The sequence below is a fragment of the Molothrus ater genome, chromosome 13, assembly GCF_012460135.2.
Source record: "Molothrus ater isolate BHLD 08-10-18 breed brown headed cowbird chromosome 13, BPBGC_Mater_1.1, whole genome shotgun sequence".
Classification (NCBI taxonomy): domain Eukaryota; kingdom Metazoa; phylum Chordata; class Aves; order Passeriformes; family Icteridae; genus Molothrus; species Molothrus ater.
This window is the reverse complement of record NC_050490.2, coordinates 18,162,204-18,735,223: the sequence shown is the minus strand read 5'-3', so window position 1 is coordinate 18,735,223 and position 573,020 is coordinate 18,162,204. Positions and strand designations below refer to the sequence as shown.

Sequence of the window (573,020 nt, the reverse complement as noted above, 5' to 3'; positions counted from 1 at the left end):
TTTTCTGCCCCCCTTGCAGTGCTGCTCACAGAGTGAGGGGCAGCAGAGCTGGGGGCACATCTGGACATCCCAGAGCTGATCCAGCACTGCTGCTCTGACCATGGCCTCAGAGGGATGGGCTTGGTGAGGGTGCAGCCTTGGACACAACCTGTGACTGCTACAAGGTGCAGGCTGGATGAACTGCCCATCAAACCATCAAACAATGGTTTTAGTTCCTCCAAGTCAGAGAAATTGTAGCATTCACTTGTAGCCATCCCCAGAGCCTGCTAATAGCATTGCTTGCCTTGTAAAATACCATTTCCTACTAATTATTCTTTGATTACTTTCAACATTTGGGTGGTGATCTTCTAAGCAAGTGTCTGTTTCTAGCTGAATTGCTCACAGTCATTTAAACCTCAATTGTTCTGGACAGGAATATAAAGTTAAGCACTGCATTAAAGTGTTTGATGACACAAATTCCAAAAATTTGGATTCTGGCTGTTTCAGACTAGGTACCCTTACTCACTTGGTTTATTTTTATTTGTATTTATTCTAAAAAACAATCCTGAGCTACCTCTAAATTATGGTGAAAACCCATTTCTCTTGATTGGAAATGTTGGAACAAGCCAGTCATCTTAGTGAAGCATTCAGGTGAAAAACTGGTGAAAACCATGCAAACACATGAGAAATGGATCTCCAGGCTGGAGTTTTCCCAGCTTGCTGCAAGGATGGCCTTACCCACGTGGAGGATAAAGAGGAAGAAGGAATATCCTGCAAACACACATGAAATTCAATGAGCAGCTCTCTCCCATGTGGGGTGGCTTCCCCTCCCACAAGGACACACAGGCAGGTGAGGCTGCAGAGCTCCTGCACCCTGAGCTCACAGATAAGCACAGAACACTCACATGTGGAGCCAGAACCACTTCAAATGAGAGCCCAGAAACTCTTCCCGTCCCTCCCTGCTTCCAGGGGTCCCTGTGCTGCTCTCCCCAGCTTTGGAGCCTTCCCTACACACCCACAAGGTGCAAATCTTCTCTGAAGCTTTGTTTGTTTGCCTGTTTTTAAACAGAAAACCACCAAAATTCAGCGACTGTTTTCTAATTGGAACATTTTTATTTTCCACGGGGGAAAAGCAAATCCCCCAACACAAGTAATTGCCACTCAATCCTGCCCTGGGTTAGAGTTCCCAGTGGGTTTCTCATCTTCCAGGGCTGAAAGGAAAGATTTCCCTTGGGACCTGCAAACGATCCCTCCATTATGTGGAGGCTGCTTGTGCACATTCAGGGATCACAAATCTGAGTTGCCCTGAGTGGCTCTGGCGTGGCTGCCATGAATCCATAGGAAGCCATTCCCCAATATTTATTGTCAGCAGCATTAGAGGATGCCTTGCCTCCTGTTTCAGAACTTAATGGCCCATTGACCACACTTCCTGCCAAGCACAAACTGTGTCCCACCACACTAAATCTGTGCCACGCTAATGAAAAGCCCTTTTTATTTCAGGCCGGTATCCAGAGTGGAAATGATTTAGATCACAGTCACTGGGTATTTTAACTCACTAACTCACTATTTCTTTAGTAATTAGAGATGAGGCCCATGGCAATGCCAAGTTGTAGGCTGACCCAAACATGCCTATCTATTCTGGATACTCTCCTGGAGATTTTTATTTAACACATTTCAAATTAGAGCTGAGGTGGGAATGAAAAATTCTTTGGCACAAGTGAGGGACACAGATGAGCGCATTTTCCACTCGCTTTTTTTGGTCCCTAACACAGCAATATTTTAATTTGTGTTAAAGACACCCAGATGAGCTGGATTCCAGCAGGGCCCTCTTGGAGTACCAGAGCAGAATGATTTCCCCTCAGCACCCTTGGGCTTGTCCTGCTGGGTGACTTGGGCAGAGTCACTCACAGACTGGCAATCGCTTTCCTCCTCGTTTTATGTTTGTTATTTTTCTAACCTCTTCAATCTCACTTTGCTGAAGCAGAGGAAATGAGGTAAATTGGTCCTAACACAGGCCAGGAATTGCTGTCCTACTCCTGACATGGGGTTTAAAGGCACTGTGGGAGTGGAACAGTAAATCTCTGGAGCACAAATTTCTCGTGATAACACTAAATTTACCCAAATTTTATTGCTAAGATACAAAGTGTTATGGCAACACGGAAGAAAACAAGTTCTAAGGTTTTCCTTTAAGGCAAAAAGATCCACAAAACTCCACACACTGCAGTCTACACTTCAGCAGAGACATGGTGAGACTTCAGTAACACAACTGTGCACTCACATGCTCTTTTTCAGTCCTGTGACACCAGACTTTGGTTTTCCTTGCTCAGCAAGCACATCTATGAGCTGCTGTGTGGGTTTACTCTAGACCCCTTCAGTGCCATCTGCTTTTGCATTTGTCTCCACAGAGAAGCCCAGGAGCACTGCATGCACTGGGGTGTGGTGGCAGGGGGAGGGCAGGAGGGTTTGGAGTGGAACTGGAATATTTTCCTGCGAGTTAGCAAAAAACAAGTGTGAAACTCAGTGTAACTCAGAGACCCTCCCAAGCATATGAAATAAATCTGAGGATAAGAGCAACAACACAAAGGTCAGTGTTTTCAAAAGCATAACCTATGAGAAGCATTACTAATTACATATTACAGGCACAAATATACACACAGACCATCCCATGCTTATTATAAGATAGTTTTGGACCTAAAATCCACATTCTTCTCCTTGAAGTGAAAGCATCACCTTGATTCCACATGGATAAAGCAACCCCTGGAGTCTTTGCCTCCATCTATTTTTGATAAGATATTTCTACTGTGTATCTTAGGTTAAGTATTAACTTACATGAGAAACAGATGTTTCCCCTCTGCAAGGAAAAGCATCTTTTCAAAGGTCATCAGTGGGAGAGAAGCACTTCCAGGATTTACACAAGGCAGTGGCAGTTCTGGCCACTGTCCCTTCTGCTTTTAAGATCTTTTCCATTTGGCTTTAACTCTACCCAGTTTTAAAGAAGTTCTTTCATCCCACTACCTGGTAAAAGATATTTTCCATACTTCCATTGCAACCAGACTCATTCACTGGGCCGTTCCTAAAACCACAAAGGCTATTTTGTTGAATAAATCCAATCCCTGTGTTCATTCCTAAACATAGCTCAAAATATTTCAACGGTGCCTCCCCTCCTTTAGATGTTTTAATATTGGATAGGGAGATTTGCAGGATATAAGCTTTATAGCCTGTGAAGTTTTCACATCTCCAGGTGGAATTGCTTAACAGTTACAAAAAAAGAAAACTTTAAAAAAGAAAAAGAAAAAAGAGGGAGAGAAGACTTGAACCTGCTGGTCCACTAAAGAGAAGTTAATAAACCACAAAGAACTGTAAAACAATAAAGTTTTCCTCACTGGTTAAACACAATGGAATTAATAATCTGAGTTTCAGGGATATCTAAAAGCTGTATTGCATTACCTTGTACAAGGAATAAACAGTCCTGTCCCTTTCCAGTATCTCACCCTCTTCAGGAGGATGAGGAAGAACTTTCATAAATAATAATGTATAAATATGCAGATGTGCAAAGATAAACAGCAGAGCAGAGAATAGCTCAGCCCAAAATTAACATCAGCACCCAAAGAATTAAGAGAATTTGATGTGCAATCCTTGATCTCAGCACATGAATAAATCAGGATGGAGGAAAAGGCAGATCTAAGCTGAGATTCTCAATCTGGACCTATTAACCCCAGTGTGTGACTGTGGGCAGGGATAACATCCCACTGCTTTACAGCACCAGCTGTGGGAGTCACACATGGAAGGAGGAGACTGAGGAGCTGTGGGTGGAGGAGAGCTCTCCCTTCTTCCTTTCCAACAGCCTGAGCTCACCTGATCTCCCAGAAAGGCTCAGACTCTCCCTGGAGGGCCCCACACCTGGAAGGTGGCACAGTCCCAGTAGCACAGGGACTTGGATCAACCCCTGCTCATTGATTTCTCCCCCAAGCACAAGCTGTCCCCAAGGTCCCCAGGAGCTCTGTGCTGACCCCAGCCCCTGGGGGATGTGGTCCCTGCCTGTCCTGCCAGCACCCCCAAACCTGCCAGAGCAGGGCAGGGGCTCTGCAGGGAAGGGCAGAGCCATGCCAAACCACAGGGTGGGGTGAGCACAGTGCCTGCAGGAATTCTGCAGCTCTGGGACAGATTCTGACAGCATCAGGGACTGACAGTGTCAGGATCACACAGATTTGGAATTATCAGCGAGTCAGGAGAGCACAAACCCCACTGCATGGCCCTGCCCTGGCTTGGGCTGCTCTTGAGGCCTTTTTATGCTTTAAATAAATAGAATCAAAGTCCAAGAGTTAAAACTCGACTTCAGCTCTTATAAACTGCCAGTTTCTGAAATGACACAAGCAAACAATACTAAAATAAATAAAACCTACAGGCGAACCCTTTCTGAGAGCCCACAGCATTGTTAATGTCAGTACCAGAGTTTGTCTTCTGTGGAGTTATGTGAAGTCTTGGTTTGGCTGAACTCACGTTGTCTGGTCACTTCTCCCTTCCCTGGAGAGAATATGAATGGTTTCTATTTCGAGGAGCTTACAGGTAGCCATAAATTATCACCTAAGTGTGGGCTGCCTCAGCCCCAGCACCTTGCCAGCTCCTCAGAGCACTGCATGGCTTTGGCGCTCAGACCTGCCAAGTCTTGGGCCACGTCAACTCAGTTTTTGACATGTGTTATGTGGATCATAGGGAGCCATTGCAGAGACCTCGTTATGGAAGAATGAAGCATTTTTTCCCCATCTATCATTGGTACTTTTCAGATGACTGCATTCCTACAGGACTAAATCATCTTTTTTAAAAACAATTTCAGCTCCTTGCTGCCCATCCCTAAAATATCAGCCATGACCAGGTAGCTGAGATTGTCACTGAACAGAGTTAATTATCACCTGCACATTGCTAATTGTGGAGCTTTGTCTTTAAGGCACAAAAAGAAATTAATTACTAGATTTAACTTTCTGACTCAAAGAAGTGAGTTGACATAAAATCCTGCCACGAGTGGAGATGCACACAAAGGCCTTTTCCAAAGTACACATTCCCTTAATGCTCTTGGAATAAAGCTATTTATATGTAATGCATGTGATATATGTTAGCTCACTGATCTTTTGTAGTGTATGAAGGGATGCACTTTGAAGGCAGAGTTTAATTAAGTTTCTTAACACTCCTTTGTGAGGATAAAATAATCATTCCTGTTTTGCAGGCAAATGCTAAAAAGTTAATTAAATTACAAGATCCAGACAGTGACTTAGAGGCAGAGGCAGAAAAAGAGGTTGGAGGTTCAGTTCCAGTCCCAGCTGACAGGAAACTCACTAATGATTGTTCTCCATCAAGAGAAATTCACCTGACTTCAGATCACACCACAAAGCTCATATTTTACTGAAGAGACAACCTGAACCGTGAGAAACATTGCTTTCCTATGGAAAGCATAAAATAATCTGGGTACTGAACAATGGTAACAATGATAAAGAAATACTTTGGATTCCAAATCTCAAAAACTCAGGGAAAAACCCCAAAATTAGAACTTGAATCAAAACTATAAGAACCTGAAGAAAGGCAATATAACCTGATTTCTTTGGATTCTGGAGCTTCTAAAGGGTTCTGCCCTATTTGCTTCCTTCATCAAGTCCAAGATAATCTGAATTAAATTAGCAAATAGTTATTACTGGATGCAAAGATGCTGTTTGAAAGAAAAAGTGAGCTGGAGGGCAATCATTAAAATGATCCAGGTAGAAGGTCCCCTGATTTACATAGAAATGATTTGTTATTATTGTATTAATGATGTCATTTCTTTATCAAGTCACGATACAAACCAAGTCAAGTGCTTGGCAGGGGATGAAAGGAGAGCTGTAATCCCAGTGAACATGCACAGCTTCATTCTTTGAGGAGAAAGCTTGAATATTCAGTTCATTGCACCATCACTCCTTTGATTGGGCTAATTAAGTCAATTATGTAAAAATATTCTGGCTTGTAGGGTAGGCAAGACTTGAGGAGCAGTGGAAAAGAACAGAGGGAAGGAGGGTCTCCCAAAACCCTTGAGGAGCCAAGAAGGCAGATGGGTGAAAGTAAACCCAGTAATTTGGGAGCACAGGAATTGGGGAAGCCTGGCTGGGTTTGGTTTGTGACACAGCCTGTGGCTGAGTCATGGTGGTGCCTCAGTCCTGAGTGGATTCTGGGGTGTTTAGCAGGGTGTGAGAGCTTGTCAAAGCCAAAACATTCATGGCATCTCCCCTGTCAGGGCAGCTCCTCTGTATCACAGAACGTGGGGAGTGTTAAACTCCTCTGGGTGAACAGCTTCAGCTGTGTCTGTCTGTACACACACACAGAAACCAACCGAGTTTTCCTTGGAAAAGCAGCTCAGAGAGTGGGTGTCATGAGTGAAGGGACTGGGCATCCTCCAGTCACCTCTGGAATGGCTGGGAAAGCTGCAAGGCTCTGGAGACACCTGAAATCCACCTGGGTTTAGGGCTCTGGGGAGACACTCAGGGTGTTCTGCTGCTTTTAGAGAAGACCCTGCAGCACTTCCTCTAAATTCAGCAATTCTCATAGCTTGACCTGCTTTCCTGCTGCCTCTGACATACCTCAGCTCAAAATGCCTTGCAAAACGGAGCAGATAAGAATGCAGAGGGGTCTTTATCACAGGTCAGTTTTCTGTTCCATAGGGAGAATAGTCATGGCTTTGCCTTTCATTGCTTAGTACAGTGAGAAAGTAACTTTTACTTAATGAAAGATAAATGCATTCCTGCTTTTCTTGAAAGATTATTCTGATTTAAAATCATCCAATTTTAACACAAACAAAAAATGACTGTGAAAACCCTGCTTGGGCCAAAAAGGCCCTTCTTGTCACTAACAAAGCTGGCCTGATCTGGTTGTTATTGTCTCTGAGCACCTGCTGCCCTTCCGTGCAGAAAAGCTCCTGTTTTGTCCCTGCTGTAACCAGGACTCTGTATGGGCCGGTGACAGAGCTTGGGCACCCCCACTGTGAGAAATGGATTTGTAAAGAATTCTCAATACTTGACAGAAAGCTCACACAGCTTTTTTACTGTGATGAGTGTTAGAAGTAATAGCAGCATTGTGTGGCAAAAGCTAATATGCTGAAAAACACTTATAAAGTATTATAACCAAGAAATAGGTTGGCTTCTGATGGGATAATGTTAAGTTTTACATCTCTTATCATCCTTCATTGAGACTGATAACAGAATAAAATCTTTTCAAACATATAACACAGTGCCACTGCTGGAACAGAGGTTTGTCCTGGGGACACGGGGACATGGCAGGGACTCTCCCTGTGCCCAGCACAGGCAGAGCTGGCTCTGGGCAGTGCTGGGCAGCCTGGCCTGCACAACCCCAGCCCTGGGAGCCCCGCGGTGCCCCCGCCCTGAACTCTGCCCTGCACACACACGGGACCGGCCGGGAGCAGCAGCTCTGCTGGCTCAGGCTCTCTGCTGGCCTCCCGTGCTCCCCAGGTGCAGAGGTGAGCATGAGGTAATCACACCTCCCGAGTGTGAGGTTTAGTCTGCAGGAAAGCAGCAGATTTATGTCATTCTGGCACGCAGGGTGTTTCTTCTCTGTAAATGTAGCAGCCAGTAGCAGCCGGAGCTGCAGAACAGTGTGTGCACTGTGCTGCACGTGGATCCCCAGCACAGCGCTCCATGGCAGGGCAGGGGCTGGCACCTTGGGCATCCTCCTCATCCTCCCCGAGGCTCCCTGCTCACTGTGGCCTCCCCAGCCCTGGCAGTGCCCAAGGCCAGGGTGGAACCTGGGACAGTGGAAGGTGTCCCTGCCCTTGGCAGGGGGGCAGTGAGAGGAGCTTTCAGTCTCTTTCAACTCGAACCATTCAAAACCAAAGGGGTTTTGAACAGAAACTGTGTGTGTTAGCTCCCAGAATCTAAACTCTCTCTCAGAGGTACATTTCCCAAAGGATGCAGCAGGTTGCTGCATTTTCAGCCTTTTTCAATTGCAAAATGAACTTGTACATACAATTCCTAAACCAAGTTTGAATTCCAGTTTGATTCCCTGCCTTAGAAATGAGCAGAGCCCTTTCAATGGATCAAAGGCTTGCACTTAGTGGAACAAAACATATTGTTCTAAAGGTAAATACATTTCAGCTTATTAGTTATTCATCCTCATACTTTCAGACAATGAGTTTTTAAGGCTTTTCAAAGTCATTGAGCTGTCCTGTTATTAGACTTTTAAAATGTATTAGGCCCCTCATTAGGTGGCCACACTGTGCTATGACACATGTACTGTATTAAAAGCTGTGAACTTCTGCATGCCAGTGCTTCTGGGTTCTTTATTTTGTTTTACCAATGAGAAACATTTTATATGAATACAAGACTTTATTGTAAAAAAAAAATTGTATTTCCCCAGTGCCTTTTTGTGTCAACAAAGGACTTTCCTGGAGAGTAATGAGTTTGCACTAAGCAGGCAAACACAAATAAACGAAGTCTATGTGGAAAACCAAGTGTGGTGTATGTATATATTGTATCTCCAAGGATTTAAAAACCCAACAGCACAAGGAATCTGCTCCTTTTGGAAACAATAGCCATTTATGAAACATTTCTGCCAATTAAATTGCCAGGGAAATATTAACCCTTATTACTGCAGATATTCCCAGAGATTCTGAATAATCAGTCTGCACCTTGCAGAGGGAAGAGGGTCTGGAGCTGCCTTGGGCTCAAATTGGGCCTTTCACTGCTGGAATTCCCAAAGCCATGAAGAGATTTAGGTGCAAACATCCCCCTGATTTCAATGGATTCAAAGGGTTAAACTCCTCCCAAAGTTTAAAAACCCCAGCACAGACTAGGACTGGCTTCACCACCACTGGGCTGGAACTTGGCAGTGGCTTAAGAGGACACATCAGCACTAAACAACAGTTTGGGACAGGAAGAGAAGATGAATATCTAATCCAATGGAAACTCCAGAGGGAATATCACGCAGGCTGCCTGGAAGGGACCCAGCAGGCTCAGCCTAATGGCTCTGGGCTTAGGAAAAGCTCTGCTCTGCTCAGGGTCTCACTACCAGCCATCCCTACCCCATGTCAGCAGCTGGATTTGGAGAAGCCAGAACCTCCCTCTTATAATAGAACTGAAAAAAATCACTCTAAATCTTCTAAAATCCAAACCAGTCCTTAATATGGATGTACTGATGGCCACGGAGGAGATGGAGAACCAAATTCACCCTTGTGTTTATTTTATGCAGAATATATGGAAAAAAAAGTATTCTGAAACAGAAATGCTTCTTATTTAGGATAAAAGTAGGAGGAGCATTGCTTCAAATGCAAAAATAAATAAATATCTAAAGTCTTTCACCCAGGAGTCCCAGAAGACTCCAAAATTTCCTGGTTATCTAGGAAAACCCATTTCCACAAGTGCTGTTTCCCAACACAGGAGCTGTAAATCACCTCCAGCCTCTGCACAGGAGCATCCCAAGACCTGGAGCTCCTGAGAGCTGGGACAGGAGCCAGAGCCTCGGGAGCAGCCGCTCGGGGCTCCCACAGCAGAGCTGCTCCTCCTGGAGCCTCTGGAGTCTCCAGCTCTTCCTGGAGGCTGTTCTCATGCACATCCAGGAGAATGTGAAGGAACCTGTCTCTCCCAGCCTCAGCCCATGGAAAAAATGCTAATGCAGGGCAGCTCCACGTGGAGGAACTGCTCTGGTGAGTGGCTGTGGCCACTCGCTTGGCCAGGGAGCAGCTCCTTTGGGACAGAAGTCAAACTTCCAGTGATTCATTCCTTAGCATGGCCCCCACCTGGAGATTCCTTAGCATTTCCCACCTGGGAAATCTCCTCCCATTCCTTAGCAGGGCAAATTTTAAAGGTTCTATCCTGCTGTAAGTTGCAGAGGCACTCCAGCCTGGCCTAAAGCCAACTTGGGGACTTATTTATTGATTTATTTATAGTTTGGCTAGTTCTTAGCTGGATCCGTTTTCTGGTCCAAGATTGCCCTTGATGCTGGAGCAAGAGAGGCAGCAGCAACACACATCTGGAAGATGAGGAGAGTGGGATGGCATTTCTGTTGTGCCAACAGCAGATAATTATTTCAGGATGAAGTGACACCTAACAGCAGCCTCACTTGCTTTTGGGAACATCTTCTGGACACACCACCACCACAAACTGCACTCTGGGCATTTCTCCAAAGCAATACATCTTTTAAAGAAAGAGAATATTCCAACAGTGAAATGGATTCACATAAAAATGTGGGGATTCAAAAGAAGATGATTGTTGGTGTTCAGGGGTGTCCTACAGAAGACTCCTGTATTCCTTTCTCTCAGATTCCCATTGGTTCACTGTGCAATATCAGCTCATGCTGCACTTTAAAAGTCCTATTTAAACCTCACGAGTGGTTTTCCAGGGTGAAGCAGGGAACCAAGCTTGGCAGCACTCAGACACAGGCACAGTGATGCTGCCACTTGCTGCTGCAGGCTCCCCCTCGTGCCTCTCCCCACAGGAGGGGACTCCCTCCCACCCCACAAGGACACCCTGGACACGTGTTCAGAGCTCTGAGCTACGAGGATGACATTTCACAAAGGACACTGCAATCTCAGCTCCTTATCAACACATGTTTCATAATTAGAATCACATTAAGTGTGGTTTCAGCAAGGTGGTCCCGTCAGGGTGAGGCCTCGCACGGTTGTGGTTTTGATTTACTGGACACAGTAATTGCTTTCTGAGATGAAAGAACCAAAATATGTGTCAAAATATTAATGGCCAATGTCTAAGGAGGCAGAAGTCTTGTGCTGGCTCTTGGGTGATGTGATGAGTGTTAACTCTGTCAGTCCAGCTGAGCAGCTGCCCCTGAGGCAACACAAACATCGCCCTTCACTCATTTCCCATCTCGCTCTTTGCAGAAACATCTCCCAATGGGAAACTGTTTGCCCTCAAGATTTCAGGGGTGTGAAATGCATTTTTGCATTCCATGAATGCAAAAACAAATTAATCAGAGGGAATAGATGTATGCTCAACCTGGATATCCCTACAGTGGAGCTATTTGTGCAATGACTTCATGCAGAGGTTGTATGTGGCAATGCTTTACACAGAAAATCCATTAAAAAAGGCTCTGTTTTAAACCAGGGACCTGGGCAGCTTCCTGAACAGAAAGAGCTGGCCCAAGTCATGTTTGGATTATTCCAAAAATGACCTATCCCAGCAGGACTTCACTGAGCTTAGCTGGGCACTTTCTATTTAGATCCCAGTGTCCAGGGCCAAAAAAAGATCTGCACTTAATAAACCTTTTTTATGCTGAGGGTTCAAACCCTGGGATTTCACTTCCCTCTCTCCACACACACATTATTTTGACCCACAGGACAAGTTTTATGCAGCCTGTCTTCAGCTGCAATAGAGCACAAACTCACTACTGACAAATCCATTTTTTGCCTAACCCACTTTCTCCTCAATCACAAATCCCACTTGGAACTGGACACCTACTAATTAACAGCTCCACAGAAATTTAAATAGTTCTGCAAAACTGAAGCATCTAAAATGAAATGTAAAAAGTCCTGTCTTTGAAAGAGCCTCAATTCCCAGATCCAGGTTTATTGCCAAAACCTGCCACACACAGGAAAACAGTTGAAATAAGGGAAGAAATAAGGATATTGCAGCCTAATTCACTTTTTAAACATTGCCATTGGTATTATTTCATGAAGTTTTGTAGAGGGTTTAACTTCTCCCTAGGTCTCTATCAGCACTTTTTCAAGTAGTGACAAATCTGATTTGTTACAGGAAGAAGTGGAGTGTATCTCAACCCCTGAAGTACAGCTTAGGAGCAAAGAACATCGACTTCCAGCTCCCAGATCCCTCTGGAAACACTGCATCCATTGTACAGGACCCTCTCACTTCACTGCACGGAGCCTGTGGAGGCTGAAATGGGCTCAGGGGGATTTGTGATGGAATCCTGACTGCCCTGAGGTGAGAGAGACTTGTGTCAGGGATGTCAGGGCAGCTGTATTTCACTGCTGGAATGTTCCTTGTCTCCAGTACATGCACAGGGTCCTTCTATTGGCCCTCCACAGCCATACCTTTAAAAAGTTTTGATGTCTCTAATTGTTATTTTATTGCACATATTTCACCATTTATCCAGCATTTTTCATTTCTCCCCCCAGTATGGTACATTTACAGAAGCAAACCAGTACAACAGGTTTGGATATAATGTTGTAGCTCCCCTTATTCCAAATGGTTTGGGATTTAATTTGCTATTGCACACAGGCTCCAGAAGGTACAAATTGCATCCTGTGTGTGTGAACACAGGGCTGTAGCCTTGGGAAATTCAGAATTTATGGAACACAGAGTCATCCTCTGCACCAGTCAGCAGCTCACAGCCTGCAAACACAGCAAGCCCAGTTAAGGAAAGATCTGAAGACATGTGGGACTCCTCATGAAGGTACTGACAGCGTGTTTAACCCCAGAACCCTCACAGGGACTTCCAAATGAAACCAATAGGAAAGGCAGAACACCTTTTTCCATTAAACTTTCCCGGGGGGGGAATCTAATCTTTCTGATTTTAACCCACTTAAGTTGCTCAGCTGCTGCAGAGGGATTTTAGTTCCTTTGCTACATTTTGTTCACCAGCATCAAAGGGAGAATTTGACTTTCTGGATGAGGAGAGTGCCACCAACCACACTCAGCCCCAGGCTCCAAGGGGAGGACATTTCCTCTCTCTGCTCTCCTCAGTACCTGTAGCTGGTGTCTGCTCTCCCAGTGAGGTGGGGAATCATCTCAGGAGAAAAAAGCCTTTTTCCTTACCGGTGAAAACACCAGGAGATAAAAATCTGATGGATTTAAGTTGCAAAATAATACGTAAAACAGAATTTCAGCTGCCAAGTCTCCACCTTGCTTTCTCCTGGCTCTTGTAACTTTCTTTCATACCTTCTTCCCATAAAGATGCAGCCTGAGCTCAGAGGGCAACCAGAGGGACACGGGGGACACAGGTGACTCCATGAGCACCAAGGTGTCAGGATAAAACCAGCTCCCACCAATTCCATGGGACACGAGGCAGCCCAGACCTCCCCCAGGGATTCCAGGTGGCACCTGAGTGCAAATGACATCCATGACAATAATGGCCATTAGCACTTTTCCTGGCAGAGCCCATATTGCCATTTCCTTGGATGAGATGATAATTATGGCCAGGAGCCTGCAAAGGCCCTTTTTTGCCATAGCTGTTCTGTTTCCTCACTCCCAGTCAGATGGTGGGAGATTTCTCTGAGTGCCCCTACTGTAAATTGCCAAGAATAACTGTTGCCTCCCCTAAAATGGGAGTGAAAACAGCCCTGCGGGTTCCCTCTGAAGTGACAGCAGCTCTGACCGACTTCAAAGGCAGCACAAGGATTTTAGTGAGGGCTGTTTGTTGATTTTTTCTCCAGTGAAGTGATATTACATGGCATTTCCAACCCTCAATCCTATTAAGTGACAGAACTACCTAATAGCACTCATTAAATAACATAACTTGGTGTCAGAAATTCACTGACAGGCTCCTGCAATTGAAGTGGGAGAATTATACCCTAAAAAAATACAGGTTTGGTGTTATTGTGACTGGGGTTTTTTAATAAATGTCATTTATTTTAACAGGTGAAAGCCTAAGAGCCAGGACAGTTCATGAAAAGGTTATCACAGCTGAGAAGTTGGTGCCTGAATTTTACATTTAGAGGGAAGAAGGCACTAAGAAAATGTTCACTGCTGCTGAACTCCTCCAGCTCTGGGAGATCATGTCTTGGGTGACACCACCCCTCTCTGCAGTGCTGGCACAAGGCACTCAGGCAGAGCAGGCAAACCTTGCAGCCTTTTGCATCTGGCACCAAAATCCCAACTCTCACAATTGTCCAAAAATATTTAAAGTTGTTTTTTATTTTCATGCACCATGAATGCTGTTGCAAAAATGACTTCTTTTTGTACTCTAAAAGAACAATACAACAAAAATCTTCCTGGAAATAACAATTACCAGTTAAATCCCTGACTATAACATTTTGACCAAAGGCAGAATGCTCTAAGGAATACCAAACAATGCAGTGAATATTTGTGCAGCAGGAAGAGCTTGGAGGTGTTTGTTTATCATAGTTTGTTCCTACTAGACAGAAAGGTTCCTAAAGCACCCATATAAAGAGCCCTGATTATTAATAGAGTGGTGAAATGGTATTTCTAATCTGTTTATAAATGGTTCAAAGGAAATCACAAATACATTAAAAAACCCCCAAGTTTACAGTAAAAGCAGAGAACTAAACTGGTTATTCCAGGAAGCAGTATGCTATATGGAACTGAGCTGAGCGTGTCTGCCATCATTCTACCTGGAAAAAAGGCAAAATGGGGAGAGGAGGAAAGATTTTTAGTTTGTCTTTCTTTTGCAGAAGCCAAACAAAAGGGAAAAGCCCAAATACTGTATTACCCTACTGTACATATGGACAAGTAATGCACACAATGATTTCACAATGTGCTTTGAAAAGATTCAAGAATGGCTTTGGAAATATGGGAAAGTCATTTTTAACACCACATAAAAAAGTAATAGAGGGCCCAATCCTGTCACCACTAACTTAAACTGGGGAGAGCTGAACTTTCAGGACCTTCTGGTGGATTTAGAACATTTTTAAACAGCCTAATTCAGATATTAGCAAAGCCCAGCCTGGCTGGCTCCCACCACATTCCCCACTTGCTAACTTATTCCTCTCCTCCATTATAATTTAAAACAAAAATATTTTTAATGTGTTGAGTCTTTGTGTATTTGGACAGTGTCTTCCCTTCCCTGTCACTCTGGCCATCAGCTGCCTGAGCATGGAGAGCTGCAGCCCAGCCAGAGCTGCCCACCCTCAACAGCAGCTCTGAAACCACCAGAGTCTGGTGAACTTCTGATTTTCTGCATAATACTGCCACAGAAACCAATGTTTCCCACCCAGTCAGAGGAAATGCAAAGAGAGTTCAGTTTCCTGAGATCTTTAGGTTTGAAAGAAGCATTTTGATGTTGTCTACACAGTCAGAGAATGCCAAGGACGAATGTGTGGACTGAGGTGGTGTTAGGACCAGCCTTCTCCCCCATCAATGACATCAGAATATGGCACATTTCACAAGGTGAGCTTGCACTCAAGAGCCTTCCCTTCCTCATCCACCCCATCTGCAGTTTGAGGTGGTGCTGAAAATACCAAACCTCTCCATGTGGCACATGAGATTTCAACCATTGTCCTGCAAGCCTGCTGCACTTCCCAAGATGCAGCTGGATCAGACCAAAATTCTGATGCAATTTATTTTAAAAGAGGAAAAAGCCAACCAAATGAATACTCAGTTACTGTTTCTCATGCAATCTCAGTGGCCAAGCCTGTACTACAGGGCTCATCCATTTCTGCCTCCTCTGGCTCCCACCTCAGACACACCCAGCATGCTCTGATCCAGCAGCCCCGTGTCATGCACCAGGGAGTTCATGCAGTAAATACAAGGGCAATGACCCAGAGTTCTCACTCACCCTCTGCTTGCCTCACAGTGTTTCCAGGAGAATTTGTGCTTTAAGCATCTAAAACCTTTCAGTTTCTGTCAACTGATGCAACTCATGAACTGAAACCTTGAAGGTGCACAAACACAGAAGGGCTCTGCCCACAACATGTACCAGGAGTCAGGAATCCTCTGGGGTGCCTCCTTCCCTTCACTTCCAATGTGTTAAACCCCACAATTCAGCCCAAATAAACCACAGACTCTAAAGATCCAGTGGTTCCTTCTAGTTCCCTAGTTGGAGTTTGTAAGTTTATATGCAGTGCTGGCTCTAAGTTCAGCTCTGTGTGAATGCCTCTATCAGTGCCTGGCAGTTCTTCACATGTCCAAGACAGCTCATCAGATTAATCCAGGCTGTTTTGTCTTTTCCTTCCAGTTTGGTGTTACCCTCAAACAGTAAAACTTTTCCTATTCAATTCTCTTGCTGCTCTTGAAGGGCTGAAACAACGTGGTAAAAAAGTTCTACCATGGCAAAGTTGGTCTTGAGAAGGAAAGTTCATTTCTGGTGCTTTTTATGACCTTGATGACATTTCCTAGCCATAAGCTGGAAATGTTAAATGATAAAAAATACAATATTCATCAGCCAATTGAGTTGCCAGTTCTAATTTTGGATAGAAAACTGGACAGAGAAATAATCAAAGACTTACCAGAAAAGCAGATGGCTGCAGAGTGCTTCTGGCAGTCATGCTACTCGCACATGGGACCACTTGTGTTTAACAAATTGGACAACAGAGAGAGAACTGAAATGGAAATTGGGGCTCTACTCCATTCAAATTCTTCAGAATGTTTGTTTTGGATTTGCACCTCTGCTGCAATTTACAGCTCTAGATTAGATAGAGCAAGAGTAATATTCTTGACTAGAAGAAAAACAGAATGGCTGAACTGTTTGCCAGCTCACAGACATTGCCTCCCTGTGTACAAATAATACCAACATATAAATGAGTCTAAATAAAACCCAGGACTAAACGTGTCTTTTACTACACAGCAGTAAAGTTGCACGAGACATTTCCCTGAGTGAAACTGCAAGGCCCACATCAGCATGGAAAGGGGATGGAAGGAAAACCCAGAGCAACCTGAGATGTCACAGCTGTCCCCATGCAGCATGGACCTCCTATTGCAACTGAGAATCCATCCCAAAACACACTGCTCAGGAATTAAAGGGGCATTTGTTTCCAGCATGAACCAGTTTTGAGACACAAGCCATAGTTCAATACCTCTTAGTTGATCAGGAAGGTAAAAAACACAAAACCAATGTCAGCTGCATCAACACCAAGGCACACAGGTAGCAGATGACACCAAAAAAGGAAGAAAAAAGACTCATTCTGTCAGTCTTCCTGTAAGAAATCAGTTGCCTCAGTGTTTAACAGGAAAACATGAAGGTCTTTCTCAGTGAGATGCCAGTTGCAGCTTAAGGAACTGCATGGCCAAATATGACATCACCTACCACAACCAAAAATTAAGATGAAAGTTGTGCTGGTCTCAGGGACCAGTCACTCACCAGGGAACCGGTGGTTTTATGTGCACGCCTTCCTGAAGAATCCAAAAATAACATTTTTCCATGGAGCAGAAATTCCTGCAGCGTTCACGCTTTTCCTCTCAGCAATGCTGCAATCCAACGTGCCAGCCCTGTGGAATGAGGTCATCCGACAGTGTAATTTGTAGTATTTCAGTCTGTCAAAATTGATCCTCGTGTTCCTATGGCAACTAGATCCAAACAAAAGATGGAGCAGACAGAATTCGTCTCTCCCTGCCACCACCCAGATTTTTATATAAATATATATGTGTATATATATAAAGCATTACACATATATAAAGTTAATGTTCATGATTCATCATTAAACTGTGCTAGAAAACTGGCACTGGAGAAATAGCAACACACAGGGCTAACATTAAAAAAGGTAATAAATGTATAAACTGACATCAATAAAATACATTAAAAAAAGGTAATTCTTCAATTCTCAAACACCTGGGAACACAGCATGCTTTTCCCTTAAAACCCAGTCAGGAAAAGATATTATCCATTTCTGGTTGGGACAGATGGAAGGGGATCCTGGCTTTGCTGCCATCAGATGAAGAACATGACACCTTCCCCCCAGAAAAAAACCACCCTTCAACCATTACTGTTAACATGTTCATGCTTAGGAAAGCTTGACTGTTATCAACTTCCTAAGCTTGAGTTTGGAAGTTCTTATGCAATTCTTGCATGTCTGTCAATTTATTTTAGTGCCCCTGCAGGAGCTGAGCTGGGTCCAGTTGTTGGAAGGGAAGTTCTGGATGTGGAACCCAAAGCCATTTCCAGTCAAATAATGTGATTAACATCAACACCAGCCAGCCCCTTCCTTTTGAAATAAAAAGATGGGATGAAAAGCTTGATCTTCCTACAGATCACATCTCCTTGAATAGGAGGAGCTTCTGAGCACTCCTCAGGAGATCTCATTTGGGTCCTGAACACAGATTACCAACTACACACCGTGTTCCTAACACAATTCCTGCCAATCCATGCAAATGCCAGAGCAGCCACATGGGTCCTGACTTGGGCTTTAAAGAGAGGATGAACCTCCCCTGACAGGTGACATGTACCTGCCTCCAGAAATCCGAGTGAAGTCCATGAATGATTCTCTGACTCCTGTGCAGAATCACTTTACTCTGGTGTAAAAACATGGGACAGTTTGAGCAGATCCCTAAGAAGGGTGGGAGGGAATTTCTGAGAGCTGTGGGAAGAGGGTGGTACACTGACCTGCTGTGTCACTGCAGATCCTGTGGGTTTGCTGCTGGCTGCCATCTCTGGAGGTCACCATGTGCCTGATTCCCAAGGCTCTGGATCAGCCACGAGGTGGGATTGTGGCTGGAGGCAGTTTGTCCTCTAGGCCAACTCCTAGTGCCTGTTAAGAAAATGAGAGAGTGTTAAGTTAGAGAAATATTGGCCATTTAAAAGAAACAAACACACCCAAAAGCACTGATCCCAAACTGATCCCTAATTCTGCTCCTAGAAAACAGAATTTCCCCATCAGTTTATGTCTGATGGACAAAAAGTTCATGGTGAATACAGGAATAAAATGGTGTGCATGCATAATTTGAAGCACAGGAACATTTCCCCACTTTACCCTCCTAAAATTAAACACACTCAAGTCTTTCACCTGAGCAAAGATCCTGACTCCACAAAGCTCATGCACTCCATGGCAATTCCCTTGAGTAATGAAAAGTGAAGAATCCAACCCTGGCAGAAACTGAACTATATATTATACTGAATTACAGATGCTTCTTTAACAAATTCTGTCTTTACAGAATATTGGCATTTCAAAGCTTATCTTACAGCTGACCCAGACCTTGGCATGGCTTCAGGAGAATATATCTATAAAAATGTACACAATGAGCTGTTACCTCTTTTTAACTTCAAAAAAAATTATTGCTCTGCAACTGCAGCAGAAGATTCAAAATACTTGTTTAGGCAGGAGTGTTTAAAAAGTAGAAAAATGAATGGAACTGTGGATTTCTTCCTAATTATCACCAGTTTGTGACTGTCAGAGAAGATGTACCTTTTCCATGTGAAACCCCTCATTACCCCCTCCTTCCAATAAAGGCAATCAACATTGAACTTAAAAGTTCCTGTCTGCATCCACTTTACTGGCTGCACCATCCTGCCCTTTGAAACGGAGTCGTGTACGAGGCCCATCAAAAAACTGGAGGAAATTGGAGATAAAAAAGATTTTAAAATTAAACCAGTATTTATGTCTCCCAAATGGGAAGTGTGGAGCAGCGAGGGCAGGAAACGGGCCGCTATTTAAGCTGATTACCCAAGCAAAGTCCTCTGCCTTTTCAGCAGAGCCGCGGTCCCTCAGTAAAACCATTTCAATTAATTGGAGTTTGGGGCAGGGGGAGCGGGGGGAAGATGTCAAATTTTATCTGGAGTGTTAGTGATGGCTGGCTGGAGAGGGGCTTTCAGGGCTTCTAATTGGGCCCGTTTGCCGCGGTGGCTTTGGCTGAGGGGCCCTAACGAGGCCCGGGCGCAGGTGGCCGCGGTGGCCGCGCTGTCGCAGCCGCTCAGGGCCCGCTCGGCTGCGCCGGCGGCTCGGGGCCCGCCGGGCATGGGCCCAAAGGTCCTCCCCAGAGAGGCAGCGAGATCCTTCCCGTTTGTACCAGGAATTCACACAAATAAAAGTCTTCTGGGCCACGCTGGCCCTGTGGACATGGATCTTATTATGCGTTTTACCTAATTATCCAGAGGGCTTTTCTGCTCGCGGAGCCCCGGCCCCGCGGGCCGCGCTTCCATGGGTGTTTGCACACATGTACAAACTCCATCTCTTCATTCACACTTGCACATAACTGACGAGACAAATAATATTATCCTAGTGGGAAGAGCCAGAATTAGAAAGGAAATACTGCAACGTTTAGATTTAATCTGGTGAGCGTTAGATCATGATTCACTCTGACATAAAAGCTCAAGAGCACATTTAGCCAGGGTGAAACGCATTACTGTGCTTTACATGAGAAGGAAATAAGTCTGATGTTTCATGGGCTGCATTATTTGCTGTTGAAATCCTAATGACTGCCCACGCTCTACACCTACATTCTACCTAATGAATTGGGTTTAAATTTCAGAAAGCTCCAGCAACAAATTGGACGATCGTATTTGCTTCTGGCTCTCCACCACAGAGGAGTTTTTTAGTAGAAGAGAACAGAAAAATGACAATAAATTAAAAAAAAAGGTTTCAAATGTAACACTTCATTTATCTTCCCCACATTTCACAGCAGTATTTTTAAAATAAGCATCTTTTTTGATAAAATATTTTTTCTAACAGGTAACTACTCAAACAGCATAAGCAGGATTGATATCCCTGGCTTTCAATATTCACAGTTAAATATGCTGCTCAAGGCTCAGGAATTTTTGCTTTATCAAATAAAACACTGAATTAATGCTCCATATGAAACAGTGGCTGAATCAACTCATGTTTTACAATTGCCTTAACCCAACCTTCTGCTTTCTTCTCTCCCACATCCACAAGATCCCATTGCTTCCCTCCCATCAACTCCTGCTTTTTGGTGGCCACAGGAAAGAACAAATTCCTGCTGACTTTCTCACAAATGCCAATTCCCAGGAGCTGCTGTGACTCCATGAACACAGTTCTCCTGTGAACCCAACTGAGGGTTGCAGGGCTCTCCAAATATCTGCAATTTCAAGGCACATAAATGTAATGTAAACTCAAATTTTGCAACTTTATTGCTGTGTATTATTCCATGCCAAGTTGTGCTTTACGTAGAAAGCAAACATAATTGAATTTATTTTCTGAAAAAAGCAAACTAAAGTTTACAGTTCTGCCTGGCCTCGAGTTTGTTTATAAACACAGGAGCAGACTGGCCTTATTACAATGGGGATGGCAGAAAAAAAACCTTCTTCAAGCTGAACTTGAGCCAAGAGTGCTCTCAGCAAGTGAGGGCTTCATCTGAGGGTGGCCTTGGCCTCTTGGGCCTGATGAAGAGATAGGGATTTAATAACAGGTTATCTATGAGGAGATAGATACAACTCCCTCGCTTGGAGAGAAATTACAGTGATGACAGAGCCAAACTTCTCGTTTGAGACAGTTGCTGGAACAAGGGGCAACATCAAAAACTGTGCCTTGGCAGGCTCAGATCGGAGATTAGCAAGAAGGTTTTTCAGCAGAAAGGTGGTGCAGCCCCCAGACAGGTGCCCAGAGAGCCACAGGATGGTGATTCTTGGAGATCTTTCATGCTGAACACATGCCTTGTGACACTTTTGATAAAGTGTGTTGCAAAAAATCTTCTTGACTAGGTATTGGAGGAACCACGGATATTTGGCACTTCTCAAAAGCACCTGTCCCTCTTGTTTTAATAAACAAACACCTTCAAAAGCCTTATCATAAAATGCCTGATGACTTTTGCTCCATGCCCTGTATCCCCACAATACCAGACCATCTGGGGCTTCTGTGCCCATGCAAACCCTTGCTCTGATGGAATATTCTGATGGAATATTCCCTATACACACAGACTTGGGAGTAACAGTGCAGGATCTGTCCAGGCAAGTTGTGTCACAAGAGCAGACTCCAGATATTTGAAAAGATTATCAGTCAACTACAGTTCTTTCCACTGTAGAAACAGTTACTCAGTTAAGATAAACAAAGAAATTCCCATGCACTGAAAAGGAAAACCTATTAACTGATTAAACATGTGAATCAGTTGATAAACTGGTTATCAAAGTTCTGAAAACATTTTTAACAATGACCCTTCCTGCCATGTTTAACAATGACCCATAAAAGCTAGAATAATTCAGCCCTTTACAGGAAACCAGCTGGAGAGAAAACAGAAAGTATTTCTGATCTAAGAAGCTGCAGCTATGCCATATGAGCTGACAAATTTAGACACTAATTATGAGCAAAGTAGCTATAAACATTTAAAATGCCAATTAAAAACTTTGCACAAAGTTTTTTCAAAGGCTTCTAACTCTTTTCAGCACACAGAAAAAATTGGATGGATGTTTGTAACTCGTTCCTCATTTCAGGCTTTTCAGGTAACTATAAAAATACTTATTAAAAACAAAACAAAAACATCCCTTAATTTTTAGGACAAGCTGGAGATCTGGAAATGGGATAGGAATGTAAATACCTGTGCTTTTCCTACAACTGACCATGCAAATCCCATCTCAGAAAAAAAACAACCCTCCACCTCAGAAGTGTTTGCAGACATGCATCAGCAGAATTTAGCACAGACTAATAATGACATTTCACCTCATAGAGAACATCATTTTACTTCTCAGTACATTTTAAAAACAGTAAATTGAAAAAACTGTTAGACCTGGCCTTTTGGATAGTTGGAAGATCCTTTCAGACAAGTCCAGATCCACAGAAGAGCAAAAGTCTGGGTGCCAGGTAGAGGTCCTGGCTAACCAACAACTGCTCACATGCAAAGCATGGACAGAACCTGCTCCACATCAGGTGGGGATTTACATTTTCCCAAAAATCAGAGAAATATTCAGACCTAAGGCACATTTCAGAGCATCCTATTCCAATGCTTGACATCTATTCCCCTTCCTCCTAACCTTTGTATCAGACATGTAAACCAAAATATCCCCAAATCCTCCTTCTGCGTGGCTTCATGGCAAGCAAATTGCCTACAGGTTTATTTTTCACCATCAGAAAAGGCAACACCACAAATCATAGAAACCCCAGATTGCAAGAGATTTTCACCAGGGTCTTGTACACCAAGTTAGCCAAGACTTTGACAAAAAACTTTTCAATCAACTAAAAACTTTCTTAAAAAGTCACAGAAAAAAGATTCAGGCTTTCTACCAATTACTTCAGAGTATTGGAAGTAAGTTAAAACAGTCAGTATTTAAACATTTGGCTTTACAATGATCTTAAAACAATCCAGTCTTTTTAAAAAAACATCTCCCAGCCTTCTCCTAAGCTGAAATAATAACACATACAGAATTAAATGCCAGTATTCTATTTTCATTCCAGAAACACAACATTTAAAAGCAATCAAATGAGGCATTTGTTCACAGAGGAGCATAAATAAAATGTCCAGAGGTTTTCAATTTTGAAAAGTCTGCTACCATTTCTGGGAACATCATATCTCAAAAGTGTGGCTTGCTCACTGTATAGAAAGACAGTATTTATTTGGCTGCAGCCCTGTTCTCAGTAAGCACTGACGGCTCTGCTTTTGGAAGAGGAAGAAACCAAGAATTTCAGAGTGTTATTTTGAAGTGTATTCCAAGACTAGAATGGATTTGGAACACAGCTGAGCCCCATGCAGACCCAGGATGTGGAAGGAGCATCTCTCTGTGAAGAGTTCCTCAGTTCACCAAATCTAAAAAGAGATGAATACTCCAAGGATTTGAGAGTTCCATTTCTGTAATTTGAAAAAGATGTCAAAACTGTCCACTTCATATAATTAAGGTCATGCTGCACTTCTCTGGTGTCCAGAAACAAAGCAGGAGCAGAACAGTCTGTTCTCCCCCTCCTCTCCCTCTCAGCAGTGAGAGCTGCTCCCCCTGGGAGCTGCTGCCTTGCAGAGGTTTAATTGTGTGTGAACACAAAGTCAGAACAAGTTTCCCCATAACCCCTGGCTCAGGCAGTGCCTCCTCCTCTGCCTCAGAGCTGGACTCCACGTGGACTTTGTGTAAAATGCATCTTCCCCATTGACAATAATCTGAAATATTCCCTCAAAGAAGATGAAGCAGAAAAATGTACAGCCAGGTCTGCAACCTCTCCTTTCTCCTGCTTACCCTCACCTTGGAGCAGCCACTCTGACATCAGCACTGCCATTTTGTAAAACCAAATCAAGCAGTTTTTACAGAAACTGCTTGATTTCAAACATTACAGTTACCAACTGCTCAGCTTGGGTACCTTGAAGAATTTTAAAGTTTTCAGGTGGTGAGAACACAGAACTTCCAAGTCACCTTTCTCCAGACAGCCCAGAACCACAGAGCCCACACTGATCATTTCCAGTGCCTTGGTTACCTATAGATACATCCCAGTTGTGTCAGCATTCAATTCAATGGCTTTTCCTATTCTACTTAGATCTTTTTGCAGTTACACCTGGCATGAAATCCTTGCTTTTCTTCTAGGGAAGAAATTTGAGTTGTAAAAGCATAACAAAGTGATGTTGAGATTCATGGCACTGCTTTCAAAGAAGTCTCTTTTGGAACCCATGACACAATGAAGCATCATTTTCAAAACCAGGTTTCGAGCTTTGCAGATGAAGGCAAAAGTGTAAAAGTGTCAGACAAATAACACTCAGGTTAGTGTTTTCCATGTCAGAATCCCATCCCTGCCATGGATGCTCCCTCCTGTCCCATTGTGCCACTCATTTCCAGATCCAGAGGGGAGCATGATACAGCAGGCTGGATCAGAAATTAAATATTTCCTGATGTAAACTGGGACTGTAAATCCTCAGTTAGAACAAGCAAATCACTACACTAACAATGAAAGGTGACAGAGCAATCTCAGACTAGTGCAGCCCTGGCCAGGTAGGAACTGTGGAGGGAATGACAGCAAAACTTCTTCAGTTCACTATAAAATATTTAAACTCTCTGCACTGCTGAGGCAATCTTTCAAACTGACTAATTCAATGACATTGCCACAGACTGATAAAACAAAGCAACTGTGTCAAATCTGCAGTTTCCCTGAAAGACCAGAGGGAGAAAAAGAGTTAACAACGACCCTGAAGGTCTTTATTTCAAAATAAACCACATGTTAAAAAAAAGAAAAAAGGAAAGAAAAGAAAGGAAAAAAAATCACTGTCTGTAACATTATAGTTTTCAAAGACTGTGCAGCCAGGAATTACAGATAAGCCCTCTTAAGACCATAAAGAAAAATCTTTTGATAGTGTTCAGCGTATTGAACTGGCTCCTCGGTGTATTTGCAGCAATAAAGCTGTCAGGCAGACAGAAAAGGAGAGCTAAGTGTTTCAAGCCTGAGCCCCATGAACTCCTATTAACCTGCATTACCATGCAATTGTTGCTGTGAGCACAGTTCCCTGTGTCAAGTGCTGGTAAAGGACACAGAAAATCTCTCAGTGACAGACAAGGTGAGTGCTGCTCTGTCCCATCTCTGAGCAGACACTGCCTGGCAAGCACCACACTGAGCTCTGAAATACTCCTGGAAACTTCCTGTCTGCTGAGCAAATTTCAGCATGGGCAGAGATGTGATTGCACTTTAATAACTCCCACGTTTCCCATCCCGCCAGGCCGTGTGTGGTTTGCTGGAGTCTGAGGGCTGGATGAAGCCTTCCTGCCTGATCACACATGGGATGGCAGCAGGGCTGGGGAGGGTGTGCTTCAAAGCTCGGACACACCCTGGCAAACCCAAGGTGCTGAGACAGGAGGACATGCAGGATACAACCTCCACATTTCCATCTTCCCTTCAGTCCAGCTGCTGTGTCCAAGCTGAATGGGAGCACACCTGGAATTCCCCTGGACACAAACCCAGGCTAGGAAGCACAGACAGATTTTTGGACCTGGCTGCAAAGCACATTCCCCATCACCTGGAACCAGTAGCTTGGAATTCTCTGCACCACTCCCTCAGGCACTGCAGAGATGCACCTTTAGGATGCACCAGAAGTGAGGCTGAGAGGAGGCACCCAGGGCTCTCTGCAGATAAATCAGAAGGGCAATCAGCAGGAAGAGCTCATCCAATCTGAAGGAAAACATTTGCACAACAAGCAGTGGCTACAAGCCAGCCCTTAATAAATTTCTGCTAGAAATGAGAAAAAGGTGCAGAAAGATTCTGGCACAGCCTTCCAACAGGATGGGAGAAACCACACAAAAAATGTTACTGTGGTTTAAAATGGTTGTTTATAAATTCACAGAGCAGATGAGAGGCTGTAGTGACCTGTGACTGCAGGGACTGGATTTTCTCAGTTCTTACCTTGGATTTGTGCTTCATGTTCTCCTAAATTCCCCTCCTTTCCAGCCAGAGCGACATCCTTGCATTTGATTAATGCTTATGAGCTCCAAGGGTATCACTAAAAAGATGATGTGGGAGTATTCTGAGGGCAAGATATAAGTTGCAGAGATAGATGTGCTTTTACTGGGCTGGTGGTTTGTTGTGGGCATTGCTGATGCAGGTGAGGAGGTTGCTGTGTCCTTTGGGCTGCTCATCGAGGCCTCTGCCCTTTTCTCAAGCCCTACCAGCCTCATTTACAAGATTACAGAAGCCCTGAATTGATACCAGAGGTCCAGGGAGAAGGAAGGGTGCAGGGGCTGCCGGAACAGGGGCAGTTTGCTGGGGTAACACACTGGTGATAACACCACTGCACTGCCCTACTGAAATATTTTCTGGAATTTCTTCTGTGAGTCCTGCTGTGCTTCCTTGAAGATGTTTCTCCTGGGCAGGTCTCTCTGATTAAACTGCAGTGTCTGGAAGTGAAGGGCAGCACAGCAGCACACACTGAACAGGTAATTACGAAGCTGACTCTGTAGATTTCATAAAAGCACAGAGGAAGTTTAAGGTCCATTTACTCCCCTGGGTTTCATTCCAGGCATTGCAATGTGCCTCCCTCACCTGTCAGCATCTTGCTTTAGCAGATGTAGCCTGGGGGGATTGCAGAGCCTGCATCCTCAGCCCAGGCTGAAGTGGCTGCTGCTGACAGACAGAGATGAACCTCAGCTCACAGGCAAAGAGCACAGAGCTCAGCTTTGCCAAATTACTTCAGAAAAGCCCTGGTTGAAAGGGATCTTCATTGTAAAATGCTGAAAGACACAAACACACGTAGAAACCCTGAAACCACTGAAGTGCACGGGCAGAAGGCAGGAAGCAGCCTGGGTTTTCTGACTCTCATGGACCTGCTGGTGTTCAGCCACATCGGATTAATGCATTCCAGAGAAAATGCCCTTCACATACAATCCTACCCAAGGCCAGCCTGATTTCCACTGTAGTTAAAGGGCTGCAGAGCCCTTTAGAGCTGGTGGAAGTTTAGATTTGCTGAAATCCATGCCGGCAGGATCCTTGGAATTCCATCGAAACACTTTTGCTCTCCCATTTTTCTCCTGTCTAAGCACGACTGCTGAACAGAGATTCACTCTTCAGGCTTGTTGTAACTCAGGCTGTCTAAAGATCTCCCATTTCCTGCTCCATACCATCCTCATCATGGGACACTTCTCCTGGAGGTGCCCTGGGGCCGTGGCTAACAGAAAAGAAATAAAACACACACAAAATAAAATCTGCCCAGCCCAGCTCCAGCAAGGACAGCAGGGCTCTCCTCGGGGCACCGGCAGGCTGGGGGCCGTGGCATCTCCCTGCTCTCCCAGTAGCCACAGCAACCACCAAACATTTTGTAAGAGATTCACACTCCTGCCTCTGTCAGTCAAGTGCAGACCCAGGAGCCTTTCCCACAGTGATCCCAGCATCCCTGCTGAGTGAGAGCTGCAGGAGCCCTGGCTGTGCACACAGGGCACAGACCACGAGGAGTGATGCACACCCAACTGCTTTCACCTTCATTCCCAAGACATGTTTCAGCCTGACTGACCTACTTCTTCAAACCCTCTGAGAAAAAGGACAGAACAGGGCGCCTTCCACACAGCAGCCACTGGAATTCACCATCCAACAGTTCTCTTTTGTAATGCAAGAGCTGTAACCACCGACAGCAACCACGATTTAGGATACACAGCATTCACCAACCATTTCATTGAATTGAATGTGTATGAGCAGCAAAAGGAAACATCAACAAATTCCAGATGCAGAATGTAATTATGTTTGGATGGCAGAATGTTTCATATTGTTTTCTATAGGAAAAAAAAAAAGTCATCATTAAAGCAGTGGAATTTCAGTAAACTATTTTTTGGGTTACAGCCCAGAATAGTTCCACTTGGCAGTTCAGAGGCTTGGGTAAAATATTCCAAGGTTCATAAATCCTTGACTTTAATTTGTAGATATAGGTTACAGCTTTAGTATCACTGCAAGGGGGTAAATCATGCTCCCACCTCAGCAGCTGCCAAAGGGCACCAGACCAAGCCTTTGGCTCGATTGGGCAGCGTTTGGGAAAACCACACATCAATGTCTGTCCTGTTCCCATGGCACTCGGATCCTCTGTGCTCCCAGGAGGCTCCTTGGCTCTGCAGCACCTGCTTTTAACTCACACCTTGGATGGTGGTGTCCTGTGAGGGAAAATGATACCTGGAGGTGGGCTGGACACGGACAAGGTGATTCCTCTCTCACATCAGCTTATATTAAGTGTCTCAGTCCTGCAGGCAGTTTGGAACTGGGAGGAATTAATTTGTAAACCCAAAAATCCAGCAGCATCCCACAGCCAATAAATAATTGCATTTACCTTGCATTCTCTGAAACAGGTTAAAGAGTTCCAGCAGTATTGGTTTCTTCAAAACATTCAAAGTGACACGTGTGGTAACCTGGCTCTCACACAGAGCCAAATTTCTGCAGAAAGGGAGTCCCTTATAATCTAGCCAGACTTCTTTGTTCTTTCCATTCCTGCTCACCCACAGCAGCTCTGCAAACACAGTCTGAGGCTGAGCCAGACTCCTCCAAGCCACCAGTCCTGCCATTGTCCCAAAGAGCACCAGGAATTTGGGTGGCTCACCCAGGGACTCTGTCTCCTTGCTGCTTGTTTTCCCTGGCAGCCTCCTATTAAACTTCAGCAACATGTCCACACAGCAAACATCCAATAACCAGGTCACCATCTAACATCCAGAAATTAGAGAGCAGCTCCACTTCCACTGCTGAGCCAAACCCCAAAATGAAGTGCTGGCCCAGATTAAAAATTCTCCCAGAAAGGGAGAAAATTGTGGCCTTGTGTCTTGGAGTCTTGCTGTGGCTCTTTTTTGGAGGATTTGGAGGCTTGTACTGGGCTGTGCCAGACAGTAAATCTTCAGTGGAGACAATCCTGCTTCACTAGAGAGATCTCCTCTCCTGAAAGCAAACCCCAGTTGTCCTGCATCCCAGCCCTGCCTCCCAGGCCAAATGCATCTTCTCCAATAAATGTCCCAAAAGAAGTTGAAAAATAAGTCAAGACATTTCCCATAAATCCAGATTTATATATAATATATATTAAACTGCAGATGGCAGAGGAATGTGAAATGCTTTGCTAGTGGAAGAATTCAAGAAAAAGCCAGGGTTTTAACATACAAAGAATGCAAATATCCAGCAAAGTGTGCAGATCCATGGCCTGAGGAGTGGACAACCCAGCTGGGTGTGCAAAGAACGTGTAGAAACCCAAGAGCTGTTTGTACTTTTATGTTACTGACTCCCTCAGTGACTATAATGTCTCACTCTTTGGGTTCTCCCAGACCCAGATTCTCCAACACATTCAAATCTGGGAGGCTTGGGACTCATCTCAATGATGCACAGCACTGCTGGTCATAAACCAGGCACTGAAACTGTGCTTTTCAAAATGACAGCTCTGGCTCCAAAGCCTGTGTTTGGAACAGGAAAAGAGATGGATACAAACAGGCAGGAGAAGGCAAGGGAATGCTGCCAGCTCAGGAGGATGGGCAATATTGGCAACTCAACTTCATAAACCCCAGCCAACCAAGTCCACAAGCCAACAGGAGCTGAGCCAGGGACCTCTGAGATCACCCAGAGCACCATCCTGAGAAGGTGGCTCAGCTTCAGCCATCCTGATGATATTCCCAGAATTCCAGACTGCTTTGGGTTGGAAGGGACCTTACAGACCACGCCATCCCTCACCCTGCCACGGGCAGGGACATCTTCCATCATCCAGGGTGCCCCAAGCCCTGTCCCACCTGGTCCTGGACACTCCCAGGGATGGGACAGCCACAGCCTCCCTGGATATTCAACAACCACGAGGAGTCAAGCAAAAATTGTACAGGACACAACGAGGGAGGTTTGAGTGACTGTGCCTGCAAATCCAGGCAGGCATTTGCACAAGCAAAGGTCAAAACCAGGACACAAAGCATTGGAAAAGGGTTTTGCATCTCAGTTCACATCCGGCCTACAACAATTTCTTTTTTGTATCTTATTTACATCTTCATCTGAACAGAAACACAGTAAATGAGGTGAAGTTAAAATGGTAAACAAGAATTTCAGCTTTAAGCTTTGGTTTAGATGATCTGCTTTCTGATAGGGCTGATGTGAATTGTGCCCCTCAGTTATTTCTGGAGGCAGAGTTTATAAACAGGTAATGTACAACAATGTTTCTTAATCCCCCCACCCACTTAATAAAGTGAAGGATCACCTAAATTTAAAACAATATATTTAAAACACCAAGAACCATTTCCTGGAGTGTTGCCTAGTTTGTTTTAATTTTTTTTAAGAAAAAAAAAAGAGAAGTCCAAGCTGTGAATGTTTGTTTATTGCTCTTATGTTTCAATTGTACTTATTTCTGTGCTCGTACAAGTGGAAGCACATAACTTTTATTTTTACAACAGCCTTTTTAAAAAAGGAAGTCACTTCTGTTCCCAATTGTATGTGTTTTCAACTGAGGACCATAAGATATGAGAAAGTGGACCACAGAATGATAACAAAGATTAGTTCTAAAGGTTTTTCTGATATTGCCTAATGAGTAACTTGCAATTATGTTTAGATATGCTTGATTATGGGAAGCACATGATGCCCATTCCAATTTTTAAAAAAATTTCAGACTTCCCTAAATTCTTAGATTCCATAATCTAAATGTCTGGAGAGTTTAGAGTCTACCTCCCACAGCTTCCCCAGGGATATTTCCTAAAGCACTGAGAATGGAAAGATAAGCATTCCTCAGTGCTCACACTGCTGCATTGTTTCATTTCCCCCCAATTTTCAAAGAAATCTATATGATAATGGCAGTGCTGGTCTCTCATCTGGGAGAACCCTTGTTCCCATGGACATGGATGGCAAAGCAAGCAAGGAAATGATTCCTGGGGTCTGTGCAGGACCAAGGACCTGACAATCCTCATAGGTCCCTTTCAGCTCAGGACATTCCATGTAAAACACCCAAACCACACCACTCCCAAACTGTGTTCAGGATGCAACCCTAAGTGTTATGATTCTCAAAGTATTTACAGTTTGCTGCCTAAAATGGAAACCCAAAAATCAAAGTGAGTTTCTGCCATACCTTCACCTAAGATTGAAATTGTTTTTTAAAGGTTTTTCTTTAGGGTTTAAAGGTAACAGATGCAAAACTGCGCTATGGAATAAGGAAGAGAGCAGCAGGGATTGTCTCTCCCTTATGATTCCTTCAGCAGATGTTCCTTCCCTGGCATGGAGGACTCTGTGCTAAGCTCCATGAAGACCCTCCTTCCTTTAAAAGCTGTCGAAAAGCAGCTGTGGTTGGGCCACCTCTGCCATGAGATTGACCCCTGCCCTGCCTGCTCAATCCAGGCTCCATTCCCCAGGGACACGGGGAGCAGGGTTGAGTTTCCCGGCTGCCATTCCAAAGCAAAAGCCAGAAATCCAAGAGTCTTTGCTCAATAAATAAAATTCCAGCACTATTCAGGACTCTGGTGGCTCAGTTTACAGGGAAAGTTGACAGTTTTCTTCTTGCTGGGGCTCGAGTGAGTTACGGCGATGAAGGAAGACCCAAGAATGTTGATTAATAGATATTGGAATCTCCAAAAAGGAGGCTCAAAACCCATGGCTGGAAAAGCACAGGGGCAGGGCTAAGAGGCAACCAGAGCTGCAGCAGCGTGGGGTAGCAGTGACACTCTGGCCAGATCAAGTAACACTTTGTTCTTTGCAAATCCAGGAACGACTCATGGTAGAAAAATTCTAAATATCAGCACTTCCAACTGCACTAAGACAACTTCCAACTTCGTGAGCTGCCAGGCACATGCCAAATTTGAGGCACTGACCAGAAGCAAGATGGAAATTAGTTATTGTTCCATATTTTTTCTCTCAAACCCATTAGCAGAAGCACTAGTTAGGCTTCTCATGGGTTTGGCCCCAGAGTCGCAGGGCTCAGGAAGCTGCTGGAGCCCTGGGGACAGTGGTGAAAGTCTGGTTTGACCCAGCTGGGGAGACCATGAGCTGTAACCATGGGAGGTTTGAGAATGGACAAACAGCTGTCAAGAGTGCTGTTGGTGTAGGTGACCATGGCAAGGGACTGGGAGATCTTCTGAGGAACTCCCCAGTCTTCTCTTCCAATTCCTCAGCACTTTCACATCACCAGCCCTCTAGTGAAGCATTGGAACAAACTGCCCAGGGATGTGGTGGACGTGGCACTTGAGGACCCGGTTCAGTGTTGGTCTTGGGGGTGGTGTAGGGTGACAGTTGTACCCAAAGATCTTAAAGGTCTTCTCCAACCTTAATGATTCTGTGATTAATTTGATTGTTATTCCTACATAACTAATTTCACAACAACAAATTTACATCGAACATCCACAACTTCACTGATTACTGACACACTAGCTAATAAATCTTCTAAAATCCAGGTCTCTGAGCTGACACTGGCAGTGAAGGAGGAGCAGGACACATCTAACCCTGTCAGGAATCAGCTGTCAGCCTCAGGCAGCCCAGCAGAGCATCCAGCTCTCAGCGAGCACAGCTCACTCTGCAGAACCTCAGACACGAGTATGAGGAGCAGTTTTACAAATTCCAGACAAACTGCTCGTTCTGGCATCATGACAATGCAATAAACACACATTTCAAAGCCACTTTTGTCAGGTTCCTCTATTGTTCACTGGACAGCTGCCAGGAGGACTGAAAATGTTACCCAGGGGTGAGCTCTCTGAAGGCATTGGAGCTGGGGCTGAACTGTGCTGATGGATCTTACAGAATCTCAGTCAGGAGTATGCTGGATATTCTGAATTCCATGTTAGATTTATGGAAAACACGGTGATACTTTTTAAAAATGTTACTAAATAAAGCAAAACACAATTAATGCTCCAAAACTGTGATAGGCGATTTCTCAAAAGGGGGGGAAAAAAGGAACCAGAACTAAACCAAACCCCAAGGAAGAAGCAACCATCAGCCAGCTGTTAAATGAAACCTGTTCTTTCTTTCAGATTAGCTACTGTCTAGTGGTCCATAATTAATATTGATTTGAAGGCAGCCTGCCCAAGGGATCCAGAACAAGTGAGTGCAGCACATGCTGACAAATGAAATATCATAATGGTCACTTTGCAGCACGCCTTGAATGAGTATCTATCAGTAGGAGGGGGTTTTCCCCTCTCAGACTTCCAAAAGGCAACATTCTAATTTGACCAGATTTCAGACACTGGAAAATGGAACTGATATTTGAGGAAACTGCAAAGTACTGCTCTATTTTTTCAGCTACTTTAATCAGTTTTTCATGTCAGGCCCAGACTGTGTGTCTCGGGGTAGGAATTCCTCAGTCAGAGTCCAGGGGCTCAAGGATGGCATTAAAACTTGCATTCCTGGGTGGGTTTTGTGTGAGTGCTCCATGAGCAGGGACCTCCCCTCCCTGGGACCTTCCCCAGGGGAAGGAGGGCCAGAGGTCAGGCTCTAACCCAGGCTTTTAGCAACCTGAATTTCATTCCTTGGCCTGCCACAGACTTTCTATGAAATGGGGGCAATTCTCTCTCTTTTTGGGGTTTAGTTTCACACCTGTGATAAGGGAGTAACAGGATCACCTCATGGAGGCACAGAAAGGATAAAGACCAAAGAGTTGAGAAAACTTAGGCCTCTGATCAAAGCGCGATTGCCCGAAGGTTTAGAAGACCATGACCTTCTGCATCCAACGTTGCCTGACACACAGAGAAATGCAGTGGAGGGACCAAAATTCAACACACTGAGGGGGTTTCAAGCAGTGTTTTGATTCATAAATGCAAACAGCAATCTCCTCAAAGATAAAACATGAGAGGGGGAAAGGGTTTTGAAGTGTTCTCCCCCAGAGCCACACCAAGGGGCCTCTGGTGGGAAAAAGCAGAGTCCTCCTTGCTGCCTTCTGTCCCTCTCCAAGGGGAGGGTTCAGGGAAAGGGTAGGAACGTGCTTGGGTTGAGAGCAGCCTCAAGTGACAATTAAAAGGATAAACCAAAAATTGCTTGCACAAGGAAAGCAGCTGCTGTGTGAGAGACCTCTTTACACTCTGCACTGGGCTTTCTTTCATCTCTCTAATGACTCGTGCAAGCACCAGAGCTCAGTGCAATTCCTCCCCACAGCAGAATATCAACTCCTGACGTGCAGCTACTCTGAGCATGCAAGACACAGTAAACATTACATAATTCAGTAAAAGCTGTGCTCATGACCAGGACAGGAGCTGGAAAGATTTCCTATGTTTCCATAAAACATCCCATTTCCCTCTATACAATCCTATCTCAGGAAACAAACACAACAAAACAAAATCTATTAATTCTAGGTTCTAAAGAAGGAAATGACAAGTTATATTAAGAAAAAATAGTGTGGCACTTTAAAAGAGAAACCAAGATGTTCCCAGTTACTAAAAACAGACTTGTGTGTCCCCTTTGGTACTGAAGCAAAATTGAAACAATTTTAGAATTACTCCTTTTTCTTCAATTTATTTCTAAACAAGAATGCTGGATGATAGATAAAACTTAACTAAAATAATAATGAATCATCCCAGAAATCATTAATATATTTCAGTAAGATTATTTAAACTCCTTAAACTGTTTGTTTCCAAGTCCAAAACAGTTAAAGTTCACTGTGTAAATACTGGGCTTCTGAGCATCCTGCTGAACTCAACAGCACAGAAAACCTTCAGCATCATTAGAAATAACACATTGTTTGCATTTTTCATAAAGACATCAAGTGTATTTCATCCCCCTGAAACACGATCTCCCCATGGGAATTATGGATGAGCAAAACCAGGACAAGTGGAAGTTTAATTTTTTTTAAATGCCAAGAAGCCAATGGGTTAAGCTCTCAATTTATCTTTGTTTCTCCAAAGATACAACACTCTCACAGAGACATTAAGAGCAAGACCACACCTGTGTTTCTTTAGCGGTGGCCTGCTGAAAATATTTGTCAGGCATTGTGTCAGGAGCCAGAGCACATTCCTTCACTTTATGATTAACCTTTGGAGAGATTACGTTGGGAAAAGGCTCAAAGTGACATTCAGAGTGAATTAACGGCACTCAGGCTCAAGGCTCTGCCCTTGAAGCTGCCGGTGTGTTTCAAACAAAGCCTGAGCCAGACGTGGGCTGAGTGTCCAGAGGAAACAGAGCCCACAGTCAAGTGCTGAAAAGCAGCCAGGGACGTTGTGATATTTGGGCAGTGGCAAATTCAATACTCCATAGGAAAAAAAAAAAAAAAGAAAAAAGACAGATGAGAGAAAACTGACCCTTCTAATCAGATCTGGTCACAGGGACGAGCAGAGCAGCTTCAGCAGAGTCAAACCTGACCAGAACCGGGGCTCAGGATGTGAGCAGATCCCTCAGGCCACATCCCACGGCACCCCAAACATCTGTGACAGGTTCTGCCATCTCTGCTGGGCTTGGCACTGCTCCGAGCCCTTCCTCCTGACGGGGTTTGCTCCCTGGATCTGTGTCAGCTGGGGCAGCTCCAGCCTTGTTTCATTGAGAGTTTATCTCGAGACTAAAGCAAAAGTCAGAGGCTGCCTGAGTCTGGGCACTCGGCCAAATCTCCAAAGACAAAGAACTTTGTCCAGCACAATGCTAATAAATGATTACACCCTCCTTCTACAAAACATTAATTCACTTGACTCGGGGCACAGGATCCCTTCTCCAAGTGTACAGTAGGGGTTTTAAAAAAAACAAACCCATGGCAAAGCAACAGCAACAAGCCCTGACCAAACAGATTTTCCTGCTGTACATTGCCCAGACTCCCCCGTCCCACAGCAGCGATTCCAGGCAGAAATGGAGTGGCAGGAGCAGTACAGGAGTGAATGTGACGCGGGTGTTTCAGAGGTGTCAGGAGCACAGGGCAGAGCTTGGTGTGTTCCCCAGTCCTGGTGTATCCGTGTCACCGCAGGAGAAGGGGATCCCTCGCTCAACACCCAGCTCCCAGCGCTGTGCTCAGGCACTGCCTGGGGCCTCTCCTGTCCCAGCGCTCTGCCTCGGGCCTCTGCCCACGCCACGGGTTTGTCCCTCCAAGCCTGGATGCGGAATAACTCCAGGACAGCCAGGCCAGCTCCCGGCGCCGGGGTGACAGGGCTGGAACCAGCGGCCCTCCAGAGCTCTGGAGGAGAACATTCCGTGTTGTTGAGCACCATCTGCTGGTACCTTGGCCACGGACACGTGTGGCCACCTCCACCTGAGGCTCCTCTTCCAAGGAGCTCCCTTACCCCACCAACTGCTCATCTTGCTGTCTTCCCTTTCAATTTTTTGTTATTCTTACAGCAGTGCTGCAATGCCAGGGCCTGACATGTTTTTCACAGTGGCTGGGGTTGGTGAAAGTGTTTCTGCATTGGTCAATACCTGTCTGAACCCACCTTCACCTTTACTTGGAATTTATTCCATCAGCTACAATCCATCACTTGAGAATGAACACTTAGCAGCCTAATCTCACACAAAAAACAGATGATGCCCCTCCTGAGAACAAGGACTGCCCTAAAATCTCCAGCCAAAGGACTGCAGGACAACCAGAGGACGTATGGTTTCATCTCCATCCCTCTGTAGAATTCCTGCTGCTTCCTCATGAAAGGCATGAAGAGGACAAGGGAAATCATGCAGCTCCCTACAGTAAATTTTTCAAAACTACTTTGATATAAGCTTTTTTTATGTGATTGAGAATAATTCCTGGTCTTTAATTATTAAAAGACCTGTGACAGGGATTGGCTTGAGTGCTCCAGCCTCTGCAGAATCTCAGTCCCTCCCAAAGTGCTCCCACTTTCCAAACTGCTCCACAGCAGTTTGCTGCTGCCCTTGGAATGCAGAGAGCTGGCAGCTACATCCATGCCTTTATCGGGAGCCTGTGAGCTCCAGATGGGAGCACAGAATTAATCCCTGCATGTTCCTAAAGCATCTGATATTCAGGAACATCTGGGATTTCCGCAGTGTCCCACAGTGCAGACCCTCCCTACCACCAAAGCATTAAACTCAGCTTTCCCAGGTGGAAGAGAAGTATCCAGGACACTGGGTCTGTCCCCAAAATCCAAGGGTGAGCCTGGAAGCTCTGGGGTTTGGGAGAGTTGCGGGGTTTTGGTTAATCAGGACTTGCTACCAAGTAAATAATGGAGTTTACAGACATTCTTTCCTTGTTAAGGGACTTCTCAGTACTTGGACTTTGAGGTTGTTTCTGTCAACATCAAGGATTTCTGGGTTTTTTCTTTTTTTTTTAATAAATTCCAAAAATCCTTGAAAAACACTAAGACAAAGGCATGACTCATATTCAGAATTTCCTGTTGATTTTTTTTTAATGACCAGGATGTCATTGGACATCTTGTCCTAAAATAAACTGATTACAATGGTTGTAAGAGACATGGGATATAGAAAGCTTAAAGCAGCAATTCTGCCTTATGAGCCCCTCTCTCCAGCAGTGCTGTGAGTGAGGCCTCCAGGGCAATTTCTGGGACTTTTGCAGGTACAACATTCCCAGCAATGGGTTTTAGAGGTCCAGTTCTCACCCAAGACTGACAAAGCTCTTCCTGTAAAATGAGACTCAGCAGAAAAAAAAAAAAAAAAAACCAAAGCCATCTCCAAAATCAGAACTGCACTTCCAGGTCTGTCCTCCTGTGGGATACCAACAAGCTGGCAGGCTGATAGGGACACCAAGGGCTGGTAAGTTCCCCTTGCCCTGGACCAGGCACTCTGGGAATGGGGAGGAATGGCCAGTCTGGATCACTTTTCCCCACGCTCCAGGGCACAGCCAGCTCTGCCACCCAGCACCACATCCCTGTCTCCATGAGCAGCATGAGCTGCTTTCTCTCCTGGGCTGCCAGTGGTAGGGAGATGAAGATAAATGGGAAGGAAGCACACTAGGAAAACATTAAACAGAGAGGAAGTGGTTTGGGATGGCACTTGGAAGTGGCCCAGGAGCACAAGGCTGGCCTGGCTCCTGCTGGAGCCCTGGGGAAGCTGATCACATTCCTTACAGGCATATTAACCAGAAAAGGCAATTTTGGGGTTTTTCTCAGGCTCTCACATTCATCCAAAGCATTGCTCTCCTGGAAAAGCATTCTATATGTTCATTAGATGTGGGGGATTTCTGCTGACCAGAAAGCCTGAGTTGGAATGCCACATGCTCCATAAACCCAGCCAGATAACACTGATGAGCTGTGAGTTATTTCATTAGCATCATGCAGCTCTAAAGGGGGAGAGGCCACGTTAAACTCCACAAAACTTTCTGAATCCTGTGGAGGAGGGGTGGTGGGGAGAGAAGGAGACTCTCATAACCCAAATAACACATTATGAAACTCTGTTTTGGTCAGGCTGACAGAATTTGCTGGTGAGCAAAGCTTTCACACACGCAGATTTTGCAACTGCAGAGGAAAGCCTTGGTACAAATTACAGAGGTTAAAAGGCAAGAGAGCCTGTTCCTTGATCCATTCTGAAGTGAGGCTGATCCCAGAGCGTGAATCACAGAGCCAGCTGAGCACAGGATGCTCAAAGGCAGGAGCAGGCTCTGGCTTTGCACTGCTCTTGATGTGAGAGCAGCAACAAAGAGGGGCAGGAGGTGGTGAAGCCTGGCTTGGGAGCACAGCCTGCATGACTCATTCCCAAAAAAGCATCTCAAAGTCTCACAGCTGAGGAGCAGCCAGCCAAGAGACTTCTTGCTATTCAGAAATTTAGTATACAAGGAATAAAAATTTGTTATGGAGTTACATACTGTACTACATCTGCAAATATTTTACATTTTCAAATGTTTAGAGAATTACAGAAATACTAACTCCTCCAGCCTCCTGTAAATGTTCTGAACACATTTTATAGGAGCAGCAGAGGCAGGAAAGTAGCTTTCTCCAAACCAGACAGTTGGTAGTAGTTTTGAGGAGATCCAGAGCTAAAAAATACTGCAGAATATTTAAGAATGCTCCTTTCATGGCACACACAGCATTTACTACAACAGCATTCACACCCACTTTTATTCTTACAGTTTGGAATCATTATAAAGTTTTAATTAAAATTCCATCACATATTTATGGAAAGGAGGGTGGCACCACCACCCTTACACAAGCTATGATAAAGCAAATAGAAGAGAACCCTTTAGTTAATATTAGGTCCTTATTATCTCTGCATGCATTTCATGATGTAAATTACTATTGACAGTGAATGTTATATTGACAAAACCAAGGACTATGTGGAGGATTAATAATGAAACATCCAGAGCAAAGGCTTCTTTTGAAATCCCGATTTAACTCTTTCTGCTTATAAATTCCAAGCCAGCCTTTCAGGATGCAGAATTTAGTTGCTCAGTCAAGTACTGCACATACAAAATGTTGGAAGAAAGAGAAAGCAAAAAGTTTGGGAACATCTTACAGGCTTAAATCTGCTCCCAGGAAATCAGTCCTGCACAGATCACACAAGTGAACCAAGAAAAATGAAATTCTGCTATAAAACAATCAATAAAGAGGAGGAAAAGTCAGTAAATTACTGACTGCAGGCTCTGCTCAGGAGGTCCCATTCCCCAGCTCTGTCTCCTAAACCACTCTGGTTTGTGGCACACGAGCTCCAGCTGGAGGAGGCTCAGCTTTGGGTGTCCTGGTAAACAAAAGGCTGCAGCCCAGGACTGGCACCGCTCCAGCCGGGATCTGGCACCCTCAGCTCTGCCCTCCCCGTGCACACCCCCATTAATAAACACGGGCTGTGCCTCCAGGACAGGCAGAGAACTCCCAAGTGGTGACCTGTTGTTACTGCAGCCGAGCTGGGATGGACCCTTCCTCCTCCTCCTCCTCCTCCTCCCTTTCACTCTCCTCACACTCCCAGCCCAGATGGCCAAACCCAGGCGCGGTTTTAGGGACTTCCACTGCTGCACTCCCATGTAAGCCAGTGTTTGTCTGTTTGCAAAGGACACAGGAACTGATACAACACATCTGCTCCCACAACACTATTTCTTTCATCTGTTGGAGTTTTGGCTTCTCGGAGAGGAAGTAATTGGCTGTTAATTATGGGGGCTGAGAACTGGTCACATCACAGAACTGTGTTTGCAAGCATGATTCATGACAGCATCATTTCTCAGCAGCTGTCAGCAGTAAAGGCTCAACACTTACAAGAAACTATTATAATATTATACCAGCAAAGGATGAAGACAAATGCTGTGCACAGCTGAGAAAGCAGCAAACAAAATATTTTTCTTAAACCTTTATTCGATAGAGAATCAACTTGAAACATGCTGTTTCTCGGGAGAGATAAACAACAATGCTGCCAGCACGGCTTCCCAGACCGTGAAACTGAAATCCAAACTCTTCAGATGTCCTCCCCAGAGCTGGATGAAAAATGAAAGACCTTTTCTCATTAATAGCTGGAAATTTTAAACTTGGTTCTTAATACTCCCCAGACTGTCTCTGTTCCTGTGTCTTTCTTGTCTTGTGCTTAAATTGTTTGCTCCTTGGGGAAGACATTTTGATTTGTTATCTTCATATAGGCCCCAGGAGATCTGGCCAAAATCCAGCCCTAAAGTATTTAAAAGCAGGAAAACAATCAACCTGCATCAGATCAGAAGTCCATATAGAACAGCTTCCTGTCTCCAGTGGCTCCCAGCAGCAAATGCTTTGGGGCAGAAAATGCAAATATCAGAGCATTGTGGACTGAACTTCTTCCTGACTGTATTTTCCCTGCTCCCTGCAGCTTAGTAAGAAACAAACAATAAGAAATACAATGGGCATTATGGCTCTGGTGCATAACAGAGATATCTAATGCCATTTATTGCTGCTGTCTCTGTGGATCCTTCCTGAGGGAGCTTTGGCAAGCCAGGGGAAGTGTGTCCCTGTCCAGTGTCACCTCATCCTTGCAGATCCCATCCCCTGAGGCAGCTCCAGAGCCTGGGAGAGGTGGGCTGTGCCCAGCCCATCGTACAGCCTGAGCAGTGATTAACTGCAATCAGTGGCAGCCCGGGTGAAACTGCTGGGCTGCAGACAGGGGTGATCAAGGAATGCCTTCCACAGGATCCCATCAGCCATCCCTGCTAAACCCACACACAGCACACAAACACTTTTATCCCTTTCAACAAAGTTCAGCCTTGAAAAAATTTCTTCCTAGAAACCAAACTTCAGTGCACTAGTCACTGGAAGGAAGAGTTGCACACAACCAGTTTGTCATAACCTCAGTTCTAGGCTGGGTTTCCACAACATAAATAAAAATGAGAAAATCTACAGAAGCTGTGGAGAGCTCTTTTCTCCTCAGCAACAACCAAAAATCTCCTGTTTGCCAGAGCAACCACCACGAGGAAGAAAATGGCAAAACGGGCAGCACCTCCGCCATGGTGAGAAACAAGGTGGCCCAAAGACAACACAGACTGAGAACAGGGGCTTTTACAAGAAACTCCAATACTTTTGTATGGGCTTCAGACTTTTTGGTGTGGTTTCACATCCGCAGCTCCCTTCCGGATAATTGATGCTGGGGAAAAGTCTGGTTTGCAGTAGGCAGGAAAAATTAAGGCTTCATGTTGTTTGTGGGCTAAACCAAAATACCAGGACTTGTATGTAAAACACAAATGAGAAGAAAGGAAAAACAATGTTATAAAAATCCCTCAAAGGAACTTAAAGAGAGCTGACAGATAACGACTGTCTCCACAAAGGCCTGAGCCTTTTTCCCACTGAATTCCTGAGACTTTGGAGGAGAAACTGAGCAAAATGTTTGTTTCTTAATACTCAGAAAGCTCTCAGTTCAGGACTACTTATATCAGAAAAAGGGGAGCCCTAGGAATTTGAAGATAATGATATACTGCCCTCAAAGGTCTGATTTTTCACATCAGAGAAAAGCAAGACATTGCCTTAATTTCATGAAAACTGGCTCTCCCTGGAATTAGAAACAAAATACTGCAGTTTTATTGATGGGCAAGTGACTGCCAGAGAACAAATCCTTTGTCCAAGGACCAGCAAGTGAGGATCAATAAGAATTTCTTCAGTATCTTTTAAGGTTCCACAGGGGCAGAGCTGTGGTTTCACAGTGCCACGTGATGGCTGTAGGGACAACACACAGGAATGTGAGCAGGTCTGCAGTTCAGGTTTTGTATCTTGGTAAGTATGAGCTAGAAAAACTGAAGGTGCTCTCAGCCCCAAAGAGTCAGGGTTTATGCTCTAATACCATCTGACTGAGCTTAATCCAACAGTGACCAGTTCCTGATGCATAAATCTCTGTGTAGCTCTTCAGGTCAAATTACTCAACTCCAAACCCAGCCCCTCTGCACCATCCTTGAGTCTGGCCAAGCCACTGAGCACAGACACAGAAAGAAATAAAAAAACCACCTCAGGCACCCCTGTCCTCACACCTGTTTAACACTCCCAGCCCCAAGATAAATTAACCAGGCCCTGTTGCCAATGTTAACAAAAGTTATTCAAAGAAAAACAGTCGGTAAGTCCTGAATCTAGAAGTTTGGAGGGCACCAGCCTCTGTTTCTGCAAGTTTTGCAGAGCAGACAAATAGTTCTGATGATAGTTGAGAATTTAGTCTGCAGTAAATGTGCCACAGACCATAGAGCACAGGCACCCCAAGAGTTAAAGGCAGCACTACCTGACTGATCAAAAGCTGAGTGGTGAAGCCTTTCAAAATCCACACACTTATCCAGGCTGTCTCCATAATTCCTGGGCCTTGGGGATATCCAGAGCAGGGTGAGCTACCTCAAACTTTTTCACCACAAAAAGATTATCTGCTGCCCAGATAAAAGCTCATTAGCTCTGGAATGGTTTTCAGGTGCTCCCTATAAACTACTCACAATTCTGCCCAGACTGGCATCACCTGGGAGGGTCTGATCCCAGCCTGCCCCTCACTGGTGAGACTCAAGCTCCAAAACGCGCTGGGTGTGAGAGCTGAGCAGGAGCTGGAGCTGCCCAGCCAAGAGCACACAGCTGTGCCTGGCTGCTGCTGCTCTCACAGGCTCCCTCCCTGCACTGGGACACTTGGTGGCTTTTGTTCCACAGCCACAACTGGAGCCATGCAACCTCATGGGACTGCAACCAGGGAGCCAAAAATCTGCCTGGGAATGGCCCTGTCTTACAGAGCTGGCAATGCTGGCCAAAATCCCACACCAATGCTCTGTGCCAAGGGGTTCTGATCCAGTGGGAGGGTGGGAGCTGCACCAGCCACCCCAGGAACAGAGGGTGGCACACAGACAAACCAGCTGATGCTCAAATCATTCCTTAGGTGTTCTCCTTGGGACACCCTGAGCTGGCTTTGCCATCCAGGATGAGGATTTAGGGGTTGCACTCGGTGTCCTGGACAGCCCTGGAGGCACTGCCTGCCCACCCAAGGTCCATTTCCAATCTAATTCTGGAGTAATGCTGAGGATTCACCTCAAAACCAAACATCTCAGCTGGGTAATCTTTAACCAATTCATCACAAAGAAAAACAGCATCTTTTGCAGGACTCAGAGGAAATGTGGACAGTTCCCTTCTGCACAGATTTATTGGAAAGGTTTTCATAAACACAGATGTTGGGAACGGATGGCTACTGTGTAATCATGTGCAGAAAAAGCCAAAGGACAAAATATCCCTTAATGAAGACCCACATACCATGCAATATTCCAAAACAAGGGAGGAAGAAATATGGGTGGTGTTACAAATACACAAATTGCAAGAATGCAGATGCTAAAATTTTTTTTAATTATTTATTCTCCCACTCTATTTGTAAGCTAAAGAGCCCAAAAAGACCTTGCTCTTTTTGGACACACGAGGCAGCTCAAGAGACTATGTGGCATTTGAGTCAGTTTTTAGAGAATTAAGCCCAGTTTAAAACAACAGCATTGAGATGGGAGATAAGTCTCACTATTTCTGATATCCTGATTTAATGCTTCCAAGGACCGCACACGCATTTTAATTGGCATTTTAATGTCACAATTTATTTGAAGAGCTTTTACTGGATTTTATAGAATCACAGAATGCTCTGGGTTGGGACTTCTTTGGGAGTTTAAGATTTTAGTCTGTTTAGTTTCAGTTTTTAGAGGTATAAAATAGATTAAAAATCTTGATGAAAATATTTGAGGCAATGAACCCATTGCCCTCTGCAATTCCCAGTAGCAGCCCTGATTCTGCTGTGGCCAGGAATAATCCTGCATTAGCACAGAACTGTTCACCTTTCCCAAAGAAGAGAAGAAAAAATAATTGGACACTGAAGCAAATAGAAAGTCTAAATTTCTGGCTTTTAGCAGTTATTAGTGCAAAAATATGTATTTTAATTTTTCCAGAATATCTCCATAGCATTTTTTAGGGAATTTCACTCTCCCTTCCCCCTCCTTCATTTCATTCACTAATCACAGCAAAATAATATCAAAGGAGAGAAACTTATTTTTGCCAGTCCAATATCCCTGTAATGCCAGTGAACTTTGCAGAAGAACCCCAAACTCAGGCAACTTAAGAATAAATTTGTAATATTCAACAAAATAATAAATTCTGCACATGACACAGGAAATAATAATCAGATGATCTCAGCCCCAGAAGTATTTCACTGCTGTGGAAATGCCAGGTTGGAGAGTTCATGTGGAAAAGGAAAAGCCTTGTAACTTCTCCAAACATCAGTCATCACTTCCAGATACCTCTAAATACAGCCATTCATTTCACACTGCAGGATATTGTATTGAAAAGCAAGGCAGGGCCAACACAGCACCTTCCACCACTAAATATGCACTGCACAAACCTTAGCTAAGTGTGTTTTTCCTATTTGGAATAGGGCTCTTTCATTTCCAAAAAAGAGCTTCATGCTTCTTGCAGAGAAAAATATTTATAGCCACATGCAAAAAAAAAAAAAAAAAATTAAAAAAAAAAAAGAAAAGAAAACTACAAAAGAGCTTGAAAAGGCAAATCCAGAGGTATTCCAAGATAGCTCCGTGTTAAATATAGAGTGACTCATCCACCTCTTTCAATGAAAATGTTCATCCCAGATAGATCAAAGGCCCGGAGTACACCAAGCCCTTTCTGCTAAACCTGGCAGGAGAGTAAAAAGGGTTTCAATCAGCAGCCACTTGGTGGGAGGTCTGGGAACAAATGAAAGCCAGAAGACGCTGGCATTTGAGAGAGACCATCCCCTACAATGCACAATAGGGACAATGTATATAATGTAAGCACGGTTTGTAAGGAATAGAGGAAAGCCTGGCTGGATGTTTTTGTGCAGCTCTACCAGATGGATCTGATACGAGCAGTTCTGCCTTATTTTTGCATAGACTTTCAAAGATCCTGCCCAGTGCCTATCACCCACGTGCTCCCACAGCCGCGGCTTTGAAGGCCGGGCTCTTTATTGAGGGTTTCTCTGGAGCCCGGACGGATCCTGCCGGCCGGCCCAGCTCTGGGGATGCTGTGCACTACAGGGGCCTCTGCAAACTGCGATATTCCTGGGAGCTCCCATTTCACCGCTTGGGCTTCCACCTCTCCCACCACCCCCACAAAGGTTGGGCTGCGGGGGCAGGGAAACCACGAAACACAGGAAAGCAAAATGTCAAAGTCTCGTTTAAAATAACCCTGACCTGCTGCAGGGGCTGCTTGCAGTGGGAGAGCACAAGGCTAAAGATTGTCCTGCACAGTGGCGTTTTGTGTCGCGCTGCTGCTGCAGCCTGGCCCTCCGCCCGCCCCGGCAGGGCAGCGGCTGCCCCGGGCCCGGGATGCTCCCGGGATGCTCCCGGTTCCCTCCGCAGTCCCGGGAAGGTCCTGGCTCTCCCTGATCCTCGGGATTCAGCGGTCGCCTGGTTCCCCCGGGATGGTCCTGGCTCTCCCGATCCGGTGGTTCCCGGTCCTCCATCCCCGATCCCGGTGGTTCCCCGTCCCGCATCCCCGATCCCGGTGGTTCCCGGTCCCGCACCCCCGATCCCGGTGGTTCCCGGTCCCCCCGGGGCGCTCCCGGCTCCCGCGGCCGCAGCGCCGATCCCACGCTGCCATCGTGCGGTCGCTGCCGGCTCCTCGCTCCGCTCCTCGCTCCTCGCACCGTTCCCTCGTCCGAACCGGAATACCGGAATGATTTGGGTTGGAAGGGACATTGGAGATCATCCCGTTCCACCCCACGGCAGGGACACCTTTCCCTATCCCAGGCTGCTCCAAGCCCCAATGTCCAGCCTGGCCTTGGACACTTGCAGAGATCCAGGGGCAGCCACAGCTTCTCTGGGCACCTGTGCCAGGGCCTGCCCACCCTCACAGCCAGGAATTCCTTCCCAACATCCCATCTAACCCTGCCCTCTGGCAGTTTAAAGCCGTGATCCCCTCTGTCAAGCACTGCTGGGGTTTGGGCAGACCCGATTTCCTCAGGACTAATTTTGGGGACTGTGAGCTCTCACACAAGTGTCCCCTCCTGCAAGGGTTAAATAGGAATGGACATTCCTGGGTGTGTTCCATGCCCAAAGGTTCAGCATTTCCATGCAGTAAAGCCACCACCCCATCCTCCTCTCACTGAGTGCTTTACCTCGCTGTTTATGGGAAATGGAGAGAGCTCTATTCTGTAAATGCTCCTTGACTCCTTCCCAGTTTCCTTTGTCCTCCTGCTTTGCTGGCTGTTGTTCACCATTCCAGCAGCACAGACAGCAGGCCAGGAGCCCCATTTCCATGAGGCTCATCCATGGCCACAAGCGGCCAGAGGGAGCAGGAATACACAGACTGCCCAAATCACCCCTGGGGAAGCAGCACTGCCAGACCACAGGGCACAAACTCCAGCTCACTCCACTCTGGGATACTCCAAACACCAGGAGAGGGATGACACAGACTGGTGTTGACACCACTCTGGCCAGGGCATGGGTTACTGCAGCTGCCTCAACTTTCCACACACAGGAATCCTCTGGGCCACCAAGCTCCAGCCCTGCCCCTGCAGCTGAACAGCTTTTAGGAAGCCATTACAGTGAGAAAAACTAAATTGCAAGTTCCTTGAGGTTTTCTGCTCTATTTTTGTAGCTCTTTTTAAATATTAACTGTGCAAAATTGACGATTCCTACAGAAGGGAAAATCTTGACACTTATATGCTTCTTAGTCATAAAGAATTCATGCATTTTACCCTGTTTTGAAACTCATTAACCAAGCTTCTGGAAGCAATTTTTCCATGACCCAAAGTAACAAACAGTTTAAAAATTTCTCTGGGTAACAGTTGCCTACAAAGCACTTAAAATTTATAAACTTCTCGTCCAGTTTGTGCCATTTATCATTGCTAAAGTAAATGGAAGCAGTGGAATCGACTATGCATCATGAGTAATATAATGCAATATTAAAGGACACCCAGTGGAGCACTTGGGAGGCTGAAGGATCTAAATCATACACTCAGTGCTGGGAAACCATAGGAAAATGTGCAGCACCATTTGTTGGTGGCTGGAGCTGTCAGTGCTCAGCACTCTGTGAGCACAGGGGTACAGGACTGACAGCAGGGATTTACTGTTTGTGTGGATGAGGAGAGGAAGGAACACAGGAAAGGATTCCTAAGGAGTGATCACAGGCATTTCCACACCACCCCAGCCACACAAAAACCTGCAGGGAGATGAGGAGATGGGTTCAGGGGAAAGCCCAGCTCTTCCCACCTTCCTGCCCACTCCTTCACTGCTTCTTACCTGTACCCCAGGAGAATATATAGATTTATTTTAGCATAATAATCAGCCTTTGGAATTATTTTCTTTCATCCTCTGTTTTTAAATATATTTTGGTTTTTAATCTTTCACTCATTTTCTTTTCCTCTCTTTGATTTTTCCTTCAGTCCCACTGAAGATGCACAGAATCATGATGTAAGAAATAAGTCATCCTTCCCATTCCTCTGTTCCTTCTCCAATAATCTGCAAATTCCATCAGCTGAAGGATGTGGGACAGGGATGGACTGGGGCAGACAGGGAGGCCCAGACACAAATCCTGCCTGGTGCTGGGGAAGAGTTTTAGCAGAAGGATCAGGACAAACCCTAATCATGTTACAGAAGTTGTGAGAGGAAAATGAAAGTTTAAATTCCTTGAGTGTTTATCTTCATTTGTCCATTATTGGCAGATGGACATGTAGACATTACTATCCCCAGTCAAATGATGAGAGGATTTATGAAAGATGAAGCAATAGGAACTTCATCTCAAAAGTCTCAAAATGCTATTTAATTCATATTTGTGTCTTTAATATCAAAAGGTACATTATTTTTTTGGAATGATGGTTGAACAGTTCTGTTGCTCTTCTGGGATAATTACTTGTATTATTAGCAAATGAGAAGCTTCTGAAATCATAAAAGTGATTTTCAGAGTGCTCTGTTTTCAGAGTTTTTAATAAGAAGCTTCTCTCCATCACAATTACAGAATAAAAGTTTGAAAGAAAATAGATAAAAATATTCCAGTAACTCTAAAACACCCAGGAAACAATGAATTTTGAAAGCATACTTATCTGCTTTAAGCTTATGGTCTTTAACAAAATCTCCTGACTTTAGAGAGCATTTTTTGGCTTTTGAATGCTACCACTTGGATCTAAAAAGCTGCTCTTCAGAGCCACTTCCTCCAAATCTTTGCAGAAAACATCTGGGGCTGACACAGGGAGCAAATGAGGCAGCAGGAGTCACATCAGCACGAGTGCCTCGTGCTCCCCTGGCTCGGTGTTTTTATGGCAAAAGTACCTTTATTTGTAAAACCAGCAATGTTTGATCAGTTACCCAGTACAGGGATCACAGAGTGCAGGCAGTGAGCAAACCTGCCCAGGAACACCTGGAGATCCCACATGGAATCCCAACAGGGATCACACAGTGCAGGCAGTGAGCAAACCTGCCCAGGAACACCTGGAGATCCCACATGGAATCCCAACAGGGAGCACACAGGGCAGGCAGTGAGCAAACCTGCCCAGGAACACCTGGAGATCCCACATGGAATCCAACAGGGAGCACAGAGTGCAGGCAGTGAGCAAACCTGCCCAGGAACACCTGGAGATTGCACATGGAATCCAACAGGGAGCACACAGTGCAGGCAGTGAGCAAACCTGCCCAGGAACACCTGGAGATCCCACATGGAATCCCAACAGGGAGCACACAGTGCAGGCAGTGAGCAAACCTGCCCAGGAACACCTGGAGATCCCACATGGAATCCCAACAGGGAGCACAGAGTGCAGCCAGTGAGCAAACCTGCCCAGGAACACCTGGAGATTGCACATGGAATCCCAACAGGGAGCACAGAGTGCAGGCAGTGAGCAAACCTGCCCAGGAACACCTGGAGATCCCACATGGAATCCCAACAGGGAGCACAGAGTGCAGGCAGTGAGCAAACCTGCCCAGGAACACCTGGAGATTGCACATGGAATCCCAACAGGGATCACACAGTGCAGGCAGTGAGCAAACCTGCCCAGGAACACCTGGAGATTGCACATGGAATCCAACAGGGATCACACAGGGCAGGCAGTGAGCAAACCTGCCCAGGAACACCTGGAGATTGCACATGGAATCCAACAGGGATCACACAGTGCAGGCAGTGAGCAAACCTGCCCAGGAACACCTGGAGATTGCACATGGAATCCAACAGGGATCACACAGGGCAGGCAGTGAGCAAACCTGCCCAGGAACACCTGGAATTGCACATGGCTGGAATGGTTTTCCACACCCTGGAGCCTATGGAATCTTGGCCTCCAGTGACAGCTGGGCCTGGCTGGCCTGAGGGCTCCAGTGGGAACTTCCCAGGCAGGATCAATGTGCCAAGAGGACATCACCCCTTCCAGGACATTTTCAGGTCTCCCACCTATCCAGACTGAGGCTACCAAGAGTAAACCTGAGCTGGGGGCCTGTGGCACCCTCACCAACATGCCCAGTTCAGTCTGGAAGGAAAGATTTCCCATTCCCAGCTCTACCTGACATCCTGGGCAGCTCATCTCCACCTCCAGAGTCAACAAAGCACCACTGCCTTGTCCTCCCATAAAATCCCAGCTTGTCCTACACAGGGAGCTCATGGAATAGTAAATTAGGCTCTGAGCTTCTTGAGGATCCTTTGGGAAAGCATTAGAAGGGAGGCCATATCCATATTCTACTATTCCAGCTATATTCAGTGCAATATCAAAGTTTAGTCCCCATGGCTCTGATTTCCAAAATGCCAAGTCCCTGCAGGACACACACACGCTTCAGAAACAAAACACCATAAAAAGATCAAAGATCCCTCTGGGAATACATTCTCTGCACTCTTCAAAGCCAAATGTCCCCTCACTTGCCCCCTTGTAAACTGATTAATTTCAGTGGGAAGAGTGCTCACAAAAGCAGCAGATCCGTGCAGTGAGGATAAGTGTTTGTACATGTTAACTCCACAAAAACCCTCTGTATTTTTCCCTGCTCGACAGAAACAACAGGATTTACACTAATTCTTGTTTCCAAGGTGCAGTTGGTGTTTAGTGTGCTAGCAGGCAGCTTTCCTTGAGTGCTTTTGCACATGGATGGGCTGCAGCCCCTTTCTTTCCCTGGATGCAGCAAGAAATGAGAGCACCATCTGGGCAGGCCTCTGCTCCAGCCCAGCGCCTGCGGTGCAATTCCCCAGTGGGAGGAATGCTCACCCAGCAGCCTCCGTTCACATCCGCCCGCTATTGACTGAAGCTGCTCTGGCCCTTCTGGGCTGCTTTAGAGAAGAATTTGCTGGGAAGATGAGGGCTCTGAAATCCAAACCATCTTCAAATGTGCCTGTGTGTGGTCTGAGCAGGCAGCTTATGCAATGAGAAATGGGAAGCCACTAAAACGATTCTGCTTCTAAATATTTTGACCTTTATTGACATTTATAAGTAGCAGGCAACTTAATTACCAATTAAAGGAAGTTATTAGCTACAAAAGGAGCCTGTTCTTTCTTTCCCCTCATGGCTCCTTTCCCAAACCAGGGCTGTTGGATGAGATGTCTGTGGCAGGACAAGGCAGAGGAGCCCAGGAGACCTTGGTTACTCTATGGCAAATCTGTACAGAAATCCTTATAGAAGTCAAAAACCTTCATAAAGGGGATATCCAGAGACAGCTCATGCAGAACAACACAGTCTCCATTGCTGCTGGGGTTCAAGCCTTGTTTTACAGAACTGTCCCATTTTCCTACATGGAATTGTTTGATGGACATTATTTCTGGCTGATTTTCTTTCAAGCACACCCATAAAAAGGCCTTCCCAAACTGGTTTTGTGGGGTTTTTTTCCTCTTTTATTTTTTTTTCTTCACAATATGCATTTAGGGGTTGGCCTGAGGAGCTGAGAATATTCAGGACTTGGCTGCTAATCCTGACACACACTGTTAAAACAACTGGAAGTTCTGCCCCAGAGATGGATGAATTCCTAGAGCAAACAAAGCAGCTCCTTTAAAATCACCCAACCCTTCATGCTGGATTGCAAGGGCTGGGAGCTCTACACATATTTATTGTCCCACTAGAGCACTGGGATTGTTTGCTGGGTGATGGCACTCATGAGAACATCTTCATTGAAAAATATATATTGGAATGATCAATGCTCTCCCATAATTTTAGAGTGTCTTTCAATAAAAACGAAGTACAATGCTGCAGGACGAGCAGAGCTCTGATAGTGACAGATGCAGGTATGACTTTTTAAACTAAATTAGTGCTAACATGAATTTTAAAATAGCCTCATGAAAGAATTACCCTCCACTTGCATTATTTTCAGTTCTGTAACACACATTAATGTTGTTTTAAGAGTATGTATGAAGGGAGACACAATGTAGAGAAGGCATGGAAATCCAAGGATACTTAAAACATTATTTCCTCCCTGGGTGAATTCCTCCCAAGGTATGAATTCCCCAGTAGCTGGGAAGGTGGATGAGTGATCCAAACCTAATTTTGGAGTATGGTATGGAAGATAGGAAAGTTCTAGGCACAGTGATTTAGCTTTTCCTCAACTCTTCTCCTGCTTTTATCCAAAGAAGTCCCACAATCCTTTCCACCAAGCTCACCTTCTGATTTTCTGGCAAACTTCTGGACTCCCAAGCAAGAATTTAATGCTATTTTTTTCTTTCCCTGAATTTTTACCCCAGATCTTCATGGCTTTTTTTGCTCTGTATTCTTTACCCCTTTTCTACTGAGTTGGTTATTCAGCCTCAGTTTCAGAGGGAAATTTTACTTTCAACATATTTGAAACCTAGAGTTTGATTCTACAATCACTAGAGTCTAAGGCAACAAGGGTGTTCTGTTCAGAGGGAGCAGAACAGCCCCTGGTCCCTGGACATGGTGTTTTCAAGCAGGGAGCCTTCATATTAAAAGGAAATGATTGTGTTCAAATTCATTGTCCACCTACACAAGATGGGAAATTTGCTGGACAAAAAGGTGAAATGTGCTGATGGCAGAGCTGCTCTCAGCTGTGCCTGCTGCAGGAAAAGCCAGCAAACCCCTCTGCAGCCCCAGCTCAGGGGAACCAGACCTGGTGCTTGGGACACGGCAGCTCAGCTGAGATCCCTCTGTGGGGATTTCAGCCCAGGAACTAAACCAGAACTAAAGCTCCAGGGAAAGGAGCTGCCACAGGGAAGCTGCTGCAGCCTGACACAGACATCCATTATCAAATGTCTGAGAAGAAATTCTGTTCAGATCTATTTTTTCTGCAGTTTAATAACAAGGAGAGCTTGTGCAAATATCAGCTGCAAAGACTGGGGAAAGCAAATCAATTCCAAGCTTGCAACAGTGAACAGGTATCAGTGATAATGAAATATTTGCCTGGATTTTGACAACCTTGAACAATTCAGTAAATCCTAGCAGTCCATGTGCACAGCCTGAGAATAATAATTATTATTATCAGACAGCTGCACTGCCCTTGAGAACTGGGCAGTGGGTTCTGGAAGGAAGGAAATTGCTGCCACATGCAGTAAATAAAAAGAAGTTTAAAAAAAAGAAATACACACAGAATTGTGCTGCAGAATCATTCCATTGAGCCTGGCTAGAAACACAGGCAGCTACAAACCAATCATTCATCTCCAACATAAACACAGATTGGGTTCGACTTGCACTAACATAGGTTGAGATTTTTAGTAGATGACATAAATAAATGTATTTTTATATTTCCTGACCACATTAAGCTTGAAATCAAGAGTTCTAAAATGTGAGCCATACACTGTAAGGCTTCTAATAGCCAATAAATTCAGCAAGTCACACTGAAGCAATGTTTTCTCCTTAAGGGTACATTTTGCTGCAGTGTATACAAATACAAGGGGACTTTTTTTTTATGGATTTGTAATTATATGTAGCTGAACACAACCATTCAATAAAGGTTAAAGTTCTGTTAGGAGGACAGCAAGATGGAAACCACTTCAGAAGGCACAATCTCAGATCCCAAATATTATTTCTACATGGAAAGACATTAGTAAGGAGATGGGGGAAGGTTGAGGAAAATTCATTTCTCCAAAAAAAAAGACCAGTTGAGGAAAGGTAAAACATTCTGGCACAAGAACATCAATGCATTCCTCTGTTCCTGCCCCACTTCTGCTGCACTAAGAAAGCACAAAACCAGTTCTTATCCTGCCCAGTGCATCTACTTCCCACAGGTAAAGCAGGGCTCAGAGTGCTGGATTTCCTTCAGGTGGTGTTAAAGGAATGAACCATCCTGGAGAATCACCAGTGGTACTTTAGAGCTAAATCACTCCCTCATCAGATGTTGTTTTTCATCTCCAGCCCTTACAGCAGTTCAAAGTGGAGCTCAGCATTATCCCCACACTGGGAAATGGAATACAACAGAACAAGGAATTGTTCAGCTCCTCAGGAAGGGCCAGCAGCCATGTCAGGAGGGATTTCAGGTGGCAGGAGAGGTGTGGGAGATGCACAGAGGCTGATGCCCAGCAGTCAGAGAGCTCAGGGATCACAAGGCTGAATTTCAGCTTTGCCCCCCACACAAGCTCTGGCTGAGGGACACAGTCACTGCCAGGCTTGGAAGGCAAATCCCTCAGCACAGACTGAGCCTGTTTGTGTTTGGGAGCCAGCCCTTGCAGTGGGGCTCTAACAGAGCCGTGCTCCCAGTGGGGGAGCCATAAAGAGTCAGTGTGTGCTGGCTCCAGAGCCCCTGACTGCTGGATGTGCTGGAAAAGCCAACTGGAAATGTCTGAGTGCTGATGTCACTGCAGCTCCACAGCTCTGGAGGCTGCTCAGCTTTCCTTGCAGGAGCCTCGCTGAGCTCTGTCCCCTGGCTGGAGCTCTGTGAGCTGAGAGCAGTGAAGGTGGCACTGAGAGCCTCACTTCTCAACGAGGTAAATCATCCTTTTCAGGGAGAATTTGTCACTCCTAGCCCAGCTTAAAAACCAGTAGTTGGGACTGAGTAAATGAAATGGAATTTGTTTTCAAAATAAATTTGAAATCACCAATGCTTTCAAGGGGAATTGAGCTGCATGTGACAGAATCAGTAAGAGCCTCCCCACTCACATAAGTTAAGGTTGGAAAGTCAAGTGTTCAAGGGCTGGAAACACCAGAGTTAAGGCTGCCATGTGCACTCCTAATTCACATCTCCTGTGTGATACAATTAAAAGCTATTTTTCCCCATGGCCTCACCCCATTTAGTGGGCAGGATGAACAGAGCTATTCAGTATTTCTGGTTGGGTTTTTTTTACCTTTTGGAGTCAATGTGTGGCCTTGGCTTTATTTATAGCATGCCATTTAAACTCTTCACTGAAAACACGATTATTCACATCCTTGTGGGTTTTAATATAACACTTATCACAGAAATATTTGCTTCAAAAACATAACAAATGTCTCATGACAAAACCCCTGCCAGTGAGGTAGGATGGTAGCACAGTCCCTTGAGCCCAAATGCTTAATCAGAATCAGAGGTCCCACAAGCTTGTTTTGCTTAGGATGAGATCATCTGAATGTAATACAGTGTATAATATATTCTTGGGTTTTAGCAAACCAGTGGTAACAAAACCCCATTTCTCTGGGACACAGCTCCAAACCTTGCAGGGCCCTGAGCTGTGGCTTTGGGAAAGCATCTGTTTCCTTTCAGCAGTGGCCACAGCATCTGCAAACCTTGTTCTCTGTGGTTTAAAGCACCTCCTTCTAAGACCATGGGGCAAACAAGCAAGGCCTGATCTGAAGCAAAGTAACGTAGCAAAGTAAGGCTGGAGTGAAATTATTCCTGGTTCACTTGATTCTGGAGGGTGCGCACTGAAATTTGCAATTTAGAAGGCAAAAGAATAACTCCTACCTCTGTTTGCAGGCCTCTGTACATGCATGTGGTTATGTAATACACCTAAACCCAAAATGTTGTCATATTTGATTACAAAACCCCTGAAACTTCTTTGAATGTGCAGCACACAACAGTGTAAGTGTTCTTTTTCAGCAGTTAATCCACCATCAGCAAAGGTTTAACAGACTTTAGCTCAGGCTCTAGAGAGTTGCTCCTCTCACACAGGCAATTCACATTTACCCTTTGAATTTGGATCTAGGTTACAAATCAAGTAACTTTGCTTTGGAGACACTGTAGAAAAAATGCTGCTTCAGGTTCTTCCACAGGTATGAAACCATTTGATAAATAGAATTTTCAAGTTTATACAAGCCTGCAGTCCCACCTGCACATCCTGTCAGGGAAATCAATCCATGATTCCCTGTCAGGCTGCTTGTTTTACAGCACAGGCTCAGAGAAAAGTGCTTGTTAGAAACATTTTAAAAACATTTACTCACTGTTCTGACAGCCCTGAGCATCTCTTTCCTTCTTGTGCTCTGTGTTGCTTATCTCTCACTGTTCCTCAGCTGTCTTCAGAGGCCAGCTGAAAGAAAAATGCACAATGCCAACAGTTTATATCCACCAGTCTGGAAACCTGGCATCTCTGCAGCATTGTTGGTTTTGTTATTATTATTATTATTATTACAAATATTTTTTTTGAATTTGTATTTTTTGCATAATGGGAAGATTCATTCTAAAGAATATAGCTTAACTTTTTAAAAATGTGCTAAAGCAGGTTGGATCATATCAAATTGGAGTACTTCAGAGAATCTGGGACTAAGATTCTTTCTTGAGCTGAGGTAGCAAAAAGAAAGTTCACAAATATAATCCCAAGTGCCACTTAGCAGCATCTTAAATACTTAAATTCTTCTATTAAAAATACTGCTATTATTATTGTGTTTAGGCTGTATTTAACCCTTCCCATGGCAAAGTGACAGAGGCTCTCAGATCTCACTAAGCCAGGCTGTAATTTGCCACACTTTTAACTGAATTACCTTTTAAACAATAAGGAGGCTGTGATGGAGCAAAGTGCAATATCTGCACTGGGGCAGATATTTCACTTTAGGAACACATTGAATCTCCAGGGGCATCACTTGGTTTTGGACTTGAGCTGAAGTTATCCACTAATGCTAAGGAGCATTAGTGAGGCCTTGTCTCTGAATTTACCCCTGAAAAAGCAAAAGTAAAAGATTTTTTCATTTTTCTTCTCACTGATTTTGTTTGATTTGATAAATAAGCTACAAGAAGGTCAGGCCATGGCACCAAACAACTGTCACTGTGAGAGCTGTGAAAGAATTCAGATTATCCCAGTTCATATCCAGTTTCCCCATGAAATTTTAAATTTTATTTAGGAAATAAGGAGCCTGAGAGTTTAGAAAGGACTTTTCTCAGGCTGTGCTGATGTGAGCAAAGCCCTCCTGTCCCTGGCAGCTCCTGAGGCTGCACAGAACCTTCTGCTCCCTGTGCTGTCCTTCCCCAGCTGCCCTGGCCAGACAGACAGAGATCCCTGACTGCTCAGGCAGAAATCAGAGATTGCAGCTCCCTGGTGCCCTGTGCAGAACCTTTCCTTTCCCTGGTGTTTTCCAAAGCTGCTCCAGCTGAAGGGCTGAGGAGGCCAGGGCAGGCCAGGCTGGCAGTGCCCAGGCTGTCCCCAGGCTCCAAACTCTCCTCTCCAGCCTCAACCTCCAGCCCTGGGCAGAAGCAAAATTAGTCTGGATGTCTTCAGTTATTCAAGTGTTTTATCTGTCCACTCCCTGACAATTTGTGCCTGTCTGGTGCATGAGAAAGGGCCCTTCTGGGGCAAAACCACAGATAAAATGTGTTTTAAAACTGAATTTAAAGCCCTGAATGTGGGTATTTCATAATCTAAGCTGAATATCCGTAGAAAGAACAACTGTATGTTTTTAGTAATGACCTAATTCAACTAATTCAATAATGAACTAATTCAACCCTTTCCAAAACAATTCATGAACTCTTACTCATTATCAACTGACAGTGCTTGGGGACCTTCCCTAATTACCACTATTCTTTGGTGCTGGATACATTTATGTCACGGGTGCAGGGTAAAGATGGACATGGAAAGAAAATATAACTGTTTCTTTTTGTTCCTACTCACAAACAGTGATGGGAAAACCTCCAAAAGCTTTCTTGCTGTTTTGTGGTTGTCAGGACACTTCATTTTCTCTCATTCCCAAGCTTCAGAAGCTTCCTCTTTGTGATTGCAAACAGATGATGGCAGAGGCAGCAATTAGACTAATCCAAGTAAATTCCAATCACTGGTAGCCTGCAGCAGCTTGCAGGGCTCACATCAAATGGAGGCCTACCCTTAGCACCAAGCTGTCAGCAGGAAAAGAGAAATTAAAATTGATTTTTAGAAGCAAATTTCTGTGACCTTCCTCATTGCACCCAGGAGTATCTGTAACATCTGTCATTTATTATATTTCATGGCTGGGGTTTTTAACCAACCACTGAGCCTGGCCATTCCAAATCCAGTGTGCACCTTTGACTGCATCAGTGCCAAGACTCAGGAGTTTTGGCCATCTGGGAGTTCCACAAAAGGAGGAAGTGTCTGCATCTCTCTGCACACACCAAGAAACATTAAAAATATACAGTTTAAACATTAAAAATATACAGGAGCTGGTTTGAAAATGACACCTTTAAAATTGGAGCTTTTAGTACAACCAGAATAGATTCTGCAGATTCATCCTGTCCTTGCTAAGCTTTACAACCTTTCTTTGCAAAACAGAGGTGGCAGGTTCTCAAAGAGTTTAATTTTTTAAAATAACGACCCAAATAAAGCCAGTGGCTAGTGATGGCAGCTCCTCAGTGAGCTCAGTGGGCATAAAATAAGAGAGCAGTGTCTCTCATAATAGTGCAGGAGCTGCTAAGGAAATTTAGTGTAAGTTTCAGAGTCACTCCTCTCCATCTTTTCTCAGGAATCCCAGTTCAAACACAAGATCTCCCAGACTCTGGAGGTTTTCTTGCAATGGAGACTGTCTCCAGAAGCTGCCCACAGATTTCCCAGGATACCAGAGTGGTGCTCCCCACAGTAAAGCAAACCATCCTTGCTTCTCTTCCTTCCAATATTCTTCCATAATTCCAATGTTTTTCTCTGAAAAACAAAACCAGGTCATAAACCCAGTTGAGCTTTGGACAAAAAGTTTCCAAAAGCAGCAAATATAATGCAAGAAAAGTCATTTTGTAACACAGAAAAATACAAGCACAGTTATACAAGTGTTCTTGTTCCAAGAACAATTGTAAGTGGGTTTTGTTTTGATTTGGAAAAAACTCCAATATCTCAGTGTAGTTGCAGCAGACCACACACTGGAAAAATTACATGGTTTTCTGGTGGCTGTATAATAAGAAAGGATTTTTCTCTCAGAGACAGAAAAGGCCTATTCAAGGTTGGAAAGGGAGTGTAGCTCAGAAGAATGAAGAATCAGGAAGCTGAGGAGATAGGTCAGAATTGTGTGAGGGTGATGTGGTCTCATTGTCTGAGCAGCTGCCAGGGAATTAGGAAAGACAGCTTCTCCTTTTTCATCAAAACACAGGGGCTAAAAGCAGAAATCCAATAAATAGCAGGTTTAGGGGTTTGCTCTTAGGGTGGCTCCATGCCTGGTGTCTAGCTGGAGATAAGAGGTTTTGCAACACAAAGTGGCACAGATAGAAAATAAAGTGGGAGGATAAGCACAGTGGGCTCTGTGCCAAAGGTTTTGTGATGTGCTCACACTGAATCCTGCAGCAAGAGAACCACAAATATCTGCAGCATTTATGGATGAAGATCCACTCCAGGCTGGAGACAAGTGAAGCACTCTCAGAGTCAGTCCCTGAATTCACACCCACGGAGTGAGCCCATTGCAGAAGCTGCTTTCCAGGTTACTTTATGCATTTTACTTCACTGGCCAATTTTGGACGGACTCCAACAAGTAGATTTTTTAAAAAACATTCTTTTTACCAATAAAACACAATAAAAGATTTTATAGCCTTGATGTGTTTCTGGCATGGTTCAAAAACTGCTGCTAATAAAACTTTTCCAAGAGGAAAAAATGACCAAGCTGTCACAATGTAAATATGATCTTTTTTTTTTTTTTTTAATTTGGGGTTTTATGCAGGAAACTGGGACACAACATCACAGGAAAAGATTATGTTAAGAGAAGAAAACCTATGTAAACACAACTTAGAGTGGAGCAGTGTCATGTTCCTGGCAGCCCATGTTAAATGCAGTTGGAAAGAATTGTGTTTTCATGCACACCAAGGGCTGGCTCCTCCTCACCACAGAGTCAGTGACAATTCACCAAGTGACTTCAGTGCTGCCCTAAAGCAGCAGCCTGGCTGATGAATATGGCACCAGGCAGCCAGAGCAGGGCTCTGAGCTCAGCCCTGGCCTGATCCAAGCTCCCTGGGTGAGATCCATGCAGCTCCTCACATGGAGAGAGGGGTGAGCTGTCAGCCTGCTCCCCTGCCAGCTCTCTGAACAGTCCCAGCCTCTCCTGGCATGCCAAAGCCTTTGTTCTTGAGGTGGTTTTAGGTGCAATTATGATTTAACAAGGAATGAGTAATGCCCACCCTCAATCACCTCTGGCATCGTTCAGCGCTGTGGTGACTCTGTTCACTGCCCTGCCTGGTTCTGCAGGAGATAAAATGTGCCAAATGCCAAAAAAAGTGATAAAAATGTGCCTTCAGCAGCCACGTCCCCTGCAGCAGGAGCTGTGCAAACTGCAGTGCCCTTTGTGTGCAGAAGCTGCTGGATTTTCAAGGATCATCACCTCTGTCCCTGAAAATGGTTCCTCCTGAGGAGCAGGAGGGCAGGCAAGTGGACAGAGAGACCTGCAGGGATGAACAAGGAGCTCCTGGTGATATTCCTGCTCTCATTTCAGTGCATTTTTTACTTCTGAGAGGCTCTGTAAGAACTGCAATGTTGATATTTATTTTACTCTACCAGGCAACATTCTCAGCTATGAAATTGGCCACGCGAGGGCACCAGCACTGCTCAGGAAAAACAACAACAACAACAAAAAAAAAGCAAAAAAAGACAAAACTGGGTAAGCGAAGGAACAAACAGGAGTTGGTTTACAAACTGAACAGCTGCAAAAGCGCAGGAGAGCAGGTTCCAGGCAGGAGTACCCAGAGCATCCAGCAGCTCCGGGGTGCACTGCAGGGAGGAGGAAATCCCCCAGCCTCAAAAGGAGCTCAGCTGCTCCTGCTGCCCTGCCCAGAGATCCCTTTCCTCAGGGTGGCTGTGGGAAAAGCTCCCACACCTTTGCTGTGCTCGGTGCCCAGAGCCTCCCTCTGCCCGGGCTCAGGCTCTGCCCCTCTCCCTCAGCACAGAGAGGTTTTCTCACCTGAGAGCCAGGTGAGCAGAGATGGCTGAAATCACATTTTCAGCCCAGCACTGGTTACCTGGTTTTGTGCCTTTTCAATGGACGTGATGTGTGAGAGGGACTGCAGGTAACTCCAGAAGTAAAAGAAATGACTTTTAGCTTGAGCTGAACATCCAGACTGGAGAGCTTTTTCCACAAAGACACCACCAGAAGGAATTCCTTTAGAAAGAAAAGAGAAAGCATGTGATTTTTCAAGCCTGCATCTTAATTATCTGATTTTAAATGATGCCATGTAAAAACAAAACCCTTGGCCTCCCCAAATCTGTCACTTACTTCCCCTGCCAAACACCATCCAGGACACAGACATTTGCACCAAGAGAAAATCATAGAATTCAGAATCCCAGAATGCTCTGAGCTGGAAGGGACATTAAAGATTACCTGATCCCACCCCTGCCATGGAGGGACACCTTCCACTATCCCAGGCTGCTCCAAGCCCTGTCCAGCCTGGCCTGGGACATTCCAGGGATCCAGGGGCAGCCACAGCTTCTGTGCCAGGGCCTCCCCATCCTCCCAGTAAAACATTTCTTCCATATATCTCACCTAAATTTCCCTTTTCAGTTTGAACCCATCCTTGGCCTATCACTGCAATTCCTGATGAAAAATATCTACAAAGCCCCTGTTCAAGAGGCAGTCCTGTATGAATGTGTAGATAAGTGCAAAGCTCATTTTGCTTACAAAGGAAAATCCTCATTGCTAACAGATTCCTGTGGTTAAGCTAAAGCTTGTCCTGCAGCATTGGCTGTGGATACAAAAGGATTGTTCTTTTTTGTTGTGACTGTAAGTGAACAAAATGCTGTTTGCAACTAGATGTTTCTCCCGAGGTTTTGTGATAGCCTGGATTAATTCCATGCAATTATTCTGGGCAAGTAAATTTATTCTGAATGCCCTGGTAGGTTTGTGGCAGTTCAGAGGAATCTCTCAGATAGGACACATCTGTTGTGAAGAACACCAGGTAAGGCAGGGATGGGGGAAATGGAAATAACTCCAGCTGCAACCAGGGCAGAAGGGAACTCAGCTGCCAGACAGCAAGGGGGTGAAAAGGGTTTTACAGGACCATCCCTACAGTCTAAACTTATTAAACCTTTTGTACTATTTGAAAAGCTGTTTCTTCTACTGTGCTTGTAGAGATACATGCCAGAAAACCAGAGCAATGAAGAGTTCCAAAATGCACACATGAATTTGAAAGTGTTTGACTGAATATTCCACAGCAGGTTGTGCATAGATTGTTTTATTCGATACAGAGTGCTGTAAGATCCTGAAGTGCTTTATTGTTCTTGAGGTACTGAAATTATTTCTAATTCTACTCCTAAGAATAATCAAGTCAAAAGTGAAAAATAGATTGATTCTGTTGTTATGCCTCACTCCAAATGAGTTCCTAGCTCCTAGCAGCACTCAGCAAAACCCCACAGCCCTGCTGCCCTGGGGCAGTGCCTCAGCTGCAGAAACATCACAGACCCCTGAAACCTTTCCTGCTCTCCTGGCTCCTTTTCCTGGGACTGGTGGTCAGTGCTAATGAGGAGATGAAGGGCAATGCTAAATTTAAATTTACCGACTAAACCAGAGAGCCACTGCCAATGTCTAAGTTAAAATCACATGTATTTGCAACCTTTTATATTCAAAATAAAAGCAATTCTAGAGTACTTGGACCTGATTTAAAATGTTTGTAGTCTGCCACAAGCTTTTTTTAACTCTGTAATTGAAATGCTCCCATTTGGAATGCCTGGGTGGAGATATTTTTAATCCAGGACTAAAGGCTTTAGTGCTGAAGTAGTTCCATTTTCCCAAGCCAGCTGTGCAGTTCCTGTGTTAATTAGGGGATGATCATTAATAAACAGAGGAACAGGAGGTCTCTGAGGCTGTACATTTATTACATGTTCCCCAAAGGGGGTCAGTCCTTTGCATTCTGTTTTTTGCCATATTTGGGGGTTCATTTTGTTCAGGAGCCAACCTGCAAAGAGCTCAGGTAGTCCAGTGCAAAACATGATGATTTGAAATATTTGTTCTGCTTTTCCTCATGGCCCGACCCCATCTTCAGATTCACCAACAGATGCTGAGGAAAGTAAAACATCCTTTGGGGACTGTATCAATTTGGGGAAAACAGTGCTTTTCTAAAAAGCCCTTCTGAAACTTTATTTAACTCAGCTAAAATGTGTCTCTCTAATAATTTAACTCGATGTCACAGTTTAAAATTGATGCTGGGATTGGATAAAAAAGACAACATCAAGATAAAAGCTGCAATTAATTAAAACTGCAATAATTGCAAGTATTAGTTTTCCTTTTCAACTTCCAGAGGGATTATTGCCATGACAGGTGGGAAGATGCTACCAGCATAATTGTTTCTTTTTGTCATAGAGGATTTTACTTACTGATATTTGTGGGACAGGTTGAAATTCAGAACAAAATAGGTACCAACAAAGAGACCTTTAGAATAAAGATCAGTAACATTAGAGAAAATACGTGGCTTCTAAGAATTATAATTTTGATTGAGGGGATCAATCTTCCCTCATTTTCCCCACCCTGCAGAAGTTTAACTGCTGCTTCCACTCAGCCCAAACTTTCAGCCTTCCATTATAGTTCCCATCCAGCAGAAAAAGAACCAGCTTTTCCCTTTTGACCCCCAAATTTTTGGAGCAGCCACCCCTGACAGAGCTGTGGTGTTTTCCCTGGCAGGGCCAGCTGGTGAGGATGAGGAGGGACACCCTGAGGTGCTGGGCTGTGCTGGTGGCAGTGATGGCACTGAGCGTGGCCGAGGACTTCCCGTGGACCAAGAACAACCCAGGCTCCTTCTACTACGGCACCTTCCCAGCTGGTACCGCCCAGAGCCCGGCTGCTTTGGGGCTTGGAATGTTCTAGACCTCCTTCAGGAAGACCCAGAGGTTTTCCCTGTCCTTCCAGGGAAATGGCAGGAACAGAAATGGGGGTGGCTGCAGGATGCAGAGCACTTTGGGATGTGCTCTGGGAATACAGGGATGCACATGACCCTGCATTCCATAATACAGGGACAGGCTCACAGAGAACAGCTCATACCAAGTGTAACAAGGCATACCTGAGAACTCTTCTCCTTTTTTCTAAATTACCTACCATTAATGAAATATACCAAAACACCCTTTGTTATACAGCTAATTTAAGAAATCAGTGAAATACCTGTGTGGGGTTTGTTTCAAGCTGTTCAGTATTACCCAATCCACTCTTCAGTATGGATTTATGAACCTTATTCTTTCTTCAACACATATTTAAACACATTTCATCCAAGCAAAATCAAAACTAGAAATATACAGGCACTGACTGGTTTTCATGCTCAAGTTTTAAAGTCATTTATGATATAGTATTTTGTGTAATAGGAAAAAAAATCCAGGATATTTCTGTATAGTTTACATAACATCTAAACCTGTAGTTGCTAAAACTACCATGAAAACCAGCAGGGAGAAATTATGTGGAACCCTAATTTGTTTTTTACAGTAAGACATTTCTATGCTACCAATACCCTACCCCATCACTGTAAAATACAGATTTTACAGGTTTAATAAATGAAAGGATTCCATTTCTTTTTGAATGCATCAGAACAGGACACCTTCATTTATTCCCCATTTTCAGACCTATTTAGGCACAGACACATTTTGAAATGTAGAAAACCTCAGCCTCTCCAGGAGTGCTCCCTTTCACTTCCAGTTCCTTTCTCCTATGAGCATTTAGCACCAAGACCAATCAGCAGGAAGCTGTTCCAATAACTCCCTGTTTTTACCTCCAGGTTTCTTGTGGGGTGTGGGGAGCTCTGCCTACCAGACCGAGGGGGCCTGGGACCAGGATGGCAAAGGGCCGAGCATCTGGGATGCCTTCACCCACAGCAGAGGGAAGGTGCTCAGGAACGAGACGGGAGATTCCGCCTGCGATGGCTACTACAGAGTCAAGGTATGGCTCAGGAGGAACCCCTGCACCTCTGCAAGTGGCCTGGGGCCACTCCTTGCTCCTGGGGTCCCATTTTGAAGGAAAGCTTTAGCTGCTCTAAAGGTTATTCAGCTTAGGAATCCAGGTGCTGATATTTTTTATCAGTTCGGTAAAATCTTCTTCCTTTATAATCTCATAGAACCAATCATCCCACAGTGTTTTCAAAATACATGTCAGCTTTTCAGAATTTTTGTGCCAAAAATATTCTATATGTTGTAGGAAGTCCAAATGCTTAGTTAGAAATACAATAAACGGATTTGAGCTTTAAATAAAATTAACTTTTTGTGTGTGTAGCCGTGATATTTTCTGAAAAATCCTTTCCTTAGGATTTTTTCTCCTGAGAAGCTGAGAGGCCTCTGGAACAAAATGTACCCAATGGTTTTCTGCTGCTGTGGAATGCAACAGGTGCATCTGTGATTGTCTCATGGGTTGTTTCTAATTAATGGCCAATCACAGTCCAGCTGTCTCAGACTGTCTCAGTCAGTCACAAGCCTTTGTGATCATTCCTTTTCTATTCTTAGCCAGCCTTCTGATGAAATCCTCTTTTCTATTCTTTTAGTACAGTTTTCATATAATATATAACATAACATAATAAATCAAGCCTTCTGAAACATGGAGTCAACATTCTTGTCTCTTCCCTCATCCCAAGACCCCTGTGAACACCATCACATGTGTGTGCATCTATGAAGTTTGCCATGTATTTTTCAGAGGCTTTAAAATTCAGTCTGGATGTTGCCCATTTTTTGAAAGGATAACAAACAAATCATCAATGCAGCTCTGTTCACAACATGTTTCCAAGGCTAATACCATCAAAACCAATTTTGAAATTACTGTGCTGGAGGAAAGACAGATACACAGCAAAGGGAATCCAAATGACTGTGAGAAGGTTACATAATTGGAATTGCAACTAATTTAATAAAAGTTACATTCCACTGAGGTTTCTCCATGCAGATGAAGTTCAAGGGAGAACCAGAGGTCTCAGCAGGAACTAAGAGACAAGAAACTAATTATGCCTTACTCTGCTAAAGTGGGAAAGGCAGAAGCAGAAGTTTGAAAGAACAGCTTAAAAAGTATCTCAGAGAAGCTGGGGCTCTGAGCCTCCCTGGGGTGTGGCACCAGAAGAGATTGACACAGAGATCATTTGGATATAGAAATACTTTCTAAAACTTGCTTGTATTTGTCCACTTACCTGGTCCTCTTTATATCAGAGCAATCTTTGTTTTTATAATCAGAATTCTCTTTGCATTGCACAAATACCACCAATTTTTAATTTCATTGAACACTGAAGATGTACAATTTCTTAGCAAAAAGAACATATATTCATATAGGATTTAGGGGGTTTTCTCATTCCAGTATAAGACAGTGAAGGAAAGTCCAAGTAATTATGTTTCTGAGCCTGAGCTGAAATGTTTGAAGTTGAGATTTACAGGCCTCTATTATTTTCTAATACAAATTCTGACATAAATACAATTGTATTGCAAAACCTCACCTCATTTTTCTGTAGTGCAAACATTCAGTCTCCACAGTTGCACAAAACATTACAGGACTTCTTTGGCCTGTCAAAAAGAAAGTGGTTCAAGAGAAAGACTTCAACTAGAACGAGTCATCACCTCAAAGATCAGAAAAAATCAGACTGAATCCACTTTTGTGCAAATCTTCCATAGATATTCTGCATTCAGAACTAGTTAAGAACTGAAGTTATTCTGCTTGGCCTCAGCATGTGTTAATTAGACTTTCTTCTCACAGGATGACATTCAGTTACTGAAGGAGCTGAAGGTGAATCACTACCTCTTGTCTATCTCATGGCCAAGGATTATGCCCACAGGCATCAAAGGTAGGCACAATTTCACCACATTTTCCCCAATATTATCTGTAAGGAATTTTACTCCTGAGAAACCCACAGTTGTTCAACATTCCTGTTACAGATTCCTGTTTGTCTGCATTTTACCATTACAGAATTCCCAACACTGTAGTGTAAAATTCCTTGGTTAATATTTTTAGATTTCTGTTCTTCCAGTTATTTGGGAACCAATGCAAGTAATTCCTTGTCTGTGCTTTTCATCAGCTGAGCAACTGAATGAGAAGGGAATACAGTTCTACAATGACACAATTAACAGTCTTCTGGAAAACAACATCACCCCTATTGTGAGCCTCTACCACTGGGATCTGCCACAGGTCAGACAATATTTAAATTAGTGAAAAACCTCAAATAAAGCCTTCTGTTAGAAATAATTTCCTATGGTTAAGAACTAAGAGTACTTAAAAAATTAGAGAAGCCTGCATGTCTTTAAGAATTTGTAAATATTTCCTTTTCATTTGGATTTTATGTACATTAAAGTTTTGAAAAATCTCTTTCTGAGCTAGAAATAGAAACAGAATTAAATAGAAATAAAAGTCTTTTTAAGCAGCAACTGACCTTCAAGTACAATTATTGAATCTTGAAATTCTTATTTCCAAAGGTTCTCCAAGAAAAGTATGGTGGCTGGCAGAACATAAGCATGATTAATTATTTTAATGATTATGCAAATCTGTGTTTTGAGAAGTTTGGTGACCGTGTGAAACACTGGATTACATTCAGCAATCCTTGGGTAAGTCATCAATGCTTTCCTTCCAAACTCTCCCACTGCACTGTTCTGTTCCCAAAGTTCTGTGCAAGTGACACTAGAGGAGAGTAGGGGAAAAAAATGGAGAGGGAAGGGGAAACATTTAAACCACGAATCTTTGTGGCCAAAGATCTCAGCAGGCAGATTTTGCACAAGGGCAGTTTTAAGACATGAAATTCCAGGAAAATTTTGAAAACTCCTCAGCTGGAGAGACTGAAATTATAAATTAGGAATTGAAAGGCAGTTGTCATTTACCCTCCCCATTCCTCAGCTCACCCCTGTAACCCTCCTCACCAACACCCTGCTCCCAGTGCCACAGCTGGGCACCAAGCAGGCAGGAAATGGGAGCCAAGGAAGGGAAGAGGGGACTGCAGAGGGCCAGCCCAGCAGGGGAGCACAGGAGGCAGAGGATCCAGGAGCACATCCCCTGGCTCTGGAGCCCAGCAGGACTGACTGTGCCTCTGTGTTTGCAGGCAGTGGCTGAAAAGGGCTATGAAACAGGAGAACACGCGCCAGGACTGAAGCTCGGTGCCTGTGGTGCCTACAAGGCTGCTCATCACATCATTAAAGTAAAAACCTCCTGAAATTGTGCCTGAAATTATGTGTCAGTTCAGGATTTTTATCAGATTTCACTCCTTAAACTGAAATGTAGTTTCACAGCCCTGTAATTTCTAAGTAGCACACTGAAGTTATCATCTGGCTTTAAACCCCCAGTGCAGAATCCAAGGCACTAACCAATGCTTGGCTCTTGATTTAACACTTGCAACAATTTGAATTTCCTTATATTATAAATGTGTCTTCTAGTTTGTTTCAAGCTGGTTGAAAAAGAAAACATCCAGGTTAGTCTAGAAACAAACATCCTGGCCTGTTGAGATGAACCTGAATGTTGCAAGTGACTTCAGGAAGTCTCTGGTAAAAATGAACTTTCATCTGCCTGAATAAATTAGGGAAAGACATCCAAAGAGCAGAGCCACGGGACAGAGCCCTATCCCGAGGGCTGTGTGTCAGCTCCATGTGCACGTCCTGGAATTTAGGGAAGGAATCTTGCATAAAGGCTTTTGTGATGTCTTACATGAAATCAAAGTTTCTGCAATAAACACAAAAGAAAGTCTGGTATTTTCAGGCTGAGCTCAGTGCAAAAAGTGCTCACCAGCTTTCCATGCCATAAGGGATGAATATATGCACAGGATTTCTTTTATTGTAACATTTTTTACAGACTCATGCCAAGGTTTGGCACTCCTACAACAGCACCTGGCGCAGGGAGCAGAGAGGTAATGAGGATTCATGCTGTGATTGTGCTGCTGTTTCTGTTGAGGGCTTCAAGAACTGCAGAACTGTCCCTTTGTTTTAAGGGATGGTTGGAATTTCCCTAACGAGTGGCTGGGGCGAACCTGTTGACCCACACAGCCAGACAGACAGAGATGCTGCTGAGAGGTACATCCAGTTCCACCTGGGATGGTTTGCAAACCCCATTTACAGAGGGGACTACCCAGAAGTTATGAAGAATTATGTAGGTAAGTCCCAGTAGCTGTGACATGAACAGACCCACACTTCCAGCACATTACAGGGGAATAACTCCTGGCCACAGCTGAAAGTGAGGGCACAGGGGAGACACAGCACAGCAAAGGCCCCCAGGCTGGACACAGCTCCTACAGCACTTTGGGGACTCACCAGGACACTTGAAATCACTGTTTCTCCACGTATTGTACCCAACCTAATTCTCCAAACCAAAAGGATGAAAGATGATCTCATCTTAAAACACCAATTAAACTCAGGTGTCCTCAACACTACCACTAAATTCAGGAAAACCATATTTGGCCCCGGCACAGGTGCCCAGAGAAGCTGGGGCTGCCCCTGGAAGTGTCCCAGGCCAGGCTGGATGGGGCTGGGAGCAGCCTGGGACAGTGGAAGGTGGCCCTGCCCATGGCAGGGGGTGAGGAGATGATTTAAAAAGTCTCTTCCAACCCAAACCATGCAGGATTTTATGATTGTATGATTTATTTCTGGTGAGATAAAGAAAACCAGTTTCTGTGCTCCTCAGAAGTTGTCTCCTATAATTATTTTGCTAGGTAAGAAGAGTGCCCAGCAGGGCCTGGGGACATCAAGATTACCAACTTTCTCAGTGCAAGAGAAAACCTATATCAAAGGCACCTCGGATTTCCTGGGAATCGGTCATTTTACCACTCGTTATGTCCTGCAGAAGAGCTTTCCCTTCCTCCAAGTGTCCAGTTACCACACTGACCCTGACCTGGCTGAACTGGTGGACCCCAACTGGCCAGCTCCAGGCCCTAAGTGGCTCTACTCTGTGCCCTGGGGCTTCAGAAGGTTGCTCAACTTCATCAAGGTGAGTAGAGCAGATCTCTAATTATAAAGGAAGCCATCAAAATGCCTGGTTTAGATTTAGATTGTCATCAGTTCCAGCTATTGGTCTTGTCCTAGTGGGAATTTTGTCCAGAAAAATCTTAATTTCAGCTCAGAAAACTACAAAATTCAGTCATTTTAAAATAAGCCCTATGGTTAACTTAAATTCCTACTACACATTTTTCTTACTTAGGTAAGTAAATGTAGAAAATTGTTTTTCATGCACTTTGCTAATTCACATATTCTGCCAAAATGAAATTATTTTATGTGAAGCAATTTAAACATTTCTGTTTGCAGACCCAGTATGGGAACCCCCTGATTTATGTGACAGAGAATGGAGTGTCTGAAACGGTGCAGTGCTCTCAGCTGTGTGACGAGTGGAGGATCCAGTACCTGAAGGGATACATCAATGAGATACTCAAAGGTCACTTAAAAACAGCTTTATACGATTTGACTTTTGGGGTATTTTCACCTTCTGCTTATTTTTTACTTTGTCCTTTCCATCACAGAGAAATAACTATTCACAAGTCAAAATGGACAGCAAATCTGACTCCAATTTTCATCACAATGTCAACCCAAGCAAACATATCAATACTAATAACTACATTAACCTACCTGAGATTTAGTACTGCAATATTTCAGTTTCCACTCTAAGAAAGGAGAAATTACAATGCCCATAGGGTTCTAGAATCTCTAAGCTAAAGACAACAATTTCAAAGAACCTGAATTAATTTGTACTTCATTTTTCTGTCCTGCTCCCCATCTCTTCCTGCTATAAACCAAAACATTTACAGAACCATATTTGAAGGACAAACCCTGCCTTTATCAGTGATTTGTGTTTTGTTTCCAGCTCTAAATGATGGTGTAAATGTCAAAGGTTACACTGCCTGGTCACTGCTAGATAAATTTGAATGGAACAAAGGCTTCTCTGAAAGATTTGGGCTTTACCACATTGACTTCAAAAACAAGAACAAACCACGGTACCCAAAGGCATCTGTTGACTACTATAAAAAGATTATCAGTGCAAATGGATTCCCCAATCCAAGAGAGGTGATGTCAGCTGCTAATTTTGATTTTTTTTCCTTTTTCTTTGATTTATGTGCAAATATCACATTGAATTTCAGGAATCAATTTGTATGAATATGGTACAGAAGTGACACTTTGGTTGTGTAAAACAGGGATCTGTTGAATACAGAGATACTCAGATACTGAAAGTGGAACAGACTCACTGTTTCTAAAGCACTCTAACTGGAATTACTGATGAAGTCAAAAATTCCCCATCAGAAGTCATTTAGCAGTGCTGTCAGATTTCTAGGCAGAAAGCTCCACATATGTCCTACTCTACTGGCAAATAACCTGGAATGTATTATGTGCTATTAAAAATTTTATTAAACAATTAACTCGGAGAAATACCCCAAAATAAAAACCACAAAGAAGCTTTCAGAAAGCCACGTGTTGGCAGAATGAAGTGGTTTCAAGTTAATTGTAGGGGTAAGGAGGGAGCTGTGGGAGTGAGGAGGATGCTCAGCCTCACAGAAATGTTGCCCTTCCCAGGTGGAAAACTGGCACCGGAAGGCCATGGACTCCTGCTCTGCCACACACCAACACCTTGCTGCAGGTAAGGATGCCTCTGGTTTTTCTACAAAAGCAGATTCTGTAAAGTTCAGCTATTAATATTAATCTCTGAATGCTGCTAAAAGGTATTTTCTCCCCAAAAGCACTACAAGCCTCTAAAGAAAAATGTTTTTATTTATTGTCTCCCACTAAAACCACGGTAGCTAAATGGATCAGGTGTGGATGCTACTGAAATACAGGAACTGGAATAGCTACTACTTAAAATTGAGGTTGGGGATTCTCCTTAAAATAAAACTCCTGAGTGCTTTTCCAAACACAAACCAAACCCAGACAAATCAAGAAAACCACACAGACAGAAAATCTCTAAATATTTGACTTTTACATAAAGCGGAACTATAAAAATAAATGAAAGGGCTAAGGACTGGCCTAAGATTAAATTTGGGCTGTCATGCTCCTGCAAACAAAGAAACCCCAACACAACTGATCCAGAACACCCAAAAACTTCCTGGTGTCATTCAGGACCTTTCAGAATTCCTGGAGTAGGGATTTTATGAAGATCAGATAACTACTGTAGATTCTCACAAGAGGATGAGCTAAACTCCACATGGTAGGAAATATCCCAGCAGTCAGCCTAAGTTAATCCTGCTCAGCCTCACTTCCAAGTCATGTTCAGTGAATGAACTGGGTTTACTCAACTCTTCCAGGCTTCTTTGTGGAATTAAGTTCTACAAAATAAAACCCTTTTAATTTTTCAAACAGATATAGAACAATCATAAAAAGGCCAAAGCTTCCTAAGGATTTCTCTTTGACAATTTTCTTTCACCTTCAGTTGAGGGAAATAAATATCAGAGGACCAGTAAAATATTGTTAATGCACTGCAGCTAATTCACAGCAAGGACAATTTCTGCAACCCCTTGAGCACTGAAATGTCTTCAGAAATAAAAAGAGAGGGAAAACTATCATGGATTTGCCCCAGCTTTGGCAGACTTAGGAAGTTCTGTTTGCTTTGTTTGCTGTTGATGCCAATGTCAACATTTTTATGTTCAAAAAAATCTTTATGTTAACTCTAAGTTAGGTATTACTGTACTCCAGGGGATTAAATCTCTTACATATTCCTCATTTCTCAAATTTTAGATTCCCTGATTACTCACATGGAAATGGTGACAGAGATTGTTCTTCCTACAGTTTTCACACTCTGCATTCTCATCAGTATTGTCCTCCTCATATTCTACCTTCGAAACCACAGCTAAAACTGATGTTTGCACACATCTTCATTTGCCAAAAGAACTAAGCTGCAACTGTTTTATTTGAGTAGTTGAAATTTACCACAGATGCTTCTTGTTGTACCCCTGTAATGAAATATTATTTACCAATCCACCTAGAGCTTTTATCGTTTTTCTGTTCAATTCCCAAATCATCTCTTTGTTTTTACCAAAATACAAAATACATTCTCTTTCCACTGATTCTAAGTAGTAGATTTTATAATCCTTATTGTTTTGGAAACTATTACACATTTTGTTAATCAGAAAAACAGTTAAGAGTAAAGTGATTCAAATCTTGCCAGTACAAATGTCAAGTGATTAAAAGCTGCTTGCAAATTCTGATTTCAGTCTGTTCATCAACAGCATTTTGATTACCATGTAATTGCTATTTGAAGAAAGACACATGATTTTAAAATATAAAAGGACTTAAATATTCCAAGAGCACTGCTTAAATGTGAACTTATTCATGTCTAAAAGTTAGGCTAATGTATACCTTGCTATTTAGGTGTGGGGAGAAGCTGTTTGAAGTGAGTAATCCAAGGTGACAACTTCTGAATCAGATTTAAACCACATCCCTGCAGTTTAAACTTACCTTATGTGTTACAATATATTACACATGAAAATGTGCATTTTAAGTCATCCAAGTACTTCCAAAATTAATATTCCACCTTAAATTCCCTTCTACTGCAGGTAGAAACAAGTAATATAAAAACTTGGTTCCACAATTCAGCTGGCTGTACTTGAAATATAACTTTGCTTGAAACCAGAAGTTATAAAAATTTATAATAATAATCTAGAATTGATATCTTTAAAAAGCATGAATATTGGGGGACTTCCTTATTCTTACTTACCCATAGTTAAGTTTGTAATACAAAATATTTCTGTCTCAAATTATTTAGTCAGCATGTACAAAATTATGGAATTGTTTAAATTAGACCACCAAAATGTTACCTCACTGATTAATCAACATAACACGTGCAACTGCCAACATATTTAAATGATTATGTCCAGCCAATTGTACTGATTTTGTTTCTAAAAAATTATGCAAAACATAGAAGACAACACTGTTAAAATAACTCACTTCACATTGAAGGAATAAAATAATTTGAAGAGGAGAGAGAAGTATTTTCAAGAATACTCCAAAATATAAATTCAGGGACAAAGAAACCCAAACTGGCTGAAGATCCCAAGGCCCTGGATGAAGAGCTTTCCAAATCCTTCAGGATGATGAAGCATCACTCCATCCCAGGAGAACATAACAAAATTGCTTGGTTTGTTGGTTAAGATAATTCACACTTTGAACAGGGTCTGATTGCATTTTTAATGATCAAAAAATAAAATATTAAACCCCAAAGTGCACAACTTTGTTGAATGCATGTAAATATATGAACAATTTCCACCATATTTACAAAATATTTATACTGTACAGTCATAATTGCACTGCATTTTTAACAAATGAGGCACCTACAGGTGAATTGTGGCTGTGGAGGTCACCCTTAAGTGTAACAAAGCAAATAAATCAGTGAAGATGAACTGTTTGAAGCCCAGAGTTTCTAAAGGTTCTGCTGGGACAGAAAACACTGAATTTTCCCCCTTTCTGTACCTTTCCAGTCCAGCTTGCTCAGTAACATCAACTTAAGTGAACTGCACCTGACTGCACTGAGTCATGGTAATAAAATACAGCCTTTCCTCACTGCTTCCATTTACTGTGGAGTCAGACAAGAAACCTGCAAGGACAAAGGGGAAAGTTGGGATTAGCCACTCTTGTTAGAAGGTAGAGATTAGTCCAGGGAGCAGCTTCCAGAACTGTTTTCAAAGTGCAGATTTACTGAAGCACTTCATGGCAAAAATCAATAAGGACAGGAAAGATTTACCAAACTCACATCAAACCCCACCCCAAAAAGGCAAATAATTTCTGTACCAGTGTCTCTGCTTAATTCTTCCCCATTCTGATGCTTTTCCACTTGTTCTGCACTTGCTTGCAGCAAGGCAGATCCTCTCCCCTTTGCACCTTCTCTGACTGGAGACCAGTATTAACAACAGGGAAATTTCTCTTCAAAACTCTTCTCAGATTCATTGGCAAACATTTTAGAAATAAGTTGCAAGATTTTTTGGGTACCAATCATCTCATATTTGGAACTATTTTGTCACTTTAACTCTAAAAATGTAACTCAGCCAAGGTGAGAAGGCAAAAAGTCACCACTTTCTGAATATCCTTATTTCTGTAAATATCGCCTCACTCTTTTAGCAGAGAGCAAAATAGCATTTTGCTTTTGCTGAAAAGTAAATTAAAAGCTCAGACCCACTGAACTCAGGATAAAAACTGAATTTGTTTGAAGTTTGTGCTTTGATTACTTCATTTCAGCACCAACACTCCCCACCTGAACTGTTTGATGTCCCATGTTCAACAGGAGCAGTGGTGCTGACTTGCCACGTTGTTTTAACCTCCTTCTGTCCGTGCCCACTGCTTATCTCCACCCTCCAGACTTCAGGGTTATCACTGAGAGAATAATCAAAAAACATCAAAATTGAGTCAGATCTGAACTTCACATCTGAATTTTGTGCTGAAAATGCTGAACTTTCTCTTACTTTTGATAGAATTTCTTCACAAGAGCTGGTCTGATGGGCAGCTGAAACACGTGCTTCTCATCCAGAGGGTTTTCCTTGTAATACTTCATGCAAATCCTACAAGAGATATTAGCTTACTTTCTTTAAAGAAATGCTTCTACAACAGAGCAAACACCTTGTGCAAAATTACCTATACTCTCACATTTTATTATTTCCTTTAGTTTTCAGCTTTAGTTTTTCAGTTTTAGTCCCATAGCAAAATTTGGCAGAAAGATCCAACTGCTCCTTCTGCAGTCTCACTATCACCAACATCTTGGTGTTTCTTTAAAACTGCCAAACCAACTCTACTTGTGATTGCCATTTAAAGAGCAGAAGTAGAAATGAAATAATTACTGTGTCAGAGGGAAGAGGTTCTCATGTCTGAACTGCAGTAAGCCTGTACAGCTGACCATTATTTCCAGCATATGGTGAAGCTTTTGAACACGGTGGACTTGTTCCTGGAGCTCCACGGATGTGGAAATGAAATAATCCTGAAAGAGCAAAGAGCTTCTGTTCTTACCTGAGCACTCCATTGCTACAGACACACAACACACCCTCAGCAAATAAAATCATCTTCCTGCTTCTTTGGAGAAGCCAAGATTTTTAGAGTGGCCCAGCAGTCTCAGAACAAAGCCCCATCCAAGTGTGACAAAGGTTCACTGCCTTGACAGTGACCCAGATCAGATATTAAGGGAATTATCTGGGAGTGAGGAAACAAAACAATGACATTTCTGCATTTCTGACATTTCTGCATTTCTGACATTTCCAGCCTCGTGACCTGCAGTTCAGTTTCTCAGCTTATATGATTTGCATCCCACTATCAGCTAAGCATGTTCTGCTTTATGAAATAAAAATAAAGCATCTCACCAAGTAGGTTACTGTTGCAAGTTCCTGGCCTGTAAAAGGAACAGCAGGAAAAAAAAATTAAAATTTAATACATGGTCTCAGATGAAATATAAGCAACATTCAGGTGATCAAACAGGAAATCTACTAAAGGACAAAGTCAGCAGGAGTGGGATGTTATTTACTGACATAATCATTCATTCCAAACAAGAAAACCCCTCTAAAGTGGTATGGTCAAGGCCTGATTTCATTTATCACCAAGGATGCACAGTGAGGAGACCCACTGTGTACTTGGAGACAACCACCCTCCTCAGGACAGACAAATGTACAAAAGTAGTGAAAATAAAAAAGCAAATAAACAAAGAATGAGAACAGGATGACAGACACCAAAAGGAAATGAAGGGATAATAACAACAGTAAAACACAAAGCTATGCTTCTTTTGAAACAAATAAGTTTTTAAAATTTTGAAATTTAAAATCTGAAAAGTTCCATTACTAAGGAAGCTGAAAACTTCACTTCAGCAGATGGGAAGGAAGAGATAGAGGTTACCCAAAAAGTTCATTATTTCCTGCATGGAACACCTTTTCTCCTGAATTCCTAATGCTGTTACCCAGTGTCAGGCTCACCTATGAAAAAACTGACATAATCCTTCTTCATCTTCTCCAAGCCAACCTCCAGGAGCATCTGAATGGGAGTGATGTCACTGAGGGAAACATCCTCCATCTTTCCATGGTAGGACTGCTGGATCAGCTGACTTAAGAAACTGCTACTCCCCTGATGAATCTAACAAGAAACAAGTCATGAACACCATCACCAGGGTTCAGAAGCTCAACACCAGGTAACACACAACTTCAAAACAACACAAATGAGGGGCAGTGAAGGGACAGGAACTGCATTTTATTCTAAACTACCCCAAATTTTAACATCTCTGTGAAATACAAATACATACCCATGGCTGTATCTCACCACGTTCCAGGGATTTTATGACCAGTGTGAAACAGTCTATTAACTCCTGATAGGAACTGACACCTGCAAAGAAAACCACAATATTTTAATTATCAATCCAGGCTCTTTCTCTGGCTGTTAAGTCAATAACACCAGGCCAACACACCCTAGCATGAACAAAACCCCTCAGTTAAAGAAAGAGAGCTGAAATTACAGACTGCACAGCTTTTTGGCAGCTTTGTCATATGATGACTTTCAAAAAGGTTACTCTAAAAACACAATGATAACCAAAGATCAGTGAATTCTATATACACTGAAAATTGTCCTTCAGATCCAGAGAAAAAGGAATTATAAAGTTTTCAGTTTTAGAGCAGATGGGTTTCAGCTTTAGAGAAACTACCAACGGTTTAGTACCTTTTGCAGTCAAACAAAATGAAATTATCTCCTGCTAGATGCTGGTCAGCCATTGGAGGGCTGTAAGAAAACAGATCATCCTACATCCCTAAAATGGGCTCCTTTAGGAAGAGAGCAATTGGTATTGCTGGTACCAATTTTCTGAAGAGCTGATGAGTCCTTAAAACTCAGAAATGGACAGGAACTTCCCTGAAAAAGCAACACTGTCTAGCAGATAGAGAAGAAATGAAAGGAAAACAGATAGGCACAATACACTTACTTTTCATTTTGCACCATAATTGCTCAGTAAAATCCAGGTCTCCTCGCTCACCAAAGATTGATTTTATGCAACTGTCCACAGCAGCTGTGTCACATTTGATTTTCTGGAAGAATTTATGGGTCTTCAATGAAAAATGGTGCCTTAAGAATCAAAAACCTTCCACATCTGTATTTCTCCAGAGATCAAACTGGCTGCATCACTGATTTCCTCCCTTTTCCAGGGAAACTACCACACAGTAATTTGGCAGTATACTTTTATCTAACAGCGAGTCTGATTCTTTGCAGAATTATCACCTGGATAACTCTAGCCTTGGGCAAAAGGAAACAAAAGCCACTGTCAGAGAGACTTCAGATCTCAGCCAGGTATGGCCTGTGTACCCAGCAGTGCCTGGGAGACCAAAATCCAGACACACAAATTCTCAGAGCAGAGAACTACTTCACTGTAATCCCGATACAGAATAGTTCTGTTGACACAGAAATCAATATATTCTTAGATTATCAACAAAATGCTGCTTCTCTCTTAATAGAAAATAGACCTAAGCCTTTCCTTGTAGGCTGAGAGGAAAAAGAAATCTTAATACAACCAAACATATTTTTACAATTTGAATTTGCCCGTTGCTTCACAATACCATAAACCTCTAGATAACTAAGACACATATTCAACTGATACCAATTGGCACCAAATAACTAAATTAGGCAAGAAAAGCAAATTAATGATAGAATGCAATGGCAGAAAGGTCAGAATTCCTGGAAGAAATCAGACCTTTTCCCATTATTTTTACACAGCAGAGACAGAAAGCAAGAGATCTATATTCCTTTACATCACTATTTACACATATAAAAAATAGACAAGATTTAGTGAAAATCTGAAATAACTGCAGTTAAAATGAAAGCAAAATGACAAAGCAGCTGATAGGAAATTGCACACACCTCTGTATCATTCTTGTCTTCAAATATATAATCTCCATCCAGCTTCTTCTTTAAATCTAGTAGAGTTAAAAAAATGAGTTCCACCACTATGAAAAGTGTCATCAAACCAATCATTAATCCCCAGGCAGATCATAACTAACAAATACACTGAATGATAGAATTGAGTCATTTAAAAATGGTTTTATAGGGTAAGGATATACTCTGAAAAGAGTTTTTTAAATGTTTTTATTATTATTATTACTTTGCTCTCTGATATTAGGACAAAGAAAAATGACAAGTATGTATTAACCTATTTAAGTACTCTGTGCAGTGGTTACAGCACAGAAATGAACATTTCCTGTTGTAACACTTCTAAAGTTGTATGTGGAATTCCCTTTTATCCCTGTGAAGTGCCACACCCCTCCCTCCCCAGGGAGCAAGCAGCAATTACCAGTCAGGAACTCCTGGACCAGTTTAGGAGCTGACTCAGACTCTGATGGCTCCGGCCACTCGGTCACACCCGACTTCAGCCCTTCAGCCAAAGCCTAAAGCAGCAAGAAAAGCCCCAACAGAAATCAGTTCTTCCTGGGAGTCCTGCATGTGTCACCTTTCACAGACATTCACCAAGAACACAAATCTCTGCACAGCTAACCAGGAGTTACAAATGTTCAGAATTTCCTAGATGACTTTATTATTTATTATTTATTTATTTCCTCTTTATATTCAAGATTTCTAAAACTGAGCTCCAAGTTTCAGCTAAAATAACCACTTGAAGTTATCTCTGAAAGGTCAGATGAAGTTTTCAATAAGGGAAATTATTAGCACATGGAATCCCCCTTCCATGCAAATGTGAAACTGGAATTTGCCCCCTGCACTCACCAGGAGGAGCTGCAGCTCTCGGTACAGCTGGAACACAGGACTTCTGGGGTCCCCCGACTCCAGGGCAATATTCTGAAAGTTCCACAAGTTTATCTTAGCTTCAAACTTTAGAAATTAAGTGTCTTAAAATCTTCATCAGTGAGAAGCATGTCAGCACAGCTTATAATACAGCTTACAAACAGATTGCATTGCTTTTATCTTCTTTATCCCACTGATGATGTGAGTAGTGCCAAGAGCTTGGCTTTATTTGCCTTTTCCATCCTGACCTACCAGGGTGGCAGCAGAGATCACTGGGGGAGTCTCCAGAAGCTTTTCCACACCATTCCATGTGATATCCACATAGATGTTGCTTCCAGATTCTGCAATGGTGTCCTCTATTGCAGCAGCTGCAATCAGCTCATACTGAGCAAATCCTTTTGTTGTCACCTAAAATGAACAGATTCCAAAAATAAAAAACAAAACTACCAAAGACAAAGTAATTTTAAAAGCATTTCACATGCATGCAAAAAAGGGTTAATACCAGACAAATGCATTAAAAGCATGACCTGAAATCACTGTTATACTATGGAATTATACTAAGGTGGTTTCTATAGAGAATCTAAAAAGCTTCCCCAAAACAGCATCATAAATCCCAAAATAGAGTTTTTAAACTTCAACTGAAGCCATGACAGAGCATAAAAACCTACAACAGATGAATGATGTCTTATTTTATGTTCCATTTTGAGCTCTTCTAGGCTTGGAAAACGGGTTTTATCAGCTGTAGGACCTGGGAAAGGAAAAAAGTGAGAATCAAAAACCCCATTTGACACAATTCAAATCTGGCACTTCAAATCCATTCCCAAATACTCCATTTGGTGAGGCATGACTCGTGCTGTCCTTTAGAAAGCTGGAATTCTGCTTGCATTTCTCTACTGGTGATAAGAGCTGATATGAACATATATAAATGTTTAGAATGAGTCAGGGGTTGTGTAAGATGCTGAACAGCAGCTGAATGGCAGCAGTTTAAAAGTTTAAAAATAAGTTGAGGTAGGCCTGCAGAGCTACAGGTGCATCAAGTAGATTAAAAACCATTTCTGCCCTGCAGCATTGGTTAAAAATATCTTTTCTCTTATTTTAATCCCTTCTTGCTCATTAAAACCAGAAATACAGAGCATTTCCAAGCCAGTATCACATAAAGAACAACGACAGCATTGTCACATCAGCATCCTCACATTTTTTAGCCTTCCTCATTCAATTTTCTGAGCACCATGACCACCTTACCATCACATGAAACCGTGTAAATATTGAGCCCTGTGACTTTGTTTCCAGCCTTGAGAGGCTCAGCTCCAATCCAGCAGGTGTGCTGAGGGTCAGAGCCATCACACCTGGCCCACAGGGGAGGAAGCACAGCCAGCTCACTCATGCCCAGGGAGCTCACGTTTGGGTTTTGCACCATTGTGTACAAGGAAATCAGCTGCCTAGGAACAGGGACAGGGAGAAAGTAAGATGCCAGCGAATAACACAACATATGAATATAAACTGAAGGTTCTAAAATTATAATCAAATATTACATTTTAAGCTAATTAAAAAAATACATGAGTTAGGTAAATTATATTTTGGTATCATGCATTGGTATTTTAATAACACCAAAGATGCAGATCAGATTTTTAGGGGTTTTTTTTAACAGGAGCTTTACTAAAAAAATAAGCACAGACGTTTTAGTGAGCTTTCTTTGCTCATCTACACCCAGTGAATCCCATTAACCCAACAGCCCAGCTCACAAGTGCTTTTCCAATGCCTGAATTTTAGCTACTTTTTAAAACCCTTTTAGCCATTAAAAGTAGGGAGGTCCTTTTACAGGATGGAAAACAACCACAACTCCTCATGAACTAATGAGTAATTTTATTTAGAGGATTGGAAATACGGATTTTGAATATTAGAAAAAGCCACAGAATTACAAAAGAAAACTCCCTCAAAAGGGGAGGGAAAGCTTTCACACTTACTTTGCTCTTCCAACAGACAGAGCCAGGGCTACAGGAGTCTCCTTTGGCAAAACCTCAGAGGCATAAACAGCATCATCTGTTCTTGATTCCTCCATGGAGTCGCTTTCTTCATTGTGAGTCTTTAAGAGAAACGTGTACGTAACGTGTGTGAAAAACATCTGACAGGAATTCAAAAGTCTGGATTGCATTTAACATCTACCAAGCACACTTACGGCTCTCTGCAAAATATACATTGCACTGCTTCCGTGCCAAAATTTTTCAACAGGATTTTTGCAACTGCCACCAACCAATGAGATCTCTACATCAGTCTGCAAAAAAAAAAAAAAAAAAAAATCAAAACTTTTTAACTCACTGTATAGAAACACTGCATTTCAGCGTTTTTTTAAGAGGATGGAGTGACAGGACAAGGTGGAACAGCTTCACACTGACACACGAGTAGGTGTGGATTAGAAATGAGAAAGAAATCCTTCCTGCGAGGGTGGAGAGGCCCTGGCACAATTGCACAAGTGGAAGGTGGCCCTGCCATGGCCGGGGTGGAATGGGGTGATTTTCAAGTTCCCTTCCAACCCAAACCAGTCTATGGTTTTACCTCATAGATATAGGGATGTTCAGGGATACCGTCCTTTCCTTCTTCACGTATCCTGAAAGAAAAGAGAATGTTGATATACACCTTTCCCCTCAGCATTCCTCGTTAAACCGCATCATTACCCACATACATTAAACACTCCAAGACTACAACCGGAGCCTCAGTAGCCTCCCCACAAGCAGGGCCAGACCTCCCTTAGCAGAGCAGCGGAGACCCCCCCCAGGCAGCGACCCCGAATCCGTAAGAGCCCAGACAGCCCCGGGAACAGCTCCGATCCCCACCGGAGCAGGAGCCCGCTCAGCCCCGGGAGCAGCCCCGACCCTCACCGGAGCAGGAGCCCGCTCAGTCCCGGGAGCAGCCCCGACCCTCACCGGAGCAGGAGCCCGCTCAGGCCGCCGCCCGCCTGGCGCCGCCGCTCCGCCGCCATCGCCGCCCGCCACAGTCGAACCTCCCGCCCGCCGGCGCTACGCGATGTCTGTGAGGGGAGGGTGACGCGTCACGCTGGATCCCTCCGCCGGAACAGAGTCCCCTGCTTTGGCTGGGAACTGAGCGGGACAAAGGCACCCGAAGAGCTCGGGATGGGCGCGACGGGGCCGAAGGGACTTGGATAGAGACTGGGACCGGGGCTGGAGCTCGGTCCGGAACTTGGACTGCGTGTCGGGGGTTGACCGGCCGGCGCGGCAGGAGCGGCTGTCAGAAGGCGGAGGGACATAGACGTAGTGACGGGAGGGTGACGAGTCCTTCCTTTTCCGGTCGGGGCGCGGCGCAGGCGGGCGGCCGCACGAGCAGCTCCGCCGCCATGGTGAGGGGAGCGCCGGGCCCGGCTCGGGGCAGCGGGGCCCGGGGGGGAGCGGGGAGGGCAGCGGGGGCAGCCCCGGAGAGCCGGGCCCAGCGGGCAGGGCCGAGCCACGGGCAGCTCGGGGGCCGTGCTGGCGGCGTGGGGCGCGCGGCCGCCATTTTGGGCCCGTCAGTGCTCGGCGGCCGCGTGGAGCCCGTGAGCGACCGAGCGGGGCCGGGCCGGGAAGGCCGCGGGAGGGAGCTCGGCGTGGTCGGCCCAAAGTTCTCCTTTCCTTGGGCACGAAAAGCGATGGGATAGGTCCCCATCACCGTCTAGCAGCGCTTTGTAGTTTCCTGATGTATTTATCTAAAGCGAAACAGGCCTCACGGGAGTGTTTGGGCCCACGTAGAGTGGGAAGAACGGCTTGTATATATTTCTTTTATTAACCTTTTTTTCTTGCAAAACAGGTTTTAAGAGGCCTTGGTCTAGAATCAGGTTCCAGATGAACAATTTTTCTTGCCAGTACAGCTCAGATTGTGCTCTGATGCCTTCATCCTGGTCAAGTTTGTTGATTGTGTTGGGGTCTCTGGGTTAACACCAGGGGCCAGAGCCTTGCTTGTGACCAGTGTCACATGCAGAGATGGCCCTTACATTGCTATTAGCTGGTTAGTTTAGAGTTCTGGAGTATTTTAATACCTCTAAAATTAACTGCAGATGGAAAGGGGAAGCAAAATGCTTTGCCTGTACAGTTACAACCAGATTAATTAACAACCGACACAATATAATGCTAAAACATTGTTTTTTAAAGGGTGCTGCTCATCCTCTGGCTATTTTTGGGCATCCTTTCAGCCTTTTGACAGGCAGCTGGTGCTGAGAGCAGCTTAATTTTTCAGTGCACAATTTTAAAGCACCAGGGGTTGTTCAGTGTCCTCTGACACTGTTTGATGAGCTGATTACAGTATTTCTTAAATCGAATTACAAATGTTTGGTTAACACAGGTGGGGTTTTTAAATAATACGTGACGAGTACTTTTTAAGGGGTTTATTATAGGGCCTAGGGGCTGAATTGTATAAATTCCTCGGGGATGCAGGTGTAGTTTTCTGGAGGTGAGCTTTGCAGTACAGTATTGCTGTGATGACGTAATTTGCGTCTTATCCAGTGCCCAGCGACAGTTGCCTGCTGTCAGTGTGCTGGCACTGCCGAGCTGACGACTCCTCGGCTCTGAGCAATATCTGAGGGCTGCCCACACCAAGAATTCACTTGACTTTGTACTTGAGGGCGTTTGTGCTTCCCCAGGCTTGCGCTCGGCCGCTGATCTCCGTGTACTCCGAGAAGGGGGAGGCATCGGGCAAGAACGTGACGCTGCCCGCCGTGTTCAAGGCGCCCATCCGGCCCGACGTGGTCAACTTCGTGCACACCAACCTGCGCAAGAACAACCGGCAGCCCTACGCCGTCAGCGAGCTCGCAGGTACGCCTGGGCACGGCCTCAGCGTCGGCTTGCGTGGTGTTCAGGTTCTGTGCTGCTGTAGGGTGTGCACTGCTTTAGTCTGAGCTTCACATCAGGGGATGGGGAGCTCTGTGTGCAGAGCAGGGACACAAAACAATTCCTGCTCCAGCTGGGCACCAAGGACAAATGATCCAAACCTCAGGCCCAAGAGCACAAGCAACATGAGCTGAAGAGAGAAAAACAAGAAGGATGGGACTGCATGGGCTAAAGCTAGAATTGGACAATTAACTCCAACATGCTAATAGACCAAAACTTATAAACTGTGAGACCCTGTGACCAGGTGTCCATTTTTGTGACCATTTTGATTCATCTTGGGTGCAGCCCTGGCTGGGCTCTTGTGCTGCCTGAGGTGGATCCATTGAAGCCTCCTAATAAATAAGCCTCCCTACTTTACTGTTTAACTCCATCTAGCCTCTGTTGTAGGCCAGCCTTCACAAGGCATCAGGGCTGCACTGCATGGGGGCTCACATGGAAATAAAGCTGGAGTTGGGATAAGAGAAATGCTTATCCATGGGGTTCTGTGTAGAAGGCAAGGCCAGTTGTTAACAGTGTGGTTTTAAATGCAGCAGTTTTATTATTCTGAGGAGTGTCAAGGTGGTATTTTGGGGTATTCTGTGGTCTTGCTTGAAGTGCACATTGCTGGAGGTATCACAGTCTTCAGATAAAATCATCATTGCAGGAAAAACATAACATGGCTGAAAGTGTTCCAGGTGAAATCCTTGCTCTACATTGACCTCATGAGACTTGCTTGAGGCATTCTCCAAGGAAAAACTGCAAATGGACATCTGTTAGGTTTGCTTCTGTTGTTTGTGCAGATAACTTCTGCTTCCCAAGAAGTCTGTGCTAGGAACATGCCTTTTAAACCTTATTTCTAAGTTTCACACAAACATCCTAACTTGCTAGGTATAGCAGTGCCAAGTCAGACCTCCAGATTGAGGATCAAGCTTAAAATCAGTGTCTTAAAGATCAGGTCAGAATCAGGTACATTAATTGACTAGGATTAAGTTTTCCTGATGAAGATTTGTTATGCTGACATGATGAGATTCCACTTCATTGGTCCGTGTTTCTGAAACACATGATTGGGTGGAAGTTCTGATCAGTGCCCTGAGCTCAGCCTCCCTCTGGCTGCAGGAGATGGCAGTGATGTCACCTGAATGACCCTCACGATGTCTCTCTCTCTTGCAGGTCACCAGACCAGTGCTGAATCATGGGGTACTGGCAGAGCTGTTGCTCGAATCCCGCGTGTCCGGGGTGGTGGCACTCACCGCTCTGGCCAGGGTGCCTTTGGCAATGTATCCTTCCATGGCTGTGCTGGCTTTGGGGGCACTGAACTCAACCAGCAGAAAGGTTTTTAATTATCTAAATGTGAGATGGAATCTTTTTCTTGAGGTAATGGCTGCAGCTCAGACTTGATCTGATGTGATTCCTGCTCTCAAACCACACGACCCGTTCTGTCTTGCCATGATGTCGTAATTTGCGCCTTACCCTGTGCCCAGGGACAGTTGCCTGCTGTCAGAATCCTGGCACAGGTGGTTGACGACCCATTAATGCTGAGCAAGCAATAAAGAGTCACTTTGGGACAAGAAAGCTCTAAAAAGTTGTCCTTAACTGCAGCTCCCAGATGTGTCGCGGCGGCCGCATGTTCGCCCCGACCAAAACCTGGCGGCGCTGGCACCGCAGGGTGAACATCATGCAGAAGCGTTACGCCATCTGCTCTGCTCTGGCTGCCTCTGCCCTGCCAGCTCTGGTCATGTCTAAAGGTGAGAACTCTGTCTCTGCAATTGTTTGTCTGAGCCAGCGCTGGGTACTTGTGGTGGCTTAGATGGAGTCTTGGAGTGCAGTTTGATTTCTGTTCATGGAGGCAAAGATCTACCCAACGCTCAGGTACACAAAGTCCTGTGTGAGACCCGTAAGACACCACTGGAACTTCACTGCTCTGGTTACTGTATCTCACTTCATTTCGTGACTTTCTATCCTGAATTTAATTTATCATACATCATTTATGAATATACAAAGCAATAACCTTGAGGAATGGGTCCAGCCAAGGTCATTGAGCAGCACTGAGTGTCTTGTGAAATCCTGTCTAGGCCACCGCATTGAGGAGATTCCAGAACTTCCTCTGGTTGTTGAGACAAGGTTGAGGGCTACAAGAAAACCAAGGAAGCTGTTCTCCTCCTGAAGAAGCTTAAAGCTTGGAATGACATCAAAAAGGTGAGCTGGGAAGGTGTGATCTGAAGGGCAGAACACAGGTGATTCAGCTGTGCAGTTATTAGAGTAGGAACTCAAAGTAGTTCTGTATTTTGACCCTGGAGAATGATGAACGTCTCACCGGTCCGTGTTGCAGATCCGCAGTGACGATGGTGAAGTTCTGACCGCGCAGTGTGTTGGGTCTGGCTGCTGGGCTGTGGGCTCTTGGGATGTTCATTTTCTGCTTTTCCCAGGTTTACGCCTCCCAGCGCATGCGGGCCGGGAAGGGCAAGATGAGGAATCGCCGCCGCATCCAGCGCAGGGGACCCTGCATCATCTACAACGAGGACAACGGCATCATCAGAGCTTTCCGGAACATCCCCGGTAACTAACCTGGGACACACTCACTCCTCTATTGGGACACTGCCTGCGATGATGAGATTCCACTTCATGGTCCGTGTTTCTGAAACACATGATTGGGTGGAAGTTCTGACTGCCTGCAGTGGTTGATCTTTGTAAGAACCTGCTGGGGTGATGTTCAATTGCAGCTGTTCCAGCCCTCAGCTGTGTTTGGGGCAGTTAAAAATGAGGCTGGTTAGGTTGCCACTGGAAAAAGGCTTATTGTAGTTAATTTAAAATTCAGTAGATGTTCATACAGAGAGATGTGTGTAGCTCTGTAGTGTCAAAGCCAAAAACCCCAATCTCTTTCTCCATCTTGTCTACTGCTTAGCCTTACATTCCTCAATTCTGATCACAAGCTGAAGGTGTTGCTTTGCCTGCTTTCCTGCAGGAATCACTCTGCTGAACGTGAACAAGCTGAACCTGCTGCGCCTCGCTCCCGGGGGCCACGTGGGGCGTTTCTGCATCTGGACCGAGAGCGCGTTCCGCAAGCTGGACGATCTGTACGGCACCTGGCGCAAGGCAGCCACGCTCAAGAGCGACTACAAGTGAGTCAGCCAGGGGGGCAGGAAGGTTTCCCCTTTCCCAGGAAAAGGGATACTGGGACTTGCTCCTGAATGCCTGGTTGTGGTGAATTAGCCATGGTTGTGTCACCCACTCACACTCTGAATGTTGATTTCGCAGCCTGCCAATGCACAAGATGACCAATACGGATATTGGAAGAATCATGAGGAGCCAGGAAATCCAGAAGGCCCTGCGTGCTCCAAAGTGAGTGATTTGATTTAAATGAACAAAGGCTGTGCAGGGAGGTTTGAAATTGGTTTCAGACTGGGATTTCCAAATTTTGGGTATAAACACAAGGAATAGCAGTTGTCCAGATTTCAGTGAGAATTTAGCAGAAGTGGCATTGCAGGATATTCTGATGATACAACATGGCTGTGCTTTTCAGGAAGAAGATTCAGCGCAGGGTCCTGAAGAAGAACCCGCTGAAGAACCTGAGAATCATGATCAAGCTGAACCCGTACGCCAAAACCATGCGGCGCAACACCATCCTGCGGCACGCGCAGAACGTGAGTGGGGCTGCCGGGGCCGGGGCTGGGGTGCAGGTGGTGCCCTGACTCATCATCTCTCTGTCTGTTCTAGCACAAGCTCAAGGAAGAGAAGAAAGCCAAGGCCCAGGCCAAGCTGGCAGCTGCCAAGGCCCCGGCTGCACCCAAGGCAGAGCCCCCTGCCAAGAAGGCCAAGACAGCCAAGGCCGCCAAGGCCACCAAGCCCGCGGCGAAGGCCGAGGCCAAGGCGTAACCGCGGCCGTGCTGCCCCGGGGTCCCCGCGGGGGCTGTGCCCGCGGGCTGTCTCTAATAAACGTTGTTGGAATACAGAAAGCCGTGTCGGGTGTGCGTGTGCGAGCAGGCGTTCGAACGGAAACTTCCGGGGAGAGGAGGCGGAGGAGGAGGCGGAGGAAGGCGGCGTGGCGGGGGCCGGCCGGGCCCGCGGGTGCAGTGACCGGCGGTGGCCGCGCGGGGGCGGCTGCTGCGCGCGGCTGCGGCGGTGTGACGTCAGGCGGGCGGGCCGTGACGTCAGGGGGCGGGGCGGTTGGCGCCCCGGCGGGGACGATGCTGAGCCGGCTGCAGGAGCTGCGCCGCGAGGAGGAGACGCTGCTGCGGGTCAAGGCGGCGCTGCACGACCAGCTCCGCCGGCTGCGGGTGCGCGGGGACAGCCCGGGGCTGCGGGGGGCGGCCTGGGGCCGGGAGCGGCGGGGGCCGGGCCTGCCCCTCAGCCCTGCGCGGCCGGGCCTGCCCCTCAGCCCTGCGCGGCCGCGCTCCGCCAGGGGACGGGCCCTGCGCCCCGGCGGGGCTGGGGGAGGGAGCGGGGAATTGCTCACAGGTGGTCTGGGAAAGGGGGATCCATCTACTGTGCTCTGAGAGGTAAATGTAGCTGTGCAGGGTGCATCTCAAAGAGGTAAATGTAATTGTGAGTGTGTGTAGGGTACACCTGTAAGAGGTACCTGTAATTGTGAGTGTATGTGTACATTAGGAGATAAATTAAGTGTGAGCGTATGTAGGATATGTCTGTAAGTGGTAAATGTGTGATGTATGTAGGATACACTGAGATAAATGTGAGTGTGCACAGGATACCTCTCTAAGAGGTAAATGTGAGTGTATGTGGAGTACATTAAGAGAGAAACGTGAGTGTGCTTAGGATACCTCTCTAAGAAGTAAATGTGAGTGTATGTAGGGTGCATTAAGAGATAAATTTAATTGTGAGTATGATACATCACTAAGAGGTAAATGTGAGTGCAGGGTTTGCCTTAGCTGATGGATGGAGAAGGGATAGTTGGAGGAGTGGAACTGAAGACTACTTGGGTTTAGAGACTCATGCATATCATAATAAAGGAAAGATTCAATTCTTAGAACAGAATTGCACAAGATTTAACAAAACTTTAACGGGTACAAAAGCCCAGAGTTCAGAGTGGGAAGCATTAAGCAGGGTCAGGTGGGGGGGTGTGCCCGGGATGTGGTGCCAGTGCCGGGATGCAGTGACAGTGCTGGGACGTGGTGCCAGTGCCGGGGATGTGGTGCCAGTGCCGGGGATGTGGTGCCAGTGCCGGGATGTGGTGCCAGTGCCGGGGTGCGGTGCCAGTGCCGGGACGTGGTGCCAGTGCCGGGACGTGGTGCCAGTGCCGGGATATGGTGCCAGTGCCGGGGATATGGTGCCAGTGCCGGGACGTGGTGCCAGTGCTGGGATGTGGTGCCAGTGCCAGAACATGGTGCCAGTGCCGGCAGTGCTCAGTGCGGTCCCTGCAGGTGGAGGAGCTGGCGCTGCAGTCCATGATCAGGGCCGGTGAGGAGAACGTGCCCGTGGCCCTGCCAGCCCTGGCCGAGGACACTCAGCAGGTAAGGGGGTCCCTGGGCTCGGAGGGGGCTCCACGGCTGGCTGGCAGCATGAGCAGAGCTCTGCATGGTTCTCCTCGTGTCACCTCATTGATGCTTCTCATCACTGCAAAGCTCAGCTGTAAAATGTCAGTTTTGCTGCTGGTGTTTTGAGGGTTTCACCTTTTCCCATCCCCAAAAGCAGCACGGTGTTTCCAGGGGGATTGGGAAATACCTGTGTGCTGTAGCCTCAGTTCCCCAGGTGTTAAATGTTCTGTTTAATGCTTGTGACCCTGGGGTGGCACCGGTGCTGGGGATGGAGGCACAGGTGCTGCAGGTTTTCACTCAATACCTGGCCAGCCTGGCCCAGGTGCAGCTTTGCCATGGAGAGCAGGGCCTTGTGGCTGTGCTGGGCTCTCAGTTCCAGCTCTGGGATCTTTAATTAGCAGTGACTGCACAGGTCTAACAGTGAATGAGAAATGTTTGGTGTCTGTGCTAGGTTTGGTAATCAGCCCTTTTCTCTGACAGACTCTTGGGCAGATGGACAATGAGGCTGCCATCAATCAAACTGAGTTACACCTCAGTCTTCAGCACGATAAAGAGGAGGAGGAGGAAGAGGAGGAGGAATCTGATTCTTGAGAGAAAAAAATCAGAGATGGTTTTTAATACAGACTCAGGAATTTCTTCTTCATTCATCTGAAACTCACCAAGTGATTTCCATGTTGTGCTGTGTGGGTATGAACTGTTTGACATATCAGAGTTGAGGGCAGTGACACTGAACACGGGAACTTCCCAGCCTGGGCACATCTTGACTCAGATACTGAGAGAATGAAAATCTGCTGCACAAATATGTAGCATAATCCATTCCACATTTCAAACCTAATGTAGCTCTTACAACATCTCTGTATGTGGAAGGGAGAAGCAAACGATCAACCAGACCAATTAACACATGCACTAAAGCAATAACTTGTCTGTTCTCACTTCCTGATGTGAGAAACAAATCCAGGTCCTGGAGCTGCTGCTGCCCCAGTGATTACATTCTAACCTCATTTGCCTAAACTGGCAGTTTAAGATACAGGTGAGGAAAGATGTGTCCAGGGCTGCCTCCGGCCTGCAGCTGCTGTGTTCTCAGTTCCACGGGAAGCTGGAGTTACTCCCAGAGTCCTCCCAGTGTCAGCCCAGTTCTGGGCACAGCAGGGAGGTCTCTCTGTCCCCCTGGTGCTCTTCAGTTCTGTCAGTCTGTCCCAGAGAAGGACTTTCTACTTCTGCTCCTTCAGAGCAGCAGCCAAGGAGCCTTTCATTTGTCCACAGATAGACTAAGAACTGATCTGTGGTGCTTGTACTAAGCTAATACTCTTAAATTGGTGTTATTTTATTTTCTCTCATTGTAACCTCATAAATCAAGGCCAGGTCGCCTGCTTTCATGTGGTTCTCAAGGAGGAGCATGAGGAGTTTAAGAACTTAGTTATAAATGGAAAGTGATGTGAAATCTCCACAATTTTTGCATTTGGAAAAGTGTCTGGTGTCCTGGGGGTGGTCAGAACTGACATTCAGCCTCTAGTGAATTCCTGCCACTGTTTAATGAGTGTTAATTTGGCTCTTGTTTGGTTTGTACCAATGGAAACTGTTGGGATGTAAATGTGGCTTCATCCTGTACTAAAAACTATTTGGCTTTTGGATGTCTCAATGAAGGAATTCAGAACAGGAGTGAAGAGATTGTTTAACAAAACTTTCCCAAGCCTGACAGGTAAAAAGCCCCCAAAAGTCTGAGCCAAAACTGCTACGGTCATGCAAGCCCTTGCAGTGATGTGTGTGAAGAGCTGCTCTGGGAGGAGCTCAGGAGCCATCCTGGCCTTTCTTGGCACATTTCAACTCCAAAGGGTAATTCTGACTGTTGAAAAATGTTATTTGTGCCCAGCATGGTCCGGAGTAGTTTTCATGGATAGAATTCCTGCTGCTTTTGTGAACGAGTGCTTTTGGATTTGAACAGCCCAGTTCTAGTGCATGTTCCAATAAAGTTCTTTTCCTGCTGTCCTTACAACTGTGCTTGCAGTGCCCAAGTTATTGTTGTCTGGGGGGACAACCCAAAGTGGGAGTTCAGCCTCCCAAACCTCGCTGTGCGTTTCTTTCAGCACACAGCAAAAGGCTCTGTTTGCTGGGGGTAGGTAGAGCTCAGGAAAGAGTTTAATTTACACCCTCCCAGCAGCCAGGACAGGCCTGGATTGTCCATGAGTCATTTCCTGCCTCTGCTGAGCCAGGGCTGTGCCAGCCCTTTGATACCTGATCCTTTGGCCATGTGGAAGTTCAGGGCCCTCTGATGGGGATTCCTTCTGGGGAAGAATTTCTGGCATTTCCTCATCCAAAGCATCCTTTCAAAGAGCTGAAATTTATAGTGCAGTGACCAGATTAAAAGCCTTGGTCAAGTTTTAAAAAAAGCTTCAAGAAGTTACTTGATAATATATTTATTAAGAGAACCCATTGCTAAACATCTGAGAGAATAAAACAATAAAGGATTTTTCATACACTTTTAGACACTAAACACAGTTGTCATGACTCTTTAGGTTAAAAGAAAGCAAAGTGCTTGGATCATTGTCTTGATTCCATAGGACACTTCCAAGAACTAACTTTTAAAAATCAATTAGAAAGACATACATCACTAAATCCAAGGATGATGATATGTTCGAAAAATAAATATAGAAATATGAACAAGTCTACAATTAGAATATTGCCCTGTGCATTCTGAGAAATGCAGAGCTCTTGCCTTCTTCACCTGCAAAGAGAGAGGTCTCTAGACAACAGCAAAATTGGAGCCTAACTTTTGGGAACAGCTGGGCAGCAGCAAAGCATGCTCACAGACAGGCTCGGAGCATCCCGATCCCGAGCCCAGGCGCTCGGGGAAAGCATGATTGAAGTACCAACGATTTACAAAGAGTCTTGATAAAGTTCAAACAAGCCAGGGGCCAACCCCCCCTGCCCCAGTGATATTTTCATTAAGAAAGAATATCCATAATCACCTAAAGTCAGCAAGCACTGGAACTTACACAGCTTACATTTGGTCAGTGAACGACGGAACCCGGAACGATACCAATTAGTTTAGGACGAGATTTAAAACCGTTTTGGCACATGCTATCAAGACATTCTTCCTCAAGAGGTGAAATACATGTTGGAACAGGTACAAGCTGAGGAGAGAGGACCAGGAGAGCGTGGTTGTCACCAGAGGTACAGTCCAGGAGCTGGCCCCGGGCTCAGACGCCGGCGGCGTGCGTGGGGGTGCTGGGCTGGTTAAGGCCGATGGTGGAGCAGAGCCACCCCGCAAAATCCACCTCCTCCGCCTCGGATCTCTTGATGAAAGCATGGATCTGGGCACAGGAGAACAGGGTCAGGGTGGCAGCCCTCAGGCTGCTCTGCAGCAGCCCTCAGGAGCACCCATAAATCCACTTGGAGCCACCGAGCTGTGGAACTTTACAGAGCACATGGAGAAATTCCCACAGAAGGGAACAGCCAGCAGCAGGCAAAGTGTCCCAGAGGAATCCTGCCAGTGCCTCTGCACCACAGAAATGATGAGGATGTGGCTCAGCCACTCAGGGTAATACTCTGGAAAGTGTCTACCTGGGCACTAAAAGGCTTTTTGTGATAAAAAGAGTCTCTTTGCATTTTGCACCATTATTGTGCAGCAGGGTCAGGGCAGGGAAAACCTAATTTCCTGCACTACAACTGAAGTCCTGGCATTACACTTAAAACCATAAAAAGACGCTCTGAGACTGATCTGGTTATTTCACACAGAGAAAAATGCAGGATGTGTGCTGAGTTCTACAGACTTTGCCAGACAAAGCTGGTAAAAAAAGTGACAAATCTTGTGTTTCACAACAGATGATTAAAAATGTATTTAATTAGTCCATATGACATGTGGAGCTTTATTCTTTTGTCCTCCTAAAAGTATTAATCAATACTTTATTATTAACTAATAGACTCAAGAGAGAATTCTTTTGTTAATTAATTTAAGTCACCCATTGTGATTATCAAATGCCAGACTCCACAGCCCACCAGGCTTTTGGTCTCCTTGACAGTCCCTGTTGTAGGAGCCCCTGCAGCCCCTTGATCTCTAACTCAGAAAAGCTGTTCCTGCCCAAACTGAGCTGCTCATGGGCCACCAGCCACCCTCGAGGCCACTGCTCTGACCTGCTCTGGGCCAGCTGAGGAATCCAACCTGCCTGGGAAGGGGCTTTTAGATCAAGTTAAAAACCTTCACTCACCATCAGCTGCTTCAAGTCGGCTCTCTCAGCAGGATTCTTAATTAAACTGGGAAAACACAAAGTGGTGCACAAGTTACACTCCAATATCTTTTAAAATAAGGCTCCAGTTGTGTCCTGTTGGTTGGACTGCTCTGGTCTGACACCACTCAATAAAAGCACCAGGTGCCTCTCAGAGGAGATGGGAGCCTGCAGTTCCCTTCTGTGGGTTCCACAGCTCCAGGTAAGAAATCCTGAGTTGTCTGAGACTGATGAGTGTCTAAACCACTAAGCTGGGGAGATAAATCCCATTTCAACTAAAACAACATGAACCCCTTTATCCCTCACATTTCTTTGCCCCAAGTCTCTTCAAGCTCAGGATCAAGTGGAGCTATTGCATGACTGCCCTTCCTTTTGGAAGCTGTAAATACAGATATTTGATAAATAAACAAACTTTTGAACTGCACTGAGCTGTTCCCTCAGCACTGGTTCAGTGCTGGCACCACTGAGGTGCAGCTGGGGAAGTGAGGACATGGGGGAATGGCTGCTGGGATGAAGGTGCTGGCTCATGGGCAAGGAAAAACACCTGGAGCCTGCAGGATTGTGCACCCCACGGCCCAGCAGTGCAGGAGGAGGTGCCTGAGCCTTGCAGAAGCTGTCAGTGCTGGGGCCACTCCCCAAGGACTGCTCTGAGCTGCAGAAATTCAGGGCTAAAGAGGGGAATCTCCCCCAGCCTTGGGGCTCCTCTGGATGCACCTGATGCCTGAGAGATGACTGACTTAACACCCAAAGAGGATTGATTATGCTGATTGCAATCCTTACATCTGCCCTGGCCTGGAGCAGGGACTCTGATTGCCAGGTGCCTGACAGACAAAGCTGAGCCCAGCGCGTCCCCCTGTCACTCAGCCACACAGAAAATAGAGAAAATACTCACCATTTGTTAACAAAATCTTGAAATTCAGAACCAAAGACACCATTGGGCAGTTTTGGAGGTGGCTGTAAATAAATAAATATATTTTTAAAATCAGCAATCATTCAGCATAATGTTCCAGTGTGGGACAGGTAAATGTCCCTGGCTGCTCTGGGTTATTACTCTGCACCAGACTCTTCCTGGTGTGGGGTGGGTTTTGTTGGGTTTTGGCTGGTTGGTTGTTCCATTTTCTCCACACACACACCTGGATGGGGTGAGCACAGCCTCAGCTCTCATTAAAGAAGGCTCAGAGCACTAATTAGCACCCTGTCATTCTCCACAGCAGCGAGGGAAGATGCCCTGCACATCATTAGCTCCATAATCCTTTTGATGTCAGTTTTCTGGCCCTGGGAATGAGTTGGTTCAGGCTCTGAATTCAGACAGAATTCTGACAAACAAAGAAGGGGAACTGCATAAACCTGTACATCACTGCCTCATCCTCCAGGACCTGGCCACAGGATCAGGGATAAGTTCCCATCCTTACACTCAGTTAATTTTATGCAAAGAGCAGTGACAAGGCCTGCACCCCTCCCTCACTGGAGCACAGCCTGTGCTGGAGGGAGCAGCTCCTGCTGAAGAAGTTTGTGCTAAATCAGAGGTGGCACAAGAAAATCTTGTGCCAAACTCTGAATTACTGCAGCTCTTCAGCCCAAACTGGCCCCCTCAGGGATGCTGCAATACAGGACCACAGCAGCTGAAGTGATTCAATGCTAACTCCATCCCCAGAGTCGGCGCTGGCAGATTGGGGTTTATATAATATGCAAAACAGATTTGTAATCTGAGAGACTTGTGCAAGCAGATGAGTTACAGAAGCAATTTATCAATTTATCAGTGGCACAGGCAATGCAGGGACCCAGACACCAACTGTGCCTTTCAAATGGGTGAGCTGGACAGTTCTCAATAATTCATCCAGCTGCAACAATTGTTATCCAGCTGCTACAAATGACAGCTAACAGGAGCATGCTTTTTTCTTTTTTTGAAGAACACAAGCAGTGGAGTCACACAAATTTCAGTGGTACTTGTGAAAATACTGCAAACAACCCATTCTAAAATATGAATCTCCAAGTAGCCTTGGAGCTTAGCCATTTGAAAGAGAAGAGAATTGTGACTCAGTCATAAGGCTAAACCAGACTAAGCAGCACTAACCCCAAATTCCAGGAATTCTTTCAGAGTTTACAGTTGTGAAGTGCAGATTTTTAAATGTATAAATTACCTCATTGACGATGTAATCCAGAAGTTCAAAGATTGCCATTGGGGGTCTGCTGTCTGATCCATAGGCTGGGAAGAAATGGGAGAGAAATGGGAGAAATTGGGATCGGTGTCACTCTCCCTCCATGGCTTTAGGGGTGCTGTAGGAAACCCAGGTCTGACACTTCTGGCACCCAGCAGATTTACAGGGAAAAGGTGCCACAGGGAAATGCTTTCATGCAAGGAGACATTTCCAGGTGTGACCCAAAGCATTCACTTCACTGGGATCACCCTGCTGCACTGGGATCAGCATCTTGGAGAAAACCAGAGCACCAGACTGGGATCTCAGAATGGAGTTTGGTTTTTTATCAGTTTTTTATCAGATTATGAAATCTGAAGGTTGTGAGTTTGATCCTCACACAGGGCACCACTTTGTGGAGTTTGGGGTTTTTTTTGTTAAGGTTGGGATTAAATGTGTGAGTTGGTGTTTCTTGTTCAGACTCAGACGTTTATTAGTTCTTATTTATATTATAGTCTCACAAATCGTGAGTTTCACAGAACTTTAAAAAACTAAAAATGGAGTTGTATCTTTCTCTCTACAAGGCTTTTTAAGGACAAACTGTCTAATTAAGAAATTACACCTAAATTATTTTTACTTTTAACCTAATAACTAAATACTTGTGGCTCACAATGTGGACTTTTTTATCCAATTACACAAAATCACCCAAACCCATGGAGAAGAAGGTGAAGAGGAAGGACCAGCTTCTGCCCTAAAACTTCTATCTTGTTTTATATATATCTTTTATATCTTGCTTTATTCTATCTATATATATAGAGATATCTATATCTTTTATATCTTGTTTCTATATATCTTTTATATCTTTTTTATTATATCTTGTTATATTCTAAAACCTTTAAGTTTTTTACTATGTGACATTACACATTTCTATCCAAACTCCACACCCACAATCCCAGTTCTGTCATTCCATTTTGGAAGCCTTCTCCACAGCCTCAGGTCAAATGCAGTGTTCTCTTGGGGGTCAGTGCCTGGCAGCACAGAAATCTGAAATTCTCACAGCCAGGGTTCCAGCATCTCCGTGCTGGGGCTGCTCACAAGAACCACCACCAAGGGTCTCTGGTGCTCTGCTCCCACAGGGCTCCCCACAGTGAAGCTGAGCCAGGTGCCCAACACACCCCTGATTTGTGAGAGTGTAAATCCCCTCTGTGCAGCCCAGGATCAGACAAAAAGGACCTTGAAGGTGCAGGGAAAGCAGAGCGAGGGCTGTGACTCACAGCTCATGGGCCGGCCGGGCGCTCTTTGCCTGGGCGAGGTCTCTGTCACTGGAGAATCCCCCTCCACGGGGCAGCCAAACATCAGCTCCAGCTCCTTGGAGTCAGGAGGGGGAATGGGGTACCTGCCAATGGCCATCTCCACCAGGGACAGCCCCATGCTCCAGATGTCTGACTGCACCGAGTAGTGAGTGCCCTGCAGCCTCTCGGGCTGCAAAACACAGGGGAGGGGAGGAGAGGCAGCTCTGTGACAAGGAGGCACCAAAAAATGACATTCTGCAATAACCTGGATCAATCAAAGCATGAAACCCCAACTTATTAGCACAGCATGCTCAAATGAGTGACTTCTTGGTATTTTCTTGAAGTTCCTCAAACATTCCGGCACTGCAAACAAGTGTGAGACTCTTCAGGAATTATTCTCTTATGTGCTGTTTTATTTCTTTAGCACACATCTAATGGAACTCTTACACAAGGCTCTGCAGGCAAAATCTATTTTGTATTGTCTTTAGGAGATTCACCCACTGTAAAGGTATTTAGGTATGGGATTTTTTGGTCAGTCTGAATCATGATCAGAGGTGTATCTGACTATTGCAGTCCCACTGCTTCACAGATCCTCAGCTTTGAGCAGTGTATTCACATCCTGCTTCTGCCAAAACCAGCAGATGAGTGCTGCACCAACTCCTTTTGCTTCATTTTTGCACCTGCTTTGTCAGTGTATGTTCAGTGCTGAATATGGCTCCTGAAATTATTAATACATTGATCTCCTTCACCCTTAAATCCATTTTTACTAAGAGTTCTCAAGAAAACGTTCATTTTTCTGTACTCTTTTTAAAATCAAGCTCCTATTTTACCAAAATGGTGCAGATTCTTCTGATTTCATGCACATATTGGAAAAATACATATGCAATTTGAAACTCCCTCTCAGAGAATGTGAGAATGCAGTAAAGCCTCTTCCTTCTGCCATAAGGGGGTGATAGTTTTGTTTAATTTGTTTTGTAGCATTTTCTGAGATGATATTTGAGTTTTCTACAGTATCCCACCTCAGTCAGTTCCAAAGCCATCTGGACAAACTACACAACTGCTGGACAGCAACAGAAATGTCCAAATCCCAAGATTTTCATAAAATGTAAGTGTAAAGGAAGGTGGGTGGATGAGAAAGAGCAGGAAACAGAGAGAGCACTTGTTATATAAATATAAATATCATTAAAATCTAGAGATCTGTTCAAGTTAAACAGTATTGTTTTTCCACACCTCCATGTGGTAAAAAGGGATGTTTGCATGCAATAATTCTGTATGGTTTTGTGTGTACAGAAGTGTGCAAAGGGAGCTACTGCAAGAGAAGACCCTTCAGACACCACCAGGACAAAATCCCCCCTGTGGCTTGGTCTGTGATGCCAGAGAGCAAAGTAAAACTCCCCAGGTAAAACCCTCAGCCTGCAAAAAGAACAAATTGAAGAAAACTGAAGGCAGAGAGCACTTGGCTCTCATCCCTGCTCCTGCAGGAGCCAGGGCAAGGCAGGAGCACGGGTGAGCTGAGCTGTGGATTCGGTTTTGCTCATTAGCAGCAGCCCCCAGAGGTGAGAACTTCAACCCCAGCCTGGTTTCAGGTGTGTCACCAAGGAGAAATGACACAAAGACAACGCAGGGCTCCTGCTGAACAGAGCCAGCATTAAAGCTTTTCCCTGTGAGTCCAAGCCCACACAGTTCTAATCCTCCAGCCAGAGCTGGGAACAGAGCAGCAGCTCGTGGAGTGCTGCAAAGGTGTGTGAGAATGAGAGAGCTGCCTCTGCCAGGAGCTGGGGCCTGCAATCACACAGAGAGCTCGTCTGGAAAGAGCTTCCAAGGTGCTCCTCATGCCCAGGGACACAGAACAGCCTGGAACAGCCCCACATTAACTCCCTGCCCCCTGCCAGGATCTCTCCTGTGGCTGCACTTTGCCTGCAGAGCCAGCCCAGCAAATGCTGGATGGGAATTGAGCCCAAGGAAAGCAAACCATAAACCCTGGGCTTTTCTGGGAGACAACATGTGCAACCCCCAAAGGCAACAAGTGGCTGGGCTCTGCAGAGCAGACACAGCCCCAGCTCTTCTGCAGGGTTATAAACAGTCCAGGTTTTGGCTTTTCCTGCAACAGCTCTTCCCCCACACACACAATCTGATGTGACACCAGAATATTCCTGGAATACAGGAAGAGCTGAACCAGGAGCAGCAACAGTGGGTCCTTGTTTGATCACCAGAACTGGGACAACTCAAGCCTCACAAACTCAGAGCTGTGTAATCTGGATTTAAATCTGTACTCACAGACATGTAGGAGCGTGTGCCAACAAAGGAGTTTGCCATGGAATCTATCAGCTGCCCACTGACACCAAAGTCACACAGCTTGATTTCACCTCTAGAGTTTACCAAAATGTTGGATGGTTTAACATCTGGAAAAAAAAAAAAGGATGATTTAGGAGATAAAACAGAAAATCTGACAATGCAAGGTGAATTCTCACGTGCCTCCCTTTGCTTCCCTTCTGTGACACAATTCTGGCCCTCCTCTGGCAATAATCAGAGATTTGGGTCCCTCCCAGGCCCACCTCACAGACTCTCTATTTAACCACAGATAAATAAAAAGAAATATTCAAAATTACACATGCAGAAAAGGTTGTCAGCTTTTTAATTTCACACTATTTGACTTCACCCTATTTCCTGGCTTTTAAGTTTGGGCATCCCCATCCTCCTTGCAGATAAATGGTCTCCTTTGAGATAAATAAGTTTACAACAGTGTAAATCCTCTTGAATGATTATGCTTTGCCTAGAAATGATCAATAAAGAGGCCCTACATATTTATTTTACAAAGGTCAATAAATTACAGCAGCCTCACTGTCATTCCTCCATATCTACATAGGCATAAATCATCTTATGGCCAAACACTCCCTGGAGTGGGATCTTGCTCTCTGGGTTTGGGTTTGTTGGGGTTTTTTGGGGTGGTGGTCTTGGGTTTGTTTGTTGGTTTAGATTTGGGGTGTGGTGGGGTTTTTTTTTGGTTTTTTTTTTTTTTTTTAAGCTCTGAAAAAATAATTTTCCTCTTATTGAAAATGTGTATTTAAAATAATTGGAGGTTGTGTTTTTCCTGTGACAGAGCCCCCTCATGATTTTGAATTCATCACTGTTCCTAAATGGAAATTTAATAAGGGTCACTGGTAGCTTAGCAACTAATAACAGCTCTTTGTGAATGCAAAGGTACAGGGAACAAGTGTTTAGTGTTTCTTTTATAGCTGCAAGGAGGTTTTTCACTGTATCTCACTGCTTAGCTGGTCATTTCCAACCCATTATCAAAATAAGCAACCAGCAGCCCACATTGGCAGAGTAATGCTGCAGAAGAAAGGGAACTGGGAAATTGTTTTGAAGAAAGAGAATCATGATTTCACTTCAGAGCAGACTCAGAAGTCTATAGGCTGTCACATTTTCATTTGCTTTTCACCTGTAAGCACAGACCTATTCCAGGAGCTGCCCTTTGGCTGGGATGTCCCCGGGAGGAGGACACTGATGTGACAAAGATCTCCATGCAGGAGGTTTATGCCTCACTGAGCAAGATCCATGGGGAGGGGAAAATAAAACAATTCCAGCTGCCCCCCCCTCCATCAGCTCCTTTTGAGGAGTAACACCAAGTTTGGATAATGATCTACTTGGGGAAATTGTGGCTCCATGTTTTTGTCCTGCCATCCCTTCCAGGCAAGTGAAATGTCCAGGCACAGTTTCCTGCTCTGATTTGTGGATGGAAAATCCAGGCAGGTATTTTGTGTGTGCTGCCTTCAATTCCCCAGCCCAGGGGGAGGACCTGGCCTGCTGGGCACACACTGCACCTTCTGCAAGCTCTGCCTGCTCTGGGCAAGCTCTGCCTGCTGAGACCTCACCACAGGGACCCTTCACTGTGGAAAGGACGGATCCAGGCTGGAGCTCGACCCACCAGTCTAGAACTCCAGCAGGAGCTAAAAACCACCCAAGCCAGAGCCCAGGCAGCTGGAGCAAGGAAGCAGCAAGCAGAGATTAGAGATTCCCAGCTGCACAGGAATCTGCACCCAAAGCTCTGTGCAAAAGCTTGGAAAGGTGGAAAAAACTGTTTGCAAAACACACTGGGAGCACAGCAGAGCCTGAACCACAGCCAGCCAGGTTTGTGCTGCTCACCAAAGCACAGCTACAAACTCAAAACAAAGATGTAAATCCTCACTTTCATCTCTGGAGTTCATTGATTCTTCATAATTAAATGGCAAAGAAAAAAATCATTACCATTGCACTGCCAGTGGCAAACAATTCTCTTTATGAGCATCCTGAAGCCTCAGACTCCCCCTGGTCTCCCCTCAGTGTTTTTGCAGGTGGCAATGCCACACTGCAGCTCTCAGAGCAGCACAGCCCCATCCCCTCTCTGCATTTCTGCACAAAGCTTCTCCTCCCTGGAGTATTTTCATTTTCCACACAAGGCATCCCATGTGATCAGTGTGATGTTTGGAAGGCTGCTGCATTTCCACCCCTCTAAATGTAGCACCTATTCTATTTTCACTCCAGAGCCTCTGAGCACTTGAGCAGTTTCTCTGGAAACCAGAGATTTGTATTGCCAGAGGAACAGGAATGCCAAGGCATCCTGCAAAATGTATGCTGGAACTTGCAAGGAGCAGACAAAAGGAACACAAAATGTGTTATGTAAGCACTTCAGCTTTAAAGAAAGTGGAAGATATTTTATATACCATCCCAGACAAGCCAGGAAGAGAATTCTAGAGAAGTCCTTTGCCAGGGGGATGGATTTATGGCACTGCAAAGGGAGCTGGTAACACAGAGAAATTTCCAGAATGCCTGATCATCTCTGTGAGAGGTTCCTTCCTCTGCTCTGCCCCACAGGCTCGTTCTGAAAGGTGGCCCTGGGCGTTGTCGTAGCACCTCCAGCCAGAATTCACTCTGTACCAGCTACATGTGAGCAGACACAGAGCAGAGATGTGTCTTGCAGCTCATTTTTGGGATCTTCCAATCAGTTCCCATTTGTCAAGGCAGGATCTCACAAGAATCTTCTGGAACTGCAGCCCTGGAACAGAGCAGTGACACTTCCCTGCTTCCCTGAGCTGCTGCCTCCAGCTGGGGTTCAAAACCTTCCACAGCAGCTTCCCTGCAAGGAGAGACCCTCCAGAGAGGATTCAACCCCAGACAGCACCGTAGATATCCTTATTTTACAGAACAGAAGAGATTATTAAAATATCCAGCACAGCTGTGCTTCTCACCCCTTCCTGTTCTGTGCCTTGGATCCCACCAGTTGAACTTCCAGAGATTTTGTGATTTCATTCCTGTCTGCTCAGAGAGGACCAGAGCACAAAGCACAGTGCCCCACACGAGCAAACCCTCTAGAACAGAACTGTATGAACTGTATTCTCCTCTAGGAAAGGACTGTTTCCCATTCCTGCTCTACTAAGCCCCCAGACCTTCTCCCTTGAGCTGTCTGGAATGACAGTGAACACTCTTCCTCAGCCAGTCCAGTACACAGCTGGGCATGGAAGCAGCTTGGGTTAAATATTCCAAACTTGCTGATATTGCCACACAAGTAATAAAACATATCAGTGGAATGAATTCCTTCCTGCAAATGAGTTCTCACAAGCCTGGCTGTCTTTAGATTTAAGAACAGATTTTTTTGGCCCTTTGTTGCTATGTTCTCATGTTTAACAGGGATGTCTCTTCATTTTTAAGTCACCCACTCTCCCCACAGCAGAACTCCAATAAATCCTGCTGAAAACAAGCCCACCAAGTGCACACATTTTCCCCAGGGATGGATGAGTGAAAACAAACAGCCCATGTGAGATGCTGTTCTCACCTTGTCAGTGCAGGAGAGAAAGCAAAGCACAGGAATCTCCAATTATTAGAGCTGTGTATGAAATAATGCTGACACAGTTACTGGAAAAGTGCTTTTACCAGCACTGTTTATCTCAGCTGGGATTCAAGGCAGATTGGAAAAACTGCCAGAAGCAGCTTCACCTGCACTCCAGCCTTCATCAGGGGAGCCCAAAGAATGCACAAGGTCAGTGGCACAGACAGACCCACGGACAGCACCGAGCACAGAAGCTGCAGGTTTGGCTCTGGCTGTCCAGAGAAGGGAGAAGCACTCACTGCTCTGACTGATTCTCCTTTTAGCTGCCAGCACTGGCCATGATCAACTCCCAAAATGTCATTTTGGCTCCCTCTTTATCAGACACCACAGATGTGATGTGACCACAGAGCAGCTTCTGCAAGGAGGGCACAAGGTCAGCAATTCCTGCTGCTGTCAGAGCACACAGGAGGGCTGAGAAACAAAAACCACCACGTGGACATGGAGCTGGACACTGCAGGGCACCCTCAATCCAGTACAACTGGAAGCAATGCAAAGAGGAATTTCTGATTTGTGTTGCTCCATGAACCTGCAGTGCAACCTCTGACCCAGCAAACACCGCGAGGTTAAGCTGCACTTAAACAAGATCAGGAGGGCTTCACTTTTGATTTATCAGATTTACAGATGGTAAAACTGAAAATAAATAAATAAAAACTGCTGTCTCAGCTGAGCAAGATCAACCTAAAAAAAAAACCCCAAGCAACCAACATAGTAACAACCCACTGGTGTGGCTGACTCGAGGACAAGATGCAGCAGTAACTCTACCAGGGTGCCCTAAAATAAGGTGATCTCTTTCCCTGGAGTCCTTATGCTCTGAACACAGACAAATGGCTTTGAAACTGTCACCAGAAATGTTTAGAGTCTCCCTCCAACCTCCCTGCTCCACAAGAGAGCTATATTTGTTTAAAAAAACCCCACAAACCAGGAATGTGTGATAAACACAACTTCATGTGTAAGGTGATCCTACAACAGCTTGTGCAAGCTGGGATTGCTGACTCCTCTCTTTGGTCTGGGCAATAAATGTAAATTCAGACATGCATTAATGTCTGCTGCAGATATTTTATCATCTGAGTATTCCCCTGTGGTCCAAAGCTGCCCAGCAGCTGCTGTGGGTGGCACACAGGGCACCAGCACTGCTCCAGCCCCACCTTCACAGCACACCCACAGCAGCAAAAATGGATTTATTACTGTACCAAGGGTCATTCTTCTTTAATGGAACATGCAACAGATTAATGGAGGAGCCCGATTTTGAAAAGGGCAATTAAAAGCAGAATTTAATTTAGTACATTTATTCTAAAGTGACTAAAGACCCAGGAGAAGCAACACTCCCATTTTACACAGCTTCACCATGGTTTTTAATTGTTTTAAAGTATGCAAAGGATGCAGTTCTGCATGACAGCTCTCAATAAACAGAATGTGAATGTAAGACAAATGGGAAAAAAGTGACTTTCTTTTAAAAGTTTTCATGGCAATGACTATTGAACAGTCAAATGAAATTTAGCTCAGAGGTTTTCAATGCAATCGGTCTCAAACACAGACAAGTTCTATGTGCACATAAAATGCAAGAACAGCAGTTCAAGCATGGATTACAAACCCAGATAAGCTGCAGGGAGACAGAAGCTGAAGACACCTGATAGTCATGGGAAGAGATTTGGATTTAAAACAAAAAGTTTGCCTTACACTGTCCAAGAAAAGCCCTTTGAACCAAAGCCATACGGACCCATAAAGAACCAAGCACAGAAAAAAGAGGCATTTTAATGTAAATAAAAATTATACTCTAGGAAAGTTACAACACAAACTTTTATCTCACCTCTGTGCATTATTTTATGCTTTTCTCTCAGATATGTGAGTCCTTTTATTACCTAGAGACAAATGCAAAAGAAATTAATTTAGGAAGCAGAAGAGAGAGTTGAATGCTATGTCTGCACAAGAATTCCAAATTCATGCAGCTTAACAGAAACTCCAAAATGTAATCACTGCCAATCAACACTGAGTTTTCATTTGCCCCTCCAGCTCGGACTAGAAAAATGAAAAACAAACCCAACCCCTTCCTGGGAGCTCTGTGTACAGAGAGCTCTGCACACATTCTTGCTGCAGAATGGAGAGAAAAAGGTAATCCTGAAAAATAAGAAAGTGTTAATTCAGCTCTCATCCAGAAGCATCAACTGATCCAAAAGCAGCAACTCCAAGCACACACCCCAGAATGTGTTACTCATCCCAGTGCCCACAGCTACCTCGTACAAAGAGAAACTGAAAAATGAAGAAGCACACTGAAAAACCTGGGAATATTCCCTCCTTCCCCGTCCCCCACCCTCTGGATGTGGCAGTGCCCAGCCAAGCCCAGAGGTGCCACCCCTGCCCCACTCACCGCAATGCTAACTTTGCCCAGGATCTGCTCTGGAATCCTCCCAGCCTTTTTCAGCACTTGATCCAAGGAGCCACCATCCTAACAAGAAATATTTCAATAGTCAAAACTTGAATCAAATTGCTCTGAAATATTTTAAGCAGGGCTGTAAACTGAAGCCTTAATTTGTTTAAAAAAATCCCAAGCTGCTCTTCATGTTTGCTTTAACATTGTTGTGGTGCAAATCTGAAATAAATAAATCACTCCTCGGGAGGAATCAGTCAGGTTTGTGTTTATTTTAAATAAACATTTGGCCACTAACAACATCCACTCAAATAAACACTGCACACAATGCTCTTCCAGAGCAGCACTTCCATGGTTTGGATCTCCTCGAGGCAGCACTGCCCACAAACAGTGACAAGCAAGCAGGAAAGATTGCACAGGTTTCTGTAATTTTCTGCCCAATGCATTTTTTTTTTTTGTCACATCCATCCACCATAATCCTCCTCCTCCAGAGATAGAAAGACAAGATTTTATTGATCCTGATTATGGGGCTGAAAACTCATCCTACTGGAAGAGACAGAGTTTTCTGCTTGAAAATCCCAGAATGATGGTGCTGGAAGGGACCTCTAATCCTGGGGCAGGGACACTTCCCACTGTCCCATGGTGCTCCAAGCCCATCCAGCCTGGCCTTGGGCACTGCCAGGGATGCAGGGGCAGCCCCAGCTGCCAGAGGCACCCCAGGATGATGAGAGAACCCAGATCCCTGTCCCAGGCCTGTCCCACAGCAGGTCCTGCCCAGGAGGAGCTGCCTCTGTCACTTCCGCAGCTCCAGGGTGACTCTTCCAAGGATGGTTTGGCACAGAAAGAACCAAAATAGGGAGAAAATGGTTGGAAGGTTCCCTGGTAAGCCATGGCCTTGTTTATTAGATTAAATAAACTGCCTGCATGCACACACACCCCCAGCAAAGGCAAATATATCCCCACTGTTGCTAAGAGCTTTTCAAAAGGAAAACTGGGAAAAATGCTGTTTATTTTTAGCAACTGATTCAACAATAGACTCCTGCATAAGGTCTGGATTCTCTGGAGCAAAGAATATACAACCAAAGAAGAAACTGAAAAGTTATTTTTCCAATTCAAAACCATATCCTGTTGTCTGGATCAGCACTGGATAACTCCCAATACTTGCCATAAAGATCCAGCTGGAGTAATGAATTGCCTTCTGCCTTAACCTCCCCTTTGGAAGTTCCCATCAACATTTACACATGGTGAAAGCAAAAACACTGGAACACAAAGGTTTATTATTTGAGGACTAAAACCTACAACTCTTATGAGAAGGGAAGTATATAAATACTTATCTGATCACGTATTTTTGTAAAAAACACACCCACATACTCCACACTTGATTAAAAATGCACCAGCAGAAAAAAAAATATCTCTAGAAATCTCTTGTTAAACCAGTCTGAATTTCTGGACAGCTGTCTCTGCTGAGACACTGGTGTATTAACCATAATTTTGTTACAGAAAAAAGCCTTTTTTCCCCTTCCCTGAGGAGCAGCTCTGATCCTGGGCAAGGCTGAACACAATTCAGCTGCCTCGTCTCGGCTGCAGCCTTCAGTGTCTTGCAGGAGCTGCCTCCAACCCTTTTGCCTGTTAAATACCTGCTGCTAAGCAAAGTTAGGCATTGATCTTGAATTTAGGTACCTAAAAATATCAAACACTCAAGTTCCGTGCCCGTTCCACCTCCAACTTTTTGTTCATAATCCTACTTAGGTTTTGTAACCCTCTGCTAAAAATAAGATTTCTGAGTGGTAACAACTGAAAGAAAAAAGGACCACAGTGGAGATTTTCATCCAATCTTTTATCCAAAAGGAGACCAAAAACTTCTATCAATGATCTGCATTAAGCTTAATGCTAAATTAAGATTATAATAATAAATTATGATTATAATAATAGTATAAGAATGATAATATAGATAATATAATAGCATAATAATAACATAAATTAAGACTATGATAATCCACCTCTCTTTTGATTTCATAACTTATTGATTAGCTGTTCTATGTAAAATGTAGTATCCAGTCTGGCTTGCACCAGATTCAGAACTGAGCCACCAGATTTCACCCTGCCTTCTCTCAAATTGAAAATGTTTGCTGTCACACATAATATTCCCTGTCAGATATATTATTCCCTGCTTAGGAACCTACAAACCCTGATTGCTGCTGGTGATTTTCTCATTGACAAATAAATTGAGATTCTTTAGGCCTTTTATTTCTCCTCTGGAATGTGGCAACACACAGGCTCCTTCAGCAACTGCAGCTGTGCACATCTGTGACATTTAACATATCCTCCAGCAACGCCCAGACAGGTTTTTTTACCACCATTTTTCCTATTTTTCACTCTTCTTTTCAATTTTGAGAGCTGGATTTCCCATTGCCAGCAGGAATTAGGATTTTGGGGGTGCACACCTTCCCCTGGGCTCCCACATGCTGGAGCCCGCATGGTGAGCGCTGGTTCCTAAGCAACCATCGATTCCTTCTCAAAATTCTGAGGGACCACAGAAGCATTACAACAATCACATGCACTTTCCAGAAAAAATACAGCATCTCTCCAAAGAAACAGCTCCTTTCAGGGGAAAAAATAAAGAGGTCTTTGGCTGTATTGTGCTCTCTGTGTTGTTAAAAACCTCCACCAAGTGAGGTAACAAATTCGACTGTCCCTTAATTGCAGAAAATTTACTTTTCATGTTTTGAGTCCATATGGCTGGAGAAAGGCAAACAGATGTCGAGAAGAATGTGTACTTTGTATTAAAATGAAACACGGTGAAAAATATTTTTTTGGCATTAAAAAAGTTGTGTAAGATCCCTCTGGGCTTGCCCACTGTTGTTCACGTTTGCATTTTCTGCAACATTTAAAAAAGAGACAAAATATGGATTCATATAAATAAGAAAAAAAATAGAATCTGCACAGCTGCAGTATCAGTGATCTGGTTCATTCTGCAGAAAAAACAAAGCTGAACCCCAGTCAGAACAAGTGTTTAAGTAGCAGGACTGGGTAAATATTTTTAAATACAACAAAAGGATAAAAAAGAAGCAATTGGGAAGCTACATTTGTGCAGGGCAGACAGTGGAGAAGGGGATAAATCATCTCCTATCAATCCCAACCTCAGATTCGTAGAGTAAATCAAAACCACATCTTCAGAGGAGCAGAGAACTTGGGTAACTGCAGTGCTGGTGGCACTGAGGGTTTGCAGGAAGGCTCAGGGAATAACCCCAGGGGAAAACTCCCAGGAAATAAATTTTCTGAGCACCCACCATGTGCTCCATGCAGATGGAGATGATGCCTCAGCTTTCAGCTTTTATATTTTCCAGGTTCTGTGCTGCTTTAGAGGGGTCTGGGCTTCACATCAGGGATGCTGAGCTCTGTGCACAGAGCAGGGACACAAAACAATTCCTGCTCCAGCTGGGCACCAAGGACAAATGACCCAAACCTCAGCCCCAGAGCACAAACCCCGTGGGCTGGAGAGAGAAAAACAAGCAGGGTGGGACTGCAGGGGCTAAAGCTGGGATGGGACAATGAACTGCAAGGTGCAAATGGAGCAGAACTGATCCCAGGGACAGAGCCCGTGCCCGGCCGTGCATTTTGGGGCCATTTTGGTTCATCTTGGGTGCAGCCCTGGCTGGGCTCTGGTGCTGCCCAAGGTGGATCCATGGAGGAGATGCTTTGAATGAATCCCTGCTTTATTCTGGAGCTCTGCCCAGCCTCTGCTCCAGGGCAGCCTGCACAAGGCATCAGAGATCTCCCATCAGTGAATAACCAATTCCTGGCACTCACCATGTGCTCCATGCAGATGGAGACCTCTCCACCAGTGAATAACCAATTCCTGGCACTCACCATGTGCTCCATGCAGATGGAGACCTCTCCACCAGTGAATAACCAATTCCTGGCACTCACCATGTGCTCCATGCAGATGGAGATCTCCCCATCACTGTAGAAGGCTCCATAGAAGCCCACGATGTAGGGGGAGTTGCACTCGTGCAGCACCTGCAGCTCCCGGATGATCTGGTTGCGGATGGCTGGCTTGATCTCCAGGTGGATTAACTGCAAAAGAAGCCCACCCAATAAAATCAAATCCACTTTTCAGGAGTGATGATTTGTGCCTTTCAGAGAGGTTTTCAACACCTGGCAGGCCCTGAGATGTCCTGATCTCAGAGCTGACTCTGCTTTGAGCATCTCATAACCTCCAGAGGTCCTTTCCAACCCGAATTATTTTACAATTTAACTGTAAAATAATCCATCCTTGCTTTCCCAGTGTGTGGGAAATGAATTTGCAGAGAATTCTTAAAGCTTGACAGAAGGTTCACATAGTATGTATTTGTATGTAAACTGATGTATGTCATTTGTATGTAAAAACTGATAGGTTAAGAAACCTATATAATATATTGCAATTAAGAAGTAATTATAATAATGTATTGTACTGTATTGTAATTAAGAAATAGTTGGTTTCTGATTGTGATGGTGTGAATTATAACATCTTTATTCTCTCACCCTTCCCATGAGACTGAAAATGGAATAAAAGTTTTTAAAACACTTCCCAGTTGCCCCATCCCTGGGTCAGAAAAGGGCAAAATCCAACACTAGTGGCCAAGGGAAAACAAAACAACACAGCACCCAGGAAAAGGCAGGAATTCCATCCTCTTTTCACAAAATACTTCTCCAGCAGAAACTTTTTGTTGCAGCACATTTCCTTAGGGAAATGTGTCAAAGATGCACTGACTCAGAGGCAGCTGCTGAAAAAAACCTGTCCAGGTGTTTGTAAAGCATTAGTGGAAGGAATGAGCTGAAGCTCCCATTAAAAACTCCCCAGCACCTTTTCCCCACCAGACTGTTTATCCCATACAATGGGATAAGTGCTCCCTATGTGAAAGGAAAGATTATGGAAATGAAATTTTGGTTAATAAATGGAAAAAAAGCACAATTCAGCAAGCATCTCAGTTGCATCAAATATTAATGAACTGGGGCAAAATTTCCTGTTAAACCAACAGCAGGTGAAAAAAACAAAAATCAATTAAATTGATTCAGTTCAAGAAAACCTCAGTGACTTGTGCATTTTGTAATTCTCACATCTCTGAATTGGGCATTTTCCCTTGCTTCTCCTCAAACTGCCAATGTCCTCAGCATAGTTTATTCTTAGCCCATGCACATTTTCCTTTAGTTTTGCTGAACATGACGCTGGTCCCTTCTTAAAAAGAAATACCTTAAAAAGAAAATTATTTTTATACTATCTTTTAAAGAAGTCTTCAACTTCTCAATCAAAAAAAGGGAAGTTCCCAGTGTAGTAAAACAATGGGACCTGGGATGAGTGTTCTGTTCCCAGGGATATTGACAGGAAGTGAAAGCTCCTCATGTAAACTAAATGAGAATTAAAACATCAAGCTATTTCAGTCACAAAAAAAATAAATCTCAGTTCTCTTGCAAACTAGGTCACAACTGCTCCAGGTTGTAAAGCATGAAAAATACTCTCAGAGAAGGAAAAGTCCCTTCCTGCCCAGAAACTGAATCCCAGGATGGAGCTACAGAACAGGATATGTCACTGAACTCCAATGCATTCCCTCATTCCCATTTTTTTTTGAGTTCTCTTCTTCCCCAGTCTCATCCAGAGCTCTTTTCTGCTGTGGGCCTGTGAAGGAAGCTCCTAAGACAGGTGATACCTTTTCCATTCCTCTAAATTTACTGCCCAGAATACAGAATGTTGCCACCTCTGTCTAAATGATAATTTCCAGTAATTTTTTAGGCCTCCTACTCCTGAGTGAGAGGGGAAAAGGAGGAACAAATGCCAACCCTTTCATTACTAACATGTGTGACACTACTTCTGAAAAACTGGGATGCTCACGTAGGATGAGGAAGTGCAACATTTCCTACTGATGGAAACACATCCCTTTCTCTGAGAGCTGGCATTAAATAGGAATTTCTGTGTGTCACCACCAATTATTTCTCTAAATAACTCCCCTGTATTTCAGAGCCAACATCCTCTATAAACACCATGCCCAGGTCATTCTTTCTGCCCCCCTCACCTTTCTGGCCATTATGAGGCCGGAGGGTTTGTGAGACACTTTGAAGACCACACCACCATTGCCTGCTCCCAGCTCACTGATCTTCTCAAAGTCATCATCCTTCAGCTCCCCAACCTTCTGTTTCTGGGTGAGGAACGCCTCCAGGCGCTTCCGCTGCTGCTCATCCAGCTCCAGCTCCTCCAGCTTCTTCTGCAGGGCCTCCAGGTTTGTCCTGCACGAGAGACAAGGATTGAGCAGAGCTGGGAGGGGAGATGAGGGAACAGAGGTCAGAGTGAAATCACTCCATTCCTGCACCTGCACACGCTGTTCAGAAGGACCCAACCTGCACAGTCGCCCCTGTGAGATGGGCTGCTGCACCTCTAATTTATGTAAACTGAGTTTCATTTTTGTATCCCAGATAAAACAAGGACAAACACAAGATATCCAGCTTCCCCATTCCTGAGGTCCTGCCCCAATCCAGGCATGCTGAGTTTCACCAGCTCCAGGAGTGGCTTCATGACTCTGCACTTCTGCTCAGAGAGAGCTCCTGAATCACAGCACTCCACGCTATTTTTAGTTGTGTGTTTTCAAGGTTGTGTTGTAATTTCCTCCTGAGTTTGCCTAAATGTTTTATTGACTGATTTCCACAGCACTGTATAACCAACAATTCATTCAGAAGTTTCTAATTTAGTTATCAGTAAGAAGTCATCAAGCCCAGCCAAACACACTCAAAACCAAGTTACTGGAAATGTGAAAGTCTTTGGCCCAAAGGTTTTAAGCTTATTTTAATTTTGTTTCAGGACACATCTGCTGGAAACCTCATTTTAACATGAGGATACATGTTTTTAAGCAACACAAAATAGAAAACCAAAACTTTATGCAGAAGTTAATTTTGGAACTACAGACACAAATTCAGTGTTCCAGGAACATTTTAACAACTTCAGTTCCTATGGAAATGCTTCATTCCAATATGACAGCTTAAAGGCTCCTTTAAAATTCCCTGCTTCCAACTGCAACAATAAGTTGCTGCAAGAGTAAATATTTAACAGCAAGAACCTGTTTTGCTTCACCAAATTTATGCAATGTTCCCAGGGAATACAGTGTTGCTAGGATGAAGAATCTGAGGAAAAGAATTTATTTCTTCAGAATTATGAAGAACTGAACTACTTTCCTTTAGAAAAAATTAAATTTCACCAATAATCAAAACTATTGCTATTCACCACTTCATAAAATGTTCACTCTGAAAATCTGTTGTACAAAGGGACATCCTCACAGCCAGTGGTCAGCTGAGAGGATGCATGACTACTACCACACCTGTCTCTATTTTACCTTAAAAATCAAGTATCTTCACCAAAGCAAAAATTTTTTATACTATCTTTTAAAAAGAAACTTCATTTCTGTCCTCATACCCTGTTTTATACCTATATAATCACACACCAATAATCCTGGAGTATCCCTACTGAAAAATCCCCCAGGTAGATAAATGTGGCTTACAAGAACATCCAAATTAATCTGTTTTACTGCCTCTGTTTTAAAGGGGAATCATTAAGAAAGAAACACATTTTTTGAAGTCCAGAAATGCTGATAACTGAATGATTAATCCCTGGATTATTTTTTTTTCCCCATCAAATGTGCCCAGTGAAGCAAACAATTCCAGGCTGGAGTCAAAGGGAGGTGTGTCTTTCCTAGAACACACCTGAACCAGCTCTTCTTGCACCAAGAGCACAGGGGAAAAGCTGAGGCAAAGTCAAGCATCTCTCCCTTTCCTGCAATGAACTCCAGAGTAACAAATGCTGCACAAAAACTCCGTGTTTCACCCCAGAAAATTACTGTTGTGAGAAGACAGAACTCAAACCTTCATTATAATTTACAGGTTTTGAGAAGAAACTTGCTGTCATTTTAAGGATTACTGAATAAGCCAGGGTTGTCCATTTGAAATAAAAAAAACCCCAAACTAGAGACACAGAAACAGAGTGCAACAAGGCTTTCCTTGCTGTGCTTTGAAGAAAACAACTATTCAGTTTTTCTCTCAGGCAGAAGGGGGCTTTGGCTTGGGAGACAACGCAGAGATGCTTGAGCACATGACTTGGAGCAGACAGACTGCTGGTGTGAGGGAATAAACAACTGTCCTACTGGTGCTTTAGGAACAAAAATACTTGCTAGGATAGCACTTATCACATCTATTTACTCTAATGTTTGTCTGGATAAAGCTGGTTTTTTATAAGTTGCCTGCTTCAATCTAAATTAACTTGGCATTCACTTAAAACAGGCATTTCCTTGCTTGAAACTATGAATTATTGCTGGGCTCCCCGCTTCAATACAAGAGGTTCCAAAGGCTCTCCCGGATGGGAAGTGTTGATCTCATGAATTTCAGCGTCTCAGGTTTCCCCACCACGTTTGGCCACCAAAAATCAGAAATGTTCTAAGCTCTAATTTCACTTGCAGTGATGAGCAATGAATTTCTCAGATTTTCAGGACCAATTCTCTAACTGTAAAGTGAATTAATCAGAAAAATATGAACGCAGCAAATGCCTTGTCAGAATCATGTTTCAGAGTGTAACCACCAACATTTAGCTTTATCAAAAGAACAGAACTGTAATAACTGAATGTCAGGCATCAGGAAGGAATTGATTTTTTTCATTCTGCTTCTTTGCTCGAAGGACTGGACATTAATCAATTTAAAATGCAGATAGGTATATAGAAGGTGCATTTTTGTCATCTAAATTAGTGGTGTAACCTACTCAGAGTATTTCCAGGAGGCAGGACTTTGGAAGTTTTAGTTTTTAACTCCAACTACAGTTAGAATACTCCCCTGGCTGGTACCTGGGACTGTCACCTGGGTAAAAGCATCACAGCAAGTTCCAAAGCACAGAGAAACAGGTGGAAAAGTAAATCATTACACAGGAAGTTTTACAGACTGAATGAAACCAGCACATCCAGAATACAGAAGAGGGAATATTTTAGACAGTTCATCACCAGGCACCACAAAAATGTTCAGGAACTTTGGCAGCTAAAATAGCAACATGCTACTGTGCAACTGTCTGCCTCCAGAAAGAGCACTGGGAGTCACTTAATCTTGTATAAAACTTTTATTCAGAGACAAAGATTCCTATTAAAATTCATCCCCATTACCTGCTGCAGTCTTGGGGTTGTGTTTTTCACTGTCAAGGCACCATGGCTTTGCCAGGGATCCATCAAAGCAGGAAATCATCAGAGCAGCTCAGGGCTCCACAGTGCCAAGCTCTGCTCTGAGGCAATAGGTGATCATTTCACTTATTGCTAGCAGTCTGGGAGCCAAGCACACACTAAACTGCACCAGGGATGGCATCCAGCTCTCCAGGGTGATCCTTGGGAGGAAGCCACGGGGAGGTCAGAGCTGCCTCCTCCATTTGGTAAGGACACAGAGGAATCCCACAGAACACCAGCAGCAAACACCTCCCTGCTCAGCTGGCAGGAGGATAAACACCCTGCACAGCCAGCAGACAACAGCCCTGCACTCACTGCTGGGTCCTCACAACTACTGTGAGACCTCTCCCTTCCTCACTAAATGGAAGCTTCAACAAAATACACACTCAGGGCAAGGAAAGCTGGCTGTTTCTTCCTCTCTCTCAAGGGCAGCAGGAGGTACCAGGTGCCCTAGAGGAAGAATTCTCTTCACCCACATTTGATCAGGGAGGATCTTTCCTATTAACTCCCATTGCTTCTTTCTGTGCTCAAGGGAGTGTTCTGACAGTGCAGCATCCCCCCGTGGCACTTCTGTGACCTCCCAGGTTGGAGAAGAATGCAGCAAGAACCACATTTGTGTTTCCTACTGCAGGCTGGGCAGGGAGGAGCCACAGCCTGTGCAGTGAGAGCGCTCAGCACCCAGAGACGCACGGGAGGCAAGGGGAGGCTCCCAGCTCCACCTCAGCACTGAGGAAAGCGCTCCTGGAGGAGATGCATGAACACTTCAGAACACACTTGCTCTCTTGGAAGCAGTGACAGGAAGGGAAATGCTGCTTGTAGGCTGCTAGCACATCATGGCATAACAAAAACCAGAAAATAAGTCCTTAATTAATACTAGTACTCCAAATCCCTGGGAGCTTTTTTTTTTTTTAAATTCATGTTAGTGCTAAGTTAATCATACACTCAACCCTAAAGGCTGCAGTAAAACTCAACTCCAAAGTCTGCTTCAGAGAGAGAAGAAAAAAAGTGTGGCAGGGGAAAAAGGAAAAAAACTCTGAGAGCCTTTACCAGTAATTTGTCAAATATCTGTTCAAAGGCACTACTATCAGTGCTGAAGCTGAACAATTAGCATGAGTGAAAGCATCAAGAAGTACTTTCACTTTCAGATCTCCTGTCGCATGAGGATACAAAGCTTGGGGGTTGTTTTCCAGAACAGTGACATTAATGCTTTCCCCAAGCCCACACAACTGTCAATTTGGAGAAGAAAGTAGGCAGTTCACTACATCATTTCCATGAACAACCTCAATCAGGGAGCTGAAATTAAGTGTTAGGAACACGAAGACATTCTGTGGTTTTGAGAAGACAGACTACTATGTTGTGTGACTCTGCCAAACCCGGGCAACAAGACAAATTCTTATTAAACTTTTCCTTTAGCAAAGAGCAGTTCACAGAATAACATGGAAGATAAATGTAATTCCAGAAGTCCTCCAGCTTAGAGCACAGGTGTCTGTCTGGGTTAACTCCAGTGCAGCCTCATAAAACTTGCAGTCAGAGCATCAACTCAAAAAAATCCAAATTCCCTATAAATGCAATGAGTCTGCTCTGGAAAAATACACTGGTTTTCAACCCTTGTAGATTTTCAATCCTTGCCATGTGTTAGAGGATCTTAAAAATTTTCCCTTGTACTTAGGTGGGATTTGTAGGTGAATTTATCATCTGCACATCACAGACTGGCTTCTCACAGCTCATCCAGTGCCACCCCTGCCATGGCAGGGACACCTTCCCTGTCCCAGGCTGCTCCAGCCCCATCCAGCCTGGCCTTGGGCACTGCCAGGGATGCAGGGGCAGCCCCAGCTGCTCTGGGCACCTGTGCCAGGCCCTGCCCACCCTGCCAGGGAAGGATTTTTCCCTAATATCTAACACACCATCCACTTCCACATCCCAGTGACATTGCATGGCATAGAGTGAGCTTTAATACTGCCAGAGAAAAGAAGAGAGGCAGACATTTGATTGAAATCTATTGCTCAGTGAAAGGCATGCAAAACAAAACCATTAGAAAAGCATTGTTCTGTCCAAAAGAGTATTCTTCTACCCCAAATTTAATGTAAATTCTCATTTTTCTAGGTTGAAAGGCATGAGTTCTAAAGAAAAAAACAGACACAATTTCAAATCTCCTGCTGAGTCTCCAAGTAACGGGACAGCTGAACTTTCTAAACTCCCTCTAGGCTGGGAATCTTCGCTTTAAGCCTCCTCCTCTTTCTCTTGAGCTCACCACCATCCCATTAAACCTCCCATTTCCCCCCACCTGGGCCAAAGCACATCACCCAGCAGGGCTGGGCTGAAGGCAGAGCCCAGCAGGCAGAAAAGGCACAGAGGAGCCAGAGTGGTGCCCCGGGTGCCTCTTCCCACCAGGGATTTGCAGCTGTTCCATCTCCTGGTGTTCCAGCCCCTCACCCTGAGCAGGAGCTGCCACCTCAGGCACCCCTTTGGCATCTGAGCTCTCCAACCAACGCCACAGAGAGGGAGTTTGGGGTTTTTCTGAGTTAAGAGCCTTCCTCAGGACTTACCATTGCATTCAGAATTTGCCCTAAATCAACTCTGTAACCTCAAGTTAAGAAATTCTACATCCAAACCTCCAGAAATTCAAGCTCTCCATCTCCCTTTCATGTCTGTGCATGATTTTTCCCAGCCAACAGTAAACATTATCAGGATAAAGGAACCACAGGGCAATTAAAACTTCCTTATGGACAGAAAAATAAACTTATTGATTGGATACTTAAAGCACAGCACAGAGAATACACAGAATTATAAATTCTGATCATCAGCTGACACACATATTTACCCAAGGCCTGCATTCCCATTGTTTTATGTCTCTGAATTAGGAGTTAAATATAATGACAAAACCAAAGGATAACACATGCAATGGTTACAGTAACAGTATCTTCCCAACTCTCCCATGTGGCAGCTACACAGCCTTTGAGGGCCACTACAATAATAAAAAAGATGAAGTTACAGGATCAGTTTTCAAGGCCCCTGAATGAGGCCAGGATCAGAATTGAGACTCCTGTGTGCAAGAGCTGAGCCCAGAGCAGAGCAGGACAAACTCCATCCAGAGCCACAGAGACCACACCAGGGAGCAGGAAAAGAAACTGCCAGAAACTGCCTGAAAACAGACCAAAAACCCCATAGCTGGGATTCTGAGAAGGCCAGGATGGAAGGTTTCAAATGGATGGATTGCATAATACTGAACATTTGTCAGCACGGCCATTTAGCAGAAGAAATTAATAACTTTCACTTAATATATTAATCAAGTGTACCAATACATACAAAAATATTCACATATCTATATCCAAAGAGAACATTTTTTTTTTTCCCAAAAGAATGTGTTCTGCAATCTGCTGACTCATCTTCCCACCACACTGAAAAAAAGTTCTGGAAAAGCACAGAACAATGCTGAGTTCTACAAAACCCTGCAAGAAAGGGGGAAGAGCTGCCAGGAACTTTCAAGGGTTTGTTATAAAAACCCATAAGGAGGTTTTAAAGAACATTCTTGTTCATCCAAAGAATCCCACACTGTTGGAATATCTCCATCCTGGTGCTCAGCATGCAAAGGAAAATAATCTGCTTTTTTTGTATCCCCTGTTATGGGCTGCACTTGATGGACGAGGCTGGATCCAGGTGGAAATCCTGTCCTGAGGTGTCAGCAGGGAGGAGTTCTGCTGGAATCCACCCTCCTCCTGCCCAGACAGGACTCAGGATGACAAAGGCTCCTCCACAGATGTTTGCCAAGAGATGCTGAGCACTGAATGAGCCTTGCCCAGGTGTGCCCCTGCACTTCCAAAGACACCCAAAGTGGTGTAACCACGACTTTGTCTGAGTAATACTGAGCACGTATCAAAGCAGGAATCATCTGATTACTAATTGCTAGGGACAAAAGTGATTAGAAAAAGAAATCCACTGCTTCCTCAAAAAAAAAAAAAAAAATTAAAAATTGCGATGTCTTTGGAAGAAAGAACACGATTCCCCAAAAATCCAGTTTTGCTAGCAAACATTTCTACCTCCAAGAGGCATTCTTGTGTTTTGGCAGTGGAATTTGCACACTTGCCACAGCCCAGGCAACCCCCAGGGCAATGGCAGGAGAACAAATGCAGCTGAAAAAAGGTAACACAGGCAAAAAGGGGAGGAGCTTTTTTACTGGAAAATTCAGAACTCAGTAATTGAAAGGGAACAAACTACCTAAAGGTGAGATGGAAAGGTTTATCAGACCTCATAGAAAATTCCTTCCTCAGCTCATTTCACAATGTTTCTCCTGTTTTCAGTGAAATACGTTTAAAAATCCACTCTAAAAACTGGCTGGTGGTTTCCTGCCCCACAGTTTTCATGTTTGGGTTTTTGTAAGTTAGTGCTAACTCAAAACCCCTTCTCCCAGGTTAACAACAGCAGTGTTGTTGTACGAATAAATAATTCAGCTACATGTTGGCTTTACCCAGACCCTCTCAATCCCTTTTTCTGGCTGTGAGATAACACTGGAAGGTCTGGCAGGAGATTTGTTCCTCTTGGGACAGAGACCTGAGATGACTCCATTAAAACCTGTGCTAGCCAGGAATTGCTGTAATTTCTGAACTCCGGCATCTCCCTGTGCTCTGTCACCCATCCTGCCAAGGCAGGGGGTGATGGTCTCATTCTGCCCCAAGGCTCTCATTCCCAAGTAGCCCATTCACAAATTAAATCCCATTTGCAGTGGGATTGTTTCCCTGGCCAAACTGACCCAGTGCTGGTGGGCAGAGCTCTGAGAGCTCCTCAGGGCTCCTCTGGTGGCTTCAGAGCTGTCAGCAGGAGAGGAGAGACTCTGCAGGAGGAGCAGGATCTTGCACAAGCCCTGTTGTGAAATCTCACCTCTGTGCCCGTCTGCAGCCTCCCTGTAAGGACAAGAGAAGCAGCTGGATCCAGAGCACAGCTGCACTTCCCTCACCACTTATCCTCCTCACATTTCCTCAGCAACGTTTATTTTTACACCCATTTTTAACTCCCCTAAACCAATTGAAGCTTTTTAAGCTCATACAAAGTAAAGTATTCCTCCATTACCATCATTATGCTTAAATCTGACTGTCAGAACATAACAAGACAGTATTAAATGTCTTAAAATCCTTCCTACATCCATACTTGTCAACAAAAAGCTGCCTACAGCCAGCAGGAGCTGCACAGGTCAGTGTGCCCCTTAATTCATTAATTTCTGTGCTACTGGTGTACACTTAGTCAGAATTTTTTTCAGCACAAGTCCGTGAGGTGCTGCAGGCTCTGACTTTTCATTATTTTATTATAACAGATCACATGTTCTATTAGTGTACTTAAGTAACATTAAAATGGTATTTCTAATTCAGTGAAGGACAATGCCAGGCTCAAGCACATTAAAAGAGAAAGCTGTGCATGAGTATATTTTAATTTAAAATGCAATCTCTCATATCACATGTATTTGGAAGTTTGATTAATCCTTCATTAGTAGGGGATTAAAAAAAAGGTTTCTCTCTCTTTTTTTTTCTTTTTTAATATTTAAAAGCTTGCAGTAATTCTACATGTATATTGAATGCAACTGCAATCCAACCAGATCAGTCATAAAATTCCAGGGTCTAATCTTCCAGATCACTGCACACAGGCAAAAAAGCTCCCCTAATGTCTAAGGAATTCCAAAGGGAAAAAAATCCCCAATAAAAAATCCCCCCAGGAAGCAAGGCAGAAATGACCCTGCCAGCATTAAAGTGAGCAAGTCTGTGAAAATCTTCCTTTCCTTTTATCTAATCTCACATCCAATAAAACTGATAAAAAAACCTATTCCATGGAGGACAAATCGTCTTGGAACAGGATCCACTGGGAAAGAGCGCACAATGGGAACTTAAAGCCCAAAAACCCAAACCCAAAGCCCCAAAAGCCCCATTTCTCTGATGGGACAAAGCCTGCCGCTCTACTCCTCAAAAACCCAAACTGAAGCTCCCTTGAGAAAGACAGTGAAAAAAACCAAAAATTGCAGGAAGCACAATAACTGTTTACTTTGCAAACTGTAATATGTACTGAAGTGCAAACCAGTTCTGCACAATCCCCAAACTTTTCTTTGCCAAGCGACCACAGGGAGTTGCAGCAGCCATTCAGGGACCTCCTTAAATGCAATTTAACCAGAATAAACAGCAGCAAGAAGAAAAGGCTGATTAATTAATACTCAAACTATGACTGGAATTTGCAGTCACCCATTTTTACAAAATTACTCTCTGGCTTGAACAGTTCTAAGGCACAGGTTGCTATAATTAAGGCTTTAAAAAGAGAAAACCCTGAAAAACCACGTTGTGCCTGATGACTTGGTTCTACTCACAATTTGCTTTGGATTTTCTTTCTTTTTTTTTTTAAAAAAATGCAGTTTCTTAGGTGATAAAGACCTATGGACATCATCTTAAATCGCTCTCAAGGGCCCATTTCTTTCCAGCACATCAGAGAAGATGCAAATTCTGTTGCCTACTTTTTTTTTGCTCTCATTTTTATCTAATTAAACAACAAACCTCCCTACTGTAGCTGATACTTCACATCTGAGATTTGCAGAGGTCACAGCTCAGGCTTCATTTGGGAGACACCAGTTGTTGCTAAAACACATACACTGATTTTGAAAAGAATTGTATTTTGAAAAAAAAATACAATTCAATCCCATCGTGTCAAAGCTCATAGAATACATAAACGTCAGTGGCACTCAATTTTTAAAAAGAATTGTTGTCATTTTTGTATTTAATCAAATCCCAGGCACTTTTGGAAGGTTTATATTTTAACACCAGAGCTGGGAAAGTTGTTTGGATTTATTGAGACAAGGTAAAAAGTCAGGTTTCAGAGCAGTTTGTTTGACCCTTCTCTTTGATTTTTTTTTTTTTAAATTTCAAAGATGCAGTTAAAGAACTTCATGAAGCACCTTTCTTTTCATATGAACACAAAACTTATTCTAATAAGGAAAGTGTCATTATCTCAAAACCTGCTTTTTTTTCCTACTTCACATTCTGAGGCTGGGTTGGCTTTAGAGAAACAAAAATTGGTTGAAAACTGTCAGAGAGGGAAAGCAACAGAGAGTCAGAAGTTTGAAAGGAACATAAATCCATAAACTGGAGATTTGTTCTTGTTTCTTTTGGCTATTAAGACACTAAACATTCAGCCAGAACAGTTCTCCTTCAATTAATTTTCATTCAGGTTTGCTCGGCTGGGTTTTTTTCCCTTTCCCTGCAGAAGCTTTGCACAATTATATCTGTGCAGCTCCAAGGAATGAAATTAAACCTGCAGCTGGCCAGTGTCATCTTGGTTTCAGCCTGAGGAGCTGAGGCAGCTCAGAGCAGCAGAGAGGTTCAGCCCTCGCCGTGCAACCGCGGCTCCGCGGGAAGTGTCAAAAGCAGAAGTGAAGCTCAGGGCACAGGAAAACCTCTCATGAAGTTGTCTCTGTTGTCCAGCTGGGCAGAGCCAGGGATTGGGAAGGCCCTCGAGAAAAAATTATTGGTACAGGATGTTGTTGTTAAGTAATAGCTGCAAGTAACAAAGTCTGCTGTCGGAGAGAAACATTGTGAAATTTTCATTTCAATATTTGGGGTACAAGTATTTAAATTGTAAGCACACTAACTCCCCTGTATACTACCTTGCCAGGAAAAAGAGGGATAAAAAAGAGAAAAAGAAGGAACAAAAGAGGAAAGAGCCAGGCACATGAGACCCAGGCCTCCTGCATACTCCTAAAGCCCCACACCACGTGCTATAATAAGCTTTCCCTTGCTCCAGTCAATGAGCTCCCATCACCAAATAAGGATGAAGACAGAGAACAGGACACAAATGCAAAGCAGGACATCCTGAATCATCCAGCCCCTTCTTTCATTTCCTCCCTTTCCCCTTCCTTTCTGCCAGGAAGTCACGGTGTCAGAAGTGCTCATTCCTAAAAGCATTAATGAGTTACAGAACCTTCCCCCTGTGACAGAGAGAAAGTCTCAGAATTCCAGCACAGAGCTCCCCAGGCCCTGCACATCCGTTTGGGCTGGTGCCAAAATCGCCTCTGGGCCTGAAGAACTTCCTTCCCTTGCCTCGGGATGCCGGGGTCCTTGGGGCACTCACGGACAGGAATTCCATCGCCTGGCTCGGAATCTGCCTTTTTGCCCTGCCAAGTCCTCGAGCTCCTTCGGTGCTTGGCCGTGTCTGAGGAGCAGGGAGGCGTTTGGAGAGGGACAGGTTTGTGTATGTAACCGGTAACCAGAGCCTCACATTGCCAAAATTCCAGGAGTGCAGGCTCGGGGCTTTAGGAAGTGTTAATATGGCAGTGCAGGGATGCACGGCATGCACAACAGCCTCACAAACACCTGACTGAGGAATTCAGGCAGTGACCAAAGGGGGAAAAAACCCAGAGCAGGCTCAGGGAGGAAAATAAACAACCTTACAGATTAAGGAAATGAAAAACAAAACTGTTTTCAACTCAATTCCAAAAACATTTTTAAATTCTGATGCAACTGTTCTTTGCTATTTGAAATCTTCCACAACGAGGGCTTAAAATTAGCAGGATGAGGGGATATTTCCATGATTAATTAATCCTGGCTGTATATAGGACAACTGGTTGCTGAATTTACTTTCACTAAGCTACTTCTTTTAAAAATACTGGACACCTCTAAGCCTGGCAAAAGCTGGGTATAAGGTCCTGTGTGCGACACAGATCACAGGGCTGGGGACACACACACAAACCCCAGCCAAATCAACACACGGAGCAGAAAATGAAGCAAGGCAGCTCATCAGTGCAGAAAGACCCAGCACTCCCAGGAGCCTTCAAAGGCTTCCAACAAGTAAATGAGTACCACACATGTAAAAGCAATTTAAAATTAATGACACTTCTTGCGGGAAGAGATACGATATTGAGTATATTGGGAGCGAGTGATTTACATCAGGTACTACAAGCAGCAAGTGATTGGTGAATCAGATTTATTCTGTAGAACAAGACTAAAATGCACAGAGATCCCTGAAGACTAAATCAACATATTCTCAACTGCCTTGAGAAAATCGACTGGAAAGTGCTACCCAAGCAAATATAAAAACACAGTATTTTTCCCCCTGTCAATCCAGAACAAAAGCTCTGTAATATTTAGATCATAATGCTTAGATACAATCAGTAACTCCTGCCAAAGAACAGTTTTTAAACAGCTCATCACTCAGTTAATCATCAAAAGAGTTTGCTAGAAATGTCACAGCTGGAGCTGCTAGATGCTGAATTTTTTATTTTTCGGGAGATGTTTGCTTGGTTTTGGGGTTATATTTCTTTTGCGGTCAATTTGGTTTTGGTTGTTTGATTTTTTTTTTTTTTAGATGTTTGGGTGGTTAAAGGAGATCTGAGCCTGTGTGAAAACGTGGCACAGATGAACACGGAGCACTTTAAAGCCCAAGAGTCGCACATGTCACTGCAAGGCTGCCTCACATCCTCTGTGTCACCGCGGTACAGCAGCACATCGCAGCTCAGTTTACATCTCCCGGAGAGGACCGAACTGACCATACAGGGGCAGGAATCTGCTCCTCCAAGACACACCTTTGTTTCAAGGCTCACTGAAGGGCTAGCCCGACACCATTGTCTGAAAATCAAGGTGTGAACCTTGACCCGTGAACCTCAAATGAAAACCTGCTGTAACATTTCATCACTTGGCGGTGCCGGTGCTGTGTCTGCCTGACCGAGGCCACCCTGCCCACCCACATCCGTGAGAAACCTGCAACAGAGGCTTCACCAGCACCACCACGCAACCATCCAATATTATATCCAATATATTTTTCCCCCAGAAGTGTCCCCGTGATTAGCTCAGCCCTTCCCACATTTACAGTGTCGTGTTTGTGTTGCCCACAGAGGAGCTCCGAAGCTGTTTCTCCACACACGCTCCTGCTGTAGCCAGCACAACATGTCAATTAGTGACAAACAGTTCTGCTCAAACTAACCATTGTTTGGGTTTAAAGCCAAGGACGAGGCAAAACAAAACAAAACACCTTTTCTACAAATCTGCGGGTCCCGGTATAAATTCTCCCATACACAACGTTTATGAAATATGCCATCGCAAACGTGTAATTTGGCATTACTAGGTAATTATATAAGCTAAGAGCCCAGCAGACACCATTACGGACTAGGAGAAAGGAGTTATACAAGTTTCCCCCTATTTTTTCACCAGCTTTTTTTCCCTCGCCTGTGTGACAGAAGTTTGTTTATTGCCGAAGGCAGCAGCATCCCCTCACTCCGCGGAGGGCACAGCGAGCATCCCGCGCTGTGCCCGGGGTACCCGGGAGTCCCGCCCGCGGTGCCCGCGGCAGCCGGGCCGGGACGTGCGGGGCAGGGCGGGCTCGGAGCACCGCACCCCGCGGACAGCGCCCGGCCCGGCCCGGCCCGCACCCCGCCCCGGCAGCACTCACTCCGCAGAGCTGGTCCCGTTCACGGCGGATCCATCCGGAGCGGGGTTCAGCTGGATCGGCCCGGGCTTCTTCTTCGGCATCTTCGCCCGCACACGGCGCGCAGGGGAGCGGACGGAGCGGCCGCGGCCCCACTTCGGACAGGTCCGAGGGACTTCCTGCGGCGCGGCAAACCGGGCGGGGAGCTGCCCTTGGCGGCGGTGCCCCCGCGGGCTGCGGGCAGGTGGCCGTGCGGCTGCGGGACCCCGCTCCGAGCGCTCCGAGCTCCGGCGGGCACTGCCCGGGATCGGGATGTGCCCGGCCGGGACCGCGCCGGCGCGCGCCGCCCGCACCCGCCTCGCGCATGCGTTGGGAGCGCGCGCACGCGCACGGCGGGGAGCGAGGCCGCGGGAAGCGCTGCCCTCAGGGCGCTCCTGCCCTGAGCCTACCCTGCCCCAGCCCTGCCCCGGGGTCGGCGGCGGCAGCCGCAATAATCCTGCCCGGGCAGGGTGGGCAGGCCTGGCACAGGCTGCTCACAGGAGCTGGGGCTGCCCCATCCCTTGGAAGCGTCCAAGGCCAGGCCTGGACGGGGCTTGGAGCGCCCTGCGATAGTGGAAGGTGTCCCTGCCCATGTCAGGGGGTGGCACTGGATGGGCTTTAAGGTCCCTTCCAACCCAGCCTATTCTATGATGACTTAAACAGAGCCTTGCTTTAACATCAACTTGCTTCCACAAATCGATAAAGGACTGATTTTTTTTTAAGAGTCTGCCACTTAATACTAAAGGACGTGTGAACTGCACTATTACAAGCAGTGGGAGCAGAGGGATCTGGAGGAGAGGCAGGACAGAGGTGTCCTGTGCCATCGGCTGGACCTGGGACAGCACGGGTCACTCAGCCCAGGACGCGTGGGGCTGTCACCAGCGGGGCATGGCCCCCCTGGCAGGACAACTGAGTGTCCGTGCCCCAGTGGGCCCTTCTGGGGTAGCAAAGTTGCTTTGAGAGCAATAGATAATTTATCCTTGCTATGGTCAGTGGAACGTGTTCTTCACAGCAGTTCTCTCTCCACCAGGGAGAACTGGAATGTAAAGGTGCTGTTGTTTGGCTGTGGGTCTTGCAGGAGGTTCAGGGGCAGGATATGGAATATTAAAGCAGCCAATGTTTGGACAGCAAAGCCAGTCTGGACACACGTGTGCACTGTGACACATACGCTAATCTCATGATAAGGTTCAGGAGATAAAAGGAGTTCCATGCATTTGACTTCCTGACTTCCGTGAACAGAGTAACACTACAATCCCGCCTCTACTGCTGAGATGTGTAAGGAACTTTGCTACAAGTTTGAGTTGCTTTATAAGATTAATTTCTCATTGTCTGAATCCAGTAGAAATCAGCTGAAAACTCTTTTAAGGCCTGTGGGAGTTACACAGTGAGAAGGGCTTACAGATTTCTTCTGATTTCTGACACAGCTGAGAAATTCTTTCTGTTGCTGCTGTACATTTCTGTACCACACAGCGTTCCATCTGTCAACAAACATGACACATGGAGCAGAAAAGAATCTGCAGTTACTCATAATTTTGCTTAAGTGATAAATGAAACCTCTCACAGACACACGTGAGCCAAGAAGTGAAGCAGCACCGAGGAACTCAGCACTGAGGTGGAGGTAGTGCCTTGGTACTGGTGAAAGAGTGAAAAACCAATTTCTTTGGCAGCTCCATTTTCCCCTGAGATTCCCTAATTGTCCTTTTCATATACAAGATATGTGAATCCACCACCTGAATGAATAACATCTTTCCAGCAGTGGACACTTTTTATACTCCAGTGAGTTGATTCTGACACAAAAGAAGAGCAGAGTTAATTCAGTAACAAAATTTCTACTATGAATACTGTGGATAAAGAACCAGCCTGAGTTCTGCATGATTTAAATTTTTGTGGTTTGCAAAAGTACAATTATATTTTAATCAGAGTAATCATTAATATTTTTACAGAAACTGAAATGATGAACAAGGTTCCCCACATATAATGCAAAAATGCTGAAGAGTTCCTGTCATCTTATCCATCTCTAAAGTAAATATTTTTTTTTCCCTCACAGCTTTGCCATTAAAGACATATTCCCTCCTTCCAATTCCAGATATTAAGGGACAGCTCCCTCCTCTGGAGTGCTTTATTCTTGCACTGAGAACGCTGGACTGTGAAATTACTCATTTCATCAATCTCTTTTCAAATCCCTTTGACCAAAGCACAAAACTCAAAAAATATCTTGGATTCACTGTATCTAGAAATAAATTCACGGGAATATGGATTGATGCCACTGCAGAAATAATTTCTGTGCTGTTGTCTGTAAAACAAAGAGGTTTAACTTCAGAGCATTAGTTACTAAAAATTAAGTGCATCTCCCCAGCCAAAACAGAACACGCATTTTGGAAATTTGAATATTCTCTGTGGAAGGAACTGTGTTTTGCTGTACAAACAGGTGTTTCTGGAGGTGAATCACAGAGGAAAAGATGAAGAAAAAAGAGAAGGCATTTCATTTCAGCAAGAGGCTTCTGAGCGGGGAGACCTTCTGATTTATTGATTTCACCAGTGCTTGGAAAAATAGAAATAATTTGTCTCTGAAAACAGAAGTGGAACAAAGAAGCTTGTCTTCATTACCACTTTTTTCCCCTTATAGAAACCAAAATTTTGCCTAATTTCTTGCATGAAAAGAAAACCACAATTACTATAGAGATCAATTGCATCTAAATTAAGCCAACTTTTCAAACTCAATTGCCACATGGAGCTGCATCTTTTACAGCCAAAACATGTGCACACAAACTTCTATTTGCAAGATTTAATACTTCTTAATCTATTTAGTGGTTAGCAAAGCAAGTTAGGCAAATAATTAGTCCCACAGAGCAATGGAATTTAAGAAGTCTGGTTTGAATTTGAATAAAATTGTCCAAGAGGATCAAAAATTATTTGAAGGGAGCTGACAGAGAGCCTGACAGAGATCACACCTGCCTTGCACCTTATTTTCCTTAAGAAACACAGATTTAAAAGAGCCCTGTGCATCGCAGCACAATTTGAATCCTTTGTGATATATTAAAAGCTTAGAAATTAACATTTAAGGTGGCTGCATAATATCAAATTTAGATTAGATCAGCAAGGTATAAATGTAAATAAGTATAAATTACAAATAACTGAAATTTGCTTAATCCTTAGGATGTGACTTCCCATTAAAACAGATACAATGGAGCAGTTGTGCTGAGGGTTTATGGCATGAACAGCTTTGCCAACACAATATTTGAAGGGTTTTTTGCCGAGCAAATTCTGCTCCCTTAGGAATAAACCCCTTCAAGTGTGGAAGCAGGCAATTATCCATTTGACAGATTTGCTTTGCTGTATATTACGTGTAACAAAGCAGGAAATGAGACTGAAATATAAAATAAGGTGCTAATTTTCTGCAGTTTTCCTAATGAAATTACAGTAATCAAACAGAAACAAGCAGTAATATTTCCTTTTCACCTAAACTAGAAACCAGAAGTGTTTTCTAGAATGGAGACAACCTGTGGGGGGTGTTTTGTTTGTTTTTTCCTGACTTATTATTTTAGCAGCATGTGGTTGGTTATACATTTCCTGAGGAAAACCAATAATCAATGCTTGCCAGCATTTGCTTTTTATTTAATTAGGAACATAGGACTGGAAAGAACCACCTAGGTCATCAAATCCAGATTCTAATTAAACACTCTTCAAAAATATTGATTAATCAAAGTCACATAAATATGGTGGGTTTTATAACCCTGTGTCCTCTGCAGAGATTGTAAGTGATCTTCTGATTTTTTTTTGTTTGTTTGTTTGTAAGGATTTTTCAGTACAAAGAGTGACAATTATTTTCAATGCAAAGAGCTCATCATGTAGATATTTGATTTTCAGTAATTTCATATGACAATTACAATATTTTGTGCTGGAAATTAGCAGCACTTGATCTATGATTATTATTAAATCTCTGTGTTAATTTTCATACTTCAGCTGCTTCAATCGATTGAAGAAATTGGCCATATCTAAAAAGATAAGATTAATTGATTCAGTGCTAAAAAATCCATTAGCGTGTTCTCTATATTTAATATATTCTTGATTATAAAAGATGCTGCAATTGTGAATACACGTTTTAAACATTTACTGTTAAAAGAATTTTAACCAGAAGGTAACTGCAATTGATTTTGTCGTACTAGAAAGAATACATTAAATTACCAGAAACATTGTATGTCAAATTTGAATTTATAGAGAAATAAGGGAAAACCAATTCCTTTAATGGATTAATATTTTGCATTAATTTATATAGTTTTGTTTAAACAAAAAAGAGACCATAATTTAAGTCAGATACACTTCTATGGACTGAGCTGTAAAAGTATGAGAACAATTTACAGCTCCAGCTGCTTTGGAGACAGGAGCCTGGAGCCTCTGCTGTTGTCCCTGCAGCCCAGATCCTTACATGGCATTTTATGTGCACAGCTGCCAAACCTCTGAGGGCTCGGTGTATTTATTTCAGCCTGGACAACTGCAAACTGTTCAGTTGTCAATTCCCAGAGGGCTTTGTCTGGAGAATATCTCAGGATGGCTCTGTCCTGGTCCTGGGCTGAGCCAGGGTGGGCAATCCCTGACCTGCACTGGGAGCAGTGTGGCCACAGCAGCAGGGCACTGTTGTTTTGCATTACTGCATTTTTATTTTTATTTCCCCTAATAAAGAACTGTTATTCCTACTTCCACATCTTGGCCCCTCAATTTCAAAATTATAATAATTTGAAGGGAGGAGATTTGCATTTTCCATTTCAAGAGAAGCTCCTACCTTCCTTAGCAGAGACCTGTCCTTTCAAACCAGGGAGGGGAACGGAGCTGGAAAAGAGCTGGAGCCCCAGGAGAGGCTGAGGGAGCTGGGATTGTTCAGCCTGGAGCAGCCTTGGGGTGACCTGTGCCCTTCCAGTTCATGAGGGGACCTTACAGGAAGGATGGAGAGGGGCTGTCTACAAGGATCTGGAGAGACAGGACAAGGGGCAATGGCTTCAAGTTGACAAAGGACGTTTAGATGGGATATTAGGATGAAATTATGGGATATTAGGATGAAATTCCTCCTTGAGATGGTGGTGCAGCCATGCAGCCAGGTTGCCCAGAACAGCTGTTGTATCCCTGACATGTCCAAAGCCAGGTTAGACAGGGCTTAGAGAAAGCTGAGGTAGTGGAAGGTGTCCCTGCCGAGAGCAGGGGGTTGGAATGGAATGAGGTGCTCTGTAATGTCCTCTCCCACCCAGAGCATTCCAGGACTCCATAGTCCCGGGATCGCCTCAGCCGCCTCGCCCCGCCCGCTGCGTTTTGGCGCCAAAACCCCTGAGCCGCCGCCTTCGGGAGCTCGCGAGACTCGGGGCTCTCGCGGGACCCGGCGCGCGCGGGGGCGGCCCCGGCCCCTCAGCCCGGCCCCGCTCCGGCCGGAGCCGCTCCTGAAGCGGAGAAGCAGAGAAACAGAGCTTCGCCTGCTACTGCCTCAGCCCGGGGCCGCTCCGGAGAGCGCTCCTGAGACAGAGGGACAGAGCCATTCCTGCCACCGCCTCAGCTGCCATCGCCTCAGGCCAGCCCCGCTCCAGAGACCGCTCCTGAAACAGAGGAACCGAGCCATTCCTGCCGCCGCCTCAGCCCAGCCCGCTCCGGCCGGGGGCTCTGGGTCAGCTGCACTGGAGCAGCCGGGAAAGGGGACTGCTCCTCCTCCAGAGCGCGTTTCGGAGTGGGTGAGCGCGCTGTAAATTTGGGGAATTGCCACTCCGCCCCCCGAGGCTTTGGTGGGGGATGTGAGTGCCACGCGGCTCCATGGATAAGCGCTGTGGTCAGCAATCCACTTATTTTGGTTAATTCCTGCCACTCCCAAGTAACTTGACGAGTTGGAACATCACAAACCCTTGTTTTATTCGGCTCAGCAAGACTGGGTTGTGTTATCCTCTGTATGGTATCTGCTGTTTAATTTGTATGACGATCTGGTTGGCAGACCTTTTCCTGAAAAAGCTGTACATGTTGTATATAATTGACGTTTATCCGCTTCTGTGGCAGCCTCGCTGCTGCTCTTTAAACGCTTTTGTTGTTTTCTGCAGGAGGGGAAAAAGGCTTCTTTGTGGCAATGCTAGATCCTTTAGAGAACAACTTGTTTGATCTTCCTGATTATGAGAACACAGAAGACGAAACATTCCCACCTCTTCCACCTCCCGCCTCTCCAGGGAGAGACGATGCAGAGTGGGCTCAGGCTAATGGAGGTGAGCACCCGGGACCCCTAAAAGTCCCATTCTAATGCTGTGCAGTCGAAATTAGTGGTGTTGGACTTCGGTGCATTAAAATAGGCGGAAAACAAACTGTAAATTTAAATTGTTAATCACGAGATGCTTTCCAGCTTGTGGGAAAACTTTATTTTTGTGGAATCCATGGAAATTTGTGCAGAAAGGAATCTTCATTAAACTCTAGCTCTTCTGACAAAATGTTTCTACAAATAATTGTACAGCAGTGATCTATAGTTACTCTTTATGACTTGGCTTTTCGAAGAGATAAAAGTATTGGATGCACTCTCAATGCACTTATCAGAAATATGAGTAGAAACTTAAAATGTACACAATACAATCCTAGATGATGGCAATTGTTTGAATACTTAAATGATGCTGTTTTCTTCTCCAGATCCAGATGGAAACCAGCAGTCCCAACCAAAGGATTCTGCTGTGACCACACAAAAGGCAGTAAAAAGACCAAGGCCTAGATTAGATGCCCAAAGGTAACTTTATACAGAGTATTTCTTTGTGTGCTAAGTTTGATGTAGGGCTGTGGGAGAAAATGATTAAGGTACCTCTAAAACTGGTGTGAGTTCTTTATAATCAACAGAAAGAATCCAAGCTTTAGGTTGTTTCAAGCAAAGTGAGTGTTTTTTCTTTGTTTGGTTTTTTTTTTTTTCTTGTTAATTGAAAGAAGCAAGTGGGTATCAAATAACTCCCCCATTTCCTATTCCCAGATTAACTTCAGAAAGAGGGCTCCCAGCTCTGAGACACATGTTTGACAACGTCAAGTTCAAGGGCAAAGGGCACGAGGTAAGAGCTGGTGAGCTTTGTTTTGTTTCCTGGGAGGTGAATGTAGGTTTGCTGGAGTGCTGCCCATGTGATATGGGGAGGAGCATTGATAGGACTCTTGCTGGCCAGTTTTCCAGCAGTACCTGACAAGCCCTGATGGAGTTTGGAGCTGCAAATTTTAAAACAAACATGAAATGCTTTAAAAAAAATCCATATTTTGATGATAGAATTCTTTTCCTCAACTCTAAAAGTAGAATATCCCATCTGTGACTCTTGTATTGTCCATACTAGCAGGGTTTTGAATCCCAAGGTTTTTAAAAAAAAGTGTGACATAGCACTTGAGCAAAGAGAAAGCAGGACTTCCTCTACAAGCTTTCTTATTGTTTTGGGTGCACTTCAACATGCAGAGCTTACTTTCCTTTACATACCATTCTAGAGTTGGTTGTAGACAGGGGAGGGTCGGTCTCTTCTCCCAAGCAGCAAACAGTAGGACAAGAGGAAACAGCCTCACGTTGTGCTAAGGGAGGTTTAGGTTGGTTGTTAGGGGAGATTTCTTCACCAGCAGTGTTGTCCAGCCCTGGGCAGCCTGTGCTGTGGAGTCAGCATCTCCAGAGAGATTTAAAAGACCTCCAAATGTGACACTTGGGGACATGTTTTACTGGTGGCCTTGGCAGTGCTGGGGCTGTGGCTGGACTCGGTGATCTTCGAGGACTTTTCCAACCCAAACAATTCCATGATTCTCCTGGCACACTTCAAGAACACCTGTGCATCTCTGGTTTGTGTTCTCATTACCACTGGAGCACCCAGGAACTGGGCAGTAGTGCTGAAACGTGCAAAAACCTTTCCTAGATCAGCCTAATTTGATGTATCTGCATTCTAAACATCAGGAGCAGTGCCAGCTATGCCCCTGTGCATTTATTTCAGCCTGAGTCAGCCCTGGTTGTTTAAGGACAGTGCTTCAGGACCTGTGTAAGAGCAGATGTTTTACAGGATATGCAGATGCTCCCCTGGACTTGTGTCAGTGCTGTTCTCACAGCCTGAGCCTCCACTGACATGGCTGTGGGAGGAGGAAGGAAAGGTTCCCCCCACGTTGGTTCTGCTGACGTTTTGCAGAGACTGTCAGGCTGCAGATGCTCCATGTGTTCAGGAACTGCTGCCCCATTGCCCTCTGCAGTCTCCCCTCTCTGTCAGCTTTAGCAGCTGGGTGTTGTCTTTCCTGCTCCAGGCAGAGGACCTGAAGACTCTGATCCAACACATGGAGCACTGGGCTCACAGACTGTTCCCAAAACTGCAGTTTGAGGATTTTATTGACGTAGTGGAGTCCTTGGGAAACAAAAAGGAAGTTCAGGTATGTATTTCTGTCAGCTCTTCATGGTGTTTGGAATAGTGCAAGAGGTAGGTCTAGGGGATCAATTATGCAGCAAAAGAGGATTTAGGTTGTGCATACTGCTCAGAAGTGTAATGTTATTTAAATAAATTTCTCTCAATTTAGAGCTTTGTCTAGTATTTATGTTTATATTTAGATACAACCTTTCTCTATTTGAAATAATCCTCCAGAGAATTGGCTTCAGCATTTTCAGGCCATCTTTAACCACAGCCAAGTTGCTTAACCAGCTGGAACTGGTTAGGGCTTTGGCTTTTGTTTGGTTGATTTTTAATGTTTGAACCTGCAAAAGACGACTGATAAAGAATTCAGCTTCACCTGGCTGGGTGATAGGTGAAGGACTGGGAAGATGATCCCAGCACTGAAGGTCTGTGTGTCAAATAGACATGAAGTGAGAATATTTTTTCAGAGTAACAAAGTGTAAAATTGCTGTGGTTTTCCCATGCTCCCAAAGTTGAACATAAAAACCTGCTGCAGATGAAACACCAGTCTTTTAATGTCCCACCTGCAGACCTGCCTCAAGCGGATTAGACTTGATCTTCCTATTTTACATGAAGACTTCAAAAATAGTGAAGGTATGCTCTCTTTGCTATTTGTTCAGTTCTTCAGTGCTTAAGATTATTTATTTCCCTTCCTACTGCCCAGAAGTGAATGATCATGATAGGCTTTTCCAGTGTAGAAGAAATTGTTGAGAGGTCTCTGCTTTAAAACCAGGCGTCTGTGAGTCTTATGATGACACAACTGAACTGGTACTTGACCATATATGTGTAAAAGTAAATAAAATTGCATGGTCTGCTGAAAGGAAATAGAAAATGGGATTAACCAGCACTGTTAGAAATATTCTTCCAAAAAACCCCTAAACGTGCAATTACTGAGCACACAGGTTTGTGTTGCACTCTCACATGAGTGCAGTCTGGAGAGCTCTTGGATCCTGTTAAAGCAAGAATCACCAACTCATGCTGATTATTGTGTGAGGAGTTGCAGTGCAGTCAGGGGCTGGTGGCCCTCATAGGCAGAGTGCCTGCTCATGCTGGGGGCACTGCTGTGTCTGTCAGAGCTGGCACACAGCTCTGGGAGAATTCCTTCTGCCAGGAGGATCAAAACCCAGCACCGAGGACCTAAGGCAAGAGTCTCCTCCAATCAGATAGAAGATTAGACAAAACCAGTTTTTTAATTAAAGACAAAGTAGAATTCACATGGTAGTTTGTAAGAAACTTCAGCAGCAGAAAGGAGGGAATTTCATTGTCATTCCTAAGGATCTGTGCAGGGTTTTGCATTTCTACTGTCAGTCTCTCTTGAGAGCATTATCTGCCCACTGTCCCATTTGTCTCCACGTGAACCTCAGCCTCCAGCCCAGGCAGTGCTTGGGAGTGGTGGTGTGGATCAGTTGTGAGTGCAAACAGCTGGCCTGGGCTTTGGGGTGCCCTCGGGGCAGTGGTGACACGTGGCTGCCTTCCCTGCTGCTGCAGTGTGAGAGCTGCACTGCAGCCAGAGGCAGCCACGGACAGCAACACGAGTGGTTCCTGCCGACAGCGTCCGCAGAGAGATGCGATTGTTCTGTGCGATGGTTCCACACACTGCCCTGCCAGCCTGCAGGGAGCCCAGCTGCTCTCACCTGGGGGACTGTGTGAAACACAGCCTCAGGCTGGGCTGTTGTATTAACAACCCAACCTTTTTGTCAGCTCTCCTTTCTATTCACGGGCTTAAAGTGGTGCAGAGGCCTTGGGTGCTCTGCTGCTCTGTGGGTGGGTGAAGTTTGTCTGGCTGAACTGCCTCCACTTTGCATGTTTGAGTGCTGGCAGATGAGTAAATATCTCTGTAATAGAGCACACTGAATTCAGAACTGAGTACTCAATGTGTTCAGACTTCTGATTCACAGAATTTAGGATTGGTGTGGGTGGGAAGGGACCTTAAAACCCATCCTGTTCCATCCCCTGCCATCCTCACGTTCAATTAGTGTCATACAGCCTGGCCTTGAAAGGTTGGAATTCCTGTAGGACTCCTGCCACTTTCTAAAGGACTGTTTTATTAGTAGTGTTGGGAGGAAAATGACCTGGCCCTAAGGATTGCCTGGATTTCCTGTCCCTTTTGACCCTTCAAGCTGATGTTGCTAACTCAGTACACAGAGCTGTGCCTCTGCACTCAGGCATTGATTGTTGTGTGTGTGAGCTCTGAGCACTTGTGCCCTTTGAATATTGGGGATGTGGGCCTAGGCAGAAAATTTCCCATTAAAATTAAATTATGGAATGAGCTTCAGCTGTCAATACAAAATATCGAACACAGAAATGCTTTCAGAATATTCTTTTGACTGATGTGTTGTGGATCTCTGTGGGTTTAAAGTGTTGATTCTGCCCCTCTTCCCCGTGCCACCCCTCCTGTTTAAGCAGAAGGAGAAGGGGCAAGCAATGGGCTGGATGCAGCTGCTGAAGATGCACATCCCCACTGTGGCAGTGCAGAGGAGCTGATTTCCCTGCCTGGGCCGAGTCTGACGGAGGAGCAGCAGGAGCGGATGAAGAAGAACCGGCAGCTGGCCCTGGAGCGGAGGCAGGCGCGGCTGCAGGGCCTCAGCCAGTCCCAGCACCAGGGTAAGGACCCCATTGCTGTGGGAACAGGGAGGGCAGGGGCCTGAGCTGCTGCTCACGGCCCTGATGGCTTTCCTAGGAAGTGCTGCAATGTGCAACTCTCACATTTCAACAGTTTTCCTGTAGCTAAACTCCCTGGTGCTTGTACCAAGCTGTGACAGCTTTGTCTCTGGTGAAGTGCAACTCTTATCTCTGAGCTGCCTTTGCCACAGCCTGGGATTCCGGTGATGGAAGCATCAGTTGAACACAGCAATGGTATCTTATCTGCTCATGGTTTTTCTTTTTTTTCCCAACAGAGCTCCCCAGCAGTTATTCAGAAGAGGAGTTTGACAGCCCAGTTGCTCAGGATCCCCCTGACCTCACTGAAGACACTCAGGTTCCTGCAGCCAAGGATGCTCCCACAGAAGAAGATGGAGATGATGAATTGGGACGTGCCAGGGAAGAGCAGTAGCTCCCCACACCGTGAATGCCTTTCTTGACCAAAAGACCCCCCTGCTTTAAGTACTGTCATTATACTGAAACGTTGCTGGCTCTTGGCACTCCAGAAGCTTCAGGGAAGTGTTTCCCATGGCGGCACTGAAGGACAGAACGCTTCCCTGGAAGCTGCAGAGGAGCAGCTCCATATACCAGGAAACAGAACAAAGTTCTTCAGCTGCACTTGAGCCATCTTTTCCACCTCCCAGAACGTTTTCTAGGAAATGTTTGAGTTTTTGGACCTATTTGAATAGAGTTTATAATTTATCTTAATGAACTGGGATGTTAATGGATTAAGTTGCTATTAAAGGTGTGTTTGGGTTTTTTTAAGAGGTCTTTTAACGGGGGTGCTGTTTTTTTTTTTAACTGCTTATCCATTACTTATATATTTTTAATATAAAATGGAAGCTATTATCAAACCTGAAATTCTTGTATGAGGCTGCTACAAGGCCGGGGCTCCCACACTTCCCCTTCTCTCCCCAGACAAGCACCTCCCCTCAGGGAATGAGACCTTCCTTCTCCTGATCCTGCTCTGCTTGAGCCTCTGCTTCATTCTCAGAGTCCTGGTTTTCCTTACACAACAGCTTTTCTCTTTTTAGATTCAAGAGGAATCACCCCTTCTAATAAAGGGGTAAAAATGACTGAATTTCTACACACTGAATTAAGCAACTACCCTCAGGGCAACAGGTGTTACTTCATGAAGGAATTTGCTTTTTCTATCCTTGTAGGGAAGAAGGAAGTATTTAGGTTTTAAGAACTTAATTTGTGGACAACATAGGCAAAGTAATTTTTTGAATGATTTTTGAAAGAATTCACACACTGTCTTTAGTCTGAAATATGAGCTTTATCAGGTATAAAATATTTTCATAACTCATCCATACTCATAATCAGATAAAAATAATTCTTATTTAAAATATACATTTAGCTTCTTACTGAAAGGACTCTTGAATATCTAAATAAACTGCTTTTTTTAAAGATCCCCAAGCACTTGTGCACAGTGAACAGGAGTGGGACAGCCCCAGCAGCTGGGGGCAGGTCCCAGTTCAAGTCCTGATGTCCTCTGTCACATCCAGCAGTGCCAGCTCCCGGATCTCCTCCAGCAGCTGGTACAGGCTGGGCCCCTTGGTCTGGCAGAACTCCAGGGACTCCTCATCCATCACTTCCAGCCTGGCTCCGTCCTGGGCACGCTGGGCCTCCTCTGCAGACTGGCTGACTTCCTTCACCAGGTCAGACTTCACCACGTGGAGGCTCTTGTGGGCAGCCTCGGTGTCCGCAGTGTGGTGCGGTGCGTTCCTGATGATCTCCAGCTTGATGGTTTCAGCGTGGCAGCGGGAACTCTGCACAAGGATTCTCACCTGCAAAGCAATACTGTGTTCAAATTTCTGATGGTGCCATTTCCTTTCCTCTCCTCAGATGAGATACTCACTGTGATGTGATCGAAAAGGCTCAAGGTCATCGAGTCTCCAGCAGCTGTAGTGGAGGTGATTTTATGCTGAGAGCGATGGAGGGATCCAGGCTTCCACTGGCAGCTCCCAGCCCCTTGGCAGGAGATGACCAAGCCCTCTTTGTTTTTCATGTAGGCTGCACCTTTGATTCCATACCTACAGAAGAGCAGAGAGAAGCTGTTCTAACCATTTTCAGGTCTCTTAGCTTTGAATCCCGCAGGCTGGCTGGGATTGTAGAAAAGCAACAGGAAGGGGCAGGCACGGCAGGCTGATAATCCTGCCTCAGGAACAGGATAGGTGGTGTTAAAGAAACCCAGACATGAAAACAGCATGGAGACAGTGACTGAAATGTTTTGAGAGCAGCGAAGCAGAAGTGAAATAGTCAGTGATCCATTATCTTAGTGCTGGGTGGGGCCTGGAATGGATCAGTGATGGGAGAAGAGCAGCTTTACAGGTTTTTCCAGCCAGACGGTGAGGAGACAGTTCTCCATTTTAAAAGAAGCTCCTTAAGAGCTTCTTTTAGAGCAGCAGCGTGTTTGCCCTGGGTTCTCTGTAAGGCACCAGCCTCTTCTGGCTGGGGAGGCTCTTAAGCCAGCCCCGTGGAATGCTGGAGATGCCAGGTGTGAAGTGAGCTGTGCCAGGCCGTGCCCTCCCGGCACTCCAGCAGCAGCAGGTGTCCCTCCCAGCCCCGGGCTCACCGTGGCACGAAGACCAGCACACCGTTGGTGCGGATGGAGTAGATGACCCCGTCGGCCACGCAGCGCTCGTCGCTCTCGGCGCTCCTGTCTCGGAAGTACATGCACTGGAAGAGCTCTGTGGACTGCTTCTGAGCACGCTGGGCTGCCTGTGAGCACCCCACACACACACACGGACAAAAACCTACGTAAATATTCCAACAAGCATCCCTGCCTTTGACTTCCACAGCTGCTTTTGCCCATTATTTAATCTCTTACCTGTCCCCAAGAAAAATTACATCTAAAACAAAATCCTACGTGCAGTGCAAATGAAGTATGAACACTTTTACTACCACTCTCAGAAGAAAACTGATATTTAGAAAAACCTCAAAGCACTACAAATAAAAGTAAAGTGATGCTCTTAATTCACAAAAGCCACAGTCAGGAGTGGTACCCCATTCCCTAGGGCACCATGGAGACTCCCAGAAGGACACCCTTACCCGGTTCCTGTTATTGATGTGTCGGCACAATTCCTCCAGGTCCTTGTTGCTGATGATGTTATCCTTCACATCCCCCGTGGTTCCCCTCAGGGTCGCTGCCATCAGCAGCCTGTGCACAACGATGTCAGCGTATCTCCTGATGGGAGAAGTGAAGTGAGTGTACTTCTCCAGGGCCAGCCCTGCCAAGAGAGAGGAACACAGATGAGCAGTCAAAGCCTCCCCCAACAGTTCAGAAATCACAGAACGGCAGGAAAGTGGCCAGATACCATAGTGATGAAACTGCTCCTCGGGACAAGAGCCAGTTGAGAAGTAGAGGGCGTTGGACATGGCGTGGGTGGCCATGGAGCGCAGCAGTTTGTTCACAATGGGGTCCGAGGGGTCGTTTGCTCTGTCCAGGGACTCGGCCAAAGCCTTGTTAGACCTGGCAAAAAGGTGTTAATTCCAAAGAAAATGACACCAGCCCTGGTTATAATGGCTCACAGTTAACAACAGCATAAAACCCACACAGATGTTAATAGTTATTAATAAAAAAAATGGCAAGCAGAGTGATACTGAAACTCTAAATGCAATTTAGTAACAGCTCTGCTCTAAGAAAATGTTTGGAAAAATCCCAGTTTTCACTCAGTTGTCTGCTGCAACTGATGCCCTTTACCATGGCCTTCTCATCTTATCTTGCCCAAGTAATTATGAATTATTTTGAGTCATTTAAAATGACTACATTGCACAGAATTCACCGAATTTAAATCAGTACTCTCTTACACAGGAAATACAGTGCAAACAAGGCCACTGCAGAGCTTGACCACCGCACAGTGACTGAACAAATGTTTTGTCTGGGTATGTCTAAAATTAATCAGCCACTGCCATTTGGATTACACCCAGCAGAATGCAGGCAGCTTCTCCTGGTCAGAACATCATCAGAGAGGTTCTGATAGAACTCCTTCTAAGAACTGCTATGCAGTGTCCCTTAACATTGATACTCAGAGCTGGAATTGTTTAACAATACCATGGCCAAACAGTTAATTGCTTAACATCAACTACAGAACTTTAGTAATAAAAGCTACCGTGTGTCTATTGAGAAGCCTTTGGCACTGGCACACTCCCGAAGCTCAGTGAAGAATTCCTGGCGTGGTGGAGGGTGCTGCCGCAGCAGAGCTTGGTGGGGGAAATCCTCGGAAATCCTTTTCGCCACCCAGTGGTTGGCCAGGATCATGCATTCCGCCACCGTCTCGTGCACTTCCAGCGGCTGCTTGGGGATGAGGTCATGGATGTTCCGTTTGTCATCCAGCTGCACTCGGATCTCGATCCCCTCCAGCTCCAGCGCGCCGCAGCGGTCCCGCTTGGCCCGGACGTGTCGCGCTATGTCGGTGAGCTTGGATATGGCCCAAACCAGCTCAGCCAGCTTCTGCTGCCTCGCTCCTTCATCCAGGCCTTTCAGCTCCAGGATGTCCCCCACGACACTGGTGTCCCCATCCAACAGTCCCTGGGCTGTCTCATACTCCAGCTTGTAGGCAGAGCGGATCAGGGTTCTGGTGTACTGAACCCTCAGCGTCTCGAACGATTCCTTCTCCAGCTCCCACAAGACGCTCACGGCGTATCTTAAAGACAACACCACAGAGTTCTGGAACAGTTCTGGTAGACCTAAACTCCCATTGCAAGCACATTCAACTCTTAGAAATTTATAGATTTAATTCTGGTTGTGGAAGCATCATTTTTTTTTCTTCATGAAACCAGTGCTCAGCAACTACACCACTGAATAATGCACTTGCCTTTCAGTCTCATGCATCACAACTGAAATGAGCTACACAGCAGTATCTTCAATTCATCTGCTGAAGCACAGTACCCCTAAGGTATAAGGTCTCCTTTATGTTAGAGCAGAGCTACACTGTGATAGTTATTTTTATCCATTTTTATTTCATTAGTTAGATGCATCCACAATGAACATCTCTGTACCCTGAATGTCCTCATGCCAGCCTTGCATATCCTCATGCCAGCAGCCAACTGAGCCTGTAAATTGATATAAAAAGGTCTACAAAATTCACCCTAACTGTGGTAGAAGTGAAAGGTAACTTTTAATGTACACAGTTCTCCAGTAATAATGCAAAATGACTTGTGGAAGTGTCCCTGCTGAGAACATCTCCCAAGCCCTACCTGTCCACGCCGCTGAGGAGGGAGCACAGGTCAGCGCTGAGCACGGAGGGCAGCATGTCATAGCGCCGGTCTGCCAGGTAATACGTGGTAGCCCTGGAACAAAACACAGCTGCTGCTCTGCCCACCCACAAACACTGCTCTACAGCCCGATTGGAAAAGGTTATTCCCACAGAACGCTCACAGGTGCAATACCAAAGTCAAATTATTTAAATAGCTATTTGGACAGTACAGCCCTGATTTTGCCTTCCTTGGTATTTCAGCTGTCATTAAGGGCAGAACCAGGGCTGGACAAAATTTGCTCACTGAAGAGGTGACTTAATCAAACATCTCTGCTGCCTCCACATTATACTTCTTTGAATCTACAAAGAATACAGTTCATGAAGTGATTCAGCAGTTTAAGTTCAAGACACCGGCAATAAAAGAAAAAAGAGAATGAAATATTTGCACATTAAAAGACAAGATTGAATATTAAAACATAAGCCTGACAAATACCTCTGGAATTAATTCCATTTTGTGGGTGTTCATCTCCCTTGGAATGCAAACAAGTGGTTTTTAAAGGTACTTTAAGTCACAGATGTTAAATTTGACTATGAAGCAAAGAAGAGTGATCAGGGAAAATAAACTTGGATAGCTTTCTGGAAAATGTGTCCAAATAAAAGCAGAATGTCATTAGTTACCTAATAGTTGAATTAGCTTTAGTAAGACATGAAAGGTGAAAGCATGTTTCTTCCTTCCAAAGTTTCCTTAGGGTAGCATCACAAACTTCTGAGCTCCATAAATTTTCTAATTTCCAGAAAATAACTGACCTTGCTCTGGCCTCAACATCAGTGTAGGAATTTGCTGCCACGAAGTGAGTCACATCTGCAATGTGCACCCCCAGCTCGAGGTTCCCGTTGGGCAGAGTCCTGACAGAGAGAGCATCATCCACATCCTCGCAGCCCTTGGGGTCAATGCTGAATATCAGGTGGGTATCTCTCAGGTCAAGGCGTTTTTTCACCTCCTCTGGACTCACTTTCCATGGATTCTTTGGAGAACTCACTGGCATTTCACTCATCTACAGAAATATTGTTGATGAACACAGATTTATGTATTTTCTACAAAAAGATGCCAACAATTAGGTTGAATTAGTTTTTCAAATTCTTCTTTTGTTTCATTTTACAAGTCCATTACGTATACTTTACAGAAAGGGTGGAAAACATTAAAAAGAATTCTATGTGTCTTAGCAACCAATGTTATTACTGTGGTGATACTGCAGCTCTGGCAAATATAACCACTACATATTGGTTTTTTAGTCTTTTTCTTTCTATTAATTGTAGGTATAATCAAAATAGTTCTCTATGAAAGCTGGTTCCTCTCCCAGTTGAAAACAAAGTATTTAATACAATGATTTCAGTAGTATGAGGCCTTTAGGATCAGTAGCATAACCACATACTAAAGGCAGAAAAATCTTAAAAGTCTACCTCAAATTTGAATTAAGACTTTGTAATCTTCTCCTCACAGCAAAAGGATTATCTTAAAATCACTACTGACTTGAAAATCCATACTATCAATAGAACCACTGATCCAAGAGATTCCAGAAAAATGAAGTAAAATAATAATAAATGTTCATCTTTTAAAATGGGCTTTTCAAAAAGCCACTGGCAACAAAGATGTCAAGCTGTAAGAGAGTCCCTCTCTTTGAGAAACAAGACCCTGGAAATGAACAGAAAAGAGTGGATCTGATCACAGAGACGAACCTGGATTTCTGAGAAAGGGGCAGCACAAATGCTGTTCTCCACCAGAATAGCTGCAATCTCCCCCTCGAGGTCCCCAATCCTGCCCAGCACTCTCACAAAGTGCCCGTTCGGGTACAGGGAAGTCGACTCCCAGGAATCGATGCGCACCACAACTCTGTACTCCTGCAGGGAGACAGCTCTGTCAGAGCAGCTCTGTGCTCCTGAGAAGCACAACTTACACCCCCAACACAACCTTACATTTAGCAGAAAAAACCCAAAGCAAGTGGTATGTCAGTGCTCAGGGCAGCTGGACTGTGGCCCAAATTCAGACCTCAAGCTTTGTTACCTGACAGGAGTTGAACACAATCCTTCAAGGCAGAAATGGAACCCTCCCAGATTCTGTTTTACCGTGGTTTTGTCAAGGAAAACATCATTAGAGCCTGTAACGCCCACCCAGCTTTGTAGGAACAGAGAACACTTCAGTTAAATTACCTGTAATGCCTCAGCCTGCTGAGTGCTGATCCGGATTTTGGGAATTCGGTAATCCCAAGGTGTTACAAGGACTTTCTGAGCATTTCTGCCCTGGGACTGGCTCTCTTCTTTAGAGGGAAAGTGACCACATAATCCCTCCAGTTCTTCTGGATGATTCCAACTACTTTACCTTTAAATCAGGAACATTGTGCATTAAAGAATTAAACAGAACCAAGAAAGCAAATATGTGGGAATGCAGGAGATTCACTGCTTTGTAAAATCAACTGATGCGTCCCCAAATCTGTTACAACTGCCAACAACATATGGTGTGCAGACAATACAGTGTGTCATAAACTACTGTTGGCACAGGCAGATTTTAATGAGCTTTTATTTATGTGGAGACTAACTCATTGTATAGATTTCAACTGATACACAATATAAATTATTCAGAGATTCCTATTGCTGCTGAAATGTGGCCAATTCTAGTAATACAGAGAATTTTTAGTAGCAAAGAGCAAAACAAAACATGATTTCCCTACAAAAAGAAAATTAACCTCTTGAAACTTTTAGCTCTGACCTCAACAAACTTTTAAGATGCAGCTACAGCTGCAGAGTAATCATTTCAAACAAGACTCTAAGTTCCCATGGTACCCAGGCATGTCACATGGGGATGCTTTTTCACCTAACATTTTTTTTTCCCCATTATTTATCAGCAGGGAATTCAAAGGATGCTTCTCCTTACCTGTGGGCATAGGGTCACCCGTGGTGTCTGCAGGTGCTTTGTCCTCGGTCTCATTTTCACAGAGGGCAACAGTCCTTCCCTTCCATTCATGCACAGGCAGCAACTCAACCACAACCACATCCCCGTGGATTGCACGATTCCGAGCCTTGGTCCCATAAATAAGGATGTCACTTTGAAGTTCTGTATTTAAAATAAAAGGAAACAGAACTGGAATCTTCTAAAAAAAATCAAATCCCTCCATTCTTGGCAGCATTCTGCTGAAATAACAGAAAATGACTTTTCCAAAATTATTTCTTCCAACAAGGACTACTGGCAAGAAATTAATACTAAAAGGAAATGAAAAGATTTTCCTCTTTTTTTTAAGGATCTTTTAAGGAATTCTGTAAGTGAACTTTTGGATAAAAAGCAGCATAGGCTGGGATAAGTTCATTGTTCTCAGGCAGCAGCTATAAAAACAGCACAGTTAAATTGTGAAAGCCACTGCCACAGGATTCTGGGGAGGATTCAGAATAAAACAAGCTTTTAAAAAATAATGAGTATATTGAGCACTGGTTTGACTGCAGGGTCTGTCACAGGAACATTTGAAAGCAGTTATTAGTGAGAGCTGGGCCAGTGTGTCTGTGCAAGGGCAATGGACTGTTCCTTCAAAGGTGCTGATTAGTAACTCGTGCCAGAGAGACAATCCTGGATCACTTTGGATCAGCTTGATCCAAAAGGCAATTTTCCAACTATGTTCACAAAGACCAGCTTCCTAACCTTGCCAACAGCTATGCAAACTCTTATTGCAGTCAAAGGAGTGGCCACCTGAGGCTAGAGCAAAGCACAGGGACAATTTGCAGCAGCACTTCCCTTCAGAGAGGTGCAGGCAAACAGGACAAGAGGCCAGAATGTGGCCAAAGGGGGTGAGAAAGAGGAAGGAGTTCTCCTCACAGGTTCCACCCTCTGGTTAATCCTTCAGCCTCCTTTCTGCCCATGGGAACCACAGGCACTGCAGTGTCTCAGCCCTCAGCTGGTTTGGTAAGTGAACTCCTCTCACCTGTGTCTTTGCTGCCAGCCCCCTGAAGCCGAACAAAAGCTTCCAGCTGTGCTCGGTGCTTGTTGACATTCAGTGCACCCTGGAAGAGACCAACAAACCAACCAACGGGTGAAACACCCTAAAAATAGACAACTTTAAAGGATAACATTTTGGGGGTTACAGTTATTTTTGCATTATTAGTTTTTTATTGATCCGTAGGTTATTTTGAACACAGCTGTTCTCTCTAAAGGGGGGAATGCAGGGTGTGGGACTTAAGTGTTCACTTCTGGCAAAGTAAATTCTTTTAAATGCTGAATTTATTTGTAAGATGGTAAATGACATTTAACTCCAAGCACAGGCAGTGCAAGATTACTTTTGCTGTCTGCCTTAGCAGAGAATCTGGCATTATTTCAACAAGAAAGAAAAGCTTCAGTCTTTCTGTTCATATTTTATTCCTGCCTCTGCTAAAGTTGCCAAGAAAGGAAAAAAATCACTGCCTCTAATTCTTTAAATTATTTCTAAAGGAAGGACACTTGTCTACCAACAATCCATATTAAGGCCCTGAACAGCCATAAACTGTAAATTAATTTCATTGACTGGGAGATCTCTGTGCAAATGAAGTTAGAACTGCTACCTTTGTGCAGCACTATTTATATTTAAGAACAAGGTCTTGCTGCTTCAAATCACACCTGGTCTCTCAATTTACAGGTACATCACATATCAAGTTGAAGAAAAAACATAGCAAATTTCAAATCCTCAATAGCCAAATCTTACTTTAACTCTTCCAAGACAAAAAAAAAAATAAAAATACACATGTCACAATACAGCGTAGGGGAAATATTTTGAGAATCCTAAGAATTCTAATCCCTTCCAACCTCTTGTTTTTTGTTTTCTTTCCCTCTTCCCACCACAGCCATATTTCTTTCTCTAATCACTCTATTTCAGGCAGCTCAAGGGATCAAGCACAAGACTGCATTGCTCTGTGTATGTTCTCTATGTAACAAATACCTGCAGGTATCTTCCAGACTTGATGCCAGCCTCCAGTACTTCCACAGGTAAGTGCTCAGGATATTCTTTTCCATGGTTCTCTTGGCTTTCACTCTCCCGCTCACGCCGAGCTTGGACTATGGAGTCAAAGAGCTCATGGGCAGCCTTCAGGTCAGGCCAGAAGTTATCCAAGTAATTCTGTAGGCACAAATAGAAGTAATCAGAAATGTACTCTGAGATCTCTGTTCTTTTAATAATGCATTTGGAAAGCCCATAGTGGACAGGATCTGTCTCACACTGTACCCAAATAACACAATGGTAATGATGAGTCTGCTCTAAGCCCCACAGATCTGTCCCAGGTTCAGCCTAATCCACTGCTAAATACAACAAAGGTCAATCAGTTTGGTGCAGCTTTTACTCAACATCCTTTCACAGCTGAACATGAACATCCCATGCCCAGATCCCACTGAGTACCAGTGGTATCAGAGATGGACACCAAAATGAAGAATGATCTTCTCAGACATCACTGCACCCTCAGCAGTCCAGGTAAGAACATTGTTAATGGGTATTTACAGTTGCTTATGGACTGCTTGCATTCCAGATTTAGGCAGCTGCCTGAGGGAACTGATCACTGCTCATCAATGGCAAATTCCTTAAAAGCAAGGAAAAGGTCTCCTGAGAAAGATGACCTCTATCCTCACAGCTGCCTTTTATCTTTCCAGCTCTCTGCTTTTTTCTGAGATTCCCACAAGTGACATATTTGCTTGCTTTGATAAATGGAGATATGAGCTACCTCACAGTTTTATTGAATGTAAACTCTGGCATGATTTGCAATATACTTTAATGTACTTCCTTCATCATTTTGATGCAGCATAAAGGAAACCTTTTATTTTTCTGGCATGTTACCTTGAAGGAAATCACAAAGACTCCTTCTGTTTCATTTCCGTACTGCCTGATAGCATCTTCATCTTCTGTTACCATAACAACTGGCATCTGACCCAGGCAGTGATTGTGATACCAGGCTGCTGCATTGTAAATATTCCTAGAAAAGCAAAGTTTGAAATAAGACTTCTGGCACAGCTCATTTGCTACTTGCAAGATTTTGCTGGCTTTGTATAAACGAGATTTTGATTTAACACTCAGACTTTTGAGAGACATACACTAAGCTACAGAAATGTTTTTCTGCAAAAATGTTCCTGTACCATTCTTAAGCCCCACAAGAAGAGAGGAGAATAGAATGTTTCCTCCTCAGTACATCCACTTGTGCCCTGGCTGCAACACACATGAAGTTCCTCTGGGTGACTGTAAAAAGCAGGCTGGAGATGCAAAGACTCTGATGCTACGGTGTGACTTTCAACTGATCCAGCTTTTTCTTTAGCATTATTGCATTTAGTTTAATTATATTTTGTCTATTTCCCTAGGAAAACAATGCTGATACTTGTATAATCATAAAGCATAATGCAGACTTGCAGTGCCTGTGAACTGTTGCAGAGCTCAGCAGAGCAGGAGCACGAACTCTCACATTCCTAAAATCACAATGCTGTGCAATGTGACACTGCAGAGGCTCAAACAAACCTGGTCTGCCACTTCTCCATGGATTCTCCCTTCTCCCTGGGCAGGTAGCAGTGCTGGTGGAATTCATTAGCAAACACAGTACAGTCGTGACGGGGATCCTTCAACAGATTCCGTAACTTGTTGTACTGCCTGCGATGAGAAAAGTTAAATATATTCTTGTGTCTGCTTTTGATAATGCTATTTTAACTCACTGTGAAAATACAGCTGAAAAACTCCAGGGAAATTACTGTCATGCACAGAGAAATGCACTCATTAAAGTACACCACTGATGATAAATCCTAAACCATCACCTGCAAGCAAACTTTATTAAGTTCCCTCATGAACACTTCTGATTTTAAACATACTTGTTTTCTACTGAGCCCCACAAAACACCCTAAATGTTCAGGAACTTGTTTTATTTGTCACTTTTGGGGCAAGTGCTATTACTTTAAAAGCCTTCATGCTTTAGAAATATGGGAAGGCCCTGAGAGCAAATTTTACTCTGAAATGCTATGGCAATGCCCAGGTTAATGTCTGGTGAGATAAGTATACCATACAATATTCATTGCTCCCCAAAGACAAATGCTCAGGCATCAATAGAGCAAACCTAAACCTGTCCATAATCTAGCTGTGGGCACATAATAGATCATTACTGCAAAGTCTAATGAATTCCTGCCACCAGCCATTTGATTAGTTAATAATGCTGCAGGTTTCATATTGCTCCTATCAAGTGAAAACTATGCCAGGCATTGATATCCATGGATCACAAAGGATCCCAGTCCTTCCCCCTTCTGTAAAACTACATTGAGATGCTTGAAAGGCCTAAAAATTATACATTTTATAAATCAGTATTTTTACTTCAATCTAAATAAAAAATAAGTTCTTATGGGATAAATACCTGCGTCCCTTCTGATGTTGCACAGCCTGACAAGCTGTTTGCATGAAAATAATTCCTTTCAGCTCTGGAAACTCCAGAATCTCCAGGTACTCCTGAACAACCTTGCAGTCAGGGACAACATAGTGTGTGACATCATCTGACAGCAATTTTCCATCTAGAAGATAATTCAGAGTTACAAGGTTCAAACTTTCAGTTGAAATAACGGTTTCTTGAAAATATTTCCTGATATAAGAAAATCCGAGTTGTGTCTCCTCAAATGGGAACATTTCCTTTTCTGATGAACAAAATTACAGCTATTATGGTTTAATTCTGTGGTCCATAAATTTGTGACAAAACCCTTTTGCATCCACTGATGCCAAAATTTAGTGCAAATTCTATCCAGAGGAGTGAAAAAGATCCACTTTCATTATGAAAAGGCTATCACTTAAAAGAGTGAAGGTTACAGTTCTTTCTCTGCTTCCATATGAAAAAGGGACTATACATTTGGCACAGAAAATCTTTTCATGGAATTTCTAAAGGCTGTAGAATTATGAGCAGTCCCTTTACCCTGCTCTCACAGCCCTCTCTGTTCAAACACACAATTTACAGCAGGCTCTTTACATAAAAGAGCACAGGAAAGGGTGCATGTAGAGAAAACCACTGCTACTGCAAAGAAAAGATGTTTTTAAACCTAAACTATCAACCATCAGTGTTAATTTTCTTTATACAGACTCTAGCCCTTAGGAATATGCCATCAAAATATCAGACACAACACATCACAGATGACATCTTAAAAAGTACCTCAAAATTCAAGAGTTTAATTGCTTTTGGTATTTCAAAGATTACCCAAAAGCTTTCAGATGGGAGGGGATCTCCACTGTATTTTTTCTTAAAACCTATTTACAATTTATTATAAACACTGAACTCACCACAGTGCAGACAAATTATACAGAATACAGCATATAGATATTGACAAGTCAGGTTATTTTTATTATTCCTTAGAAGCTGACACAGAAGGGACAATCTCTGAGCTGTGACCACAAGAAGTGTGAATCCAGCCAGCACAGTTGTGCACGCAGAAACTTGGCCTCACCTCGCACCGAAGGCTGATAATGGATGATGGCAGCAGATATACAAGAAAGCTAATATTTATTAATAATTCAGAAGAGCATTAGAAGTGAAGTGTCACTGGAAGATTTGGGAGCTGTGCCCATAGGAAGCTATCCTTGCCTAACCCATCCATCTGGAGCAGAATGACTCCCAGGCAGGCACTGCTCACCCTTACCAGCACCTGCTGATGGGATTTTTGCAGGCAGTCTCTCACAGGGCATGGAATAGATTTGCTCAGCACACTGTGTAGAGTCAGGAAGGAAAACAAATATTTCCCTCACATCTGGGTTACCTTGAATAATCGCATAGGGACATATTCTGACAGTCACCTGTAGAACAATTTACATTTAAGTACAAAAGAGGGGGAGTTAGGCACAGCAGGAAAGGTTAGTTTTTTTCTGATATGTGCCTTTAATTTATCCTTGAGGAATTCACAACCAAATGCAGTATTTTAGGGAGCAGTAACTATCACTAGTCCTATACAGCAGTAATACACTATAATAATCTAAGTAATACACCTTCTGTCCTCAATTGCAACCTAAATCAAAAGTGAAAACATCTATGCCAATCATAGCTCCAAAGAAAAAAAAAAAGTGTCACAATTCTCAACCTTTTCTTTCAGGCAAGGCATTTGGTCGATTTCAACAGGTTAGATATTATGTTTGTTATTTACCAGTCATTTTCCTGCATCAAATAAATTGTGCTATTGAACAACAACAACAACCCCAACTGAAATATCAACCACAGCTCTGGTGATGATCTACGATGCACATAGCAGCACCACAGTACGTAAAAACAACAACAAATGCAGACATCAGAGCCTGGCAGCCTTCCCGTGTCTGAAATGCCCTGATATAACACAGGCAATTACATTTAATTACTGAACAGAAATAGCTGCTGATGCAGAATTACAATGGCTTCATGAAAATGGCTTGGCCCCATTGTAATACTTAACAGGTATGTATAGAATTTAACTCATGCTATAAACCACCACTCTGCAGAAATTAATTCATTTTAAAGGATCTTTTAAAACAAGAGAAGTGTAAAAATTGAACAATCCTTTAGCCTTTTATCACTGCCAGTAAACTGTTCACAGTTAAACCCTCTAACAATCAACTCCTCGATTTCTTCCACTCTTAACGCCTCGTTGATTTCTCAGGATCTCGCTTTAAAGGAAAACCATTGGTACAGCCGTGATCTGTTCAGCACCATCCGGACACCCAAGGATGGGGATCACCCCTTCCCCTTCAGGGATAACCCTTGCCCGAAGATCATTCTCTGTCCTCAGGGGTTCCCCAGCTCAGGGATCACTCCTCACCCAGGGATCACCCCAGTTCAGGGACTGCCCCAGCTCAGGGGTCAGCTCTGCCCAGGGATCCCCCCAGCCCAGGGATCACTTTGTCCCCAGCTCTGCCCCCCGCACCCGCGGCCCCGGAGGACACCGCCCACCACCCCAGCGCGGCCCGCGGGCGATCCCGGCTCTGTCGGTGCTCGCCCCCGGCTCCCCCCAGACCCCTCACGGCGGAGCCTCACCGCGGGCGCAGGCGGCGCGGCACTGGGCGCTGCGGCACAGGGCGCTGCGGCACGGCACGTCGGGGCGCAGGTAGTGCTCCCGCACCACCCGCACGGCGCGGCCCTGCTGCCCCCGCAGCTGCAGCACCTTCTCCGTGCGGAGCATCGGGGCGGCGGGGACCCACCGGCAATGGCGGAGACCGGTGGGGACCGGCGGCCCCGAGGCCGCGACTGCCGGGGCGCCTGCGCGGGGCGGGGCGGGGCGCGGGGTCACAGCGCGGGGATCGGCTTCAACCGAGGGGCGGGAAGAGAGCGGGTGGGGCGGGCTGAGGGAACCAAGGCGGCCTGAGGGAACCGAGCGGAGGGACGAGTGGGAGCGAACTGAGGGAGCTAGAGCTAGAGCTAGAGCTAGAGCTGAGGGACAGCGGAAACGAGCTGAGGGAGCCGGGCGGGATCGAGCTGTCGAACTGAGGGAACGGGGGCGGTCTGAGGGACGGGCGAGATCGAGCTGAGGGACTGGAGCCGGCGCTGAGGGACTGGAGCTGGCGCTGAGGGACAGACGGGACAAGCTGAGGGACAGCGGGGACGAGCTGAGGGAACCAGGGCGGCCCTGAGGGGCGGGCGGGAGCGGGCTGAGGGGGAGCCCGACCCGTGCAAGCCCTGAGGGAGCCCAGGCTTGTGTGGCTGGGCGAGCACCGAGGGCCGATTCCCTTCAAGTGAGGGATGCAGTTGTGTGAACCTCCATAGTCTTTCACGGCATCTTCCAGGAGAAATTACAGGTTCGTTTCCCACCCCGATTTTGTGTGATCACATGCCAGAGCACTCTGGGAGGTGGGGATCAGGGCAAGGGTGTGTAAGGAAAGCAGGCAAGCCCTAATGACAACTTATTTCATAGTAATCACCACTATTGTCCTTCACATTTACAGAGCAGAAGATAAAGGCATTGACAGATGAAGTCTAGTCCAAGATGAACCAGAAAAGCAGTGGAAGGTCAGGAGCCCAAAGCAGTGTCTCTGGGTCTGAGTCCGTGCTCTGTGTCTGTAATGCTGCCAGTGTGGCATTTTGGGGATGATTGTTTTGACTCTTAGAAAAGCATTCATACTTTCTCAAATGATAATTGCCTACACCATAACTTTACTTAATACATAAATACATGGTGGAGCATAAATACATGGTGAGAGCTGTGTAGTGTTTGTCCTTAGGAGGGAAAAAACCACTGGGAAAGAGCCAAGGCAGTATGTCACTGTATGTTCCTGTTTATTCTACTTCTTATTTTTCACATGTTTTATAAAATGTGTATCTCCAATGACTAATACTTCTAAGTAACCAATTTGTGCCAGTAAATGGAAGCACCATCTGTAAGAAGCTGATTTGCAGAAGCCAAGTTCTCAAACATCTGAGGAGGAGGAGGTGTTATAACTTAGTGAGAGACGACCAAAGTGTAGACTTGGGTTTGGGAGTCAGGATGATTTCAGATGTATTATGTAAGCAGGATGTGAGAGGAAAAGGGAAATGGAGAGCAAAATGATGGAGCTCTTGTTCAGCAAGAGCAAAGATGAAGTAACCCATGCTGATAGAAAGGGTAAGAAAAACTCAGCATTTGGTAAAAAAAGACATTTAGTTGAGTTTGAAATGCAGCAGATGCTGATTGCTGACACAGTGAGGAACACAGACCAGAGTGCTTACTCAGTGACATTCAATGACTGTAATAAAACAAAGGTTAATTAAATAGAAGTAGCTGAGATCACTGCTCCCATTTGTGCAGTTTCACAGAGGAAAATGGAAGACCTTTGGGCCAAGTTCATGCCCTGGGATACAGCTGAGTAGCTGCACGTGTATTTATAACATCCTCGTCTGAACAGTTTTATCATTCTTGAGTTTCTCCACTTCCTTCCTCTCATAGAAGAAACCTCAAATGGTTGCAAAAGGCCAAGCTGGAGTCACTAGAGCCAGAGAGACCTCTTGACACTTTATCTGACAGCTGAATTTGTCCCTGTGAGATCAGAGATGAACTTTCCTGCTCTGGTATTTCATGCTGATCTGGTAATTATCTTCACACAGGGCAAGAAGTTTGTGCAGGAAAAGCCAAAACTAGCAAGATAACATGTGCATGTCGAATTGTTTAAAAATAAAAGTTGCAAAAATGTTGGTGTATCAATATTGGAAGATCTTACCACATGTTGAAGAATAAAGATGAAGTGCAGTCTGCTTGCAGAACTATGGGACATACATTGCTTCATACAGCTTAACTTCATAAAGTACTTTGTAAAGAAAAAAACTATGGTAGAATACATTGCTCCCTTTGTGCAATGCCCCTGTGGATAACACCAGCCAGTGCTGGAGAAGCTTTTATTTTCACATGGGCAATAGAAGCCTTTAAGCTGTGCCTGCCTGGGATGGGAAGCGGGAGCCTTTGGGAGCTCTGCCTGCCTGCAGAAGCCTGTCACGAGGTGCAGGACACATCTCAGAGCGCTGCCTTTTAACACAAGTGTTTGGGCCAACAAGTCTGAGGTCACTGGGGAATACCAGCAATTGGCTCAAGTTTCCCAAGCCTGACTCATCTGACAAATGCCACAAACAAGAGGCAGAAGATAAACCTGGATCCACACAGTCATGGAATCAATAGAAATTGTATCTTTCCATTTGAAAAAGGCCTTTTTATATTTTTTTTTCCTCCGAGTACCCTGTGACTGAGGTAGAGGATGCAAGATTTGATTATCTTATAGCATATTTTTGAAGTGGGTTGTCCCATTCTTAAAGCAATTGTGGATCACTTGGCAATTCAGCACCTCCTTCTAACTCATCCTAAACTTGATAAATGTTCTTTTCTCTTGGAGATTCCTTCGCTGGCTCAGTCAAAGCCAAGTATTGTAAAAATTGCACCCCCATCTAGAAAGGTCTTGGATTAATATACCATTCTTTGCACTCATAAAAAAGAAATATATCAGATGATCTTAACAATGTCTGTTTTATGTAATCCCGTGTCCACTGGCATTAGTTATGTCACCCTCCTTTAATTATTTTTGTCAGATCTCACGTTAATTACTCTGTTATTTTGCTTAGGATTGCACTTTGACTGATGATTATCTCATTTATCCTTTAAAATCATTTATACAGCGTTACAAAGAGAATGCTAATATTCTTCTCAGTTTAGCGAAAAGAAAACGATTTTTCATTCGTGCATTTTTGGGCTTCCGAATATTCTCCGTGGATTTCCGTTCGTCCAAGCCCCCGTTAGTCCTTGGCATTCGCAGTGCCGGACACTCCCGCTGGGGGACGCTCTGTAATCGAGTTTGGGCTGAAATCGGAACTTTCCCTTCCCTGCCCGTGTCTGATGGGCTAAAATTCCACCTTTCAGCTTCCCTGAACAAACTGCTTGGAGTTGTTTATAGCATAAAGAGACAATTTTCTCCACAAAATAAACTAGAAAGGGATGCTGCTCTATAATAAAATAATAAAAAAAAAGCTTGCAGATCTCTTCAAGCATGTCAAGAATATGAAACTACACAATGTTTACAATTATTGGAAGCATAAAAGCAATTTATCACAATACCTGATATTTACTATAGCATGCATTTGATCTTCTTTCCCCCACCCTTTTCTTCCATGGATGCAGTTCAAAAGTTTACAGCACAGGAATGCAAAGCTGTGTACTCTTGTGTTTCACTTATTTTCTGTACATTGGCTTACTTTATCCAAGGCTTTCCCTCTGTATTTACTGATGAGAGATCCTGAGTATTATTTAAAGGGAAAAAAGCCCTTATGCTGGGATGATTAGAGTGTTTGTTTCAGGGAGCTTTAGGTTGTTAGCAGCTGAGAATACCTTGGTGTAGTCCAGAATTTCTGCTTTCATAAAATATGCTTATATTTGCTATGCTAGAAATTATGACAACAATTTAGATCAAAGGAGAAGGCCACCGTATCAATCATTTGTCATCAAAATGCGTTTGATTCGGTGGGATCCTTGCACTGAGATGATGCTCAGGGTTGTCTCAGCCCCCAGAGCAGCTCCTGCAGGGTTCAGAGGATAATGTGGTCAGAGATGGAAAGACCCAACAGGTCAGATTTTCCACCCACGTCCAGACTGGGAGTGCTCCCTCTGGTACATCTCGCTCAAGCCTGGGGTCAGTGCTGCACAATATCACACTCTAAGGTTTATTTATTTATATACCCCAGTAAATAGAAAACAGAATAGCAAGGGTGACTTTTTACCCCCCTGCTTTCAAAATAACAAGAAGTTTCTAGGTGAAGCTGATTAATTCCCTCTTGGGCTCCTATCAGCAGAAATTAAATGGGGTTGACTCATGGGGAACTCTGCAGTTGTGATTTGCTCCACAAATGAGATATAAGAGGTTTTCCTTGAGAGCTCAATGATGTATAAAAGGAAACTAAAGGAAAATGTATTACACTGCATTTCTGGGCTGCAGCTGTGCATCTTAGGTGCCTTAAATTCTTCTTACTAAAAGCCCTTGAGCAAAGATTTTATGCCCATAACTGCTCTATCCTCTGGCAAATCATATTGCCTGGCAGGGCTGGGTAAAGCACAGGTTACTCTTAAAAAAAATAAATTACAGAGGAAAGAATACAAGATTTCAAGATTTTTTTTTTCATAATTATTGTCAAGAACTTAGTCTCAGTCAGCAAGTAGTTCAGGAAACCCTAATTGTACATAATAATCCTTTAACCTGTGCTGCCCTGTTCTGTACATAGTGATATTATTTGGGTTTCCTTGATGTCCCTTTGTGATAACTGACCAACAGTGAATATTTCTAATTGAATGTAAAAGTCATAAAATGACATATGTACTGCTAACCACTTATTGTGCAATTGGAGGTTTTCATTTGGCAAATGTTCAAGCTTAAAATGTGTTTTTCATGATTACTCCCCTTATTAAAGCTCATTTGCTATTCATGGAAAGTGAGCACAAAAGAGATGTGAACAGTCAAAGAAATTCATTTAAAAATTCAAATGAATATCCAAGGGAAATGGATTTCAGTGTTTGCCCAACTCTGCTGGGACACTCAGCTGCTGAACATCCTTAATGGGTGCCTTTGTCATTGTCCTCAAGGCTTCCATCACAAATGCTGCATGGCTCCTTACGACTTCATATTGCAGTCATTATGCAAAATTCATTCTTGATATGGTTAAAGTGGTTCATTAGAGGGAGGCAAGGTGAGAGTGTGTTCACCACCTGCCTGCTGCTTTTACAAATGAGGCAAGAAATAATTTGTTGTGATACTGACGACCGAGTTTAGTGTGGAGTCAAGGGAACTCAGGTCTTTGGCCCTTGCAAAGAGCTGAGACCTCCAATGGCCTTGCTCATCCTGGCCTCAGGGATTCCAGTTATCCCTCTCTGTGTCTTAGTGATGGGGAGGATCTGATCATCAACTGTGGGAACACAAAACAGTAACTGATGTTTATTTGCTACCTAGGCTGAGCTCCTGCAAGCTAAATTACACCTTTATTCTTCACTTGCTTTCCTGGCAGCGGGCCCTGCATGCAAGGCTCCTTCCTCTCCACTGCTTTCACCCACAAGTCCAATTGAAGTAAGTCAGTGGCCAAGAAATATCCTCTAGGTCCCAAACTTGACAGAACCACCAAAGTGCTGCTTGTTACCACCTCACTAAATGGTGTAGTTCCTTATTATGCTGAAAATACAAAGTGATGTGAGCAACCACATAGCTTCTAGGGATAGATAACTGAAAAAACATCTTGCATCATTCAGCCTGAGACTTTGGAGATGCATTTACTCCTGCAAGCCGAGGTCAAAGGCTGGTGCTTTTCAGAAAGGTCTTGCTTCTTAGCCAAATTTTTAACTGCTTCAATTAAAGAAGATCAAATTTTTTGCCTGGGGTCATATGGCAGCTCAGTGGCTCAGCCAGGGTTTGAGCCAAAGATCCATTCTCTTGGTTCATCACCCTTGAATGCAAATAGGAAATTTAATTCTGCTTTATGAAGATATTAGGCGGATTTTATACATTTTATATTTCTGGATTGTATACAGTATATATTTCTGAAAGAGACTGAGCTGCCATTATAATGAGGAAATTGTCTAATGGGTAATAAAATTTAACAAAAACAAGATACAAATCATGTTTTCAGAGGAAGAAATTGGACCTTGAACGAGTAGTTTGTGGCAGCTGATAAGATGTGGAATTTCTGAGGATGTGAAGGACATTAGCATGCCAATCAAATACCAAAATGCTCATTTAACTTAGTGAGAGACTGCCTGATTTTTTTACACTGATGCTTATTTTAGGTAATTTCTACTCTTTCCCCAGTTGCCCCTTGCAGAATGCAGTGTATGGAGGGAGTGCACAGCACCAGTTGTGAGCAGGTGTCCCCCTCGTTGGATGGGCTGGTGCAGCTGCAGGTAAGGGAGAGGTTTTCTGCTGTGCACCAGGAAAGCCAAAGAGCAGCCCCAGCTGTGGGACAGAACTGTCCTGGGCTTACAGTCAGGTGCCAGAATGCTCTTGCAGATATGGCAGCCCATACCTTCAGAAGCATGGAAGAAGAGGAGGGGCAGTCTCAGATTATTTCTGTCTAATATTTTTGCTTAAAATTGAGTTCACCATGTTATTTTCCAGCTTATCTCACTACCCTTCTTTTTTTTCTTTTTTTTTTTTTCCCTTCTAGAATGGCCCATCCTTTCAAGTTTCATATTTGGAATTTAATATCTCCCGTTGATGATTTCTGTTCCTTATCTTCTCTTGATCCATTTCTGCTTCTCTTTTAGATTCTGTCTCCTTCGGTCTCCAACTAATGTCTCCCCATATGTCAGATTAAAAAAAAAAAAAAATTTACAAGATGCTGGGCTGTGAAAGGAACTAGGGAATGTTTATGTGGTTGCAGCAGGCTGACCATTAAAGTGACTTTATTTCTACAGCATTTCAGATGCTGGGCTTGACAGTTTCATTTCCGAAACTATTTATACTCACAAAAATCCATAACAGCATTTCCATTATTTCCTTATATGATTTTTTTTGCCTATATTTTATCAAGTCATCTTCTTCTATTCAGGCCTGATTTCAGACAATAGGAATACAAAGTGGAAAAATCCTTTCTAAAAGAGACTGTAGCTTTTTATCTATTAAAGCATCTTTCTGTATCCCAACACATTTTTATCTCAGCCTGCTTTTCAGCTTCTCCTGTTGATTTGATCCAATGGAATGACATGCAGGGGAGACTTAGATGAAAGTTACACCTGAAAAGGGTGTGTGCTCAGAGCTGAGGAACCTTACTGAAGCTGCCTTCCTCATTATCCAGCAAAGTCCTCTTGCAGCTCTGGATCCTGATTGCAGACCATGCTACATTAAAGCAAAGGCCAGCTACAGCTGTTGCCTCCCACTGAAAACACAGAAGGAGTAGGTATTTTACTAAGCTGTCACCACTGGGCATCACAACAGAATGGGATGGATAAAAATGATGGATTTTATATTCTTGCTTTTCTAAATATCATGCTGTCCAAGCATTTATATATGTGATGTTCTATTTTTTCATCATTGCAAGGAAAAAACCAACCAAACCATATCTTGCGGTTTTGAAAAGGAACTACAGCTAGCATTAAATATTCTTGAGCAACATCAGTGTATTAAATTCTGGCACAGTTTGCATAAAGATAATGTGTGGCCATTTGTAAGAACATGTGAAATAAACAGGTTAAGAGTAGTCAGGTGTAACTTGTTCCTTGCCACAGTAGTACAATCAGTGATTCCCAGGCTTTCTCATCTGGCAAATCCTTGCCAGCCCTCAAGACTCCTGCACAGACCCCCAGACCCCCTCAATGTCAGTGGCTGTTGCAAACAGAATAAAGACAACCCTTTTTATGATTTCACAAATAAAGTTTGGAAACCACCAGACATAATGATGGCTTTGGTTCCTGCAGCTCTACACTCCTGTGGCTCTGGACTGTTGCTGTGACTCCAGGGAATGGTGGGGTAAGCTTGGGGTGGACTATGATGATAACAGCACTGAGCTACTGAGCACAGCCCCTTTTGCTCGCCTTGGAGGATGCTGGCCCAGGAAGGTCAGCAGGTTGTTTGCTTCCTGCTGAGCTAATTGGCAGGGTGACAGCCACTGCTGCCAAACACATGCATTTGTTTAATCTCTGCTGGTTGGGGATATAAACCAGCAGCAGACAAAAGAGGCCTTCTTTAAAAGAGCTGATTTAGAGCTGGGTGAAGATGGGTTCTCCCCTTAAACCCCAGTGTCAGCAGTAGCTGCTCTGGATATGCACAAAGAACACACACCCAAGCTCCCTTTGGATCCTTTTTCCCCTGGCAGTTCAGTAGGAGGAGAGGGGAACTATTGATCTTGGTATAATATGAAAAGTTACCAGGATCAGGTAGATTTGGCATCTGTAGGTTTGTATTTAAAAGCTGACGCCACTCATAAGTGCAAGTTTGAATGGATTGTAGGAGAGACAAGGAGCTTCCTGAGCTGATTTAAGATGCGCCAAGCTGCTGTAAAAAGGACATGTGCAAGGCCCAAGGGAGCCAGTGCAAAGAATCTTGTTAATGTTTATGGGCTTTTGATCAAGTCCTAAAGACAGACTCAAGAGCTGAGATGTTTTGACTTTGAAACAAAGGCCCTGGTGCAATTATATAATTTCTATTATTCTCTTTACACTGGTGTGTGTTATTCATCATTCTGATCAGAACACGCTTTGTATCTCTGTCCTATTTCTGGTTTGATGATTGTGATAAACCTGGTAACCTTTTGCAGGCTGTGAAGTTGTACACTTTCTTCAGATCCTCTGTTAGGCTTGTGAAAGTGCTTTTTAAATTTTAAAGGACAAAATTTGTGTTTGTTTTTGCCAATTAGGGATTACCAGGGGCTAATCTTATTCTAAAACTATAGGAATGATTGTGATAAACTTAGTGACCCTTTTTAGCCTGAAAGCTGTACACTCCTTCATTTAGATTGTCAAAGTGCTTATTAAGTTTTAAAGGGAAAAATTTATGAGGTTTTTTTTATTTCACCAGTTTGAGATTATTAGGGCCTAGTGGTGTTCTAAAAATACAACTTCTAGTACAGCTTCATCTTTGCCTCTCAGAAATTTGCATCCTCTCCATTTGTATGGAAGGTACCTGTTGCTGCCATCTCCTTTTAACAGAGGGCTATCTCTTTGGTATCCTCAGGATTTGCAGGTTTTAATTAGAATGGATTTATGTTGATTAGAGTTGATGGGATTGAAATGCCATGTAGTTATTAATTTCCTAGTTTTAATTTTGCTACTTAGTCATACGTTACCAAAAATATCTTGGAAATGTGTTTTTTTCCCTTGTAAAGTGGCAAACCAGAGAAATAAATGCATCTCTGCAGGCTGTCATTTTGAGTACAACTCCTGCTAGATCCTGACTTAGAATTCTGTGAATGACTATGGAGCTGGATGAAAATAAAAAGAAATACCTGCAGCCAAGTTTTCTTAGATTTTCTTTGAAAACAGGAATGAACTTCCAGGAATTTCTGCTAGGATTTGCTTGGTTTCTTTTTTATATGTAAACGTCAATGAACATAATTCCTTGATGTTCCAAAATTTAAAAATGGCCATTTTAATGTTCATCTCTGTAGCACATGCAAAACAAACAGTTTCTGGGTAGAAGTCAATATTGTTGAGCACATGGAACACTGTTTCCATGTTTGCAGGGAGGAAAGTGAGGCATAAAATCATGTGTGGTCCAGTCCAGGGGTCATTTCAATCAGTCTAAGGTGCACCCTCAGATCTCACTGCTGCAGGATAAGTGTTGTGCTGCTGGACTGGCTTTGCAGGCTGCTCATCTCTGCAGTGATGAATAAAAGCAGTAACAAAATTTCCAGGGCAGATAAAAATTCAAATGATCCTCTTTCCTAAGGTCTCATGCTGAGCCCATTGCAGATGAAGGGAGGAGACCACAGCACTGAGATACACAAGTGGCAGAATTTTGGACTGGGAATGAGGACTCTGGCTTTTGCAGAGAAGGGGTTGAGTGCAGAGAATGTTTATATTCAGTGCTAGCATTCAACTAGTTCCTAAAACTTCAGGGTAAAAATTTCTGCAGAAATCGATCCTAAAGATAAATTCACAGCTTCTTTCAGCTTCTCTTCTTTCTGTAATCAAACCCATTCCTCACTGAGTACAAGAGCAGTGAACTCAAAATTTCTTCTGATAAAAGCAGAGCTGAGCAGCATCGTTCCACAATGTGTCCAAATAATGCCAATTGCTGTAACACTACATTTCCTGCAGATTTAAGTTCTCTCCTTAATATTCCATCTATCTGGAGACAGCTGTTTGAAGAAAACAGCTAAGCTTGATCATAAATTTGCCCCAGCATATTTAGAAGTATTTGTAAGTAAGATCTGAATGAATCTATCCTATGGACTTCTTCCAGAATACCAAGCACCAACTTTGGTCTGCTTCAGTCCATATTTTAACTCTATTTCTGGTTTGCTATCACTTGGAAGTTTGGTCAGCTTTCTTCAAATGGGAATTTTCTGGGGGAGAGCAGCATTTGTGTTCCATTGTGAAGGAGCAGAACTTTGGGAAACCTCATTGCAGCAATTGGTGTAGGCAGATTGAGAGAATCAGGATTCTTCTTTAGCTCCTGGACCTATGCCCCTTTTTTGGTCTGTGCTTGCTCAGGGCTGTTCCAGCCGTTGTGTTTAGGTGGAGGTGAAAGAGAAATTCAAAGAGAATACAAACTCAGGAGATGGAGAATATTCAAATAATTGACTCAATCACAAATGCAGCTGATAATGTTCAACCTGTGAATGCCTGGTTGGTGTTGGAAAGTTGGGAATTGGTTGGGTTTCTCCCACAGCCTTGATTCCACCTCAGGCAGTACTAGGAGGGATGTCCTGCAGACACACAGGGACATGGCAGGTAAATTGTCCTTTCAGAACCAAAAGGTGAAGGTGTGCTTGGAAGCTATTGGTTTCTTGCTTCAGTTGCAGGGTGAATTTTCTGGATAAAAGAAAAAAATCTCATCTTGCAGTCATCCACACAGGAATTTGCACTGAGAAGCCAACATTTGCAGTCTGACCTAGATGACATTGCTGTTAATTATGTATTATAAATGCTGCTTTTCCTATTTTTTCATTGGGAGGGGCCTCTTGGCTTCTCAGTTCATATGCATTACTCTCATTAACATTAATAAGAATTTAGGTGTTGCAGAGTGATTGTCAATCTATTTTGATGTCATTCCCCAATACTTACCAGGGTCATGTGCTCCAAATGAAGGCAGAATGTCAATCTGGATACCAGGGTGTACTTGGGGTCCTGTTTCCTACAGAATTACACCCTGCAGCTCCTGGAGCCAACCAGGATTCCATGGAGCTCTCTTACATGCTCAGGCCATTCTGATCCATCCAAAGAGCTGATGTGTTCATGCAACAAAGCTGTCACAGCCATGCTGCAGCACAGAGCTCCACTCATCCCTTTTGTGGGAGGCTGGTCTCTTATCCAGTTTCCTTTATCATAAAAGGAGTAATAGCTGTGTGCAACTGAATTTCTCTGCTGTTTTTGTTAGTGGATCAAATTCTTCCCTGAAATAACCAGCTACAGTTCAGCTGAATGAAGGCTATGGTTTCATTTGCATCATTGCATAATTATTTACTTCAGCCTTACCAAATCCTTTGTTTATTTTTAAATTTACATCATACTAAGCAGAAAATAATGTCATGCCCTGGAGCAGAGCAGAAACCATGATTAAGAGAAATAGCAGACACTAAGAATGATGGTCATACACACAGGATTAAGAGTGGAATTTGAGTTCCTATAGGTCAAGATTTACACAAACCACTTGGTCACTGGCCAGTTCTTAACTCATTTTGAGTGTCCTTTTTATTAGGCTTGGAGAGCAGACTTAAAAACTGTATTAATGAAAAAAACAATTGACATGATTGAACCAGGCCCTAAATGCTTAGTGTCTGTTGGAATTAGATGAACAATTCCTGTATATTTTGGTACTGTAATGCAGGATTTATGTTTTCTGATCATGTTTTCATTACTTGTTCTTTGAGAGCACTGAGACAATTTGAGTGAATCTTTGTATTTGTAATGGGTCCATCATGTGGGAAAAGATAAATGAACGTGATTCTTGCTGTCCTTATTTGGAGAGATCAGGGATGGATTGGGAAAGTCAAACAAAACCTGTGCAGAACTGGCTCTAGTTCAGCCTGTATTTTCTACACTGCCTACAACTAATATGTTTGTATTTGATTTGGACACTTTGTATTGGTAAAAGGGAGTCAGGCATAAATGAGGCCAACACTATTATTCAGTGTTATTAATGATGTTGTCTACTCTTAGTTCCTCAAAAACTAGAAAACTAATAAATTTTACATATTGGAAAAAAATCACAGATAAATCAAACAAATACATAAATTCTTTAAAGTATTTAATATGTGTTAAGAGGACAGGATGATGAATTCAATATTGAAAACCAATATCAAGTTTACAATTATGTACCATTTATCATCACTGATTGCACAGACAGAGTATTATTGTGGGGAACAGAATGATGCATAAACTAAAACCCTGATTGGTTTTCTAAAAAAAAAAACCAAGTTAAAATTCATGTTATGTCTGAAAAGCTTTGTTTTTCTTTTTCAGGCATTATTTTCAATAGTAATTGTTCATTCGGACACAAATGATGCATATTTAATTTCTTGGGCTTTGATATTAACAGTATAATCATTTTCCAGTGTTGGTAACTTGTGCTTTTACAAACACTAGCAGGATTCAGTTTGCTGTTGTTTCCTGAGGCCCAATTTCCCCTTTAAGCAAAAAGAACATATGGAAAATGAAAAAATGGAGAGGAACTAGTTTTGAATTGGACATGTAGAAGCAAGCAAATGAAAGCAGCAAAATGCTCTTGAAAGGTGAATGGACTTTGAAGAGAAAATGTGTACAAGTGGCTGGTTTTACTCAGCAGATCTTTTCAAAGGGTAAAATTCTGCCTTCCCAAAAGTCAACAGCAGAGCTTGCAGTGACTTCAATGTTTTCAAACTCCTGTTGCCTGTGTGAAGGACATACCTGCTTACCTTTATGAAAGAGCTGCTCGTCTTTAAACTCCTGTCACCCCAGCTGAGCTCTGGGAGAGGGAAATGAATTCTTCTCTGGCTCACACTTTATCAGCAGAATTATTAAGCAGTTTTCTGTGCAGAGTCACTCTTGTAATACACTCCTGAACTTTTTTCCCCCTTTTTTTTCCAAATTCTTTTCTCATTTTCATGTTGGTGCTCAGGTTTCTTGGGGATAACCAGATATCATTTCACCAAACTGAAGCTGTGCACTCATAACTGAGAGTTATTTTGTCCTTCAGAATCTCAACAACTCAATCTGATTTATGAAAGAATCTGGCTAAGCTTGAAGATTCAGCTGGAGTTTACAGAGTTATAACTCTAGCATAGACTCATTGAGTCAACAATAATAAGAAAGAAGCCAAACTGTCTTTTTATATATCTTTTTTGTAAACTACACATTTTAAAAACAGAAGCACTGAACTAGAACCAGTGTGCTGCAATCTAGTGCTGTTTGTACTGAATGTCTTTAGAAGGTGGCTGCATTTAAATAGACACCAAGAAGAAATGAGTGTTCCAGCAGTCAGCCTCAAATGGAGAAGCATCCATAGCCACATCCATTGGCATTTACTGACATCTACACCCCTGCAAGCAGACAACCACAGTGCAGAGAATGCCAGAACTTTCCATGGGAAATTACTGAGCTGGGTGGGATTTTATATGAGCAAGAAGAGCGGGGCTGAATGCTTTGCCTGAAATATCTGTCAAAAGTCATACAGCAGAATGTAATATCTTGGGTTTCATTGGTGTCCAGAGAACTCAGAGTTTGACAGGCCACTTCTTTGGAAAGTTTTACAGAGAACACTGAAAGACAAAGAAAAAAGAAATTGTCGCAGCAGGCTTGCCTAATTCATTTTAAGCAGTCTGGTTTAGTCTCTGTGCATTTCTTACCATTTAAAAAGGAAAATCAGGGATGCTAAATAGTTCCTCAAATGGAAACTGGTGACAAAACTGAGTTCTAAACAATGCCATCAGTATAGAGCGACTGGTGGTTTTTAATATTCTTAGACAAACAACAAAACCTAATTATCTTTATTTATTCAATAAATCAAGTTCAAATTTGATCTATTGAATTGTATTAAATATTGAAAATAATTTAATAAATGAACACGATTGCTAATTTATTATTGATATTCATCATTAGGATTTTGGTAAAAAATAATTTAAAACAGGTGGAGAAAGATAGTGAGGAATTCACCTCAGGTACCACTACTACTGCAGAACCTGCTTAGGTTGCTTTAGCCACGGGTAATGAAGAAAAATAGCTTGTGGAGCCAGGGAGGGAGCAGAACTGGGCCTGGAAAAGAGGTAGGGAAGGAGGAATCTCTCCAGCAGCCACTCCAGCACCCAGGGATCCTCCACTGCCCCATGCTGCTGGCTCAGGGGGCTGCTGCAAGCTCTCAGGAATGCTGCAAACCAGCACAGCCAGGCAAGGCAAGGCTGGGAACCTGGGGGCACAAAGGCAGTGCTGGAGCAAAGGAGTTTTTTGGGAGGCTGGGAGGTTGCAGGGAGTCCCTTATGGAGCCAATGTACCAATCCTGGCCCAAACAATGTCCTTTTTGAAACACTGCCATCACCTGCAGTCATGCACTGGCACGTGACCAAGAAACACACAGTGCAGGACAAAGGATTTTGGCAGCCTCATATGGACATAAAATACTGTACAATGTGGGGATTCATCGTGAGGCTACGGTGACAAAAAAAGTTCTGTTAATCCTTTTGGTCCTTTATCAAAAAGGGACTTGGTCTTGTGTTTCCTGCATACTGAGATGTTAAAAAAGCAGGATCACAGCCAATATTGTTATTCTAATTAGAATATAATCAGTAATAGTACCTAACACAAGTAGAGCATTTCATCTTGAAAAGCCTGTGCAAGCATAAGATTGCTGGCTAAGAGCTAAGTTAGTGCAGCTGTTCAAATCACCTGCCATGAGCCTTTTGGTCTAATGATTTTAATCATTATGCATTTGTAACTTCTGGTACATCTTTCAGGAAGAAAATGACAACCGTGGGGTGCGACTCATTCGCTGGCTGATGCCTCCCTGAGCATGCAGTGGCACAGAGCCACCCGGGAGCAGCAGCGATGCAGTCGATGTGACAGTGCAAGGGCAGATGCTCTGGACGGTAGAGGATGCTAGAGAAGAGGTAAATTTTCCACGGCGCTTTTCCCCATTAGCATCCCCTGAACCCCGCGTGGTATCGGCTCGAGGCAGCGTCTCCCCGTGCCGGGGCTGCTTTAGGCACTGCGAGCTGCGTGTGCCTGCCCGTGTGTGCCCGCTCCTCCAGCTGCGTGCGTGCCGCTACTTGCAAACCCGGCACCTTGAAATGGGTCCAGAAGTTTGCATGATCTCCCTCTAAGCACATCCGCGGAGTCTGAGAGGTCTCTGCTCGGGAGACCGCGGTGTGTGAGCCGCAGGAGGCAGGGAGCCGTGCTTTCCCCCCATCTCCTGCCTCTGCTGAGCCACCAAGTGTTTCTGCCTCGGCTACAGTTTGCTTCCTCATTCCCACATGTTCGGGCGGCAACCTTGGCATGCCGGGGTGGCAGTCTGATTCTTTGTCCTTCTAGGCTATTGAATGTATTTTAATTGAATCGGGCAGAGAAAAAAACCCCAAAACACATACACAAAGCCCAAGGCATCGGGACTAGAATCCCCCTTCCCCGAAACAACAATCGGTTAAATAAATAACGAGATGCCAAACCAACCATCACCAAACGAATAAGCCAAAAATCAGCGTCAGCGCCGCAGGAAACGGGAAAGTTTCTGCGCTCTGAAGCTGGTACCGCACGTCAAAGCGAGAATCCAGGGGGAGGGGAGCGGAGCGCAGCCTCAGCCCAGCGCCTGCGAGAGCCGGGAATGCGCTGGTGCGCCCAGCCCTGCATCCCGGAGCGACTGCCCGAGAGATGCTGCTGTGACTTGGTTCTGCGCCGGGAAAAGAACGGCTCCGAGCCCCCACCCCCGTCTCCTCCCGCCCTCCTCTTCCTTCCTCCTCCCCCGGGTCCTGCGGGGAGGCGGGTTTAAGGTGGGTCGTGTGGCCGCGGTAACTTTCCTAACAGAGCCAAAGAGGCGCCCGGAGTCCCCCGCAGCAGCATCGCCCGCCCGTCCTGGGCAGCGGCACCGGCGCGGTGCTCCCGTGCGAGCGGCCCCGGCTCGGCCGAGGCTGCTCGGGCTCCGCTCGCCGCCTCCCCCCGCCGTCCCTCGCCGCAGCCCCGCGGAGCCGGACCCGGGTCCCGCCGAGGTAGGTGCGAGTCGGGACAAGCGCTGGGCGCTGCCGGGGACGCGGCACCGGAGCCCCGTGCCCGCAGCTGCGGCTTCCCACGCCCCGTTTGTCCCTGGCGCTGCTGCGGGGCAAGGAGCATCCTCTGCACCCCCGGCTGCCAGGGACGGAGCCCCTGCCCGGCTCCTCCTGGAACTGCCCTGGCAGCCAGGACGAGCCGGGGGGAGGCAGTCTCTCTCCAGTCCCTTGCCTCAATCTTTGCATTCTCGTTGATGCTTTTGGAAGTGCTGAGCTAGGAGATGTGTGCGTGGGTGAGATCTTACGGCTTTATTAGGACTCTCCCCTATCAGCGCTCCTCTCAGAAGCCGCTTCCTGCCCCCCGCGTGGTTTACTGGGGTGTTGTATCGGCACGAACTTTCTTCTGCTTGCAGGAGACGGGTTTGGTCCCCTCGTGTCCCCGCGTGTCCCCGTCCTCGGGCTGCTGCGCTGCGCGGGCGAGCGGACTCGGGCTGGCGCTCGCTGCTCGGATTGTAGTGGCTGTAGTGGCTTCCCCTGCGTGTACCTGCCGGGGCTCCTGGTGGGAGAAGGTGTTTGGGGCACGGAGAAGTTGTAGGATGCGGTGTGTAAGCGACACCTGCGTTTCTAGAGCCTGGCAAGGGGGTGGAATCTCACTCTCACTGGTGCTGCTCGCTGCTGCCAAACATTGCCTTCTTTTGCCTAGGCAGGGCTCTGGCCACGCTGCCAGATGGTTCCTAACAAAGAGAGAAGTTTGGCAGTGTCAGGACATGGGCTCCCAAAGGCAGCGCTCAGCGGCGGCCCGCAGGGACAGCGCGCAGCTCTGGCGCCTGTGCTTGTCTGTGCCGGTCACCCAGCGCTAGCACGGGGCACCCGACTGACCCAGAGCCGTGGGCAGGGCATCAGTAGTTGGGAACCCAAGGCAGCCATCGCTCCTCGGTAAATAAATCTCCCGTGATCACTGTGATCACTGCACACTGGGCTTAGCCCGTCCTCCCTCCCCACAGGAAGAAAGTCCGGAGTTAACTAAAAGGAGGGCTGCAATCCATGTCTCTATTGCCCCCTGACTTAGAACAGAAGTATGTAACACACAAATTAGCGAGAATGGAGCAGCCTGTGTGCCTTCCACGACCTGTCAGATGGGGGAGATCCCACCCCCTGTCACGCTCAGTCCTGTATTTTGTAATAGAAATCTCAGGTTAAGTGGCTGGACATTGTATCTCAATTTCACATCATTGGGCTAAGGAAATCTGAGAAGATCTATGCTGGGATATTCAAGTCTGAGTCAGAATCCTTCCCATGCTTAGATGTCTCCTAGAGTCCATCCAGAGCTTTGCTGTCCCTCTTGCTGTTTGGACCTTCCTCCCATGTCTACTTTGTAATAAAATCCCACAAATTTTCCTTCTCAGAGTAGTTAGTGCCTGCTGGATGGATTCTTTCAGGTCCATTGCCTTGGTTATAGTGCTGCTAAATAAAGGTGACCAAACCGACTGAACAGCCTCACCACAGGGCTGGATTTTAGCCAGTCCTTTACAGAGCACAGATCTGTTCTTGTTTATGAACAAGTTGATGTTCATGGGCCCTGCTCTGGAGTCTCTTAAAGTTGGTGTGGGACACCTGAAATTGTCTTTGATGAGGTTAATAAATGCTAATAAGCATGTGTGAAATATGTTTTCAAGGCTTATTTGTCAGTTACAACCTCTGGAGGCTTCTTCAGTGTTTAAACTCTTAAGTTCAGTTTCATTGCTGCTTCTTGTTGATACCAGAGTAAATTGGTTACAGAATTGCAAGAGTTTTATGGTGAAAGTGTTTCAACATATGAAACATTGAAATGCTCATGTGGCCATGATCTGTTTTTCTGAACAGTCTCAGTATTGTCTTTATTTCCAGTCTCTTCCAGTCACCTACTTAAAAAAATTCTGTCATTTTAGTTAAAAATCCCAATTGGCTGCTGTTAAATACTCACTAGTAGGCTGCATTACGTTGCTCCAGCTTTTTACTTATGAAAAAGGCCTAATTTGATCTCTTGGTTTTTTTAAAGTTAAATATAAATTAATTGTTCAAAGAATCAAACAGAAGCCAACAGTCCCTTTTAAGAAGTCCCATATTTACTGTGAGTGAGGCACTCAGCTATTTTCACTTTGAACAATCCATCGTGCTTTAAACACCAGGCAGCAGAATTAATATTTAAGCAAATGCATACGGCAAAACTATAAATCACTGAAAACAGATAATTATATTGGAGCTGTGAAAATACCTTCGAGTACAGTCTGAAATAGCATAAACTATTTCTCTCTAGTGTGATCACAATTCTTGCAAACCTTTTATCCTTGTATGTGAAATAATTTCTAATTCTGTGTTCCAGCAAAGCATGTGCTTGGTTATTGTTTTCAAAACCATGTGGTTTGGGTTACTATTTGAATATAATATTTATGATACTACTTTGGTTGTTCAGCTTAAAAAGGGAAGTGCTGCATACCAGTGCATATTAAAAAGCTTCCGTGTAATTACTACTTTTTGCAGTACTGCTGTGCAAATCTCTGGGTCGGGAATTTAAATGGAGATTTTACAGAGTTCACAGTTACTTTATATAAAAGCCATAAGTCTCCTTCTAGAAACATGGGGGCTGCAGGCACTGGGGAGTGTGGAGTGTGGTGCCTGCACTGGTTTTTACCTTTTTCTTGTTGCAGCATCTGTGCTTGCCATTGGCCTTTGTGTACTCCCAGGTGCATGGAGTGTGGTGGGCTCCCCCAAACCATCATCTGTTGGTCCCCTTTGGGTCTGAATGACCTATTTGCACATTTACTGTCGTATTGTCATCTTATCCAAATATGTCTGTTCTGCTTGCACCTCACAGAGGAGTGCATGAATGGAAGGCACTTCCACTGCCTCTCTCTGCCTTGCCTATCCATGCAAAGGAACCTGTGAGGCTGCAAGAGGCAGAGTCTGTTGCCAATTCAAAGCCAAAGTCCCTGGGAGGTTCTTCAGGGATGGTGATGGACCTAAGACCATGCTGTAGATGCCTGTAGGATTCAGGTCTCACAATCCCCTTACGTTCCCCAGGGTATCCTGCCTGGTCTCCAGTTGCTGCTCCACCAGAATTCCATTGTCCTGGGAGACACACATTGGATCTGGTGCTCAATGCAGACATCTTGGTTTTCCTCATGTGTCCCAAATAGCACCTGGGATCCCTGTAAAGCCACAGCATCCTGCCCTGACTATCTCACATGGCTCAAAAAATGGCTAATAGTAAAACCCTGAATCAATGACATAGTTACAATTACCATTGTGAATAAATGAGTTCCCCCAGAAAGGCTTGTTCAGGCATTAATGGAAAAGATAGAAAAAATTCCCTTTCATTGTTCTATGCCGTGGAGACTGACCATGCTGCCAGATCCACCCGTATGCTCCTCTGCACAAAACTGATTGAAACCTCAGTGGAGAAGTTCTGTATGTTAAAGAGTGAGACATGAAAAAGCTTGTAGAAAATTAAAAGAGCCAGTCTCAGAGGAGACAAATCCCAGACAGAATCAGTTTGAGATTGCCAGAAGAGTTCAGCCACATGACACTTCTCTGTGAATCCTGTGAGTAATGTACAATCGATGTGTGCAGGTAGAGAGGAGGAATTTTGTTTAAGAGTTTGTAGAATGTGACCGTTACCTCATGAATTACAGCTAAAGTACCAAATTCATGAAGAGACAATATCCCACACTGCTGTGAAGATCAGACTCAGTAGCTGTGAGAGTGGGTGCAGCCCAGAGAATCTGAGGCATTCAGTCAAGATGACCAAACACAAGTGCAGAATTCTCCAGGATGAGTGTGTTTACAAACACTTGGATCTGACCAGTAGAGCTCAGCCCTCCAGGCAGGTTCTCTAGTCTGGCTGCTGCTCTAAAGGGAAGCTATTGAAATTTGTATGAAAGCTTCTTTGTGAGTGAGGCAGAGAGGTACAAGATGAAGGTCACCACTTAGCCCGCTCACAGAAATGCAGCAGGGAATGAAGAGCTCACCCAACTCACACCAGATTGCAAACAAGAGCAGAACTTTAGGGCTCACTTCTCCCTTTGCAGTAAGAACCAGCGCTGAGAATTGCTCCTGGCACCAGCTCGAGAACAAAGGCTAATGAATGAATGAATAGGCACGAGGCTGCAATGAGATTCACTGCTAAACATGTGCTCTGCCTGGAGGAGGAGTAAGAGAGTAGCTGAGAGAAAATAGTTCTGTGCTCTAACTTCACCTAGTTCATTTTCTAGTTCTTTTTTCTCCAAAAACCTTTCATAAGGGCTAATAGTCACTCCAAAAAATATTTTAAAGGGTCAAAAAGGCACCATAAAACTTGCCAGAATATGACAGCTGACAGGTTGCCCAAGTGAGGAATTTGTAAACAAGTTCTTGTGTTGGTTTTTTTTTTTTGTTGTTGTTGTTTTGCTTGGTTTGTCTTTTTTTTGGTTTTTATTATTTCGATATTTAACTGGTAGATATGAGTGGAAATAGGTTCAGGTTCTCCTAAGCTCAGATATTCAGAGGTTTTACTTAGCCTTTTATCTTGGATTCCTTGTTAAGATCTAGACTTTTGCTAACCTCCTGCTTTATCACAAGTCTTACAGAACTTAATTTTTTGCAAGGTTTATGGAGTGTTGTGAACTCATGAAAATCTGATTTCTCTGGAACACAGATAGTAGGAAAATGCTATAGAGAAATGATCAGGTGGAGTATTGGAATTCACTGTGGCCTCCTAAAGGGACCAAACCAGGAAGGGAAATTAACAGCTTTAAAGCTTTTTAAAGAGCTTTAAAGTTAAAGGATGTAACCTATTTCTGTAGATTGCAGGGATGGATAAGGTGTTTTGGGAGCATATCCTACTTTTTTATATGTTTGAGTCTTTAACACTCACATCTGGTTTTGAGACAATTACTTGAATAGTAAAAACTATCTGTTTGGATGTTGCTGTTTTAAGAGCCTTTAAAGCTTTGTAGAGGTTTTGATACAAATATTTTTTTACCAGTATAAAACATGGAGGTGCACCGATATAAATCCAGTGTAAGCATGAGGAGAATCAAGTTCTCTTTATCATGCTTTTAAAATCTACCAAGTGAGGGAAGCATGGATGATTTGTAAGTAGTCAACTGGCATATGGTACCATTATGATAACATCATGTTCACAGCACTTTCCAGATTGATATACAACCTTTCTAAAATAAGCTCTGCAGAAAAATAAAGAAGAATGTAAAGTCATTTAGCAGCCAGCACGCTGTTGGCACAGCACAGGACACTGGGAGGTGACTTCTCTGACACTCAGTGTGTCACATGAGTTGTGCATCGCAGTCTGGTACCTCCTGACAGGCAGCCACTGCACAAAGTGCCCCTGCCCCGGGTGCTGGGGCTGGACCCTGCTCTCTGGATGCTTTCATTGTCATTCACAGCCCTGGCCAGCTCATGGCATTAGCACAAGCTATGGGATTTGTTTCTCAGGAGGAAGTCCAGAGTTAAGCCCTTTGTTGGCAGTGGGAAGAGAGAGGCTGGGGTTACCTGGGGATGGAGACTGAATTATCCCCTAGTTCTGGATGGAACTATCCAGACTGAGATGGAAACTGTCTCGCTGACCTGCTGTGTCATTTATAGTTCTCGAGGAACAGGAAAACCATCGATATTCTCAGAAGCAGGAGCCTTGACAAGACAAACTGCAGCAATGTTTCACTTTTCAAAGGGCTTTTATCTACTTGCCACAGCTAGCTTAATTCTGTTAAAGAATTAAGACAATAATACTTTATTGTAGCATAAATTTTACTTTTGTTTGCCTTCATTTAAATGCACAAGTTGTAAATATCATTTTAAAGAAGTGCTGGCTGATTAATTTGAACTTGTATTAACTTCTGTGAGTTAAAATGGATATGGCAAATCAAAACCATTAAAGTCATAGCACCTTCCATTCCTCAGACTGAGGAAAAATATCTGATGTAGCAATATTCTTCACCCCTTCTCCACTTCTAATTTCTTTTTTCTTGCATATTCCACGTAGACATTTTAGCAACCAAACAGGACCAGTCAGTTATTTTATAGACACAATTCAAGCATCAGAAAATGTAATTCTTGGTGTTCTTATGCAATGTTTTCACCAAACACCATGTGACCAGTCATGCCCTGAAACTCCAAGGAGAGAGGAGTTCTATGCCTGTATTTATTTGCAAAGGTTTGGGTTTTTGGAGGCTTGTTTTGGCAGGGGATGTCACCTTTAGGATGAGTTGCCTTCTGGACATGACACCTGCCCCCCTCCTCCATGGAAATCTGGGAAATCCAGGTAGTCCTTGGCAGGCTGCTGGTCCTGACCAGGCCAGGCACCCAACTTCTGTACTTCAATTTGGAGAGATGGATCCCACCCTTCCATAATACTGCCTGCTTTTCATTTTACTTGTGAGAAGACTAAAAACTTTATGGTAAATGAATGAATGAACAAATTTGAAAATTATCATTTGTAACTCTGAGCTTCAGTTTAGACATGATGAGTTTTGATAGCTGTAGTGTTCCAGAATGACAGAGCTGAGCATATAGGAAGTAGGAGCAATGCTTTTGCTGTTTTTCTGTAAGCTTTCCCTGATGATTTTTGGATGTAGCCCTAACTAATGGAGGTAATCTTTCAGCTGGAAATGTCATTGCACTGAGTTATGTTGAACTTATTTTGAGGAGCAAAGTACAGTAACTGCAGTCACTGACCAGAACTACTGGTAATAACTTTGCCAGAACACTGCAAAGTACTTGAAAATTAAATACTCCAACAAATCAGTTTTCTCTGGTGGTGGTGAATGTAAATAACCTCAGGAAGTCCTTTTGGGTTGGATTCTTTAGTGCCATTATAGTGTCTCAAATGATGTGTTATATGTTGGGCAGGGAAGACATCAGTAGCCTATAGGATGTGTTAATAGTAACTGAGGATTGATTAGATGGAGTCTGTGCAGTGAGGGCTACTGGGAATGTCACCAAAATGACAAGAGTAGTGAATTACATTTATTAAATTATATTTATTATCATTTATTTATATAATTTATGAAATTATATTTACAAAATATTCATTTATAATAAATACTGGTGGTCAAATATACAGAAAGATTTGTGAGCTGCACATGGAAGAAGACTCATTTGCAGTGCCTGTTGCAGGAGAGGATCCATCCACTTGTTACCCAGCACTGGGTTATGAATGCTGCAGGGCAGAAATTGTGATTTATGGGAACTGAGGTCTGTGCAATGACAAAATACCATCTGCTGCTTGTGGTCAGAAGGTAGCAAATGAGTGAATGCAGTAGGTGTTCTTAACAGTTGAGGCAGATGCTACATCCATTCCAATCCACAGGAATCTGGAAAGTTTTATTTTTCTTACTCTATTTTGATTTATATTGTACCACTCTGGCTCATGAAGATGTAAGTGAAATTTATTTCTCAAAATATGTTCCGTGGGATTGTTTGTGGATGATCTGAGCCCAGCCTGGAAACTCAGCTTGTTCCTCTTGCTCTGATCTGTAAGATGCAAAAAATGTGGGAAATCTGAGTAAGGGGCAAACGATGTTAAACAGAAAGGCAATGGGAAATAGCCTGGCAGGCAGAGGTGTGTGGGCAGGAAGGACACAGAAAGCCACTTATATATAGAAAAAAGTGAGAAAAAGAAACACAATTCAGAAAATAAACAAGAAGGGACAAAGAGACAACTAAATAAAATTCAGTAACAGATTAAAGGCTCACTCAGAATCACTGACTTGAGAATGTGAAGTGAGGAATCAGATCTGTGTATGCTGTGCAAAAGCCTTTTGCCTGACAGAAAGAGAGAGAAATAATTAGCAGGATGCTGCTGCACTGAGTAGTGTCCAGCATCTAACACTGATGGTTTCTAGACAATCCAAGCATCCTCCCAATTTTTTTGCAAATGGGTTTTCCCCCTGCTCTCCTATGGTCCTGCAGGTCTTTTGCCTTATCCTCCCCAGCCTCCTTTTAGGCTTTCTTAAGGATTAAGTTTCCCACTTGAGGGACAGCTTGGTAGAGCATTAACCAGAGGAGAATTTTAGGGTCTGTGTTCCCCTTGTAGTACAGAGCTAAGGTTGGGGTTTTCTTTTGCATGCAGGCATTGAAAGGCAGGAGATGTACTTAAAATAATGTGCACTGGAAACTGAATATAAACTCGTAGTTCTGTTGACTTTTGGAAGAGAAAGATGTTTGCACAGGTGCTGTGAATGGAGCAGGCTCTGGGGCTCACACCCAGCCCAGCAATGAGCAGGCTGCCGAAGGGGAATATCCTCAGCTTGCAGAGTGCTGCTGACATAGCCTGGTGTATTTAGCCAAAGGGATATGGAAATGTGGGCTCTGATTGTTCTGTGCCGCTGAACTGTGCTCAAAGCAGCACCCAGAGAGGGAAGGACTGGTGTGTCTGGGCTGCTTTTCCTCCTGCTGATGGAACATGGGCTCAGTTTGGCCATTGCTTGGTTTTACCATTGCCAACAGGCAGCACAATGCCTGGATTAGTGCTGGATTTACTTCAGTGAATCCATTTGGGAACCATGGAATCATAGAATATCCTGAATTAGAAGGGACCCACAAGGATAATTGAAGTCTGTCTCCTGGCCCTGCACAGGGCACCCCAAGAATCCCCCATGCTCCTGAGGTCTTTGACTCTCTTTACAGAAAAGTTACTTTTTCAAATTTAAAAGCATCTTCTTCCCATATTTCATGGTGCTTGCATACCACTTATTTGTTCCACTGGGTGGCAAAAATAAGAAGTGCTGTGAAGTCTTCAGTCCTGCATCAGAGCTCTGGAGAAGAAATGGTGCAAATCAGTGTGCATAAAAATAGCCCTGTTAGGAGGGAGGGGTGAGCTTGACTCCTTGTGTGTGAGGGTGAGCACATCTGCTCTCCTGAATCATCCTGGGGAGCAGTGTGAGGAATGCAGCCTTTAGAAGTTGTGTCACTTCAGGTAACTGCTCCAGCCACAGGCAGAAAGATGTTTGAGCAGATGTGGTCCCTGCTCAGGCCACCTGACCCAGCCAGGAGAGAGCAGAGCTGCAGTGTTTGCATTTCACACTGAACCCCAGCTGCCAGCTGGACTCTTCCCAGCTAAAATCTTGGACATCTGTGTAGGAATTCAAAGAAGTCTTGTGTTGCATGTTGCCTGTCATACAAGAAAAAACCAACTTTGATACAAGTATTTTCTTATATTAGCATAGTAGCTTGTCATTCACTATGTAGGAATTAATAAGGAACAAAAAATTCTTCTTGTCTAACTAAAGCTAATTATTGTAAGGGATGGGAAACTGAGGAGTTTGGAACTAGGATAAGGTGGTCTTGTGCCATTCCCCTTCCTACTGTAATATTTTCAATTGCTCATGAGATTTCAATCCATACAATGTAAGCCAACAATATACCCTGTGTGGCTCACTGGTGTGTTTAACACACTTTATCAGTTTGCTGTGTGAAGGACAACACTTTTGGTTGTTTAAAGCCTCTCTCAAACTGAGTTTCAAACCAAGTCCATGATGGTGGGAAGTGCTGGCAGCTGAGATATTCAACTGCACTGAAGCCTTGTGTTCTTTGAAGATGAGATTTTTAGAGATATGTGGGACAGTGAGTATTTAAGGACACATGGTTTCTATACATAAAATATGGAGGCCTTCATTCTGCTTGAGACCCCTGAGCACTTTAGTACATTTGATATTAAGTAATAAATGTTACAACAAATGTTGTTTATTTGATAAACCTAGTGCCAGAAAAAGTGATGTGTTATAGGACCAGGAAAGGAGGAGCCTGTCCTTGGCTGTGCCAAAGGCTGCCTAATACCACTGCCTTCCATTTTTTGGGCATACTAATGCTCCTGATATTTTTTTAAATCTTAACATATTTGTAGAGTGCTCCAAGATCCTGTGCAAAGTTCTTGGGAGCACTGTAGGCATCCCTGGGCAAATTAGTCCTGCATTAGCTATAGATCAGTCTGCTCTGCTCATTTCTCTTAATTTTATGGAGGTGACTGCTGCCAGTTGCTGCTAAGTACAAAGCCAAGTAGTTCTGTTCCAGTTTGTTGCTGTATTTTGTGGCATTATTGGATGATCATTGCTTAATTTCAGAAGATCTGATTGTTTTCTCAGCTATCTGAATTCTGCTTGAAAATAGAACTTGATACGTAAACAAACTTTTCTTCTCTGATAAAATCAAATTGGATTTCCCTTTTAATTTCTAACCAAGCAGAAGCTTTCATAGAAAAAAAATATTGTGAGCAGGAGAAACACTTCCAAGAAACTATTTAATCTTAGATCATCTGTAGCAGCATTGATTCCACTCAAAATGCCCAGAAGATGAACACAAACACAAAATAATTCTGATTATTTAAAATATTGCTTGCTGTGATAGAACTGTGAGATACACATCTCTTTTCCTCAGCTGGGACAGGATCTGGTTTTGAGCCACTGTTTGATGTCAGGTGTCTGCTGCTTCAGCTTTTCTAACACTTGTAAGTCATTAACAACCTCACTGAAAACCAGCTGACGTTAATGAGTGTATTTCAAAGGACTCAGGATTTGGACCTAAATAAAGAGGCACTATGCTGGTAAATGCTACTCAGTGTCATTAAAATATATATAAATTAAATAAGATTCTGTTGCCTAATTTAGAAACCAAAACACAACCCAAACTGTTCCCTCAAAGTGAAACATCTTGTTTTAAACAGCAGCATATAATGGAACTCCTAAATGCATTTCTAAATATGTAAATTCTGTTAAAATCACATTTATGTTCCCTTAGTCAAGCCACTTCCTCATGATATGTGCTGTGCTAATCAATATCCAAATAGAAAGAAATTGAACTTGCAAATGATGAGGCACTCCTTGGGTTTCTCCACTTGCTCCCTAAAGCTTCACATCAAACACAGTAGACAAATCTTCACATCTAAATAATTCATCTGCAAATGGTGGGAACAAGAGGAGAGGAATAAAAAGACAATGTTGTTCCATGCTAAAATACAATAATGCATTAAAATTAATCAATTTCCTCCTGCTGGGGAACAATCATTTAGAAAACATTTTAATTACCAAAACTGAATAATGGGATCAGTGTTTTTGAGAAGGTTGGATTCACCCTACTGAGCACTGGAGAATCCTCTTCACAGGAGCCCATAAAAATATTGCTGTTTTCAAGTTGCTGCTTTCAATCATGATACTTCTGGGGAGAAATTGGATTTTTTCACAGCAGCTTTTAAGGAAAACGTGGAGTGGACAGCAGGCCTGCGTTAACTGTTCTGTGCCCAGAGCTTGCCTTGCATGTGCTCCTGTATTTCTATTTCTTTTGGATGAGAATTTATTGTGCATTGCTTAATACATATCTAAAATCAAATGGTCAAGCCAAAAAGTTTGGCTGCAACAACAGCCAGTGTTGTGAAGTTGTAAAAATACCATTCTTGTATCTATATTCAGCCTCGTAAGGAAGGAAATGTACAGGAATCAACCAGTCCAGTCCCTTGTCTTGGCTGACAGTGGTGTTCCAGGAGAGTGGTCATGGTTATTCCATTAGGGATAATGACATTGAACTTCAGAATTTGCCATGGAAGAACCTGCTTTTCCCTCTGATGCAGGAGGGTCTTGGTCTTCAGCTCTGATCTCCTGGGCATTTTTCAGAGATCTGAATGTTAGAGACGTGAGTCACTCATTTTAGAACATCTGGTGACTCCCAAGGAATAGCCACTACCTGGCCATCTGGGAAAGCTGGAGGAGACTGTAACAAAAACTGTGATTGTAGCAGTAGTTGCTGCCCATAGATGGGGTATTTTTGTCTAAAACAGTTTATGCCACTTATATTTTTTTCCCTATCAAACTGTGGAAGTTTGGCTTTGCCATAAACATGGCATGGCAGGCACAGAGTCACATTTACCAACCCTAATCCTAACCATTACCAGAGTCACATTTACCAACCCTAACCCTAACCCTAACCATTACCAGAGTCACATTTACCAACCCTAACCCTAACCCTAACCCTAACCATTACCAGAGTCACATTTACCAACCTTAACCCTAACCCTAACTCTAACCATTACCAGAGTCACATTTACCAACCCTAACCCTAACCCTAACCATTACCAGTCACATTTACCAACCCTAACCCTAACCCTAACCATTACCAGAGTCACATTTACCAACCCTAACCCTTACTCTAACCATTACCAGAGTCACATTTACCAACCTTAACCCTAACCCTAACTATTACCAGAGTCACATTTACCAACAGGTGCCCAGAGAAGCCGTGGCTGCCCCTGGAAGTGCCCCAGGCCAGGCTGGAGCACTTGGAGCAGCCTGGGATAGTGGAAGGTGTCCCTGCCCCTGGGACAGGATGGGCTTCAAGGTCTCTTCCCACCCAAACCATTCCAGGATTCTCTGATGTGATTCTATGAAGTCCCACAGCTGTGAGGGGATGGGAAGGATCTCAAGGAATCCATTTCACAGGAAGGTGACAGAAAATTGTGCATGGGGTGTTTGAGAGTGGGTGAGAACTGGGATTAGAGTCAGTGCCACTCGTGGGAGGGGCACAGGGCTTGGCAGGGCTGTCCTGGAGCTTTTATTCCACAGCTGAGGACACTGGGCAGCAAAATGATGAAATAAAGGGTACCTGGGTACCTGCTGAAGATTGAGTCACCTGAAGGATGAGTTTGCTGAAGCTGCCCTGCACAAGTTCCAGGATCATTTACACTGACTGGGGCCTTCAGTGTGTGCTCAGGGTAAGCTTCCATCTCAACACTTTGCTGAATCAGGATATTAAGTTTGCAAAGAAAATTAAAATAGATTCACTGAGAATGATGTAAATCTTTATGCTCACAGTAGGGCACAGAAGCAAAGTGAATATCCTGGTAATAAAAGTACCTTGTAAGTCGTGGAATGAACAAAGTTCCCAGAATGATTATTACATGCTGTATTTTCTGTTTTGGATTATTGAAATAGAATTACTGAGAATTAAATGGTATAAAAGGCATTTTCTTTTTTATTTTCATAATTATTCTTTCATCCACATAAAACTTTTTTCTATCTTGAAATAGTCTTGGTTGGTACTGAAAATTGCTGTAGCATAAGTAAAAACAGTCTAATTGAGATTCATAAATCCACTTTTTAACAAGTACAATTAGGAATAGTTATCAGAGACCAGCTGGAAAACATTAGGGATGAAAATTTACCATATGAGTTTTTTTATGTGTTTGAGACCTTATTTGATACCAAAACCTAAATTAGATCACCAGAGAAATGAACTTGCTATTTGAAATCTAATTTGTACACAGAAAGTTAATTCCGAACATTCCTATTGGTAAAAATTTTTATTATTAGATCTTGTTAAACTGCCTATTTTTAATGGAAGTCTGACTTTCACAATGCTTTTCCTATAATTAAAATATGAGAAGTAGCAACTTGATTATATTGAGTGCATTTATGTCCAGTGGCTGTGTAATAAACTTTGGTGCAAGTCAATTCTATTATCTATTATGATTTTTGGAAGTAGAGAAGTTTATTGGGCCTAATTCCAACCCAACTCCATTCAAAGGAATTGTTCAGATGGTGTGGCTGGGATGATCATTTTGGGAACCCAAGCACAGGGTTTTAAACAAAATCACATACAGCCACTTCAGTATCTATGACTCACATTTTAAAATTCTGTTAAGTAAAAGAGCTCTTGAGAAAATATATTTATTTCTTAAGAATTTAACAAATAATTCATGTTGGTTATGTAAAATGCTCAATCACAATCAATAGAGGAAATTATGGAAAATATATTCTCAACTTTTGGTTGAGTTTTCACTTTCCTCCTGTTGCAATTCAGGTTTTATTTGGAAAGTGCTGTTGCCACAAAGAAAGAATGCTTTTAGCCTAATTGAACTGAGTGTCTTTAAACGACTTCTCATCAGTCAACTTTGAGGTGTTTTTTTCTTATTTGTGGTTAATTGTATTTCCCGCCTGGAAAATTGGACAAATCAATGTAAAAGCAAGAAGATAATTATTAATTTTTTAGGACAAATAGGTAAGTCATGTTAGCTACAATAAGGCATCTGTGAACAATCCAAATCAAGGACGTAAATTCACTGCAGTCAAATGTTTTACACCATTGATAGATTTGACACGTTTATTACTCATCTAATTAAATTGTGCATGCAGAGCAGGCAGGAACCAACAATGTATGCAGATGTCACATGGATATTTAGTACACTGCTGATTAAGATCAGCTCGTTTACATCACACTGGGCTGATTTGTTATGATCAAACAAAACATGTTCCACAGAAAAGACAATGATTGAGCCAAATTCCGTCCTCTGGAAGTTGGAGACTCAGCGGTTTTACCAGGCTGTGTGGGTGAAATTAGCAGGAAAAGAGGGCAGGAGCAGGCAGATGTTCTCTTGCAGCCATTGTTTGGCTGGGAATGCTCTGGGAGCACACAGGAGGTGTGGCTGCAACTGTGGGACTCCCTGCACTGGGCTGGGGACAGTTCCTGGACAGATGTAGGGACGTGTGGTATTCCTGTGGCCACAGTGCCCCAGGATTTGGGAGATGAGAGCTCGGGGAAGCTGCTGAGGAAAGCCAAACTGTCCATGGATTGACACTTCATGTTTAAATCTTTGTAACAACAAACCAGACTACAGCAGAACTCTCTGAGTTCCCATGGTGTTTGCACAGATCCCAGTCCCCACTCAGGGGCTCGTTGTTCATCTGCCCTTCCAATGCCTGCAGCAACAATCAACTCAGTCCCTCAGCAGCAGGAGCTGGGCTTTCCCTTTTTGTCAGCCCTCTCCTATAACCCATTCCATGGTGAGGCACGAGAGAAGGGAAGGAGCATCCTTGCCTCCTCCTTGAAAAGGCTTCCAAGCTTTGCTGTCAGCAAAGGGAGGCCAAGGTGGGTGTTCCTGAGCTGGGTTTTGTCTCTCTGCCTGTATAACTCAGCTCAAGCCATGGCCACAGTGGCATCCAGCTCTCAGGAAAGAAGGGTGCACCCAGCAAGGACTTCATAATCAATGTTTTTCTGTCCAACTTTATGAACTGGGTTATCATCTCAGAAGGTGATTTTATTTGTTAAGTAATCAAACTGGCTTGTATTCAGTCCAGAGCCATTTGTATTGGGCAATTAATTACCACTTTTTATGCCTTCCAAATTTACTTTTGAAAGAATTGCATTGCCAGGGGCTTTCTATTTCTGGCAAGACTAGAGTAGTGCCAGGATTGGGGTACACACATCCATATGTGTCAAATCCCTGCAGGAGCCTACTTGTTTTATCATGGAATCCTGTGAAGGCAGCTAGCACAAGGATAAATACCAGGGAAAGCCTGTTCTTGCCAATAATGGAAAGCAGAGATGTGAAGACTTTGCTCATCATCTGGCTGGAACTCCAGAAAGCAGAATTTTAAATGTGGAGCTTTTCTGATTCCCAGCCCTTGAGTCTGTAGTTTTTGGCACTGACTGAATCAGAGAGAATTTGAGACCTGGACTGGGACTGTTGAGGATTTGTAACAAGTGGCATTTGGGAATTCCATGTGTAAATGGGCAGATCCAGGGTGCTTTCCAGGCATCTCTTAGCTCAGCACCACCAGAGCTATAAGCCAGGAAATAGGATGGAAATGATCTAGATGACAGATCTATGTTTAAGAAGAATAATCACAGGTTTCAGAACATTTGGAGGTAAAAGCAATCGTTTCTAGGGACTTTTTTGTTTCCTACTCTCAGAACTGTCAAAGAATCTAGTCGGATTTCAGACCTTTTATTACTTTGAGCTTTGACTTCTTGAGAGTGTAGGGGTCTGCTTGATTCACTGGACTGTGTCTAAAACAAGAATCTTCCTTTCTGGCCCTGCAGCCAGGAGGAGACAAGGAGATTGCTGATAAGAAGTTGATAATGCTTTAGTTTATACTAGTATGTTCTTTTAGAGCTAAAAAGCTGATGTAATTCAGCAGAGACACCATTAACTTCAGCAAATTTAAAGCACTTCTGTAAGAGAGCATGAAACTCATCCCATGATTTGATTTTGCTGCTGTATTTTCAATCTGGTTAGGGAATAACTCAATAACATTTTCCAGTCAGCTCCAAATTAAATGCAAAATCTTTGTTCTTCAACTGAATAACTTCTAACTTAGAAATAGCCAGAAATATCCTTCCCTGAACATCCTGTACCTGGAGGAAATGTTGTGCCTCATACAAGGAATGTGGTTTTGGCCACTGGTAAAAGCATGTCCTATGGCTTTATCTCAGAAAATACACTCCTTTTAGTGTGAAACTCTGCCATTACCCCTCTTAATTCACTTCCTTATAGAACTTACAAAGCACTTTAGGTGTTTCTCATTTTTAGCTTGTATTTTAACCTCTTTTTAGTACAAATTCCCAGCCTATGACTATAAGTTTATCAAAAGAAGTTGTATATATTCCTATACTGTTTGTGTTTCCAAGTACTCCTCCTTCCTTGTGTCCAACACATCTGAGCCTTCCCAGGCTTTACAAGGTCTTTAAAATTTAGATTTTTTTCCTGGTCTACTTTGGTGATTTTATTGCCTCACTGAATTCTTCAGTGGTGCAGAGGAAATGAGCATTTAGGACAAAAAGGAAGGGACCTTAAAGGGACCATTCCAGTTGCTTTAGGTCTAAGAGGGCAAGTGGAAACATGTTATTACTGAAGGTCTTCCTCTTCTCTGGAGATACAATTTTTTTTATTTTATTACAAACTATCTCGATAATCAAATCCAGCCCAGTACAAGACATGAGATCTCTTCTTGCTGTGGCCAAGTTCACATACATAATTCCTTTTAATACAGCAGCACATCAAGAGGAAAAGACACCACTTGGTGCTCTCAAACCTCAGCTTCAAGATTAAAAACCGCATTCCTGGAGCAGTTGTACATGGATCTGTCTGGTGTCAGAACATGGAAAAGCACATTTTTCAGTCATTTAAAATACATCAGTCAAACTGTGTCTGAGTGTACCTGCTGGCTTCATTGACCCTCGTGTTTTGAAGAAACAACTGGTTATTTGGATATAAATGTAGAACTGACTGACAAGATGAGCACTTCTGATTTACATCATTTACAGTTTCTTTTGAAAATGAGGACATACTTTGTAGGCATAACTTACATTAAATTATCTTTGAACCATCTGCTGGAACATTGGAATACTTTGAGTGATGCTTTTCTGGTCATCATTAGGAAATATTTCAAATTGAAATCTTCCATTGTGGGAGAGAAATCTTCAGGAAAATTACACTCTTGTAAGTTCTTAATGTAATTAGAAGGACTGTTCTCAGATCTGTGAGCAGGGGAGTTTAGGGAGAAAATAGGAGATAGAAATATACCTACATTTATATATTAAAAAATTCAGTGTATGTGTGTATATATATAAAAAATAGGTTATTCGATAGATTTTATTTTCTGGAGTTTCCATTCCCTTTATTTTGTTAAGGAAAGGCCATTTTTCCCATATTCCATTCCCATTTCCCTGACAAAACTGTCCATAGTAGGTACATATTTAGGTATAGGTGGTACAATGCACATGACAGCAATGGGAATATCAGCAGCTTTCTGTAGGTTTTGGGATCAGTATTCAGTTGGAGGATTAATGTAAAACCATGTCTTTTTTTCTAAGCATATAACAGAATAAAAACCTCCAAATTACACCAGTACCTAAAAGTTATAATTACCACAGGCGACCTTACCATAAACCGTAGGAATTTTCTGGGTTTTGAAGGCTTCTAAACTTCTGTGTGAGGAGCTGCTGACCTTTGCAGTGTGCTTTTCTCTAGTAGCAGAGAAAGGTAAATTTGCCCATGACAACTTCCAGTCCTTTCAGATCATAGGAAGAGTATTTCTCAAATTAACATGACAAAGCTGTGCTGAGATCATGAAAATGTTTCTTTGGTCACTCAAAGCTCCTTGTTTGAAGCTGCTAATGGTGCTGTGCTAAAGCCTCAAGCTCTCTCCCAGTGTCCCCTGCACACCCAGGAGGTTCTGGAGAGCCCTCAAACAGTTCCATGAAGAATGTGACAGCCAGGGCTGCACAGACACAGCTCAGGGGAGCTCTCTGGAACTCTTCATTTTCAGCTGAAGGGCTTGTGTTATTCTGAGCCAGAGGAAGCTGCCTCCTCCTCCTCCTCCTTCTCCTCCCCTGATAATCACCACAAGATGTTTGGTGCTTCCAAAGCAGGCTGAGTCGCCCTGCCTGGCTCAGTCAGTTCTCTGCTTCTCCTGCTCTTGATGGAATGTCATTCAATATCAAATCTCTATTCAGTTCATTGCACAGCAAAGATTGCACTGGGTTGTTTGGAAGCATCTTTTTTTCCTGGGGCAAATGCACCGCATTGTGTAGGATTGGCAAAAGCTCCTGTTTTGTGTCTCTCTCTAGCTCGCAGGCGTGCCTCATCCCACCCTCTGCTGCTTCCAGTCTGTCAGAGGCACCATTGTCCCATTTTTTACTGGGGAAGCCACCTCGAAGTGCCTTTGATGAGAACAAAGGAATAGGCAAAGCCATGTGGCTGTGCTCGAGCGGGCTGGATGCAATATGGACCCCTGAGATGATTGGGATGAGACTTCAGGAACAATGTCTCACAAGGGTTTTTTGTCATGGAACAACGATAGAAGAAATTCAGTGGATCTTCACTGGGGCAAAACTTGCACTGAGGCAGCAGCTCAGGGGAAGGAATGTAACTGAGAAAAACCAAAGGAAAGTGTGTGGGTGTCTTTTTGTTTTATCTTCTTCAGCAGATGTTCTCAGTATTATTCCCCATTTCAAAATGGGGAATATTTTACATTATTTATAACTATTATATTATTCCTCATTCCAGAATGGGGGAATACTCAGTCACTCCCAGATTAGTCCACACAGGTTCTGAGGAGAGTCCAGTGTGAGTGAATAAAACAGGAGTGTGAACCTGCCAAAGGGACCCTCCTGGGTGGGTCCTTGGCAATTCTTTGTAATTTGCAGGTCTACACTTCAATATGTGTTTATTTTTAATAGACCCTTAAGTCAGTCGATGTCAAAGGGAAAAGTGTTGTGAACTCCTGAACTGAACTCTCATCCACACAGAATCTGCTTTGAGAGAGATCTTTGCAAACGGAGCCATCCAAAATCATAAAGAAATCCCAAGGCCACAAAAAAGATTTGGAAAATATGTAACTTTAAAATCACAATGTCTTAATCTTAACTGAATGATGGCACCTGTGTCACCAAGCTGCTTGAAATTTGTTTATCCTTTGTTTCACATGCCCTATCCAAAGAACCTGTGCTCAGGATCTGATCTACCCTTGGCTTGCCTGAGCACCATATGATAAAAAGCAGCTTCCTGCAAAATCTCTCCATCTCTGTATGTTGAAAGGACATTAATTTATGAGTTCACATTCCTCTTGCTGTGACACAATCCCTGCTTTGTGGAGGGCTCCTCTCCATCCTTCATGTGCTCAGCCTGGAGGCAGCAACTCCCCAGGCCCCTCCAGCAGGGGATTCTGGAGCCTGTGCTGGGAAAGGGGCAGGTTGGGACTGAGACAGTTCTTGGGCATTAAAGAAATTAATCCTGAACTTATGCACCAAGTGATCCCAGACCAAAGCCTTTCTGTTCCATGCCTTATAATGGTTTGAATGATCAGAATATAATGGAAACTCTGTGATATATTTATTAATATCTTCCCCAGAATTAATTCTCTTTAAATATTACTGCCTCCCTTTTTTCAGGCCTGCTGTTTGTGGATGACCTTGCCTTTTTTCTTTTCAGCTGTGCCCATACACATCACTTGTAGCTTCCCACTGTAGAGCTATAAATCCTCAGCAGCACTCGCAGACAAGAACAGATGATTCAGTCCTATCTGCTGCATTAATGTACAATCAAGCAGAACTTAAACCACAAAGGAAGCCTTGTTGGCTGTGTCATCCCAAGGCATGAGGCAGGAAGTGGAGAGACAATACTGGGCATTTACTGCACAGATGAACAACTTTTGATCTTGCAAATCTTCATGCGTTTGCTTTTATGTGATTCTTACATAAAATCTTGCATGGCTGCTGCACCATCACCATTGCTCTGTATGCAGCACATCCTATGTTCCCTGTTTAGAAAGCTAAGCACAGCCTTCATGGGAGATTTGGAAGAGCTTCAGTGACTCCTGTGCACCATGAATTTGCTACTTTTCCAGCTTGTATTTTAAGCTGAAATTCAGGAGAAAGTATCTTCTTCTTTTATGTGCTTTGCGGTGTCACCTTCAAACCATCTGTAACTGGCCGGTGGAAAAGGATCTAGAAGTTTGCCAGACACAAAACTTTTCCTCACCCAATTTCTTTCTGCATTTATTGATGATTTATTATGCTGTAAAATTTCCTCATTTGGACCCTGAAATACTCTCCTCCTTTCTCATAAAAAGAAAAATCTTCAAGAGCAGTTTTTAAAATTTATAAGTGGAGGAAAGCCTGAGACTTGTGGGGAACAGGATTTGCTCAAGTTTCTACAGTAAATCAGTGTCAAGTGACAAGCAGGACCACTCTAATCCACTAGAATCAGTCCAGATCATTAGTTTATTACAAACACTCTTTAAAGAAATAAGCAGGATTTTTTTTCCTTCAGTTCTTTGCTCTGTGGTAGCTTATATTTTATTGAGATCATCCAGCTCAATGAAATCATGTGCTTTTAGTGGGCATTCCTGGCATAGAAATATGTTGTCAATGCTCTATTGATCTACCTGCACAAGGCAGTCCAACAATGCAGTGTAACTTTAATTCCTTTTGATAGTTTGCTCTTTCTTGACTGGCTCTGCATCTTCAGAGACTCAGTCTCCATGCCTGATTAGTATTGTAATTCTTATATTATCTTCTTATATGGTGGAAAGTTCAGATACCTGTTAGAGAAAGTGTGTAAAATCTTTATCTCCCTCTCTTTCCTTCCCTTCCTACAGATTCGACCAATGCAGAACCTTAACACCTTTTAAATCCTTTCTTAAAAGCATTATTTACCTTCTCCATGGTCCTTCCAATACAGGAGCTATGGGGATTTCAGGCTGTATTGAAGTGATGGAGTTTATGCAAGAGCAGTGTACCTGCAAAGCAACTTTGCAGTCCATTCATTAACCTTTTTCTTTTTTTTTTCCTCATGTCCATGTAACAAATAGTTGCTATTTCCTTCTCAAGAAAGCAGATGTAAAATAAAAGCCACTGAAGATCAATGCATAATTTTTGGTGTAACTTAACATCCTGGCCTAAATGGAGGTTTTGTCTCCTGACACAGCACTTCTTTTATTTCATTTCCTCTGAATATTATATCATAACAAATGTGGTGCTTCTTGCAGCATGCTTTAATGTGGAAATCCCAGTGTTAAAAATCAATGAAGTTAATTAGTAGTGATGAATGAGTGAACATTAATTGCCAGACTGGCCATTAGGATTGCGGGCAGTCAGAGCTGTCAGAGGGCTTTAACTGCTCAGCCTCAGCTCAGATTGTTTGGTGCTCTGTAGGCAGTTTGGTCAGTGTATCATAATGCTAATTAAATGCCTTGAATAGAAACTATTCATGAAGGATGTAAGTTATCTATCACCACATCTGCAAAAATACATCAGTGTATCTTTTCTCTCTGTTACATTAACACGGTGATTGTCCCACTCTGTGATGATGGGTCAGTCTGGAGCAGCACAGTTGACTTCATTAGAATTATTTGAATTTACCACAGTGTGACTGAAATAAAAAACCTGTCAGTTGTGATTTATTTGCTGACTTGCTGTGCCTCAGATTCTTCTTACTATTCACTGAGTAACTCTACAGAGTAAACAACCACGGTATGAAAGTGACTTTTCCCTGCTCCAGTACCACGAGCAATGAGGCAGAGCTGTGCAGTTATTTGTACACGGGGATGGAGCAGACCCTGGCATTGCAAGCAATTAATACTGATTTTTTCATTATCATTTCCTGTCTATGCTTAGCATTGGTGATGTGCAGGGCTTTCACACAGTGTGTCTGTGGCAAAGTTTGATAATGTCACAAAGCTTTAAAAGCCCCCCTTCCCTTTCATTATGTCATGAAAGAAGAAGAATGCCCAATCCCAAAGAAAACTCCTTTCTTCTTGCATGACATAACCTCTTTCGTATTTGAAAGTGTAGTGCCAGAAGTTGAATTGCTTGCTATTTAATCTTTACTAGAAGCAGCACAATTTAGCCTTTGGAGGGGAGGAATTGGAGAACAGAAACAAACAGAAATACACGACTGTCTTTCTGGTACAGATAGCTATTAATGGACTCTGAGGCAGGCCAAGCTCTTGCTCAGAGCACAGCAGTTTTTTATAAACCAACAGAGGGCTTTTGGTCTTTGTGGCATTACGCTTTCCTGCTTCTAAACAAAAAAGAAATAAAGCTTGTGTTCACTTGATGAAATGTAAACTGACTTTCTCTAAAAGGAAAACTCTTGCCCTCACAGTGGGTTGTGCAGTTACTTTCCAAACTGAGTCGGGGTAACCGATATAAGAGTCAGACAAATTATCAAATATTCTGAGAATTCTAATTTATCCTTTTTCCTTTGTATCTCCACTTGTCTGATATTTTCCAGCCAATATATTTGAGTAGAAGGGCATATTTATACTCTGTAAATGAACCCTTCCCATGTCAGCAGTTGGGCTGGGTGGGCTGTGACTCAGAGCCAAAATTAAGTGTTTGTTCTGAGAAGCTCAGCTCAGTGTGGTCAGATCACAGCTGGAGCACGTAAATTCTAAATGCAGAAATTATAACGTATTCTTGTGGTCTAGATTAGTTGGCAAAGTATCTGAAAATTAAGAAATCAACGTGCTTCAATTACTTGCTGGGTTTGAAAATCTTTCTCTAGGTACTGCCTGTGTCCAAACTCCCACCTCACAGAAAAGCTGTCCTTCCACAGCCTGGATAAACAGGGAAATCCCTAGCCAGGTTTTCCCATCAGGCTGAAAAGAAAGGAGGTTATGAGCTGAGATTTCAGAGATCTCTCATCTTTCCCTTTCCTTGTTTAAAAAAGATAAAAAAAAGGAGAAAGTTAAATACAAAAAATGTTCACATAATACTGTGAGCAAAGAAAATTAGGATTGGGAGACAAAAAAGTGAAACCTCTTCGTTGGGTCGGAACTACATGATCTTTGAGGTCCCTTCCAGCCTAAGCCTCTCTGTGATGATGTGTATGATTCTGATTTTAATTTCCATTCTCCACAGATGGGTGTGTATGGAGCCTCCTGGGCACTGCAAGTGAATGACATTTAATCCTTGGTGCACTAGAGCTTGTCTGAAACTGTCCTATAAGTATTATAATAAATCAATTAGAGTAGAAATTTTTAAACCAATCAATTTTGATGTAATTATCATGTTGGTGTTCATTACCCAGCAGACAGAACAATGAATCCTGAACAGCTTTTGTTTTATTTATATCAAATGCCAATATCTTAAAATAGATTCTCTGAGCAGCAGAAAGGTTCTTCCTGTGGTTTCCTTCTATGTGGGGAATTTACATCTTGGGATGAGCCTTGTTCCAGTTCCTTTTGGGCTGGAAATGCACCAGAGCCAGCAGTGGCTGTGACAGCAAAGAGGGGACCAAGGAGACCCTGCCAGGTGTGAGAAGTACCATGATCTTCTCCCTTCCCCTCCTCCTGAAGGCAAAATCCAACTTCTTTTGTCCTTGGCACTCAGCTTGTCTGCTAATGCCACAAATTCATTTTGAGTAGGATGACCTGGTAGCCACACTTATACAACATTACAGAACCAAGGAAAAACGTTTTGGAGATGATAAAAACACCTCAGTGTGTTGTGTGTAAGAAAAGGGCATGAAAAGATAAATTTCCAAGCTTAGGGCTTGGAGCAAATCTTTGTTTTGGATGTGTTTGGCTTTAGGCTGTGAGCTGCCACACACATCTCAGGGAACAGAGAGCAAATTCCTGCCCCAGCCATGGTCTCTGGCTGCAGGAGGGATTACCTGAGCACATCTGTGCAGTGGCCAAAATGCAGATTTACTGCAGCCACTCTGCATCTTATCCTGCAAAATCAATCAGTCAGTGAGGCCTCATTTCCTTTCCAGCTCTTTGATCTGTACTTGGAGGAAAGGTGAAATGTGTGGTTTAGCACAGACCACGAGGGAGAACAGCTTCCTGAGCTTTGTCTGGAACGTCTCGGGCACAGACACTCAGGTGTGCTCTGTGCCCAAAGAGGATCAGCCCTGGTGTCCTCAATCCCCAGCTTTGCTTTCCCTTACACACAGAAACTGCCCTAAATGTTCATCACCCACCGGTGTGAACCAAGGAGCAAATATAATAGCTTTCAATGGGGTTGGACAACACTCCTGATATTCAGTATTTTTCACCTCCAAGCTTTGGAAATATGGGATGGTTTTGTGAAGCTCTTTTGTCTAATGGCAGCTGGCCAGACTCGCTCAGGAAAAGTTACAGATTCTAAGTTTCTCAGCAGTGAATTGTGCTGACATAAGTAGGCAGTGTAAAAACATGTGAAAGACAAGGCTTTGCTTTTTTTTTCCTCCTAAGACTGGAGAACAAACTACAAAAGGATTTCCTACTGCCCTGAGCTAAACTGGGTACTGTGGGTCCTGTGCTGGTTGAGTTGCTGCCCAGAGTTCTCCATCTGTCCCACTGGAAGTCTACCTGAAAGGAATGAAAGGAGCTGTGAAGGACACAGGAAAGAAAAACAACCCAGGAGCAATAAAAAGAAAATAGGGAAATCTGACATTATGCTAAGAAATGTTTTTTCAACTCCCACGTGAAAATCTATTCAAGGATTTTTCATCTAATTAATCTAATTAAGCATCTAATTAATATATTTTTTATTTAGAGGATTTGCATGTTGCTATACAGCAAGATTTTGAATAATTTAGGTTTAAAATATGATTTTGCTGGTCAATAATGAATGGAAAGCAGGCAACATGATTAGAAGAATGCATTTCCTGAGCAAAGGTCCCTTTTCCCATTCTCAGAATGTGTGAGCAGTGCACAATCAGAGACATAATTCCGATAATAAACTGCCAGTGGAGCTCTCACCGTGTGGACATTCCAGAGTGCCTTGGTAAAGCCCTCAGATGAGAAAACTGATTAAAATTTCAGATTGTGACATTTCAGTGGGAAATGTAATTTTTTTTTCCCAAAAAAAAAAAAGTTGTTGATTTTGGTTTGTGTTTCCACCCCAGGTTTGCACCCAGAGCAGAGCAAGCAGTTGGGTGATTATGATGCCTTGAGAGGCTGGCTAGAACCGAGGCTAGACAGCGTTCAAGGAATAAAGTGGGGATTTATTAAAAGGCTTCAAAGGATACACCTTGGGCAGTACAAGAGCCTGGCTGAGGCTACACCCACGATGGACAGCAGGTCACACATTTTCACACTTGTATAAGTTTTGGTCCATTTCCATATTGGGGTTAATTATCCAATTCCAGCTCCAGGTTATGCAGTCCCATCCTCCCAGATTGCTCTCCTCAATTTGCTGTCTGCACTTTTTGGGCCTGAAGCTGCAATGGTGTCCTTGGTTCTGGGGCTGGAGAAGGATTGTTGTCTGACTGAACTGTGAGGAGAACTTGATAACACTCTGAATGAGGTTCAGAGTTATGTACTAATGCAGTACAGAATCTGGAAAATATAAAAGGCATCAGTTAAGGGTGGCCACAGCTTTGTTCTCTTTTGCTGGGTTGCAGCAGAGAGCAGGTGCTGGGTGATAGCCCTGGAGATTCAGCTTTTCTCCTGTGGTACCCCTGCTCTCCTTCCCCCACAGCTGTCCCTGTGTCACCCTCCCAGTGCCCATGTCCTTATGAGCTGTCCCCAGCAGAGCTCTGGAACGCAGCCTTTGTTGGATAAATGGCTTCAGGACAAGGGTGGCAGTGCAGCCTCCCTCAGTGCCTGATGGCTTCTCTGAGGTCAGGCCTGGAGACACTTTCTAGATGTGGTCAATGTTCCTGAGCATGTCACAGCTCTGAGACACTGCCTCCCTCCAGCAGATCTGGGTGAATTGATACTTTTTAGTGTTTACTTGGTATTAACTCTAGGGAAAGTTGGACAGCTTTGCTGGTGTTTTAGTTAGTTTTAGTTTTGCAGTCAAGCAGATAAAGACACTCACCTGTTCCATTTGCCTGATTCCATCAATTAGACAGATTGGCAGATGAGGAAGTCACAAAAACAACCTTTTCTGCCTCCTCATTACTTCAGTGTGAAATTGTTCTTGTGGAATGTGTCATTCCTCCTGTGGGGACTCTGGGAAGGAGTCTTTCCACACCGTGCTGTATTGGGTGTTTGAATATTCTTACACACTTGGCTTAAAGTGATAGATACTAAAAAATGGCAAAAAAGTGTATTTTCCTTTAAAGCAGCTCCTAATCAATAAGATTTTGTTTTGCCAAGTGATTTAATATTCAAATAGCATTATTACAAAAACCACACCACTTGTTTGAAGTGAGTGTCTGTTCTTTGTCATGTCTAGAACCTCCTGGATGTTTGTTTTGATCATTTTCTTAGTAAGAAGTACTTCTACTGCTTCAGATCCTGCTTTTTCCAGTACAATACTTCAATGAAATATTCCATGAGGTAGAAAAGACATCTGTCCATGTAGATTTGAAAGGAGACAAGGTTGCACCTTAAACTTACAGAAGCTAAACACCATAATTAAATTACAGCATCTGTGCCGTGGAAATACAGATTTATGATAACACAGTGGTAAAGTCTTTTCTTCTGGAAAGTAATTCATTTAAAGAGCTCACTCATCTCATCTGGAACAATACTTATTGAAAGATTTGGACTTCAGTTCATACATCATCCTTAATGTATTCTTATCTAAACTCTGCCACGTTCTGTGGGATAAGGACGGGCAGAATTTGAATCCACGATGTTCCTCCAAGGGTTTGGGTTTACCTGGGAGCCATCACCCCCCTGAGCTCCTGATCACAGAGGTGTTGTCTGAAGAGCATTATTATGGCAGCAGAAGAGCAGAACTGAGGAACACGTGGGATGTGCCAAAGAAGAAAGAAAGATAGAAAAAATATTCTTAATATTCAGGAGTCGGAAGAATCAAAGAAATATTTGGAGCAGATTTCACAACAGACAAGCTCTCCTCAGAAGTATTAAAAATGTATGATTGAAAACTGGCATGTCAAATACTGAGTGTGTTTACAGCAGGGGAGGAACAAAGGCTGACAAGGAAAGTTCCTGAGTCAGCTCTTGCTGATACTCCACGAGGGGCTTTGGGAACCAAGTTTGCAGGACTGAGGGAGCAGAGCTGTCATCCCTGCTGCAGCAGAGCAGCGCTGACTCTCCGAGGGTGGGCAACAAAGGCACCACAAAGGCTGACTCAGGTTCCTGCTCCGCCCTTTGAAGGGCAAAATGGCTTTTCAAATTTTGTCAGGACTCTTTTAAAACCCAGATTTTGCAGCCAGTGGTGAACAGGGTGATAAAATCCCACCACCAGATAATCATTTATGGATCAGGGAATGATTTTCTCTTGTTCCCTATTGATATTTTTTCACTTAAGGGAGGCCAGGCACTTCTATCCAATACTGATACCCCCAGTGCATTTACAACAACCTGCATGGAGGTTCCTCGGCACCTTTGCTGTCAGCAAAATTACTTGAGCAGCAATGTACATTCTGGAAAGGAGATTGGATCTGGATTTTACTCCTGCCAGGAATTACATGTTACAGGCAGATAGTGTTAAAGATCGTTTTTACATAATGATTTTTGAAGTGACAATTTTTCTGTTTGTTTCTTTAGAGGAAGTTTTTTTGGAAAGAGTTGTGCACCATTTGAAGCTGCTGCATGTTTTGCTTTTAAGGGAATTTTAAGCTAAAATTTAATTTTGTGATGCTATAGTTTTAGTAATAATTTATAATGAAATTTTAATCTTATAAACCACTAATAAAATGCACCTTTTTATCCCAGAAATTTTTATTTCCATATGATACAGCCAAATGATATGCTTATTTAGCTGTGAATGTATATTTCCTTGCTGTATCTTACAATGGAAAAATAAATGTAATTAAATTTTAGTCAGTCTAACAAGCTTAACTAGAGCATCTTCCAGCAACATGCTCTAGAATTTCATTTTCCAAATAAACTCAGTGTGTCACTGATGTCCAGAGAGGATCAATAGAATGGAAATTGCAGTTTGCCTGCAGTGCTGCCATGTTTTATTGCTCACCCATTTCCAGCCCATCCCCTTTCCCCTGCCAGATGGGGCCCATGGCCATGCCAAGCGCATGGAATACAAGGAAACAGAGAGGGAGCATCTACAAATGATGCACAGCTCAGGTTCCTTTTCCTTTCTGCATTCCCCATCCCACTCTGGCAAGGTCCTGAGCTGCTTTGTCTCCCCAGGGAGCAGGAATTCCCCTAAGGGGAAGGTTTGGACTTGAACTTTGCGCTCTTCTTCAAGAGGATGTGATATCATCCACAGCCCTGCAGTCTGGGCCCGATGCTGCTGCCTGGGAGAAGGCAGGGATGGAATTCCAGCATGGGGGAAATGCCCTGGCACTGCTGGACCAGGGATAGGATCTGGTGACTTGTCTGCTGGATTCATTGCTTTTCTTTAAGCTGCAATTTGTGGCCCAGAAGCTCGAGAGCTAACCTTGAAGTGCATCTGAATATTTGTGTGTGTTTCTCACCCAGTAATGGTGCCAAGCTCACCCTCAGCCGGTTTTGGCACAAGGATAAGGAGTTAAATCTGGAGAAGCAGCTGGCAGGAGGCTGCTCTGTGGCAGCACAGGCTGCAGAGGAGGGGGTGGATGGGCCCCGGCAGCCACTTTGGGACTGCAGTCTCTTTTTGGTGTGATATTACTTGATTTGACATTAATGGCAGCAACTTGTGTGCATCAAGCACAGATTAGACTTTACAAATTTGTTTGCTGTCTCTCCAGCTCTCCCTCCCCCAGGTCATATTCCATATGCTGGGAGAATTTTGTTTGATTCGTCCCCACACAAACAGAGTGGAGCAATCTCTGCGAGGCTGGGGCCAGCAGGGCTGTGCTCATTTGAGCTTGGTTTCTGGTGGATCACATCTCCAGTGCTGAGGCTCTCAGGGTATTCACAGGCTGTTAATGATTCCACATGAAGTTCAATGCAGTCTGAGGGGACACAGGGCTCTAATTATTCAATCCCTGCCCAGATCCATACTGAGCACTGTACCAAACCCAGGGAAACCTTCCACTACTGTTAGTTACTCTATTTAGTCTAAATTAATTTGAAGTCGAAGTCATTGCCAAGATTTGAGTTCACTGGAGTTTTTCCCAAACAGAATGAAAATTAAGACAAACATACAGAAATTCTTTTTTCCCAAGGCCTGTCTTTATCACGCATTTTTCCAGGTTCCCCATTGCTGTTGTTGAGATCCAATTTCTTTCACCTGCCAGCTGTAGTGACTTAATGGAAGAGCATTCCTGAGCCTTTATCTAGTCCTTACTTTCAATCTGACATTTATTTATTTCTCATTTGAAATTGATAGACTTTGGCTTCTCCTTCTAATGAATATTGGATAGGGGGTGGTATATATTTATACATCCTTCTGTTTGTTCCAAACTGGGGCCATCTCTCCTGTACTCTGGTAAAAAGAATCTTCCCCTTGCATTGTAAGGACTGAGAGTCCCACTGGAACTCTGCCTAGCTTGGATCCTCCAACCCTCATTGTGATTCATTGTGGAATAGCAGCACAGAGGAAAACTGCAAATTCCTGTGGCATATTGTGGGTCAAATCTATTTGGAACTTTCCAGAGACCAGGATACATTTTTGTGTTCTGCATTTCTCCTGCTCATTATGAGACTTCTTCCTCAGCATTTGAAAATGCCTTCAGGAAGTTGGTGTGTTCTGTGTCCTGATCTAAGAGTTCCACACCAGCCCTCAGACCTGAGCTGGGAGCCTGACAGGACATCCCTCCAGTGGTGGGGAGTCACACTTACCAAAAAGCATTTCAAGGAATAGGTGGGAGCAGAGGGGGAGAGGCTGCCTCATTCTTTATGCTGACCAGGGTTTGCATTTTTCATTCAGGAAGAAGGGAAATGTTTAATCAAGTACTGTGCACTTGCTTTCCCTCACTTTTTCTCTGTGTCTTTGAAAAAGTATGAAAAATGCATAAGCTGGACAGTGATGTTTGACAGATTATCTGTGGCATCCCTTGGGAATGAAGAGATTTTGCAGTTGGGCTTCCTGACGTGTTATTTAGCAGAACAGACAGACCTTGAGTCATTTGGTTTCCCACTTCCCAGGCTCCTGGAGTACAATTGAAGTACATGCTGGAGCAACGTCGTTCTCCTCTACATGGGAAAAAGCATTATCAGATAATTAGACTGTGTCATGAAGATGTAATAAAAATCCTTAGGAAATTAATTAATGCACATGTACAATAGCTACTTTACACCACAACACTTGAGCCATTTAAGATGAGGTTCTTTTTAAATAGCAAAAGCAATTAGTCTGCTTGGACTGATTGCTGGCCAATTTTCGTAATGCAAGACTTTTTTGATTTATGGGAATAAAAAAATTAAGAAGGAAGGGTGAAATTCCATTGTGGCTGTTCTTAGCAAGGAAACTATTGAGCTCTGTAGCTGTTATTTTCTGAGCTGTAGCTCTCTCTTTCTTCCTGCAGTCCTGAGTTTGAAACTTTTAATGCATTATCTTCACAAATATTAGCCCATGTTTACTAATATCTCCTATATTCAGATACAGAGTTGGATGTAATAATATTTACTAATATCTGCTATGTTTAGATACAGAGTTGGATGATATTTTTTATGGTAAATCTCTTCCTCTTTAAAGAAAACTTATTCAGGCTGAAATATCCACGTTCTTTTTGGCGGCATCCTGAAATAAAACCAGCTGTAAAGTCCCTGGTGCCATAACTTTTACTTTAACAACAATAATCCAGAATATCAGCAGTGAAAGTAAAGCAGGAAATGCAGTGTGTCCCTGGAATGGCCACAACCTCCAGGGCTGAAACAGAATTCCTGCTCTTGGGCTGGGTGCAGCACAGATCTCCTGCTCCATGCCTGACTTGAAAGAGATCCACTGGTCCTGCTGAAGGGCTGGTACTTGGACATGTATTTAAACATCTGGTTGAATCCCAGCTCAGCTGGGAAGTCAGGAAGTATTTACAATGTTTTTTGGGCTACAAATAAGAATGAAAAATTCCTGCATCAGCTGCTGTCCCTCCACAGGTTGGGATTGCAGCAAGACCTGGAGGAGCTGAAGGGAGTTGTGGTCACATATGAGGCAGAATTTTAGGCAAGTGAGGAGCAGTGAATACATCATAACTTTGATGGTGGTGCCCAGATTTAGCTGCGCCTCATTCCCCTGCAAATGCTCTCCCCCTCACAGCCCATCATCATCTCCCTTGTCCCTCTTTCTGTGGGTTTTCTGCCTGCCTGGGTTCCTTCAGGAGAGGACACATTTGCCTGGCTTCCCACCTCCCTGCCTGCACGACCTGGAGCAAGATTAGGGCTTCACATGCCTTTTCTTTGGTAGAAAGGGAAAAAATATTGAGTAAGTGACACAGAAGAGGAATTGCTATGCATATTAAGCAGAGAGTGATTGCTGACAGCATGCATTATGTAAAAGGGGAACCTGCACAAAATGAAATACAAACCTTGCTGCAATTTAGTTGTTAATTTAATGTACATTATAGGATTTTCAGGTATTACATTGTCTAGGGACAACCCAGCTTAAATTTTCTTACAGTTCCCATAATGTACTTGTGGTCTTTCTATTTCAGACTGCATCTTAGAGTGACTTTTTAAGAGCATGTAGTGACAGGCCAAGGGGGAATGGTTTCCAACTGGATGAGAGTAGGCTCAGCTGAGATCCCAGGGATGTGAGGTAGTGGGGCCCTGTGGATCTGACCAGGGGGGTCTGGCTGCACGGGGGGCAGGAGGATGGAGCCAGAACCTTCTTGGGGTGCTGAGCAGTAGGATCAGGGGCAACAGGCAGGAGATTGCAACAGAACATTCCACCTGAACACAAGGAGCCTTTGCATGACAGAGCACTGAGAAAATCCTCTGTGCCAGGAAACAAAAAATGTGTCTGGTTTGCTGGGAGGTTGACGTGTCAAAGAGGCTGTGAGGCAGGGAGCAGAACACTGAGCCAGGGCTGGGAGCTGAAAATGGGAAATTACAAGAAACAAGAAGAGAGATGGAGGCAGAAGCTGTTCTGTGAGGAGAGGATGAGAAGGAGCAGGTTCTCTGAGTGCCCTGATCCATGTTGTATCAGAGAAACTTGAGATTTGCATCACTGCAGAGCATTATTACTGTGACCTGATAGATCTTGGTGTTCCCTATCTGTTATTGTGAAGTCTCCTGTGTGTCACTTTGGTAACAGAGGGGCTTATTCAGCAGGAACACTTGACCCAAAATCGATGGCTCGGACTTGAGATTGTAAATTAAACAGCTTTTGACCAGAGCTGAAGATTTTGTACTGCAGAAGTGAAAGTTCAGATAATGGCTCTTCTATGAATAATATAAAAGTCAGATTTCAACAGACAAGCTGGGATGGAGAAAGTGCAGGGATCATTTCACTATCACTCCATTCACAGGTACTTGGTTGTGCTGTCAGGTGAGATATTCCCTGAACACTTTTAGTTGAACATTAACATTGGGTATTTGAATTGGTAACAGGGCATGGTACAACATGTTAAAAAAAAAAAGAAGAAAAAAAAAGATTGTTTTTTAATCTGTGTGGTTGAGGTGAAGCTGAAGGAAGCTACTGACACATTTGCTGCTATGGATTTTGACAGAAAATTTGCAGGTTCACAGTCTTGGAAAGTGTTAAGTACTTGGATTGTCTCAGCTCCATGAATCTTCCCAGGAACTCAGTGTGTTGCAAGACAACTGTAAACAGCTTCAAGAAACCTTCAAGCCATCAGTTGGGGCATGTTTGAAACCACATGGTGTTTTTTAAAATATTGTTTAGTGGTGCCAAAATTTAAGAGGCTTTAATAAGTAATTTAGCTGTAATATTTCACCTGGTGTAGTTCTGTTGCGACCCACTGGGAAATATCCCACAGAATGAAGGTATGGGTTGCTTACATGAGCTCTCAGAGAACATCCCTTTGGTATGCTGGGCTTTCCACAGCTATCCTTAGGTTTGGTTTAAATCCATTAAACTCAAGGAGTGATCACCATGGGATGCTGGAGATGTGCACAACTCTTTGGGAGCAGCAGAAAGCAGCTCTCTGCTTCCTAACCTGTGTCCCACCTTGGAGCATGGCACAGCTCTCCACAGTGCCTGCCAGTCCATGCCTGGAACCCCTGGCATTAAACTGCAGAGCTCTGTGCGAGCAGAGGGTGAACAGCTCCAGTGCTCTGTCTACCAGGATATTCTTTCCTAAGTCTCTTCTTCCAAGAGAAATTCACATTCTATCAAAATGAGGGTGGATTGTCTGCTTGATGCCACTGTCTTACTGTTTCTACTGGGTAAAGGAAAACTCTTTCTTCCCACCCTAAATGAGAACCTGGATCTTTGGCCTGTAAAAGCTGTCTTCCTCTTGATCTCAGATGATGGATAATGATGTATCTTCAAAGTATGTCAGCTTCATCTTTTCCTTTTTCCCTCTCAACAGTGTCTAGATATTATTTAAATCTTCAAAAATGTTTCCATAAAGAAAAAAGCCCCACCTATTCTCCTTTCCTATACAGAGAACTAGGAGGCTTCATTTTGGTGAAAAAGGACCTTTATTTTAGGAGTTATTTGCCAGATTCTGAGCTTTCAGGGCAAGCTGCCAACCCCACAGTTTCTGCAGGCATCTGGGAGGTCACTGAACTGGTTTATAAGGAGTTATCATATAGTGATTACTTAGATGGCTTGTGGTAATGCTATAATGGCAGTTCAATTAATATGATAAGATCTTAATGGGTTGTGTAGAATATTGTCTTTTAATCTATGCAAAGAGCCAAGGGTACAGCAGAGGTGCATATAAATCTGACTAAAGCCAGAGTGCTTGTGCCTCTCACTTGCTAAACCCCAGCTTTTAGACCACTGCAGGCACAGGAGTTGTGTAGGACACTCATTTTTCCCAGTGGTGATAATATTGTTGGTGAAAATTCTGTATCCCCACAGAGGGGATATAGAAAGGACCTGTCTCCAAAAATAGAGGCCTCAGCTCCTATTCAGGAAAAGGAGATGCTTGATCAGCAAAGGAGTATCTGACAGGCATATCAAAGGCCAAAAGAGTGACCTGTGGGCTGAAAAACATTTCAGGAGTTTCAGCTAAAAAGTTGGGCTTTTTAATAGAAGTTTTAACAAATCTGCTTTATTGAGCTCAGTTTGTGACTCCTGGACATGTTCAGATTTAGGGATGGCTTTCTCTACAGCACATAAAAATCAAATGCCAGAAGCCTTGTTTTTCTCACTTACCTTTCCCTGACCCATTAGAAGTGTCTTCAGCCCCTGAGAATTCCCAGACCAGTTTGAAATCTGGGAATTGGGCACAGAGAAGGGTCCTGTCATAGAAACTGGTAAGGGACCTTCCAGCTCTATTGCACACAAGTTTACCTGGGCTAACACGAGTCATAAATCCTCATCTGTACCAAAGGGGTGTTGTTGAAGGAACATGGCATTAAATAAGACTTGGTTGCCTAGTTGAGATTATAATTATTTCCATTTCTGTTTGTATCCTCTGAATGCAATGGGGCATGGGAATGTCTCAGCCAGCTGGGCTGTCAAATCTGAGTTTTTTCAGTTCATATTCACAGAATCCTTTAGTTTGGAAAAGCCCTTTGAGACCATCAAGTCCAACCATTCCCCCAACACTGCCAAGGGACACTGATCCATGTCCCCTGGTGCCACATCCACAGGCTTTTAAATCCCTCCAGGGATGGGGCCTCCAACACTGCCAGGGCTTGACAACCCTTTCATTAAAGAAATTTTTCCCAATATGGAACCTAAACTTGGAATTTTTCTTTGCTGCTACAGATCAAAGTAAAGGAGCTGTGGTAGAAAACTTCCTGCAGGATCTGGGAAGGAGTGACTTTGGGCATCAGTTGTGACAGATTTACACAGGGGAAGGGTGTGGAGACAATACAAAGAGCTGCCCGTGGTTAAGGTGAACAGCTGGGACACGGATGATGAGGAGGAGATGGGAACCCACAGGGAGGAAAGGAGCAGAAACTGCTTGATTCAGACCCTGAAGGCAAGAACAACCTTCCTGTGCTGAGAGGAGGGGATGGGTGTGAAGGCTCAAAGGCTTGGACATGGTTTAATAATTCAGAGTTTCCTGTCCTTAATGAAATGAGTTCCACAGTTCCAGTGGAGGGGACGTGATCTCTCCAGCATGTCCAGGGCTATCACAGGAGGATTTCTTGCCCTTCTGAGTAATTCTCCTGTGCAAAAAGGTGATGCTGAGCTTGGGCAGATGTTTTGCTGCTCTTGCTCTTCAGTGGTCAGGTTGTTCATTCCACACCTTGCATGTGGGCTATGAACAAACAGCAGCCTGCAGTTCTCAGAGAGCAAGGGAGCATTTACTCAATGGTTTTGAGCACGTTCCCTCAGCTAGAGAAACATTCTGTCTTTATTCTGTTTTTCCACCTCTGCCTTTTTATTAGGAAAGAGGACTGCATCTTTAATGTACTACTTTACAACCTTTTATGTAGAAAGATTAACAAAAAGGAACCACACTTAATTTAGGATGACAACTTAAGTTTGCCTCTGGATTCTTTTTTGGCAGGCGTTCTCTTAGTAAATTACATTTGACAACCTGAAATAAATTCAAACCAAAATTTATGCCTGCATTTGCTCACAGGGCTGTGGTTCATCAGACTGTGTGGTTAAAAAGCTATGAAAAGTAACAACTAATTTAAAATTTTATTTTTAGACAACTTACATGGGCTACTGATACTAAAACTTTGTTTAAGTAAAATCAGGTTTCTAAGCATGTGGAGGTAATTTTTCAGTTGATAATAGAGTTACTTATAGATGTTTGTGCAAGAAAAAAGAAAACAACATTACGAAACAAGAAGAAATGAGTCATAATGATACACTTTCAGTTGAAGTTTAACACAAAAAAGGTTTTAGAAACATAACCAAGGACACGGCATCATTGAAAATTTTCCCAAAGGAGAAGTCAATGTTAGCCGAGATTGCCAGAATTTACTTTAGCTATTACTATGGATGAATAATTATGCTCAATTCAGCCAGTGATATGGGTTCACAGCAGGTTAATTGGTAATAATGGGTTTCATTCCAAACAGTGAGGAATGATTTTTCAACAAAAAAAATGCTTTCACTGAGAGCTGAAGATGTCCTTGCTTTCCGTGCTCCACAGCCACAATAGCTCGTGTAGGACACCCGGGCTCTGGGTTCAGGGAGCTGCCCCTGCTTGCTCCTGGCTATTGACAGGGGATGGAACAGGCTGAAGCATCATCTCAGCTGGGCAACCTTGGCCTGCTTTTAAAAATTACTTTCCTTTCCCCTGGCTAAAATTTGTGTCTGGACCAAGGAGAAAAGAGGGATCTTGTTAAAATCCCAGATGCAGACAGACCTTTATCTCTGTTGCAGAGGTGTAAACATAGAGTGAGGCATTTGAAGAAAAGAAACTTGCTATAAATTGGGCTAAGAAGAATTTTCTGTGCTTGCGCCTGTGCAATAGCATGGGATTTCTCCATCCCTTCCCCACTGCACCATATAAATAATAATGAAGCAGGAATAAGTCTATTGATTGTGAGCTGGCTGAGAACAGAATCTGAGCTCTCAATTCAGAGTCTTCTCTCCCTTCAGCACCTTCCCCTGAGACAGGGCTGTCGTTTGTCATGTGCACACATGCCCAGGAATGAGGAATATCAGTGTCTAGGAAAGGAGAAGATATGAACACAGTTCACCCTGGATAAGCCTCCTCACCTGGGTTACACCCCAAGTCATCTCCCTTGAAGTGTTTTATCAAATTCTTCCATCCTTCACCTTCTGTGAACAATTTCCTGTCTCAGCATTCAACTCCTTGTTTTCCCTTTGCTTCCTAAATTGTAGTTTCTGCATTTGAGGATCCCAGTGGCTTTATCAGAAGCTCTCCAGACAGCAGGGAGCAAATCTCAATTTAAAAAAGAAAAAAGAAAACCCTCAATATTTAGTCCTTTCATTAGTTCAAAAAGAAGGAAAAAACCCCAAACCTCTGTATGCATGTTCAGAAGCTGCTGTGTCTAGTCCTGTTGGATTTGTATGCAAGTCATTCCATACAAAGAGAAGTTGGAAATACATTAATAGGACACTTCCAAGGTTGAAATATTTGGGCTGTTATTTTCTCCTCTGCCCTAACTGATGTTTCTTTGTGAAGTTCCCCAGAGAAAAAAATGCTATTCTAGTGTTTGGATTCTTCCCCACTTTGATGAGTCAATGCCCCACACTCTGCCTTGGGATCTGTTAGAGCTGCAGCACATGGAGAGTCCATGGAGACAAGCACCAAATGAGTGTTTCCCTCCCAGCCCCTGAAGTCTGGAATCTCAGGGCTGTGGGACTGAGCAGTCCCCAGCCAGGCTGGCCTGGCCACTCTGCTCTGCCCCTCAGCCCTTCCTGCCAAAATACCCAAAACATGCAGTGAATCTCCCGTGAGCAGCAGGGCATGGGAGCAGAGATACACATGCCCAGATTCAGGGTGTTTAGACATAACAAGAGAGTCAGCAGTGGTCAGTGGATTGGAAATGGAACACACACCTGTGCTCTGCCTGGTGCTGTGAGTACTGGGCTCAGCTGGGAGCTCAGGGTCCTCCCAAACACGAGGTTTAGACAGTGGGGAAGAAGGTTGTGAGTTTGGTCCTCATATGGGCCATCCACTGGAAAGCTGGACCCAATGATCCTCCTGAGTCCCTCCAACTCAGACCAGTCTGTGATTCTGTGATTCTGTGATTCTCCAGCTGGGCCTTTCATGCACAGTGTGGGCCTTTTCTCTGCTGAGCTTCTACTGTTCTGTCTTTTGACTCTGCTTCTTATATTATATTAACTTTCCATACATTTTGTAGATTTTCTTGTTGAAAATCTTCCACTGTGTTTATTTTTATTTTAATTTCTTCTTGATTTAGTCCTGTGTGACCTTTTTCCTTCCTTGCTGTTTGAGACCTTCAAGCAGAAGAAGGTGTTAGCTGTCCTGAGGAAGGCTGGAGCCTGTGCTAAAAATCATCCCCATTTATGTGCACACAGGTAACCCTGAAGTACTGACCAACACTTGCCCTTTCCTCTCCCCAGAGGTACTGGCTGCTTTGCCTACCATTAATTACACCATCTGCAATCTCACCTTGGACTTTTAAAATCTTACCTGGTGTTTTTACTCCAAGATTGTCCCAGATACAAATTGCAGGTAATTATCTACATCCATCATCCTTCCCTGTGTTCCATTAAACATGGAATGGTTCTGCACTGCTGTCTTGACTTCCCAGTTCCATTTCCCTCTCTGCCCATCAGTGGCATTAAGGAATTTTTGCTTCCAAGGTCTTCAAAGGGCAGCTAAGATGAAGTCTCAGGAATTGGAACACCACATATTAGAACAACACCACTGCATCACCCCCAAAATAATAAAACATCCAGCATCTGTCTTGGGTAGAATAACCTTTTGCTTCAGGCTTCCTCACTCCTGGGAGCTGTATTTTACCCTGAGGAAATATTTTACTGCTTTTGTTCCCCGAGTCTGCCAGCAGAGTGATATATGTATATGTATTTAATATGCTCTCCATGCAGAATCCGAGGTGACCTATCCATCCTATCCATCCTCAGATTCAGGAGCCTGCCTCTGCTTCCACTAACCAGGAAGGAGCTCTGCTCCAGTCAGGGAGCCAATTCCAGCCTGAAAGTGGTGAAAGTAATGAATTAAACCATGAGATTGTTCTGGGACTACAGGAGTGGAGCTTTTCCAAGTGCTTTCCTTGCAGTGTAAATCACTTGGATTCAGATCCTGAGCTTAACTGAATCACTCATTCCACTGAAGCTTTGAAACAATCCAAGGAATCTGCTCACTTCCTCAGGCAAGTGAGAAGGATAGCATGTGATGCTCTGATTTAGGAGCAGATCTAACACTTTTAAAAGTCCAATTAGAATCACAAAATTCTTTGCATTTGAATGCGTTTTGAGCAACACAATTTATATAAGATATAAATCTATTTTGCAAATAAAGTTTCAAAATGTTGCTGCTCTAGCAGCTGAATGAGTCTTACAGATGTGACAGGAATGCTTTGAAATGTAGCAAAATGCTTTTTAGCCTGTTAAAGAGCTAGAAATTGCTCACATTAGAATAGAAATGGGTAGTAAATTTATATAATAAATGATGAGCAGTCTGAAGTGCGTGGATCAGACATTCAAATTAGTTTTTCTCGTAACTCCAATGAAATTTAAGTTACACAAAGATGAAAAGGGAAGATGTGAAGCAGCACTTGACCAAGGTGCAAGGTCCTGTACCTGGGTCAGGGAAGGGGAACATCCAAGGCCAGGCTGGATGGGGCTGGGAGCAGCCTGGGACAGTGGAAGGTGTCCCTGCCATGGCAGGGGTGGCACTGGATGGGCTTTAAGGCCCTTCCTACCCAGACCATTCTGGAATTCTGTGAATAGCTCAGAGGTGAGATTCAGTGGGATGCTGTGAATACCTCATTTGGCAGAATTTGTATGAAAAATCAGGCATTCACGAAAATGAGAAAAATTATCCACTGTGTTCTAGTGCAGATTCACTTGCATGCCTCCAGCACGTGAACAGTAAGGAATCTGAACTACTTGGACTGTTGCTTTGACTAAATGTAGCATTTTTAAAATCTCTTTTTATTTCTATAATATTTTCAACTTTGCAGGTGCTCTGAACCAGCAGTGATAGTGTCAATATGGTGATTTTATCAACTGAAATAGTGCTCCAATTCTCCTGCATTTCTCTATCAGGATGTGAATTCCTTCAACCATAAACCAGAATCCTAATTATTTATATATTGATTATATATATATAAAAATTATTTCTGACCCACACTCTAGGAGATTTATTGGTGGAAAATCCACTTGTTGATTTTTATTATGCTCTAGGTGGTGGGAAATTTGATTGATATCCCACAATGATATAAATAATATTGTTTGTATATTTTAATGATTGTAACTCAGCTAAATGAGGATGTAGATCTGCAATGCCAACATATTAATTTTGTAGTAGTACAAACATCTATTTTTTGTTAATGCAACTTCTATGTTCCCTTTTAATTTCATCAGCTGATCCCTGTGTTCATGTGCAGGAGCAGGTGGAAGAAGCTCCAGAGTCATCCATCACAATTTATAAAAACTTTTCAGCAGTGTGTGGGTTGTCTCAGGCTTGCAGGGAGGATATCATTCACTGGCTGTTTTCTGCTGCTGAGGAAACAGAGCCTTTCTCTGAGAGCAGCAGGAGCTTCATTTATATGTTTTTTTTCCTCCTGATGGTCACAGAGTCCCTGGGATGGTTTGGGTTGGAAGGGACCTTCAACACCACCTTGTTCCAACCCCAGTTTGCTCTAGACCAGGCTGCTCCAAGCTCCATCCAGCCTGGCCCTGATCCTCATATCCTTTCACTCTGAGACTACACACAGCCTAATCTCACAAAGGAAGTTTAAATTATTTCCCCTCACCATTAAACAGATGCCCTGGAAACATTTCTGAGCAAAACAGGTGAGAATAGAAAAGGTTTAATTACAGTCAGGGCCTTTCCTTTACAACAATTGTGTGCCAGTGAGGTTCTTTGTCATCTTCCCAATAAATAACTGGTCCAGTTGAACAAGTCCACTGATGTCAAACAGAAGGAAGTGGTTTTTTCATGCTCAGGTTTATGTTTATACATTACAGGTGTGTATAACATTCTTGTAATGCTGTACACACAAAGTTGGATGGCCCAGATCTAAAACCACATTTCAGTGTCTGCCACTGCTGCCAGGTAGAAACCATTGAAGCAGAACCACAAGGAAAATAAAAAGCAAACTCAAACATGGGGGTATTTTACTGGTGTAAGTGTTGTTGATGGACATTCAGGTGTATCCTGTACAGCTCTGGAAAAAATCAATACCCAAGTTCCTTCAGTGCTGCTTGAAAAATTGTACAGTGAATGACACAGGGACTGGTTCACAAACAGCTTTGGAGGGCTGTGAGTCCATGTGTGCTGCTGATTTAGAGCTGGGGGCTCATTTTTAGAAGGTAGTGGACAGAAAGCAATCAGTGAATTAGATTGTGAAAAAGTAAAAGGTTTGCAGCTCGTTTGCTGCAAAACTCTCCTTGGTCCTGATTTACCAACCTTCCTAAATTCTTGTGAGGTCTCTGTATCATCTGTTCCTGTGGAGTAGACACTTGAGTCAGCAACAAGAGCAGACACTTTTGTGATAGGATGCTGTTAATCAGAAAACAATTTTGGCTTTTGGAAAAGCCAAGTCCTCTGTGGTGTCAGTTGGGCAGCAGCTGCAGTGGGGTGTGCACTGTAAGGTGAAACATTTGGGAAGTGCTGCTGGATCTCTCAATCCTCAGACATGGCTCCAAGGAATTCATTTTTAAGAGAGTGATGGTTTAGGAGTTTTTAAACCCAGATATTTTATACATACTGCAATATAATAAATTATAGCTTACTTCAAAAAGATCAAATAATTGGTCATTACCAAGAATTTGTCTTCTTGGTACTAGTTAAGTAAAGGTACATGAAAGATCCCACTGTTTCCATACTAAAGAAGCTAGAGCTGAATACTTGTTGAAAAAGAAAATCAAATTGGTGGTTTAAGAACCACTGATCTGTAAAAATGAAATTTAAATTATATTCTACTGCATTTTTCACATTCGAGACACGAAAAACATATCTAGTACATTTCCAGCATCTGGCAGTTATTTGTGGCATTATAGGAACTTTCATCCCTGGAACACTAGGCCATATCCTTCACTGGAAAAATAAGTTTTAACCCAGTAATGACTTTGTTAAATACAGTGTACAATGCTCTTGCACAGGAATCCTCCTTTTATCCAAAGGTCTCAGAACTTGATAGCTCTGCCCATTAAAAAAGTAAACAAAACTTTAACCTTCCTTCAGAGATTCATCAGAAAGGTCAGTGCTCAGTTCCCTCCAATTTCCCAGGCTCAGCTGGGAGCTGATTAAAGCTGCCAGCTACAACTTGTCAGTTTTGTCAGAGACAACTTTATAAACCCTTTGTTATTCACTTTGCTGTGTGTTATAAATATATTTATCTTCCTCTGTCAGGCATGGACTGGACAGGTGCTAAAGGAGCAGTTCAGCTCTAACATTAATCTCTCTAACAATGTCATTACTTAGTAACTCAAACCAAAACCATGGGCAGAATATTCAGGAACTTTCTCTTCTTACAGGTGACTGTAGTGGTTAGGGGGAAATGTTTGTTTTTCCAGGAGGTTTCCAAGTCTATGTCTGTAAAATCTGAATATGTGACTGGCTGTTATTTTGCGTCTCTGGAGAAAGTTTCTTGAGCTTTCCTGTATTTGGGACTCAAATATTACCTGAAATCAGGCTCTCTCACTTCCTTTTTGTAGTTGCTGAGACTTGGGAGGCATCTCCTACTGAACACAGAGATCACATTCTACAGCTACAGAGATCATATTCTACAGCTGTTACATATAATATAGCAGCTACTGTTATATTGTATACTATAACAGTATTACACAGATAATACTGTTAATCCTGGCTTTTTCCAAATCAAGTAGGACTTGTGACTAAAAGCAGGCTGTATAAAGTGAATTTAATCTAAGTAGAACTGTTCAGCCTTTGAATGCCTTCAGTGAGGCTCTGCAAAGCTGGTTGTTTTTCCTTGGAGTTTGGTCTGAAAGATTTTTACCTACAGAGGTACAGACAGAGCAATAAAAGGCTGCATGAGATGACCTGCAGAAGGCCAGAGCAGCTCCAGAAGGGGCTGTGCTGTGCAGGTTTCTCTGGGAGCACTCACAGCCCAGTGTCATCCTGACACCAGCTCTGAGCTGGGCTCACAGCCATCGCTGAGGGCTGGCTGGGCACAGGCAATTGGCAGTGCTTCCTTCATCCCAGAATATCAAACATGAAGTTACCTTTCTCTCAGAGCTTGTGCTCTGCCTTTAGGAGGGAGAATTCCTGCCCACAGGAGCAGGGCTGCCCATCTCCAGCGTTTGGATGGAACTGACTCAGTTTCACAGGCCTGTTCTTGATTAAGGCAGGGGCCTTAATCCCTGCCTCTAAATGAATTTAGGAGCTACAGTATGACATAAATTATTATAGACAGGTGTGTGGCAAAGCAGTCACTGTTACTTCTTCTCTAAAAGGTCTGAATTCATTTCAAATCTTTGACGTCTTGGGAACTTTCTCAAGGACTTGAAACTTCATATTGCCTTTCTCTAGTACTGGTGAGTTTCAAAATGTACCATCCATGTGAGTCTGGAATGGACAAAAGAGAAAAGGGCAGAGTGTGGCCTGGGTAGGCAGCCATGGAGAAGTGGCAGAGGGTCACTTTTAGATTCTTCCATCCATTAATTTCCTGTTCCTGCTTTGCAGTCTAATGCATTGTGACTGTGTGTCACTTGTTTCTTTCATTTCTCAAGGGTCATGAACAAACAGCACCATTTTAGGATTTTCACAGTGTTTCTGACAAATTCTCTGACTTTTGGACTTGTCTGGAATATTATTTCAAACTGCAATAAATTGCAATCTGTGTTGGTATGCAGCACTTCCTCAGAGGCTTTATTGTGTTCTGCTCTCAGAGCTGGAAGATGTTTCTTTTGGTTACACTTAGAATCACAAGCAACGTAAATTTAGTGCTTTAACAAATTCCCTCCTGGACTTTTCATCACCCAAACTGATGTTTGTAAGTTTGTACATGCTGCTCTCTGTAAGACAGTCTGTTCAGAAATCAGGAATGAAGAAAGACAAACAGAGGATTTCTTCCAGGTCATGTCTGAGTGAAAGTGTTAATGTGAACACGCTTGTAGTAGACTTTAGTTTCTAGTTATAATCAATACTTGACATATTTTTTCCCATGATTAAATTAAAGCTGAGAAAGTGAGATTTCCCTGAGGAGAAAACAAGTGGCAAAAGAGTTCATTGGTGATCTGCACCTAATCGAAGTAAGTGCTATAATTACCTCTACTCTCATTCATTTCTTTGTCCCTGCTCCCTCCCTCTGGCCTGGTGCCCAACAACTTTCTGGCTTACCACCCACAACAGAGAAAGAAAGAGTTCACACACGTGGACTTGCTTTTTCAGGACTCCGCAGGATTCCTTAGGAGTGAGGTAAAGGAGAATTGTATTAGAGCTGTGTTTCTTCTGCATGATATTTTCCAACAAAATGAAGAGGCACTGAGCATCCTTGAGGTTCCGTGTCAGATCCACAAGGAGTGAGAGCATTTCCCTCATCAGGACTGAGGACAGCCTGGGCTCCCTTCAGCACAGCCATGGGACACTTCAGGCTCCTAGAAGGATATTTTCTTCCCTTAGAGGCTGGATTGGCACTTGGTGCTTTCTTTGCCTTGTGTTGCCCTGTATTTGTGCTAGGCTGGGTTTTACCCTCCTGGGCTTGAGCAAGGTGTGGGGTGTGGATGTTCACCACACCCCTAGGCTGACCCCCGCAGAGGGCTCAGCTCCTCACAGATCCTCTTCCTGCACCTCCATCCCTACCTGGGCACTGGGACTGGGGCAGGGACTGAATCACTTGGTTCTTTCAGGGCAGTTCCAGGAAAATGAAAACAGGAATCAAAATAGCTTGAAGAAAGACATCAAGCAGAAAAATGTGACTGGAACCATTTAAAGAGTATTTTCTGGAAAATTATACTCAAGCCCTATCTTCCCAGACCAGCAGTTTGATTAGATTCTGAATGAGCCTTTTCAGAGTCCTCCGGGCAGGTCAGCCAGAACTCACCTGCCTCTGGGAGCCAGCTGCAGCCTTATTTCTTTGTTTCTAGGAATAGAACTCAGCAATTGCTCCACCATTAATGATTTCTGCATCCTGAGTCTCTATCCCTGTGACTTTTTGAAGGATTAACCATTGGAAACAAATTATTATTTTGTACCTCACATTTTTTAAAAAATATTTCTTTAGACCATGAAAATAATTAAACTGTTTTGAATCTGGAAAATTGATATATTAAATAATATGTTTGGGTTTTTATTCTGAAATCAAACTTTCTTTGTGCACTGCTACTGAACCAGGAAAATCCTTTAACAATATCTGACAAATACAGATGTTTACTCAGGTTTTCACATGAATGTTGTAATTTGTGCTACATTTCTGAGGTACCTGCTAACAGACTGTAAGATCACGTTCCCATGCAAACTGAAAATTATGGCGGCTTTAAATTAAAATTAAGAACTCAATCTTTATGACATTAAGTCAGAGGCAGTCTAATGCTATCCTGCCTACAGTTATTTACAACCCAGATGTTTACAGAAAATGAACCAAGCTCTTGATTTTTATTTTTTTATGGAACTACTGTCTCCTCATTAAGTCCCTCCTCGGTGCCAGCCCACGTGGCTCTTTGAGGCAAACGTTGTTTATGACACATCTCCGAGCTGATTCAGAGCTGAGCAGAGAGAAACTGGGAATAATCCCACTGCAAAAACAAGCAATAGTTCAGGTGTTCAGCTACCAAGGTGGAAAATTGCTCTGACAGTTATGATGTCTTTCCATCTTTTTCTAAGACTTAAACATCATTTCCTTCCAAGGCGTCACTGCTGCCGTGGTTCCCAGCACTCACCAGCCTGCCCTGTGCTGGTCATACTGGTCATACTGGTCTGGTCATACTGGTCATACTGGTAGTGCTGGGGACTGAGCACAAGGACGCACTGCAGACTGGGCCAAAAAAACTCTCCAAAAGTTTCCACAGATTATTTACCAAGCAGGAGTTCTTCCCTGTTGTTTATGCTTGAACACCTTACACTGAAGCAAAATGCAAATAATGAAATACAGGGAGCAGGTTTATTAAGCTGAGTTTCACTTTTATACACTGAACTATGAGCATTCAGCTATTTCTTCATGAAATTCTCTTTAGCCTTTAATTAATATGAATGCAGAAGCCAGAGGTTGCATTTCTATTTTCTAGATGCAAAATTTTGATGATAAAAGACAACTTGATGGGATTGAGAAGAATTTGGTAACTTGAATGCTTGACTCTAGAATCCTTTGTATTTTTTTTTCCCTTATTTATTATGTTTTGGGGGTTTCAGCTGGGAAAGCTTTGAGATACCAGAATTCTTGCCTGTTCCTTGCTTGCTCAAATGGCACTCCATGATTAATCTGGGGGACTAATGAGCTTCTCAGTATCAGTGGGTTTTAAAAGAGGAAGAACTGGATGACCTTGTGCACTGTAAAAACAGCAAGAAATTTAATACAGCAACTACAAAGATTAACTGCAATTAACTAAAATAATGTCAGTCTTTGCTGTGAGGCAGAGGCTCATCATTTGGAGTAAGAGAGGAGAACAGGGATCTGGTTGCAGTCAGGTGCTCCAGGATTGATTCAATGAGATATTTTTGTGCAGAGAGGGAAAACTGTCAGAACCTTTGTACAAAGCAGTGTTCCTACAAGGCAGAGTGGGGATGGGAGAGTTCATGAGTGAACAGAAGAATAAATTTGGCAGAAAGAAATAGAAACCTCTCTCATGTGAAAACTTGTTTATTCATGAACACCATAAAGGCCATAATTTTTTTGAGCTCACTCACGGTGCCAAAAATGGCAGCACGAGGAGCAACGTGGCCGAGAACAAGCATCAGATGTGAGGCTGTGTGATGTCACAGAACCATTCTGTCACTCAATGCCAATGATTTCCAGGGCTGATTGCAAGCAATCATTAATCACTTTGTATTGAGAGCAACCAGCTCCTTCACATCTGGGGCAAGAACAAGTGGCACCTATTTAGCCAATGTTCTGCTCTCAGCAATTTCACACGTTGTCTTTCAAAATAAACCAAACTGGGAGAGATGAAGCAAGATTATAATTTTTTTCCCAGGAATTCAGATCATTGAAGACCTTAGTTTACTTCCAAATTCAGTGTTCCCCACTCACACTGACTAGAGTGGGCCAGTGAACAACAGGGAATGTCCAGTGTGGAATTGCTGGAGCTGCTGTAAGAATATGGACAATTTCTGAGTATTATTATACTTCACTGTATGACTGTTAGAGAGAAGAGTGAGATCATATGACAGCTGTTCCTTTTTTACTCACCTGTGCTGGAAAAGGCTGCTGCAAATCAGGTGTGCAGTCAGATTATGGGGTTAGAATAATCTCACCAAACCTAGGGGTCAGTTACTGTACATGGCTGATATAAAGCAAGAGCATTAGGATATATATTTCCCAATTTATATATATTTATCCCCAAAGCCAAAATGTCTTGGGAAATGGGACCTAATAGAATCTGCCCTATGGTGTTAACACAATGTATTTATTCCACGCTTCCATTTTAGTTTAGAATCAGTTTTATTAAATCAGGTACGATGTTGCTGATGAATCCTGCAGTGTTTCATAATAATGAAAAATTTCCCTTTGCCTTTCTTCTGTGCCTGACAATCATGAGAAGTTACTTAGACAAGTTATATCAAATTGGAATATTTTTAAATGTAAATGTTTCTCAGTAGCTGGGGTCTCAGGCAGTCAAAGTGAGAGGTAGCAAAGTGCTGCATTTCTATGAGTTAATGAAAGACTTTGCCTTTCTGTAATCATTGTTCCCTAAGGATTGCAGTTGTTCCTTTGAAATCCTGCTTAATCTCCACAGTTATTTATTTTGTCAGTACCTTCAGTCGTGATGGTTTGCTGTCAATCATCCATTGTCAAAAGAGAAGTGAATTTCATCAAATATTCTGTAGGTGCTATCCCAGAGCTGAGGAAGGATTTACCTGCAGCCCTTGGCATTGTAAATGAGACAAAGCTCATTAATGACGTGGCTCATCTGCTCTAAGTGGCTCTGCCAGGCAGGAGAAAGCAGAGCTAAAGATAACTCATAGCCCCAGTGTCTTCTCAGAGTGGCCTAAACAATAGTCATTGATCTAAACATAAATTGCATTTATTACAGACTTCATTTTTTTGTGGTACATAATTAGATAATTCTCCAAAGAACTTTTTATCACATGCATTTTCATTAATTAATATTAAATGTCATTAGCAGTCAACTCGGCTTGATCAAAGGCAGATAAGTTGCAGCAAGATTCTGAGAAATAACATACCATTTACTAATTATATTATTGATTTTCTGGTCTGAAGCATCCTCATTACAAGGGATCCAAAGTGGACCTTGCGGAGCCTGCTGGGGGTGCTTTGAACACGAGGAGTCGCTGGCAGTTCTGAGCCTCCCGCTCGCATAAATCACTCCTGGGCCTGCTTGTGCATCTGTTTTCAAAGGTGATGCTTTAATGGACTCTGAAAGCTGCAAAAGTGTGTTCTGTGTGCCTCCACATGAAAGAGGAAAGAGATTTGGGGTTTTTTACTCCTGATTTTAATCATTCGGAAAAGATTTTAGATCTGTAGGCGGATACTTTTGAACAGTGGAAATAATGTGGCATAGTTGATTTTAATTAGTAGGCCAGCCTAAGACAGAATTTCCCATAGCTCCCTGTGACTTTTTTGTTTTTTAAATGAGCTTTTAGTACTTTTTTCACAGTTAATGATACATTCAGACTTTCCAAATTTTAATTTCATGTGAAGGCAAAAACTGAAAAAAAACCAAACCCAAAACAAGCCATGAGGTGAATATTTGATTAGAACAAATGTGGATCTGAGCAACAGGGGCAACCTCAGATGTCTCTTATGTAACTTTAGTGCTTTCATAGGAAAATAAAAAAGGAATTGAGATCAATGACATAATTATGAAACATTACTCTTACCCTTAATTGCTTATACTTAAGAACATGAAAAGCCTAGATTTTAAAGTATGTGTCTGTGTATGTGATTAGCCTATTCAGTTGAATGAAATTTCAATTTACTCTCAATTCATGATAATAAGGTGAGACATTACTAGTAAATATTTTGTTTAGATTGTGAAGTTTGAACAACTTTTAGATCTAAAGCACTATCCAGACTCCAGCTGGCCTTTTTGTGCCTGTTTTCATTGAGGTGTTAAAGGATTTTGGCTAAATCCTTCAGAGGAGTAACTTACAGACAGATAAAGGTCTTGGTCAGAGTCAGTATTCTGAAAAAAAGAAAGTGTCTGAAAAATGAGAAATTAACTGTAATTTTAAAAAATCAACTTCCGATTTCAGATTTGTAAGGTCTTAGAATAACATTCTAAAAACTTCTGACTGCTCTGGTTCCCACCTACTCATTCCTACTCCCACCTTCTGTTTGACTTCCTAGTTAGCAAATCAAAGAATTGAAACAGGCTGAGAAATGAATGTCTGGGCTGGTGGGTGGGCTCCAAGCTTAAACAAATAAACAGACGAGCAAAACACATCCTCTCCCTGCATCTGTTTGTGCCTGAGCCTGCTTTGGCACAGCTTGAGGGCTTTCATTCCTCAGCAGATGAGGAGGACACGCTGCAGTGTCTTTTCCACTTGGTAGAAAACCCAAAGGATATTTCAAGGTGTATTAACAGCACGTTCCTAAAAAATCAGTGTAAGGAGCTATTCTTTGGATAGCCCAGGTTATAAACAAGTAATCAGTGATTTATTCAGGTGTTTTGGTGTTGTGTTTTTCTATTTACCCTTGTGGCAGTTTGTAATTGGACAGTGATTGCTCTGGCTCATACACAGCTGTTAAACATCTCCAGCTTTGTGTGGCCCAGCTATAGCAGCAGTAAATCATGGAAGGAGTTGGGTTAGGAGGAGATGAGCTGGAGTTTAGTTTCTCCATGTCTGAAGAAAGGAATTCCATGAAAGGAAGAGGTGGTAAGACACAAGAGTGGTGTGCAGGCTGCTGAGATTCCAGTGAGTGGCCAGAGGAGAGTTTACAATCACCTGTCCTGCCTCCACTCAAAGATTTTCATGCACAGAGAAAACTTGTTTGTTCTGTGGCGAAGGAGGGATCACTAAATTATACAATATTGACCCTTTACCCTGCAGCTCATGGCACTCCTGGAGTCCCAGCAGGTGCTGGAATTCATAGCTAAGACCATGGAAACTGCACAGGTTCCCTTGGAGACCGAGTGAGTTGGGTTGAAGTTTAAATAAATAGAGATACAATTGCCTGTAGTGAGTTCTGTGAAGGGGATGTGGCAAGTGGCTGTTGATCTGGGAAGAAGTTGCCATAAAATTCCAAGTGGAATTCTCCAGAGGGTTTTGGACAGCACTGTGTGAGATAACAACACCTCGAAGATGATGGTCAGAACAAATGGCTGAAGAGGGAAACAGGACTCATAGCATGTACCTGAGGAACTGGAGCAGGTGCAAGGAGGGGGACAATCTGTGGGGAGCTTAGAAACCTTCATTACTGCTGTGCTCTGCAAGGGAGATCAGCATCAGCTCACACTTACAAATAAAAATTTTCCACAAGTGTGGTGCTAACAAAGCCAAACGTCTCAAGGCTTGTGCTTTTTTCCTGACTGTGCTGAAGCTGCTATCTGATGGGAGAGGAAAATGAGGAACTCCCTAACTGTTTCCTGCCAGCCAGCAGCTCGTGTGCCCACTTTTGGAGAGGAGGACTTGGGTTTGGTTGGTTAGCAGGATAAGTGGTCTTTGCTCAGAGAACCTCAACACACAGTGAGCTCTGTTAAACTTTACACAAAGTTCAAAGCAATGTAAGCAATTTTTAAGCTCTGATTTTTTGGCCTCTGCTGAGAGATTGACAAAGAGCTGGTAATGAAGTGTTGTCCTTGGTCATCTTAGAGGAGTGGAGCTGAGAACAAGCTACAGAGAGGGCTCAGTAAGAGGACTCAGCAGATGGTACATGCATGATGTGAAAAGAACACAGAGAGAAAACTGTGCTTGTCTTACCTGGGAGGAAAAAACCTTAATTAGTACATCTGAAAATGAAGAAAATTAGGTCCTAAAATTTCCCCATAAACTCTCTCTTTTATAATTTTCATTAACCTTTTTTCTCAACGCAGTTAAATAAAGCTTTTAGTGTCAAATTTAGGAAGAGGGGGAAGAGGAAGCCAAGGCAGTTGCACACAGCAGTTGTTCAGGTCTGGTTTTGTCCGTAGTGGTTTTCCCAGCTCCTGTTTTCCTGCCAGCAAACAGACTCTGGCTCTAACCTGAGTAGCTCCAGTGCCATCTGCACTGGACTGAGCTGGCACATCCAAATTCTCCCCAGATTCAAACTGGCACAGAGAACTCAATGGACTTCAGCCATTTACACCAGTAGAGACTTTGGCCCGTGCATCTTCTTTGCTTTTCTTCCACCTAAGATACTCCCTTGCAATCCTGCAGTTCTCTGTGGGTTTGCTCTTTCTGATGTGTCTGTGAGTGTTCCTCCCTTGACTTTTTGACAGACGTTTTGCACAGTGCCCTGTTACTGTAAGCCAGGTGCTTTTATCCCTAATGAAGAGTTTCCTGGAAAAAGAAAAAAAAATAAATAAACAATAGATAAAGTAGGTCATGGAGACAGCCGAGTGGAGAGCTTTGCATAGTGATGCAAAATTAAATAAGGCTGGGGTCATGTTCTCCTTTATCTCTGCAGTTACTGCTGTAACAGAGTCTGTGATGGTTCCTGGAAAGGTGAGGAGATTTTGGAGGACTCTTTAGATCTGCTGGGAGTTTGGGGCACAGAGGGGAGAAAGCAGACACAGAACTGTAGGACCTGGCTGTTATCAGAGAGCATTTGCAGCTGCTGTTCTTGCCCATCTCAACCCACTGAGGCCCCTCTCAGTTCAGGTGCAGCTGCTGCACTGAGAGTGATCAGGGGCCCCTGTGGTGGTGTAGCCCGAGGGCCACCCTCAGTGCTGGGTGCTTAAGGGATCCAAGTTTTAGTCTGGACTGCAGAGATTTTGCTTCCTGCAAGGTTCCACTTTGGATCCCTTGTAATGAGGATGCTTTCCCCAGCCCAGATGTAGCCCTTGATGTGCAGCATTCCTCTTGCCAAAGATCTTCCTCACACACCTTCTCCATGGCATCAGCTTTGTGTCCTAGCAAAGGGCACATCTGTTCAGCCTGTTTTCCATGCTGCATGCCTGAATCTGGCAGTTTATAGCCAGGCACCTGAGTAACCAGCCTGATTCTCAGACAGATTTGTGCATGCTCTGGAAACCAGATAAATTTTGTGGATCTCTAACTTGAGACTTTCATTGAACCAAATATCAATCCTCCAGTATTGACAGTGTTCCAGATGTGTCTGTAAGAAACACAGGAAAGCACAAAGGATTATTGCAGCTTCTGAGGAAAACTCTTGTATTTCAAGTAAAATTGGCAGTTTTTAAGTGGCCACTCTAATTCTTAAGCCATTAGAAATCTAAAAATTGATTGAGCGTTTATCTTATACTTACCAGACATCCACAGAAAAAGTTATGTTCTGTCTGGGATATCAATGTCTTTAATAGCTATGAAATTAAAAACTCTTAGATTAAGGTTTCAAGAGGCTGAGAGAAGAATGGAATTCAGGAGAAGGAAACCTGTGTGCTGCTGTAATAGGGAGTGCCAGGGAAGATAAAGCTCTGGGAAAAGCCCCAGGAGAAGAGCTGTGGATAATGTGCAGTTGGACCAGTGGGGTCAGTAAAGGTGGAGATGCAGAGGTAGCAAACATTATTTCCTTTCTGCCTGGTGAAGATACTGAAGATAAAAAGCTTTCCCCTGTCTGCAGCATTTTTAAAAAATACATCTTTAGTTTCAATGTTAATTTTATTCCAGTGTTTGGTTTTGTTTTAGTTGGACTGGTACCTCGAAAGTCCAAGAAATTCACCAACTTTAAAGTCACACTGGAAAAACTGAATCTGGATTTTCAGTGCAGCTCCAAGGCTTGCAAATCAGCCTTCTCCCATAAATACTGCACTGTTTCTGGAAAAAGAAGAGATGGGTCTTTAAATGAAATATGAGCTGTAGGATTGGGATGTGATGGTACTGCTGTAGATCAACAGCCATCAATCTGTGTTACTTAATTTGTCCCTGGCTCAGCTGTTCACTGTACTTGGGACTTTTTTGCTGTTTGTTTCATTTTATTTTCTTCTGAGATAAATGAAGACAAAAAGAAAGGGTCAATTGTTCATGACAAATAGAAGTAATTTTAGAAAAATATATAACTGTAAAGGATATTTTGCATTTTCAAATGCCTTTTTTTCTTTTCTGACTTTCACAGCACTTTCACAGATCACAGTTAATTTATTTCATGGTGTGTCTATTGAACATCCTTTTATTTTATTGCTTGTTACTCTGATTTTCAGGTCAACTTTATGTGCACTCTTTAAATGCTGTAACAAAGTCTGTTGGAATAAATAGTTGAGGTTTTTAAATGAAATATTTAGAGACATTATTCCTCATCTGGGCATGGCTGTAACACTCGAGTTGCTTTGTTTATCCTGGGTGTTCTGCGGATTCAAGGCCTTTGTTGCTCCAAGTGTCTCAGAGGCATATGCTGTAATTGTTTGCCATCTTGCACATGGGCTGGGTGGGTGGCTGGCTGTGAGCTCAATTCAAGCTCATTTGGCTTCCCAGTGATGAGCTTTTTGATGAGTGTCAGACACTTTCTCTCCTGATGGAATGTCTGTGGAGGCATCTCTGAAAAGGCATGGGACAGGGAATATCAGTACACTGTTCAATCAGGAGCCAGAGTGACTCCCCACACAGATTCCAGCAGCTTTAACATTCCACTGAGTGAGAGTCCTGGGTGCCGTGGAGAGGACACCAAGCCTGGCCCCTTCCTGCCATCCCTGCAGCCAAAGGCACAAAGAGCCTCCTCCTGACCTTCCTTGTTTTCCATGTTTTAGTGGAGGGGGTTCAGAGACAGCTGCCCCAGGAGGGTCTCCCAGGCTGCAGGACAATGTCTGTGGGGAAATCCTTCAGGGCCCAGGGTTTTGCCTTCGTAGCCTTGCAGCACCAAGATGCTTTGGGCAGAGGGGGCCAGAGGAAGGTCAGCCCTGTCCCTGGCAGGGCTTGGAGGGACAGCTCAGGCTTAGACACTCCCAGGAACACCAGCATTTCAGTGGGCTTGAGTTTGCATTGATAACTTCAAAGGTTCAAAGGGCTGGCTTCCAGTTTTACCCTGGTAGTCGAGTATACAAGTATAAAATTATGGGCAGAAAAACACAGAAAGTCTTTTTCCAAGCTGACCTTTCTGAAAAGGAGCCAGCAATTATGTGGATTTGGGCACCGGTTCAGCAGTGGTTTTAGGTGTTGTTAATGCAATTTTTTCATTATATTTCTGCTGGACTATTGATTAACTGTTCAATTATTTAAGGAAAAGAAGTTTAGCATTGTGGTGAATAGTAGCTTTTTGGGTAGGTAGTTGTGCTTTGCACAAGTGCTCATGGAGTTTGTGTAAGAACTGACAAAATCCACTCTGCACCTCTTTGTATGCTGATGATAATCTCATGGAGGGGATGGGCAGTGCCAAACATGTTTGCACATTGTTGCCTCAGTGTATTAACACTTATCAGCTTGTAACAAGCTTATTTTCAAAGCACCTGGCAGGCTGGCCAGTCCTCCTCCCCTGGGGAAGATCCTGAGCCTTTGAGAGCTTGCCTGTCCTTAATTCCACCTGGAGTTCCAGAGCCTGGTGCTCTGTGTGGGCTCAGATGGAAAACACTGGATGCACAACTTGGGGGGAATTTGAGCCACCTCAGCCCAGCCCACTCTGCTAAGCCAGGGTCAGGCCTGGAATCTTTGCCAGTGGGATTTAAGCAGAGGCCCAGACACATCCAGCAGCCTTTGTCTTGATAAACATATTTCATTAGCCATAACTGAAGTAATTGCCCAGATTCCTTGCCTCTGACACATCTCTGGTATTTTGACCCAGTTTTCCTCTGAGAGCACTGAAGGAACAATCTTGAGCTTCCAAAAATAACATTTGATAGATTAAGCAGAACTTACTTCATTATTTACTCTCACTTAGCTGTGGCCAAGCTCCCGATGACTCCAGAAGTCAGCTCCGAAAGCGTTAGCACTGAAGCAGATCTGCAGACTCCATAAGTTATCCCTGGAACTGTAACAGTGTTCTCTCCAGCAAGCACAACTCACACTGATGTATTTTAGAGCTTAGAAATTTAAAGCAACTTAAGAGTTTTGGATGTTCACATCCCATTGAAATCAGCCCCCCAGCCCAGTTTTGGAAAACTGAGCAACTGTGGTTCAGAGAGTACAAGGCAGAGCCATGAGGGCACTGCAGCAATTATGACCCTGGTGTGTTTATTCAGCCTTTAAAATAGAGCCTCTAAAATGAGATCTTGGAAATGGAATTGGTTCCTGTGTTGGTACTGAACAGCACCCACTTCACAGGATGATGCAGCAGAGGTGGTGGCTGTGGAGGATGCAGGATCAGATGCAGGATTTCCTCATCAACTGAAAATCTCAGACTTTTGTGTTTATTCTTTCATTTCCCAAGTCATGTTAATTACATGTTAATTCTTGTCTCCCATCTCCTGCATTAATCGTGCAAGGTGCCAGCAGAGGGAACACAGCAGCCCAGGGCACAGTCTGCTGTTTCTGCTACTTCTTCCATCACTTGAATTTCTCTGTGCTCAGATGATAAGAATCACATTGTCAGTGCTTTTGTATTCAGTACCTGATCCTTCCTGGAAGTGTTTATCTGTTTAAAACAGCTTTAAATTTTCATTAAAAAACAAACAAAACCACAACCTGTCACTGGCAATATTTCTGTTGGTCATGACAACAACTTTTAGAGGTGACTAGTGAGGTTGAATGGATTTGTTCTTGACTGCCCAGATTAAAACAAGCTTTTCTGAGCAGGTATCCTGAGCTCTGCAAATTACCCAGTCCTTTCATGGTATCTCAAGTTATTAATCATAAATGGAGGCATCCAAAAAACCCTGATCAGTTTTGAAGCTCGTGGCCTCATTTAGCTTTCATAACAGCTTGTTTCGAACAAAATCTGATGTGGAGCCAAATGAAGTGTGTGTTTAAATGATCCCTTGCCTAAACTATCATGAAAATTTCAGATGGGATGAGAAGAAGGAATGCCACTAAGGGCAGCTTGTTGGAAGCTTGCTACTACTTAGAGACTAAAATAGTGTAATCAGCAAACACTCTGTCACTTTAATGCTTCTCCAGTGAAATCCGACTTTTTGTTTCCTGGCTCAACCACTCTCTTGCATTTTCCTCAATTGCTCCCACACAAATACTAGGATCCATTTTCATTTTGGCACACCTCGTTTTCCTGTTTGGTAGAAACAAGAGTTAAGAACAGAATTATTTATCTTGATGCATGTAATACATTTTTGAAGAATCAACATGGCTTTGGAAAGCCTTCTTAACCTGTGAAAGCCCTTCAAAGTAAACATGAGCATCAAGAAGGTGCAGTTAGATTTCCAGAAGGCTTTTGCAAGGTCTCACATCAAACTTCTTGAAAGAAACTGGACTTTCTGGTTAGGAAGTTAAAGAAGGAAAAGTCTATATGGGAACAAACTTAGGTAGGAAATGACAGGAAACAAATTTCTGGAGGCTGGGAGGGTGTAAGAGGGATGTGCTACATCCCCGTGTTCTTCCACTCTTCTGAGTTCCCTGCTCTTGCCTGAAAGCAGGTTGGTGGGATTGGTCTGAAATAGCACAATTATGTTCTGTTATCTAATTATTTTGAATGTTTTGTCCCATTTCTGCCTTGATTTGTTTCCACACCCCCAAACTCATTTCCTCTGACCCAGTTTTCTGCTTTTCCTGAATGCTCACAGGGCCAAGAGACTTCCCAAGAGCTTTCTCCCACTCTCCCGCTGATGTGCCCTGTGTCTCCATGTGCTGGGGATCTGTAAAAACAGGATCCACTGGGAATTTTTAGCACTTTAAGGTAAGACTTTGTAACACGGCTCTTTGCTAAATGAGTCACTTGGAAATTTGTGGGGAAAATTCAGCCTAGGTTAACTGACTGCATAAACATTTCAACTTTATGATCTTCAGAAGTGTAGAAGGTTTTAAGAAAGGTGTTTGCTAGTGAAAGACACCTCTGCTTACAGCTAGACACAAAATTGGAGGTTTTTTGGCTTGGTTTAGAGCTCACTTCATCCCAAATTGAGGGAAAAACATTCAATTTAGAACTCTGTCATGGAATGGAAATTCTTTTTAAATTTCATGTCAAAGTCATGCTATGAAATATTTTATGACAGAGATGTCAAAATGAAATGTTTCACCACTTCAGGCCCTGAACAGGAAAGTCTCCAATGGTCATTTTTAGTTAGATTTTCTAGCCTGTCAGACATGGAAGCAGAGGAGAAATTGAACCTGTAATTTCTTTTTTTTTCCCCTCAGTCACTTAAAGTACATACTGGTCTTTTTTTTTCACAAGAACGTTACCAAAACCAAGTCCTCAACATCTAGAAAAAGCTGTATGGGATATTTATTTCACCCAGCAAGGGTTCTTTGAGATCTTATTTTCTTTGCAGGTAGGTCCTTCCCTCAGGGGTAGTGCTTTTTCCACACTGATGTTCATGAAGTTTAAAGGATCATCTGCATCTCGAGGTCTCTTTGCAAACCCCAGCAGTTTCCTCAAAGAAGGCTTTTTGTAAAGAGACTCCACAGACAAATAAATTCATGATTTGCCACCTACTAGATTTTCTGTAGCTAGGATTTGGAGGTTTCCTTTCTTTTGTGATGGAACCAATGACTTGTATCAATATTGTAGGTGAAATAGTGAAATTTTTCAAAAAGGAGGAAGATAGGAGAAAATGGCCTAAGGAGTAGCAGATACCTCATCTGTTATAATTAACAGAATGAGATACTTGTGAAAAATCACCTGGTTGTCCTTTGGATTGAAAGACTCTTCCCAAATTTTACCTAAATTGACTTCTTTCACTTCTGAAAAGAAAAATCAGGGCTGGAGAGACAAAAGTTCAGAGTGCATGTGGGGATGGCACACACCACCTTTGTGTCATTTATTTGGGTGTTCAGCCCCCAGGCTGCCTGTCCTGGGAGAGTGGCAGACACTGGAAATGTTGCAATAATTTGGCTGTAGCTTTAATGAAGGCACAGGCATTGTCCCCCTCAAGGCTGGTGCTGCCTCCTTGGAGAATCTGCCCCAAACACTGAATTTGAGGCAGGAATTTCCTATGTGCTGTGGTGAGCAGTGAAAGCTGAAAGCCCAGCATTAGATGTCATTACTGGATTCTTTTTTGATATTGGTTTTTAATATGTGTGCTCCTATTTTTAGAGTTTTATTCTGACTCCTTTAATAGCAACCATTCCATTTTGGTATGAGGGCATTTCTATTAACAGTGATCAAAGTGAAATATTTCATTTGAGTTACAAAAAGAGACACTTGAGATGAATGAGGTTCTGCTGGATTTGGGGAGTTGGATGGTTCTGATCTTCAATCTGACTTACAAAGTTAAGAAATTAATGACACAAAGCAGCTCCCTCACAAACAGATAATAACAGAGCATTAGCAATAAAAGTTTAGAAAACAGTTTGGAACCTCTTTCTAATACACAGCAAAAAAATATTCTGGGTGCTATTAGGGCTTATAAATAATTCTTTGACATTTGTTTGATTTAAAAACTAAACTGAGGCATCATTTCCTTAAGAGCAAATTGAGGTCTCTGAGAACTACAGAATTCAAATATGGGGCTGCTTTAGACCTCATTCTCTTTAGAGTGAGGCAGCAGGGCTCTATTCTCATTTATTTTTATTTTGTAGGGAGTACTTTAATATAAAGGATATATAAAATTCAATATAAAGAATGGGTAGTTTTCAGCAAGAATGAGTGATCTTAAGAGCCTCTTTCTTAGCATCTGGTGTATTCTAAGCAAATCTTTCTTGAAGGTTTGCTTTCTCCTGAACTCAAGGGCACTGGCTTCAGTTGGTACTGAAGGAGAAAAAATTGGAGTGGGGAAGAAGTTTGATTTCTAGCTTGAATTAATTATTATTTACCTTTCAGTTCCTGATAACTGATGGAAAGCAAATGCAGGCAATGAATTACTGATTTCAAGTCAGGCTGCCTTTCTGCCTGTAATTAATGTAGCACAGACCCAGGCTGTTGATGCTCTCCAGAAGTTAACAAACTGAGCACAGAACTGTGTTTAGATTTAAGCCCTCTCTGAAGATTTGCATTTCCTGGAGCAGCTTTGCCCACACCTGCCCATCAGAAGGAGCTTTCCTTCAGCCCCATTTGCTCAGCCCTGCCCTGTACCAAAGGTGCAGAGGATGAAGAAGGAAGGTAAAGGTAAATTATAGCCGGGAAATACAGCGCCAAATCTCACTTATCCCTGTGCTTTGGCATTATTGCAGTGCTGCTCAGTGTCACAAATAAAGGCATTTTAGGAGGGATTTGTGTTAAAGGGCTGCCAGTTTGTGCAGCCTCATCCTTGGGTTGTTCACATCCATTGTCCATGCTGTGCTCAGGGAATGTTCAGCTTTACTCTCACACAGCTCTGACTGTTTGGAACACTGGGGCTTTTGGCAGCTCAGCCCCTGCAGCCGCTTTTCCTCCATGGACATGCAGTGCCCAGGACAGGGATAGGCACTGGCTTCTCCATAAATACATCCTTGCCTTGTCAGCCCTCTGGATTTCCAGACTAAGCTTTTGCATTGTTGCTGTGGGACTCTGGAAAAGCCCACAGGTAAAAAATGGTCACTCCTTGACTTAAAACCATTTCATGAGGAACATTAGCATTAAATCATGTTAATTAACATTAATATGACTTACATGGCTTAAGACCTATCTTTGGGTTTAGCAGCGCTCTAGGAATAATTTAAAAGATGAGCTATTGCTCCCTTTGGGATTTTGACTTGAGTCCACTAAAGGCAATGGGTGTCCTTGAACTGCCTAAGAAGGCTCTGGGTCAGGAGGCAATTTCTGAGCAGTTTCCTGGCTCTTCATTCTGCTTTGTGATGGCTTCTTTATGCTGGGCTGTATATCAGGGCCCTGCAGAGCAAACCTCTTAACATCCCTTTGCTGTTCTGGACCCTGAGGCAATGAGCCATGTGTTTTTTTTGATGATCATATGAAGATTCAATCTATTTTTAGGGCAATCTTGTTGCCAGGAATAATTTCTAGGACTTCTGATTTGAATGGTGAATTATGTGTCCATGTAAAAGCCTGAAATGGGTATTTAAAAATACTTTTTCCTGACTTAATGTTTTACAGATTTACACCTCTAATGCTGTTACAAAAAAAGCAATTTTATTTTCTATCTATTTTGAATTTTTGATTGGTGTCATTGGAGACTTCTAGGCCAACACCACAACTTTGGTTTCAAAGCCCCAAGCAGATGTAAGTCAGTACATTTAACAGATGAACAGGAAGGTGATGAAGAGACCACACCCAGTGAATTTTGTACAACCTCTTTCCAGCTTCAATGCAAATATTTTTATTTCATGTTCAGTATTCTGTGTAATGTGCCCCAATGCACTGACCTCTGTAATTCTCAGTGGTTCCCCATCCAGGGCTTGAGGAGTGCATTGATTTTCCTTCCATCATGCAATAAGCACGAGTCTCACATCCAGACCATATTGACACCTGTAAACCCCATTTAAATAAATCAAAGGGGGCATTTGGGTATTCTCCCACTTGCCTGTAGGTTGATGGAAGAATAGATTGCTTTAATACCTCAGTGATTTATTTGTCAGTACAGACAGCCTGTCATAAAAATAATCAGTATCAGAAATGTTCTTTGGAAGAATCATTTGGGCTATCAATATCTTGGGTGGCTTAATCATCAAATTCATTGCTTTTATTAGGTTTAAATGTATAAGTTCCTTTTAGAATGGATTTGAACTTTTAAAGCATTTTACTGTTTAGTTGATTGCTTTTTCAAGTATTTCAGTTTCTGAATAGCTCCACAGTATTTGGATTTGCACAAAAGTAAGGAGGAAAAGGCCTAGAAGGATATTTTCTTCAAAATTGTCTCTAATGGCTCTACTTTCTTCTCTTTCTCTAGGTACAACAATGGTGGCACCTGTGCTGTTCCAGTGGATTCTAAGAGGGCTTATTCTGACTTTCCTGCTCAAAACTACTCTGTCCCTAAATCCAGATGATCCAAATGTTTGTAGTCACTGGGAAAGGTAATGTGTAACCTGCCTACTTTTATTTTTTTTAATCATCCATTTCATATTTTTACATTTAGAAGGCAAGCTGAGAGCCATAATTTGGTAAATACCACCACATCTTCAAAAAGAGATTTGCTTTAGAGAAAATGTGCTTTGGAGTGCCTTGGAGGGTTTGGATCATCCCAAGGAATTGGTCCTAAGGCTGCAGCTATTGCCCACATCCCCCTGTGCCGTTTGGGAAGTTCCTCCAGAGTCTGAGCAACAGGAGTGCACTGAAGTGTTTGCATCCATCATGGAGAGAGCCACAGAAATGCTGGCCTTGTTCTGTCCTGCTTTTTTCTGCTTGTTGTCCAGCAAGAAAGTTTGAAGCTCTTCCTGCTGCAACATCCTGGCTGTTTTTGTCTGGCCTGAACTTCAGGGCTCTTCCTGCCAAATTCATTTCGGCATCAGAGAGCAAATGAAAGCACTGAACATGAAAGGCTCTGGAATTTCTTGTTCTCTCTCTTGTTCCAGTGTCCTGGTCCTAAAAGTGGATCTGAGCAGGCCAGTTCCTGTGAGCACAGAGAAACCCACAGCCTTTGATGGGGTTCACGCTCAACAGGGGCTGTTTGCAGAGGCTAAAGGTCCTGTACTTCTCAGTTGAACTTGCTACATTTCCAGTCCTGCTCTCTGGTTCAATTCCACACAAATCTGAATTGCTGTACACTTCAGCAAAATACACCCCTTAACAAAGGTAAAAATAGAATCATCTTTAATGACTATGTTTTGAGGCCTTAATTAGAGAATTAACTCATTGTAGATAATGCAACTGCAAAGCAAAAACTGTGCAGGAAAAGGATTTTGCTGTCTGCGTGCTGGAAGTGCATTCAGAGCACAGGAATAAAATATTGATTTTGTCTGAAGAAAGTCAGCAACCTAGAGACCCAATCAAGGAGAAACAAAAATTAAATACCAAAATTGATTGGTTGTACTGACCAAGATGACTTTGTTAGTTAGATGTTAATAAATCAAAGGGAAAAGATTGTTAGGGCTATTGCTGGATAATAAACGGGATCGTAAAATAATAATTGAGATTTGCAAGTGTTACTGTCTTACATTAATAATGAGCAATGTAAATATTTTATATTTTGGCATTAGCAGAAGTAAAAACATTATTGTCAAAGCCAGCAAAGAGGGCAAAGCAGCATCCAGGGAAACCTTGGCTTGTCAGAGGGGACACAACAAGCAGGGCAGGAACAGCCCAATCTTCGATTTCAGGCCACTCAACCCCTCCAAGCAAATATCTTGGTATTGCCTTGTGGGTGCAATCTCCCAGGGCTTAATCACATCTGCAGTCCTGCTGATGAGAGGGAAATCAGCTGCAGAATTAAGACAATGCATATAATGAGTGACCTAGAGGATCTCATTCCTGGGTCTTGACCTGCCTAGGGTGTTTTGTGTATTGTTCTCCAAAGATGTTGTAGGTCTGATAAAGTGGGCCCTGTGTCCAGGTCAGCACCTGACAGAGGAGTCCTTGAGCAGTGCACACACCTGCTGTGGGGCACTGCTCTGCTGCCACTGACCCCAGCATGAGATTTGGGTTCTTGGATCACATCAGAGGCCCAAACAATAATGAACATAGAACCTGTTGCATAGCTAAATGGTGGTTTTGGATGGATTGCTCAGTTCTTGCTATTGTTGGAGCTCTGTGATTTCTCACCAAATTGCCCAGGTTTTGCCCATATCCATGCACTTTTCGCCTTCTAAATTTCCATGAATTTTAGTAACATTTGTTTTTTTCCTAAAAGAGAATGGTTTATTCTCACAGAGATATCTCTATGCCTATATCACGACGCCAAACATTTCCAAACTTCAGGAAGAGGTCTAACAGAAGGAAGCCCTTTTCTGCTCTTTGCTGATACCCACATTTCTAAGATTCTTGATGTAAATATGTTTCATACTGGAGTTCCACAAGCCACAGATACAGGGAACTGCAGCTTTTCACAGCCTCTCACCTCTTTCCCTGTCCACCCTCAGCTACGCCGTGACCGTGCAGGAATCCTACGCTCACCCCTTTGACCAGATCTACTACACACGATGCACAGACATCCTCAACTGGTTCAAGTGCACCAGGCACAGGTAAGAGCTCATCCTCAGAAACCTGAGCTTCCTGCTGCCTTCTCATCTCCTCACACACCCCTTGTTTATCCAAATGTTTGTGGTGCTCCAATGTAGATGTGTACACAAAGATGTGTGTTTGGAATTCTAGGGCATTGAGTAGAAATACAGAGATTTTTGCCTGAAGTTTGAATGAGATAAGTGACAGTCAGTCCCCCATGGGGCCATCCAGGAGAATGTATCATTCCACTGCCTTGCCATGGGATTGGAAGTGTCTATTCCCTAACCAGACATGACCAACTCTCTTTTCCAAGTGACTGGTGCATGTCCAGGTTTGTCAAAGGAAGTCCATGCGCCTCCTAAATTGTAAATAATGAGGAATTTGAGTGGTAATTAGAAATGGATCTGTGTTAGAATTAGTGCACCCAAATCTGCACTGAAAATCAGGTAAAAAGAAGATGAGACCCATCTGTTTCTAGGACTGAATGAATACTTGTACCAAAGAGTTAATTTTTCCCAGGCTGCAGGATATTTCTGTTCTATTCATTCTGCTTCCAAAGTATCCTAACAAATATCCACTAATATTCACAATCTTTCAAGGGGGTTTTAGAAGCCTTTTTTTATTTCATCTCTCATGAATTCAGTTGCAAGTTGGCTGTTCAGCACCATCCCAGTGGGACTGTGGCACTTGGCTTTTTGGCTGCTGTGTTCCAGTGTTTGGAAGTGAACAGAGCTGCAGAGCTTTCTGGAATATTGTATAGATTGGAATGCAGCAGAGTAAATTCGATCAGTTTATCCAGCATGAGGGACAATAGATTCTGTTCAATTGAGGTAATTTCCATAAACTAGCAAAGCTGTTTTGAAGTGTTTGCTGTTAAATATGCAGTTAAATATTACCTTTCTATGGTGGTATCCTTGCTAATGCTATGAATAAATATAGGAATGCTTCAGAATGCTAAACACCTTTTAATTTCTGTGGACCACAGTATTGTGGTGGGACTGTAATGACACTTTGCAAGGTAGGAGTGCCTTGGGAGGGTTTGCAAGCAGGAACAATTCACCTGGGGTTAACTTCTCAAGCTGTGTATTGAGAGCAGTTGCCACTGTGGTAAGGTTTTGTGTAGCAGCTGACACAGTGGTCTCTGCAGAAGACTCTGTTCCTTCCACTGATGAGATCTGACCTTGCTGATGTGCAAAAATAAATCATTTATTCTTGAAGAAACTCCTTGCCCTTGCAGCAGGACTGGGAAAATGTTTTAAGACAGCAGCTGCCCCAGGAAGAGCTCCAGTGGCTGTCACAAGCACGGAGCTCATAACACGAGTCGTATTTCAAGCTTCAGAACAAGTATCGATTCCTCCCTTATTGTGCCGTTTATTATCAAAAAGCTTTCATGCATTTAAAAATAATTATTGAATGCTAGCCTTACTATAATTTAACACAAATATCATTGCAGCAGGAGGCATTGATTTTCAATAGTGTCCCGTGGTTTGTGTCTCGTGCTGCAGGATCAGCTACAAGACCGCCTATCGCAGGGGGCTGCGCACCATGTACCGGCGGCGCTCGCAGTGCTGCCCCGGCTACTACGAGAGTGGGGACTACTGCATACGTATGTACACAGGGCCCTGGCACCTCTCCCTGGGGCTTTGCAGCAGCTGGGGATCAATTCAACTTTTGTTGCATTAGGGTTGATTTTCAGGGCTTTCGGCTGGCGCTGATCGCAGGCAGAATTGCGGGGACGGAATATTTCGGGGTGGTTTGGATATGTGCATCTCAAGCACAGAGGGAGAACTTGGCTGAAGCCATTGGGGAGGGAGTTAATGAAGTCCCTTAGTGCCTTCTTGAATCAGAGCTTACTTTGGGGAGTAATTAATGCAAGTATTCACCAATGTTAAGGAATTAGGGGAACTGAGAGCACTCAGGAATAAACTACCACATAATTTAAGCAGCAGTGTAAAGGTTCTGCCTCTTACCTTTGGAAGTTCTTACTTCAAGAGTTAAATGAGTTAAAATCTCTTTTTTTTTTTTCCACAATGGTTCCCATCAACAATTTAACTTTTTAAAGCTTCTCAAATGTCAGAAGAACTTTCTCCCAGCTGTGCTGTATAAATAAATACAGAGCTCTGGAGTGTTTTAGGTCAATATGAGGGGGGACAAAAATCAAAATGGATCTTTCAGCATGCTTAAGAGCTTTGTTAATTAAAAATACCCTGTACATTAGTGTCACATGTTTTCAGTATTGCAGCTTTCTGAGTGTTCTGCATGTGCTCAAAAGGAGAGTGGAGATGGGACCTCTTGTCTAAGTCCTCTGTTGTGAGAGTATGACACCAGAAAAACACAAAGAGGTTTTGGTCAGCATCAGAATCCAAATTTTATTAACAGGTTTATAATGCCATGGAATAAATGTGAAAATGATACAATTATCTAGCTAATTTCAAATATTTTGGCACTGTGCTTTATAGCTATTTCTTTTTAGCTCTGTTGATGTTTTTATTTGAGTTCCTGTAATTCATATTGTAATGCATGAGCAGCTGAAAACCATGAATGGACCCTGATCTCATTTTCAGTGACCTTTCTTCCAAACAGTTACATTCAAGGGGTTTGGGCTGTGAAAAATCACCAGCCCTTTGAGATAAGGCATTAGAATTATTTTACAGAAAGTGTAATAAGTTGATCTTTTGAAGTGCAAAATGCCCTTAGTCAAGTCCTGAAAAACATTTATTGCAACCTATTGTCTTTGCTGGAATCCTTCCTGTGGTAAGTATGCACCTACCTATTGACATCTCAGGTGTCAATACCATGTCAGCAGTTGTTCCACACACTTTTATTACAGTCTTGAATTTCATGACTCAGAATCCTGTCTGTCACACAGCATATTTATTATCACTTTTTCCCTGCAATCTATTGATTTTTTATTTTTAATTTTTTTTTAATTACTGTACTGTCGCAACAATAAATCTCTCCAGACTTTCTGATTCTTTGAAGATATTAACATTTGTTTTGAGGTGTTTTTTTTGTTAGTATTAATACTTAGTGTTTTGCTGCTGCCAGGCAAATTTTATCTTTCTGTGGTGGAGAAAGAACAGCATACACTGAAATTTTGCTAATGCAGAGCAGGCAGCAGGTATCTGGTCAGACCAAGAGCCCCGTGTTTGACACAGAGCAGATAATAGTTACACTCTCTCTGCTGTTTACATGTGCAGGAGTCAGGTTCTTGTATTTCATTATCAGCCTGGTGTGTGCTCAGGGACATCTGCTCTCTGTCCTTCCCGGAGATCGGAGCAGCAAAAGCAGCCAAGGGGGAAATGATGTCAGGGAAGAACTTCTCCATCATGATGGATTCCAGATGCTTGGACTTATTATTTTGCTACCACAAATAGCCACACAGCAAAAAACACCCAGAACCAAACAGAAAACCTCCTTGAAATTCTCTGAGCCCTCAAGCAACAGTTTGGAGGCCCAGTATTTTGCTAATGGGATCCTTTTCATGTCACCCCTTTGGTTTGTAACACATCAAGCCCTGATCCCATTTCTTTTGTTTTGTTTTTCCACAATATGTTCCTGTGCCAACAAGCAAATTCTCTCATTCATCATCCTTTGCAGTCAGCAGTAAATTCCATTTTCATTCCTGGAGGCACTTCTCTGCTTTTGCCTTTTTCCATCCCATTTCTTGCTTCTCTTTACACTGGTATTTTTTTTGCTGTTTCCTAACGAGGTTGTCCAGTACTCCTGTCCCACGTTCCTGCAGACACATTCAGTGCTGCTCCTCTAAAGGCAGCTGCTCCAAGAGTGGCCAGGACACCAAATTCTGAGCTTTTCCTGAGCTGTCCCTGGCAGGAAGGGAGGGAAGCTCCAGCCCTGCAGAGAGGGCTCTCTCTGCTCAGCCAGCCCTTTAAAATCCACTCCATTAGCAATCATGGAAGCCACTACAACATGGGGAGGAGGGATACATCCTGCAGTGAGTCTGATGATCAAAAGAAAGTTTGATTAAAAAACAGTGTGTAGATTAAAGGCTAATTGGTTCTTCTTTCATTAATAGCAGTCTTTATTTCTTGCAAAAGTTAAATGGCTTTGTAATTAACAGTGACATGTTTAGACTAGAGAGGGCTGAGTTTAAATCTCTATTAATGACTGTTTCTTGGATTTTAAAACAGAAGTGAAGGCTTTCAGCTACTGTTTTGATCTTCTCCCTTTTCATTTACTAACTTTCAAAAGGATGTCAGATATATGGCTTTATCTTTGTCCTCCTGTTGGGGCTTACTAAATAGATTAAGTCTAATAAAATCTACCCTCAGTTCTAAATAATCACGTTGATCCAGAGCTTCTTGCTCTGCCACTTCTCTGGTGTCTTCTTTACCTTTTTGGCATCTGTATGTGCTGCTACCCAAATAAAATGTGGAATTCAGGCACAAGGTCCAATAATTTAACTGATTGCCTGGTAAATTATACAACTGGCCCGTCCATTAATACTTAGTCTAAACAGTTTTAGGGTATGAAATTATCTTTGTGCCTCCAAAAGGCCTGAAATATTTTGGGGTTGCAGTGGTATTCAAAAAATTCCCCCTGAAAAATGCTGCAAATGCACATCTGCATTTTTTTCCCCTCCACTGATATCTTAGAAATGTTGTTACCATTGTGGGAGCTTTGCAAAACGATTCCCCTTCTCTGAATGTTCTTACACTTGACAGAGCTTTTCCCTGAGCTGTCCCTGAAAACAAACAGCACAGTCTGGGCAGTAAATCAGAGCAGCTATGATTTACTGTACTTTGTATGCTAAGGTAAGCTTTTGGCAGAGCAAATGCATAAACTGCAGAAAATCTTTTTTTAAACAACCACAGGGTTCAACTGCCCTTCAAGGTTTTTGTAAGGATGTTTTAAAATTATATTGCCTAGATTAGTATCTGTGGTAGATAAAGCAGCTCTGAATACTTTGCTGCTCAAAAAAAAAAAAGAGAAAAAGAATATTACATGGCTCTTTTGTGCTCTTTAGCCTGTGAGGAGATGGTAATTGAATAGTTCCCTTTAAGAATATGTCAGGTGGAAAGATGCCCTGTGTGCTAAATGGATGCATTTTTGTCTGAGAGACCAACGCTTTGTTCAGTCTGTCCATTTTAATCTTATTCTTGCACAACAGATTTGTACAGAGGAGACACTTCTTGTGGGGAACAAAGGGTCAGAGACCTGACATCAGAGGGAAGGCAGATGGGACTCTGAGCCACAGCTACTGCCAGCTGACTTTTGGGCAGAAAAGCACCAACCATGAAACAAAATTTGGGAATTCACCTTTTCTTCACAGACCGAGTTGAGCTTTTAAGTGTTTTCTTCACTCTCCTACCTTACACTCTTTTTCTAATGTCTAAATCTATGCAATGTGACAGGATGTAATAATGACAGGATTAGTGATTTAACAATCTGATTTGCTGCCATTTATCTGTCTTTCAAACCTGCCAAAATTCAGTAGAGTTATAGATGGACCATTTCATGGTGCTTTCCTTTCTTGGTCAAGATATTATTGATCTCAGATTGTTTCTCAACATCCAGCTTTCCACATTACAATTGTCACAAGCATCAGCAGGGCTCCCTGACTCTGACAAATCCTTTTCTAAAGAAACTGTTGGTCTCGCTGCTTGAATCTCAGTTTTTACCCACAGTGGTATTTCCCTCAGGCCAGAGGCTGGGGACATTATTGTATTAACATGTATTTATTTACCCAGCTTTTTAACTCACCTTTGTTTGATGCCTTTAATGAATTTCAAAAACAAATGAGGAATGTTCTTTTAATAGCTGACTTGGGGAAATTATGCAAATATGAGGCCTGATTGTTTTCAGGGGTTTAAATAATGTTTCATAAATTCTGTAATTGCAATAGCCGTGCCAGCTTCCTAGTGGGATGTGTGCATTTATAGTGCAGCCATAGGAACATTCCCACCTCAGGACTGCATTCCCATTTACAGGGCTCTGTGTCTAGTGCAGTTTTTGTACTCTTTGACAAGGCTGCCTTATTGGAGCCATATGGTTGGATTGTTAAACATCTGTAGCATAGGAGTAACAATTCCAGAGCTTCCTGCCATCTGGATGAATTACAATCCCTGCAATTCCACACATATGTTCCAGCAGCACACCGACACCACAGTGCAGTGTGCTCATGATGAGAAGAAAAAGAATGGCTGGTGTGATCAGTGCAAAAGTTGTCCACTCCTAGAAAATGTTGAATCAGCGGCTTAACCTTCCTGAATATTCATAATGTTTGTTCATATGTCAGATTTGTTGATTTTTTTTCACTTTATAAGGCAGTAGCTCATTAGCATTTTAGAAGAAATGTTTCCCCCCCTTCTCACCTCAATTTCAAATTCCTTGTGGTGAGTATTCCTGTAACTTGAAAATATATTGTTTGAAAGCTGCTGGACTTTTAAAATACATTTTTCTTATCTTTATAGACACACATTAAAGCCAGTGCTGGTGCTTTCTGTGAGAGCCTTACTGTTACATTATTCAAGTACAGAGTCCTGTACATCAATAATGCAACCTAAATTAGGGGAAATGCTATAGCAGGACATAGATACTTCCTATCAGGGGACATTCTTTTTCTCTGTCTGATTTGGGATGTGTGACAGAGAGAAAATGGTGTGGAAGGCCTTTCTGCATATAGTTATTAATTATAGAATTGAAATGACAGTGGGAGACACTTTGAAATTTTTCCTTTTATATGCATTGGAGATGACTGCATACATCTTCTGCCAGTGAAGAACATAGGGAAAATGATTTGAATCCCTTGTTCCCATCTAAAGGGGACATCTGAGAGGAAATGGGCCTTTGCTTGCTTATTCAGAACCTCTTTGGACACAGGAGTGTGAGGGCAGAGGGACAGCAGCCCTAGAAGCAGGTCAGTTCAGCTGGTGACACAGGTGAAGCCAGTGGGTGGCTGTTGAGCCTGAAGACACTGGAGAGACACCCTGGATGGGAAGGTGGAAAGGTCAGTGCTCATCTCCCATCCATCATTTTGTGTTCGCTCCCAGCCTCTGGATGCTGAAGGATTTGCAAAGATGCTGGTGGGGAGCAGTAATGAAATAAGGAAAGGACTTCTGGAAGCAGTGCAGGAGAAGGAGGAGAAACAAAATGCTCATATAAGGAATGAAAATAGCATAAAGTTAAAAAGGGGGGAATGCTGAAGCTGTATAATGTCTCAAGGGGCTTAATAAATATCAGAGAAAAAATTATGCAGACATTATGGTTGGAAAAAGATTTAGACTGTTGTTAGTGTAGCAGAAAAAGCTTTTCTGGCTGCTTTAGGCAGTCTCTGTTGGATCAGTATAAAAGCACACTGGGACTGCAGACACAGAAGGAAGCACTGGATGCAGAGCTCCTCATGGTGCTCATGCTAATGGCCTGGATGGCTGGGAGCTTCAGCAGGATCAGAAAAAAGCACAAAACCATAGGTGTGATTCATTGTTGAGTTCCAAGAAAGAGCCATGCAAAGTTTAGTCCATTAATTTGCCCTCTTTTAGCAAAGTCAGGCTGGTTCCCAGCTGCTCTAAATCAGCACAATTCCACCAGGATGTGTCTGGATGCCCTTTCAAATCCTGCTCCTGCTGGGATGCGCCTCACAGTGGGTCATGGCAGTGTGCACTGATCCTGCATGGCCTGGAGGCACCAGGGCTCTTCCACAATGCCTTTGTGAGCCAACCCTCCTGTGCTGCTGGGGATGCTTGCACAGAACAAAAACAGGGTCCTGTGCATCCCTGGGATGAATGAGGGTGTGGGCATACAGAGCATTTGCTGTTTATGGAATTAGGAAGACACAAAATCCTGGAAGATTTTCCCCTCCAAAGCAGTTTGCAGTTCATGAGTAGTCCAGGCATGTGCTGAGCCAGGTTAACTCATGGAAATCAATAGGGTCAGAAAGAAGACAAATGTGTGAAATGGAACAGGTTTAAAATTGAAATTGGAATCATAGAATGGTTTGGAAAGGACCTTGAAGGTCAGCTTGTTCCAGCCCACAAGTTGTTTTCTTGATGACTCCTTTACATCCTTCTCCCATTAACAGATTTCTCTTGTACTCTGGGGAAGTTTTAAAGCCCAGGAGAAAAGGAAGGAAGGAAGGATAGAGAGAGGAAAAGAAGTTATCTAAATTGAGATGGCCGTTAGAAAGAGCTCCTGATGTACATACAAAATCTGAGGTAGCATCTCTTTCTGCTTCCTTTCTGTGTTCCTCTGGCTGTGACCTTCCCTGAGCAGCTCCTACACAAACTCTGCATGTCTGGGAAGCCACCAGTCACATGTGGGGCATTACCAGGCAGATTCCTTCTTGCCTAAAAAACGAGCAACTGCAACCTCCTGCCAGGTGTCAGTACCAGTGGCCCCTTCCTCCTTTCTAGCATCTTATAGACTGAAAATAGAAATAAAACTGATCACTGGCACTGCAAGGATGGCTGAAGTGCTACAATGGAATGATAACACATGGTAGCATATGAGAACATGTGAATAATATATGATAGCACAGAGTAACATGTGATAACATATGATAACATGTGATAACACATGATGACACAGGGATGTGGGTTAACCCAGTGCCTCCCTCCTCACTGATCCCTTCAGCCACTCCCATCCCCTTTGTCAGATGGGATGGGAGAAGAGGAAAGAAGAACCAAAGAAAGAAAACCTGTGGATTGAGATAAAGCAAATGTGAATGATCCTGAGGAGCAGAGAAGCCTTGGTGCTGTGCCAGCACAGTTCAGCAGCTGCTGAAGTGTCAGCATGGTCAGTGTTGGCTTGGTCACCAACCTAAACCACAGCATGATCCAAGCTGAGAGGACTTAACCCCATCCCAGCCAGCCCAGTAGAGCCAGCCATGCTGCAGATAATAAAACACTCATCAGTATGATCCTCAGGAAATCTCCTTCTGGTTTTTCTTTGTCTTCCCACCTCTTGGTTTCAGTAGTGGCAGGGGAGCACTTTGGAAGCTGGAGTGAGCCACTCTTTTCAAGTGGTTTTGTCTCTGTTCAGAGATTGGGAAGGACGAGCTGGTGCTGGCAGTTGTCTGGGCTGGCTGAGGTGTTGTGGGCCCTGCTCCTGCCTCCCTCTGCTCTCACAGCCTTTTATAGCAACAGCCATGGATGCCATAAATACAGCAACCTGGCCAAGCAGGAGGAGGCATTTGGCTACCTGGGTGCACTTACTTACAGCTCAGCTACTCCCCATCTCCTCCAGCACAGGAATGAGTGGTGGAAGCATTTGGCAGATGGAATTTGGCCCAGAGTATACAGTGCTTTCAGCATCTTCCTGTGCTTAATGTGCATTTCTTTTATGTGAACTTTTGGAACGCCTGTCTGTAATTATTCCATCCTTTTAGCAGTGCCTCTGAACAATACCAATGGCATTCACACAGGGAATACCACGTGAGCCTGACACAAGAAATATCATTCCAGGCACATGGTGTGATCCTGTGCAGGGCCAGGAGCTGGAATTCAATGATCCTTGTGGTCCTTTTCAGCTCTGAGCTTCTGTGATTCTATGATTCTGTTAGTCTACTTGTGATTATTGATGCTGGTTTCTCAAATGCCAGGGGATTCCCGGGAATGGGTTTGCTGGATGGGAATTCAAAGAAGTTGTCATTGCCTTTGTTCTCAATTAACTTTGGGTTTTGTGGCACATATTCCACCTTTCATAGTAGGATAAAGATATATTATTCCATGGATTTTCTGCAACTACATCCATTTCTGATGGAGACTATAAAAAAAAGTCAGTTACTCTGGAGCTTAAAGCAAACTGACAGTGCTCTGTTATGGAAGAACTCTCAAAACTTTGTAGAAAGCAATCACTTATGTTAAAATATAAAATACTTACAGCTCTGGAGCATAAATCATTTACACCAAAATATAAAAATATTAAGTTGCCAAATTGTGCAGAAAATCACTCTGAGACTTTGGAAAAGAAGTACTTTCTTCCTATTGAACCTACAACTTTGCAGCAGGAGCTGGGATATCAAATAGGGTGAGTGTTCCAATTTCCATCACCTTGGGTGAGAGTTGTGACTGTGCACCATTTCTGAGTGGTGTTAACATGCCACAGTAATAAATGATCTGCAGAGTGAGGTCATGGAATCCTGGAATGCTTTGGGTTGGAAGGGACCTTAAATCCCATTCCATCCCACCCCTGCCATGGGCAGGGACACCTTCCACTGTCCCAGGCTGCTCCAAGCCCCATCCAGCCTGGTTTTGGACACTTCCAGGGATCCAGGGGCAGCCCCAGCTTCTCTGGGCACCTGTGCCAGGGCCTGCCCACCCTCACAGGGAGCAATTCCTTCCCAATATCCCATCCAGCCCTGCCCTCTGGCAGTTGAAGTTGCTGACAGTGAAGGGAAATTCTTCATGGGACAAGGGAAACAAAAGAGTGTGGGAGGGCACAATGGGTAATAGGAGTGAACTGAAGGTGCCCAGAGGGCACACTATGGAAATTTTATGTTTGCAATAGAGTCAGTTGGAAAATCAGTTTTCATTTCTGGTTCCCTAATTGTTCTAAGGGAAAGAAGATGATGTTGGCTGTAAAAGCATCTGTTAACACTCTTAGTTCAGGGGAGGGGATTAATCAGGTGTCACCAAGCTAATCAGGGACAGAGCTCTTCTAAGCAGCCATGGAGCCATCCCTTAGAAGCTGATGTACTTGGAACTGAGTCTTCAGACATTCCCTTTTCCTCTCTGTGTCAGGATTACAGCATTCCCCTTCACATTGTGGGGTGCTGCACTTACTTTCCATTTTCATAGAGAAGTTTTAAAGCTCCCAGGGGAGATTTTTTCATGCAACTTCAGTCCATTGCAGATTTGATCACAAAATGTTTTTGAATAGTTTATCTTAACCTCAATATTTCTAACATAGGTATTCACTTTTGGAAGCCTCACTTTCTCTGATGCTGTAAGTCAAAAGGAGCTATTTAATCAATATATCTAACCTCAAACCTTTCTTTCTTTTTATCAAGATTTTTCCTTTCTGAATGCTATGATTTACTTTTATTACTGTGATGTCCAGAAATCCATGTGTGAAACTAGAAGATAGCCTTGCTTATGATGCAAAGATGTAAATTGAGTCAAGTAAAGAAATCTTTTTTCTGATTAGAAATAAAATAATGTGTATGAAACACATTTAAGGAGACTGGTGAAGAAATGGAACCTTTTCAGGTACAGCAGTGCAGTGCACAAGAGCTCTGCAGAAGCAGCTCTCTGATGCAGATCTTGGATCTGATGTCACCACACCTGCAGGCACAGGTGTCATGTTTTGACAAATGTCCAGCTTAAATAGAATTCCTTTTAAAAGCATTACTAAAAGCATCTAAAATTATCTTTTTATCAAATACTGCCAATGCTGTGCCATATTTAACTTGTTATAAACAGTAGCCCTCTTCAGTACTTTCTGATAATGTAGGGAAAAGCTTTTGTTTCCAGCTCCCATCTTCTATCTCCCGGCCACAGTGTGAATCCCAGGAATTGGAAAGTGCATTTACTGTGTGTCATTAATAGAAAGTTTCTCTGGACATTCAACATCCAGAATTTGGGCTTGATCCTAAATCAGCTGAACTTCTGCAATCTGGAGTAGGTGACAGGAAGTTTAAACGAGTGGCGTGAGGTGAGGATCAGCCCCCATCATTACAAAAAAAGTTTCCTGTGTTGTCTTTTTTGCAGTTCTTTTCAGAAAGCTGCTGTGAAACACACTGCTGTGATTCCTTTTGAAATGTGAGAAAAGTGAAAGGATTCTGCATTTAAATATTCCATCCCCAGGAACGTTAGTGTAGCTTATACATGATCTTCAAACAGAGCACAGTCTGTCCTTGATTTCAGCAGGGTCACCTTCACTTGCATTGTGGGCCTTGGTTTGAAATGAAATCTGAAATGTGTTGGCCCTCTGGGGCCCATGCCTGGCCTCAAGGACAGGTTTGCCTTTAGAAATTTGTCCATATTCATCCTGTTTTGGTGAGAAACAAAGAAAGGATTGTTGTTAGATTCACTTGAAAAATTTTGGAATAAGAATGAAGAAAGACTTTGTTTGAAACATCGATAGTTTATTCAATTAGCTGCAGGACTGAAAGTTTTCTAGGAACATCTGTGTAATTTGGTTTTATTAAGTGTTGCATTGCCTAGCAAAGACAGCCAGAAGTGTCATGCAGTCCAGATGTCGTCATCGATCTACTTTTGATCTTTTAGGAACAACATTTTTGATGCCTCAGTCCTCACTCTAACACGCACAGCACACACTCTGTACCTATGGAAATCAATCAGCAGTGGAGCTGTGTCATTTGCTGTCAGAAAATAGAATTTTCTTGGCATGAGACCCACAATTCAGGGCAAGTCAGTAATCAGAGAACTACGGACATGTAGCAAGGCTACCAGATTTAAAAATAAATATATCACAGGCTGATGGAATTTGTACACAAAGAAATTCACTCAATGCCCTGAGTGGGTAACCTATAGCAAAATATGCAAGTGCTGTGATTTTGAGGTGATTTCCAGATAGAAATGTTTCCAATTATAAATGTGTGAGGGCTTTTCTGATAATGGCTCATTTTCTTTGACATTTTCCCATGTGTTTCCTGTCTCACTGTTTAAATCAAACAGCTCCTCAGCCAGTGCTGGAACCTGTAAATTCCTGGTCTCTTGGACTGCTACAGACACAGGAGGAAGGCAGGGGTGGCCGTGGCATGAAGCAAAGCAGTGGGACTGTACGGGTGGAGTTTCTACCTGAGGCTGGAAATATCCCCCAGCAGTTGAGTTTCACCCAGTTCTTCCACACCTTTCACCTGTCCATCTGTCATTTACTTCTCACCTTCCTCACCTGCAGGGCACTGCAAGTTCCTACAGTCTTTCTGTGATGGAAATGTTTGTGATTTACCATTTTTAGCGAATTTGCAGCTCTGTGCTTCACACCTGGCAGCTATTTTCCATTCCAGCACAACTCCCAGGAGAGCTCAGACTGCAGGCAAAGTTACCCAGCAGTGGAGAACGGGCATTCCTGCCTCTGTGCTGGGTCTGGTTTGGTGCCACCTGCCCTCACAGGTGGTTTAATAGGCCAAGTTTTGCTTTCTCTTCTTCTGGGAGGTTTGGCTGCTCCTCCAGAGATTGGTAGGAAAGCTGCCAGAAGGACCAGGGATCTTATGTACAAGCTTCTCCTCTATTCCCAACCTGTCAAGAATTTAATTTCCTCAGGCAACAACAAAGAAATCCCCTGAAGTTAAGAATGGAATTATTGGGGAAAGCTTTTACTGGCTTTGGCACTTCTGTCCTCAAAAAACCTGGAGCTTTCTGCAGGCAAAGCCTCTTTGGATTGCATTTGGTTTTGCTGGACCAAGGTCTCCTAGGCTGTGTACAGAGAGAATGAAGGACCATGCCAAGAGTAAATGATAATATTTCTGCATTGCTTAGAAAAAGATAGTGCTGCTCTTTCTGAAGGTGCCACACAGAGGACAATTTGCAGAAAAATTAAGTTTGTTGGTTGGATGAATCAAGTTCCAGTGGAAAATTAACAAGTGAAAATGTATTTCCTACAAATTGCGGGGAAGAGTTGGTCAATTTACCAAAATGGAAGGAGCAGACAGAGGGCACAGGAGGGGAAAAGCTTTCCAGGGTCACAGATTCTGCTCTGCTGATTCAGGATCTCCCTTAACCTCATTAACAGTTTGAACTAGTGCTAATGATTGTTTTGAACCCTGTGTGAGGCAATGGGAAATCATTTACCAGAAAAAGTTAAATGCTGAAATTGTCCCACAGAATAATATTGTATTAGAACATTGATCAGCAGAATTGATCTCAGTGTAACTCTTTCCTCCCAACATGGCAGAATACAATGATTATTTCCACTTGAAGCAATGACAGAAAATGCATAAAATTGGTTGCAGGCCCCAAAGGATCAACAATCATCAATATTTAGCTGCTCCCTGATGAGTTCTCTCTGGACTCCAATTCACTTTCTGTGAAGGCAATGAGAAAGACTGAGCCTTAAAACTGTCTTGGTTTGAAAGACCGGCGTCTGCCAAGCAAGGCGGGAACCTCCCTTGGAACAGAGAGCATGACCTCTTTCCCTCCAAATTATTATAACTTTGAAATCACCTGGCTTTCAGGCAAAGAGATGGGCAAAGGAATGAGTTTTTTACTGGTGCGTGTGACAAACAAGGGCGAACAAACAACAGCAAGAGAGCCCAAACCCAGCCCAGCCGCTCCCGGCCGCGGGCGCTTGCCCTGTGCTGCAGTTCCGGGCACAGCCACAGGCGGCGCTGCTGGCTCCCGCCCGGGCAGGGCGGTGCCGCCGAGCCAGCAGGGGGCGCTGTGGCGCGGGCTCGGCCGCGTTTCCCCCTCACGCAGCAATGGCGGGCGAGGCGCACGGGGAAATGGGCTGCAGCAGCAAAGCGCTGGGAGGGCAGGGGTGAGCAGACCCCAGAGCAGCAGAGGAAATGTATCAGAAACTCTGCAGCTGTAGCAGGAACTGCAGGGTGTCTGGCAGGGAGTGTAAAACCTGAAAAACCCGGAGCAGTGGCAGAGAAATGGTGGGGCTGGGCAGCAGCAGCCGAGCCGCTGAACACGGCCGGGAGAGGCTCCTCTGGAGGCGGAAAGGAGTTTCCCCTGAGGGACCCGAGATGGTGAGGGTCCTTTTTTTAGTGAGGTAGGGTGTTAATAAGGTTCCAGTGCAACAGCTGCTCCCACAAGCTGAACTTCGCTCCCTGTAGGAGCCCCTGTAGGAGCAGACAGCAGGAGATGGAGCCCCACAGTGGTGGTGAATTCTCCCCACAATGGCCGCAGCCTGTCTCCCCCCCAATCAGATGGAAGAGAAAACCCCACAGGTAAGAGAGCACCAGCTGCACCCTTCTCCTACTTTGGCCATTTCTTTAATCTGTCTTAAATATTGGTCGTTATTGTCTCTTAGCAACAGATGGGACACAATTCCATGAAAGAAAGGAACAAAAGGAAAAATCCTAACCCCCAACAAAGTGGTAAGGGATTTGGCACTTCTGGGTCAGGATTTCACCAGAAGGAGGAATTTCTCTCTTTGCCCCAAGGTCAGGCCCAGGCTCTGGTGCCCCTGATTGCTCAGGAGCCCTGGGGCTGAGCAGGAGTCCCTGTGTGGATGTGTCTGACCTTGGTCTGAGGTGTGAGTTAGTCAGGAGCTGTTTGCATCAGGCGCTGTCTTTCTTGCAGGATGTGCCTCCTTAGTACACTGAACCCCCTCCTGCCTTTGCTGCTCCTGCCCAGCCCTGTAACCTGTCCACTTTGCAGGGCAGATGCACTTGAGCACTCAGAGTCTCTTAGTGCCTTTCCACCACCCCTTTTTGAGCCTTCAACTCCTGCACTTTTTTATTAACACAGCCAAAGGTACAACAGAGTTCAGCTTCCTGACCCCAGTCATGCTCTCTGACATTTGCTGCTACGAGAAGGCTGCTCTGCAGCTCTTGCTCAGACAGCACTAAATGGTGAGTGCTATCTCCCATTCCCTCTCTCCATCAGAGCAGATGAAACCAATGGGGCATCAAAATGCCACAAAGACTCTGTTAAATGTGTGATTCCCCCGACCTCTCCTTTTGCAGGCTCTAAACTTCTCTGTCACTGTCACTGTTTTATGGTCAGTGATGCGATGCCATTGCTGTCTCAGGGATGTGCTGCTCCAGCTCAGCTGCTCCTCAGAACCAACCAGACTGGGATTCCAAACTGTGCCCCACCAGTCTCAGGGCACACAGAACAAGTGGCAGTCTATTCCCTACCCTGCCCTTGCCCTGGCACAGTTTACTTCCCTGTTCACTCCCTAGAGTAAGGCCTAAAGCAACAGATTGCAACATGGACTGAAGGAGGTTCTCATCAGTGCCAGCTCCTCAAGTGACAGTACACTGTGAGCATTCCTACTGAAGGGCCCTTGGAGTCTGAAACATTGAGATCTGGATGGAATTATTCCAGGACCACTAAACTAGTCCATGTCACAAGCCTGGGACACTCAAAAATGTGGAAGGCTCTGTATTCCCCTTGATAGTGACCAGAACCCCAGGCTGTTATTTACCTGCTGATAGAAAGGATAAAAAACTGCCACGGAGTTTATGCTTATTAACAAATCTTCATGTCTCAGCAAATGGATACAGGGATTTACTGATCTGTTGTCAGTGATGACACCGACACATGTCAAATTCTGCTCTTGGGAAAAGACAAAATCCTCAAAATGGATCTCCACAGTTCTTTTACTTCAGACATCCACAAGTCATGTCTGGCCTAATCCCTGAGCTTTGGCCGGGAGTCAGGACTGAGGATAACACAACCCGGAACAGATCAATACCTCACTGAGGCAATGGCCAGAGATCCCCATGTCCCTGACAACAAAAAGACCATTGATTCTGTTCTGATAGCATTGATGCAGAGTGTCTCATTCCAAACCTGCAAAAGAAGTGCTGGAATTGCACCTACAGGAAAAGGAGCTGATCTTGTGACCCACTGATATTATCTGCTCTGCATCAGTCTCATCTTTCCTTTGCTCACATTGATCTCTTTGGGTTTGTGTTTTTCACTGGTACTTTCATGGGAAGATGAAAAAGAAGGGTTGCTATGCACTGAAACAATAAATTCCTCAAAGCCTGAGCAGGCTTTGAAATCTCTTCATCTTTGGAAGTTGTTAAACCTTGCATGAAAGTGCTTTCCAAGGTGATAAATTAATGAATGTATCCTGAGTGATGACCACAGAAATAGACATTAAGCAATGCAAAGAGCTATTATCCCACTTCATTGAAGCAATTATCCAGGAAACCATCAAATCAGCTTGATTCCTGATGGAAAGTCAGTGATTTAGGGAGGAAATCATCCATTCCACAAATAAGCAATAATCTAAGAATGAGGAAAACCTACCTGGATGCATTAGCTGTAGTCATCTTTCTTGTGCTATCCAAGCTCCCTTTCCTGAGCACAGCCAAAAGCTGACTACAGGCTGATCTAATGAAGCTGATACTGTAGACTCAGCACAAGCTGGACCCAGGCCAGTACATTAAGATGGAAGCACCAGAGAGGCCCTGAGTGAACAGATTCCTAATGGATAAGGAGCAAGAATCTTTTTCATCTTTTTTCATCTACTTTGACCTCTCTGCATTATCTGAAACCACTAGACATAGGATAACAGCTATTTCACCTAACAAAATCACTCTTTTCCCTAAAAGTGGCACGAGGGAATGGAGGAATGGGCTAAAATGGCTACAGGCCATTTTTTATTTTAGGGACAGGTATTAAATATTTAAGGAAAACATCACTTTTTCCATTAAGTTTCTGCTTTGTTTAGTCCAACAACTATCAAGAATGGGGTGAACTGGTTAAATAATCTGAAGTTAAAATACCAGCAACATAAAAGAAAAAATGCAGGTTTACCATTTACCATCACAGAAAAGAAATGAAATTGGTCAGTTTGGGCAAGATCAGTGTATAGTGAAGAAAACCTGGCAGAGGTAAGACAGAGAAAAGAAGATCTTTTGAGGCAATGACCTTGTGCCACGTGTGCAGTCCAAATAAACCAGTTCATTCTGTGCAGTTCCAGGCGAGTGCCCGAATTTCTCATTGTGTCTCATAGCAGCATCCATATCTCCATGTAGCAATGTTTTCCATTATCATAATGTATCTCCAGTTATTTATGCTCTCTGTCACCTCCTGGCTGCTCTATGATCCTGGGCAGGAGTCCCACAGAGCCCAGGAAACTCCGGCGTGTACGGAATGCTCCGGCACGGCTCTCCTGCAGCCCGCGCTGCCGTCAGCGAGCACAGCCCAAGGAGTGATTTCTGATTCCTGTTCTGGGTCCTTCACACTTTGTAATTACCCTGCTCTTTGTTTTGGAGGGATTTTGTTTGTCTGGCATGGCAAAGTGGGACAATGGCAGATGGAAGTTGCTGGGTCGGTAGCTGTGAACTCCCACAGGTCCTAAGGACCACCACAAATGTTACCACACTCCAGTGCAAGCACAAATTAGCTTGTTTGTGACTCTGTCTTTTGTGAAATAAATGTACAGGTTGTATTTTTGGACAAGGAAAATTTTTCAAGTTAATCACTCCATACTTGTTCCCCTAGGATGAGACTCTTCCCTAAATGCACCTCAACCTCTGTGGAGCTCAGTGGGTGGCAGCAGTCAGTGGGTGGATGATGTGAGGAGCAGGGTGTCACAGAGGGTGAAACAAGAAAGTTAAACCCTGCAACATCATGATTTGGGTCCATACAGAGGAATGCAGCATCAAGGAAGACAGAGCAATTCTCCATCCCTGCTTTTGTCTGGGATGAACTCCCTGTGGTGCCCCTTAGCTGAAGGAACTCTGCAGTGGAAATATTCTGCAGTCTGCTCCACTGAGCCCTTCTCCTCATTGCAACATTCTGGACACTTCACACCTTTGTGGAGAGGAGACACAGACAAACCATTTATCATATTGGAATTCAAATTCTGGGCAACAATTAAAGAATAAGCACTAGTAGAATCCATTTCTCTGACATCCATTCCTCAGTGCAGCCATTTCAGGTGTGAAAAGAGTTTAATCTTTAGGTCTATTTCCCTGAGGATTGACCTTATATGTTGAAAAAAGCCCAGTCTGTAATTATAAAGTAAGTGATAAGCATCAAATGGATTGTTACAGAACCCTTTTGTTGCCTTTATTGCATGATAAGGAGCAGTTGCTGTGTAACCTTGAATGTGGGCAAATAACTCATGCTAAACACATTGCGACAAAGATGGCATTTTGGCAGGGCTTTGATGTAGGTCATTTTATTACCAGGCTGAATCAAACTACAAACTGATGTCAAACTCATGCCAAGAATGCTAATAACACACTGATCAATGAGGTGCTGGATTGCTCAAGTGAAGTGGTCGAGGGAAAATGCAGACATAAAAAGTCTGGAATTCCAAAGGTTGAAGTGCTTGGGCTATTATACTGGGAGGAATTATATTCCTTGCATTAGGACAAGTTTTCTTTACTCCAGGGGCCTTTAGCTGAGTGTTGAACAGGACAGTGTCAGAAAGTATATACTTATCTTTATTTTTCTTGACCTTTATGTGCAAGTAATTTTTATAGTTCCATTAACTAGTAGGATCATTTGCAAACCACTGTACAAAGTGTATTATGAAGAATGCCTTGGGGACCATTGTATCCTATTATGTTGAATGTTAATAGAATGAAAAATTAATTTAAACTCTAAAGACTTGAGCAAGGCAAGACTTCCCTTTTATAGGAGAAATTCCAAATTTTATTTGCTGTGGTAAAACTTTAGAGCTGTACCCTAATATGACCTTTATAAGCCTGATTTGAATCAGTCAGTGCAGGAGTCTGATTGTTTGCCAGTTTAAATAAAATTACTTCTGTCAAAGCTTCTTTGTTTAAAAAAGGGGGTTTTCTGTGACCCCCACGTTTGGAATTAGTCACTAGTGAGCTCTGAGCTCACAGCTACTTGTTTAGCAATTAATCAACCAGAGATGAGGCAGCCCACGGTTCCAAGAAGCATCTTCACCTTACTTGAATCTTTAATTGCTCATTAAACATCGTCATCTTCGGCGATGTGGGACTTCAGAACACCTGAAAACAAGGATATAGTTCTTTATAAATATATTTTTTATTATTTTTCATGTGTCTGAGTGCTTTAGAATGAGGAGTTCTCTCTTGAGTCTTGCTGCTAAGTCTCACGTTGCACTCTTCCCATAGGACTGCAGCTAGACAAGTGATCAAGGGAGCTTCATTGCCTAATTAGTAACTATTATTTCATATTTATGTTAACATAGTTGAGGTGTGATAAATTTGTGTGGAAATCAACTAAATTTAGAGCAGTAATGTGCAGGAGTTCTGTTATTTGGAAGAGTAAAGAACCAGTTCCCCATGAACCTTCTCACTCACAATGTTTGGCTTGAGGTGAGAACGTGGCCGAGTTAAAAGGGTAAAAAATGCTACACATTTTACATGTTAGAGTGATTTATTATTGCAAATGTCCATACAGGCAACAGCGAAATCTCAGTTTTGACTTCCACATCTCTTGTGAAACTAGAATGAATTTCACTGAGAAATGTACTCTCAGCCAAAGCTGTGCAGGACACAATTCCCAAGGTATCCCTATCCCAGCATATCCTGTATCTTTTAGCTCACTGTAGTTTGAATAAAAACCTGTAAATGTGTGACTGTTCTATATGTGAACTTCTCTCGTTCTGGATAACCAGCCATTTTCAAATGATTGTAGGAAGGTGTGTATATTTTTATTGGAATATCCTGTTTATCTAATATCCTGTCCTGAATTTCATCCCACAGCTGTAGAGCAGGATGCTTCGCTGTCTCCAGAAAGCCTAACTCGAGTAAAATAAATGCACAAAAGATTAGGACAATTAGTGACTAGAGATTAGCCATGAATATTTCATGCCCACTGCAATACTGTCTAAACACAAGATATGGAATAAGAATAAATTGCATTTTTGACATGCAGCAAACGTAGAAAGGAAATGATTAATTTAGAAAGATCTTGCAGCCGTTTTAACAAGGCAGTGTTCTAATCACTGGTCACGTGGGATCTGCTGGATAAAGAGCAGGAAAGTTTGTCCCACAGGATTATTCTAAGTTCATCTGCAATTTGATGTTGGATTTAAATATTTTGTGAACAGCTCAGTGGGTTTGGTCTGCAATGATCCAATCAGAGAATAGGCAGCAAAATGTTTCCATGAGTTTTGTTGGCAGCTGGCTGTGGGTCCAAGGTGTGGGAGTCCAACCAGTGTCAGCTGTGGCAGGAGTCATTCAAAGCAAGAAGGCAGTGGTGGAGAACTTTTGGTGCAGGAGGGATCTGGGAACTGAAAGGGCTCCAGCTTTCATTCCACCTGCAGATCAGGGAAACTTCCAGAAGCTTTGCTGGCTGCTTTCAAAGGAATTGGGTGGTTCAGCTCCATTTTCTCTACAGCACCGCAAAGCTACTTCCCAAATCAGCTTTGCTAGCCTTGGTGTGAACAGGAAGAAATTATCTTTGTCTTGGGATAAGTCTTTTGTAGTCCAGCTTCAGGCAGTTCTTGGTTAAGTAAACTCAATACTCACGTTTCCCACCTGATATAAAAACACAGGATGTACGACCATAGATTATATATGAACTAAATAATGTATTTTATATATAGGTACATACAATTTAATACAGTGACCTCATTGCCACTGCTTCATATTTTTAATAACTCATACATGTTAGTCTAGATGGAAATGATGTGTTCCAGCTTAACTATCCAATTTGAATCTCTGGCATAAGGAGTTTCTGGCAGTGTCCTCAGTGGTAAAATGGAAACAAGGTAGTAAGCAACAAAGTTCAGTCTTTAAAGCAGTTACTCAGTGCTCTCCAGCTTCTTTAGTATGTGATGGGCACACACTGGAAACTGTCAGACACTGAAACAGCACAGGAAAAGAGAATCCTAAAAGCTATGAGCTTTGTTATTTGGAAGAGTAAAGAACCAGTCCTCCATGAACCTGCTCCTCAGCCAACCTGTTTGTCTTGCTTTGAGCTTGAGGATATCGAACTTCCAGTATTATACCAGTGACCCAGAGAACTCTAGTTATGGAACACTGGCTGACCTTGAGAAGACAAAAATGCACTTACAGCCACTGCATCATGGAGTAAAATTATTTATTTTCCTGGAGCTGTTTTTTAAATGAAATCTATTTTGGATCTTAATATACTTTCAAGACTGAGCTCCATTTTGTCTTATGAGCAGTTGCAATTTGAGTGCAATATAAGAAGCTGCTGTTCTGTAATATAATAATAATAAATGTCAGTTTAGTAAAAACTTTATTAGGAAGCAAAACTGCTAACCAAAGGAATTTCTGGTGTGTGAGTTTTTCATTACAGGGCTGAAGTGACAAATGAATTTATTGCTGTCAAGAGACCTATATTTTATTTTGGTCACTTAGCAATAATTAAATCTTGTGAGTAATTTTTTGTGTGTGTGTTTGCTCTGTTTAATATTTTTAAACAAAATATTGCTCTCTAAGGCATTGTTTAGGGTATGTTTAGCAACCACTTAATATGTTTACAATGCTATGTGTTGTTTTCTCTCAACAGCACTGTGCACAGAGGAGTGTGTGCATGGAAGATGTGTCTCTCCTGACACGTGTCACTGTGAACCAGGCTGGGGAGGGACTGATTGCTCAAGTGGTGAGTAAAGATACCAAAATATGATAAAAATATGTGTTGCTATTAAAAACCAGGTATTATAAAGCAGTGGCCTTAGAACTTGGATTATTTGAATGGAAAAATGAGTGTTGTCTGCTGGTTATTTTGTAGAAGTTCGTATTGGGCTGGAACAAAATGACCTTTAAGGTCCCTTCAACCCCAGTCATTCTGTGGTTCTATGAATATGTGAAAATCCCCTTTCCCAGGATAATGACATTGGACTTTTTTGGTTGTGTTTTGCAAAGAAATGTGAAATGCAGTGGAGGATGCTGTTAATGCTTTTGGTCCTGTTATTAGGACACCAGTACAGATAATAGAGCTCTATAAAGAATTTTTTCTCTCTCAAATCTTTAATACAGCACATTCTTCATGAAATACTCTGTGGAGTGTTGGAGCTGTTTGGAAAGCACTCTCTCCAGATAGAATTCTTGTCCTGTTCAAGCCAGGGGGAGTTTTGCCATTGACTTGTCAGGCAGCCCAGATTCTCTCCTCTGACTCACAATCCATTCCTTAAATCCATACTGCCAAAGTCAGGGAAATGGGAGTTGGGAGTTCTGCACCTTTTGCTAGGAAATTAATCCACACTTGAGGCTTTCAATTCTTTCAGCTGGCAAGGCTGTGTTTGTTAAACTCTCTTAATTGGGCACAGTGAGTTGAAGTGGTTGGTTCATGCTGGAATGGAGCAGGCAGCACAAACATCTGAGTGTGACGTAACACAGGCCTGAGACATTATTGACAAAGCAGGAATAAGCTTGATAAATGGAGTCAATTTGTGCATCAGGCAAGTAAATAAAGCTGCATGGGTAGAGGTGCTGTGAAGTGAAACTGAATGGGTGTTTTGTTTGGTTTTGTGTTGGCTTCCTCCCTCTCTCCCAAATTGATTGGGATCTTAAGAAGAAGTAGGTAACAGAGGAGGGATCTGTAGAGGGAGGAGTTAGAAGGGAATGGGAGGTAAATGTGCCCGGGGGTGAACACAACCAGAGGCTGAAGGCAGTGGGGCAGATTCCTGGATGGGTTCCTGGGGGTTTGTCTGCAGCTCTGCTGAATATTCCAGCAGAAGAGGGAATAGGAAAGGAGCAGGGAGGAAGGACTTTAGTCCAGAGGGGATGTGGATGCTCCAGCCCTGGGAGTGTTCAAGGGCAGGTTGACAGGGTCCTGAGTAACCTGGTGTGGGGGTGGCATCCCTGCCCATGGCAGGGTTGGGATGAGATGATCAGTGAGGTCCCTCCAGCCCAAACCATTCTGGGATTATATGATTCCAAGGATGGAAACAAAGGCCATACTGTGGGGTTTGAAGCAACATTTTGGGATTACCTGGAATGCAGACAAGGGGAAAACTGGGCATCATGATATATTGAATATCTCTCTTTAAAAATATTTTAAAAACCCCACAACATTAATTGTGAGATTTTGTATAGATTCTCAGGAACTCATGTAATGTTTTTATTATTCATAGTACTAGATTTAGTTTATCCTACTGCTGAGTATTTGTACAGTACATGAGCACTAACAGAAGTTAAAAATAATAATAATAAAAAGACTATGACAATAAGGACGTACAGATACAGATTACACATTTATACACATGTGCACTCATAGAGTAAAAAGCACTTCATTCTGTGTAAAAATGGCCAGGAAAGGATAAGATGTCAAAGTACAGAATGGTCTTGTGGACTAAAACTACCCAGTGACTCTTATTAAATTGCTCTAATCTTGCAAGTGGAGATAAAAGAAAAAGAAGGTTTTTCCTATATTGAATATTTAGCTTTTTAAAGTAATTAGGAATATTAAAGCACTGACAATGATTGAGATAGAAACATTATTCATAACTTTTATTTCCGCACTGGGCAGGGATCCAGTATATTTCATTTATGAGGTTTCAGTGGTGGAAAGAGAAGTGTTAGCCAATTCCTAAATTAAATATGCCCTGTTAACTTTTATAAATGATAGCCCAGGATTAGCTTCAAAATTTAAGCTTTCATTTTATTAATATAATTAGTGTGTTTGCTGGCCTATAGTGCCCATTGTCTTTCATTCCCCTTGTTATATGCTGGGTAACATGTGTTCCTGTCCCAGGGTCTGATCCTACAAGCTGTGCCCAGTGAAATGCTCCTAGGAGGGAAAGTCAGATTTACTGCACCTGAGAGCTGCTCACTTTTGTGCTTGACACTAGAAATTTGGGTGACTGGACTATTCATTGTTAGGAGACTTTGTTTAAATTCAAAGGTTTAAAGCAACAGATTTCAGCTGAATACAGCACATTGTTACTCCCAATATTTCCAAGAAAGGGGGAATCTGGAAGCTTTGCCTAACTGAGGTTAGCCACGTTTTTCTGCTACATGATCTATGTGTTTAATCATATTTTACTGTTACCCAGTTATAATGTGGAAAACAATTTTCACTTCTACTGGAATAATGTGTCACCTGTACCTAGGTTCTTTCTGCTCCTTCATGACTGTCGGTAACCAGTGAAGGGCTCGTGTTTGCAGTGCCAAAGGCTGTTGGGATGTTCCTGCAGGGTGTGCTCGGGACAAAGCGAGGCTGGTGGTCAATGGTACCACCCCAAACCCGTGGGGCTGGAGAACTCCCCAAGGCATCCCTCAGGATCAGGGATTCGATGCAGTCACAGGCATATTGCTTTTCATGTTGGCTGTTTGAAGCGCTTTCACTGGGAGAGGGATTGCCAGCCAAAACACTCCCTTTAAATTTAGCAAAGCTCCCAGGAGCTGGAATGGTTCCTGAGCGATCTCTCCTGAAGGCACCGCTGAGCGGGGGAGCCTCTCTGACACTGGGGGTCGTGTGTTGTCATTTACTCGGGGAAGATCTAAGGATGCTCACTCTTGCTGAGATACAATTTCAACACCCTGCAGACACAGCCATTATAACTTTCTAAAAGTTATTTCTAACTTTCACTTGATTTGATGGGTGAAATTCAACCATTCGCAAAGCTCCAGCACAAGGTCCAAGTTCCCTTCAGAACCAGAAGTCAGACCTGAATATTCCTCTTTCTTGGTGTGCCTATGCCTGGAGAGGGTCTGAATGCTGACACTGAGCCCCAATTTCCCACAGAGAGGCAAAGTCCTGGTGTAAAATGCAGTTCCCCAGCATTACCATTCTCCCTTGGCTAAAATATTCTCAATTAAATGTTTTGAATAGTTACAGCTACAGCCTGTAGTCATGCAAACAATTTAATCATCTTGCTCAGACTTGGTTTCATGCTTTCCTAGAACCCAGCCTGTAAGACAACAGTTACAAAATTTGCTTTTCAGTGCAGCTTTCCAGTGAGTGATCATGGTACATGTTAGAGTTCATCTGTTGTCAAGGTTAAAATAACTTCAGATGAATTGCTAAACAATTATAAAAAACCCCAGTGCCATATTCAGCTCTGCATGTCTCTGTACCTGTGTTTTACTGCATGCTGTTGTACATCTGTCCATGCCCACAGGCCTAGCCTTGATTTCATGCTATAAAGCTGCAATATATTAAGGCTTGATTACCATAACAATAAAAAGAGAAGTAATGAGGTATTAACTAAAGAAGCTCTTGAACAAAATGTTTTCAGCATTTTAATGATGCTAAAAATGAAAAGGAAAATCCTTTTTAAAGACCACTGCATACCTTCCCCTTCCCTTTTAACTTGTTTTATTGAATCATGCCTGTTTTGTCCATGCAATCTGGACTGTTGGTTTTTTAAATACAAAGCAAGATTGCAAATGCTCCGTGTGAACTTACCTGCTCACCTTTCCAATTATTTCAAAGCAATTAGCTTCAAACAGGATGATATACTGGCTTGAAGTTCTGGGGGGCATATAATTGCCTGTTGGTGGTTACCTGGCCTCTTCTGGGTCTTGCTCACAGCCATCTGTATTTACAGGCCCTTAGGCCACCATCCAGCAAAGAATTTAAGCTTATCCTTGCACAAATAGGGTAAGTTTTTCACCTGCTTAAATATTTAGGTGGTTGTTAAATTAGTTTTGAAGGAACAGCTAAAAAACTTAAGTGAAATTAATACAAAGCTTTAATTGAAATCATCGGGCCTGTGAGGAATAAGGTGATCTTTCTTTCAAGATGTTAATCAGGTAATTTTATTGAAGACCAATTTGACTCTCATGAGCATTATTTATTGTGAGGAAGGTCATAGAAATCTTTCTGGTTAATGGGGCGTTCTCAAAAAAGGGCAACAGGTAGGAAAAAAGAAAGTTCCAGGCAAGAATCCCGAATTAAAAGCAAAAATCTTCCAAAACTGTGTGTGCCAGGTTGAGAAATTTCCAAGTAAACAAACACAGAGGTTGTAGTGAAAAAATAAAGAGGTTTTCAAAGTGTTTGATTTGTTATTAGTTTTGAGAGAAAACACAGTACTTTCCCAAAGTGCAATTAAAGAGATGTTGGCATAATAAAGCCAAACCATTTTTCTTGCTGTGTCACCTGGGGGAGAGAGATTATAGTGCTGCTGTCTGGCATAGCCTGATCCATAAGGTATACATATGGATAACATAGTTTTCCTTGGAAAGGATGTTTTGTACAAGCTGTCATTAGGAACAAGAACCTATTTCATCTTTATCTCTTTGTCAAAAATAGCCAAGGTCATAACAACAGGCTGTTGTTACATCACAGCAAGATCACTTTTAAGGGTATAGCCCTGGAGCAGCTGGAGTGCCTCAGTCCTGAGACTCGTGATGAATGGGAACAGCAGACTCTGTGCTAAATCTGAACGGGGTTGTTTGACAAGCCATGGAAAGCAACAGCAGAACTCTCAGGAGGAAAATGAAGTGTTTTAAAGTGAGGCTGTGGTGGTTTTCAGGCTTGATTTTGGCATTCATGTTCTCCAACTGCTTTGAACTATTTCTGGAGAGGAAATGAAGTTCAAAGGAAAGATCCCTGGTTCATGAATTCAGACTCAAACAAAATTCATGTGTGAGGCTGATCTGCCAGAATCATTAGCTGATTTTTCATCCTCAGATTTTTTGGAAGAGACTGACCAGGAAACCACCAGAGTCCACCAAAGAGTTGTGAAGGTGCGAGACCACAGCTCTTCGAAGCTGTTAGTGGGCTACTGCTTAGATCCAGAGCCTGTCCCTAAGGGACACCTGCTCATGGCTCATCTGGGATTTGTCACTGTGGGGTTTGTACCGCAGTGACTACTGTACCCAAGTGCCAGATGAGGTCACAGACAGGTACAATGTCCCTGTTTCCACCACAGCCCAAGTGTTTCATTTGCCATTCCAGCTGCTGGGTTTAGAGGCGGTTTCTAAAGATCTGTTTGAAGTTGTTAAACTGCAATTGCGATCCAGTCTTAATTATTGCTTTAGCTGAAACAGGATTTCCTACCCATAGCATGTGGACTTCAAAGTTTTAACACACTTTTCATTTAAGCCAAGCTCAAATTACAGCTTAATTTTGATGTGATTTGCAGATTCAGTGACAACTGCATCATGCAAAGAGATGCAAATGTACAAAATCAAACTCCAGTGAGGCTCATAGAAGGATCTTTCCATAGCAATTACAGAGTGGAATTGATTTCTGTCTCTCGGTTCTAACAATTTGCTCTTCCTTAAACTTAAAAAACACCCATCTCCCTTCAATCACTGCTGAACTGGTGTAATCAGGTAAACCGCTTGTGTTTAATTTTTGCCTCTGCTGGATGTTGGGCCCACGCAGCAGGGCTCAGGCCCTGGGTTTCATGTGTTCCCAGGCTCTGTGGCAGCAGCTCTTCCTGGGCCCAGCCCACGCAGGACAGCCTGTGACAGGGAATGAGATGTAAACACAAGCTGCTGTGCAGTGCCGTTGGTGGCACAGCAGCATGTCCTGCGTGTATTTTTACACAGATAATTTGGCTGCATTAAACCCGGATGATCCGTCACTTTTCATTCGGTGGGAATATTTTGTCTCTTGCTGAAGCTGTTGATATCTGCCCAGTCATTTTTGGCAGTTTCTCCTCACTTTGTGAGGGATGTGTATCCTGTATCCTCTCAGCTTCCCTGAATTAACCACTTGGGAGGTGCTGCAAGCTTATGGAAAGGTACTGGAGTGATAAGAGCCTGGGCTTCTGCCACAGTAACAGGGCTGGGCAAAGGGCAAGGGTTCATCCTGAAAGAAAGTAGGTCCAAGATTTACTCTGGGAAGGAGCTGCTTTCTGTACTTCTGTGTGATTCATTGGTGATGAATAGATCAGCTGCCAGTTGTTCTAAGTCTTGTACTAAAGTGAGTGAAAAATAGAAATTGAGCACCCTGTGTCCTTCTACTTTTCACCTTCATCTTCCCTGTCAGAGTCTGGGAGAGTTCTTCCTTCCCTAAATCAGCTGGTTGTGTCTAAAGCCAAGGTAGTGACAGATTATTTCCCCAGCACTCTCAGCTCTCCTCTGAGACTCCCTCTTTTGGATGATTTGAAGAGTCAATTGAGCTGACCTGACTCTGTCTGTTCCAGTCCCTGGAGTTCTGTCTTCCAGCTTGTGCCTTGCTCTCAAGGCTTGATCCAGCCTTGTACTTCATACATATGAATAGTCCTTTTAAAGTCAATAAGGAACAATCTTAACTTCTTTAAGTTAGATAAATGCTTAAGCCATTACCTGAATGGGAACTCATGAGATGAGGTGGAAACCAGGTTGGTGAGGATCTCTTTTATCGGGGTCAGTAGTTATTGAGTGGCATCCAGGATGAGCAAGGGCATGAACATTGCTTGGGTCTCACAGCTGACAAACGGGAGGTGAGAGAACAGGTAAAGACCCAGTGACCTGGGCACAGCCCCTGGTGAGCTATCCCTGAGCAGGATGGAAATTCTGTGTTCCATGGAACTGAACTGCAATTCTTTATGCTGAGTATCTCTGCAAAATCAGTTTGAATCCAACACTGAATTCCCTGCTGAAAACTGAAAAGGGAAGCTGTGAGCAAATCTTATTGTCTAAAGCCTTACTGACTGCCTGTCAGAAGGGCAGTATGTCAGGGACTGGTGCTTCCAAAGGGAGTGAGAAAAGGCATTTAGGTTTTGGAGCAGAGAGCTGGGTGTGAGGCTTTGGGTGCAGGCAGGGCTATCCAGGGCAGTTGTGTCCCAGACCACCTCAGTGTCGCTGAGGTGTTTGTAACAGAGCAGCAGTGAAGCCCTCCCAGAGCACAGCCCCTCTGAACCTGGAGCACAACTGAACTGCGTGGCTGCTCTCTCATCTGGGGAATGGCTTGATGATTGACTAAAACTTTGAATTTTCAGGGTAACTTTCAGTAAATGAAACCATGGTTACAAGCACTGAACGGGCTAAACGCGTTCCCGTGCAGGTTTGTGTGGTTATGCAAGAGGGAATTTGGCTCCCATACCTCTTCCTTTGGCTGCCAAACTGGTGAGAGCAGAGCAGACTTCACAGAGAGGCAGCGTATGTGTGACGAGTTGTTAGTTTTATTAATTTGACTGAGGTTTTTCTCACTTTAGATAGAGTAATAGCTATAAAAGAAAGAACCTACTAAAATATCCTCTTTAATGAACTGAATTGCTAATGCTGAGTTTCATTGCTGGAGCATCTTACAATAATGTGGCTTTAAATGTGCACTACACAAATGAACAGACTTTAGATCAATTTAAAAGTACCATTGGTATAATTTTATGGCCTGGTCACTAAGAGTTGTCACTTGGAAAAAAAGAGCAAGATTTCCTTTTGCAAAGCATTGGCAAAAATCTCAGCTGTGGACACCCACTCAAAAGTATTTCTGGGGTTTTTGCTTGCTAAAAAATACACACAAAAAATTAGTGGTCCTTGGGAAAGCTTCTAAACCACTTTTCCCTGTGTTAGACATGGTGAGGGATTCCAAGGCATGCTTGGAGAGGGCAGAGCTCTGCTCACTGTCCAACACTAAAGTGTCAGGAAATCCCTCAGGAGCCATTTCAGGCGCCTGAAGCTTGAGAAGCCTGAGGCCTGTTCTGACTTTTGCTGGGTTATGAATTACTGTCCCCAAAGACAAGTGCTACAACTAGGAAAGGCCCTACTGCTCCATCCCATGCTCTTAGGATTTTTTAAAAGCTGCTGTTCTTCTAAGATAAAATACTATTTCCTAGGCAATGTTTAAGGATTGAAATCAAAAAGGGAAACCAAAGGTTTCATTCAAAAGTTAGACTTAAAATTTATCTCAGGCCTCCAGCAGCTAAAATTTGCTAGAAAATGGCAGATATTCATCACACAGTGTTAGACACCAGCCTGGCTGTGTACGGATACCCGAGAGCCGAGGCACAGGCAGGAAATCATTGCAAGAGCAGCGGGGAGTGTGCCCAGGCAGGGGAGGCAGGCACATGAACACACAGCTTTCCCTGGTACTGAGGGTTTCTTTGTTTAGGCTTAAATTTCAGAGTCTACATACCAAGATCCTAAAATACTTTATTTCAGGAAACAGCAGCTGGGTGTATTTTAGCTGCTCTTCGGCTGCACTGAGCAGTCCCCATCGTCCATGTCCCCTCCCACTAACCTGGTGTTCAATGTGGGCAGTGTCTGCTCCAAGGGAAAGTGTTACACGCTGAGATTTGTCCTCAGGCTTCACCCTAATTTTGTGTGAACTTAGCTCAGCCTCCATAGGGTGGGAAGTCCTCATTTATCCTTGATTTCAGTGGGAGTTGAGTATATTTGTCTTCTGGATTGACTGGGCCCATATTGGAGCTGAAAAGGGGTGGCAGTGGTGGGCTGGGAAGAGCTCAGCCACAGTTAATATCTGTGCTAAAGAGAGGGAGGCTCTAATGTACAGCTGCCCTTGGTGTCTTGGGTGGGCTGCATTTAAAATGCAGCCTGGAGGCAGCTTTGCTAACTTTAGAGATGCGCGATGGTCGCATCTGCAGGAGACCACGCAGAAGCGATGGAGCACGGCGGTTTAAAGTGAGAGCGATGGCACCGAGCGCCTCCACGCCTAACGGGGACGTGGCAGCACAGCGGAGTGCTCTGCTGCTTACTGGGTTTGAAGTTCTTCCCATGTCAATAAAATACCTGTGTAGGAATAAGAGAGCTCTTTAGAGATGCGTGCCTGCCGTTGCACAGGTGACACTCTGGATTTTCTCTTTAGCCTTAAAATCACTTGCATTTCTGGTAGCTTCTCCATGCAGGAGGAGGTCATGGTGATCTTTAATCACTCTGCATAAAATGAGAAAGTTCAGGGAGTTTTCTTTGTTTTACCCAGTGTTTGTGCTATTGTGAGTTTGTTAGCAAGGTACTGGAGTGAAGTATTTTCAGAAGTTTCTCTGAGAAATCCTGTTCTTCTAAATTACACTCACAAGAATGCCTCTTAAGCCCCTCAAATAATACTCTGATACTTATTTGTAGTCCTTAAAAAACCCAGAAAAAGTGTTTGCCACAGGAGCAGATACCTTGTGTCCCCAATGAAATGAGGACAATGAAATGTTTGTTGACAGCTTGTCTGCCTTGTTGTTGGGGAGAGAAATAATGAGACAGCAGAGGACTTTAACAAGTGCAAATGTGGCTGTAAATGCAGGGCTGGCAGATCAGAGCCCTCTCAGGCTGCTCGCAGGTGAGCGTTTTGTTCTCACCACTAATGGAGCTCGGGCAGGGAGAGGAGCAGGCCCGCAGCTCTCCAGAAGGAAGAGCATGGAAAATGAGAGAGTGTGTCGTGACCTGAGGAAATAAATGAGCAGATGGTGTGCCAGCATCATACCTGACACTCCAGAGGAGGTGGTTGTAACATAACCACGGACTGCAAACAGAGTTGTGAACAGAGACCAAAGCCAAGAAAAGCAGGGGAAGGTGATATGCATGGAGGCACGGAATAAAAAAGCAGGGCAAAATCAAGATTGAGATATGACAGAGAAGGAATTCAGGGGAAATGCTGGGAAAATAATCAACATGAGAACAGGCAGAAGCAGATGGGGATAGGAAAGGAGGTCAGTGTGCAGATAACTGACTTGAGACAATACATAGTTGAATTTGAATACTTTACAAATGAACACTATGATGCATGTGAGGTACCTACAGTTTCAGCCTTGTGAGCAGACAGTTACTGTCTCTTTCTACCAAGGAGAAATTACAGATTTTTTTAAAATAAGAAAGTGAAGTGGAAGGACTGAGGATAGAATGGTGATGGGAGATGCCACAGGCAGGTTAATAAGGGCAAAGATTTTTCTGGTTCCAGCTGGAATAGAGTTATTTTTCTTCCTAGCTGCTGATCCAGTTCTGTGGTTTGGATTTAGGATGAGAATAATATTGATCACACACTGATGTTTAGCTGTTGCTCAGTGGTGCTCACCCTAAGTCAAGGACTTTCCATTTTCTCCTGCTTTGCCAGGGAAGAGCCCATAAGAAATCAGGAGGGACCATGGCCAGGACAGCTGACCAGAACTGGGCAAAGGGATATTCCATACCATGGAATGTTGTGCTCTGTGAATAAACTGGGAGGCACCAATTGCTGTCCTGGGATGGGCTGAGCATCCAAGCGTGGGTGGTGAGCAATTGTGTTGTGCAGCAATTATCTTTCCTTGGTTTTATTCCTCTCTTCTTCTTCTTCTTCTTCCTCTTCCTTTTCTTCTTCTTTTTATATCATTATTATTATTCCTGTTCTTATCTCAGCCAGTGGGTTTGACCCTTTTCCAGTTCTCCTCCCCAGCCCACTGGTGAGCAGAGGCTCTGTGGGACTTCATTGCCATCTGAACTTAAATCAGGACAAGAATCTGAACCAGGTGATATTCAGACAGAAGGATTTAGAGATGAAGTGCTCAGGTTCAAGTGGTGTTTGTCTTTTTGTGGTGCTGGCAAGGAAACCTGTTGAAGTGTTTATGAAGGGATGTAAATGTCTTTTACAGCACTATGGCTTCAATAAACACTATGTAATGTTTAAACACAACGTATTTAAGTGGGATGCTGGAAGTTATAGTGCATTCAACTGCCAAAAATGCCTTTTCTTGGCCTGGAAGGATCATGCAAGCAAAGAAAGTGAAGTTTTCAATAGACAGAGTGTATTTTGTTACTGAAAAAGCAGGGGTGAAACACCAGGAATTTTGCACATTAGGGAAAATTTATGCAGTCAAAAGTTCACTTGTATTTCTGTACTCATGAAAATACTTTACACCTTTAGTCTTGACCTTTCCTTACACCATTTGATTGCCTTTAATGTGTGCTATATAACAAGCACATCTTCCAGTCATTTCCTTACACCTCCAAAAGACCTGATTCAGTGCAGAGAAACATCAAGATTTTATTTCTTAAACATGCCTGTGTTAGCCCCGCAGAATATCTGGATGTTTGGGAGTGAAAATGAGAGTTCTAAAGACTTCAATCTTGTCCAAAAAAGCCCAGTGAAGGCCATTTGTCAGGGGAGCTGGGAAGAGACCCAAGTGTCACAGATATGGGTGTCTGTCTTTGTAATGGCAAGAGCTCATGAAATATGATCAGTGACCTAAAAGATGAGTAAAGTCAGAGAATAACAATGCACGATGAGTTTCTGGGTTGTGCAGGGAAATCAAAAGGAACCTACTGGTACACAGAGTCTTCTGCTTGAAGAGCTACAGGGGAGAAAGGTGGAAAAGGGAAAGAAAGCGTGTGAGAAAGGTTCCCATCCACAACTACTTTGTAGCAGTAGGTTTTATCCACTCTCATGGCTTTGGGGTGCGCTGTGCAAGAAGGATTTAGGCCCCATTAGGAATAACAGTAAATGCCAGATGGAAATGATGTGTGTATTGTTACGGAGATTATTTTATATCAGGAGGAGCTTTATGGGCATCAACCAGAAAAAAAGAGAGATAAAACACTTATTCTTTGATCATGGAGGGTGGTCATTCAACATGAAAAGTCTCTGCTGTTCATCATTTTCATTTTCAGTCGCTTCTCTGCCTATCACACAGTGCCTGCTTACGTGAAAGCCAGAGGCTGCCAGGTTTTATAACCCTGACCAGGATGCTTAAAAACATGTGCATCAAATTCAGGGTAGAGGGTGAAATTAGCCAGCAAAATTCAAATTTTAACAGAAGCAGCTAAAACACGAAACAGCAGACATTTGGGGTGATTTAGAGGTAAGAGTTTCTCAACCTTCCTACTGCCTGCTTAAGTCTCACCTTTCTGAACCCTATGTACAGAGCTGCAGTGTTCTAATTATGCAGCTTTGTGAGTAAATCATAAAAATTGATTACAGGAGAGTTTTTAGCCAAGGCTCAAAATCTGATGTCCTCTCTTGACTTATCTACATTGCAGTGATAATTTCCTAAATAAAGATCAAATCCTGGAAACAAACTGCAGAAAGAGGCAGGTTTGCAGAAAGATATGAGGATTCATATGGAAGATCAATTTTTCCGTAGAGATTGCACACTTTACTGCTAGGGTGGGAGATAGGGTGACATAGCTGGAAGTTTGAGGAATTCTTGGGAATCCAGAATAACCTTTGCTTCATCATCTACTTTAGCCTGTCTGTTAGTGCTTCCCAATTACATGGCATCCACTGCAGTTGGGATAGCAATAATACATGCATTTCTGTAAATATTATCTCCTTATTCTAGGACAAATTCTAGCCACTGGAATTCCCCAGATTCCAGTTTAGGAATACCAGTAGAGGGTGGTACCTCTCCCTTGCAGACTTGGTGGGGCTATGGGCCATAGAGCTGCAGGACAAAGCTCAGTGAATTTGTTTTCAGCATCATGTGAAGGATTCTTCTTGTCAGAGCTTATTCGGAAATCCATTGGGAAGAGGGTGTTGTTATTTAGCCATGGAATCTGATGGTGGCAGCCCAGGTCTGGGTTTCTTGAAAGCCACCTTGTCCATGACATTGGTAAGAGTCTCACCACCCTTCATCCTCAGCTTCTGCCTCCAGGGCTCTTCAGAGTGCTCACGTTCACAGCTTAGAGCTCAGTCAAATACAAGAAGTGCCATTTAGCCATTAAAAACCCCTCTACTGTAAGGGTGATTAAAGACTGGAAAAGGATGCTGAAAGAGATTATGGAGCCTGTCCTTGGAGATACTCAAAATTCAGCTTGATACAGTCCTTGATAACTTGCACTAGATGATCTCCAGGGGTCCTTTCTACCTCAGCTGTTCTACAATTCTATGATTCTATGAATTATTTTATTCTGTAACTTGAGTGATCTCTGAATCAGAGCAGGAGGTTTAGTGGATTACTGGATATGGTGGAAAACATAGAATATCTAAGCAGCAGGTCAGAGCATTCTGAAAGCCCCTGGGAGTCTCCTGTGTCTGAGAGCAGAACTCTATTCTGGTGAGCCTGTCCAAAGAATTATGTGGTAATTCTCACTCCAAAATCCTGAAATGCCATGGAAATTCTTATGACAGGATGTATTTTCATCAGTAAATTCAACAGTACTGGAATTCCTTGCTCATATTCAGGAATTCAGGCTCTGTTCCCAACTCTGTTTCTCAACTGCTGCATCATTCTGGACACGTCCTTTCCCTCTGTATTTCATTTTCTGGTTTATGGAATGGTGAGCCTGACCACATTTGGGTGAACACTGGAGTTTCTGGGTGAAAACTGCTACAGAAGAAATCGATGCTTCTCCTCAAATGAGTGAGATCCTTTGCTGTGTGTTGTGTGGTGGATGCACGTGCTCCGTCTGACAGCAAGACATGCCATTAATTAATTACCCTGACGTGCAGTCATGATGCTGCAGTCAGTATTTGAGATGTCCAGATGTTGGGCTGTTCTTCCAGGATGCAACATGTTGGAATGCATTAAGAGGTGCATTTTTGCTCTGTGGATGACGATGACAAATTGAGGCACAGCCAAGGCGTTAAGTTGCTCCCAGGCATCTTTCATGCTTCATCCCTTCCATGAGTGATAGATGGTATTAAACCTTTCCCTTTTTGTTTTTTGGGGTTTTTTTGGTGTTTTTTTTTTTTGTTTGTTGTTTTTTTGGGTTTTTGTTTTGGTTTTTTTTTTTTGGTGGGAAAAAAACACATTGTGGATAATGGAATGGAAATCATCAACACTAATATTTATCCCAACTTTGTTTTGTATCTGCAAGATGAATGTTTTTTTAATTCACTTTTCATTCTCTTTTGCTTCATTTGCTTTGTTGTTGTAAAGGATGTGGTGCATCTCAGAATCACATTTGGAGCGCAGCTTTATTAATACAGAACTACACAAGTGGAATTGTTCTGGCTTCATAGAAATAATAACAGAAACTCAGCCATTGTCAGGTGTTTAAACTCAATATTTAACATTTCTAAGTGCTTTCTTTATAGCAGGTACAGCTCCTCTCACCTGAAATTCCTTCTAGGCTGATTAGAGAAGGGGACTTAGGTAAACTCCACGAGTGGCCTTTGGGGGTTGGATATCCCAGGAAGGGTTTGTTAATCCTGAGCAGGTGTGAAAGGGAGAACACGAACAGGAGGAACATCAGATATTGAGGAATGAAATTGCAGGGAATTCTCTGGGTTGGGCTGCTATTGCCATAGCAGGAGAGCAGGGAAACACAACCCAGACCTCTCTGTAGGGAAACATTATGCTCCATTAAGTAAACTAAAATGTACATCTCAATTCTGATTCTCAGGATCTTTGCAAATGCCATTTCATCTGCATTTTGGAAATACCAGCAATGGGACTGTGGCCAGTGTGCTCCCAAACAAGGAGGGTGCTTCTCCTCCAAGTTACATGATTCTTCTAATACTTTGTTTTCTAATGCAGATCAAAATCCAAATCCTCCTTTTTCTGTAAGTCTTTCACACATTAAACCCCAGCAATAACAGCAGAGCATGTTAAAGTAAAACAGAAATGATGGAGCAGGGTCCAGTCCTTATCGGTTCTGACTCTCAGTAGCAGTTTCCATAACGTCTCCTATGCTTCTTGCACGACACAGACTTTCCCCATTTCTTTACTGAAATTGAATAGTTTCTTTAATAAAATAAGCAATGATCAGGATTGGTACATGGGTCATGCAACTTGTACAGGAAATTGAGGCTTTCATAACATCCAAGAAAGGCAAGTTAAAATTCTAGTAAATTAGGTTAAAAATCCGCTTTTTCTTCTTAAGTGAGAATTTTTTCTTATATTTCCATTACAGTGGGATTCAGGAGAGAACAGAGTTTTGAAGTTTTCTATTTGGGATAAATCACATTTGTGACGAAATTCCTTTGTCAGTGGAAGTCTGTCCACTGAGCAGTTAGTGCTGCTCACCCCTCTGGGGGAGGAATGACGAGGTTACTCTGCCATTTACATTTCAGTGAAGATCTCAGATCCAGCTCCTGTCCCTCCTAAAGGGGATTTCAGGAGTCAATTGATCTGGTGTGAGCTCTCTGAACAGAAACTGAACTTTTCTTTCCCTGGACACCGCATACCAAACATGTTCATTACCACCCCCAGCTCCATGACTGATTAGCTTATATTTGCTTCTCTCAGTGTCTTCCTCTAGAGCCACACATTTTCCTGGTTTCAATACAGAAATGGAAATGAAATGTCAAACTAGACTCTGATATTTCAAAAGAGACAGACTTGAAAAACAGAAACATGACCAGAAGAAATATTTAAAATTTTATCATGGCCCAGTCCTGAGATATCCAGCAGCGGATCCGATCTGAGCAGGGGCTGTGTGTAATTGCATTTAAGGAAGTCAACAGAGCAGCCTCAGTTGCAGGATTGTTTGGTTTACTGTAATTAGATAAATTAATCAGTACATTAACTTCTAATGCAGACTACAATTCTGAAAAGAGTTGCAGATATTTGTTATTTTGTTAGGATTTAAAGAACAAACTCTTCCATGAGAGGTCAGTGCTACAAAGCTACCAGAGCTCTGTGAGTGTGTAAGAGGTTTTAAACTCCATAAAAATAAAGTATACCACAGAGAAAGTTACAATTGGGTTACATGTTATTTTTAAGAGAAAGAAAAAGGTTTGTGTGAGTTAGTTATTGCACTTCCATCTAAGTTTGCAAGAATCAATGCATGACTGGCTTGGCCTGACCTGCAGATAGTGAAACAATATTTCAAAGCCAGGAAACAAAGATCTTCCTCCCTGTCCTTTGCTTGTAGTGCTCCCACTGACACCACCTGTATGATCCCTGAAATTGTTTTTCCAGGTAGCTGGGGTGGTTACATGTTCTGCATAAGGGACAACTTGTGAAACACCTGGATGATGGTGCTGCCAGACTTTTCAAGGTCCAAAATCTCCCTGACCAGAGCACTTTATACACAGACTCCCATTAACAAAGGGACATCTGACAGGTTATGGTAAATATAAACCAGCACATTAAATGAGGCTTTCTGCTGTCTCCTCACTCATCCACCCTTTTATGTCTGGCTTTCAATACAGGGATTCTCTGGACACATTAAACATGAATTTGGTTTAGTAGTTGAGTGCAGTCCTGTATCTTATTGAAAAGCTCACTCACATTGAACAATGTCACATTACTAAAACATTTTTGTCTCTCAAACAAATACAGGCCAGAAAGTGGGTGCAGGTTTTTCCTTGTTGGAGAGGGAGCTGGGATTCATATTGAGGCATGACTGGAATCATCAGCCTAGAGCACCCTGGTCTTGAGATGCTACTGCCACAGCAGCCTGAAGTGAAGGGAAAGTCCTTTGTGCTGGACCCAGACCTGAGGCTCTTTGCCCCCATGTTCCTCCTTCTGTCTCTTACCATCTCCCTCCTGTGTCATTTTGCTCTTGCTTTCTGCTTTTTTCCATTCTTTTCCCGTGCTCCCCTCCCTTGTTGCCCTTAATTCTCCTCGTTCCTGGGTGGGAAGGGCTCAGATCCCCCTGCTCCCCCCAGCACTCAGAGCCCACAGGCTGGGCTGTGCCAGGCCCTCCTGAGCAGCAGCTCTGCTCGGTGCCTCCTGATTGCCTTCTCCAGCAGGCAGGGAGTAAAGTGGGATTCAAGGAGCTGCCCATGGCTTCACCACAGTGACACCTTGGAATAGAGCAGGGAAATGGCTCTCAAGCAGAGCAGTGGCAGGATTTTAGGGCCTTGAGTTCTCTGTTATTCCTTGGCTTTCCTAGATTGCCCTGATGCTGCTTGGGTAGCCTGGCTAAGAGTCTGCAACACCATTTTGTATCACAGAAAGATTCCTTTAATGTGTTTCAAAATGCCAGCCTGTCTTTCGGCTAAATACCAGTTATCTGTGGGGTTACTGTCTCAGCCAGTCACTCACTTGAGTGGAAACTGCCAAGTGTTCCACTGGTATCACATTGGGGTCTCCCTCTCACAAACAGAAACAGGCAATCAGAAACACTTATTTAATGTAATTTAATTCTGTGAATTCTGAGTTTGCAGAAGCTGCCAGGCTGCCACCCCAGGGGACTTCAGCAATGTAGTTCTATATTTGAACTTTAGGTGGGGGGAGGAGAAGAGAGGAATAAAAACAGACATACATAAAGGCTTATGAGACATTTTCTAAAATTTCAAAAATAAGAGTCTATAAAACACCCTTTTAGTCCTAGTAATGGGATTAGAATTGTTTCTGCAAAATCAGTGATTGCTGCTGAAAAACATCAGAGTCACCATCTGAGCCTGCTCTCAGATGGCTTTTCAGTTCAGGTGTCCCTGTCCAAAAGTCTAATTAGAATGAACAGAGTCTCAATTTCTTCAGAAATTGAACCCAAACCAATCTCTGATGCTGGCAGGTTTGGAGAGCAGGTGGGCATGATTAGATTTCTGACTCTGACCAGACCCTGCACTGAGTCTCCTGGCACAGGGCACCTACCTCTTGTCTTTTGTTTGCTTATGGTCATTAAAAAGTAATTAGTGAAATTAAGGAGTTCTGACTGTAATACACTGTCTGTTTGAGAACAAGATGGATTTTGGTGAAGGATCTCAATTTAATTCCTGGCACAACAGTTTGTGTTCCACGCCAGGGATCAAAACCCTGGCCAGGTCCCTGTGTTTGTCTCTGGGTTTGTGCCCTGGGGAAGGAAGAGCCTGTGGCTTCTCAACCTACTTTGTGTGGCAGTGCAAGGTGGGGGGCTGCTCCCTCTGCCCTCTCAGGACACAAACATTCCATAAATCACAGCCACCCTCAGGCAGCTCTGACTGCTGTGCACCTGAGGAGAGGTTGCAGCAGCCCAAGACCCCCAGGGCGTTCTTTGTGTGAGTGAGGAGTCCCCGGGAGCCTGGATGGCAGCAGAGCATCCCTTGATAGAATTCCTTCCCTACCAGCCCAAAAGATCCTAACCAGACACTGGTCTCAGGCTGAAACCTCTGCAGTTGTTGAGGAGCACTGCTTGAACTGCTGTTACAAAGTGATGTGTGATGTTTTGGCTGTGCTCACCACCTTCACTTTAATCTGTGGGTCAAATGCTAATGCAGTTGTGCATCCACTCTGGTAGAAATGACCATCAACCCCCCCCAACCTACCCAGAGTGAGATCCTTACCTGTGGCTTAAGAGAGGGTGAATATGCAAATATTCTTTCTGGTTGTAGGGAGTTGAATTATTTGTATTTCACATAATTTTTTAATGCACCCTTTTGTTCAGCAATTAATATTTAACAGTTTCAAATAAAACTGTCAAACAATATGGTTTTCACAATACAGTTTTAAAATATCTACCAATCCTTCATCCTCCGTTATAATAAAAGACTGGAAGGGCTGGTGTGAGTGGTGATTTAATTTGGTTACAGTTAGTACAAAGATGAGCTTTAATATTATTCTTTATTTTATTCAGAAAGATAAAATCATAATTTGGGTTGGAAAGGACCTTAAAGACCACCCAGTTCCATCCCCCTGCCATGGGTCAGGATGCCATTCACTATCCCAGGTTGCTCCAAGCCCTGTCCAGCCTGGCCTTGAACCCTTCCAAGGATGGGGCAGCCACAACTTCTCTGGGTTCCTTATTTCCCACAGGACTTTTTGTTTGTGGGTGCAAAAGAAAAGCAAGAAAATGTGAGTGCACAGGACACTGGTGATTGTCAGGTGTCCATTCAGTGACTTTTCTCCACCCATTTCTACTCGGCCTGGAAATTTATCTCAACTTAATTCTCTGGTTAAAAGCAATTTGCAACTTGAGCAATAATCCTCATAACCTTTGCTACAGTTGTGTCCTTGATGTAATAGGGAAGGTAACGCATTAGTAGGCACATGCTGAGCTCGGGCTGTACCTGAGATTTAATGATATTTAACTCTGGACCTAATTTCAGTTTACAAGCGATTACACGCTGTCCTCTGGGACATTGCTGCAAAGAATTTTCAAGTAAGTTGCAAAATAGTGACGAATTAACTTGTAGTTGTGTCAAAATCAATTATCTTACATGACAGCTCAACTACACTTTTCTGTTTGCTGCACTGCAGCATGCTAAACATCAGCCTAAGCATAAACATAAAGTCCTTGTATGTCAGACTCTGGAGCAGATTGATCCTGTATTTCATGGGCATGCAAATGTCCCAGAGGCTCTATAGCAATGTTTTGTTTGCATTCACAAAATCAGAATATTCTTTCCTGCCAGGTTTATAAACTGTTGCACCATGCAATCATATAAATTTGATAAAATTTGATCAAAATGTTCTCCTGGATGTTGTCCTGGGTTGATCAAAGTTAAAAACCTCCTCTCAGATTGGCTCTGCCAAGGCAATGCCACATGAAATCCCATCCAGGTGCTTTCTGCAAACCCTTGCTGCAAGGGGTGGCTGTGCACCCTGGGTGAGTGAGGAATGCCCTGCTGTGGTGGGGCTGCCTTCACCCTGGTGATGGGAGCCATCCCAGGCAGGGCAGGTGACTGGGGAAACGAGCACTGCATCTTCAGGGAAATCATCAACAACCAGTCAGATCCAGCCAGCACCCTCACCACACCTGGAGAGGAAACGGGAGCTGGAAGAATCCAGAGTCAAATCGCTTTTTCTGTATGAGGAATTGAGAGTTAAATTTTCCATCCTGGAGAACCTGGTGTAATCCAGCTGCACCCACAGATCTAATTGGTCCCTTCTGTTTCTGAGACACTCACTGTGCACAGAGCTGGTGTTTCAAGTCCTAAACATTTAGGAAGGCAAAACTTCTCAGTTTGTAGCTGAAAAGGTTTCATCACATGCTGTGTGCAAAGAGATGTTATCTAGGAAAGCATAAACTCCTCTACAAAATCCTGTAATTATGTGATTATAAAAATGCACAGAGCCGCTTTATCTTGGTTTATGTACAAAAGACACTTAAGCTGACAGAGCAGCATTATTCAGTAGGGCTGTGATCAGCTTAAGAGAAATAAAAGATAGTAAAGATACATCAACATCTGTTTAGGTCAGATTCACTGCAGGAGAGGCTGCTAGAAGTTTGGAGTGCTGTAGTGCTGGAAATCTGTTTTGCAGGTTTAGCACTTGAGCTGGCTCCGTGTTGAGGCCTGTCAAATGTTACTACACAGAGAAATACGTTGAGGACTTGTATCGCTTCCAAGCTTTAATTCCTCTGATATATTTTGGAGAACAAGTGTTACTGAAATAGTAGATATTCCTGCCAACAGATTACTGAAGCAGGAAAATGCTATTTCAGATGTAGTATTGTAGGTAATGAAGATAGAATAGATGACCTGGCTGTAGAAAATACCATCAGTAATTTATGAATTGCACAGCTATAAAACAAACATTCAAAACTAAAGAAATCCATTTGGAATGCTTTTGGCTTGGAACACCCAAAAATTTTGTGTGATAAATACTCCAAAGTTCAGGTTCTAAGAAAACTGTCAGGAATCAGCAACTTAAGAGGCAGAAACTTGTAGCTGGAGACATTAGAGCCAATTTCATATTAGTTATCAAAAGGGAAGATTGTTGAAATAAGTAGAGAGATTACAGATAAGTAGTAAGGAATAGAAAGCAGAACTGAACAGCAGACAAAACTATTTTGACTTAGAAATCAAAATACATTAGGGATAAAGTAAGATTTGCCAAAAGTCAGACTATGCCTATTAACAAAAATAGCAGCTGTGTGAGTAAAAGGAGACAAGAAAAGGATGGGGGAGTCCTGCTTCAGGGGAAATAGAGCAGGACAGCGGTGTCACCAAACCAGACAGATGTTTCTGCAGATTTCTGCAAGTGGGGCCAGGAAGACGATGAGCGAAGGGGAGAGAAACAGCCACAAGTGAGGCAGGAGCCCAGTCTGAAGGCATTGATGTGCTCCTGGAAGAGCAGGCGGGTCAGCTGCCAGCCATGCTCTGAAACAGCAGCGTAGGAAATGTGACCTGATAGCAGGGAGGGGCTAGTGAATCCTGCCAAGGTGAAAGGGGCACTTGTCAGAGCCCAGAATGTGCTGACCAGCTTCTTTCAGCTGTTGCATGTGGAGGGGGTCAATGCTTCATGCGAAGTTTACTTATTTGAAGTTACTCGGGGTTGGGATTTAGCAGAGTGAAGCAGCAGTGCACATAAACTCCACACAGATCACACTCAGCAGAGTGTAATCACAGTTACACAGCTGAATCATAATCCAAACACACATTTCACCCCTGCTCTCCATAAATGTCTTCACCATCCTGACACTCTGTGTCCCAGGTGCTGGGAAGGACCTGGTGGGTTGAAACCCACTCAAGCCCACTGCTCCCTTCAAATTATCTTCATTATCTTTAACTTGTTTGACCTTCCATGTTGGGCTGAGCCAGGTTTACACTCCCCATGCTGGTCTAGAGACCTCAGAAAGACACATATTCATTCTTTGGTCACAGTATTGTGTAGCTGAAGAAAATAAAACATAGTTGCTACATTTAACAGAGTGGGGAAATAACGTGCGTAGCTAGAGGCCTGTTTTTCCAGCCTCAATAATATAAACATCATGGAATACATTTTGAAGGAACTGAGAGAATCAATTGCCTAGAAGTAAATGAAGAATGGATTTTAAAAGAACATATATCTATCTAAGGTAGATAGTACAAAAGGCAGCTAGTAGCTTTCTTTGATAACATAAGCAATTTTCCAGTCAAAGGAAACAGTGCAGAATTCTTTGTAAACATAAACAAGTGGAGGCAAATTGCTGGCTGATGGGTTCCCTGTAAACGTTGCCTTGCCAGGAATTCTGTAGCTTGTGGGAGGTCAGGAAAAAATGCTGTATGAAAATACCAGCATGGAGCAGGTAACACTCGCTGGGAATCCACACAGCGTGTGTGCTGCATCAGAGCTGCCACCTCCTTGCCAAGTTTGGGCTCCATGGCCAGGCTGGGGTTTCCACCACTCCACCCCCGGCATGGAGTGCCAGGGAGGAGCCCTCGATCCGGGCTGTGGAATTGGCGCTGCAGTGAAGATCACCCCTCTCCTTTGCCCAGTCTGCTCTGGAGTTAATGAGCTGCAGTTCATTGTCTGGGTGGGAGCACGGGGCAGGGCAGAGGTGCTCCGGGGGGGATGTGTATATTTAACTGTGGAGTGCAGGACAGAGCCTTTCGTCTTCCTAAGAGGATGCTGCAGAAGTTTGAGACGCGCCATTGGCAGAGAATTTGTGAAAGAACATTTGTTTCCCGATGAAAGCCCCTCTTTAGGAGTTCACAGTTACTTTTTAACCATTAACTCGGCGCAGAGTTGACCTCTCAGGGAGGTTTGAGAGCCTGCAGCTCACAGACAGGAGGGCCCATTGTGAAACCTCTTCCCATGAATGTAAAGATTGTTTTCCTACTGGGTGTATCCAATTCCTCATCTTGTTGACAGTTCCCCAGTTGCCCTGATGGGCCTCCCTGTCAGACAACGTTTCAACTTAAAATCCTCTCCTGTGGGCCCCTGCATGTTGGATAAAGCAATTTCCAGCTGGTGCAGGTAGAGAACATTCTTTTAGTAAAGCAGAAATGTATCTTTTTTGTAAAAATGAATTTGGCTATTAGCCTTATAAAACATCTCATTATTATTTATAGCTGGTGGCAGTAGGAGGGATGCCCAAGCAAGATAAGAACTGACTTGTGACAACCATTTAGATATTTGGAGTGACCCCACAGAAGTGTCTGGCTGCTCTAATCCTGATGCAAATACCTGACCAGAAGAATAAATGACCATAAATTTGTAAGGATCCTGAAATGTGGCATGATACACCTGTAGAAACCAAACTGGAGCATGGAATGGAACCAATGGAACCTCTGCCATCAGAGTTCATGTTTGAATTCAACACTTCTCTGATTTCCAGGCCCTTTCCATCCTTCTCCTTTGGTATTTTTTTACCTTGGAAGGAGTCTGAGCATTTCCTCCATTGAAATCCCTTTGCTGACTCCGTTTTTCACTCTTAATTAATAAGCAGCAGGAAAGGGATTACTTAAGATGCTGCATTAAAGAAAGGGTGACATTCTAGTCCTGGCAGGCAAAGGGAGTTTTGGAATTGACTTCAGTGGGGTTTGGATTTTATGCACAATATTAATTTCCTTTTTCAGGAATACTCACGTCTGCTCTAATGTAAATAAATATTACCATGGAAAGTTATCCAACTGCAATTACTTTTTGCATTACATCCTAAATATCTACTTGTACATGACATTTACTAAAGAAAAACACTTGCAAATTACATGTTTGATTAACATTACATCTTTCCCAGTTTAAAAAGGGTATGGTAATTGAAAGCTGCATTACTTAGAAACCATGAACTTTATTTGAGCTCTTCTCTATAACTGCAAATCTTCCTTTTTTTATTGAATATTTCACTGAACATTTATAATAGGTGGAAGGAAAGTCCTATTAAAGCAAACATCCCAGAACATGAAGGTAATGAACAGTTCCTGCTCTGTCACTGAGCAAACAAAGGTGCACATGAAAGGAGACTTGGGTACAGTGAGGGCTCAGGTTTTGCACGTTGGTCCCTTCCACAGCCTCCCTTGGCTGTCTCAGTCTCTGGGAGCCCCCCTGCCCCACTGAGAGAAGTTCCAGCAGCTCCCAGCACCGAGCTGGGAGTGCACATTTGGCACCTGCCCAGTATGAGAACAGATGCTGCCTTTGAGAACAGGCACCCTTGAAAAGAGGTGATGATAAAATTCTCTGCTTGCAAGATTCTTCACGAGCAGAACAATGTCCTGTGGAGTTATTCTTGCAAAATGCCATTTGGAATGTTATTTCTCCAGCCCTGGTGTCCAGATCCAACACCAGTGCTGTTCCAAGGAGTCAGCAGTGTGTTGCTGATCGCCTCCCAGAGTCAGTGCTGGTTTCTCTCAGTGCTGCTGGGTGAACTCCTCTGTGTGATGCTGAAAGGAGATGTCACATGTGGTGCATTCTGCATTAGAAACAAGCTCCTCAGTTTGGGCAGTGAATATTCTGGGACTGTAGCACAGTTCCTGGGGGAATTTATTTGTGCTGTTTCCAACTTCTGTATCAGCTCTGAGCCCAGAGTTGGTCAGACAGTTCCAGTGCAGTTCCTGCTTGTCTTGCTGGGAATGTCACATCCTTGGGCTGTTAGAAAGTAGAGCTGATGACTCTTAGGGGAACAGGGTTAGTGGGAAAATGAATATGAAGAACACTGGCTCTGAACCTAAATAAATTTTACCTGTGTTCTTTTGTTGCCTTCTTATGATGCATGTATGATATAAATTCTCAAAATCTATCTTTATGCTATTGCCAGCAGCCTACAAGTCGAGTAAGTAAGAATTATGGCTGTCATAACAGCATCGCTTATGAGGAAATAAAGGAAAAGACAAACATGTCCATACAGTACTTATAAATCTATTATAAACTGTGGTCTGTGCTTTGCTACAACACTGTTAATTTAATCTCCATTGCAGTGTACAGTTGATACAGTAAAGAAAATTTACTGTGCATGGAACTTGAGACCCGATTAACTCATCTAAATATCGAAATCAATTCATGTGCGTGTGTGTGTATACAAACCTCCAGGAGCTTTGGGGTGTGTGATGGTCTTGTAGGGATGAAATCAGTTGGCTGCTAATTTGAAAATGCTGTTAAATCTGTAATTGCACCTGGTGTTTAGAGATGTTCTTCCCCAGCAGGTGAGGCAGGGCCACTGCCAGCCACACCTTGGGACCAATGCTGGAGACACAATCCCTGCCCTGGTGTGCACCTCATGGCAGGAACAGTCACTTGTCCTGCTCAAGCACCAAGTGGTCCTAAAATCATGGGTAGTCACAGCTCAGAGTGTTTGCTTGGGAGTTAAATGTCCTGTCCTGGGGTCATTTCACCACAGGGGCCTGTCAAGTGCAGCCCCGTGTGAGGGATTCATCCCATCTCATCCAGTTGGCTGCTCTGGGAATTGTAACTCCTGCCAGCTCTCACAGACACAGAAGTGGACACTGCTTTGATGACCCTGGAATTCGCTTCTTGGCTGTGCCTCCTCCCTGCAGCTCATTTGGGACCCTCTGAGGTTCTGCATCCACCCTTCCCTCTGGTGTATGGCGTGTCCTGGGATGCTGCTCTAGAAAAGATTTAAGAACTGAATGAAACGAAAACAGGAGTTTTGAGAGAACACCTTTAAAACATGAACACACAATGAAGTCCCGGGGAAGTTTCTGCTCTCAGCCAGGGGTTTATGTTTCTTTAACCCCTCAGGCCACCCAACCACGTTCATTTTACCTTCTCATCTCATTATTCAGAGGTTGGCCACACTGCTCCCAATGGCATTCCTAGAAATGTCATGACTTTTTTCCTTTCCTTGGAGCTTGGCCCTGTGCAGAATGCTCATTTTCAGTAAGCTCTGCTGATTAATAACTGTATTTCTCTCCATTTTATTTCTGAAATGCCCTTTGCACTCACCAGAGCAGCCAGGTCACCAAGCAGGAGAATGAAAACTGGAAGGAACCACAGTCTAAGCACTCAGTTGGAAAACAAATAAATAAATATCACACACCTTTTTTATGGAAAACATTAAATAAACTGAATGTGAGGAAGATACTGCACTTGCACTACTCAGGCCTTTGAAGTACAGGTCTATAATGTATTATTTGTTGTGCATCTGCCACTGCTGCAGTATCAGCTAATGGAGGAAAGATGCTTTAGATGTCACTTTAGAGTAAAAGCACAAGACTTAGTGGGTCCTGGGCTGCAGGAGGGGCTGGTTTGCTGCTCCCTCTGAGGCTGCAGGTAGCAGAACTCCATGCTTTTCCAGTTGGTGATGGAGTGCATCCTGCTCATGGAGGGAGGGCAGGACTGCAGCCAAGGGGGTTTCTGTAGGTGAGGTAACAGCTGGAAGAAGGGGATCCAGGGAAACACCCACCTCCCTCATCAGCCCGGGAAAAGGCCAGCTGGGTGCCCACTCACAGCTGCTCTGAGGGGCTGGGCAGATGGGCAGCTCTGGGGCCCTGATCCACTGGGCACAGGCAGGAGTGTAAATCCCACTGAGATCCCTGGGAGGTGGACTCTGGCTGCCATCCCATCCCATCCCATCCCATCCCATCCCATCCCATCCCATCCCATCCCATCCCATCCCATCCCATCCCATCCCCATCCCATCCCCATCCCATCCCCATCCCCATCCCATCCCATCCCATCCCATCCCATCCCATCCCATCCCATCCCATCCCCATCCCATCCCATCCCATCCCATCCCCATGCCATCCCATCCCATCCCATCCCCATGCCATCCCATCCCATCCCATCCCATCCCATCCCATCCCATCCCATCCCATCCCATCCCATCCCATCCCATCCCTCTTCCCAGCCTGCCCCACAAATGCCCCTTTGCAGGGACAGAGGCACTGGCTGTACCACATTTGCATGTCCTGATGGCTTCACCCTTGAGAAAGTATCTGGTAGGGATCTTCAAATAGTTTTTCATTCCCATTGCTCCTACAGAGCTATAATGGGGAGTAGGTCAAAGAGGAAAATCCACCTTTTAGCTCTGCTTCTAGTTCAGCATCCCAAGAGGGAAGCAGATGTGACTTTCCTGTGATGATCCATGGTTGCTCTCCTTCATGTTTGGTTGAGAAGATGGGAGTCCAGAGGAACTTCCACACAGTGCCTTAGTTTGGGAGGGAATGTCTCTGGGAGCTGGAGCAAATGATTGACTCCCATGAATGGGAAAAACCTCCCTCCACCCCAGCAGCTCCTTCTGACCATGGACCATTAATACACTCAGTCTCCTCACTCAAATGATGGGGACAAAAAAGTCCATGTAAGATTTAACTCTAAAACCCCCCAGGTCTTCCCAAAAGGAAATCTGTGTCTGAGGGGAAAGAACCACTGTATTTCTCCAGCACAGGGCTCAGCTGAAACTGGTTTAAATATCTGTAAAAAACATTTATTTAGAAGTTGCATAAGCTCCCACTTACTCCTGTACATGAATTAGAGAGGATTCTGTTTCAGTGTTACTGTACTTTTCATACTTGCCACTGACAGCCTATCTACATCATATAAATAATCTCTAGAGCACCTAATTTAGTACTATTACAGTCCAGATGAAATGTTTATGTAATTTCCCTTCTTTTGAGATAAACTTCAGATACAGAGAGAAAATTGACTGTAAAAATGACATTGTAGGACTCTATATTTATCTTCTCTCAGTGATTTCCATAGCAAATTTACTCCATTTACCATTTGAAGGCTTTTTTTTCCTGTTGCCTTATTGTAAGCATGGCAAACTGAGCATGAAATTGTACCATCATGGTGTGTTTCTCCAAATCACACTTGTCACACTTGTAATCTCAGTAGAGGCAAAAGACAGATTTGGTGTCTGGGCTGCACTTGTAGCAGTGATCCCTCTGTAATTACAAAAAGACTGTTTTATTAAATACCACACCTCTGCTATTCCTAGGCTGCAGACAGGGAGGGACATGTTGGGATTAATATTTACAGAGGTGTTTTGCAGCCCCAGCCAGGAGCAGCACTTTGGTGTGATAGGCATTGTCAGGAGACAAAATTTAAAAGCCTTTGCCTCCAACTGATTAGTCCCATATGCATCCTTTGATGCTTAAAAAAAGGGTTCTTTTCCTCAGGGCAGTAATAAAATCATCCTTTTCTGTCTCATTGTCTAACTGCAGCCAGAGAACTGCAGTATTTTTGGATGTTCACCAGTCTGCCAAAGGCTGTTGGTGGGTTAAAATGAGTTCCTAGTGAGGAGGGGGAGACAGTCAGGCAGAAAGAGACACAGAGACAATATAAATCTTGTTTAAAGAAGGAAACAAAAGGGATCCTTTGCACCAGATTTTTTTCTTTACTTTTTACTTTCCTGATCTTTTTACTTTTATGTCTTGCATTAGTAGTGCCTTCAATCCAGTATCTTTTCAGCTCAGGTTCTTGTCTGAATGCCCGGGGTCTTTGGTAAAACAAGGTAAAACATGCTAGAGTTGTAGAAGGTGAATCAAACCTCTGATGTCAGTCAAAGTCAGGAAAACATCAGCAAATCCACTGAAACCAGAGAGCAAACTGTCATAACTCCCAACCCACAGGCTCTGCCGTTGGAGAGCACCAAGGGAATGGGTGTTTGTGTGCAGAGAGGTCATGGCACAGGGGACCTGATGGATGTGGAGTTGGGTGGTGTAGATGCATTTAAATATCACATCGATTTCATGAGGTTCAGAGTATGTGCTCAAGATGAGATTAGGCAGCATATGGTCCTGGTATCTGTGACTGTCAACACATCCCTTCCCTTCATCCATAGAAAACTGTCTTCAAGAGGTAACCTGCTGGTGGGAAAAAATCACTTATTTATTGGCAGTCTACTCCAAAAGCCAAACTTAAAAAGCAAGAGTGGCATATTAGAAAATATTAAAGATCCAAGATTAATTTCAATAAATATCCTTGTGAAATGTTTTGATAGCTAGCTATATTTAAAGGGAGTGGCAGAGTCATTTTAGATAAAAAGCAGTGTCCTTTGGTGGTTTTGTTTTGTCCACAGAGGTGACATTCAGTGGGAACCTAACTCCTAACCTTTGAAGTGCTCCATGCACTACATGGTCTTGGTGCCCAGGGGTGTTCAGTGTTCAGCTTTCCCTGGCATGGATGGGGGAGGGAGTTTCTGACTAACATCCACTTTTGATGTGCAACAAAAATGCCATATGGAGTCAAATTGGTGATCGCGCTGCTTCAAATAGAGTGCTATTTCTTATTTGTGACATCTTCACAAAAAAATCCCTTCAAGCTTGTCTTTTAGTGCTGAGCTCTCACATCTCATTGGCCAAGTCCTTGATGAAAACAGGGAAGGATCTGGAGAAGTCGGTTTTACACAGGCATTTTTCTGTGTTTTATTTCAAAGGCTCCTATTATTAATAAATTGTAAAGAACATTCTTTTAATCTACTGCTTCACCTTCTCGTTGCCATGAATTCATTTCCTGTGATGATCATGGCAACACAAAGGGTGGCTCTGTAAATTCAGGGCTGTGCAGCGAGACCTGACAGAGCAGGGTCCCTGCAGCACAAGGCATGGAGTGTTCCCAACTCCCAGTTTTGGGTGGCAATTAGCTCCCTAATGCTCCCAACCTTCCCACCTCCCACCTCTCTCACTGGGGATAATATTGACATTTAGAAGCTGCAGACAAATGCTGCAGTAAGGAAGGGAATGCTTTTTTAATGGAGGCTTCTGCCATTGCTGGGAGAGAGCAAATGTGTGTACACAATTTGCATGCATTTCAATGTGTATCTCCTGATGAGTTTCAGGGGGAAAAATAGCTGATGTAGTCACCATAATTGAATGAAGTCTATTTTAAATATTCTAATGCGGGAGAGAACCATTCTCTGCAGACGGCCAAAGTGAGCCTGTGTACCTATGAAATCACATTTCGGTCCTCAAAATAGTCCTGGAGTAATAAATAGACCTTTTTTGGCTTCTGGCACAGATAAAGTCCCTCAAAAGGCTTGATGGCAGTGATGGATCCAGGACACTGCTAAGCCTGTCACTCACTGGGACATCTCCTTGCTCCCTTTTGTCCTTTGGCTTTAGGAATTGTTGGTCCCTGCCTTAGCCCCAGCTCTGGCTGCCCTGCAGCCCGTGAGGGACAGGTATGGAACAGCACCTCAACACTTCTCCCTGGACCTGCAGGCTTTTAGCATAAACCCCATGAGCCCACCCAGGACTCTGGCTAAATCCCAGGTGCAGCAGTGCTGTTGATGTTTAAATTTTGGGACCTCACCTGTCCAGATTAGGGCAGGTTGCCCCCATAGCTCGGGTCACACCTTGGCTCTGTGGTCACCCCTGTACCTCTCTGGTGCTGTGACCAGCCCAGGCACAGGAGAACACAACCAATGATGAGGTGAAATTCCTCTGAAAAGCTGCTCCCCACCTTACCTTTTCCTTGATTAGTGACTTGGACTCTCAGCATTTCACACTTTGGGCAAACTCTTGTCTACCCCAAGCCAAAGCCTTCAGGAATTGTTTCCCCCCATATTCTGTTACAAACCAACTTTAACTGCATCTTTTCCTTCAATAACTTTGTTTTTAGGGTAAAGAATATAGAAGAGATTTAGGAAATTGAACACAGTCATGTTCCATCCTTTGAATACAGCAGACACAGCTTCTTGTCCATACATGTGCTTAGTTACTCCTCATGGTCTTGGGTTGAAGCTTCCACAAAAACCATCCAGCATCTTCCAAATTTGACACTGGGATGGTCCTGTGCAGGGCCAGGAGTTGGATTCGATGGTTCTTGTGGGTCCCTTTCAAGTCTGCATATTTTGTGATTATATATACACATATACCCATAATATGTAATTTTATATATTCATAAGATTTAAAAAAATCGGTTTTAAACTGCTTTTTAGGGGATATGAGCTGGGAGGTTTCTTATTTAGTGGAACTTGATTTGTAAAGAACTCAAGACACCCAGGAAAATGGCAGAAGTGGTGCAGGGTGGGGCAGAGGCAGGCAGGCAGCAGGGATTCCTAAAACACAGCAGCTGGAATAATCCAGCAGATCTGGCACTGAGCTTCCCTCTGTTTGTACTATGGCCCTGCTGACTCTTTGAGCTGAACTAGGGAAGGATGGAAATAGGAGCCCACATAAAACATGCATTATTATCCATCCTGTATCCACAGCAAGTTTTACAAAAGTGACAAATTCCATTTATTTTCATTTAATTTTCCAGTTGCCTGGGATATCAGGAAACAATGTGATCCACCTGGGTTTTTTGCCTTGTCTCAGACCTGAAAGGAATTCTCTAGTCCACAAATGATCAAGATTAGTATTTGCTTTGCTTTCATGAAAGGTTACCTGTAGAGTGCCTCACATTCATTGGGAAATTTATTTCCTGATGAATCCAATTTACATTAATGTGGGCTCATTAAAAGATAATTATTGTGCTGAGAAGAGGACCACAGCATCCATCAATAGAACATCTGTAATTGTTTTAGTCGTATGATAAAGAGATAATTCTGAGTTCAGCTTTTCATAATGCCACTCTTATAAATGTCAAAACTGGATCCTTATTGTAGCAGCTATGGCAAAACTTAATTACTCTGATAATTATTATCAAGAAGCAGATGTCTCGCACCAGCTCACCTTCCCTTCATTAGCACAGTGTAGAAACCTTTAATGTTTTAACAATCAGGACTTTGAAAGAGACTACAAGGGTCATAAATGTTCAAATATCTGGATCAGCCAAGCTTTGCCTGGAGGAAATTAGCACTTTTGAAGGCAGCATTTGGAAAACTGTTATACAGTGGTCCAGCTGCAAAACTTCAGTTTCCCAGCATTGGAATAGATGTAGTGAAGGTACTAAAGAGAAAATTTGGTTTTATCTGATGAATTTTGCTCTGTGTGTGGAAGCACACTCTGGAGTTCTGGTTGTGTTAGCAGACTAACCCCTGATTAACACTATATAACAATAAATAACAGATCCTTGCATTTGTAGACCTCTATACCTTCTTGTTCCAAGTGTTTCATTAAGTAACTAATTAAGCATCAGAGCACCTGAATAAATTGGGAAGATGCCCTATGCAATAGAGTTCATGGTTTTTAGCACTGATAATTTCTTCTTGTAGGCAAACACACACTTGATAACAGGGACAAAAAAATAAAGCAAATGAACAGTCAGGAGGAAGCAGAAGGGCAGATAAAGGATCCAGTCCAGTGCTGGAAATCAGTGGAAATGGTGTGCGAGGTGGTGGGGATGTCCATGTGTGCTGCTGGCAGGACAGGTAATTCTGTCACCTGTCAGGAGGAGTGTAACAGCCAGCCAGCAGAAAATTCACTCCCAGGGGTGCCCTGGGGACCGCAATTCCATGCCTGGGAGTGGCACTAAAGGGACAAACACACCTCATACCGTCCCTTCCACCCATGGGCCATCCATCCTGGGATCTGTGATGCCACACAAGTGCCTCCATGGCAGCAGCAGCTCTGCCATTCCATGTGCATCTCTCTAGTGAGCACTGGGTAAATTCTCTGCCTCGCTGGGAAATTTATACAGGAGAAAAATATTTACTGATGCCTCTGACAGTCAGAAAACCCAGACAGTCAAGAGTGAATTCATAAACAAACCAACTACAGAGGCTCTAAATGACCAGCAAAAAAGGGAGAGAAAAAACTCAGCACCATTTGATTCAAAGAATATGCATTAAATTCTCATTCCTAAGGTTTCCTTTCTAGTTTGTTCTTGCAGAAGGCACTGGTAATTGTAAGGACATTTTTCAGCCTGAAACTTTGCTCATCCGTTTGAAGAACACTCTCACTAGGACCTGAGTCACGCACCCAGGTTTGGAGTAGCGGCTGCAATCTAGCACTTTGATTAAGGAAGTCTAATTTAAAATTACAAATGTATTTTTCAAACCATTCTTTCAGCTCTGCAAATGCCGAGATTCTTTGTGAAGTGTAATACAGTTACTTTTATGTAGTAATACAGTTCTCAGTGTGTCTCAGATAACATCAGGCTCTTACATATTCTGACTAGGCAATGAATTTCAGTTAATAATGATGTTTGGGACATTAGCGCCTTTCATCTGGAAACACTGAAGAAATACAAAAACAATACAGAAACCTCAGAGCAGGATTTCTGATGGGCTGACCAAGGCACCAAATGTGGGCCGTGATTCATGTCTCACAGTGGGTCAGGCTCTTCTCTTTCCACCCCGGGCTCTCAGATCGTTCCCTGTACAATGGGCTCCGAGCCAGATCTAACATTGTATTTTTATGGCACTGCAAAGCACAAACCACCTCCCACTGCTTCTTACATTTCACAAAGGTGGGAATATGACTGTGATCCTGCTCGACTCAGGAGTTCATCCATATTTAGAAAGGCATTTAGCACATCCCAGGCCAAGTTTACATATGCATATGCATGGCTTGAAGCAAAGCAAGCGCTGTAAGACCAAGCCCAGCTCACATGAGGGAACATCCAGTGCTGTGACACGGCTGCAAGACTGAGCAGGGTGAGTCTGGCGTGGAACCCAGGCCTCTGGCTGCCCCAGCTGAGTGTTCCCACACTTCCCTGCTGTTCTGCCCCACAGCCTTCCTGTGCCACAGGCTCTGCAGAAAAGGTGTTTTCTGAAGATATTCAAAAGACACACGGCATCATTTTACTGGAATTACTGCAGAGACCAAGGTTGTCATGAATCCACCTGTGCAGATCACTGAGATAGCAATGCTGTTTCTACACAGGGTTTTTTTATCTTAAACCATCCCATGATTAGAAGAAAGTTCTGTATATCACAGTGAAAAGCAGGGATCCTTGAGTTCCCTCCAATATTTTTAAAGGCTCTCACTATCACAGATAGGATAGAGGAAATGTACCTGTCTGTGGAAAGTTAGATGGAAATAGATACAGACTGTAGCTGCAGCTGAAATAATGACTGAAGGAGCTGTCTTCAGATGAAGAGCACACTTCTGAAATACCCTGTCGCAGAGCATTTTTTTCTGAAGTTAAACCTAGACAGAATCTCTCCTAGGAATAGGGAAAATTGATTTGCTTACTGAATTGCTCACAGGAAAAGCTGATGTTGAAAGTTAAAGTAATTACAAAGAATGGAAAACAATTGGGTCCAAATCAGAAGGTTTTTTAAAATTGCTGCTCCTGCCTTTGACTTAGGCAGTAATGCAGGGGTCTGTTCCCTTCACAGCGAGGATTTGGAATGCATAAAGACCTGAGCACTCATTGAGCATACATGGTAATGTCTGAAAAACAGATCTATAATTTCTTTCTTCTCCCTCTTGCTTGGTTTACCAAGGTGTCCCTGGGGTGCTTATTGTTAAACATATTCATAAAAGTCCTCCAACTCTAAGAGAAGTGAAAGATACAGAGAAAAATCCTGCTTTTGGTTAGAGCTGAGCAGCACCAGTAGAATTTGCCAGTGGCTCAGCTCCTCCCTCGGTGTAAATTAGCACTTACAACTCCAAATGGAGTTTTGTAGTTTCCACCAGCTTGTTCTGCTTGCAGCATTACAAGTGACAGCTGAATTTGGCTCGTCCTGCTAGAACAAATAGGAAAAGGAGAGAACAAAATATCCTTTGCCAGCACTTTCTAGATGATCTTTCTTTGTGATAGAAGTGTTTGTATTTTAGTAAGTGCCTTTTTCACACAGTCCAGCTACTTTTTCTTGAGCCTACAGAGGGAAGACACAAGCAGATCCTCAATGGGGGCCAGTTGATGGTGATTCAGCAGTGAAATGGACAAATTCTTACAGCACAAACCTGTAACTCCTCACCTGTAGCCAACAGCGTTGTTACTGTCAGGTGGGGCTGGTGGAGCAGCTGTGAAAGGCACCTGCATTATGCAGTGACCTGACACAGGCTGGAATTTTCCCACTGAGGAAGTCCCTGCTTGCTGTGGTGGTGATTATGCAACCCCAGCCCTGGTTTGTTGCTCTTTCTTTCCTTGTGTTAGAAAATAGTAGGTGTACTCTGCAAATCTGCACTTTCCTTATGAGATCTCCATCTTGTCTTGCTTTAAAATCTATACTATATGAAATGTCAACCTGTCCACTTTTGTCACTCTGGATACAATAAATATCAGGTTAATAACAATGACTCCATGGGAACTGGGGTGGATTAGCTGGAAAACTCCACTGATTGAAAAAGAGTTAAAAGCCATGCCATCCTGTCACCTTGCAGTGTGACAGTGCTCCCTGCTCAGCCTTCACTTTGCTTCCATCTCAGCACCAGCTGCTGCTCTGACAGCTCCCACAAGGATCCAAAGGCTGGAGAGGGCTTGGCCAGGCAGCTCATCCCCATTCCCTGAGCTGCAGCACATCGGGGGTCACATCAGATTCCCACTTCTGCTGGTCTGGAACATTCTCCTTAGGAATCTCTGCCTGTAGGAGACTCACCAGACCCCACATAAGCAAGCAGTGCTATTTTTAAAATGGCTCTAACCTTCTGTTGGCCTCATCATTGATTGGTGATTGGAAAAAAAAGAGCAGAGTAGGATTTGATAGGTGACCTCTGACATGAAAGAATCCAGCACTGCACAGCCAGAAAGGGAAGAAAGAAGGGGAGAAAAGATAAAGGAGAAGGTTTTAGGTACCTATAGTGCATCACATGCACGTACATGACTGAGAAAGTACAAGAAACCATATGTTTCTTATTCCAATTGTCCTCTGCACCCTTCTCTCCGAAGAGGGGATAGTAATGAAGTTTTATTACACATAAAATTAGCTTCTCTAAGTGCTACCATTAACTAGATAATAAAAAGAGTTGCCTGAATCTTGCAAAAGAATTGTTTTTTAAAATGTCAGTTAATTGCTAAATGACTCCAGCTCCTTTCCAACTACTTTATCTTTGCAACAGTGAAGACTTCAGCAACTGACTGAAAGATTTTATGTCCCTCTTCTTCATTCCTTGCAAGGAAAGGCAAGAGACAGAGGCAGCCTCTTGCACACTGCAGCAGCTTTTGGTGTTGGAGCATCCAGTCTGTCCCTGGCCCCTTTAGTGCCCCCAGGACAGACTGACCCACCAAATAACATCTCCTTGGGGTGTTCAGGGCTCTCCCAGGCCCTAGCTCAGCCCTGGTGCCACCTGGATGTTCCAGAAGGAAGAGTTACCAAAAAAATTATCACAAAAATCCTTTCAAACATAACTGTACATCAAAAGGAGGCTTCTTTGGATTGATGGGGATGGGTCTGTAAGCCCTGAGCTGGGGTTTAAACTGTTTCAGGCGAGGTTTTCTTCCCTGGAGCCAGGGATGAACCATCAGTGAACAAACAAAGGAAGTGGAATGAGGCAGAGATGGGGGGAAGATCCACACCAACAGCAGCAAAGCCCTGTTTGGAACCCCTTTGAGGCATGTTCATTGCTTGTGGTTGGGGATATTCTGTGTGAGGCTGGGATCCCATTCCTGCAGCCCCTGGGACCTGTCTCTGCTTGGCTTTGCCCAGCACCAGTTCTGTGAATTCCTTTACATCTGCTCTCCTTGCTCTGTTAAACCTAGTTCAGCAAAGCTTTTCAGAACAGGTTTAACATTAATCTCATGCTTTGAAATAGTTTCAGTTGAAGCCTATGGGTGTCTGGCTGGAGTAAGTGCTGCTGTTGTGAGCAGCTTTGGAAAAGCCCATCAGTGGTGTGCCTAATGCCTGAGCATCCCCATGCAGAGCACTCTGATTTGAGAGCAAAGGATCCCAGGGACACTGGAGAAGGCTTTCTGGGAGCAGAGGATCCCAAGGACATTGGAGAAGGTTTTCTGGGCTTTCTGGCTTTATCCACAGCCTAAAGCATCATCAGTAATAGAGAACTGCATCCCTGTCTCTTCCACATCTCCTTATCCTTCAAGAGTTCTGTTTAGATTATTGTATAAATCAGTAGGAGTCACGTTTGACTTTGTTTTTATCCAAGGATGCTGTCTAAGCTCTTCTCATCCTGTACAGAAAAAACACTCTTTGCCACCAAATCCTGTCATCTTTATCCAGTTTTTCTTGGATGAAATGTCTGTGGGACTCAAATGTCAAGGTTAGTTCCAGTTTTCTTAAAATCTGACAGGATCTCATATCAAATAGGTGGAATTTTCTCCAGCAAAAAGGCCTCGTCTAGGCTGTGGCCAAACTCTGCACTAAGTTTTAATAGGGAGCTCAGAGAATTAATTAGGTATGTAAAAATTGTTGGCAGTAGTGAGAACTCATGTCCATCTCCAAAGCTGGAACCTGTGGTTGCAGAGAAGAATTGCTTGGGAAGGCATCCAGCACTGGTTGTTTTATGTGAGATCCCAGTGACTTCCATGGGAATTCCTTTATGGACACTCAGTGGAATATGGCACCCTGGTCCTTGCTCTTTTAGAGGCCTTAAGGACCTCAATGATTTCTGTGACTTCAGCTGCCCCACAAGACAAGGGACATGGTCTGAGCCACGTGATGTGGTTCTGGGCTGGATGTGTGGGTGATGCAGGAAAGCCAGGTGAGAATTAAGTGGGTTAGGAAGCGTTTGTGAATAAACTCCTCACCCTACGCTGTCAAATTGTCTCTTCTAGATAGATCCACAGAAAAAAATACTTGACTCAAGTTTGCAGAGTTATATCATATTCCTGAGACAATTTTCCATGTCCTGGCACATGAAAATGTAAATTTTCTTTAGGTGTGCTGACGGTCCTTCTGAAGAGAGATCAGAGGAATCTTAAATGTCTTAAAGCAAATCAAGCTCTCCAGATATGGTTGTGCTTTTGAATATGCAAAATATCATGACTGGAAGGTCTTTTAGCCAGGAGTCTCTGAGCTGATGTTGTTCAGGCCGTTGACAATTCCATTTTCTCTTCCCACAGTGGAGATGTTCACAGTGCTGTAATGCTATTTATGGGTAAAGGAAGATGCTATTACAATACTCTGGTAATGAAGGGAGAGTTCTGTGGGTTCATTGCTTCTTTGTTAAATACAAAACCCAATAAAGGGATTTGGAAGATGTCTGGGAGGGATAACTAACAGAGAGTGAAAAAACAGGGAAAAGGAGAGACTGATGGAGTGGTATAGATCAGAACACACACAGGCAATTCCCTCTGGTTTATATTCTGATCACACAACAGTGTTACTCTGCAGTAACTCCTTGAAGCTAATAGTTTATAAAACAAAATTAGTCTGGAGAGAAAAGCAGGTATTACACATTTGTAAAAGGGGAAGAGGAATTTGACCTCATCGAGAGACATTAGTGAGGAATAACTGGAGGGAAATTCTCAAAAGTCCAACATTGCACTTTGAAAATGGATGTAGGATCTGTGTAGCTGTGATGCCAGAACATGCCCAAGTACAAGAATCTTTGTGCAGCTGCTCCTCGAGGGGCTGGCAGCCAGGCCTGGGTTTGCTGGTGCCCCACACGTGCTCCAGCAAAGCCAGAACCACCTCAGACAGCACAGAGAAATCTGATGCAGCATCAACAGTTTACACACTTAGACCCAGTCACCCATCAGCTTTTAAACTTTCTATCACTTCTGAAAGTAAGATTTAGATTCCTGATATGAAGAACTTTTAAAGATTTTCTTCTGCAGAAAGATTCTTTCTGAAGATTCTTTCCTGTGTTATGTGGATGTTGCCTTTGGCTGCTGGGGCCAGTTAAAAGTGGCAGTCACTGCATTGGGTTTGCAGGGCCAAGTTTGGTTGTGGGGGACCACAGGAGTGAGAAGATTCTGTGAGAAGCTGCCAGAAGTTCTCCATGTGCCATGGAGCCAACGCTGGCCAGCTCCAAGACAGATCCAGCACTGGCCAAGGCTGAGCCTGTCAGGGGTTTACTGGAATAACAGAGTTGAGATGGGGAAAACCCCAAACCTGTGCATTTGCAGTTGGTGGGAGGAGTGAGAACACGTGAGAGAAAGAGCTCTGCAGTCCCTAAGGTTGTATTTTGTGTCCCCTGTCCAGGCAAGGAGGGCAGTGACACAGTGGCTTTGGAGGGCGCCTGGTGCCACCAGGGACACCCCCCTAGGCATTGCCTAGGCAGCACAGTTGGACTCCCTGTTTGCCAAGCTGTCCTGTTAGTGGAGGCTCTGGAATGATTGGTGATTTCAGGATGTTGTTTTCTAAAGAAATTGGAAATGCTGGGAAATGAACTCCTAAAATGCTGTGTAATGTGTGTAACTCTTTTCAAAAGAGTTTTGGAGTATCAGCTCTTTGAGGAGGTGAGCGCTGTGCATATTAAAATGATGCCTTTTCAAAGCTCTGAGCTGTTGCTAAAATGTTACAATAAAAAAGTCATTCCCTCCCAAACACATTACCAGTTAATGCAAACACAGGATTTTTTAAGAAGCCATTCCATTCCTTGGTGCTGAGAGCAAGGAAGCAAGGCAGAGGCTGCAGCCTCCTGCCAGTGACCTCCTGTGTGACTCAGTGTTCCCTGGAGAAGAGCAGCACGCTGGGGATGGGGCTCTAATTAGGGGACAATAGGCAGGAAGAGCTCCAGAACTTTGAATGGGGTCAAGAATACCTTTTGATCAACTAACAGAGGCATCTTAGGATGAAAGTCATGAATGTTAAAAGCCATTTCAAACCAGCATTGGAATAGTATAAGCAACACTTCAAGCACCTGAGATCAAATAAGCAATTGTTTTGTGGAAATTCTTGATCAAAGATACAGCGGTTCCCTGCCTGCTGCATCACCAAGCTGTGAGAGGGGGAAGTGAGCACCAAAATTCAGGTGTATCTCAGCTTAACACACTGTACAGACATGGACAGCTGCACCCTGCAGGAGCTGAGGATACATCCCTACCTCCAGCTCTACAGGAAACAACAGAAGTATTTTCCTACTTGAGTTCCAGATGCAGGGAGAAAAAAGGATGTTACCAAGGGGAAAATGCAATATGCTGACCATCTGGTGAGGCACTTGCAGGCAGGGTGAGATCTCAGCTACAGGAATGGATCCCCCACATCTCTCCTAGCCAGACTGCCAGGCAGCAGAGATGCAGAAAAGATTTGGCTATTAAGAGGTGCTGTGAAATACCGTGGTACTCGAGAGGATTAACATAACCAAGTGCAGGCTTCAGCTGCTTGACTCTTTGTGTGTTTTGCACTTATGTAACATAATGTAGCAATAAATAATGTAGTATTGCATTAGACCATATGTTGAACATTAGCAGGAGTGATGTCACACACTAATTACTGTGAACAAATGACCTATGATTTCAAATCCATTTTTTCAGAAATGTGCAAATTTAACCCTGTTTAAAGTGGGAAGGACCAAGCAGGTCCTTGCTGAGGAGGCTGCTGTGAGGTCAGGCTGGCTCTCAGTCCATGGGGTTGGGATCAGCAGGGTCCCTGGGCAGGCACAGGCCTGGCTGGGACAGGGCTGGGGACCAGCACAGCTCCAGCTGAGCTCAGGCAGTGGCTGAGGGTCCAGGGCTGAGCTGAAATGCAGCCTCTGGGTCCTTGGGCTGTGGGTGGTGGTCCCAAGGGATGCTGGGCAGGGCTGTGCTGTGCACCCAGGACCCTGAGAGAACAGCCCAGTACCGAGAGCAGGACTGGAATGGCACTGCTGGGGGATTCTCTCCAGTGAGGAGCTTTCCCACTGTCCAGGAGCCCTTTGGAAGTCACTCCCAGCTGTGCTAACCTCTGCAGAGGGTCTTGTGGGTCAGGTCGTGCACAGAATCAGTGCTGGAAGAGACCCACAGGATCATCCAGTCCAACTGTGTGACATTGGTTCAGTTTGACCAGAATTTGGCTTTTGCTTACCAAATGGAACTTTCTTTCCGAGCTAACTTTTTAACCATCCCATTTTTCAGAACCTTCCTCAGAGGGATGGGTCAAATTAGGAACACACTGTCAATGCCAAATTCTCTCCCTTGTGCAATGCAGAGGTTACATTGGTGTTCAGCCTTTAGATTCTGAAAGCTGTGTAACAAAATAATGTTTACAGACTATCATTCCTTATTTCTCTCTTTGGAACCAGGCACAGCATAGATATTTTTGATAAATTATTAAATATATCCACCTGGTAGTCAGGTTGAGCAGTGTTCATCCTAAAGGCTCAAAAAATAGCACATTGCAAGTGCAGTTTTTACTTATTATGCAAGACTTCTTCTGCAAGCAGAAGTGAAGAGTGGGAGAGGTGGAGATACAATCCCATGTGTTGATGGAGTGATTACTTCAGGAATTCATTTATGTTTGCTAAAAAACTTTATGCAGATTTGTCCAGGTCATTTGGAGCTCTGCCTCTCAACTGTGCACATGCTGAGGATTATGAAACCCCTCTGAGTTCTCATCTTCTGAATTCCTTTTATCTTGTTTTCACTTTGGACTGCATCATACTGAAATTTAGTGGGAATATGTTACTTCCCTAACTGCAGAGTTACCATAATGCATTTAACATGGCCTGCATATCAATTACATTCCTATAATCATGGATTAAAGAGTCTGGAGCAACACATACAAAGAAATCAAGAATTTAGTTAGGTTTTATAACTGTGGGCTTAGAGTCAGTGAGAAATAAAAATGCATACAGACTTGGTTTTCCTTCTCTTCCCTTCCTTGGGCAGCTGCCCAAATGTTGCATCTCTGAGTTAGAAAAAGGAGTTGGGTTTGGCTTCTGTACAGATTCCACATTCACTGAGCTGCTTTCTTCATTTAGTGAGCGCTCTCTCTGAGCAACACTGGCCACATTCATCTTTATTAGGCTGTAATGGGAGGCACTGCTTGGGAAGCCTTGATCCTGAGCTCTGCATAAAACTGCAGCTTGCAGATGCTCTAATCCTACCAGCTATTAGCTCAATACATTTATAATTGATATATTATAGGTGTAAGTCTTCCACATCACCTACCTGAAAGCAAGAGTTATGAAATTTAATAAACTGCCTGTGTCCTTGGAGCTGTGATCTCCCTTCATGGGGGAGAACAAAATGTCCATCAGTGCTCCTGACAATTACTAGAATTGTTGTTAATGTACTATGAGGAGTAATTCACCATCAGGGCAAGCTCTGAGACACAGTAGGCAAATTTAAAATATTTTATTGTGCTAATATTACAATTACAAGTGATATTTTAAAGCAATTTGCCATGATAATGTCAGTGCAGTGCTAAGTAGTTGCTTTTAATGCTGTTCACAGAGAAGCTGATATCCACACAGATGTAGCAAGGCTTCTGAAGGACTGGCTTAATACAAGGGAAAAAGCAAAATCAGTGTGAGCACAGTTGTGAGGAGAAAGGTGCTGGGTGGGTTTCTGCAAGGGGGTCTGAGACCAAGCAGTAACAGATGGAGCCAGGACACACCAGTGACTCCACCATGGAACTGGTGCAGTGCAATTTACATCTTTTTCTTTCTAAGGAAAACAGAAATGCTATAAACATATGCAAAAATAGTTAACTGTTACCTCCAAGGCATTATTTCACCACATTTCTAGGATATTAAGACAAACTAATCATGTGTCTAATAAAGAAATGCTGGTTTTCCTCAGCACTATGCAAGGGAAGCAGCATCTTCCTGGAGGTGTATATTTGATGAACTGCAGCACTGATTATTTGATTGATTTAACTATCAGAGAGGTTATAATAATAAACCAATTCAAGACATCATTAACTAGCAGAGCATTTGAAATAATACAAATGAGACAATGATTCATAGGCATGTTCAGATTTATTTTTGTGGACTGTTGGGGTCCTTAGGTATTTAGAGCCAGTTTACACAGAATTGTGGACACTTATGAAATGCTGTTTTCTGAGAGAAATTCTTGATCATAACTAGTTTGGAACCAAGCAAAAAACAAAAAGAGCATCTAGAACATCAAAATATCTCCAGAAGGAGTTAGAAAAATGCTGAAATTTACAGAGAGCTCAGCACAGGGTAAGAGTAGGAACTACCTCCAGCACTAGATATTGGACAATTGGTTACCTCAAATTTAGTTTGGAAGGCTTTGGAAAGGAAATGGTTCTTTGTTATGCTTTTGTTTGTGCTCCTTCACCTATGGGTGTCTTTAATTATGCAAATGTGTGCATTAACACAATTGTGGAGACAAATATTGGGGATATTTGTGAATGCTGTGGATGCCTGGGGTAAAGGCTGACTTTTGAGACACATGTGAAGCTGCCATGGGATTAAAGAAATGTAATTTCTAAATGCATTCATTTGATTTGTGAAACATCTGAGTTTCCATTGCTGTCTCCTGTAGTCCATATGAGTTTGCCTCCCCACACTGATGGTTTGAGGATCTTTAGCATAAACAAAGACTTTGTAATAATGGCTTCCCCATCTCTCCTTCCTTCTGACACCATGCACGTCCTTTATATCCAATGGGAAAAACTGATCTCCTGCAGAGACTTTGGAAGCCACAGAAGAGGCTCCTCTTCCCTTCCTGAGCCTCACCTGAGACCAGGTGGCCTTAACGTGGCTATTGGAGGTTTCAGTCACATTTTCTACAATTCCTCTTTATTGCTGCAACAAAGGACTTCCTTTAACTAGGCCACCCATTAAAGATCAGATACTTTTATCCTTTCTTGCCAGACACAAACTCTTTTCTCCTATCCATAACATTCTTCTCCTGTTTCTGCTTCATAATCAATGTAGGGAGTTTTATTAGTTCCAGGATCTAATTTAACATCAAAAGAATCAGACCACCTCTCTGGTGTGTGAATGACTGGCAGACCTGATTCAGGGAGGACATAAGGCACGCTTAGTATTTTATAGAACCAGGTTTTCTGTCTGCCAGCATCGCTGCCTTAAATGCAGGGAGAGCTAAGGGAAACCATGGTGGGTACAAAAGCAGCAGTAAAGAGTTTTTTGTGCCAGATCCCCAAAGCGTGCCTGTAAAAATATTTCCTAAGGCAGCTCTCCATCACTGCTCGTGTAAAACCTTTTAAGTCCATGTGTAATCTGGTAAATCTTATTCATCCAGATAGATGGATTGGAATGAGAACTCACCCTGCGAGGAAAGACTGGCCTGGAGAACATAACAGTTCTTATTTGTCATCCTCTGTTATTGTAACCATATTACAGGGGATAATGAAGTGCAAGGGACAGCAATTAGTTGGTGGCAGCACAAGTGATAAGCACAGCACCAGCACTTTCATATACTGTGGTGTGCAACGCAGCCTGTTGATTTAACGGCGGCTTTTCTCCCTTTCACTCTCCAGTAAAAAACAGCACGGAGATTTATGTGAGCAGCACTGCTTTGGAATACAGATCAGGCTGGAGAAATGCTGGTGTGAATCTTTGGATGCTCACAGTTTAACAAACCCCAGCCTAGGTTAATTCATAAAGTGCTTTCCAAAGGGGCTGGATGCCGTGTGGTGCCCAGTAGGGCTCCTTGGCTCTGCTCCTCACACCTGACTGCAGATTAATCTGCCTTTTAACTGTGCCTGCGTGGAGCCACACATGCTCAGAGCCACCAGCAATGTGTCTCTCTCCAGGCCTCTCCCAACTGGGTCACCCTTCAGCTATTGCTTAGTGGGAAATTATTCCCTTTGAGATTCCCAAGCCGCTCCATGGGGCTGACTATTGTCATGTTCTGGCACTGAGATTGTGGAACAGATTATGGGCAATCTGTCAGTTCAGGCTGTTCAAGGAGAGATGAAAAATCAGACACGTGTTGCTCTCACACTCTGAGCAATTCGAACAAAGACAACAGAAAAAATATTTTTCCCCATTTATTATTCCATTATCATTTCCTATTATAATATGGCAAGCAAAGCATGACGTGCACCTTGAATAAAGAGCTCTGATGATGTGTGGCCCTTGGCATTATCAAAATGTTCCTGTGGATCTCAATGGAGAATAATTTCAGGTGTCTTGAGTCAGTTTTGATATTCAGCTGTGGAGACTGAACCCCATCCCAAAAATCACCTTTGGTTGCACCTAGGAACACACTTCACTTGTCAGGGCTGGGGCCAATCAACCACAGGGTGATGATGCATTTAGATTGGTTTGTAATTAATGTTTCCTGGCACAATTTTAAACTTGAAAATGAAAATCTAGAAGAATTTATTGTTGATCGTGGAGGGGATTTTAAGATCATTTGAAATCATGGCCAACCAGGCCACCAACATCATAGGAATTCTTGTATGTACTTCCAGAAGTGTCCAAGGCCAGGTTGGATGGGGCTGGGAGTAACCTGGGATAGTGGAAGGTGCAATGAGATGGTCCTGAAGGTCCCTTCCATCCAAAGCATTCTCTACTCCTCCCTCTCTAACCTTGAATTATGTAACATAATGAGCTGCAGGCTCTGCCTTGAGCAGGGTATGGCTTTTTTTGGCTTTGTCTCAGATAAATAATCAACTGCCAGTGAACATGTTTAATATTGTCACCTAATATTGTAGGTTAAAAAGAGAATTGCGTTGGAAATTTCATTCTGGTAAACAAGCACTGAGATGACAAATGCCACAAAAAACAACTCCAGTCACTGCAATGCTTAATGTTTTCTAGTCTTGGTTTTATATCAGCTTCCAATTACAACTACAAAGGCAGAACCCCAATGCTGATGTAATTAGAAGATGTATAAGCAAATTAAGAATTGAACAAATATTTCAGAGCTTAGAATAAACAATCCTAATAACCTTTTTGGCCATTAAAGAAGCCTATTTTTTATTCTGAATAAAGGACATTCTGGCAATGGCTGAACAAGGATGAAAAAGTTGTGGGGAATTTGAGTTAGTGGGATGATTTACTGAGGGGGCAAGAATTCCCTACCAACCCTGGCCCTGGTTTAGATGGTTTCTCGTGCTGTCTGTTGGCCAGGGCAGTCACTGGCTGGATCCTCAGCTCTTGGATTAAACTAAAAAACAGCCCCATGGATGCTGCACCCCCTGTGCCCTCAGGCAAGTTGTAGGAGTAATGATCCAAAAGGGTTTAGGAGTTTTATTGCAGCAGGGAGGCAGCAGGGGTCAAATCTGCACCAGAAAACCTATAACTAAGTCTGTAATTCTTTTATGGGCAAAGCCGCAGGGATTTCTGCTTGATTAAGGATTGCATGATTGAGGCCAGTGACATTAACAGGCACAATGTCCCCTCTGCATCTAAAATAGTGATCAAACATGGCAGGAAAAGCCATGAAATAGCAAAATCCCAACACTTTCTTGCTGGTAAGAGTGGCTGCATTCTTCCCGTCCTTCCCAGCTCTATAAATGGGGGTTTTTCTGCCATTCAAGGCAATTTTTGGAACTTCCCTGTTGTATTTAATGCATACCTCTTGCCTGTCCAGGCCCTGCACTTGCCCAGCTTTGTTTTGAGGCTACATGATCAATAAATGTCACTGCTGAAGTGCTTTGCCAGTTCAGGTATCAGAAATGAAAACAGAAGCTCCAGCTCTCTTTTACTGGTTGTGACAAATTGATTCTTTTTGGTCTACCTTGCATTTCTCTCACTTCATGTGTCTGAAGAGAGGGGGATTTCTCACAGCACCTGCTGCTGGACCAGCCTGAATTCTGAGATCTTTTCAAGATTTGTTATTAAATTTGTCTTGTGCTGATGTAAAATGGGAAGTGGTGGGATTCTTATAATTTGAAACCATTTGTGTTTTGGCAGTCAAAAATACTAAAACAGAGACTGTCCATGCAGAGTGAACCTGTGCTTGTAATTACAATTTGTCCCTGAGTACTCAGGGCTGCACAATTAGGTAAGGAATTATATGCTTAAAGGACCACTTGGGCACTTTATGGCCAAATAAAGACATAACTATTCATAAGTACAGGTGCATATATGTTTGCTTAAAAAGAAACAACAAACAGTTATTGGATCCCCAGAGGAACATTTGTTCCTCCCAGGAAATAAGAGGACTGACTTGTGCTGAAGGAAGGATTTTTATCCTGCTGCATGAAACCTTACCAGGATTGTTTCCAATTACTGTTTTGAGCAACAGCACAAGTTCAGGAATGGATTAATCTGAAACTTTACTTGTAGCTCCCTAAAATACATCCACAGTTTATTTTACAGCCAGTTTTGCTGAGACACAGAAGTGCAGAGAAATTTGCCACTTGGTTTAGCTTCTTTTCCCCCCAGAAGTCCATTACAAACACTTGCTGTTCTTAAGAGTTTGTGACACATATGAAATGTAGAACTCACATTTCTTCAGAGTCTGTTAAAGAACTGAGTGTGCATTTTTGTCTGCTGGAATCTGTCCCTGAGATTTCCAATTCCTTTTGCTTAATTTCTGTGTTCTGAAAGTTTTTAAACTGTCAGCAAAGATGTTTTCCCAGTCTTCACCTTATGGCAGGAACTGAACCCTACTTTCATTAAGAGGTGGAAAGGGATGCCAGTTGGATTCTTTTTTCCTGAGTTCCCATAGAAGGAGGTATGGGTGAGCAAAAGCTACCACTGCAAAAAAAAAAAGAGCAGGTGAAATATGTACCCGCTGAAAAAAAAATCAGAAGAGCTTTACTCATCTATGCAGAACACATACAGCACCTAATTAAATCAGGTTTCATTGAAATTAAAATAAACAGCCTGAATTAATGAATGCAGCTTGTGAGGAACACTCAGCTCCCATTGTGCAGGCAGACTTTACACGAGGCATTTTTGATAAGACATTCTGGGGGGCAGAAGCTGTCACTGCGTGTTTGTACCCTGGGGAAGGGCAGAGGACAGGACAGAGATCTCTGCTCTGGCACCTGGATATGTCCCAGCTCCTCTGCTCCCTGCTGGGTGACCTTTGGCAAGTCACATCTCATTTCTGACAGCCTCTGAGAGCAGTTTGTAGTCTCCTCAGGAGTAGCAATATTTAGGAACAAAGCATCATTGTCCCAGTAATGTGTGATTTGCGTGCTGCTTTATTCCACAGGATGAGGCTTAAACAAAATTTATGGGAAATGCTGGCTTGTGCTGGATCTCTGCACAGGAGTGAATCTTACCCAAGATCAATAGAGTCATTCCCCAGCCCTGTGGGTTTTATGAGTGCCACAGCATAAAGGAATCAGGTCCTTCCCCAACAAAAGCACTATGCCTCTGCCATAACTGCTAAGCTTAGGAATTGGATAAATACTAAATTCTGGCTTTCCAGTGTTTTCCATTTCTTTGTGACCATTAATGAAATTACAGCCCTGCTAATAACAATGTGACATCCTGGCCATGGGAAAGGTATGTGGGAATTGTCAGCAAATGCAAGTTTGAGTGAAAAAGGCGCAAGTCCTCACCTGTTGTTATCCTGCTGACTTCATCAAGGTTATACAGTGTTTTCAGGAATGCATGGGAAGTGGTATTTTCAAGTTAATATTTTGATTTTCCATAAGATTTGGCCACCTCTGATGGGCTGGAGGAGTCCAGCACCTCTTCGGCAGAGACTGGTGGAAACAGCAACTACAACAGTGAGTGGTCTCCAACAAATCCAATGGCTCCTGTAGGGTGGTGGGATCTGAGGGAGCTGCTGCCAGCCTGGCCCTGGGCATGGTTTCTCTCTTGAATGGCACATAATGCTCTGGACCCTGAACCTGAGGGATGCTGAGGCAGAACCTGAAGGGAATTCAGCAGTTTCCTGCAGTGTTTCAGTTAACTGGGTCGATTTTTAAATTCATCCCAAACCTGTGCTTTAGGCAGCTGGATGGATGCAATTTATAGTTCCTTAAATGCTGCACGTTGTACCACAGGCCTGCCTGGTGCCCACCTGGGCTGTTTGACACCTCCAAAACACCCTCTGGGGACATGAGACTCCTTCTGCTTCTCCCTTAATATGGTATTCTGAGGTTAAAGAGGTGTTAAACTTCTTCTGATCACTAAAGACCTCATGGAGTTTTACATTAAACCAGCTCTAGGCCAGTATGTCCTGGCCACGTTTCAACTTGGGTAAATCACAGGGCACAGGATTGGATGTTCTGGCTCATTTTATGCTTCATCCCCCTCATTCTGTTGTGTATCAGTAACACTCTAAGGACCAAATCTTCTGGCATCAGCTGCCTGTGGTAGAACTGCATCCCCTTCTACCCAGAACCACTTTGATCTCATTTCCTTATGCAAAACATCTACTGAGAGCACTCAGAGCAGGCAGGGAAAAGAGAACCTCAACTGTGTCGGTATTTGCTCCTTTAATATATTTTGGGATGTGCGTGGGTTTATTTACAAAGCATGTGTAGTTAAATGTCATTGAAAAATATAATTAAAAATCAATTAAGAGACCATTTTAAAAACAAGAGGTTGTAAAAATGGAATTTACAATAATAACCAGACTAAGCATTTGGCATTTACATGTCTGCACCAAATAGCAATTCCCTTGTTAGTTGTGCTTGAGTGACAAGGTACTCGCTTATCTCCTGGATATAAATTCCAATATTCTTGTTAATGCTGGGACAAATAAATACCTGCATAAAGACTTCTTGCACTGCCAAGTAACACCAACTGATTAAATTCAGACAATTGTTTTTTTGTTCTTGTCTGGGCCCAGTGCCAAAATGATCCCATTGTATGAAGGGCCAGATTTTGCACTCAGTTTATGCTCAGTTAATGCAAGGTAAATACTGAGCTACCAATACAAATCTAAGCACAGAGAGACATTCTGAAATGTTTTCATTTCCTACATAAAACCTGAGCATACCGAACACATAGAAGCAAAAATGGAAGCATATTTGGTCTATAACACCACGTGGTGGTGAGGCAATTGCTGTGACTAGAACTCTCCAAGGGGGAGGACATGAGTTGTGCTTGGAGTCTGTGAGGTACAGAAGTCCCTGTGACACATTTTCAGATAAAAACTTCCAGATAAATAACTGGCAATGTCTCCATAACTCCACTGGAATGCCTATATGTTCATGTAGAACTCATTCATACCTGCACACTCTGGGTCTGGCTTTAAATGGTAAGAGCTCAAGGATCTTGCTGTGGGATCAGATATCCCAGATGTGAACAGCTGGGGGTGTTCCTGAGATTCTTGTAAAAGAGGTGGAGATTAAACATCTAAGAAGCATTTTAAACACCATGAGCCCATAGGGAGCACTGGAATCAGTGATAACGTCCATCTGGGATGGTTCCACGTTGAAGGGGATGGGGCAGGATTACCCTTGGGACATTCTCTGCCTGTGCCTGCGTGCACATCCCTTCTCTTCCTGGCACTACTGAGATGAGCGGTTGGCTCTTGCCGAGCTCTGGAGTCACCTGGAGAGCAGGGAGGGGTGCTGAAGAGCAAAGTGCCTCCTTGTGGGGCAGGGGCAAGGCTGGTGGTAGGTGCTGCATGGGGCCATTTCTCTCAGGTGATGGGTTAGAGATCTGTGATATCCCACACCCTCCTGTTGGATTCTGTGCTGATTGGGTTCTCTCCTGTGCCTGGCTTTGGCTTCTGCGATTCAGCTCTCATTCCTCATTACGCGCACAGACCAAAATGAATCAAAACCCTCTTGAAAATCTGACATTGCAGCCCTTTACAATTTGGATGACATGGAGAGTCTGTTTCTCCTATTTATGACTAATCAGAGGTTTCATATGTGCCACCCCATGCTCTCATCAGTTCAAGATGCAGAAATCAGCCCCTTTCTTTTACCATTGCATCCTTTTTTGTCTCTGAAGATCTCCATTAAAATCTTACTGTAATACTCAATCTGCATTTTTCCCAGTTTTCAGATCCATGGATACACTGCAATAACACACACTTGTTTTATGAGAAGGGCTTACTGCAAGTATTTTATTCCATTTTAAGGATTTCTTCCCTCATTTTTTGGTCCCACAGTTCAGACCATTCCCAGGAGTTGTTGCCTGTGCCATCCCTGCACCCCTCCCAAGCAGGCAGCACCCTGGTGCATCCCTCTCCAGACATTTTCCCTCTGATCCAGGCAATTTGTGCTCAGACTTGGATGGAATATGGGTTTTTTGTGTTCGCATATGAACATCTGCTTCAAATTCCCAAGCCAAGAAAGACAAGAAGCAAATTAAACTATTTGTTCTTCTTTCTGTCTCTTTAATATCAAAGTCATTCCTTACATGCTCCTTAAGCTTCCACTTTTGATCAGGAGATATTAAAAATGGATCTAAACAACTCACATCTTAATCATATTCCTTTGTGAGCAGGGTAAGAGTGAGGGGAGCAGGGGAGAGAAGCCAAAGCCGCTTTGCTGCTCGTGCTCAGTAACCAACACTGAATTCCCTGCCCTGTCCTGGGAGCAGGGGGGAGTCCCCGTCCCTCCTGAGCTGCCCTGTGCAGAGCACGGGGCCTCTGGAACATCCTGCAGCTTCAAATCCATCTCTGCCTGCGCTGGAGCAGCCTGGGAACAATTCCCTGCTGCTCTCTGATGTGTGCTGGAGACCTGGAGAAGGGAGTTTGGAGGATGACTCAGACATTCCTTCTTCCCCCTGGGCTTTCTTGCAGTGCCAGCCCAGCAGCCAAGCCGCTCTTCTGGGTGCCTTGGTTGCAAGTTCTCAAAAATCTCTTTAAGAAAATTCTATGAAATGTCTTTTAAGAAAAACCAAAGAGAAACTTGAATGTTTTCACAATCCTGTGGAGATTTTGGAAAAGATGTCATTCACTTCAGGAGGAAAACCAATAAGTTATGGTGCTATTTGGATTCAATCATTGAAAAATCAAAAGAATAAAATAAGATTTAGCATTTCACAAGAAATTGTTCATTCTACACAAACCTGATTTCATTCTGTGATGAAATCACAGATTTAGTTGCAAGTTCTATTAGAGTAGCTGTGCAAATAAAATAAATTTTTTTGACATGTTTGATTCAATACTGAAGGATATTCTGATTAAAAAATCAGCACTTTACAATTATCAACAACATGTATTAATAATTGAATAAAACCTAAATGACAGATCTCAAAAAGCAGCTGTCAATGTGGAATAAGCATCAAATGTATTTCTGGTGGGTTTCTGCTATTTCACTTACTCCTGTAAATATTTACATTACTGATATAGGAGTAAATATGGAATCACTGCAGCAAAAAATTGTGAACGACAGAAGAACTAGCAGAGTGGTGAGTGCTGATGGGCACAGTGTTCACACAGAGCCATCTAAACCAGCTGACAAATTATTTTAGCATTTCTAGAGGAAGGCTGAAATTTATCTCCATATTATTGACATCCCTGCCCACGGCAGGGGGTTGGAACGAGACTGTTTAAGGTCCCTGTGAACCCAAACCATTCTGTCCTTTCCAGCCCAAGCCTTTCTGTAATTTCTGGGATTCTCTTATTCCCTGCAAGGTGTTGTGCTTGTTTTTGTAGGCAGTGAAGGCTCTGGGTTCCGAGAGATCTGCACGTCAGTCAGGAGATGCCAGCGTTTGCCAAGCAAAGGAGCCAAGGAAGGGGAGCTTTGTCCTTGGGCCAGGTGATTTTCTGCCCCGAGGTGAAGTTCCCCACCCTGTAAGCAGCGCTCCCACGCTCCGGGCTGTGCCAGCCTCCTGCGATGACAGCGGAGGAGGCTCGGGGCAGTCCCTGCGGCCCCTGCCCCGCTCCCCGGGGTTCTCTGTCCCGCTGGAGCTGAACTAACGAGGCCGAGGCGGCAGAGGAGGGATGATGAGAGCCGCGCTCCCCACAGCTGCTGCCTCCCCGCTGCCAGCAGCTCTGCGCTGCGGCTGAGCTGATCCGCGGGCAGAGGCACCAGGAGAGACAAATGCGATTCCTTTCCTGCTGATGAGGAAGCTCAGAGGTGAGAGGGCAGCATGAGAGGAGCCTCAAATGCTTGAAGACCCCAGAAGTGCAGAAGGGAGCCCTGGATTATTTCCAGAACTAAAAAGCGATGGCACCTCATTTCCATGTATCTGAATTCAGTTCTGTGTTTCAGTTTTAACAGAGAGTCATCTTAGGTCAGTGGGAAGATTTTGATTTATTTAATGAAGTTTATACTGGGCTTTGCAGCCCTGCTTGCCATAAACCCTTCCCTTTCCCTGTGGCTTAAGGACTCTGAGGAATGGAGACCTTCATTCTTCAGGGAGACATGTAACTATGAGGATTTTTTATACTTCTCCTTGTGCCAGCTCAAACTTTATGGATAAGTTAAGAGCTGCTCTTCCTTGTGCTCTCAGTTGGCCATCTGTCACTGACACTAAAAACCCGTGGAACAGGAATATTACAAAGCTTTGGGAGAGATCTCACCATGCCCTTAAAGGGGTGTGAGGTTTAGTGGGCAGCTGTAGAAACGGCTTTGCTTTATGGACTTCACACGCTATAAAAAGGCAACTCACTACCCACAGTCTTAATTAGAGTGCTCTGGACTCTTAAGGGGGATCTGGGAGCTTTGTCCAAGCCAGACAGAAATCAGCCAGTGTGACTCTTATCTAGGAGGCAATTTTGGGAATAAAGTCTCTCAATTTGGACATTGTGTTCCAAAAACATCTACTTGCAGTAAAGTATCAAAACAAGACATTTCGAGTCTCACACACAGCTCATACCTTTTCAGAATAGTGCAGATCTGGGAGTCTTTGAGCTCCCACAGGAGTTAAATAATGATATTTATAATCATTTGTAAAGCCATTCCCTTGGAGGAGTGACAGGAATGAGCCTCACATCTCTTACAGCACAAACTTCCTAAGTGAGGAATGAAGGAAGTTCACATCTTCTCATGATTTATACCCAGATTTCTGGTTCCAGAGTCACATTGCTGTAGTTTGCAAGCCAGGGGATCGTGACAGTAGCTCAGGCCTCCTTTTTCTGAGGACTCTGTGGGCACCTAATGAATTCACTGTGAATCTCCCACTGTCTGTTGAAGGTTTGACTCTAAATGGCAAGATCAGTCTTTGTCTCTCCTTCTTCTGAGGGAGCTCAAAGCAAAGTTCCCTGAACAGTGAGGACTAAAATAGCTGAACACAGCAAAGAAACCTTTCTCAATGAGCTGTCTGACATCCATCCCCTCTTCACAGGTACTCTGCAGGTCAGTAATACCTCCTTGAACCCAGAAACCAATCTGCCAGACAGCTTCATCCTTACACCCCCTCCATCCCATGTTGCCTTTTGGCTTTGAATTGCTGTGGTTCCAGTCAGTCTCTCCTTCCTCTAATAGGCAGACGTGGAGTTGTCATCTAGAAAAACAGGAGTTACAGGGAAAACCTGCATCTTTGAGCCACACAAACCCATCCAAATCTTCCCAAGCTCATCCACTTCCAGCGTTAATGAGCTGCTGTGTGACACCTCATGGGTACAACATCCTATAACATGGGGAGAAGAACCTCCTTCAGCCAGGAAAGGCCCCTGGGAGCAGGCAGGCAGGAGGAGCTGCTCAGCCTGTGGGCCACAGCAAGGCTGCAGAGGCTGCAGTTCCACCTTGCCTTGTAATACTGTAAGATTTATTTTCAGATCTTATCAGCAATTCACTGTGGGCTGTTCTCTGCTGAGCAAAATGCATCCATCAATCTCCTGGCATGGCCACATTCCAGCCTACACCGAGGTGACAGTTCAGTTGTGCTAATGATCAGCCTCACATCCACATCCGCATTCCCCCTTGGTCTGATTCTTCTTCTCTTATGATAATTTAATTGATTGAGCACACTGGCTTCTAGTCAAGAAGCTCTTCTCAGCTTAACTCTCAGTTTAAAAAAATCACTGCTCAACATCTCTATAATTAGAGTTAGTTGCTAAACCCTGTATCCAGGTGATTACTGGTATATGAGAGGGACATATCTTGAACTGATCAAATCAGGGATTTAAGCAAAATGCCCTTGATCCATGTTTCATTTGTTCATGTCTTCGACTTTGGGTATTTTTCCCCTTTTTTTGGTGTTAAATATAGCTGGGTTAGGAAGGTTCATGTAGAATCAGGACAGTTAGGGGTAATTTTTTATTCATATCCCTGTTATTGTTTGGGGAAGCTCAGTAGGGTTCATTAATATTGCATTTCCAATGAAAAGGCACTCAAAAGCCAAACAGTTCAATTATATTCTGGAGCTGCAATGCGATACAAAAATGAGCAGTGCAGTGATGCTGTCGTGGCTTAAACCAACTGCTCCTGTCCAGAGTCAACAGCACCACTCCCCCCTTCATTCCCCAGGGCAGCTGTTCCTCAGTGCAAACCAAGCCAAATGCCATGATCTGAGGGCTTCATTTGGAGTTTTGTACTTGAGTCAGGTTCACTGAGAGGCTCAGGAAACAAAAGAAATCTTTGGAGTGACAGAGTTTAACCGATCCTATGTGCTGACCCTACTTCCATCAAGGTGTTTATTTGCAGGAAAGCTCCCACTGCAGGGATGGAACTGCAGCTGCTGGAGTGGGAGAGGATGTGCCAAGCTCCCTGTTCTGCTTTGCATTTGCTTGGTCCAATAGAAGCATCCAGAATGTGATAATCTGCATCCAGAACTACACAGAATTATGAAAGATCCCTTCAGCTTGGAAGGGAGAAGGTTTTGGAGAGAACCCACTGAAGCCTTAAAGAGAGTTACAAAAAAGAGGGAAAGTCGCTTTTTTACACCGATAATTGGTGATAGGACAAGGGAGACTGGTTTAAAACTAAAAATGAGAGAGATCTAGATTGGCAGTTAGGAAGGAACTTTTCCCTGGCGGGGTGGGCAGGCCCTGGCACAGGTGTCCAGAGAAGCTGGGGCTGCCCCATCCCTGAAGTGTCCCAGGCCAAGCTGGACAGGGCTTGGAGCACCCTGGGGTAGTGGAAGGTGTCCCTGCCCATGGCACGGGGTGGAATGGGATGATTTTCAAGCTCCCTTCCAACCCAAAGCATTTGTGATTCTGTGATTATCCCCTACTCTCTGAAAGAGAGAGTGAGAACTTGTCACTGATTCCAGTGAAAGTGAGATCATGCTTTATATGCAGAGGCCTCTGATTTTCCTGATGCAATGGGATCTGGATGCTCAAAATGATGATATATAAAAATTTAATGTTTTGGAAGTTTTATTATTTTTCTTTATAGGAAACACCAAAGCAAAATTTGATTTTGCTGGATTTATGGCTTGATCACTCACCCTATTAAGAGTAATGATTGCACTCTCTGACCTTGTAGGGCACCAGCTATGAAATTTGAGATGATGGCCCAAACATTTTTGCAATACAACTCTTGGCTAGTGCATGGCAGGCTATTGACTGAAATACTGTCAATGCACAAATGAGATTATAACCAGAGAAGGTCTTGATTGCTTTGGTCTGTTATTCAATACCCTCTTCTCTTATAAGCAGCTTCTTAGCATTTTTTTCAGGCTAACGTAGACCTTCCCTCCCTGACAAATGACACCAGCTGATTGTATAGACAGGCTCTTTGCTGCAGCTTTTTTATCTGCAGAAGACGCATCCCTAGCAGGACCCTTGCTCTTGGTGTCTGCACTGCCCGAGTCCTGTGCTCTGCCAGAGCCTCTCTGAGCCTGTTGGCTGTTCAGTACCCCAGAAACTCTGATCTGGCAGTGATGGAGAGAGCAGGGCAGCCTCAGGTCCTGCTGGGGCAGCGCTCCATGGCTGCACAGGGAAAGGATGGCTGGAGCACTCGGCTTTCATTTCATTTAAATGAGCAGAATTGCTTTACTTCCCCCCTAGGTATAACAATTATTAAGAATTTATATTGCTATTCATGCTGTATAATAATGAACAAAAACTGGGTTTGCACTCTTAACCTTTGCTGTTAGGTAGAAAGGGAGAAGCAGCAACAGTGACTCTTGTGAGAGCAGATATATCTGCACCATCACACTCACTGCCTCCTTTTACACTTTGGGAGACAGAGTTTGTGCTGTATCATCTTTGGATGTCCTCACTGTGAAAAAGAACCGGTTAATGCCTTTTTTACTTTCTTCCATATGTTTCCAAAATAAATCTATTCATCACTTAAACAAACCCACCTAGCATTTCTCATGGATTCTGATTTTTCAGTTAAATATTGCTTGTATTTAAATATAAATATTGTTCAAAATGTAGCATTAATATTTTGCCTACTGACAAGCAGTTCTGTATCTTATTAAAATTTAAACAGCCATTATGTACATGAAAGTTTTTTTGTTGTAGTTTGCAAGGTGCTATAACAATAATTACCCGAGTGCATCAATCATTTTTCATTGCCCCATTTGTATCATGGGGATAAGTAGCTCCAATTAAAATCCCATTTTACATAAATAGATATGGTTTGAATCAAACCCCAGTCTGTTTCCACTTCTGAAATGCTGGCCATGGATATCTTTTTCATTATTCAAAATGTATGATGTGTACTGCTTATCTTTTTGTGCTTAAAAAGGCATAAGTCTGCAGGCAGACATGCCTTGGTGCAGGTTTGGCAGGGAACAAATAATTGTTACTGTAATTATCTATCAATTTAACTGTTCCAAATATTTTAGCCAAAAAGCTAACTAGTATAATCACATGTTTATTCCTGACACATTATAGTTTGAGTAAGCAGAACTGAAAATGTTTAATAAGAATTAACAGCTTCAGGAAAAATTATAATTTTTCTATTACTAGTGATTTCCCCTCCACCACAGCAGCTTTTTCTGCTAAATGTGCTCATATTGTCAGTTATTGTGGAAAACCAAATGAGGGGAAACTTGAGGAATTATCTTCTGCTCCATTGTGATTAATTCTGCAAGGAAACCAATCAGACTTTGCCATTCACACCTCTGCCAGAGGCTGGTTCCATTCCCAGGCTGCAGCTCAGGTAAAGGAATGTTGTGCCCTCTGTTCCCTCTGGGAATGGTGGGATGTCTCTGCCTTCCCAGGCTGAGGCAGTACCATCCTCCTTGGTTTTTCTTCTCCCCTCTGTACTGCTTTGGCCCAGCTTTCAGATCTCATCATTTTTCCTTCCAAACCTGGGAACATCTTGGTTCCAGAGGGTCAGTTCAAACCCACCTGTTCCTGCAAAGCTTTTATACACTTTCAAAGTTGGAATGTTCAAATTGCAAATGGATCAGAATTCTCTGTGCTGCTCCAAGGGGCTTTTAATATAATTTCTGCAGAATCTGGAACTCAATGAGCAGAAAGTTGCAGAAATCTCAGTGACTCCAGCAAAAGGGCTAAACAGCAGTTTAGGTCACACTGTGCCTTCTCTGTAAATTCCCTTTCTTTTCTCAGGCCAGTGCTCTGGGTCTGGAGAGCTGGGGACAGCAGTGACATTTGAGAGAGCCCAGGCTGCACCAGCTGTTGGTGGCCTGGACACTCTACAGCCTCTGGGAGCGCCATCAGAGGGGAACTATGGAGTAAAAATAGGGAAAAAAATGAAACAGGACTGGAAATTCAAACTGAGAAAAGGTTTGGATTAGATCTGAGGAGGAAATTGTTCCCTGGGAGGGAGGTAAGGCCCTGGCACAGGCTGCCCAGAGAGGCTGGGGCTGCCCCTGGATCCCTGGAAGTGTCCAAGGCCAGGATGGACAGGACTTGGAGCACCCTGGCATAGGGAAGGTGTCCCATGGCAGGTGTGGGACTGAGTGAACTTTAAGGTCCCTTCCAACCCAAGCCATTCTTCAATTCTGTGATTCTACAAAAATGCGAGACTCAGGCTCAAAAATATCCTAAAGTCTTTATCCTGGATATTTAAGCATGTGCTTAAGAGACATTTTGGGGCTGTCCAAAATGAAGACAAATTAGCAACTTACACCAAACGATTTAGCTCAGTTTTACAAGGACTTTTCTAACTGCTGCCTTTTTGCCTCAAAGCAGTGTCTCCCACCTTCACGTTCCTGCTGCTCCTGCTGTGACTAAACCCCTTATTTGTGCCCTACTGTAATCACCAGATTCCTTCTCTGGAGTGCTGAAGCAGTAGATAATGCCTGTGTTTTTATTTGTCAGGTCAGGAGCACCAATTCATAGCTCAGGGATCATCAGCACCGTGAACTGACACCAGAGTCTGTCCAGCTGCTGTTTTCTTACAGTCACACAACAGAAAATCAATGGTGTCAGGAGCACTGGGATAATTCTACTGTTACAATCAATACATGCTGATTAAACCAGTTGTGTCTGTTGGGTAAATTTGCTGCATCATAATTAGAATTATTAATTAAAAATAGGAAATCAATTGACACAAATTAAGCAAAAAAAGAAATTTGCTTTATTTCTTTGACACTCTCTCCAGAGGCCTCAATAACTGTGACAACAGGGACGTGACCGAGTGGCATTTGTCAGTTTTTTAATGCTGTCCTGAGTTTTAAAAATTGACTTATAAACCCTGCTAATGCAGCTCCCAGGAAATCAGACAGGAGATGTCTTGTGTGCAAGAAGCAGCTATTTATTTTTTTACAGTCAGTCATTATTCCCTGCCTATCCAGGAGCAAAAAGCAGGAGTCATGTGCGTGGCACTGGGGAGGGGAAGCAGCTGGGGAACAAAAGCCTTGGGGAGCAAGATGAACTCATCCCCTTCCCACGTTGTTTTCTGTTTTCAGATAACAAGGATAAACAAATTGATCATTTCTGTGCTGGTTCTAATGGGCTTCTCATTGCTGACTACTTCCTATAATGTGCTGGTGACCTTCATTATTTTCAGGGACACATTATGTGGGACACTAAGGCGGGGACAGCAGGAATTCATGTGCTCTTTCATTCAGCTCTTTATTTTCCTCTCTGGTTTTTGGGAGGATTTTATGTAGTTGGGTTTTTTCCTTCTTTTAGCATATCTCAGTGTTCTTTTCCTACATACTCTTTCTCCTTGTTTCCTCCTACTCTTCGTGATTTCCCTTTTTCTGTCTAATACTTTCCATGCCTTGCTTTCTTCCCCCAGTTCTGCTTGCACACATGAGAGCAGGAAAGTACAGGATTCCTTTGGGTCTTCATACTCCTGTGTTTTGCTCACCTACAGCCAAATATTTTCTCTGAGCTTTCACACCTATGAAAGGTGTGAGGGCAGAAAGGACAACTGGTTTGGGTAAATGTGTGCCTGGTCACTGCTGGTGCTGGTTAATATAATGTTTTAGTAATCATTGGTGCTAAACTGGGACTGTGTTGTTCAGCCTGGAGAAGAGAGAGGGCTCCAGGAGACCTCAGAGCCCCTTCCAGGGCCTGGAGAGGGTCTGGGGACGAGGCATGGAGGAACAGGACACAGGGAATGGCTCCCACTGCCAGAGGGCAGGCATGGATGGGACATTGGGAAGGAATTGTTCCCTGGGAGGGTGGGCAGGCCCTGGCACAGGGTGCCCAGAGAAGCTGTGGATTCCTGGGAACGTCCAAGGCCAGGTTGGATGGGACTTGGAGCACCCTGAGATAGTGGAGGTGTCCCTGCTCATGGCCTGGGGATGGGTGATCTTGAATCTCCCATCCAGCACAAAGCATTGCAGGAGTTTATGATCTCATTCATACAGTTTTTCTAGTCCTAAACCTGTTTTTTAAGGTGTTTTACAATAACAGTATTTCATTGGCGTGTATTTCCAAGACCAGTCAAAAGTAAGAGCAAATAAAAACGTCTTTAGTTTAAAAGCCAGGACAGATTGAGTGGTTTGCACAAGAATCAGGAAAAGCAGAGTTGTTAAAAGTCCCAATTCCAAAGACTTATGGCCATGTCTGAGGCAGGCTCAGCAAGCTGCCAGTTTGGACCTCCCTGGCAATGGAGAACATATGGAAGCAGGAGGATCCATCCACTATATCTGAGCACAACTGTTGAGTACCTTAAAATTAAGCTGTAAAACCTGGGCATCAATAAAAATCTTTACAGCACTTGTGTAAATAGTGTAAAATAAGGTGGATGTACTCGAGCAGTCAGAACCTGAGAGAGGAATTCTGGCAGCTACGCTCGAGGTGAGTTGTGCTCTCAATGGGAAGTCATAAAGAGCTCCCACGAGGAAAATGGTCCCATAATTGAGACTTGAGAAAACAAGGACTTGGATGGACAGCTTCAAATCTTTTTTACTCAGATTCCACCTGGCAGTATTTTGTGGGCAGCAGCTCGACGCTCTGTTGCCAGGACAAAGCTGAGGATAAATCAGGTTATAAGGCTGCACTGGGAAAACGAGTGGTGTCTTTTGCTTTCCTTTCAGTGGGCTGTGGATCAGGGTAATTAGAGTTTCAGCTTTATAAATCTTTGTCACAGCATTTGTCACATGTCACAGCTGTGGCCCTGCTCCACCACGGGTCCTGTTGCCATAAGTGAGATGTAAACAGCCATCAGTGGTTCCTCTGAAACTGCAGGGCAGGCAGGAGCAAGTGCAAGGTTATCTCTCAAGGTGTAGCCATGATGAGGTACAATTACTGTTTTTCCAGAAGCTTTGAAAATGGAATTAGTTAGCTTATGCATGAAAGTGCTTGTTGTTTCTTGGCAGTCAAGTGCTGTTTTGATTTTTAATGAAATTCACAGTATTTGCATTATGAGGTTATAATTATTTTAAAGTCCATGGGTCTAAGAATAAGCCTGAAGTCTTTTGGCTGATCCAAGGAAAAGTAACATTAGAAATCTGTGTTCACCTCTGACATGCTTAAAAACTTGAAAAAAATCTGTTATCACCTGTGAATTGTTGATTGTTAAAAATGCACAGAAACTGATACCAAAGTTGGAAAACTTGAATCCTTTCCCAGACTGCTGCTAGAAAGTTGGCTTTAGCTCTTTCCACAGCTCCTCTTGCATTCCTAGGAAGGAGCAGGGACCAGGACATTGCTTTCAGCACTGACCATTGGTGGCCAGAGCCAGCACAGCTGGGAATTCAGAGATTTCTTATGCACTCCCTAAAGTGTTGCTGTGCTGCCTCCAGCTCCATTCAGCTGCTACCAAGGAGTCGTTCTGTGATCCACTGACCTGCTGGGTTCAGGAATCACAGAGTTGTGAGATAGACTCTGGAAGGAGCTGATTGAATTGCCATGTTTACTGCAGTTTCTCAACAACTTCCTTGCTTTGCTAGCAAATTTAAAAGGTTAAAAATGCAGATTTTTAAAATTATGTGCACCTGTGTTCTCAAGTCTCAGTGGGAAGTCACCTTCTTCAGCTTTTAAGTGCACAGACCCAATAATTTCCACTACCTTGATCCTGATCCCCCAGTTTAATTTTGTGTGCCTTTCAAGAGTGGAGGATAATTCTTGCTTGTAATGTTGCTTTCAATCTTCTTTCTCTCAGATCTGCCTAGGAATGAGTGAAATGAGTCAACAGTAGAGGTTTTTTTAAGCCTTCTTCAAGTTTTACACCAGCTCCCTGACAGAAAATGTTAGAATTCTTTTAGTTTGACAGAAATTAAGGCTGTGCCAAAAAGAGGAGTCTGCATAGATGGGAGTTGCAGAACAATTTCCCCTTTTTCTGGCTGTGAGGTCTCTATAAGGGCAAGTCCTTCTGGTGCAATATGAACTTAATTCATTTACTTGTAACAATTTTAATTAACAAATACTTGAAGAAACTCCAGCAGTCTCTGTCTGTGGAGTTTTACTGCCTTTTGGATCCCTTGCCTTGCAAAAATTCCAATTGTGCAACCCTGGCAATCAGCAGGGAAACAAAACCCACCAGGTCCCAGCACAGTCAATGGAAAATTTTGCAGCAAATATTGTGTAACGTGGGTTTGGTTTGTTAGAGAGCAAGTGAGGGAGAAGATCAGCACAGGTCTGTGAGAAGTACTGTCAGGGTTAATGGGGATGGGAGCAAATGGAGAGAAACAAACCTGGAGAATCCCAGATTTCCTTAGAGAGAGAGGTGGAGCTGGGACCTGGAAAACCAGGAGGGAGAATCCCAGAAGTGTCACTCAGCGTCCCAGCCCTGGCTGAGCAGGAGGGAGGGGCTGGGTCCCTTGCCCAGGATGTTCAAGTCCTGCCCCAGCCATGTCCCACTGCAGTTTGCATCCCAGGGATGCTCTTTTTATCAACTTCCCACTTTTTAAACACTGCTATTGATGAGAAACAGAAGAAATACTTAATTAATTGATCTCTGTATACATTAAAGAGTCATTTTTTATCTGTTTAATTCAGCACAGGACTATAAATGTACTGAAAAAATATACTACAAGGTACTTACAGCATAAATTGACACTTTAGATCTTGGAGCTGTCCTATCTCAGTGCTATCACTTCCTTTCTGGGGAGTTTTGTAGTTTAATGTAATTTGACTGTCTCAGTTTCCCTTCTATGAAATGGTGATTAAATTCATTTCCCAGGTCATAGACAGACCCTGAGAATTAATCAGTGTTTGCATGGGACTCTGGTGATGGAGGCAATTCTGTTAAATGTGCAAAACCACATTTGCAAACCTACAGACCCTACATCTTCTGATCTTATTGCACAGTTTAGAACCCAAATAGTTGCATATTGTCCCTTTTTTATTACACCAGCATACTTTGAATTTTCTTTAGTAATGTACTCTGAATAATTAATCACTCAACGAATAATTATCCATTCCAAATAAAACAACTTGATTACTAAGCCTGATGAGGAAAATCCAGTCAGGAAAGAACCCTTTCAAAAACAACAACATTCTGCAGATATCCTTAATATTTAAAGAGTGAGCTATATTTAGTAATTCTTCTGAAGCAGGGGGAGAGGAACGGATGCTAATTTCCTGTGTCATCAGATTTGTGCATATGTGTCAGCAGCATTCCTAAATCACCACCCAGCACACAGTCACCATCCCACAGACATCAGGAACACCAGCATTTCCCTGGGTGCTTCCTCTTGTGGGCTCGTGCCTCCTTGTGCTCATTGATTATTTGATATTTGGGGGGTCTGGTGTTTGCTCTGCTCTGAGGCTCTGCAGGGAGCAGGGCACCTTTCTTAGCCAAGGAAGCAGCAAAGTTGTGGAATCAGTGTCATTTTCCAGATGGCACTCACTTAACCCACAGAGGCCAGCCCTTATCAGAGATGATTAGAGATGATGGAAAGAAATTCCCCGGCTGCAAAGGGCACTGGGGTGAGCCCGAGGTGCTGCTGATGGCACTGTGTAGCATGGCCAGGGACAATTTAGGTGATGGTCTCATCAGACAGCCTCTTTTTCCCTGTGATTTTTTTAAGGTATTTCTCTGCTGCCACTAGGAGAATGCAGAGGTCTGAACCTTTAAGGGAGTCTGGCATTTAAAACCTTTAATGCACAGGTGCTGTGCTCTCTTCCAGCAAAATCCCATTCACTTCCCTGCTGCCACCCAGACAGGAAGTCATGTGTGTCTGTTTTGTTTTTTCCTTGTCAGTGGCAATTGTCACTAAAAAACCAGAGAATTAAATTAATCCAGGGGTGAAGCTGTTCCACAGTTCCCTGGGCTGCAGAATGGACACCCTGAGTCTGGGAAGTGGAGCTGCTGTGTGGATTGTCCAGGTTTCTGTGAGGCTGACCCATGGATAATGCTGCAGGCACAACCAGGTTGTTTGTAAACAATGAGGAAAATACATGTGGAGTGATGATTTGGTGTTTCTGCCTGCCTGACACTTGATGGCTTAATGCAGGAATCCACAATGGGGAAACTGTTCCGAAGCACCGGCTTCCATATGGCTGGGATTTTGTCAAAACATTTCAGCTCACTACACCCCTAACTGACTGTGAGCATGAACAGTTTTGATCAGCCTGTTTTTCAGAATGTAAAACAGTTTAAGAATTGTCTGTTTTTAACATCATAACAAAAAAGTTTCACTTCCCAGTTTAGAGCAACTTCTGCTTTAGAAATTGGCATTAATTTACGCTTCTGTGAACAACATTGAAACATGTTGGGAAGTCAAAATAAAATATCAAGGTTTAGACATCCAATCTCAATAATTTAGGAGACAAGACTTTCTCCTCCTGCCTGGCTCTCCAGAAGGAACCCCAAGCCCCACTGGTGGGCAGAGGAAGCTGAAGGGACACAGGCAGAGGTGCCTGAATGTTCTGCCCAGCACTTGGAGCTGGTGCTTTGCTTGCTGAGGCTCCTCTGCTCTCTCAGCATTTGCATCCTTAAGAAGTGGTGCAGGAGAGCTGCAGCACTGGTGCAGTCTAAGGAGCTGCTCTAGGGACACTGGAAATTTTCTGGCATAAACTTCTCCTGATGCTGGGCTCTGTGTCCTCTGCCTTTCCCAACACACCCAGGGACACGCTGGCTTTGGCTCCTGGTATTTTACCTATGCACTATTTGTCTGCCTCATGATTATCTCTTTACTAAAAGCACATCCCACATCTCTCTGCCTGAGTGATGTGAAAAGAGAGTGTAATATTCTAATATTTCAGTATTTTTGTGCTTTTTTTTCCACCAGTAGTTTCAGACCTGCTATTTTCTGTTGGTAAATATCAGAAAGGTTTGCAGAGACTGTGCTGAATCTCACAATGTGTTTAGATGAGTGAACGTTCCAGTTTTTCCTGGGTCACACAGGGCAAGACTTTTTAAAAAACTGTTTCTTTTTCTGTGCCTGAAAGGGACATTACTATTAATGGTTTATAAGAGAAAGGCAGCAGTGTATTTAAGATATCTTGAAGACATTAGGTAACATTAAAGAGCCATGTGAAGGTTCAAGTATGCCCAGAAGAAAAGAGAACAGCAAGTAGCTGGTGTAGATACCTGCACACAGCTTTTTGCAAGCCTTTGAACTGTTTTAGATATAAAAGACACCCCTTTTTCAAAGGCCACTGGGCTTTCTGCTGCTCTAATTCTCTCTGAATGTCTGTAAGTAACAGAATTCACACTAGAAAAGGTAAGATTTTTCCTAGATTCAGTTGCTGGGGCAGAACATCCTTTAAGCTGATATTGTTCAGTTGAAGAGCAGGGCACAGGTGACCCAGTGAGAGGACAAGGGGGAGGGGTTTTAAACTAAAAGAGGAGAGATTTTGTTTAGATGGTAGGAAGGAATTCTGCCCTGAGAGGGTGGGCAGGCCCTGGCACAGGTGCCCAGAGAAGCTGGGGCTGCCCCTGGATCCCTGGGAGTGTCCAAAGCCAGGCTGGGCAGGGCTTGGAACACCCTGGGATAGTGGAGGGTGTCCCTGCCCATGGCAGGGGTGGAACAAGTTCTGTAAGGTCCCTTCCCACCCAAAGCATTCGAGATTCTATGATTAGTCATTAGGAGGGAATTGTAGCAAAGAGAATAAGTGGTTCTTTTTACTCTCCAACTACACTATTGGAAATAAAAGCAAATCCCACAATCCATAGTGTTTACTTTGTGTTTCAATATCAACACAATAAAATAAATTGCTTATTGACCATCTTAAAAATGACTGATGAGTCAGGGCTGCGAGTTATGTTATGCATGAAGGATGTGCTTATCCATCCCCCTGAAGGAGAAACTTTATGGTACAATTTGCAGCTGCTGAGGTGGATCCAGCATTTCTTCCTTATCCATGTCTTGATTTTCCCCAGTGCTCAGCCAATCCTGCTCAGCAAATCCAGGTCTCAGTTCTGCTCCCTCTGCTCAGCAGCTGCAAGAGAAGGGACACATCCCTGCATGGGAAGGACAGGGAGAGGAAACATCCTCTACCCCTTGCTGTAGTGACAAGAAGCTTTTCTCCTTTAAGCACTGCTTTAACTGCAAATAAAGAGATATTGCCTATCTGGCAAAACATCAGCAGGGTGACCTTCGACAAGGCTGGGTTTGTGCTCTGTGAAAAACAAGGAGCTGAGCACATCCCCAGAGCTTGGCTGGGCAGGGCTGGTCCTGCTGGATCCCCTGCAGTCACACAGGCTGGAAAGGTGACACCAGGGTTTGGATCAAGTTGCTTTCCACGTGCTGGATTCCCAGGTGAAGCATGAAGTTGTCCTGGAGGAGGATGTGGCTGAAGGGCAGCCAGCCTGGGCAGCCTCCTGCAGCTCCCAGTGTCCCTGTGGGTCTGCTCCAAACTGCATCAAGGTCAGCTGGAATTACTGAACCCAGGGGGGGTTTGCTTCTGCTCCCACAACTGCCTTGGTTGTTTATTTAGATTATTTAGAGTAGGAAGGAGCCCATATGGATATTGCTCGTGGCTCTTACGCACCAGGCACCGCTGTTGTGTCAGCAGCTCCAAATCTGCAGGGTCAGAGCAGCTCTGGTGCCACCACCCCTGAGCCCCTCCAACACTAACTTCTTGAAGGCTGCATCTCCTCCCTAACCCTGTCCTGCAGTGTTTTAGGCATATCCAGTGTATTTCTACCCCTTCTTGCAGGCAAAACTGATTTTACTTCTGTGCAGAGGCATTACCAGAAAATTTCATTACCCAGTCAATGAAAACATCTAAAGTCCATTACAGATGTTGAGAGAGAATGTTTTACCCAGTTGGAAGACTGAATTTGGAAGTAAGTTACTTGCAGATATTATTATTACAAGCCTGTCCTAGACAATAATAATGAAGTATTGATGGAAGTTTTGCCAGAGCAAAGACTGCTGGGTTTCATACAGAGGAAAGATAGTATCTTCATTTAGTTTTATTAGACTCTTGATACTCTGCCCATGTATTTTTTAATTCACCACAGTAAAATTCTAATTAAAGAACAGACTTTGCCTCCCATTAATATGACACTAAAAAAAAAAAAACCACAACATTTTAAAGAATGCAGCATCTTCTCCACAAAAATTATAATGAAAAGACAAGCTGCCAGTGTTGTATAGAATGTTGTCGCTCCCTTATGAAGCGTTTCATGATTTTAAACTCCTTGTAAGATCCAGAGTGTCAGTAGAGTTAAAGGCTCATTAAACAGAGCAGTAATTTCTACAAAAAGAAATAGGAAATATTCTCAGGTTTTTTTAATGTTCTAATTTTCACTTCTTTTGAAGCGTCTGTCAAAATAACTCTTAGTAGAAATTCTGTAAGCGCCACACTTCAATATCTGTCAGGAGTAGAAGTTGTTTCTTCCTTTTTACTGGTTCCAAAATATATTGAGTTCATTACAGGATTTGATGAGGCTGACATCCAAATACTTGACTTTTCTTTAACTTGGAGTGATTTTGTTTTCCTTTATCCAAAAGACAAACCTCAGGTAACCATCGTAAGCATTCTACAGAATACCAGAGGAATGTTCTTTAAACAAGAATTACTTTGGAAAGCAAATGTTTCCTCAGAGGATACTAAATAAACTGCAGGGCCTCTAAAGTGCTGAGCCTGAGTTAGGTACCACATGTTAGAGAGTCAGTGACTAATGAGATCATCATCCAAGATTAAATCAGGGCCAAAATCAGCCACATGTTCTGTATCTGATTCAGAGCAGGAACTTCAGGGAGAATCAGCAAAATCTTTTTTGAAGGATGAAAATCTGTTCTCCTGTCCTTAAGAAAGGGGAAAAAAAAAACCCTAAACACAAAATGAGGTTGATTTCTTCCTGTGAGTAATAATTTATTCATTTTGGGAAAAATCAGCTGATGTTTCCTTCCCAGCTTTCCATTTCTACCTGATGAAGACTGATCCATAAACTGGGAGGATGAGGCTGATTGCAAGTCCTGCCAGCCTCAGATTAACCTCAGGGGTTTTCCTTTTGGGTGGATACACAAATGCATATTTACATATGCAAAATACATTCTCTGGGCAGTCTTAGAGTGGTAAACACTGAGACTGCCATTTTCTTCATTATAATTGTGTGAGCTGTGACTGAAAGTCTGGCTTTGGAGATAAAAGGAATCCAGGATTGGGAACCTTAAGGCTGCAAAGCTGCAAGCTCAGAAGTCAGCAAGTGCCAGGGTACCCTGTGCTCACATAATTAAAGAAAATATCATAATTCATAGGCTCAAGTACTGAATTACTGCTGTCCTTCCAACCTTTAATCTGACATTTTATTTTTGTGACGCCAGCTCCATAAGTCAAATGTCTTATTTACATGGGATGCTCCCTGTTTGCTTTGGGGAACCAAATGAAAGCAAATGAAGAATAAGAAAAATCTCTTTAAGAGTGTCATCAGGCCGATGTTCAGGTGGTTCGTCAGCAGGGACAGAGCAAACCCTGACACGTGGGTGATGGACTGAGAGCCCAGGGCTGGCCCCTCCCTGTGGGCCACTTACTGCACAGAGATTAAACAGCCAGTGGCCCGTGCCTGCTCCCAGGAAAAACTGTAAGAGGAGTCCTGCTAAGGCCCTGAAGTCTTTAATTTCAGATTGCTTTTCATACGGTTGGAATCTTCCAGGAAGGCAGGTAATGAGTTATCCAGGGGTGGCACTGAGTAGCTGCAAATTGCAGTTTTTATGGGCTGATTGAGTACCGGTGAATTTTCACTGGGGACAGCTGAGCACACCCCTGGGGCTGGGAGAGTGGAAGGTGTCCCAGCTGGTGAAATGATGGAATTACAATGTCGATCTCTAAGCATTTGGATGAACATTTTTGAAGGGCACTTTTATAAATGTGGGTTATTTTGAGTGTTATTAACGTGTGTTAGACATTCCAAGGAGATCAGTCTTTTGAGACAGAGGTTTTTTGGGTTGGAATCAAGCAGATCAGCAGGTGATGTGTCAGTGACCTGGCTCATGCCTTTTGCAGTGTGTTGGTGTCACTTGAGGGGCTCAGCTCTGCTCAGAGCCAACACAGAGTGCTGGGAAGTGTCATTCTAGGGGAATTCCCTCTTCATGGACCTTGTTCCAAACCTATTGCTTGGCTTCTGTTTGCAAAGGTGTTGAACTGTCCCAAAAGGAGTCATGCTTGTGCAGGGAGCAGACCCAGCTCAACACAGGGCTGTAATTCTGCTGAATAAAGGGCAGGGAATAAAAACCTAACTGATTCTTTTAAATTATCCTTCATTATGTTCAGGAATATGTTTTACCTTTTGGTGTTTCTTTGCCTGCTTTGCGTTGGCTGGGTCAACCATCTGATTCCAAAACCGAATTAGACAAAGAAACCCCACCCAGAGCTAAATCCACATTTCACCTCAATTTGTATGCATAGAATCATTTTACAACACTACAGTTACATTAAGAGGAGAACCTAGTTCTAATTTCAAAGTAAATTCTAAAATAATCTCTCTTAAACCATGTCCTCCTAGATTTAATAAGTTAATTTTATTTCCTGTTTGCATTTTTAAGGGTTAGTATTTCATTTAAACATTACAAACTGAATTTGGAAATATTCCAGAATGTTGATTATTGAATATGAGCGTGTTCTGTGCTTTAGCAAATTTGTAGAAAGCTGTTTTAAGGTGTGGATTAATTGAAGTTCCCCATCAGCCCAATATGGTCCCGAGTCCTTGGGCCAAGGAAGTCAGACAGTGGGATTTTCAGCTGTGCCTTGTGCAGGATGTTTGTGAGCATCCCACTGACTTTGCAGACCTGCAATACAGAACTGGCCCTGGCTATAAAAGAGCCACAGGGAGGCTGATGCTGAGAGCAGAATAAACTCAGACCTTGAGACCACAGGTAGTGGTGCTGCTGTGATAGAAGATTCTGTTTTCATGTTAATGGTGTGTGTGCAGTGATGGAAAAGCTCTGGAACTGCACTTTTGACTCTCTCTCGTTGGGATAAGTCACTCCATAAATGTCACCCCTTCCTTGGGAGTCCTTTTATTCATCTGTTACCTTTTCGAACTCCTGTGTTTGCTTCATTGTGCCTGACTTGTGCTGCTGCACCGGGTGCTGGGTGTCCCTGTTGACCCAGAGCACAGCAATTCCCTCCTCATCCCTACAGGGAAAAGCAGCCCTTGGGGGGCACAGCAGCACTTCCCCTGTGTCCTCAATGTGTATTTACCAGGACACAGCTGCCAACAAGATGCCATGCATAGCTCCTGCAGGAGCATTTCTTCACTGCAGGAGTGGTTAAGCACTGGAACAGGCTCCCCAGGGAAGTGGTGGAGTCACCATCCCTGGAAGGGTTCAGAAACAAGCAGATGAGGCACTTCATGATATGGTTTAGTAGGCATGGGGTTGTTCAGTTGAAAGTTGGACTTGGTGATCTTGGAGGTCTTTTCCAACTTTAAGGATTCTAGGATTTGATGATTCTATTTGCAGAGCCTGCAGGAATTAGCCCTCACTTCAGGAAGGAATTGAGGTTTCAGTGTGGGAGTGGCAATAGGAGGAAAACCCTTGGTGCTGCTCTGAGCAGTCTCCTCTGAGGAGAGAATCCCTCTCCTGTCACAGCACCCTGCGCACACCAGTGTGGTTGTGCTTGGGCACCAGCTTCATCCCTCACAGAGCCACATTCATTTTTACTGGTGACAGCTCATCTCCAGCCACATTTCCAAAGGTGAAAAAGTGAGGAAGTTAGCACGTTTGCCAGGGAATGTGGCACGTACCTGAAATATGGCAGTTCCCTTCAATGTAGCATCTCCCAGGAGAACAGGGGCCGTTTCAGCCTCATCCCTCACGGTATTGACGTCCCCACATGCAGCTAAGGGGACCATTTGTACCTCCCTGACATCACCTCTCTCAGGTTGCTTTCCTTATTGATGGTCTGGTTAAAGTCTCTGTATCATTTTGACATTTTTAATGGCATCTGCATTTACAGCAGAGCGCTCGTGTGAGCTTTAATCAGCTCTCTGTTCACATGTTGTTGCTGTTATTATTTATCTCTATTACAGTAACTCACTGAGGCAATCAACAAGAGCAGACTGTGCTAGGCTGGGGATGGGGTTTAAAATGGTCTCTCCTTGTTCATGGGAGGCCTTGCTGATGATCCCAAAGTGCAGCAGGATCCCATGGCTCTGCACCTGCTCTGCTCTCTGTCCCAGAACCTGGAGTCACTGTCACACACCAGCCAGGATTTGCTACACTCATGTGTAGAGAAAAAAATACCTTTTGATTGCTGAAGTCTTTGTTTCTTCTGTTTTATAACTCTCTACCAGGAGCCACTGGATCCCAGTCCTGTAGCCAGTTACACACTCAATTACTCTCACACCTGAGTGAGCCTGCTGAGCTCAGTGGAGTTAATTGTATGAATAAGTACTTGGATTTCAGCTTATCATCCCTGTATCTACCTGTAGATGTACCTTGCTAAAGGTACAGAAGTGCCCACAGTGCAGATCTCAGAGTTATCATTATATCATTATATAAATATCACCCCATGTTCCAATGAAATGACTCCACAGTCATTGGAGTCATTGGAGTCACTGCAATGTGGGACTTAAAAGAAAAGGGAACAAAAAGCAACAACAACTGATAAACTTTGAGCAGCAAAGATCTTATTTTCATGTGAGGTTGCTGCAGTGTAAAAAATCAGGTGAGGATGAAATTTCATTAACCAAATTTTACACTGACATATTGCTAACGAATTTCACTCAATTCCCTTTGCTGAGATTGTGGGGTAAAATTTGCTACAGGGAGGAAGCAAACGTGACCAAATACTGCTCGTAAATAAGTGTTCAAACAGGAGGGACTTACAGAAAAGGAGCTGTGTTTGAGGCAGGCACTGTACAGTTGAAACAAGATGCTTGAACTAATGATGGGAAATAGTTTTCCCTTCCTACAAATGGTTTTCTTTTTCCTTCACTTCCTTTCAAAGTGAAAAACACAAACCCAGCAGACAAATCAGATGCTTGGAGCACCCACCTGAGACATGAAAGAGCAAGGATAGAATAATATCTTGTAATGAGTGTTACTTATTCATATTAGGGGAATTAATTGCAACTGGAGCTGTATCAGCTCAGAAGAAGCCACAGTCTGCATTTTGGGCTCTGATGTGAGGTGTGGGAAGGCAGGAATCAATCCCCAGAGCACACAGGGTGCAGTTTGATCCCTGAACTCCACTTTCCTGTGCTGAGGGACATCAGCTGTTCTTGTGTGGTTCAGGTTTGTGTCCTTTGTGGAGGTGCAGAACTGCATCCCTTGATGTTCAAGTTGTGCAGAAAACAAATCAGTGTTTCTGGAATGGAAATTGCTGGGGAACTCCAGCAGCTCCAGCAGCTTTGCTCCCTGCCCCAGAAGGCTCACACAGCCTTAGCAAGTGTCTATGTGAAATAAAGATAGATCATCTCTTCCCACAGATTCTCAGTAATAATTTAAGTCTTATAAAGAGTAAGATTTTGTTTGCTTGGCTCCCAGTGGTGATAGAGAGGAGCTATCATCCCTGTTTACAGCTGGGGGGAAGTGAGGCAAAGCAATAAAGGATTTGGGATGAGGCATGAGTGGGATCGTGCACAGGGGGACACGGTGTGCTCTGCTCCCTGCAGGACATGCAACCTCTGCACCTGCATCCCCTAACACCCTGCAGATCTTTTGGAGACCTTGGAATTGTCTTCTGGGGGTTTACTTCTTCTTTTAACACTTGCTCACGAAACACGAATTTGTAAACTGGTAATCAGCGGTGCAAATTAACTAAGAGCTGCCTTCTTTTTCTGCTGCATATCCTCACACTGACCAATGAGTACCCTCCTTCCCAAAATGAGGGATAATTAATAAAAATATTGCCAAAATGATTGGATATAAGCTGTTTTCCAGTGTGGGTTTATAGCCAAGTACTGTAGGAGGAGAGGGCCACGTAATTTCTAGGATAAAAGCACCAGGCTTAAGTGAGCTTTGCATTTACCTCGCTAATCCTGGAAACAGATCCAGGGCTGAGAAGCAGCCTGTGTCACCTGGGATTAGTTTCCATGTTTGCAAACAAAAGAGTTTGTGAAGACAGCCCTGTTGCTGGGTTTCCACTCTCCTCTCCTGCCTGGCAGTGGGATTTACACCACTTGCAGGAGGGTTGGTGGTGAAATTGAAACCAGCTCTGAGCACAGCCAGCTGTGCCTGGAAAGCCATCAGTAGCTGTGTCCTTCCCAGTAGCCTGTTCTGAATAGGAGGAGGATTTTCTTCATCCTTGCCACAGCTATGGTGAAAGGCTGCTAAGTGGAGGGTAGGGCTGCTGAAGAAATCCTTGTTTTCCTGCAGACTTTTTGCTGAGGAAACGTGGACCTCAGGTGCCTGCTTGAGCTCTGTTCAGTGCATGCAGCTCAAAGAGGTGTTGTACAGGTGCTGTTTCAAGAGCAAATCAGGAAAACCTGTTCCTGTAGGGCTGACTTCCCTCTCCCATCCTCCACGTGCTCTTCCAAAGAGAAGGGATCAGGCAGGATTGTCACAAGGGTTTTTTCCCTGTGCCTTACTGCATTCCATATGGAACCTCCTCCATGTCAGCGGCCAGAGGGTTTGGGGTCCTTCTGTGTTGCTGTTATTAGCACAGGAATTACCTGATACATTCACTCCATACCTTCATCCCTGAGCCTGGGCAGCCTCAGGACGTCCTGCCTCCAGTGTTATTTTATTTCCTCCCATCTACTTAGTCCAGACAACAAAGGTAAATAAATAAATAAATAATTCAGAAAACAACACCAAGGAGAAAGCTTTCTTTAGATTATCTTGTATGTTATCTTATGGGAACATAACAAAGACACAATATTTGATGACATTATTAAATCGACACGATTTGCTTGGCAGCACCACCTGTAAGTGCACTGCAGGCAGGATGTGACCCTCTGCATCTAATTCCACTATAAATTCATTCCTTCCAGCAATCTAAGAGCACTAAGAAACAGGATATTAAAAGATTTCAGGCCTGATCCAATAAGGTGTTAAACAAGTCCTCAACTTTAGGTATAGCAGTGGTGCCATTGTGTCCTTGCACCCTAAAGCTGGCTCTGGGGGGGAGATGCTGAACCTGGCTCTGGGGTGGGATGCTGAACCTGGCTCTGGGGTGGGGATGCTGAACCTGGCTCTGGGGGGAGATGCTGAAGCTGGGGCGGGGGGCAGATGCTGAAGCTGACTCTGGGGGGCAGATGCTGAAGCTGGGGCGGGGGCGGGCAGATGTTAAAGCCGGGTCAAGGGGGCAATTTGGGAGCGGGGGCTCCTTTGGAAGGCTCTGGCCGAGGTGCACACGGGGCTGTGGGGTGAGGCAGCCCCGTGTGCCCCGTGGGTAACTCCGTGTGCGTTCGCAGGCTGTGACAGCGAGCACTGGGGGCCCCACTGCAGCAACCGCTGCCAGTGCCAGAACGAAGCGCTCTGCAACCCCATCACGGGCGCCTGCGTGTGCGCCGACGGCTTCCGCGGCTGGCGCTGCGAGGAGCTCTGCGAGCCGGGCACCTACGGCAAGGGCTGCCACTTCCAGTGCCAGTGCCACCACGGCGCCACCTGCGACCACCAGACCGGAGAGTGCCACTGCGCGCCCGGCTACACCGGCGTGTTGTAAGTGCGGCAGGAGCGCGCCGGGACTGCCTGGAACTGGCGTGGGTCAGACGCGTTTAACGCGAGGAGGAGTTGGCTGAGTTTACACCCTGTTATACACTGGCCTTTGGAGAAACCAGGGAACGGGATTTCAGAGAACCTCTGTTCTTGCTGCTGGTTATACCTGTGTCCCTGAAGGCAGCCTTCAAAGAGACCTGGAGAGGGACTTAGGACAAAGTGATAGAACAAAGGGTGATGGCCTTAAACAGGGATAAATGGGATATTGTAAAGGAATTGTTCCCTGTGAGGGTGGGGAGGTTCTGGCACAGGGTGCCCAGAGAAGCTGTGGCTGCCCTGGAGGTGTCCAAGGCCAGGTTGGATGGGGCTTGGAGCATTCTGGGATAGTGGAAGTTGTCGACCCATGGCAGGAGTTGGATCTGGCTTCAATGTCTCCTCCAACCCAAACCATGCTGGAGTTCTATGATTCCATGCTGTTAAAATAAAATATAGTCCTAAAATAAGCTTAAAAATAATTTATATGTTCCAACTTGTGCAACAACTCTACCTGTTCCTAATTCCAGAATGTGAATACAATCCAAATTACAGTGGAGTTTTGATAAGCAGTTGGACTCTCCCCTCATTAGCAGTCCAGTGCAGCATCAAATGGGACTTTTCCATCCCCAATTTATTTGACTTTCAATCTAACTGAGAAAGCATTGCTGTTAACTATATCAGCTTAGTATCTAGGGGGTAAATTTTAAGCACAGAGAGCAAGGATTTAGCGGTGTGACTCCTATTAACTTTAACGAGAATCATGTAGCTAAATCCCCATCCACCACACGGAAAGTTTACCAGTAGGATTCACAAAATCTGCATATTAATTTTAGGACAGCAAGCAATAGTTTCTTGTTTAAAATTGCCCACAGTGTAACATCAGTTCTCATTAGAGATCTTTCAGTAGCTTCAGAAGTAATTATGTTTTTCAGAATTATTTAAGGGGAAAAGAGAATTTAGTCACTGAATTTGGTGGGAGATCTATTGTAGGTGAGTTAATACTTTTGCAGTCTATTATTATTTGTTGACCTGCATGAAGGGGAAGGTAAAAAATAAGGACAGAGTTAACCCTCATAAATAAGTGATAGGCCTTGTGAATATTTTATTTAGTACCCGATTTCCTCCTAGACTTGTGACCTCAGTCGTGAAGCACTCACTGCTAAGGACTCCACTTACTCTTGGGGTGCTCCCCTTGACATCAGGGGTCAGTTCCCAGCAGGGCCAGCCCCTGATGTTGTAGGGACATTCTCATCAGAGGACAGCCAGCTGGGGGACTGCATCCTGTCGTTTCAGAACCTCGGTGCTGAAAGCTCTGATGTGCAGATGTAGGAGACCCTGGGTTTTGCAGGGATTACACCCAAAATTGCCCCCCACAAGTACTGAGAGAGACTCAGTGAACTTAAATAGCCTTTAAATGATGTTGAGTCCTTGCCAGTCCATTATACACTGCAAATGTTAACACTCAGTAGTGACTGGAGGAATTTCAAGCGTTTTAATCCCGTCCTTTTATTCTGTTTGCAGCTTCTTTTATTGCCATGTCATATAATTCATATTGAAGGCTTCATCCTGCAACTCGTATTTTCCTGGGCTATTTTAATGCTTATGGGCTGTCCTGTGGAGATGGGTGGGATTTGGTACATGCAGAAAGGTTACACACATGCATCAGCCTTACAGGGCTGGATCCATGGCACATAATCAGCCCCAGCAGAAATAAAAGGACTCTCAGCTAATTGGCAGTGCCAGCTGAGCCTTACTGAGGGTTCATCATTTGCATGAGCACTCCCATGATGAGCTGTGTTTGTGTTTTGCTCATTTGCTGTTCCCTGCGAGCTCTGCAAGCTGATCTCTGTTTTGTGTTCTCTCCCCACAGCTGCGAGGAGCGGTGTCCCCCCGGCAGCCACGGAGCGCAGTGCGAGCTGCGCTGCCCCTGCCAGAACGGGGGCGTTTGTCACCACATCACTGGGGAGTGCTCCTGTCCTGCTGGATGGATGGTGGGTACTGCTGCTCCTCACCCAGGGGCTGGAGCTGCGTGTTCACTGTTCACTGGCTCAGCTGATGTGTGCCAGCCAGGCTCTAACAATTCCCAAACTGGAACCACATTTGCTGGGTGTGCACAGCACCTGCACAGACAGGCCACCACTTTGGGACCTGCCACCTTCCCTGGAAGTGTCCAGAAACATGTGGGTGTGGCACCTGGGGACAGGGGTTAGTGATGGCCTTGGCAGTGCAGGGGGAATGTTTGGACTTGATCATCTTGGGGGGCTTTTCCAGCCTTGGTGGTTCTGGGATTCTCTGACTGGTAGGTGCCATCACAGAGTTTAAAAACAACAGCATGCCACAAGACAAGAGGGTTGTCTGTGAGTTCCAGTTCCTTGGAATATTCCCTGCAGCCTTGTACACAGTACCCTGACACAGGACAGAAAGCTCAAAGCCCAGCTCAGCACTGTCAGAGGCACAGGGGGCTTCTCCCCCCTTCAGGGGAGAGGGGGAAGCCAGGGGGAATGCAAGGCTCAGGCAGGCAGCAGAGCTGAGCCCAGGGCACAGTTCAGTGTCCTGTCCTTGCCCAGGCACCACTGCCATTGATTGCCAGAGATTTGCTTGTGTCAGGGCTTGCACTGCAGAGAGACAGCTGCCCTAACCTTTAATCCTCTGTGTCAGGAAAGCAATGCCAAGCATTTTCAAAGTCCTCAACTTTATCAATAATGTAATAATGAACTCTCTTGGGGCACGCCAAGTCTCAGAGGCCTTCATCCCATTTAGCTGTACTAAACTTCCTGGCATTTTTCCTCTATCTGACAATTAGTCTCTTGGCAAATTTGCTGGATTTTAAAGCATGCAAGTACTCTGAATTTTTTATTTTTACATGGAAAGCCCTGCAGATCATCCCACAACTGTGAATTGTGATGGGGACTCTCTACCTGTTCAAACACACAAAAGCTGAGAGAGGTTTATCCTTTCCATTATACTTATATATCCATTTATACATATATATTTCCATTTATACATATATCAACTGCTTTGAGTTCAAAAGCACCACCTATGAGATGCTGCAGTACATCAGCAACAATGTTCTGTAGGACAGCATTGCTGTCCTTAATTTTTGGTGGTAAATATCTCTAACTAGAGAGCTGGAATCTCTCTAACACCACCCATCATGGCAAGGGTGGTGATGAGGTTATTCCATTTCAAATGACAAAGGCAAAACTTGTCAGAAGTATGAATATGGCCCCTTGCCCTCACCTGGCAAGCAGTGGTGGCAAAGGAAAGATTCTTTCCTTGAGTGCTGGAGCATTAGGAAAACAATTCACATATTTCTGAGGGCCTATCAGTCCATTCTGGCACTACCCCCCTAAGAAATGATCAATGAAGTGATTCACATAAAAATATTACTTTTTTCATCTCTTCTCCTGCATGCCAAGATTTCTCAGGATCTAAGGTGTTTTGCTGTATTCTTCCTTACTTGTATTTTATCAGGAGCTTTCTCCTCTTTTTCAAAGCTAAAACATCACTAAACAAATAAGAATAGCAGAATAGAACAGGAATTTTTAGATGTCTTTTAGGATGCAGCACAGACCCTAAGAAGAACCAGAGCACTGCACAGCAGCTGTGGTTGTATTCTGGCCCAGTCCTGCCCAATTCCTTACAGCCTGGAGTTCTTTTATGCATTTTTAGGAGCCCAGAGAGACTTTTCTGAAAACTGTGTTGGCTGCTCTGTCCCTGGAGGAACCCTAGAGTTAACAATTGATGTTTGAAACAAGCATAACTGAAAATGGAAGAGAAAGATCAAGTATTCTGCAGAATGAAACTGAAATTATAAGTAAAAGCACTCAGCTTGTAAATGTTGAGATTTTAAGTATAAAGGGTCTCTCCAGGGTTTTAATGAAAAGCTGTAATTCAGTGTACAGAGAGGATAACAAGTGTGTTTTCATGCTATATTTTTAACTCTTGGTGGTTGGAAGGGTTTGGGAAGTGAGACATGAGGGGGCTGTAAAGGAGCAGGCGAGATGGGATTGCTAGACAGCATTCATTTTATTTCACACCACGGGTTTCTGTGACACCAGGAATTTTACTTGCTGATTTTGAGGCTTGAGACTGCACACATATATATTGAATATACCATCATTTTGGAAGGAGAGAATTCTCCCTAGATTTATACAAGTGCAAATCCACTTGGACTTTATTGCTGCTGGATGAACTGCAACTTTTATCCTTTCCTAGGTTGGCTTATTAACAGGAGCTCAGCTCCCTTGGGGTTTGGTGGGATGGGGAAGGGAAGGCATTGACTTTAAAAGGAAGAAGTTCTGGGGTTCTGAGGTTCTTCCTTGGATCTGCCATCTTCAAAGCCTGGTTCTTTTATGACCTGTAATTTCTTTCCTCCCACCAGTGCTGAATCTCCCAGCAGCAGGAGTTCCTTGGATGGTGTCCTGTGGGACTTTACTGCCCCATGGGTTCCTCACCAGGAGGATGGTGGCCAACAGCCTCTATTGTTGAACAGTCAACAGAACATGGCTCCCAGCATCCCACCACGTTGGGCTTTTTCCACTTCTGTGCCTTTGTGGCTGTGGAGTTTAGTGGGTGGCTGCTTTAGGGCCTCATTAACAATTTACAGGTTTAATTCTATACATCTTTCTCATTTGCAATATTAAATTCTCCAAGCGCTCTCAGGAAGTGGGGAGAGAAGTTAATTTAGCATTTACAACGCTTCTCAGAAGCCCTTTTGAAGGACTAGATCTCTGTGCTCAGGAAAGCAGCAATATTTCCTGATGTGACAGAACATTTGTCACTGGCAACTCCCCCTATTTGGCCCCAGACCCCCTTCCCAAGGCATGGTGGGGCTGTGGAAATACAGCACATTCTGCTCATCACTTCTCTCCTATTGATTCTGGCCATTGTGCAGCAACATTTGTATTTTTGTCTATTTTTCTTTCTGTTGTGGATTTTAAATGTGGGGGTGTCTGCAAAAATGGAGAAGGAAAAAAATCTTTTCTGTCCTACAAAATACAGGAAACAATGTCAAAAGCAGAAGCTGATGAGATCAGGGCCTTAAAAAGGTGCTGATGGGGTGAACTTTGCTGATTAGATGTATAAGCAGCAGGAAATGTTGGTCTGACATTTGATCCTCTAGAGAGGGATGTTTTGAATTCCCTTAGTACATATTAATGCAGAAAGTACAGCTAAAGATTCTCTTGGCTCCAGGGGGATGCATCCCAGAGTATTGCTTTCTCATCATTTGTTGATAGAAATCCTGTTCCTTTTGAGACATGAAGGGAGAAAGTATTTATTATCAAGATAAATGGACACTTAGGTTTTCAGATATATAGTGTTGTGTATTACTCAAGTCCAGAGACACCAGTTTTTAACTCTGTAATCTGAAAGTTCTTGAACTGAGGCCAACCTGTCTGTTTTACAGCCAAGGAGCCACATAGCCCTGGTTGGGAAAGGCTCAAAGTATCTGTTTTATGGTGACATTGAAGAGCAGCCTCTTCACTTTGGGGCTGTTGATGCAGCTAAACTTCCCAAGCCCCAGGGAGTGAAGGCAGCCCTTATATTCCTGGTTTTTACTTTGAATAAGTTGTGCCTGATAACGTGCTTTGTTCAAAACCCAGAGGCCCCAGGGCTTGCTTAGGGAAACAGAGAAATTAAACCCAAATAATCCTGTGGCCAGACACTGTTTCTGTCTCATGCTGGGCACTGTGGTGGCACTGGCAGCAGCACCACTTGCTGCAGATGCCAAACATTTTCCATTATAGGACCACAACTTCAGATCCCAGCACTGCCAGACTTGTTTTGGCTGAAGTTCCTCAGTTGGATGCCAGCCTCAGGCTTTATATTTGCTCACAGGGAGAAAAACATTCATACAACTTCTAAGAAAGTCTGGGGAAATCCTTGTAAGGCCTTGATACTTGGCAGAGACATTATGGGATACCTGGGGGGAAACCACCTGAGACTGGCAGGTAAATTTTCCAAAGACATGGCCCCACACAAGGGTGAGCATTCGCTGCCCTGGGGCTGAGCAGCTGGAGCAGGGATTACCTGGGAGCTGCTTTGCTTGTGAGCAGTGCCAGGGGCACAGCAGGGACAGTCTGGCTGTGCTGCACTCCCAGGGCTGGGTGAGCAGGGAGGGGAAGGACGAAACAGGGATGAGAATTTGGGTCTGGGTGGAGGAGAGGATTGAAAGGATGGATTTGGAATAGACTGGAATAAAGAGGCAGGAGAGCAGAGGACTGGGAGCATACAATGGGATGTGGAGTTGAGGCAGGTCAGGGACTGAGATGTGGCTCCAAGGCTGGGGATAAAGAGCTGGGAGGATGCTGGATGCTGCATCCTGTCACTGTTTAGGGATTAGGTAGATATTCCACTGCAAAATTCCTGTGGCTTTCCCAAAGCTCTGGCAGATCCATTCTGTGCTGCTTTGAGAGATGGATGTGTGGCTGGAGAGAGCAGAGGGAGCAGAGTGAAGGGTGTGAAGGGCAGTAGAGGAATCTCCAGCCTCCAGTTGGGTTGGATGAATGAGACTGGCTGAACAGGAGAGATTGTCACAGACCATCAAAACCAGCACAGCTACACCCTCCCAGAGCAAACCTCCCAACAATCCCTTCCTTCCCCAAACCTCCCAACAATCCCTTTCTTCCCAAACCTTCTCTGTGCAGCTTTTCAGACTCTCCATTTCACAAAAACCCCAGGAGCACAAAGCAGCCTTGTAGACTTCTCTGGTTGCCTTCAACTTCTCCCCCATCTTGGTGTGGCTGTTCAAGGGGCAGTGCAAGCCCAGCTGCAGTTTGTGGGGGAGATCCAAGGAAGAGAATTATCCCTGAGTGTGCAGTGGTGAGAAAAATCCCTTCTGGAGTCAGGCCAGGCAGGCATTTACTGTGGTAGCAGAGTTTTCAGACTGTTGTTAGCACATCTTATGCAGATAAAATATTGCTGCTACACTTACATCTAGTTTTAGCAAGGACAATAAAATTCCAAGCTGCATCGAGAAATTTATTGCATTATGAATGTTGACTGAAATATTGCTCTTTCTACAACCTTACCAGGGGCTGGTGTGTGCACAGCCTTGTCCTCCTGGAACCTTTGGAATTAACTGCAGCCAGGACTGTCCATGCCACAACGGAGGGCACTGTGACCCCGTGACAGGAAAATGCCTGTGTACAGCTGGCTATATAGGAGACAGGTAAAAATCAACCCCCAAAGCCTTTCATTTTAACCATGGACTGTCAATATTTATATCCCTTCTAGGACAATCTTCCTCCCTGAAAAATGGTGTTATGTTTCTATTGCTCCAATTAGGTTCATCCTTCTGAAGCACTTCAAGCAATATAAATGTGGCAATGTTATTACTTTTTATTGGCAATGCTCTCCATTTACAGAGGTTTTTAATATAACTTTTAAAATTTAATGGATTAAATTTAATTTAGATATTTACAGTGATAAATTTAATAGAGAGCATTACATGTTTACAAGATATGTAAATGAAGTATCTTTATACAAATTAATATCCTCAAGAGTAAGCAATGCTGCAGTTTAATGTCTCCTTCATTCTTCTGTGCTGCTGTAGCACTGATCCATCTCAGCCACCAGCAAAAGGTGATAAATCCTCAAAATTTATAAAGGAGAGCCTTCACCCATGAATCGATCAGAGCAGATGATAATATTGTTTTACCAAGGTGTCATGGATTCAGCAAAATGACTGCACAGCAAAGTCAATGAGGGATTGCAGCACGTGCTGGCTTAGCCTGCAGCTAATCCTGGCTAGCAAAGGTTGGGGAGTGCACTTAAAGCAGCTCCCAGGAGCACTTTGCACAGGACCTGTGGCACCAGGGTTTGCAGAGGTGCACAGCTCACCAGTGGATGTTGTGCTAAAGCACTTTCTCCTCTATATTCCCTTTTTTATTAGCTGTATACTGACATATGCTACAATTACATTTTTATGCAACAAAGCTCACTGGACTTTCTCATCTCTGCCCTCACTGAATAATCAGCAGGTTGTTGGAGCACAAGCATCCAACCCTCAGCCCTGTGGGAGGGTCAGAAAGCTGCTCCTTCCCATTGCACGTGGAGCTTCCCTGTTTCCATTTTATGGACAGTTATAATTGGAGGGGGCTCTGGAGTTTATGTCAGGATTTGCATGGGGTTGAATAGGGAGGAAATACTAATTTTTTCCAAGTAATTTAGAGGAGAAGACATCAATGTGCCTCTCTTCCCCATTCTCCATCTGGAGACTGTTTCCAGACACGTGGTACCATATCATTCCTGTTTCTCTTTCTCTTTGTGGAGACTGAAGGAGGCAGCTGTGCAGCCTGGGCCTTTACAGTGGGGACCACACTTGAATTCCAAGCTGCTCCCAGTGCTGGCCATGCTGGGGGAGGCTCACAGAGCCTCTCTTGCTCTCTTCATTTGGTTGTTGCCCACCCTGATGGATTCCTGGCTGTGGATGGATCAATGCAATCAAGTGTTGGAGCTGTTGGGAGCTCCCAGCCAGCAGCCTGCATCCTGTTGGGGATGAGGAAAGGACATGGGAAGAGGATTTTGCTGCTGATTGCCCTCAGAGAGGGGCTGGAGGAGGCAGCACAGGGAGAGACTGGGCAGAGGAGGCACCTTAGGGAAGACTTGGCAGGAGCTCACAGGGCTTGTCCTTGAGCAAAGGGAGTGTGGACTCGTGAGGTCTGTACTTGGAGAAAAGTGAGAGACATTCAGACTCTAAAGAGAGACGTAACTTGGGAAGAGAGTAAAAAAATAAGGCAGAATCAGTTGGGAGAAGTGGAAAAGAAGTGAGGGAAGGTCACATTCTGGACCTGCATCCAAGCAAAACCCTTGGGAATGGCTCACCTTCCCCATCCCAGAGCAGGGAAGTAAAAGATACTGAGAGGAGAGGCAGGAGAGCAGAAATGCAGGTGTGTGAAAGGATGAATGAGAAGAGGATCGAAAAGGTAAACAGGCAGTTAGGAAAGCTCTGCTGCAGCATGGTAAAATTGGATTAGCCTAGAAATTCCCACCTTTCCAACAGGTTCCTGCAAAATCAAAGCATGTTCATCTCTCAGCCTTTAATCCTCCTTCCATAAGGGAGGGGAAACCTCAGGTCTGTTGTGTCCAGCTGCAGTTGTGCTGCTCCTCGGGTCTGGGCAGCCCTGGTTTGTACTGGCTGTGCTGGTTTGTTCTGAGCACACACCTGCCTCACCTGCCTGGGGGCCCACTGAGTTCTGTGAGGGACAAGGTCTTTAAAGAGTCTGAGTGTCTGTCCTTGGTTTTGTGTTCACACCACAGGGACAATGGGACAGACCAGGCAGCTCCAGCTTAGCTCAGAGTCTGTTTTACCCTCTGCATCTCCTGCAGCTGTTGCAGTGTCACAGCAAAAAGGAGAGCAGGAAAATCTGCTACACAACAAAACACTGCCTGCTTTAACATTTTACAAGGCATTGAAAAAAATATCAATAATGACAGATACTGCGAATAACAGCAATAAAGACATAAATACATTTTACCTACTATCATCTTAAAATTGTCAGTAAGTACTATATAATGCTCCAGTTCATCATCATGTGCAGAAGATAATAACACACAGTTAGATAAATATCTGTGCAGATGAAATGGTCATAAAGGTCTGTGTGAGTGTAATTGCCACACTTTTGTTCCCTACCTGTTTTCCAAGGGTGGCACTGCACTAAATCTCTAGGAAATTGGCAGCACTGTTAATAACTGCAGGATGCTTTGTGTTCACTGAAATGACTGGATCTGTCATGGAAATGTGTGTTTTACAAACTGGAAAGGAATAATAGCAGAGGCACAGTTAGAAGCTGAGAATGGAGTGTTTCAGAATTGAGTGGCTCACAGGAAAAGTGAACATGCTGGTTTAGCTTTGTTTTCCATATTGCCCTTAAATCGAAAGATTGAATCTTAACAGAATAAATCTCACATTTATTAGAACTGTATGGGCAGATTTACTCTCCTGTTGTCGTGTTTGTACTTGTATCTCTTATCTCCAGGTTAGTGCATTTTGGCTTTTCATATTTGTCTGTGCTACATAAACGTGGTCATTGTTCCAAAACAAAGAGGACAGCCTAAAAAACTTCGCAGTATTATTTCTTAAAAAAATAAAATTGTGGGGAGAAATGTAGGAGTATGTACTAAGTTCATCTCTTAAGCATGCTGTCTTCTGTTTAATATTTTGTGAAATTGCTTCCATTAATTCTACAGGTGACAGCCATATTATCCTATCCCAACCCAAATAATTATGGTACATATTAAAGTTCAGTGGATATTATAATACGAATCTCCCCAGATAGGCAGAAAGCAATGTAAATTAAACAAGAAACATAACTAGGGCTTAGCAGCTCATTTTGTAATTTAATTGAACAATGTATCTGGTTGTTAATGGTGCTATGGACACATTAGATTGATATGTTGCAAAGGAAAGATGTTTAAGTAGAGAGCTAATTCCTGCTGTGATTATTCTCATGTTCCAGAGGAGTCATTATTAGTATTCTTTGTATAAAATTCATTAGCGGTAGCTGCTTGATCTCCAAATAAATAAGTTGGTTAAATTGTTAGTAGAAAAAGGCTAATTATGTAAATGGATTAGGTCGTCAATATTTCATTTCCAGATGCTTTTCTCCCTGCTAGGTAATGCTTCATCCTCTATAAATATAGAATGATACAGTGCACTATTGACTAAGAATTCACCCCGTGGAGCTCAGAGCTCTCCTGCTCACTCAGGGTCTGTGCAGCAGTGGGGACATGAGGAGCTTCATTGTTCCTCCTTGCATTTCATTTGCTGAGAGTGTTCCAGCCCCACTGTTCCCATTCTTTGCTGGCTCTTTCCTTTGCAGCTGAACCCCCTGAGAGCAGCAGGGCTCTCTCTCTCTCCCTCTCTGGTGCCTCTCCAGATTCTTTCCCTCTTTGTCCCAAACTCCTCTCACTGTGGGTCTCGTATGAACTCCTCAACTCGGATTTGCAACCAGCAGCTGCGTTGGTGCCTGCTGGAATTAAATCACCAGCAGGCCCTTTGCTGTGTTCATTTATTTTTAGTAAAACGTGATAATCTGAAGCTGCAAAACTAATGCCCTTCTTATATACTGCCTGTGTTCATTGCAGTTTTGCCTGGCTTGCATCACACATTAATCTTTTATTACTGATCATTATATTAACTCTCACCTGCCAGCTGTGAAATGACCTGCAGAAAGACATTTAACAATTGCCTCCATCCACTGAGTTTACAGTATACACTTTAATCAATGCTCAGGCTTAAATTAATGCTGATAGGCAATTTCCAATGCCTGGCATCCATGTGATAAGGGAATTGGGCTTTTCTGGGCTTCTTTTTCTGTTTTTATTAACTGAAAAGGCCTATCTGTATTTCACGGTGGATCATGTAAACTGTGGTACTGACTCATTGCAGAATTCTGAAACCACTGAATTATGGCAAGCACACAATCAGTTGCTTTCTTCAGGACCTTAGCTGAGCTTTTCCAAGTAGGAAATAATCTGAACTCTTAAATTGGTTGTGTAGGACAAGGAAACAGACTTTTTGACAATCTCAGAACATATCCAAGTAGGGAGATATTTTTATCAGTGCATGGAAGGTGCAATTTAAAACAATCTGTGTAAAGTGTTTGCAGTTCCAATTTTATGTGCATCAAATATTAAAAATGTTGGCAATTTTTAAGAAGATTCTCCACTAAGGAGCATGAAAGTGATTTTTATGGAGATTTTATACTACTGAGCTACCCTGGAGTAGGAGAAGAATAGCAAATTTAAGCTTTTAGTTACTCAGAACACACTCAAAACACAAAGGGGTTTCTTTTCTCCTTGTTGGTACAAAACTGATGCAATGTCAACAAAGAGGGCAAGTAAAACTAAAGCATTGCTGGAAACATTTTGCTCAATATTGCTAAATACACTTTCCCTTTTATCCCTCCTCATCACTGAGAGGGCCATTCAAGGGAGGTACGCAGTACTCCTGTGATAAAGAGAAGTCAAACAGGTGAAGGGTTTTATAATAAAATATTTTATTGCCTCTCAGTTTCTTACGATTGATGAACACAATTGTCAAGGTCCAGGAAAGAAGAATGCATTTTGTGAATGAAGGTAACATGAACTGATGCAAATTTAGCAGGATGTAATTGGGCATGGATGAGTGCAGTTTCTCTCAGCAGCAATTTGCACGCCCAAGATACCCCATCACTCCAGTGATGCCATCAGTTCAGTGCTACTTCCATAAATGAGCAGGGATTGCTCTGGGTGGTATTTAGTTCATTAACAAAGAGGTTCCTGTGTAAAAGCAATGTCCTGCTGGCCTTGTGGGTGTAACTGGTCCCATGTCCTGTGCCGTGGCAGGTGCCAGGAGGAGTGTCCCGTCGGCACCTACGGCTTCCAGTGCGCGCACGCCTGCGCCTGCCAGAACGGCGCCAAGTGCTACCACGTCAACGGGGCCTGTATCTGTGACCCTGGCTTCAAAGGCATCCACTGCCAGGAGAGAATGTGTCCTGAAGGCTTCTATGGCCTCAAGTGCAACAGGAGATGCCCCTGCAATGTTACCAACACCCTCAGGTATGTACGTCATGTAATGTTCTAGCGCAGGGACTGGTATAATAAAAGCATTGGGAAAAAATTCAGCTAACTACACCTACTGTCCTTTTCTCTGTAGTTTTAAGTACAAACCCAGAGAGTTTCTCTGGTTTGCAAAATTTTGATTTAAACAACCTCAGGTTTGGAACCATAAGCCTCAGTCCAGCCAGATAGTAAGCATGGATCTATTTACAGTTCTGTAACACCTGAAACAGCCTGACATACAGCTTTATCCTGTAAATCCTCAGGCATAAGAACCACCAGATGATGCTCATATGTGTGGATAATAACCCAATGAAGTTTAAAAAATAGATACATATTTACTCAGATCCATCACTTTCCCTCTTTTTTATGACATGGATTTGCCTGTTAGATCTATAGACAGCAAGGGGACTTTCAACATGAAACCTAATTTGCTTCAGCTGATGTCTCATGGCAAATTACCTTGTTGGAAACACTTGAGGCCAATGTATAAATAGACTGAAATCAATATCCCTGAGTCAGTCTGTGGAACTGTAACATGGTTGACATTGTCAAAATAGACTCCTTATATGAGCCCATTTTTGCTCTTCATTCTCTTTGTGTTTGAGGAAAATATTCAGGAAAATAAATATTAGGGAATTATACCTACAATGGAATGAGCCTCACTTAAAAGGTCAGAGTTTGATGTTTTATTCCCTTTTTTGCTTTTTTAAAGATCTGATTCTTGAGGTTCTCTTTACTCTGAGGCAGAGCCACAAACAGACTTGAGCACTTTGAATTTGCTTTTCCATTTTAGGCTTGAATAAGTTTTCCAAACCTTGAAAAGAAGGAAGAATTTAAGACTCTTCCCTATTATCCTCTTTGTTACCTTAAGTAGCTCCTTGCCTTGTTTTACTGACTGCTGGAATTGCTGTTTGGAGAATCCTCACTCCCTGTATTGCAGTAAAGGGGGGCCTGGACAGCCAAACCCCCTGGCCTGAGCTGTGTGATGTTCTGGAGCCACATTTCCTCACCTGCACAGTGCTGAGCCCCTCAGCTCCCTCTGGATTCCCTCCTTTCCCTGCCCATTGCTGTTCAGCAGGCAGAGCCAGTTTAGGGTTGTGTAGGCTTCAGGGGAAGGTGGAGATAATTGATGCCCAGGCAAAAATGCCCTTGATAGCCATTCTTCAGTTTGGAACCAGACAGGTGGGGACCTGACTGTTCTGCTGATGCTGACAAACCCACCTTGCCATCTTGCTGCTGTTAAAATAAAAACACACTCAATTATGTGTGCAAAAAATGGCACCTCATTTGTGTGCACACACAGACACACACACAAACACTTCAGGGAAATCTGTCTGTGCACTTGAGGTAGACCCTATTTGTCTCAGTCCTGGAAACAAACAGGTGATTTTCCTTGTGAATTCAGCTGTGAGTGGTGAGGCTTTGCTTACATGAAAGTCAGAGCTCACAATGGATTATTTAAAACTTGTAATTGTGGTGATACAACTCCTGTGCAGCAAGAGAGCTCCAGCACAATTGGGTTTGACAGCCAGGATCCAAAGGGTTTGAGGCTCCCAGGGAGCTCTGTACAAGAGTCTCCCATCGCTTCTGATTATGTTGTGTATCATGAAATCACTGCAAAAATACCATCCCTGAGGCAAGAACTGCACATTATACACAAAGGTTAGTGCTGTGTTGTACTGAGGATGGGGGATGCCTCAGGAATTACTGCAGGGGGAGCTGAGGGATGAATTCCTCCATGTCACATCACTGCAGCACTGTGGCAAATCCAAGTGGAATTGCTCCTCAGGTGTAAAATGTTCTGCAGGTGTACAGGAGGGTGAGAATATGCTCATGGTCAGCAGCTGACACTTGTGTCTTCACCCCTCCTGAGCCTGCAGAAACCTGTTTGTTTCCATGAAGGTAGAAACAGAATGGAAGGACTGCAGGCCACAGGCAAGGCTGAGCTTGGCTGCAGTGTCAGCCATGTGCTCAATTCATTAAGAGTCTGTTAGGTGGGATAAGACTGCGGGTTGGAGGGTGAAAGAATTCACCCTGTGTTACTCAGAACTACCTGGGAGGTGCTCTGTGAATTTGCCAGAGGATCTTTCCTGAAAGAAGAGACGTGCACCTTCCAGCTGTGAGAAAAGAAGAGGTCTCAGAGAGGTTTGAGAGAGCTCAGAAAGGGGGAGGATTGAATCCTCCCCCAGCTCTTTTCTGGGCATGTGGTCATTCCTACACACCCTGCCTGTGCCTGCTTGCTGTCTGATGGGAACATTTTATTCCTTCCCTCCCAACACTGCTCCGTCAGCGTCCCTTGCAGCATCCTCTGCTGAGATGGAATCTCTAGTTCCTTAATAAATGAGTCTGGTCTCTCTGTTGATAAAATCTCCCTTTTTCCTACATCTTATCACTGCTGTTATGGAACAAAGAGATACCAGCAAGCTGTAGGTCAGTAAATGTTCTTTCATTCATCCGTGGGATTTCAGCTCTCCACTTTTCCACCAGCTCTGCAGAGTGCTGTCAATTGCTGAGCCAAGGAGCCTCAGAGCTGGTGGAAAATGACCTTTTCCAAAGGCACTCCAAATTCTGAACAAATCTTCGTGCTGATTGTTTAACCAGTCCCATACAGTGCATTTCTTTTCCCATCCTTCCCTGAGTGTTTGTTCATATTGAAACTGGGTTATTCCAAAGTGACTCATTTACCCACAGCCATCTATTTTCCCCAGGAGCAGTTTAAGCTCTTGGCTACTTGTTGTGATCCCCAGGTGTGGAGGATAATTATTAAACACCTGTAGAAGGTGAAGGAAACTCCTGTCCCTGGATTTGTCTCATTGATTTGCTTATTGGAGATTTTACTGGAATGGGAAGTTCTGAGGGCTTTGAGGAGTAGCTGAGGAGGAACAGTAGGAAATACACAATCAGCTTTTCCATTTTCATAGATCTATCTATTTTAATGTCTGAAGAAATCAGAGTGATCATCTAGTCTAACCTCCAGCATGGTAATGACTGAAGGACACCATCCAATAATTTCTGCATCAAAGCACACTGAAAGGCACTTTGTACAGGACTTTGAACAACCCCACAATTAGGTGATTTAGAATGTGGTGGTGACTTGGACTGTCCTTCCACAGGGAAGGATACACCTGTAAAAAACTCCCCTCTGCAAAAAGTCCATGTTGAGACAGTCTACAGGAGCTGGAAGGGAATAATCCTGGCTTGTTCTTCTGTCAGGCAGGGAGGGAAATGAACAGCTGGGGTAGTCCTGGGCACCCCCTCTTCCTGAGCACTGGTGTGGAGCCAGCCTGGGGAGCCCTGTGCCCCTGGTAATGTCTTTCCCAGGTCAGAGATGTGAGAAGGAAGGAAGCCACTGGGACAAAGGCAAATGGAATGGGCAGATCTCCAGAGGCTCCAGTTACTGCCTCAACATCAGCAAGATGGGGAGGACCAAACCCCATAGAGCTTCCATGGAGTTCTGCCTTGATCTGAGTCAATAATGTGCTGGACAAGGCTGGCTCTGAAGATGTGCTGGACTGAAGGAGCAGCCCTGCAGCCTCACTGGGGCCACTGCTTTAAAGCAAAAGGCGTTTTAGTAAGGGAGACTGGATGTAGCATGGACACCATAAAACAGAAAATGCTGTAAAATAAGGATTAGGCTGCTGATAACAAAAATGAGAGGACTGGTGCTGCTGTATAAACAGAAAATCAGAAAATTCACTGGGAAGGTGTTGCTTTGGCTGAAATATGTGTGGATAACAAATTCAGAATTTGGAACAGACCATGCTGTCTAAAACACTTCTCATTTGCCTTGAGAAATTTACCTGCTTTCCTCAGATTTCCTCAAAATTGGATGCTTAAAAAAATTAAAGGTGAAAAATGCCCTTATGCTTTTCAGTTCAGCAAATTTTTTTTTTTAAATAAAGTTTTTATTGCTGTAAATGTGGCTCAAAAGCCAGGGATTGCACAGTAGCTTTCAAAGTGCAGCAGGAGCCCTGGAACCTTTTCCTTGTCAGCCCTGAAGTGTGTGTGGACAGCTCTGATCCACCTCTGCTTGGCCTGGAGCCACAGGAACACTTGGCTGCCTGTGTTCACTCCTTGTTTCTACTCTGCTTCTTCCTGCGATGCAGGAGAGTTGAAGAAATAAAAGTTGTTAAGATTCAGTGCAAACTATGAAGGATAACACTGCCAAACTCTTTGAAAAGTGTGAGGTTCTCTCGCTGCTCCCAGCAAGGGTTGGAGAACAGATGTTGGTGGGTTTGCCTTTGGGATCCTTTTGGAACCCTCCCATTCTCCCAGCCATCCTTCTGTGATCCTTCTGCAGAGAAATTGTTCATTAATTTCAGTTCTTTGGGGGCTGGAGAAATGCCTCACATGCACTGTGACCCCTGCTGGCAAAATGTTAGATGGACACATGGCCTGGGAAGGTGCACTCAAAACAGGAGGGGAGAATTATACAGATATTTATAAAAAACTGTAGCTGTATTTCCTATTCAAGCTTTATTCTGCCTCAAACATTTCAGCTTCAGTCCAAATAGCATTTAATTCACTGGGCAGTCTGGATACATGAGTGTTTGGATGGGTGATAGATGAATTTCCTGGCTCTGTTCTATATCTAGGTTCATAATTTGACCAGAATGTGATTGTACAAAATGCCAGCAGAAGATAAACCTTCCTAACACACACCACACACATACAATATTCCTACATCATGAGCTGCAATATATTTAGTATGTAACTCTGCTCACTTTAATTAGGGGAATAGTTCATACAAACCAGAGAGAAAAAATAATTAATATAAAAACTTTGAACTATTTAGTGATACCTTGAAAGGGTTTCCAAAGGGAGAAAGGCATCATTTTGGAAATGGGAAAAATGAAGGCAGAAGAGTCAGTTAGGTGGCCAAGATTCCCTGGCAGGACTGGGAAGAGAACAGCTGCCTTGTGCAGTTTGGGAAAGCATCTAAATCTCAGCCTTCCTGAAGTTAACACTGCATCAGGCACCTGCATGTCAAACAAGGGCTTTGGAGGTAGGAGAAAAACAAAACCCTGATCTGCTCAAGCTGCTAACAAAATTATCCTTCCCCCAAAGGGAAGATTATGTGGGTGGAGGGACCCAAACGTCTGCATCGGATTTTTCTGGCTCACAGTCCCATGAAATGTGGACAAAGCTTTGGTGGGTCAGAATCTGCCCTCAAACTTCTACTGGCCTTTGTTTTGGAGTCCAAGTTCCCTGTCTCCAGTAGATTCTTCTGGAAAGCCTGTTTGGTTGTGATTCTTGTTTTAGTGCACATCAGGATGAGTTTTAGCCCTTAATACATTGCTTGTATCCCATGCAAAAAAGCTGCCCATGCTGATGAGGGAGCCAACCTTGGAGTAAAAACTCTGAGAGAGTGTAGTATTGTCTGCTGAATTGTCATAGTCTGACTCAAACTGCCCTGGTAATATATTGCCTCTGAAATATTTGATTTCCCCAGCAGATGCAGTTCTCATGGAAGCACATGATACATGTAGTAGTAGTAGTAGTAGTAGTAGTGGAAAGAGAGCAACACAAAATTCATTTCAAAATCCTTCTTTAATGTTGAGCTTTCTGCTCCTATTAGGTGATGATTAATAGACACGGGGGGAAACATGAGCTTTTGTTATTTTCATCTGAATGTTAAGAGGTGCTTTGTGAAAACCATATTTCAGGGACTGCTTTGTCATGGATGGTAGTTTGTTATGCTGATGAATTGTTTTAATTAGTCAGTAAAACACTATTTATGATGAAACGTTTGACACTTAGAAAATTTGATCCTTTTTAGTTGCAACACTATATGACCAACCTCTCCTAACAGAAATTGCCTGAAACATAGTTGGAAATTACATTTTATGAGGTTACCTTGAAAATTAACATATACAATATTAATTTTATAGGTGTAAAGAAACCCATTCAGCCATGTCTACAGTCTTAAACTGTAACAATAAATAATCATAAAGGAACAAAAATTGTTTCTAGGATGCAAAAAACCAGAGACAGGCCCAGAGAGAGATCCCACCTTGCAGAAGTCTATCCTTCTTGTTCTGAGACGAAAGAAAACGGGATTTCTGGCAATATTATTTCTCATCTCTCTCACTGAGGACTGCACAGTGCCATTACTGTGCAGTGCTGAGGTGCAGAGGCCACAGAGCGGGCTGAGCTCTCAGGTGAAGCCTCACACTCCCAGCTGGCCTCAGACAACATCCCCCAGGACCTCCATCCCTTCAAGCCAGGAGTTAACCCATCTCCAGCCCATCTCCTCCTCTCCCAGCCCCAGCCTCCTGCTGTGTGAAGGTGGTGCCCTGAGGAAACCTTGAGGAGGAAGAATGCCCAATAAAGATAAACAGTTTCTTGCAGGAGGAGCAGAGGGGTGCATGTTCCACCTAGGGATGCAGAAGGACAGGGCATTGTCTGTCCGCTCTTTGGGGCTCGATTTTCCTTTCTCCTTTTCTCTCCATGTGCTCTCACAACAGTGGGGAATTTACTGGATAGAAATGAAAGCCAGAGGATTAATGTTGTTCATTATGCAGCAAAGAGGAACTTGACTCATTTCCCTGCACAGCTGTGACTTAGTCCCAGGGCTCCTGTTAACTCCTGTCCCGAGAAAACCCCAAGGCTTCAGTTGTTGATCAGTTCTGGTCACTAAGGCTGAATATTCCCAGCAAAACTCTTCTTCCAAGGAAGTTTTTCCTTCCAAAGCACTTTCCTTTCTACCTGTGCCTGCTGGAAAGTTCTGCTGAGGTGGCACTCACTTTTAAAACACAAATGACAGTGGGGTGGAATGGGATGGGATGGGATGGGATGGGATGGGATGGGATGGGATGGGATGGGATGGGATGGGATGGGATGGGATGGGATGGGATGGGATGGGATGGAATGGGATGGGATGGGACGAGATAATAGAATAGAATAGAATAGAATAGAATAGAATAGAATAGAATAGAATAGAATAGAATAGAATAGAAATACTGTGCCCTTGAACTCAGGTTTATTTTCACAGCTCCCTTTATTGCCTTTCTCCACCCACTGGAAGTTCTCCTATCCCTGAACATCTTTAGCTGGCTGCAATACAGCCAAGTAGTGCAGCACGTACCTGTATACAGCTTGTAAGGATTAATGGTGTGGTTGATGTCAGTAATCCAAGTCACACTGATTTGAAAATGGAAGAGCATAAACTTCAAGGTGTAAACTACCCAGTGCTGTGGCAATTCCCAGATGTTTGGAAATGCTGGGCTATTTAGCACCAGATCCTCTATTCACATCCCAAATTATACAGCTGCTCATATCCACCACCCTAGAGAGTTTCCAGGCTTGTCCTGCTCTTAGTGTGACACGTGAAATGTTCTGGGCTGTGTTTTCCTTCCTGCCCACATCTCATTAACATCTGTCTCTTCATTAGTTGCCATCCTCTGTCTGGGGAGTGCAGCTGCAAGGCTGGCTGGGCTGGGCTCTACTGCAACGAGACGTGTCCCGTGGGCTACTACGGCGAGGGCTGCCAGGTGCCCTGTCCCTGCCACAACGGGGCCGACTGTGACAGCATCACTGGCAGCTGCATCTGTGCCCCAGGCTTCATGGTGAGTGGGGCTGGGCGTGGGGAGGGCTTTCAGAAAGCGGCTGCAAAAATAAAAGAGGGGTTTAATCTGATTTGAAATAATATTTGCATCAAAGCAGCCAAATGGGGGTCATTTTCACCCATCCTGTGCTAAGTCCACATTGCTGTCCTTTGAGCAGTGTCAATCTGTGGCTGCTGGTTGTTTAGTTAACATCTCTGTTCTAACTTTATTACTGTTATAAAGATAAAGATAAAGATATGGTTTCCCATAGTATATTCTAAGTCAAGACATAACAAAAAAGGTGTCAGATTATTGTCTGCCTGGAAGAGCAGAGAAAGAATTCTCATGGCCATTCAGTATGTTCCTTGTCAGTCACACTGTGATTTTAATAGATGAAGATATTTTAAAATGTTACAAATGATAGAGCAATTTATGTCTTTTCTGAGCCTGTGTGGCAGGTGTCTTTTACCGAGCATCAGAAAGATCTTCACACATTCTGAGGTAAACAAGCATTGCATTTTATAGTTGAGATGTAAAATGGCTGAAGAAACCAGCCAAGATGCAAACATCAAAACTTCAGAGTTAACCATTGCCAGGCTGCAGCAGAAAGTACTGGGACATGGATCCAGGCGTCCAGTCCTGCTAAGGCTGGGCAGAATGGAATTCTTGCCAGTAAGTTCCCTGGTTATCTGTATATGAAACTCCTCCCCTTCAGGAACACAGCACAGAAGAGAAATGCAGGCTGTGTTTAAGAAACAATACTTCCTAAAGGAAAAAAAATACTTTAAAGAGAGAATTCCACCAAACTTCACAAAAGGTTGGCTTTCTCTGTCCTTCATTCTACATGATCTGTCCCCCCAGGCCTATCTATGTTTTCTATACTATTATAACAATTATGAATTATAATTACTAAGTTTGCTAGAAATCAAGGGACAGGCTGCACAGCTGGGACAGATCCTGGGGAGGTCCTGTATGAGATTAGTGGGATGCCAAAGACTTTTTTGCCTCTCTTCCTTCTAATTCCACACCTGAGTTGTGATCCCCAGCTGGCATCTGCAGAGCTGTGCAATTGGAGCTATGGCTCAAAGACACTTTTTTCTCTGCCTCTGTCAGCAGCTGAACCTGAAGGTTGGAGCTTCCACTGATTTCCAAGGGTTGTCTCAATGCCAGGTATTAACACATTTATTTAGGTGTGAGGGGCTGGACTCAGAAGCATCTGTGCAAGATAATGGTACTTAGAGATGGGGTGAGGGGAAATAAAAGGTCTTTGAGGTTTGATTCCCAACTCCACAAACAGAAAACAATTTATCTTCTCTATACAGTAGTTGATACACAAGTAGAGGAAGGATAAAGGCAGCAGCATGTTAGTAACAGCTACAAAATAAAAAGATGCCAAGATCCTCCTTCTGATTAGGAATGCTGTCCAAATTTGCAGCACAAAAGCATTTAGGGACCCTTTACTGTACACATTTTAAAAAAGCATACCTTGTCCAATATACATTGCCCCAAGGCAGCATTAGTGGAAGCAGAAAGCCTGGGAAGTTCCTATTGCATTGCTTCAAAATAGTATTTAATCTCATAATAAAGAGCTTTCTTGCATTGACATTTAAACAGCTTGGTTATTGAGGATAGCTCTATAATCACTGAAGCATATTTAGGCATTAGTATCATTGCTCTCACATAATATACTATAATCTCTGGCAATTAGTCCATGAGGGGAAGTAAAGCCTTGAAATTGCTAATTTATTGCCTCTGAAGCATATTTGTCATTCGTGTGCATGCCAGATGAGCTGCAATGGTTCTTTCAAGTGCTGCAGAACACAGGCTGTGCAGAAAAGTTGCTGGGAACCTTCCCCTCCCACCCCGGGGCATTGTCCTGCCAGGATGCTCCAGGCAGGGAGGAGGGAGCTGGAAAAGGCTGTGGGGCCAGGAGCAGGCTGGGAGTGCCTTATCCCCGTGACAGACTCCAAGCCAGGTTTCCCTTCAGGTATTCCTGCCTGGCTCTTGCTGAGGCAGCAGGGGAGCTTTGCCTGGGGCTTGGGCTTTGCCCTTGAGCTGGGGGTTCCGAGCTCAGGATGTGTCCTCTGGCAGAGCTGGCAGTGCAGCGCTGCTAACGCTGAGCTGGGCACAGCTAATTATTCACAAAAACCAGAAATGAATCCCTCCTGCTTTTTCAAGTAGGAGCCTTGGCTGAGGCAGCCACACGGGCAGGAGTTTTGCCACATAGTTGGAAAGAATAAAACCAGGAGCAGCATCTTCCATTTTACAGCAATGTTTGATCTACATGTGACCCTAGGCAGAGCAGTCTGAGGGGCTGCTCAGGAAGGGGGAAAGCAAGGAAGGAAAAATGGTGGGAGATGGGATGTAAGTGCTGAATTTATCTGCAAAGGCAGTGGGGTTGGACCCACAGGACTTTGGGATTACTGGCTGCCTGGAATGTGCAGTGCCCAAGGAAGGACAGTGTTTTCCTGACAAAGCACTCCTCCTGCCCACTCCTCCAGCACAGATGGTGGGTTTTTAACTCACCCTGCCTGTGTCAGGGCAGCTGGGCTGGGTTTCAGGATGAATCATCTGCTCTCGCAGCCAAAACAGGGACATTTTGTTGGGATGCAGAACAAGCCATTAAAAACACAAAGCATCTGGTCACCTTTATTAAATGTATTAAGTGAAAAGGCAGCCATCCCATAGGCTGCCATGTACGTGAGCAGAGCACTTAATTGTTGGAAATTTAAGAAGATTCAAGTTGTAAAATAAAAATGTATATGGTAGCTTAAAGAAAATACATTATTTATCAGTTGTGACATTTCCAAAAATTAAAATGCACAAGCTAAATAGTGGTGAGCTTGCAGTTTAGGATAGAGTTTCAAAACATCTTCTGTCTTATTTTTTCTGTGGATGTTTTGGGTTGGACTCAACAGTCACATTTGCATATGTCTGGCTCCAAACCCAAACGACGATGCTGTAAAGCTGTTATTGGGTATCAGAGTATTTGTATGAGGTGCTGCTGTGATCTCATGGGGGGATGGCTCTCTTTTACCTCTGCAGGTTCTGAACCACTGTGCAGAACTGGGTATGGATTTGACTGAAAGATCCACAGCTCAAACCAGGCAGTTCTTGAAGGCAATGAGAACAGGATAATGGTAGAGGAGACACAATAAAATCCTCCCCAAAATCACAGACCTACTCCCCATTGCTCCACAGGCCTACTGGGAATATTTTGCTTCCTGCATCCCACTTGTAAAGGAGGATAAAGGCTGTATCAGTTTAACTCAGATGATTGCAGGGAATCATCATTACAAGCACACCAAGAGGGCACTTCCCTCCAACTGGGACTTTTAACATATTTGAGGGTTTCCTCTTAGCACTGAAGTGATGACTTGCCAGAATGCTCTTCTGAAGAATGGTTTTGTAAAGCTGTTCTGCTGCCATCTCGTTTGTGACCAGAAGGAACCTGGCAAGCACACACAGGGAGTGCACAGATCAGCCCTAAAGAGCACCAGGGGAGAGTCTTGAATGGTGGAAATTGGATCCTCGTTCCCATGTGGAAATGGCTGCTGCTTGCAATAAATTATCTGGATGCAATTATGGGGATGGTGAGAGGGGTTATGCTAACTTGTACCTCCCCCTCCTTTCAAATTCTGCTCCAACATGTTCTCCTATAAGTCCACTGAACTCAGGTGTGCAGGAGGGACATAAAAGAAAGCGGGACTTGCCACGTCCTCTCCCTCTTCTTTTGTTTTTGGTCCATTGAATTTTATTCCTGTAATTCAATAAACGTGGTGGAGAAGGCCAGAGGATATGAATTAAATATGACAGGAGACCACAGGAATCCTGACCTTGTGTCTCACAAGGAAATCTTGAAACCAACCCCCTACACGTACCTATCAGCATTTTAGCTGCTGAAATCATTATAAATGCTGTTTAGATACAAGTAACCTCACCTTCTCCATTGCACAGCTAATTGCAGCTTCCCTGAAAGCAGTGCCTATCTAGAGACCTCATCCCTTGCTATGCCCTTCTTTATGGATGCTTTGTTTTCTTCTTTTGAAAAATGGGTTTCACTTCAAATGCTTCCATTCTGTGTGTTGTGGCAAGGAGAGATGTAGTTAAAACATTTCTCAGCCCAAGACACTCCGAGAAAACTTTTAACACTTCTCTGTGGAATGTGTGGTCAGCTTTTACTTCGGCGGGCACTTAGGTCTATATTTCACATCCAGATGACAGAACTTATATTACTTTAAAGAGTTCATCTATTTATGCTGCTATTTTTTGAAGACCTGTCTGCTTTTATTGAACCCTGCATGCTGGCAAGCAGAGCAAGCAGTTCATCACCAAAATGAAAGAATCCATTTTGACATTTCTCTCTTTCTTCACTATATTGGTAGATCCCACACAAGCCAATCACATGCTGCAAACTATGGAAACTACAGCAGTGGTGATCTCTTACTAGAAAAGTTTTCAGCTTTTGGAATGGCTCTTGGATTCCCTAAAGCTTTCCAAGATTTATCCCAGTGCTGTGCATCTATAGCTATTTGCATCTTCTGTTTGCATTGTATCAAACTTGCATTTTAAAAGCACAATTAATGCCTTTCAAATATATCCTTATGGAGGTGCTTATGTGTATGGATCTCTGGCTGGGCTCAGCAGGCAATCTGGGCACTTAAGTACTGAAACACAGGCTTCATTTGGGTCTGTAAGTCCATAATTTTGTCTGGCATGCCTGAATTTCTCAACATAAAGCTTTCTCTACCACAGGGGTACAAATTGTTCCTAGGGTTTGCATCAGAGTAAAACTTTACAACCTACCTGCACATTGAGTAAAAGTCAGCCCATGTAGCACACAATGAACAGTAGCTTGAGCACTTAGTAAAAATAAGTATAAATTATAGTGCTGTAAAGCTATTCAAATGCACAGCAAATGCACACCAAATTTTGCAGTGAATAATCTCTTGGTCAGTACAAACACCTACACACAGACTCAGACCAGTCTTAGCCTGCTCTGTGCCCACTCACTGAGTAAAATGACCAATTTGCTGTTCCATAGAATGAGAAGGACCATGATTATGGTCCTTTAGAGGTCATAAACACTTAGAGGCCCAGTCTGTTGAATATTCCAGCCCTAGCAGGCTTCCTTCTGGCACATACCATATCTCTTATTCCCTGGAAAAAAACATACAGAAAAAACAATCTTTATATTTAGAAAAGTGGAAGCCTGTTCTCCTGTCCTATACCTTTAAAATTCTCTCTGTTGTCTAAAAGAAAAAGCCAGAGTAAATAGAGAGGAGCACCTTATCTTATCTTCAGTTGAATTTTCCCTGAAGGACCCAAGTCCCAGGCAGGTCTGAGAAATTGGAAGCATCATTGCCTGTAGGTGTTGTCTAAACACAAGGTACAAATTTATCAGAGTATTCCCTCTCTTCTACATACTAACTTTCATCTTTATTCTAAATGTATCATTCTTCACCACTTCACAAGGAAGCAGGGGAAAAAATGGATGAGACTTCTTTGTGTTATAAGCCCGTGGTTCGGTAGTAAAATTATTTTATAAATTTCACAAAATTCTTAATATAAAAAATGAATGTAAGGCTGGCGATAGAGGATCTGGTTTGGGGGCTTTAACTCATTTAAATGATCCATTTCTCTTTGAGATAATTCCAAAAGTACTTCAGTGGAAGCTCATCGCAGAGCAACAGGGCACCTCATCAAAAGGTTTAAAAAGAAAAGACGAGGGGAAAAAATCTTCAATAGAGCCTGTGTCCTTTTATCCTTGATTTACCGAGCATATCAGTTACCCCCCTTTGTTAAGAGCTCTTTTCATTTCTAGGTATAAAATAAATTCAACCATTTTATCAAGATGTTCTTGTTACCAGCCACCAGTATAAATTTTACTTGCTGTAGGTGGGGGAGAGGTTTCCTGGCACAGCAGTTGTCCAATTAACTGGAGTATCACAAGCAACAGGAATGGTTTGCAGGGTCTGGTTTCATGAATTACCTGGGTGCAGGGGAAGATGAATTTTCTCCTCTCTGGTTTCCCATTTGTGTCCATGACCCAACGTCTCAAACCCACAGAGAAGGGCGAGGAGCAGAGGCAGAGGTGGCGAGGAGAGGCACCCTCACTGTGCAGGTGGGTCTGAGCATGGCCTGCAGCTGGCAGGGCATGAATTATTAATTGATAATAAAAGTAAAACAAGTTGTCTTAGAATTTGTGGAGCTACAAGAGCCTTGTTTGCTACAAGAGCCTCTCCTGCCCTGCTGCAGTAATGCTGTCAGGCCTCCTTTGATGCTTTACCTGGCCAAGAACCCTCAGGTGGGCTCAGGGACCTCAGACTCACTTAATCCCCTGACTGCATAACCAGGTTCAAAGTACCATGGATCACATTCCCTAAAAAAGAAAAGGGTTTTGCCTGAACAAAAGTTGAATATTAAGTCAAGACATAGAAGAAACTGATTCCAATTCTCCCAGTCTTTGAACTCTTTCATGGTTATTGTTTTTTTCCTTTGTTTCACCTCAGTTATCCAAAAGTTCCTAGCAGAGTTAATTTTAAGAAGTTTGGGAGTATCCCACTGTAGCCCTGAGTAATTCCTCAGCCACCCCTGAAGTAAAGAGACATAGCCAGGGGAAGGACCAAGCCAGCAGGAGGACTGTCCTGGTGATCCCAGAAACAGCTCAAAAGGGAAAGTCCCTGCTCGGATCCAGGAGCAGTGAGATGCAGCTGAGGAGTCACCAAAGAGACCTGGCAGATTCAGAGTGTTCTGAGCAGGTTTGAGAGGCTCTTTCTGTCAAAGCTAGCAAGAAGGAAATGCAGTCTCTTTGATAACAGGTATCAGTGTCAGTTTTAGGTCTGGAGGTGATGTGAAAGGCAGAGATATGGGAAGTTCAATTAAAGTATCCTTTAAAAATTGAAGGTGTAGCTGTGCCGTGGGAAACCATGATGGAAGTCAAAAATTATATTCACCTGGTATTTAAAAAGTGAATAAAGATAAAAATCAGTCAGCCAGAACAACACAACCAGGCCCCTTACACTAACTACAGCTGCATCCCAGATCCCTCTTTCCTGGTTTTGGTCTCTGAGGAATGCACTCTCCTTTGAATTTGCATTTTCTTGGTATCTTCTAGATAGAGATAAGTCTGAAAGCTCAGCTGATTGTTTTTTGAAGCTTACAAATTACTTCACAAATGGATGTGGAACAAGAAGTGGATCTCAAGTAGGCAACAAAGCCTCTCTGTTCCATACAGCCCAAGAGTGAGCTCTAAATGCTTTTTTGAATGAAGGAACTGACACTTTCCCATTGGACAGAAGTTTTTCTGTCATCTGGGCTGCAAGTTGGAAAGTCTGAGTTTACAAACAGAAATTAAAACATCTCACACACAATGTTTTGGTACATTTTCCACATAAATAGAGCTGATCACAGATCATTTGCACTTACCAAGATTTTTGCACCATCACAGAGCAGATGAAAACTGCCTCTGAATCACATCTTGATGTCCCTTTTCACTGATGGCATCTGCATCTTCTTACCCACTTCTCAGTGCATACAAAAGAACATATCTGTGTGTATGCAATGGCTGTGCTTTGATTTTTTGTAGTCCACTTGGGCTAATAACAGACTATAAAATTTTTCATCCCAAAACTACTCGGTGTGATCAGTGCAGACTGAGAATGATCTTCCCTGGGCCTGTGCAGTGCCCTGCATGGCATGACTTGGTCTCAGTCCAGCTCCCTGTGGATCAGTGTGTACATCACAATCCCCATTTCCATCAGCAGCCACCAGCAAATTTGCTGGCACATTGAGCCTTTTTACCATTTTCCCTTCACAAACCATTGCTTCAGGTCAAGCCTGGTGACGTGGCTGTGTGATCCATCTCAAGGTCCCTGTAGGGCTTTTTCTGGGGACAAGGAGCACAGGTACTGAGAGCTTTTGGAGCAGCAGCCCTCATGAGCCACCCAGCTTGTCCTGCACCTTTCCCAAATGGCAGGGGAGGTTGGAAACTCAGTCCAGCTGTGAGGTGACACTGCCACAGGGTCAATCAGGGAACAATGGACACAACCTCAGAGCAAGAGAGCTGGATGTGGGCTAAACCAGGATTTCAGTAACTACTCACAAATGTATTCTCCTGGCTCTGCTGAATTACAGGAGGAGATAATCTCCATTCCAGTGCCAACAGGGAAGATCATTATGGGGAGGCCACCTGTGTATTCCAGGCTTTCAGACCAAGCTGCTCCCCTATTGATTTTGATATCAGTGTTTTATATCAGTTTTATAGGGGTTTTCATATCAGTGCTGTCAGTCAGGCCTGCTGCTGTTCTCCCCTGAGCTCCTCTGAACCAATTTAGGGATTTCTGTGGGAGCTGCAGCGCTCCAGAGCCTGCAGTGCCCCTCCTGTGCCCTCCCAGAGCCTGCAGTGCCCTGTGCAGTGCCCCTGTGCCCTCCCAGAGACTGCAGCCCCTGTCACCCCCGGCTGCAGGGGCAGGAACAAAGGCTCTGCTCCTGCCTCAGGGCGTTTGGGGGTGCTTTAGAGCGGGTGAGCTGTTGTACTGCAGTGTTTAACAAGGTCACTGAATGCGCAGGACACAGTGGCTCCCCCTCAGCTGTGCAAACTGCAGCCCTTTCTTTGAATTCAGTGGAACTTTTCAGAGCCTTTTATGAGCTATTCCATCTCATTTTTCTCTGCTCACTCTCTTGTCAATGCACAAACTCCAGAAATTGTCTGTGACAGCTCAAATTCTGCTTTGCCAGCCAGTCAACACCACTGCTACCTTCAGGGGGATTGTCCCAGGTAAGCAAGAAGGGGTTTGCCTCAGGTCTGCCTCTACTAATGAGAAGGTATTCACTCACACACGAAGTTTATAATTTGATAAGAACTCTGAGCAAGTCCCAGGTCTTCTCTTTCTTCTTGTATTTACTTTTACTGGGCTCTGCTGCAGTTTTATTTACCCGAATAACTCCAAAGTTTTCCTAAGTGGGTCCAAAGGAACCAACTTGGTACAGAAAGCCTGAAAGCCTCTGCCTTTGTTGCTAGTTGACATATTTCATGTGTTTTATCCTTAATTGGCAATGTGGCTGTGTCAAATTGCATTTCTCTTCCTGTAGCCTCATTCAGAGCCAGTGGAGCTCAATATTCTGCTCAGACTGAGTTATTTGATCTGAATTTTGCAGAGGGATGAACTGCTTGCCAGTAGCAGTGCCTCCTTTCATCTATTAGGCTTCCAAATGTATATATCTTTATCCACACTATCTATGGTTCTGTGCATGAAAGTGTTGGTAGCTGACTCTCCTGGTAGCTCAAATTGCAAACTGACTTCATTAAAACCTCCTAAGGACAGGATTTAAGTTATAGGTTAGTTTTGCATTTTATTTTCTGTGCAACTGTACTGTCAAGGACTTTGTCTTTCACAATCAGACACGTAGAAATGAAAAATCCTGATTTTGTTTTCTTATGCCAAAGAGCAACTGCAATTTTACCAGATCTCAAACTCTTTTGCCATAGGGTTTTGATTTAGGAATCTGTGAGAGTTTAAAGGGGGTCTCTCTTATCTGCCTGTGTGTGATCGCCTGGTTCTTTACCAGCTTTTCAGTTTTACATCACAAACCCATTAGCTTAGACTTGACATCTTTTCCTTTTTAGATGCTCTTTTTTTGCTTTGATCCTCTCAGCTGTGGATCCTGCAGCTCAGCACCAAGGTCCACCACAGCTGTTTGCAGCATCAGCCCTGTTCCTTTGTGTTTTCCATCCACAATGCTACTTCCATGGCTCCAGTGCTCATAGCAAGGGGCCAGTGGAGAATTCCTGCTGTTTCCAGCCCTTTTAGCTCCTCCTGGACTCAGTCCTTTGGGGTGTGGACACGAGGTCAGGTGTGCACTGATGGACTGGTTTGAAGCTGTGCTTGGACATTGTCCTTAATTGCACAATACAGCTGTGGAAGAAGTCTAAAAGAAAGTTTGCAAATAATGCAAAAATATTGGGATTTTCAAGGCAGTAGCAAATCTGGGGAAAGATTCCTGTTCCTGTATGACTGGGTATGTTGAAATTCAGTATTTGACAATGTAGAGTAATAGATGATAGGAAAATAATGTTAAGTAAATACACAAAAAATGAGTTCTAATTTAATTCCTGCTATTCAGGGAAAGAGATCAGGCAATCACTGTGGGTAGTTTTCTGAAAAACTCAACCCCTCAATGAGTCTGAAAAACTCAAACGAATCCAGAGCGCCTGACAGAATAGTTAGAATGATCAGGATGAGAATAAAACAGGATGGAAAAGCCATTTTTTTGGTATTGTGTAAATCCATAATATATCCAAGTCTCAAATTACTGCACACAGCTCGGCTGATTCCTGCTTACAAAGGATAGAATGGAAATGGTGACAAAGATCATCTTTTATACGGAACGGTTTCTATAGAGAGTCACTCGATGAGCGGAACTCGGCTCCGCAAACAGATGGCTGAGGAGGGACACGATAGAGATCTGTGGAGCTGGGGATGGTGCACAGAACATGAACAAGGAATGGTTATTTACTATTTCTAATAACCCAGGAACAAGGGCCAACCAATTAAATGATTGCACAGCAGGTTAAAAACAAAGAGAGTGCTTTTCACAGAATGCGTAATTAAGTTGTGAAATGGCTCCCATAAAATGGGAATAACAGTGGGATGATTTTGCTTAGAGAAGGGGTCACTGAGGGTAGGGATGTGAGAGGTCTCTCACTCCATGGGGGAAGGGGAAGAAGGAATGCATTCTTGCTACTTATCACAGTATAAGAAGTTTCCCAATTAAAAATCAGGCAGTGGGTTTGAAGCAAGCAGATAAAGATGTTTCCTCTCCTTTGTATTTATAATTAAACTGTGGATCTTCTGCCAGAAAACATCATAGAGGCTGAAGGTATAAATGATGCCTTTTATTTCCTGTTTTAGCTGATGTTCTTTTTGCAGAACTGTTCAGACTTGACAGCCAGAACCCACATTTATTCTTGCAAAAAAGTCAGGAGGCCACAGCTGTTTTGCAAGGTGGATCTTGGAGTGTGGCACTCAGGCTGTGCAGATAGACCAGAAACCATCCCAAATTTCCAGGCAAAAGTATTTCCATTAAATAGCTGGGGCAGAATTGACAGGCATCTCTGGGTTCCCACTTGAAGGTCACTGCCTGGCACTGAAATGCTAATCTGTATTTCCAAAAGGCTCCTGTTAGCCACTGATCTGCTCTGCCCAAATCTGGGGAAGAAAATTATGGAACAGCACACAGTGTGTCAAAATCTTTCCTTTGCCACAGTGGTAACCCCTATTTTGATGCCTTCATTTTTAAAAAGGCCCCAAAACCAGCGTTTTTTAATCTTTACCAGTGTATTCAAGGACTGTGGTTTGGTATTTCGATATTTAGCCACCTTCCACCCCCAGTCTGAACATGAATAACTTGTTGGACACATCATGGAGATGTGCCAGAGATGTACTTATCAGGGATGCAAATAATTCCCACTAACTTGAAATAATGCACAGGATGACTGGGCCATTTTACCTTTGAGGATATTTAATTGTGATCTGGCCATGTGTTTTGAAGCACTTTAAAACAGCAGCTGATCAAAGCTGCTTATACTAAGAGCAATGATCCCCACAGATGTTGGACTCTTTACAGCTTCCCCAGAGTTAAGTTAAAAATATTCTGAGAGTTTTCTCCTTGCCTCACCTGTATAAATCTGCAGTGGCCTTATTCCAGGTTTGAATTCCAGGTTTAAATTGCTTTAACTAGAGAGAACTTGGTTTCCCAGCTGGCTCCACACTGGTCATGAGAAATCCCTCTGGTACAGACATGATTTACCTGCCTTGATAATCTACCTGGTTTACCCAGTCTAAATCCAATTCCCTGAGTTTGGAGAGGTCCCTCCTGGATAAATGTGTTTTGTGATATTCTATTAGGTGAAAAGTGCTGACTGCATAAAAAAATATTCTTGTTCAGAGGTTGATGATCATCTTTTGTACTCTCCACACTACTTTCCTTCTGAATACATTTAATTATATGATGCTGTATTCATTGCCTTGCTGACACTAAAGGGCTCTGCAGTTAAGCCTAATACTAAACCAGGCAGATATTCAAGTGTTGTAAAGTCAGTCTAGATTTTTTTTTGCCAGCAAGTGCTGCCCTGATTTACAGGAAGAGGAGGGAGGGAGGGAGGGAGGGAGGGAGGGTGGGATTTCTTGCCTGCTTTCTTTATTGAATTCTCTTTCCTTTTTTTAATAACCATGTTTAGGTAACTGGTAGTGTAGGAATGGATTTTTTTAATTGCAGATAACTGACTGGTATTGGGCATAGTTTTAGTGCAAACTAGAAAACTGTTCCCTGGTGGTGAGGGGGATTATAATGCTTGCTGACAGAAATCCAGCTCAGGTTTGCTGGCTTTTAGTATGCAAAATCCAATTTTTTTAATGAAGGTTTTATTTGTGTTTGTTTTCACTGGATTTCATGAAGGGGAAAAAAGCCTCCCAAAGCCAGGATTTGCTGCTTTTATTCATCAGTTTTATTGTGCCAGGGCATTGTTCCTTTTGGCTGTATGGTGCATGTTGGAGCCAAGCTGCCAGAGGGCAGGAGAGTGGTGAGATTCTGTGCACCCTCCTCTGGAAAAGATGAATTCCCAGTGGAGTCCCACTGTGAGAGGACCCTGAGCCAACAGGCAGTGCCTGGCTCCTGAGATGCACAAATCCTTGCATTCTCCACAAAAAATCCCTCACAGCTGGGATTTGCTGGGCTGGAAACCATGAGCCCTGTCCAGGTAATTCCAGTTTTCCACATGCACAGTGCCCAGACTGGGGGGCTGCACAAGTTCTCCCATCTTGATAGGTTCAAATTATTCCCCAGGCAGCCAAATCCTATCCAAAGGCGCTCCCAAGATGTGACAAATGATTCCCAAGGTGCCTGGGCAATGGGTTGGGAAAGGTCCCTTCTGGGAGGATGGATGGATAATTGTTGCTCTGAAAACCCATTCTAGCCCAGGGACCATAGGGTGAGTACTTGTTTTTTGGTTTTGTTTTTTTTTAAATAAAAGTAACCCAAATATACTGTTAATGCATGTCAGATCAATTCTGAGGCTGTGCAGTGGGAAACAAAACAACCCAGACAGGGAGTGAGAGGTTCTGGAGACTGAGAGGGCAGAAATGAGAACAAATGGTGCTGGTTCTTCTGTGGCCTTAATGAGGGAGTAATGTGAGTTATGCCTGTAACAGGCCACAGCAAACAAATTTGGGTTTATAAGAAAGGAATCCATGAAATTTAACCAGATTTTGTACAGTTTGGAAAATAACAACTACAGTTACTTTGTGGTAACTTTTACTCCCCTCTTACTCAGAGCTCAGAGCTTTGCTAACAAAGACTATGATCAGTAAAGTAAAATTAAATCGTATCTTATAAAGTACTGTAGGTACTTAAAATTGACATTATTTATAATATTTTGCTTACTCTCTCTTTATAACAAATGAAGTTTCCATTTTGTTTGTATTCTGCTGAATACTTCGGATCCATCATCAAATTTAAGAATTAGTATCAGGCTGAGTAATTCTGGACTTGGCATTTACTGTGAAATTTACTGTATGAATTAGCATATTAGCACAAATTCAGAGGTGAAATAAAATGCTGACATCCATTTGTAAAGGTTTGTAAATCCCTGTAAGGTTATAGGAAGCAAAGGGGAAGTTCTGCTCATTCCCAAAGGGATCTGTTCTTGGCACCTCCGTGTTTTGCTGGGAGAACTGCAGTGTCCCCGGGGTGCAGGCTGGGGAAAGCTTTGCAGATGGCTCTTGGAGGGGTTGATGATTTCGTGAAAGACTCTGGCATTCAGGCTGCCAATGGTTCTGTCTTTGGATGAGTCATGAGCTGTAGAGTCACTTTTTTAAGGGTAGGAAAACTCTTTCCCATCCTTTCTGCCTTCCCCTGCCTTTCCCATGAAAAGGGCACAGGGAGAAGGAGATTGAATAAGATTTCATTTTGTCCTTTTAGACGTGTATCAAACCCCAGCACAGCTCCATCACGTCGTGCTACAAGGTGGGCAAGGGAACTTTCGTCAGTGCTCAGTCACAGCAATCACCTGCACACGGAGCACTTGGCACAGGAGCCTTCCCCAGGGTTTCACTGCATTTTTTCATTAGCACCAATAATAGCCTCTGCAGGGAGTAATTAGTAACACCCAGAGGGGAGAGGAATTCTGCCAGAGGACATCATTATGTCTGGAAAACTAAAGATGCTGTGTAGTAAGGTCATGAATAAATGGTTTGAGTCCAGGGTGGAGGACAAGCCCGGTGCAAGTACAAAGTTTCCCCCTGCTGCTGATCCGCTGATGAAGAGCACAGTAATTTCCACTGAACACCATTAAGGAAATTAGTTTGTTCTGACAGTTTGTGTTGCTGGATACCATATGTTTACCTTGGGGGAGTGTTTGTGGAGAACCACTTTGGGTTAATTGTAAATGTCACAATTAAATAAGTAAATATAGAGGAGTGTGTCTGTGATCTGCATCAGTGCACAGCCACCATGTCCCAGCACCCCGGTGTCCCACGTGCTGTGTGTACACAGAAATATACATTTGTAGGTGCTAAATCCATACTGATCAGCTTATCTGGACACACAGGCCTCAGGTACAAACAGCAGCAGCACTTGGCCTCCCTGGTCTGCGGATCAGCACACACAGGAGCCTCTGCCCTCCTTTCCACCCAGTGCTCTGGGCAGCGAGCGTGGAGCATCCCTGGGCTGGAGCCAGGGGCTGCCCCTCTGATTCACCTGCCCAGCCTGGCGAGGAGGGGGCGAGGGAGGGATCAGATGGGGTGTTAGAAATCTCTGATTAGCTGGAGTCCCACTGCACATTACCAAAGGTTCCAATATTTTGCCTTTCAGCGCTGTCAGTCGCCCCCAGTAACCTGTGGGAGTTGAGGAATTTCAGCACCTCGGCAGATTAAGCCTCCAGAGCAAAGCTGTCACCCGGGTCTTTGTCATGCAAACTTGAGGCCAGGTTCAATAACATCCTGTTCCTCTTCTGCATTGCGGAGCCTTGAAAATTGATTTTCTGTTTTGCCACCGAGTTCAGTGGAACCAGACTTCAGCCCTCCAAGGGAATTGTATTCCTGTAGATTGTAGCTACTTCTGATATCCTTAATTTCACATCTTTAAATAGCAAACTTTGTGACAGACCAGGTGTGGGTGCAAACTTTGCTGGGTGTTGTTGACCATTGCTGGGTTATTAACTCTCTTTATGGTCTGGGATACCCTTTTTTTTTTTTCCTTTCAAAATGCATTTCACAGACTTGAAGTCCTAATCCAAAATGCACAGGAATAAATACAAATTTGTGTATTGATCACCAGAAAAGGATTTTTAAGGGAGTTGATCACCTCTTATAGCAGGAATGCACGTTTAAAAGAAACAAGAACTGTAACATTAATCCAGGGAAAACAGTTTCTGAAGCAACCAGAGCTTGTTAACACAGCCAACACCTAAGGCAGCATTGTGTCTTTAAGCTCTACTAATATTGAACAATAATAATTTTGGTGGAGGAAAATCTTCCCCTCTCCCTGAACAGAAACAAGACAGATTATTGACTGCCATCTAGAAAGATGGATGCTGTGGCCCTCGGAGTCTATTAATATTTGATGCTGATGGATGTGAGCTGGCAGCCTGAGTTATTAATGGAGTTTGGTTCCTTGGACCTCACCCTCCATCCATGGGGGAGAATTAACCATAACAAGAACTGGATGCCCAAAGCTCTCAGGGTGCTGGGAAGGGCTGTCAGTTCCAGCAAAAAGGGGTGTTTGTGAAGTGTTTACAGGCATGGAAAGTCATAGGTGGGGCTGCTTAGGTCACTGCTACCATCTACTCTGATTTCAAGGGGACTTTTAGGGTCCCAGGAACTGTAGCTCCCTCCTCTATCTTTGCCATGTTAGCATGCTCCCCTCAGGTCTGGATTTCAAACAAGAGAGGCTCAGAGGTACTTTCTGAGCAGGGGTGAGGTGTGGGACACTGTGTCCTTGGTGGCACTGAGGTGGCCTCTCCCAGGCTGGGGTGATGCAGAGCAGAGAGCAGGAATGTGCTGCTCCACACAGAGCAGGGCATTTCCCACAGCTGGCCCTGACCCCACATTCCCTAAAGAGATTTTCCATTGTTTATGTTAAAGTCAGATTTGACCCCTGAAATTAGAAACAATCCAGTGGATAGATTTGGGGACATATTTTTATAAGCTGGCCCTTCTAAGTGAAAATATTGAAAATGAAACACCTTTGAAAGTTTGTGATGTCCATATGGGTCATTCTGATTTGGAACATGGAGATGGAGAATACCAAGTTATTTATAGCTCAATTTCCTAATATAGCTTTAACATTTCCAGGGGTATATGTTTGATTGAATTAGCTACTCCTTCCTAGCATGGATACCACATCCAGGCATTGCACTATCCTCATTAACCTCCCAATCTTAATAGAAAAAAAAAAGAATAATCAACATAAGGAGCACAGCTGTTGATTAATTTTACTAAATAGGATAGAAATATAAAGTACCATATTGCAAGAGTGAAGATTCAATACACACAATTTGAAATCAGTTTATTAGAATATATAACTCATTACCAGCTGGATGCATACACTGCAGCATTATCCACTCGGGCAGGTGGTGAGAGGCAGGTGGAATTTACATATCTTTAACAGTACCTGAATGCATTTCACTTCTGAGGTCATTCTCCCAAATCAAGTTCAAAATGTTAATAACAAGGTGTGCATTTATAATTAATAAAATCTTAGAGCCAGTGCTATAGTTCAAGTGCATTTTCCTCTTATGTAATTAAGAAGTTAAGTGTATTTGGCAGTTGTCACTCAGAGAGCTCTGAAGGTCTCACTTGTCAAACCTGGGGATAGAAATCTCATTAAACCAGGTATTTTTTTTTTTTCAGTTAAGGTTTGTTTGCAAAGTACGTGAGTGGATGGTGGGCAGCTAGAATGCCCAGCTCTGTCAGTCCATAAAGCCAAGTCCATTAAAGTAAATGCCAGCACTCAAAGGCTTGGGACAAACAGCCTGATGTTCACCTTGTGAGAATCACAGAATCCTTAAGGTTGGAAAAGGCCTCAAAGACCACCAAGTCCAACCATCAACCAGCACCACCACTGTGTTCACTAAATCATGTCCTCAAGTAACACATCCACAGGTTTTTTTAAGATTTCAGGAATGGTGATTCCACCACTTCCCTGGACAGCCTGTTCCAATGCTGGACAGCCCTTCCTGAGAAGAAATTTTCCCTAATATCCAATCTAAATCTCCCCTGGTGCAACTTGAGGCCATTTCATCACCTTATTGTCCTGTGACTTGTTACCTTAGAGAAGAGACTGACACCCACCTCCCTGCAACCCTTTTTCAGGGAGCTGTATCCTTTTCTTTGGGATAATCCAAAGTGAGTACAGAAAACCAGTGAATGCAGTCCAGCTGTGCCTGGCCAGGGAGCACTGCCCCCACAGCTGCTCTGTGGTCACAGAACTTCAGCTGAGACACTGGAAATCCTCCTGCTGCCTCCAGCCCTGGCCCAGATGGTGTTTTAGAGGTGTCAGGATGTGGGGATGTGGTTTTGGAGTGACTGATGGTTGGGCTGGATGGTCTTCAGTCTCTCTAACCCTGATGATTCTGTGGTTCTGTGGTTGGTTAATGTGACTCCCCAAGGGGTATTTTAACTCCACATCACTCTGCTCCCCTTTCCTTTTCAAAGGAATTTTCTTTTCCTTCTGGATCACTAGTTCAAATCCAGATAAGGTCAGTTGTCATAGAAATTATTAGCAGTACCAGCAGTTCTGTGTAGTACATGAAATGAGTTGGGAGTTTCATTCACACAGGATAAGGGTTCCTAAGTGGCACTAATTGGCTGTCTAATTGTCACACACAGGAGAAAGGCAGAGGATTGATTAGGCGTGGAGACTGAATGCCCCTCTGCCAGCCCGGGCTCCTGGAGCTCATTGCATAGGCATGCTGGCAGGGTAATGAGGGGCAGCCTGCTTTGGATTTGCTGGCTGTCAAGGCAGCATCTTTTCCTGCCAGGCCTTTGCAGGGGCACTTGTTTTACTCCACCAAGGTCAAAGATAGCATCTATAACAAACAGTGCCTTCACTCAAAAATCAGAGACTTGCAGGATTTACTTGTGAGCAGTATATTTTAACTGTTTCCTTTCCTTCCCCCTGAAACACAGTTTTTCTAAAAGGTCTAAAATAGGATGAGTCACACTGGTGTGAGGCAGAACTGCTCCAGCAAAGCAGATGGGGGTTTATGGTGCTCAGAAATCTGTTCATATTTCCTTGTGCTGTCTGGGTGTCTGCTGTGTGATATACAGGCTCCTGGAGGTACTTGTCACAGCATAGGGAAGCTGACATGGTGCACATTTCACTCCTGATAAATGGATCCTCCTATCAAACAGTGAAGCCTCTCACCTGCAAAAATACATTTTGACCAATATCTTTTCCCCTGAGCTATGGCACAGGTCACACCGTGCAATGGAGTTACTTTTAACTTGTAGCAGGTTCACTTTCCCTGGCATAGAACTAAATTATTTAAGTTTGACTCACTGAAGTAGTAAATTTAGGAGTTAATTTGCAATGTGAAAGTCAGGATTACACACAGAGGAAAAGGAAGCCAAAATAACTTGTATATGTTAATGTAGACCCAGTTGTGGGACTCAGTAAGTTTACTAAGGCTTAAACCTCAATTAGTGAGGTTAAACCACAATTGCTTTAAACCTTATTGTGCTCACATTTTAATTCCCTTGTTGTATCAGATGAACAGTATTAGTAAGAACTGTGTCTATCCTTTCAACCACAAGCTGATCAGTGCATACAGCACACCAGAATGTAGTGTTAGAGCATTCTATATTTGGGTCAAATATAAGTATTTATTCTCCTTTCCCTCCCTTTGCCCACACCTGGAGCAGAAATAGGACAGAGCCCACGTTTCTGTGTTCTGCTGTGTGCCTCCTGTCTCTGACATACACATCACTCCTGGTCTGCCTTCTTCCTAAAGTCGCAATCTCATGCAAATTAATTGAAAACAAATGCAGGTACCAGCTACACATCAAAAAGCTCTGATGCACCTGCCATGTCGTTTTCCTCTCTGCCAACCTGTGGAAGACAAGCATGTACGAGATCCTTTTGGTTTTTAACCTAACCCTATTCTTAGAATATATTTTCAAAGAACCGCAGAGCAATCTCTGCACGCTTTCAGACTGTATATTTTGTGATTAGTGCTTCGTAAGTGATGTTTTGCTTAATGATCTAACATCTGCTCTAGGAGGTTTGTTTTTGTAACTTCCCCACCTCCTGCTGAATGAATGCCAGAAACTTGTCCCTTTCCTCCAAGTCAATCAAAGCACTAATTGCATCATAATCATGGGAAGCAGCGGTGACTGCTCAAGTGCTGAAGGCTCAGCAATCAACTCACAACACTCTGCTCACTGTTCAGAGAGAGAAAGCTTCCCTGTGCCGAGCTGGGAATTTCCTGCATGCCACATCTCTTCAGCTGACTCTGACTTTTCTGGGTTGCAGGGAGATGACTGCACCATTCCCTGCATGGCAGGGACCTATGGAACCAATTGCTCCTCGGTCTGTAACTGCAAGAACGATGGCACTTGTTCTCCTGTGGACGGGCTGTGCTACTGCAAAGAAGGTAAACAAAATTCACATTTAACAGCTCCCTGCCAGCCATGCCTGTCCCCTTTGAAAGTGGCACAGCTGTGCAGTCAGGAACTTCACCATTTTCTTATCCTCCCAGGTATCCCAGCTCAACAGGGGCTGGACTGCAAGTCCAGTCTCTGGCCTGAACAGGGGCCAGACTTCCCTGCTCTGCTGCAGAAATGTGTCACAGAACTGGGTGTGGGGGCAGAAACACTGCTCCTCTCCAGGGGAAATGCAGAACAATCCTCTGGCTGCTGGGTTTTTAGGGCTTTGCTGCCGTGTCTCTCCCAAAGTCACTGGGCACAAGAGTGGAGGCAGCTTCCTGCCTGTGTGTCCTGCAGCCCCTGGCACTGGGCTGTGCCTGGCCTTGGTCATCCCCACCAGCCCTGACCTGACTCCTGCCTGCCCATCTCCACCTTGGGCTGGTCCCATTCCTGCTGCCCTGGGCTCCTGGCTCATCCCAGCTGCCAGCCCTGCCCTTGGGCACTGTGGGGAGGGCCCTGGCTCTCTGCCCTTGCTGCCATCCTCCTGTACCCTGACATGGTGACACCCCAGCCTTGTGCAGATGTCCTCTGTCTCCTGTGCTAGCACAGGGCTCAGGATGTGGCTCTCATTTATTTGGAGCAATAAGAAGTCTTGCCTGCTCCAGGGTGACTGACATCTTTTCTTGCCACACGTGTCCATAATTCCCTCCTGGACTTGGTCGTGAGCACATCCCATGGATCCAGTGACCACCTGAGAACCCTCCCCATGTGCTTCATGGCACAGCAGCTCTTCTGTTCCCCCAAAATCCCAACATGAGCTATGCCTGTATGACATACATAGGCCCTAAAACAGAAGTGAGGCAAATAACCATAAAATCTGGCATTTCAAACATGAATTAATGGATCACTGTAGAACCCCATTTAATGAGGGTGTATAAACCATGAGTTACTGCTCAACTCCATGACACAGAGCTGCAGTGTAATGAAAGTCATTGTGCTCCTGGTAGTTAAGATTTGAGCCTTAATGGCTAGAAATGATGGCATGGGTCTTATTTTAGGTGTAATAGCTGCTTTATATTAAATAGCATTCTCAAAAAAAAAAAAAAAAAGAAAGAAAGAAAAAAAAGGTGAGAAACAGGCAGCATCACATGGAAAGTTCTTGCAGTCCTGTAGGTCAGAAGGTCTCAAGCCTGACAGACAGGGACTGTCCCAGCAGTTCCCAGAAAGGCATCAGACTCCTAAATCTGGTTACAGCCAAGGCTGTTATGCCTCCATCTGTGTGTAGAGATGCTGGGAGATGGAGCTGGGAGGTCACAATGAAAGGGTCAGTCTTTGACCCCAAGTTAGTCTTATTTACACCAAGAAACTGTCCTAGAAGCAAAGAGCTGCAGCTTGCCAGCTGCCTGTCCCTCTGTTGTCATGAAAACATCCCAGATGCTGTTTCTCCCCTGTTTCCTTAGGGTGGCAAGGAGTGGATTGCTCTATTCCCTGTTCAAGTGGAAGCTGGGGGCTGAACTGTAACCAGACGTGTTCCTGCAGCAATGGAGCGTCCTGCAGGCCAGCTGATGGCTTCTGCCTCTGCTCCCCAGGATGGCAGGGGGAGTTCTGTGACCAGCCTTGTCCTGTGAGTGCAAATCACAATTTGGGGTGGTCTTCCACCACATTAAATCACAGTCCCCATAGCTCTGCTGAACAGAGAGCAGGGGAGGAGCTCAATTTGTCTGTGATGTCTGAGGAAATCAAGTGTAAATAACAGATTGGGGTTCTAGCAGTCAACTGGATGTATTATCCTTTGCATTGTATTTTATCAGAGCTATTGCTGTGTTATCTGCAGTTTCTTGAATGTCATTTTTTAAAGTGATTCCTCATTTGGTTCTGTATAGAAACATTAGGCACTGAGTTTCTGTCTTCTCTGTATGTTAATTTAAAAAATGCAACTCAGCATTAAGAGGGACGTGATAGATGATTTTGCACATTTCAGAACAAAAAGCTGATCACTGAGAGGGTTTTTATTTCTGCTCTTGAAGGATGGAACATATGGCCTTAATTGCAGTGAGCGCTGTGACTGCAACCACGCGGACGGGTGTGATCCTGTCACCGGCTACTGCTGCTGCCTCGCCGGCTGGACAGGTAAACCAGCCACTGCCCTTGTAAACTCTGGGGCTTTGCTTCATCTGGGGCTTTGGGGGGTTATGTTGCTTTGCTTTGCTTTGCTATTGTATCAGTTATAACCCTGGACTTGTGACTGCAAACTTGTAAATAATAGATTGAGACAAGATCAGCTGAACTTGCCCACATTTAAATCACTCGTGATGGTGACAATAATTGGCATTCATTAAATTTGTATTCAGATGAGTTGAAGATGGCTCCAAACCTGCAGCCAGATGTTAGCCTTCTGTAAAAGCATCCTCAGGAGGGATGCAGATCATCCATAATCCTGCAGAGTTTTTCTCCTTGAACTGCCCTTTCCACAGGGTGCAGTTGTGGGATGGTGAATCCCAGGACCATCATACCTGGAATGCAGACAGGGCATATCTGATGAGTCATTACAGCTGCTCCAACATACAAAACTCTGCATTCCCATTGTCCAATGGTTCTTGTCGCAGGGTAGTTGCAGAGAGCAGATTAATGCTGGTTTGACAGAGCTGTTGTGATGACACAGCAACAGAGAGGAATATTCAGTGAAGTTGGAGAGTCCAGGCTGGAGTTCTCAATACAATTAGACCTGCACTGGACTCCACACTGATGTTCTCTTCCCAGCTTTTGACAGCAGTAGGGGACAAGTTACTGACCCAACCATTTCACACTTTGCTGCCTAAAATGCTGGTTAATCTCTCTCTGCTCTCTGTTGAGGCCCTGGGTGGAAATAAAGTTATGGAAATAAAGTCGCATACTGCAGAACCACCAGTGGCACTGACAGTCAAAATGCATTTATATTAACAGCAAGTCATTTGGAAAATTTAATTGTTTTTCAAACAAGTACAAGTTGAGAGGATGCATGAGCAAGGCAGGCTGATCAGGCAGCCAACATTTGGGATAGTGTCACCTTTCCCATTGATTTATGCCCTAAACCAACACACACCTTCTGTTTCTGATGGAGAGGACATCCCACAGCAGCCCAGCTCCCAGGAGCATGAAGCAAAAGCAATGAAATTATGCCTAAAACATACAATGGAGATAATCTTTAAAGAATTTTAAAAAATATTGTGTACAGCAAAGCTACTTTTCTAAGATACTGGGCATGTAACCCTGAAATGGACATTTTCCCCCAAGAAACTCCATTTTATAAGCTCACTTGCATCCCCTCCTTCATTCTCTTGCCTTCCTCACTGGCTGGCCAGCATTTATCTTTCTCTGAACCTCCTTGCCATCAATATATCCATCTATCAGGCTTTAAAACTCTACTGTTCATTATTGATGATCAGCAGAGAAACAGCTGGTAGATTTTCCTGTAGTCTCTGTGAGCTTCTTCAAGGGAAAAAAATGGCTTTTAAAAGTAGAGTAATTTGAAGAGAGATATTTATATACACCTACTCTAAAAGTTTATTACACATCTTCTGGATGTAGCATTCCAGAGGAAACTGCAGGGACTGACCTTTGCAGACAATGCAGACTGAAGGTGTGGCTTTTTCTCAGAGGCATTTGCAGCAAATACTTTGTGCTTATTGCCATGCATATCTGTAAATGGACATCACATGCAGATACTAATTAATTAAAGGTAAGAATAATTTCTGATGTCCTTCTTTTAATTCCCATATTGAGCAAGATAAGTGTATATTAACTTGGAGGGGGTTTGCTGCAGCCCAAGCACTTTATCCCTCAATGTGCTCCCGCACTTCTGGAATTCTTCTCCTCAGGATCACATTTCAGGAAGGAAAATATTATATCCATATTTGAGACCAGGTTGGAGTTGAAACAGTAACAGGGCTCTGTAAGGTGGAAATGTTGATAGACAGAACCAACATGTGTTTTGTCAATTCTGTTCCAATGTTTTTTCCACTTGGCTTGGCACCAGACACAAGGATAAATTCTGCTCCTACCAGTTTGAAAGTATGTCATTTAAGAAACTCTTCAGCTAGATAATTATATTTTCATATTAAGGAGTATGGCATCAGTGAAAGATTAATCTTATCTGCAGTTGTTGTGAACTGGGCCATGATGTGTATTGCAGTGCATTTTATTAATATGAGGTGATAAATAATTCAGGCTGAAATTTTTGCTTTCTGATTTTGGTACTAATTAGGCATGGCCTGAAAAATATCAGAAAAGTTCAGGATCACGGAACTTCTGAAGGTTCTCCTGCCCACTCACACCAAACAGAAAATTCACGTGGCTTTCTGATCCTAATAGCCACAAACTTCATCTGAAACAGCAAATTCTGTATGTTCATCCCAGACCTGGGACTCCCTCTTGATGTCTGTGTTTTATGTAAAGATCAAGGGGGAGATTGAACCCATTTTCTTTAAAGTGGTTTCAAGATGTTACTGATATAAACCTTCAGGGACTGATAGATGGTAAGAGCATGGAGGAGGACTGGCAAAAGAAGGAAAAAGTCATGTCCAGAGCAGCATGCAATGTAAGGTAATAGCACTCCACTATCCTTTAATTCTGTCATGACTGCCACCCAAGACTATTATTCAGGACAATGACCTTGTGTGGATACCAGCTGGGGGAAGGTAATTTTCAGGAGCTGAGTGTCCCTGGCAGATGGAAGATGATGAAGAGATCCCCACGTCTCAAGCAGGAGCTCACAAAGCTGTGCAAACCAGCTGGGAGCATAAATAAGCACAGAGGCAGCAATCTGCACATCCCCTCCCTGTCAGCTCCGTGGGAATGCACCTGTGCAGCCAGAGGCAGGGGCTGGATCAGCTCTGGGGACACTTGTACCTGGTGTCACCGCTGCCAGTCCCCCAGCCAAGTGGCACCTGGTGCCACCAGTGGCTTTGGAGATAGCTCAGCAAGAACAGAAGCCCAAAACTACATTGGCAAAATGCTCTCATGTGGTAAAAACAAAGTGAAACTTGTTGAAATGTTGGGCAAAATCAGATCTGTGACCTGCTGATGCCATGCAGAGCTGAATTTCCCTCCATAGGAAGGAAATGTGGGATGCAGTGACACTGAGGGCTCAGCCTTGCACTGGAAGGAGTTCTCCAGGTTGGACATGTGTAACTTCATGTATACAAATAGTGCCCTGGAAATCCAAACAAGAGGTGTTCAAATCTACTGCTGGGTTAAAAAGGAAACATCTTGCTCTCAGGGCACCAAGTCTTGATTGCTCAGGCTGTTTTTTAAGGATTAATAAGGCTCTCTTTCCCCACCTTTGCTGTGCATTTTAGGTACAGACACTTCTGTGCTTGCAGCCCTGTGTGTGTGCACAGGTCCCTCAGAGCTCCCAACACACCAGACATTTGTGGAAGAGGTGTTACTTTATGTACACTCAGGTTGAAATGAAAATGCTCAGTGCTAATTACATTTGGTTAATTAGGTTCCTGCACACAATGACTCCACAGAGGGAATGGAACACAGAAATGCTGCATGGCAGAGCAGCTCCTGGAAGTCCTTTGCAACAAACAGGTCCTGGAGAAGCAGGATGAGTCTCATCTGTCCCAGGTGCAACCTCCTCTCCTGGATGCTCAAGCAACAAGGTTATTTCAGTTAGGCTCATCTTAATTTCTCTAATCTGAAAGTGGACAGGAAAGGACCAGCTGCCCTGGTGGCCTTGCTGGGTGAGCAGGATGGCAGTGCTGCTGTGGCAGTGTAATGCTGAGCCTCTGGAGGTGACAGCTCCAACTGCATCTCCTGTGGGATGCAGGATGAACTTCAAGCCCCCTCAGCTTGGTCCCACCTCAGCCAGCTCTTGTACCAGAAATGGCTTCCTCACAGATTCCAGCTGGTTTGAGACTGTGTAGCCTTTAGCTGCTTCCCTCAGTAATCTTTCAATAATTAAATTAGAGCTGCTGGCCTGTCCTCTGATTTCTGGAGGTGCTTGACCAGATCCAGGTAAGGCTCCCTGGGGAGACAGACCCGGGTATTGCCCATGCTGCCCCCAGGACCCGAGTCCATCCATTTTCCCAGTCCCAGACTGATGCCAGAAGCAGAGCCACAGGCCTGGCTGCTCCTCCAGCTGAGCTCTGCTCCTCCCTGGGATGAGCCAATTGCTCCAGGTTAATTGTGGCAGCGTGTGCTTTGTTACCCTTTCAGCTCTTACACTGGGTTTAAATGGGAAGTGATCTACAGGGGGATAGATTCCACTCCTCCAAATGCTAAGGTCAGTTAAAATCCTGTTTATCTGAATTCCTTTAATCTGAAATGCTGTCTTATCTGCATCTTGTTCTGCCTTTTTTCTTGTGTGGTGCTCTGGTTTTGCAGAGCTGCTGTGGTGATGGTATCTCAGCTCCCCACTGAGCTGGGGTACCCAGAGGCTTCTCTCAGTACCCAAAGCCAGAGTTTATTCACTGTATTTTAACATCCCAAAGATGTGTGGGGAAAATTAGCCTGGTGCTGTAGATATGAGATGGAGAACATAAAAGTGTGCATCCCATAGTTAATCATAAAAGAAGCCCATATAGATTTTCCTTAATTAATCAGGATGGCAAACACAGGTATGCAAATGATGCATGCTGCTGAGGAACAAACATCTTATTACCTTGGTGCTTTATACCTTCAGGCTTCATTCCTGGCTCATAAGAGCTGCCTCCCTCTTTGCTGTGGAAGTCAAAATACACATTTCACTGTCCTTTACAACCTCAGTAACCTTCCCACATTGCCAGAACACAGCCCCTGATGGTCCCTGCTTGTGTCCAGCTCCAGCACAGTGGCTGTGGGACTCTGGAGCTGCAGGATTCCCACCTGTGGGGTGGGAGGTGCTGCTGGGCACAGCCCAGGGCAGCTCCAAGGGACCAGCCTGCAGGGCTGGGAACATTTGCAGGCTGGCAGTGGCATCTGCACTGTCACTCAAACACAGAAACATGTTTCTTGCCTCCTGTGGACACATTAATTCAGGAAAACTGATAAGCCTGTTACTCAAGGGAAAGCCTTTTTGAATTTTAAAGGAGCACTGACCACTTTGACGGGGAGCTCTAAGGTATTTTTAACTTCACTTTCTCTAGTTCTTTGCAAGGAGGTGAAAAATCCTTGAAGGAAAAAACCCACCCTTTCCATAAAATGTATTTTGTTTGTACTAATATGATTTTCTTTCATTGCAGCTGTATCTAATTTATAATCTTAGGGCCAGATCCTGTCCTCAGCTGTACTGGGTTGAAGCCTAAATAATTCTCTTGTCATTAGTAGATCAACCTCACCTATGTGATGATAAAACTGGGAGCTGGTTTTCCATGCCTATTTAAAACCAGAAAAAATTCTAGGACTTATTTCATGCCCCTGCAGCTTTTTAGCTAAAGATCCAGAATGGTTTAGAATTCACAACGTCATGGGTTGGCTTTTTTTCCATCAGATTGTTTTGTACCATTGGTTTGTAAGACAGAGCCTAAAATACCAGAATGGAGCAATAGTAAGTTCCTATTAAACATGCATTTTCTAGATGTCTAGTCCCATTATCTACATCGTATTTTGCATTTATCACTTCTGGCAGTCTTATCCCAGATTTTTAAATTAATAATTTATTTCTGTGATTATTCTGTATCCTTACATTAGCTTTAAATGGACAGGAAAACTAGAAATTTCTAGAGTCAGTCTAAAATGGTGCATTTTAGCCTCTCTCCTGGCCCCTGCCTTTCCAGTGTGAAAATCTTTTCCATATGAAAGGTGTGCTTACTCTCTGGATTCGACAAGTGCCCTTTAGTCTATGAATGTAAGATAAGCTTATTAGAAATTAGCTTTAATTTTTCATTGACTTAATTTCAAGTGAGTTGATAAGATTTTAATGTCAGGCTGTGCTTAAAAATTCTCTCTTTGACAGGAACCTTTAAGGATGGTTCCTGCTGATATAGGGCTAATTTTCAAAAATATTAATTCTGAAGTTATATCAAAGATTTCATTGATGTTCTGACATTAATTATGTCTGTGCCTTCCTTGGCAGGTATCTGGGGGCGTTCCTGATTTTCATCTGAGTGAGGTTTAGTTGTGTTTGTCCTGTGACAGATTTTGTATCTATTTCACCTTTGGTGAAATCAGTTGGATTTTTGCCATTCCTTCAGTGGGAGTTGGATCAGACCCTCAGACTATAATTAGCAGCTGCAGTAAGGCTACTGCTAAACTTCAGCATGTATGCAAATCATTGCAGTAATAATCTTATAAACAGAAGATACACAAGTTTGTTTATCTTTGTATTTATTTTTGGGTTTAATTTTGCTTAATAAAGGACAGCTTTTAAATTTCTGAGAGAAGATAGAGCCTGGATGGCATCCTGGGTGATGCTAATTTAATGGGCTTTAGCAACATGAGACTTGACGTTCGAGGTACCCAACCCTTTTCCATTTTCATGCAGAGACATTCTATATATAAGCCTGGCTGTGTGTACAATAGTCACCTATAAATAAATGTGGGTGAGAAGTGGGGAAAAATTATTTGTGCACATTTCAGCAGACTAAATCCTGGCTGTTGGCATGCTGGGTGTTAAAGGAGGAGAGGGAAGAGTGCTCAGCAAAGAGCCTGCAAGCTCAAATGAGGTGTGTGTGTATATTTATATATTTCTATAGTGGAGAGAGACTATTTACAGGAGCAGGTAGTGACAGGTCAGGGGGGAGTGGCTTCACACTGCCAGAGAGTAGGGTTGGATTGGATAGTAGAAAAAGTAGAAATTTTCTGTATGCTGCCTTCCCTGTGAGGGTGAGGCCCTGGCACAGGTGCCCAGAGCAGCTGTGGCTGCTCCTGGATCCCTGGAGTGTCCAAGGCTGGACAGGGCTTGGAGCAGCCTGGCACAGTGGAAGGTGTCCCTGCCATGCCAGGGGGTGGGAATGGGATGATCTTTAATGTCCCTTCCAGCCCAAACCATCCAGGATTCTATGATACATTATGTCATTAATGAAAGAGTTTGCAGTGAAAAGTGTTGGAACCATCTTCCTTCCCCTCCCACACCAAGGAGAAAGGGTGGAATTTCAACATCATTGACCACAAAAGGCTTTGGTTATGCCTCAGCTCTTGCTCAGCTGTTCTTCACTCATGGTTTAGTTCAGGAGCTTGAACATTTCCAGCAGGAAATTTCCAGCTTTTCCCAGTTACCAGTTCCTCCTGTTTGCCTGCTGATGGTCTGCTCAGATCTTCCCCAGCTTTCTCTTCCCTCCTAGCCTGAAGCTGTTCCCAGCATTTGAGAAATAGGAAAGCTTTGCAGATGAAGCAGGGCTGTGTAGGGCTTGACTCCTTTTAGCCCCATTTTCTGCAGGTCTGCCCTGCCTGCTCAGGGGAATACCCTGCAGCAAAGGGAACCTGATCATCCTTTACTTTAGCAAACATTTTGACTTACCTCATTTCTTGTGAGGTAGGTCTCTTGCCTCAAAAGCTTTTATTGCATAAATTCCCTGGGTTGGGTGATTCATACCTAGAGATTTCTCTAGATAATTAAAACTAGGGGTAGGATTAGAGCTCCACAGAGGTGCATTAGGCTCTAAGTGTATTACTTGCAGAAAAACACTTACATTAATGGCTGCATAAATCGCCCCTGCACAGATGAGAGAAGGGACAATGTAGAATTTTTCACTGGCTTCAGGGAAGGGCTTATTCTTCATTATTTAGGACCAGATCATGGAGCTTTCATTTAGACTGATGGGCTGTTACACTCAGGAGTTGCCCCTCTGAATCCACTGGTGAGTGATGATCAGCAAGAGAAGGAAGGCTCCATGGCACCAATTGGAAAAAAAAATCAGTGAAAAAAAGCATTTGAGAACACCACAGAGTTCATAGATAATGTGAGTGTGGCTGCTGTTCTCTGCTGAGTAGTTTCACTATATAAAAACAAAAATAGCTTATTTGCAGACTAGATGAGCAGCCATCAATTCTTAATGTTTCCATTTAATTTTATGAGAGATCCCTTTATGTTTTCTTCTATCTGCTGCCCTCCCCACACTGATTTTCTCATTCTTCAGCATTCTTAAATGCTGAGCTGTCAAGAATTGTGCTGTGGTGCTTCTGACTGGCTCTGAGTCAAATACTTCAGGGTTTGCCTCAGGTATGAAAAAATACAGAGATGCAAAAAGTGATGGAAAAGCATCAAGAATTCTTTGTGAACTCTTGTTTGTGCTCTGTGATGGCCCCTCTGAGCAGCTGATCCACAGGTTGGACAGTTCTTCCTTGTGCTCTCAGTGAATTGTCTTTTACCTCTTAGAGACTGAAGCAGCAGAAGAGTCCCTGTTTAGGAAAGCACATGGAGCTAACCTCAAATACAATTTAAATAGAATTTATAGGGACACCAGAAGTGTAACAGCAGTGACAGTATCAGGGAAAGACAAGAGGATAAGGTTAAAGAAAACATGAATGTGTGATTATGGAAGTCATTATCAGAAATAAATGTACAAACCAGGAGGCCAAGGCAGGGTTCAGGGGGACCTGGATGGCCTCTGGCTCTGCCCCTGGGCTGGGTGGGGGTGCTGCCAATGGGATCCCTGCAGGTGGGACAGAGACCAGAGGGAGGGTGTGCCCAGAGGTCAGAGCCACTGAGACACTCCCAGACCTGTTCCCAGTACCTCCAGCTCCCTGCTGGCCCCTGCCCACACCTCCCACCCCAGGCAGCCCTGCAGCATCAGCTGGGGGTGTGTGCTGGGTGGGGTACCCTGTCAGCAGGTACCAGCCAGCTCTGGGGATCCTTCTGCCAGAGCCACCAGCATTGCACATCAAAGCCAAGCGTGACTCACCAAACCTCAGGCCTCCACAGCATCGCCTGCATAAATCCTGTGCCTATTTTTACATAAAAAGCAGCTCTTTCCAAAGCTATTCAAATGCCAGAAATAAGAGATTATTATGACTTCATGTCATGTTGAAAGACAGGTGGAGGAGAGCACAATGTTTGTGTTGGATTCAAATGTCTGCTGAAATCATTCCTGTCATTCCTAATTGATGTTGCATCTGTCTTTAGATTGGGACTATTGAGGGGGAAAAAAAAGCTGAAGATCTTATTCAGAGAAATAATTACAGTTATGTGCTGGTAGATGTAAAATTAAAGTATGTGGGGGGGAGGGAACTACATCCTATAATTTATCAAATTCCTACATCCCTGAAAAATAATTAGATGCTGGGCACTGCTGCAGAGGCTACTGTCAGGGGGATAGCAGTGGTCAAAACCAGGCCACTGGTTCTCATTTATTCCGTCCATTTTTGCTCTTTTATTGTGTTTGGAGTATTAGTTTCCAACTATCCAGAGACACAGCAGAGAAACAATGGCAGCTTTATTAAGAGCCAGAGACGTAATCCCCAAGCACGAGTGCAATTGCAGAACCTGGAGAGGGAAAAAAGGGAGTTCTGCTTATGTCTGGCTTTCAGGAATTTTACCCTCCAAAGTCCTTCAGCATGATGTAGTTATGGGCAGCACTAAATCTGCATCACTTTGACAAACTTGAAGCCACTGAGGATTATTAACAGAAGCAGCCTGTGAAGGAGCTCTCCAATGGGTGCCTCACATCCCAGTTGTATGGCTTGGGGGGTTTTTCCTCTTCTTTTTCTTGCTCCTTTTCCTGATGCTTCTGTGGATGTTGGATTAATCCATCACAGTTGATTTGTAAATTTGAGTACAAGGATTGACTTCATCTGGTCAAGCTTGAAACTGCTCCATGTAAGACAGACACAGGTTTCCATCAACAGCTTCCCACTGCCAGAGGGCAGGGTTAGATGGGATACTGGGGAGGAATTGTTCCCTGTGAGGGTGGGCAGGCCCTGGCACAGGTGCCCAGAGCAGCTGTGGCTGCCCATGGATCCCTGGCAGTGCCCAAGGCCAGGCTGGACAGGGCTTGGAGCAGCCTGGGACAGTGGATGGTGTCCCTGCCATGGCAAGGGGTGGGACAGATGAGCTTTATGGTCCCTTCCAACCCAAACCATTCTGAGGTTCTGGGATTCTCTTCCTCCTCTACCTCTCTCCCTGCTGCTTTCCTTAATCAGGATTGTCTGCAGCTCCATGTTGGAAGATCCCTGCCCAACCAAATGGCTTCACCTCTGGGGAGCCTGGGCTGAGTTACCCCAGATACTCCCCATGTCCCAGCCAGCAGCTGCTTGGACACCTGGTAGGAAATTGTCCTGGAGGGGCAGGAGTTCGGAGCAGCTCTCCTGTGAGGCTGTCCCTTGGAACAGTGCAGTTGTGACTGCTCTGGTGGGCTGAGTTGAGCCCAGTTTGTGTTTTCCACAGTAATTCAGGCCCTCAGGGCTGGTTATCCTCCCCATCCTGTGTGCAAAGGAGGTCAGGTGTGAGGAAAAGGGAGTGAAGGCACTCCTGGGACTGTCAGCTGAACGCCATGTACACAGCAGTCCAGAGGGAATCCCACTGGAAAGCAGCCAGTGCTTGCAGGAATCCAATACCCCAAATCCCTGTTGGGCCATGGGGAGTTTGTGGCTGCTGTTTCACAGACTGAATTAAAGCCACAGTGGGCTCTGCTCTTACCTGGGCTCTGCCTTACTGCAAAAGTGCAGATCTTTTACCTATGTCCAGTGGGTAACTACAGTTTTATAAGTTTTGTGGATTTCATTTACAATTCACCCCCAGAACATTGTTTAAAAAGGTCTTGGAAGTGTAATTTTATACCAGTGTCTGCAATTGTGAACCACAGCCTCGGGCTGGCAGATAATTCCCTGGTATCCAGGCAATAGAGTTTATGTATAGAACTGCTTCCTGCAGCTTCAAGGACTTCTGATAGTTGTCTTTCTAATTTCTACACCACGCATGTGAAACCAGGACTTTGTTCATAAATTAGGAATCTGTGGTTGTAACACGAGGTAGTACAGAGGTGTGTCAACTTCAGCACTTCTTGTAGTTCTGGAAATTGAAAACTAATTGCTTATCAGAAATGTTCATCAGCAAGTTCCTAAATAAATATTAAAGTTTTACATTACAGAATCTTGCTGCTTCACTGACTCTGACTGTAAAGTAGCTGGGAGGGATGGACTCCCCCTTCACACGCTGTCAGGTTAGGGAATTGTAAAATTAAGGTGCTTTTTCCAGCACCATTCCATAAGACTTGCATGTCCAGATGCAGTTTTAACTTCTCATTTATATTTGCAATTCAATGCATGTCGGAGCCTTCAAAAATGAAGTCTTCCATGAGAATTAACTTGGAGTAATAAAAAGTAATAAAACCTGATTGCGGCACCCCCTCGGTTGTCTTCTGGAAATGTACAAATAAAGAAGGGCTCTAATGGGTGCCAGTGGCTCCTGGAAGGTTTCCTTTTCCCCCCTTTCCCTTTTGCTACAGCAATCAGCTCCACAATGACTCATTGCCTTCGTTAGCAGAGGGAAGACATCCCTCATTACTCACTACCAAAGGAAGGGCCTTGCTGCTGCAGGAACAGCCCTGGCATTCAAATTCAGGTACCTTCCACAAGAAAAGAGTCACTGTCATTCTTCCCCAAACTTTGTCAAAAGAGACAAGAAATAATGCTGTTTAATTGTCCCCATTTATAAATAGAGCATCCACAATGACAGAATTGTAATTTTAATGCTGCAATCGGGAGGGAAAATGCACATTTTTCTGGTTTTGTGTCTGGATTTCAGTTCAGGGAACTCACACTGAGACTCAAGGCTATAAATGATCATATATATGTATTTGTAAATAAAAAACACATTTATTTGTTTGTTTATTTATTTACAATTTATTTTCTGACTTTTTAATTACAGAGCACTGTGGATAAAGGACATAAATGCACACACAAAGCACCTGTTAAAGTAATCCAGGGATATATTTGATTTCAAAGGGAGCAGGGAAGACTTTAAAATAATTTCTTAAAATAATGATTTTTCTTGATTTTACTAATACAAATGTTCCTTGTCTCTTTTCACAGTCCCTTTTTTCAGATTTATTTACTTGGATAGGAAGGAATTGAGCTTGTATTAAGTTTTTACTGTATTTTAATGTGGTTTTTATTAAGCTGTACAGAATGGTCCATGCCTCTTTATAAATAAAGCTAAGATCATGTATTACTAGAAATCACATTTCAAACTGTGCTTTTGCCAGACTTGGTTAAGATTTTCTAGGAAGGGACATTATAATTGTATGATTAATCTCCAGAAAAGGGAAATTTTGGCTCTGCAGTATTTCTTACTGTGTTAACTTCAGAGATTTATAAAACCAACTTGAAACTGCACTGTAAGTGTATTTATAATGACTTTCAGCTGATTTAATAATGCTCAGAGTTTGGTGACTGTACAGATCACAGCTCCCCAAATGCAGTGCATTACCTCCAGCATCCAGATGAAGTTATCAGAGGTGGAGGAAATGGTTGGGATTGTGTTTCTGCAGAGAGCTGCACTAATCCCACCCCTGAGCTGCTTTGATCCCATTGTGCAGTGGGACACGGGCACGGGTGATCGAGAGCATCTCAGGTGAAGGATAGTAAAGAGCATCTCAGGCTGGGCATGGAGAAGAACATCTCAGGTCAGAGATGGTCAAGAACATCTGAGGTTGGGGTTGGAAGCCCAGCTGAGGTGTGTGGGTACCCCCCAATCTCAGGGCTGGGCTCCTCCCACTGGGGTCATGTTCTAAGAAAAATTTCCAAGCCAGTCTCTGATCCATTTCTGCTGGTTTGGATGCTCCTGCCAGTGCCACTCCCTGCAGCTGGCACTGCTCAGTGTCCCTCTTAGTTCATGATTCTGCAAACCCATCCAAGGAGCCCTTGATCATGCAAATAGCCCTGCTAATAGCAGATATTGGTACTGCTTTATTCCAGTGGAGTGAGAGCCTCTCAGACACAGTGTGCAGGATCAGCTCCTTCAATCACATTTATATGTGACAAGCCCCGGCACACGGCTGTTTTTAAAAGTCACCAGTTTCAACAAAGCCAGTTGAAACCATGCCAGAAGCTTTGTGTTAAGTTTCCTGGCTGTGTGCTCCTTTCAGTGTTTCCAAGCTTTGCTCTTCATAATAGTAAATATCAAACAAGGACCCCGGGGAGCACTGGGAGCTGGATTGGCAGGTCTCAGTCTCCATTTAACATGCAAATGCTCAGCCTGTGCTCACATATGGCCACTCGCTGGATCAGAACTCAGCTCATTCACACAGAACTGTTCTGGGAGTTCTGGGTAGATGTGGGGTGTGTGCACAAAACACCAGAGCACAGGGGTTTAAGCCAGGAAGGGAACAGAACACAAAATAGAGTTTAATTTACTTGTGTTGAAGAATCCAAATACTGAACATGTTTTTGCAAAACCCTGATTTTTCTTTTTATGGTCGTCCAATTCACAACAGGTAAGTAATCAGGCTTCAATCAACTGCCTATTTCCAGACCAGTTATTTGAGCTATTTTGTGACTTTAAAGCAATTCCTGACCTTCATCTCTTGGATGACATGCAGAGTTTCTTTAATGGTGCTGAGGACTGAACAGGCTCCCACCAACACCTACAGAATTCACCTCTCTGGCATTTTCTTAATTTTCACTTTATTAAGCAGATAAAAGAGGAGCTGTTTCCTTCCCAGATCCCTCTGGGGGACTGTGAGGCATCAGTCCAGCCGAGCATTTCTTTGATCAATGAGCAGAGTGAGAGTTGTGGGAAGCCTAACGTGTGGCTTTGTGTCCTTAGGCATCCACTGTGACAACATCTGCAGCCAGGGCCGCTGGGGACCCAACTGCTCCATCTCCTGCAGCTGTGAGAACGGGGGGTCCTGCTCCCCTGAGGATGGAACCTGTGACTGTGCACCGGGATACAGAGGGCCCTTGTGCCAGAGAAGTAAGATTTTCCATAGCTGGCAGAAGCAAGGCAGGTAGAAATGCTCCTTTATGACACCAGGCAGACAAATCCACAGTTTCTGAGCTGCTTTAGCTCATGACTTCCTGAGGGCAGAAGAGCCTGGAAAAGGCTCCTTCATCAAGAACTCTCCTGCACTGAGCTGTGCCTTGTTTCTTCTGATCACACCTGAGGTCACAGGTGACCTGGAAGGAGGAGCAGCCCCCTTACAAACCAAAGCTGGCAGGACTCAGGTTTGCAGTGAAGTCAGACCTGTTAAACAGTCAGCCACCACCCATCGTATAATGACAAGTGGATGAGCGTTGGCATCAAAATAATAAGGCAATGTTTTCTTGTATGCCAGAAAAAGAAACACAGCAGCCCAAAATAGCTCCTGTTCGATGCTCTGCTGCTACATATTAAAATGTACCAAGCAGATAAAAATCCTCTCATTTGCTTTATCTGGGAAGCTGCATTTGCCCCATAGGGACCCTAATTCACTGATCCAAACTACACCAACCATCTTCCCATGTAAACAAGAAGTGGATTTGTCTTTGTTTTCTGCTCAGCATTTCTTCCTCCTCTTGCTGTGAGACATTTTGCATGCCCAGTTCATAGATCCCCTTTGATTTCACAAGTTACACTTGACACTAGAACACACTCATCTCTAAAAATAATTTGTAGCTGACAGTTTTTATTTAAAGCCATTATAACAATGACCTCTAGCACTGCTGTAGTTAATGGCCTATAAGCATTTCCATTATAAACCCCAATTTCCAGGTGCTTCAGCATATCTGTGTAGCTGTAAAACCTCTCTCCAAGGCTAAAATGTGGAGCTCAGAGCTTCAGGGAGATGAGGAAGAAAATGTTTTACAAATTTGAAACCTTAAGAGTGCAAAACTTCCAGAAGTTAATAGTTTCTGACCTTTCTGAGATGAAAAAAAACCAGCTTAGTTCTATCAGCTGTTGGCATGCAGGCTACAAGAGCAACCCTTGTGCCCAGTTTGCAAGCCCAGGAATCAGGCTGCTCCCTGAGGATGTTTACTAAGGATTTAATGGGGAGAACTTTTCCTCCCCACTGGGGTGACAGCAGAGGGGTCCTGTGGATGCTTCTGCTCTTGCCTCTGTGTGTATTTGGCCTGGGAATCCAGCTTGGAATCCAGCTCTTTTCTGAGATTCAGGCTCAAAAATACCTGTGAGCAGACCTGGCTAAGCTTGTTCTCAAAATCATCCACATTTTTCTCTTAGAAATTCATTTAGAAACAGGGTTTAGGCTGTTTTATTACAAGGCAGAGCTGAGGATGATACTGAAGATGATACTCAGCCAACTTGTTCTGTCTGTGTAATCAGGATTACATGAGACACTGGGATGGTTTAGTGCTCTTAAGCCTGCAGAAATGTCTGCAGGAATGATCCAGGCTGTTTTACAGCCACTGCATCATCAACCAACCTGTCAGCTAAGCTCCAGCTGGAAATGTGCAGTGGGGTAAGAGCCTGACACCCTCTGAGAACATACAGTCCACAAGAAAATTCTCATTTGCTGGAAAAATAGAACAGACATGATTTAGTAACCACTGAGCCAGAACTATAGAACACAGAATCACAGGAGTAAAAATAAAAACATATAAAGTTATTTTTACTGTCACTTACTGCAATTTAACATTTCTTTGTGTTATCTATTGCAGTGAATGTTTGGACAGTGGATGCTTTTTCACTCTACTTGCTCTTAAAAGCAAAAATCTGCTTTTAGAAGAGATACTGAGCCATAATCCTGATTCTATACCTAATGTACAAAGTCTATAATAATTTCAATCCAGGTTTTAGGCAAAATAAGCACACAATTCATTACAAGTTTACTCAGCTATTGCTATGATTACTGATTCAAATCAGGTGATTTTGTATGGTGTTACATAATTACCATTATTGGCTTCTCTTCATCACTTGATGGCTGTTGCTCCTCCCATGAAATGTAGAAAATGACTGCCCCAGCTGAGCACAGGCATTGCACCAGATAGGTTTGGAAATCTGCTTTTGGTATAGTGGTTTTGACGTAAAATATTGTTTCCTAATACACCTTCTCTGATTTCTTGACTCAATTTCCATTTCTTTCTGAGTTTCTGTTTTTGTACATGCATGCCAGTGTTTCTTTTCCTATCTATCCTAAAATCTTTGGAATGTGTGTTATTAACCATATCTGCTGTGGGGTCTCAAACATCTTAAACTCCTGTTTTGTCAGTGTTCAGGTTTTTTTGAGTAGAGGGACTCAAATGAGTGTCCTGAGAGAGAGAGGCTGCTGAGAACTCTGCTGTGGTATTAAACAGCCAAGGACTTCCATGAGGAAGGAAGGTGGGAATGTTTGAACACAGGAGCAGTTTTTCCAGAGCCTGCACTTTATTAGACATGGAACAATCCAACAGGCCTCATCATTTCAGCTGTCCACAAAATTGTGCTTGATGAATTCAGAAATATTGGTTTGGGATTAAGACAGAGAATTCTCAAGCTCTGAGTGACGAGAAAACCCTGAAAAACCTGTGACAGTCTGGTTTGTTCTATTTTCAGTTTGCCCCCCCGGGTTTTACGGGCACCACTGCAGCCAGCCGTGTCCCCAGTGCGTGCACAGCAATGGTCCCTGCCACCACGTGTCCGGGCTCTGTGACTGCCTGCCGGGCTTCTCGGGGCCCCTCTGCAACCAAGGTACCGCCTCCCCTCCGGGCAGCCGCTCTGAGCGAGCCCCATCCCCTGCTCCCGGCCTTTCGCGCTTCTCTCTGCAGTTTAGATCCCGAGAAGATCTTTCCTCCAGAGGGAAAATGCAAACAGGTTCTCAGTCACCCTCCTGGAAATACGATGTGCTCCCGGTTTCGTAAATAATCCAGCTCTGCCACACTGGATTGAGGTGCCTGTGGAATGAGACACCTGCTGTAAATACATCAGCATCCAATGGCTTCATTTTTCTTGCTGCTCAGCCTGTCCTCACCTGAATGTTGAGAGCACCTTCCTGTGATCTTTGCAGCAGGACAGGGAGGTTCTGGTTAAGGTAAAGGCCGGCTCAGGTGAACAATCCCAAACACCCAGTTGTGCACAAAACCTCATTGACACTGTGCAGGGCCTGGCTGGGAATGGCTAAAACCATGGACACAAGGAAAGTTTGCAGTGAGGCAGAGAAGTGAGTTCATTTTCACAAGTGAAGAGGATCTTCAGCTCCCCCAAACACCCATCACCTTTCTGTACCTTTCAAAGTTCCACATTTAACTCCTGGTGTCCTTTTCTTCCTAAAAGTACCCTCAAAATCCCTCAGCCTTGTGCACTCTCAGTTGCTGCATACTGCAGTGGGTATTTTCTACACAGATATTTAAAAGAAGTGATTTGTAGTGGCCACTGCCCCTGCCAGAACAGAATGACACTTTCAATGACCTGCTTTTCAGTAAGGTGGGATTGCAGGCAGCAGTTACCCAAAATCATTAAACATAGATTAAATATAACCATGGGGTTTTTTTCCTGTGCTGTATAGTCAACTAAACATTTCACCAATTAATTTATTAAAATGAACGTTTTTCAGTGTATTTGTCCATTTTATGTGAAAAGTTAGCCAGATTTCAAAGCATAAGCAGGTCTAATTATCCTCTTAAGAAAACTATTTTATTTTTGCTCAGATGTTCAGCACTTCTGGTTTTACTTTGAAATGTTGATCTATCTAGCAAATTAATCTTAAAATATTCATGTCCTAATTAAAATCAATTTGTGTTGCAGTTTGTCATAATGAGTTAACTTGTAACTTTATTTTGTAGAAAGAAAAATGCTAATTAATTTTCCATTAGAAAAACGTGAAATGAAGATTTCACTTCGGAATTTTCATTTCCTTGTGCCATTGGCAGCAGGAACGTTCTTCCACCAGCAGTATGTGCATGTGAAGAGCTGTGTAACCCCCAAAACTGCACAGGTTTACTCAGTTGTGCCAAGGATTCCGAGCTGCAAACAACTAAACAGCTGTTTTGTGAATATCTTTCACAATCCCAGAGTGAGATGGGTTGATAATAACTTGTTATCACTGCTAGAACACACCTGACATCCCACAGGGACTTTGGGAGTCCCACTTCAGAGCTTTCTGAGCTAATTAACATCCCAATCTGTGTTGTACAGTCAGGCTGCTGCTGAAGAAAGCAGCATGAGATCTTGTTTTACAGCTCTCTGAAAATGATTGAGACATTTAGAAAGTGCTTGGATTTGGATCTCACATCTTCACAAGTCTCTCCGGCAGTCCACAACCAGGTTGTTTAAATTAGGGAGATCCATTTTGTCATCCCTCTGTGCTGCCATTCCAGAGGGCATCATCCCATTTCCCAGAGACAAGGGGAGCTCCCGTGGAGGGAACCCCTCTGCCAGCTCTGCCTGTGTGCACCAAAGTGTGACCTGGTCCCTTTGCCAGCAGCTCTGTTTGGATCACAGTTCTTGCCCTGATCCACCAGTATTCCATGGTGCAGAACAAATCAGCTCCTCTTCAAAGGAAGGCCTTTGAGAATTCCATTTTTTGTACATACAAACCCCAGTCTTCATCCAGGTGCTGTTGCCTATCTCCATCTCAAAGATGCCATAAAACAGTGCCTGGAGCTGCCTCTTGCAGAGCACTGGAAGGGAGTAATGGTGTGGCCTGTCCAGGAGCCTGGGCTGAGAGATCAGTTCAATTTTTGCTGTCTGTGATAGAAGGGTTCTGCTTTCCTTCTCTCTTTGTGTATTCTTTCCATCCTGGCTGTGTATTGTGCTTAGTTTTATCTCTTTTCACTTAGGAACAGTTCTGTTTAGCACACAGTGTGAAAGCCAAACCCAACTTTATCCACTCCTACAGATAAGTCCATAGTCTATAGAAACACAAGCAGAAAACAATACTCTGCTCTTGTAAGAGCAGAGGATGGCATATTATATAAAAGCCAATGAATCACAGCTCAGGATTTCAATCTGTGGCTGATTCACAGTCAGGATAGATTGAGGTCACCTGCAGAGACTACTTTTGAGAAAGTGAGAGAGGCTGAAGTGGTGGAACAGCTGCATAATTCAGGGAAGTGCCTTAATCACTTTTTTGACATCACTATTATTTACCAGGATCCAAGTCCAGTTCCATTTGTTACCCTCTTTGCAAAGATGGACTATATGTTTTATCTTGTTTTGAAAATACATCTGTTTTTGTCAGGGAACACAGCCAATAAGAGCCCAGAAATGAAACATTTCATTTGTTACTGAGCAGAGCCTTCCATCAACTTTAACGTTAAAGATTTCCAATAATTTGGTGGGAGGTTGAAGATCTACATGTCTATTAGTTTCCTGTCACTGTGCTTAGGATGTGAGAGGATGACTCTGGAAAAAAATTGAGAGTTTCTTTTCTTCCAGCTTCACTTAGGTGGACACACAGGGGGAGGTGCTGATTTTGTTGGGATGCAGCACATTTGTTAAATAGCTCTCAGTCAAACAGATATATAACATACATAAATATAAATATAGATAAAATCCTTGGAAACCAGATCAGTCCCAGCCACTCACTTGTGGCTGCTCCTCACTGAATTCTCCTAAGGTTTTCTTGTTCTTTTCCTCTCCTGATGATCCCTCTTCTCTGTTTTGTCTCTCCTCTTGTAATCCTTCCATACTGCCCTTCAATAATTGCAATCTTCTGACTATATTAGCTTAATTTTCCAGCAGAAAAATGGATTTTGATATGACTTTTTCCTATTGTTTTTACTCCGGGGATGCAAGCAAAATGGGCTCAAATACTTTTCCTGCTTTCCAGAGGAATTTTGCTTCATCAAAGAAAAACTATTGTAATTAATTTTATCTCTAATTGCTAAATGTTGAGTCCTGTGATTTCCTGCCATTCCCTTTGAAGAGGCTGCAGTAAAGTGCCTTGTGTTTGCAGTGTGTCCCAGTGGGAAGTTTGGGAAGGACTGTGCTGAGGTGTGTCAGTGCACCGAGAACGGGACCTGCAACCCCATCGACGGCTCCTGCCAGTGCTTCCCGGGCTGGATCGGCATGGACTGCTCCCAGAGTAAGGGACATTCCCCACCTCTGCCTCCAAATGTCCATTTCTGCCTTGGTTTGCTGCTTTCTGAAAGTTAAAGTCAGATTCTGAGGAGATCCCTGTTGTATTACAGCCAGTGCCTTACTCTCTTTAAAGCAGATTTCTATTAATTAATCTAAGTTAGCTTTGGATTGAATTGGTTTCTGCATTTGGAGTTTGCAGAAGCCCTGACTGGCTTTTATTCCAGGAAAGGGAGGTCACAAGCTCTTATCAGAAAAGAAAGCTCCATGCTTCCTTTTAATTTCTAGCTGGATTCCTTTTTATTTATTTTTTTGTAATAATTTTCTTTCAGCTATTACATTTAGACATTATTAACCAGTAAATGTTTTCATGTACCAAATCCCTCGAATTGAGAAATTAGGTAGCTGAAATATTTCTATTAAATGTAATTTAATTGTAAAAGTCGATGTGGCCTTGTAGGGATGAAGGATTTCTTTCTGAAAATTGCCCAGGTAGAAGATTGGCATTTGCTGATCCCAAAGTGTCATTTCCTGAGAGCATCCCTTAATTGAAGCTAGATCACAGAGGGAGGCAATATCCGATCATTCAGAAATGTTACTTCATATTCAGGATACAACTAGCATATTAGACAGCATTCCAGAGGAAAATATATTAAACTCCAAGTGATAAAGCAGGAATCGGATAAAAACAGACGTCTGTAATTTTGCTTTTATTGTGTGTCTTCCACAGGCAGAATATTGCTGTCACTCAAAAACAGCAGGAAAAAAAAAGGGAAAAAAGACAGAAAGCTGCACATATTCCTCATTATATTTAGCCATCTAATTGGGAAATGTCTGTTAGTGTCTGTTAAGCTTGAAAAAAGGTGTTTTTCCTTACAGAGCAAGGCAGGCCAGGTCAGCAGGAGCAGTTCAGCAGGCAGCACCTGCCTGTGGGCACTCTGGGTTCTGGATGAGCAGAGGGGGACGTGGCTCTTTGCTCAGTTACTCCTTGCACACAAAGGGAACCTCTCCCAAGGTGACCCTGTCCCACTCCAGGCTCCCTGGGCTCCCCTCCCAGGCTATTTCTGGCCCTGTGCTCCCGTTAACCTGGAATGACCTGGACTTGGAGCTGCTCAGGAGATAATTTTAGCTCCAACTCCAGAGCCAGTTCTGGATTCACTAACAGCTCCTGCAGCTCTGCCTTAGAACAGCATTGGAAAAGTATTTCTGGTTGCTTATAGCACAAACACTTCAGGCCAAATCCTGCTCAGCTTTACATTGTGTGAGTCCAGTGACCTTTTGTGTGATTTACGTCATGGCAGAGTTTTCTTGGCCATTCATTCTGGCTTTAGAGGTGTCTGTCAAATGCCAGAAACTTCCATTTATCATCCATGGAGCCATTAGCATCCATGGAAATAGGCCTGGTGTCTGTACTTTCAGGTTTCCTGGGAACTGTGCCTTATTAATTCATGTCTTTAGCAGGAAGCAATGGAAAGTGCTTTTTAAAGCAAAAATATAGTTGTTATATTGAAGGCCTATCATAATTTCGGATCTTTTAGTCTGGCACTAATAACAGTAACTTACTGCATTCATTTTTGGTGGGAGGCTTACAATAACTTTTTTTTAATGTATTAATATTGTACTTGTTGAAATATAAAATGGACCCAGAGATTTTAATTTAATATTAGCCCCACAACAACAATAGCAATCTGAATTTGTGGATGTGAATTCATACTGGAAGAGGTTTTCTTTACATTTTTTTCATGATTGGAGTAGCACTCTGTGCTTCAAATGAATGTGGTAATTTTAGTGGTTGATTGCATAGCAAAGTAAACCTGAATAGCTGGGCTTTATTATGCAAGAATTCCAGCATGTCAAAAAGAAAATTAAATTACCTCCATATCCTGCAACCCTGCCTAAATTGTCCTCACAGATAATGCCAGTGAGGTATGGAGAGTGCCACAGCACAGAGTGGGGTCATGTTGAGGGTCACTGGTCACAGCAAAGACCTGATCCTGCCTCCTGCCCCACACAGATGATCATGGAGTCACAGGATCCTGGAATGGTTTGGGTTGGAAGGGACCTTGAAGCCCATTCCATTCCACCCCTGCCATGGGCAGAGACACCTTCCACTATCCCAGGCTGCTCCAAGCCCCAGTGTCCAGCCTGGCCTTGGACACTTGCAGGGATCCAGGGGCAGCCACAGCTTCTCTGAGCACCCTGTGCCAGGGCCTGCCCACCCTCACAGGGAGCAATTCCTTCCCAATATCCCATCTAACCCTGCCCTCTGGCAGTGGGAAGCCATTCCCCCTTGTCCCCTCCCTCCAGGCCCTTGTACAAAGTCCTTCTCCAGCTCTCCTGGAGCCCCTTTAGACGCTGGAAGGGTCTTTAAGGTCTCCCTGGAGCCTTCTCTTCTCCAAACTGAACATTCCCATCTCCTCCAGCCTGGCTCCAGAGCAGAGGGGCTCCGGCCTTTGCAGCATCTCTGTGACCTCCTCTGGACTTGCTCCAGCAGCTCCAAATCCTTCTGCTGTTGTTCCCCAGGGCTGGAGGAAGCTCTGCAGGTGGGGTCTCACCTGAACAGGGCAGAAGGGCAAAATCCTCTCCATCAACCTGCTGCCAGAAATCCCTGTGCCAGGGAGAGGTTACAGGGTGGCAACAGGGTTTGGAGAGCAACTGATGACTTGGAAGGACTGGTCACTGTCCAGGGAGCACTGGTCACTGTCCAGGGAGGACTGGTCACTGTCCAGGGAGCACTGGTCATTGCCCAGGAGTCACTGCCAAGTTCAGCAGTGTGAGGTTCTGCCTTTGCTGATGTCTCACAGGTTCTCCCTTTATTGTTGCTCCTCCACATCACTAACACGGGATCATTGCTTTCTTTTTTTGTCAGCTGACAAATGTTTTTTATTTTCATAGCTTGTCCCACTGGGTTTTGGGGCCCTGATTGCTTTCATTCATGCAACTGCCACAACGGAGCACAGTGCAGCCCCTACGATGGAGAATGTAGATGCACCCATGGCTGGACGGGGCTCTACTGCACTCAGCGTAAGCCTTTCAGAGACAGGGAATCTGTCAAAGTATGTGCTGCTACCTCGTGTCTCGTCCAAGTATTGCAGTTTTCCCTGGAAAACCACATGCTCCTTATTCCTGATAACCTCACATCACCCCTAAGAAAATAGTCCTGAAGCTTTCCAAGGTTTTTTTATGCCTTTGGCACTCAATAAAGGAGGGGAAAATCATTTAGATTATTGATTCATTGTTAGAATTTGCACAGTCAGTGTCCCTGCTTGTTAATGCCCCAGTATTTATGGTCTGATTTAGGAAAATGGTAGAGATTTCTCACCCTAGTGCCAAATTACCGGTATGAAAGAGGAGATCCAATTCTGGTGAGCCTTTTAAGAAGGTTCTTTCACTTGCAAATAATTGATTGATCCCTGGTCTTGCAGAGTTTCTGTTTAGCATCTTCTTTCACTTCTTGAAAATGTAGTTTGTATAGATGGGTCAAGTTTTCATTCTTCTGAAACACTTAAGAGGCAATTCTGTAAAGATGAGAAACATTACTTCAAGAAAATTGTCTGTCACAGTATCTCTGCATTTAGACCATCAAATAAATGTCATTAAATATACAGAGGCTGAAAATCCATTGATTTATACGCCCACATACTTTGTGCTGATAAGACATCTGAATTTGACTTCCAGCTTATTTCTTACTCTTTCCTTGTCCTGCTTGCTGAAAGGTTGCCCAGCTGCTTTTTATGGGAAGAACTGTGCCAATGTGTGCCAATGCCAGAACGGGGCCGACTGTGACCACATCACCGGGCAGTGCACGTGCAGGACGGGCTTCACAGGCAAACAGTGTGAGCAGAGTAAGTGCCAGCCTCCTCAGTGCCCTCCTTCTCCAGAGAGGGGCTGTGCTTCACAATTCTTGCACAAACTGGCTCTTAAATGAGGTGTTGATGTCAGCAGGACAACGACCTCGGGCACCTTATATAGTCCATAGGGAGGAGAGGGCACCTCTGGAAAACTGGACAGTCTGAGCATAAAGAAATTCACTGAATCCCTGCAAATTGGGCCTTTCATTCCCAGGCTAAAGTTAGGTGAGAGAAAGTAAATCACTGCACTCAGTGTTGACTGGCTGGGGCCTTCCCAAAAAACTCATACCTGGTAATACACACCCAGCCCTAAATCTGCCTCAGGCCTTGTGAATGCTGCTGAGAGCAGCAGCCCCAGTGCATAAAGACAGAAGGGTTAAAAGGAACAGGTCCCTTCTGCCTTCCAAAGAATACTGGGGATATGGGCCTTTCCCACAGAAGTTATGATGTAGACATGGGCCAAACAAAGATTCATCTTTACAGTGAAAGCAGATCAAGGGAAGCAAGGTTGCTTGCCATTTTGGGAAGGGTCTGTGTTTAGCTTGAGCAGTGAGTGTTTCCCAATGAACCTCAATTCCCTTGCAAAGGATCTGGAATGTCTTCCTGGAAGTGTTGTCCATGTCCCACTGGATTATTTAGCAGGCTGTGCCAAATGGCTTCTTAGAAGAACACAGAATGAGGGTCCTGGGAAGAGGATGTGCTCTCTGTGTGTTTGTCCAGTGCAGTAATTCACAAGGAAATTCTCACCAACTTACTGGGGTTCTAAACCCAGGTGACATCCACCTCATCTTCCCAAGGCATTAATTCCTCGCTTTTTTTAGCAGTAAGGTAATTCAGTAACATTCCTGACAGATTTGCAAGGGAAGGCTTTTTAACTGTAGCTTGCTACGTGGATCTTTATGGATGTATTTGTGCATGTAACTTAATTCATAAATATGTTTTTGCACACACTTGCATTCAGCAAAGTGATATCTCAGGGCCAAATTTGTGTGCTCTTGGAGGATTGCACATGGCACCACTGTAACTCTGTAAGTGGCCAGCTTAGTGGAATTTGGGGATGCTCTTCACTGCAGCCACAATCAAAATAGGAAACTAAAGAATCCCACAAAGAACTGCACAATAGCAGATTTTATACAAGGAGCTGCTTTATGATTTGACCCCTGTATAATGCCTGAGGCTTTCTTTTCTATCCAAACTACAAAGGTATTTATTTACTTGTTTTTCTACTGTTTAATCTAAAAGAATCTCTTCATTAAGGCTCCTTCCTTCTCCAAATCCTGCTGAATGGGCAGTCACACTGCATTGCAGATGAAATGCTTAATTGCAGGCATCATTTCTGTGGTGCAGTCCCAAAATTTAGGCCTTATTCATTTTAAGTAGGCTGCAGGCTAATAAAAGAATGAGCATTAATTGTAATAATTTTATTTTTTTCTTTGTTTGAGTACCAACAGATTAAATATACAATTCTAATACACACTGCAAATCAATAAACAGATACTGGCTATGGTTCTGTACTTAATATTAAATTTTGGCTACCAGAAGCTACTTTGAGGCTGACACTGGGGAGGTGTTGTCATGCAATGAAAAACATTTGCAGTGACACACAAGGAGTCACATCTTGAACAATATATTCCACAGGATCATAGCAAGGGTGCATGTTCTCAGTAATGCAGCTTCTCCGTGGAAGTAAGTGACAGACATTGTTTCTTTCAATTTATTCTTGAACAGCGCTTCCAGAAGTACAGTAAGCTGCCTACAGATTTATTGTAATAGCCCATCATGGTAATTGCATGAATAAATTTCTCAGCTGGACATTCAGTCTTTGATAGAAACACAAAGACAGCATAGAAATTCCTTCTGGATTAGGAACCCTGACACTGAATCAGAGCAAATCAAACCATTCAGATGCTCAGTTCTGAAATTCCACCTGCAATGTTCTATTCCTATTCTATTCTATCCTATTCTGTTTCCTACTCATCCCTGACAGTGCCCATCCTGGCACTGGTAGGGATGAGTAGGAAAGTATGTGAGGTTTGTTTGGTAAAGGCTGTAGGGTTCATAGAAAGGTTCATTAAATCTTTTCTTTGCAACTCCCTCCTGAAAAAATAAAACAGGTAAGTTTTTAAGGTTAAGTTAAGGTGAAGAATGCTGAGCTCTGTTGTCTGCAGCTTCTGAGCTCAAGCTCTGTTCAACTCTGAACATTTGCAATATACATCAAGTCTTCTAAAGCCTTTGTACCTATCATTGATTTCATTCTATGAATTTTCCAGAAAGTTACAGTTTAATAAGTAACAAAGTGCACATAGAATGCATTTAGCTCCTCCTGCTTTAGACTAATAATAATTTCACATTAGGGTGTTATCCTAGAGATCCTAAAACCAGGGAGACTTCTCTACCACATTTCCCATGGCAAGTGTTGTGCCCCTTCCCAAAACCAGAAGAATTCTTTCCAATGTTTTTCTTTGGCTCCCCAGAGTGCTCTCCAGGAACATTTGGTTATGGCTGCAAACAATTGTGTGAGTGCATGAACAATGCAACGTGTGACCACGTCACAGGCACTTGCTACTGCAGCCCAGGCTTCAAAGGAATCCGATGTGATCAAGGTACAGTGGAATTTTCTCTGTGAAATCCCTCTCTCCCTCTCTCTCTCCCCCTCTCCAATGATGTAGTTAAAAAAACACAGTGTTTCAAAAATGAAATGAAATGCACGATTCAATTTACAGTGTGTTATGAATTACTTTTAACAGCGGCTCTTATGATGGAAGAATTAAACCCCTATACTAAAATTAGCCCTGCTCTTGGATCAGAGAGGCACTCAGTGGGAGCAATCATTGGAATTATTATTCTCCTTCTAATTATTATGGTCTTGCTGGCACTCTTTGTGTGGTATCGACGGAAACAGAAGGAGAAGGGCCATGACATGCCAAGTGTATCTTACACTCCAGCCATGAGGATGACTAATACAGATTACTCACTTTCTGGTAAGGGTCTTTTTATGTTAATCAAATCCAGACTCATATTCCTGTCTGTTGGGGAAATACAAGTTTCTGTGATGTGTGACATGTGTTACTGAGCCTCAAAAATAATGACACTTCCATTCTTCCTCAGAATGCCGTGATCTTTAAACACATAAATGGGACAGGAAAGCAAATATCAAACTGATTTAAGCTGTTTTCTATGTGGAAGTTGATATGGGATATACGTAAGCAGGAAATATGCTGCATGGAATTTTGAGTCATGTGCATTCCTGTTGCAGTGCAGAGATGTTTCCCTTTGTGAAACCTTGGGAAGCCTTTATTGGTTTGAGGAATGGGATTGGCTGGGTCAGTCATAAGGTTTTGGTTTTGTCTGTGCTGCAGTTTGTGATTTGAGGTGTCTGGTTGTTGTCACTCTCTGCTGTGTGCATTCCAGTCCTTGTCACGTAGGCAGCTGGTGGGAATCATCTTCCCAGGAGCTGAGGAAAGCAGGAGAGGAAGAGGAAGGCTCTTCAGGATCAAAGCATTCTTCCTTCGTTCTATCCTCTGCTCCTGCTGTGGAGAACAGCTTTTCTTGCCAGATTGTCTAAATTTTGGAGGATGTGATCTCCTTTTCAGTGCTGTCATTCTTACTCATTCCTCTCTGGCCAGTACCAGGGATGATGCCAGGCAGGAGATGGCTTTACTTCCTTCTGGTTTCTCCACTGTCTCAGTGGGGATCTTCTCAGGGTTTACTGCCCTCTGACTTGTTCTCTTCCTTTTAAATGGCTGAAACTCCAAGTCCAGGTAAATACAATGCCCTGGGGCGGGCAGAGGTTGGCCAGCAGCTCTGCTTCCCCAGGCCTGCAGTGCCTTTTTCTTTCTGCTTTTTACTCTAAATGTACGAGGCCTCTTGGCTTCTCTGCTGTCTCAGGGTGGCACAGCTGGAAGCTTTTTATGGACTTCCCTGCCAAAGATGTGCCTGGAAGGAGCCTCTCCCATTAAGCCAATGATAGTGATGCCTGGCTGCTGTAATACCTGGAACTCAATCATGGAGCTTCTCATGGCACAGTGACTTCAGTCCTCGTGCCAGGGACGTTTGCCTGCCATGGTGTGTCCCACATCACGGGCTCTCTGCTGAACACCATGGACTAGTTTTATATCTAGACCACTCAGTAGAGCATTCCTTCTTCTGATACCTACAAATGGGGGGAGAAATTATCATGGAGCTCCTTTCATTCCTTCTTATTTTTGAATTTTAGCTTTGCTGGCTCTTGCTTAGGCTGCCCATCCTAAATAGCTGAGGGATCACGTCCCTCATCTGCACTGAACCTGGGGTCTCTTTTGGTCCTTGGACTGGGAGTTTAGCTCTGGCCCTTGTGGCATTGCTGCTCTGTGTCAGGTCAGTTTGTAAAAACCCTGAATACCAGATCCTCAAACTCAGCTCCAGGTCAGGGGGTTTCATGGGCTTCTCTAGAAAGGAATTGGATAATGGTTCTTTCCTGTTCCCCTCAGTCAGTGAGGGGGATGCAGAGACTGGGCCTTTTCTTTCCTCTTTCTTTGTGCAGTCCTTCTAGCAATAGAAATTGGATCACTCAGGAGGCTGCAGCAGAGTGGGGTCAGGCATCTCTTTCTGGAGGTCACAAGGACAGTTTTCTTTCTCCTTCCCCTTGGAAAATTCTGCCATCTGAGATTGCAGAGGAAGATTAAGAAGATAGAAACACACTGCTCCATCTTCAGCTCATTATAAATTGCCTGCAGGTACCAGCATTGTTTCAAGTTTTGGGTTTTGCCCTTTTTAGAAGGGCATTTAAAAATTCTAGACAAGAGCTTCTGAAAACTCCCTGCCAAATCCTGATTGTCCTCCAGTACATTCCCCTGCTGAGACTTTCAGTAACTGCCCCAAGTTTGGCCTTACCAATGCTGCTTCTCTTCCATGGAGCAGAGGGGCAGGAAAAGGTGCTGTTGTGCAGCTCCCTCAGCAGAAAGAGGAGAGGTGGATACGAGACAAGCTCACAGAAAAGGAATATGTGGCTGGCAAGACAACACGTGTGTGTCTGAGGGCAGGTGTGTTACAGAGGATGCTGAAGGACACCAGTGATGCCTCAGGTCTTAGATTTTATATTTTTCACATTCTGTGCTGCTTTAGTCTGTACTTCTGAGCTTCACATCAGGGCATGCTGAGCTCTGTGCACAGAGCAGGGACACAAAACAATCCCCCCTGCTGGGGACCAAGGACCAATGACCCAAATCTCAGCCCAGGAGCACAAACCCCGTGGGCTGGAGAGAGAAAAACAAGCAGGGTGGGACTGCAGGGGCTAAAGCTGGAATGGGACAATGAACTGCAAGGTGCAAATGGAGCAGAACTGATCCCAGGGACAGAGCCCGTGCCCGGCCGTGCATTTTGGGGCCATTTTGGTTCATCTTGGGTGCAGCCCTGGCTGGGCTCTGGTGCTGCCCAAGGTGCATCCATGGAGGAGATGCTTTGAATGAATCCCTGCTTTATTCTGGAGCTCTGCCCAGCCTCTGCTCCAGGTCAGCCTCCCCAAGGCATCAGCAGCAATATTGCACGGAGGGAACAGGGATTCCAGCCATCACCTGCAGGTTTGCTTGTGGATTAAAGGCAGAATACCATGGAGATGTGCTTGTCCAATGGATATAATCCTATGTAAACCCATGTACTTTGGCAAGGATTTCACCTGGATGGCTGCAGCATCCAGCCCTCTGTGGGCTGTAACATTATGGCTCTCCTGAATCACCAGTTGTTCTTTTGCCTGTTTACTCTTATTTGGGTGATGGTGGTGCTGTTTCTGAATAGAGTCACATACACAGATCCCTAGCTCCTGCAGGCAGCAATTTCCTCCAGCACATTTATTTCTGGAGGATGTTTTTGGTCTTTAGGTCCTCAGCTCCTGTGAGGCTGATAATCCATGCATATGTTTGAGAGAGATTATGAGGAAAGAGAAGGGAACCCCCTGAGCAGCCCTTGGACTCTTTTGCATTTGTGGATGAAGGATGTGGCAGCAGAACACACACTTTGCCCAGCAGCCAGAGGAGAAGAAAGCCACCTGTTCTGGGAGGGCTTATCCACAGCACATGGATCCAAGAGCAAATTTTCCCAAATAAGCCTGAAATCAAAATGGTGCTCCCCAGCCTGAGAGTGGCCTACATCCAAAAAAGATTTTGAAGTGCAGGTTGTTTAGTTCAAGGAGATGGGGCCAGAAGGGAAAACTGTGTGGCAGTGCTGGAGAACAGCAGAGATTCCTTCGTGGGACTTTCACAAAGACTTGGCCATGGGCTGAACTCTGATGTTTGAGGTCTTGTCAAGGTCTTAGCAAACTTTCTGATAGGGGTGAATCCTCTGCTGAGAGCCAAGAGCTAAGCAAAGCTTAACACAAATAAAGCATCATGGATCCTGAAGCCTAGACAAGAGACTTCCAGAAATGATCTGCAGATGATGGGTGGTGGGAGGTGGCAGAGTGAACCCTCCTGTTTGGAGCCTTCAGCCGTCTCCCTGACACTGTGTGGGCAGAGAAGACCCACACAAAGAGAAGGAAGCAGCTCCATTTAGCAGTTGAGAAGTCTGGGTTTGTATTTACTGCAGAGTGCTCACTTATTCCCTTTTTTGTGGCTGGGCTGGTGCCCAGTTTCCACAATACTGTCCTGCAGAATGGGGACTGATGCTCTCTGTGGCACCCCAGGCTCAGAGCAGGAGCTCAGTCTAATTCCCTTTCCTTTGGGCATTTAAGTCTTTACTTACTGTTCAGACCAGAATAAAATTCTCACCTTTGGGAATAGAGAGATTTTTTGTGGGTTGGGTTTGTTTTTTTTTTTTTTTGTTGGTTGTTTTTAAACAGGGATAGCATTAGATTTGTATTTGATGTATTTCCAGCCAGCAGTTACAAGAGCTTCATGAATAAATGTGTAGAAAATGGACTGTGCTATCAAGGTAAATCAGCCTGGGTGGCTACTTAAGTATCAACCAGAGGGAACTGTGTAGCAGGAGTAATTCTGAGTTCAGGGTGCTGCGTGCAAGGGGGGGAAGAAAAGGATTTTGGGGGATGTGTACAAGCTCAGAATCATTAATTCAGCACTGTGCTAAGTAGTAGAGGACTCTGGTAGAGGTTTATTGCAGCTCATTTTGGGTGCAGAGAACAAGCTCCAGCCAGAGAGAACTCACCTTGTCTCAGGTGGCTCCCGGCGACATCGGCGGGGACCTCAAACCCCACTGCAGAGCCACAGGGTCCTGCTCTTCCTTCCAGCTGCTCCTGGCCCACAGCCAGTGGGTAAGGGAAGGGAGAAGGCAGAGGTGACTCCACCAACACTCTCAGAGCACAGAGACACAGATCCAAGTGTCCTGTTTAACTGGAACCGTGAGCTGTGGGGAGGGAGGAGGGGCCCTTGAGCCAAGGCCCCTGAGCAGGCTCAAGGCTGTTTGGTGGGGGGCACACACTGACATGAGGGGTGGGTTCCAGCCCCAGTTCCCACTGGCAGACCCCAAGAGAGATGTGTTTCCTGTTGGTTTGATTGTGAAGGTCACAGAGTTGTAGCTGGGGGAGATGGCAGAGCCCTGGCAGCCTGGCTGAGAGATGTTCAATGCAAAGACCTCAGCTCTGGAATCACATCCTGATCTGAGATCATTTGTCAGCAGCAACTCTGCAAAACAGCTGGGACTCAAAGGCTCTGCACTTACCACAAAACAGAGCTGACCTCGAAAATCTCATTGCATGTTTCAGCAGAAAAGCAGTGCTTGGTCAGAGCTGCACATGCAGGAGCAGCTTCCCCTGAGCCCTGAGCCACAGCCCTTATGTAAGAGACACCCTGCAGATAAACCCACTTCTTGGAAACAGGATATTCTGCAGTAAATTAGGCTCAATCTAGATCTCCACAAGATGTCAGCAAAGCAAAGTGCATGTTCAGAGTGAGGCGAATGCAGAGGGCAAGGAGAGGAGGTGATGGTGGCTGGGGACCCCAGGTCCCTGTCCTTCCTCACCCACGGCTGCCAGGCTCCAGTAAAGGTGGAGATGGGCTCAAGCAGCCAGCCCAGCACTTCATTTCCCTTTGACATGAAGGTGCTCCCCACAACCAACCTCTCTGCCTGCACTTTGAGCCCATGCCTTAGCAAAGCCCCTTCATTTGCTCCTTACAGGGCCTCGTTGTTTAAATGATGCTGCTCCAGTTGGAATTTTCCATCTCTTCTCCTGATGGTACTTTGAAACATGTACCTATTTGTTATGCAGCTGGAACCAGATTGGGATTGATGTTTTCATTAGAACTGCCACTATAAATATGATGCTTTTCTTGGTAAATTATTCTGCTTGGTAAATGTGTTTATAACTTAAATTGAGAAATAGATAAAATGTCTCTGAGCATACAGTGTAACTGCCCAGGTTTGCCTTTCAGGGCTCCAGCTTTGGTTTTTGAAAAGCCTTTACACACAATAGAAAGCGTTTTGGACTCCTTGGTACAGTTATAGCACCTTGATTTCTAACATTACTCCAGGTTTTGTAACAAAAAGGTTTCATTTGTTTCAAGTCCAAGACTGCCCAGGGGCTCTTCCATAGGTTAAACCAAGGAGGCAGCTGTGTTGCAGCCCATGCATTTCCTGAGTTCTGCCTCCCTCCCCTCACCTGCAAAGCAGCTGGACTGTCAGGAATTACTTTATTAACACCTTCAAGAAGATAACACTGTATTATTAAAGTATTTTGGTTTTTTCTCTTATATTTAATGCTAATAGTCAAGAGCTTCACACCATAATGCAGGATAGATTGCATCTGCAGATGTTTTAGAACACCCAGTACTCCAACAAAGATTTCTAAACTAGATTGTCTCTACCATGTTTTCAGTTTCTTAAGAACTGTTGTGGCTTCCAAAGTATCTTGTGCTGACTTGTTTTCTTCCCAGATATATCCCAGGGTAGCAGCAGTGTTCACTGTTTTTCCAATCCAAGCTACCACACTCTCTCATGTGGGGTGACTTCACGCTTCTTTCCCAGTAATCTGGATGGAAACAGCTCCTGTAAGGTAGATATTACCCCACCCCACTGCAGCAATGTTCTTATCAGTTCAAGGAAATCAAGCAGAGCAATGCCTCTGGGGCCCTGTTGTCTGCCAGCACTACTTCAAACTCCAGGGTAGCATTCCTGATGTCCCAGACACTGAAAGGTTGGATTTCCCCTTCCTGTATCTTCCCAGTCTCTGGGAATGGGAACTGGAGTCTCACCCTGTCTGGGTCAGCAAGGCTTGGTGTCTTAGCAACTCTGAGGTATGTTTGCTTCTCAGAAGAGATAAATATCTCAATAAATATAATTATCCATTAACACAACACCAGTAAATCAATGAAGCATTAATCAGTAATCTCTCTTTGCTGTTTCATTGTTTCCCACATCAGACACACAAATTCCCTGCTGACACAGACAAGCAGAAAGGTGCAAGAAGGTCCCTGGAGTGCTTTTGAGGACTCGTGCAGGGACATTCTGGGAGCTCTGCTGTCACTCCTGGCTCTCCAGCAGAGCTATTCCAACCCTCTCACTGGAACATCCAGGAGCACTTGCCTTATCATTTGTTGCAATTGATTCCCTCAGACCATTCACGAACAACACTGACTCAATTCAGCACTTTAGCAGTAAATTTAGATGTGGCAAATGGTAAAACAGCTCCTCCTTTGGAGCCTTAATAAGCCCAGGTGAGGCAAAGCAGAGGGAGCAGGGCAAAAAGGAAATGCAGTTGATTTCATCAAGGTTGTCAGCTTTAAAAATGATGGTATTTCAGGCTGTGTCACCTTAATCCAAATGTAACTATTCACTGGAATGCCATATGAACAAGATTAATGCAAAAAAGACACCATTGTACAGGACAGGCAAAAATATCTCTACATGTGTTCCTGTAAGTAATTTCTTAGTTGTTAAAAGAAAATCTCATTAAAATGTAATAAAAAGGCTGGCTCCAGAGATTTCTCAGAGAAATGCTTAGACAGATGTGTAAATATGTTTTTTCATGTAGATGGTCCCCTTGCATCATGAATTTTTGCTCCCCAAATTGAAAGTGCAAATGCTCATAATGTCAAATTTAGGATGAGCGTCCGTCTGGACCACTAATCCTTTTGCAAAAAATTAAATCAATTCAGAAAAGGTCAAAGCCAGCACCTATCCTGGATTCCCAGCCTGCAGTGCCATCTTCTCACAGAACTACTTCAAAAATTAAGCTGCTGGAAAGGTTTAATCCCCAAGTGGTGCTTTGGGACTCGCCTGGAAGCTGCTCCCCCTGCTGCAGCTCTGGCCATTGTAGTCAGGTTGTCCTGATAATCACTGAAAGACCAATAGAAGTGGTATTTTCAGGGTATTTATCAAAATATATGGCCTGATATTGCCTTTAGATCTCCCACCATCTCACTTATTAATGAGAATGCTTTGCAGTGCTGAATAGCTGAGGATGGCCAAAAATACACTTTGTCTGTCTGCAGCTCTGCAGCCAAGTAAGACAAAGGAGCATATAAAGCCCTAATAGCTGCCTTAACGAGTTCATTTCCAAATCAGTTTGCCTGGTGCCATTCTCACTTTCTGCAGAGAAATGTGCACAAGTTGTACTTGGAGGATTCATTTCTTTGGAGTGCCAGCTGGGGTCACAAAGGAGCCAGCACAGATGCAAAATGAAAAAACAATGGCAGAGGAATGTCTGAAGTGCTGAGCCAGACCCGGGATGTGTTTCCTCCCTGTGCTCCAAGGAGATCAGGCCTGGGGGCGCTGGGCTGGAGCCATTCCTGTCTCAGAGGCTGGGCAAAGCACAAAGGCAGGACAGCTGGGAGCCCTGCTCCAATCTGGGGAGAGTTTTCTCTCCTGTGCTTCCCTGCCCTTTCTTTCTGTGTTTTGCCTTTTCTCCCCTCTTGGTGATCTCTCCACTCTTATTATCTTTTTTATTTCCCATGTCCCTGTTCCTATTCTCTTTTCTCCCCCAACCCTACACACATCATTCCTGTTTCCTTCCTGCTCTCCTCTCCCATCTCCAGGGTCCCTGCCTGGGGGCTGCCAGCACTGTGTACTGACCCTGTTGCAGCTCCCAGGGTGGCACCTCTGGAGGGAAGGAGGTGGGTGAGGCTTTAGCAGGAGCTGAAGGGCCCAGCCCTGCACTGGGGACAGTTTGTGACACGGGCCTGTCTGCACAGGATGGGAGCAGGGCCAGGTTTCAGCCGGGGGAAGGATCTCCCCTCCTCATGCCCCCTCTGCCAGACACACACTTGGCCACTGCTCAGGTCCTGAAGGTGAACCATTGGAGCTGCTGAGAGACAAGCACCAGTGGAGGCATCAAACCCTCCCCAGTGTGTTTGGGGCTGGGGTTGTGCCAGTGGAGCACAGACTGGAACACAGGCAGGAGGAAAACAAGTGGGAGGATAAGGGGGAGCCTATCAGAAGAGACTGAAAAAAGGCTTGGCTGCTTTTATCTGGCAAAATGAACGCTGAGGGGGAGCATGATTGCCATCTATAAATACAGCAAGGTAAACACGAGGAGGGAGGAGAGCTATTTAAGTGAGATGACAGAGCTGGCTCGAGAACAAATGAGGATGAACTGGCCATGAATGCATCGAAGCTGGAAATTAGATTTCTACCACCAGATCAGTGAGATTTTGGAATAGCTTCCCAGGAAGACTAATGGGACAAAGAAATCTGATTACTGTTAAAATGGAGCTTGATCAGCTCTCTGAGGGATTGTGTGCCTGGGTGTTTGCAGTAAAAGGCAGCTGGACACACAGACTGGGGGATCCAAGCCCTTGCAGTCCTGTCCCCAAGCCCTGTGCCAGGTGCCAGCAGGAGCTTGCAGGGCTGAGCTTCATCTCTGTGCAAGGACCCCAAGAATGGATCTGCAGCTCTGAGGTTCAGGAGGTGGCTCCAGCATCTCAGTGCAGGCTTTTAACTCCCAGCACTTTGCCACAAGTAATTGCTCTTCCCATGGGAGAGAGCTTCGGGGGAAATGCTGGAACCATTGGAGCCAAGAGATGTTTTACTGTGGCTTTAACTGAAGCCAAACCCTGACCTTTGCTTATGAGCTCCTACAAGTAGGTTTGGCCTTTTTTCTCATGACATGTGCAGCACCAGCTAGTAATGATGCTGCAAGTTACCAAGGACCTTTTGCCACAGAATTACCACAAATTTCCAAAGCAGATAAATGGAGATTACTTACCTCCATACTGTGTCTTCAGATCAGAGCTCTCATTGCTGAACCACAGACCAGATTTCAGATGCTGAGGACCTGTTTTGTGCAGAGGGTGTTTGGCAGGACCACTCACAGAATCCCTCTCAGGGCTTCAATGCCAGCTTTGTGTCTGAGTTTTTGAACTAAGTACATGGAGTAAAAACAAATCTCTCTTACCAAGCTCTGCAAAGTTCATGAAGAATACTCTGTGTAAAGGATGAGGCTGCTGCAAAATGGAGGATTCTCACCTTGAGCTTTTGCAAAGCTCATAATTCCACCTTCATTCCCTTCCAGCATCGCAGCAAAAGTCCAGGTGTTGGTTTCTACAGACATCATAAAAATCAATTGCTATTAGGTGTCCTGAGTTTTTTAAAGCCAGCAGTTTCACATCTATTAAAGGAAGTCCTAAATTCTACCAAAGACTTCACACAAAATTAGAAGATGCAAAACAGAGGTCACTGGAAATGGTCTGACTGGATGTCACCCAGCTAATAAAAAGGCATTCAGTACAGAAAGTACCATTTAAGTATCTCTGACTAAAACTTGCCCAAGAAAAAGGAGGACTGCAAATACAGAATGGCTGCAGCACGTTGAGGATGGGCATCTAAAACTGAGCAACACAGGCTTGGACCAGGAAGATCTGAAGTCAGTATTTAGGGAAATAAATGTCAAATTATTGATTGCACTCCTGCAGGATAAAGGTATGATGGAATTCCTGCCAGCACTTCTTTGCCTAATCACCATGGACTTAAAAACCTGGGCATTGACAAATGGCTGGTGGTGATCAAGTGGCCACTGTCATCTATCCAGCTGTTTCAGACAGGCAGATAATGACTTTGTTTACTCAGGCTGGTATCTCGTTGATCTTAAAGGAAACGTTGCCAGATATGAGGTAGTTTTAACCAAATTGCTAAAATTACCAGCCTGGAATTTTAATGGATAAATTTACTATGAAGGATTTCTTCCTCCAGAAAAGCAATTTTGCTTCACAGTAAAAATTGAAGTATTTTCTATCTTAAAAAAAAAAAAGTTAACAAATTATAGTGTGCTAAGAAATGATAGTAGCACAAAGAGACAGCTATAATCACATTCAGGAAAATTGCATTCAGAAAAACTTAGAAATGTCCCCAAATCATTTCATTTAAAAAATCAATTCTAGCCCGTAGCTCTTCATGCCAAAATTTTAGGTTTGTGAGCTGATTTATAAATCCTGCAAAGCCACATCTTTTAATAGAAACCCCAAGACTTTAATAAATGTGCTCTAAGTGGTGCAGCTGGGTTGAAAAATCAGCATTTGTGTTCTGGCTGCAAGTTTTGAAGAGAAGAATGAAGCTGTGAGCTCTGCTGAGGAGAACTGATGGTGCCAAGGGTTGAATTCCTCCCAGTGACCACATTCCAAATGGATCTGCTCTTCATGCCCCTGCCACTGCTGGGCTGTCCAACTGCCCCATCCATCCCTCATCCATCCATCCCTCATCCATCCATCCCTCCATCATCCATCCATCCATCCATCCATCCATCCATCCATCCATCCCTGCCTCTGCTGTCTGTGTTTCCATTCCCAGTTTGGGAAGCACAGGGAGCTGCTGGATGATCAGGAAACGACTCCTGGGCTCTCCTGATTTCCTGCAGAGCTTCCTCAGTGCCAGGGACAGCGGGAGCACTGCGGGCACAGGGACAACACAAGGATGCTGTAGCCCAAGGTGGGGTGGCAGCAGCACTGAGGGCTGTCGGAAGGGACTGTGGAGGGGAGAAAATGCCCTTGGAATGTGGCTGTAGGTGCTGGGCCCCAGCTGGGATTCAATATCCCAGTAGGCATCAACACATCACTGGAGGATTTTGTTCCAAGTCTAAAAACCTATTAAGACAGCTAAGCAAAAAAGAATGGTAGATCAGGAAAGATGAAATGTGGTAATTTTGAATACTCTCTTTCAATTTTAACCTCGTTTTTGTTTAGCATTTTCTTGTAAATCCAGTAAAATAGCTGAGCTGAATGCTTCCAAACACAGCAGGAGGCTTCCCAGTCTGGAAGCAGACACAGGAGGGCAGTGGTGGCTTCATACCTTTTCAGAAACAAGGCTGGGATTTGCTCTTGAATTGACACTTCCTCTGGACCAGCTGTATTCCAGCAGGTGTGGCTTTCAAGGGAACAATGTGAGGAGGAAAGCTCAGCAGTTTTAGCAGCTACAGCTATTCCCAGCCACCCTGCAGGGCTCAGCTGGTGACCACTCATCTGTGGAGCCCCCTCTGCCCTGTCCCAGCGCAGTGGGGCCGTGCAGAGGCCCCTCTCCTCCCACTGCCCACTCTGGGAGGTGCTGTCCCAGCAGCAGCACCTGCAGAGCAGCCCTGGACTCTCCTCTTTGCTGGCAGATGCACAGGGGCCTTTGTGCTCCATCATTGCCAAAGTGATTTTCCTTGAATTGAGAGAACTCGTGGCCCCTGCACCCCCAGCTCCAGGCAGCCCCTCTGTGCATGCTGGTGTAGGGGTGTGATCCATCCATCTCCATGGGTTACTTTGGAGTGTCACCCCACATCCACAGGCATCCCAGTCGTGGTTCCAAAGGAAATCCTGTGCTCTCCAGCATGTTTGTGTTCATGGCTTGGTGAAGTGACTTTCCTTTGTGATTTTCCCTAATGCTAGTGAACAGCTGTCCAACTCACACAGATAAAGGGCTGAGATGCTGAGGCCAAGGCAGGAGTCACCTCCCATTTTTATTCCTGACATCCTTGGGCTGTAGTCTGGGGTGGGAACTGTCTGTCTCTTCCAGCATTAACCCATTATCATACTTTTTGAACAGCTCAGTAACAAAATCCTTGACAGAGAAACTGCAGACTGGAGACCCTACAGCTATCTGAATGAACTAGGTCAGTAATTTTTAAACACTTTAATCACTTTAGTAGACTTTAGAGCAATTCCAAATCCAAATCAGCCTTTCATAAAGGCATTAACAATAATGAGGAATATTGGTGTTGTCTTTAGTTCACGATCAGAATTGCCAGTAGTGAAAGATAGAGAATTAAAAATTATTTCCTTTACCACAAACCACAGGCTGGGAAAGCAAAGTCAATATTCATTTTAGTCTCCCTTCCAAGGTTGCTGTGTTGAATCACTATCATCTTCTCTATAAATGTTTTTTTAAGGACTAACTCAGGACATTAAAAATTCAAATTTGGCTTTTTTTTTTTTTTCCTTTCATGCTTAATAAAGCTTAGCACTAAATAGTGGCATCTTGATGAAGGTGTGGAGCCTCTGTGGGAGCTGGGGTGTGCAATGCTCCATTATCTCCCAGTAAATCATTCCGTGGCAATTCTGAACCACCAGCCAGTGCAACCAAGCCAAGAGTGAAGTGTAATTGCCTGTTCTGAGTTTATTCTTCCTGGCTTGACTTTTAACAGGGTTTTTAGCAGCTCTTAGCTCAAATCCTGCCCAGATTTAGTGCTTTGGATGCTATTTGTTTTCCTATCTGAGCACTCTGAGTTTGGCTCATGAGTGGCCCAAAGCTTTTGCCCTTTCCTTTCCTGGGATTAGTAACATCTCACTGAAAATATGCAGGAGGAGGGAAAGTGCAGCATTAGGGGGTATTATGGGATTTTTAAGGTCAACTGTCTCACAGCTCACATGGCAAAGGAATGAACACAGGGCAGCACCAGGCATCACATCCTGCCCTGGGCCCAGGCCCACGCCGTGCCTCACTCCAAAGATAACTCTTCCCTACATCAGGAAAATCACAAACCTGTCAAGCTTCAGTGCAAAATCTTTTCATCCTTAACACCATTAATGTTTTCTGTGTAATAAGCTGCAGAACCACTGTTGTGCTCATCTGTATGTGACAAGGAGGTGGCTGTGTGTGTGAGGGTTTCCAAATGCTTCTCAAACCACATTAATTTTCCTTTTATTATTTTGCTGCTTTTTTTGCACACTATTTGCTTTATTTGTGTTTAACTTGTGCTGTCCTGAGCTCCCCATCTGCCACCTCTCTTCTGCATTCATGCATTTTATTTTACCAGCACAAACAATGCTAAATTCCTCTGCAGCAAGAATGATCTAGAAGTGATAAATACTTTAGCTAAGGAGCCTCCAGCAAAACACTCAATTTTTCCCCATAGCATTTTGCATCCAAGATAACTTTTTTTCTTTTTTCAAACCAATTGATGAAAATTAGATTTTTTTTCCTTTCTTCTCAGTACCAGAATTAATGCCTGCTCATGCTAACTGTCACAACATTGAATCCTTGCTCAGATCAAGGCTGTTTTTACATGCAAATAAAAAGTTTTCACTTCTTGGTATTACTGTTGTGCAATAAAAGCTGCAGGTTCCTCTCATGAAAATTTCAGAAGATAGTTTAAATCTTCAACTTTGAATTATAAACATAAAATAAAAGTCTAGTAAGGTCACCCAGGGAATCTTGACTTTAAACATCATCGAGCATGGAAGTACCACAGTTAAAAACCTGTTCCACCTTCTGAGAGCTGATTGTGTTCATTTGAGTCTGGGGAGGAGCACAAGTAATTCCCATGGACATGGGGTTGAGACATCAGAGTTTGGGGACTCTGTGGTGCCAGGAAGAGGCTTTGTCACCTTCCTGTGTCATGCCTGCCCAAGGCAGCCTGGTCCTTGTTTTGGGGAATGGCTTGTCCTTGCATTTTCTCTCTCCTGTGTTACAGAGCTGGAATTGTTTGCCCTGTGAGTAATCCTCTTGCTCTAGTCCAGCCTGCACTGGGCAGTGGCAGAGCCCAGCTTCCAGCTCCCATCCCAAGCAGGTGAAAACTCCCAAAGCACTCACCTGAGCTCAGGCAAGGTTCTTGTCTCATTATCTGGAGCACTGGCCACAGCAGCTGCAGGCAGGGCTGGGTTTATCTCTGATGCTTTTTTAACAGCAGTCCTGGATGCAGACACTAAAGTGGGATTTGCAGCACATCGTGAGTGACTCAAAGCTGCATTTATTCCAGAGGACCAAAGGCTATAAGTTTGATTCACAGCTGACTTCACTTTCTTCTCAAAGCCAAAAGGTGTGGAAAACTATTTCCAGCTGAGACTCTGATTTCACCCCAGCAGATAATTTAGCTTCAAACTTAAACCTGGACTTTCCTGAAGTGCCAGATCCCTGGCTGGTTTAGGACTTTTCCACATTAACTACTTCTGCAGTTTAAAAAATAATGTATCTTTTATTCATTTCACCTCCCAAGGAACTCAGTGAATACAAAAAAATGGGTCATAAACCCATGGTATTATAGCAGATAAAAGAGAAAACTAAAGGAGGAATTTTGGGAATTTTTGGTTGGGAAGGGCTTTGTGGGGTTGTGTGGCCCTGCCAAGGGCAATGCACCTCCCCAGGGGTCAGCCTGGTCCCTTTGTTCCCTGCCACTGCCTCTCCATGGCTGCAGCCCCTTGCCCTGGGAGCTCTCCAGTGCTCCTCCAGCCTTGCTCTGTGGGGTGAGCGAGCCCCAGGTGCTGCTTGGACACTGCTGCCCTGGGAGGTTTGCTCAGCCCTGGCAGGAGGAGGATGTGATCCCCAGGGCTGGCCTTGGGGAGCCCCAGCCCTGTGGCCACGGGCCAAGGGATGAACTGGCTCCATCCTCCTGGCTCTGACTCAGAACACAGCAGGGAAAGAGCACAGAGCTCATCCTGCTCTGGGACAGAGCTGCCCAAAGCTCCCAGTCTGCCTTGCCCTCTGCAGCAGGGTGAGTCTGGGAACTGGATTGTGGTGAAAACAAAGCAGAAGGTGCTCACATGGACTGGGGGGTCACTCATGGCCAGAAGAGCCCCATCCCAGGGAGCCAGTTGGTGCCACCAGCCCCCTTCCTGTGCTCAGGGATGGGCACTGAGAACCAGAGCAAAGGGTTGGTTTGTCTTTGTTGTGCCAGTAACACATTTATTGTCTAATCTAGTCATTTCTCTTATTTAGCAAAAAAAATGAAAATGTCATGAAAAGAGGGCTGGTACAGCATTGCCACAGCCATGAGAACTCTTCTGCAGAGACCAGAGGACACACAAGGACAAATAGCTGGGACACCTCTGGGACACGCTGTCTGTGGGGCTCTTTTCCCAGTGTAACTGAGTTACTTGCCTGGGAATCCCATAGGCCACAAGGACGTTTCTCAGTAACCAGATCTGTATTGATTGTCCCAGTCAATAGGAAATACCAGACTCTATAGCTAAAAAGATTTAAAGGCTTACATTAGATTTTCCTTTTGATTGATATCTAGGGTAATTTGCGGGAGTAAAAATGGAAGAGGTCCCCATCCCCTTCTGTCTCAGCTTGTGAGGAACAGTGAATTCCTCTGGAGCTGCACAAGGCAGAATTGTTGGCTGTCAGCTCTGCTCCTGGTGCTGCACTGTCAGAGCACTGTGGTCACTTAGGGACTGTTGTCACATCAGTCACTGAACTGTGCAAATTCACCAGCAAAGTGATAGTAGGTAATTTAAAAAGATGGTGCACACCATAGAGTCGAAGGCTGTGAGTTAAACAATACACTCTCCACAAACAAAACAAAGCCTAAAATTAGTCACAGAGTGCTGCAACACAACCTGCAGACTCAGATTTGAAAGGGCACGTTTCAGGCTTCTTTCACACCATTCCAGTAATGAATGGCTCAGCAGATGGTTTTTATCCTGATCTCCTGATGGATGGCAGTTCTTGGTAACCCTGCTGTAGAGAGCTCTCCCTTCCAGGGAAACTCTTAAGCACATGCATAATTCCAGGCGTGCACAGACTCCCCACTGGAGCTGAGTGTGTGCTTACAGCTGAGGATGTGCTTAAGAGCCTCCCTAAATGAGGGCCTTGATGTACAATTTAGAGGGAAGAATATATGCTGCTCAGTAGTCAAAGCAATCCAATTTACATAAATATTTATTTGTTTTCCATTATATATCATTTTTATGCAGGTGCTTGTGGGATGGATAGACGTCAGAACACATACATAATGGAAAAAAGCTTCAAAGGTATGGTATCCAGAGCTGCAGAACCCTGCCCAGGTGTGAGGAGGGTGTCCTAGAAGAGGTGAGATAGGAGCCTGGCAGGGAGGGACAGAGCCAGCACCCCCTGAGCTGCCTGCCTGGCTCCCAGCACTCCTGGGCCATGGATGATGGATCCAAAGCTTCCCAGGGCCACGGGCTCTGCAGCACAGGGAGAAAGGGAGGGCTCAGCTCAGGGCAGGAGGGGCAGGAGGAGCTGGCCAGGGCACACTCAGGTAGGACCCACCAGCCACAGGGGCTCTGGGGGAGCTGCTGGTGGCACAGTGCTGCATTTCCCTGCTCTTGGCTCTGGCCATGCTGAGCTAAAGGAAAGCCCCAAGGAAAGAAGCTGCTCCTGCTCGTGCCCTCTGCTGAGAGGGATTTAGAGCAGAGCTGACAAGAACCCTCCCTGAGGCTGAGGTGCCCTCATGCTGGCACCAGCACTTGTGGGCACTGACTCCAGGGCAGTTTAAACAGGATCTCAGATGAGTCACAAGCACAGGGCCCAGGGTTTTACATTTCACTTTGCTCCACGTTTACATTCTCAATATTCCAGTTCCATCTGGACCACAGGAACACTTGGCACAGTGGTTCCCACAGCTCCTGGCAGATTGGGCTGGGGTTTAGCTCACTGAGCTTGTGCTCCAGAAGATGGAGCAAGGAATCTGTCTCCTGGGGAATAGGCAGCTTTCAGGCCCAGGTCCTGGATCTGAACTAGGCCTGGGAATGTCCCTCAGGGAGCCAAGGAGGGAAACACCACCCAGCCTCTTCCTGCAGTGCCCTGGGGCTGCTGCCAGACCCCTGCTCTGCCATGGCTCAGGTGCTCCAGAGCCACACCTTGGGCTCAGCCAACAAGGAATATCAAAAGCTATTTCACATAAAAAGCATTAACCAGCTTATAGCCAGGCCTAGAGATCAAGATTCACTTTGTAGCTGCTGTTTTCAAAAGACAGGGATGCAATATTTGTAGAACATCACCTTACCACACAGAATCCCCAAAGGAAACCAAGAACCAACAACCAAGTCTTTGTGGATAAAGCTGAAGTAAAAATATTGAATGGATTATGTATATATATGATATATATGATATATGATATACAAAACACTCAATCCACTGGTTTCAGCTACTTCAATGATTCCCTTTTTCAAAAGAAAAATCATATTATAATAGAGCTAGTTGTTCCCTGTACATGGAGCTATTAACTTGCTCAGATTAAACTAACTTACTGTGTTTACAAAGTTTAAAGGTACCTTAAGCACATGCAGAGGAACTCCCATCCACGGGCACAGTCACCCCAGAGGGACCAGTGGGGCAAGAAAAAGAATCACAGTGACAGAGAACAGTGAAATGCATTTTCAGCTGCTACATATTTCCCTTAATTTTTAGGATCTGAACCATTTCCTTTACATGTTTATCTCTTTATAAATTGAAAAATCAGACTCAGAAGCCACAGCTGGAATTCCTTGTGGCTGCTCAGCTGCCTCAGGCAGGCAGGGCTGGCACTGGCAGGGACACAGGGGCACACCTGGCTTCCCAGGTATGTTTGGGAGCTCACCTGCAGGCACTTAGGAGCTGAGGGCTCTCAGAAGCAGCTGCCTTGGAGAAGCTGCCTTACCCTCTCAGAAGCAGGCTGAAGGTTCCCAAGGCCCCTCTGAAGGCCCATTCCTGGGCTCAGGCAGTGCCAGGGGAGTCTCCTCCCAGGAGGAGCTGGGAATGTGCCCAATGCTCAGAGTGAGCTCTCCTTGCCCTGCCAGGCCCTGACTCACCACATTCCTCAGAAAATGGAGAGGAAGAAATTCCCAGTCCCAAACAATTGGATTCTGTCAGCAAAAAGCCTTGGCAGGCAGGTGCCTGGTTTTTAGCTACTTTCATCCAATTTAAAACCATGTCTTTTCCCACCAGTGTGGTCTACCTGGGGGCAGCCTGTCCTGCAGTTGGAAGTGGTCTCTGGTGGCCCTGGACCAGACAGAGCCTTGCAGGGAGGGGCACAGGGGCCTTGAGGCTGAGGCCAGGCTGTGGAGAACCTGGGCAACCTCCTGCTGCCCCAGTTGTCTGAGAAGACCAGAGCTGGGGGCCGTGCCCAGAGCAGGGCACCAGCAGAGGGGTGTCCCCTGTGCAGCCTGGCACCAGCAGAGGGGTGTCCCTTGTGCAGCCTGGCACCAGCAGAGGGGTGTCCCTTGTGCAACCTGGCACCAGCAGAGGGGTGTCCCCTGTGCAGCCTGGCACCAGCAGAGGGGTGTCCCCTGTGCAGCCTGGCACCAGCAGAGGGGTGTCCCCTGTGCAGCCTGGCACCAGCAGAGGGGTGTCCCCTGTGCAGCCTGGCACCAGCAGAGGGGTGTCCCCTGTGCAGCCTGGCACCAGGGCTGTGGTGGCTGAGCTGCTGTGGAGCTCCAGGGGTGGGCACAGATGTCTGGGGCTGCCAGGTGTCAAGGCCAGAGTGTGACAGCAGCAGAGAGGGGCTGGCTGTCCCAGTGCCAGCCCTGAGCCCTCTGGCACCTGGTGACAGGGGCTCACCAGGCACAGGGTTTTCAGAGCAGGTTTCTGAGCAGTTTCTTTCCTGTGCATGGTGCTCAGTGATGCCATTCCTGAGCTCTTCCTTTCAGCTGAGTCCTTCTGGTTTTAGGGGTTTGGTTTTTAAATGAATAGTGCTGCACTGATGGAATGAAGTGACCTCGGGCACAACCATTTTAAGGAAAAACACCCATGCTTTGCAGAAGAGCCAGGAAATCCCCAGCAGAGAGAAGCAGTGGTCCCAGGGATGCAGGGCTGGGCTCAGAGAGGTTCCCCTGGCCGTTGTACAGGATGTGTCCCCACTCCTGTGGCTCTCTGAGAAGCAGCAAGGGGCCCTTGCTGTGTCCCTGTCCCTGCAGCAGCCAGGGCTGGCCAGGTTAGGGGCAGCAGCCAGCACAGACACTTCATCCCAACAAGGGTTAAACAGGAGAGCACCTTCGAGCAGGGCACGGCACCTCCCCTCAGCACTCCCACCTGGCTGGGGCATCCAAGGCTTGTCTGCAGCATGCCAGGGGAAATTCAGGACACAAGAGAGGAACCCAGTCTGGGGGAGGGATGTTTCCAGTCCCTGCTAACAAAAATAAACCCTCCAAAGGTCTGGTGATTGGTATCCAGGCAACACAGAAGGCAGGGACTTCAAAATTAGAGCATATTCCCAATATTTCTCTGGAGTCCAGCTGATTGAGTGCTTCCAGTGAGCCCCAGCACTGTGGGGCAGAGCTTTCACCTCCATGAGAGCTGGACCCTGCAGCAGGGAGGGATGAGGAGTCAGCACAGCCAGGGCTCACACATGGCTGCAGCACCACGGGCTGAGAATCTCTAAATATGTTTGTTCTGCTTAAATTAATTCATGAAACAAAATTTGACAATTGATGCCAGACTTCTTAATTATCCCCAAATTACCTTAATAACAAATAACTCTACAGCCTTCAGAGTTAAGTCCTCCATGATCTTGCACATAATGTTTCTTGAGGGCTAATGACTCCCTGGTGTACCCAGAATCCCAAACATCCACTGGTGCTCCAGAAAATATATTGTGTCCCAAGCAAAGGTCTGGTCCCAGGCAGACACAGAGCTCTGTTTACGTCAGCAGGAATGGTCCCAGGCATGCTGTTTCTCAACATCTCCTGGGAAAAGGCAACTCCTGGGAGAGGCCAAACCAGTCTGGGCAGCCTGAGTGGCATTCACTGGTTCTTCCAACTGGTTCTGGGAAGGGAAGGGCTGAGGGACACCTGCCTGGGAGGCAATGTCAGCCCTAACTGCAGTACAGGTGGATTTTAGCTTAGGGAGATAAAAGTAGCTGAGCTGGATGAACTAAAACAGCTGATGTGCTGGGATTTTTGCCTTTGCCAGCTCCAATGTGCCCAATTCAATAAACAAACCACACAGCTATTTACCTGCAGCTGCAGCTCTGCAGGAGGAGGAATTCTCACTCTGCTCTTTGCTGTAGCAGCCAGCAATCCTTTATAATCAACATTTCCTGAATCTACACCCAGCTCTGGTTTGATTTGCTCCCTCCCAGCCATGGTGTGACAGGGAGCACTTTGAAGGGAGTTGTTGGGGCACAAAGGGAATCCTGCTTTTCACCCTGTAAGCATCTGCTCAGCAGCACTGCTGGAAATAGAGAAGCAAATTGAAGATAATCTTCACGTCCCTCACCCCAAAATGCAGAGCTGGCTCAGGCTGTCCTGAGGCTGTCCAGGCTCTCCTAACGAGCTCCACGTTCCTGGCGTAGCCACCAGGAGCTGTGAGCTGCTGGCAGGTGAAGATGAGCCTTTCATTTGTCTGTCTATGGTTTCCTCACCTCTAACAGCAACAGATCCCAGACTGGGACATCTGGATTTAAATCACATCCACAGCAAAAGCCAACACTGAGCTCACTCATGTGCAGAAGCCTTTGGTCTCACAGGGCTGTCCCATCTCTCTGTAGAAGGATGGGATGGGGCAGTTTCCCACTCACTTGTACTGGGCTGGGGTTGGTGACAGTGCAGGGACAAACCCTGCAGCCAAGAGCCAGGGAATGTCACTGTTGCTTTGGTTCCCATCTCCTGTCATGTACCAAACCTGGCATGTTTCACTTGGAAGCAAAGGCACTGCTCATCTCACCCAGGCTGATGCCAGACAAGGAGTTTCTAAGTTTTCTACCTAAATAAACACTGCACTGGTGCCAGGCCTCTGCCAGCCTCCCCATCCCTGATGGTCCCAGCTATTTGTGTGCAGTGGAGCTTCCCAGTGAGCTGCTTTCACTGACCCTGGGAGCTGAGGGCTCTCCAGACTTGTTGGTACCACTGAAATCAGAGCTCAGAAAGGCAACACCTGGCACCTCCCTCAGGGCTGACCCAGGACCAGGGGCACCAGGCCAGGGGTGATGGACACACAGACACACAGATACAGACACATCCCCAGAGCTGAAGGAGGGACAATCACTCACAGTGGAGCAAACCTGGCACGTGAGGGAGCAGGACGGGGCTGGCAGGCTCAGAGCCGAGGTTTGGAGAAGTGATGTCATGTTGTCTGTCTATTTCTTAACCTGAATTTCTCTTTTTGTCTCCCATACTAGACAGCGGGGGCAGCTGGGATTGCAGCTATTTTGCAAGTCCCCCTATTTCACCGGGAGTATTTCATATATACCAGGATCTGCCTTTGTACTGTAACCCAGCACAAGAAAATGCCTCATCTTTCATTGCATCGCTCTAATTCTAAATTACTGGCACTGCCCAGCAGGATGCACACAGCAGCAATGGCACGTTCTTGAATGTCAATGTTAAGACCTATTTATTCTCTATTGTTTTTTATTTTTAAAGCAAGACTGGCACTGTACCTTGCAGCAGGCTGCTCTATCCCAGCCAGGTCACCAAGCGGGCAGCTCTCATGCCAACCTTGTTCTCCCCAAGTAGTGCCTCTGTCACCTCCTCTCCAGCCCAGGGGAGAGGAGCAGGAGATGTCTACAGCAAAGGGGGGAAAAAGCAGAGCAAAAGTGAGGCTCAGATGGACGCTTGTCCTCCTCTGTGGAAACCCAAGCATTCCCCAATTGTAGGATGCTGGATAACCCCGAAACTGGCTGGGGCTGCACTGGTGCAGTTCAGAGCCTGTGGCAGCATCGTGCACTCCAGCACAGGGCCCTGGCTGTGCCCAAGGCCCCGGGACTCACCCTCAGCTGGCTGAGCAGCCCAGGGCCCAGCAGCAGCTCCTGCCTGCAGAGCCGACTGCCCGCAGCTGCGCCTGGGCCTGTGGGGCAGAGCGGGATGAACACGGCTCCACAGGAATGAGGGGGAGGGAGGGAAAGGATTGCCACCTCAAATTAAATATTGCAGTAAATGGCAGCTAGGACCTCTCACAGGAAAACCTTCAGTACTGAGCAGGTTTTCATTTCTTTCCTGCTAGTGAGTGGTGGATGCAATGGTTTGGAACACCCAGAGCACAAGCACCGGGTGTCTGTGCTGGAGGCTTCAAGGATCTTCCTTATCCCCTGCCCCTCTGTCCCCCCCAGCCTTCCTGCAGAGGCTCAGTTGTAATTAACCTAATTAAGCTAATGATCCTAATGCACCCACTCTGCTCTTGTTTTGCAGATTATATGAAAGAATCTGTGTGCAGCTCCAGCACTTGTTCCCTGAACAGCAGTGAAAACCCATACGCCACCATTAAAGACCCCCCCATTTTAACCTGCAAACACTCCGAGAGCAGCTACGTGGAAATGAAATCACCTGGTCACAGGGAGTCCCCGTATTCTGAAATGCCAACTTCATCAACAGCCAATAAAAACATCTACGAAGTTGGTAAGCAGTGGGTGGCACAGGGGGGTTGGTGCAGAGGCTGGTTTCCCCTGTCCTGGCACACAGATCTGGGCTTGGCGTGGCGCAGGGATGAACTGGCAGGGGGAAGGCCTGAGCGTTGGTGGGCTGGTTTGGCGAGCTGAGCCACAGTGGTGGATGTCCTGAGCTGGAAGGGACCCCCGAGGATCAGGAGTTTTGGGACTGCTGCTGGTCACCACACCCCAGTTCTCCTTGCTCCCGCAGAGCCCACTGTCAGCATAGTCCAAGACGCCCGCGGCCGGAGTGCCAGCTACCTTCAGAGCCCCTATGACCTGCCCAGGAACAGTCACATTCCCGGGCACTACGACCTGCTGCCCGTCCGGCACAGCCCCACGCACGGGCCTTCCTGGGACAAGCAGTCCTAGAGGATGGACTTCACTGGGCACTGTGCTGCCAACACAGACTGTGAGGAAGCAGAGGAGAAGCCATTCCTTCCTTTCCTGTGGACTGGCAAGGACTTTACAGGACATCAGCTTGGGCCAACTGCTGCTGCTGCATGATGTTATTTATAAAGACATTTTTGTATGGGTACCTGGAACTAATGAGAGCCTCCTCCATGTGGGACTGGAGCACATCACCCCAGGAAGGTGTCTTCATGCTCCAGGCAAAAACTCTCTGTGGCGTGTTCTAACCCTGGCTTTGCTGTAAAATAAACCACAAAAACATGCTAAGTAGAAGGATTTCAGGATGTACATTTCTACTGACTGCAGCAAGAAACCTTTTACTGTTAGGAACAAGGTGACTAGGAATACACTGGAATTTATTTTCATCTTTGTCATGGGAATGGACATTTTTCTGAATGAGAGCAGGGAAACTTGTCATTTCACTCTCTGGAAAGCTCATTTACTGCCATCACCATGTGCAACCTGTGCAGATCATGCTTGGTAATTAGCATTGAGATTGTCATCTCTATATTCAGTACCAGAGAATTTGAGTTCAGGAATATTAACACAGACACTTTCTGTGCAGTTTTTAGTATCTTTCCAAATATCCCCTGATCTTTGCTAACAAATGGAGTTTCCACAATGAGTCTCACACTCACCACACTTTTAATGTTGATTGGCACAGGTAGGCTTTGATTTTCCTTATGCAGCTTCTCTTTTGGTAGATAAATCCAGCAGATCTGTCAGGCAATTTAAACTGCTGCCCCTCCAATTCCTGCCCTGGGATGCTGCAGGTTTGCACAGACCAGCCCTGGTTTCATTTCCTTTCTCAAAGCTGAGCCACATCGGCTTCTCTCCCATCTTCCCAAACCATCTCCTCATGATTCACTTTCGGCATGCCACTGATGACACCTCTTAATCTGATGTGCATTACCATGTAGTGCAACTTTATCCATTGATGATTCTACCTGAAATGTCATTAAATGGAGCTGGAACTGGGTTTTCTTTTTCAGCAGCTGTTTGTGAAGTAATTATCAAGGGTCTGACCCATGGTAAAATTTTGGACTGAGCCACCATGATATTTTTTTTAATTTATAATCTCTATTGACCTAGAAAGTAGAGTACTTGCCGTTAGTTCCTTGTAGATTTTGAGCATGAAGTAGTATTGACTCTAAGTATGTAATTTTATTAGGCAAACGTGGAAGTAGCAAGTTGATTGCCTTTTAAATATAAAAAATAATCTGTTGCACATTCGCCAGTCTGATGGAAGCAGAAGAGGACGACACCAGCCCCGTGGGTTTGCTCACAGCACGATCCCAGGAGTGACCTGCAGGGTCAGGACTGGCAAGAGGAGCCCTCCAGCTCGGGGGCAGCAGCTGGATCCCAGCCCTGGGAATACTCCTGGATCCTTGGAGCACCGTGGTGGGAGCCAGCTGTGTCCCCACAGATGGGCTCAGCCCCCATGCCTGGGATCACAGCCCCTGGCTCTGGGCATTCTGCCCCTGGGAGCCAGCACTCTCCAGGTGGTCAGGCTGGCTCTGAACCCCCAGCCTGAGCCTGGACACCCCCAGGACACCCCCAGGCTCCTGCAGGATCCTGCCCACGAGGTTTCCCGAATGCTGCATGTGTGCATGGGGGCCGTGGCTGATCAGCAATAGCAATTTTGTTTTCCAGGAAAGCCTTATTTGAGATGTAAGAAAACAGTTATTTTGTAGGCCCAGTAGGAATATATTTTGCATACATGAATAGAAAGATTTACCTCAAAAATATCAAGAGAAAGGCAGTTGGATAAGGAATACTCTTGTTAGGACCCACCTTGGCACCCAGCACAAGCAGCCTGAGCTGCTGGCCTGACCCACGTTTGTGTGTTGCTGTAGTTTGCAATGAGACTCCAGAGAGCAGAGATGTGCTCAGTTGTTTGGTTTGGTTTTTTTTTCAAAGCAGGATTTTGAAACCAAATGCAATGATGTGCATAGAGCTTAACAGGAAAAGAAAAAAACAACAAAACTAACAAAAAAAAAGTACCTTCTTGTATATCAGCATTAGCTTAGGAAACAGGCACCAAAATGGCAATACTTTTTTAAGGCAAGACAGATTTGTAATATATTTGTTCACTGTGCAAAGGTATCCTACCTTGTACAAAATAAATTGAATTTCTCTCAATGTGTAGTTCTCCAATGTACTCATTTGCAGAGCCAAACTTCCAGCCCTGCACAGATCCAAGCTCTCCAGGTGATGTGGCTGCTCCCCTCAGCCAAAACCCCCAGGCACCAGGCTAGGACAGAACTGGCAGGATGGCTCAGAAAACCCAGTGCTGCCATTCCAAGCTGGAGTAAAGCAAAGGTAAGCGGCTCTGCACATCCTTCTCCCAGCTCCTCAGCAGGGTGAGCTCAGTGAGACTCCTGGGAATGCTCAATCCCAGCTGGAAGAGGCCCTGCACACCCACCAGGGGCGGAGACACTGCCCTGGGCCACTCGCAGGTGCCCAGGCCTTTGGGTGGACACCTGGGGACCACGGTGACCCCGCAGCAATGGGACAGGACACGAGGCAGCCCAGCAGCTCCCAGGGAGCCCAGTGAATAAATCACAGAAACACCTTCAGAATTAATGAGTCCCAGGCAATGCAGCCACTGCTACGTGCTGAAGCTTTTCAATATTTGTGCTTCATATTTCTAAAAATCTTGTTAACTAAAGCCCAGCTTGTAAGCTTCTTATTTGACAAGGCACACTCAATAAGCTATTTAAGGCTGGAAATTCATCAGGTCTGAATTTATAGAATAAGTAATTCTAGCTTAATAAAATGTCTTTAAATCAGAACAATTCCATGTTTTTTCTGCTTTAGAGTCAGAACCTCAACTCCCATCAAAGACAGGAACCACTGACGCTTGCTGAATAATTGTTAAAAGTTGGGGCTTCCGAGTATGTAGATGACAGCAAAAACTTTTGGCAAGCAAAGCCCATTTTGAAGCATTATATGGAATTCCCAGAATCTCAGAAAACTCCTTCCAGGGCCCAAAGCAGTGTCTGTTACCATCAGTTGTCCCCCATTAGCAGGGAGGAGACACTTCAGTACACAAGTAGTGCCAATTATGGAACAGAAGGATTAATCAGCAGCTGAACAGGACAATCCCCCATTGGAAAGCATTCAGATGGAATAATGACTTGCATTGTCGCTCCCAAAACACCTCTGGAAGCACCTTCCTGTGCCAGGAGTATGACCCAGCCCAGGCCAGGATCTGCAGCCAGGTCCCTGCAATCCTTAGGGAAACACAGCACAGACTCCCAGAACAGCAGGTAAAGGATTTCCCAGGTGAGAAGTTCCTTTTCTGTACACACCCCACTGGATTTTGCTTTAGAAGTCCTCAGCCTCCCACAGTGGTTTGTGCTCCCACCATCTGCACTGCAATTCCATCTGCTGCAGGAGGCAGAGTTTTGCCTAAAACCACACAAAATCCAGACTGATGTGACAGCAGAGTCAAATCACCTGCTTATAGGAATGAGAAAAGGAAGCAGAGTGAAACTCATCCTGCATTTCCAGCTGACAAATTTAGAATGTGGCTGCCAAGGGAAATCAATTAATTCCAAAATCTGCTCCAGTATGGGCAGAGGATGTGCTGCAAGAACAGTTCCTGCAGTGAGTGAGGGTCTGGGCTCACAGCTCACACTCAGAGCAGAACCCAGGGCCAGCAGTGCTGCCCCATTGGTGTTCATGGTCACAACACCCTGTTCAGGAGAGATCCCACCTTTCATGAGGACACCAGGCAGGATCCAAAGCTTCCATCATCTGCTGCAGAAGGCAGGAGTTCGTCTCCCACCGGATTTTCTTCCTCGCGGCAACATGGGGAGAAAAAACAGGTTTGTAAAAGTTATTCAGAGGTTTGAGAAGAGTGAACCCACAGAATTTTCTAAGCTTCAAAGCTTCCTGAAGCTGCCAAAGTGCCCTGGCTACAAACTGCAGCAGCCCCAGGAAGCTCAGAGCTGCTCTCAGGGAAGGCAACTGTGCTACACAACCTTTTCAGCTCCTTTTCCAGGGACACTTCCACTTCAGTGTCTTCTCACTGCCTCTTCCAAGAAGCTCATAAGGTAAAACCAGGTCAAATCCCAATTCTCCCAAGAAGTGCACCCAACACCACAGTGAGTTGTCCCCTGTAATTCTTTATTAGAATCATGGATGAATATATTTTAAATCAATCTAAAAAAATAATGAATCAAAGTACAGTACATGCATAAAATACAAAGTAATTTACAAACAGATCAAAATAGCATCTTCAGAACTAATACCAGGAGGAGAAATGGAGTAAAAAACAAGAAGTGACCAACTACAGCAATGCCTTCCGTGTGCCTCACACATCATGAGCACCGCGAGACAGAAAGGTTGGGAACAGAACACAGCTGGAAGTGCCAATCACATCTGGATCTTCCAAGTGGGTCATATCAGAGTTTGAGAAACGTCCCCTACAATCAATGACTTCCCTGTAATTGTATAAATAACTGCAGGCATTTGCACAACAGGGAGTTCCTTTACATCCTGTGGGAATGCAGTGGCCGTGGCCCCCAGTGCCAGTGTCAGGCATGCTCAGGAACAGCACAGAGCGAGTGACAGAAGGCACAGTTCATGTATCCCTGAACAGGCAGATTGGACAAGATTGGCATGGAGCAACAGACCACAGGAGGAACACATCCAGACAGAAAACTCCAGAGGGTTTTGTAGAAGAACATACAGCAAACCACTGGAATAATTTGAAAATACTGGATCAACCAGAACTGAAAACTAAGGCCAGGTAGTGGAAGTTATTTATTCATCAACTCAAGCACTTGTATATATTAATATATGTGGCATGCATTAATAGATGTGATATGTAATACGTGCCAACACCCTCCAAGTCTGCGTCCCATGAAAGAAAAAAAAGGCATCCTCAAATGCTGATACCACCAGCACTGTGGAGGCCAAGCCTCCAGCAGCACAAAGATGCTGCAAGTTCCAGAGCTGGAGTGACCATTCCTCACGGACGTGGCTCCTGCATTCACTTCCTCCACAAGGGGCACCTCCGTGGGGTCCCAGCAGCTCTGCCTCACATCAACCTCCTCTGCAGCAGGTGCCAAACCACAGCACCTCACTCACGTGTAGCCAGAACTGCTGCTAACTGCTGCTTGTTCGCAAGAAATTCTCTTTTCTCCCCCATAATATCCTATAAAACTTCACTTGACAATCTGAAGATGTAGCCAAAAACATTTAACTTACAATAAAATTGCACTTCAGAGCTTCGCCGAGCTTTAGATGCAGAATACACCTTAAGACAAGGAAAAATTATTCTGCCCAGAGAGATTTTCCTTGTTAACCTGACAGTAATTGCTTTGTGAGGAGCAGGATAATGTCTTCAAGTGCTCTCCAAAGGTGTCAGTGCTCTGACTAGTGGGCATCATGTTGGGAAGGGATCAGCTGAGTTCCAAACAATTTACTGAGCCCAAACCGACAGGTCGGTGTTGGGAAAATACTGCAGCCACATCCAAGTAAGAGATTGATAAACACTGAAATCAAAGTGTTTAAGACATGGAGAAATTCATGGAGAAGGAATAAGCAGTAACTAAACACAAGAATGTAACCACGAGAATTACAAATATATTTAAATCTTGGACCTGGGGAATATACACAGCCTTTTAGGAAAGAATGGGCAATTTATATATTCTGACAGCACTGCATCTTTGGTTTGTTTTCAGTGGTTGGAGGGACGTGGATGGGAACCACGTTGTTGCTTGGGGACATGTCATTCTCACGTCTGTCAGACATCTGCTTCTGGGAAACAATCCGATAGATCTCTGGAAGAGGAGAAAGAGCTGATCAATATGTGCACACCAGCAAAATGCCATCCAAGAGTTAAACCTGGGGGAAACCAGCCAGAGCTTTGCAATTACATAAGTAAAGCAATGAAGCTTCCACACAAAGTTCAATTGTGGTGTTTTCTAGATACAGCAAATAAAATCTACTTTTGCAACAGAAATTACTTTTTTTAACAACTGTTTTACTTTCCTTGAGATAAGAGTCAGTAAATGGACGGAATTCACAAATCTCCATGCTATGAATGAGAAACTATGTGCCCATCCATTCCTTCTGAAGGTTCTTAAGCTCCAAGGACACTGTCCAGGGACAAGGTCACATGTTTGCTGATGTATCCACAAACAGGATTAAAGGAAACCATTCCAGATTTCTCTCCCTGATAGGACTGCAAGGGCAATTTCTTCTTGCTGAGCACACCCATCATGTCTATCATATCCAAGCGGTGTTAAATCTTCAGAAAAGGTTGATTTGGGCCCAAAGGGCGAGACTCAGCCCCTGCAGCAGCACAGAAACCCTTTACAAAATGTGCTGTGTCTCCAGATGAAGAGATCCTTAACAGAGGAATCAGAGAGCATGGGATAAACACCTGCACCAAGAGCCTTGCCCTGTTGCTGGGGCTTGTCGTGGCTGATGGTGCTGCACAAAAACTCAGAGCAGCTCCAGCAGCACTTCAGCTGCACTGAGAGAGTAAAGCGTGTGTAGCACTTCACCCCCAGAAAGGAAACACAGGACACCAAAAATAGAACGTGGGGAACTCACTTGCAAATTTGAATTTGAAAACCATTAAAAAAAATAAAAGCTTGCTAAAGCTCAGTTTTACAAAACCCCCAGGTCAAACTCAGAAGGAACAAGCTGTACATTAAAATGGCTTTTTCATATGCAGTCACGTACAGATCAGGTCATTGAGGCAACCAAACAAGAGCTGAACAGGTTAAAGGATTTTCTGATTTCACCCTTTCTCAAGCTTGCTCTTCTTTCCAACCATCTTACACATAAACAACCTCACAAGATAAGTGAAACCCATGAAACCAGGCCTTCAAAGCCACCTGCAGCCCGGTGTGTGAATGTGCAGACAGGGTCCAGCTTGGCCCCGTGGCAGAGCTCAGCAGAGCCCGTGTGTGGGGCGGGAGGAGCAGAGCTGGAGAAATCTGCTCTGCACCTTCAGGACAAGCTTCGTGCTCAGGGCTGGCAGCCAGTTCACTCCCAGTGCAGAACAATGCCTGTTCCCATCAACAGGAAACGCCTCTGGCCACCTTTGTTACTGGGAATTCTCCGGCAGCACCTCCAGCAGCAGCAATCCTCAGTTGCACAGAGAATTTCCTGAACAAGCTCATACAAGTCCCTGATGTATGACACACTGGCTCCACCCCACCAGCCAGGACTCACACAGGGTGCCCTCTGTGTAACAGCCTCATCTGACAGCAAATATCAGCCCCAAAGCCTTAAAAATAATCTTAACAGCACCAATTCCCTTACTGATAATCTACTCCTGACTCTGGGAACATCTTCCTATGATCCTCACTTCCACAACCTCCCCAGCAGCCCTGCAAGTGAATCCACTGTCAACAGCCCCAAATTTGCTGCTACCTGCTGCTTCTTCCTCCTCTGCAGAGCAAAGCTTGGTGCAGCCAGAGCCTAAGTGCTGAAACCTGCCCTTCCCTGGTGAGCTGTGCTGCTGTGGCAGGGGAAGGGGAACAGCCCAAACCTGCTCTCACTGGGGCAGAATGCCCAGCAGCCAAGCCTGCACCGGAACTGCTGTGCCCCGAGAGCTCTGGGCTAATGAAGATGTGCCCTTTTTAATGAAGACACAGCACTCTGGGCTGTGCTCAGGAGCTGAATGAGATCTTATTAAGGGCACATTTAGCAGAATGCATCACTGCATAATAGGGAACTGTGAGAGACAGGCCTTGCACTGTGAGAGCTGGGAAAAAGAGACACTGCTGCCCAGGAGGAGCTGGGCCAGGCCTTGGCTGCTCAGCCTGCACTGGGGTTCCATTCATTTTCAGGTGTACAGAGGCAACAAAATAGAAAATCCCTCGATTTTTGGATGTTAATTCTCTGATGTTGTTTCCTTGGAGATGAAACCACGGCAGAATGCGGTGTGGGAACAGAGACAGCACAGAGCCAGGCTGGGAAGGGAGGCACACTCCAGTTTACTTTAAAGATGCTTTATCCTGCTGTGAATGCTCAGGGTGGCTGGGATCATAATACCAGTCTCTCTCATTTGCCAGATGATACAAAGCAGCTTTGTGTGCACAACAATCAGCCCTGGCAGTCTAGACATCTTGGAACAGAAGAATCTGGATAGGGACCATTACTCTTAAGTCACAGATGGGAAAGGTCCTCAAAACCTCATCTGGAATCCACAGCAGGACAGGAAGCCCACCACATGTATGATGCAGCCCCTCTAAAAGTCCTCTATATATGGGAGAAGAAAGAAGAGCTTTTGTCCCTTATTCCACCTGTAGCAGTAGATCACATACTCGGGCTGTGCTACCGACACTGGATTCGTATTTCCCGTGGCCAAAGCCATCTACCCAAAGTGCTTGATCTGAGAATCCAGGAGTGGATAAGCTTAACAGGGACCCTGCTACACCTCCAAGGGAAGCACCTCCACCAACTTCCATCACTGTCTCAACCAGAGCAGCCTCGGGAGGGCTGGAAAGACAGGGGGGTTGCTACAGACCTTGGTCACAACACCCAGTTCAGGAGAGATCCCAGCAGCTGGGGAAAGGCTCTGAGCAGCCTGGGGTGTCTGGGGTGCAGTTCCCAGCACTGCAAATACCAGCAGGGCTGGTGCAGCAGCTTGTCCTGCCCCTTGTGTCAGCCAGCTCTGCTCGCAGCCGCCGGCAACGCCTGCTGGCTTCCCCAGCTTCCTGCTCCCAAGGACAGCCAGCATTCCACCCACAGGCACTGAGCTGGGAGGCAGCCCTGCCAAACACAGCAGCCAGCATTCTGCAGGGTGACTCCAAAAACCACATTCCTCAGATGACTGCCCCCCTCTTTCCTCCAAAGCAAGTCATTAAGAGAAAAAGCCAGCTGTGAAGTGAGCTCCAGAACAGCCCTCCTTAGCGTGCCAGTCACAGCCCAGCTGGAGCCAACCTGCTGCTCAGGCACTGCTCGCTGCACCTTTATCTCCCCCAAACAGGAGCCCTGTCTGGAGAGAGCACATGCCCACTAAGCACAAGTGTTTCTTCCAGCACACTGAACTGACCTCTCCTCACAAGGATCCTGTTCACAAACCCAAGAGCTCTTCACCCCAAACTCTTGTCACAGCAACACGCAGGCAATGCTGACATCCATGGAAAAGCAACAGCCTCAAGAATCTGTCAGAGCCCACCATGAGCAAGTTTTATCACCTGTTCACCCATTACAGACAGCTCTGCTTACAGACATGCTAAACCAGAAAAAAGAAATCAAACCTCCACAGACTAGAATCCAAACTCAATTCTGGAATAAAAGGTACTGTGGGAGGCACATGAGGAGAGCTAAAGAAAGCCCAGCTCCTGCCCAAGAGGTGAGGTGCTTCCCGTGGCAGCAGCAATGCACCCTTTGAGCATCACACAGCTCTGAAGGCAGCCCAGGGCACACAGGAAACTGCCCACCTCCCCAGTGTCTGAGAGAACAAACAGGCCAGCAGGAGATGGGGACTCTGAGGTGACCAGACTACGTGGCCATGACAGCCTGACAGCCACCTCACGAGGGCATAAACACTGCCTGATTTATCTGATGTTGTTTTATTAGGGCTGATGTGTGCATTAATTAACTGACCTGCATCTGAGAGCCCCAAACCCCCTGCAAACAGAAAGTGGGAGCAGCAGGACTTGTTCTACAAAACCCAGCATATCTGGCCAAATCTGACCTCAAAGTCAAGGTGTTCCTGAGAGAAGGGCTACCAAGGATGTGGGCATAGAGAAAAAGTCTCAGGTTTTGGCACTGACAAGTGAGCAATGTCTTTCTCCTGAAAAGAGGAAAATCCATGCCCAAATTCATGTGCATTTTTGACAGGACTGCCTTTAGGCATGTAAAGGAAACAGGAAATGCAGCAGGCATCCCAACACCTCTGCATTCAGCCACTCCTTAGTCATCCACCCTCTGATGGCACTGGCAGTTTGTCATGTAGGGAACAAATGTGTGAGCTAACAGAATTCTTTCTTTTTGAAACAAATTTGTGCAATGCTGGAATTACAACCGAATGACTACACTGAAGTTAAAACGGAACCACATGGTTCAACCAAAAAGGAAACAAAGTTCTTTATCCATCTAACACAAACACACTTTTAGCTGGTATCTGCACAGGAGCACTACTGCTTAGGAACCCAGGGTAAGAACACAATAGAGTCAGAACTGTCAGAGGCCTCTTACAACTCAGGATGAAACAAGAAACAGATGGACACAGGCAGCTAATACCCCAGTAGCCTAACACCTCTCTCCACTGCCAGGCTGTCCATAAAGCATTTCAAACAACTGAAGAAATGCTACAGGATTGATACTTTTACTACAGTAAATAACCTCCTAGCTCTAGCCTCACATGCATGTTCCAGTATAGCTAGCAGGACCTTTCTGGTGTGTTTTTAAAGGAATGTCTAAATTAGGTGCCAAAGAGGAGAAGTAGTTCAGAACTAACTAGGTGTCACTGTCACAGCAACCAGATCTGATTTACAGACAGTTTGGAAGTGGGGCCACTGCTCATACCAAGCACATCACGTAGCCTGGCACATGCTACACTGGGAAGGAGGGACTTGAAATTTGCAACTGGAAAACATTTTGGAGGCAGTTGGAGAAAACAAGAAACTGCCTGGCACATCTAGAACAGAGACACAGCAAGCAGAGGAGTGTCTCGGATGTTTTGAAAACAGACTAGAGCATTTGCCAAAGCTGAGAATTATGAAAACTCCAAAACCAGAGGCCACAGTGTCCCACTGTGCCCTGGCTGCTCAGAAATGCAGAAGTCTCATGACAGTGAGTGACTTCCACACCAATTTGTGAATTCCTACCCCACTTTTACAAGCCAGGCTTAAGTTAAGGTTCTCCAAATTGAGTGTCTCAGCTTTAACAAGTTTTGCCTACCTAAACAAGGCTTTAAACAAAAAGGAAGTACTTTATTCAGAGAGCATAAAAATGCAGCACTGGCTGCTGTCACATGTTACATAGGCCAAAAGTCCAGGCAGGACTATTAAATGCAACAACAGCAACTCCTGCAGCTCAGGAGTCACTGTGTCTCAAAGGAAGGATCTCTGCTCTTTCATCCCTTTTTCCTTGGCAACTGCCATGGTCACCATTAAAGGTGGAAACAAACTGGACTGACTTCTCCTTGATAAACAATTCTCACTTCATGCCAGCATGAGACAATTCCCTCCCGTGGGCACTCCCTGTAATGGGAGATGGAAACTGAAACACAAACCAGGCTGACAAGAAACCCGGGGCAGATCAAAGTGAACAAGGATTCATTCCCCAGTTCAAGGCTGGCCTTTCAACTGTGACTCTTTGAAACTGGACTCCAAATCTTATGGCTAATGAAGAATGATTACATAGCAACATTTTAAACACTTTATAGGCAAAGAAATGCCTATTTGCATCATATCTGAGCAGCCTTCTGCCCTTCCCCCTTGAAGCACAAAGCCCTGGATGACTCACCTGTCAGAATAGTCTGGAAAGCTGCTTCCACATTTGTAGAGTCTAAAGCAGACGTCTCGATAAATGACAAACCATTCTTCTCTGTGTGGACAGAAATACTATAATTAGAGAGGTACAGCACATATCTGTTTCCCATCTGGAAAAGCTTCTGTACCAGATAATATTTGTAGTGTTCCTGATGAGACATCCAGGTATCAAGAGAAAGTAAAACAAGTTGTGGGGTTTTCCCCCTTAAGTGATGGGAAAGTGACACCACCCAACACCAACACTAGAATTTACACCCACTCCCAAGCACAGGTATCAGCCCAATGCTGTGTTACTTAAAGGCACATTTTCCTGCATCACTGAAAGGGATAATCTGTTGCAGTTTCTCGGTGTGAGAAAGTTTTTGAGATTTTCTTCAACCTCATCAAGTTTCTCCACCTCCCACCTGTTAATATATCACAGCAGATTATTTAACAGGAATTGAGCAGCAGGGGGAATGACACTCCTCCAGCTGCAGGCAGGGATCCTCACTGGCCATAAACTCTGCCAGTGAAGCTACAGCAAACTTTAATGTGAGGAACCCAGCTACACTCCTGGATGAAAGAGACTGGGCCTGAACCAAAGCTTACAGAAACTAGAACTACTGTTCATAGATCTTAATTACATAACAAAAGTCAGAGAGCCAGTTTAATGGAAGTGTTCAGCCACAGACACCTGTGTAAGGCTGCAGGTCAGCTGGGACACTGCAGGCAATGCTACCACCACACAAGAAACTCAAACCTAAAGCCACAGGCACAGTTTCTGCAAGACAAACAGTGCCCAGCCAGGAGAATAAATCTGGTTTAAGATGTTCAGGTACCTCTGGGTGATTTTTCAAACAACATGCATGTTCTACAAGATCTGCTTTCTGACTGAATGTGACATGTGACACTGAGGGACACGACCAGCCGCAGGTTTTTTCCTCCTACCCACGCCCTCCCCAGGCCAGGTGGGCAGGTCCCCAGCCAGCAGCAGGGAATTCCTGAGCTCCCCACCTGCGAAAGCCCTGGCCTCGTCGGTGGGGACGGCCCTGAGGTGGCGCAGGTCGCTCTTGTTGCCCACCAGCATGATGACGATGTTGCTGTCGGCGTGGTCCCGCAGCTCCTTCAGCCACCGCTCCACGTTCTCGTACGTCAGGTGCTTGGCGATGTCGTACACCAGCAGCGCCCCCACGGCCCCCCGGTAGTACCTGGGCACAGGGGACAGCCAGACAGACACTGTCAGGTCGCAGGAGGCTGTGCCATAGTGGGGAGCAGCTCTGGCTAGGCCAGCTATGCAAACAGTGCCCAGGGCAATTCCCCAGGGCCATGGGACAGGACAGGGAAGCGGAGCAGCGGACGGAGTTACGCCACAGGGCCAGCTCAGAGTCTGGGAGAGAGGTAAACCCCATGGCTCTGGGGAAACCCTGCACCCCAGACATGAAACTCTGAGCTCTGTGAGAAGCTGCTGTCAGCTTCCACCTCTGATCCACTCCTGAAAATTCTCCCCCACCCATCACTGTGGGTGCAGCACAGGCCCAGAGTGATAAGGAGACTGTAGAGTGACTCACTGGGTCATAAAAATGTCAGCGTGATCTACTCCCTTTACCAAAGGGCACAGCTCCTTTCAAGTGAGAGCCACAGCAAAAGGAAACAGGCTGTGCTCCCCCACCCCACAGTTCCCTCCAGCTCTACTGAAATCCAGCTTTTGCTATGCTGGTTTTTAACAATCAAACAAGCACACAAGTGAGCAGTCTTTCCTGGCTGCTACAGGAAGGTTTCTGCTCTTAGGTTACCACTGATAAAACAACCAGGAACACTGATATTCCTTTATCATTCACTTCCATGGAAATGAGTCTCTCAAAGCTCTTGCATTCTAAACTTGAAATGCTCCCAGTTACGTGTCACGAGAGCACTGCAAAGGAAATCAGTCTGTGCAGGAACACACCAGATCGAGTTTCTGGGCTGAATAATATTTAACCTTCCCACCACCAGAGGTTGTGGGTATTACCCAGTAAAACACTAACACCCCTGTTTGCAGTTGGTGAGGAACTGGAAGGGCCCAGAATTGCCCTCCTCAGCCCAAGCTTGTCCTCAGCCACCCGGGCTGCACTTACGCTGAGGTTATGGCTCGGTATCGCTCCTGCCCCGCTGTGTCCCAGATCTGAGCCTTTATTGTCTTCCCATCCACCTGGATGCTCCTCGTTGCAAACTCCACTCCAATGGTGCTTTTGCTTTCCAAGTTAAACTCATTGCGAGTGAATCGAGACAGAAGGTTGCTCTTGCCTACTCCAGAGTCTCCAATAAGTACAACTGCAAGACAAAAATTTTATCAGGCTCAGACTCCAGATGTAGATGACACATTGAAAATCACACGCAAGAAATATTTCTTTTAAAGAATGAAGCATGAAGGAAAAGAATGGCAACGGCACCATCCTTGTCATGGATCTGCTGTCCAAATCTCAGTGTTTCTGGAAAACCAGAGCTGCCACATTCACCAGCATTTTGAACAGATGTTAGGCTTAACTTTCAATGGTTCTAATTCAGCCTCCTTTGACCAGCATGGAACAACATTCTTCTTTTAGGAACAATACACGTGGCTGTCACTGCAAACATTGGTGACCTTAAACAATACTAGAACTAAAAACCAAAACACAAACCCTACAACCACACAAATGAAATCTGCTTTGCTGAAGAAGTCCAAAACACAGGGCAAGCAGCAGACTCTGCTTTCACTTTACACTCCTCAAGCCTCTGCAGAAGAGAGGTTCCCCACTATAAACTAAGGTTTTCAGGCAGAAAACTTTGTGAATGAAAAGAGAACCAAACCAAAGAACCCCCAAAGCCACCATCACCCTGCCAGCCAGTTTGAAACGTCTGCTGAGCCACAGCTCTCTGCCCTTCTGCAGTCCCCACTGCTGCCGTGGCTCCTGCACACATCAGGCCACAGACTGAAACTGCTCAAAAAAGCTGCCAGGGGATTGCTGAGCCTCACAACTGGATCCACCATTCCCTGGCTCAGCTTGACTCATTCCAGCACCAGTGCCAAGCAAACTAATTGGAAGGATTCAGCTATGCTTGACAAGAGACTGACAGAGGGTTCAAAGTCCAGTTCCTGCAGGAAAAACAGGATCACGAGGATTCACTGCATTATCTGGTAACACTGAGTTGAAAGATGCAAGTTGAATTGTAACTTAAAACTCAGTACCAAGAGGCAGAACAGTGGATGAAATGTGCTCACAACCAGAGTCACGTTGGGTGATCCTATGGCCTTTAAGATTCCCAACCAGTAGAGAAGGAAAGGGAAGAAAAATAAGAAAAAATCATTGAGAAGAAAGGCCAATAATGAAGTTCAGCAGTGAATCAACACCAGTTCAAGCAAAAAAGTGCACACTCAGTTGACAACAAACATTGTGTCTTTGTTTAATTACAAAAACAATTACTTGCTCAGTAACACACATCATTAACTGTTAAGACACCACAACACAGTTAAAGATTCTGTGTGGTACAAGGAAGCACCGAGTGCACCAAACACACTCAATGACACAAACCCCCCGTGGAGCTCAGTCTAGCAGCAGAAACACTCCATCTGCTGCTGCAGCCCTCTGCAGCTTCTGTTTAAATAATGCAGAGCAATTCTTTGCTCCGACTGGAAGGGCAGAGCAGCACCCTTTAAACTCCCTCCATAAATGAAAATTGCAGAAAATGTTGGCTTCAAGCACAGCCTTGTGCAGAATACTTCATCAAAACAAACATCTCCCCAGCTGCCCGTGCCAGCTGACTCAGCACGCAGCCGGCCAAGCACAGGAGTTGCAGAAAGCACCCTCTGTTAACTTCTCCTGTGTAGGAAGATCACAAGTGCAGGTAGGTGGCAAGGCCCTGTGCTAAATGCAAACAGGAGTCTGCTTTCTCACATGCCAGGTCACTGCTGAACAGCTCTGCTGGCACAGAGATGCTACATCCCGATAAACCCAGTGCAGGGGACAGGGCACCACTTGCATCACCACCCCTGGCACACAGCCACAGCTTTCCTCTGCCACTGGCCAGTCACTTCTTCAACACTGTTTTGGCAGGTTTGGACCATGGGTTTAGATGACATCACGTTTGTATTCACTGGGACACACAACAAGTTCCTAGGAGGGAAAGGCTGACAGCTCCCTTTGCACAGCTCAGTCCTGCTATCACCCAGCAGTGGCCAGAAGCTCCTCCAAGCAAGAAAAGCAATCCATGTTCACCATTTCCTTTTCCCAATAGAGGCATCATATACCTGTTAAGTATTCCCTCAAACCTGTTCTTGTAGTTCAGTGCAATGCCCACCTTTAAATCATTTAACAATAGAAGGATCCCTTTAATTCCTCTGCCAGGTTTTTTCCCTTACCGTGTCTGAATCCCACACTGCTTATGTTCTGAAGGGTTTCCAGCACCAGATTAATGTGTCCCAATTATAAGGGGAAAATAATACCTTCCTCCTTGAAGTCAGCTATTTCCTCTACTTAATTGGGCCATTGCAGCTCCTCTTGAACACAGGCACGAGGACAGCTTGGAATGTCAGCAGGCGCCTAAGACTCCTCACACCTTCTGCATTTCTGCCAGTCTGGGTAAGTACCACTCTTTAAATAAAATGATGAACTGAAACAGTTCTAACAGCCACTTAGGTTGTGTTATTAATTTCAGTTTTGCTTTCCTTATCAAGCCATGTTTTGATATTTTATACTACACCATGTTCCCATGTATTACATTCTTAACATAGAAATGCAGTAGGAATGACCCTGGATGGCCAAGTCCCATACTAAACACCCCAAGCAAACAGGTCCTAGGAGGGAAATGATGTTATCTAGGCCATGATAAAGTTAATTTTTCCTGCACATTGTCCCTTTCATTGGGCTTTCCTTCCAGAAACTCACTCCTAATAGCTAGAAATTGCCTTCTGATTTTCAGAAGGAATTAGTGGTCAGCTGATGGTGGTGTCCATGTGCCAGCATTCTCCATTAGCTCATTAGTGTCTTCTCCCAGTGGTGTTTTGGCTGGGGTATTTACAGAAAGCAACCACAGCTTGTCCGGGCTTTGCTGTATTTGCTAAATACAAAAACTTGTCAAATGGTTCCATATAAACACATTGTTCGTTTCCCCAAACACCTTCCCTACAAGCTTTTCAAAATCTTTTCAGCACAGTGAGAACTGCACACCTTGTTCTAAGCCAGATCTCCCTGTGATGCAGACAAGAATTTCAGTATTTCCATCGCTGTGTGTTAGGCACACCTGGAGCTGGAATTATTTCTCCTGACCATTTCACCTTGATGGCTCTATCTGCCTGTCATCAGACCTAATTGTTCAGCTTTAAGTTGGCAAACTTTTACTTTACCAGAGTCCAAGTCCTCAGGGATAAACCCTTATATCCCAAATCCCAGCTTATCTGGAGGATCACAGTCCTCATCTGCACACAGCTCTTTCAGTGCCACTCTCCCACTTCCTCTGTCCCACCCAACTTGCATCACCCATAAATTCCTTTTCTACATCAGCGCTGGAAGGAGGAAGGTCTGGAGGAAACATTTTAGCCAGTTCAGCCACAAGACCCAGTCCTGACATCAATCAATAACCAGCTGTGGAGCACCACCTCCCTCACAGGAGCCAGCACCTTAGGAAGTTGCACAACCAAGGAAAATTGTACTGGCACATTTGAAAGTCATGGAAATAATCTCCCAGCCCCAAGTGACTGATTTAGTGGTGGGACAGTTCAATACTTGCAACCAGTGCTTTCAATCAATGCATTAGACTTTCTATAGCACTTACTACCCCAAACGTTTAAGACAAGCATACAAGCATTCAGTGGAGAGAGAAAAAAAAAGTGTGAAGTCCACAGTTCTGTATGATATATATATATATATATATAATATATATATTCACTCTGTAATTCCAGATTTATTTCTGTAGAAGACCAAAATAAGAACTCAATTTCCCATGCTGCATGAGAAGCAATTTAGAGAACTATGTCAAGAAAGGATTATTAATTTTTCACCAACATTCCAGCTCACTCACACAATTTTTATTTCTGTAAAACCTCTAAGTTTAAATTTTCAGAAAATATTTTAATCATCTCATTAAATATGAGATCAGGTTGAAAATAGAGTCCAGCAGCACTAGCTTCTGTTGTCTGTGGCAAAAGTTATTGCACAAGTCACATATTACATGATCTAGGACAAGTACAGCAGCACAAGGAAATCACCATGTCTGAAACTTGTCTCTGCACTGAGCTCTGCTATTAAGAGACATATCCATAAAAAGCTTGGACATGTCTTCATGATCCCCAGAAGAACCTGCTGATGGATTCCTCTCCCTGCCCACTTCAGCTGGAGTTTGAAGGGCATGTGTGAAAAATGACTTGATCCTACACATCATAGCTGGCCATAAACCCAACATGGTCATCATTTATTTTAATCACCTTCCTCAGCTGTACCCCATTTTATTCATTCTTTTTCTGTCAACAAGAGAGCTGGCACCCCAGAGGCCTCTGGGGCAGGGATTACCCTCCATACAATCAGTACCAGCTCCCAACATCTCTGCAGTAAATGGCTGCACCAGCAGCTTTGCTGCAGCACCAAAGTGCCTCCACATCTGAGGCAGTGAAAGCCAAGGGCTTCTACCACTGTCAAACCAATAAATGTCATGCAACCACACGTTTATCTAAAGACACAAGTAAAAATGTGTCTTCTAAACCCCAAACCAGCAAGCTGGTTCGGTTTCAGAGCATTTCCTCAATATCAAAGGGAGAAGTTGGAGAAATGAACATGATGCAAAAGCAGAAAGCTGAAGCTGGAGTTTTTCCTAGCAGTAAACTGAACATCACCACAAGTCAGGTCTATGACATGAGCCTGCCCCAAATCCAGAGTCCTAGATGGTCCAGGTGCAGACAAAATCATCCTAAGCTTTGTCCATAGAAAAACATCTCAACATCTTCTACAAGTGAGGGTTCCTTTGATAACTGCTCGTTTATTGCAAGCACATTGATCAAAAAGAGCAACAGGTTCCTGTGCTAAAGCCAGGCTTAATTTATTAAGTAATAAAGTAATATCTTTATATCATTATTATATTTTCCTCCTACTAAAATTAGAAAAAGATTTCTATGAACTGGACTTCATAGGCCTTGTGTTTCCTCAGGGGCCATTCTGGAAACAGCAGGCACTGCTCTCAGCCAGACCCCAAAAGTATGGAAGGATACAAAGACTGGAAGCTGGACAAGAAGAATTTAACAGGAACTGCTTTTTTCCAAGCTAGGCTTACTCTTTCCTATATGCTGAAGTGTTGCAACATAGTCAGGAGAAGTGTATTTTGTAACAGGTCCCTGGATTTAACCATCCAGCAGCACAGGTGGGCTCAGCTTACACCCAGCAGCAGAGTCAGCCAGATTTCAACACAGCTGCAGTCAGGGGCTGACAGGACAAAACCAGAGGTCTCACAAACAGAAACGTGGCAGTTCAGCCCAGGAGCAGTAAAACACAGCCAGACTAGAGAACATCACACGATTGTTTTAACCAGGTCAAACTCTGAACTCAGTCCCACCAGCCTATTCATACAGCCCCTTCATAAACCCAGAAATGTCCTGCTGGATGAAGTGTCCTGACAGACCAACACCCAGAGTCTGACTCCAAATAAGCGATGTCCAAAAACCATGACATGTATCACAACAAACAGGCTGATCTCTGTCCTAGCCAGCCCCTGCACCTTCAAATAAGCAATGCCTTCAGACTACCCATCACACTGACATGCCCCAAACAAGATCTTCTTGCTTCTATGAATTTGTGCAGGCTTTCAAATCCATTTATAATATGCATAGCAATGCACCACTCCAAAATTTGCATACACACCTGAGGGACTTTGTCCTTTTGCTTTCACCCGCTGCCCAATAAAAGAAGCATTACAGATATCCAGAGAAATTATGACAAACAGGAGATACTTTCCCTATTTGCCCTTATCACTCACTGTTTAAATTTTAATCAAGCTGTACATCAGTTCAATGTAAGGGCTATGAATCCATTACGTCTCTTTTCTGATTATTTTGATCCCTTTCTCCACCTTTTCAGTTCTAGAACATCCCTTTCAAAATGGATATGTCTGTCATGCCTACATTTCACCTCAGTTCCCAAGATGCTCATGTCTCAAATTCAAACACTGACTTAACATTGTCCCCAAGTTCCCTTTTCCTTTCCCAAAAGATTTACCTATCCCTTGCCTTTTTGACCAGTGCCTGGCAAGGAGACATTCAGTTCAGAGACCTACTTGCAATAATTTCCAGATCATTCCAGAGTGGTGACAGCTTGTTTAGAACAACCATCACCTCTGGGAAGTTACAAAAGTTTCCAGGGTTTTATTACTTTGCATTTTTGTGTTATTTCAGCTGCCACATCAATCCCAGTTAAGTGGCATTGCATCAACTTCCTGCAGTTCACTTTAGGCTGGAAAAACCCAAATCATTTATCTTCACAACAGCATTTTCACAGCATTCCCTGCATCCCCAACAGCTTCTATAAACCAAGCTAAACAGAAAAAGCTTTAGCAAAGGCAATTAATTAATTCAGCTTTGCACCTCTCCCTATAACTGGATTCCAACTTTATTTTTCCCCACTATAAAAGGAAGCAGGCCAAATGAAAGATAGGAGCTCTCCCAACAAACCCTGTGTCACTGATGCTCCCAGGCTTTCACAGCTAAAACATTAATTACAGGCCCACTGACAGAACTGCATGAACAAGGGTAATTCAATGGCTTTGATAACCTGCACACAAGATCCTACAATAACATTGCCTGATGCCATTAAACCAGTGGTCAGCACGGTCCTTGCCAGGGCTGCAAGCTGAGAAAAGAGCCTGTTCTGGAACTTCCTGATTTGATTTCCATAGCAGTACAGATGACTGATTTATAAGTAGGAATAATGCCACTTTCCACACACAGTTGGATAAAACAGCCAACAACAAAAACAATGTTATTCCTCAAAGTTATTACAGGAGCTTAAAGGTACAGGAAAAAACATCAGTGTTTTCCTTTACCTTCACGATGACAAGCAAAGGGTCTCTCACCATTACAACACAACAAGCAATGCTCTTAATCCTAAATTCAAATTTACAATACCACATCACACTAAACAACGACTTTTTTATGCTACTTTGCTTGCTTTTCCAGTGGGATTTAAAAACTGGATAGTAAACTTTCAAAACGTCAGCACTTCTGTACACATTTCACAGCGGGCTACATGAACCTGTCCAGCAGGCTGGTGTTTTACTCTGCAGGGAGAGAAAATTGAGTATTTAACAACGACCTGGAAGGTTTTAACCCAACTGGGCACTGCATGGCAGACTGGAGGGGCAGCAGCCCTGGAAAACAAGGAATTCCTGCCCTGCCCTGGTGGAGCCAGACAGAGCAAGGCTAGGCTGGGCAGGGCTTGGAACAACCTGGGATAGTGGAAGGTGTCCCTGCCCATGGCAGGGGGTGGAACGCGATGAGGGCCCTTCCCACCCAAACCATTCCATGATTCCAGGAACATTTTATGATCTCTGGGTGTGGAGCAGCAGGGACATTCACTCCTCGCCAAGGGCTCTGAACACAGAAGGCAGCAAGGACTACTTGATTAAATTAGCGCATCATCTACCAATGCTGAGGATATCTCACCCACTCTAAAGCTCTATTTAACAGCTAGAAAGGGTTCTTATCAACCTTGACGAGTCCTTATCAGCCCTGGGCATCCTTCCTGGCGATCTCCGCTCGCCATCCCGCAGACCGGCCGCCGCCTCAGCCGGTGCCCGGGGCAGCCTCGGACCGGCGCTGACACCAAATCCCCGCTCTCAAACCCGGCCCAGAGCTGACATTTTGGGCTGAGGGAGGGACACCCGAGCGGGGCCCGGAGCGTTCCCCCCACCCGCCGGGCCCCGCGTGAGGGAGCGGCCCCGGCCCCGCCCGCGGGCCCCGCTGCTCTCCCGCCCGCCCGCCGGGCCCTGCCCGCCTCACCTTTGAAGAGATAATCGTACTCGTCGTCGCGGGTGCCCATGGCGGGTGGCGGAGGAGCGGGACCGGGAGCGGAGCGGAGCGGGGCCGGACCCTCCCTGCAGCCGCCGCAGCTCTTCCGCCCTCCGCGCTCCGCCCGCTCGCCCGCCCACAGGCGCTTCCGGGGCAGCGGCGCCGCCGCACGACCGCGCCCGGGGCAGCGCCGCGGCCGCGCCCTCAGCGGGGTTAAAGCGAGCGGGGGTCCCGCCCGGCCCCGCGGCCCCTCAGCACTGATCCTCCCTCCGGTACCCCCAGGGAGAATGGTCATGTGGAAGAAGGGGAGCGGTCGAAGGAACTAGAGGCGGCCGGGAGAAGCTGGTTGCAGAGCGGTTCCATGGTGTAATGGTTAGCACTCTGGACTCTGAATCCAGCGATCCGAGTTCAAATCTCGGTGGAACCTGAATCTTTTCTTCCCCCGCTTCGTTTTTTTTTCTTTTTGGCTTTGTGTGCCCAAACGATGCCCGGGATTCTCTGAGCTGCCCGAGCGAGTCCGTGTGCCCAACACAGATTTCTATAGCCCTCACCACTACACTGCCTCCTGTGAGGAGCAAGGACAATGCCCGGGCACGCTCCATCCAGCATATCTGAGCCTCTTCCAAACAATGGGTGGACACACTGAGCTCCCAGGAGTCCTGTGCCCAGGTGATGGATGGGCATGCTCTGAGCTCCCCGGGCCTCTTCACACACTGTGATGATCTCACCTCACTTCTTGCCTGGGACTCACCAACCTTAATCCCCATCATGGGGTCAGTGCCCTTCTCCTGCCTCCATGGGCAGGCACTGGCCTCACCCCAAAGCCACCCACAAGCACAGGCAAGCTTGGGGTTGGTTGGTGGGAAGTCCCCCGGGGTCTCACAGATCTCTCCTGTGAACTGAGCTGAGAGGCAAATGAGCTTGTGGTGGAGGTATCAGAGAGGCCAACAAGCTCTTTCAGCTGATGGGGTGCAGAGGCCATGAGCACAGGCCCCTTTCCCACTGCCACCCTTGCCCACCCTGCTTCTCCCTTCCCAAAAGGTTGTCCAGTTCCCCTTGTCTGCCCCTGTGCCATGGGAGACACCAACTTTGTCGTCAGCTTCTCCTGGTGCAGGCTTGAGATCTAAACAACAGAAGACAAAAATAGCACTTGTGTCCAGATGATTAAATGGAATCCCTTAAAACTGCTCTTCTCCCACCAGCCTGCCCTCAGCAGCAGCACGTTTGCCATCACTGCAGTCAGTGGCTGTGTCATCATTCCTGTGTGTGGAAAGTAACCCCAGGGCATGGGCAGCAGTTCTGTGCATCAGTTACCGTCTGCTGGCACCATAACGAGCCAGAATGTGATCCTCTGCATTTAAAGATAAATACTTCATGCTGCCTCAGAGCTGCTGAGTGGGGAAAACAAAGCATTAATAACAAAGACACCTGATGTGTGACCACAGTGTCTCCCTCCACAGGAGGACAGAGGCTCCCCAGGAGCATCGGGAGCATCAGTCTGGGCTCAGCCACATCCTGCTGCCAGCCTCTGATGTGCCCTGCACCTCCAGCTCCTCACAGGAGGTAGTGTAGTGGTGAGGGCTATAGGAATCTGTGTTGTCTTTGGATTCACCCTTTTTATCTCCAGCCAAACCCAGAACACACAAAACCTTGAGCCTGAAAATGCCCATCCTGCTCCTGCCACTTTCTCAATCCTCTGGCATTGAGTAGTACATCAAATGGATAACAGATACTTGTCTGGGTAGAAGCTGGGTATTTATAATTCAGGAGCTCAGGTTTCCATCTCATATCCTATTTGCACTTGTCCATTGAACTTTGTTGTTAAAAAGCTATTAATTTTCACTTGATGTTTCTCAGACCTGGTTTCATCCTCCAGAACTGCTGTTAGTGCTAAAAAGCCTTAAAATAACACGAACTAAGTACTTTTAGTTATCCTCCTGTAAGAGCTGTTCTCCTTTTCATGCTTTGGATTGTGTTTGTGAGCCTAGAAACACCCTTTATTTACATTTTTCATGTGTGCAAGCATGACTTCCTCTTGCAGCATATTGCAGATGTTCCTCATCTGGAACTGACTTACCCTATGCAAGAGTTGAGGGCACAGGGTGAGGACAGTGGCTCTTCTGGCTTAGGTAAAAATCACAGTCCTCACATTGCTGCAGCACTGCCACTTGTTGAACTGCAGTCATTGTAAAGCAAAGGCATTTTTACCAATGACTTTTAGCAAAGCATTAAAAGTTGTGCAGATTGCTATGGAGTGGGGCAGCAGAAGGGATTACTTCTAGCTAAGCCTGTTTAAATGCAATTGATCATTTAAAATCAGATTCTTCATGGTGGAAACTGGAACAGTAGAAAGAGCTCTGTGTCTAAACAGGAATCAATAGAGCAAGACATGAGGAGAGTATTGAAGTAGAGCTCCAGAAATTAAAGTCTTATATTCTCTTCAGTCTGGGTTAATTTTTGTTAAAATTTTTGTTGCTGTTCAAGCCCCAGAGGAGAACATCCAAACCCTGAGGAAATGTCACTGTCAGCACAGGCTGGTTTGGGGTACACTGCTCTTTCCCTGTGTCCCGTTCCAGAGCGAATTGCTGCAGTGATGGGATGGCCTGGGACACCTGCCGTGCACAGGAAACACAGCCGGAAAGCTGAGGTCAGGCCTGGAATAACAGAGACTGTGTGCTCCCCAACTGACAGCTTTTAATGTGAGAACAATCACTCAGCACTGGCATTTCTGCTGCACTAATTGCCATTAGTGCCATCCTTGCGGGAACACTAAATTCATGGCAAACCTTGAATTAGCACGCTCTCATAATTCCTAACTTAGGCAGAACCATTTGCAGAGGCAGCACGTCCCAAGCAACTGGAGCAGAGACAAGGAATGATACTCAGCTGGGCCTTGGATGTTCAATTTAGCGAAGAAAAGAAGCAAAGGTCGCACTCGTAACTGTGTATTTATGGGTCTGTTCTGGAAATTCCCAGAGCAGCTGCCAAAAAGAGCCCAGCACCATTAAGGTGCGGATGTGTGTCAGGACTCCCAGCTCTCAGCTGCCCAGCCCCAGGCACTGTGCATCAAGCTCTCCCTGCATCCAATTCTCACTTCATTCTCCACTTCCCTCTTCCCACCAACTCCTGAGATCCCCCAGAGTAATCCTGGCCTAATAAAGTGGAAAATTTCCACCATCTTTGATGGTTGTGGCATTCCCACAACAAGGTCAAGGTGTCTTTGCAGAGCACACTGCTGGTGTTTGACATGGAAATGGCAGAATGTGAAACAGGGATGGCAGTATTTGCTGCTGGTCCCAGAAAAAAAAAAAAAAGAGCTTTTCTGGCTCTGAAATCCCTGTTCATACTTTGCAAATCCATCTCCTTGCAAAGCTCAGAGAAGATTTGGGATTGGAAATCACAATAATTCAAAATTGTCCTTGAAGGGCTGTTGACCCAAATTCCCATTTCCCAGATAAAAGCAGCCCCTGGCTTCCCTGGAGCAGAAAGCAGGAAGGACAAAAGCAAAGCCCCAGAACTGTGTTTTATCAGAGGAGAAATATTTCCTAAGGGGAAAATTCAATCAATACTTTGCAATTTCCTAACAATCCATTAATCATTGCAATTATGCAGAGATAATTCAAGCTTTCCAATCCAGCTGCTAAATTAGAGAAAAGCGTACTCTTAGCACACATCATCCCCAGTTTGATATGTCAGTCAGAAAAAAACCCCTTCAAATATAAAATCCATGCACTGAAATTTAAAAAAAAAATCTGTTTCAAAACCCTAGACCAATTTAAAGGGTTTACAATGTACAATGATTCTATTTTTAAGATAATTCTATGCCATAGGTAGGAATAATGAAAATACAAGGAGTTAATATGAATTTTTCTGTTGATAACACATTTGCATTCCATCACATGCTATGTCCTTTCTGATTTCTACAGCTCTAAGAAGAAAAGGTATAAGAAGAAATGGACTAAATCAAAATTAATTTCTAAATTAGCCTTTCCTTCCCTAATCTTGAACTTGGAATAAAAAAAAGCCCTGCATCTGAACTGATTGTTTATCCAAAATCAAGTCTCATTTCGGTTTTGCTATTCTTTAGGAATCCCTGAAGCACTGCAGAAAGAGTGGGAAGGGAACAGAAAAATGAACCATCTTCTGGAGACATTTTTCACTAGGACAATATTATGGCAAGCAGAAAGGAAGGAAAGTTTTCAGTGTGTTTTGGGAACAGGAATTGAGCGCAAGACTCGATGACTTGGTGTTCCTTGTGATGACTGTCAAAATGAAGTCATCAGTTTCCTGGATCCATTTTGGACTCATCACTCATCTCTTTGTCTGTGTCTGCTGCCTCCAGAGACACCAGCAAGATAACCCTGGCAGCCTCAGGATAATTGCTGGCCAAGATATAATTTCACAGAATCATCACTCAAAATCTTCTTCCTCTTACACACCCTGCCAGAGGGGTTTATTCCCTCTCTAGGCTCAAAATTTGCTTGATGTTGGAGTTGGTACCAGGCAAAAGCAGCGACAGCAGCGCAGGCGTTATCACGTGGCCCATCATCTTCTAATTTGGATACAAAAGACCAGCCCTGGGGAATGAAGAAGCACTTTGGCTTCTGTGGCCAAGTCATTCTGTGCTGTAACAACCGGCGGGGCCGGCTGGCTGTGCTCAGCATGGCCACGTTGCTGTGGAGCTGCACCACTGTACTGGGAGCCAGGCTGAGGCTGTAAAACTCTGCTCATTAAGATCATTAGAGAGCTGTCAGATGGAACAACTGGGATGGCTTTGATCTGGCAGAATATCCTTCCTCCTGTTCCCAGACCTTGGGAACCATCCAGTTTTCCATAATTTTTTTTTTTCAAGTAATTTGAACAATGCTCTTTGGGTTTTCTATAGGTTGCAATAACTTCTTCAGGCAAACTGGATGCTGTAACAGCTATAACAAGATTAATTTATTAAATAGAAACCCTGATATTTCAGTGATTCCTCTATAAATATATTCACAGCTGGTTTTGCCAAGAAAATGACAAAATGTTGCTGATAATCCCAAAGATATTCCCTATAAATCCACTAGGTGTCCTACTGTTTTCAAGCAATTAGGCTCAAGGTTTGTTTGGGTTTTCCCCTAGTTTTGCCAGTGAGGAATTAGTTTGAGGCTTTAGTGGAATTAGGTCTGGGTTTGCAGGTTGAAGAGACGTGTACGTGTGGTTTGTGTGACACAGCAGGACATCTGGCTCACAGCGACAGCGCTTTTGGCAAATGCCGCTAATGTTCCCCACAGAGACCAACTCAAGGTTACAGGCTGGAAGAGAAAAAGGGAAAAGAATCTGCCTTCCTCTCCTGGGAATGCTAAACAAGATCCAGCCGAGCCAAATCCTCTTTTCAGTCAACCTTGGGCGTCTATTTATAGGACTGCTAAAGCGAGGCCAACACTGACCTCAAAGGTGGTGGCGACACGCGTTAACCTTCATGGGAGCTGCTCTGCACAGGCTGTGGTTGTGACATTCCTGGTCACTGTCCCTGTCCCTGTCCCTGTCCCTGACGAGTGTTCCCTGACTGCCAGCGCCTGTCAGCAAAGGCCAGCACAGCACACACTCACAAGGTGCCCTGTCACTTCCAACGCGGGGGCATGTAAGTACATAGCAAGAAAAGCAAGCTGAAAAACAGCCACAGGGGAATTTTCTCATCTCAGAAAATGCTTGGGGTGGAGCGTGGCCATTGGACAGTCTCCAGCTGCTTGGCTGCTCCTCCATGGTGTGACCTGGAGCCACTCACCGTATCAATTGTGCTATCCAGGACATCCCTCCTCTGCCTCCGGATTTGTAACTTGCACTGAGCCCCAGATATCTCCTAGGTATTGAAAAAGCATCTTTCATTATTCCAGTGGTTTTCAGTGCTCAGAAATGCAGTATTTCAGTGAGAGAGAACTGCAGGGTGATGTTTATGGTCTTGTAACTGAAGCACAAATCACATTCTGTGTAATCCTCCCAGTCTTGCCCTCCTAAATAGGGGCTATTACATTTGCAAACACCCCTCCTGTTCACTCTCATTTCACAGGGCTGCCACAGCTTGGATCTACCCCAGATCTATGCAAAGTGAGGAGAAAATCAGTTTTGTTTTCTATTTAACAGATGCCAGCAGCAGAGATGCTCTCAAACAATGAGATTGTCTCTATTTCCAGTAGGTTCTTCATGGCCAGAAGTCCTGCCCAGGGCTATTGGCTCTGCAAACAGGCACTGGGCAAGATGTCAGCACCAGTTTAATCACAAGCTGCAAGGGGAAATCAGAGGGGGAACAACAGCCTCCTGTCCTTGGCCCACCAGGACTCCTTGCCATCAGGCATTGTGCATCACGGGAAGCGTGGAGCATCTGTCCTCTGCCATGTGTCACTGCTCTGCCTCCCTTCCCTGCTATCTGTGCTCAAGGTATGGCAGTCGTTTTCCTGCAAGAAGAAAAGGATGCTCAGATCCTCCCCAGAGTGTGTCTGTAGGTACCTGCTGCAGTCCCACCCCTGAGCAGGGTGCACCATGCTGGCTGTGAGGAGTTTAACCTGGTCTGGCGCCTGTGTTTGCTGTGACACACAGCAAACACCCCGAGCCTTGCCATGATTCAGAGCATAATGTGTGGGAGCCATCTGGTCCCGTAGCTGAAGGAGCAAACGGAAAATCTGATGGAAGCACAAACAGTCACAATGAGAGACTGAAAAGATGTGTTGATATTCCAAGCAGAAGTCTCCTTCTGTGGGGGGTAATCTCATCACCCATTGCCTCTTTCCTACTCCTTCCTCTGGAAACCTGCTGTCAGCCAGGTTGCACTCTCAGCTCTGGGAGTACTCAGACCTCTGGGATGCTAAAAATATGTTTCATGTGCTTGAGCATACCTCCCGAGACAAGAATTTGCTCAGCAGCCAGCTGTGCAGTGACAAGATGTGCAAGATGCTTGCATGCAGCACAGCACATTTTAGGGAGCTTGGATTGATCCAGAACTTTGGCTGGTTTAAGATGCACTCTCAGTTGGGATTAGTCACTAATATTGTCCCACTGCTGTGCAGAATGACAGCTTGTGGCTGTGACAGACTGAATGGAGTTTCACCTCAGCTTGCCTAGATATTCTCAGCCCTGCAAAGGAGATGTGTTTGGGAGGGACTGGAGCATCAGAGGAGAAACAAGGAATTCACTGCAGTGGATGGGGTAGAGCTTGGGATGGCTTTGACATGGCACAGTTGGTGCATAACTTGTCCTGGATACTGGGTTAATAAAAGTGGTTTCATTGTATTTTGCAGCCAGTCTGGTTTTCCCTCATTCTGACCCTGGTTTCTGATGTTTGGAGGGCACAGGGAAGGCAGGGAGACAGAAGATGCCTATTTTAGTACCTCTCTGCAGGGAAGGCACACGTTTCAGACAGGTACACATTTGTTTCCTCTGACACCAAATTAATGGGAATTGATGTATTGATTCTACAATTCTTCTAAAAATTGCTTCAAGTTTTGGCTTGCTTTCAAGCTGGTTAAATGCAATGTGCACACAGTTCAAGACAGCTATTTAATTATTCTCATATTAATATAGTTTAAAAAATTCAGGTCCCTGTGAAATGCAGAAGATAAAAAGCACAGAGAGCAGCCCAGAAAGGCTCTATAGCCTGGGTTCATCCCACAGTGAGGGCTGCAGGTGAGAGGGGATTCTGCCCTTCTGCCCTACTCAGGTGAGACCCCACCTGCAGAGCTTCCTCCAGCCCTGGGGAACAACAGCAGAAGGATTTGGAGCTGCTGGAGCAAGTCCAGAGGAGGTCACAGAGATGCTGCAAAGGCTGGAGCCCCTCTGCTCTGGAGCCAGGCTGGAGGAGATGGGAATGTTCAGTTTGGAGAAGAGAAGGCTCCAGGGAGACCTTAAAGACCCTTCCAGCGTCTAAAGGGGCTCCAGGAGAGCTGGAGAAGGACTTTGTACAAGGGCCTGGAGGGAGGGGACAAGGGGGAATGGCTTCCCACTGCCAGAGGGCAGGGTTAGATGGGATATTGGGAAGGAATTGCTCCCTGTGAGGGTGGGCAGGCCCTGGCACAGGGTGCTCAGAGAAGCTGTGGCTGCCCCTGGATCCCTGCAAGTGTCCAAGGCCAGGTTGGACACTGGGGCTTGGAGCAGCCTGGGATAATGGAAGGTGTCTCTGCCCATGGAAGGGGGGTTGGATCTGGATGATCTTTAAGGTCCCTTCCAACCCAAACCATTCTGGGGTTCTATGATTCCATTATACAATAATAACCTGAGTTAGTAATTTGTCAGTCCCAAGTGTTAAATCCACTGTCTTTATGACTATTTCTATATTTAACTAAATAAATAGTGGCAAAGTAGTCACCTCAGGTACTCAGCTATTGTACTTGTAGACTATGGGAATACCTCTGTGCCAGGTAGGCACCTGGTCCTAAAAAGAGAAATACCTTGTATTAGGAATGGAGTAAGAGTCCTGTATTTTCTTCTTTGATCACTCTGTCTCTGCTTTTATGATCTCACTAGGACAGGGATATGACAGATGCTTCTGTATTTTGAATGGCAACATGACTCGTCCAAATATTTGAAGACATCTTCGTGTTTCATTTATTTTCTGGCAAAACAGCATCCATCTGCAGTTTAAGAATAGAACATATAAAAAAATGTATAGAACTCCAAAGCACAGAACACAGAATTTCTGGGCAAAATTCTCTTCTCAGCTACATTTACACAACTCTGGAGCAGAGGAAGAGCATCTTCCTCTTCCTCTTTCTGAGCCCCTTTTCATCTCATTGTGTCAGAGCCATAGGATCTACCATACATGGCTAAATCCGATTTCGTCACAACTGTTGCAATCTCCTAGACAAAATTACAATCTCAGAGGAAGTACATAAACATGCATGGGCCTCAATATCCTAAAAATATGCTGCTGTCAGTTGCTGTCTGTTAGTAGTTTTCCATGCAAATGAAAATACCATGGTGGTGGAGAACTGCTGAACTATCTGGAGCAGATTTTCCACACACACAAGAGCAGAGAATCTGCATTATTTGGCCAAGCTCCTTTATAAAACATCATGTTCAGTAGCTCTTTCTTTAAAGAAAGAAAGGGTTTGCACTAAATTGTTTGATATTTATTTTGTGTAACTCTGTTCCTTGGCTGTCCATGCTATAGAAATGTGTTATGCTCCAAGAAGACAGATTGCCTGGGCTGGAAGCCCCAACCCTGATCCAGGGAAGCACATGGCTTCCTTACAATGATTATGATGAATATAATTACTATTCAGTATATGGGGCAATTGTTTTTGGTGTTTAAAACAGAACAAAACAAAACAAAACAAAGCAGGTTTGGAAAGGAAAACAGAACATAAAAAAAAAAATTGTTAAATAGGAAGTGGTTGACTTTCAGGAAGTAACTCCATATGCAGATTCTGCTATCCAGTGTTTCCAGTCGTCAGAGAACGGAAAGAAAAAATGCCATTAAATATCCCAGTGGTCCTTTAGAAAAGAATGCAGCTCCCTTTCTGTAGGTACAACATTTTACATCTCCTGTCCAACAGCTGGTGGAGTCAAAGGCCAAGCAAGCAGGACATGGAATGCAGAGCTTCAGTGGTTACTGAAGGCAAAACCATCTAAAGCTGTAGCAGATGTTCCCTTGCTTCCTGTCTGCTTATCAGCCCTGCAAAGGCGCTTGGGTTTTGTGCTTGTTGTGCCAAGGGTAGCTATGGAGATCTCGTACAAGCTGTGCAAGAGTGATACACTGAAGGATCTTTATGTATTTGGTTATGAATGATCAAGAAAACAGTATGGTTTCTAAGAACTCACTCACAATTTTCCACATGTACATCAGTCGTTCCCCTTGCACGACACGAAAATGACATTTCAAATTAAAAAATAACTTAAGAAATACATTTCTGCAGTGAAGATGTTCATTTGGCCTTGGTGTGCTCATGTTTTATACATTGTTTCTAGTACACCATGAAATAAAGAATAGGATATCCAACCAACTGTATTTCTCCAAGGCCTTGAAAGTGCTCCAGAAGAGTTTTTAACTGTCAATTTAAATATCACTGCCACTAATCCTTTTTATTGCACCTCAGCTCAGTTTTAATTCCTGTTTATATTCATTATGAGCTCCTGTAAATTATAACTTTAATATGAATGACTACGTGCAAGTGTTAATGCAGTGCTCCATCTATTCTAGGGCTTTGAGATAGTTTAATGAGACTGATTTTTACACTGATGCATTTAAATTAATATGCATTCCCAACACAGTCAAGACCCAGGGCAATTAAGTTCATTACTTATTAGATAGGAGTTCTTTTCCTCCATGAAATAGAAAATTACTTTTCTTTCTACTTTTATGTAAATTCTAGCCCAGATGTTGCTTTAAAGGGTAGCAGAAAATGATGGATTTGGAATGGTTCCTTGGCCATGTTGAAACTGGAAAACAAAAGTGACAGTTTTGACTTATCACTGGTAGACATGGTTATAGATATTCCTGTGGGATACAAAAGAGGAACAGTGGCTCTGTTGATGTTTGCCACATTTCATGTAACACTATCCAGGAAAAAGAGCACTAGGTAACCATTATTGCATCTTTAAATTGTTGATAGCATTGCAAATTCATGTTGACCTGGAAAATGCAAAGAGTGGACAGAGTATTCCTTCTAGGGGTGATATTCTGTGTACTGCAACATCATGACCCAGAGCCCAGGAGGAACTGAAACCCTTTGGGACAGTAGGTTCCCAGGGAAGTAGGTGTGGAGATTCTTTTGAGAAAATGAGCTTCCATATGAAAGTTAGAGACCTAAAATTCAGGCACCTTCCTGTCCCCAAAGGCACACAAGGACAAGACAATGCATGAAACAAAAGAGAAAAGTTGTTGAAATTAAGATATCAGGACTGTATGCAACGGGCAGACTTGCAGGCAAAGGATGATCTGAAGAATGCAGTGATAGAAACTGCCTGAAGCATCTGGGAAAACACAAGAAGTACAAAGATGAAAGAGGAAAAGAGGGAAAAGGGGACCCAGAGGTCAAATTCATATGAGTTGGGAATGTGGAGAAGATGAGCACAATTCTGTGGGTGATTCCTGGTAGGGATGCAGTAAATATATTTAAAAAGCAATATATTGGTACTATGACTGGGTAAGAGAGTTTTTGTTTGAAGTGTTTGAAAATTGAGGTCACAGTATTTACACTTAGACTGTAAGGGATAGCACAGTTGGAAACAGGATGGATGAGATGGTTTAACAGGGCTTCATTGTAGTCACATTAATTCAGTTTAAATAATTAATTCTCTTTTAAATTGACTCTATTCTGCACACTTGACATTTTGGTAAAGCTGCCATTGCCTGGCCTTCTGGTAAATGCTTTTGCATTTGTTTTCCATTGTTTCCTTCTTGAAAAAAAAATCTTTGTCACTAACAGGAACCATCAGCAGCATGGAACAAATTGACTTGCCAAGGACATTTCCTCCCATCTCATTATTTGCACTGGAAGTACTCTTTTTTTGTATCAAGAGTCAGAGTGTGATTTTTTAAAATTTCTATTTATTAAGGTAGTTTTGTACTGTATTATGAGTCAAATTCAAACTTGATTATGTAAATTACTTTCTGTGCACCAACATTTGGTCATACATTTTCCAAGGAGGTGATCAAGCAGTTTAATTAATACTCAATTCACAGTTCTCTCTGCCTACCTCATTATGTAGAACCCCTGACTGTTGCAGGAGAGGGTCTCCCCCAGGTATGAATCACAGCAGATACATCACCCTCCCTCTTCTGCTCTTAGAACATTGATTGTGAGCCTCAAGTGGCTGAGATTGAGTGGATCTATAATGTTATTTGGCACAAATTGGGTTAAACAAACAGGTTGTGTATTTTACTTGCAAGGTGATTTGGTTTGTGTTTTCTCTCCTATCCTTTCTCAGCTCTTGATTGTGGCTCAGTTGCTAAGAAAGTGTTCATCTGCTCTAAACTCCCCCATGGAAGTGGCAGTGCTGCATGGCAAAGGAACACAAACACAATTTTTTGGGAGGGGGGGTCTGTTGGGGTTGGGACTCCTTCAGGTAACCTGGAGCCAATTCTCTGAGAGCCCAGCAAAGGGCAGGGCCCGGGCTGACCTACATTCACAGTGACTCACCGTGAGATTTGATGTTGTTCCTCTGTGTTGCTGGTTTCTCAGCAGTTGCTGAGGCTTTAAACAAGGCACTCTTACCTAACCCAATCGATGGATGAGCAGGTGGGACCCAACCTAATGCAGCCAGTATTTGTAATAATAGAAGGGCACATTCCAAAGCTGTTACAGAAGAAAAGAATTTCAGATAATTAGGAGAGGAGTTGGGCAGTGATACAGATTTAAAAAGTACCCAAGATAAAATAACAGATACTAAAAATATCTGTATTGAGATGAAATCCTCATGACTCAGTACTCGAGCCAACTTCCATTCTCTAGGAATTAGCAAGTAAATAATCCAAACAGGCTGGGTCATGGTGTATTGCCTTACTCTGGGCTTACACTTACACTTCAAAGATGTATATCACACTGAAAATGTCAGACTCAGGTCTGACCTTTCAGGGCAATTGCAAATTTCTTAAAATGCGTTCGGTGGTTGTAGCTTTTCCAAAAAAATGTGAGTTTATTTCTACCTAGAAAAAATCTAACAAAGAGCACTCTGGACCTTGAAAGGCACTGACAGCAGGACCAGAGATGCATTCTTTGTGATAAGCAGGACATAATTTTTAATACCTGTGACTCTCTAGCTAATAACTGAGGAGTGGTCAATCCAGCTTGCAAATAGAAACACAAGAATGCCATTTCTTCTCTTTTTTCCTACATGAAGTGTTCTCCGACTAGATGCAAAACTTTGAAATTATTGAAGATACTGTAAGCATTAAAAGCATTTTGAAAAAAATGAGTGTTTTGAAAAGTATTTTGAGTGCTGTAGAATCTCAGAAAAGCAGAAATCCGTGTTAGGAGAACTTCAGCTACAATCTGGGTCAGATTTTCAGTGCAGATGCGTCAGATGCAGCTCCTTGGAAAGTCTCCATGGCAGTTAGTGAGAAGAGTGACCCAATGTTTTCTCACCCTACAAAATACCTGGTCTGTTTGATGATGTCATGTGCATGAAGCACTGCCTGCATTCCCACAGCAGAGTCCTGTTTCAGCTTGTTTGGGAGAAGAGATTTCGTCTCAGAACAGTTTCAAACAGGGAGTTTAGCAAATCTCTTTGGTGCACCTTGACTGATCTCAATCAGTTTTCAGAATTTTAATGATCTGGTTTTATTTCCACATAATGACTATTTATGTAAATGAGATGACTTATAAATAATTACAGAAATTATTCCATAATATTAATTACAGGCTTTATGGTTCAAACACTTATTATATACTAAAGGCAAATGGTGCTGGGGATTGTCTTTGAGTTTATTGATTTAGTTGCTTTGTTAGTTTCATTTTAACTTGACTTACATATGTTGGGCAATATTTCCTGAACTAAAACAAGGTGTACTGTGTGCCTGAATATATCAAAGGATATTGAAGGATAATAAAAATCAAAATGCATCATACAGTGGTAGTAGTAAATGGAAACCAGACTTTTGAATGATTTTGTCTAAAAATCAACTGAATGAGTTTTACTTGGAAAATCTCAGCTTAAGTGTTGTTAGCCATTTACTCAAAAATTAGTCTTAAATTAATTATAATCCTTTGCACTTCTATAGCTACTTCTCTTGAGAATCTCAGTAGTGTTCTACAAACATTAATTAAGCCTAATAGTACTCCTGAGAAGTGGTTAAGTGATAGATATACTTCACCCACTATGATATAAGCAATCTCTAGAACAAAATACAAAAACTTTAAACAGCAGGACTACACAGGAGTTTAGAGCCTGAAGTATCCCCATCAGGCAAAACTGTGGGGAAGATTTAGCTAGATGGAATACAATTGCTTGGCCTGGGCATGATTCGAAGGTGGATATAAACTGCAAATAATAAAGAACACTTCACTAGAGATCTCTAGTGAAGGAAAGTGGTTTTCCATGGCCCCACAGTATCATGTGGCATGGCTCTGGTGATGAATTGAATACTGATTCAGAGGAAAACTGCTATTTGCAGAAATCACCCCCAGATGGGCCAAAGAGCAGGCATCCACATGGAATCTTTAAGGCTGATGCATGAACAGCAGGGATAGCAGTTAAGTCCTCTCACCCCTGAGGGAACAGGAGCTGCTGAAAATAGCAACAAACCAGCAGTATCAGTGTGTACATTTACAGCCCCAGACTGTTATTTTTGCTGGCGAATCTGCATGCACAATTTCCTTCCTGATATTACTCTACAAAGAGCAGCTTTTGTTATCTGACATTACTGATGACAGCAATACTCAAACCAGGTTAGTGCTGGCACAGACAGCAAGCTGGCTTTGATAGATGCATTAGGATTTGGGCCGTCCTCAAGCAACCCTTCTGCTGTCCCGTGCTCACAAAATGGACTGCAAATATTTGTCTGGGAGCTTCCAGCGTCCAGAGACGTGCTCCAGCTGTACAGGCTGACTGCCCACTAACGACAGGATAACAGGTATGGATGGCATCGCTGGCTTGACAGCCCAACCCTCAGCCACCCAGCCAAGCACAGCTTCACTGGTTTATCCCTGACTAACACCAAAGGCCATCCCCTGCCTCTCTTACCGTTCCAGAGCTGATAGCTGCTGCCATGCTGCAGTGCCTTGTGAACAATTTTAGCAGTTGCCGAGGGAAACTTTACGACGCGCAGCCCAAGTCCTCAGATGCGCACTCTGAAATCTCGAGGAAGCAAATTGGTGCTGGAAAGGGAAATGATAATGAGTTCACATCACATTTTTATTTATAGAAATGACTTAGAAGCAGCTGGATCTCCTGCTTGGGTACATTTTCTTTCCTTTTTGTTTCCCAGTATTTCTGTTCATTTGGGACCACAGACTCTCCCATAAATATTGGCAATACATGCTTGCTGAGAAACTCTCTCTACCTGCTGGAGAAAAAAATCTCCTCATTTTATCCAAGTGGAATGCCTAGATACTGCAACTAGACAACCAGACCTTTTCCTTACATATATACAGTAACATCCTTTATTTGCATTTGTGAATTGTAATTCATGACACACATGACTCCAGTGCTTCTGCTGAGTTCAGTGGCCTTTGGATCAGGGCCTGTATTTGCTTTATTTCCCCATATTTTTAGCTGCTTCAGTAATTACTTTACCTAGAAAAAGGTCTGAAAAACAGATATATTTTTAATATACATATATGATATTCTATTTCCTGTTTTATAATGTATAGTCAGTAGTTTCTCTGGAGTGCAAAAGCTTTTTGGAGATACTACACTTGAATCAGTAAAAGGAAGGGTGACTGCACTGTTGTACTGCTGCACCACAATATTTAAATGCTTTATTATTTCATAATCTGTCCTAGAATTTAATCATTCCAAGCTGGGATGGTCTCTTTATGTCAAAAGGGATAAGTCTCGGATTTACAAATATGCATGTATGAAAAAAACCATGAAGATGTGGCTTCATTTCCAGTGTGATCCCAGCTTGCCAAAGGCTCCATTTCATTGCATAAACCTCCGGATGCAGATCCATTACTGCACTGTAAAGTGGGTTACTGGACAGGGTAAGGCAATTCATCTTCTGAAATGCAGAGTCTTGTTTTGCCAGTTTTGGAGTTTATAATTATCCATTATCATTATCTCCATAGTTATTTTTACCAAGGTTACAGATAGGTCTATTTGAAAGGTATTCAGTTGGGTTCTCTTGGAGGTTCATCCTTCCCCTGTAGAGGTAAATGAGCGGTGCACACAGCACAGCCAAGTGAGTTCAAAAGGCATAAAACTGGTGACAAAGAGAACAGATTAAGTCCCAAATTGCACACTTAAGAAACTGAACTAAAACTGTTTTGTTTATGGAAGCCAGTCTCTGCCAGGAAAAACTGGGAATAGTGATAGCTGCATTTTTTTTAAAGCACTTCTGAAGCCCCATGAATTATAAATCATCGAACTCACAATCCTGGGACAAAGTCTCTTAAAATCATGTCCTGGGACAGAAGAGTTCTCCATTCTATTCCTGGCTCCATCACTGACCATCTGCCACTTGTCCTCTGCCTTGCTTGAGTTTACCCATGTGTAAAATGCACTTAAAATAATCTAAACCAGACTTTGAAAATTACTTCAGTGCCACAAGCTAGAAATTTGGGGTTGTAACATGGAAAAAAATCGTTCTGTGGTTGCTGGTCCATAGAAAGCCTGCGTGTCTCTCTGGCTGCACTACGGGGGAGGCTAAATCTGGCTGCCAGGGCTCCACCCTACACTTGAGAGGCAGCAGAATCCCACATGAAGCGTGCTTGGTGCCTGCCCACCTGCACTACATGCAGTTGTTAACTTGGGTAATTAGCTTACTATGCACAACAAGAATCTGACCCAACACTAACTGGAATTAATAAGTAGACTTCAGTGACTTAATGATCTTGGGCTCGGGTCTTCATGTGCAAGTAGAGATCTTGCTTAGAGATCCCGAAAGTCCCTGGGAAGGGAAAGGCTTTGTGTGACTGACACATAGACACATCTCTGTGCACTGAGCCTGGCAGGAGCTGGGCACACAGTAAATCTGTCTCTGCCTGTACAGTAGCACTATTCACTGATGCTGCTCTTTATTCACAAATAAGTACAGAACTACAGTCACAATTTTTCATAGGCCCTTTTGCACGTGGCTTTAGAAGAGCCTTAAAGTGGAAAATTGATGATGAGCTACACAGGAAAGCTTCACAGTGAGGTTTGTTAGGAGAGGTGACTTGATAAAGGTGGTGACAAGCTAATAATGAAATGGAACATTGCAATTAAATGTGCTGGTGGGGAAGAAAGTGTGCCACAGCCAAGAGCATGAGCAGCAGGTAGGTCAGGGAGAGAATGCAGCAGAGGTTTTATGGAACAGGGTGGGAAGGAGGGGGAGATGTAAGAACAAGAAAGACAGGACAGAGATAAGCACTGTTAGCTGTGATAGCAGTATGGGGCAGAAACTCCTTTGGTGTTTGTATCAAGCCTTGCAAAAAGAGAACCCTGTCCCTGACCACAATTTGTTGACATTGACACAATGTGTAATTAAATGCAGATAGTCCTAGAAGGACAGAAATGGGGGAGGGAAACAAATTAACAGAAAAACAAAGACATCTACACAAGGTTTTACTTATGCAAGAGCTGAAAAGTATGTAAACTGACAGAGAATATTTAAGAATTCTATTTCTCCAAAATGAGTTTCCATTAGAAATGGTCCAGGATATTTTAATGGTTATGAACTTAAACCCTGCAAAGTGAGCTATTCGTACATCAGTGCAGGGATTTTGCTCAGTATACAGGCAGCTGTAACAATACTCTTAGAAGTAGGAACAGACCCATTAATCTTGGATGTTAACACTGAAGCCTAAAATTTATGCCTACCTGAAAAGTGAGCAAGAGCAGAGAGCACAGAAGTTTGCATATCAAAAATTACTAACACTAGCCAGAAGATGGATTTCAGTATTGCTATTTATTTGAGAAGCATTTCCTGGATTAAAATATATCGAAAATTGTTTTAGAAAAGTCTCTACCAGCACACCAGTTAATTTAAGGACACAGAGCATCTTGCTGTAGCAAATAGTGACATTGTAGGTTCTTGGTCTCTCACCTACCCCACTGTGTACTGTCTGGAGAGACAAGTTCTTTATGGGTGTGGCTAGAAATGCATTTCACGTAGAAACACAAGGAATGGGAATGTTCTCGTAGTCCCTGACACATTCCTTACTCGGTTTGCCGCCTGTTGAGAAAAAAAAACAAGACAGCCTTAGCTCCCAAATATCAACTCTGGCAGCGCAGAGCTGTGCCTGCATGTGCAGGCTTGCACATGGGTGCTCCTGCCCAGGTAGACACCGACTTGTGTCAGCCACATTTCCTACATGGGGGCTACGAGGAGCAGCATTTCTGCTATAAACAATTTAATTAATAAAAGCATGTGGGGAAAACCAATGTTATTTTATACTTTTTGGCTTTTGCATTCTCCTATTTGGTTGGATTTTCAAAGGGATGAGGTAAACCAAGCAAGTAGGTCTGAACATATCTGAATATTTACAGTTCAGTTTTGATTAATTCACAGTATTTACAAATTCAGAACTTCATATGAATTTTATGTCTTTTATAACAAGCCACATCTAAACCCTTAAGACAAACATCCAGAACTGAGGTAAGACTGAATTCAAACTCAAAATTTTATGGCTGGAACCTCTCCCTAATCAGCACTTTGGTATAAAATTTGGAAACTCAGGGTTGCAACGGACAAGGTGCCAGAAAAGTAGTATTTATTTCTGTGTGGGTACAGGCAGGACTCGTTCTGTTGCGCTCAGCAACATCTTGACACACTGCACTAATCTTAGCTGCACGCTCTTAAAAGATTATTTTTGTCTCGGGTTCTTTTTCTAGTCTTTGATGCAACAGCCTGCTGCGGGTTACATCAAGCCTGCAGAAAATCCCTCGGTTTTCTCATCCCTTGTTTTCCAGACAGCCGGCACCTCCTCCGGGTCCAGGCGACGGGCGCCGCAGGTGAGCCAAATCCCGGCCTATCTGGGCCGGAGACTAATTTCGGTTTAAATTAAAGATGTTGTCTAGATTAAAAGGCTGAGGTGGGGGGAGGCACAGTCGAGCCCGTGGTCTGCGCGCTGTGTTTTAGGCGCTTTCGCTTAGGGAGCCCCGCTCCCCCCTTCATGGCTCGGAGCCACCGGCGCCGCGTTCCGTGAGGGGGAAGGCGGGAGCGGAGGGGCCGCGTTCCGTGAGGGGGAAGGCGGGAGCGGCAGGGCCCGCGGTGCGAGGGGGAGCGCTCAGAAGGGACCCGGTGGGCGGCGGGGCACGGCCGCTCCCCCCTCAGGAGCCGCGGGACCCGGCGGGTGCCGTCCCGCGCCCGCCCCGCCGCGATCACGGGTCGCCGCCCGCCTCCCCCGCCCCGTGACAGCCAAGATGGCGGCGGAGGGGAGGGGGGATCCCGCCTGAGCCGCCCACACGGCGGGAGGCGGCGGGGGCGAGCTGGGCTCCGCTGGGATGAGATAAGGGCGCGGGCACCGAGCGCGCTGCCCCTCGAACCCCTTCACCATCCGCTCCTCGCCCTGGGGAGCGCGGCACCCGCCTGAGGTGAGCGCGGCGGGGCTGTCACCGCTTCGGGGCGCGGGCCGGGGGGTTCTCGAGGCGATGCCGCGGGTCGGGCGCTGCCGCGTTCCGGGGCCGGCGGGGAAGGGGCGCGGGGCTGTCAGCGGGGGCGGGGAGGCCGGCGCTGGCGGGCCGGGGGCTGAGGCGGCGCGGGGGCGGCGGTAACTTTCCGCTGGGCCGCGGTGGGAGGGGGAAAACTTTCTCCTTTCTCCTTGTGCCCGTCGGCTCGAGGCTCCCGCCAGCCCCCGCCGGGCCCGAGGGGCTCCCCGGGCGGCGGGGCCGCCGACCTGCCATGTTGTACGGGCTGCACGCCGGCGGGCCGGGGTGTGTGCGTGTCCCCGAATCCGCGGGTGTCTGTGCGCCTTCCCAAACCCCCGTGTGTGCGTGTCCCCGAATCCGCGGGTGTCCGTGCAGTCCCCAAAGCCCTGTGTGTGCGCTCCCCAAAGCCCCTGTGTGCGCGTTCCCTCGGCCCGCGCGTGTGTGCGTGTCCCCAGAGCCATGTGCGGGTTTTCCGTGCAGCCCCGCTGCGTCAGCCGGAATTGCCCGGCGGTGCTGAGCCCCACGGTGCGTGTTTCTGTCCCGGCTTTCCCTTCGGCAGCCTGGGTTACCCTATACCTGGGTTGATGCAACGCGCTGGAAGCGGCTGTAGAAATCAGCCCTGGCATTTTTATCGTCGTTCTGTCATGAGGTCTGCGTGTGGCACAAGTTGCTGGCCAAGGGATGATGGTCTTCAATAACTTCCCAGTGATGGTTGCTATTCCGAAGTTATTCCAAATAGGCTGCATTTAAAAATGTGCCGCTTCTACTTTGCTAAAAATGAGGTCTTGACTTTCTGCCTGGTACTGAAATTTAATTTTTTTTTATTAACTTGAGTGGAAGTATGGTGTTCTGGGCAGCTCTTTACTTCATTTCACAATTTTTTCTGGAACTGTTGCTCAACTGGACGTTTCCGTAAAAAGTGTTACATTACAGTACATAATATTTCACTTTTTGAATGATTAAACACAAATATGTTATCTTGGCAAGTGTCTGATGGTTTAGGGGTACTAATTGAGTTAGTCTAGCCAAGAAAGGTCAAGGGGGAGTAAATGGATTATTTCTGGTTTGTGTGTTTAGCATGTGAGTCTTACTTTGTAAGTCTCTTGCTTTTCTCATCTTTTTTTAAAAAGTCTTATATTTAGAGTACTGCAGAAACTTCATCTAGCTTTTAGAGTATTGAGGAGTCTGTAAGTTTCTTTAAAGTGGAGCTCTGGTAAAGGGAGCTGTTTTTTAGGGGCTATCATGACTTGGCATTGAAATAGTTTAATTATCAAGAATAGAACATTAGAGTTTCTGTGGTTAGCTTGAGGAAGGGGGAAAATGCATGCAACCTTAAAGACAGAACAAAAAAGATTAAGCTTCTCTACAGCCTTAAGAGCTTCTGTGATGTACATGTTTTACTTCTGGAAATGTTGGGCTCCAGCTGGATGAGTACTTTCCTCAAGTATGAATGGTCTCTGCTCCTTTGGAACAGGCTTTACCCACTGGCCTCTTCTAAAAAGTTAATTTATTAGAAAGCAGCACAAAATAGAAGAGCTGCTTCTGCAAGCAGCAATACAAAAAGCATCAGGACTATTTTCTTTAAACAGGGACTTATTTAAAAATATTTTCCCAGTATTTGAGATTTTCATACCTCTGAGTATTGATATTTTTGGTAGCCATATGGTTGCAGGTTTGTGTTTCAGCTCGTTCTGTATGACATAACCCCAGTATGTGCTTAATGGAATTACTATATGTGTTAATGGCAATATTAGCAGTTATCTAGTTAATATAGCCAGAGTTAATTATTAGTTAGAAAAAGCACAAATATTGACATAGCCTGGCACACGCTATAGGGCTCAGGTGCACGCAGCTGATGCAGGTCAAGCCTTAGAAACAATGTCAATAACCTGCTTCTATTTCAAATATGTGCTTGAAAGGGAAAGTAGGTAGGGAGTAAAGCCAACTGGTCCCTAAGGGGCGTGAGGTTGTAACTCATACAGCTGTTCTGTGTGACTCTGAAAAGAGCTGTGGGCACCACCACTGCCAGAAGCCAGCCTGTCAGTTTTTAATCTGCAGGATTTTGCATTGAGGGTTTACTAATTTCTAGGTTAATTCCTGCTGTAGTGTGTGATAGCTGGAGAAAACTGTCTTGTGACTCTTCAGAGAGGAAGACAATTCCTAGACCAGGCTGAATGATAATGGAGTTTGCTAACCTTGAGGTTTTCATACAAGAAGAAGAAATTTGCAGAGTCACTTAAATATTCGACATCCTTTTTTTATTTCCATCATGCTCCTTAGCAGCTGAGTTGCTGTTAGTTTTGCAAGTCATAGTAGGTTGAAATGCTTTTTATAACTCTGGCTGCAGAAACATTTGTGCTTCCTGGCCAAACACAGGCAGGTTGGAATGGGAGAATAGCACAATAGGTACTTAGTCAGAAGCTTTCTCAATCTTAAATTTATCTCCTGAAACGAAGACTTGCAGGAAGCCTTCTTTCTGTTTTTTGTCCTTTCCTCAACTTTGACCCGAGTCTTTAAATATGATGTTGGTATGACCAGAAATTTGGAGGCCAAATGTTGCCCAGTTGATGTTGGATTAAAAAATAAAAAGTCAATATAGCTTTGTAATGTTGTTCAAATTTGTGTTTGGTGATTTCCAACTGTGTTGCTGTGTGACAGGGTTCCAGTGGTAAAGGTTTTGATACACGTGTTGCTGTAGAACTCAGGTATTTTTTCAGAAGTTTCCTGGAAAGAACTGTCATACTGAATAATACTAATAATGAAAGAACAAAAAAAAAAAAAGACACTAAAATAATTTCTGTATGACTGCCTTAACAAAGCATGATGCAATTTGTGATGATTGGTGTATTTCCAGTATGTTTATCTTGCTTGTTACAGTATTTTAATCAGGTTTCTCTGGGATGTATTCAAACTTCAAACTTTTGTTAAGCTGACTCATAACAAATCCAAACAAAAAAAGCCCAAAATCCAAATCAGGCTGTTCCCTCCCCACTTTGCAATCCCCCTCCAAAACCAAACCTGTAAAAATGTAGGACCTTTGAAGACAGCTGAGGTTGAGCTTGCCCTCGTGCGAGGGTGCAGGTGCGGCGTGGTGGGCTCGGGTTAACTGTCCCTTGTCCTCCTGCTGTAGCTGCACTGGGTGGTGACAAGAGCGCAGGAAATGCCCTTGGTCTGCTCACTTATATATCAATTCTCTATGGGAATAATGTCTGCTACTGCAGACACAAATTGTGATAGAATTTTTTGCCATAATAAGAGCAGCAAATCCTGTGGAAGTTAAAGCCAGCTATGCCTTATTTTAATTGCTGGCAGCCAACAGGTAGGGGATGAATATGTGCAAGCTGTGAAAGCATCACTACTGTTCAACTCTTGTTACAAATCAGCTGTTTCCAGCACTGCTACTGACCAAGTAATTACTTGGAGTGAAGGAGCTTCTTTGCTGTATGGCACAATAATCCTTGCGTGTTTTCTGCTGTCCTTCAGTTCAGGTTTAGTCTGTGCCTGCTCTGGAAATAGGCTGCTGATGCTTAAGTGCTCCCACAGACTCCAGAGTCAAAATTAAACCATGCAGGGCAGTGATGCCCAGAGGTTTCAGTGATGCCCACTCATTTCAGTAGCAGTGTGTGATGCAGAACTAGTCACTGGTAGTTCCCTAAAGAGCTCAGAAACAGTACCAGGAGGAAATTGAGAAGTGGAAATGAAAGACTTCAGAAAGTGTTGGCTGGCCTTACTATTTTAAATGGTGTATTTTTACCTTTTCAATATATTAGATGTAAAATATATTGCATTATCTAATATATATATGAAAAATGTAATATACTCATGTGTTTTAGGAGTATATTAGATAATGGTTACTGTGGAGGCTGATACAGAGTGAACTAAGTAATAATGGGAGGGGAGTGAAAGGAGGAGGAACTGTGGTCTAAAAATGGGATGAGAAGAATAAGAGCATGTTAGAAATTAGCCAGTTATATCCTCCCTGTTTAATATTTACCATAAATCTTGACTTTTAAAAATCTGGGTCAGGAAAATCATTAATACTAACTAATAAGGTTATTTCAGTTTGGCCATCTGAAATGAAAGTGAACAGGCAATAAGTGTGATGTATAAGTACATGTATGTAAATAAAAAAGTCCCAAGAGATGGCCTCCACCTTGTGTGCAAGCTTTATGCAAACACAGAGAAGGGTTTTGTGGGCTGGACTCTTGAATTTTGGCTTTGACTTGAGCATCAGAAGAAACCTGTGGGCCTGAGGAATTATTCTCAAAATTCCTAACTTCAAGATCAGGATCAGCAGTAGTTACCTTGGCATGTCATTGCTCTTCAGCCAGTTTATGGTGGTTTTCTGGAGGAGACCCTAATGTTGTTTTTTATTGCTTTGCTGGCTGGGAAACTGTGCCAGCAATATGTGGTAATTGATTGATGTATTTGCAGCTGAGCTGGTAGTGGTACTTGCACACTTATTTTTCTGTGGAATAGATGCTGAACATTTTGGTAAGTGGATGTAGAGATTTGCTGGATGAGAGAAGTGTTAGTGAGTATTATCCCTCCATTAAACCTTTCCAGTGGGGTGTAGATGATCTGCAGGCAGCAGGGGCAGCCCTGCAGATGCAGTCTGTGCATGGCTGTCCCTGCCTATAATTTGCGGTGTGGCTGGGTCCCATTTTCTCATGTTACAGAACATTTTTGATGGCCAAGGGAAAAAAAAATTATATAAAATGGTCTAAGACTCTGTTGTTTTTAAATGTTGCAAAAAGTGTTAGAAACAATCCCCACCTGTCTTTTCTTCTATCACATCATGAATTCAAAATTTAATGTGGATAGAAAATGGTTTCAAAACAAAACTGAGGTCAGCATGTGTGTCCAAATGTGGCAGGGTGAAAGCAGGTCACTTCTGTCACTCTTGGTTGATGGACTTCGACATTTTCAGTGACAGGTTTTATGTTTGAAGCTCAATATTGGAAGACTTTCTATTTTCATTTGCCTTTATCTACTGTGTCAAGAAAAATAGAACATTTTGTTTGGGGAACTTCTTTTAAAAAGTTGTTGTATAGTAAATTGTTATACAAAAACATGAACAAGCTGCTCTGCTGAACTGTGCTTTGGATGAAGTAATATTTACATTTTATAGTGCTTATTTTGGCTGTCCTCCCCCTGATTTTCTACAATTTGTTTTCTGCATCCCTCCCTACAAACACAGTTGTATTTCAGAAATCCTTTCCAGTCTTTGGTGGTGCCTTTTGGCCATAAATACTGTAATCTAGAAAGAAAAGTAGGAGTTTAAACTGGCCCTACTGAGATTTGTCTCTGTCACGAATCTTGTGGGATACTGGAACATCCCTTTCCTGAATTTTTGTAGGCAGGATTGAATTTCACAGGATTTTTCTGTGGCACAACTGGAATGATCACCAAAGCAGCCTTGTTAGACCCTCTTAGTAAATGCTTTGATTTGATTGAGACTACAAACAGCACTGAAAAACAAACAAATAGAGTGTTTGGTGAATGAGGGAGAAATGTGTAGGAGATGTGGGATATGCCAGATCTCACCCTCAGGGCGAAGTCTGTTCCTTTCTGCCTTCTCCCTGCCACTCACTCTGCTTCCTCCTGTGAGCTTTGCTGCTGTAGATGTCCAGTTCCTGCTCACTTTGCTGTACTCATCCTGCTCAATCTAGATTAGCCTCTGAATTTAGGCCTAATCTTTCTTCCTCAGCACTGCTGAGCAAGTCTGCTTGTCCCTCAGTTCTTGGCTACATTCCCGTTTTCTTCTCCCAAATTCATGGCCTTTTGTTTTGTCCCTGTGCTTTTATCCAGCACTCTTCTGTTTCCTGGCACCTCTTGGAGATCCTTTGTTGCCAAGTTTTCTGAGCTCTCTTGATTATCTCCTCAGCTGTTGGATCAGAGATGTAAACCATGGCTTGGTACAGATGATTGTGAATGGGCCTGCAAAACACTTGGTAGCATTTCCAGTCCAGTGATGCAGGGCAGAAAAATCTTAGGTTTTCTCTTGGGTTATTGTCGATTTTCTTCTTTTCTAATAAAAATTGATGCAGTGTCAAAGGGAGTTTAGTGGAGGCTGGTGGCTTCCTGAGAATTATTGTATTGTCTAACATCACTGAGTGCAGATGTGTGCAGTAGGGTCTAAAAAGTAATGCCATTTATGACTTTAGCCCTGTTTTTCTCTGTTGCTGTTTTTTGTGGAACTGTAGTAGGAAATGGGAAGAAGTACAGACATTGTCCTACTAAAAATGAAAATGCTGTGAGAAGTTCTGTTTGTATTTGGGTGATGATGTAAGTCCTTTGCATTCTTGTTTCTTGAAGTAGATCCTTTACTTGATATGTAGAGGACAAGAAACTAGTTGTAAATAAGTTCTGCAAGTAATACAAAATAGACCTGCAAGTACACGGGCAGCAGTTCTGGCTGTGTTCCTTATGATGCCTAAATCTATATTTTTTGCTTTCATTTAAGTCTCCTCACTGGTTTTCCAGAGAGCTGATGAGAAAAGAAGTTTTTTGAAGTGTCCATGGGGAAATTAATCATGTGTTAATGCTGCCTACTTCTTGGACTTTTTTCAGCTGTGCTTGAGGTCTGCAGGTGATCCCAAAATTTATAATTTCTGGCACTCCTGGAAGCTTGATATTAACGATTGGAGAAAATGATGTTGTGCTACTCCTGCATTCTCTCTTTGTAGTCTTGAGTGAAAATGTTCAAAGTCAGATACTGGAAAGTACCTGGCTGTAACTGGTGCAAGTCCATGGTGCTGTGTGGGTTTGAGATCACTGGGACTGGATTCTCTCTGGGCTGTCAGAGCAATGAACTAACAGTGCTGATTGCTCCTGGGAAATCTCGAAGAAGTGCCCTTGTAGATTGGTGTTATGAACAGAACCTTGAACTTTGTGATCCCAAAAATACAATTCTGATAATCTAATACCCCAGATTTTTCCACTTCAGGAATGGAAGCAAATCTTTCATGGTGTGTATCAACCCTCCTGAGATGTGTTTGTTCCCAGCCTCTCTTATGTTACACTTTGTTTGCTGCAGTCTTCTCACCATGCTCTTCTGAGAGTGTTCTACAAGTCTTGGGGGAATAGAAGCTTCCTTTAAAGAAAGTTCACTTTTGACTGCAGCCTTGCTGATGTTAATGACTTGTTCTGGGAGCCCAGAGTCTCAGTGCCTCCAGTGAGGTGCTATCCTCAGTCCTGTGGATTTTGAAGCAGCAAAACTGCTGCTTCAAAATGCTCCAAGGTAGCACTGGGCTTGCAAGTTCCTCAGTGTGAGTGTAAAACACAAGTTCAAGCTGTCTGTGGTGATACCAGTGTTTAAGAGTGGCCATGCTGGTGTTCACCACATCTGAAGAAAAATTCTGAATTGTGGCAGTAAATGGCAAGACTGTATCACCCACTGCAAGAGGAATTGGGGTGAGGTGACTAGATGACAGATGCTGATTGTGGAGTAAGAAGGATCTGCTTAAATATCCAAATCTTGCAAAGAAAAATGGTTTGAAGTAGATTTTGAAAGATTTTTGGGCTGAGAGAGCGCTTTGATAGCTGGCTAACACCTAGGAATGGACACGGAAGGTATTGATTGTCAGAAAATAACGGAAGAGGTGAAGTAATTTTAAGTGGCTGGCTCATCTCTTCTTTGATTTATTTTGGTTTAAAGCATTAAGTGTTGTTTACATTCTTAAAATATCAACCCAGCATAAAACTTGATATTTTGTTTCTTGGCCCTAAAGTCTGGTTTAATTTACTTTTTTAGTGAAATGATATGTAACCTTATCTTAGCAAGGAGTCCTACAGCAACCCAGTGTTCATTCCATGTGACTGGTGCAGTGAAGTGTGCAGAAAGTAAGTTTCAACAAATGTGTTCATTGTTTGATTCTTATTTTTACTGTTTCTATAGGGAATGAAACTTTAACAAGAAGTCTATGTTAAAGCCTGGCTGACAGCAAGAGAGGAAAATTATAGAAGCAATGCCCTGATGAAAAGGTAGGGAACACATTGGTAGAGTGGGCAAAAGGCTTGTGTTCTGCTTTGGGAATTCCTGTGAAATTAGAGGGCTTCTGCTTTGTACCCAGGATTGTTTGCTTGCTGTGAAGAAAATATTGAGGGGAAAAAGGCTTGTCTGACAATTTTGCCAGGCAATTTTGGCAGTTCAGAGCTGGGGTGAAGTTTTTTCATTGTGTAACTGCAGTTACTCCTGTGTCTTGAGACGCTGAACTCCCATGTGATTGGTGTGGTGTTATGTCTGAGAAGTGGCTCTGAGTAGCCAGAGCAGCACTGACTGATGCAGTTCACTTCACTTTGCTCCTGCCTGCCCAGCTGACACATCTCTCTGGGTTGGTTACTTCCACAGGCTGATGCAGCAATGCACAGATGAGATGAGATGCTGGGGGCTGTTAGAACTTTACTGGCAATTTTTAATAATTAGCCTCTGATTTGTATCTCTGTTCATCTGCTCTTCATGTTCCTTCAAAGGAAGTAAGTTCTTGGAGTATTATTGTCTGATGAATATTTTAAAAAATAAATCACCAGCTTTGAACTGTTTTAAAGAAGGTTGCCCTGCACTGGTCTCCAGTGCACTCTAGGAGACATTCATTGCTTGTTTACACATGGAACATCTTTGGAGTCAGGATTACAAAGTGAAATATCACCTGGTTTAGACAGCAAAGGGATCTAATAAGGAACTCAAATTAATAAGCAATTTAATAATCTCAAAGAAGAATGCAGGAAGGCATGAGAATGACAACAAGGCAGATTAAAAGATTACAAGGCAGTTGTATTTGTCTGCCAGAGGTGGACAATTTCCTCTTATAATATTTGAATGAGGAATGTGATCTGTTCAAAAAGTTTGGACACTGAATGAATTACAGCAGTGGTGACAAGCAGCGAAAATTGCAAAAATCTTCAGTTAGTATTTCCTGAATGTTTATGAAAAAATAGGATGTTAGAAAATTACATTGAATAAACAGTGAAGATGTGTTTACCTTTTGTCTTCCAGCAAAGTAATCAAGCTAATAGTTTGTGGATCTGAGAGATTATCTGATTGTTTCTCCTGATCCTACATTTTTAGAAGTTACGAAAAGCTCTCTCATCTATATAGTCATGATCTAGAGTGTGTGTGTTTAATAATTTTTTTACACATGACTTTGTTGTTTGCAAGGATATTTTGATTCTTTCTGGTCTTTATGGTGTTTAATTTACAGTTGTATTAATTGTATGACATCCATTAAAAATCATTATCATGAGGTGGCTCAAAGACCATATATTGCATTTATTTCCAGGGACTTTTGTAAGAGATTATGGTTATGATCCCATGGCATTGCCTTCAAAGTGCAGCCTTTTGTCCCCCCAAAGATGACTTTCAATATGGTGAGATGTTGTAGGGAGATGAGTGAGGGTAAAAAGATTACAGTATGGAAGTTGTAGGGAAAGATCTGTTTCTCCCTGGATGGAACATGAGCAGCATTCCTGACCTCCCACACAACACAATCCAAGAGATGGAGTGAAGACCCCATGGCCAGGCTGTGTTGAAACCTTGCAGAGGAGGGAGCTCTGGGGCTTTCTAGCTGATAGAGCCACACAGCAGCTGAAAACCAGGGGAGATAAGGAAAGAAATCTCTCTCTCCTTGGACTGATGCCTGTCCCCATCCCAGGGTTATCTCAGGTGCTGTCCTGAGATTCACACCAGCAAGGCACAACCACCAATCACCAAGTAAGATATCAGAGTAAAATCACTGTGGAATGGCTTCATGGTAGGAGTTTCTACAGAAATTCTCCATCAGATTAGGTGAAGTGCTCTTCACAGAATGATTATTTGTCACTGACTTAGCTCACAGTTCTTACCTTCTTTCTGGGGTCTATAACATAGAGTTTGCATAGATCTGCTCTGCCAGTAACCAATATTGAAAATTTGAGTATCACAGTAGCTCTAGTAAAGTCCAAGTCAGCCTTAGACTAAAATACCACTGAAGTTTATCTTTTTTATCCCATTTTTAACTGTAAGCCTTTGTATTAAAAGACAAAAATCATAAAACCATTGTAGAATCCCTGAATGGTTTGGGTTGGAAGGGACCTTAAAGGTTATCTCATTCCCCCCCTGCCATAGGCAGGGACACCATCCACTATCCCAGGGTGCTCCAAGCCCTGTCCAACCTGGCCTTGGACACTTGCAGGGATGGGATAAATGTGAAGGGATAATTCATCAGCAGCCAGGCCTTTTTTTTTCCCCTTACTTCTGTAAAATCTGCATTAAATTATGAAAGTCTTGCTGACTTGTGTATTACGTGCTATAACCTTAGGAAGCAAATTTATGTGATAGCAGGTGTTTGTATGTAGGGGATTCTAATTTTAACTATCTCTAAATGAGGAGAGCTTGTCCCAGTTTTTCTTGAAAGTGCTTTTGGGAATAAAGGAATGTTTGAATTTAGGACTTTTGGTATAAATTTTATATGGAATAATGGTGAGGTTTAAATAGTGTAAAGGTATGATTCTTCAATATTATATATATGCATACACATCATTCTGTTTATTTGTAATAATAAACTGGATTTTAATAACTTGTAATGATTAAACTGGAGTAGTGCTGTTAATACACTGGAGTTATAGGTCCTGCTTGCAGTTTTAACAGCCATCATTTGTATAATTTTTGATTGCTAAAGTGTTTAGTAATCAAAAATTACACATAATTTCATTCTAAAAGGCATCATGAATCACTCTAGAAATCAGTGTAGTTCTGTGAAATGGTGCTGGTAAGAAAAGGAAAAAACCTCAATGTTACAATAGCTATAATGTCGTTTCACTGAGCACTGTTAATGTCACAAAATACCTAGAACTTCTGTCATATTAGCTGAAAGATGTCAGTGTTTGGACTTAGGCCAGAGCTTAAGGATGCTTTGTTAAACATCTCCTTGTCTGCATGCATTTGTTCCCAGCCTGCCTGGGTTTGCTGGAGCCAGATGGACAGAGAGATAATAGGCAGCATATGCAGAGGTTGAGTTTGTGTGTCTTTGAATATATCACTCAGGGAGGAGTTTGAATTTGTAGTTATTACTTTCATATATATGCTGAGTAACATATTCCAGATGTGTTTGAAATAGCTGCATGTAGGTTAAACTAAGCTCAGTTTTGTAACTGCCTTCTCTCTTCAAACACAAGCTGAAGTTATTATCAGACTGTTCCTTTCCTATATATTGGTGATTTCTTGCCAGTCATCATGTTTGTTAAAGCGTCCCATAGTGCTTATTAGCCATATAGAAAAATAAAAGATAATCTGAGGGTTCTTCTTGGCATTTTCTAGAACAATGTAAATAAGCATAAAATAAAAAACACGTACTCATTTCCTTGCTACGTTAGAAGCTTCTCAAGCCAGTCCAGCAAAACACAACCAACCTACAAAATAAGAGCAGGAAGAGGGAATTGCCTCTCTTGTGCTGGTGGATGAGGTTGGTAGGGCTGACCAGGCACAGCTTGAGCCATTCCTCCTGCTTGAGCAGGGGCTGGTGCTGGAAATCTGAGGCCAGCTTGGAACAATTTGATTAAATGCACATTATCAAATTGGGACATAATTTTCCAAATTACCAGTAAGAAATGTCTGAATTTATTATGTTTTAACAAAAATCTTGGTCAAATCCAAGAATCATGATGGCATGAAGTTTGATAAGTCTTAATACTTGCTACCTAGAGTAAGAAATAAAGGGAGATAAAGCAATGGGAATACAAGTTACATGAAAACTGAAGTCTTCTGTCAACCATTCAAACTGTTTTAAATTCTGATTGTTCAGTTTCAGAATGTCAGCAAGCTCTTGAAACTCCTGTGTGGTAACAGTTTCTCTTGCAATAAAATTTTGCACCCAAACAAAATTAATTCAACAAAAGGGAGTCTTAAATAGCTTGTCTGGTTTCAAAAGTCTGGAACTTGATGACAGTAAACTTCCTGAAGCTACTCTAGCAAAATTCCAGTGCACATGGGTGTCTTGGAAAAACATTTTTAGCCTATTTCTCAATGTTCCACGCGAGAGCAGAAAGCATTTTCTTTATTTGCAAGCTATGGTTTTCTGGTTTTAAAAATAGCCATAAATTTATCATTTCTGACCTGTGTTTCTTTCTTAGAAGCTGTAACACCTTGTGATGGAAGATGGAAGACAAAGGGGCCCGAGTTGCTGATTACTTTGTTGTCGCAGGACTAACGGATATCTCAAAGCCACTGGAGGAGGAGATCCACTTCAATGATGCCTGCCATAAAATCGCCAAGCCCAAAGAGCCCATCACAGACGTGACAGTCCTCAATAAATCCCTGGGGGAGGAGGTTCCTCAGGGCTATAAATGCATAGAGCTCACTCCCTCGGGCCTGTCTGCGGATCTCAATAACGGCAGCCTTGTAGGGCCGCAGATTTACCTTTGCTATCGCCGAGGCAGGGATAAGCCTCCACTCACTGATTTGGGGTGAGTGCTTTCCCTGTTCCAGTGGGTGATTTTCAGTTTTATTTGACTAAGGAGCAGATAAGGCAGCTTTACGGAAATGCTGTACTTTTTAAATACAAGGTAAAACTCTAAACAGGAAGATATTTGTTGACTTGAGAGTACTGTAACCCAGTATGGAAGGGGAAATGCATGCTGAGTGGATTTTAATGACAAGTTTAATCCTTCCCATTTTGGAATTTTCAAAGCCATTTATAATTTTTAATGTATATGTTTGGATTGGGATAAGGTGCTTAACCTATTTAACACAGATTGGAAAGAGATAAGTTATATGACATTCTTAGGATCAGGCAATGAATCTTTAATAGAACTGAAAATAACACTATTTTGCAGTAAACAAAATGCTTAAAAGCAATTATATATGAGAAAAACCAGTATAGTTTCATAATGAAGCTTTTCTGTTAGAATACAGTTGGAGATAATGTGACCTGAACTTGTCAGTAAAAATGTTTTGCTCAGCAATGAGACAAGAGCTGTGATTAAAACTCAAAGTGTTTTTAAAATGTGACTTTTTCCCTTCCCCTTTTGACTAGGGTTTTATATGATGGCAAAGAAAGAGTCAAGCAAGGCTGTGAAATCATTCAGAGCACCCCATATGGGCGGCCGGCCAACATCAGCGGCAGCGCCTCGTCCCAGCGGGTGTACATCACCTACCGCAGGGCTGCTGAGAACATGACCCAGAACTCCCTGGCTGTCACAGACATCTGCATCATCATCCCCAGCAAAGGAGAGACTCCTCCACACACCTTCTGCAAAGTGGACAAGAATCTGAACAACAGCATGGTAGGATTCAAAAGCTGGGCTTTGAACGCTTGGCACTCGCTGATGTGACCTTTGTGGAGTACTTGTGGCAGCTCTTGGAGTACCTGGTGAAAAATCTTCATAAGAGGTCTCCAAAGATAAATCAAATATTGGAAGAGCTGGAGGATTGCATTCCTTTGTTCCTACTTGGAACAAAGTCTTTCTGAAAGCCTTAGAGCAAATGTTTGGGTTTTTTTAATGCTGACTCCAGCATCTTTGGATTGGTCTTTAGAACCTGTTGTGTAGCTGTGTGTAACTGGAGGTTTTACAGATGTGGCTGTTTCTGACACTGCTTTTACTGTTGTGGTGAGAATTCCAGAAGCAACCAGCTTCTGTTTTGTTTTCCAACTCCTCCCTTTACCTCCAATGCTATTTTATAAGTGTTTTTCTCCTCTGTAGTATCACAAACTTCTTATTTAAAGAATGTTGTATGAGGGTGATGTTGGAAGCTGTTGACTGTAAGCACATTTAAATGTTTAATATGGTTCCAAAGCCTGACCTGCTAAAATACACAGGTTTCATACAACTTTGATTTGCAGAGCTGAATATTTAGGTGTTTCCTGGTTAAATCTGTAGCCCCATGTGCTGGCTGTTGCAGGGTCCTCAGAAGTTGGTGTGCTGAGAAGGATGCTGACTGCTCTGCAAGTGGGATCATGTAAAAAAGATCAAGATCATGGAAATTGATTTGTGCTTGCTTTTAAATAAATGCCTGTAGGCATTAACCAATGGATTTTTCAGTTCTGATAGCTGCCATATTGACTGGGTTATGGGAGTGCTGTCTTAGGGAAGTTGTTACACCTTTCTCCCTTCTATAAAAGCTCTGTGTTCCCCCTATGGGTGCTGCTCTTTTTTGTTCCATGGCTTTCCTTGTTCTTTATTCTCATGTCCGAAAATTGAGAATTTAAATACTTATATTCTGTTATGTCCATTTGTTATACTCCATCACTTAATCCAGTAACTTCTTTTATTTTACAGTGGGGCTCAGCCGTCTATTTATGTTATAAAAAGTCTGTGGCAAAAACCAACACCATATCATATAAAGCTGGTATGTAACTACTGTGTAGCCTTTTTTATCTTCAATTCAGAATGTCCAGACTCATTTGCAATGCAATAAATTTTGTACTAAAGAATTGCCACTATCCAGCCATTATTCAAAAAGGAGTCTTTTCCTAAAGAATTCTTTTAAAATCATGTCAGAAAAGAGGCCTTAGAACTGGGTATCGTAACCATGCTGTTTTAAAATTTCTGTTTAGTTGGGAAGCTCAGCTCTGTGTTTTGATAGGTTTCTACAAAGCTGGGTGTCTCCCATCTCTGTGTGTGTTACTGGTAACTGTCTCTTAAGGACATGTGTATATGCAGAAGAAAATACCACAGAAATTATTTGATGCATTTTCATGATCACTTTCTTTAAGAAACATTTTGAAGATTCCTGCAGACTTCCACACTGCCTCGAGCATCATTGGCACTGAGCTCTTTAAGTATTTTTGGATCGTGTATCATCTTTATTTTATTGTTTTATTTATAAGACAGAATTAGATTTGCTATGACTGGTGAAACGTGTTGGCTTTGCATTTGTTGTTGGGTTTTTTTAAACCCTGATTTTGTTTGGCACACAAGTCATGAGCATGATTCACACTTAAGCTTTAATCCACTTACATCCCTTCTAGAGGCTGCTCTCTGTAAACAGCAGTTCAGGACGTACTAAAGGGTGGATGGTAGGGTTGTAAACAAATAAAAATTTTAAAAGGCCTCACATCTAGTGATAGCTTGCACAAGATTTTGATTCTTGGCGTGAAGGGATCCACTGCCCTTTTTGGTTACAGATTTTTATTGCTTATTAATATTCCATTTCTATTAGAAAAGTGTGTAGAGATTGTGCTGTCTAACAGAGAGAAATCCTAAATCCTTTGATGCAGTATCCATTCTCAGTGTGGAGTCCCCTGGGCTGGCAGTCAGACAGGATGGATTGCTACAGCCTCCCTTGTAACTGAGGACCTGTGTGCTAAAAGCCTCTGCTTCAGATCTTCATGTTTTACAGCTGTGTTTAAATAAGGCTAAACACATTGGCCTGGCAGCACAAGAGCTGAGTCCTCAGCTGAGGTGGATCAGCTTAATTGACTGGATTCTTTTGGGATCAAAAAACTATCTAAGAGCAAACATATTTTTCAGGGAATGTTTATTGGCCAGAATTAGTTGGTGTTATAGTTGAAAACATCAGTCTTACTTCTCAAGTATTCACATTACTTTTTTTTTGACTAGATTTTAAATCTTTGCTCATACTCATGATGAATGTGAACTATTATATAATAACAGGTGAGATACACACAGCCTGAAAACAGGAAAAGATAAGTCAGTTATGAATAGTTTCTAGAATGGAGAGTAGGATTTCAGTGTAATGCTTTAGTCAGGTGATTTTCCTTAGGTTATGGGAGCATCTGCCCCTTCCAGCTATTCCCTGTGCCTAATTATTTACACCTTCACTCATCTTCTGAAGTTACTCTGTGCTCATATATGAATTTTCTGGCAATTATTTTATGGAATGAGCTATTCCAAACCTGTTTCTGCTGGCTTTCCTATAACTGCCTCTTTGCTCATTCTATTTATAGGTTTAATATGCAGATATCCTGAAGAAGATTATGAATCATTCCCATTACCAGAATCTGTGCCTCTTTTTTGTCTCCCTATGGGTGCAACGATTGAATGTTGGCCATCTAACAGTAAATACCCTCTCCCAGTTTTTTCTACATTTGTACTAACTGGAGCTTCTGCAGAAAAGGTATTTTTGAAATCTTGAAAAAAAAAAGTTATTAATTTAATTGAAAAAACTTAGTTGTTTATCTGTTCAGGATGATGATAATGAGTGTTTTCATAGAGGAGCTTGAATCTATTTTCTTGGGCTTGATTCCAAGACTGCTTTGAAGAGTGGCTTGCAGTAGTTTCAGTTGATCATAAACCTGAGCTCCTCTGCTTTCCTGTTAGCCTGTGAAACTGGAGAGCTGTAAAACTGCACTGCATATACATGCAAGTAATGCTGTTTTTATTGCAAGCATGGAAACGACCTTGCATGCACATACTTGTTCTGAAAAGTAAATTGGATGTCAGGGGATATGGCTTTGAGTTGTGTATAAAGGATTCCTAAAATAGCTTTAAAGGCAATTGGAGGAGCAGTAGACTACAGTGTACTCTTTATAATCATTATGTTTCTCTCAAATAAATTGTTCTGTAAATTACACTTTCTCGTATGATATTAAGTGTTTTAATTAAATAATAGGCAGTCTGGATTTTCACAGCCATAAGAATATTCCAGAATGGATTGCTTCAAAAGATCACGGTCTTTTGCATTCATGTATTTTTTCAAGCAGTAATACAGACTGGATTTTCTGTGTGTTTGGGGTTTCTTAGATTGCTTTGAGGATCGAGGCAGAATTCCTGACTTCGCATCCATGATGTGTTTGCAGGTATATGGTGCTGCTATTCAGTTTTATGAACTGTACCCTGAAGAGAACCTCACAGAGAAACAAAAATCTCAGCTGGGATTAGCAGCTGCTGCCGAGGGCAAAGACACGTGCAGAACAGTGCAGACAAACAAATGCATCTGTCTGCTCTCTCACTGGCCTTTCTTTGATGCTTTCAAGAAGTTTCTTACCTTTCTGTACCGTTACTCCATTTCTGGGCCGCATGTCCTCCCCATTGAGAAGTAAGTCATTTCCAAAATTCATAGCAGTAATTTCAGTTGATAGGAGGGTGGGGTTTTGTTCTAAATTTCCTGTAATATCCTTTTTACTGTACTCAAACATTAAATATAATGGCTGCACTTTTCTCCTTTGATTAACGTATCTTTACCTACTTTCTGAAAAAGTCTAGATTTTTATTTGTGGTTAAAGTGCCTTCAAAGGTCTCTGAAAGCTGCTTTAATTAGCTCTGCACCCTTTAGCCATAGTGATTACAAAGAGCAAGATTATAAATCCTTTCTTAATCTTGCACACATCAAGTTAGGAGAATTAAATGAGTAGATTTGCATTTTTTCAAATGCCTATTTGTAGTGTAGTGAGAGATGGTAAAGCAGATTGAATATCTTGTATTTGTGATAAATAAACTTAATTTCTTTCTCACATAAAGGATTTCACATTATAAAATGCAGAGGAAATCCTTACACCAAGAAATGGTCAATACTTGCAATTGATATGTAATACCATATAACATTTCTAGGATAATCTAATATTTTAATGCAGCAGATTTCAAATGCACTATTTACTTTTCTATTTTATTACACATAAGTTTTTTTTCTGCTTCAATTTAAATATTAACTTTCAGGAGACTTTGACTATGTGGATAAGTAATTCTTGTGATTGCTTATCCCCTTCATTATTACAGTTCCCATCACTGAACTCATTTGAAAATTCTGATAGAGTAAACTTCCAACAACAAAAACGTGTGTGTGTATATATATATTTGTTTTGTTTTTAAGCTCAGGGGTTTGATGTTTTAACTTTTGAGAATGAATAAAATAAGTAGATATGAGAAGTGCTTTATCAATTTGGATTTTATGGATTTATTCTAATTTCTCTGATTTGTAAACTGGTGAGTTTACTGTGGATAATTTAAATACAGGATGCTAATGCAGTATCCAGCCTACTTCCTTTGGCTGTTTTAGTGATGATGAAGGTTTGTCTGTGCCTGAATATTTTCAGTCAGCCCAGCTGCTGCCAAGAGCAGCTTTCCCTTGTTGTGTGGCATCTTCCATACTTTGGCCACCATCTTCATACACTGGTAATAAAAGAAAACCCAAATCAATGCTTATTTGTGGGTTTGTCTGAATTTCTTCCAAATGTAGTTGCCTGTGTCATAATACTGGTAACATTTGTGGAAATCCTGGTAAAGTATGTGCTGTAAGGTGGAATTTAGGATGGAATCCCTGTTTCTCATGGGTTTTTACCCTGTGTAGCTTCCTTTAATGTGAAAGTGTCTATTGTGTAGAATTACACTTCTAGAACTTTTGTAAGTTTAATCAATTCATGAAACTGAGAACTTTGTCAAATTCTAAAAACATTGTTCTGTATTTGTAGTGTGTGAAAGAACTTTAAAGCTTTTTCATCAGCAATTTTATATAACATTTTGTATTTAGAACTGAAGGAAATGGATGAGCTTAATGATTCTCCCTGATACTCAGCCATGAATATTTTTTTGCAAGTAACCAGTTCTAGTCTCTGAGGTTTAGTGCTATTTCAAACTGTCAGAAGCAGGATTTGAAAATGGGACTGTGATGTTCAAATATCAATATTTCTGCTTTACAAATGAAAAAACACTCCTTGTAGTTTGTTAATTTCACAAACAGAGTTTGTATTCTGAAAGAGAATCTGCCCTCCCATTTTCTTGTGACCAGTAAAAAATAGGTTTTCAAGGTCAGAATATCCCAGTAGGGTTTAGGTGCTGGTATTTTTTGCTCTGTTTTCTGAGTATGTGCCATTTTTATATAATAATTTCTCTTACTGTCAAAAATTTTGTCTTGAGGTGAAGTAGTTTAAGCTTAATTTCTACTAAATCAGTATTTTTCTTTTCCTGTAGACACATTTCCCATTTCATGCATAAAGTACCTTTTCCATCCCCTCAGAGGCCAAGAATTCTAGTTCAGGTAAGTGTAAGTTTTTTAATAACTCTGTCTGGTGAAGATAAAGCAGGTTAATAAATGGAAAATGTAATTTTTGTGCCCAAATTATTTTTGTTCAGGATTTGTTTCCTAAATTCATACACATGTGAGAATTCTGTTTCCAGTTTAGTTAATGACTTCAGTGAGTTATAATAAGAAGCTGTTTAGTGAGCTTAGAACTTTAATTTTTTTTCAGAGTATCTGGAAATTAATGAAAAACTACTCCAAGTTAGCATCTGGTCTGGCTTTTGCAATAGCTTTAGAACTGTTTTCTTCTTGCTACTGTATGAAGGCTGAGTGTAAAATAAAGAAATAAAACTAAAACCAGATGTGAAATGTGCATCCATGATTGCCCCTCTTCCCAAGGGCTTTGTGCTCTCAGTGAGAGCTGCCAGAGCCACACCCAGCACCAGCCCCTTTATCAAACCTGGCCCTTGCTCTGTCCTCCCTGCAGGGCTCTGTGCGAGTGAAATAATTACAGGAATTGCTGCCTGCTCTTTGAAATCTCAGCCCTGTCACTGCTGGTAGGAGAGAAAAAATCCTGGTCTCAAGGATTTCTGAAGTGTTATTAAATCTCTTTATTTCCTCCTAAAGAGGCGAAATAGAGAGGTGGTAAAAATTTTATTGCAGAGAAAAGAGAGCTCTGTTGCAGTCATAGTATTCTACCAATTGTGGTTTTGATTAAATAGTTACAAAATTATGCTATTCTCTCTTATTACTTGTACAACATAAAATATGGAGAGCCCTGTGCAGTTCTGAGCCTTAATTGTGTAGCCCATATGGTAGTGAAGTCTTTCAGAGCAAATACAATCCTGGGTTATGTCTTTATAGCATGTACTGAATATTGAAGATCCTCTTTAGTGTATTCTAAAGGGGTGATATTTATTACTCTTACTGGAAAGGGATTAGAGAACAGTTATACTGAAACTGTTTTGGGCACTTCTGGCCCTTTTCTTATGATTTTAAAGTTCAATTCAAAACCCAGCATTTTTACTTCTTGTTTTAGGTTTGGGGTTTTTTAATCCATATTCCAAAAAATGTCTGTACTAGGAAACACTAAACACCTATTTACAGAGACTATAATTGAGTTTAGAGAAAAGCTTTTAATTTTTTTTTGTTTGAAGTTTTAGGGAATTTTGTCAAAGTATATATGGGTTTATATCCTGGAACGAAGTCTGAAGATCTAGATATAAGTGATGTGAAAATTATGTCTGTTATACCTTATTTTCAAAATGTTATGTGCATTAAATTAGTACAGCTTTAGGAGCTGATAGTACAGATGGAGAAAACACTGCTTTTACAGTAGGCAGTGGTAATTGAGATCTGTGAATAAATTCTTCCTTCCAGCTGCTTCCAGGGACTTAAGTTGTTTTAGAAACTGCACCAAATAAAATCACAGGTGATTGTGCCTTAGATGTCTCCTCAGAATTAGTGTGGGAAATGCCTGCATTGAAAATGGCAAGCTTTCAGGAGTCCATTTCTCTCTGAAGCCTGTTAATGGAAAATGTGGTTGTCTTTTGCTAAGCAATTAAACTTCTAAGTCTCAAAGAAATGATAGCCATTAGTCAAACACTCTGGCATGTTCCTATTTGCCAGTTTCTAGCTGCCAGTCTTGATGGGTTCCTTCTGACCTAAGATCCTTCCTTCTGCCCTGAGATCTGCTGGACTCTGTGTGCTGCATCCCCTCATTGCACAGAGGTTGCTGTGCTAATGTATCACAGCCTGCAGACTTCAAGAGCATGTGGAGTAATGTTTCTCCCTCTGGGGAAGGGGGTAATAAGTGCCCCTTCTGCCTGAGGGAGATGTGCCCCTTGAATAGATGCTTCAGTGTGTTTATGTGCTTCTGCTGAAGCACAGGAGTCAGAGAACATCAGGCTGATGCTTCTTTCAGAGGGTGGTTTGTGAAGGTTTGCCTCAGGCTGGAAAAATGAATCCTCTGAATTCTTCCACTGCACAAGCTAATGGTGCTGGTGCTCCCAAGGTGACTTACATGACAAATCCAGCCTGTGGTGTGGCCATCCACATCTGTCAGGGAAGTGGGATGTGAGAGGTGCAGGGAAACAACATTGCAGGCTCTCCTTATTAATTCCCTGTGTTTGGTGGCTCTCCAGGCACAGCATTAGGTGACTTTGAGTTTCTAAGTCATCAGTCTTGTCTTCTGGCTTTTATTACCTGGTCACCTGCAGTGGGTCTAAGGTGAAACACACTCAAACCTGAAGTGTTACTAAAAATGGTCTGCACTTGCAGCTCAGTTGTACAAGTTACTGTGGCTGAGTTATTACTGCTTTTAAACAACAGAAAATGCAGGAGGATTAAGCCAGCTGGTATCTTGTTACCCTGGATTTACCATGGCTGGAAACATCAGCTGGGCTTTGATAAATTGATTGTCTGTTGCTATTCTTGTACTTACCTGAGTCTTCCTATTCATGCTGAATATGTGAATGGTTTGCTTGATGCCATGTCACTGTAAGAAAGAAATGTGATTTAGTAGGATCTTCTTGCATCCTCAAGTAATGCACATTTTAAAGATTCTATCAGAGCTGAGCAGTTTCTACCAGCCAAGAGCCTAATTCTCAAATGCTTTCTGAAGAAAATATAGCTTTACATTATGAGCTGCCATCTCTCCCCTTAATGAATTTTTATCCCTCTCTTTACCCCTAAATCCAGAACGAACTCCCCCCAGCTCCTGAAAGCTGTATATGAAATATGGGTTCTCACAGCCCTTAAAGTACAGAAGGCTTCATTTTTCAGCAGTCAATATATTCAAATTTTTGCAGCATTAGCTAGTTTAAAGTCTTCTTTATGAATATGCAATGTATTCAGTTCTGGCCAAGAAAGGAAGATCATGCTTTGCCCAGTTTTTACTAAAAGATCCTTATGCATATCATTGCACAGCACTTCTTAGAGTGATACATAACTGGGGCATACAAAATTCAGCTTAATTTGGATTATTTTACAGTGTTCTTTGTTATAGTTGTGTTATTTCTGATAAATATTTCCAAAGTTCAGCCTAGAAATAATGCATTTTAAAATCTTTTCCCAGCTATCTCCACATGATAACTTGATTCTTAGCCAGCCTGTGTCATCACCACTCCCACTAAGGCAAGTAGCAGTATCTTGTTAATTGTGAGAGGTATTCTGATTTGTGTTACAGAAGAGATTTGCTATTTGGAGTTGCTGTTGTGTAAATTAACTCACCTTGTCTGGTGCCTTTGGAAGCTCTGGTGGATCTGAAGTTTATTCATGTAATTAGACCTGCACCCTGATAAGGATACACAATTATTAATGTATTTGGGGGGGTTTAAAATCATTTTAGTGGTTCTTGAGGAAGAGTATATATTATTAGATCCCCTTTCTAGGAATTCATCCTTGGCCTCCCAAGATAGTTCAGTTTTTTGTTTTATAAGGGAGTTGAAGGAGTTCTATTACTGTCTTGACTTCCACGTCTCAGTGCAGGAGGCTGATTAACGAAACACATGTTGTCTCCTGTAAATTGCTTCTCAGAAAGAAAAATTGTCATGCCTGTGTCCTGAAAATAGCTAGAATGAGTCAAGTCTCAAGGAATCATGGTTACTGTTGGAAATAACCATTCCTCACTGGACAGTGAAGTGTGCCAAGTATTCTACCAAGTAATCTTCTCTAAAAGAAAGATTTGCAGATTTCCATTTATTTTATTATCAAACATTTCTTTTTTTTACTATCCCTTGTAACTCACCGGTGTGTTTATGTCCTGTAACAGTGGTGGCAAGTTTTCTACACTACTTCAGAATTTAGGACCTGAAAATGCAGTAACTCTGTTGGTGTTTGCTGTGACAGAACATAAAATCCTCATCCACTCATTGCGACCTTCTGTCCTGACGAGTGTGACAGAGGCATTGGTCTCTGTAAGTACCAGCTTTTAGTCATGCACCTGTAAAAGGACAGAAAGAATGCTTCTGAGATAAAAAAATCTAGATTTTGTATTAGTGCTGTTAAACTTAAAGGCTGCTTAAAAATAAGAATTAAAATAAAGATCACTAGAGAGAAAAATTACTGTTGTAATGATATCCTATGAAGATAGAAGATAAATTGTTGTTGATTTTTGTGTAACTATTGTAAATAAGTGTTTGATCATCACAGTGCATTAAGAGTTCCTGGTATTCCTAACTAGCACTGTATCTATTCCTATGGAATTTTAAATGCCTGATTTTCCCTGCCTGTCATCACTAAGCATTGTTTGCTGCCTCTGTGTGCAATCTGTGATTCTGAAGAGTTTTTTCCTACAAACTGAATTTTAGAGAAATGAGTGAGGTTTCTAATTAATAATCTACATCTAGATTCTCAGTAATAGCAATCTGCCATGGTAAATAACGTTGAAGTTAGTGAAGTGTGGTTTGTTCCTGCATAGGCTGCATTGCACATGTTTAACCTGTGGTTTTGTCTCTGCATGTTTTCCAAGATGATATTTCCCTTCCACTGGCCTTGCCCGTATATTCCCCTGTGTCCCTTGGCCCTGGCAGATGTGCTGAGTGCCCCGTGCCCCTTCATAGTGGGGATTGATTCCAGATACTTTGATCTCTATGACCCCCCACCCGATGTCAGCTGTGTTGACCTGGATACCAACACAATTTCTCAGTAAGTTTTCATCAGCAGTTTTTCTTCTCTGTAAATTTTTTTCTGCTTCCTCTTTTCAAAAGCAAAAACTGGCTTTTTGGCAAAACTTGGAGGGGTGTTTTAGTTTTTCTTTCAACTTCTTTTCCTTCTGTCCGTGCCAGTTTAAGTAATTAGAGCTCAGAACATGGCATGAGTGGTGGTTACTGGTGCAATAACAGGTGCTTAATACCATTAATCCATCTCTGGTGAGTTGTAACTGGATTGATTTCAGTGCTGAAGAGTGTGGCAGTGTAATCATCACCCTGAAATATGGGGCGTTGGTTGGATGGCTCTGATCAGATCTCCACACAGTAAATCAAATTTGACTTTGTTAGTTGGTTTGCAGTCCTTCTCAGTCCAGTTTTAATGGAGTGAAACCTCCTTCTCTGGTGTGATGGAGCAACCTCTGAACACATTCTGTGAATGCTTTTTTTTTTTTTCCCAGAACTGGAGACAAGAAAACTATTGCATGGAAGATCCTACCAAAGAAACCTTGTAAAAATCTGATGAACACTTTGAATACTTTATATCAGCAACTGGCAGAATGTGAGTGAGATAGTACATAGTAAGCTTTACACTGGGCACAGTGTGCCACAAAACCAGATAAATGTAGCTATTTAAATATGTTCCAAAGTTATCAGTTCCACTAAACATTTATTTTTACAGAATAGCAAAATCTGTGCTCTAAATCCAGAGATTAGGAACTGGGTGGGGAGTTCTGGGACAGAGGAGACTTCACGTATATATGAAGACAGTACTTAATAGATATCACTTCCTATTAATGTTAGCCTCATACAAAAAAAAAAAGAGCTGGACAGGGGTGGTTTTAGTGAAATTCATTAAAACAAAGCACTTTTTTAAAGGCTGTTAACACAGTCCTGGCTGTTGAGCTCACAAGATTTGAACAGACAGAAGTTTATTGGGATATGCTACACAAAGAAGTGTATAGTGATGGGTGGTGAAAATTATCTGATGCTTCAGAATTTTCATACAATTTTCTGCAAGGGCTTTTTAGAAAAAATTCTAAACCTTATATTCTGTGTGTAAAAATAGAGTGGTAGTGAACTTAAATCTTATTACAGAGTAGGTTACTTAAAAATGATATTGAGGTAAGGTTGGCTGTAATTATATGATGTGGAAAGACAGTGACAAACCCATTCTTTCACTTTCCTGTGGCATTATTAGAATGTTACCAAACTCTGTGTGTAGCAGTGAAGTCTCAGCTAGAGTTCTGATGGCTTTAAAATGTTGATGCCCATACTTAATTAAAGAATACAGGTTTTGCTAGAGCCACGTTTTGTCTGTAGCAGCATTTTGCAGTGCTGTGATTCAGTGGCTCCACTTTGCCTCTAAGTGATGATTTTCTGTGTATGTCAGTATTTAATGTGCATTGTCTGCTTTTTGAAATGAAAGGCACAATCAAAAAAAATCTCATCCATATGTTTGTACTGAAAATATGCTCCTTTAATCAGCTCCTGTCTAAATTTTCACATGGTTTTACAAACAGTTTACTTTGAGGGCTTTTTAAAGCTCTGTCCACACTGGTTCTCTGATACTGTAGTAACTCCTGTGCCGACCAGGCCAGGGCATCCTGCTTTTGGTGTTATCCACAGATACATGAGGTACAGAAGGTCAAGCTGAATCCACTGTCTCATGTCCTGAGTGAATGTGGGTGTATTTTAACCTATTTCAAATGTAATGGAGTTCAGTAATCACTGAATCTAGTAAGTTAAAGAGAATATTTTTGGCCAGTATTGAGGGGGAAAAGAAAGTAAAACACTATAATGTTGTTCTGTTCACAGTGCAACAGCGACCAAGAGAAGATGCATTAATGGAATTGGCAATGAATGATTATGATTTTAATTCTGGGAAGAAATTGCATCTGTTAGATTTAGAGATCCAGGAAGCATTTCTCTGTTTCATGGCTTCAATCCTAAAAGGTTACAGGTCTTACCTCAGGCCAATAACGGAGGCACCCTCTGAAACAGCCACAGATGCAAGTTCTCTCTTTGAACTACAAGGTGAAAAGTTATAAACTTGTTTTGTGTGTATTTATTTTTTTTTATTCTTTTTTATCTACAGAATAAAACATTGGTATGTGAGTGTTGTAAATGGTGGGGGAAATGTAAGTGCAGACAAAATTGCACAGTAGTGGCAAAGATTGCAGAAAGGTTTTTGCACATGAGTAGAACCAACAGTGAGTTCTGGTGAGGGCTTTGCCTTCTGGGCATTCTGACAACGCTCCTGGTTGCACTTTGCAGGGTTCCTGAAGAGCAGAGACCGTTCTCATCAGAAGTTCTACACCCTGATGACCAAAACCCAGATGTTCATTCGCTTCATTGAGGAATGTTCTTTTGTCAGTGACAAGGATGCCAGCCTTGCCTTCTTTGATGACTGTGTGGATAAAGTAAGCAGGTCTTGGTGTGCCTACAGTGTTTAACTTCTGCTGTTTTCTACCTATCTACCAGAATGCATTTGAACTGCAAGTTTGTTTTTGCTTTTATTTTCCTATTTTCTCATCATTGTAGCCTCCCATTTTCCTTTTTTGTTGGGCTTCATTTCCTTTTTTGCTTCAAATTCTTGAATATAAATAAAACACCATGATAACAAATTAGAGGTGCTAATAATAACAATTTAGAGGTGCATTTTCACTGACATGTAAACTTCTGAATTACTGTCTTGTTATAAGAAGTGCAAGAAGGAAGACTGAACTGAAACCCAGAATCTTACATCCCTATTTTGGTGGATGTTATGAGAAATTTCCCACCTTGTTGTCATCTTATTGGTTACCTGTACCACTCTGTTCTGGGACACTGCTGCTTAAGCAGGGTGCAGTTGTCTGGGATTTCCTGGAAAGTAGGTCACCTGCTGTTTGTTCCATGGGAATTAATACTGAAGACTGATAATTGCTGTTTACAGTTCCTGTTTATGACTGTTTTTTCCATGGAAGTGCAGAAGAGCTAAAAGGAGCTGTTTTGAAAATAAGCCTGAAAACAGTGAACTTTAAGAGAAATGTAAAAGCATGGAATAATGATATTTAAGACTCTTTCTGGCTTTTGCTAGTCTCAATATTTTAGTAGTAACAGTTTTCAAAACTCTGCTTCCCAGTTCTATAGCGTGACTTGCAGGTATTCATGGCTTGTAAATGGAATTAATTACAAACATTTCTGTAATGTTGAGTCAATCCCATAGCTCTTTTAGAAACCCTTCAACACGTAGTGCTTGCTTTGCCATGTGCCAATTTGTGCATGAAACAGGAGCTGTCCTGGACAGAAATAGACCCCAGTGACTGAACTGCTGAGCAGCTCTTGGTTTCCTCTGTGCTGCAGTTTAGTTCTCTGGCTGGTGTTAAAAAGGATGTTTATTCAGAATGCAAGGACTGTGTAAGTGTCACATTCTATCTGATGCATTTCATTTTATAGAATGGTTTATGAGGGTGCTGAAGTTGATGCCCTAAACTAAAGTTATCTTATCTGGAAACTCAGACATCTGTTTCGAAAAAGTCATGCTTAGGTTGCTGATGTCACTGTGAGACTGCACATAATCTGTGGAGCTGTTGGAGCCTTCACCTTTTAGAAAAGGTTAAGGAGCCATTTGTACAGCTGAAACAGAGACTTGTCTGTCCTAGTGCCAGGTATTTTGCTACTTGATGCCCTGGACAGCTTCTTTCCACTCCACCATAAAAATGCCCATGACAGTTTGGTGAGAGCAAATTGTCCAGAATGTACGTACACTTCTCCAGCTTCCATTACTGGCAGTGAGGATTTTATTCAGGTTTATTAATGGGATGGCTGCTTCTGTGCCAGGGATAACAGTGGGGAAACTGAGGCACTGGCATTGCAATTTTAGGATTTTCTATGGCTTTAGAATTGCTTATGAAACTGGATATTCACAGACTGGGGGAGCAGGTTCCCATGTAGGATTTCTTTGAACAGTGATATATTTGCCTCATCTCCTTCCTGCTTCTCCTCCCTGATTTCTCCTAATTTCTGATATTGTTCTTACCAGTAACATACAGAGTCAAAATGTGCAAGTATAGCAAGGACTGCTGTACCAACTCAAGCTGCAGCCAAGACCAGATATCAAAATTGAATTGTTCCAGTAAAGCCAATATTTATATTTAATCTTTCATTAGAGGAACCAGTACCTGACAGGATTTTGGATGAGAGAGTGATGTCATGAGTTGAAAGGTGATACAGTGCTTTCTTCTGGGTAGTTACAGACTACTGCCTTGAGACAAATTTTATGTACTGTGAAATTAGTTATCTATAAAATATCAACTAAGCCCTGCCTTAAATAATTGGTGAGAATACTTTAAGATGAAGAGTAATCTCTTCTATGTTATTTGGTCCTAGACAGCAGCAACAGATTGTAATTGATTACCCATTTTGTCAACTGAAAGATACAGTGTAATTGTCTCACAAGTTTTCAGTTTTCCAGGAACTCAAAAATTACCTCAATTTGACACACATTTAAGCTACTGGCTTTATTATATTTCACTGGTAAAACTTGTAGCTGTGGGATTTTTACATCCTTAGAAGTATTTAAATTGCAAGTAAGGTTTCGTTTACTGCTGCTTCTCAGGAGCCATATGTTCTTGCTACTTGGCTGGTTCAATTTGCTAATGCTTTCCATCTGTCTCATGCAGCAAAATGTGTAATTAAGGACACCTCTTGGTATGTTTATCAAACTTTAAATATTCAAGAATTTTACTGAAACTACTTGATATATTTGCTCCTCACTGGAGGGAGAGAACTGTGGAATATGCTTCTTTTTATACATTAACTCTCTGTTGCCAAATTCTTAAGCCATAAAAAACATGCATTCTTGGGTTCCACAGGTTGCTTATTCATTTCTTTGAAGTATTCTACCATTTGTCTGTCATTTGGTTGCCATTTAAACCATTTAAGTAATTTAAATTAGAAAAACAAAGCTGTGCCTGTCTCCCTTACACTTCAGTAAGGTCACACATTTATATTCCATTCTCTTGCAGTGCATGTGTATTTCTGCAGTCTCTGCAGACTGTCAAGACGTTAAGTGCTGTGTAGGTGACTGCCATTGTGCATGGTGCTAGTAGTACCTTCTGTATGCATCAGACAATTTGATAAAGCTTGGTGTTGTTTTCAGTGGTTAAAAGAGGGGAAAATATCTTATTTTTATGTTTAAAAATAAATTTCAAGTTACTGCTGCTGTTGGAAACATAGTTCTGGAAATGGTTGTGTTCAGAAGGATTAATCTCTACATTCTCCTTAAAATATTTACCTGAAAACAGGCAATTCAGACTGTACCATTAAACAGCCATTATTGGGTTGGGGTGAAGTTCACAAAACCAATGCAATACTTATTAATGTCATTATAACTTTGCAAGGTGTCCTTTCATTTAAAGTGCTGCTCTTTGAAGCTGATGCAGACTCTGTCCTGTTGATCATACAGCTGTTAACAGCAGAAAATGCAATGCCCCTGGTAACTACTTTTTCTTTTACCTTCCTCCTCCAGGTAGATATGGACAAAACTGGGGAAACACGACTTATAGAGCTGGATGAGTCCTACAAGAGTGAACACACAGTTTTCATAACACCCCCTGAGATCCCTCATCTGCCAAATGGGGAAGAGCACCCTCTGCAATACAGGTAGCCTAAGGACACAGTAGGATGCCAGCCAATCCTAACAGCTGCCCTTGTAGAGTTTAATTTCTAGGTTCTTGTGAGAGTCAGGAAGTACAGACTTTTCCTGCCCTTTATGTTGGTCAAGAAAAAGGTGTGTTTGAAATGGCTGTTGTACCAGTTTCTTAGAAGTCTTGATTTTGTGTGTGGACACACAGAAACAATAATTAATAAAGCTGGTAGTGATCACATTGCCTTGTGCTGGCTGTTGACACCTTTTAAGCTTAAAGTTGAGATTATTGGACCCAGTCATCCTTATTTGTCCCTCTGCTATTACTGATAATGATACAAACTGCAGATACTCTTTGGAAGGAAAGGGTATGTGTCAAGGAATTGCTGAAAACCAGTGTTACTAATTTAGTAATTATGTCAGATGAGTTTGTTGGTTTCTTCATTAATTCTGAGAAATATTTCCGTATCTAATCTGATTTAATCTTTTAGATGGTTTGATATTGTTCCCATTGATTTTCATAAGCCTCAGTCATGTGATAATCATTGGGTACTAAGCCACACAGATTATTTTATTAACTAGAATCAATACTAATGCATTTGACACATTAATTAAAGAAAATGTTATGACAGTAAATACATTTGTCAGTTTAAGTTGCTAACCTGAGTAACAGGTTGAGTCTGTTTGTGCAAGCATGAGCCCATGCTGAGGGATTAGTGAACCACTTCTGTCAGTGATGTCATTAAAGGTTTACTTTTGTGTTTATTTCCTGGGAAGCTTCTAGTGCAAGTGTGTGGTTGATTTCCTTTGCTATTATGTGATGTGTTTGCTTTGGAGCTGACTTACCAGAATTGACACATTTCTCTTGCAGCTATAATGGATTTCCAGTATTAAAGCTAGAATTGTTTGAACGACCTGAAGGATTTCTCAGAGCACCAAATAACAAACTCTCCTCAAAAGCCAGTAGCCCCAACAGCCCATCACCAATGTTCAGAAGAACTAAACAGGTACTTGCTGGTGTTCTTGGGGTGTGAGGTGCTCTGGAAGGGGATGGCTTGAGTTTGGCTGTAAAGCCTGACTGGCTGTGCCTGCAGCCTGATGGTTCTTCTGTTCTTCACTGATCTGGTGACTCTAAGGTCACTGTGTAAATTGTTGTTTGGATGTTCTTCTTTTCTGCACCATACAAGGGCCCCTGTACAGGTTGCTTGCTGTGCTGTCCCTGTCTCTTCCCTTTTCTTCACACTGTTCTCCATGAATTTTCCATGTCCTTGATTGCATTTTACTGCCCAGGACCTTGAGGAGCTCTAACTTTCAAAGTAATAGAGATTTAAAGAAATGCAAGGGTTTCGGAGTAGAATATTGCACAGTGACTGGTTTTGTTATCACTCACTGCTTTCATATTCCTTCCCACTTCATTCTATTGTTAATATTACTGTTACAGTTTCCATAGATATAATGGTACATGTTCAGTTTTTAACATGTACCTTTGTGTGATGTAGATATAAACACACACAAATAATCTGTGTTTCTTTCCAGGAAATTAAATCTGCCCACAAAATAGCCAAGAAGTACTCCTCCATCCCCCAGATGTGGTCCAGGTGTTTGCTCCGACACTGCTACGGCCTTTGGTTCATCTGCCTCCCTGCCTATGTCAAAGTCTGCCACTCCAAGGTCAGGGCTCTGAGAACTGCCTATGACGTGCTCCAGAAAATGCACACCAAGAAAATAGATCCACCTGACGAGGTACAGCAGCCCCCAGCTGCAGAAGGAGCCTGTGGGGTTGAGGGTGAGCCCAGGGCAGTGCTGGGGCCCGGGGCTCACAGATGGGTGTGTGTGTGTGTGTTTGCAGGTGTGCTACCGGGTGCTGATGCAGCTGTGCGGGCAGTACGGGCAGCCCGTGCTGGCGGTGCGCGTGCTCTTCGAGATGCAGAAGGCTGGCATCGACCCCAATGCCATCACCTATGGCTACTACAACAAGGTGTGTGCTTGAAGGAGGATGGGGGGCACAAAAATGCGTTTTGATCCAGGCAAATAGAAGGGAGAAAAATTACAGAGCCGTTCAGGTGGGATTCTGTCATTTCTTGTAAGCTGAAGAAACACAAGACAGAATCATTTTGTGGGTTTTGGTTTTGTAGCTTTAGAAATCTGCTGTATTACTGCCAATGTAACTCAGTCTGAAATTTAAGCTACTGTTTTCACACCTCGCTGTTCCTGAAGATGACTGCTTGATTTTGATATTTCCAAAATAGGCTGTTTTGGAAAGCACCTGGCCTTCAAGCAATCGAGGTGGCTATTTCCTCTGGATGAAAATACGAAATGTTGTCTTAGGAATAGCCCAGTTCAAAAAAGCATTGAAAAAGCTACCAGCAAGCACTGCACATACACCTGTTCCTGGTAAAGTATTCACATCCTTCTGGTTTTCTTATTTTCATGCCGATTAGGAAGTTTATTTCAAAAGTCTTTCTTTTGTGAGCTTGATAAAACTGTTTTAGACAAAAAAAGCAATAGTTCCTGCATAATTTTGAAAAAGCTGTCTCCATTGCCTTTGAATCTGAAATAGTCAGCTATTCACTTACTATATCAACTATTTACAAGACAAATAGAGACAAAATATGAAACAGAAATTTGTTATAATTATCCTAGTTCATCTAATAACTAGTCTTATAATTGGCAGAAAACTTTGTCCAGCCTTGTGTTTTTTAATTTTCCCCTTTTTTTTTTATGTTAGCTGAGAGGCAACTAGAACTAGTCCTTGAGTTTGCAGTACTGGTTGCAGGTTCTGCATACCACCTGCAATGATAATGTTTGTTTTTATCTAGAATATAAGTAAAATAGGTGAGGCTGTAAATTTTGGGGGTTCTTTCCTTTTCTTTCCAGTGAAAACTTAGATATAAAATGGTCATATGGCCATGCCTGTAATTGATATTTTTTAAAGGTACTACTTGCCATGGTATTTATAACTTCCTGGTAGTAAAGCACAATAGTACGTTGTAAAGTAGCAGCAATGCAGTTTAGTTTAGGGCAGGCTGACCTTGGAAGACCCTTGCAACATACTTTTATAAATGTATGTGGGTCATCTGACTCAGCTTTCAAAGTCCTTCCATCCAGGGCCGTTCTGTAATTCCAAATGTGTACAAATAAATCTTTGCCCTGACAAACAGAACATATATGATGGCCTTATGGCTGGATTATTTCTCTGGACCCCAGAGACTCCAGTCCTATTTCTGGCTCTATCATTAACCTCATGGATGGCCTTGAACAATTTTGCTTTATTCCTGCCTGTTCTGCATGGAGCTGAGCTTCCTGATAAACCACTTCATTGAAATCCAGCCATGCAAAGCACTGTACAAGAGCTTAGCAATGTTGGTTGCAACTCAGACTATGTAAACCAAGGAAGTGTAAATAATCCTTAATGAAATAACTGTCACTTATATAATTAATAGCATTTGCTTTTGACATCATCTGACTTTTCAAGATTACTTTGCATGAGACCTCACAGCTGGAATGTGTGCTGACTCCTCAGGAAATCCAAAAAACTCCCATAAATTCCAGAATATTTTCTTATCTTTACCATGGCAACAAGGTTTTTACCCTTCTGTAGCCATTCAGTGCAGCCTCTTTAGGGAAAAGAGGGAAAGAAACTTCTAATTATGTTGGACCCTTTTGATCCTGGAGAGAGACCATATTAATTACACCTGGGCAGTGTTTTGGCTTGAGAATGACCAGATAAGTGGCTTGAATGTTTGCAGGTGGTTTTGGAGTGATGGTGGTTATTTTCACTTTAATCTATTTTTGCAGACTAACTCATGTTTGCCACTGCATTGTTTAAATCTTTTTACTTTCTAGAGTAAAACCATGTGAATCACATGCATTAACATCTCTGTTAACATTAATGTTTCTGAGAAACATTGTACATTAAAATGAAACCATGTTTAGATGCCTTTGGAGTTCTTGAAAAGAAGTGACCTTTTGATCAAATAAACCAGGCAACAGAATTAAAGTCAAACAGTGCTTTAGTTCAATATTTAAAAAGAAATGTTGCCCATTACCCCTTTAATTTCATCCTCTAAAGCATCACTTCAACGTTTATACTATAATAAGCCAATCCTTTTTCTCTTTTTTTTTTTTAATTTGGTGGTAAAACGTTCACTGTTAATTGGAATGTTCTTGATAAGAGGCCTTTGAATTACTGTTGGTATTCAATTTATTCCCCTGAACAATGTCACACTAATAAATGCCATAACTGCCTTTATTCTGATGTTGCCCTGCACTGATAGGGGGACTTTCAGACACTGCCAATAGCACATCACTCAAAGAAGAAGCCAAGCAAGGGAAAACTTGTCTTCAAGACATCCAAGAACAAAAGGAGGACAAGAGGGAGAGTGACTCCAGCTCTTGTACGTATCTTGTGAATACAGATATCTGGTTCATTGGGGATAAATAAGGATTCCAGCAAAAGCTAAGTGGGACAGCTGATTCCTCACAGTGAGTGAGTGTGATAATGCCAGTTTATGCCACTGCCTGAAGTTCTTTCTCTAAGTGTAATTTTCTGGATGTCTAATGGTTTCACTTGGAAAATTACAGTTCTTTTTTCTCTCCTGTTTCAAATAAGTGATAATGGGAGCATAAAGGCTTAATGATAATTATAGCCTAATGTTTTTGTCTTTAAAAAAAAAAATGAAATTGCCTCATAGGCATAATCTACAGAAAAGCATTTTCTACCAGTCTGGTTTCTTTATAAATCCTGTAATAGGAGAGCAGCTGAAATTTTGCAAGTCTGAGAAGTCTAAATTACCCAGCTTCTTGGAATTCTCAAAGTTTGGGAGACGTATCAGAATTTCTTCAGGTTTTGCATCTGCTGCTCTTGTTTCCTTCAACTGCAGTTGAGCAGCATCAACTTGATGCAAGTACATAGAAGATCAGATTGTGTAGTAAAATGGTATGAGCACTACAGATTCCCATGTGTATTCATGGAAAATACCCTTCTTAGTCAATGTTCCCCTAATAATATAATTGTTTAAATTTTTCAGTGGGCTTTCTCCTACTGTTTGGGTTAACTATCCCATTATCAAGTGATATAAAAGTCTGAGGAAATATGGAATAAGTTCAGTGTTTTTACCACAATCTTCCTTCCAGCATTAGTATTTTTTTCTTCAATTTTCTTGAAAAGTTGTCTTACCCATGATCATGAGAACATATATATAAGATTACAGACAAGTTATTTAGGTTTAATAAAGTTTTTGAGGATGCAGAAAATGAATTCTCCCTAATTTATTACTTTTGGCCATAATTAAGACAAATGTAGCCCTCTGTAATATGATGTGCTAAAACATTTTGCACTTTTGAAAACAGCTTGATAATATTAAACTTGTCTGAAATCCTTTAGAGAAGTAATTCTTTATTTTGGGTAGTCACCTGCAATGGAATTTTTGTTTCATATGTAAAAGAGTTGAATATAAATAATTCACATTTACTTCGTTTCTCCTGTGTAGTCCTGGGGGAAATGAGATCTGTGTGAAGCTGAACTCTTGCAAAAGCAGGAGAAAAATACTCTTACACCTCTCCTATGCAAGTGAGCAAGGGTGGTCTTAATCTTTACAACCACAAGATAATTTGGAATTATTTTTGGGCTCTGTGTAGCAAAGCTTATGGAACTTCTAGCTTTTGGAACATTCCAGAAGTAATGCTGGGAGTTAAATTTCCATAGTGAAAACCTGTGCCCAGGCAGAGATCAGCCTGTGCCTCATGGGATGGGTGCAACAAGGTGCCTCTCAATCCTCTGTGAGGTGTCCACTAGGTAACGGGGCCTTGAGATTTAAGGAATGTTCATTGGATTCTACAAAACCTCTGTCCTTTTCTGTCTGCAGTGTCTGAAGTGGAGAGCACAAAAGGGAGTGGGGACTGCCTGCCCAAACTGAATTACCAGAACTCTGGGAATGACAAAGGCACTTCCAGCATTGTGCGGCTCAACGGCACCATTGACAGCACCGTGGCAGAGGGGAGCAGGGGTGAGTGCAGGGAAAGTACTCATCTACCCAGTTTGGTACTCAGGAGTTCTGAGTAGTGCTCCTAAGCTCTGGTGTCCACTAAACTTGCAGTATTTTATTGCTGTAATAGCAGTGGCTGATGAAAAGTGGGGGAGGGAGTTTAGGTTGGAGTCAGCATATGCTGTGTCAGGAGAATGCATGGCAATATTCTGCACTTCCAGATTTTCTTCTTGTTTGTTCTGTTCTTTTCTGTAGTTAACATCTGCTTACAAAACACCAAAATCTTGGGGGTTTTTTCATATAATCTCCAGCAAGTAATTAATTCCTTCAGGATGGTCAAGGAGTTTCTGTGCAGTAAAATTAAAAAGACACTTTCAGACACTTTCATGAGTCTTTAGTAATGTCAGTTCTGGTTATTATAATACTGTCAGCTATGCTTGAAATATTGTAATGTACTTTAAAGTCTGCATCTTTATGCTCTGGCAAAACAATGGAGATTTCTCTGACAATAATTCCTTTTGTTGGCTCTGTTTCTAAATGATTAAGTTAGAAAGTGATGCTTTTGGTTTTTTTGCAATTTCCTTGATACCTGTGCTATCCTTAGCTTTCAAACCTTGGAGTAATGTCCCCAAAAGAATAAATACAATTGAGACTTGATGATGTCTCTCAAAATGCTCTTTAGGTTGTATGATTTTATTCCCTTTTAAGTGTTTTATTGTCTGTCCCTTCCTAAAAGTTATGACCGTGGTCAGCTCAATATTTCAACCTCTAGCACAACACAGTGAATTCCATCTCTGTGTTGTAAATTGCTGGAAAGATGAGACAAATTTGCATTCTTCTGTACTTCATTCAGTTTTCTTGTACAGCAACAAATAAAGCACCTTGTTCCATTTGTTTTTCAGAGAGTTCTGTAGGATTGCTGTTTACATCATCTTTTGAGGATGCCAATGAAGCAGAAGTTATAAAAAACAAATCCTTAAGAAAGAGACATAAAAGTGCAGTGGAAGCTGACTTAAGGGAGATGCCGTGGGAAAGCAGGAGCCGGAACCTGAGTGGGGATGGCTTAGTGGGACTCATGATAAACAGGATCAACCAGGAAGCAAACCCTGGAGAAATCGTTGAAAAACTGGGAGCTGATGCCAAAATTCTATCTAGTGCATTACAGAAAAGCATAAGGCCAAAAACTCTTAATATCAGATCTTCCTCTCTAGAGTCTAAGAGAGAAAGCCTGGAGAAAGAATCCAGTGATGAAGATGCAGCCTTTGATTGCAGTTTTACAGATAAAACTGAGTCTCCTGTTATCTTTGATCTGGAAGACCTGGATGGAGAACCTGAAACGCCTACAGCAGTGAAAACTTCCAGTGAAAAATCTAAAAAATTGCAAAGAAAGAGCAGCTTTCCAGTAAAGCCAGTTGAAAAAACAGATGTTGAAACTGGATTTGATCCATTGTCTCTGCTGGTTGCTGAGACAGAGCAGCAGAAAGAGGAGGAGGAGGACGATGATGACAGAAGTGTCTCTACTCCATCTGCAAGAAGAGATTTAGCTGAAGAAATAGTCATGTACATGAACAACATGAGCAGCCCTTTGTCCAGTCGTGCCCCAAGCATTGAGCTGCAAAAACCCTTTGATGACAGAAATGCCAATAAAAGGAGCCCAACCATTATCCAGCCTTGTAGGAGGTCCAGCCTTCCCCCAAACTCCCCAAGGCCACCCAGCCTTACCAAATCCAAGAGCTACCACGCAAAACATGAAGAAAGGCCAAGGGACAGGCTTTGGTCTTCCCCAGCTTATTCCCCAAACAGCCCAGCCAAGGAGCAGGACACAACCAGTGCACTGACACTGGTGTCATCACCATCCTTCAACTTGGACACGCTGCTGACTCCCAAGTTTGATGTTCTGAAAAGCAGCATGTTCTCTGCTGGGAAAGGGGTTGCAGAGAAAGCAAGCAAGTGGTACTCCAAATTTGCAATGTATGCTGCATCTGCAAAGGTAAAGGTTTGTTAATAACTTAAGGAAAAACTTTGTAAAGGTTTAATTACTGACTCACATGTGATGAATCCCTTGTATGACATGTGTCATTGTAGACTGTGTACATTAAGTTGTTTTAATCGTGTTTGGTATACCAGAATCCTGATTTTAATATCCTGAATCAAATTTTAGTCTAGCTTGGGTTCTGAATATATTTAATGGGAGAACAAAGACTGGTCTGGCTTCCCTGTTTAACCTAAAGAAGAAACGCTTAAATAAACAAATACTGGCTTGAAGTCTTTATTGCTCTTATGAGCAGGGGGAAATCTGGTTGTATTGGTTGCCAAAATAATTTCAAGCTAGTTTTGATCTGAGGTCATTTGTTAGAATGTTATTTGCTGCTACCAATTCTAACCAAAACTACTTTTGTTCCAAGTCCTTGGGAATGGAGAGAGACACTTGCCTTGTCCATCTTAATTTATTCCTACAGCTGCTGATAATTCTTGTAGCAACGGGGTGAAAAGGTTATAGGATTAAAATGGTTATGATTTCACTTAATTATTTTTGTTAAGAGAATCTTTAAAAAAAGCATCCTGGTGTAGCTGTTTAACCTAGAGTTGGACTTGCCTTGTCTTGTATCAGTTCTGAACACAGGTCTGTGATCCTCCAAGGGGGGAGGTCATACCTGGAATTTACTGGGACAAAGAAGTCTGTCACTTTTTTGGGGAAAAATTTTTGCTTTCCTTTTGTTTTCTCACTGGAACTTCTTTTCTCAGGATCAAAATTCAGACCGAGCAAGTGTTTCATCACTTGGAGCTCTGGACTCAGAATCTACTTCTCTCACTGATGAAGATGTCTGCAATGATTTTGAAAGTGCTTCTCCTCAGGAGAATACCACATCAGAAATTAAGGGAATTAGCATCAGCAAGACAAGCCTGGAAAGCTCAGCTTCCCATGACAGCTCAGCTAAGCAGTTTGACCAGTGTGGTAAGAGACAGCTTTTGCATGGCATTCATCAACCTGAACAAAAGCATTCCAGTTTTAAAAGTTGTTCTTTCATAATTCTCACTTTAGGATCATCCTAGTCATTAGTCCTTTTTGTGGAAAAAGTAAATTTTTCTTTTACTACCTGAAAACTCTTCCTCAAATGGGAAATCATTTGAGTCCTTGAATATTCATGTAAACACCTTAATTGTGTAAGTTGTACAGCTCTAGAAAACATCCATAAAAACATTGTAATGATAACTTCATTGGTCTGGTTCTGTTTTCTAAAAGTATTAAAAATACTTTTTAAAAATCTGTTATAGTTTTCTAGAAGCCATTGTTGAAGCTGATTATCAGACAGACTGTAGATTTTTTTTCTAATCTGTGCTGGGTAATTGATCATGACTGTTTTATCACTTTCTGATATAATTTGGGGTACAAACAGCACCTCTTGTCCTTCCCTAGTTTTTGTCCACACAGAAGGTGTGGCTATGAATTACTTAAAATTTGTTTCCAAGCTACCAACTGTTGTTAACAAAGAGAAGTGAACATATGGAAATAGTTTGTTGGTAGCTTTTATTTTTGCTTTGGTTGGTGCTGGGCAGATGGCAGCCTCACACTCCACAGTTCTGTACCAGTGTATCTCATTTGTTGCATCTCCCATCACACATTTTATTATAACTGCAGTATTGTTTGAGCAGAAAAACAGGGTGCTAAAAATGCATTTTCTGAATAACTAGTACTTTGGGTTTCTTCTGTTACCAGGTTCTCTTTCCAAGTTCCCTTTACCTGACAAATCAGAGCTGGTGTCTTCCTGCAGCACCAGCAGTACCAGCGTGTTCCAGAACTATGCCATGGAGGTACAGGATGATTTACTGATTTAATTGATGGACTTGGAGCACATGTCTTTAAATATTAATATTATCTAGATCTCTGAAGTTCAAAGTTCCAAACTAAAGCACCGAAAGACAGATGGATATTTCTGTCACAAAGTAGATTTAATTTCAAATCCTGCTCTAGAAAGGTCTTTATTTCAGTCACATCTTTTGGTCCTTTAAGCTTGAGTTCTCAAGAGTTTGCCATTGGATACAATTGAATTCAGGTATCTAAATCCCTTGTGGAGATAAATTTGTTCAAACTGAAAATAGCAAGTCTGAAGTACCACTGGATGTTTAAAAATACAGAAGAGAGAAGTGGCTATTTCTTGGTTTAACTTCTAGTAAGATCACTTTTCTTTTCACTGTTAGGCTGTTTTGGGTGGCTCTTCATTATTTTCTTTGGGTCCCCCCCCACTGGATTTAGGTTAATGATTGTTCATTTGCATCTTTTTTTTCCCATTTTTATAATACTGACAGTCACTACAAAAGCATGTTTAAATTCTAATCATAATTTATGTAGCTGCATAAATATTGCTTTACTTTTATGCTTGCAGATTACAGATAGCATGTTATTGTTAATATTATTAAACAGCTGGTTGATTTTAATCTGAGAAGCAATGAGAGGATGAACTTGTATGCAAGTGGGAGGAATATTCATCAAAGGGCAAAGATTTTGGCTGTAGTTTTTAGTGCCTTGTGACATAAAAGTAGCTTTGGGAACACGTTCTGATGGGTTCTGTTCCTGCCCTGTGCAGGTCCTCATCTCGAGCTGTTCTCGGTGTCGGACTTGTGACTGTTTGGTTCATGATGAAGAAATCATGGCAGGCTGGACAGCAGATGATTCAAATCTCAATACCACGTGTCCCTTCTGTGGCAATTTATTTCTGCCTTTCTTAAGCATAGAAATCCGAGATCTCCGGCGGCCTGGACGGTAATAACAATATTGGAACTTTCCTCAATTTTAATTGCTCATGTCGGGAAGTGCTTTTTGTTTGGGATTTAGGTTTCTTGGGGGGCTTTTTTTGGATGATGTTAAGCTTTTGCTTTCCCTGCAGGTATTTTCTCAAGTCCAGCCCTTCTACAGAAAATATGCAGTTCCCATCCCTTTTCTCCAATCAGAGTGGGAAGTCCTGTAACACCACAGCCACTGTTGGCCTCACTACATCCCTGATGTCTGTCCAAGAGGATATCAATTCAAATAGGTAAATGTGCATTTCCTGCCTAGGAATTCCTCAGCTTCTCTGTGCATATGCATGGTTTTAATCAACTGAAATAAATTTGTTATATTCTTTGAAGAGGAGAGATTGATTTGAGAGAGGATCTCTCTGCTGCCTCTCCCTTATCTCTCAGCTGCCCACATCATGCTTTCTCTGCCTGATATGCATCGTTTCATCCCTAATATAAAAATTCATGTTGGTATTTGTAATTCTGCAAGTTTTATTAACTCTTTAGAGGATGTTTGTGTTTTTCATCAGTGCAAGGGGGAATAAAACTTGCACTATAATACAAATGAGTGTGGTGACTGACAAGGCAGATTTCAAACTGTCAGGTCCATTATTTCCAGTTTATTTCTGTCTGTCTGTGTACATGTTGGAGCACTCAGAGTAAAACAAAAGCTGAGATTCTTTTTTCTTCTTTTTTTCCTCTCCTCTAGCAAATCCAAGCAACATGACAATGTTTATGCCAGAAGTATCCAGATCCCCTCAGGAAGAAGGCAAAATGCCTCTGGGTCAGAATGTACAGGTCACCCTGTAGCAAGGAGCATCAGTACTTTTGGTCCTTTGGAAGAAGACGAGAAGGAAAACCAGAAGATCAGCCATATCATTCCTACTGGTAGCCTGCCTGCTACTTTGCAAGGACCAACTGTGTGTAGTTTTTCTACTTTAAAAGTCATTTTTCCATGTTTGCCATAGATTAGAAATATGTGTAACAGCATTAACCTTCCTCAGTTGCAGTAAATGCTAGGTTGTATTATTTAAACTAATGCTAGTTGTAGCTTTTAGATGTTGGTGTGTGTCATAGGGAACAAAAGCATTTATAAGACCTTGTAAAGACAGTTGCCTTCGTTGCATTAGTTACAATTAATGGCATTTTTTTCTGTTCCTGCAGGATCCCTTGGGCCTGGAATGGCGCTTGCCTAGTCCTGATCCTATAACAGTTCCTTACCTCAGTCCTCTCGTGGTATGGAAAGAGCTTGAAAGCTTACTTGAAAATGAGGGGGATCATGCAATAACAGTGGCAGACTTTGTAGATCATCACCCCATCGTGTTCTGGAATTTGGTGTGGTATTTCAGGCGCTTGGACTTGCCCAGCAATTTACCAGGATTAATACTTTCTTCTGAGCACTGCAATAAGAACTCCAAGGTATGGGATCTGATTGGAAACACTGACATGTGAGAAGTGGCTGCTTTCCCATATAGGAAATCATTACATGATTCAGTAACTCTTGGAAATGTGCCATGCACTATGGTGAGCCCAGTCCTGAATTGGTCAAGAATGTGTCAGCTGAGGGAAGATACTCAGAACTCTGGAACATGTGCTCAGCAGTCCTTGTGGGGGGCCAGTGTTCAGCTCTTATTCATCCCACTGCAGCTTGTGATCCTCGGTTTCAAGGAGGATAAGTTGCTGGACAGTTTTGTTGCTATTTGAGTAGCTAAGCAGTAGAAGGAGCAAGTTTAGATATTAGGGCTGTAGAGAACAGGCAAGACACTTGTTTGCCATGTCACTGATTATCTCATTAAGATTTAGCTTTCTGTGTATAGTTTTAATAGCAAAGCTTTTTACTATGAGACCTAGAGACATGAAGATACATGTTAAATACACAACTCCTTTGTCATGACTTTGTAATAAAATGTTTTTGTGCATTCTCCTGTTCAGATTCCACGGAACTGTATGTCAGAGGACAGTAAATATGTTCTTATTCAGATGCTATGGGACAATATGAAATTGCATCAGGATCCGAGGCAGCCTCTGTATATTCTGTGGAATGCTCAGAGTAAGTTTTGTTCCGTGTGGATTTTGGTGCTATTTTTTAAGAACAATTTTTCATTTTGAGCAACTGAAGCATCTGTGTTGAGAAAAGATGTCTTTGTGCACAGTTCACATGAGCTACAATAGTGATTTTTGATCATACTGCTTTTTGTCTTGCAGGTCAAAATCGCACTCTTTTGTTTGAGAGTGAGTGTTAAGTTTGGTGTTGCTGTTCTCATTTTGGGTGGCTTGTTTTGGGAGGGAGGCTGGTTCTGTGCTTAGCAGTAAACTGCTTGAACAAGTTCTACTTTTCCAGCATTTCTGTTTCAAATCATTGACTGGTATTGCCAATGGCTTTTTCTTCACTGGGATGGGAGGAATGAGAGGGAATACATTTCGTTGATGCTGATCATCCATTTAGCTTGTGTTCTTATTTTTAGAATTTGCTTACTCAAGAGTTTTGTTGCTGGTATTGGATCACACACCTGAAAATAGCTCATGGCCCGTTGCATCCATTGAGTTTTTTATGTGCTTTTTGTGTTCTACATTGTGTTCTACAATTTTTGACTTGATGTCTTATTCACTGCATACATGTCAATATTTTCACAGATTTTGTAGCCTTTTTTTAACAACTCTGTACTTGCTACACAAAGAATCTGTTTAATCTTACAGCCTTTCTGATGTTTTTCAGCCCAGAAGTACCCAATGGTCCAGTTATTGCAAAAAGATGATGACTCCTTTAACCAGGAGCTCTTGAGGAGTATGGTGAAAAGCATCAAGATGAATGATGTGTATGGACCAATGAGTCAGATACTGGAGAGGCTCAACAAGTGGCCACATGTTAAAAGACAGAGGTAAGACAAACCAACGTGCCTAGCTGGAGCAGAGTTGGGAAATAATCAGCTTATTAATGTGAATTATATTTTCCCAGTGTGTTTTTTAAAGAAAAAAAAACCCAGTGTTTTTCACCAGTGTTTTCAAAATTTATCACTTTGGTAAATTTTTTATGGTAACTTCCACAAACTTAGTTTTTCCATTTTTTACTTTTTACTTTTTCTTCTCCCCCTCCCCTTTACAACCACCTCCTTTTCTTACCTCTGAAAAATAGGAACTAGGGATCGTCTATATATGTGTATATTTTGTTATTGAATGTTATTCATAAATTAGTAGGTGTTTTAAAATAAAAACCCTACACTTGTTTCTAGGGTGTACAGAAAAGGAGCTAAGAGAAGTTATGTTTCATATTTAGGCAGGGGTATTTTTCCATTGCCAGTGGAATTGGTGAACATTAATTTCTGTGAATTTTCATTTCTTGCCTGGATTTACTGATTTATACTAGGATATACAACAGGCTTGTCAACAGCTGGAGCATTGACAAGGTGTTTATTTTGCTTGTCTGCCTGCTTTTTCAAGCTAATGTGAAAATGCAGAAAAGCAAATTCCTTGCCAGGTTAAATTTTGTGGAATTTGGTTGAGTGTTTAAGTGCGTGTTTCTCTCTGCACTTGGTGCAGCTTCCAGGGGACCTACCATGGGTGATGTCCATGTGTGAGGAATCCAGGGCATTCCCCAGAGCTCAGAAATGACAATAATTTGGAGGCACAATCAGGAGTTATGTTCAAAATGCCTGGTTTTTTATAAGTTGTCTTTAAATGCTTCAGTCTATTTTTAATAGAGATTGTTTTGTGCTGTATCAGTGCAGTATATAAATTGGGGTTTTTACCATTTCAGGAGCCTTTACAGAGAAATACTGTTTCTTTCACTTGTTGCCCTGGGAAGAGATAACATTGATATAGGTGAGTTCTGCCAACTATTCAAATGAGCACAGATGATGCATTTATGCTAACTTGGTTGTACAGCTTCCAGAAAAAAATAATCTGTAGATTAGATGCGTGCCACTCTGTGATAAGTGCCAAATAAAAAGGACTTTACAGATATTTTGTGCTGATAAATGCAGCTGTTGTGGCATTTGGGTGGTGTTTTTGAGCTTGCTATCTGAAGCTGTTTTTCCCTTGCTGCAGATGCTTTTGACAGAGAGTACAAAATGGCCTACGATCGTCTCACCGCTAATCAGGTGAAGAACACGCATAACTGCGACAGACCACCCAGCACTGGAGTGATGGAATGCAGAAAGATTTTTGGAGAACCATATCTTTAAATGTACCTGGCTAAAGAGGTGATATCTATGACGTATCCCTGTGTAAAATAACCACTTCAGTCACGAGGAACATCTCAGTCTTCAGTGTTCAGGAATGTGCGTGCGATGGACTGTGGCACGAGGCCTCGGGGAATTTGGCCTGGCTGCGGTTGTGGAGATGGACAGAGAGCAAAATGGGCCAAATATTATTTCCCTGTCCCTTGTCCTTTCTGCAAATTGGTGTGAGGAGAGGCAGGTTATAAACAAAATCAGTTCTCTGACTTGGGACGAAATATTACAGCTCCCTTTAAAAAAAAAAAGATCTAGTAACAGGTGGACAGAAACAATGCACTGAAACTAATGTGAGCGAAGGAAATTCTTCAGAATCTATTGTTTACATAGAATATTCATGATGTTATGAAGAGCATACAAAGTTGTATTATACATATTTTAAATTGTTTATAGTAAGTTGATATTTTTTTAATTTTTTTAAATTACTGGAGTGAATTTTAAATGGACTTGCTGCAGAAGCAATACAGTGCTTATTTTTTTTGCAGTACACTGCTATTTATAGTAACTTGTCCAGTTACTTTTTGAAGAGTGATTTGTTTTTAAAGCAGAATAGAAAATGTTAACCTTCACCTAGACAGTACTGGAGATCCAGGATTTCTCTCATGCACACTTGGAAAACGTGTTACCACAGCAATCAGAAGGAAGGTATGGTAAATTTTGCAAAACTCTAACAAATACACTGATGTCTCTGTGAAACACTTCTGTAGAAATCTCCTCTTCCTCTCGTGTTCCCTTCCCTCCCCACTCCCTAGGAAAGGGAAACCACATTGAAGAGTCCTATGGATTTTGTTATGGAATCAGCAGATCTCAGCTGTTGGCATTTGTTACTGTGGCTCTTTCCAGATGAGACCTGGAGCAAATGCCAGCCTGCAGTGAGTTCTCCATGAACACGCAGCACTCGGAGTCTCAGAGGTTGTGTTTGAAGCACTCAGTACAGCACCACATAATGCCCACCCAAAGCTGCTAACTCAAGTACATCCAGCAAACTTGCTACAGGGAATTATAGGGAATGTAACTTACTGGGGCATATTGTGCTTAGTTAAACATACTTGGAATGTTCTGTCTCTATTTCACAGGCAAAACAACTTTTTGTTTTCTCTGAAGAGAACTGCTATATCAGGCCTTGTGGTGGAGTCATGGCTTTTGCCTCATGTTTTCTTGTTCTAGACATTTACAAAATGTTCTGTGCTCTCAGTCACATAGCAACTCCTCACCAGAAGGTAGGCTACAGGGAAAATATCAGAAGTCTTGCATGGAGGTGGGAAAACAGACATCGAACTGTATAAAACACCCTAAACAAATATAAATCATGCTTTAACAGATAGCTTTATTTTAAGTAATCCTAATTATTTTCCACTTCTAATTTTAGTTGTTGCTGTTATAATACTTCCAAATATTCAGCTGTTACATTAGATTTTATATTGCAGTCTGCCTACCAGTAGGTGTTTTGAAAAACATCTTTAAAAACATCTTTAGTTTGCAAGTATAATAAGCCAGCAATACTTAGGCAGAAAGGTGATAAACTTTAAAGCTCACATTTACTTTATTAAGTGAAATAGAGCAAGCCTTAGAGGCTTAAATGAAAAGTAATGCTGCTATGAAGCTCTGTAACCTCCTCCCAGACCTCTGTAAAGTTGTTAGAAGAAGCTGCCCTAAGAAGAAAGGGTTTCAAACCTGTAGAGCTGCAGGTATGTGCTGATGATAATTGCAGGATGTAGTCTTGGATACAGCTTCCATCGGGTAGTGCCTCTTCTCTAACGTGCTGCTAATTATGTAGCTGACCTTCTTGAACGTATCCCCCCACCTGAGGTGGAGCTAGCAATGCTACACTTACAACATCTTTCACATTTAATTTATTTTAACAATTTATGATGCTCTTTTTGTACCGCCACGCTTGTACAGTATCCTTGTGCATGAAATGAAGCTCCTCTTTTCACCCAGGTACAAGGTAGAGATATCCTCTTCATTCCTCTGAACTATTGTGAAATAAACAGGCTATTTTTGAACACATTCCCTGTAAGTACCCCTTAGTGTGCATGGCTGCTCTGTACAGTAGGAATGCTGCATTACCATGGAAATCTTGCCTCCAGTAGTTGCTGTACTTAAGCTCATAGCTGGGTGTGCTGTGGGAAGGTTGTGTTCCCAGCTCCCTGCAGTTCTGTTTCCCATTTGCCACTGGGGCAGCCACTGTTCCATAGGACCTTCAAGCCATGAAAGGAGAGAGAGCAAGTGCTTTTTCCAGAGCTGCCGTGGGGTGTTAGAGGGGCTGAGCTATGACCCAGCTTCCCACTCCCATTCTGGGGTGGCCGAAGAGCCGAGCCCGGTCCCCATCCCCAGGACATGGCACAGGTGTGGGGACAGCACTGTCACGCGTGGCCCTTCCTCCATCCTCGTCCCAGCCTCCTTGTAAGGACTCCAACTGCCTTCAGACTTATGACCCAACCAGTTTTACTTCTTTCCAGCATCCCCCAGCACTGTCAGGGAGTGGATGCTGCCCTGGGAGCAGGGCTGTCCGTGCAGCCTTCACACAGTCCCTGGGTCCTGCATCCCTGCCACGTCTCTCCTGAAGTGCTGCCAATGTTAATTTGGGTGTGCTTTTAAATTATGCTATCATGTAGTAGCTCACCAAGTGAAATCATCATACTTAATGAATTGTTTTACAAAGTCTGTTGCAAGTCAGTCCACTGTAGAAATATATAAAAACAGAGTCAGAATAACAACATACTGTAAGTGGGAAATTTTCCTCATTCGAGTCACAATGTTCCAAACATATCCTGAGGTCGATAATTTTTAGAGCATCGTACAATTCAGTGTTGAAACAGTTTTCAAATCTCACTTTCCTTTATTAGAAAAGCAATTTGACTATATTTTCCAATACCACAAAGATGAATAAATAAAATATTTGAGACATATTTTCAATTTAAAATTTTGTATGAACTGAATTTTCTCCTTTTGTGTACTAAATAAGGCTTATGTCCAAAACCTGAAACAAAGGTTTTACATTTGCAGTGCAATATATATTTTGCTTTACTTATGGTTCCACTGGAATAATTATTGGAGATGAAATACTGAAATGTGAATAGAAATTGTGCTGTTTCTCTGACACTGTTGTGTCCCATTTGAGAAGTCTTGCTGTTGGTACAGTTACAGCCTGATGAATTTGACTTCCACTGGCAAATTAAATGATTTGTATCCCAAGAAAGAAAATTCCTGCATGTAAAATCTTAGTGTAACAAATGGGAGATGCAAATAGTAATAATAGAGAGGGGTATTTCTGGATATTATCTCACTGGGATTTAAAAATGGTACTTTGTTAGTCTGCAAGCAGCACTTTTTAAATGAATGGTTGTAGATTTGTAAATATGTAATGTTTAAATTTTATTTACCAAAAACCAGTATGTTGGATGTTTGCTTTGGTTTGTAGTTCCTTTAAAATATGCAAAGTCCATGTTCACAATGTTAAGGTTTTTTTCTGTCTCATCCCAAAAAAAAGACGTTTTACAGTGAGTCAATAAAAAGCTTAAAATCTTTCTGGTTATTTTCATTAACATTTTATTAGATTGATGAGAGTGACAGAAATGTCTGCAACTCTTAACCACATTGTGTGCTCCCATGAGGTGTTAACAATAAACCTCTCAGGTTTGGTGATGTCAGTGGCATTTTTTCATCTTGTCTGTGTAGAAGTCAGTGTTAACAAGAAGAATTAGTGCTGGTTAAAGAATCTGTAACTGTCAGAGATTAGTGTCAGGATGAAAACAAACCCCCAGCATTCAGCTCCTTGTTGTATTTGATTCCTGGCTTCAGTTTTGATTGGAAGTAATGTGCTGTTCTAACCCTTAGCCTTTTAGTCTTTTTGCAGCAAGATGTAAACCCAGGTGACATCACACCTGTACCTGTGGCATTTACAGGAGTTTTAGGCACAGCATTGCAAGATCAGGTACAGATCTGAAAGGAGCTCAGTGCAGTTGGGGGGAGTTCTCTGCTGAGCTTAAAGTCCACGCAGGCATTTTAAGCAGTGCAGTTCCATAAAGGCCCAACCACATCAGTCTGATTCTCTTCCCACTGAAGTAAAATTCATTGATTTCAGGGAGTTTGAGCAGCTCACTGACTAATTTAGAGCATGTTCCTGAAAATTTCCTATCATGAGTAAATACGATGTGGTGAAAATCAGCTCCTTTAACTTGAGAGGATCAGCCATAGTGAAAATTTGATGTGTCTAAATTGTTTCAGCTTTTCCACAAGTGCCTAAGTGTGTGTTATTTAATATTGCTGATTTAATATTGTTCTGATCCTAAAGAAAAACAGTAGAGGCTGACACATCAGTTAAGATTGATTTATTTTAGCATGTTAAAGGAATCTTATTTTCAGTAAGTTTGTTACAATTCTGGTTGCTTTTTTTCAGTAGGACAACTGCTACCTCAACCTCCTTTTGATGTTGCTGGATCCTCACAGACATCTTGAAGTGTCCACATGTCATACAGACACTGGGCAAGATATTATCTTGTCCTCTAACATCACACTGATGATCAGGAACACAAAGTAAAGAGCAAACATGGTGAGCCCCAGTAATTTGTTCATTTTCCATTTACAGACAGCAATAGAGATAATCACAAACAGGAGCATGAGGAAAAGGAGAACAATTGCACAAAACAAACCATTGCTGCTGACTGCCACAGGGCTGAGGCCATTGAAGATAGAAAAAAGGAACCAGGGAACTGGTAGGCTGCAAGGAAGGGAAAAGTAATTGAAATAAATGTTTTAAGGCAGTTCATTACCTGCATCATAACTAAGCAATTTTTCCAAACTGTTACAGGGAAAAAAATGCATTATGGTATTCAATATAGCTCAGCATAAATCTAAACTGGGTGTTTTTCCTGTCAAAACTACATTTGGATAATGCTTGTACTATCATAATGCAATCCAAGAGTAAAAGGGTTTGAAAATAATACCTAAGAATGAAGTGCCTTGGTGAGTTAGAATAAAGAAATGTCCTGATGGTTGAGGATGGGAGATCCAGGCGCTGATACTGACCTTCCCCAGGAGCTGAATGTCTGAGTGACCAGGTAAGGCTCCTGCCTGTATAGCTTGGACATTAGCCAAAGATGTCTTGCATTTTTGTCTTGAAGAATTGGTAATTTTGTGTGAATTGGGTGAAGCCAGTGGGCTGAGTTGTAACAGCTTGTCTTTCCTGGCTGGGTTTGGATTTGGGTTGGGTTTCTTGAAAAAGAACTGGTTGCTCAGCTGCCCTTCACTTAACTACAGCTAAAATGAAATGAACTGAGGCATGTTTGGTTTCAGACCAGGTAACTTTGTGTTTCAGAAGAAATGCAGCTCTTGGCATGGCCCTGGTACTCACCCAACAGTGATGTCAAAGATGTTGCTGCCCACGGAGCTGGACACAGCCATGTCCCCCAGGCCCTTCCGGGCCACGATGACACTGGTGATCAGGTCAGGGATGGATGTGCCTGCTGCCAGTATGGTTAACCCCATAATCTCCTCTGAAATGCCAATTGTTTCACCAACCTAATCAACACAACGTTGGGTAGGGCTGTTAGCAGTGGAACATGGAGTGTAATTGCTCTGTGCAGTCTTAGGGTTTGTGCCATACTTGAGTTAAAATATTCCAAGTTCTGTGAACGTGGCAGCATTTTCCTGCTTTATAGGATTAATAAGTTCCATTTTATTGTGTCTGTTGATTCTGGATTTGCTCTGTAGTGTAGGAAATCTGACCACATTGATGCCAGCACTGAGCCAAGGTCAAGTCAGCTACAGCACAATTTTCCTGTCCTCAGTCCTCCTCTTCTGGATGTTGTCTACCTTTGCAAATTGAACATCAGCTGTGCAAGATCTGAGGGCCTTTGGAGATGACAGTCCTTGGATTTATGGCATGATCAGATCTACTGTGCATGTGCAATGTATCACTCAATACAGACTGGGGGGCTGTTCCTACAAGATGGAAGTATTATTTCCCAGAATACAAGGTGAACATTAAGATGGGGGAGGGAAGAACATTTAGCAGCTTCCAGAATCAGAACCTATATTTTCCTAGAATTTTAATTAGGTAATGGATAATTATGTTCTGCACAGAAACATTCATTAATGAAAAGTCACAATTAAGATAAATCTTGATGGTATCTTTCCTTTCACTGATGCACAAACTCCCTTGGAAGCTTTCAGAAATGAATGAATCTTTGTCAAATCAAAAAAAAAGGACATCAGAAATTCCCTTTTGGGTTCTAACAAAACAAAGTTTCTACTGTTGTGATGGATGACTGCAGCTGTAATTCATCAGATAAAATGCCACAGTAACACTGTCCCCTCTCTCCATCTACTTGTTCTGAAATGGGGATTTGCAGAAAGAACAAAACCTCTCACCTGGTGAGCCCACCACACCATGAGATAAGAGAATGCAGCAATCCAGAGGATGGATCCAAAAAATGTGATGACAAAGAATTTTTTTGATTCCTGTTGAAATCAAGTTTGAAAAGAAAAAAGAGAAGTTTCAGGGAAGTTAATAGTCCCCATTGAAAACTGTTCACCTGAAACACTTCACTGCAATTGATTGCTTTAACTTGGACCCTGGTCTCTGTTTGCTGTTTTTCAGCTTGATTAGGTGACCTGTAGTTGCTAGAATTTGTGGTTTATTAAATTAAGTCTCTGGAATGACATTACACTGCAGCTGGGGCTCCTGTCCCACTCCCTGCAGCAGTAACAGCCTTTCAGCTATGCAAAGACTCCAGACATGGAAAAATGGACCCAGGGACTCTGGCCCAGAGGAAATCTATAGCTCAGTTCGTGACTCCAGGAGCAGAAGGAAGGTGGATTCTTACCGAGTTTCTGACATCAGGCAGAGTGCTCCAGAGAGGAAAGACAATGGGAAAGAGGAAAAGGTAAATTGCTTGTTTTGTCCTTGATTCTGGCCATTCCAGAGATAAAGGCTCATCATTTTCATCACTCTCTGTGCTGTCACTATCACTGTCCTCCTGGCTCTCAGAGCTGCTGTCGTCTGAGCTGTCACTGCTTGATGGGGGGGGCTGTACACAGAATAAAAAAATCAAAAAGCCAATATATTTTCACACAAGGAGCAGAACAAGATGCTGCAGTTACTCCCTGTGGCTTCACCTGAGCAGAGCTCACATTTCTAACCTGCTGAGGGCAGCCACAGCTCTTGTGGGACAGGACCCAGGCACACCCCAATCCAGCACCTGTGTATTGTTCACTATTGGGCATCCATTAACTAGAACCACCTTTTAGAAACAAATATTCCATGTCCATGAAAAAAATTTTTTCATTGGAACTGCCAAATCACCCAAAAGGGATTTGGGGAGCAAAACAGAACAGTCTGCTGGTCAGCACAGGACAGGCAGCTGCTCTTATCTCTCCTTACCCTGGAGTACCCTCAGAAGAGTCACTTGAGGGGTCAGTACTATCCAGTATCACTTGGTGTCATCATTTGGGCCCCATTTGTGTTTGTAAGCCAAGGTGTTTCAGCCAGCATCTTGGATTACTACACACAGAACCTATTTATAGATGGCAATGACATGGGTTGGGTCCTGTCCCAACAGCTCTGGAGAGGGAAGAAGGAAAGTACGTGAAGGTCAGCGTGGGAGGGCACTCAGTGCCTGTGCTCCTGATTTGGGTACCTGTCCATCCTGTGGCACATCTGCCTTCCGTGTGTCTTTGCTGGGCTCAGAGTCACTGGCAGGAGTTACCTGGACGTTGCTTGGTGCTTTCTTTCCCTCTTCTGCAAAAGCAATAAGAAGAAATGCTGGTTTCAGTCATCCTGGATGAGTGGCCACCATACCAGGGCATCACCTTCCCTGTGACCAGCAGGGGGTCTGAGCTCCCTCCCACAGTGGTGGCATTTCAGGTTAAGTACCCTCAGATTGCTTTGGTTTGCTGTGTGTCCTGCCTGACTGCTGTGATTGTGTTTGGTAAATCTGGGCAGAATTTGGCCTACCTGGAATAGAATGAGACCTTGGTGCTTCTCTGACCTTCCAGGCAGAACTGCTGTCAGGGGCAGGAAAATGCTCATTACCTCATCTACAGCTGATGGGCATTTCTTGGTTTCTTTCTGGATTCTGAAGATTGTATTAAAACCATCCTTAAAACCCAGAAAGGAGGTAAAGCTTTGCTCCTCAGGTTTCCCCCCCAGCTCCCCCCTCCCTCCGTAGAGCACAGCATTCTCCAGGGACCTGATACTCTTCAAGGCTTCTGAGAAATGACCAGGATGTGCTGCCAGACTTTAATCCCTGATCTTTTGGTGGGTATTCAAAAGCAAATAAGAAAGTGCTGACACATACAAGGAAATAACTGCAATGTACTGCTGTTCCTGCATTAACCTGCATAGCCAAGAGGAACACAGAAACCTCTGTGGGAACAGAAGAAATATGGATAACACGGAGCAGGGGTGAGGGAGTGAAGTCAGTGTGGTATTTATAGCACACACCAAGAATTTACTTGGGTTTTAAACTGTTTTTTTCAAGTTTGGGCTCATTCACCTCCGTGAGTTGCTCAGGTGCCTGGGTTGTGTGGAGCTGGGACCTTCCAAACCCAAGTTTCTTGGTGTTCAAAATCTTCAGCCTTGCTGGCAGCACAAATCTGTGTTGTAGCACAGGTCAGCTCTGGCTCCAAGGCAGCTTTTGTGTCAGGAGTGACTGACAGAGGGCAGATCTAGGTTAAATGTTAGATTAGCAATGCTTCCCTGTGAGGGTGGTTGCCCAGAGAAGCTGTGGCTGCTCCATCCCTGGAAGTGTCCAAGGCCAGGTTGGACAGGCCTGGAGCAGCCTGGGATGGTGGAAGGTGTCCCTGCCCATGGCAGGAGGTGGAATGGGACGGTCTCTAAGCCCTAAGCATTGTATGATTTTGTGATTCTGTTAAAGGAGGGGTACACAGGTCCTTGGAACTGATACAGACACAGTGTAGATTATTCCCTCTGGAGGAACCTTCTGTGCCCTTCTGCAAGCATGTGAAGCTACTTTCTTTTAACAAACACCTCATTTGCAGGGTCTGCCAAAGACCAGCAGCACCCAAGTGCTGTCTGCAGTGCCCTGATTTCCCTCCTGCACTGTTCCATGGCCATTTGCAGTCCACCCTTGCAGCTCTCCCTGCCCTGCCTCACTAACAGCTCCTCTGGGGATGGCTGCTCCTGCCCTCGTGCATCAATCGATTCCTGCTGCATTGTTAGAGCAGCCATCTGTGCCCAGAAACAGCACAAAATTTGTGTTACACCCCAGAGTTTCCTTGCCTGCCCTTGGGCTTTGCGTGCTGGGAAGATGAGGGCTTGCAGTGCAAAACAAGGCAAACAGGGCTGGCTCTTCCTGCACTCACCTGGCTGGGAGCCTTGTCCTTCCAGGGTCTCAGCCTTGGCCTTGGCCAATTTGCTCAGGGTGTCAACCCTGTCTTTAAATTTTGCTGTGGGTGAGAAGGACACGATCATCAGGGGCTGTCACTGCAAAGCCCCCCTGGCCCTGCCTCCCCCAACACACACGTGCTCTTGCCCCCTTCCTGCTGCAGGTGCTGCAGCCAGTGCTGCCCCAGCGGTTGTTCTAGCTGTGACCTCAGGTTTTGGCTGCTGCTCGTTGGTCATAGCTGTTGTATTTAACTGCTTGGTGCTACAGCAATTACACCAGCAATTCGACAGAACTATTTAAGGAGAATCTAGAGTGATGCCTAAAGTTTTAGCTTTTATGTTTTCCAGATTCTGTACTGCATTAGTACATAACTCTGAACCTCATTCAGAGTGTTATCAAGTTCTCCTCACAGTTCAGTCAGACAACAATCCTTCTCCAGCCCCAGAACCAAGGACACCATTGCAGCTTCAGGCCCAAAAAGTGCAGACAGCAAATTGAGGAGAGCAATCTGGGAGGATGGGACTGCATAACCTGGAGCTGGAATTGGATAATTAACCCCAATATGGAAATGGACCAAAACTTATACAAGTGTGAAAATGTGTGACCTGCTGTCCATCGTGGGTGTAGCCTCAGCCAGGCTCTTGTACTGCCCAAGGTGTATCCTTTGAAGCCTTTTAATAAATCCCCACTTTATTCCTTTAACGCTGTCTAGCCTCTGTTCTAGCCAGCCTCTCAAGGCATCAAGAGGAATGAGAAATTCTTTTCAGGTCAGTAATACAAAGGATATCTGTACTTTATAGGAATAAAATGCAGAAAGAACAGAGGGGGAGTTTCAGTACAATATCATCGTGTTCACAATGGACTATTGATTTTTTTCCTAGGCTAGATTATGAGCAAACTAAAAATCACACCACCCTCCTGCCATGTGGCTGTTGAAGAGGCTTTAGGGTGCTGCTTACAGCCTGGAGACCTGATGGGAATGGGAAATAAACACCTTTTATGTTCCAGTTCCCTGGAAAACGATTGATTTTTCTAAGTATACACAAGTGTCTCCTGCTGGAGCTGTTCTAAATTCCTGGTATCCAGGTTCAGCATGGTTCAGGCTGTCTGAGAGATGTTCTTCACCAGCACAGGTCTGGTGCTCTATTTCTGGGACTTCTACCACTGTGAACCAGCTCTGCCTTACTCAGTTGAGCTGCTTTTTTACTGATTTACAGTAAACTGTGGGACTGTGTGTCTCTATAGTTGTTTTTTACTCAAATATCTTACTGCTGACTCTCAGTGAAAGTTAACAAGATTGGGTCAAAGAAAAGCCCCATTTTGCTCTATTCTCTGTCCTCTGTTGAGCTGCACACCCAATGACTGAGGGTCACTGGGTTTGCACATGGGCAGTAGCCACAAGAATTGGCCAATGCTGTGTTTGGCTTGTGTGCAGGGCTGTAAAATAATTTTCTCTGAAAGTTTTATCACACTGATTTAATCTACTGTGTTGTTGACTATGCACCCAGAAGGTGCAGTTGTCATATTGCCTCAAGGGCGGGGCCCTGCCATTTTATTAATCACTGTGGCACTGAGATAATAGAAATAGCATGTCCAGCCATGTGGGCAGAACTATTGTTCTGAGCTGAACCTTGTGAAAATCAGTAGATTCTGCTGTATGTCCAATAACTGGGCCCAGCCCAGACAGGAAGACCTCAGGGGACAAGTCCTACTGTGGTGAGATTCCTGCTGCTGTCTGACAGAAACATCTTTCAGCAGCTGGGGTTTCCACTGAGCACTGGAATGGTTGGACTGAGATGAAACCATCATGGAGTACCAGACTGGTTTGGGTTGGAAGGGACTTAAAGGCCATCCAGTCCCACCCCCCTGCCATGAGCAGGGACACCTCCCACTATCCCAGGGTGCTCCAAGCCCCATCCATCCTGGCCTTGGACACTTCCAGGGATCCAAGGGCAGTCACAGCTTCTCTGAGCACCCTGTTCCAGGACCTCACCACCCCTGCAGGTAAGAATTTCTAATCTAAATGATCATTTCTTCTCCTTTGAAAGGCTGGCAGGGGCTCAAGAGCCTGACTCTTCCATGCTCCGTGTCAATACTGAAGGTCGCTGGAGGGGATGTGAAATGTTGGCTTCCTTCCCCCTGTGCTCGTGCACAAGCACATCCCTCAGTGCAGGGATGACCTTTTGCTCCCAGTCTCCTCTAAGCACTGGGCAATGCATCCTTCTGTTTGGCTTTTCCCTGAAGCTGCTGCAGATGCTCCTGTCAGCAGGGTCAGCAGGGTCAGGCTCAGCCCGAGATTATGGAAATTCCAGCTCCTGGCTCGCTGCCCTCAGCCCGGCCCCAGGCTGGGAGCTGGGTGGAGCCGGGAGCATCTCTGTCAGGATAAACAGATTAGGCCCAGGCCACTGGCCAGTTCTCATGAGATCAGCCTCGTTTAAAAGGGTGGTAATTCCTCTGGCACACAACTCCTGCGGGAGGGACTGAGACTGGAGGCAGAGCTGGCTCTAAGCTGGTCAGATGTGCAGGTCAGCACGGGGAGGAAGGATGTCCATGGGCTGTGCTGGATCAGCTGTGCAGGGCAGTGTTCCTCTCAGTCCCCTGGGCAATTCACCGCTCACAGCTCTGTCCCCAGGGCTCAGAACCCCTCACACAGGACATGTCTGTGTCCAGTGGCCCTGAGATGCTCTCCAGAAGTCTTGTCCTCTGAACTGACAGCATCCAGGATGGACTTCAAGTGGCAGCTGAGCCTCTACCTTGAATTTGGCTCTTACATTTAATTCACTCTTTGGCTGTAATATTCACTCTAACAGGACTGACAACACAATCAGCAGGGAGGATTTTTTCTTTACAGTTTGGCATGAACCTGAAGGATTTGGAGATTCTGCTGTATAAAAGTGGAGGTATAAAAAAAAGTCTTGTGATTCCTTTTCCCCCTCTGGATCTGGAATGCTAATGAAGCAAGGAGAAGCTGTAGCTGCCTTCAGCCTTCTCCAGCCTGCAACAGTGCCCACTGCTCTGGTCTAATTTTCAAAATCATTACCTTGTTAACTGAGGCATAGTGAGGGCAGACAGCTCTGACAACCTCTCTGCTGGAGCCTTTTGCTTCATTCAAAAAGAAATGTAGGCTTCTGCTTTGCTCCCTGTGTGACTAGAGTTTAAAGAATCTGGTGGTAAGGCTAGAGGTTCAGAAATGAGAGGGCTCCTGAGCATTTCCAAAGTCCTCACTGCCTTTACTTCCCCAACAGTTCCCTCTGGTCTCTAATGGGATCATCTGGAAAAGATCTCATGCTCTTCTACTCATTTTCACAGGGAAAAGGACAAAAGAACAAACTTGCTAGAAATTCCTAATTTTAAAAAAGGCACATTGAAGGTAAAAAGTTCTATCAAAAATATAATTCAGGATGCCATGTAAATATTAGAACTTCTAAAGTAAGCACATCTCTCTGAGACAAAGACTTAAGTAATGATACCTTCCAATACAAAAAGAAATAACCCCACATTCTGAACTCAATCCACTCTTCAAAAGAGAAATTTTGTTTCACACAAGGGGTGTTGCAGCTTTGTGTTTCACACTTCTGCATTTCCAAGACCTCTGCCTCTGAAATTTGGGCTTGGAGGCCCAGTGCTGGCAGATTTTCTCTGTTTTGGGCCTTGCTGCCCTGAAACCACTTCTGTGCTGCCCAAATAAAAAGCAAGGTCAGCCGAAAGAAGGAACCCCTACAGAATCCTGACTGCAGCAGGTTCAGTGAGGAACTGCTGAGCAACTGTTGGCAACCTTTTCCTTCTGTTGAGTGTTCATTTCCACAGCCTGTAAGTACTGATGCCACAGGCCTTGGCAAGAAGGAACAAGGGCCCTTGAGGAAAGATATATTGATTTGGGATCATCTTTTATGTGGCAGCCTAATTTCAGAAATGTGCCTGGTACAGAGAGAGCTGCACAGCCAGCAAAGGGAGGGACAGTGTTGGTGATCCATGGGAAGCAGGCACAGCTGTCCTCAGGGTCCCACAGGCTGCCGGGCTGTTAACACAGGACTAGGAACTATGAACATATCAGAACACAAGCCCTCACATGCCTTGCAGGTTCAAATCCTTTTTCAGATTCTTCCTTGGGATGTCATTCTATTCCTTTGGTCAAGCTCCTCAAGGCACTTAGGTTTCTCGGTCTATGCATAAATTCCTTTTCTCCAAACTCTCTTTTCTTTAGGTAGGAAGTTATTAGATTAAGGAGTATCTCCTACAAGACACACAGGATTTGACACACTGGCTCCTTGATTTTTGAGTGCTGAGCTGTTGTAATATCAGTAATTTTATTGTTATATTTTATAAGATGGTGTCTCTTTTCTCACAGCCTTGAATGGAGCAGGCACGTAGCTGGGGCAGAGATTCCTGCTATTTCCCCAGCTATTTAGAGGTTTTGCCATTAACTCAGTGGCGTTATTAAAGTAAAGGCTCTGGTTTATAAAACCCTTCTGGAGAGGCTGTTGCAGCCCATCCCCGCACGGTACCTGCGGTATCAGACGCAGATACACACGGCCACACTCCCATCTAGTGGCTGCCGCACGCACACGGGAACTCATCCTGCAGGGCCGCCGGCACAGGCTGCGTATCAGGAAAAATTCCTGCGCCCGAAGCGTTCTCAAGCCCTGGCACAGGGAGTCACCATCCCCGAAGGGATTTAAAGGATGTGTGGATGGGGCACTTGGGGACATGCGGCCTGGGCAGTGCTGGGGGAACAGTCGGACTTGATGATCTTAAAGGTCTTTTTCAAACTAAATGATTCAGTGATTCTATGAAATGAGTAGGCAAGTTCTTTTTGAGAGAAAATCCAAACTGGTCCCTGGGTCCTGTTTATTCCATATTCACAAGGCCTGGGAGCAGCAGCCTCTTCAGCAAGGCCAGTGGAAAGCTCCCTGTTCTGGGCTGAACTGGCTGGGGCTCTCCTTGGCTTTGGCTGCCAACCTCAGTCCCCCACAGCTCTCCTGCAGGGGAGTCCCAGAGTTTCACCAGGGCACCAGCCTGGATCAGAAATCCAAATTCGTGGTGGCCATGGGTGGGCAGATACTGCACAAACACAGAGGTGTGGGAAGGATGAGAAGGTGCTGGAAGGTCTCTGAGTGGCAGCAGCCCCTCAATTCTGGCACTTTCTGATGCTCAAGGCAATGGCACATCCTCTTGGAAGGTTTCAGGTCTATACTGGTGCTGTTGATACAACCTTTTGGAGGCACAGGAGGCAAGGAACAAACCCTGATGAGTCTGGCTCTTGTTAGGCTACTGTTGATAACACATTGGGTGCCTTCACTGGAATCTGTGAAAGCAGACACTGATCTGCCTTGCTGTCCTCCTCCAGCCTCCTTGTTCCCTTGATCAATTTGTGCAGCTGGGATTCTGATCTGGAGAGTCCTCTTTGTAACCTCTGCGAGGGACACGAGAGGTGTTGATCTGCTTAGCTTCAATCTCTCTTTGAATGAGCAGCAGATAATCTCTTTAGAACAAGTAGGGCAGTGGAGGGGTGGGGCATGTTCTGGGCTAGGAAAGAAAATCTTAAAGATGTTTTTTATTTATGTGTTTCACTCTTTCTTTGAAAATAAACCTCCACAGTGTGATTGGATTAAAGTTAATATACAGCAACACATTAAAAGGCTGTGTACAAACACCCTGGTCTGTCTGGAGATGAGGTTTCTCTGCACCCTGGGCAGTTTAAAAGAGGTCTTGGACCTGAGCTGTCATTCTCTGGCCCTGGGGAGCTGCCCATTGCCTGCACAGGGCTGTGGGCACACTGTGCCATGGCAGTGATGATTGGTGAGCTTTCAGAGGTGTCAGCCTGAATCACACAGAATTGGCCTCACCATCACGATGGGAATCTCAGCTGGGATTTTAACCACTGTCAAAAAGAGAATTCCTCAAGGGTTTTAACCTCTTTTTGTGCTGCTCTTTCAGGACTGGGGTGAGGTCTGAGCTAAGAAGAGGAAGATGGGATGTGCTATGGGACAGAGAAAGCCTGTAACATTAACTGCCACTGCAGTCAGAGAGACAGCAGAGATGAGGGATGTCACCACTTCCAGGGACCCTAGCAGCAGCAGCAGCTGCCACCACAGCAGTAACAGGAAAAGTAGACATGGCAGGACCAAAACATGAGGTGTTTGTCCTTGCCAGCCACGCAATTGGAAGGGGCACATCCCACTGTCACAGAGCTCCCCGCGTCTGACACCATCTGTGACACTCAGCTGCACCCCAAGGGTGAGCTGTTAACCCCAAAATACTGGTTGTATTCCCAGTGGAACCACTCAGGGCTGTGAACCCAAGGCCCTCTGGTGTGGAGCATGCACTCACCTTCTGCCAGGGGGTCCAGAGTGTGGATCATGAGCTGGACGATGGTGCCGCGCATCTGAGAGTTGTGCAGGGAGGCCGAGCTGCTGCCCCGCTGCAGGCCTGGCCCAGGCTGTGGGAAGGTACAAAACCACTCAGTTTCAGCTTCTTTGTCCTCTACATCAGACAAGACCTCTCCAGGCCATGGGGCAGCAATTCAACAGCAGCAGAGGAATCAGTTCCCAGTGTTTGCTATGGGAAAGGACAGACCCCGCCAGCTGCTGCTATGACAGCCCAGGAAGAAATTTGGCCATGAAACCAGGTAAGAAGAGTCACTGTTTGAATTTCTATATGACTGTTTTATAACAGAGAATGAACAGCACTCTTCTAGTTAAATCCACCTGGGAGGCCTGAGCTGTCCCTTAAATTTCATAAAAATTCCTTAAAGGACAGGATTCAGCCAGGTGTCCCCTTAAGCAAACTGTGGCCATTGTGCCTGATATGATACAGGCTTTGGTCCAGGTTTCTTGACACAGGAGTTGACACTTTTATTTATGATCTGACATGGGGAGAGATTCAAAATGACTTCAGATCCCTGTAAAGTTGCTTAGACCTACCTGCAGCTTCCTCACATCTGGTGGCTTCGTTGTTCCATCATCTACAACTGCCCTGCTTGTCTGCAAGCAATGAAGAACAGAAATGACCAATCACCTCTGCTGCTTCAGGATCTAATGATCCTCCAGGCTGCTGCCTGTGGGGAAGTGGCACAGCTGACACAAATGTCCATGAGTGCTACTGAAAGAGCCAAAGCCGTGAGCCTCCTTAAACCCATTGGCTTCTGAGAAAAACAGGATTCTACCTAAAGCCTCCCAGTGAGGAATCAGGCACCTGGGGGCAGACTCACAACTGATTCCTGCAGCTACTGACAGACCCAGACTGCATCCCCAAACATGTGTACCCTTACTCATGTTCCAGCAGAGAGAAGGTTCAAAGACAGATTTTTTTACAGTGAATAGCATTACTTTCCATCATTTATAATTTCTGTGATTAATTTTTCCCAAGGGATAAGTTCAGCAGCTCTCTGTCATGCTACTAAACATTAGTGAGAGCTCTCTGTAAACTTCAAGTGCAGGTCTGGATTCAACCTGTGATGCTTGGTGATGTCCACAGTGATGTGTGTGTGTCACTGCAGTTTCTTGCACATGTATCCCACTGGAATGTAACCCAGGAGCTTTCAGGACTCCCAGCTGTGAGCACTGGCTGAACAACAAACCAGGAGCAGGAAAGAGAAGGAGTTTCTCAATTCTGCACCACTTCAGCTCTCCTGACTGTCCTTATCTGCTTCCTTCCTTTCCTTAAATGATGTGGAGTGCCAGGATCAGAAGGCAAAGCATGCTTGAGGGCCAGGGACACATCTGACTAGCAGAGCACGCAGTGCCAGGGGACAGTTTGCAATCTGCTGGCATGGAATTGAGTTTGGGCACTTCAATCTGTGAATGCTGCCCAGGAGAGCAGGCTGCTAAAGCTGCCAGATGCCTTTCTGTGCTGCTGATCAGGTAAGGAGTGACACCACCAGCATCCCAGAAACACATCTGGCTTCAGAGAGGGAAAAGAGAATTTCTTCCAACATCTCTCAGTTGCAAGAGGCTGGGACAGAAGCCTTCTCTCCCCTGTTTATCAGAATTGTCCAATCTTATTCCCAGACCAAAAATGTGTTTGTGCAAGTGTTCTTTCTGAAACTTCTTTTGAACAACAAAGTAAGCAAAATCCCACACATCTCTGAAAGCAGCTAAGATATTTAGTAATTGCACAGGCAGAACTCCCTGTTAGTGGTGGTGTCCACTTTCTTAGAATCTCACTGGTTTGGATTTCCCCCATTTTAAAACCATAATTATTGACCAGTACCTGTATTCTGAGGTTTGAATTTATGCTTTGTGAAGGAGATGCAGTTTTTCTTTGTGGTTTACACTAAAAGTTATTTCCAACTTGCCCTCTGAACTCTAAGGACACCAACCTTCCGCATATGCTCTGCTGATGCTGCCTGCACAGCATTTAGCTTCTTTTTCAGCTCCTGCTTCACCCATTGCTCCAGGAACACGTTATGTTTCATGGTGAACACGTATGTGGCATAGGCAGTCAGTAAAAGGAGGCTTTCCCACCAATCAATGACACTGTCTAGGAAAAACAGGATGAGCATCAGTAAGTCTACAATGTAGAATGTGATGTCTCTAAATAAGGGCCACCATGTCAGGTGGAGTATCTGCCTCGAGAAGAGGGCACAGGTGCCAATGACAAAGAGGATATTAAACACTGCTGAGCCCACAATGGTACCGATGCCGACATTGCTGTGTGAGATGAAGACACCTATGAGGGACGTGAAGAGTTCTGGTGCTGATCCACCTGCTGCCATGAAGGTGGCTCCAGCCACATCTTCAGAGATCTCCAACTTCTCAGTGATCACTCCCAAAGCAGGGACAAAATACTCATCACACACTATGGCCAAGGCCACAAATACATACATCATGCCAAAGATGTGAAGTACAACCCACCCTTGCCTGCGTTCTTCCACACTGAACAGGTCCTGGGGATATTCTCCTTTGGATTCATAGGGTGGTTTTTCATCTGGGGAGCTTTCACTGGTATTTTCTTGCTGTGGTGTTGTGCCCACTGATGTGGTGACGGGCACGGCTGGCTCAGGATCCACATAGATGCAGTGCCTTATTTTGGGGGCTGTGCTATTGCCTCTTACAGCAGTCTTGTTGCTGGGGAGGTCCCTGGAGGTCACTTTGGCAGGGTCCGTGGGTTGGGGGGCTCTGTGTGATGCTGGAAGGGCAGAGGGGCTGGACTGCAGCTGGTAGAAAGAGAGGACCATCACTATGGCAAGCAAGAAAAGGATTCGGTTCCTCCGTAGCCGCCTCCTCCGTGGTAAATGCATTTCCTAAAGGTTCCAAACTCAGAGCTGTGTCCAGAAGCCACTGCAGACTTCACTTGGTCAGCAGTTTGCTGATCTGGAGCATCAGGATTGGAACTGCACAGCACAAAATGGGGAATCCTGCAAAAGAAAATCTGGTGTGAAAAACAAAGTACTGCAACTTTCCACCACTAGGGCAGCAGCACTTCACTGACTGCTTGGCTATTTTTCTATAAAACTAAATGGACTTAAATGAGTAAAGAGAGATCTAGATCCAGATTTCAGCCTATTTTTTTAATATGACTGTAGGCTATGCTGATTAATAATGAAAGGTTTGGCTTAAGAGAGTGGAGTTGGCTGAGGCAGTCCAATCCAAGCTGAATTCTGGTTCCACCAAATGCCCATATCCAGGAGCTGTTAAGGACTGCATTGACCAGAGTCCAGTTGTTATTCTGTAATATTATCAATTGGGTCAGTGTGGTGCAGGAGGAGTGGATACAGCTTCTGTCAAGGAACCAACTTTAAATTGCTAAAAATGATGCTCTGAAGACAAGACCGGCTGTTCAAACCTCCCTCCTAAACCAGTTATTCACCAAAATAACCTCAGGGGGATAGGAAACTGGTTTAGATGTGATGCTGCTCCATGGCTTTCCAGTCTTTCACTCCCCAGGAAACCATCCAAGGAAGGGTGAGGTTTTTCCTTCAGTTTGAGCAGAGGGTGAGGAGAACGTGGTTCTAGTAGAACTGGGGGTGCTGAGCAGCCATTTGTTTCTATGACTACATCTTTTTAGGGCTTTCTGGAGAAATCAGAACTGGCAAAGTGGAATTGTAATCATACCTTTTATTAGGGGGTAATTAGCATATCTTGCATAATTATGTGAACAGCATTTAGAAAGGGAGAGAAATTGTAAATGCCAGAGTGACAGTGCTTGCAGCTATGACAGCACGGGGACAGGGATTTGGGGCTGGACAGAATTCACTCTTAAGCACTGCTTGAATGTTTTACTTTAGAAGGACACTCTTATGGATTATTTTTTTCCCCAGAGTGGGCATGTTACATTATTCTTTAGCTGTGAATCATAGTTTTCTAAACCATTCTCAGATAAGCTCTTCATGCAAGTTATTACACATTCACCCTCTTGCATAACACCCAGGGAAGTTATCAGCCTAAATTTCTTGCAAAACAGGCAATGTTAATTTAAATAGTTGGGAGGATCACTAAGGCAACAGTAAGAGAGGGTCATGGGAATACCTAGATAAATAGATGATACAAGCTTTGCTTTTCATACATAAAAAGAAAATAAACATATATGTGGCAGAACAGCACAAGAGGTATAACAAATTGCACATTAAGAGAAAAGAACTTTCCCTAACAAAGACAGGAGAGTTAAAAGGATAGCAGAGAGAGAACATAGTTATGCACACACTCCTATTTAAATACTGATTTTACTTCTCTCCAAAACAAGCTGCGTAAAAGATGTTTTGCAAACAGAAAGAATTCTGAAGCTAGGATCAGTTCTAAGAGCTCTGCAGCCTTTCACAACTCCTGACCAGAAGAATTCAGAATTGTTTCTCTAGTCTTCTAAGTTTAGGTCAATTCCTGATAAACTCCTTTTCTCACTTCCTGTCTCAGTAACACGAAATCCGAGCAATCACACAAAGCTCCCCAGCCTACCTTCCAAAGGTCTGTCCAGGAGGAAGGGGAGTTCCAGGGGCTGGGTGTAGTGCTGGAAGCTTCTTTGGTACTTAACAGCCAGATGGGAGATGCTGTTGCAGAGAGAGGCAGGTGAAAATGATCCCATTTTCAGGATGTCTCCTCTGCTGGCAGAGTCCTAAAACAAGAGCGGGTCAGGTGTGAAGGACATGTTAGTGGAGGAATTCCCAATCCAGTTTAATACCCACAGCCCCTAAGAAGATTAAATAGTATTGTATAGATTTGGGTCTATCTCTGAACCTTTGTCTGCTACCACAGGTTATTCTCAGTGTGAGGACAGGTGATTATCCCCTTCACAAACTCCTGCACTGAAGCACCAGCCATGGACACAGATCAGCCTCATGGCCCTGGCAGCGGGTAAATCACATTTATAAACACTTTTAGACATGGAACTTTGAGGCATCTCCTGTGGCTGACAGGCCAGATGCCAGACAAGCAGCTCTGCTGGTCTTTGCCAGTATGTGACCACTTTGCAATGCCAGAGCGAGGTTTAAAACTCATTGGCTCTTGGAAAATCCCTCAGGACCTGTGCCAGGAGCACTGAGGTAGAGGAAGGGAGCAGGGACCTGGGACTCTTCTGTGGCACTGATATGGTGCAGCTCCACAAGGGAAGAAATAACAACATCCCTGGCCAAGGATTTAACAGCCACAGCAATCTAATCATCAGATTTATTGCAGGGGGAATTAGAAATGTATGATTTGATTTGGGTCCTTCATGGCAAGAAGGACATTGAGGTGCTGGAGCATGTCCAGGGAAGGGAATGGAGCTGGGGAAGGGTCTGGAGTGGCTGAGGGAGCTGAGGGAGCTCAGCCTAGAGCAAAGGGGGCTCAGGAGGGACCTTGTGGCTCTGCACAACTCCTGACAGGAGGGGACAGCCAGGGGGGGGTCGGGCTCTGCTCCAGGGAACAGAGACAGGAGGAGAGGAAATGGCTTCAGGCTGGGCCAGTGGAGGTTTAGGTTGGATATTGGGAAAATGTCTCTTCTGAAAGGCTTGTTCAGCAGTAGAGCAGGGCTGCCCAGGGCAGTGCTGGAGTCCCCATCCCTGGAGGGATTTAAAGCTGGATGGATGTGGCACATGGGGACATGGCTTATGGTGGCCTATGGCAGTGCTGGGGCAACAGTGGGACTTGATGATCTTAGAGGGCTTTTCCAGCTAAACTGTGCCTCTCTGATAATTTTAAAGCAAACTGAACACACAATTTCAGGAGTACATCCCAGTTTTGCACTGCAGTTTATTGCCTCCCGCCCCTCCACTCCCACAGGTACAGAAGCGAGAGAAGGAGGCGCACTGCCCAGCCGGGATGCTTATCCATAAACCCTTCTCCACACATAGCGGTCACTTGTGGTGCTATTTTACATGGGCACCACATTCCCTCAGCACGGCCATCCCACATTCCCGCTTCCCGAGCGGCGTCAGCCCTCACGGACTGCGTGAGGCGCGGCCCGGGCGGGAAGGGCCGCGCCTTCCGGCCGGACGCGTTCCGTGCCGGACGCATGGCGGCGCGGCGCGCCGGGGTGTGCAGCAGCGTTTCCCTTCCGCCGCCCCGCTCCGTGCCCGCCGCCGCCGCTCGGCCCGGGAGCGCTCCGGGACAGCCCCGCTGAGGGCGAAGGCTCGTAGGGAGGGCTGGATCTCTGCCCGACCGGCAGGGCTGCTCCTTTTCCCTAGCGAGGCTCAGCTCCTGCCGTCTCCAGGCCTTGCGCTGTGCCCGGCTGGAAATGCCGTGCGGGGTTCAGCGTGTATTCACCTAATCTGTGCTCAGCCCCTCGTTCTGAGGGGGACAAGGGTAATTGTCGCTTCTCCCCGGGGTCAGCGTGAGGGGGCGAGACACGCGGCTCCCCGGGTGCAGCTTTGGTGGTGATTTGTGCCTTCCCTCCCCTGCAGGCAGGTGATCCCGGCCGAGCCCGTCCGTGAGGGCGGCCCAGGAGCTGCTCGCCATGCCCACGGTGGTGGTGATGGACGTGTCGCTGTCCATGACGCGGCCCGTGTCGGTGGAGGGCTCCGAGGAGTACCAGCGCAAGCACCTGGCTGCCCACGGGCTCACCATGCTCTTCGAGCACATGGCCACCAACTACAAGCTGGAGTTCACGGCCTTGGTGGTGTTTTCATCCCTCTGGGAGCTCATGGTGCCTTTCACAAGAGACTACAACACACTCCAGGTACGGGGTGTGAACACTGAAGCAGTAAAACGTCGACATTTTTAAAAATCAGCCAACTGTGCTACCAAAGCAGGGTGAAGTTGTGTGATTTGGTATCATCCTGTGCACAACGTCTTGAATTGAGTGAGTTTGTCTTCATTTTAAGGGCAAGTGAAATGAGTGATTTCAAAGTTCAATCAGTGATTGAACTTTGCCAATTGCACCTTTGCAGGTGAGCACTGGGGTGTGGCTCATTGACTCTAAAATGGGATGGAGGTAAAAATGGGATGGAGGGAAGGGCTGCCTGATGAAGCTCCCCAAGTGGGTCTATGGTGTCACTGTTTTTATGTTCATTTATTGGTTTGCTCTTGATAAACAATGCAGCTGACAGGGCCATTTAGAAAGGCTTTGGAGAGAGAAGCTGCTGTTGAGAGTGTGTAGAGGTCAAAACAGTGCAATAGTGAGAATAAGTGATCTTAGGCCTCACAGATGTGGTGGGAAGTTGTGAGGAGGAAATGGGAAGGAGAAAGTCCAAGAGGGAAGTTTCACATGAGTGCAGTAAGGCACTGGAGCCTGTGAATCCAGTAAAATTTGTACATTTATATCTGACCCTCACGTGAAGGGGGAAATGACACATTGCTCTCTCAGGGCACCATGGTTTGGGTTTGTCCGTCGGGCAAAGAGATTTTTAAAGCTGTTCTCTGTTGTGTTTGCAGTTTAGCAGGAGGGTGCCACTGCATCCTCTCTGATTAGTTTTCACTTCCTTAAGAGTTCATTTGAGGAATTTTGCAAGCCAGGAGCCCAACCAGGCTCCTTTAGCAAGTTCATCTCACAGCTGCACCCTGATGATGCTGTGTTGAGTGTGAGGTTTTCATTTCTAGGAGAAAAGCTGCTTTATGGATGCAGATGTGAGTTTTGGATTTGTCACTCTCTCTCTGCCAAAGAGTTTTTGTGAAATAAACTCCTTGTGGTCTCTGCTCTGACACCTGTGAGGATTTTCTCAGCTGAATGTTTCCTGTTAGGTGTTGCCTCAGGTTTTCACTTTTTTAAGACATGCAAAGGTGTTTTTTCACTGTTAAAGAGCTGTGTTGATAACATTACAGTTCCTTGAAAGCCAGGAGTGCCTGCTGGGTGTGTCCTGGCAGGGATGCTCCCCCAGCAGTGACTGTGGTGTTTGTTTTTGCAGGAAGCCCTCAGTAACATGGATGATTATGACAAAACCTGTTTGGAGTCAGCGCTGCTGGGGGTTTGCAATATTGTCCAGCAGGAGTGGGGGGCAGCAATTCCTTGCCAGGTATGGCTGATTGATCTGGTTTAAGTTGACTGCATGTTTAGTTATCCCTGGCAGGGAGATTGGAACTTGGTGATGTTTAAGACCCCTTCCAACCCAAACCATCCTGTGATTCTGTGATTGATTCTGTCCTGTGAGTTGCACATAGAAATGTAAATGTAATTTGAAAGTTTGGAATGCTCTCAGGCATGCTTTGTGCAAAACCACAAAGAATTAGTATTTTGGCTAAACCTGCAGTATGAACAGAAGGTGATCTTTATAAAAATATTCAGCAACAAAAAAACCTGAGACTGTTTCCTGCCCAATGTGTTCTTTAGTGCAGTGGATTGTAAAACGTGGCTCAGGAGCACTGTTGTGCAGGCCTGGTGTTTGGTCTGGATGCAGTCTGCTGTCCCAGCAGCCTCAGTCCGTTTGGAAAGGGTGTAGTCCCACAGCAGGAGCCTCTCCCCTCCAGTCCTTCATGGTTTCCAGGGCTTTAACAATCCCAGCTCTCAACCAACAGCGTGGGGCTGCTGCTGCTGAGTGTGTTTTGATCTGACTTCTCTCCCAAATGAGTCATTTGCCATGCAGCCTCTCACACCCCCCATTCAGCCCTGCAAGCTCTCAGCCTTCCAAATCTGCTGCCTTTTATGGCAGAGTTTGCTTTAACCCTTGGTTTCTGAGACACTTGATTTAAGTTCAGCAATTTTGCAGCTTGGTGAGCTGGGAAGATGCCTAAAGCAATATTCCTTGAAGAGAAAAAGGATAGAGATTTATTGGTTAGGCAGGGTTTCATCATCCAACACGGGCAAAAGGCACCTTGGGACAGCAAACAACAAGAAAGATATGAAAACCAAGCAGAGATTAGACCTCAACTATTTTGTCTCTCATTTGTGCCATAGCTCATTTCACTGGCACTTCAGGTGCTGGGATGGTGGAGGGCACTGAGGAATGTACTGTGCAGCCTTGGAGTGGTGGAAAACATCACTGGTGAGCACCAGTTCTGAGGAGACTGTGAGAGAGGCTGAGGATGCAGGGAGAATACAAATCTGGATGTAGCAATTACACATGGAGTTTCAGCTGGATTTGATTTTCCTTACCTAGCAGCCAGAAATCATTCCTGCTGTTGCCATGCAGCATTGAAGGAGCAGCTCTTTTACTCCTCTGGAAGCTGGGTCACAGCTGAGTGTAAATAATCCCATTATTCAGTGTAATTAGTGCAGGTTTCCACAGGGATTGACTCTGGATGTGCAATTGAATGGAAAAGTGTGTGGTTTTGATATAGTAGTTCTGCTGCAAAATGGGAGCATAATGCAGCTGTATTTGCAAAGCATTAAGATCACTAATAGTACCCTTTTCTGAGGTTTCTGTGGCTTGTAGTGGAAGTTGAGTTGCTCTCCAGATTCTGCAGAAGAAATGGGCTTTATCATCCATCTGAAAATAAAGCTGGAGTCCTTGAGTCCAGCAGCAAGAGGCTGGTTTTTGGCTGTGTAGCCACTGTGCTTCTAGCGTGCATTTAAATATATGAGATTCAAATGTTGGTGCAATTGCCTAATGCCAAGAAATCATTTATTTACCATTCACACCATGTAAACCACGAGGGTTCAGTCTTCAATTTCTCCTTGATTGTGTGTGGGGTTCCTTCTGGAAATTTTGCCCAGCTCGGTGGAGGAAAGCCGCTGGGATAGGGAGTTTGGGTGGGAGCAGGTGCTGCAGGAAGGCTCCTGCAGTGTAGCTGGAAGTGTCTCACCGTCCCCGGTCCCCGCAGGTTGTCCTGGTCACCGACGGCTGCCTGGGCATCGGCCGGGGCTCCCTGCGCCACTCCCTGGCCACCCACAGCCAGCGCAGCGACAGCAACAGGTTCCCACTGCCCTTCCCGTTCCCGTCCAAGCTCTACGTCATGTGCATGGCCAACCTGGAAGAGGTGATGTTTTATTCTTTGTTCCATTGGGTAATTGTTGGTCTTGTCTGAGCTAACGGCCAGGTCAGCACAAAACATTCTGTTGATGTTCTTGTGCTTAAGGTTTAGTTGACATTCTGGTGCTTAGTTCTTGGGTGAAAGAGAATTTAAGTTTTATTATTGCACTGTTATTATCTACTGTAACTGCTTTATTACCATAGTCTTTATAAATCGTGTCAGTTTGTCCCTGGGGAATATTATGGAATTTTAATGTCTCTGTTTATATTACTACTGCATTAATTACGTTGAATGCTTTTGGGGCTCTTCTTAATCTACAGTTAAGTTCTTGAATAAATTACTCGTGTTGCAAAGATGCTTAACACTTAAGACACAGTAGCTGTGTGTAGAAATCTGAGAGGGGAAAACTGAAGTCTCCAAGCCAGTGTTCAAAACATCTTCCCTTAGTTTTGAAGGAAAGGTGTCAATTTTCTTCCTCCTTTCTCTTTCTCTTGCAAATTTCAATCCCAGCTTTAAAAATCTTCACAGGAGTCAGAATTCTGCTGCATAAACATTTGTTTAAAAAGAAGCCTATTTGACTAATATTCATTAGATTAAGTTTTATTAATAGCATTGCTTTTGATTTGACACCTGTATTCTTGTGTCCTTCACAGAAGGGTTTTCTGCAAAGGCATCAGTTAGATGCCTTGCTTCATGGTCTCTGTCAAGGATGACTCTTTTGATTAAGCTGGTGGATTGAAGCACTGTTAACATCTCAAAATAACTGAGAAAATATTTAAAATAAATATTTAAAATAAATCATCTATTTCTGATAAGTAATAAGAGAACATTGCCAGGGAGACAAAGAATGTTGATTTATTTGGAAAGGAGAGAGAGAGAACAAAAAATCATGGGAGCATCCAATCAGATGCTTTTTGCTGTGTTGTGTATATTTTCTTTAAAAATACTGGTTAGTACAAAAGAGACTAAAAAGAACACTCAGCAAAAATATTTCCCTTTCTTTTTCTACAGCTTCAAAGCACAGATTCCTTAGACTGCCTGGAACGGCTCATTGATTTAAACAATGGGGAAGGGCAGATTTTCACCATTGATGGCCCCCTGTGTCTGAAGAATGTGCAGTCCATGTTTGGGTGAGCACACTTGTAGATAACAGACCTTTGGGAAGGTCTCCAGTTGGTATCTCAAAAGGAAAACAAATACAATAAGAAATCTGGTGATATGAGATGTTCTAATTAAATTCTTTATTTTTTAATCTTGTTAACTGTAATTTCATCTTGGCCTTCACTGGTTATGGTCAATATTTATTTAGTCATTGTAACCAAACTGTAGGATCTGTTTATGCTTGGCAGATAAAAGACAGTAATTTCCATAATTACTGTTCATTTTCCATGAGTGGGATAATGCTGCTTTGTTTCATGATTTAGCAACACAAGAACTATTGAATTAACTGTAGTTTAAAAAGTTTTGGGAGCTAAATTAGTGTGCTTTAGACAACCTATTTTCATTTAATATGTATTATGTTTTCCTTAATAACTGTCTTCTAGAAAGCTAATAGACCTGGCTTATACACCATTCCATGCTGTCCTCAAGTGTGGCCACTTAACATCTGATGTGCAAGTATTTCCCAGACCAGAGCCTTTCATTATAGATGAGGAAATAGACCCCATTCCTAAAGCAATTAATACAGGTAACAAATCTTTGATTGCTTTTTTACTAAAATCCATTTGATTTCTGCTCTTTCACTACCACCTCTCATCCTGTGGAGTTATTGCCTCATCTACTTTGTCTCTGCAAGGATCAGTCTCTGATTGTGTAATTTTTTGGTGTATGTGTGACACCAGGGAACAAAAATATCATCCTGCTTCATCCATGTGTACCTGGCTAAAGGGCTGCAGTAGGGTAGAGGCACTTTCAGAGCTCAGGGTGACAACTCCTAGGGGTAGAGACTGGGAGACAGCCACAGGTTGCTTTCCATGAACGTCCTCATAAGCTTCAGGGAAGAGATTTTTAAAAACAACTGTACAAAGAAAAACCTTCCCAGCCCTCCTGTTAGTGGACACAGCTCCCATGAGTAGCAGGTATTTGCTTTTTCTCTTCTGGAATTTGTAAGACAGCAGTGGATTGTGTGCAGTGTAAATACCAAGGTGCTCAGTTCTGTAACTGTCCAGCAGCACAGCTCATGGGCAGCAGTCTGTGTGTGCTGAAAGTCATCTTCAAAAGTTGGGTGTTTTATGTATTTCTAACTTATTAACACCTTTGCACCCCAGTTCAGTAAGGGTTCTCTTGTGCTGCCTTTAGTCATTGCTTCAGAAAACCTGTTGGTGGTGATGTTAAATAGCCTCTGAATGCATTTCAGTTATTTCCAAATATGACTTAAACTGTCTTTAATCTGATTTAAATCTGTTGTCTCCCTGCAGATCTAGAAATTGTTGGGTTTGTAGATATTGCAGACATTTCCAGCCCTCCTGTCTTGTCCAGACACTTGGTACTGCCCATTGCACTTAACAGAGGTGAGCAAGTTGGGTTTAGTTCAGCAAAAACTACTTTAAGCTTCACTTGTAATGAGGTTTGGACAGGTTTTTTCACTTTATCAAAATACCAGATGTCATATTTCTGTGATTGCATTAAAATTAAAACCTTGACCACAAGCTCTCTTATTTTGCATACTGTGTTCTTTGTGAAGTTCATAGAGGGGCCAGGGTCCTTACAACATCATTATTAATAGAACATCTAAACATACAGTTCAGAATAATAATGAGCCATGAAAAATGTGATGCAAGATGAATATTTAATGCCCTTGAGTACAATGCAGTGGAACATTTATGTGTCATTATTGTGCCACTTTGCCCAAGCAGTTCATTCTGCAGCTGTTTGTTCTACAAAAGTATTAATTAACTCTTGGAGGCAGACAGTAAAGGGTGGTGTCATGGAAACAGATCTCTTGTGTTTGAATTTATTCTCATGTTTTCTCTTTGTTTGCTTTGATTCTTCCCCAGAGGGGGATGAGGTGGGACCTGGGATCACAGATGACACTGAAGATGAGAATTCAGCTAATCAGATTGCTGGGAAAATCCCCAACTTCTGTGTTTTATTACATGGCAGCCTGAAAGTGGAAGGCATGGTGGCTCTCGTCCAGTTGGGGTATGGAGCTGGATGTCTGCCTGAAAAATCTCTTACTTTGCTCATTTATACTTTATTTATAAATTATGCTTATTTATATCTGTATTCTGTGCAGTACTCTGCACTGCTAGACTAAGCTGTGGATTTGTAATTGCAGATTTGTTTCTGTCAGTACAAATTGCAAACATTGAGCCTCCACACAGTGAGAGGGAGGCACATTCTACGCAGAGAGGGGGAAGATTTTCAGCCTTTGAGGGTTTGCTCTTTTCCACAGGCCAGAGTGGTATGGAATGCTTTATTCACAAGCTGATAGCAAGAAGAAATCAAACCTCATGATGTCACTCTTTGAACCTGGTCCTGAGCCCCTCCCATGGCTGGGGAAGATGGCACAGCTTGGCCCCATTTCAGGTACTGGTCACACTCCTCTGAGTAACTCATAACCATTCTGTGTGAATGATCTCGGCAATTCTTGGTTGCTAAGCCTATAATTTATCTTTTCTCCCAGATGCAAAAGAAAATCCTTATGGAGAGGATGACAACAAGAGCCCTTTCCCTTTGCAGCCCAAGAACAAGCGCAGCTATGCTCAGAATGTCACTGTCTGGATCAAACCCAGTGGCCTCCAGGTAATGAGCCAGGTTGTGCTGCTTTACCTGGAGCAGCAGGAGCCATCTCAGCAGGAACTGCAGTCTGTGCATGTCTTGCCCATTTAGAGTAATTGCTTTATTGCTTTTCTTTCATTTTTATAAACACTGCCTCTTTACAATGTCATGATTAAAATGCAATCAGAAAGCATAGCTTGTTTAATGAGAGTTGTGTCTCCAGTGGAGCATCTGGCTTGGTTTATTTGATTTAGTATAATTACCAGTTATGTTTCTGCCTTTGTGAGCTGCAGTTTTGTCAATGGTCAGGATAATTTATCCATAAAGAGTTGGGGGTTGTTCTGCAGCTTCCCCCAGAAGCTGGCAAGATTTTTGGTTTTTTTTTTTTTCTCTTTTCTGCAGACAGATGTACAGAAGATCTTGAGAAACGCAAGGAAACTCCCTGAAAAAACACAGACCTTCTATAAAGTGAGTAACATTCCAGGCTGGCTAAGTTTGCTCCACAGTGATGGTGGTGCATTTGACAGAGGAGCCACAGTGTGCTCTGTTCAGGCTTGCAGTGCTCTGCAATAACTTACAGGCTGGTTAGGTGAGACAAGGGGGTCTCATTTCAATAGTCTGGCACTACATTTTGTGGCACAGATGTGTCATGTCTACAAGTGCCCTCATGACCTCTGCTACTTCCATGGTGAACTTCTATGCTGTTGTCCAGGCAGAAATGAACAGGGATCAGAGAGGAATAGGAACACAGATGTCATTCTGAGTCTTGAAAATGTCTCCTCCATTTCATCTACAACTGAAGCAGAGAAAGACAAAGTTCCAGGCACATTTGGCCACACTATAATGATCCATAACCAGACTGTAGCTGGAGGTAATTATTCCTCTTGCAAGCTTAGTGCTGAAGCAGTTTGGTATTGCGGCCTCCAGAGACCTGAAGAATGAATACCCTGCCTAAGTGCACATAAGCACTGTTCAGTTTATAGGGAAGAAAAATCAATGTGTCTACATTTTACTGGACACTGTGGTCAAAGGCAGCAGTCAGTCAGTGAAGCCTAAGCTGGAGCCCTGCTGGGACACAGACAAAGCAGGCAGGTACAATAGCTGAATGCACAAAAGGAAGAAGTGGAGGTTTATAGGGAAGGATCAAGGGAAGACCACTGTCATCTTCAGCCCTGACTTTGTCTGCGAGCAGCTGGGCACTTTCCAGCAGCTGCACTGTGAGTAACATCACCTTTAAAAACTGATACAAGAAACCCACGTTTGATGTTGAGGCTTGGAGTGGCTTTAAAAGGGGTTTTGTGTCTTTGCAGGAGCTGAACCGTTTGCGAAAGGCAGCTCTGGCCTTTGGCTTCCTGGAGCTGCTGAAGGGCGTGGCAGACATGCTGGAGCGGGAGTGCACGCTGCTGCCCGACACCGCCCACCCCGACGCCGCCTTCCAGCTCACACATGCGGCCCAGCAGCTCAAAGTGGCAAGTACTGGGGCCTCGGAATACGCTGCCTATGATCACAACATTGCTCCTCTGCAGACTGACTTTTCCAGCAGCAGCACTGAGAGAATGTGAAGCCTCCATTTTGGGAGCTTCTCTAGATTAAGGCTCAAGCAGTTCAGATTTTCTTCTGGCCTGTTCAATCACTGTTTGAAGACCTTCCTATCCAAACCGGGAAGTTTTGCATCAGTGCTCTCTAAACAAACGTAGCTCATTTGTGGTGGCTGTTAGTCAGACCTGGAAACTGTGGAAAGTGTCCCAAACCCAGTGGTGGTGTTGGATGATGGGTGGAAGTTATCTAGTACATGTGAGGAGAGAAAAAAATGCCGTTGGCAGCTCTTGGATTTTGGCCTTCCCAAAATGTAGTTACTACACAATTGAACTTGCTGGTGAAAGTATCCTAAAAGGCAGCTACTACACTTTACACATCAACTTGATTAGTCCAAAGAAAGGTGTGAGAAGCACCCTGCAAGATCAGATACAAAACTGATTTTGGGGTGTTGGCCCTGACTTTATGCCCAACTTGACAGACAGTTTGTACTAAGCATTATCACTTGCATTGCAGTGCTTTTGCTTCTGAAACTTGATCTTGGGACACATGTTTTTTTTATTTGCATAATACAAATAAAGAGTTACTCTTCATGAAAATTTAAGTTGGATTTGTTCCATTTTCATAGCAGGCCCAAAAGACTGACCTGGTGAAGGCTCAGGTCCCAGCTGTTTATCTCAAGTTAAATATCAAATTATACAACTTCTCAGGAAGTCGTATAATTTGAAAGAACAAACAACTGAACTAAAACAAAATTTGGTTGTAAATCTTTATTAATAGAAACACATTCTTTCTGAAGGACTAAAATTCAGTAGTGTAAGATCCATGACAGCTTGCACTAGGTACCACAATTTCACTGATGAATACATACGGATTTCATAACAGAGGTTTAAATGCCCAGAGAAGAAATCAAAGTATGAAAGTGATCCTTGCTGTTCTGTTACTCAGCTAATTCAACCCTTTCACATACTTCAAACATAGGTACAGTGTGTGCTAAGTGAAATATTGTGTAAATAGTGCTCAACTCTCCTGAGTAAAGTAGGCTGTGCTTCTCCCAAAGAGAAGTTGTATCACGCCTCTTGTTGACAGAACACAATTTGTGAAATGCAGCATGGAGCTTGTACTGCTTCTATGCTAGTCTCCTCATAACACTATTTCATTTACAGTAACAAGCACTGGGTCCATATCACAAACCTTCTGTTTGTTACTTTTAATATATATAAAATAATTTTCTGGAGGGTTCATATTGTTTTACAATAGAAAAAGATAAATAGTAACATGGCACTAAGCTAATCTCAGCTTGTGTCTGTTCTGGATTGCTGGCATTGCTCTGCAGTGCCTGGGGCAGTAGCAGTTGGGAAACAACCTGTTCATAACCACAGTGCAGTTTGAACTAAACTTGCTGTACCTTTCTAAACTGGGTTAAGGAGGCCAGAGGAATCTGGGATCAGCTACAGGAGGCTCAGTGTGAAGGATATGCTGAAATAAAGTCAACTGAGTCAGAGGTTTCCAGGTGAGACAGCAGATGACCTGAAACGTGGGGGGAACCTCTCTTTGGTGGTGGTGGTGGTTAAAGCAAGCAAAGAGAAAAGGGTCCTTCAAACCCTGTGTGGGACCTCCCTTACTAAGATTTGATATGCGCTATCTAAATAATACAGTTTGTTTGAGCCCCCTGTACCATCCCCCCAGGAGCCAGCCAACCATACACACCAACTTCTCTGCTGCACCCCTAAATGCAGGTAGAAGAGTGACTTTGCTGCCTTGCTGAAGGCTGTAAATACAGGAGCCACAGCTCTGCCAGGATGGATCAGAGGGGCCCTATGTCCCATGAGAATTCCACATTCTCCTTTTGCATGGGTTGGATGGAGTTCTGTTGGGGTTCACGTGCCAGGAAAGCTGGTACCTATGTTCCCTTGTTTTGTTACATTTCAGTGCTTGCTCTACCAACCAGGAAAGCATTTCTGCCCTCAGTGGCAGCTTCCTTTCCCTAATGACTGGACAGGATGTGTTGCTACAGGAATACACATTGCTATGGTCCACACAGAGCTCCTATTCTGTTAAGGCTCAACTAGAAACAGACTAAGTTGGTAGCATTTAAATCAGCATTAGCTACTTCCAGTTTTAATTCTGTACCATCAATAATGCTGCAGAAGAAAAGGGGGGGTATATACTGAGCAAGTTTATCCCAGTGGTTGATAAACACCCAAACAGTGGCCTCAGACTGTGCCTCCTCCTGCCATCAAGATGCCTCCCAGGAACAGCACAGGCCAGCAAAGAGCATATCCCACTTCAGAAGCCCTATCTGCATGCAATATTGAAAGAGCAAATCTCCAATTAAAAGATAAACATTATTTCTAGTTAGTGCTGCTCCACTGATTATAAGCATATCATATGCAGATAATAGGATTTCTTTCTAATATGCTGGTTGACAGGATACAAGTTTAAATGTTCAATGGTAAATGCCATGCATAGATGATGGAAAGGGAACAAAATCCAATATAAGGGAATGTTACCTGAATTCACTATGAAATCATGAAATCTAGCGTGGTCATTTCATTTTACAAAATTCTTGAATTACAGTGAGTAAAACCGTAAGAATTAGAGGCTTATCTTGTCCCCAAGTGAGATAAGAAATCATTGCAGTCTTGCTTCACTTCATCTTTCTCTTCTTTGGTCCAAGGTGCTGTTTCCTTTGCTTGTAGAGGTAACGGAAGTTTACAAATACCCCTGGAAAAGAATGAAGTGTTTAGGTAGGACATCACTGCGTCTTTTTATGCTAAATGGCTGTACCAGATCTAAAGGAAAAACAACAGAACCCAACTAACCCAACCACCACACAACAAAATAAATTATTTAGGGGTGTGTGTAGCAGTGAAAGCTAATGCAAGTGTTTTTCTTGCTGGCTGAGGCAGGAGTTGCTGCACAGGCTGTTTGGCAAAGAGCTGCTTAGAAGGTTTGTTTGTCACCTTTAACAAGTTGTGACACCAGCTGTGCAGATCTAAGGAGGATGAACCAGGTATTTCAGAGTGAAACTCAACTGAAGGGTGGCTTTAAGCAATGTCTGTGAGCAGGAGAAATCTAGTGAAAGTTCAGTTTAAAATTCTCGGTTAGATTGTGGGGAGTTGTGGATACCCAGCGTGGGTGTGGGTACCAGGAATTTAAATTGTGTTTACAAATGTTACACCAGAAACCAACTATGTCTCAAGCAGGTTTTCTTCTTTAAATACACTATTTAAAGAGAGTTCTAGATTGTTTCCTGGGAAAACGTGATTTCATGTTGCATTTGTGATTATATTGCAAGATTTAACCAAATTACTTAAATTTGAAATTATGTTTAGATTGCCAGTACATCACTCTAGAGGTCAAATACCCCCTAAAAGGTGAAACTAAGTGTACTATGGTTATAAACACATGTAAAAATTATTCCTTTGACCGAACTTTACACTGCTAATTTGTTACCAAGATCACCTTTTTGGGGGCTAATCAGAGCTCGTTGGAGGTATGTTCCCCTCCATCACTGACAAATTTACATGAACAATCCACAAGGATAACACTTGAACCTCAAGCAATTTTGTGTTGCCATGGTCCCCAAGATGCAGGAATTTCATTTTCTTTGAAAAATCAAGTTATTCAGGGGAAGCTTTTTATTTCAATATTGAGAAATAGAATTAAATACTTACCTAAAAACAAGGCTATAAGATATATTTGAAGCACAAATGGAAACTGGATTGTGACATTCAGTGGATTTGGCAATCCCAGGCTAAATTTCCCTGTTTCACTGAAGATTGGAATGGATTGAACAATACAGACAGCTGAAAGCAGAAGGCCACCATCATTACCAAGTACAGATAAAATATATAATTACCCAGCCCACACCAACTATTTCAGCATAGTCCCTTCTAATTTGCCAGTGCTGATTAATGACAGCAATTTTGAAGGTGTTGAACATGCAGAAGGGTGGGAAGCACCTGCCTGAGGGGGTGCAGCAGGGAGCCTTCCTGGTGAGACTCTGTTCTCAGGCACAGCTGCAGCCCCAGGGCCTGTGCCAGCAGGATTTGCCATCCAGAAATACCCCCAGCAATGAAACAAGCACACTCCTCCCCTTGCCTGGTGTTGGGCAATGCCCAAAGCTCCTCCTGGCTCACAGACATGGGTTTGCAACACAGGAATAAGCCCCTGCCTGTCCTCTGCACTCATTTACAAGATAATATCAAGACCTGGGAGCTCGTGTGAACCCAGGCCAGGCTGAGCAAGTCAGGCCCAGCAGACAAAGGTTTGGTTCAGCAGAGGGAAGTGAGCACTGGCCTCCTGTGCAGCCTGTTCTTGTTCAATTTGTTCATGCAACCCATCATTGCCTTTACTTGCCCCTCCAGAAAGGAAGTCTTTCCTCCAAAAGGAAGACTTTGCATCAAATTGAAAATAATATTTGATTCAGTATGAAAGACAAAATGCTTATATTTGGTTCACCTCAAAGCAAATCTATTTATCTGTTGTTCTATTTTACTATTTTAAGTCCAGCTGCCAAAAAAAGAAATTTAGTTATTTTCCCAGCCTTGAATTCATTATTTAGTAAACTGTTTTAAGGAGATACCTTCTGCCAAGCCCCCTAAGGGGTAGAGAGGGATCCAGGCAGTGTAACGGAGCCAGGTGAGTGGTTTCCATTCAATTCCAATGCAGGAAAGCATGTAATAGGGATACCTACAGTGTGAGAGAAACAAACACTTGAAAATGGAAACTACTGCTAGAATTGGTCTTGTGTATAAACACTGTGTGCTCAACACAATTCCCAAATGACACAAGAATATTCAAGGCATTGTCCCTGTGGATGATGATGGACACACAGTCATTGGGCAGTTTACAGAGCTCATTCTGAACACAGGCATGAAGGCAACTCCTGGCTGCCTAATAAACCCTTCAAAATAACTTCAGTTCAAAGATAAAGGCCTCATTTAACAATGGAAACTCAGCACCAAAGAAATAAAGCCACAGGGCAGTATCACTTTCAGACTCCAGCTCTGCCTTAGCTTTTGGCAGATGAAGGAAGGCTGTGAACAGTCCATGACTCAAGGACCCTCTGGGGCCGACTCTTCCAAAAAATACAAAGATCAAAATCTTCTTTCTTGGGAACAACCACTTTGTTCTGTGCACACTTGGTAGGAGGAAAATCCCACCAACCTGAACAGCTCAATGATACTCCAGAAATAAAATATGAAGAACACCACAGGTTTGCTCTGCATTTCCTCCAAGGTTCCAAGGATAACAAATAAAACGAAGTTTCTTCCGAATATCTATTAAAGAAAAACATATTAAGGAACATTCACTCTTCATCAGAAGGAAGGGCAAGTCCTTGCTGTCAGAAACACAAGATATCTACTCCTCACACATCTGAGCACACAACTAACTCGGAGCTGAGCTGTGACCTGCTTCTTACAAGTAAGAATCTTGCCCTGTATTTAGGTACAATCCAAGGGATCCAGTCTCAAATCAGCCATCCTCATTTTTATGCACAACAACCACAACCAGGATAAAAAGGGCACTGGCACCAAATCAAAATCATGTACTTTTATCAGCTTCTTGCTTTTGCTGTCCTGCACTCCCTTACCCAGGTGATGGAAGGAGACAGACAGCCTGTCACAGCCAAGACTGGGAAGCATGGGTTCCTGCCTTGCGAATAAGAAATCCTCTAGTCCAGTGCCAGTGAGGTTGCATCACTTATTTTAGGAGAGTCTCAACACTTGTGTAAAATAAACATTTACTTTAAGCATAAGAGCAAGGAGAAGAATTTAGAAATACAACCTGCACTACAGAAGGGATCAGCGGTGATTTGACCAGTCCTATTAGTGAATTCATGATCTCCATTAATGCCAGGGTCTGACAGAAATACATCATATCAGAAATAGTGTGAAATGTGTCATAGAAGGAATCTGTAAGACACAGAAAACCAACTGTTTTAGAGAACAAATGAATTTCCATGCTCAGGAAGCTGGTGCAGCAGCACAGCTTGTGATAACAGGATTCTAGCTGTATTTGAGAAAAACATGATGCATAATTACATAAGTTCTTTATAGGCCTTATCTTGAACTCACAGCAGCTGGGGCAGAAACACTGCTCCATTTCACACACAGAAGGATCAAGAGCTATTTCAGTAATTGCTTTACAAAAATGGCAATAGTGCTGTACCTCAACAGAATGGATTGTTCTTGCTTCAAAAACAAAATATTCTGTCCAGATCGTTTTCAAAAACATTAACATTGCAGTCAGTGAGACATTTTGCTTCAGCTGATTTTGTTAGAAGTGATCCTGGCAGAGCACAAGTATCATTCACAGAGTACACAGCTGTGACTTACAAGGGGACAGTATTTTCCTGCCCTTGACACTTTGATGACCTTTGAAAGGCTTTCGTTGTGCTCTTTGGCATTGCACTCGTGGTTTAGTTCCTAAATATATCTCCCTTTAGATTTTGCCATTTAAAAGGTCTTAAAAACAACACTGAAAATCAACTCAAACCCTCCAATATAAATAAAATAGTGCTCATTACTTGCCTTTTCCTAAGATGAATAGTCGTACTGTCATGTTCACAAAAATCCAAGAGAATCCCAAAAACTGTACAAGATTATACATGATCAGGTATCCCTTCTTCAGGTGTTTGAAAGCTAAAATCAGTAATAAACACATCAGGTGAGCAGAGTACAATGGTAAAAGAGCTGCAAACCAGGATTTCTGAGAATAAAGCTTATAAGGAAAAGGGAAGTTATTGACTGTGATAAAAGCATTGTTGGGTGCACTGGGAGTTCTGCTTTTGCCATCATCTGCCAGAACTCCAGAACTTGCTAGTCAGATTTTTGACATTCCTTAGAAACTTCAGTCCATTTTTATTAAATTTCTAATAGCTCACAAAGCAAAGATCCCCTCCAAGACACCCCAAGCCACTCAAAACTCCTTTAGAGTCAAGGTTCACAAAGTGTGAACAAACTTCCTAAATCCCACTTTACCCACTAAAAAGATGCAGTTACTTACGGTCTTTTGGGACTCTGGATTCTATTTTCATTTTGTTAATCTTTTCTTCTTCCTTAAGATGAAGGATAAGGTTTTAAAGACTTACTGTAATTAGCAAGTGATTTGTTAACTATACTACTGCAAAGCTGGTGGGTTTAAAACTCAGCCAAGCAGACAGTAGCTAGAAGGTTTAAATTTTCACCAGCATAAACCAGAACATTCATCATCCAGAAATTATAGTACAGTAAAAGCCAGAGGGTGTTAACCAGTTATCCTGCCCTCACTGTGTGGTTTGTTCTAGTAATTAGATGCTTTGGCTGAAAGAGCCTCTGCTTTCTGTGTTAATTCTCAGTTATGACTGTGCTGTTTCTTACATGATCCACCAGCAACCTGAGGAGAACAGAGAACATCCAGCCCAGGTTCTCTGCCTGTCTTTCCCAAAGCTCCTGGGCCTTGGCACTGCAGTGCCCCTCTCTGCTCCCTACTAAGCTCATGGCTGCAGAGGGGAACAGGGCAGTGTTTGTTGTAAAAGGGATTTGCAGGAATGTGGTCTGTTCAAGCCTTTTCCAAGTCCATCTTGCACCTCCCCACTCAGTAAGCTGTTCAAGCTCACCAGATGGTGGGAATGCACCAGCAGAGCCAGCCAGGGCTCAGGAAAGCCTCAACAATCCCTGCTTCCCGCACAGACAATGTCCAGGACTCGCTCCTTTGGGCTCCACATGGCAGAGTGACATGATCCTCTGTGGATCAGCACACCAGGCAAGGGGCACATGCAAGGAGCCAGCACACAGCCTCCAGTTCCAGTTCTAACCAGAAACGTGCCTATTTCCAAATCCCCACTTACAATTTGAACCACTTAATTAAAAATGCGGGTGTTGAATGGTGGGTGCTGCTGCCTACTATCTGTTCCCAACAAACCTCTCCTGCAGAAAAGCACATTGGGTTGACATTCAGGCAGCACAGTCAGATCCCCACACAACACTCACCACAGCTGGCTCAGCGAGAGAGGCAAGAAAGGCTCCTTTTTGCAAGGGTTTATTCCAGCAGAGTATATCACATGTGGCTGAAGGGAACCCGGTGAGAAAGAAGGCAACCACTAGTGGTTGCAACCACTAGGCAGCTTAAGAAGGGGAAGAGGTGGGAGGCGGAGATAAGGGCAGGGCAGAGGGGGTTGGTCTCCTTAGCCACCAGTGGTACCAAGCCAGTGAGGGGACAGGGAAAGGGGAAACCAGGGGAAGTCCATGTGGGAGTCTGTCTTTCCCCCCAGGAGGACTAGTCTATGGTAAGAGAGAGTTCATGGGATGCGACACTTGGAACCAACTCTATATAGAACAGCAATAACAATCAGCATGCCAGAACTCCTGGTAAATGAAGAGTGCAGATTCAGGCACAGGAGAACAGCTGTCCTTGCTTTGTAAGTGGCAGCACAAGCTCCAGGTGCCCACAGGACTCACCTTTTCCTTCAGCTCCATCTCAGCATCCGACTCGTCCAACCAGCGGTCGAAATCGGGCGCCAGGAAGAGCGGGCGCTTCTCCTGCTTGGTCAGCCTCTCCCACCAGTTACTCTCTTTCTTCTGCACAGTGATGTTCAGCTGCCTTTGGGTCATCCTGCACACAGGCTGGGGGCAGACACATCAGCAGAAGTCCAATGAAACAAGCTCTGAGGCTGAGTTGGTAGCCAAGCTCCCCTTATCAAGGAGGCAGGGATGACACAACTGCTGCAGCACAAACGTCTCTCTGCCACCCAAGGCACGGAAGCAAAGGGCAGTCCAGTTGAAGATGGCAGCTGTGATGGCTGCATGACTTGATGAGCAGCCTGCCCATATCACAGCACCACTGCATCCCACCACAGAGCTAGCAGAGACCCCAGTGCCAGCCTTCTTAGACAGAACCCCTGATCTTGGCTTTACACCTTCTTGCACTTAGTACTGTGAGCCACCCACCTCCTGTAGCCAGCAGTAAAAATAACACTGCCAGCAGCCACAGGTACTTGTCTAAACAGGGGACCCCATGTGACCCCTGCTGCACCGAGAGAAGGAGCTAAGAGCCTTAGGGAATGCCTGGAGACAAGGTGAGCTGACAGAGCAAGCAGTGTGCTCACTGCCACCCCACAAGGCCTCTCCACCTGCACAGTGGCAGCCCAGAACCTCTCCATCTTTACAGTCCATAGCATTGTCACCTTGGAGCCCATGGCATTGTCACCTTGGAGCCCTTCTGACCACTGAGGCTGCTCCACATGGCACTGCCTGTCAGACCAGCTGAAACTGCTGCACAAGCTGCACTCCTAACAGAGCGCGTTACAGCAGCTCCGCTCTGTCAAGGCTGCTGGATGCTCCTCAGACATCTGAAGGCTGCTGCTGTAATTTACAGCTACTACAGCTCATCCTTGCCTGCCACAGGCCCCATTTCTCACTGCTGGCACCAGCAAGGGGAACTCATGCTGCACATCAAAACTAAAGGAGAAAAGCCTGGACTGTGATGCTGCCTGGTCCTGACCATCTGTAGCTACACAGAGTTCAGTCTGTTCTCCAGTCTCTCCACAGTGACTCAGAGTGACAACTTTTGGAAGGAGGCTCTGCAGAGGCAAGGACTTGCCTTCCAGGCCTGGCTCACAGCAGAGCCTGTGTCTGCCAGCACAGGAGACAGGCACCTCTCCCACACTGTGGGCCAGGCTGATGATAAGGCAGTGACCAGACCCTGGAACCAAGAGCTGTTCACTGTCTGCCACTCCACACCTGGCAGGAGCCACACCAGAAACATGCCTGCTGACAGAGCCTGGAAATTTCCCCTCTGATGGTCTCCTCCTTCTCCTTCCCTGCTGAGGAGCAGAGGTGAACAGTGGCTCCCAGTCTGACTGCAGCTCAGGAATAAGCAGCACAAATCCTGCCCCAGGAGCGAAGCCCAAGGTCTCCTGTGCCCCAGGCTCTGAGAGGTGGGGACAGACCTCACAGCCACCTGTGAGTAACACAGAGGGACAGCTCTTTCCACTCAGACTGCAACAGGGATTAAGGAAAGACTTCTCCAGCAGGAGCCACAACATATCACAGCCTAAGAAATCTGCTCAAGCCAGAAACACAAATTCTCCTGACTCTCTTTTGTCAAACTCAAAAGAAGCCATGAACATCACACTGACTGCACAATGTTCCCCCCTGACCTCCAGTCAAGGTTGCATCAGACAACACATTGCCAGATTCTCCTGTTATTTTGCTGCTTTAAATCCTTTCAAAAACTTAAAACTGCTGTGTAACAAGTGACAAGCAAGTGCTTACTCAAGCTGGTCCATGCAAGCACCAGCTCCAGTGAGGTGATTTGCATTAAAACAAGACAATGGCACACAGGACTGCCACAGAACTGGCTGTTACAGAGTTACCAGAAAAATTAAAACAGTATATTGGGAACTTTGTGCACAGCCATTTCCCTTTCAAGTTCTTCAAAATTTACTTTTTCTTTGCAAGAATTATAGAGGTAAAAATACCTACTTTAGGCTCGACTGGCTCGAGGAATTCGATCTCAAATTCATATATGTTGTCTCCTTTGGCACCGTGACCCTGGGCTAAAAGACAAGAATTGACAGTCAGTGTGGCTCCACACTGCAAAGGATGCTTTGTACACAGAAATATTCAGCACTTACTCACAGCACTTTCTTCGTGCCTTCCTCAGAGGCAAGAGGAAACCACACAATTATAGGGAAGACACCAAAGCCTTCCTTGGAGGGGCAGATGCAGGAGTCAGCAGCTAAAGCTGCTGCAAGTCTGCACCACGCTGGAAAAGGGTCCCTGCTGCAGGAAGCCAGTGTGTCAAATTCCCAAAAGAGGGGATCAAAAGGCTGCTCACAGATAACTCAAATCCAGCAGAAAATCTCCTGCTGGGGGATCCAGCCTCCACACAACAGAGTACCCAGGGAGATGGGTGCTGCTGGGTGAGTAGGAGGGTTATGTGGGGAGTCCTTCCCAGCGGCAGAAGGGCACTTATCATGGTTTGTTATCTCCCACATTGATCCTGTCCCCGGAAGGGCTCCAAAACTGCACACTGTGTTTAATTCCCACCCTTCCACGCCGTAAACTGATCCCAAAGAGAACATGATGTGCAACACCCTCCTATCAAATGGCCTGGCTGTGGCTCACCAAGGAGGCAGCAGCTCCTAATGAGACATCTTAAAAAATTCCGTGGTGCTGGAATGTGCATCTGTCCAGCTGCAAAAAACCCGTCTTTCAGGGCAAGATCTGCTTTATTTTCCAAATGGAGCACTAGTTCCTGATGTGGAGGCTTGATAAGAATTGCACACAAGGTCTTTGTGAAAGGAAAATTTGCTGTGAGTTATCTCCAGGGTTTGGCTGGCCCGGGATGGGAAGGATATATGGAAATTCCACTGGTATTTAAATATGGGGAGGTTGGGGTTTTCTTGTTAGATAAGATAGGGCCTGTTGTGGTTACCAGGGCTGGAACACAGAGGGCTGTGGGTGGGAATGTGGCGGATCCGAACATGCCCAGCACAGCGGCTCCTGCCACTGATAGGAACCAGGCACCGCGCGATGGGGACAAGGGGGACAGCCCCGGAGTGGGGGCCAGGCTGAGACCCCCCGATGGAGCTCCTACCTCTGAAGTGCAGGACATTATCGGTGATGGTGATGTCCGGGTTCTGCGGAGGGAGAACATGCATTAGGTGACAGCTCACGCACCCGCGGGGGCCAGTGCATCCACCCGAGGGGGTCCCGCCGCCCGCACAGCCCTCCCCGGACCGCCGAGCCCCGCTGCCGCTGTCACCGCGGGGATCCGCAGGTGCGCCACCCCTGGGGGTCGCGCAGGTGCTCCCCGCCCGCCGGTGAGTCTCCCCCGCAGGTGAGTCCTTCCAGGTGTCCTGCAGGTGATTTCCCCCGCAGGTGAGTCCTTCCAGGTGTCCTGCAGGTGATTTCCCCCGGGGTCCCCCAGGTGAGTCTCCAGCCACACCCAATTCCCCACAGGTGTCCCCGCCCGGCGTTCCCCAGGTGTCACCCCCGGGTGTCCGCAGATGTCCCCTGCCGGGTGTCCCCAGGTCAGTCCCCCAGGTGTCCCCGGGTGTCGCGGCCGTACCCGGACGTCGCTGAGGTCCACTCGCAGGAAGAGCTCGCGGTGCCGCTGTGCCCAGTGCACGTGCGGCCGCAGGCTGGGCCCCGCCATCGTCCCGGCCCGCACCGGCCCGCGGCGCCCCCGCGCCTGCGCACTCCGACCCCCGCCGGGCGGGCCCCGCGCCTGCGCGCGCCGCGGGGGGCGGGCGGCGCCGCCATGGCCGGGCGCCCTCAGGGGTTCGGGCCCTCCTCGGTGGGAGTCATTGAGCCACAGCGTCTGCTGGGCTGGGAAAACCCTCCCGGATCCGGTCTGACCATTCCCCAGCGCTGCCGAGCCCGCCGCTAAGCCATGCCCTCACATCCACGCGGCTTTGAAATCCCTTCAGGATGAGGACTCCACTGCTGCCCCGGGCAGCCTGTGCCAATGTTCAACAACGCTTTCTGTGAAGAAATTTTCACTGATATCCAAACTAAACCTCTCCTGGCACAACTTAAACCTATTTCCCTTGTCCTGTAGCATGTTACCTGGTAGAAGAGACTGACTCCATCTCAGCCATGACAGGAGAGGCAGATAAGAATTTAGCAAATAGCAATCCTGCAGCCGTGCAACCTGTTTCAACTCTTACACTGTCATTATTTTGTGCCCCAGGGCCTTCTGCTGGCCCAGCACTGGCACAGGCTGTCCAAAGAAACTGTGGCTGCCTCATCCCTGGAAGTGTTAAAAGCCAGGTTGGATGAGGCTTGGAGCAACCTGATTTTGGTGGCCCTGCTTATGGTTGGAACTGGCTGAGCTTTAAAGTTGCTTCTGACCCACACGATTCCATGATTCTATCATAATAAGGCTAAAAAAGGACAGCATTGTCTTGTTCTTTCCAAAAAGCCCACCACTCATTCCTCAGCAGCTCACACAAGGGCCCCTTGCCCTTGGCCATCCTCATTCCAAGAGCAAATCCATCCTCCTTCAGCCCCATCCTGCCATGGCCTCTCCCCGCCTCAGGATTTTCCCTGTGAATCTCTGCTGTGGAGACAGCAGGTCCCTGGCCCAGCCTGGCCCTGCACAGAGGATTCAGCCCTCTGCCAGCCCCTGGTGCTGTGAAGCTACCACAGAAGGTGGGGTGAGCTGTGGCAATGGTCCCAGGGGCGTTATTGGGGTGAGCTGTAGCAATGGTCCAAGAGGCTTTATTTGGAACACAAACCCCACAGACCCTTTGGGGCGACGTGTGGGGAAAACCAGCCCTCAGCTCCCAGTGTTACCCAGAGCTTCCACCTGCACGTGAATTTAGGAGGGAGCACCTGCAGAAAGTTATTTTTTCTGGTTTATAGGGGTTCAAAAAACCATTTTCCTTTGAAAAAAGGGACTGTGCTTTGCAAAGGGAAATTTGGGGGTAGAACCATTGGGTGGGGGCTCACAGCTCTGGATCGTGGGGTTGTTTTGGGAGGCTCACATTGCTGGAGGCTGAATGTGTTTTAGGGGTTCATTGCACTGGGTGTGCCCGGGGTTTAACACTTGTTATTACACCTGGGAATTTCTTTCCCCTGTGGGAAGCATATCAGTGTGGAGGTGGCAGCATTTTTTGGGGAGGAAAAAACCGCGATTTTTGAAACTGCAGGGTGCCTGTGCACTGGGGGGTTGCATGACCTGACTCCCGTGCATGGTGTAGTGTGTGTGTTTGTCCCAGTCCCTGTGCAAATGTCCCTGTTTCCCGTGTCCCGGTCCCCGTGCCCGGGTGGATGTCGCATTTCCCGCCCTTGGTCCTCCCGGCTGGCAGGCGGCGCCGTGCCCGCTCCGGCGCGGTGCCCGTGGCCGCTCCTGGAAGCGGAAGCGGAAGCGGCAGCAGCGGCCCGGCGGGGCGGCTCGGCAGCAGCGCCGCCGCGGAGCTCCGTGAGTACCGGGGGAACCTCGGGGGCTCCGCTCCGGGGAGGACCCCTGGGGGCCTTGGGACTCTTGAGGTGGGCGAGAGGAGGGGGCTTGACCCGGGCTGGCCCCCCTTCCGCCCCCGGCCAGGCCTGGCCGCCGCCCCGGCCGTGGAGGGATCCCCGGGTTCTGCCCGTCTCCACCCCGGGATCCGTCCCCGGCCTTGGGGCTCCCCCGGGATCTACCCCTGGCCGTGCAGGTTTCCCCCGGGATCTTCCCCTGGCCGTGCAGGTCCCCGGGATATGCTCCTGGCTGGGGAGGGCCCACCGGGATCTGCCCCTGGCCGTGGAGGGACGCCCCGAGGTCCTCTCCGGGCTGTGCAGGGTCCCCCAGGATCTGTCCCCTGCCGTGGAGGGACCCCCGCGGTGTGCCCGCCGCCCCCTCGGGACCTGCCCCCAACCATGGAGGACCCCCGGGAGCATCCCCCTGGGCTGACATTCCCGTGCCGGGTGGCCGTTCCCACTGCTATTAGCTCGTTAACGTCTCCTGCTCTTCGGTTTCTATCCCTTTTCCTGCGAGAAGTAGGTCGGGTTAAGAAATAGCAGCATCTGGGGGTAGGTGGGGAAAGGAGGTTTTTTCTTTGTTGGAGTTCTTCACATGAAACGAGATTTGCAATTCAGGTTTGAAGGTTCATTGTCAGTTCCTGACGCTGCCTCGAGCACAGCGCTGCTCAGTGCATGCCTTGGATCCTTCTTCCATTTGGACAGGGCTCTTTTGTTCTGGATTTTTGTGCTGTAAATAGTGTGAGCAGAAGAAAAACCAGTGTTTGTTTTGTTTGTGTTGCCAAAGGTGAAACTAAGCTATTTGTGTTAAGATGGGTTTGTGTCAAGGTCCAGACCGTGTCTTTTTCACTCTTTTGGGGAGATGTCTCAGCTGCTCTGGAGAGCCATGGAGGAGCCAGTCCACCAGGGAGCTCTGCCAGCTGCCCAAGCCTGTGCCTTGAGCTCCAGCCATCCTCAGTGCCTGTTTGCTTGAGGGAAATGCTTTATTTAGGCTGTGTTAGTGTTTTGTCAGGCCAGCATGCTCTGCCCCAGCAGCATACACAACACTTGTGCAGTCTTTCCATGCTATATATAGACACCCCCTCCCTGCCTTTGAGGATTGATAACCCTACACCTTGGGCTCTCCAGGAATGAACTATGTGACGGGAGTTCATAGCTTGGATCCTTTTGGAGCTGCCCTCAGCTCTGGGATTTACAGTGGGAGGACTTGGTTTCCTCTTGCCAGACGTCTGGGCTGACAATTTCAGCTCAGATACACTTTGTAAAACCCTGCAGGGAGAGATATCTGCTGAATTAACAGCCTGTTGGGCAGATAAGGCTTGTGTTGCAGATAAATCCGTTTGGGAGATGCTTTTTTCATTGTGTCCTCTTCTGGTATTTGTAATTGGGACAATATAATAGTGGTGATCACTGCTAGACCTTTCTGAACTTAGTTTCAAAGGAGATACAACCAAACCCAAGAAGTTATGGGAGAATAATGGGAATAAGGATGAGCTGCCTAAGCCTGTTGTGTGGCCTGATGGTTCCAGATCAGCCACCAGTGTTATTTCTTCTGAGCAGTTGTGTGTCCCAGCTCTTGCTCCTCTCCTAATCATCCCCTGTTCTGATATCAGTGTTTTGAGGTGATTTGTGGAGGTCTTAGAGGGAAAGAAGCAGGTGGGAGCTTAAAGGGGAAGATTTTATCCACTTCATGATCTAACATGAGTGGTTGGTATGTGTGGGCATGGGAAACACAACAATAAAACTGTGGCTCCATGAAGTCTTTAGTCCTTTCTGAAAGGCTAGGTGGTGCCAGCCTGTTTTCCAGAGCAGAAAAATATTTCCTAGTTCTCTTCCTTGTGCTGTGGGTTTTATTCCCCATGTGAAAGCATGGTTTTCTTAAAGCATTTTTGCCGTGGGGTGTGTTGGGAGTGTGCAGCGAGGGTTTGCTGGAGCTGAAGCTCTGCTGTTGTGTTTTTTCCAGAAACATGCAACATGGCAGCAGCCATGGAAACTGAACAGCCGGGCCTGGAAATCTTTGAGACTGCGGGTCGTGAGGAGCATGTCCCGAGGGAGGAGCAGCCAAAACTGGAACCTTTCTATGTAGAGAGGCATTCCTGGAGCCAGCTTCGGAAACTGCTCACAGACACACGGAAGTATCATGGATACATGATGGCAAAAGCCCCTCATGACTTCACCTTTGTGAAGAAAAATGACCCCGAAGGACCGCATTCCGATAGGATCTACTATCTGGGTGAGCTGGCTGGGACAGTGTCACTGCAGGGCTCTCTGGGATTGACTGTTCCTGACAGCTGGGTGTTCCTGGCACTTAAATCTAAAGGGATTCCAGGCCACGCTTGCTGGTCAAAAGTCATGATTGTGTTTGTAATAGCTCATTAAAACTTGTGAGTTAATCTCCCTTGGGAGTGGCACGATTGGAGGTGACCCATTAGGCCTGGAAAAGAGCTGGGAAATGTCCTTTGGGGCATGTTCCCGAGCTGGAAGTCTGTTCAGTCTCTTTTCTGTCACTCCAAGTAATACTCTCTCCAAAAGCTGTGCAGGAGCTTTATCTTCTTTCAGAGATAAAGAAACCTTTGCAGAAAGGTTTATCTCCTTTCTCTTATTGCAGCTGTTGGGTGGAGCCTTGTTCTCCTTCAAAGTTTCCTTCCAAAGCAGAGATTTGAAGTGTAATTTTGAAAGTCCTTTGTGCCTCAGCTACCGATGGAGCAGGTTTTCCAGGAATCCTGTGTAGCAGCATAGATCAGGGGCAGCTTAAAGAGTAAATACTTTTCTCAGCATTTTTGGTCTTAATAATAAAAAACTTCCTGTAGTTTGTTGTCCTTGGATTCAGTGCCTCACTTGTGCATTGTTGCACTAATTAATGTTCACTTGATAGAAGTGATTTGGCACCATAAGTGATACTGTGAGCAACCCTCTGAGTGGTTTTTTGGAGCAGACCTTGTGGTGGAGGAATGCTTTTGTCAGGAGCTGCAGTAGCTGAACATAAATCCATGAAAACCTGGATTAGGGAGAGAAGCAATGGCTGAAGCAGAGGCCTAGGAGTCAAAGCCATGTTCTAGCCCTTCCACTTGCCACTTAGGCTGCTTGCTTAAGCTCAGGTTTGTGATTCACAGAGTCTTTGCATGTGCTGTGCAGTGACATAGTCAGAAAATTGCTGCTCTTTTTTTTCTTTTCACAAGATGGGGGTCATAATCCTTGGATGATGCTGAGTTCAAGCACATCATGGGTGGGTTGAGATTGATTCCCCTAGGATGAGATCTGCTTTCCCATGTACCAGTTCCTGAGCTATAAATCTGGCTTGGCCTTCCCTTGGAGCACACCTGGCTCTCTCTGGACTGATCCTCATGTGCCTGGGCAGGAGCCTTCAGAAATCTGAATATCACTGAGAGAGAGGAGCAGGACAGGGATGTTCAAACCTCCCTAAAGGTCACAGGCTGTGTATCCCAGACAGAGGGATTAGCACAATAGCCCTCCTTGATTTGTAAAGCTTATGGAATAAAAGGGCAGTAAGAAGCACAGAGTGCTTTCAGCAGCATGGATGTCATTGTTCTCTGCCTTCTCTGCTCTGAGACTTGCACTTCTGTGAAGCAGGGAATTCCCAGAGTGAGGCTGCAGTGCAGAGACCATCAGTACTCCTGCTGGTAGGAACGGCCTGGGAAGCTGTTCCTGGGCAGCCTTTGAGAGTGTTTGGATTATTAACAGAAAGCTAATATACTTTTTTTCACCTCACTTTCACAATAGCAATGTCTGGGGAGAACAGGGAGAACACGCTCTTCTACTCTGAAATTCCCAAAACCATAAACAAAGCTGCTGTCCTGCTGCTTTCCTGGAAGCCTCTTCTGGATCTTTTTCCGGTGGGTCCTGATTTTTTTCTTGCTTCAAGCATATGGGATTTGGGGTTTTCATAGTGAAAATTTGAAGTTTATTGTCTTAAAAATGTGAAGATTCTCCTTGTACATGCCAGGCCTGCAGCCATCCCAAAATGAAGCACAGCTTTCTCCTCAGTGTTTAGAGTTCCATCCTCTCTGTGTGCTGGATGATTCCTTTGCTGGCAGAGATGACAGGTGCTAATTTGCATCAAGTTCTGTGCTGTGAGATCTTGGGGATTGCTGAAGGAGCCTGGAGTCTCCAATCACTTCCCTGCTGTCTTGCAGGGGAAGTGATGATTCCCCCAGGATCAGTCAGTGGCTCCGTGACTCATGCTGGAGCAGAGGATCCCTTTCCCACTCACTGGGATGTGGATTCCCTTTTCCCTGCTGCACATAGCAAGCCTGCACCATCCCATCCCATGCACCATGGCAGGCTGGAGGAGGTGGGACAAACCCCACATGGAATGAGGTGGATTTTTCCCCGTGTTATTTCCCGGGGCTGTCAGCCAGACGTGAAACTCCGGCTGTGCTCTCCTCCCACCAGACCAGTCACTGCATGTCTGTGAAAGTGAGCAGAGCCTCTCCTGCTCATTCTAGAAACAACAGACCCTCAGTCTGAGCTTTCTTACACCAGTGAGTATTGGGAATAATGCTGGCCTTGCTATTGGAGGAGTGGCTGTCAGTTTATGTTTGTGTAGGATCTGATCGTGGCCTACAGCTACAAGTGCTGATGGCAGGAGTGGGCTCCCAGCCGGCAGCAGGATTCTGGAGGAGGAGGATGTCTGCTCAGCCATCTGCTCCTGGAAGCAGGGTAAGGCTTGCAGAGCAGAGGTGTTGATTGGGCTTCTGTGCCTGTTTTCAGGCCATCCTGGACTATGGGATGTACTCCCGGGAAGAGGAGTTGCTGCGGGAGAGGAAGCGGATCGGCACCGTTGGGATTGCCTCCTATGATTACCACAGAGAGAGCGGCACCTTCCTGTTCCAGGCAGGGAGTGGGATTTATCATGTCAAAGATGGAGGCCCCCATGGATTCACCGTGAGTTTACTCATCTTCTGGCTCACTGCAGGACTTTGCTCTGGCAATGACCTCCTTTGGCTTGGAGTGAGAGCAAAGAGCAGATCATCAGCAGTTATTGCACTGGCACAGGAAGTGACCTTGATAACCTGGAAACAGGGTTATCCACAGGGGTGTGTGTCCATGATGGTAGAAACTCAGATGCACGGCTATAAGAGGTGGTAAAATTGTGGCAGCAAGGCAGGACACCAGATTGTTTGATTTTTCATGACTAGCAGTGTCCATAAAAAGCAACAAAAGGCTCCATGCTCTTTCATGGAGTCAGATGTCACATCAGAGACAACTTTTGTCCCTGGGCCTGCAGTTTCCAGGTCACTGTTCTGTGGTCAGTGATGGATGTATTACACCATTTTTACACTATTTGACTGTAAAACTTGCAGAACAAGCAGCCTTCACTCTCTTGAAGCTGGCCTTCAAAGCTGAAATAATTTTTTATTATTATTATTATAGAACCGGGTGTTTGTCTAACCCTGTTGTCAAGGGTAATTTACTGTATCTTGAGTTGCTTTTGGAGGACAAGGTTGCATGTTCTGCCACCCTCTCTTAGAGTGCTGTTTTTAAGAAAGTGCCAGACTTCTCTACACAAGCTGCCCTCTGTTTTGGGGCTGATCCTCAGCTCTGGGGAAAGAGGCCTGGTGGGACCATGGCAGAGGCACAACTTTCCCTATAAAATATCTGCATAGTATTTTTCTGTGTGTAAAGTGGGTAGATTCCTCTCTAAACATGTATTTGAAGTCAGTGTCCACACTACTGTGGTCTTCTGAAATCCAGGTTGCTCAGTGGGTGTGTTCCTGTGTTACCATACCTTACTGTGTTTCTTTTTCTTTTTAATTCCAAATAGCAACAGCCTTTAAGACCCATTCTGGTAGAGACCAGTTGTCCAAATATCCGGATGGATCCCAAGCTTTGTCCAGCTGATCCAAATTGGATTGCATTTATCCATTGCAACGACATCTGGATATCTAATATAGAATCCAGGGAAGAAAGGAGGCTGACGTTTGTGCACAATGGTAATGCATCCTCAATTAAATTCCTCTACCTCCTCTGCACTTGTTCTTGCTAGACTGCATTGAGCAATGGCACTAAAGGTTCTTCTGAAATGGGGGTAATGGCCACTGTTTTCCACCTTGTTTGTCACATTTATAGACTTCCTGTAGTGCAGATACTGTGGGATGATTTTTTTCCCTGCACTGTGCAATCTGGCAGAATGAGTTGTTTGTTGGATGCATATGGAAGGGCTCTTCTCCTGAAACACAGCACATTGCTTTTCACTGGAACAGCCTTTTTTGTGTGGAGGAGCTGTGGGTGGAATAGAGTTGGAGGAAAGTTTCTGTCACGGTGAAATCAGGCTGCAGAGACTTTTAGGAACAATTTAGGCTGTTTCTGAATAGCACTGGGGCTTCTGCTTGCCCCTCATACTCAATAACTTAGGTTCTTCTTACCCTCTTCAACTCTCTTTTAGGCATTTATCCTGGAAGATAGAAAATGGGAAATTGTGGATAAAACACTTGTAAAATCAATTTCATTTTGTATTTAAACTATAATTTAAATATATAATTATAATTTAAATTTTAGTTAATTGAAATCTCCAACACTTCATAATAATGCTTTAGACTATTTAAATTCTTAATATTAAAATATTATGTAAGTACAGTAAAAATAAACTGTAGCAATGACTCCTTCTCAGATGATAATTATTTATGGAGTGCTGCTAAGTTACCTCCAGGGTAACAGGAAAAATATTGAAGCCCTATGGATATGTCATCATGTTGAGATGTTATGTAAGTCTGTTACTTTTGGTTCATACAGTGAATGAAAAACTGATGCTTTCATTTTTCTGAATGTTCATGTCTTCAGTTTCAGTCCTTCAGAAAGGTTTGGGATTTTGATTTTCTTAGGTTGTAGTTCCAATTCACTGAACTCAGGTAGAGAGAACATTTTCTTTCCTTGCCTAATTGAGAGCCTGATTAGGTAGAAGTAAGAAGAGAAAATGGCTTTCCTTTCCTAAAAGAAGCTGCCATGTCAGAGAGGATTAAATCCTCCCTAAATACGTGAACAGAGAAGGCTGGAAGCAGAAAACAAATCTGCTGAGCAGTGAGATTTATTATCTTGTACTTGTTCCCTGGGGGTGAACTTGGGCTGTGTTTGGGATAATGCAGAACTGGTTTGGTTCTGCAGCACATCATGAACTAATTCTTTGGTGTCTTTTTTTAGAACTGGCCAATGTTGAGGAAGATCCAAAATCTGCTGGCGTGGCTACTTTTGTGCTGCAGGAGGAGTTTGACAGATACACTGGCTACTGGTGGTGCCCAAAGGCACAGCCCAGTAAGTGTGGGGGTCCAGGGTGTCTGACAGGCTCTGTCCAGTGCAGAACTCTCTCTTTCTAGCTCTTATTACCTTTATGCAATTTGGAAATTGTCTCCTTTGGAGCTGTCTGCACCAGGGGGCAGGTTCCAGGGGCTTTGTGAGCACTGGGAGGAGAGACTTCCCTTCTTACAACAGTGGTGGGAGTTGTAGGAGTCTCAGTGTTTTGCTTACTGAAACACGAGTCACAGGCTTTATTGGATTTTTCTTCATCCTTCCAATCAGCTCAGGCTCCTGAGAGAGTATTGATGCCTGCAATAACTGATAATCCTGATCTGTAATTCTGTAATGTTAATTCATTTACAGCACTGGATGGGGGTAAAGTTCTTCAAATTCTTTATGAAGAAAATGATGAGTCAGAGGTAGAAATTATCCATGTCACATCACCCATGCTGGAGACAAGAAGAACAGATTCCTTCCGGTACCCCAAAACTGGTGAGACCCTGAACTTACATCCCTGTTTTATTCCATGTGCTGACAGCAGTGACTCTTCAAGCCTAGAGCAGAGAGGTGTTGAGTAGTCTGAATTGGTGTCCAGGCAGTGCAAATGTGTTTGGGAAGCTGCTCTGGAGGCTGGGTGAGTCACTGGTGACTGTGCTGGTACTGAGGGCTCTGGGTGTCAGGAGTTGGCAGGAACCCTTTCTCATTGTCGCTGCTTGAGCCACTCTCTGGGATCCTGGAAAACCTGAGTTGTTGAGGAGTTGATTGTCATTATAGCCCTGTGTTTCTGAGGGAGCAGCTCCAGAATTACAGCCTTTTGGGGTTTTGGGAGGGTTTCTGTTTAGCTGCTGGCAGTGCTCTGGCAGTTCAAGTTCTGGAGGACTCTGATCTCCAGGACTGCTCTTGGACTTTGAACAGCAAACCCATCTTGGTGCAGCCTGCTAGAAAAACCACCTGTGGTCACATTTGCACACAGGTGGGTGGTCTGGAGGTTTCAGCAGTGAAGGGCTGAGGGCAGGCTTGAAGTGCAGTGCCACTGGAAGCAGGGAAGTGGGATTTAAGCAGACCTGCTGAGGGCTGATTCACTGTCAGGTGTGGGGCAAGTTTGAACAATTCAACTCTTTTGAGATTTCCCTGCTGTCACAGCAGGACACATTGCTCAGGTAACAGTGGTTTGCTCTCTTTCCTCACTCTTGAAATCTTCATTTTTTGGAGAAATATCTTCTGTTTGGCTGACCTTTTCAAGCTGCAGAATTCATTCAGATCTTGTCAATTCCCCAGTTCACTGGAAAAGCATTTCCTGATTTACTTCTTGTATCAAGGAGAGAGAAAGGCTCAGAGGCTGGGAAGCAAGAGGTGACACCTTGTGGTTTTTTGGTGGTGTGAACACTCAGATTTCTGAGAGTATTTTGCCATGGTTCTATTTAATGCAAAGAAAACAAGCTAACAAAAGCCCAAATCCCTTAAAAAATATGTAGCTTTATTATCATAATAGCACTAGTGATGGCAGTAGGTTTTTTAGGTGTTTAATTTTCACAGATGCTCTTTAGCACTGGATCACTTTTTCTGTACCACCTTGGAATAGCAGCCAAACAGTGAACCAAAGCTTGCTCTGCTATCCCAGTCACTCCTGAGCATTTACATCCACCCTGGAAATGCATCCACTGACTGTGGGAGAAAAGACTGCCTGGGACAGCAGCGTGGCTCTTGATCTGTTTGCAGGATTACATCCTCTAAATCTCCCCACACTTGCAGTTTCTTTTTTTCCCTGCCTGGTTCTGTGCTGTCTCTCAGACATGCAGGGGGGCTATTTGATCAAAGAGCATTCTGCTGTTTGCCTTTTCCAGTCCTGCATGAATAACACCACAATAACACACAGCAAACAATCGATGCCTGACTGTTAACATCTGTTTTTATAGGTACAGCAAATCCAAAGGTCACTTTCAAGATCTCTGAAGTGACAATCAATGCAGAAGGCAGAGTAAGTCTATGTTCTGTTTGTTTGCCAAATACATTTAATTGCTGTGATTTTTTTTTTATTTTTTTATTTTTTTGTAAAATTCATTTTCCAGTTCAGTACAGAGAAACTTTCCTGGTTGTGATGGCTTCCTGGCTTCTCTGGGGGCAGTGCCCTTGGCTCATTCCTGTGCAGATACTCAGTGTGCAGCAGTATTTCTCAAGGCTGTGCTTTTCTTTGCTACCACTGGTGTGTGAGCTCAGCTGCAGAGCAGAGTATTGTAGGTCTGGGTGGGTAGACCTTCTTATATGACTGATCTCTGGATTGGCTGCAGGTATTGGGAAAATTGGATTGTAAATACAGTATCTCACCTTACAAAAGCATGAACATATGGGAAGAGATGAACTTTGCTTTTGCCCTGGGATGTTTTAAACAGATGCAGAAATTTCCACAGCACAGATCTGTCCAAGATCTTTGGACAGATGGGAAATTAATCTTATCAAACAGATACATTAGCAGCCATAAATTACTGGAATTCTCCCAACTCTTGAGCTACTTCAGCCATCAGCAGTCACCTGCTGGGATAGTGATGCTGGTGTCAGCCAGTAAAGGCAGGGAATGCCTTCAGGACCCTTTGGGTACCACTGGGACTTGTTCCCAAGCCCAGCATGGACAGACTGCAGCACTGCATTTCATGGATCAGAACCACATTGATAACTGGGTGTCATGCAGCATGTTCAGCATCTATCCATGCAAATCCTACAAAAGAGCTTGGTACAAATCACCTCCCCTTTACAGGGGGAAACTGAGAATTCAAATGAGTTGTGAGAGATGAATGATGGGTTTGTGAGCAGCATCCAGATTTCTCTGGTCCCAGTCCTGGCTGTCCTGGCAGTGTGCAGCTCTCCTGCTGTGCTGGGGTCTGGCTCCAGACGGGGTTCAGTTCCCTGTGGTGCAAAGGCTGAACAATCTAAATTGCATGAGCTGCACAGAAAAAGTCTTCTGTGTCCAGGCTCTCGTCGTGCATGAAAAACTGGTTGTGGGGGTTCATCTCAGTGTCACTGAATTGCTGCTTTGTCAACAGATTGCAGATGTTGTGGATAAAGAGCTAGTTCAGCCCTTCGAGATCCTCTTTGAAGGAGTAGAGTACATTGCTAGAGCTGGGTGGACGCCAGAAGGAAAATAGTGCGTATGTTAATCCTGTCTCTGCTCAGAGGGTTTGGGGTCATACAGTCAGAAGCAGATTTGTAGTGGTCTCTGTCTTCTTCCAGCTTAAGCCTGCTTTCACTTTTACATTGCTACCAACTTGTTTGTGCAAAGGGGACCATTTTTCCAAAAGCCAAACCAGAGCCCTCCTTGTGTCTTTCTCTGCTCCCTGGCCCTACCGCTTTGGGTTTGGGCACTCGCAGCCTTTGATGTGTGTGTCCTCTCAGCATCCCTGTGAGAGAGAGTGCAGTGCTATTATCCCCATTTTACAGATGGGGAACTGAAGCCCAGAGAGGTTAAGTGCCTTGCCATGGTCACGCAGGAAGTCTGTGGCTGAGGAGAGAAATGAGCCCAGGTCCCCCAGGCCCTAGGCTAGCGCCCTAACCACTGGACCATCCTTGCTGACCAGACTTACTGATCAGAAAACCTGCTGTAAGTGCTACTTACATTTGCATGTCATTTTAACCCTGTAGATGATGTAGTACAGTGTTTCTAACTCACCAGAAGCTTCTCCAAAAGGATATTTCACTGAAGGGGTTGTCCAGCCCTTGCACAGGCTGCCCAGGGCAGTGGTGGAATCACCATCCCTGGAAGGACTTTAAAGCTGTGTAGATGTGGCACTTGGGGACATGGTTAGTGGTGGGCTTGGCAGTGCTGGAGGAATGGTTGGACTCAATGATCTTAAGGGTCTTTTCCAACCCAGATGTTTCCGTGGTTTTACAGAAGTGTGCTCCACCAGGTTTTGAATCTAAAGATGGCTTTCACCTTTTTAATTTCTTTCCCATCCAAATCTGAAAGAAATCCAGGGACACATTTTCTATATTATCCTGCTTTTTGCAGAATTATTTTTGAAGCTACATATAAAGCCATCAGAATATGGCAGGGGCTGCTGCTGGTCCCTTTAGGTGCCAGTGTTATTTTCTGCCAGGTGTAGATCCAACAATAGTATTTTCACAAGCACCCTGAAATTTCAATTGAAATTTTTTTCTGCTTCATTATTCCCTCTGATTTTTCTTTTCTCTTTCTCCCTCGAAGCACAATTCAAATCAGGGAGAACAGAATGAGTTAAACTTTTGAACTTGCAGTGCTTATGCAATATTAAAATGAAGTGAAATAGGTTCTTGTATTATGGAAGAGATTTGTTTATGTGGGTGAAATTTTGCACGTGACTTAATCTGCAATTGAATATTCTTGACTCCCTCAAAACACCTAGTGCTACTGAGTGTCTGCTGGGATTTTCAGGCCTGTGCCATACTCATGGTTGCATGTTATTTTCTCTAATATCTGTGTCCTCAACAGCATCTGGTCCATCTTGCTGGATCGCTCCCAAACTCGGCTTCAGATAGTCCTGATCCCTCCTGCATTATTCATCCCCACAGAAGATGATGCAATGGAAAGACAGAAACTTATTGATGCTGTACCAGATTCTGTTACACCTTTCATTATTTATGAAGAAACGACAGACATCTGGATAAATGTAAGAATTTGAATTTCAGCCTTCTCTGACAGTTTGTAGCACTCAAGTACTGTTGATGTTACTGCACTGCCAAGGGGAGTGATCCCTTCTTGCATATTCAGTGCTTCCTGCTGTAAAAAACAGGATGCAGAGAACAGATTTGGGAGGTGAAAACAGACCTGCTGTGCTTGAGTTGATGCAGTACTCAGAGCCTGGAGCAGAGCCCTGGGCTCTGGGTGTTCCCAGGTAGCCCCTTCCCCACAGTGTCACTGGCACTCTCCAGCTTCTTGGTGCCAATTATTAGCACCAGCAGTGCCACCAGATGAAATATTCTCCAGGCAACAATCATGGATCAAGATGGCATCGGGTGAACAGTCCTGAGAGTCAGCTAACAGGCACTGAACCCCTCCTGAACTACATCTGGTCTGGTGAAACAGATTAAGGGTGTGATGTTCTGGGAGGTGAGCTGCAGGGCCTGTGCTGAGAGCAGTCATGGGTGTGCCTGGTCACTGCTGTAAACTGTGTCTCTCCTCACACTTCTGCACATAAAGATCCTTTCTCTGCAGTGACATCCCATTGGAGGTGTGGCTGGGAGCATCAATCACTGGCAATGGTTGCATCTTTCAGCAGAGAGCATTTGCACAAAGCCTTCCAGTGAATGGTCACTGTACTGCTGTCTTAGATACCACATTCTCTCCTTAGTGTTTGGTTTCAGGATGGTGCAGTGAGTTTCCCTTTCTCCATTATTTTTACTGTCTGAAGTGGTTCCTGACTGGCAGCTCATACTGTGAAGAAAAATGCTCCCAAGTCCTCCAGAGATTGTCCCTTGAAGCAAGAGCTGGCATGTTGATGAGTGGGAAGATGATGTCAGCTCATCATTCTTTGAATAATCCTTCACTTGCAGGCAGCACAGGACAGAGGTCTGCAGAGCTGGACCCACCTCTGTGTCTAAGCTAGAAGGGCAGGTGCAGAAAAACTTAATTAGTTGGGTGACCAGGATATAGAGTTAGACTGGCAGAAAGCTGGAGCTGCAGGGATGTGGCACTGGCTGCAAACCCCCCTGGCTCCAAGTGTGACTGGTTCTCCCAGTAAGGATCAGTGCTGCACAGTTAGCCTGGACTGTGTGGTCTGTGTTGAGCAGCAGGAGGATCATATTTTGTGTGACTGCAGTGCCAGTGTCCTGCTGATAACAATAACCCACTGCTCTGTCTCCTCAGATCCATGATATCTTCCATGTCTTCCCTCAAAGCCACGAAGATGAGATAGAGTTCATCTTTGCCTCCGAGTGCAAGACGGGCTTCCGGCACCTGTACAAGGTGACTTCGGTTCTGAAGGAGAGCAAGTACAAACGGTCCTGTGGGAGCCTCCCTGCTCCGAGTAAGGGCAATTGTTCTGGTGCTTTAATTGGGCATTTGTTGCTGACCTGTGAGGAAATAAATGTCCTTCCAGCTGGCAGGAATTAGGGTCTTATTGGAAACTTCTGCTATTGTCCAGGAAAGCACTTCAGTGCACAGTCATTCCTCTGGAAATTGTACAGGGGTTATTCTGTTTTCAGCATGCCTTAGCTTTAACCCTGATCCTTCCTTATGGACTAGAACGAAAAGTTTCCAAAAACCAGATGGGAAACAAGCTCCCTGTGATACTGTGAGACATAGTTGGCTTTTCCTCTTCGCTGCTGGAACTTGGTCTTGCTCAAATGCAGGAAATTGCTGTGTGCAAAGCTCCCAGAGAGGTTTTTTCCACAGCATGTGTTCTTAAATTCACAGTTTCATGCTGTGATACTTAATTTACTTAGTATGTGTTGAAGGCACCTACTGACCTCTGTATGCACAAAAAATGCACTTAATTTTACTAGAGGTCCTAGTTTCATGCAACTGTTGTGGGTCTTTTTCCCACATAGCATTATATCTTGGGCTGATTAGATTTCTCTGAATCCATATGACTTCTTTTCCTTGCTAAATCTCCCTCATTCTTAGGGAAATAAAATCATCTTATAAAAGCAGGGTTCTTGCAAAATTCTCCATTTTTAACAACTCATATTTCCTTTGCCTGCCTATTGTTCAGTATATTTTTATGCAAGTGGCAAAATATTTTTAGGAGTAAAAATCTCTGTACATTGGCTATTTGCAGGTGACTTCAAGTGCCTCATCAAAGAGGAGATAGCAATTACCAGTGGGGAATGGGAAGTGCTTGGCAGACATGGATCCAACGTAAGTCTTGCTCTTGCTTCATGGATGTCCTGCCACACACACTGCAGGGAGATGGTTCCTTGGAGGGATCAGCATAAATCTATTAATCCAGTGTGGTTTTAGCCAAAATACACAGTGTTTCTGTTCTGTGTAACTTGTGAACTTGCACGAGGAAGGAGGGAATGGTCCTCAAACCACTGCTCTTCTAGCTCTGAGCTGAATGAATTCTTTGATCATTTGAATCAAACTGACAGAGTTGCAGACAGTGAGAAGAGTTGTTTGGTTTATCCCTTGCAGATTGCTGGGCTCCAACTCAGCATTATGGAAGCGGGGCAGGAGGGACTGGGGGAGGCTTTGGGGTGGTAGAACTGGATATTGAGGGATGTGCTGTTTGTTTTGTTCCTGGCAGATCTATGTGGATGAAGCCAAAAAGCTGGTGTACTTTCAAGGCACAAAAGATTCACCTCTGGAGCATCACCTGTACGTTGTTAACTACGAGAACCCCGGGGAGGTGAAGCGCCTGACGGAGCGCGGTTACTCGCACGCCTGCTGTGTCAGCCAGGTACCTGTACCTGCCAGGCCTCTGCCTTAGCCCAGGCTTATCCTGCCACTCAGCAGACAGGGCAGTGTTGATATATAATAAAAGCGGATCTTAGGGTTGTGCCCTCCTGTGTGTTGTACAGTCAGTGTGTAAAACCACCCTGGAAACCAGACTTGACCTCCTGGTTCCATTGCTCTCCAGCTCACTTCAGGCAAAAGGAGCTGGGATGAATTGTTTCAAACTCTTTGAGCCTGACTCCCTGCCTGCAGTGGACTAGAGAGCAATCACCAGAGGAGATGAGCCTGAGCAGCCTTGGGTGGAGTTCCAGGAATCCAGCTAGGGATTCATGGCCCAGAAGAAGGTGTGTGACAAGGTCCTCATGCCACTCTTTGATTTTCAGGTGTATCTTTGGGTTTGGAGTGTTAAGGACTGTAGTGTTTCAGAGGGAGAAGTGCTCAGATTTCTGGTTTAATTCAGTCCTTAAGCATCTTCTGAAAGATCTAAATGCAAAATAAATGATCGCTTGCTTGTGGCTGTGCACTGAGGAGTTCAAGGTGTGTTCTTTTTCTCCCCAGGACTGTGACATGTTCATCAGCAAGTACAGTAATCAGAAGAACCCCCACTGTGTGTCACTGTACCGGCTGACAGGATCAGAAGAAGATGCAGCTCATAGGACTAAGGAATTCTGGGCTACCATTTTAGATTCAGCAGGTAATGGCATGGGTGAGGAACAGGAATAGGACAAGCAGGATCACAGGATAAAAGACATCCCAGTGTATGCTTGCTTGAGATTTGCTGTTGTGGCTGACCAGCCTCTTCTCTGAAACTCAGGCTTGTGTGAGGAGTTCTGTGAAGTACAGGAGGGACATTTTCAGCTCAGCAACAAATGGATATAAACAGACCATGGAGGAATTTAGAGTGGAAATTACCAATTTTCTCCTGCCAGTTTTAGTTCAGGGAGGGATTTAAGTGCACTCACTGCTCTGTGTGATGTGCCTGCTAAAGAGTGTGTTCCTGGGGAGGGAGGTGCACTTCTTAAATAGTGTGTGCTGCTGCCTACTCGTGTCTTCATGAGACAGCTCTTGGGCTAAATCTTCCACTGGATCTCTGTTGCCTTTCATTTCTCCTTACCTGAGGCATACTCCATGTCCTGTGCTTCCCATGTGTTAATGTAGGGAGTCCTGAGTGGGATTAGGAAGGGATGGGACATCTGTAATGGCTGTGTCAGGGGAGAAGAGTTACTGTAATTCACAGGAGAGCAGGAATGGGAATGTGATAGGGGAAAGCTCACCTAGGGCTGGGGCATTGCCAGTCTCTGCCTGGATCCAGCTACACCCACTGGAAAGTGTGGGAGAGCTCCACTGGGATTGCAGTGAGACTGGTGAGAGGACAGTGGGGCAGCACAGCTGTGTTAGTCATCCATTCCTGTTAAAACCAGGCTCTCTGTTGCCTCCCATGGCAGGTCCTCTTCCCGATTACATTCCCCCTGAAGTGTTCTCCTTTGAGAGCTCCACAGGGTTCACACTGTATGGAATGATGTACAAACCCCACAACCTGCAGCCTGGGAAGAAGTACCCCACAGTGCTCTTCATCTATGGAGGCCCTCAGGTGAGTTGGTGAGCAGTGGGATGGGCTGGCAGGGATCACTCCACTGCTCTCCTGCAGGAACACTTCCTGCTCTGTGCTGAGGGCAGCAGGTGACATTTTGTCTGTTTGGTGAGTAGGTGCTTGGCTAAAGGTTCTGTAAGGATTCATTGTTCCCAGGTCATGGATCCAGGCACTGCCACTTGTCTGAGGACAGGTATGGGGTAGCAGAGCTGGAACTGGGAGAAAAGGGATTCAGGTAGTCCTTGTTCCTAGTTCTGTCTGCTCCTCCTCTCCAGTTGCCTCACTGGACCTCAGCTGAGCTCTTCATACCTGTGACACAGAATGGCTTGTTTTACTGGGAGAGGAGTTTATTGCATAGCAGGGAGAGGGAATCCTGCAGCAGGGAGTAGGGATCTTGAAAACGTCACATTATAAAATTGTTTAAAGCACTTAAAGGAAGGTGAATATAAATAAAACCTGAAATTGGAGGTGACCTCTGGATTCTGTGCTGCTCTTTTATTCCAGGTACAGCTGGTGAACAACCGCTTTAAAGGAATCAAGTACTTCCGGCTGAACACCTTGGCCTCTTTAGGCTATGTTGTCGTTGTCATTGACAACAGGGGCTCCTGCCACCGAGGGCTGAAGTTTGAAGGAGCCTTTAAATACAAAATGGTAAGTGGGCTCTGAGTCTGGCTCTGTTCTCAGCCAGAGATGGGTTTGAGTGCCAGTGTTACCAGCACTGAAGGAGCCCAGCGCTGCCTGTGTGACACTCCTGGGGTTTGGGGACAGTGGAAGTGTGTATAGGTTAGAGTTGAGGGAGGAAAGATGCTTGATGTGGGAAAGATAAAATGTCCTGGTTTGAGGTTGTGAACCAGCTGCAACCTAACACAGGGTGGTTCATAATGAGGCTGTGACTCCTCACAGATACAATTTGCAGCTCACATGAAGCGGGGCAGTTGCATTCTGAGCATGGGTCACTCCTGAGTGCCAAAGCTCTGAAGGTGGTTACCTTGGGCAATCCTGAGAATGTAACTTTTGCCTGTAACTAGCAGAACTTTGTCTCTGCCCTGCCAGGGACAGATAGAAATCGATGACCAGGTGGAAGGGCTGCAGTATTTGGCATCACAGCACGACTTCATCGACTTGGAGCGTGTGGGCATCCACGGCTGGTCCTATGGAGGCTACCTCTCCCTAATGGCTTTAACACAGAGGTCAGATATCTTCAGGGTATGTTCATGCATTGAGTACTTACTCTGGTGGTGCAGACAGAATTTTTCTTTTAAAGTGTGACTTCCATGGGTGGTGACAGCACAAAAACCTTGGAGTTTGCTCTAGACAAGCTAGGACACAGTGCAATGGCTGTTTCGTTCAACATTCTTCTCTTTGGGTGACTTCAGAGAGAAGTTGCTTTTCTAGCAACTGTTGGACTGCTGAGCTTGCAATGACTTAGCTGTGCTCCTGTACCTCTACCTATCTCAGCTTCTCTGTGCTGAAGGTACCTTAGGTAGTGTCAACTGCTGCCCACTTTGTGCCAGCTGAGCTCTTAGTGTTGTGAACCAGGTAAGGGAAATGATCCTGGTGAAAAACAACACCTCCTTCTCATCCTCTGTTCTGCCCTGAGAGAGTTCCTTTGCAGACTGATCTATTCCTGGATCAAATTGCCCATGCTGCTGCATAGCAGTGTGTTCTGAAGCAGCCAGGAGGACAGCCTGGGGATGGGGAGAGGTACTGGAGAGAGGTTCTTGTGCCTGCCTGACTTTAGACAACTATAATAAACAGCCAGACTGCCTTTTGGGTAGAGGTGTGGGAAGAGCTGGTTATTGCCCTTGAGATGTGTTTTGTTCTTTGTGGCTACTCTTGCTTTCTTTAAGTCCAACTTTAATATTTCTGGGACGTTTGATAATTATTTGTCTCGATCCTTAACAATTGTTGTATTTTTACCTTTACAAACACCTGCCTTGCAAAGGGGTTTTAGCTGGTTTTGTGGTGGTTTTTTTGTTGTTGTTTTTTTTTCTGGGTATTTTTTTCCATAAGCCTCTCTGCAAGCTGGTGGTAGCCATGCAGGGTAGTTTGTGGAGTCCTAGGGAGCTGTTTCTGTTAGACATGCAAATGGACCCAAACCCACAAAACCTCACAGAATGCACTTCCCTCAGCATCCCTTGCAGGGGGTATGTTTAGAGTTGCTTCCAATTTACCTGTAGGCTCTTCCTGGTTTCCAGCCTGCATGGATCATAGCTGAGCTGTGCTGTGTGTGAACTGGGGCAGGGGCAGCAGGATTGCTTTGCTCCTTCCACAGTTACAGTGGAATGGAGCTGTGGGAGGGAGGATGTGGCCAGCTCAGGGGGCAGTGCTGACATTCCCCTCTCTGTGGCACTGGCAGGTGGCCATAGCTGGAGCCCCCGTCACGCTGTGGATTTTCTACGACACGGGCTACACAGAGCGCTACATGGGCCACCCAGAGCACAACGAGCAGGGCTACTACCTGGGATCCGTGGCCATGCAGGCTGAGAAGTTTCCTTCTGAGTGAGTTTGCTTCTGGCTCTTGTCTTCTTTTTCCTACCAGGAAAGTTCAAGCCTCATACACACATTTTTATCTCCCTGTTCTTGGTATTTCTCTAATCACAAATGCTCACATTAAATAATATTAAAAAAAAAAAAACTATACCGAACACTAATAAACTTAATACTCAAATGAACATTTGCATAATTACAGACCATTTCATGTAAGCTCTTTTATACTATATTTTGTGTCTAAAGAAATGACAAACGTATCTTCAATTTGATTAGCACTTTAGAGCTACATTAAGCTAAACAAAAATTAGTTAATTGGGATGGTTTTGTATGTTCTGAGGCTGTCTCAGCAGAGCAAGATGGGGCCATGGGCTTTCTTGTCAAAGAGTTGAAATCAGCAAGGTTTAAGGCCTCATATTGTCCAAGCTAGGAAGCATTGCTGAGAAATAAATAAGATATTCAGATAAAATGTCTGACTGTCATATGCACGTGCAGGAAGAACTTTCAGAGGAGGAAGGAGCAGGCTCAAGAAATGTGTCTATCCAGAGCAGTTTACAACCATGAAATTACTGTTTCCAATGCAAAGACTCTTTTCTGGGGAGTGTTTTTGTAGGGGTGTGTGTGGACTGTGAAATGAGTGGGATGCTGTCTAGAACTGTTTGTCTCTTGCTTTCCCAGACCAAACCGTTTGCTGCTGCTACACGGATTCTTGGATGAGAACGTTCACTTTGCACACACCAGTATTTTGCTCAGCTTTTTGGTGAGAGCTGGGAAACCTTATGATCTACAGGTAAGGCCAGAACCAGAGTGTAAAGGTAATAATGTGTGTGTCTTGGAGGAGTCCAGAATTGGAACTTGTACCATGACTGTGCTGGACACCTTGGAATTCTAGGATAAAACTGTAGCATTTGAGCCAAGCATTTTTTTTAATGTTAATATTTTATGAATTAACAAAAAGAAAAAATAGGCAAATAAGCAGTTAAGGCTGTTCCTGAGGAGATCTGCAGCTGGAAGGCAGAGCAGCAGTGTTCATGCAGCATGGAACAGGGTTCTGCATTTAATTAAACCCTGCTGGCTCAGTGCAGGTGGAGCCCAGGGATCCCAGACCACACTGCAGAAGTGGGGAATGTCCTCTGGCCAGGAGCTGCCTCTGCTCAGCCAGGCTGATCCCCTCCAGCACAGCTGGATCCCAGTGGGTTCTCCTGAGTTCAGGCAGTGGAGGATGAGGTGTGTCAGTTCAGGTGCAGAGTTATTGCAGGGACATTCCACGGACATGTGCAATGTGGCTCTGGGACTGATTTAGATATTGGCGCCTTCAACTCGTGTGGATATTTATGGCTTTATTTTCCATTTCAGATCTACCCTCAGGAGAGACACAGCATCAGGGTCCCTGAGTCGGGCGAGCACTACGAGCTGCACCTGCTCTATTACCTGCAGGAGAACCTGGGCTCTCACATCGCTGCCATGAAGGCCATGTGACTGACCTCAGAGCTCTGCTCCACAGCTGCTCTCCGGACAGGGAGGTGTAGGAATCTAGAGAGAGTAGAATGGAACGTTGCTTTCTGGTGCCTGCCACACGTACACACCCTCACAGACACTTTTTTAAAAGTCAATTTGGTGCCATACGGGAAATTAAAGTACGGTGATCGAATAACTTTAGTTATTAAACTTTAAGCTGTAAATAAAATCCAATGTCTGTGGTATAATACAGTACCATGGGTGTTCTCTTGGGGGACGAGCTGAAACTGAAAATAACGTACTTCTACAGCACCAGATCTTCACTTTTTAGAAGAATTATGGCATAATTGATGTATTTTTACAGTGTGTTCCTTGGTATCCTATTACATTATACTGGATGATTTACTCACTACACAGCAAGAATTTACCTGAATGGTTACAACTTTTATTAATTTTAAATGCTATCATATAGCTTTTATGCTTTGTGAAAGGGATGTGTCTCACTCCTTAGAAGGTGGTCACAAGTTGGACACATCCCCTGTCTAGATGTTAATTGTTTTTTAAGAAGAAAGACTTTTAAGCTGCCTCTTAACGTATTTAAAGTTTGGATTCAGATCAGTTGATGCCAGGTTCTTTGATTCCTTCTCCCGTAGGATAAATCATTCTCTTTTCTTCCAGCAGCTTGAGAACCTATCCTGATTGTACTTGATTTCAGTGGAGAAGTGAATTGATACTTTACTGTGATATGGGCATAACAATCTTTTATTCTGAGGTGCAAACTAACTTAAGTTAAAAATCAGAAACTGTAAACTTTCAAACAAGCTTCAAAGGGCATCCTGTTGAGATGTTTCCCTGATGTTCACTCTGGAGCTGGGTTTGCAATACTCCTTCCTCACCCTCACATCAGCATGATATGTATGCATCCTGTTACAATGTAGAAATTCAATACTCTTATTCCAGGGTCTGCAGAGTATGTGTGGAGAGACCTTACATGTGAGGCAATATGAGCTGTTCTGTTGAACTTCCTCATGTATGAGGGACTATTTCCCAGGCTCATGCCCTGTCCAGTCCCCTGTTCCTGGGTCCTTTCTAGCACTACTGTGCATGATGATGATGATGCTGTCTTTGAGAACCCCTTTCTGTACAGCTTCAGGTAACCCTCAAGGAATTGCAGTCCCAGTTGTGTTTCTGCTACTGAGGTTTTAACTAAGCAGCAGGCTTGGCTGAAAAGCATAAGCGTGTGAAGGCACTTTTAACTGGCAACAGGTAATTTAGGATAGAAATCCATAGAAAATTGTTCTCTTTAATCCTGAAAATTCTCCCTTTGGGACTTGCCTCTGAGACTCTGATAAGTTTTAATGGTTTTCTTAGAAACCCAAGAACTTCCTTTTCTTTCTGTTTTGGTCCTAGAGAGAAGCAGAGCATGATTTTCTTTTCATCTGCTGAAAATCTGGAACCAGTCTTTACGCTCTTAGAACTCCACACGTTGTAACCTTGTACTTTCCTTGATTTTGTACTGTTCAGCTTGATCCCAGAGCTCTGGGATTTAGCAGAGTCTGGCTGTATCGGATCAAACTGCATTGTTTTTCACTTAAACCGAGGGGAGCTGGGGCAGTTGCATGGTTGTAAAAGCCGTGTGTGAGAACAGGATCTCGTCTTTGGGATACACAAAGGAGCCAAAGCCAACAGGCTGCAGGGAGCTTCCTCTGCAGTGGGGAGCCTTGGTCCTGGCTGTTTGCTGATTTTCAGATTGCAGTGGTTACAAGTGGATCAGTTAAAACACCGTTAGCAGGCAGAGAAGGAGCCCAGCTCCAGGAATGTCTTCTCTTAATGTCTTCTCTCAGCGGTTAATTGTGGCTGAAGCAAAGGCAGCATCCCTGAGGTGTGTTACAGTCAGCACCGAGAGAGGAGCACAGGTGCAACACAACAGTGGGTAAAGGCAAAAATAAACTGTTCCTCTGGAATTCCATTGTGTTCCCAACGTGTTTATGCTGTATTATATATACATATATCTATATCTGTTCATATATACATATATGTATAAAATTACCCATGGATAGTATTTGCCTTTTCCAAGGTTGTTTATATTTTGTTCAATATTAAATTAACTTTCTTTTTTGGGGTGTTTTTGTTCTTTTTCTAGAGGTGATTACCCTTGAATGTAAATGTATATGATTTTTAAGATGAAATTGATCCTTTTGTTTAAAAAACAGAACAAAAATGGCCTTCATCAAACAGTGCTTTTTTTGGGGGACTGAAGAACTAAACATTACGTGAGTAAACTGGGCTGGGTTTGGATTTGAGGCAGGATGTGATTATAAGTGCTGACATAGAATTTTTAATAATGCATCCTTCCACTGTTTAAATATATACATCAAAAAGCTATTAAAGTACTATATACTGTAACTGCTGTGTTTTGCAACATAAATTATGGATTCTTTCTTTCCTACCATTTTCTTTTCTTTTTACTGTAGTTAAGCACTTTAAGACCCCGTGCTCTCTTATCCTGTGGAAGTGCTGGAAGGATTTATCACCAGAGTTTTGTAGTTCTTGCAAAAGAGATGCCTTAGATGAAGTCTGATTCCAACTAAATTCCCAGTGGAGACAGGCCCCGTTTTGATCGAGACTGCAGAGGTAGGAAGGTGTTAGTGCTGAGGGATTTGCATCCTTATTTTTGGGGGGAGTGGTATTCCTGCACCTCATATGGTGAAGTGTTGGCCTGGCCTAGGAGCAGGACAAGGCTGTACCTTACAGTTCTGGAGATGGGAATGTCACTGAGGTTTCCAGTCTGTTTGATATTTGGGATTGTACTTCATCACTTCCTGCATGTTAAAAAATCTCTTGGTTAACGTGAGTTTTAAGCAGAACTGGTGAGATCCTGGGCGAGCACATGCAAGGGAAGTTGTGGAGCAAAAAGATGTGAGGAGGAGCCTTTGCTGTGGCTCCCAAACCAGAGGTTGCTATGTCCCTGTGGAGGCCCCTCTGCCTTCCAGAGGCTCTGTGTCTGCCCTGCTCTGAGCAGGACTGAGCCTTCCTTGCATGGTGGATATTTAGTGGCACAGGTGTCTTTGAGATGAATGTTTTCATATGTTTAAGAACATATATGAAATATGGGGATCTGAGTGCTGAGATACTGAAATTGCAGCGTGTTGGTGCAGGCAGTTTCCTGTCTTTTGAGGTGCTTGGGTTTGGTTGTGTTCATTCTGGTGAACGCACATTCTTTCACCCCATTTTAGTGCAGCTTCCAGTGATGCCTTGTCAGTGTGGGATGTGCAAAGCTGTTGGGTTTCACCCCCACCTCCTTTTGTTCTCAATGATCTCTTTTTATTCAGAACACAGTAAAATTAGTATCTACCCAGAACTGCTTAATTTTTACAAATTCAATGGAAAAATGAGCTCAAAGCACCAAGCAAGGCTTTGAAAATAACTAACTTCATTGTATTAGAATGGAAAATGCATTCCCTACTTACTAGTGGCATTTGGAAATAGGCTATGGAAAAACTTTCTGAGTGGGATAGTGTAGTAGTGCTTTAACCCTGGAGAACCTGTGCCTGAACCTGGGTAGGAAATTATGGCGAATTCTCATACCCCAGGTTCCAACCCATATTCCCTGCCAGGAGAGGTGGGTTGTGCTCCTGCTGTGTGTGTCTGTGTGTCTGGCTGTCCTGCTGCTGCCGTGACACCAACCCCTGCCCAGGCAATAACAGAGTTTGAGTAAGGGAAGCATTGGCCAGGTGAGGGCCCTGCCTTGGGCTGCCTGTTTCCTTGAGTGCCAGAACCCTACAAAGACTTTCCATGTGCCCCTGTGGAAGGGGCAGAGAGCTCTTCCTGCGGATTTTTCTTGGCTGTTCTGCACAGTAGAAGTTCAGGTGTTTAATTTGAGGACATGAAGTGCCTGCTGTTTGCGTTAACAGAATTGCATGTCTCACTCCAGTGGGTTTATTGGGCTCCCTCCCTCCCCTCCCGAGCTCCATGGCTTTTAATCATGTAAAGTGGAGACATTAGTTTTGCTGCGTTTTATTACAAAACCTTTGTTGCAATAAAGATGCTGCTAAATAAATTGAATTAAATGTTGGGTTTTTTTCCACCCTATTTTCAACTGTCTCTCTCCTTGATTTAGGAGAGCTTGTGTGTAATTAAATCTGTGCCCTCGTTGCGCTGTGGAAAGCAGCAGTGATGTGTGTTTGATGCACGTCGGGTGTTCCACAAAAGCATCTGCCATGGTTCCTGTCCCTTGTGGTTCGGGAGGTGGATACCAGAATATCAGAAGGATCAGGCATTTCCTTGGCACAGCCGTGTTCCTTTCCCTGAGTGTTTCCATGTGAATGCTGGTCACAGCCCTCGGCAGCCACCAGCCGGAGCTATCGCACCGGGGACTGCAGGGCACGGCCTCACCGAGGTGGGACGAGTGCCACGGGGGAGGAGGTGGCCCTGGTGCCCCGGCGGAGGAACCTGTGTGAATGGAACGAGCAGTGCAAGGGAAGAGATGTCCCTTCCTGCAGTCACCTTGTGCTCAGCCTCCTGTTTGTGTCTCTGAGCAGAAGGGGCTTTGCAGGCACCCCAGTTCCATGTAGTGCTGTCCCAGAAGGTCTGGTGGTGGCTCAAGGCAGATAAAATTCATGTTTTCATTCGTTCCTGGTTTTTCACCCACAGAGAAGCACCCCCTCTTCAGGAGGGGGGAAGCACTGGCCTGTGCTCTGCCCCATTCCTATACAAGGTTCCCAGTTTGCAATCCTTAGTGTGCATCTGTGGAGGCTTCTGAAGTGTGAGGGAAGGAGTGAAGATTTTGCCAAGTCCTTTCAGGCTAAAGGCATGGTATATTTTTCATGTTTGGGGTCACAGTGCTGGTCTGGGACAGGATAACAGGAAAATCTTTCCTGGAACAACTTAGGGCCTGAATACAATTAACCCTCCTGTCATCTTACAGGATGAATAACAAAACTTTAAATGGCAGCTGGGATTAAAGGGCTGTGTTTTCCTTCCCAGCATCAAGTCTTTTCTCAGGATAATAATTTTCCAGACTGCTCCTGCCAAACAGACCCATGGAGAAACACTGCTGGTTCAGTCAAGTTCCTCAGCCCAGGCACACAACACCCCTGGACTGGCCCTACAGGGCTGCACATTTCCAAAATGAGGATTTCCTCTTGTAAAAGCAAACAGCAAGAGACTGCTCCGAGGTGAAAACCAGCAGCAAGGAAATGATGACCCAAAAGCAGCAAGGCAGGGACCTGTGGGAGGAAGGAGTGGTGGTGCAGGG

The 573,020-nt window shown here is 44.0% G+C and overlaps 14 protein-coding genes, 1 long non-coding RNA gene and 6 other non-coding genes across 34 annotated transcripts; 15 read left to right on the top strand and 6 right to left on the bottom strand.

The window, feature by feature from the left end:
* Positions 1-63,043: 63,043 nt before the first annotated feature.
* LCTL (lactase like) lies at positions 63,044-72,065 on the top strand (the record flags this gene model as incomplete). The annotated part of the gene is made up of 13 exons (XM_036389735.1): positions 63,044-63,140; positions 64,080-64,240; positions 66,023-66,110; positions 66,342-66,451; positions 66,736-66,864; positions 67,353-67,448; positions 68,096-68,150; positions 68,232-68,393; positions 68,949-69,223; positions 69,538-69,664; positions 70,091-70,290; positions 70,795-70,858; positions 71,950-72,065. Coding segments are annotated over 13 exons (1,680 nt in total), but the record flags the coding sequence as incomplete, so codon positions are not given.
* A 1,314-nt stretch (positions 72,066-73,379) lies between these two features.
* Positions 73,380-81,794, bottom strand: ZWILCH (zwilch kinetochore protein). Of its 2 annotated transcripts, XM_036389689.1 has the most exons (18): positions 81,783-81,794; positions 81,505-81,556; positions 81,128-81,223; positions 80,916-81,034; positions 80,194-80,390; positions 79,620-79,699; positions 79,204-79,359; positions 78,934-79,005; positions 78,506-78,599; positions 78,076-78,131; positions 77,147-77,249; positions 76,478-76,557; positions 76,155-76,311; positions 75,552-75,580; positions 75,039-75,175; positions 74,667-74,762; positions 74,459-74,577; positions 73,380-73,804 (listed from the first exon to the last, which is right to left on the bottom strand). In XM_036389689.1, exons 3-18 carry the CDS (start codon positions 81,146-81,148, stop codon positions 73,713-73,715), a joined length of 1,608 nt encoding a protein of 535 aa, XP_036245582.1. In that variant the 5' UTR covers positions 81,149-81,223; positions 81,505-81,556; positions 81,783-81,794; the 3' UTR covers positions 73,380-73,712. The 2 variants fall into 2 exon arrangements, with proteins under 2 accessions (XP_036245582.1, XP_054372255.1); XM_054516280.1 differs by lacking the exons at positions 73,380-73,804; positions 81,505-81,556; positions 81,783-81,794 and adding an exon at positions 73,973-74,165.
* Positions 81,795-82,022: 228 nt separating this feature from the next.
* On the top strand, positions 82,023-87,754 carry RPL4 (ribosomal protein L4). The gene is given in 11 exon segments (XM_036389754.1): positions 82,023-82,303; positions 83,576-83,747; positions 84,972-85,078; positions 85,408-85,546; positions 85,874-85,912; positions 85,915-85,997; positions 86,228-86,357; positions 86,764-86,920; positions 87,057-87,140; positions 87,322-87,442; positions 87,516-87,754. Coding segments are annotated over 11 exon segments (1,194 nt in total). The 5' UTR covers positions 82,023-82,300; the 3' UTR covers positions 87,675-87,754.
* On the top strand, positions 83,407-83,507 carry LOC118691016 (small nucleolar RNA SNORD16). Its single transcript, XR_004980943.1, has one exon. It is a non-coding gene; the product is annotated as a small nucleolar RNA SNORD16 (small nucleolar RNA).
* LOC118691013 (small nucleolar RNA SNORD18) lies at positions 84,816-84,886 on the top strand. Its single transcript, XR_004980940.1, has one exon. It is a non-coding gene; the product is annotated as a small nucleolar RNA SNORD18 (small nucleolar RNA).
* LOC118691015 (small nucleolar RNA SNORD16) lies at positions 85,244-85,343 on the top strand. The gene has a single exon (XR_004980942.1). It is a non-coding gene; the product is annotated as a small nucleolar RNA SNORD16 (small nucleolar RNA).
* On the top strand, positions 86,401-86,470 carry LOC118691014 (small nucleolar RNA SNORD18). The gene has a single exon (XR_004980941.1). It is a non-coding gene; the product is annotated as a small nucleolar RNA SNORD18 (small nucleolar RNA).
* Positions 87,755-87,966: 212 nt separating the features above from the next.
* Positions 87,967-91,283, top strand: SNAPC5 (small nuclear RNA activating complex polypeptide 5). 2 transcript variants are annotated; one of them, XM_036389379.2, is made up of 3 exons: positions 87,967-88,075; positions 89,177-89,266; positions 89,771-91,283. In XM_036389379.2, exons 1-3 carry the CDS (start codon positions 87,986-87,988, stop codon positions 89,879-89,881), a joined length of 291 nt encoding a protein of 96 aa, XP_036245272.1. In that variant the 5' UTR covers positions 87,967-87,985; the 3' UTR covers positions 89,882-91,283. The 2 variants fall into 2 exon arrangements, with proteins under 2 accessions (XP_036245272.1, XP_036245271.1); XM_036389378.2 differs by lacking the exon at positions 87,967-88,075 and having other exon boundaries at positions 88,112-89,266.
* Positions 91,284-91,688: 405 nt separating this feature from the next.
* On the bottom strand, positions 91,689-125,090 carry MAP2K1 (mitogen-activated protein kinase kinase 1). The gene is made up of 11 exons (XM_036389377.2): positions 124,794-125,090; positions 111,222-111,432; positions 109,102-109,248; positions 105,172-105,249; positions 104,614-104,665; positions 99,218-99,342; positions 96,923-97,130; positions 95,655-95,719; positions 94,406-94,467; positions 93,496-93,541; positions 91,689-92,601 (listed from the first exon to the last, which is right to left on the bottom strand). The coding sequence occupies exons 1-11, from the start codon at positions 124,871-124,873 to the stop codon at positions 92,488-92,490; spliced, it is 1,188 nt and encodes a 395-aa protein (XP_036245270.1). The 5' UTR covers positions 124,874-125,090; the 3' UTR covers positions 91,689-92,487.
* A 5,222-nt stretch (positions 125,091-130,312) lies between these two features.
* TIPIN (TIMELESS interacting protein) lies at positions 130,313-136,604 on the top strand. 4 transcript variants are annotated; one of them, XM_036389494.2, is made up of 8 exons: positions 130,313-130,519; positions 130,877-131,035; positions 131,448-131,541; positions 131,776-131,851; positions 133,056-133,178; positions 133,726-133,789; positions 135,602-135,799; positions 136,093-136,604. In XM_036389494.2, exons 2-8 carry the CDS (start codon positions 130,903-130,905, stop codon positions 136,245-136,247), a joined length of 843 nt encoding a protein of 280 aa, XP_036245387.1. In that variant the 5' UTR covers positions 130,313-130,519; positions 130,877-130,902; the 3' UTR covers positions 136,248-136,604. The 4 variants fall into 4 exon arrangements, with proteins under 4 accessions (XP_036245387.1, XP_036245385.1, XP_054372213.1 ...); XM_036389492.2 differs by having other exon boundaries at positions 135,599-135,799; XM_054516238.1 differs by having other exon boundaries at positions 130,417-130,519; positions 131,454-131,541.
* LOC118691012 (small Cajal body-specific RNA 14) lies at positions 134,659-134,793 on the top strand. The gene has a single exon (XR_004980939.1). It is a non-coding gene; the product is annotated as a small Cajal body-specific RNA 14 (non-coding RNA).
* Positions 136,605-137,094: 490 nt separating the features above from the next.
* DIS3L (DIS3 like exosome 3'-5' exoribonuclease) lies at positions 137,095-151,238 on the bottom strand. The gene is given in 18 exon segments (XM_036389490.1): positions 137,095-137,625; positions 137,697-137,871; positions 138,414-138,559; positions 138,890-139,068; positions 139,156-139,310; positions 139,951-140,484; positions 141,038-141,130; positions 141,844-142,091; positions 142,774-142,935; positions 143,245-143,357; positions 143,360-143,413; positions 143,966-144,145; positions 145,002-145,080; positions 145,989-146,165; positions 146,874-147,009; positions 147,543-147,671; positions 148,420-148,573; positions 151,042-151,238. Coding segments are annotated over 18 exon segments (3,171 nt in total). The 5' UTR covers positions 151,187-151,238; the 3' UTR covers positions 137,095-137,313.
* LOC118690646 (uncharacterized) lies at positions 151,181-157,915 on the top strand. The gene is made up of 5 exons (XR_004980881.1): positions 151,181-151,223; positions 151,947-152,010; positions 156,453-156,566; positions 157,302-157,393; positions 157,657-157,915. It is a non-coding gene; the product is annotated as an uncharacterized LOC118690646 (long non-coding RNA).
* An 8,241-nt stretch (positions 157,916-166,156) lies between these two features.
* On the top strand, positions 166,157-420,108 carry MEGF11 (multiple EGF like domains 11). Of its 7 annotated transcripts, XM_036389489.2 has the most exons (26): positions 167,156-167,319; positions 223,915-224,027; positions 228,112-228,235; positions 230,237-230,338; positions 231,824-231,924; positions 252,356-252,448; positions 326,440-326,686; positions 328,590-328,710; positions 333,757-333,893; positions 339,053-339,265; positions 346,662-346,836; positions 366,349-366,469; positions 367,922-368,085; positions 368,489-368,591; positions 382,129-382,275; positions 384,832-384,966; positions 388,172-388,300; positions 391,189-391,317; positions 392,010-392,138; positions 394,619-394,747; positions 394,892-395,125; positions 401,003-401,121; positions 407,082-407,148; positions 411,170-411,226; positions 417,320-417,526; positions 417,767-420,108. In XM_036389489.2, the coding sequence occupies exons 3-26, from the start codon at positions 228,120-228,122 to the stop codon at positions 417,925-417,927; spliced, it is 3,336 nt and encodes a 1,111-aa protein (XP_036245382.1). In that variant the 5' UTR covers positions 167,156-167,319; positions 223,915-224,027; positions 228,112-228,119; the 3' UTR covers positions 417,928-420,108. The 7 variants fall into 7 exon arrangements, with proteins under 7 accessions (XP_036245379.1, XP_036245378.1, XP_054372212.1 ...); XM_036389486.2 differs by lacking the exons at positions 167,156-167,319; positions 401,003-401,121; positions 407,082-407,148 and adding exons at positions 166,157-166,227; positions 300,214-300,288; XM_036389485.2 differs by lacking the exons at positions 167,156-167,319; positions 401,003-401,121; positions 407,082-407,148 and adding exons at positions 166,957-167,103; positions 300,214-300,288.
* Positions 420,109-422,079: 1,971 nt separating this feature from the next.
* Positions 422,080-439,537, bottom strand: RAB11A (RAB11A, member RAS oncogene family). Its single transcript, XM_036389495.2, has 5 exons — positions 439,414-439,537; positions 431,537-431,732; positions 430,437-430,630; positions 429,418-429,498; positions 422,080-423,761 (listed from the first exon to the last, which is right to left on the bottom strand). Exons 1-5 carry the CDS (start codon positions 439,451-439,453, stop codon positions 423,622-423,624), a joined length of 651 nt encoding a protein of 216 aa, XP_036245388.1. The 5' UTR covers positions 439,454-439,537; the 3' UTR covers positions 422,080-423,621.
* Positions 439,538-439,777: 240 nt separating this feature from the next.
* Positions 439,778-439,849, top strand: TRNAQ-CUG (transfer RNA glutamine (anticodon CUG)). Its single transcript has one exon. It is a non-coding gene; the product is annotated as a tRNA-Gln (tRNA).
* Positions 439,850-457,955: 18,106 nt separating this feature from the next.
* On the top strand, positions 457,956-506,317 carry DENND4A (DENN domain containing 4A). Of its 3 annotated transcripts, none has more exons than XM_036389381.2 (33): positions 457,956-457,986; positions 466,523-466,608; positions 470,731-471,063; positions 471,633-471,882; positions 472,876-472,945; positions 474,507-474,676; positions 475,359-475,597; positions 477,466-477,532; positions 480,591-480,649; positions 481,287-481,431; positions 481,986-482,161; positions 482,625-482,725; positions 483,982-484,200; positions 484,441-484,586; positions 487,676-487,809; positions 488,664-488,799; positions 489,329-489,535; positions 489,642-489,770; positions 490,042-490,186; positions 492,070-492,189; positions 493,660-493,800; positions 494,682-495,769; positions 496,525-496,735; positions 497,498-497,592; positions 498,366-498,541; positions 498,666-498,812; positions 499,265-499,475; positions 499,720-499,974; positions 500,488-500,605; positions 500,761-500,787; positions 501,272-501,434; positions 502,310-502,374; positions 502,600-506,317. In XM_036389381.2, exons 3-33 carry the CDS (start codon positions 470,756-470,758, stop codon positions 502,734-502,736), a joined length of 5,655 nt encoding a protein of 1,884 aa, XP_036245274.1. In that variant the 5' UTR covers positions 457,956-457,986; positions 466,523-466,608; positions 470,731-470,755; the 3' UTR covers positions 502,737-506,317. The 3 variants fall into 3 exon arrangements, with proteins under 3 accessions (XP_036245274.1, XP_036245273.1, XP_036245275.1); XM_036389380.2 differs by lacking the exon at positions 457,956-457,986 and adding an exon at positions 458,301-458,568; XM_036389382.2 differs by lacking the exons at positions 457,956-457,986; positions 500,761-500,787 and adding an exon at positions 458,302-458,568.
* A 943-nt stretch (positions 506,318-507,260) lies between these two features.
* Positions 507,261-521,381, bottom strand: SLC24A1 (solute carrier family 24 member 1). The gene is made up of 9 exons (XM_054516254.1): positions 520,461-521,381; positions 519,064-519,123; positions 518,471-518,579; positions 512,118-512,201; positions 510,431-510,531; positions 509,618-509,821; positions 509,163-509,252; positions 508,144-508,310; positions 507,261-507,510 (listed from the first exon to the last, which is right to left on the bottom strand). The coding sequence occupies exons 1-9, from the start codon at positions 521,379-521,381 to the stop codon at positions 507,261-507,263; spliced, it is 1,986 nt and encodes a 661-aa protein (XP_054372229.1).
* Positions 521,382-524,586: 3,205 nt separating this feature from the next.
* On the top strand, positions 524,587-534,256 carry INTS14 (integrator complex subunit 14). The gene is made up of 12 exons (XM_036389419.1): positions 524,587-524,856; positions 524,955-525,229; positions 526,395-526,502; positions 528,247-528,402; positions 529,408-529,526; positions 529,941-530,083; positions 530,814-530,906; positions 531,393-531,537; positions 531,791-531,924; positions 532,022-532,140; positions 532,519-532,584; positions 533,427-534,256. Exons 2-12 carry the CDS (start codon positions 525,008-525,010, stop codon positions 533,676-533,678), a joined length of 1,557 nt encoding a protein of 518 aa, XP_036245312.1. The 5' UTR covers positions 524,587-524,856; positions 524,955-525,007; the 3' UTR covers positions 533,679-534,256.
* A 151-nt stretch (positions 534,257-534,407) lies between these two features.
* On the bottom strand, positions 534,408-545,836 carry HACD3 (3-hydroxyacyl-CoA dehydratase 3). Its single transcript, XM_036389420.2, has 11 exons — positions 545,719-545,836; positions 545,245-545,287; positions 544,128-544,201; positions 542,103-542,267; positions 540,670-540,721; positions 540,195-540,305; positions 539,449-539,576; positions 538,828-538,940; positions 538,244-538,350; positions 537,333-537,464; positions 534,408-536,379 (listed from the first exon to the last, which is right to left on the bottom strand). The coding sequence occupies exons 1-11, from the start codon at positions 545,803-545,805 to the stop codon at positions 536,303-536,305; spliced, it is 1,089 nt and encodes a 362-aa protein (XP_036245313.1). The 5' UTR covers positions 545,806-545,836; the 3' UTR covers positions 534,408-536,302.
* Positions 545,837-547,543: 1,707 nt separating this feature from the next.
* DPP8 (dipeptidyl peptidase 8) lies at positions 547,544-570,169 on the top strand. Its single transcript, XM_036389552.2, has 20 exons — positions 547,544-547,575; positions 549,574-549,843; positions 551,352-551,464; positions 552,342-552,515; positions 553,396-553,564; positions 554,769-554,879; positions 555,225-555,353; positions 556,778-556,839; positions 557,900-558,000; positions 559,321-559,498; positions 560,695-560,854; positions 561,608-561,687; positions 562,076-562,228; positions 562,783-562,918; positions 563,670-563,815; positions 564,320-564,466; positions 564,869-565,021; positions 566,175-566,317; positions 566,984-567,095; positions 567,662-570,169. Exons 2-20 carry the CDS (start codon positions 549,585-549,587, stop codon positions 567,782-567,784), a joined length of 2,649 nt encoding a protein of 882 aa, XP_036245445.1. The 5' UTR covers positions 547,544-547,575; positions 549,574-549,584; the 3' UTR covers positions 567,785-570,169.
* Positions 570,170-573,020: the final 2,851 nt, after the last annotated feature.

Excerpts from the sequence above, each read along its gene's own strand:
- ZWILCH (XM_054516280.1), bottom strand. The coding sequence starts at position 81,148 with ATGTATATTTTGCAGAGAGCC. Across the intron at positions 80,391-80,915 it reads CTGTCTGTTGGAAGAGCAAA|GCAGCTGATTTCCTTGTACA; the intron begins GTAAGTGTGAAA and ends CCCTGTTCCTAG. Across the intron at positions 74,578-74,666 it reads GTGAAGAAATTCTATCAAAA|TGATAACCCTGAAGTCTGGA; the intron begins GTAAGAGAAAGT and ends TTATTCTCTCAG.
- SNAPC5 (XM_036389378.2), top strand. The coding sequence starts at position 88,943 with ATGTGGTGCCAGTGCCGGGGATGTGGTGCCAGTGCCGGGATGTGGTGC. Across the intron at positions 89,267-89,770 it reads TGGCCGAGGACACTCAGCAG|ACTCTTGGGCAGATGGACAA; the intron begins GTAAGGGGGTCC and ends TTTCTCTGACAG.
- MAP2K1 (XM_036389377.2), bottom strand. The coding sequence starts at position 124,873 with ATGCCGAAGAAGAAGCCCGGGCCGATCCAGCTGAACCCCGCTCCGGAT. Across the intron at positions 104,666-105,171 it reads TGGGCAAAGTTAGCATTGCG|GTAATAAAAGGACTCACATA; the intron begins GTGAGTGGGGCA and ends ATTTGTCTCTAG. Across the intron at positions 99,343-104,613 it reads GCATAAAATAATGCACAGAG|ATGTTAAACCATCCAACATT; the intron begins GTGAGATAAAAG and ends TTTTTTTTCCAG.
- TIPIN (XM_036389492.2), top strand. The coding sequence starts at position 130,903 with ATGCTAGATCCTTTAGAGAACAACTTGTTTGATCTTCCTGATTATGAG. Across the intron at positions 131,036-131,447 it reads GTGGGCTCAGGCTAATGGAG|ATCCAGATGGAAACCAGCAG; the intron begins GTGAGCACCCGG and ends TTTCTTCTCCAG. Across the intron at positions 135,800-136,092 it reads CAGCCAGTCCCAGCACCAGG|AGCTCCCCAGCAGTTATTCA; the intron begins GTAAGGACCCCA and ends TTTTCCCAACAG.
- MEGF11 (XM_036389489.2), top strand. The coding sequence starts at position 228,120 with ATGGTGGCACCTGTGCTGTTCCAGTGGATTCTAAGAGGGCTTATTCTG. Across the intron at positions 392,139-394,618 it reads AGGCAAACAGTGTGAGCAGA|AGTGCTCTCCAGGAACATTT; the intron begins GTAAGTGCCAGC and ends TTGGCTCCCCAG. Across the intron at positions 417,527-417,766 it reads TAAAAACATCTACGAAGTTG|AGCCCACTGTCAGCATAGTC; the intron begins GTAAGCAGTGGG and ends TTGCTCCCGCAG.
- RAB11A (XM_036389495.2), bottom strand. The coding sequence starts at position 439,453 with ATGGGCACCCGCGACGACGAGTACGATTATCTCTTCAAAG. Across the intron at positions 429,499-430,436 it reads CGAGGCCAGGGCTTTCGCAG|AGAAGAATGGTTTGTCATTT; the intron begins GTGGGGAGCTCA and ends CTGTCCACACAG. Across the intron at positions 423,762-429,417 it reads TTTCCAGACTATTCTGACAG|AGATCTATCGGATTGTTTCC; the intron begins GTGAGTCATCCA and ends CTCCTCTTCCAG.
- DENND4A (XM_036389381.2), top strand. The coding sequence starts at position 470,756 with ATGGAAGACAAAGGGGCCCGAGTTGCTGATTACTTTGTTGTCGCAGGA. Across the intron at positions 487,810-488,663 it reads GAGCACCCTCTGCAATACAG|CTATAATGGATTTCCAGTAT; the intron begins GTAGCCTAAGGA and ends TTTCTCTTGCAG. Across the intron at positions 497,593-498,365 it reads TCCAGAACTATGCCATGGAG|GTCCTCATCTCGAGCTGTTC; the intron begins GTACAGGATGAT and ends TGCCCTGTGCAG.
- SLC24A1 (XM_054516254.1), bottom strand. The coding sequence starts at position 521,381 with ATGCATTTACCACGGAGGAGGCGGCTACGGAGGAACCGAATCCTTTTC. Across the intron at positions 518,580-519,063 it reads CAGATGTGAGGAAGCTGCAG|CCTGGGCCAGGCCTGCAGCG; the intron begins GTAGGTCTAAGC and ends ACCTTCCCACAG. Across the intron at positions 509,822-510,430 it reads ATGTGCCACAGGATGGACAG|CCCCCCCCATCAAGCAGTGA; the intron begins GTACCCAAATCA and ends TTCTGTGTACAG.
- INTS14 (XM_036389419.1), top strand. The coding sequence starts at position 525,008 with ATGCCCACGGTGGTGGTGATGGACGTGTCGCTGTCCATGACGCGGCCC. Across the intron at positions 529,527-529,940 it reads AATGTGCAGTCCATGTTTGG|AAAGCTAATAGACCTGGCTT; the intron begins GTGAGCACACTT and ends ACTGTCTTCTAG. Across the intron at positions 530,084-530,813 it reads TCCTAAAGCAATTAATACAG|ATCTAGAAATTGTTGGGTTT; the intron begins GTAACAAATCTT and ends GTCTCCCTGCAG.
- HACD3 (XM_036389420.2), bottom strand. The coding sequence starts at position 545,805 with ATGGCGGGGCCCAGCCTGCGGCCGCACGTGCACTGGGCACAGCGGCAC. Across the intron at positions 545,288-545,718 it reads TGGACCTCAGCGACGTCCGG|AACCCGGACATCACCATCAC; the intron begins GTACGGCCGCGA and ends CTCCCTCCGCAG. Across the intron at positions 538,351-538,827 it reads AGTATCATTGAGCTGTTCAG|GTATCCCTATTACATGCTTT; the intron begins GTTGGTGGGATT and ends CTCACACTGTAG.
- DPP8 (XM_036389552.2), top strand. The coding sequence starts at position 549,585 with ATGGCAGCAGCCATGGAAACTGAACAGCCGGGCCTGGAAATCTTTGAG. Across the intron at positions 551,465-552,341 it reads CTCTTCTGGATCTTTTTCCG|GCCATCCTGGACTATGGGAT; the intron begins GTGGGTCCTGAT and ends GCCTGTTTTCAG. Across the intron at positions 567,096-567,661 it reads GGAAACCTTATGATCTACAG|ATCTACCCTCAGGAGAGACA; the intron begins GTAAGGCCAGAA and ends TTTCCATTTCAG.